Genomic DNA, 576,716 nt, shown 5'->3' on the forward strand with positions numbered 1-576,716 from the left:
TAGGGTGAAAGGTGAGGTCAAAGGGAACACTGTGGTTCTGAGAGGAAGGGGAAGGGGTGAGAGCAGAAGTGTGGGAAATCGAACAGACATGTTCGAAGGCCATGTTAACTCAGGTGGAAGGGAATCCTTGCTTGAGGAAAAAGGAAGACACATCAGAGGCACTAGTGTAGAAAGTGGTGTTATCAGAACAGATGCGACGGAGACGGAGAAACTGGGAGAATGGAGCGGAGTGGAATGGAATGGAATGCAATGGAATGGAGATCAAGAAAGGACACTGAAACCCAACAGATCACAATTTCCTGATACCCTACACTTCACAAGCAACCTGGGCAGCAGAGCAGAAAGTAATGATAGTTGACAAAAATTAACAGCAAAGATAGATTTCTTAGCATATCAAGTGGCAGAGTTGTTCAGAGTTATATTATTATTTTTAAATTTCTTCTCCTATTTTCTTTTCATTTTTGCCCTCACTCTACTTTTTCCTGAAGGCAAGTAGGAAGGCATGGGAAATTCGGTATCATCCATTTTGAGGCGGTAACACTGCCTGGTCAGTAAGTTTAGCGCCTGCCGCTAATTAGCACCGGCGACCAGGATATTCACTTTCAGCTCCCCAAGAGGCAAGTAGAGCGTTAAATCAAGTGATGCACACTTCTCTTGATGCTAAGGCCACAGTGTTAATGAGGGTCAGGCAATCCTCATCAGTCATACTGGCACCAACCGCTTCATGAAGGGGATGTTAATTGATGCTGTACAGCCTCATTCCCAGGATTGTAGCCTGTGCAGTGAGACACAGACCAACTTGGCAGGCACACAAGGAAGGCAGCGTGCCTATCAGTTTCCGAGGCCGCCCTGGAGATACTGGTGGAGGTGGTGGAGAAGCGATGGGACATCCTCCTCCCCAACACTGGGAGGAGGCCAGCACCCAATCTTTTCAGGCGAATGTGGAGGGAAGTGGCCGCCCACGTGTCGTCAAGGAGCATGGTGCCCCGAACTGCGACGCAATGTCAAAAGAAATTCAACAATCTCACTCGGGTCATGAGGGTGAGTACCTTCTTCATCAACCTTAGCATGGCACCATTTGAACTTCACTGTCTTACACACTTTAGTGTCTGCACTACCTCTTTCAATATGTCTACGAGAGCATCCCTCTTCCTTGATGAAGGCAGATGCAAATTACCCTCTGTCTGCATGCATAAATTTCTTTTTTGGTCTCTAATCAGCCCCACCCCTCCTTTCAGTAGCCTTTTATTGTCTATATGCATACGCACGACGTTTGCAGTACCTGTAATGTTAGCTCTTACCCCCAAATCCCAGCGCTGATATTTGGACACAGCTATTGATAGTTTCATGCACATCTAAAGCTTTCCATAGAGTAACAGCTATTCAACTATGCGAGGCACATCTCACAAACGGATAGCTCAACACTCACTCACACGTTCTAGTTCTTCTTGCAAGCGAAGCTGGTACAGAATTGCCGGCAACAGATGCGCACCGGTGGAGGGGAACGAGAGCTACAGCTGCCAACGGACTTGGAAGAGCAAGTGTCCGCCACCATGATACTCAGGTGGGAGTGGTTGCAATGGGTGAGGCCAAGCCCCCTGGGGACAGTGACGATATGTTCATTACCTTTCCCTCGCCCATCACAGCACTTACCCATGACAGCACAATTCTTTCCCACTTTACATTTAACTTTCGTGTCTCAACTCCTGGCTGCCTTCCTCCCCGACACTTAACCACACTTTTCTGGCTTTGGGCTTTCAGATCATGAACCAGAAACCCTGTCCAAGAGCCCACCAGTTCACCCAAGGGGGAGAAGGAGATGAAGGGGACGTCACTTCAGCGCCTCTCACAGATGAGTCAGTTGCCTCCGGCAGTGGGGACAGCACGTCGGTGGAGGAGGCCATTTTTGTGGGGTCAGATGAGGGTGATGCTCTGGGACCCATCGGGATGTAGCAACTCCAGGGGCGAAGGGAAGCTCAGTGGCCAGCTCCCCGGAGGGTGAGTCAGTGCCTGAGTGCTGCTCAGCAGGACTCAGATGAGGACCCTGACGTGGAGGTTGTGTCCAGACAATCATTGCGGATGCACAGCGAGCTTCTGGGTGCATTGGCAAGGGTGCCTGAGAGCTTGGATGCACTTCCTCTGAGGTTGGGGGAGTCCGCCTCAAGCACTGCCCATGGCATTCAGCAGCCTATCAAGCCCATCCTTGGCACTTACCAATTGATGTTGGAATCGACAAGCGATCGTGGGGAACCATGGCGTGTGCCATGGCTTATGTGGCAGCAGTTATTGTGGCACAAGCCGAAGCTATGCAAGGCCTTTGTGCTGTCATGGAGTCAGTGCTTGATGGCATCAATATTCAGTCTGTTCTCTTGCATACTCAGATTGATGCCACGCAAACACTGACTGCAGTCCAATGGGGATCTCACGGTGCCGAAGCAGGCCAGCAATCTGTGCTCGAACAGATTGCTCCGGATGCTGAGGCGCTGCCCCGGGAGAGTGGCAGTGTGACGGTGGAAATGGAAGGTGCTGTCCTCTCTCGGGATGACAGCATTCTGTCTCCCGCAACTGCTGCTTTGCCAATCCATCTGCCGCTGTCTGCTCACCATGCGAGACTGATGCCGCCCATGCTGAGGTGGTGCAGTCTGCAGCCGGGCCTTCCAGGTCCAGAGCTGGTCAGGGCCTCCTTCGAGGCCATCTGAAGTCTCTGCATCACAGACGGAGCAGCCTTCAACCGGCCTTTCTGCAGCCACTGGGGACCCATTAAGGAGGAGTAGTAGGCGTGGGAGGGGAGAAAAGGGAAGGGGTTGGAAACATGTGAGAAAATCACATTAACAGTTTGCCTCAACATGGCCATTTGTCCCCATGCTTTGTATATATTATTGTACATATATTGCTGCTGTTATTTAATGCTAGTCATTTGTCAAAGGGGAACCTCTTTTCATCAATCTTGTTCATGAGCGTTGTGTTGTAACTTGAGACGGGAGGGGTGTTTGTAAATAGTTTTATTTGTTTGAAGGGGTGTGGGTTCATTCTTAAAGATTTGTTTTTCATGGTGCTGTGTTTCGCTGGTTGAGGGTACAGACCTGTTAATAATACATTTTTGACTTGACCATTCACAATTGCAGTGTGCTGCACGATGAGTTTTACACATTCGGATGTGAGATTGCTGGTCATTTATCATCATCATAGGCAGTCCCTCGGAATCGAGGAGGACTATGGCTAACTCACTTGTATCACTGCCTGATGAGGCGCTGACGCACGGCCCTTGCAACAGCAACATTACCACGATGCCTACTCCGTGCTGCTGACCCTCCTCCTTCTCTACATCTAAAACGGCGCGAGATCGGGACCAGCGGCCGGAGATAATAGGTGCGAGACAGCCGATCTAGCAGGACTTCTAAAAGGGCTACCTAAAAGCTCCAACAGACCTGGGAGGATAAGAAGTAAAAAGATTCAAAGTGTGACATCACAGCAAAGCAGGGAAGAGATTTGTTGGTCAGTTTTTTTCTCTCTTTTCTTGAGCATTGGTTTAAATTAAAACCTGGGATTAAAAACTAAACGTTCAAAACTTCAAAACTTAATTCATTAAATACATTCGAGATGGCAGGACAGGTGATGTGTTTCTGCTGTTGCATGTGGGAGCTGGTAGACCCCATTGAGGTCTACAGCGACCACATCTGCAGCAAGTGTCTGCAGCTCGAGGAACTTCGGCTCCGTGTTGATGAGCTGGAGTCTGAGCTGCAGACACTGCAACACATCAGGGAGGGGGAGAATTACCTGGATGCTGTGTTCCAGAAGGCAGTCACACCCTTTAGATTAATTTATTCAAATTTGATCCGTGGTCAGGGGCAAGAAGGTGTGACTACGAGTGAGGCAGGTATGGGGACCAGGAGGTAGAGATGGAGGAGCCTCAGGCCTTGCAATTGTCCGACAGGTACGAGATTCTTGCTCCCTATGTGGACGAGGGCAGGGACTGCAGGGAGGATAGTAAACTGACCACAGCACCATGGTACAGGGGACCATTCAAGTGGGGGGAATAAAAATAAATGTTGTAATGGTAAGGGACAGTATAGTTAGGGGGATAGATACTGTTCTCTGCAGCCGAGAGCATGAGTCCCAAAGGCTGTGTTGCCTGCCCGGTGCCAGGGTAAAGGACATCTCCTCTGGGCTGGAGAGGAACTTGGAGTGGGAGGGGAACGATCCAGTTGTCATGGTCCACGTAGATACCAATGACATAGATAGGACAAAGAAAGAAGTTCTGCTGAGGGAGTATGAACAGCTAGGGGCCAAATTAAAAAACAGAACCACAAAGATAATAATTTGTGGATTATTACCTGAGCCATGAGCAAATTTGCATAGGGTAAATAAGATCAGAGAGATGATCGCATGGCTCAAAGATTGGTGTGGGAGAAATGAGTTTCAATTCATGGGGCACTGGCACCAGTACTGAGGTAAGAGGGAGCTGTTCCATTGGGGCGGGCTTCACTTGAACCAGGTTAGGGCCAGACTCCTGACTAATCAAATAACTAGGGCTGTAGAGAGGGCTTTAAACTAAATAGTAGAAGGGAGGGATCCAATGAGCGGCAAAATAAAAAGAGAAAGGAGAAAGCAAAAGTTCAGCATAGCAATAGTGGTAATGATTACCAGAGTGTGACAGGAAGGGACAGAGCATAAACACATAAGACAAAATTAAAAGCTCTATTTGAATGCACGTAGCATTCGTAACAAGATAGATGAGTTGACGGCACAAGTAGAAATAAATGGGTATGATCTGATTGCCATTACAGAGACGTGGTTGCAAAGTGACCAAGGATGGGAACTGAATACTCAAGGGTATTTGACATTTCGTAAAGGATAGGCAGACAGAAAAGGAGGAAGGATAGCTCTGTTAAAAAGAGATGAGATCAATGCAGTAGTGAAAAATGATATTGGCTCAGAATATCAAGATGTAGAATCAGTTTGGGTGGAGATGAGAAATAATAAGGGTAGGAAGTCACTGGTGGGAGTGGTCTACAGGCCCCCCCCCCCCCCCAAACAGCAGCCACACTGTAGGACAGAGTATAAATCAAGAACTAATGGAGGCTTGTAAGAAAGGTACAGCAATAATCATGGGCAATTTTACTCTTCATATTGATTGGACAAATCAAATTAGCAAAGGTAGCCTGGAGGAAGAGTTCTAGAGTGTATGCGGGATGATTTGTTGGAACAATACGTTGTGGAACCAACCAGGGAGCAGGCTATTTTAGATCTGGTGATGTGTAATGAGTCTGGATTAATTAATGATCTTGTAGTAAAGGATCCTCTAGGAAAGAGTGATCATAGCATGGTAGAATTTCAAATTCTGTTCGAGGGTGAGAAAGCTTGTTATCAAACTAGAGTCCTAAAATTAAATAAAGGTAAGTAAAGGGTATGAAGGCTGAGTTGGTTAAAGTGGACTGGGAAAATATATTAAAGAGTAAGACTATAGAAAAGCAGTGGCAAACATTTAAGGGGATAATTCATAACTCTCAGCAAAGATATATTCCAGTGAGAAAGAAAGACTTTCAGAGAAGAATGAACCATCCGTTGCTAACTAAGGAAGTAAAGGATGGTATCAAATTGAAAACAAAGGCATACAATGTTGCAAAGAACAGTGGAAGGCCAGAGGATTGGGAAATTTTTAGAAACCAGCAAAGGACAACTAAAAATGATAAAGAGAGAGAAGATAGCTTATGAGAATAAACTAGCAATGAATATAAAAATAGACACTAAGAGCTTCTACAGCTATATAAAAAGGAAGCGAGTAGCTAAAGTAAACATTGGTCCCTTAGAGGATGAGACCAGGGAATTAATAATGGGAAACAGAAATGGCGGAGACATTGAACAAATATTTTGTATTGGCCTTCACGGTAAAAGACACTAAAAGCATCCCAATAATTGATAATCAAGGGGCTATTGTGGGGGTGGGGGGGGGGGGACCTTAAAACAATCACTATCACTAAAGAAAAAGTACTTGGTAAAATAATGGGACTAAAGGTGGTCACGTTCCCTGGACCTGATGGCTTGCATCCCATGGTCTTAAAAGAGGTGGCTGCAGAGATAGTGGTTGCATTGGTTGTAATTTACCAAAATTCCACAGATTCTGGAGAGGTCCCAGCGGACTGGAAAACTGCAAATGTAAAGCCCCTATTTAAGAAAGGAGGGAGACAGAAAGCAGGAAACTATAGACCAGTTAGCCTAACATCTGTCATTGGGAAAATGCTGGAGTCCATCATTAAAGAAGTAGTAGCAGGACATTTAGAAAATCCTAATGCAGTCAAGCAGAGTCAGCATAGTTTTATGAAAGGGAAATCATGTCTGACAAATTTGCTTGAGTTCTTTGAGGATACAAAGAGCAGGGTGGATAAAGGGGAACCAGTAGATGTGGTGTATTTGGATTTCCAGAAATCATTCGATAAGGTGCCACATAAAAGGTTACTGCACAAAATAAGAGCTCACGGAGTTGGGGGTAATATAGTAGCATGGATAGAGTACTGGCTACCTAACAGAAAGCAGAGAATCGGGATAAATGGGTCATTTTCAGGTTGGCAAACTATAACTAGATAACTAGTCGGGTGCCACAGGGATCAGTGCTAGGGCCTCAACTATTTACAATTTATATTAATGACTTGGATGAATGTAGCCAAATTTGCTGATGATACAAAGATAGGTGGGAAAGCAAGTTGTGAGGAGGACGCAAAGAATCTACAAATGGATACAGATAGGCTCAGTGAGTGGGTAAAAATTTGGCAGATGGAGTATAATGTGGGAAAATGTGAGGTTATCCACTTTGGTAGGAAAAATAAAAAAGCAAATTATTATTTAAATAGGGAGAGATTACAAAATGCGGTGGTACATAGCTATCTGTGGATCCTTATACAAGAAACACAAAAAGTTAGCATACAGGTACAGCAAGTAATTAGGAAGATAAATGGAACATTGGCCTTTATTGCAAGGGGGTAGAGTGTAAGAGCAGGGAATTCCTGCTCCAACTGTACAGGGCATTGGTAAGACCACACCTAGAGTACTGCGTCCAGTTTTGGTCTCCTTATTTAAGAAAGGTTTTATTTGCACTGGAAGCAGTTCAGAGAAGGTTCACGAGTTTGATTCCTGAGACGAAGGGGTTGTCATATGAAGAAAGGTTGAGCAGGTTGGGCCTATACTCCTTGGAGTTTAGAAGACTTAGAGCTGATCTTATTGAAATGTATAAGATTCTGAGGGGGCTTGACAGGGTAGATGCAGAGAAGATGTTTCCTCTGATGGGGGAATCTAGAATTATGGGCCATAGTTTCAGAATAAGGGGTTGCCCATTTAAAATGGAAATGACGAAGAATTTCTTCTCTCAGAGTGTTGTGAATCTTTGGAATTCTCTACCTCAAAGAGCTGTTGAGGCTAGATCATTGAATGTATTTAAGGTGGAGATAGACAGATTTTTGAAAAATCAGGGAGTCAAGTGTTATGGGGAGCAGACGGGGAAATGGAGTTGAGGCCAGGATCAGATCAGCCATGATCTTATTGAATGGCGAAGAAGGCTCGAGGGGCCAAATGGCCTACTCCTGCTCCTATTGCTTATGTTCTTATGCATCGGCATGCTGCGCCTCCTGATCATCCTCTTCCTCTTCCTCCTCCTGAGGTGGAGCTCCAATCCCTTTTGGCAATGGCTGGGCCCTCATGATGGACAGGTTGTGTAGCATGCAGATGAAGAGTGAGACTCGTTCAGGGGAGTACTCAAGGTTCCTTCCAAAGCGATTAAGACAGCGGAACCGCTGCTTCAGCACCCCGATAGTGTGCTTGATGACGTTCCTGGTGGCGGCATGGCTAACATTGTAACGCTGCTCAGCAGGAGTGTTGGTGTTGCGGAGTGGGGGGGGGGGTCATAAGCCAGGTGGCAAGAGCAGTCCCTGAGCAGCATGCCATGATCCTCGTGTGGTGACTGGAGCAGTCATGGCACAGTGCTCTCTCGCAGGATGAATGTATCATGGCTGCTGCCAGGATAGCAGGCATTCAACGGCGAGGATGAGCTACCTGTGGTCGCACACCAGCTGAACATTGAGAGAGTGGTAGCCCTTGCGGTTCCGAAAGCCATCCGCATTCTGATATGGTGCCTACAATGCCACGTGAGTGCAGTCAATGGCGCCTTGAACCATTGGAAAGCCCGCTATCCTGACAAAACCACAGGAGCATTCCTCCTGTTTCTCCCTCGACATGCTGAAGTTGATGTACTCCATTCTCCTGTGGTATAGAGTGTCTGTGGCCTCCCGGATGCAGCAATGCACACCAAGTTGGGAGATGTTGCAGATATCCCCTACTGTAGCCTAGAAGGAGCCGGTAGCATAGAAGTTTCACGACACTGTCACCTTTACTGCCACTGAGAGCAAAGTCCTGGTCCTGATGTGAGGCTGGAGCTTTGCCTGCAGGAGGTGGCACAGGTCTGTGACCACCTCCTTGCTGGACATCAGCCTTCTTAGGCACTATACCTCCAACATATTAATTTAGGAGAATACTTCCCGATAAAGCCAGGGGGATGGGGGGTGTGGGGGTAAGGCCTCCTGTTCCGACCTCTACGGCTTCTCCTCATGTCTCGGCCCACATTGGCCATATTCTGTATCTGTAGCCGACAACGGCGCCTACAAAATCATTGCTGCAGGCCAAGGTGGACTGCCAGCATTGCCTCCATCTAGGTGCCATGGGACGAGGTGCAAATGGGCAGGTAATTGGTAAGCTAAACAAATAATGAGCAACAGATAGGCAAGAGTTATAAATTGTGCTAGCATAACACATAGCACTCACCCTGACCTCTCAGTGACCTGGTAGTTCATCCCTTTAAATAGCACCTCACCAACACCAACTGGAGGTTTGGAGCACCTGCTTTCTCTGGTGACTTTAGTGCCAGATGGTAAGTGAGGCGAAAAAACGAAGGTCGCAAACGGGGTGCTAGCGGGGCATTGCACATGTACTGACATCATGATCTGCCTGCCGCTAAAGGGCGCGGTGCTGTCAGCTCCGCCGCTAAAATCCAACTGAAGTTTGCGAGCAGTGCAAATATCCCCGTGCCCAATCGAAAACCCACTAGCACCCCGTTGGCACCCCGCCCAGGCGTTAAAGTATGACGCCAAGAACTGAATTTCTAGCCCACAGCTTTTGGTATATCACCTAAATCTTCATTATGAGTGAGGCATGGGAGTGAGTATTGGTGGCCTCAAGCTAAACTCTGCCCTCATCTAGTATCCACACATGTACTTTTATCCTACTGTTACTATGGTTGATAATTGCTGTCCTAGCATAGATAGGATAATGGGATTTGTCTGATTTGTATGGCTCAGTGACCTCACGTAGTGCATTTACACACTAAATAACTTAAGTTTAATAAGCTTGCCAACCCTATCACTAATATGCATAGATGGAATTTCATCTCTTTTATCAGGTCATTATCTCATTGTTGCTTGTGGGATCTTGCTGTGTACAATTGGCTGTCACATTTCCCTACATTACAACAGTGACTGCACTTCACAAAGTATTTCATTAACTGTAAAGCATTTTGGGATCTCCTGAGGTCATAAAAGGGGCTATATAAATACAAGATCTTTTTTTTTAATCGTTCTGCAATTGCACAGAATTATGAAATTATAAATGTAGAGATGACTAGGTAATATAATGTGTACACCTGTGAGTATGCTCTCAGTTTTGTAGAGCTGTTGAGTTGGGAGTGGCTTAGCTAGTTACATGATGTCCACAAGACTCAATAAAATCTCAGCCATTTGGATTTGGGGGGATCCACGATGAGGCAGGTGGTTGTGAGCCTGGTGGATGAACTGGTAATGTGTAGTGTGGTTGTTACACCTTTCGCTAATAAACAAACTAGTTCTTAATAGCAATGTGTTGCTATGAATTCTTAAGCAAAAAACCCATGAAGCAAATACATTACAGGTAAGATTGATGAAAAGCAAATGTGTCCTGAGATTTGAGAGCTCCCAAATCTTGATGCATTAGTCAAAAAATGTGCACCTTGTTGTACAGCTTTGACAGCTTTTCCTTGGATTTCCTTTGAACTTTTCTAAATTTAAATACACTCAAAAATACGGGAACATTGGAATTGCGTTGCAATTTTGATAGCTAGTAAATAAATGTAGCCTGTTAAGACCAGTGGTGTACATTTTTTCAGCAAGATTAGATGCTCTTTTTTAACTATCATACTTGACTGTTATTACAGAAAAAAGTTTTTTTTTACTCTCAGAAACAACTCTTTTAAATATTGTACCACTGCTAGGGCTTTGGGCTTGCAATCTTGGACTATGATCAAAGTACCTCAGATTCAATCTCACAGATTCCTGGATCTTGGTGAGGGATCAGAAGTGCAATATAGCATTAATTTCACATTGCTATCTGGACCTCTGTCCCTGATGGTGTTTACAAACCTTGTGGTCATTTGCCAGATGGAACTGCCATAGCTCCTTACAGTAAGAAACTAGTAGCATCTGAGAAGTATTTAAAACAGTTACTCCAATAATTACGTTTTGGTTTCTGATTTATGAACTTCTTTGTGTCCAAAGTCAAGGTTATGCACAGGAACACCTTAGCCACTGCCTCCTCCTTCTTCCATCTCAGCTTTGAGCCCTTTCTCACTTGTGTCTCCAAACTGTCCCCCACTCGACATTTGTACCATAATCTTGCTTTATCTCTCCCCCATTTTCAAAGCATCTTATCAATGATGCCCAATTTAGGCTCCTTTGATCCTCTTTCCTCCCATCTATAGGCTACTCACTTTTCCCTGCTCGGGCCTTTATTTGCTGACATCATGAATCCATCATCTGCCACCATCCCTTCCTCCTTCAGAACAGTTATCATCAGCTCCACTTCTTCAAAAACTTACCGTACAAACCTCCACCTTCTCTAATTACTATCTGATCTCAAATTTTACCAAAATCCTCGAATTCATAGTTGCTTCACAATCATGTACCCAGTTTTCTGACCATTCCTTGTCTGAGACCCTGCAATCTGCTATCCACCCTTCCCACACTACTGAATCTGCTCTTGTCAAAGTCATGAATGGCATCCCCTGTGATTGTGATCATAGTTCGCTGACCCTCCTCATCTTCCTTGAATTTTCTGCTGCCTTTGACACTGCTGATCATTCTATCCTCCTCCGCACCCCCCTTCAGTCCATCTTTGTGGCACTGCTTCCTCTGGTTTCATTCATATCTGTTTCAATTACATTACATATCATCAAATTATTTCTCCTCCCATCTCAGCATGGTCACACTAGTGTTCCCGAAAGCACCAACCTTGGTCCTCCCTCTTCCATATTTGTATGGATATTTGGTGATATCAACTGGAAGCATGTGATCAGAATCCATATAAATGCTGCTAAAACTCAGTTTTATCTTTCTGCCTCTTTTTCTGATTTCAATGCAAGCTGCGCACCACTCTAACAGCCTGTCAAATATTTAGGCCAGATATTTCCCTACAGGGTCGGGTCGGGTGTGTGTGGGCCGCATAGCGGGTCGGTCCCATGATGTCATCATCAGCCTGCTCTTCAGAGCAACTTTAGCATAATGGTCCCTATTAAAGCAGACATGCATGTTTCCCAGCTCTATTAAATGATGCATGTCTAATGACATCATCGATAACTCATTTCCAGCTGGGATATTTAAAGCAGCCTAGGCCACATCACATTTGAAAGTTCATGTAGGAGTATGGAGAGAGTATTGGAGAGGAGTGTGTTGTTGATGAGAATTATAAAAATGAGTTCACAAAGACAGAAGCTGCTTTTCGAATGAATCCCTACATCTTCTTGTGGAGGGAGTCAGAGCACGCAGGGAGGTCCTCTTCCCTGTTGATGGGTAGAAAGACCTCCCCAAGAGACCAAAAGGGCATGGCTCAAAATTGCTGAGGAGGTCAACAGCAGGAATGTCGTCAGGAGGATATAGGTATAGTGCAGGAAGAGATTTAATGATCTGATGATATCAGGAAAGGTGAGTGCAAAGCTACACTGAACTTCATCCTGATGTGCCTGTCACCACATCCCCATCACTTCACCGTCCCAAGCCTACTACTGCACATCATTACTCACACCAACATCCCTTTGACATCCACCCATCCCTTTCTCTCCATGTACATACCTCCCATCTAACTAACCATTCCTCACACACACCCTCATCCTAATGTAATCATACCAAGTGACACCACATAAAACAGGCCATTTGGCATTGGCACCACACTCCTTCATAGTCACCTTCTACAGATACAACCCACGCATCTCTTGCACTCATTCTATCACTCTCACTCAAACTTCTATTCCTTCCCTTCTTGCGGAAGAAGAGAGCCCACAACAACAGGGAGAGGGAGAAAACTGGAGGTGGCCCTCCATTCTTCAGTACTTTGCAGCAGAGGAGGTGGCTCTTGAGGTCTCAAGAGTTGCAGAGTTGCTGGCGATGGGAGACGGAGAGAGGGGACCTCTCAAAAACCTGGTTTCAGAATTACATCTCATACAGTCACATGGCATACAGCAGTCACTCATATGGTGACTGATGTCTGCAGTCAGTGAATGTTCACCATGTGCATAATGGCATTGTTACCTGTTCTTAATCTAACACTTCTAAATCATCTCTCTACTCTCCCACAGGTCCACCAAGAGTCCAGCCCACTGTCCAGCCAGAGGAGGAAGACGACTCCTCAGAGGAGCCTCCAGACTCTGAGAGTGCACCGTCAGCAGACCCAAGCATACCCAGCGCAGAAACACACACCTCGATGGGTCCTGTGCGAGTTAGAGTAGTGTTGTCACCTGATGTTTCACACTTCACAAGTGAGCGCGAACAGATGGTGCTGACACGAACAGAAGTGGAGGCTCCTCACCGAAAGGTGCAGGACACTCCAAGCTCTGCTGAGTTGCATGCAGATGCTGAGCCTCGGGGACCTTCGAGAAAGAGGGTGATCCTGGAGGGGCAGCAAGAAGTGCAGGAAGTTCTGGCAAGTTTTGCAGCCACGATATCTGCAAATGTTCAGAGAATGGAGGAGTCCATCTCCAATATGATGGCCACCATGTCGAGGCAATGGCAGCAATGTGCTCTTCAATGGAAAGGATGGCCACATGCATGGAGCAGCTAATGTGCCACTCACATGTGCACATGCTATGGCTATGAAGAACGGATGGCAGAGGTTCAGAAATCTCTCTCGGAGGGATGTCAGTGTAAATGTGGGTCCTCATGGCCCCACTGCTGTGCAGCAAGGTTCTTTCCAGCTCTTTGCTAGCAGGGAAGTATGGGTGGCCCATCAGAGGGATGATGATGCGAGAGGACATGGAAGTGTGGGTTCTCTCAAAGTGTTCACACTTTTCCCCTGTTCCCTCTCTTCAGTCAAAACCACAGATGCTTCCTCGGATCCTGAAGGCCGAGTCTGCCTCTGCACAGTCGCAAAAGGAGCAGTCTTCGCCGGGGCCCTCACAGGCTCAAAAACCCAGAGGACATCCACCAAAATTTGTCCTCGCAACAAGGAAGTGAGCAGCCTGCCTCTACCTCTGCTGAAGCCACAGGGGTTGCACCTCGTAGAAGCACGCATAAAAGTAAAAAGCCACAATCCTAAATGCACAAGTGCATGCACATGGGTGTATAAAGAAGTGTAATTGTTAATGTTCTGTTATTGTTATCAGACATTTAAAAGTATTTATTTTCACACTTTCCGGTCATGCCCATTTTTGTCTACTACTTTGAAAGTGGCTTTCTGAGTTGGAGTGAATGGTGAGACATAATGTAACCTTCAGCAATGGGGGTCAATGTGATGGCTTGGTCATTGTATGGATGCTTTCTGGTGTTGTGGGTGGTGGCAGGGTGGTGGGTGGATGAAGGTGGTGGAGGTGCGATGGAATTTGGCACAGCATGTGGCAGCCATAGGGATGCAATGCAGGAAGTTAAGTAAATCTCGCCTTTATGAGGTCATTCCTGGTCTCCCGGGAAGCAATGTGCTCCACTGTTGGTGCCATCTGTTTTCACAGGTCCTTCCTGCTCCTCCTCCTCATCTTCCAGCTGTTGCTCCTCCTCCTCTGAAAAAGTTGTGCGCTCTACGCCTTGCTTCTCATGCAGCACTAATCCTCGCTGCTGCACTATGTTGTGCAGTGTGCAGCAGACGACGACAATTCTGGAGACCCTGGCTTGTGTGTAATGAAGGGCTCCTCCAGACCTGCCAAGGCATCTGAAGTGCATCTTCAACATCCCTATTGTTTGCTCTATGACATACCTGGTGGACATGTGGCTTTCATTATAGCGCTCCCCAGCCTCATTGCTTGACCTCTTCAAGAGTGTCACAAGCATCATCTTTAGTGGATAGCCCTTGTCTCCAAACAGTCAGCCAGTAAGTGTGTTTGGCAGTGCAAAGAGCTGAGGGAGGGTGGACTGACGCAGGACGAAAGATTTGTGACAGCTGGCAAGGAATTTGACACACACATGCATGATGATCTTCCTATGGTTGCAGACCAGCTGCACATTAAGGAAGTGGAAGCCCTTGTGGTTTACAAACAGTCCTGGGTGATGTGGGAGTACCCTGATGGCCACATTTGTGCAGTTGATGATGCCCTGCCTGGGAAGCCAGACAGAGCAGCAAAGCTGAGCGCACGCTTACTAACCCTGGCTTCATCAGTGGCAAAGTTTACATAAGTGGCTGACTAGTTAAGCATGGCATCGGTGACCTGTGTGACGCATCTGTGGGCGGCTGACTGCGAGATGCCGCAAATGTTTGCTGCAGATCCTTGGAAGGAACCTGAGGCGAAGAAGTTGAGGGTGCTGGTGACTTTGACAGCCACTGGTAAGAAGTGTCCACCAGGTTCTCTGGACTGCAGGTCTTGCTCCAGCAAGCTGCAAATGTCTGTGATAACCTGGTGCAATAGCCTGAGCACTGCTGCTCAGTCATGTTGAGGAAGCACATCCTCTGCCTGTATACCCTGTGTTGGGGGTATCGCCTCTGGCGGACTGCAGCCCTACGCTGATGCCCTCTGGAGCATCAAGTCATTGAGGAGAAGATTGGTAGTGTTGTTGTGGCTTCTGATGTATCTGCTGCTGCTGGTGCTTGGGCTCAACTTGGTCCAATTCTTAGGACTACGGTGAGACAGAATAAGTGGCACATGTTGTGTATCTGTAAAGCATACACTCCCATATTCGGCCACCAGGGAGCACATTCCCTGAAATCCCAAGGGATCCCAGCATCCCTTGCGAGCACTGTATACAGGCCGGCCCATAAGGCCTGTTTCTCACTCTGGAGTGTCTTAATAAAGACTGAGGTCACTGTTACTTTAACCTCCATGTGTGCAGTATCATCTGTGTTAGGAACACAATAACTGGCGACGAGTCTACAAATCCAACGCAAAGATGCAGCAAACTGGGGGCATCCTGGAGAAGTTCTTGGTAGGTGAGGACTGGGAAGCCAATGTCGAACGGCTAGACCAGTACTTTGTAGCCAATGAGCTGGACGGAGAAGGAAGCGCTGCAAAATGGAGAGTGGTCCTCCTCACGATCTGCGGGGCACTGACCTACAGCCTCATGAAGAATCTACTGGCTCCGGTGAAATCCACAGATAAGTCATGAGGAGCTGTGTACACTGGTTTGGGAGCATCTTAACCCGAGGGAGAGCGTGCTGATGGCGAAATATCGGTTCTACACGTGCCAGCGATCTGAAGGTCAGGAAGTAGCGAGCTATGTCGCTGAGCTAAGGCGACTTGCAGGACAATGTGAGTTTGATGGCTACCTGGAGCAAATGCTCAGAGACTTTTTTTACTGGGCATTGGCCACAAGACCATCCTATGGAAACTTTTGACTGTAGAGACATCGACCCTCATTAAGGCCATTACGATAGCACAGGCGTTTATGTCCACCAGTGATAACACCAAACAAATCTCTCAGAACACCAGTGCTAGCAATGTTCATAAAATAACTGGAACTGTGTTTGCGAGCAGAAATGTACAGTGCAGAAACCACGAGTCTGCAACTGCCAGCAGGCCTCAGATGACCCAGATGACTCAGAGTCTGCAACCAAGGATGAATGCAAGGCAATTCACACCTTGTTGGCGTTGTGGAGGCTTCCATTCAGCCTATCCATGCCGCTTCAAAGGGTACGTTTGCAAGAGCTGTGGAACAATGGGGCACCTCCAACGAGCTTGCAGATGAGCTGCAAGCTCTGCAAAACCTGTCAACCACCACGTGGCAGAGGAAGATCGGTCCATGATGGACCAAAGCAATTTTGAGCCTCAGAGAGAGGACGCAGATGCTGAAGTACACGGGATGCACACATTTTTGACAAAATGTCCACCTATAATGCTAAATGTAAAATTGAATGGCTTACCCGTAGCCATGGAACTGGTGCTATCATGAGTAAAAAGATGTTTGAGAGACTGTGGTGTACCAAGGCACTCAGACCAGCCCTGAGCCCCATCCGCACGAAACTGAGAACGTACACCAAAGAGCTCATCACTGTCCTGGGCAGCGCCATGGTCAAGGTCACCTACAAGGGCACGGTGCACGAACTGCCACTCTGGATTGTCCCAGGCGATGGCTCCACACTGCTTGGAAGGAGCTGGCTGGGCAAAATCCGCTGGAACTGGGATGACATCCGAGCACTATCACATGTCAATGAGGCCTCGTACCCAGGTTTTTAACAAATTTCCTTCCCTTTTTGAGCCAGGCATTGGAAACTTTTCCAAGGCGAAGGTCCCAGAGGCACGACCCATTCACCACAAGGCGCAAGCAGTACCTCACATGATGAGGGAGAGAGTGGAAATCGAGCTGGACAGGCTGCAACGCGAGGGCATCATCTCCCCAGTGGAATTCAGTGAGTGGGCCAGCCCAATTGTTCCAGTACTCAAAAGTGATGGCAAGGTCAAGATTTGCGGCGATTATAAAGTAACTATTAATCGTTTCTCGCTACAGGACCAATACCCGCTGCCTAAGGCAGACGACCTATTTGCGACGCTGGCAGGAGGCAAGACGTTCACCAAGCTCGACCTGACTTCGGCCTACATGTCGCAGGAGCTGGAGGAGTCTTCGAAGGGCCTCACCTGCATCAACATGCACAAGGGACTGTTCATCTACAACAGATGCCCGTTTGGAATTCGGTTGGCTGCAGCGATCTTCCAGAGCAACATGGAGCGCCTACTCAAGTCGGTACCACGCACGGTGGTTTTTCAGGACGACACATCGGTCACAGGTTGGGACACCGTCGAGCACCTACAAAACCTGGAGGATGTCCTCCAGCAACTGGATCGCGTAGGGCTGCGGCTGAAGAGGTCGAAATGCATCTTCAGGGCAACAGAGTGGAGTTTTTGGGGAGAAAGATCGCGGCGGACGGCATTCGGCCCACAGAAGCCAAGACAGAGGCTATCAGGAACGTGCCCAGGCAACAGAACGTCACAGAGCTGCGGTCATTCCTGGGACTCCTCAACAATTTTGGTAACTTCCTACCGGGGTTAAGCACCCTCTTAGAGCTCTTACATGTATTATTGCAAAAAGGTGAGAACTGGGTTTGGGGAAAAAAAACAAGTAATTGCTTTTGAGAAAGCCAGAAACATTTTATGCTCCAAGCTGCTTGTATTGTATAACCCGTGTAAAAGACTTGTGCTAGCATGTGATGCGTCATCGTATGGAGTCGGGTGTGTATTACAACAAGCTAACGTTGCAGGGAAGTTGCAACCTGTCGCCTATTCCTCCAGGAGCTTGTCTAAGGCAGAGAGCCTACAGCATGATTAAGAAAGAGGCATTAGCGCGTGTGTTTGGGGTAAAGAAAATGCATCAGTACCTGTTTGGCCTCAAATTTGAGCTGGAAACCAATCACAAGCCCCTCATATCCCTGTTCGCTGAAAACAAGGGGATAAATACTCATGCTTCAGCCCGCATACAAAGGTGGGTACTCGCGCTATCAGCGTATAACTATATCATCCGCCACAGGCCAGGCACCGAGAACTGTGCGGATGCTCTCAGTCGGCTAACATTGCCCACCACGGGGGTGGAAATGGCGTAGCCTGCAAAGTTGTTGATGGTGGCGCAGCCCGCAGACTTATTGATGGTCATGGAAGCATTTTAAAATGATAAATCACCTATCACGGCCCGCCAGATTAGGACTTGGACCAGCAAAGATCCTCTGCTGTCCCTAGTAAAAAACTGTGTACTGCATGGGAGCTGGGCCAGCATCCCCGTTGAAATGCAAGAGCTAATCAAGCCGTTCCAGCGGCGAAAGGACAAGCTGTCCTTTCAGGCAGACTGACTGTTGTGGGGTAACCGCGTAGTGCTACCCAAAAAGGGCAGGGAGATGTTCATCTCGGATCTCCACAGCACACATCCGGGTGTAGTAATGATGAAAGTTATAGCCAGATCTGACGTGTGGTGGCCCGGTATCGACTCTGACTTAGAGTCCTGTGTACGGCAATGCAGCGTATGTGCTCAATTGAGCAACGCGCCCAGAGAGGCACCACTAAGTTTGCGGTCCTGGCCCTCAAGTCCATAGTCCAGGATCCATGTCGAATATGCGGGCCCGTTTCTCGGTAAAATGTTCCTGGTGGTGGTGGATGCTTTTTCAAAATGGATTGAATCTCGGGATTGCTACCAGTGCCACGTGCTAGTCAGAGTAGCGCAGATGAATACGTGGCTTGAGCAGTGGTGCAGCAGGGAGGGATTCAAATTCCTGGGGCATTGGAACTGGTTCTGGGGGAGGTGGGACCAGTACAAACCAGACGGTCTGCACCTGGGCAGGACCGGAGCCAATGTCCTAGGGGGAGTGTTTGTTATTGCTGTTGGGGGGGGAGTTAAACTAATATGGCAGGGGGATGGGAACCAATGCAGGGAGACAGAGGGAAACAAAACGGAGACAAAAGCAAAAGACAGAAAGGAGAAGAGTAAAAGTGGTGGGCAGAGAAACCCAAGGCAAAAAACAAAAAGGACCACTGAATATAAAGGGGCTGCAGGAGGGGTCAAAACTAAAAATCATGGTTTAAAAACTAGGATTAAAACACTCTTCCTAAACGCACGCAGCATTCGAAATAAAGTAAATGAGTTGTCGGAACAAATCATTACAAATGAGTATGATTTGGTGGCCATTACAAAAACATTGTGGCAGGGGGGCCAAGACTGGGAATTAAACATACAGGGGTATCTGACGATTCAGAAAGATAGACAAGAAGGGAAAGGAGATGGGGTAGCTCTGTTAATAAAGGATGATATCAGGGCAGTTGTGAGAGACGATATTGGCTCTAATGAACAAAATGTTGAATTATTGTGGGTGGAGATTAGAGATAGTAAGGGGAATAAGTCACTGGTGGGCGTAGTTTATAGGCCCCGAAATAATAACTTCACGGTGGGGCGGGCAATAATCAAGGGAATAATGGAGGCATGTGGAAAAAGGAACGGCATTAGTCATGGGGGATTTTAACCTACATATCGATTGGTCAACTCAAATCGCATGGGGTAGCCTGGAGGAGGAATTCATAGAATGCATACGGGATTGTTTCTCAGAACAGTATGTTACAGAACCTACAAGAGAGCAAGCTATCTTAGATCTGGTCCTGTGTAATGAGACAGGAAAAATAAACAATCTCCTAGTAAAAGATCCTCTCGGAATGAGTGATCACAGTATGGTTGAATTTGTAATACAGATTGAGGGTGAGGAAGTTGTGTCAGAAACGAGCATACTATGCTTAAACAAAGGGGACAACAGTGGGATGAGGGCAGGGTTGGATAAAGTAGACTGGAAACACAGACTAAACGGTGGCACAATTGAGGAACAGTGGAGGACTTTTAAGGAGCTCTTTCATAGTGCTCAACAAAAATATATTCCAGTGAAAAAGAAGGGCGGTAAGAGAAGGGATAACCAGCCGTGGATAACCAAGGAAATAAAGGAGAGTATCAAATCAAAGACCAATGCGTATAAGGTGGCCAAGGTTAGTGGGAAACTAGAAGATTGGGAAAATTTTAAACAACAGCAAAGAATGACTAAAAAAGCAATAAAGAAAGGAAAGATAGATTACGAAGGTAAACTTGCGCAAAACATAAAAACAGATAGTAAAAGCTTTTACCAATATATAAAACGGAAAAGAGTGACTAAAGTAAATTTTGGTCCCTTAGAAGATGAGAAGGGGGATTTAATAATGGGAAATGTGGAAATGGCTGAGACTTTAAACAATTATTTTGCTTTGGTCTTCACAGTGGAAGACACAAAAACCATGCCAAAAATTGCTCGTCATAGGAATGTGGGACGGGAGGACCTTGAGACAATCACTATCACTCGGGGGGTAGTGCTGGACAGGCTAATGGGACTCAAGATAGACAAGTCCCCTGGTCCTGATGAAATGCATCCCAGGGTATTAAAAGAGATGGCGGAAGTTATAGCAGATGCATTCATTATAATCTACCAAAATTCTCTGGACTCTGGGGAGGTACCAGTGGATTGGAAAGCAGCTAATGTAACGCCTCTGTTTAAGAAAGGGGGCAGACAAAAGGCAGGAAACTATAGGCTGGTTAGTTTAACATCTGTAGTGGGGAAAATGCTTGAAACTATCATTAAGGAAGAAATAGCGGGACATCTAGATAGGAATAGTGCAATCAAGCAGACGCAGCATGGATTCATGAAGGGGAAATCATGTTTAACTAATTTACTGGAATTCTTTGAGGATATAACGAGCAGGGTGGATAGAGGTGTACCAATGGATGTGGTGTATTTAGATTTCCAAAAGGCATTCGATAAGGTGTCACACAAAAGGTTACTGCAGAAGATAGAGGTACATGGAGTCAGAGGGAATGTATTAGCATGGATCGAGAATTGGCTGGCGAACAGAAAGCAGAGAGTCAGGATAAATGGGTCCTTTTCGGGTTGGAAATCAGTGGTTAGTGGTGTGCCACAGGGATCGGTGCTGGGACTACAACTGTTTACAATATACATAGATGACCTGGAAGAGGGGACAGAGTGTAGTGTAACAAAATTTGCAGATGACACTAAGATTAGTGTGAAAGCGGGTTGTGTAGAGGACACAGAGAGGCTGCAAAGAGATTTAGATAGGTTAAGCGAATGGGCTAAGGTTTGGCAGATGGAATACAATGTTGGAAAGTGTGAGGTCATCCACCTTGGGAAAAAAAACAGTAAAAGGGAATATTATTTGAATGGGGAGAAATTACAACATGCTGAGGTGCAGAGGGACCTGGGGGTCCTTGTGCATGAATCCCAAAAAGTTAGTTTGCAGGTGCAGCAGGTAATCAGGAAGGCGAATGGAATGTTGGCCTTCATTGCGAGAGGGATGGAGTACAAAAGCAGGGAGGTCCTGCTGCAACTGTATAGGGTATTGGTAAGGCCACACCTGGAGTACTGCGTGCAGTTTTGGTCACCTTACTTAAGGAAGGATATACTGGCTTTGGAGGGGGTACAGAGACGATTCACTAGGCTGATTCCGGATATGAGGGCGTTACCTTCTGATGATAGATTGAGTAGACTGGGTCTTTACTCGTTGGAGTTCAGAAGGATGAGGGGTGATCTTGTAGAAACATTTAAAATAATGAAAGGGATAGACAAGATAAAGGCAGAAAGGTTGTTTCCATTGGTCGGGGAGACGAGAACTAGGGGGCACAGCCTCAAAATACCGGGGAGCCAATTTAAAACCGAGTTGAGAAGGAATTTCTTCTCCCAGAGGGTTGTGAATCTGTGGAATTCTCTGCCCAAGGAAGCAGTTGAGGCTAGCTCATTGAATGTATTCAAATCACAGATAGATAGATTTTTTAACCAATTAAAAAATTAAGGGTTACGGGGAGAGGGCGGGTAAGTGGAGCTGAGTCCACGGCCAGATCAGCCATGATCTTATTGAATGGTGGAGCAGGCTCGAGGGGCTAGATGGCCTACTCCTGTTCCTAATTCTTATGTTCTTATGAATATGAAATAATGTCGGGAAGCACCGCCACCGCCACCATTGAAAGCCTGAGGGCCATGTTTGCCACCCACGGCCTGCCTGACATACTGGTCAGTGACAACGGGCCACGTTTCACCAGTACCGAATTTAAAGAATTCATTCCCCGCAATGGGATCAAGCATGTCACCTCGGCCCCATTTAAACCAGCCTCCAATGGGCAGGCAGAGCGGGCAGTACAAACAATCAAACAGAGCCTTAAACGAGTCACAGAAGGCTCACTCCAAACCCGCCTGTCCTGAGTACTGCTCAGCTACCGCACGAGAACCCACTCGCTCACAGGGGTGCCCCTGGCTGAGCTACTCATGAAAAGGACACTTAAAACCAGACTCTCGCTGGTCCACCCCAACCTGCATGATCAGGTCGAGAGCAGGCAGCAACAATAAAATGTAAATGATGGTCGCACCACTGTGTCACGGGAAATTGATCTGAATGACCCTGTGTACGTGCTAAACTATGGACATGGTCCCAAGTGAATCGCGGGCACGTGATAGCTAAAGAAGGGAATAGGGTGTTTGTAGTCAAACTAGACAATGGATAAATTTGCAGAAAGCACCTGGACCAAACGAGGCTGCGGTTCACAGACTGCCCTGAAGAACCCACAGCAGACACCACCTTTTTCGAGCCCACAACACACACCCAAAGGATCAACGACACCACCCCGGACCAGGAAATTGAACCCATCGCGCCCAACAGCCCAGCAAGGCCAGATGCACCCAGCAGCCCTGCAGGGTCAACAACATGCCAGCTCAGCGAGAGCACAGCCAACACACCAGAACAGACATTTGTACCGAGGCGGTCCACCAGGGAAAGAAAGACTCCCGACCGCCTCACCTTGTAAATAGTTTTCACTTTGACTTTGCGGCGGAGTGATGTTGTGTAACTGTAAAGCATGCACTCCCATATTCTGCCACCAGCGAGCGCGTCCCCTGAAGTCCCAAGGAATCCAGGCATCCCTTGGGAGGACTGTATATCGGCCGGCCCCTAAGGCCTGTTCCTCACTCTGGAGTGTCTTAATAAAGACTGAGGTCACTGTTACTTTAACCTCCCTGTGTGCAGTCTCATCTGTGTTAGGAACACAATAGCACCCATGCTGATATAATAGATGGCAGGTCAAGTCGAGATCAGAGGACCAATTTGTCAATGTTGTGATAGTTACTAGCAATGTGGTGAGAGTGGTTTCTGAGGTTGTAGAAAAGACATGCAAACACCTAAATCTGTGCTCAAAATGGAGTAAGCATAGACAAGTAAGCAGGTTTAATGTGGGAGTATTTATTTGGATTTCCATGCTCTCCATTAATGATCTCGCTCAATGGCCACTAAGCTTCCGCCTAGGATTGACAGACCTGGATCCCAAGCTACGTGATTCCTGGTGTCATCTAGTAAAAATCAAAAGGTCTGGTGAAAATCCCTGTTAAGGGTCTCACAACGAAGATTTAATGAGCTTAATTAGGTCACCCACCTCTGCCATTCGGGTCCGTGGCGCGCTTCCTAACACACCCGAGTTAAAGGCACGAGGAGATGGGATGACGGCGGGATCCCGACGCGCGCGCAATTTCTGTAACTTTTATTGCTGGCCCAGCTCCAAACCAGCATATCCGGCAGCATGAAAATTTTGGCCAAAGATTTGGTTGAGTCAAAATTCCTCCAGCTTAATGTTAGAAAAACAACCGCCACTCTTTTATTGGCTGCCATAAACTCCTTTGCTCCTAACTCCATTACATCCCAATTTCTACTTTCGGTTAAATCTGATGATGAGGAATGTCAGTGTACCACTCAATCCTGAGCTGAATATTCTTTTCCACATCCATTCCATTACCAAATCTGCCTTCTTCCATTTTACAATAATGCGTGTTGCTGCTTCTACTCCCTTTCCTCTGCCACCATAACTAATTTCTGCCTTCATAGCCTCAAGGCTTGGTTTTTCAAATTCTGTCCTCGATGGCCTCCTCACTTCCACCCTCCACATGCTGCAACTTATCCAGAATGCCACTGCTTATGTACTTACTTTCTCAAAGTGTTGTACTTATGTTACACAGATCCTTGCCTGGCCCCATTCCCCCCTCACTTCACTCCCCATGCCTATAACACTCAACTTCAAGTGCTGTCAAAATAATTGTGAGGCTAATAGCATTCACCATTATTTATGCATAAATACCACAGCAACTTCAGGCGAGGGCAGATGAGCGATTAAATGCAGAAATTTGAAAGTTTCTGTCCGAGATGCCATTAGCTTTGCGAAAACAGCATCTCACTGTCTGGCTACCCATTCAAATGCATCAAGCGGCGTGATGTTCCTGTATTTGCACAATAGCTATGAACTAAACATGTAACAGAAAGTTAGGGCTTGTCCATCTCAGTCAAAGTCCTCTTTTAATGATGTGATAATTGTTAATTACTGCCACTCAACCTCTGTGGTACTGAAAATTAACCAGGGAGCAGAATTTGAAATGTTCCTTGTATTCTTTAAAATATGACAAATGAGTCTATTTTTACATTTTCATTTATCTTGTGTACCCTCTCTATTAACCGGAACCATAACAGTTCACTTTAAGAAATCTTGATCTCCTGAGAACATCGCACAGATTGGTTAAATCCGACCTTCGACCTCCTGCTGATTTTACCACATGAAAGCAAGTTGCATGGGAGTTTCTCCACTGCGTTAATTTAAATCAGCAGGCAGCAGCACAATACCGCTGCTACCTGTGCTCTTTATGCGGGCGGCCGCTAACTTTTGCCCACAGTGGCATCGCACAATTTTGGGCTTAATCAAATTTCTAGAAACATAGAAACATAGAAAATAGGTGCAGGAGTAGGCCATTCGACCCTTCGAGCCTGCACCATCATTCGATATGATCATGGCTGATCATGCACTTCAGTACCCCATTCCTGCTTTCTCTCCATACCGCTTGATCCCTTTAGCCATAAGGGCCATATCTAACTCCCGCTTGAATATATCTAACAAACTGGCCTCAACAACTTTCTGTGGTAGAGAATTCCACAGGTTCACAATTCTCTGAGTGAAGAAGTTTCTCCTCATCTTGGTCCTAAATGGCTTACCCCTTATTCTTTGACTGTGATCCCTGGTTCTGGACTTCCCCAACATCAGGAACATTCTTCCTGCATCTAACCTGTCTAATCCCATCAGAATTTTATATGTTTCTATGAGATCCCCTCTCATTCTTCTAAATTCCAGTGAATATAAGCCTAATTGATCCAGTCTTTCTTCATGTCAGTCCTGCTGTAGGGGAGGACGGAAACCCCCTCATTTTACCCAGAAGGAAAAGGGCTGTGGGATCTGTCTGTACTGCGATGTGAATTGAAACCGAGATGGTTTGACCTTGGCAGAGCAGTGATTAGACGGGGGAGGACAGCGGAGGGCCAATGGTGGGACAGAGTCAGCCCGAAGCATGGGGCTTTCAAGCCAATGGGAGAGCACTTGCTTGAAAACTGTGGGACTGACCCATCGCCATTATCGAGCTATTGTCTTCCCCATGTTTACACTATGGAAGGAAATTATGCAGACCTTCAGAAAACTAGGGAACCCAAAACAAAGCAAGGGCCTACACAATGGCTACAGGAGGCCAACCCAATCAACCCCTACTCAAACCTTGAGTAGGTTAGTGAAAACTGAATTGGAGGGAAATTATGCAGACCTTCAGAAAACTAGGGAACCCAAAACAACCCAAGGGCCTACACAATGGCTACAGGAGACCAACGCAATCAACACCCACTCAAACCTTGAGTAGGTTAACATCAGTGGAAAAAACCCGCAATAATCTAAAACTGCTGCATTTTTCAAAATCACAAAGCCCACCAATGGGAAGGATCGATTTCAGCAGGAGAGGCGGACTGGATAATCTGGCTATAAAAAGGGGTTTCTGATGCATTCAGTGTGCTTCCTTGCCCTCGTGATCCAACAACCAGCAAGCCTCTTGACACTGAAGGAAAACCAGTGTCCGAAGACACCGAAGATAGAAGAAACAAACCACCAGACTGCAGAAGGCACAGTAGTGAGTATAACCTCTGGTCCCCGGAACTCCCAACTCAGTTCGGCCAGGAAAGGTGGGAGGTTGGGAATTGTACTGCTAAACTTGTGTAAAGATTTTTGTTGTGTCCATTTAGGGGGATTGTTTTGTTGGTGTATTGCTGTTTGTTGAGATACACCTTGTCAAATAAATCGGAAGCCTAAGTTCCTCTTGGAATCACCTTGTCTCAGTTCTATTGTATTACATCTCCTGATCGTGAGTCTTATGTCAGAACAACGTAAGGGAAGCTAGGAGCACCTCGAAAATGCTCAACTGTGTGTCACAGGCTAGGGAAGAAGGGGTTAGGAGTGTTTGACACTCACAGGTGCCTCACAGGCTAGGCATAAGCTGTGGGGACGCACAAGTCTCAAAACCCCCTTCATAAGCTGTGGACACAGTTTCTCCAGGGGTGCTCTTGCAGCACTCAGGATACCTCACAGGCCAGGCATAAGCTGTGAGGGCAGAAGCCCAGAGAGAGACACCCAAGGCACAACAACACTCCCCGACAACCCCTTACACTGCCATCCTGGGAATCAGTCTAGTGAACCTTCGCTACACTCCCTCAATAGCAAGAATGTCCTTCCGCAGATTAGGAAACCAAAACTGTACACAGTATTCAAGGTGTGGCCTCACCAAGGCACTGTACAACTGCAATAAGACCTCCCTGCTCCTGTACTCAAATTCTCTCGCTATGAAGGCCAACATGCCATTTGCCTTCTTCATCGCCTGCTGTACCTGCATGCCAACTTTCAATGACTGATGTACCATGACACCCAGGTCTCATTGCACCTCCCCTTTTCCTAATCTGTCACCATTCAGACAATATTCTACCTACCTGTTTTTGCCACCAAAGTGGATAACCTCACATTTATCTACATTATACTGCATCTGCCATGCATTTGCCCAAATCATCCTGCAGCCTCTTAGCACCTCCTCACAGCTCACACTGCCACCCAGCTTAGTGTCATCTGCAAACTTGGAGATATTACATTCAATTCCTTCATCTAAATCATTAATGAATATTGTAAATAGCTAGGGTCGCAGCACTGAACCTTGCGCTACCCCACTAGTCAGTGCCTGCCATTCTGAAAAGGACCCGTTTATTCCTATTCTTTGCTTGCTGTCTGCCAACCAGTTCTCTATTCATGTCAATACATTACCCCTAATACCATGTGCTTTCATTTTGCACACTAATCTCATGTGTGGGACCTTGTCAAAAGCCTTTTGAAAGTCCAAATAAACCACATTCACTGGTTCTCCCTTGTCCACTCTACTAGTTACATCCTCAAAAAATTCTAGAAAATTCTAGAAAATTTGTCAACCATGATTTCCCCTTCATAAATCCATGCTGACTTGGACCGATCCTGTCACTGCTTTCCAAATGCGCTGCTATTTCATCCTTAATAATTGATTCCAACATTTTCCCCACCACTGATGTCAGGCTAACCGATCTATAATTACCTGCTTTCTCTCTCCCTCACTTTTTAAAAAGTGGTGTTACATTAGCTACCCTCCAATCCATAGGAACTGATCTCATTGGTGGTCATTTTCCAACATAGACTGTTGAAAAATGACCACCAATGCATCCACTATTTCTAGGGCCACTTCCTTAAGTATTCTGGGATGCAGACTATCAGGCCCTGGGATTTATCAGCCTTCAATCCCATCAATTTCCCTAACACAATTTCCCACCTAATAAGGATATCTTTCAGTTCCTCCTTCTCACAATTCCCTCGGTCCCCTAGTACTTCCGGAAGGTTATTTATGTCTTCCTTCATGAAGACAGAACCAAAGTATTTGTTCAATTGGTCTGCCATTTCTTTGTTCCCCATTTTAAATTCACCTGAATCTGACTGCAAGGGACCTACGTTTGTCTTCACTAATCTTTTTCTCTTCCCATATCTAAAGAAGCTTTTACAGTCAGTTTTTATGTTCCCGGCAAGCCTCTTCTCGTACTCTATTTTCCCCCTCTTAATTAAACCCTTTGTCCTCCTCTGCTGAATTCTAAATTTCTCCCAGTCCTCAGGTTTGCTGCTTTTTCTGGCCAATTTATATGCCTCTTCCTTGGATTTAACATTATCCTTAATTTCCCTTGTTAGCCACGGTTGAGCCACCTTCCCCATTTTATTTTTATTCCAGACAGGGATGTACAATTGCTGAAGTTCATCCATGTGATCTTTAAATGTTTGCCATTGTTTATCCACCGTCAACCCTTTGAGTATCATTTGCCAGTCTATTCTAGCCAATTCACGCCTCAAAACATCGAAGTTACCTTTCCTTAAGTTCAGGACCCTAGTTTCTGAATTAACTGTGTCACTCTCCATCCTAATAAAGAATTCTACGGTCACTCTTCCCCAAGGGGTCTCGCACAACAAGATTGCTAATTAGTCCTTTCTCATTACACATCACCCAGTCTAGGATGGCCAGCTCCCTGGTTGGTTCCTCGACATATTGGTCTAGAAAACCATCCCTAATACACTCCAGGTAAAAGCAAGGAAGTCTTGCTACAGTTATATAGGGTGTTGGTGAGACCACATCTGGAATACTGCATACAGTTTTGGTTTCCATATTTATGAAAGCATATACTTGCTTTGGAGGCAGTTCAGAGAAGGTTCACTCGGTTGATTCCAGAGCGGGAGGATCGAGACCCAGATAAAAGTGCGCGGATAGTCGGGAGGGACAAAAAGTAAAACGAATCAAAATCGAAGTGTGACTTCACAGACAAGCAGGTAAGTGATTGGCTGGTGGATTGGTGAGTATTTTTCTTTTCTTTTCTGTAGGAAACCTTTGGCATTGTTGTAAGTAGGAACTGCAATTAAATATATCTGATCATTATTATCTAAGGAGAGCCGGTTAATTAAATTGGCTGTTTGCTGAGTAGCGGCTGGGTGTGTCTTGCTAAGGTTTAGAATTTAGTTCTACTTGAGTGCAACTAGAGGGATGGCAGGGAAATTCAATCCCATGGATTGCACATCCTGTGACATGTGGGAAGTCCCGGATGCTTCGCGCAGCCAGTACGACCATGTATGCAGGCACCAACTCGAGCTCCGTTTTTTGGAGCTTGAGCAGCAGCTGGGGTCACTGTGGTGCACTGCGAGCCTGAGAACTACATGAATAGCACGTTTCTAGAGGCGGTCACCCCGCAGCTTAAGAGTGTGCAGGCAGATAGGGTTTGGGTGACCCCTGGGCAGAAGAGGAGGACTAGGCAGGTAGTGCAGGAGTCCCCTGAGTCCATCTCGTTCTCCAACCGGTACTCTGTTCTGAATAGCAGTGAGGGTGATGGTGGCTCTGGGGAGTGTAGCCAGAGCCAAATCCATGGCACCAAAGGTGGCTTAGCTGCACAGGGTGGAGGAAAAAGAATGGAAGAGCTAGAGTGCTGGCGGATTCGTTAGTCAGGGGAGCAGACAAGCATTTCTGCGGCCGCAGGCATGACTCCAGGATGCCTCCCTGGTGCCAGGGTCAAGGGTGTCACTGAGCGGCTGCAGGGCACTCTGGAGGGAGAGGGTGAACAGCCAGAAGTTGTGGTCCACATCGGTACCAATAACATAGGTAGGAAGAGGGATGAGGTCCTGCAGAGTTTAGGGAGCTAGGAGAGAGATAAATCCCCTGGACTTGATGGCTTGCATCCTAGTGTCTTAAGAGAAGTAGCGGCAGGGATTGTGGATGCATTGGTTGTAATTTACCAAAATTCCCTGGATTCTGGGGAGGTCCCAGCCGATTGGAAAACTGCAAATGTAATGCCCCTATTTAAAAAAGGAGGCAGATCAAATGCAGGAAACTATAGACCAGTTAGCCTAACAGCTGTGGTTGGGAAAATGTTGGAATCCATTATTAAAGAAGCAGTAGCAGGACATTTGGAAAAGCAAAATTCGGGCAGGCAGAGTCAGCATGGATTTATGAAGGGGAGATCATGTTTGACAAATTTTCTGGAAATCTTTGAGGATGTAACGAACAGGGTGGATAAAGGCGAACCAGTGTATGTGGTGTATTTGGACTTCCAGAAGGCATTTGACAAGGTGCCACATAAAAGGTTACTGCACAAGATAAATTTTCACAGGGTTGGGGGTAATATATTAGCTTGGATAAAGGATTGGCTAACTGACAGAAAACAGAGAGTCGGAATAAATATTTCATTCTCTGGTTGGCAACCAGTAACTAGTGGGGTGCCACAGGGATTAGTGCTGGGACCCCAACTATTTATAATCTATATTAACAATTTGGAAGAAGGGACTGAGTATAACATAGCTCATGATACAAAGGTGGGAGTAAATGCAATGTGTGAGGAAGACACAAAAAATCTGTAAAAGGACATAGACAGGCTAAGTGAGTGGCAAATGCATGGCAGATGCAATATAATGTGGATAAATGTGAGGTTATCCACTTTGGTGGCAAAAACAGGAAGGCAGAATATTATCTGAATTGTGACAGATTAGGAAAAGGGGAAGTGCAACGAGACCTGGGTGTCATGGTACATCTGTCATTGAAAGTTGGCATGCAGGTACAGCAGGCGGTGAAGAAGGCAAATGGCATGTTGGCCTTCATAGCGAGAGGATTTGAGTATAGGAGCAGGGAGGTCTTACTGCAGTTGTACAGGGCCTTGGTGAGGCCACATCTTGAATATTGTGTTCAGTCTTGGTCTCCTAATCTGAGGAAGGACATTCTTTCTATTGAGGGAGTGCAGCGAAGGTTCACCAGACTGATTCCCGGGATGGCAGGACTGACATATGAAGAAAGATTGGCTCGACTAGGCTTATATTCACTGAAATTTAGAAGAATGAGAGGGGACTTCATTGAAACATATAAAACTCTGATGAGATTGAACAGGTTACATGCAGGAAGAATGTTCCCGATGTTGGGGAAGTCCAGAACCAGGGGTCACAGTCTAAGGATAAGGGGTAAGACATTTAGGACCGAGATGAGGGGAAACTTCTTCACTCAGAGAATTGTGAACCTGTAGAATTCTCTACCACAGAAAGTTGTTGAGGCCAGTTCATTAGAAATATTCAAAAGGAAGTTAGATGTGAACCTTACGGCTAAAGGGATCAAGGGATATGGAGAGAAAGCAGGAATGGGGTACTGAAGTGCATGATCATCCTTGATCATATTGAATGGTGGTGCAGGCTCGGAGGGCCGAATGGCCTAACTCCTGCACCTATTTTCTATGTTTCTATGAAAGAGTGAGGTCATGTACTTTGGCAGAAAAAAATGGAGAAAGAATGCAAAGTGCTGCACTTCAGCAGGACTTTGGGGTACTTGTGCATGAAACACAAAAGGATAGTATGCAGGTTCAGCAAATGCTCAGGAAGGCCAAAGGAATCATGGCCTTTACTGCAAAGGGGGTGGAGTATAAAAGTAGGGAAGTCTTGCTACAGTTATACAGGGTATTGGTGAGGCCACACCTGGAATACTGCGTGCAGCCTTGTTTTCCATATTTACGAAAGGATATACTTGCTCTGGAGGCAGTTCAGAGAAGGTTTACTAGGTTGATTCTTGAGATGAGGGGGTTGGCTTATGAGGAAAGGTTGAGTAGGTTGGGCCTCTGCTCTTTGGAATTCAGAAGAATGTGAGGTGATCTTATCGAAACGTATAAGATTATGAGGTGGCTTGACAAGGTGAGTGCAGAGAGGATGTTTCCGCTAATGGGGGAGACTAGAACTAGAGGGCATGATCTTAAAGTAAGGGGCCACCCATTTAAAATTGAGATGAGGAGAAGTTTCTTCTCTCAGAGGGTTGTAAGTCTGTGGAATTTTCTGCCTCAGAGAGCTGTGGAAGCTGGGACATTGAATAAATCTAAGACAGAAATAGACAGTTTCTTAAACGATAAGGGGATAAGGGGTTATGGGGAGCGGGGAGGGTAGTGGAGCTGAGTCCATGATTAGATCAGCCATGATCTTATTGAATAGCGGAGCAGGCTCGAGGGACCGTATTGCCTACTCCTGCTCCTATTTCTTATGTTCTTATGAGGGGGTTGACTTATGAGGAAATTTTGAGTAGGTTGGGCCTCTACTCATTGGAATTCTGAAGAAAGAGAGGCGATCTTATCAAAACCTATAACATTATGATGGGGCTTGACAAGGTGGATACAGAGAGGATGTTTCCACTGAAAGGGGAGACTAGAACTCAGGGGCATAATCTTAGTGTAAGGGGCCGCCCATTTAAAATTGAGTTGAGGGGGAATTTCCTCTCTCAGTGGGTTGTAAATCTGTGGAATTCGCTGCCTCAGAGAGCTGTGGAAGCTGGGTCATTGAATAAATTTAAGACAGAGATAGACAGTTTTTTTTAACTGATTAGGGAATAAGGGATTATGGGGAGCAAGCAGGGAAGTGGACCCGAGTCCATGATTGGATCAGCCATGATCGTATTAAAAGGCGGAGCAGGCTCGAGGGGCCGTATGGCCTACTCCTGCTCCTATTTATGTTCTTATGTTCTTATTGTATTTCCATCATCATAGGCAGTCCCTCGAAATCGAGGAAGACTTGCTTCCACTCCAAAAGTGAGTTCTCAGGTGACGGTACAGTCCAATCTGGGAATTACAGTCTCTGTCATAGGTGATATAAAACTTACTCTTATAATGACCCTGCAACTGATGCAGTCATGTCTACTGCTGTTGTGGCAGGCTGGTCCTGCACAGTTCCTGCCACATCCACAGTCACATGGACAGAGGGGCTGGATGTTGCATCACCTAGACAGAAAGCAGCCGTATCTATGCCCCTACTGCTGGGCAATCCCTCAACAAGTCCATTACCTGTAGGCAGCAATGAGGTCTGTGAATCCCTGCCTCAAGGTTCTCACAGTTTGAGTCCCGATAATGTTGTAGCGGACAAGCGACCTTCTTGTAGATTGGAGCTCAAGCTCTGTGTGACTGCAGTGTGCGCATCCTCCTCAAATAGCAATTCTCTTTTACAAGAAGGCCCTGTGAGGTCCAAATCCTTAGGTTCCTCAGCTAAGGAAGAAGCAAGTGAGCCCTCTGACCTTAAGCCCCGCTATCCATTGCCAACACCATTTTCTCTTTCCCACACATGCCCTTTTCACAGTGCTCAGCTCACTAGCTGTACCCTTTGGAGTAGATGCAGTTGTGTTATTCCTGAGTCAAATGTTTAGAATTATGCAAGCTGCTGCAAGGTCTTGATTCCTCTGGCCGACGGGGATTGCTGGTCTGCAACACCGCCTGCAAAAACAGAAGACGAACATATGTTACAATGCTGACTATAAAATGATGGACAATTGGGAGAACCCCCACGGAAATTAGGATGCTGCTTGTCCTGAACTTGGGGATGCCACTATCTTCACACTCCTCCATTTCCTCTATACTTTCATACTCTATGATGCCCAGTGTAGTTTCTTTGAAGAGACTACCAATTGCTCACAATGAAGCAGCTGCTCCCTGGCCTTTTTAAAGGGCAGGTTTTTGCAGCTGGGTTCTGAGCACTGAATTTGGTCTCTGTTGCTTGAGAAGAGATGGCTAATGCGAGACCTTTGAGGAGGTCCAGCTGCTTTAGAGATGTGGAGCTCGAAACCCTGGTGGAAGCTATGGAGGGAAGGAGGCCCATTCTCTACCCTGATACAGGCCGACCCACTCGGAGCGTATTTGACAATGCCTGAAGAGAAATTGCAGAGGATGTTTCTGTTATGTATGTAAACTTTACTCGTGTGTAAGACTTGCCACTAGGGGGCGCATCTGTTAGAGACCCAAAGGTCACCTGCACACCCCGGGCAAGCAGATATAAAAGGCAGTCTACCATGCTGCTTCCTCACTCTGAAGTTACATTAAAGAGACCAAGGTCACAACAGTTTGAGCTTACAGTATACAGTCTTGTGGAGTTATTCTGAACATAACAGTTCCAGGGGCCTCCATTCATCCGCGCACCACCGTGCGGATCCAGCTGTGATGACACATGTCATGGGCGATGTGGCAGCTGCCATTACAGCACAAGCACAAGGGAACAAACGTCTCAGTGCTATATTGGATAGGATGGCCACGGCCCTGCAAGCTCAGAATGCGCTCATGCACTCTGGGCAAAAGGCCACGGAGCGTCTTAGTGTTGTTGCCTCTGGTGCGGTCTCAGCTGGATGCCACGCGAGCTCTGACGGGTGCCATTGTGGCTGGGTCCACCATGGTCCACGGGGGACCATTCGGTGTCATGCCACACCAGCGGCCTGCGCTCCAACAGATTGGTGGGAATGGTGTGGTGCTGCCCCGGGGAGTGGCACAGGCTCCTTGGACCAGGATCCTGATGTGGTCTCTCAGGATTACAGCAGTCCTGACCCCAGACCTGTCACTCTGCCATTACAGACAAGCATGGACTCGCCCAATCCAAGGCCGACTGAACGCACCGAGGAGGGTGCTGCTCAATCTGCAGCTGGCCCTTCCAGGGCCAGAGCTGGTCGAGGGTGACAGAGACACTGTGGCATAGTATAAGAATAGGTGTGCATAGGAGGGGTTATAAGGAGATGCACAAGGGTGATAATTGACAATGTACATGTTTTGTGGATCCATTGTTTGGGGTCTAATAAATCTTTATTTTGCTTTGCAATCTCTTATAGGTCTCTCATTTAACTGTGGGGAAAGCTGTGTGAGAGCGCTCATAGATTTGCCCATGGAGATGCACAGATAAAGGCGCAAGTGCTCATTAGCTTATCGGAAACAATAAGCAATGAGACGGCTTTGTGCTTCCCTTGCAGGATCAACATGGCGATGCCGCTTCCTACGTGGCTGGCCACCCACATCCTGTCCTCCTCCTGCTGCTCCTCATGCGCTTCGGGCTCCTGCACCTCCTGCTTCTGCTCCTCCTCCTCCTCCTCCTCCTCCTCAGGTGGTACTGCTGCCTCGTCCTCCAATGGTTGTGTTCTCATGATTGCCAGGTTGTGAAGCATGCAGCACATGACCACGAATATGGAGACCCATTTAGGCGAGTACTGCAGCACACCTCCTGAGCTGTCTAGGTAATTGAACCTCTGTTTCAGGATTCCGATGGTGTGTTCGATAATGGACCTGGTGGCCGACTGACTGTCATTGCACGCGTGCATCAGTCCTGAGGTTGCGAAGGGGAGTCATCAGCCAAGTGCACAGTGTCTCCAAGGAGCCAGTCACAATCTTGATTAGGCCCAGTAAAGACGCCCGGCGCAGTATAAAAGAATCGTGGCCGTTGCCAGGACGCCGGGTGTTATATATTCCTTATGACCTCACAACACACACAGATTCCAAAGATGACTGCTAACGTCAGGAACTTGTCAGGTGATGTGACTTCTTTATTATCTACAGCATTAGTTGCATTACCACAGTAATCCACTAGGTGGGGCAGTAGTCCACTAGGTGGAACTATATTACACTTCTCCCTCCTTAATGAAGAAGTAATTATAACAAACAATCATTATACATTACTTGCATGATTATACATAACAAAAGATATGGGGCCCAAGTTTGGTCAACTTACCGTCGGCTGCCGCCTTGATGTTTTTTGAGCACTCTTCCCTCCAAGCGAGTTTGGTCAGGTTCTCACGCTAGCAGGGAGAGATCGCTGGGGACCATCCGTTGGCGTCCGCTGGTGTGCGCCGGTGTGCTATGCCCACAAAAGTCCTCCCGCACACTGAGTTCCAAGTTTGGTCCGGGCGTTCCTCCACTCCAGCAGCAGAAGAGACCGCCACGTGGAAGCAGGTCTTACCTGAACGGTACGTAGAAAGACCTGCAAAAAAAGGTTAGTGCACTTTTCTTTATTTCTTTTGCAGGAATTTAGGTTGATGGGGTCTTCTGAAGGATTTCTGTTAGTTTTTTTCTATTGTTTTCAAAATGTTTTAATTTTGCTATTCCCCGTTCCCTGAGTCCAACACTATCCTTGGCGGTACTTTGCCGAGGATTGCATTTGCTGCCCAGAATGGGACCTACCTCCCGCTGCTGCCCAGAATCAGCGTGCAAGGCCTATTTTTGCCGCCAGGCAGTTTTTCCCACATTTTTTCATGAAGTCCCGTCAGGATCTTAGCAGTCCTTTGGACGGTACTTGGGTGGAACTTATGTTTCGCCAAACTCGAGGCCATGGACTTATTTTTCCATATTTACAAATCAAACTTAACCATTGTTTTCTGATTCGAAGAGGATACCTTCGCTCTTGAACGGAACCTTCCAAACATGGTGTCGAACTTAGACTCATTCTAGGTTGATCCTGAGGAAAGTTTTCCTCCAAGGGATGCCCTTGATCTACATTTGAACTCTCTATAACTTCAGACTGTTTGTCTGCCTGACTCGGACTCAGACTTAAATTCTGACGTTCTTTTGGACTTGATTCTAGTACATTTGATATAGGATATGCTATGGGTACTGTACTTGTAATAAGACTATCTGATGAGTCAGAAATAATCAAATCATTCCAACTTTCAACTCCTCCTACATCTGTAGTTAAAATATGATCAATATGAACAAACCTAACCTGTCCTTGATCAAACATCTTGACCAAATATGTACGAGAAACATATTTTCACTACTCTTACTGGTAACCACTTTAACCATTTATGGTGATGGTTCTTCACTCTCACCCTCTGATGTAATTGTACACTTCTCTCTCTTACACGACCTCTATCATGATTCTCTTTAGATACGTCATAGTGAACTAACATGGTGCTCTTTACCAACTGGCTTTTACACTCCTTGAATCCTGCATAACATTCTTCTGACAACTTCCAATGGACTTGTTTTTTCAACAGTTCACTCAGTGGATGTCACACTGCAGCCACAGGTAGGAACTTCCCATAATAATTCAAAAGACACAAATATGATTGAAGTTCAGTGACATTCTTGGGAGTGGGTGCATTTCTAATGGCATCGATCTTTCCCTTGGTTGGATGTAAACCATCTTTGTCTACTCTGTGCCCCAAGTACTTCACTGAGTTTTGAAATAACTCACACTTGTGAGCAGTCACTCGTACTCTGTGCTTTTCTAGCCATTTGAGCACTTCATTCAATATGTTATTATGGATTTGCCTGTTTGATGCTGAAATTAATATGTCATTTAAATAACATACTACCCCTTCAGTGCCTTGCAAAATCTGGTTCATCTGGTGAAATATGGTGGGGGCGGAAGACACTCCAAAAGGTATGCTATTAAATTGATATAGGCATAGATGAGTATTTATAGTCAAGCATGACTTGGAGTCCTCATCTAGCTCCAGTTGTAAGATCTGACCACGTGTCAGTGTTGTGAACAAATCTACATTTGGCAATGTATTGGGGAGATTGCTGTTACTTTATAATCACCACACAACCTTACCTTACCATCGGACTTAGGTACAACAACAATGGGTGTAGCCCAATTACATAGATCTGTTTTAGAGATAATGTTCTCAGTCTCTAGTCTTTTGAGTTATTGCTCAACTTTCTCCTTGAGTGCATATGGTACGGGACGTGGCTTGCAGTAAACTGGTCTAGTGTCCTACCGTACCCTGACACTTGCCTTGAAGCCTTGGATCGGACTGCCTGTTTCACAGACCACCTTTGGATACTTTTTGATGACATCATCCTTCGATGCAAATCTCGTTTCAACACGAAAAATCTCACTACAATCGAGCTTCATGATCCCAACCAATTTCTTCCTAATAAGGCAGGCTTGTTTCCTGCCACCCTAAGTTTTGAAATTGACCCTTGTGATTCACTGGTATGGTGATATGACCTACCACAGGAATATTCTCTCCACAGTTCTACCTTGAATTTCTCCAATGGGAAATCACGCAAGTTGTCGAGATATTGCGATTCCGGTACTACCCTCATGGTTGCACCAATGTCGATTTCCATGGGTATTTTGGTTCCTGCAACATCTACTTGGATGATGATACTTTTCGAATCGCTGTTGGATACCTTCGTGCTCTTGATGACGTGTATCTCTTCATCCTGTTGCTTTTCTTTCATGCTATGTAATCTCTGGGGATTTCTACTTATAGCCTTGAAAGTTGGTTTACTCTTCAGTTGGCATGCCTTTACAGGATGCCCAGTTTTCCTGCAGAAGAAACACTCTGCCTTCACATATGGACAACTTTGAGCAATGTGTTGTCCCAGGCCCTGATAGTTTGACTTCAATGTATTGTTACCTTGGCCAATTGCTGAGGCCTCGGGGCCCAACTGCCTTTTTCTTTTAACCTGCAGGCGATTCATCTCAGTTGTCTGATGACTCGAAATGATACGGAATTCTCGGGAATATTGGACGGCTATGTCCAGCGACATAGATGTCTGACAAGCCAAATCAAATGTTAAGTTAGGAGTTGTCAACAACTTCCTTTGGATTGCTTGATTTTTCATCCCACAAACAAAGCAGTCACGCAATGCTCGGTCCTGAAAGTTTCCAAAATGACAGTGAATAGATACGTTTTTTAATGCTACAATGTACTCACTGATGCTTTCGTCAATAAGTTGATCTCGTGTTCCAAAACAAGAACTTTCAGCAATTTCCAGGGGCTCAGGACTGTAGGGCTGTTCTAACTTCCTTAGGATCTCCATAAGTGATGTGTCCTTTGGCTTGACAGGAACAAGCACATTTTTCATGGTTTCATACACCTCCGGGCCAGCTTCAGTTAAGAAAATAGCCCATTTTCTTTCCAACACCACCCGGTTATGATTTTCATCGTTGGGCACTTCGATGATACTATTCGTGGTGAAAAATATTTCTAGCCGCTCCACATATACTGGGAAAGTTTCACGGTCATGATGGAATTCATCCAAGTGCCCTATTATTCCCATAGGCGTAGCCATCTGGACTCTTCAGTTCAGCCAAATGTGCTTGTAATTTACCTTGGATTTTTAGATGTTCTGCAAACAAAGGACCTCTCTAATTGCTCTGTTGTTTGGCTGGAATCATCCACCAATTAAAATTTCAGTTAGTGCATCCAGGAATCCCATCCTCATCGCCAATGTTATATATTTTTTATGACCTCGCAACACACACAGATTCCAAAGATGGCTGTTAACTCCAGGAACTTGTCAGGTGACCTGACTTCTTTATTATATACAGCATTAGTTGCATTACCACAGAAGTCCACTAGGTGGAGCAATGGTCCACTAGATGGATCTATATTACACCAGGCATCAACTGCCATAATTTTGCAGCGGAGGTCGCACACCAGCTGCAGCTGGAGGGAGTGGTATCCCTTGTGGTTTCAGAAAATCTCATAAGTGTTTTGGGGTGCCCTCAGTGAAATATGGGTGCAGTCAATGGCCCCCTGAACCCTGGGGAAACTCGCAATGTGCAGGAATCCAGTCTGCCACTCTAACTGCTTCTCCTTGCTCATTGGGATGGAGATGTAGTCACTCCTCTTCTTATAGAGAGTGTCTGGGACCTCACGTATGGATGTATACACAGTAAACTGCGAGATGTTGGAGATGTCTGCTGTTGTAGCTTGGAAGGATCAAGTGGTATAAAAGTTGAGGGTGATGGTCACCTTTGATGCGATGCTCAGGGCTGTCCTCAACTTTGGTCAGGCTGCAAATCTGGCTGCAGGAGATTGCAGAGCTCCGTGACGATCTCCTTACGGAATCGCAGTCTATGGAGACATTGAACATCAGTTAGGTCCCGGTATGAGAACTCCTGCCGGTAGACCCTTGGCCGATACTACCTTTTGGCACCTCATCTGTGCAGGCATTTTCCTCTCTCAGCTGTGTCATTGCCTTCGCCATCCTGGTCTGGTTGATCCTCAGCCTCTGCAGGCTGCTGGACGTCATCTGCCTCCTCTGCAGGCTGCCTTCTGGCCTGCTGGCCCAGTATCTGATGCGGGGGGTCAGCATACCTCACCCTCTTCCAGACAGCACACTCTTGCTGAGGCCCTTCCTGTTGCAACTCTCTGGGCTGACCTCTCCCTGCATCTCTCTGGCCTTCTGCATGCTGGTCAGCCATGATTGCTGTGGCCCTTGCCCGCTGCCTCTCCAGCCGTTGGACCTTGCACCACCTTCTCCTGCATGCTTCCCTGGCACAATGTGCAAGAGCCGTTGGCCTGCCAGCACTGCCCCCATTTCGATCCCCTGCCCAAGCCTAGCGTCCTCAATGATGGCTCCTTGTTGTGGAGTTGGAAGAGCCTGGAACACTGTCAATCAAGCAGGCTGTCAGCAAGGATACTCGCAATGCTTTAAGAAGTCAGAGAAAAAGTTGCCAACAAAGAAAAAGGGTGGGACTAACAAATCTAGAGCCCCCTGGATGTCTAGAGACGTACAGGTTAGGATAAAGAAAAAAAGGAAGGCTTATGACAGATAATGAGGGATGAATACTGCAGAATCTCTCGGAGTATAGAAAGTCCAGGGGTGAAATTAAAAAGGATATTAGGAAAGCCAAAGAGAGAGTATGAAAAATTCTTGGCAAGTAAAATCAAGGAAAGCCCAAAGATGTTTTATAAATATATTAAGAGCAAGAGGATTACTGAAGAAAGGGTAGGGCCTATTAGAGACCATGAGGGTAATCTGTGTGTGGAGGCGGAAGATGTGGGTATGGTTCTTAATGAATATTTTGCGTCTGTTTTCACAAAAGAGAGGGGCGATGGAGACACTGCTATCGTGGAGGAGGAGTGTGAAATATTAGATGAAATAAACATAGGGAGAGAGGAGGTATTAAGGGGTTTAACAGCTTTGAAAGTGGATAAGTGCCCAGGCCCAGATGAAATGTATCCCAGGCTGTTAAGCGAAGCAAAAGAGGAAATAGTAGAGACTTTGACCATCATTTTCCAATCCTCTCTGGCTTCAGATGCGGTGCCAGAAGACTGGAGGACTGCTAATGTGGTACCTTTGTTTAAGAAGGGGGAAATGGATAGACTGAGTAATTACAGGCTAATCAGCCTAACATCAGTGGTGGGAAACTTATTGGAAAAAATTCTGAAGGACAGGATAAATCTTCATTTAGAAAGATATGTATTAATCAAGGACAGTCAGCATGCATTTGTTAAGGGGAGGACGTGTCTGACTAACTTGATTGAATTTTTCGAGGAAGTAACCAGGAGGGTCGATGAGGGCAAAGCATATTATGTAGTGTATATGGATTTTAGCAAAGATTTTGATAAGGTCCCACATGAAAAACTGATCATGAAAGTAAAAGCCCATGCGATCCAGGGCAAAGTGGCAAGTTGGATCCAAAATTGGCTCAGAGGCAGGAACCAAAATTTCCTGGATTCTGGGGGGGTCCCAGCAGATTGGAAAACTGCAAATGTAACGCCGCTGTTTAAAAAAGGAGGCAGACAAAAACTATAGACCAGTTAGCCTAACATCTGTGGTTGGGAAAATGTTGGAGTCCATTATTAAAAAGGCAGTAGCAGGACATTTGGATAAGCAAAATTCGGTCAGGCAGAGTCAGCATAGACTTATGAAGGGGAAGTCATGTTTGACAAATTTGCTGGAGTTCCTTGAGGATGTAACAAACAGGGTGGATAAAGAGGAACCAGTGGATGTGGTGTATTTGGACTTCCAGAAGGCATTTGACAAGGTGCCACATAAAAGATTACTGCACAAGATAAAAGTTCACTGGGTTGGGGGTAATATATTAGCATGGATAGAGGATTGGCTAACTAACAGAGAACAGAGAGTCAGGATAAATGGTTCATTCTCTGGTTGGCAACTAGTAACTAGTGGGGTGCCACAAGGATCAGTGCTGGGACCCCAACTATTTACAATCTATATTAACAACTTGGAAGAAGGGACTGAGTGTAACGTAGCCAAGTTTGCTGATGATACAAAGATGGGAGGAAAATCAATGAGTGAGGAGGACATAAAAAATCTGCAAAGGACATAGACGGACTAAGTGAGTGAGCAAAAATTTGGCAGATGGAGTATAATGTGAGGTCATGCACTTTGGCAGAAAAAAATCAAAGAGCAAGTTATTATTTAAATGAAGAAAGATTGCAAAGTGCTGCAGTACAGCGGGATCTGGGGGTACTTGTGCATGAAACACAAAAGGATAGTATTCAGGTACAGCAAGTGATCAGGAAGGCCAATGGTATCTTGGCCTTTATTGCAAAGGGGATGGAGTATAAAAGCAGGGAAGTCTTACTACAGCTATATAAGGTACTGTGTGCAGTTTTGGTTTCCATATTTACAAAAGGATATACTTGCTTTGAAGGCAGTTCAGAGAAGGTTCATAAGGTTGATTCCGGGAATGAGGGGGTTGACTTAGGAGGAAAGGTTGGGCCTCTACTCATTGAAATTCAGAAGAATGAGAGGCGATCTTATCGAGACGTATAAGATTATGAAGGGGCTTGACAGGATGGATGCAGAGAGGATATTTCCACTGATAGGGGAGACGCGAACTAGAGGGCACGATCTTAGAATTTAAAACTGAAATGAGAAGTTTCTTCTCTGAGGGTTGTAAATCTGTAGAATTCGCTGCCTCCGAGAGCTGTGGAAGCTGGGACATTGAATAAATTTAAGACACAAATAGACGGTTTTTTAATTGATAAGGGGATAAGGGATTATGGGGAGTGGGGAGGGAAGTGGAGCTGAGTCCATGATCAGATCAGCCATGATCTTATTGAATGGCGGAACAGGCTCGAGGGATCGTATGGCCTACTCCTGTTCCTATTTCTTATATTCTTATGTTCTATGTAAAGGATAATGGTTGATGGGTCGTTGTGTGACTGGAAGGATGTTTCCAGGGGAGTTCTGCAGGGCTTAGTGCTGGGTCCCTTGCTTTTTGTGGTATACATCAATGACCTAAACTTGAATATAGGGGGTATGATTAAGCAGTTTGCAGATGATACTAAAATTGACTGTGTGGTTGATAATGAAGAAGAAAGCTGTGGATTCTGGTCAGGTGGGCAGAACAGTGGCAAATGGAATTTAATCCAGAGAAGTATGAGGTAATGCATTTGGAGAGGGTGAACAAGGAAAGGGAATATACATTAAATGGTAGGATACTGAGAAGTGTAGAGGAACAAAGGGACCTTGGAGTGCATGTCCACAGATCCCTGAAGGTAGCAGGCCAGGTAGATAAGGTGGTAAAGAAGGCATACGGAATGCTTACCTTTATTAGCCGAGGCATAGAATACAAGAGCAGGGGAGTTATGCTTGAACTGTATAAAACACTAGTTAAGCCACAGCCAGAGTACTGCATGCATTTTGGTCACTGCATTACAGGAAGGACGTGATTGTACTGGAGAGAGTACAGAGGAGATTTCCGAGGAAGTTGCCGGGAGTGGAGAATCTTAGTTATGAGGACAGATTGGAGATGCTGGATTTGTTTTCCTTGGAACAGAGGAGGCTGAGGGGAGACCTCATTGAGTTGTATAAAATTATGAGGGGCCTAGATATAGTGGATAGAAAGGGCCTTTTTCCCTTAGCAGAGGGGGTCAACAACTAGGGGGAGGGACATAAATTTTAAGTAATTGGTAGAAGGTTTAGATGGGATTTGAGGGGGAATTTCTTTATGCAAAGGGCTGTAGGGATCTGGAACTCACTGCCTGAAAGGGCGGTAGAGGCAGAAAACCTTCCCGTATTTAAAAAGTACTTGGATGTGCAGTTAAAGTGTCGTAACCTATAAGGTTATGCACCTAGAGCTGGAAAGTGAGATTAGGCTGGATAGCCTCTTGTTGGCCGGCACGGACATGATGGGCTGAAATCACCTCCTTCCATGCTGTAAACTTCTATGATTCTATGAAAAATGTCTTAAACCTAACACCCCTTTAAACACTGCTGGCCGTCTTCACCAAGCACTGTGTACCGACACAAAAACCTAGCGTAGGCACCGCCAAGCGGTCACAAGACTTTTTCAGCTAAATTTCGCTTCTGGGCGGGTGCGCACTCTGATTACGCACTTAAGGAGGCTTCGGCAGCAGCGGGGCAGAAGTGGGGGGGAACGGGATGCATATGCTCACCACTGGAAAAATGCATGAGAGCAATTGCGTGAACAACAGCCTTTCCGCAGAAACTCGGCGGCCAATCCCCGCCGCCCCATGGCCGCCGCTTTCCGGCGACCAGAGGCGTTAACGAAAGGGGCACTTTCGGCCCCAAAAGGGCTGAGCAGCCCCCTCTGCTCCACCTTGGACTTGTTCCCTCCTGTTTTGAATATCTTGTTTGCAAGCAAAAAAGTAATCTCAAGATATTGGTGGCTTCAAGAGCACCTACCGAGATACCGAAGTGCATATCCTGAGGCGCATTCTGTGTGTGAGTAAATGGACATGCATCATGTAGCTAGATTGTGCTAGAAGAATATGCTGTGTGAATCAACTTTAAGATGTCAACTTGACAAAAATTTCAATTGTGAATTTCAGGCTGATCTTGTGTTTTGGTACAGATTTCTTGTCGCTGTTTTCCTTGATTTTCTACTCTCGCCATTTCCCCTGATTTTCTTTCCCTGGTTGATCGTCTCGGTGTAAATGCTGGTATTGATGAATCGTTTGTTGGGCCCTCGCTGGGCTGCTGTGCAGCTGACCTTGCTGGGCTGCCGGGTGTGGTGAGTCCTGCTGGGCTGCTGTGGATGATGGGTTCTGCTTCGTGGCCAACCGCAGTGTCGGTTGCCACTGGTGCGTATGTTGGTGGGTCAAAGAAGGTAGGGTCCAAAGTGGGTTGCTCAGGATAGTCCATAAATCTGAGTTTGATGTGGTCCAAGTGTTTCCGGCGAATGAGTCCATTTGAAAGTTTGACCCGAAACACCCTGCTCCCCTCTTTGGCCACAATAGTGCCGGGAAGCCACTTGGGACCTTGTCCATAATTCAACACAAGTACAGGATCATAGATTTCAATTTCGCGTGACACATTTGCGCTATCATGATATGCAATTTGTTGAAATCGCCTGCTCTTTACCTGTTCATGTAGATCAGGTTGAACTAATGATAGCCTTGCCTTAAGTGCCCTTTTCATGAGCAGTTCAGCGGGTGGAATCCCAGTGAGCGAGTGGGGTCTCGTGCGGTAGCTAAGCAGGACTTGGGATAGGCAAGTCTGCAGTGAGCCTTCAGTTACCCTCTTCAAACCCTGCTTGATAGTTTGCACTGCTCTCTCTGCCTGACCATTGGATGCTGGTTTGAACGGGGCAGATGTAACATGTTTATTCCCGTTACAGGTCATGAACTCTTTGAACTCGGCACTGAGAAAACATGGCCTGTTGTTGCTCACAAGGACATCAGGTAGTCCGTGCGTGGCAAACATGGTCCGTAGGCTTTCAGTGGTGGCAGTGGACGTGCTTGCCAACATTATCTCACATTCAATCCATTTGGAGTATGCATCTACAACCACAAGGAACATTTTACCCAAAAACGGGCCTGCATAGTCGACATGGACTCTGGACCACGGTTTGGAGGGCCAAGACCGTTAACTTAGTGCCGCCTTCCTGGGTACATTGCTTAACTGTGAGCATGTGTAACATCTGTGCATGCAGGACTCTAAATCCGCATCGATACCGGGCCACCACACATGGTATCTTGCTATCGCTTCCATCATTACGATGCCTGGATGGGTACTGTGGAGGTCACTGATGAAAGTGTCTCTGCCCTTCTTGGGGACCAGTACTTGATTGTCCCACAGAAGGCAGTCTGCCTGTATAGACATTTTATCTTTGCGCCGCTGGTACGGCTTCATCTCTTCCTGCATTTCCACTGGGACACTGGACCAGCTCCCGTGAAGCACACAATTTTTTTACCAGGGACAGTAAGGGGTCCTGGCTCATCCAGGTTCTAATCTGTCGGGCTGGGACGGGTGATTGCTCACTCTCGAATGCTTCCATAACCATGACTAAATCTGCGGGCTGCGCCATTTCCACCCAGTTTTCTGTGCCTGGCCTGTGGCGGATGACGTAGTTGTATGCGGACAACGTGAGCACCCATCTCTGGATGTGGGCCGATGCATTCTTGTCTATCCCCTTACTCTTGGAAAACAGGGATATTAGTGGCTTATGGTCAGTTTCCAATTCAAATTTTAGCCCAGATATTGATGCATTTTCTTTAACCCGTAGACACACGCTAACGCTTCTTTTTCAATCATGCTGTAGGCTCCCTCAGCCTTAAACAGACTTCTGGATGCATACGCAACCAGTTGCAATTTCCCAGAATCATTAGCTTGTTGCAATACACACCCGATGCCATACGACGACGCATCACATGCTAATACCAAACGCTTACATGGATCATACAACACAAGCAATTTGTTTGAGCATAACAATTTTCTAGCTTTTACAAAGGCATTTTCTTGGCTGTTGCCCCATACCCATCGTCTCCTTTACACAGTAAGGTGTGCAATGGTTCTAACAGTGTGCTGAGACCCGGTAAGAAGTTACCAAAGTAGTTCAGGAGTCCTAGAAACGACCGCAGCTCCGTCACGTTCTGTGGCCTCGGTGCATTCTCGATTGCCTCTGTTTTGAAATCGGTGGGCCTGATGCCGTCCGCCGTGATTCTTCTCCCCAGGAACTCCACTTCAGGCACCAGGAAAACGCATTTCGAGCATTTTAACCTGAGCTCCACGTGGTTGAGTCGACTAAGAACCTCCTCCAGGTTCCGCAGATGCTTGACTCTGTCCCAAGATGTTGTCCTGGAAGACCACCATGCGCGAGACTGACTTCAGTAGGCTTTCCATGTTTCTCTGGAATATCGCCGCAGCTGATCGAATTCCAAATGGGCATCTGTTATAAATGAAGAGCCCTATGTGCGTGTTGATACGGGTGAGGCCCTTCGATAATTCCTCCAGCTCCTGCGTCATGTAGGCCGGTCAAGTCCAGCTTCGTGAATGTCTTTCCTCCCGCCAGCGTAGCAAAAATGTCATCAGCCTTGGGTAGTGGGTATTGATCCTGCAGGGAGAAATGATTGATTGTTACTTTGTAATCACCACTGATTCTGATGGTGCCATTTCCCTTGAGGATGGAAACAATCAGACTGGCCCACTCGTTGAATTCAATCGGTGAAATGATGCCTTCTCTTTGCAGCCAGTCTAGCTCGATCTCTACCCTTTCTCTCATCTTGTACGGTACTGCTCTCGCCTTGTGATGGATGGGTCACGCCTCAGGAATTAGGTGAATCTGCACTTTTGCTCCTTGGAACTTCCCGATGCCTGGTTTGAACAGCGAAGGGAACTTGTTTAAGACCTGGGCACATGAAGTGTCGTCAGCGGACGAGAGCGCTTGGACGTCATCCCTGCTCCAGCGTATCTTTCCCAACCAGCTCCTGCCGAGCAGCGTGGGACCATCACCCGGTACTACCCAGAGTGGTAGCTTGTGCACCGCTCCATCGTAGGAGACCTTTACAGTAGCACTGCCGATCATGGGAATCAGTTCCTTTGTCTAAGTTCTCAGTTTCGTGTGAATGGGAGTCAAGACTGGCCTTGAGGCCTTGCTGCACCATAATTTTTCAAAAGTCTTTTTTGCTCATAATGGACTGGTTCGTGCCCATGTCCAGCTCCATTGACACCGGGTGTCCATTTAGTTCAACCTTCAGCATTATCGGGGACACTTTTTGGTAAATTAGTGCACCCCATATACCTCTGCCTCCTGGTCTGAGGCTCTGATTTGTCGTGATCCGCCGTGGATCTATCCTCCCCTGCAACATGGTGGTTTGCAGGATTAACAGGATTAACAGCTCACCTGCACATACGTTGGAGATGTCCCATTGTTTCACAGCCCTTACAAACGTACTCTTTGAAGAGGCATGAATGGAAATGATGATCACCCCTGCAGCACCAACAAGATGTTCATGGCCTTTCCCTTGATGGTGGACTCTGAGACATCTGCGGACATGCAGCTGCAGGCTTGTGGGGCCTGCCCTGTACATTGCGGTTTGAAAACAACATTACTTTATTCACAGTACTTGTAGAAGCACTCGTATGCTGAGAGATTTGCTTAGTATTGTCACTGGTGGCAATGAATGCCTGGGCTATCGCTATTGCCTTACTCAAGGTTGGGGTCTCTACAGTCAAAAGTTTGCAAAGTATCACTTCATGGCCAATGCCAAATACGAAAAAGTCTCTGAGCATGTGCTCCAAATGTCCTTCAAATTCGCAATGTCCTGCAAGGCGACATAACTCACCTCTTTCTGGCCTTCAGATCTTTTGTAGGTGTAGAATCGGTACCTCGCCATCAGAATGCTTTCCTTCGGGTTCAGATGCTTCCGGACCAGTGTGCACAAATCATCGTACGATTTCTCTGTGGGTTTCGCTGGAGCAAGCAGATTTTTCATGTGGCCATACGTTGGTGCCCCATAGAAGGTGAGGAGAATCGCCTTTCGTTTGGCAGCATTCGCTTATCCTTCCAGCTTGTTGGCCACGAAGTATTGGCCGAGTCGCTCCACGAAGGTTTCCCAATCATCTCCCTCAGAGAATTTCTCCAGGATGCCCACTGTTCTCTGCATCGTTGGGTTCCTCATCTGTATCTCGTCACCAGTTGTTATGTATGAATAAAGAGTCTGACTGGATACTGTGAGTTCAAAGTAAAGTGTGACCGTAGTCTTTTATTGTAGGTCTCCAGAGTGCCTCTCCAGCCTGTGAGGCCTCCTTAAGTACCTGTGCTCCCAAGAGATTGTGGGATCCCTTGGGACTCCAGGGGATGAGCCCTCTGGTGACTGTACAAGGTATATACAAGCTTACATATATAACAGAAACAATAAAAGAAAATGCTGTAAAGATTTTGGAGTTGGTTTCTGCCAGGTATGTGGGGGGCAGGGGGAGAAGTTAAAATTGAAGGAGGGGCTTACCCACTCCATTCCTGCCCCAATCTGCCAATTGCAATTTGAAATTGCCGGTGGCAGGGACACCCACCCCAAGTTCCTCTTTAAATATTGGGGCCTGACTTGCCATTTTAACCTGAAGACCGAGTGGGGGAGCAGAGGTACCTTTCCCACTTTACCTTGCCATCTCTCATGGCCTCGCTACTCCCATCATGCCAATTCCTCGTATCGCTCTCCACCCACATCCCCCTTCCACCAGCCTCTCCCCCACCTCCTCCCCACACAAACCCTACTTTCTTCTGCATCAGTCCCTGGGAAAAAAAAACTATATCCCAACTCTCTTACAATTGCACTTACGAAATCCTAACTGTCCAGCCTTTGGCCCTCCATTCACCACATTTCTGCAGCTACCGATCTGCTCAACCATATCCTCATCACCACTTTTGATGCCCTAGTCCCTATTAAAACAATTACTCTCTCTCAGTCTGGCCATTCCCCCTGGTATGGTCCTCATCATCGCTCCCTTAAGTCCAAGGAACGCAGACTTGATCGGATTTGGCGAACAACTGGTTTAGCCAATCATTGTCAGATCTGGAGGGACCACATAAAGTATTATTGGGTCCTGCTCTCATCTGACAAAATTGTTCACTATTCCAGAATCATTCTGGAATGAAAAGATAAACACCGGCTTCTATTCTCCACTGCTAACCGTCTTCTTAAAGCTCTTTTCTTGTCTCCTCCACCCTCACCTCCAACAATAAGTGTGAGGAGCTCATTGTCTTCTTTGTCTCTAAGATTGAGACTATCTGTTCAGCCGCCTCTACCTCTTCCCTTCCTTTCCCTATCCCACTGGGCCAAACTTCCTCTAAGGTTCCCCCTGCCCTAGCCTTGAACTCACATCTTTCTCCAGTTTCTCTCCGATCTCCCCTCATGACCTCTCCGTGCTCATCTTATCCATGAGACCCACTTCCTGCTCCCTTGACCCTATTCCCACCAAACTGCTGATCACCCATTTTCCTTTTCTGGCTCCCATGTTAGCTGACATTGTTAACGGTTCTCTCTCCTTATATACTGTCCCCCTCTCCCTCAAATCTGCAATCATCACCACTCTCATCAAAAAAACAACCCTTGACCCCTCCATCTTTGCAAACAACCGCCCCATCTCCAACTTCCTTTTCCTCTTCAAAGTCCTTGAACGTATTGTCGCCTCCCAAATCCATGCCCATCTTTCCCACAACTCCATGTTTGAATCCCTCCAATCCAGTTTCTCCCCTGCCACAGTACTAAAACGGGTCTCATCAAAGTCACAAATGACATCCTTGTGACTGTGACAAAGGCAAACAATCCTTTCTCGTCCTTTTTGACTTGTCTGCAGCCTTTGACACGGTTGACCATTCCATCCTTCTCCAATGCCTCTCCACTGTCGTCCAGCTGGGTGGTACTGCACTAGCCTGGTTCCATTCTTATCGATCTAATCCTAGCCAGCGAATCACCTGCAACGGCTTCTCTTCCCTCTCCCGCATTGCTACCTTTGGTGTCCCTAAGGATCTATTATTGGCCCCCTCCTCTTTCTCATCTATGTGCTGCCTTGGTGACATCATCTGAAAACACAGCATCAGTTTCCACATGAATGCTGATGACATCCAGCACTACCTCACCACTACTTCTCTCGATCCTTCCACTGCCTCTAAATTGTCAGACATCATGTTCTGGACGAGCAGAAATGTTCTCCAATTAAATATTGGGAAGTTCGAAGCTATTGTTTTCGGTCCCCGCCACAAACTCAGTTCCCTATCCACTGACTCTTTGCCTCTCCCTAACTTCTGTCTGAGGCTGAACCAGACTGTTCGCAACCTTGGTGTCATATTTGACCCTGAAATTAGCTTCCAATCACATATCCGCAGCATAACTAAGACCTCCTATTTCCACCTCTGTAACATCGCCTGTCTCCGCCCATGCCTCAGGTCATCTGCTGCTGAGATCCTCAACTATGCCTTTGTTACTTCTTGGCTTGACTATTCCAGTGCACTCTTGGCTGGCCTCCCACATTCTACGCTATGTAACTTGAAGTCATCCAAACCTCGGCTGCCCGCGTCCTAACTCGCACCACGCCCCGTTCACCCATCACCCCTGTGCTCACTGACCTACATTGGCTCCCGGTTAAGCAACTGCTAGATCTCAAAATTCTCATCCTTGTTTCCAAATCCCTCTATGGCCTTGCCCCTCCCTATCTCTGTAATCTCCTCCAGCTCCACAACACCCTAAGATTTCTGCACTCCACTAATTCTGCCCTCTTGAGCACCCTGATTATAATCGCTCAACCATTGCTGGGCGTGTCTTCTGTTGCCTAGGCCCTAAGCTCTGGAATTCCATGCCTAAACCTCTCCATCTCTCTTTCCTCCTTTAAGAGCCTCTTTAAAACCTACCTCTTTGACCAAGCTTTTGATCACCTGTCCTAATTTCTCCTCATGTAGTTTGGTGTCAATTTTTTTGTCTTGTAATACGCACCTTGGAATGTTTTATTACGTTAAAGGCGTTATATAAATACAAGTTGTTGGTTAAAACTTGGAATTCTTACCTGAATATAATCTGCAAGAGTGCCTGGAAGGTAGGGAAAAAAAGCATTGCTATGCACTGCATATTGCCAGAGTGTAAATACTTATCTGTCCTCTGCCTTCACTTGTAGAAAAATATCAAGTTTTTTTTAAGCCATGTGCATATTGTTGAAGGAAGTAACAGATATAAAATGGATATATCTTTCTTTGTCTTTGTAGTAATGCAAACTAATGTCTTCAGTTGTACACTGATCAGAACAATAAAAAAGTCTTGAAAGCGGAGGGGAAAAATCATACTTGCTGAAAGCAAACAACTAATTTCCCCCTCTGCAATACATAGAATGTTTCTGGAGTAAGTAAATGTGTCGAGAAAATATCCTGCGGGACCAGTCACAAGGAAATTCCCCATACTGCAATCATTGCAGGAGAAACTCTCCTGATCTCCTGTCTCATAGACTGTTCCACGAAATCGAGGAAGACCTGCTTCCACTCTAAAAGTGAATTCTCAGGTGACTGTGCAGTCCAATATGAGAATTACAGTCTCTGTCACAGATGGGACAGACAGTCGTTGAAAGAAAGGGTGGATGGTGTAGCTCCAGCTTTCTGGCCATTTTTATGAACAATACTTTAAATCCTTAAATCCAAAACCCCAAGAAAGAACTGTACTGTTTGGCAAGCTTGTGGGAGTGGCTTAGGGAATAGGAAAGTGCATTCATATGCAAAGGATCATTTCACACTGATAGGCTGGGTGGAAGGGAACCCAGGCCGATTGATGTCATCACCATCTAAAGTGATTACTGGGAATAGTACCCCGAGAGGTAACTCAGAGATACTTATTAAAGCACAGTCACGACTCAATCCCAACCGAAACTGGTGCAAGGCAGGAAATGGCTGGGCCATTGCCTTCCAGGATATGAGCCAGTTAAGCAAGATCAGTTTGAGATCAGTTTGAGAATGGGGGCCATCAACTCAGAAAATGACAGAGATCCAGTAATCAGCACCTACTGTCTCTCCAGATGCAAGGCCTGGGAGCGGGAAAACAAAATATAATTTTTCACAGAGATTTCAAAGGCCTTAAGCCGCTCCAGGCCACAGGGGTGGGGGCAGGGGACGGGGGGCATTGCGTCCAGACAGATCACCTGAGTCAATCTATCGGTCAGTATTGGCGGGAGGAAAGGTGATGGGTTTTGAGGATAAGAGGCACCGTTTTGCAACAAGCTCCAGTTCAGGAAAAAAAAGCTCAGGAAAAAGTTCAAGCAGAAGCTCTGGCAAGCTCAAGTTCAAGCTCAAGTTCGAAGCTCTCTTCATTCAACGAAACACCGCCAGAAGCTGAGCGCTAGTCTTCAATCCTCATCAACGGATCCCGACTCAAACTGGAACTTGGATACTGCGTTGGCGGTACGGAACCAGAAGCGAGACCAGAAAGAAGCTGCAAGCAAGACAATGGGCAATCAGTGTGAGCATATTGCCTACGCCTACACATCTGCAAGACCACTTAGTTGTGTGAGGGGGTGATTGTAAGTTCCAACCAAACCCAGGGAGGGGTCCTGTGTTAGTTTATTTCAGGGGAGGGTTATTTTATTAAGCTGTGGTAACTTAGCACGGCAGGGCTTATTGAATTAGTCAGGGTTGTACTGTTTATGAGTGGTGTTGTTAATCTTATTAAACACACTATGGTTGAACCCGAAAAACGTGTGTCTGAGTCCGATCTGTCCACATAATCTCTATCGTAGGAGATGCGTTTTTGGTACGCCCGAGAAAACAACCTACAGTGGGGAGTCTGGTTTGCCGCACGCTCCTTCCGCTGCCTACGCTTGTTTTCTGCATGCTCTCGGCGACGAGACACAAAGTGCTCAGCACCTTCCCGGATGTTCTTCCTCCACTTTGGATGGTCTTGGGCCAGGGATTCCCAAGAGTCGGTGCGGATGTTGCAATTTATCAAGGAAGATTAGGAAAAGGGAAGGTGCAACGAGACCTGGGTGTCATGGTACATCAGTCATTGAAGGTTGGCATGCAGGTACAGCAGGCGGTTAAGAAAGCAAATGGCATGTTGGCCTTCATAGCGAGGGGATTTGAATACAGGGGCAGGGAGGTGTTGCTACAGTTGTACAGGGCCTTGGTGAGGCCACACCTGGAGTATTGTGTACAGTTTTGGTCTCCTAACTTGAGGAAGGACATTCTTGCTATTGAGGGAGTGCAGCGAAGGTTCACCAGACTGATTCCCGGGATGGCGGGACTGACCTATCAAGAAAGATTGGATCAATTGGGATTGTATTCACTGGAGTTCAGAAGAATGAGAGGGGACCTCATAGAAACGTTTAAAATTCTGACGGGTTTAGACAGGTTAGATGCAGAAAGAATGTTCCCAATGTTGGGGAAGTCCAGAACCAGGGGTCACAGTCTGAGGATAAGGGGTAAGCCATTTAGGACCGAGATGAGGAGAAACTTCTTCACCCAGAGAGTGGTGAACCTGTGGAATTCTCTACCACAGAAAGTAGTTGAGGCCAATTCACTAAATATATTCAAAAGGGAGTTAGATGAAGTCCTTACTACTCGGGGGATCAAGGGTTATGGCGAAAAAGCAGGAAGGGGGTACTGAAGTTTCATGTTCAGCCATGAACTCATTGAATGGCGGTGCAGGCTAGAAGGGCTGAATGGCCTGCTCCTGCACCTATTTTCTATGTTTCTATGTTTCTATGAGGCTTTGAGGGTGTCATGAAACGTTTCCTCTGCCCATTTGGGGAACACCCGCCGTGTAGGAGTTCCGAGTAGAGCGCTTGATTTGGGAGTCTTGTGTCGGGCATGCGGACAATGCAGCCTGCCCAACGGACCTCGTCGACTGTGATCAGTGCTTCGATGCTGGGGATGTAGGCCTGATCGAGAACATTGACGTCGGTGCGTCTACCCTCCCTGGGGATTATCAGGATCTTGCGGAGACATCATTGGTGGTATTTCTGCAGCGATTTGAGGTGTCTACTGGGGAAATAGATTAAAGTGTAGGACGGTTCATGAACAGTGGTGTACATTTAAGGAGATATTTCACAACTCTCAAGAAAAATATATTCCAGTGAGGAGGAAAGGGTGTAAGAGAAAAGATAGCCATCTGTGGCTAACTAAAGAAATAAGGGACGGTATTCATTTAAAAACAAGGGCATACAAAGTGGCCAAAACTACTGGGAGGACAGAAGACTGAGAAGCTTTTAAAAGCCAGCAAAGAACGACTAGAAAAATTATTAAGAAACATAGAAACATTGGGCTCAAGTTTCAGCCTTCCCTTAGAATGGTGCACCTCCAAGAGGCATGCCTATTTCGTCGAACAAAAAGTGCGCCTAATGCCTACATCCGTATTCTGCGATGTTTTTCAGGCCCGTTCCAGGTTGGCGCGGTGCAGCAGCAGCTGCGGGGGGCGGGGCCAAAGCGTGGCGCTGATGAACTGCCGGAAGGGGGGTGGGACTAGCTCACAGCAGCATATTTAGTGCCGGCAGCCCTGCGCATGCAAGCTGGAGCGTGCGCGCATGCGCAGTGGGGCACAAACATTGGCACTCGGCCATTTTTAAAGTTCGATGAAATACAGTGCTGTTTGTTTTTGTGCAGTTGTGGAAAGGTTTGTGAGTGATTTTTGGTGATTTTTTTGTGCCTGAAGGAGTGCTTTTAGCTGCACTGTTGAAGAAATCACCTGCTGAAATCGGTGAGTGCTGTTTGTTGCTGCTAAACTTCCAGAACAAGTGCTGCTTAGGTGCATGCAAAACAAGGACTGTGTGTTTTGAAAAATCAGAGTGTCAATTTAATACAGCAATGAAACAACGTCGACCAAGAACAAAGAATTTCTTGCATGAGGAAGTGGAGACATTAGTTAACGGCATTGAGCAGAGATGGCAGGAGCTGGATATCAGCAACAGAGGTCGCACAAAAGTGCCACCCAAAGAAATTAAGAAACACCGGTACCTAGTTGCAGAAGATTACTGCGCAGTGGTGCATACCAGGAGATCTGGAAGCCAGTGTAAAAAGAAATGGCATGACCTTGGTCAAGTAGTTAGTGTAAGTAATATTTTCATTTTTCAATGGAATCTTAATTGTAAATGTGACCATCTGTACATGTCCCACCCTGCAGAAAGATGCACTCTGTAAAAAGTAATATTTTAATCTTTGCAGAAGAAATTGGCCCACAACAAAAGAGAAAGAATTCGAACAGGAGGAGGCATGCCAAATCTGCATCCACTGACACCCTTGGAACAGAGGGTGGCTGCTTTGATGAGTCGTACATGGGGAAAAGCAATCACTACAGCACAAGCTGGGCCCATACGCGAGGGAGAGGGTAAGTCCTAAAAATACATCGTGGCCCTTCAAATCAACCTGCTGCCTGGCCTGCTATGTGTGAGCCTACTCATGCCACCCATCCTGTCCCCTCCTGTGCTGCTAAACGTTTGATTTCTGTTATATTTTGCAGAAGATGATGCCAATCCTGAAGATCCTGAAGATCCAGAAGAAGAACCAGAAGAACCAGATGCAGACAATCCAGACCAAGCGTGGCTGCAGGCGTGGACAGAAATCTTCAGGGGAGACCTTAGAACTTAATATTTATGAGACCACATTAACGGACATCAGTGTTTCAAACCCTTGCATAGGTTCTGGTTCCACCTTCCACGGGTTTCATAGATTCCAACGTTGCGAGTCCCAGTGGTGCTGCTGGTGTAATGCAGCAGTTTACATCCACTGCACCACCGTCCCAGCCCGCGGCTCCCAGTGGAGTGATGCCGGATGCAAGACCCAGGGCCCCACCATCCCAGCCCGTGGCTCCCACTTGAGTGCTGCCATTTGGAACACCCAGGGTCCCACTGTCCCAGCCCGCGGCTCCCAGTGTCGTGGTGCCGCAAGGCAGACCCAGGCAGAGGAGAAGGAGATTGGAAACACGCTCTCCTGAGATGTAGCGTGCAACAGATGTGGCTCAGGTTGTGGTATTGGGTGTGGAGAGCAATGACCTTACCTGATCACTCATGGGCAGCGTCAGTGCAGTGGGTGAAGAGGTAACGGTCATCATTATAGGCAGTCCCTCGGAATCGAGGAAGACTTGCTTCCATTCTTAGCATGAGTTCTTAGGTGGCTGTACAGTCCAATACGAGAGCCACAGTCTCTGTTACATATGGGACATACAGCTGTTGAGGGAAAGGGTGGGCAGGGAGCCTGGTTTGCCGCACAGTCCTTCCTCTGCCTGCACTTGATTTCTGAATGCTCTCGGCGACTCGAGGAGCTCAGCGCCCTCCCGAATGCACTTCCTCCACTTAGGGTGGTCTATGGCCAGGGACTCCCAGGTGTCAGTGGGGATGTCGCACTTTATCAGGGAGGCTTTAAGGGTGTCCTTGTAACGTTTCCTCTGCCTGCTTTTGGCTCGTTTGCCGTGAACGAGTTCCGAGTAGAGCGCTTGCTTTGGGAGTCTCGTGTCTTGCATGTGAACTACGTAGTCTGCGCAGCGGAGCTGATCAAGTGTGGTCAGTGCTTCAATGCTGGGGATGTTGGCCTGGACGAGGACGCTAACGTTTGTGCGTCTGTCCTCCCAGGTGATTTGCAGGATCTTGTGGAGACATCGCTGGTGGTATTTCTCCAGCGATTTGAGGTGTCTACTGTACATGGTCCACATCTCTGAGCCATACAGGAGGGCGGGTATTACTACGGCCCTGTAGACCATGAGCTTGGTGACAGTTTTGAGGGACTGGTCTTCAAACACTCTTTTCCTCAGGCGGCCAAAGGCTGCACTGGCACACTGGAACGGTGTTGGATCTCATTGTCAATGCCTGCTCTTGTTGATAGGAGGCTCCCGAGATAGGGGAAGTGGTCCACGTTGTCCAGGGCCACGCCGTGGATCTTGATGTCTGGGGGGGCAGTGCTGTGCGGCGACGACAGGCTGGTGGAGGACCTTTGTCTTACTAATGTTTAGTGTAAGACCGATGCTTTCATATGCCTCGGTAAATACGTCGACCATGTCCTGGAGTTCAGCCTCTGTGTGTGCACAGGTGGGAGAAATAGCAGTAATGACACGGGAAATGAGGGATGGAATGTCGGAAGGAGTGCACGTGACGGCACAGGCCGTCAGGGAGGGCATGCAAGTGACGGCACAGGCCGTCAGGGAGGGCATGCAAGTGACGGCACAGGCCCTCATGGAGGTAGCTGCTGCAATAAGGGCACACAGCCCGGCCAATCAAATGACACCCCCATGAAGAAGTGAACATTCATCGAGATATGGAAGCGAGATGGTTACAGCCTTTCTTTGCTACTTTTGTTCTTGTTCTTGATGTAACTATAGTAACTTTTTTCAAATTGAAATTGTTTTGTAAGTTTCGTAACTTTACAACTTATAAGTGATCTTAGGGTTTTTAAGTGATCTTATTGTGTAAGTGCTTTCACATTTTGGGCTCAAGTTTCGGCCTGGGTTGCTCCTATTTTTTTGGAGCAACTAGTTTAGAATGGAGCATCTTAGAAATTGCAATTCTCGGCATTTAGCTTGCTCCAGTTCTAGTGAGTTAGAATAGTTTCATTGTAAAACAGATTTTTTTTCACAAAAGGGGGCATGTCCAGCCACTTACGCCTGTTTTGCAAGTTTAGGCAGCAAAAACTTATAGCAAACTAAGTTAGAATGGAGTAAGTGTAGATTTTTGTACGCTCAGAAAAACCTTGCCTGCACTTACAAATCAGGCATAGGTTACAAATCAGGCGTAGGGAACGAGAGATGGGGGGGGGGGGGGGGTGGTGCGGGGGCAGGGAAGGGAAGTAATTAAATTTTACAAGCATTCAACAGTCTCACTTCTATTAATAAAGAGCAATCCTGAATAATAAATGAAAATTAAAGCAAATAAAAAAATTCAATTTTCTTATCTGTCTGAAGCAGCAGCAGCAGCAGCAGCCTCCAAGCTAAAAAGTTATTTTTATAGGGCCGTTCAGCCAGGAGACGGGGCGGGACACGGTTTGGTCGGGCCACACACAGGCAGTACAGCAGCCTCCAGAGCTGCGAAGTGATTTGGGCCATTCGGCCAGGAGAAAGGGGCGAGGCACTGTTCGGTTGGACCACACAGGCAGCACAGCAGCCTCCAGAGCTGCAAAGTTATTTTTATAGGCTGCAGGCCGTTCGGCCAGGAGACAGGGGAGGCATACAAAGCACCAGGAGGGAGAACCAGCCAGCCAGCCGGCCAGCAAGTTTAAAAGTTACATTTGTAATTCAATTATGGGTGCTGCATTATCAATACCACGGATTATGCAATTGTTCTCTATCAATTCACTGCATAGGAGAGAATTGATTAGAGCTCACCACACCAGGAATGTCATAGCCCGTAGGCTGATGGGCAGGAGACCTTACCCACGTCGGCAATATCGAGCCTGGCTTTCCTATCTGGACATGAGTAATGCTGATTGTGTCAAAAGGCTGTGTTTCTACAAAGAAGTTGTTGTTGAGATCTGTGATATGCTGAGAGCAGATTTATAGCCCAGAAGCAGAATGCCGACTGCCTTGTCCGTTGAAGTGAAGGTAACAGCTGCGCTTGCCTTCTATGACTCGGGATCGTTTCAAGCTACAACTAGAGATGTGTGCGCTATCTCTCAACGTGCAATACATGCCTGCGTTTAGCAGGTCATGGCTGCACTGTATGCGCAGAGGAATGACTTCATCAAGTTCCCAATGACTGCACAAGCAATGCATGACAGGGCTGTGGGCTTCTCCAGGATTGCTGGCTTCCCAAAGATACAGGGCTGCATTGATTGTACCCACATTGCCTTGCAAGTACCTGTGGAGGATTCCGAGCAGTACAGGAATAGAAAAGGTTTCCACTCCATTAATGTGCAGCTTGTGTGTGACGACAAGCAGTGCATCATGTCAGTCGATGCGAGATACCCATGATCCATTCATCCTATGCGACAGCATTATATCTGACATGTTTGAGCAGCAGCCAGAAGAGCAGAGCTGGCTACTTGGAGACAAAGGGTACGGCCTGGCCATCTGGCTCATGACGCCCCACGCGTAACATTGACGGAAATTGACCATCAATGCAACATGGTGCACATTGCGACGCGCAGCATCATAGAGAGGACCATTGGCATCTTGAAACAGCATTTCCGATGTCTGGACCATTCCGGAGGTTACTTGCAATACTCTCCTCAGATTGTCGGTCACTTCGCTGTTGTGTGCTGCATGCTGCATAACTTAGCCATCATGAGGCAGCAGGAGCCAGTAGTGGAACCAGAAGACCCACATGAGGGGCCAGTACCTGATGATAGTAATTTGGAAGAGCAGATGAGGATGATGACGATGATCAGGAAAGCATGCAAGTGTCTGATGCTGGAGCATGAGGTCGGAGGAGGGCGGTCCATCGTGCTCCTATAATGATTGCTTGAGCCCTGTGCCAGCAGCTCATCCGTGAACGCTTCAATTACTGATGCCTGTTGCGCATGGACGTTTTATTTTTTGGAGTTGTTCCTATGTTGTGTTGTGTTAATGGGACATGATTCAGTTTTAATGAAAAAATATTTTATTGAAAAGTTAACGGTAGTGTATTACAATATTTGTTGTATCAAACTTTACTTTTTAATATGACTATTTAAGATCACTTAAAAACTTTAAGATCACTTATAAACTTGTAAAGTTACAAAAGTTACAAAACAATTTCAATGTGAAAAATCTTACACTCTTAAGATCACTGAAACTTCAAGATCACTTTTTAGGTGCAAAATTAAATAAGTTACGTGAGAGCATTTACAATATAAGATCACTTAAAATCCCTGAGATCACTTATAAGTTGTAAAGTTACAAAACTTACAAAACAATTTCAATTTGAAAAAGTTAATACAGTTACATCAAGAACAAGAACAAAAGCAGCAAAGAAAGGCTGCAACCATCTCTCATCCACATCACAGTGAATGTTCACTTCTTCATGGGGGTGTAATTTGATTGGCCGGGTTTGTGCCCTTATTGCAGCAGCTACCTCACCCAGGCCCTCCCTGATGGCCTGTGCCATCACTTGCATGCCCTCCCTGAGGGCCTGTGCCGTCGATTGCAGTCCCTCGGACATTCCCTCCCTCATTTCCCGTGTCATTACTGCTATTTCTCCCGTCAGTACCATCACCTCTTCACCCACTGCACTGACGCTGCCCACGAGTGATCGGGTAAGCTCATTGGTCTCCACACCCAATGCCACAACCTGAGCCACATCTGCTGCATGCTGCATCTCAGGAAAGCGTGTCTCCAATCTCCTTCTCCTCTGCCTGGGTCTGCCTCGCGGCACCACTACACTAGGAGCCGCGGGATGGGACAATGGGACGCTCGGTGTTCCAAACGGCAGCACTAGAGTAGGAGGCACGAGCTGGGATGGTGCGGTCCTGGGTCTTGCATCCGGCACCACACGAGTGAGAGCCGTGGGCTGGGATGGTGGGTCAATGTGTGTAAACTGCTCCATTATATCAGCAGCACCACTGGGACCCACAACGTTGGATTCAAAACCACCGAAGGCGGAACCAGAACCTATCCAAGGGGTTGAAACTCTGATGCCCGCTAATGTGGGCTCATAAATATTAATTTGGAAGGTCTCCCCTGCAGACATTTCAGTCATCGCCGCCTGCAGCCAGTCTGGATCGTCCGCATCTGGTTCTTCTGGTCCTTGTTCTGGATCTTCAGGATCTTCAGGATTGGCATCATCATCATCATGTTCTGCAAAATATATCAGAACAGTCAAATCTTTAGCAGCAGAGGAGGGGGCAGGATGGGTGGCATGAGTACTCTCACACATAGCAGGCCAGGCAGCAGGTCGATTTGAAGGGCCACGATGCATTTTCAAGACTTACCCTCTTCCTCGTGTGCTGGCCCAGCTTGTGCTGTACTGATTGCTTTTCTCCATGTACGACTCACCATAGCAGCTACCCTCTGTTCCAAGGGTATCAGTGGATGCAGATTTGGCGGGCTGCCTCCTGTTCGAGTTCTTTTCCTTTTGTTGTGGGCCAATTTCTTCTGCAAAGATTAAAATATAACTTTTTACAGAGTGCATCTTTCTGCAGGGTGGGACATATATAGATAGTCACTTTTACAATTACGATTCCATTAAAAAATGAAAATATTACTTACACTAACTACTTGACCAAGGTCGTGCCATTTCATTTTACACTGGCTTCCAGATCTCATGGTATGCACCACTGCACAGTAATCTTCTGCAACTTGGTTCCAGCATTTCTTCATTTCGGTGGGTGGCACTTTTACGCGACCTCTGTTGCTGGTATCCAGCTCCTGCCATCTCTGCTCAATGCCGTTAACTAATGTCTCCACTTCCTCATGCATGGACGTTGTTCCATTGCTGTATTGAATTGGCACTCTTATTTTTCAAAACACATAGTCCTTAATTTGCATGCACCAATGCAGCACCTATTCTGGGAGTTTAGCAGTGAAAAGCAGCACTCACTGATTTCAGCAGGTGATTTCTTCAACAGTGCTGCTAAAAGCACTCCTTCAAGCACAAAAAAAATCACCAAAAGTTCACTCACAGGCCTTTCCACAGCTCCACAAAACAAATCAGCACTTTTCCTCATTTACTTTTAAAAATGGCCAAGTGCCAATGTTTGTGTCTCACTGCGCACGCGTGCACACACACATGTTCCAGCGCGCATGCGCAGGGCTGCCGGCACGACGTTGTCTGCTCGGATGTAGCCCCGACCCCTGCAGTCTTAGAATCGGCACCACGCTTTGGCCCCGCCCCCCGCAGATCTCTCCACGCTGCGCAGAGCTGGAGAATTGCTCTGTAAGTTTCTGACGCGCTTTTGAGCGCGGAAAACAAGCGTGGATCTCGGAGCTGCGCCATTCTAGGCACGGCCGGAAACTTGAGCCCTTTGGAACTTATTTAATTTTGCACCTAAAAAGTGAGCTTGAAGTTTCAGTGATCTTAAGAGTGTAAGATTTTTCACATTGAAATTGTTTTGTAACTTTTGTAACTTTACAACTTATAAGTGATCTTAGGGTTTTTAAGCGATCTTATAGTGTAAATGTTTTCACATTTTGTAACTTACTTAATTTTGCATCTAAAAAGTGATCTTGAAGTTTCAATGCTCTTAAGAGTGTAAGATTTTTCACATTGAAATTGTTTTGTAACTTTTGTAACTTTGCAAGTTTTTAACTGATCTTAAAGTTTTTAAGTGACCTTAAAGAGTCATATTAAAAAAGTTTGATACAACAAATATTACGCTTATGTAACTTTTCAATAAAATATTTTTTCATTAAAACTGAATCATGTTCCATTAACACAACACAACGTAGGAACAACTCCAAAAAATAAACATGTCCATGCGCAACAGTTGTCGCAGAGCCCTCAGGCATCAGTAATTGAAGCGTTCACGGATGAGCTGCTGGCGCAGGGATCGAGCAATCGTTAAAGGAGCACGATGGACCGCCCTCCTCCGACCTCGTGCTCCGGCATCAGGCACTTGCATGCTTTCCTGATCGTCGTCATCATCCTCATCCTGCTCTTCCAAATTACTATCATCAGGCACTCTCCCCTCATGTGGGTCTTCTGGTTCCACTACCAGCTCCTGCTGCCTCATGATGGCTAAGTTATGCAGCATGCAGCACACAACAGTGAACTGACCGACAATCTGAGGAGAGTATTGCAAGTGGCCTCCGGAATGGTCCAGGCATCGGAAACGCTGTTTCAAGATGCCAATGGTCCTCTCTATGATGCTGCGCATCGCAATGTGTGCCATGTTGTATTGATGGTCAGCTTCTGTCCGTGTTACGCGTAGGGGTGTCATGAGCCAGGTGGCAAGGCTGTACCCTTTGTCTACCAGTAGCCAGCACTGCCCTTCTGGCTGCTGCTCAATCATGTCAGATATAACGCTGTCGCATAGGATGAACGCATCATGGGTGCTGCCAGGGTATCTCACATCGACTGACATGATGCGCTGCTTGTCGTTACACGCGAGCTGCACATTAATGGAGTGGAAACCTTTTCTATTCCTGTACTGCTCGGAATCCTCCACAGGTGCTCGCAAGGCGATGTGGGTACAATCAATGCAGCCCTGTACTTTTGGGAAGCCAGCAATCCTGGAGAAGCCCACAGCCCTGTCATGCTTTGCTTGGCCGGTCATTGGGAACTTGATGAAGTCATTCTTCCACGCATCAGTGCAGCCGTGACCTGGTAAACGCAGGCATGTAATACACGTTGAGAGATGGCGCACACCTCTCCAGTTGTAACTTGAAACAATCCCGAGGCATAGAAGGAAAGTGCAGCTGTAACCTTCACAAGCCAGTTGCCGTTCTGTTTCTGGCTGTAAATCTGCTCTCAGCATATCACAGATCTCAACGACAACTTCTCTGTGAAAACACAGCCTTTTGACACAATCAGCCTCGCTCATGTCCAGGTACGAACGCCTGGCTCGATATTGCCGATGTGGGTAAGGCCGCCTGCCCATCAGTCTATGGGTTATGACTGTGGTGCGGTGAGCTCTAATCAATTCTCTCCTATGCAGTGAATTGATGGAGAACCATTGCATAATCCGTGGTGTTGATAATGTAGCACCCATACTTAAAGTACAAATTAAACTTTTAAACTTTTAAACTTGCTGGCTGGCTGGCTGGCTGGCTGGCTGGCTGGCTCTCCCTCCTGGTGCTTTGTACCCCTCCCCTATCTTCTGGCCGAATGGCCGAACTCGTAAACAATTCAGAGCCTGCTGCTGCCAGGCTGTTCTGACCTCGCTCTCGCCTCACGCTACCCCTATCCCCTGACCGAACGGCCGAACTCTTCTTCGCAGCTCAGAGCCTGCTGCTGCCGCCGGCTGTACTGCCATTGCTCTCGCCTCACGTCGGCCCTAGCCTCTGGCTGAACGGCCGAACTCGCAAACAGCTTGGTGCCTGCTGCTGCTGCTTCAGACAGGTAGGAAAATTAAATGTATTTTTGATTTGATTTATTTAACATTTATTATTCATGATGTCTCTTTATTTGTAGAAGTGAAGTGTTAAATGCTTGTAAAATTCCCTAACTTCACTCAAACTTCCCTTCCCCCCCAACTCTCGTTCCCTGCGCCTAATTTATAAAGTGTACACAATGTTTTTCTGAGCGTACAAAAATCTACACTTACTCCATTCTAAGTTAGTTTGGAGTAAGTTTTCGCTGCCTAAACTTGCCAAACAGGTGCAAGTGGCTGGACACGCCCCCTTTTGAAAAAAAAACTGTTCTAAAATGAAACTATTCTAACTCACTAGAACTGGAGCAAACTAAATGCCGAGAATTGCAATTTCTAAGATGCTCCATTCTAAACTAGTTGCTCCAAAAAAATAGGAGCAACTCAGGCCGAAACTTGAGCCCATTGAAACATAGAAAATTGGTGCAGGAGTCGGCAATTTGGCCCTTCCAGCCTGCACGACCATTCAATATGATCATGGCTGATCATGCAACTTCAGTACCCCATTCCTGCTTTCTCTCCATACCCCTTGATCTCTTCAGCCGTAAGGGCCACATCTAACTCCCTTTTTGAATATATTAAACGAACTGGCCTCAACAACTTTCTGTGGTAGAGAATTCCACAGGTTCACCACTCTCTGGGTGAAGAAGTTTCTCCTCATCTCGGTCCTAAATGGCTTACCCCTTATCCTCAGACTGTGACCCCTGGTTCTGGACTTCCCCAACATCGGGAACATTCTTCCTGCATCTAACCTGTCCAATCCCGTCAGAATTTTATATGTTTCTATGAGATCCCCTCTCATTCTTCTAAATTCCAATGAATATAAGCCTAGTCGATCCAGTCTATATTCATATGTCAGTCCTGCCATCCCAGGAATCAGTCTGGTGAACCTTCGCTGCACTCCCTCCATAGCAAGAATGTCCTTCCTCAGATTTAGAGACCAAAACTGCACACAATATTCAAGGTGTGGTCTCACCAAGGCCATGTACAGCTGCAGTAAGACCTCCATGCTCCTATACTCAAATCCCCTCGCTATGAAGGCCAGCATGCCATTTGCTTTCTTTACTATCTGCTGTACCTGCATGCCTACTTTCAATGACTGATGTACCATGACATCCGGGTCTCGTTGCAGCTTCCCTTTTACGAATCTGTCACCATTCAGATAATAATCTGCCTTACTGTTTTTGCAACCAAAGTGGATAACCTCACACTTAGCCACATTATACTGCATCTGCCATGCATTTGCTCATTCACCTAACCTGTCCAACTTCCCCTGCATCCTCCAGCATTCTCCTCACAGCTCGCACTGCCACCCAGCTTAGTGTCATCTGCAAACTTGGAGATATTACATTCAATTCCTTTGTCTAAATCATTAATGTATATTGTAAATAGCTGGGGTCCCAGCACTGAATACTGCGGCACCCCACTAGTCACTGCCTGCCATTCTGAAAAGGACCCGTTTATTCCCACTCTTTGCTTCCTGTCCACCAACCAGTTCTCTATTTATGTCAATACATTACCCCAAATACCATGTGCTTAATTTTGCACACTAATATCCTGTGTGGGACCGCGTCAAAAGCCTTTTGAAAGTCCAAATACACCACATCCACTGGTTCTTCCTTATCCACTCTACTCCTTACATCCTCAAAAAACTCTAGAAAAATTATCAAGCATGATTTCCCTTTCATAAATCCATGCTGACTTGGACCGATCCTGTCACTGCTTTCCAAATGCGCTGCTACTACATCTTTAATAATTGATTCCAGCATTTTCCCCACCACCGATGACAGGCTAACCGATCTATAATTCCCTGTTTTCTCTCTCCCTCCTTTTTTAAAAAGTGGGGTTTCTTTAGCTACCCTCCAATCCATAGGAACTGAACCAGAGTCCATGGAATGTTGGAAAATGACCACCAATGCATCTACTATTTCTAGGGCCACTTCCTTAAGTACTCTGGGATGCAGACTATCAGGCCCTGGGGATTTATCGGCCTTCAGTCCCTTCAATTTCTCTAACACCATTTCCTGACTAATAAGGATTTCCCTCAGTTCCCCCTTCTCGCTAAACCCCCGGTCCCCTAGTATTTTCGGGAGGTTATTCATGTCTTCCTTAGTGAAGACAGAACCAAAGTATTTGTTCAATTGGACTGCCGTTTCCTTGTTCCCCATTATGAATTTACCTGATTCTGACTGCAAATGACCTACATTAGTCTTCACTAATCTTTCTCTCTACACATATCTATGGAAACTTTTGCAGTCAGTTTTTATGTTCCTGCAAGCTTCCTCTCATACCCTATTTTCCCCCTCCTAATTAAACCCTTAGTCCTCCTCTGCTGAATTCTCAATTTCTCCCAGTCCTCAGGTTTGCTGCTTTTTCTGGCCAATTTATATGCCACTTCCTTGGATTTAACACTTTCCCTAATTTCCCTTGTTAGCCACGGTTTAGCCACCTTCCTTTTTTTATTCTTACGCCACACAGGGCTGTACAATTATTTTAGTTCATCCAAGTGATATTTAAATGTTTGCCATTGTCAATCCACCGTCAACCCTTTAAGTATCATTCTCCAGTCTATCTTAACCAATTCACGTCTCATACCATCAAAGTTTCCTTTCTTTAAGTTCAGGAACCTCGTCTCTGAATTAACTGTGTCACTCTCCATCTCAATGAAGAATTCTACCATATTATGGTCACTCTTCCCCAAGGGGTCGCACACGACCAGATTGCTCATTAATTCTCTCTCGTTACTCAAGACCCAGTCGAGGATGGCCTGCTCTCTAATTGGTTCCTCGACATATTGGTCTAGAAAACCATCCCTTATACACTCCAGGAAATCCTCCTCCGCAGTATTGCTACCAGTTTGGTTAGCCCAATCAATATGTAGATTAAATTCACCCATGATAACTGCTGTACCCTTATTGCACGCGTCCCTAATTTTCTGTTTGATGCCATCCCCAACCTCCCTACTACTGGTTGGTGGTCTATACACAACTCCCACTAATGTTTTCTGGCCTTTTGTGTTTCGCAGCTCTACCCATATAGATTCCACATCATCCACGCTAATGTCCTTCCTTACTATTGCGTTAGTCTCCTCTTTAACCAGTAACGCTACCCCACCTCCTTTTCCTTCCTGGTCTATCCTTCTTGAATATTGAATACCCCTGGATGTTGAGTTCCCAGCCTTGGTTACCTTGGAGCATGTCTCCGTAATCCCAATTACATCATATCCGTTAGCAGCTATCTGCGCAGTTGATTCATCCACCTTATTACAAATGCTCCTCGCATTGAGACTCAGAGCCTTCAGGCTTGTTTTTTTAACACTCTTTGTCCTTTTAGAATTTTGCTGTAATGTGGCTCTTTTTGATATTTGCCCTTGATTTCTCTGCCCTCCAATCTTGCTTTTCTCCTTCCTACCTTTGGCTTCTCCCCCCTTTTTACGTCCCTCTGCCTCCCTGCATAGATTCCCATCCCCCTGTCATTTTAGTTTAAACCCTCCCCAACAGCATTAGCAAACACTCTGCCTAGGACATCGGTTCCAGTCCTGCCCAGGTGCAGACCGTCCAGTTTGTACTGGTCCCATCTGCCCCCAGAACTGGTTCCAATGTCCCAGGAATTTGAATCCCTCCCCCTTGCTACATTCCTCAAGCCACGTATTCATCTGAGCTATCCTGCAATTCCTACTCTGACTAGCATGTGGCACTGGTAGCAATCCTGAGATTACTACCTTTGAGGTCCTACTTTTTAATTTAACTCCTAGCTCCCTAAATTCAGCTTGTTGGACCTCATCCCATTTTGTACCTATATCGTTGGTACCTATATGCACCAAGACAGCTGTCTGTTCACTCTCCACCTCCAGAATGTGCTGCAGCCGCTCCGAGACCTCCTTGACCCTTGCACCAGGGAGGCAACATACCACCCTGACATCTCGTTTGCGACCTATTCCCCTTATAACAGAATCCCCTATCACTATAGTTCTCCCACTCTTTTTTCTGCCCTCCTGTGCAGCAGAGCCACCCCTGCTGCTATTGACTTGGCTGCTGCTGCCTTCCCCTGATGAGTCAGCTCCCCCAACCGTACCCAAGGTGGTGTATCTGTTTTGGAAGGAGATGACCGCAGGGGTCCCCTGCATTACCTTCCTTCCACTGCTCTGCCTGAAGGTCACCCATTCCCTATCTGGCTGTGTAACCTTTACCTGCGGTGTGATCAACTCACTAAACGTGCTATTCACAACATCCTCAGCATCGCGGATGCTCCACAGTGAATCCATCTGCAGCTCCAGTGCCACAATGCAGTCTGTCAGGAGCTGCAGCTGGTTACACTTCCTGCACACATGGTTGTCAGGAACACTGGAAGCGTCCCTGTCTTCCCACATAGCACAGGAGGAGGTCTGGGCTCTCCTGTCATGATTTAACCCTTAAATTAACCTAATTGGTAACAACGCCAAAGGTTTCTTACTGATAAGAAAAGAAAAAGAAAAAGAAGAAAATGAAATACTCACCAATCCACCAGCCAATCACTTACCCGCTTGGCTGTGACATCACACTTCAATTTCTTTTTGCTTCTTTGTTTACCTTCTGCCCCTGCACCAGGTGGCTTCTCCCACCTTCTGGGCCCCTTTTATAGGTCTCGCTGCTCCCGAACTGTTCCACTGCGACCTCCGCGGCTTCTCCCGTCTTCTGGGCCCCTTTTATGGGCCTCGCCGCTCCCTATTTGCTCTGCTGTGACCTCTGGGGAAGATAGACTATGAAAGTAAACTAGCACAAAATATAAAAACAGATAGCAAGAGTTTCGATAGGTATATAAAAAGGAAACGAGTGGCTAAAGTAAATTTGGTCCCTTAGAGGATGAGACCGGGGAACTACTAATAGGAAACATGGAGATGGCAGAAACTCTGAACAAATATTTTGTATCATCTTTACGGTAGAGGATATTAATAATATTCCAACAATGGATAGTTAAGGGGCTATAGGGGGGGGAGGGACTTAACACAATCATAGTCACTAAGGAGGTGGTACTCAGTAAGCTAATGGGACTACAGGCAGATAAATTCCCTGGACCTGATGGCTTGCATCCTCGGGTGTTAAGAGAAGTAACGGCAGGGATTGTGGATGCATTGGTTGTAAATTACCAAAATTCCCTGGATTCTGGGGAGGACCCAGCAGATTGGAAAACTGCAAATTTAAAAAAGGAGGCAGACAAAAAGCAGGAAACTATAGACCAGTTAGCCTAACATCTGTGGTTGGGAAAATGTTAGAGTCCATTATTAAAGAAGCAGTAGCAGGACATTTGGAAAAGCATAATTCAGTCAGGCTGAGTCAGCATGGATTTATGAAGGGCAAGTCATGTTTGACAAATTTGCTGGAGTTCTTTGAGGATGTAACGAACAGGGTGGATAAAGGGGAACCAGTGGATGTGGTGTATTTGGACTTCCAGAAGGCATTTGACAAGGTGCCACATAAAAGATTACTGCACAAGATAAAAGTTCACGGGGTTGGGGGTAATATATTAGCATGGATAGTGGATTGGCTAACTGACAGAAAACAGAGAGTCTGGATAAATGTTTCATTCTCTGGTTGGCAACCGGCACATAGTAGGGTGTCACAGGGATCAGTGCTGGGACCACAACTATTTACAATCGAAATTAACGATTTGGAAGAAGGGACTGAATGTAATGTAGCCAAGTTTGCTGACGATACTGTAATGTCCCTGCACCTTGATATTGAATCACACGAGGCATGTACTGCAGACACGGTCACTGCGTGACCTTTCTTTATTCCCAGGACCAAGAAGTGATGACCCTGCGTGGGACCTCCCTTTAAATACCTGAGTGCCCAGGTGAGGAGTGTCTCCCACAAGCTCACCCACTATGGTCAAGGTGTGCATTTCCAGGACATATATACAGTGTACAGTGTGGTTCCATGAAGGTTACAGTTACATGAAGGTTACAATTGTATGATGGTTACATACATGACATCACCTCCCCCCTCACGTCTTTTTGTTTCAAAGGTTAAGTTTTTCAGGTAGTTGATGCTCTCTCGTGGAGCGCCGCAGTTGGGGCTCTGGTGGCTGAGCCTTGGCATGCATCTCTGTCACCTGAGGTGATTCCGGCCTGTCCGGGCTGGCCGCAGGGACTGTGCATGTTGGTGAATATCCTTGTTGCTCATCCACTGGCAGTGGTGTGGGTAACATCTCATGCTCTTCCTCAGGTTCCTCAGTGTCTATGCTGATTCTTTTTTGACTTGGTCCAAGTGTTTGCGGCATATCTGCCCATTGTTGAGTCTGACCACTATGAACCTATTCCCCTCTTTGCCAATTACGGTGCCCTCAAGCCACTTGGGTCCCAAAGCATGATTAAGAACAAATACCGGGTCATCAATTTCTATACACCTCCCCCTTGTGTTTCGATCATGGCATTCGGTTTGGGACTGGCGCTTGCCCTCAACAATGTCTGCCAGGGCTGGATGAATGAGGGACAGCCGCGTTTTAAGCGAGCGTTTCACGAGTAGTTCTGCTGGCGGGACTCCCGTGAGCGAATGCGGGCGGAACCTGTAGGCCAGCAGGAGGCGCGATAGGCGGTGCTGAAGTGAGGGTCCTTGGATACGGAGCATGCCCTGTTTTATGACTTGGACCGCATGTTCTGCCTGGCCATTGGAAGCTGGCTTGAACGGTGCTGTCCGGACGTGTTTGATGCCATTACCCGACATAAACTCCTGGAATTCATGGCTGGTGAAGCACGGGCCATTGTCGCTGACCAGAATGTCCGGCAAGTCGTGGGTCGCGGAAACCGTGTGCAGACTCTCCACTGTGATGGATGTCGTGCACGAGTTTAATATGATGCACTCGATCCATTTCGAGTATGCATCGACAACGATCAGGAACATTTTTCCCATGAACGTAGTCTACCTTTACACGTGACCATGACCTGATGGGCCAGGGCCACGGACTGAGGAGGGCCTCCCTAGGGGCACTGCCCAGCTGGGCACACATCGTGCACCTGCAAACCCAGTGTTCCAGGTCTGAGTCAATACCCGACCGGGCAATGGCCTTCATTAGCACGATGCCAGGGTGCTCGCTGTGGAGTTCCCTGATGAATGCTTCCATTCCTTTCTGGGGCATGACTACCTGGCTGCCCCATAGCAGGCAGTTGGCTTGGATGGAGAGCTCATCCATCCGTCTGTGAAACGGTCTGACCTCCTCGGGGCACGCCCCGTGTGCGGGCGCCCAATTCCCAGTCAGAACACATTTCTTTATCATGGACAGGAGGGGGTCTCTATTGGTCCAGATTTTGATCTGGCGGGCTGTGATAGGGGAGCCTGCGGTGTCAAAAGCCTTAACAGCCATGACCATCAGCGCAATTCTCGGTGCCTGGCCGGTGCCGTATGGTGTAGTCATACGCAGCCATCGTGAGAGCCCATCGCTGTATGCGAGCTGACGCATTGGCATTGACTGCCTTTCTGTCCGACAACAGGGATGTTAACGGCTTGTGGTCCGTTACTAGCTCGAACCGCCTATCAAAAAGGTACTGGTGCATCTTTTTCACCCCGTAAACACAAACGAGTGCTTCCTTTTCGACCATGCCGCGTTCACGCTCTGCCTGGGAGAACAACCTGGAGGCACAAGCTACCGGTTGGAGTCGGCCATCATTATTACTCTGCTGCAACACGCACCCAACCCCATAGGATGATGCATAACACGTTAAAACCAGTTTTTACAGGGGTCGTAAAAGGTCAACAGCTTGTTAGAATAAAGGAGGTTCCGCGCTCTATTGAAAGCCCGTTCTTGACCGTCCCCCAAAAACCATTCACAACCTTTATGCAAGAGCACGTGTAACGGCTTCAACAATGTGCTTAAGTTCTGCATAAAGTTCCCGAAATAGTTCAAAAGTCCCAGGAATGATCGCAACTCCGATGTGTTGCCGGGCCTGGTCGCCCGGTGGATCGCCTCCGTTTTAGCTTCGGTGGGCCGGATCCTGTCTGCGGCAACTCTCCTGCCCAAAAACTCGACCTCTGGGGCCAAAAACACACACTTGGGCTTTTTCAACTGCAAGCCTACCCGGTCCAGTCAGTGTAGCACCTCCCCCAGGTTTTAAAGGTGTTCCTTGGTGTCTCGACCTGTTATTAGGATGTCATCTTGGAATAAGATCATTCCAGGAATGGATTTAAGCAAGTTTTCCATGTTCCTCTGAAAGATAGCGGCCGCCGAACGAATGCCAAACGGACACCTGTTGTAGATAAAAAGCCCCTTGTGCGTCGTGATGATGGTCAGAAGCTTGGATTCCTCAGCCAGTTCCTCGTCATGTAGGCCGAAGTGAGGTCCAACTTGGTGAACAGCTTGCCACCTGCCATCATGGCAAAAAGGCCCTCCGCTCTCGGAAGCGGGTATTGGTCCTGCAGTGTCACTTGGTTGATGGTGGCCACAAATCCTGATCGAGCCATCCGCTTTGAGAACAGGACCGATGGGGCTTGCCCAGTTACTGAATTCAACTGCCGAGATTATGCCCTCTCTGAGCAGCCTGTCCAAATCACTTTCAATTTTCTCACCCATCACATATGGCACCGCTCTGACTTTGTGGTGCACTGGTCTGGCGTCCGGGGTGATGCGTATCGCTACTTTGGTGCCCTTGAAAGTTCCGACACTGGGTTGAAACAGTGCCCCGAATTTCTGTAGGACCTGTGAGCATGAACTTTGCTCCACAGATGAAATGGCGTGCACATCCCCCCATTTCCAATTCATCTCGGCTAGCCAGCTCCTCCCCAAAAGTGCGGGGCCATTTCCCGGGACAATCCAGAGTGGCAGCCGGTTCTCTGACCCATTATGTATTACCACCAAGTTTGCACTGCCTAACACTGGGATGATCTCTTTGATGTACGTCCGTAGCTGCGCATCAATGCGTTCCAGTTTTGGTCTGCTAGCTCTGTGTGGCCATAGTCTCTCAAATTGTTGGGCGTTCATAAGGGACTGGCTGGCTCCTGTGTCCAGCTCCATGTGCACTGGGATGCCATTCAATAAAACTTGCATCATCATGCGTGGCGTTTTGGTATATGAGCTGTGGGCATCAGCCATATGAACTCACTGAACTTCAGCATCCATGGCTTTGCCCCAAGCATCATCCGGCATTGCAGACCCCTCGTCTGGTTCCTCTGTCTCATAGATTAGCCTCACTACAGCCTTCCTGCACATTCTGGCCAAGTGTCCACTGATGTTGCAATTCCAACAGACAGGAACCTGCAGCCTTTCGCAGTATGTCTACCCCCACACCTCCAGCATAAGCTAAGGTTGTTGTTAACAAAAGGACTGTTACCAGGCATTCTCTCTGATTGTCCCTTTGTTTGTTTCTAAGCGCTCTGATGGTGGATGTCAATGGTCCCATCAAGGGATGCGTTGTTCCTCGAGATGGCGTGAATTGCCGATCGCTTTTCCATTGTCCCTGTTGCGGGCCCACCCTGGCGTCTGTTGCTGCCTGGCCGGTTTCAAAATGCCCTTGCCTGCCTGTGGGGTCCTGAGCCATGTTCACAATGTTAACTCCCTGGTCCATCGCTGCATTGGAACCAGAGCTGCGTGTGTAAATTAGCTTGGTTTTCTCTTTCCCTGCCATGAAGGTCTGAGCTATCAATGCCGCCCTTTCTAAAGTCAAGTCTTTGGTCTCGATGAGCTTCCTGAAAATCCCGGCATGACTAATGCCCTCAATGAAGAAATCCCTTAACATCTTCCCCCTGCAGGCATCTGTGAACTTACAGAGACTGGCCAAGCGCCCCAGGTCCGCAACGAAGTCCGAGATGTTTTGTCCCTCCTGACGCCGGTGTGTAGAACCGGTGCCGGGCCATGTGTACGCTACTCGCCGGTTTGAGATGCTCACTGATCAGCTGGCTGAGCTCTTCGAAGGACTTGTCTCGGGTGCGGGCAGGTCTTTCATCAATGCATACGTCTTTGGTCCGCAGCTGGTCAGTAGATGCGCCCTCCGCTTATTATTATTTAAATGGAGAAAGATTGCAAAGTGCCGCAGTACAGTGGGACCTGGGGGTACTTGTGCATGAAACACAAAAGGATAGTATGCAGGTTCAGCAAGTGATCAGGAAGGCCAATTGTATCTTGGCCTTTATTGCAAAGAGGATGGGGTATAAAAGCAGGGAAGTCTTGCCACAGCTATACAAAGTATTCGTGAGGCCACACCTGGAATACTGTTTTGGTTTCCATATTTACAAAATGATATACTTGCTTTGGAGGCAGTTCAGAGAAGGTTCACTTGGTTGATTCCAGGGATGAGGGGGTTGACTTATGAGGAAAGGTTGAGTAGGTTGGGCCTCTACTCACTGGAGTTCAGAAGAATGAGAGGTAATCCTATCGAAATGTATAAGGTTATGAGGGGGCTTGATAGGGTAGATGCAGAGAGGATGTTTCCGCTCATGGGGCAGACTAGAACTCGAGGGCATGATCTTAGAATAAGGGGCCGCCCATTTAAAACAGAGATGAGGAGGAATTTCTTCTCTCAGAAGGTTGTAAATCTGTGGAATTTGCTGCCTCGGAGAGCTGTGGAAGCTGGGTCATTGAATAAATTTAAGACAGAAATAGACAGTTTCTTGAGTGATAAGGGGTTAAGGGGTTATGGGGAGCGGGCAGGGAAGTGGAGCTGAGTCCATGATCAGATCAGCCATGATCTTATTGAATGGCGGAGCAGGCTCGAGGGGCTGTTTTTTTCTTATGTTCTTATATGGTCCACGTCTCTGAGCCATACAGGAAGGCGGGTATCACTACAGCTCTGTAGACTATAAGCTTGGTGCCATATTTGAGGGCCGGATCTTCGAACACTCTCTTCGTCAGGCGACCGAAGGCCGCGCTGGCACACTAGAGGCGGTGTTGGACCTCGTCGTCGATGTCTGCCCTTGCTGATAGTAGGCTCCCGAGGTGTGGAAAGTGGTCCACGTTGTCCAAGGCCGCGCCGTGGAATTTGATGACCAGAGGGCAGTGCTGTGTGGCGCGGTCAGGTCGGTGGAGGACCTTTGTCTTACGGAGGTTTAGTATCATCATCATAGGCAGTCCCTCGGAATTAAGGAAGACTTGCTTCCACTCTTAAAATGAGTCCTTAGTGTTGTGTCCTTAGATGCTCTAGTAATGACTCAACAAGGCAATGTGTTGTACTTGAATTGTAGTGACCTTAGTCCTTTATTTGTTAACTCCAGAGGATCACACCTGGTGGCCTGCCTTTTATACTAGGCCAGGCACACCTATACAGGTAACCTACAAGTCTCCCACTGCTGTGCCCTCTGGTGGCACACCTTGTGATAATACCAACAGTAGCCATGTAGGATTCATAACATCACTCTCCCCTGAGCCTTTAGTGCAAATCATCTCTGCATTGACTGTGCTCTGGGTTTAGCTCTATGTGGACTCTGTCTGGTTAACCCTTGGCAGGTCATTTCAATCCTGGGTGAGTGATTGGTGCAGTAGCATGCTGTTGGTTGCTGTTGGTATGTGTGTGTCTCTGACCACTCCATTCTCCACTCCCCCCCGCCCCAACCCCCCCCCCGCCATATTGATTAAGGCGGAGCATCCTAGCATTCATGTATATTCAAGTTCAGGAAAGTGGGTTTTGCATTATTTTTGTGGTTCTGTGGTGCGACAAGTATATTAGATGCGTTATCGATGCAGTGACCAGTGCGTGAGGACAAGCTAGTTCCGGAACTGCTGGCTTGTGTCCCTGCAGTCTGGTGGCGGCTCAGTGCCCAGTGCTGGCAGTGGGAACCCAGTTGGCTCGTGTAGCCTGTTCTCAGGACTGTTGCCGTGGTCCCTAGCGTCGGGCCGGTTCACAGATGCCTGTGATCTCCGTGACCTTTCTTTGTGCCCTGGGTCGCTGCTGCTCCCTGAGGAGTTGTCGTCTAGTAGTGCACAGGGAACTGCTGACTCGCTGGCCTGAGCGTCGTTTGGTTTGGGATCCTGGCTGGTGCCTGATTCCTTTGGGTGTGGCAGTTGACCCTGCATCTATGGGTATGGCCTTGATGGCGATGGGGTCTTGGGACTACGCCTTAGTACAGTCTGCTCTTTCAGGCTTGTGGCAGTTGGTGCCATTGGGTGGAGCCGATCAGGGGCATGGTATCGATACCGGTGCTGTTGCCCTGCTGAGGTCGTTTGCTCTGCAGCTTGTGTGTGTCGGCTGCTTGTGGCCACACTCCATAGTGCATGGTCCCCGGGACACAGGCTACAGCATTGGGTAGCTCGCTGAACCTGTGTGCTCCTGATGGGCGTCCGCCTGCTGCATTGGCTGCGTGCAGTTGAAACTCTGCATTGCACAACTTTTCATTACTTATGATGGACACTCTGTGGGTCTGATTGCGATTACGTGACTTTTTCTCGCTGGTTGTATGTGCACTGTTCAGATCATCAATTCAGATCATCATTTTACATAATCGCATGACTTTTCCTCGCTGGTTGTGTATAGAAACATAGAAAATAGGTCCAGGAGTAGCCATTCGGCCCTTCGAGCCTGCACCACCATTCAATAAGACCATGGCTGATCATTCCCTCAGTACCCCTTTCCTGTTTTCTCTCCATACCGCTTGATCCCCTTAGCCGTAAGGGCCATATCTAACTCCCTCTTGAATATATCCAATGAACTGGCATCAACAACTCTCTGCAGCAGGGAATTCCACAGGTTAACAACTCTCTGAGTGAAGAAGTTTCTCCTCATCTCAGTCCTAAATGGCCTACCCCTTATCCTAAGACAGTGTCCTCTGGTTCTAGACTTCCCCAACGTCGGGAACTTTCTACGCGCATCTAACCTGTCCCGTCCCATCAGAATTTGATATGTTTCTATGAGATCCCCTCTCATCCTTCTAAACTCCAATGTATAAAGGCCCAGTTGATCCAGTCGCTCCTCATATGTCAGTCCTGCCATCCCGGGAATCAGTCTGGTGAACCTTCGCTGCACTCCCTCCATAGCAAGAACGTCCTTCCTCAGATTAGGAGACCAAAACTGAACACAATATTCCAGGTGAGGCCTCACCAAGGCCCTGTACAACTGCAGTAAGACCTCCCTGCTCCTTTGCTCAAATCCCCTAGCTATGAAGGCCAACATACCATTTGCCTTCTTCACTGCCTGCTGTACCTGCATGCCAACTTTCAATGACTGATGAACCATGACACCCAGGTCTTGTTGCACCTCCCCTTTTCCTAATCTGCCGCCATTCAGATAATAGTCTATCTAAGCGTTTTTGCCCCCTAAGTGGATAACCTCACATTTATCCATGTTATACTGCATCTGCCATGCATTTGCCCACTCACCTAACTTGTTCAAGTCACCCTGCAGCCTCCTAGCGTCCCCCTCACAGCTCACACCGCCACCCAGTTTAGTATCATCTGCAAACTTGGAGATATTACACTCAATTCCTTCATCCAAATCATTGATGTATATTGTAAATAGCTGGGGTCCCAGCACTGAGCCCTGCGGCACCCCACTAGTCACTGCCTGCCATTCTGAAAAGGACCCATTTATCCCGACTCTCTGCTTCCTGTCTGCCAACTAGTTCTCTATCCATGTCAGTATATTACCCCTGATACCATGTGCTTTGATTTTGCACACCAATCTCTTGTGTGGGACCATGTCAAATTGTATATTCAATTCAGATTATCAGTTGCACATTTTACATGATCAATTACACTTTTTTCCTCTGACTTACAATTACTATTACATTGCTTAAGTGTGTGTAACTGTCCCTTTAATTGTGGTGGGTTGCCGGCCTCTGGCCGGCTTTCTTTACCCCAATCTGCTTCTCCGTTTGGTGCCACGTGTTGCTCCATCAGCGCTGCACCTCGTGGTCTGGCCGCTGCCATCTTTGTCTTCAGCGCCTCACCTCGTGGTTTGGGCGCCATCTTTCCTCCAAACACGATGTCGACTGCGGTGATCCTCTTCTCCCCCGGTTCTGCCTCCGAAGCTGGGAAGTCGCCTTTGGATCCGATTTTCTTCCTCCGGAGTCCTGCCACTGGAGCCTGGAAGGTGCATTCGGGTCGCCTCAGCTGGATCATCTCCACGCAGTCGTGCTGAGCGGTTTATGTCTCGGGTGCCATGCTGTTCTGCTCTCTGGTGTTGGGTCCACCTTCAGTTGAGGGCTTGCTTTGCCTCTGAGCGCAGAGGGCTTCGATCGCTGGCGGGATGAAGTCTTCCCATTTCCAATGGATCTTCTCCATCCACCTTCTGTTGAGCAACATTGGTCTATCACCTGCAACAATCCACAGAGGTAACTTGTGCACCGCGCCATCATGGAGTACCTTTATATTTGCACTACCAACGACTGGGATGATTTCATCTGTGTAGGTGCGTAGCTTTGCCTGAACCAGGACCATCTCGGGTCATTCAGCTTGATTGTCCCATAGCCTCTGAAAGGCTCCTTGATTCATCACTGACTGGCTCACCCCGTTGGCCACTGCCTCGCCCTCTATCTCGATTTCCATCTTCAGCGGGGAACACTCGGTGGTGTAGGTAAACATGCTATGTACCTCCCCGTGGGACTGGGCTGCCTCTCTGCCTATCGATTCATAATCCATGCTGGATTCATGACCATCTGAAGACTCTTCATCGACGCAGTGAGTCATATTTCTCTTACACATTCGCTGGAGGTGACTCTTTGTGCTGCAGCCTTTGCATACATAGTCTTTAAAGCGGCACTGGTGAGCCCTGTGATTCCCTCCACAACGCCAGCATGGTGCTACTTGATAAGCTTCCCTCGGCAGACTCTGAGTTAAGAGACTCGGGGGCCTGTTCTCTCTTCCCTGAGAGGGTTCGCGCACTACAGTCCAGCCTCAAAACGGCGCCACTCTGTGCACTCTGCCGGGTTTGTCCTGGGGGTGAGTCATCTGCCTAGAGCCTCAGGTTGCAGTCATGAATGACTGGCTCACATAGATGGCCTTCTGCAGTCCGACTGTGGTATCCGCCGACAGTAGCTTGTGAAGAAGGCCCTCATGGCCAATTCCAAAGACAAAAATGTCCCGCAGCGCTTCGTTGAGGTGGGTGCCGAACTCGCACGGTGCCACCAGCCTCCTGAGGTCTGCAGTGTACTTCGCGACTTCCTGGCCTTCGGGCCGTCGGTGTGTGTAGAACCTGTGTCTGACTGTGAGAATGGCTCATGGATCAGGATTACGAGCTCCTTGTATGACTTGGTCATTGTCTTCGCTGGTGCCAGCAAATCCCTGACGAGTCCATAGACAGTGGGCCCACAACTGGTTAGCAAGATAGCTCGGAGGTTATCAACCAGTGTGGCCGGGTCGTCTCCTGCCAGGTCGTTTACTGTGAAGAAATGTTCCAGTCTCTCCACAAAGACGTCCCAATCATCACCATCGATGAACTGCTGCAACATACCAAGGGTAGCCATTTCCATGTGAAAGTTTATAATCTCGTCGCCAATTGTTATTTCCTGAGATGCTCTAGTAATGACTCCACGAGGCAATGTCTTGTACTTGAACTGTAGTGACCGTAGTCCTTTATTAGTTAACTCCAGAGTGAGGATCACACCTGGTGGCCTGCGTTTTATAATAGGCCAGACACACCTGTACAGGTAACCTACATGTCTCCACTGCTGTGCACTGTGGTGGCACACCTTGTGATAGTACCAACGGTAGCCATGTAGGATACATGACACTTAGGTGGCTGAACAGCCCAATACAAGAGCCACAGTTCCTGTCACAGGTGGGACAGATAGTGGTTGAGGGTAACGGAGGGTGGGACAGGTTTGCCGCACGCTCTTTCTGCTGGTGGCGGGTAGCATGCTGCGGGATGGAGTCACTTCGCAGGACTGGTTATGGTGGCCTGGAGGGCCGACCAAGCGCTGCGGGCACTCTGCGTCTCGGGGTCATCGAGGGTTGCCAGGTTGGCAGTGAGGCGTTGGCTGGATAGGGGTCTTGTAGCTGGGTCTTTGAGTGCCCTGGCGTTGATTTTTCTGCGGCATTGCTTCTGTTGCCATCATCGTTTTTTGGGCTATATTAAAGTTGATGACGGAACGGATTAGGTGGTGGTCCGTCCAGCGGTCGTCGACTCCTATCATGGCGCGGTGATGTGCACGTCCTTAGGCATCTTCTGTCTAAGCAGCCTGTGACTGGCACATGGTTAGAACTGCAGTTCAGTTGCACTCTTCTCCATTGAGAGTATTTGGTTAGACCAAATGAACAAAGATTGCAAATTCCAGAGGTGCATGTGGGTTTTTAAATGTCATATAATCAAGTGTAACACATCAGATATCACATGATGAAGTCTCCAAGAATACATACAACCAAAGTTGATAACCCAAGCCTGGAAAAATTGCATGTTCCGCCCATCCATTTTATTCCAGATCTGATAGAGGGGTCCTAAAACAGACGTTGGCCCCTTGAATATGCTGATCAGTGGTCTGACCACTGTTTTAGGCAGGCATCTCGGGCATTTCCGGGGGTGATCGGGCACACAGTGTTGCTCCTGGAAATTGGTGCCCCCCAATGTGAATTTTGAACCCAAACAACGGATGCTATGGGGACCAATTTCTGCCCCCCCCCTTTTTCCTGCTTCCCCATTGCCTCTATCTCTTCTGACTTCCCATTGTCTACCTTCCTCAATCTCCATAGTTTCTTTCTCCCAACTCCTGGGTTTCCATGGTTTCCCCATTCTCCTTCTTTATGCTATTTGAGTGAGGATGACGATGTTATCGACTTTATGAGAGTTTGTATGTGTCCCCATTCTCTGTCTGTCTCCCGCCTCTGGTTGCCGTGGTTTCTTACTGTTTGCCCCCTCCCGTTCCATGGTTTCCCGTGTTGGGAGTCTCTCCTCTCTCCCTCCCTGCCCCCGTTCCCATGGTTTCCTCATGTTTCTCCTTCTGCTCCCCTGTCTCCTCGGTTTCCTATTGTCCTTCAGCGCTGACGTGTGCCTCCCAGTGCCCTGAAGCCGCGCGTGCGCAGGCCGCGCGTGCCGTGCAGTGGGCGTGCGAGTGCCGGCGGCGGCTTCTTGACGTGGCACTTCCTCGGACAGTGGACACAGTGTAACACCGAGAGCAACCTCAGCAAAAGGACAAGAACCGGCTCAAGCGGCCAGCAGCAATTAAATAGCGTCCACCACCAGCAAGCAACCGGCTGCAAGGTAAATAGCAATCGTCTCTTTTATGATTTTCCATTTTTGATCGTATAATCATTTATTTTAAAGTGTGCTTATCTACTATGATTTTTATAATCCTTCTGCCATCAAACACTGTCATATGTTACTGCAGTAAACACTTCTTATGAATTATGCATTCCCTTGGAATAAAGACGGACTAATACATCAATTTTATATGCGTGGGTAGTTTGACGTGGCAATTCATTCACTGACAGAACTGATAACTGGTCTGAAGTGTCAGTTCTTCAAAGGGAAAGTAACACTCAGCTATCGCTGGTATTTTCTATCACACGGTACGGCATTTAGACAAATGCACGTTTTATGGAATTGACTTAATATTTTCATTCTCCTAATCTGTCATTTAAAAAAAAGTTTGCGTGCTTGAGAAAAAGTGAGGCCTTGCATCACTTAAAGATAGTGACAGTGTACAGTTGTGACATACCTACAGAAAGTATTTGCATTAGTTCCCATACGAAAAAGTCAAATGCATAATAAATTAAAAAATCAGATTTGTACGTTTGCTTTTATAAAATGTATGTTTTAAGTTTTTTTCATGTTTGTATCTCCCTTTCAAGATGTTTGTCACTATGACACAACCTTTCCAAGCTAGAAAGAAAGACTTGCATTTATATAGTGCTTTTCATGACCACAGGCCATCCCAAAGTGCGCTACAGCCACTGAAGTACTTTTGAAGTGAAGTCATTGTTGTAATATAGCAAACGTGGCAGCCAATTTGCACACAACAAGCTCTCACAAACAGCAATGTGATAATGACCAGATAAACTGTTTTTGTGATGTCAATTGAGGGATAAACATTGGTCAGGTTACCAGGGATACTCCCCTGCTCTTCTTCGAAATAGTGCCATGGGATCTTTTACGTCCACCTGAGAGAGCAGACTTGGTATGTCTTAAGTGAAAGACGGCACCTCCATCTGGAAAAATGGTTGGATTCACTCACAAAGACTATGTTTATCACAATCATCCACTTCACGTTTATCATAATTATTTATTTTATTTCTGGAATAGTTAGTAAGATTTACATTGTCATTTCTTTCCATCTGTTCTCCCCATTGTTTGTCCAAGATGGAATGTCTTGTTTCTATGCTGTACTCATTTTTGGTTGAAAATTAACAAACTCACCTGACCAAAGCAGGTGGGCTGGGAATATGGGTGTCTTTTATTCTGGATGTAAACCTGTAGTCTTATTGTTGAGAGGAAAGTGTGTCACACTTAGTCTACTATGCTGCAGCTGTATCATTTTAATATACCTATGTTGTGAAATCAGCTGTCACAAGTTACACCTATAGCAAGCCTAAAGTTATTGCACTACAATTCACCTATGTAACCATGTACCATCTAGTGCTTTGATACTGGTATAATGACAGCATATACATTTAAAAAAAAAACATATTCTGCACCCCACTGTAGGCAGCACAGAACCTAACCACTGTTGTTATGAGGTTGAATTATATATACAGTTGTCTCCAGAGCATTATATAATTATATACAGTGGAAACATAGAAGATCAAGATTATAATTGCAGAAATATGTCAGTGAGTGCCAGTGCATTAACTTCAGTATAGATGTATTGATCAACAATAAGCAATGATTGAAATTAATCTATATTAAGAAACAAAGATTTCTAGAAGGGTGCGTAAAATGAGTCCAATAGATGATCTTCATAAGGGGTATCTTCAGTCAACCAGCCATCGGCCCCGATTTTAACTTCAGGTGGATTCCCTGCTCAAGCCTGAGTTAAAATTACAGTTGGGTCTTAATGATGTCATAGGGCTGCAACATGCATATATAAAGAAAGATCATGTTGGCTCCGAGTGCATGTCAGGAGAGCAGCTTAAAATTGCAGATGTTGTGATCATGGCAGCTTCCGGACAGGTAAGAGCCAAGGTGATTTTAACTGCCCACCTGCCAGATTTCTGTTGAGCAAGTAGGTTTAAAATCACGCCCTCGCCCCCCTCCATGAGCAGGCTGGAAGTAAATACCATGAGACCTTGCATTATCTAATTTCTTCTGCCAACTGTTGAAGCTGTTCGGTAGGGTTCCCACTTCTCATTGCTGCCCAGTGATCCCTCCTAGAAAATCATGTGTGTGGAAGGAACATGCCTCCTTCCAATGGTAAATAATTTGATAATGCTGATTGTTTAGGTTGATGTGAGGAATGGGCACTGATAGAAAATTCACGTTTGCTACCACTCAGAACAAAACATCAGTATAATGTCAGCTGTGGCTCAGTTGGTAGCACTCTAGCCTCTGAGTCAGAAGGTTGTGGGTTAAAGTCCCACTCCAGGGGCTCAAGTTTCGGACGCCCACTAGAATGGCGCACATCGGAGAGGCCCGCCTAATTTAGAGAAGAAAAATTGCGCCGAATACTTACCTCACGATTCTCTGATAGCTGTAGGCCCATTTCCACCTCGGCGCTGCGCAACAGGAGCTGCTGAGGGTGGAGCTACAGCCCTGCGCCGAAAACAGTGCCGGCAGCTGCGCGTGTGCGCAGTGGAGGCTGCGCATGTGCGCAGTAGCTCCCGGCCCTCCCAGCACGTCCTATCTCCGGGGCGTCGACTCTATCCCAGGCCGAAGCGACGTCTCCCCTATCCCGGGCCGAGTGGCCTGTGCATCTTACCTCGGCGGCGGGGCCCGCCCGCCCGGCCTCTCGCTGGGGCGGGCCCCATCCGAAGTCCTCATTGGAGCCGGCGTCGGCCTGCGACCTCTCGCTGGGGACGGGCCCCACCCGAAGAGTCGCTGGCGGCAGCGGCCCGACATCGGTTGCATGTAGGCCCTGCCCAAAGTCCTCGGCAGGGCCCGGCTTCGTCATCAGTGGCGGGCCTCACCCGCCCCGCATCTCGCTGGGGAGGGCCCCACCCTAAGAGTCGGCGGCGGCGGCGGTGGGCCGGCATCTGCTCCATGCTGGCCCCACCCGAAGTCCTCGGCGGGGCCCGGCTTCGTCGGCGGCGGGGCCTGTGGCCTCTCGCTGGGGGCGGGCCCTGCCCAAAGAGTTGGCGGCAGTGGCGGCCTGGCATCATCGTCTTCCTCTCTCTTGCCCCCCAACTTCTTCTCTCGCTCCCCATCTTCTTCTCTCGCCCCCACCTTCTTCTCTCGCTCCCATCTTCTTCTCTCACTCCCATCTTCTTCTCTCGCTCCCCAACTTCTTCTCTCGCTCCCCAACTTCTTCTCTCACTCCCATCTTCTTCTTCTCTCACTCCCATCTTCTTCTCTCACTCCCATCTTCTTCTCTTGCTCCCCATCTTCTTCTCTCGCTCCCATCTTCTTCTTCTCTCACTCCCATCTTCTTCTCTCGCTCCCCCTTCTTCTTCTCTCACTCCCATCTTCTTCTCTCCCCCTTCTTCTTCTCTCACTCCCATCTTCTTCTCTCGCTCCCCATCTTCTTCTCTCGCTCCCAACTTCTTTTCTCGCTCCCCATCTTCTTCTCTCCCCCCATCTTCTTCTCTCACCCTCATCTTCTCTCGCTCCCCATCTTCTTCACTCGCTCCCCCTTCTTCTTTCACTCCCATCTTTTTCTCTCCCTCCCAACTTCTTCTCTCCCCCCATCTTCTTCTCTCACTCCCATCTTCTTCTCTCTCTCCCCATCTTCTCTCTCTCCCCATCTTCTTCTACCCCCCCCATCTTCTCTCCCCCCTTCCGCTCTTCTTCCCCCCCCCCCTCTTTTCCCCGGTGCTGCAGTAGATGAGTAGAAATAATTTTTTATTTATTGAGTGATTTTTTTATTTTTTTATTTTTTTATTTTTTGGATTGAATTATTGGTTTATTGATTTATTTATCATTTATTATTGATGATGGCTCTTTATTTGTAAAAGTGAAGTATTTAATGTTTGTAAAACCCCTCCCCCCTCCCCATCTTTCGTTCCCAAGCCTGATTTCTAAGTGTAGGCAAGGTTTTTCCGAGCGTACAATAATCTACACTTCATTCTAAGTTAGTTTGGAGTAATTTTTCCTGCCTAAACTTGCAAAACAGGCGTAAGTGGCCGGACACGCCCCCTTTTGAAAAAAATATATCTATTCTAAAATGAAGCTGTTCTAACTGACTCGAACTGGAGCAAACTAAAGGCCGAGAATTTCAATTTCTAAGATGCTCCATTCTAAACTAGTTGCTCCAAAAAAATAGGAGCAACTCAGGCCGAAACTTGACCTCCAGAGACCTGAGCACAACATTCTAGCTTGACACTCCATTGCAGTACTGAGGGAGTGCTGCACTGTTGGAGGTGCCGTCTTTCGGATGACCTCGTCTGTTCTCTAAAGTCGATGTAAAGGATCCCATGACAATATTTCAAAGAAGAGCAAGTGACTTCTCCCTGGTGTCCTGGCCAATATTTATCCCTCAATCATTAAAACAGATTTTGTGGTCAATATCGCAATTGCTGCTTGTGGGAGCTTGTTGTGTGCAAATTGGCTGCTGTGTTTCCTACATTACAACAACTACACTTCAAAAGTACCTCATTGGCTATAAAGTGCTTTGGTACGTTTTAAAGGCACTATATAAATGGAAATCTTTTTAACATCGTAAAACATTCCAAGGCGCTTCACGGGATTTTTTTTTTTGACACCGAACTACATAAGGAGATATTAGGACAGGAACTGGTAAGTTTTAAGGAGTGTCTAAAAGGAGGAGAGAGAAGTAGAGAGGTTTAGAGAGGGAATTCCAGAGCTTAGGGCCTTGGCAGCTGAAGGCATGGCCAGCAATGGTGGAGTGATTAAATTCGGGGATATGCAGAAGTCCAAAATTGGAGGAGTGCAGAGATCTTGGAGGGTTGTAGGGCTGGGGACAGGTTACAGAGATAGGGAGGGTGAGACTGTTGAATAGAAAAATGTCAGATGATGGAAATATCTTAAAAGAATGTTCAAATAAGAGGGTGAAAAGATGTGGGAGAGCCACGCACAAACAAAAATGGAAGAAAGAGGGAGAGTAAGTATGTTCACACATCAACCGATTCCGCCTCTTTGCAAATGCCCACCTTTTTCAATATTTCTACATTATTCTGTGCTCTTCCTCAAACTATTGGCATAATCTTGGTATTTGGGAAGCTAATGTTAAGTTCTCTTTTTTTGCTTCAGCACTAAACTCCTTAGTTGTCATTATGATATCTTCAGTGTCTCAATTTAAATAAAAAGTAAAGCAATAGAAATGGAAAAGATAAACAGATCTGCTGACAGCAATGTTTGCGATTGTAAATGGCCTTGGTGGAAAGGTAATTGAAATGGAAGGAGTAAAGGACAAGAAAGAAAAATGTGAATAGTAAGGCATCTTGCACAAATATCTGCACTGTTTGAGAACTGTTGAAAAGATATCAGCTATTAATCACATAAAGAAAAAAAATACTTACATTTATATAGCACTTTTCACAGCCTCAGGATATCCAAAAGCACGTTACAGCCAATGAAGTACTTTTTGGCGTGTAGTCACTGTTGTAATGTATGAAACACAACAGTCAATTTGCGCACAGCAAGCTCCCACCAACAGTAATGTGATACTGACCAGATAATCTGTTTAGTGATGTTGGTTGAGGGATAAATATTGACTAGGATACCAGGGAGAATTTCCCTGCTCTTAGAATAGTCCCATGAGATCTTTTACATCCACCTGCATCCACCTGAGAGAGCAGACAGGGCCTCAGTTTAATTTCTCATCTGAAAGGCGGTACATCTGACAGTGCAGCACTCCCTCAGTACTGCACTGGAGTGTCAGCCTATATATTTTTTGTGCTCAAATGACTTGAACACACAATCTTCTGACTCAGATGTGAGAGTGCTATCTAATGAGCCATGGCTGACACTTATACATCAATACTTTTTTGAACATCAATGCAAGAAAGGTAACAGACATGTAAAACTAGATATTTGACTTAAGTTAGCAATAAAAGATGTAATGCTGGAAGAGTCATTAAAGCAGGTGAAGAAAGGAAAAGCTTCAGTGGTATGTAGGATTCTGTTGAGTTACCTAAAGGTGGGAGGCTTGAGGTGGTGAAAGACTATCCAAACAGTGTGGCAAGTGAATAAAGTCAATATTTTCCAGAGTAGTTCTGAATAAATTCTGCATGACCTGGATGAAAGAATGTGGAAAAATCATTATGACTTCAAAATATGATGTATCTCATGTTGATACAGGTGAATGAAAATTATTGGCAGAACAGAAGATGTGTGTTGATACTGTTCAATATTAAGAAATAATGGCCTAGAAATTGGATTGCTCAGTGCCCGTTTGTTGGACGAAAAACAAGCGCTAAAGGAACAAATATCATACGTGGCAAAGGCACGGCCACCGCTATATTGGACTGTACTGCTTTCAGGTGTCCCTGGCAGCCTAATTTAAGTATGCAAAGAAGGATCCTGCACCTGCTGCAGGGTCACTCTGCCATATTAGGCAAACTCATCATAGCTTGTGCGGCTTAAGATGCAACACATTTCTTGTTTCAACAGTAGCCTAACGGAGGTGCTGGAAGAAACACATAAAGGTAAGTTTTATAAACCTACCTGAATGTGGAACGAGGTGGAGCTGGAGTGTTCCTCCTGGCTCCACATTAAATTATGGAATTTAATTTTTTGCCATTCAGTAGAACATAGGAACATAAGGAACATGAGTAGGCCATTCAGCCCCTTGAATCTGCTCTGCCATTTAATTAGATCATGGTGGATCTGCACCTCAACTCCATATCTCTTAATACTATTACTGAACAATGATCTGCCAATTTCAGCCTTGAAAGCTCCAATTGATCCAGCATCCACAACCTTTTGGAGGAGAGAGTTCCAGATTTCTACTATCTTTTATGTGAAAAACTGCTTCCTGATTTTGCTCCTGAATGGCCTAGCTCTAATGTTAATATTATGCCCCCTTTTTCTTGATTCCCCTAGCAGCGGTAATAGTTTCTTGGTACCTACCCTATTAAATCCTTTTAACATTTTAAATACCTGGATCAGATCATTCCTCAATCTTCTCCTCAAGGTATACAAGCCAAATTCCTCCCCTTTGTATTGCAACCTCCTTGAGATAAAGGCCAACAACCCATTTTCCCTTTTGATTGCTTTTTATTCCTGTCTACTCGCTTTTAAAGATTTGTGTACTTGGACTTCCAAATCGCTTTGCTTTTCTACAGTTCCTAGTTTCTCACCATTTAGAAAATACTCTGATTTATCTTTCTTGGGTCCAACGTGGATGAACTCACATTTGTCCACATTGAACTCCATTTGGCAAAGCTTTGCCCACTCACTTAATCTGTCTATGTCTCTTTGCTATGTCCTGCTCTCATCTGCATACTTACTGTCCCTCCTAACAAAGTCATCTGTAAACTGGGATATACCTTCATTGAAGTCATTAATAAATATGATGAACAGATTCCTGAGTATACCGCTGTCACATCCTGCCAATAAGAGTGCCAACCCTATTTTCACTCTATATATCCTACTTCCCAACCAATTTCCAACCCAGGTCAAAAGGCTACCTCCAGTTCCATGCGTGCTCATTTTTGCTAATAATATCTTGTGTGGAAGCTTATTGAATGCTTTCTGGAAGTCCGCTATCCATAGACAGTTCTTTATCTATCTTATTAATGACCACATCAGATTAGTTAGACATGACATAACCTTAACATGGCTCTCTCTGATCAGCTCATATTTGTTCAAGTGCTCAATCACTCTATCCCTAATGACAGATTCTAGTAGCTTCCCCACAACTGATGTTAAACTGACAGGCCTGTGGTTACCTGGGTTCTCTCTCCCACCCTTCTTAAATAATGGAGTGGCATTAGCAAATTTCCAACCTGACAGCAGAATTCCTGAATCAAGATAGCTTTGAAAGATTAAGACCATAAGAACACAAGAAATAAGAGCAGGAGTAGGTCTTTTGGCCCTTCGAGCCTACTTCACCATTCAATACTGTCATGGGCTGATCTGATCTTGGCCTCAACGCCACTTGCCTGCCTGTTCCCCATAATCCTTGACTCCCCTGTAGTTCAAAAATCTCTCCATCTCCACCTTGAATATATTCAATGACTCAGCCTCCAGAGCTCTCTGGGTTAGAGAATTCAAAAGATTCATGACCCTTAGAGAAGAAATTCCTCCTCATTATCATCTTAAATGGGTGACCCCTTATTCTGACACTATGCCCCCTAGTTCTAGATTCCCCTATGAGGGGAAATATCCTCTTGGTATCTACCCTGTCAAGCCCCTTCAGAATCTTATATGTTTCAATAAGATTACCTCTCATTCTTCTAAACTCCAATGCGTATAGGCTGAACCTGCTCAACCTTTCCTCAAAAGACAACCCCTTCATCTCAGGAATCAACCTAGTGAACATTCCAAGAACTGCCTCCAATGCAAGTATATCCCTACTTTAATAAGGAGACCAAAACTGTACACAGTACTCTAGGTGTGGTCTCACCAACGCCCAGTATAGTAGTAGCAAGACTTTCTGGCTTTTGTATTCCACCCCCCTTGCAATAAAGGTCAACATTCCATTTTGCCTTCCTAATTACTTGCTGTACCTGCATGCTAACTTTTGCGTTTCATGTACGAGGATCCCCAGATCCTTCTGTACTGCAGTATTCTGTAGTCTCTCTCCATTTAAATAATATTCTGCTTTTCTATTCTTCCTACCAAAGTGGATACTCTCACATTTTCCCACATTATATTCCATCTGCCAAATTTTTGCCCATTCACTTAACCTATCTATATCCCTTTGCAGACTCTTTAGGGTGGATTTTCGGTCTTCTGCCGCCCTTCTTAGTACCCCGTAGCGACGGCAATGGCGGCGGAAAGCACTTGCGCCTGGGCGGCCAGCATCCAGTGCCCCGCCAGGACATTCGGTGCTGGTTTCGATGGGGTATGGAGCATTACTGCCCAGAAATGGCAAGCCAGTGTGCAACATCCCTGGTTGCGACAGCGGCTCAATTTTTGGTTGCTGCCCGACCCTTAGCATTCCGTAGCATGCCCTGGTGGGAAAATACGCTGTAGGCATTCATTGCCTTTATGACTTGAGCTGTTTTGCATTTCCCAGTCCAAAATGAGACATATTGGGGTTGTTAGCACCTCCCCATTAACGCCCCCGGGGCAAGGATTGAAGGGGTCAATGAAAACCATTGCACCCTTCCATAACCATCTTATTATGCCTCATCCCAAATAAGCTCTCAAGACACATTAGAAGACCAGTTAATCCACATTTTATTCACCCTTACAGTGTGTGTAGTGCAGATGCATTCAGTATATTTTCCCCTATGGCTTCCTTTTTATGGCAGTGTATAGCATGTATGTTTTTCCTCCTAACCACATGTTCCTACTAAATGTCCTCAGCACTAGGAAGTGAATTGAATGTTAGTGGCTTCTAGGGATAAATGTGACACAGTATCTCATTGCACTGGGTCTGATGGCTCTGGAACTGTAAGCACCATGTATAATTTTGTGGTGGTTGTCTGGACCTGCACACTTTTTTTGAGATCGAGAATCATTTGAAGAGAGAGATAATGCAAATACAGATGTGGCTTTGCATTGAGCGACATTTCCACTATTTGCTCCAGTTCCTTCTATTCTCCTGTTGCTCCACATTCCCTCAGCATGCTCAGAGATGAGTGCAAGCAGATTGCTGGGCAGCAGTTGAAGCCGAACGTTGCATCTGACTCAATTTTATTCCCAAGATGCTGGATCCAAATAAGACAGAGTGCTGTAGGTTGAGCCCAAGGCTTCTAGAGCCCTAGTTAATGCATTTGTTATGGAAACTTTGCCTGAGATTAGAAACTCAACGAAGGAGCTATGCTGTAGACAACCCTGGTTGTCTGCAGTTCGGTCAGGTGATCATGCAGCCTTGACACAAATGTTTTGGAATCCTTCTTAGATACTCCTAATTGTGAAGGCTGCTTGATAAACTTTCAAATGACTGCATACACTGCAGTGAAACTGACGCTGAGCTGCCAAACCAGCTCTATGAGATACAAATCCCTGGGTTCAGCAGTTGAAGGAGTCCTCCAGTCATCCATCTAGTTCCACCTGCACTTTTTTCTCCTCGTGCTTTGTTTTTCTTTTTTTGCAATTCACTAATTGACCTCATGGAGTAACATATCTTGTGTTGATGTTTGCCTCTGTAGAAGAGGGGACTTGGTTGAGTCTGAATATCGGACTTTGCCACTACCTACCGTTGGAGCAGAAGAACATATTTTAAACTGCTGGTAGTAAAACATCCCTTGAAACAGCTTGAATGCCAAAACCTTCTAGTTTGTTATGCTGTAGTATATGCCTGCATGTGAGAGAGTGAATGAGTGAGTGCATAATGAGATAAAGAATGAAAAACAAAGGATGATACTGGCCATGAGCTTGGTGGAGGCATCAGACCTCGCCCTTCCCCACTCCATCTATAGCTTGCAACCTCAGAATCTCCAATGCCTCCCTGTAAGGAGTCAATGGTCTTGGAGTGACCGGTTTGGTCTGCATAGGCTACTGCCTGTTATGTGTGACCTTCTGCAAGCAGATAAACAACCTCCCCCAAGCTGCCATCTGACCCAGCCCACAATCCACATATTTCTCTCATTTCTCTTATATCATCTCTCGTGCCTCCTCTGAGCTCAGCTTGTCCATTAGACCTACTTTCTGCTCCCTTGACCCGATTCCTTCTAAACTGCTGGCACCCAACTTTCCTTCAAAGCCCCCATGCTAGCTAACATTTTAAATAATTCCCTCTCCTCAATTACTGTTTATCTCACTTTCAGAAGTGTCAGCATCACTCCCTTCCTCAAAAAACTCACCTTCAACCAACTCCTCTATCCTTACCGCCCCATCTCCAACCTTCTTTTCCTCTCCAAAGTTCTTGAACTTGTTGTCATCCATCTTTCGTGCAACTCAATGTGTGAATCTCTTCGATCAGGTATTCATCCCTGCAACAGCACTGAAACGGACCGAACTAAAGTAAAAATGATAATCTAGGCACGGGGCCAATGCTGCAAACGAGGTCCTCTACCCACAGGGGCCAGGAGGCCCTTCAGAAAGAACGATACAGGACCACAAAGTGACATCCAGTTGCTCAATGTGTAGCATCCTCTGAGTCAGATGTTTGTGGGTTCAAGCCTCACTCCAGAGACTTGAGCACAAAAGTCTAGGCTGACACTCCAGTGCAGGGGAGAAGAGCTGAGAGAGAAAGTGAGGCAGACTGTTAACAAAGACTGTTGCAATGAAGAGACAGTGAAGAGGGACGTCATCAAGGTGCAGATCAGTGATTGGAGTGTAGGCAGGTACAGCAGGAGTGGCGAGGTCGGGGCGAAGGAGCAGCGAGAGATTGTAGAGGGACGTGATCAATCTAGGAGAGGCATGAGTTCGGGGCCAGAAGAGGCGAGGGCCCAGGGGCCGCACGCAATACTGCGATATGTGTGCACACTAGGTCCGTGCAGCAGAGCAGGTCTCCAGTCGTCTTAGATAACCTTTGCCACTGGACCAAGACCTAGATCTATCAAGCCCGTGTGGTGGCTGGTGCGCAACGGCCACCACACGCTTTAAAAAATTCATGCACAGGCATCTTCCACCCTTCAGGATGTAGTTCAGGACCTGGAATATTCGGTCCTTCATTGAAACACTTGTGGACTCAATTCTTTTTTTGGCGTGGAAGCAAGTCATTCTCGTTTCGAGGGACTGCTTATGATGATGATGATTACAACAGTGGCTACACTTTAACAAAAAGCACTGAATTGGCTGTAAAGCGTTTTGGGATGTCTGGTGGTCGTGAAAGGCACTATATAAATGCAAGTCTTTATTTCATATCACCAAGGCCGTCGCTGCCAGCGTGTTCGCCCCCATGACCTAGCTCCAATGCCCAAAGAAGCTTCATGAACTCAGACCACTGCTCAAGTTCAGTGAATGCATCTTCAAAAGCCATCTCCTACCCACTGCACCACTAGCCCCTCACACTTCTCAATGCATGACTCCCTTGCCTCCCAATCATTAATCTATCAACAATCTGTATCAAACACGAGGTATACCTTCCATTCCTAGCCTCACCTTGTTAAGTATGCAATAAAGGTTCAAACTGAGTACTGTTTAACTAAGCAAGGTATAACCTTGGCTCTGCTTTATTTAGGCAAAAGTGCCTGACTCTCAAAATGGCTAGCCTTTTATACCTGAGCAGCACCATGTGCGTGCTGCTCAGTGACCTCCAACAATGACACCATCTGGTGGCTACAGACAAAATGTACATACATGACACTACCCCACTCTGAGATCTTATCACAGTCTTTCACGGGTTGAGATGGTCCGGTACTTTGCGCTCCCGAGTTGACCGTCTCAGTTCGATTCCAGCCTTGGGTGAGTGTGTGGGGTCTGTTGTGGCTGATGGCTGGATGACTGACTTGTTGGGGGTGGCAGTGGCCATGTCAGGAATTGCAAGTCCATTTTTATTGAACAAGTCCGTGATGAAAATTCCAGGTTCACTGATGACCCTTGAGTCCTCTGAAGACTGCTGGTAGGTGCGTTGATCGTCGATGGTTTCTTTGTCCAACTGTTCTGGCTCGTCTGTGTGCCTCAGCTTTGTCTGATCCATGTGTTTCCTGCAAGTTTGCCCATTCTTGAGCTTAATAATGAATACTCTGTTGCGCTCCTTGGCCATGACCGTACCAGCGATCCATTTGGGACCCTGACCATAATTCAACACATATACAGGATCATTAACAGAACTTTCGCGTAACACATTCGTGCGATCATGGTGCCCTTGTTGACTTTGTCTTCTGTAGTCAACATAATTATTTAAATCCGGGTGTACCAGAGATAGCTTGGGATTAAGACCTCTTTTCATCACGAGTTCAGCAGGCGAGACTCCTGTGAGTATGTGGGGTCTTGTCCTGTAGCTCAGTAGTATGCAGGACAAGCGGGTCTACAGTGACTCTTGGGTTACCCTCCTCATGCTTTGCTTGATAATTTGTACTGCATGTTCAGCTTGCCCATTGGACGCAGGCTTGAATGGTGCTGACTTTACATGTTTTATGCCATTAAGTTTCACAAGCACCTGAAACTGCTGATTGGTGAAGCATGACCCATTGTCGCTCACCACTATGTCAGGCAGACCATGTGTCACAAACATGACATTGAGATTCTCTATGGTTGCCGTGGACGTGCTGGATGACATGATTATGCATTCTATCCACTTCGAATAAGCATCCACCACCACTAAAAACATCTTGCCCAGGAAGGGACCTGCAAAATCTACATGGATCCTGGACCAAGGTTTGGATGGCCACGACCACAGACTCAGCGGCGATTCCACTGGTGCTTTGCTGAGTTGCATGCAAGTGTTGCACTGATGCACGAATGCTTCCAGCTCAGGATCAATTCCTGGCCACCATACATGGGACCTGCCGATGGCCTTCATCATCACTATACCAGGATGTGTGCTGTGTAACTCACGCACAAACTTCTCTCTCCCTTTCTTGGGTATTACAACGCGATTGCCCCACAATATGCAATCTGCTTGAATAGACAGTTCGTCCGTGCGACGAATGTACGGTTTGGCCTCCTCGCACATTTGCTTAGGTATGGCAGACCAATCCCCTTTGAGGATGCAACCCTTTACCACAGATAAAATTGAGTCCTGGCTGGTCCAGGTCTTAAATTGTTGAGCCATGGCAGGGGTTCCTTCACTCTCAAAAGCATCCATGATTAACATTAGATCCGCCGGTTGTGGCGTTTCCACCTCCGGTGTGGGCAACGGCAACCGGCTCAAAGCATCAGCACAATTTTCTGGGCCAGGTCTGTGGCGAATGGCATAATCATAGGCAGATAATGTCAGCGCCCACCTTTGGATGCAGGATGAAGCATTGGTATTGATACCTTTGCTCTCGGAAAACAATGAAATGAGCGGCTTGTGATCGGGCTCTCATTCGAACCTCAGACCGAATAGGTATTGATGCATCTTTTTAACATCGTACACACACGCTAAAGCTTCTTTTTCTACCATGCTGTAGGCTCTTTCTGCTTTAGACAGACTTTTGGATGTATACGCGAAGTTTCCCCGGCTCATTGGCTTGTTGGAGTACGCAACCAATTCCATATGACGATGTATCACAGGCCAAAACTAAATGTTTACATGGGTCATAATGTACCAGCAGCTTGTTTGAGCAAAGCAGATTGGTGACTTTCTCGAAAGCTCTATCTTGCCATGCGCCACACACCCAGTTGTCGCCTTTTCTCAATAGCATTTGCAGTGGTTCTAGTAAGGTACTCAATTTAGGGAGGAAGTTACCAAAGCAGTTGAATAGACCCAGGAACAAACGCAGCTCCATGACATTCTGCGGCTTGGGTGCATTCTTGATGGCTTTGGTTTTCACATCAGTAGGTCTGAGGCCATCAGCGGCGATTTTCCTCCCGAGGAATTCGACCTCCGGGGCCATGAAGACACACTTCGAACGTTTCAGTCTGAGTCCCACTCGATCCAAACGCAGTAGAACCTCTTCCAGGTTGTTCAGATGTTCCTTGGAGTTACGACCGGTGATCAGGATGTCATCTTGGAATATGACGGTTCTGGGAACGGACTTCAGTGGACTTTCCATATTCCTCTGTAATATTGCTGCAGCCAAGCGAACTCCCGAAAGGGCACCTGTGGTAAATAAACAGTCCTTTGTGCGTGTTAATGCACGTAAGTCTCTTCGATGTCTCGACCAAATCCTGCGTCATATAGGTCGACGTCAAGTCCAGTTTTTGAACGACTTCCCTCCGGCTAGCCTCGCAAACAAGTCATCAGCCTTCGGTAATGGGTATTCATCTTGTTTCGAAACCCTGTTGATCGTAGCCTTGTCGTCTCCACAGATTCTAACTGTGCCATCACTTTTCAGCACAGGAACAATGGGACTGGCCCATTCATTAAATTCGACCGGTGATATGATCCCTTCATGCTGGAATCTGTCCAGTTCAATTTCGACCTTCTCCCTCATATACGGCACCACCCGAGCTTTATGATGGATGGGTCTTGCATCTGAATCCACGTGGATCTGCACCTTGGCTCCTGTGAAGTTGGCGATACCCGGTTCGAACAGTGAGGGGAACTTGCTCAATACTTGGGCACCTGTATCTTCCTCCGATGACAAAGCCTTGATGTCGTTCCAGTCGCATCTGAGTTTCTCCAACCAGCTCCTGCCGAGCAGCGTTGGGCCATTGCCTGGAACAATCCACAGTGGTAACGCGTGAACCGCACCGTTATATGACACATTCATTTGTGCACTGCCAATCACCTTTATCAGTTCTTTGGTGTACGTACACAGCTTGATATTAACAGGGCTCAGCCTGGGCCTCTTAGTATCCCACAGCTTATTAAATGCCCTCTCATTCATGATCGATTGACTCGCCTCCGTGTCCAATTCCATCGATACCGGTAACCCGTTAAACTTCACGTTAATCAAAATTGGTTTACTCTTGGTTATGAAGGAGTACAGTCCATACACTTCCTCCTCTGGCATCTCGGATTGCGTATCTGGATCCGCGCTAGTCTAACTCTTATCCTCCACGTGGTGTGTCGCAGCTCGCTTGCTCATCTGTAGACACTTGCGCCGGAGATGCCTCACTCTCAGACAGCCTTTGCAATGATATTGCTTAAATTGGTAATGCTGGTGCCGAAGATATCCCCCACAATGTCAACACAAAGAAACATAGAAAATAGGTGCAGGAGTAGGCCCTTCGAGCCTGCACCACCAGCTGATCATACCCCATTCCTGCTTTCTCTCCATACCCTTTGATCCTTTAGCCGTAAGGGCCATATCTAACTCCCTCTTGAATATATCTAACGAACTGGCCTCAACAACTTTCTGTGGTAGAGAATTCCGCAGGTTCACAATTCTCTGAGTGAAGAAGTTTCACCTCATCTCAGTCCTAAATGGCTTACCCCTTAGCCTTAGACTATACCCCTGGTTTTGGACTTCCCCAACAACAGGAACATTCTTCCTGCATCTAACCTGTCCAATCCCGTCAGAATTTTATATGTTCCTATGAGATCCCCTCTCATTCTTCTAAAGTCCAGTGAATATAAGCCTAGTCGATCCAATCTTTCTTCATATCTCAGTCCTGCCATCCCGGGAATCAGTCTGGTGAATCTTTGCTGCACTCCCTCAATAGCAAGAATGTCCTTCCTCAGATTAGGGGACCAAAACTGTACACAATATTCCAAGGTGTGGCCTCACCAAGGCCCTGTACAACTGTAATAAGACCTCCCTGCTCCTATACTCAAATCCTCTCACTATGAAGGCCAACATGCCATTTGCCTTCTTCACCGCCTGCTGTACCTGCATGCCAACTTTCAATGACTGATGGACCATGACACCCAGGTCTCGTTGCACCTCCCCTTTTCCTAATCTATCACCATTCAGATAATATTCTGCCTCCGTTTTTGCCACCAAAGTGGATAACCTCACATTTATCTATATTATACTGCATCTGCCATGCATTTGCCCACTCACCTAACCTGTCCAAGTCACTCTGCAGCCTCTTAGCATCCTCCTCACAGCTCACACTGCAACCCAGCTTAGTGTCATCTGCAAACTTGGAGATATTACATTCAATTCCTTCGGCCAAATCATTAATGTAGATTGTAAATAGCTGGGGGCCCAGCACTGAACCTTGTGGTACCCCACTAATCACTGCCTGCTCTTCTGAAAAGGACCTGTTTATTCTTACTCTTTGCTTCCTTTCTGCCAACCAGTTCTCTATTCACATCAATACATTACCCCCAATACCATGTGCTTTAATTTTGCACACTAATCTCTTGTGTGGGACCTTGTCAAAAGCCCTTTGAAAATCCAAATACACCACATCCACTGGTTCTCCCTTGTCCACTCTACTCGTTACATCCTCAAAAAATTCTAGAAGATTTGTCAAGCATGATTTCCCTTTCCATGCTGACTTGGCCCGATCCTGTCACTGCTTTCCAAATGCGCTGCTATTACGTTTTTAATAATTGATTCCAACATTTTCCCCACTACTGATGTCAGGCTAACCGGTCTATAATTACCCGTTTTCTCTCTCCCTCCTTTTTTAAAAAGTGGTGTTACATTAGCTACCCTCCAGTCCATAGGAACTGATCCAGAGTCCATAGACTGTTGGAAAATGATCATCAAATTCATCCACTATTTCTAGGGCCACTTCCTTAAGTACTCTGGGGTGCAGACTATTAAGCCCCAGGGATTTATCGGCCTTCAATCCCATCAATTTCCCGAACACAATTTCCTGACTAATAAGGATTTCCTTCAGTTCCTCCTTATCGCTAGATCCTCGGTCCCCTAGTATTCCCGGAAGGTTATTTGTGTCTTCCTCAGTGAAGACAGAACCAAAGTATCTGTTTAATTGGTCTGCCATTTCTTTGTTCCTCATTATAAAGTCACCTGATTCTGACAGCAAGGGATCTACATTTTTCTTCACTAATCGTTTTCTCTTCACATACCTATAGAAGCTTGTGCAGTCAGTTTTTATGTTCCCTGCAAGCTTACTCTCGTACTCCATTTTCCCCCTCCTAATTAAACCCTTTGTCGTCCTCTGCTGAATTCTAAATTTCTCCCAGTCCTAAGGTTTTTTGCTTTTTCTTGCTGATTTATATGCCTCTTCCTTGGATTTAACACTATCCATAATTTCCATTGTTAGCCACGGTTGAGCCACCTTCCCGTTTTATTTTTACACCAGACAGGGATGTACAATTGTTGAAGTTCATCCATGTGATTTTTAAATGTCTGCCATTGCCTATCCACCGTCAACCCTTTTAAAATCATTTGCCAGTCTATCCTAGCCAATTCACGTCTCATACCATCGAAGTAACCTTTCCTTAAGTTCAGGACCCTAGTCTCTGAATTAACTGTTTCACTCTCCATCTTAATGAAGAATTCTACCATATTATGGTCACTCTTCCCCAAGGGGCCTCGCACAACAAGATTGGCAAGTAATCCTCTCTCATTACACAAGACCCAGTCTAGGATGGCCTGCTCTCTAGTTGGTTCCTTGACATATTGGTCTAGAAAACCATCCCTTATACACTCCAGGAAATCCTCCTCCACTGTATTGCTACCAGTTTGGTTAGCCCAATCTATATGTAGATTAAAGTCACCCCTGATAACTGCTGTACCTTTATTGCACGCATCCCTAATTTCCTGTTTGATGCCATCCCCAGCCTCACTACCACCGTTTGGTGGTCTGTACACAACTCCCATGAGCGTTTTCTGCCCATTGGTGTTCCGCAGCTTTACCCATACAGATTCCACATCATCCAAGCTAATGTCCTTCCTCACTATTGCGTTAATCTTCTCTTTAACCAGCAACTACCACAGAAAGTTGTTGAGGCCAATTCACTAAATATATTCAAAAAGGAGTTAGATGTAGTCCTTACTACGAGGGGGATCAAGGGGTATGGCGAGAAAGCAGGAATGGGGTACTGAAGTCGCATGTTCAGCCATGAACCCATTGAATGGCGGTGCAGGCTAGAAGGACCGAATGGCCTACTCCTGCACCTATTTTCTATGATTCTATGTTTCTATGTAACTCTACCCCATCTTCTTTTCCTTTCTGTCTATCCTTCCTGAATATTGAATACTCCTGGATGTTGAGTTCCCAGCCTTGGTCACCCTGGAGCCATGTCTCCGTAATCCCAATTACATCATATCCGTTAACAGCTATCTGCGCAGTTAATTCATCCACCTTATTATGAATGCTCCTCGCATTGAGACACAGAGCCTTCAGGCTTGTGTTTTTATCACTCTTTGTCCTTTTAGAATTATGATGTCATGTGGCCCTTTTTGATTTTTGCCTTTGATTTCTCTGCTCTCCACCTTTCCTTATCTCCTTTGTACCTTTTGCTTCTGCCCCCATTTTACTTCCATCTGTCTCCCTGCATAGATTCCCATCCCCCTTCCGCATTAGTTCAAACCCTCCCCAACAGCACTAGCAAACACTTCCTCCCAGGACATTGGTTCCGGTCCTGCCCAGGTGCAGACATCCGGTTTGTACTGGTCTCACCTTCCCCAGAACCGGTTCCAATGTCCCAGGAATTTGAATCCCTCCCTCTTGCACCATTCCTCAAGCCACATATTCATCTGAGCTATCCTGCTATTTCTACTCTGACTAGCACGTGACACTGGTAGCAATCCTGAGATTACTACCTTTGAGATCCTGCTTTGTAATTTAACTCCTAGCTCCCTAAATTCAGCTTGTAGGAACTCATCCCATTTTTTACCTTTATCATTGGTACCTATATGCACCACGACAACTGGCTGTTCACCCTCCCCCTCCAAAATGCCCTGCAGTCGCTCCGAGGCATCATTGACCCTTGCACCACGGATTCTGAAGTCTCAATTGCGGCCGCAGAAACACCTATCTATTCCCCTTTCAATAGAAGCCCCTACCACTATAGCTCTCCCACTCTTTTTCCTGCCCTCCTATACAGCAGAGCCACCCATGGTGCCATGAACTTGGCTGCTGCTGCCCTCCCCTGAAGAGTCATCCCCCCCACAGCACCCAAGGTGTTGTATCTATTTTGGAGGGGGCTGACCGCAGGGGACCCCTGCATTACCTTCCTTCCACTGCTCTGCCTGATGGTCACTCATTCCCTATCTGCCTGAGTAAGCTTTACCTGCCGTGTGACCAACTCACTAAACATGCTATTCATGACATCCTCAGCATCGTGGATGCTCCAGAGTGAATCCATGTGCAGCTCCAGTGCCACAATGCGGTCTGTCAGGAGCTGCAGCTAGACACACTTCCTGCACACATAGCAGTCATAGACACTGGGAGCGTCCCTGACCATCCACATAGCACAGGAGGAGCATGACATGGGTCTGGGCTCTCCTGCCATGACTTAACTTTAAATTAACTTAATTTGGCAACAATGTCAAATGTTACCTACTGATAAGGAAATAAAAAGAAGAAAAAAAAGATTAAAATACTCATCAATCCACCAGCCAATCACTTACCCGCTTGGCTGTGACGTCCCCCTTCGATTTCTTTGTACTTCTTTGTTTTACCTTCTGCCCCTGTACCAGCTGGCCCCCAATGCTCTGCCACCACTCTGACTTGCTGCCGCCATCCTTTAACCTCCCGCGCTGCTCCTCTTGCGATGCTGGCCCCTTGGACTGCCAGACGGAGAAGTCGGATACATTCCCACTGGCGGACTTTGGGTAGCCACAAGTTTTGCGAATGCAGCCGGATAGGCCCTGTCATGTACCGCTCTGCCGAACGCCGAATCAATTGCATTTACAGTACTTGCCGAGGTTTGGTTCTTCACTGCTATTTGCTTTAGTCTCCTTCTATCGTCATACATGATTGAGCGATCTGGAAATTTGTCCAGATAATAGTACACCAGATAATAGTACACCAGATAATAGTACACCAGAGTACAGTGGGACCTGGGGTACTGGTGCAGGAAATTGTCCAGATAATAGTATACCAGAGTACAGCGGGACCTGGGGTAATGGTGCAGGAAATTGTCCAGATAATAGTACACCAGAGTACAGTGGGACCTGGGGTACTGGTGCAGGAAATTGTCCAGATAATAGTACACCAGAGTACAGCGGGACCTGGGGATACTTGTGCATGAAACACAAAAGTATAGTATGCAGGTACAGCAAGTGATCAGGAAGGTCAATGGTATCTTAGCCTTTATTGCAAAGGGGATGGAGTACAAAAGCAGGGAAGTCTTGCTACAGCTATACAGGGTATTGGTGAGGCCACACCTGGAATACTGCGTGCAGTTTTGGTTTCCATATTTACGAAAGGATATACTTGCTTTGGAGGCGGTTCATCGAAGGTTCACTTGGTTGATTCTGGGGATGAGGGGGTTGATTTATGAGGAAAGGTTGAGTAGGTTGGGCCTCTACTCATTGGAATTCAGAAGACTGAGCGGTGATGTTATCGAAACGTATAAGATTATGAGGGGGCTTGACAAGGTGGATGCAGAGAGGATGTTTCCACTGATGGGGGAGACTAGAACTAGAGGGCATGATCTTCGAATAAGGGGCCGCCCATTTAAAACAGAGATGAGGAGAAATTTCTTCTCTCAGAGGGTTGTAAATCTGTGGAATTTGCTGCCTCAGCGAGCTGTGGAAGCTGGGACATTGAATAAATTTAAGACAGAAATAGACAGTTTCTTAAACGATAAAGGGATAAGGGGTTATGGGGAGCAGGCGGGGAAGTGGAGCTGAATCCATGATCAGATCAGCCATGATCTTATTGAATGGCGGAGCAGGCTCGAGGGACCATATGGCCCACTCCTGTTCCTATTTCTTATGTTCTTATGTTCTTATAATGGAGGTTTCAGAGTGACAGGATCTGGATTGTTCTGTAATCTGTTAAAATATAACTTTGTATTTGTCCCCCTCCCACCCTCCCCAACTAGGTTTCTCAAGGATCTAGGTTATTTAAGGAATGAGCATATTCTGAACAAAAATGAGTCAACAAGGTTATGTTACAACACCGCCTTATTCTCAAGCTCAACCTGGAATGGGAGGATATCCTACTGGTTTTGGTTCAGCAGCGCCACAGCCTCATTACGGCCACTATGGTGGAACAGGTCAACCATATTCTGCTGCTCAAACAGGTAATGTGTTTTGAGAAATAGTCTTGAAAAAAGTTTAAAATTATGTCCTGACCCCGTACCTCCGAGTGACCAGGCTAGCAACAATAGGACACGCAGGCACTGAAATTCCTGAGCCTGAGAGGGCAGATGGGAGACTTAAGTCTGGAGGAGGGAAGGGGGGGTGGTGGGGTGGTGGGGTGGGAGGTTGTGTGGGGAGGGAGCGCGTGGGGAGGGAGTGGGTGAAAGGGTGAGGCCAGAATTTTGGGATGGACCTGCTTCTGCCCCTGTTTTGTTTATAGTTTGAGAAATTCTACTGGGAGGTAATCGGGCACTTTTTCCACTTCCTCCCTTCCATTGTTATGTAATTCAAAGACTGTCAGGAGGGTGAGTCCCACCACATATCCCACCAATTCCACCTTTACTAGTTGCTTCAGTTTATCAGTGTAACTGAAGAGGAAATTCAGAATATATAATTTTAGCTAATTATTATTAAGGGGTGTTTACTGCTGACTTTAAAATCTCGTCGCTGCCCTGACCATATTCAGAAATTGCAAAGAAATCTCCATCCTCTTTGTTGCCATTTAGCATCATGTGCCCCACCAATGACAGCGATAGTAGATCCCACATTGGTCTCATCACCTTAGAACTCATTTTAGTGTGTTGACTCCAGGGGTCTGCCTAAGAAGAAGATTTAGCATCATATTTAATGGGAGAGCTATAGCTATTATTCCCCTTATAAAGAATACAAGAAACAATGGGTCTGAGAGCAGAAGAATTAACAATTTAGAAGTTACTTATTCAGGAGTTTTAGGCCAAGGTTGAATTACCTTGGTCTATCTGGTATGTTTGGTGGTTGAGATTAAGCAATAGATTAATCATGATGTTTAAATTGATGTCAATTGATTGCTTGAGATTTAGACACACTTTCTGAGAGTCTGCCTGAACTGTCATCTCACAGTTCCCAGAAGCAGCAGGGGTGAGCAGGGAGCCAGCAGTTTGGCTCCCATTGCATTGTAATTCTGTCGGGAAATCAATGTAATTTGAACAGAAATTCCAAACCTTTATTTTTGTGTCAAACGTTAGAGTCTACTTCTCATACAACAAAGTTGCTTAATTCAGATTATTTCTAACACCAAATCCCCACTTTGCTGTGTCATTTAAATTATATAATTCAAATTAATACATCATTCAAATGTTTGTAGCACAAAAAGTGTCTTTGAATTGTCAGGAGTAGATTGTATTGTATCTGTAGAATTGAAGAAATCTAAAAACCCAGAAAACCTTTTAAGTTTTTCATATTTGTGGGAAAATGTATTGTTTTACATTGCAGACTTTTTACGTGTATTTATTTTCTATGCTTTGTTACTGTCTTCAAAAAGTTTAGTTATCTAAGTATAGGCTTGTGTTAATGGATGTTTCAATTTTTAGGGCTTTTAAAACCAGCATCATCACCTCATGGACCTTCAGTTTCTGCTGGTCATCTGCCACCTGCTCCTAGCCAGTTTGGCCAAACTAGCCTCCAGAATGGAATATATAATCCTGGAACCCAGATGCCAAGGTATTTGCCACAACACACAATATAGCATATGCAGAACACCATTTTATACTTGCACACTCTGTGCCTCGTTTTTATAAAACTGAATAAACCCTGCATATGTCTTAAGAGAGTGACCTAAGCATGCTGCATTACTTTTATAATGGTGCACCAGAGGTTTTATTGCATAACCATTTGCCTCGAATCACCCTGCCCAGTATTTTATAAGCTGCATAACCATTACATCTTGCAGAGTGCAGGGCTTGATACTATAGCAGGTTTCAGTTTTTTCAAAAGTGCACCACATGCCAAAAAGTTTAAAGTTAGATTTTCAATAAAATGTATGTGTATTAAATTGCGGAGTAACATTTGTACTAAATCTCCCTTCTGCGCAGGCGAGAGCTTGGGTAGGGTGGATGGGGGGGAAGAGAGAGAGAGCCTGGCGAGAGGGGGGGGAGGGAAGAGAGAGACACAGGTGGGGGGGGGGGGGATCGGAGGGGAGAGAGGGAACTCAGAGAAGACGGATCACATTCTTCCTACCTCCTGATGCGTGCAAGCTCGGTGCATGTGTTACAAGGGACATCGTTGGGATGGATGAAATCCAGAAGTCACGACACTGTCACAAGTCACTTCATACCCAATAACCCTATTAACAATCTGCACACAATGCCCTATCTATGAGAGGGGGAGGGGGGGGTGAAGGGGTTAGGTCTTGCACTTGGGTAAGTATCTTCAACTGGTGGAGAGATGCACTTACGTTGGGGTAATGGACTTCGGCTGTGGGAGGCAGCACATGTGCTGGGGTAAGGGTCTTCAGCTGGCGGAGGGATGTACTTATGCTGGGGTAATGGACTTCGGCTGGAACTTGGTGGCTTATGGGGAGATCTATCCTCTGTGGCTTCTGAAGTAAAAATGGATCGAATTACAAATTGGAAATTCACTCAGAACTTGGGCTGGGCGGTTCCAGTTACACATTCCAGAGGAACTGCAGGGTATGGCTTATCCACCAAGGGGACCAATCAGAGAAACGGCTGCATTTCAGTTAGTACAAATAGATGCATCATTAAATTGCCCAATATTGAAGAATGGATTAAAAGTAAACTGATTGGGGATGACTTAGTAGTTATGATCTTAATATTTTATTTTTTAATATTTATTTAATTCCAGCTATGCAGCTCCTTCTCCAGGCAGTGGTCAGACACCTTCCTTTCAATCCCATGGTTCCCACCCGCAGTCAATCTACCAAAATACTGCACCACCTGTATTCACAGAGCAAGTCACTAATCAGCTTGGTGCCATGCAAATAAGTGGCTATGGTGAGTTTTTTTTATGAAGTAACATAACAAACCAGTTGAATATTTGTTTGGGTGTGTGAGGAGGGGGAGTGACAGAGATAGAAAGACAGGAAATGAGAGACTTACTCATATCTTTATGTTTCAATAGGTTTCTGGTTCTAGATGGTTTTTCTGTAGTTGCCCCTTGTTCACTCCCTCACCTTACAATTTCTTCAGCCTTTTGAACTGTGAGGCCAAAAAGGGCATAAGAGTGGAGTTTGAAGAAATTGGCATATTTTTAAACTCTATGTGACTTCACATCCATGTGAAGTGTAAGATTTTCTGAGGGACATAATATGTTTTGATGCATTTAATTCTTTCCTACTGCTTTAACAAATCAAAGGGAAACTCATCTTAGACTCCTGTGGTGATCCTAGGATGTCTGAGGTCTTAATAAAACATACTGAGTGCATTGCTAACACCATGTCAGCAGCTCAGAACCTCTACAGTTGCTAACTTTTTTTTAGCATTATGCATGAAACAGATAATTTACTCCTCCAGAATTCATGAAAGTTAAAAATATTTTACATTGAATAATTTCCCTTATAACACACAAATGATTAGATTGGAGGAAATTGCTGAAAATAGAAACTTCAGAGAAAGTTACTTTTTGTATAGGAGCAAGAGTAAGCCATTTGGCCTTTCGAGTGGAGAGAAGAGTTTCAGATGAACACATTAATATGCTTAAATTCCACAATATAATTTCAGGACCATTAAGTCTAACTAGAAATACTAGTGTTAGACCCCATGGGGTAGATTTGTCCGATTCCATCAGGCAGGAAGCAGACCCTCTATCTGCTTTGAAGGAATTGGTACAAGGCCTGACCAATTTTTAGGGTTTGGCCTCATTAGAATAATTTTGGCAAGCTGCCAGCACTAATCGAGTAGTGACAGGCAGTTTGCAGATTGGGGAGGGCTGAAAATCCGGTTGCTCCTCTGCAAAGTCAAGCCTGAAGGGGGACCCTAAAGAGGGAGGGGGAAGCTGTGGAGTGTGACTAATTGGATCTTGAGCACAGAGATCATCTGCTCCAGAGACTCATATTGTATTTCCCCTGAAAACATGATGCCTCACATAACACACGCCACACACATCATGGGGGTTGCCTGCACTGCCACTCCTTTGTGTCTAACTAACTTACGAATGCTAGCCTGAACTTCCACTAGCACCTAACTCTTGCAAAAATCCAACTCACTTACTTAGTTCACACAATTATTCATTATTAAAAATGTCTCACTTAAGAGTCTTCACCCTATAGCTTCTGGTCAAATATCCCTTCAGTTATCATTTCTGGAATAGGCAAAACTTCCTCCCTTAAATCTCACACCTTTGTCTTTCTCCTAAAATAAAGACCAGTAGCCATTTTTCATTAGTAGGTGGAGGAGGTCAGTAAGAGAAAATAATCCAGCAAAGGATTGTTGGGACTTTAGTGAAGAAAACAGCAGGTCACTTACCTGCCCTCTCCTTCTGCTCAGAGGGACTCCTAATGCAAATTATTCCAGTGATTTACTGAGCATTAGGAAAAGGTCCCTGCATTCATCCACTCTTACCTCCTGTCCAATTACACTACAAGTTGAACTCTCTACACTACAAGTTGAACTCTCACCGAGGCTAAATGTCACACCATTCTGGCATTCACTCCACAGGCCTCTCGCGTCTCATGAGCCCCACAGTGAATAGATAAAGGTCTTCTTCAGTCATGACTATTTGAGGGATGACTGAATGAAAACCTAATTTCGACAAATATTTTTGACAGATTCTAAAGTTACTGTGTAACTGTTCACCTGTCACTGCAGATATGCAGAGTTGCCTGTGCCTCATACCTGCTGTATGTGTGCATGCGGAATGCATTGCACACTTGTCACCTAAGCCTTGCAATATGGTGCATTTTTCCCTTACTTTGCTGGAATTCTGACAGTAATGAGCTCAACCAGGTTAACAGAATTCTTCAGCTCTATAGCACATGAAAACTTACTAAATGTGTAGTGCTTTCACTCACTTGCGGAATTACTTATATTTAACTGTAAAATAAGACCGGTGTTAAAGCTAATGTCAACAGTGATGTCAAGCTTGTTTATTTAGAGTCCTCTATATAATATATATATATAAACATATATATATATAGTTTTGAAAAATCCGGATGTTTCCAGAACATTAACAGTGAACATATATATATAGTCTAATTAAATAAAATTTGGCTTAAATTTGGCATTGTTGTATGTCTGTGTAAATATTGTAGATGTACAGTTTGTTAATTACTGCTTAAGTATGTCACTGAGCACATGCAAAATATTCATTATGTGGCATTTAGTACGCATCAATTTTCCAATTTTACTGTTAATGTTCTGGAAACATTCGGATTTTTCAAAACTACAAGCTTTTCAATTAAGTTTTGTTTAAAGCATATCTTTTTTCTTTTGATTAGGTTCTTCTCAAGTACCCCCACAAAGTGCCCCATCACTATCTGGACCACCACTCCGGCCTTCATTCCAAGGATCTCAAGCACAACAATTTTTACCTCCTATTTCATCTTCTACATCCCAAGGTTTGCCTGTTGCACCTGGTGTCCCAGCAACGACAGTGCCCCCTGGAATGGCTGCTCCTTCCCCTGTAGGCATGCACGTTGGTCTTGCTGGACCCAATCAAGGCAATGTTGGTTACCAGCAGGTTCCAGGCCAGCCTTCTATGACTGGGTACTTACCACAGCAGGGTAAATACTCTCCTTTTGATTTTAATCTTACAGTATTCATGAACAATGCATTATCATGATAGTAGTCTGAAATGTTTGAATTCAGCCCAAATGGCACAGCTGTCTTTTTAAGGATGGCAAGTAGTGTACATTAAAGATATTTCAGATGTTACTATAATATCACAAGAGCAATCAAAATTAGACTGGCTTGGTTCTGGAAGGGATGTGTTCACATTGTAATCAGAAATTTTATCTGGAACAGTATGTTTGCTGTTGTGAAATGTGGAATGCAGACTGCATTATTAGCAAATTGCCAACGATAACACATTATACGGAAAGAAAAAGCTTGAATTTATATCGTGCCCCATCATGTATCAAGACATTCAAAAGCATCCAATGAATTACTTTTGAAATTAGTCACTGTTGACAAACGTGGCAGCCAATACCTGTACAGTAAGGTCCCGCAAATAGTAAATTAGATGATAATCTGGTTTTAGTTTGTTGGTTGCCAATCTAGCAGTGTAGAAAAAAGGTTATCTACTTCAGCAAGGTGCATTCTCACCTGATATATAGGGCTAAAATAGACTTAAGGTTTTTCGTATCTCAGAAAGCCTGGGGTGGGGGAAGCAAACAATTAGCATTTATTTTGTGACGATTGTTGGTAATTGTTATTTCACATGTGTGCAGATTATAAGTGAATTTATATAGTGCCCCATCATGTCTGCATGGAACTTTTGAGGGGGTTCTTCCGATCTCCCTAGCTGTAACTTTAGCAGAAGAATGATGGAAACTCCAGAGAAATGGCAAAAATTGATGTTTCTCCAAGGTTTCTGTTGAGTTGCTACTGAAGTTACAGCAGCAAATTGGGGAACCCCTACCTAAATTCTGCTCACATACATTAAATGTGACTTTTAACTGTCAAAACATGGTGAACCAGAATTAAAGACTTATTTAATGTTGCTCCAGGAGTACCATGTGGCAGAATGAACAGCATATGCCGTTGTTGATATGCTGAGAGCCATATATTCATTCACCGGAATGAAAGACTGTTTTGACTCACACACATGTGGCTATGTTTTATGGATCTTTCACATTAGAAAAGAATGTCAGTAAAATCACCACTACTAGTAATAGTGCTTCAATAAATCACAGGTTGGTTTTATGGGACAGAGAAGACTTGGAGCTAAAATGTAAGAAAGCATTAAATAGAAAATAAAAGTATGTGACAGTAATATTTTAGTTACTACAGGGCCAAAATTCATCACTCACCACTCGCTGCCGCTGACTGCCACCCACTCCCGCCACCATTGCTCTTCTTGATCCACCCAGTGCCACTTTCCATTTGGGCTAGAGTGGGCGAGAGGGGAGAGCCGCCGGGAACCGCCTGCTGACGTCAGCGGACGGCCGAGTGGCGCAACTGAGTGCCCGCTGAGCTCCCAGATTCCTGCGGGCAGGAGCCGGCAGGACTCGGCAGCAGAACGGGGGTGGACCGCTGGCTGGAGGCTGATCTGTCCCCGACGGTAAGTATGAAGAACCTGAACAAAAGATAAGTGAACATTTAAAAAAAAATGTCAACAACGACTTACCTGTATGGGGTCCCCTGAAGATCTTCGGATAGTTTTTTTTATTTTTTAGTATTGATTTTTTTTTTTCAGCTCCTCGACCCTCCGTGGGCCCGACTCCATCCTCGACGGCACTTGGGTGGCAAGCGCCTCTGCCGGCGAGAATGAGACCTCCCGCCCGCTGCCACCCAGATTGGCGGCATACGTCGTTGATTTGCCGTCCGCCGACCTTCAAGGGACCTCGGCCATGAATATCCTGCCCAAAGTACAGTCCAGTACCTCAGCGGCCATCGGCGGCACTTTGGGCGGCACTTGGGCGGGTGGAGGCCTCGATGAAAATCGGCCTCTACATTACAACAGTGACTACACTTCAAAAAGTACTTAATTGGCTGTAAAGTGCTCTGGGACATCCGGTGGTTGTGAAAGGTGCTATATAAATTCAAGTATTTCTTTTTACTTAAAGTTTATAGCAACCCCAAATTTCTATTTTTTTTGAATGCACTGTAATTTTTAATAATTCTTGAGTTGTTCTGATTAATTGGAGCTTTGAGAAATAGGTTTTGTAGAAATGATCATTGCGACAAATGTATCTGAGCAGAATGCTAAGGCTCAGGCTTTAGGCTTTAGATCGGAGGAGGGAGCAGAGGGCTAGGCTTGGGGCTCAAGATTCTAGGAAGTAGCAAGGTTAGAGCTCAGGAGCAAGCTGCAGTATTATAATTCAATTGGCGACATGGAGATTAGTGCCTGGTTACCATATGAGCAACAATATATTAACAATCAGATTTTTGACCAATCAGATTTGCAGAGCACAGTGGATAACTATGGTCATTTTTTCTTAATTTATGTATCAATAAACATTGGGTGGATGGAATTCTTCCAGTATTATCAAGTACCATATATACATCCAATAGTTGAATACATATAAATTATATAAATAACTAGTATGAATAATATAAATTAAAATAAATACCCAGTAAAGAATTCTGATTCTAATATTATAAACTCAAATTACCAAGATATAACGAGCTGCCTGAAAGTCTTTTTCAGCCCCAGGGAGTGGAACAGGGTCCTAGCTGAAGCCTGGGGAGTGGAACAGAGGTCAGGCCTGGGCCCAGTGATTAAAGCAGAAGTGGGCCAGGGTCTGGGAAGTGCAGGATAAGTGGTGAGTGAGAAGGAAGAAGTCTTATGCTTATCCCAGAAAGAAAAAATGCTAGAATCTGAGAGTAAAGAGACTGGAATAAAAACAAAAAATGCTGGAAATCTCAACGGGTCAGGCAGCATCTGTGGAGAAAAGCAGAGTTAACGTTTCAGGTCGACGAAGGGTCATCGACCTGAAACGTTAACTCTCTTTCTCTCCACAGCTGCTGCCTGACCTGCTGAGATTTCCAGCATTTTCTGTTTTTATTTCAGATTCCAGCATCTTTTGTAGTAAAGAGACTGGGGCATGTTAAGTGAGAAGAAGTGGTAAGAAACTGGTGAGAGTAAAGTCGGTGGCCTGAGGTCCAAAGCGAAAGCCAGTGCCTGTGAGGTGAAGGTTGCCGCATTCGAGTCAAGCATGAAGACTAAGGGCACACTGTTGGTATATTATTTTCCTTGTGAATGTGCAAAAGGCATCCAGCACACAGAGGGGATAATGAGCTCTCTGTCCACATTCTTTCTTGCATACTTTGCTCCAGTTAAATCACAGCTGGGCAGGGGGTGCACCTGAGGTTGGGGTTGTCTGTGTGGTCCAGTGGGCCAGGTCAGGCCATGTAGGTAAAAATTGTTGCAGCGATTGGAAGGGATGTGTAAGATTATGGATAAGACTATTCAATTTTTCTGAGTTGTTTTCATGTCTTTGTTATATCTAAATGTTATTTTTGAGGTATTAATGGGATGGCTAAGGAACTGTCATGGAAGCTGTATGTTACAGAAATATTACTGGCAGAACATGATTGGTTGTTTTTATGACCTAACTAATCAGAAATGACAGTACAGAGGATGTTATGGAATTTGATTTCTCCTTAGTTACATGGTTCTGGAATTTGCTGGGTTCAAGGGAAAGATATCTGATTCTGAACTTGATTAGTTATAGGGACTGTTTGATATTACAGTTACATGATATAGAAATATAGGAACAGAAGTAGTCCATTCAGCCTCTCAAGCCTGTTCCACCATTCAATATCTGTATCTTAACTCCATCCACCTGCAATGGCTGCATATTATTTTATACCCTTGTCTAGCAAAGATCTATCGATCTCCGAGTTAAAATTATAAATTAAGCTAGCATTTGCTGCTTTTTGTGGGAGAGTTCTACACTTCTACTACCCTTTGCGTAAAGAAGTGTTTCACACAATATTACAGGATTACAGACAGAAAGCCTATTGTGGTAGAATTTGCCTCTCATGCCATTTCTCTGGCAGGAGATAGGAAGAATTTCTCTGGAAATTCCATGTGATAATATATATAGAGACGATGCTCAAAAATAAAGTCTCAAACAGTATTCTTTTAAATTGAGCCCTGATTCAATAGCATTTTTTTTGAAATGCAGGGAGCTAATGTATCCCATATTAAAATCAACACCTGGGCCCGGATTTTCCAGGGTGGTAACTGGCACAATTGGTGGCGGATCGGGTGGGAAAGTGGGAACATGCTGTCATCTCACTCCCATGCGCCGTTCCCCCAGGCGTGTCTGTCATCACGGAGTCGACCCGACCAGTAACGGCGGGGCACCCAATTGAGATGATTAGCAGGTAGTTTACAGGCACTTAAGAGCCTTTTTTCACTTTTAAAATTTCCCTGCATGGCCACTGGATTCTCGCAGCTTGGGAAGCACGTCTGTCAACCTGAGGCGGGTGTTCCGTGGCCATTGCTTCAGCTGATTACTTGACAGCATCAAATGTACAGTAAAAGCTCTCACCTGACAGCTGATCACTTTCCTCAGGCAGAAGCTGTTGCTCAATCCATTTCCAGCACAGATTCTGCAGGCTGCAAGTGTCTGCAGTAAAGTTTCCATCCATTGTTACCCCATTGGAAAAGCTCTCTCATCATCATCTGTATTTCATCTGCCATCTATTCCATCCACTTGGGTGCCATTTATACTGTCTCACCTGGTCCTCAGAATGATGAGCCCCAAAACCAGAAGCACCAACAACACCAACTGTAGTGGAGTATTTGAAATAAACACTCAACACCAAGTCTGGGTTCAAAGATTCAAATAATTTTTATTTGCACCGGTGGGGAAACCACCTGCTCTCTGTCTGTAGCCAGGCTTCTCCGATGATACAAAGTTCCAACAATCTTTTATACACTTAAGGATGCATGTCAACCTCGTGCCGATCCTCCTATGTGTAATTGGCGTAAAGCCAGCGTGCACAATTGCTGATTGATTAATTCCTTTTTGTGTCACACAATTATTTGCCTATGTTTCATACCAGATGGAGTTTCTCCAACGTGTTACTTCTGACCCCTTGTTGAGGCCAGATGGTATCATGTTAACATTTCACTTCTGTCCCATTGTTCTGCTTTCCTGCCCTCCTGGGCCCCCATGGTTCAATCTCCAAGTCACACAGCTTACATCCATTGGTCATTGCAAAGTCAACGTGTTATTATCTGAACTGCCCATTAAGCCACATAAAAAGCTAAGCACTGCAAAAGCTTATTAGCTCTTTTGAGTCCCGAGACCCATTCTTAACCCTTTAATTATAGCAGAGCTCGAAAGCCCCACTTCACCAACCTTCTCCGCAATCACCTGATGCTGCACAGGACACTGGGCATCAGCACCCAACCACATTGCTGCCCAGGAGGCCAGAGCTAACCTCATCATGGGCAGATTTAGTTAAATTTACACTGTATACCCATATGGCTGCCACATGATGCACCAGGTTGGCACCACCCCACACCAACACCATAAAGTATCCTTACAATGACCAAGCCATTCCTTTCACACTAATCACCCTTGCGGGGGGTAGGTAGGGGGTATCATTATGTCTCACTATTCACTACAACTCACTAAGCCACTTCCAAAGGTGCACACAGATTTGTCCAAGACCAGAAAGTGTTGAAATAAAGATTTTTATGTTTGACACCACATTAACGGAAACTTTACATAAACATTGGATAAAACACCCAAGTGGCTACCCTTGTGTGTTGTTAGTTGATATGATTGCACTAAGATGAGGGTGAGTGTGAGGGGTGGCTAGTGAGATGGGGATGTGATAATGTAGATAAAGCGAAAGAGATGGGTGGAGGTGCAAGGCATGTTGGTGTGAGTAAAAATGTGCAGGAGTAGGGTAGGGAAGGCAGAGTGATGGAGATGTGATGAGCGTTGAGTGTGGCTTTGTACTAACGTTTCCTGATCTAATGAGATCATTGAAACATTTGCGCCACTACACCCAGGTCCTCCTGACCACTTCCTTGCTTGTGACCTCCTCTGCAACCAAGTTGTCCTGGTCGCCTGTAGAGGTCTCTTCCGCCCATGGGAAGGGAAGAGGATCTCCCTGTGTGCTCTGACTCCCTCCAAGAACCTGGGTGCAGCTCGAGCCACTCCATTTCATTGGGCCGGGTAATGCGCTGGGTGGGCTTAATAGGCCCCATTAAGGTAAGTTAATTTTCAACAGTCGGATGGAGCCAGAAGCAGCGTCAAGACCCGCCATGGCCACTGCCCACACCGAACCCATCCAGTCGGCAAAATTCCAGCCCTAGAATTCCCAAGGGGTTTTTCCCGATCTGCTGCTGTAACTTCAGAGGAAGATCAGCAGAAACCCCCAAAAAACGTGTAAATGCATTTCTCTGGGATTTTCGTTGATCTTCTTTCACGCGGAAATTCCAGGTGCAGTTTCCTAAAGTTCACTGTATTGATTCAGCTACTTAAATTTGATTACCAAATTAAGTTACACCATTTTTTTAATTTATGATGTGTGAGGCTGAGATTGGCATGATGACAGGAGAACTGCCACAGAAATTCACCCCCATGGAATCATTAATGGAACAGACCAATGAAACTAAGGGGAAATTACAATTTGACATTAAAGTATAAGTCTGTGACTTTAAACCTTTGATCATGATATTTGCTAATGATTTGCAGAGCAATTTTTGTTGCGACATAATGTTTTTTTTTTAAGTTTGATTATAGCTTTGATAAATGTTTTGTAATATGTGAAGTGGAACCAATGAAACTTGTGCTCAGGATGCCATAGCAGTAAGGGTCTGTAATCGCTTTTTATTCATGAGCTTGAAAGAACATAAAAGCACCTAAAAGGACCAGGGAAGGATGGATCCCATTCTCATAAAATATAACTACTTGCAAATTTCTTTCACACACTAGAGCTGCAAACTGTTTAGGCATTCTGTATTGCACTATATAATTGGACCCATCATGACTGTGTTGAGCAAAAGCACTGATGGGTTATTTTCTGCCATTGAGTTAATTCTAGCTTAAATGATGAGTCCAAGCAGTCAGAAACATGCAGAAATTATTAAATGTTGTAATCTTTTATACTGATGTGCAGTGGAATCGATCAGACAAAAAACACCAGTAGACTGATTGCTGCTCTTGATTGGATGTGCTTTGCTAAAAAATTAAGTTATAGATTGAAAGTGGAAATAATTTTGTACATTTCTGTAGTTATTATAAAGCAGAATATACTTTAAGATTATTCCTTTTGGATAAAAGTTGAATCTGTTTATGGTAAACTGTTAGCTATTAAAATACTATTGTTTTCTTGAACATTGCAAACAAGAATGATTCATAGGATTCATGTAATCTAATTTATATGATCTTGGGAAATGAATTGCAGTTTCCAGTATTTGTGTTTCTTCTCTCCAGGAGGTATTTATGGAGGGCAGCAAAGAGGGTTTCAGCCAAATTATCCTGGTGCTTATCCAGGGGCCCCAGCAACTGGTGCACAGCTAGCTGGACCTCAACAGAAGAAACTTGATCCTGACTCTATCCCTAGCCCAGTAAGTAGTGTACGGTAAACAACATACTGCATAAATTATTATTTCTCTCAATTTTTTTAGTTGGGATTGTATTTTGGGCATGTATATAGATTCATTATAATTCCCTGTGCCACACTTGACTACTCACCTATTCCACATGGACTTAAAGGCACATTCTAACTGCATCATTGTTTTATCACAGAAGAAAGGAAATATTTGGGTTGTTATTTCTATTCCGATTATTCACCTCATCTGGGTAATATGAAAAATAAATAATCCCATTTCAAACTATGTTTTCACCTCATTTTGGGACTTGGAGGTTGTACCGCAGACAACTATCAATGTTTCAACAAGCAGTTTCATATGAAATCCCATAATTTTGCAGCCCTTGGTACAAATTGACAGTGCCTAAATTGGATTTTTGAGCCTTGAACACCTCCCAGTCTATATTCAGTACTGGAGATGGTAATAGTTCAGGCATTTCCCAAGGATCTACTTGATGATGCTCCCATAACTGGTGTCAGTTGAGTGGCTCTCTGTAGAGGTTATTCTGGGTATCTGCCATGCAAGTAAGATTAGATGATCAAACCAAACAAATCCATTTCCATCAGCCAAATCTTCTTGCACGTGTGATACCTGGCTCACAGTTAGTTGTAATGGGCCCAAGTTTCGAGCCGCGCCTAGAACGGCGCAGTCCCGACCTGGACGCCCGTTTTTCGCGCCACAAAGTGCACCTAAAAAAAACCTCCGTATTCTCCACCTCCCTGCAGGTCCTCTGGCCCTCGACGCAGCGCAGCAGGAGCTGTAGGGGGCGGAGCTAGGACCCTGCGCCGAAAACAGTGCCGGGAGCTCTGCACATGCGCGCTATAGTGGGCATGCAAGTGCAGTAGCTCCAGGCGCCCGAAACTGTGTGGGAGGGGCCCGAAGCACACAGCCCCTAGCCCTGGCCCAATGGCCTCACTGGGGCTGCGTGAATAAGGCTCCTCCCACAGCCAGCTCCTGCTTCCTCCCGACCCGACCCGACTCCCGCTTTCCGCCCCCTGCCCCCGCACCGGACCCGACACCCGTTCCCCCCCACCACCCACCCCCCCCCGCCTCCGGACCGGACCCGACACCCGCTCCCCCCCCACCCCTGGACCGGACCCGACACACGCTTCCTGCCCCCCGCCGGACCGGACCCGACACCCGCTTCCCCCCCCGCCCCCGCCCCCGGTCCGGACCCGACACCGCTCCCCCCCACCCCCCCCCCCCCCCCCGCCCCCGGACCGGACCCGACACCCGACACAGAAAAAAGATGGTGATCCCTGAGGGCAATTCCGGGCTGCTGCACCCAGACGAAAACCCTTTTGCACCCCAGTGGCACAAACAGGCCTTTTCCAGAGGGGCAATGTCAGCCCCTAACTGTTTTGTTTCAGACCTTATCTTGTCAACTTGTATTGATGCCCTATGAAGCAAACAGAGTTTATTTTCAAGATGTGGAATCAGTTTGGGTGGAGATAAGAAATAATTAGGGAAAGAAGTCACTGGTGGGAGTAGTCTATAAGTCCCCTAACAGTAGCTACACTGTAGCACAGACAATAAACCAAGAATTAATGGAGGCTTGTAAGAAAGGTATGGCAATAATCATGGGTGATTTTAATCTTCATATTAATTGGACAATTCAAATTGGCAAAGGTAGCCTTCAGGAAGAGTTCATTCATATAGTGGATGCGGGGTGGTTTTTTAGAACAATACGTTGTGGAACCAACCAGGGAGCAGACTATTTTAGATCTGGTAATGTGTAATGAGACTGGATTAATCAATGCTCTCATAGTAAAAAATCCCCTTGGGAAGAGTGATCATAACATGGTAGAATTTCAAATTCAGTTTGAGGGTGAGAAAGCTAGGTCTCAAACTAGTGTCCTGAACTTAAATAAAGGCAATTACAAATGTATGAAGGCAGAGTTGGCGAAAGTGGGCTGGGAAAATAGATTAAAGGGTTAGACGGCAGTTAAGTAGTGGCAAACATTTAAGGAGATATTTCATAACTCTCAGCAAAGATATATTCCAGTGAGAAAAAAAGACTCCCAAGAGAAGGATGAACCATCCATGGCTAAGAACATAAGAAATAGGAGCAGGAGTAGGCCATTTGGCCCCTCGAGCCTGCTCCGCCATTTAATAAGATCATGGCTGATCTGATCTTGGGTTCAGCTCCACTTCCCTGCTCGCTCCCCATAACCCTTCACTCTCTTATTGTTCAAAAATCTGTCCATCTCTACCTTAAATCTATTCAATGACCTAGCCTCCACAGCTCTCTGGGGCAGGGAAATCCATGGATTTATGACTCTTTTTGAGAGAAGAAATTCCTCCTCATCTCAGTTCTAAATGGGTGACCCCTTAGTCTGAAACTATGCCCCCAGTTCTAGATTCCCCCACGAGTGGAAACATCTTCTCTGCATCTACCTTGTCGAACCCCCTCAGTAACTTATATGTTTCAAAAGATCATCTCTCATTCTACTTAACTCCAGTGAGTATAGGCCCAACTTGCTCAACCTTTCTTCATAAGTCAACCCCTTCATCTCAGGAAACAACCGAGTGAACTGTTTCTGAAGTACCTCCAATGCAAGGATATACTTCCTTAAATAAGGAGACCAAATCTGTACGCAGTGCTCTAGGTGTGGCCTCACCAATAACCTGTACAATTGTAGCAGTACCTCCCTGTTTTTATATTCCATCCCCTTTGCAATAAAGGCCAACATTCCATTTGCCTTCCTGATTAATTGCTATACCTGCATTCTAACTTTTTGTGTTTCATGCACAAGAATCCCCAGGTCCCTCTACAGCAGCATTTTGTAATTTCTCTCCATTTAAATAATCATTTGTTTTTTTATTATTCTTGCCAAAGTGGATAACCTCACTCTTTCCCACATCATACTCCATGTGCCAAATGTTTGCCCTTTCACTTAGCCTGTCTATATCCCTTTGGAGATTTTTTGTGTCCTCCTCACAACTTGTTTTCTCACCCATCTTTGTATCATCAGCAAACTTGGCTACATTACACTTGGTCCCTTCATCCAAGTCATTAATATAGATTATAAATAGTTGAGGCCCCAGCACCGATCCCTGTGGCAACCCACTAGTTACCGTTTGCCAACCGGAAAATGACGCATTTATCCTGACTCTCTGTTTTCTGTTAGTTAGCCAATCCGCTATCCATGTTACCCCCAACCCCATGAGCTTTTATCTTGTACAGCAACCTTTTATGTGGCACCTTATCGAATGCCTTCTGGAAATCCAAATACACCACATCCACTGGTTCCCCCTTATTCACCCTGCTTATTACATCCTCAAAGAACTCTTAACAAATTGGTCAAACATGATTTCCCTTTCATAAAACCATGCTGACTCTGCTTGACTGTATTATGCTTTTCCAAATGTCCTGCTACTGCTTCCTTAATAATGGACTCCAGCATTTTCCCAATGACAGATGTTAGGCTAACTGGTCTATGGTTTCCCATTTTTTGTCTGCCTCCTTTTTTAAATAGGGGCGTTATATTTGCGGGTTTCCAATCCGCTGGGACCTCTCCAGAATCCAGAGAATTTTGGTAGATTACAACCAATGCATCCACTATCTCTGCAGCCACTTCTTTTAAGACCCTAGGATGCAAGCCATCAGGTCCAGGGGACTTATCCACCTTTAGTCCCATTATTTTACCGAGTACTTTTTCTTTAGTGATAATGATTGTTTTAAGTTCCTCCCTCCCTTTAGCCCTTTGATTAACTATTAATAGGATATTTTTAGTGTCTTCTACTGTGAAGACCGATACAAAATATTTGTTCAAAGTCTCTGCCATTTCCCTGTTCCCCATTATTAATTCCCCAGTCTCATCCTCTAAGGGACCAATGTTTACTTCAGCTACTCTCTTCCTTTTTATATACCTGTACAAGCTCTTACTGTCTGTTTTTATATTTCTTGCTAGTTTACTCTCATAATCTATCTTCCTTTTCTTTATTTTTTTTTAGTCATCCTTTGCTGTTTTTTTAAACATTTCCCAATCTTCTGGCCTCCCACTAATCTTGGCAACGGGGTTGGTGTTAATATATTAGCATGGATTGAGGATTGGTTAACTAACAGAAAACAGAGAGTTGGGATAAATGAATCATTTTCAGATTTGCAAACTGTAACTAGTGGGCTGCCAGAGGGATCAGTGTTGGGGCCTCAACTATTTACAATCTATATTAATGATTTGGATGAAGGGACCGAGTGTAACGTAGCCAAATTTGTTGAAAGTAGAAAGATAGGTGGGAAAACAAGTTGTGAGGAGGACGCAAAGAATCTGCTAAGTGAGTGGACAGAAATTTGGCAGATGGAGTACAATGTGGGAAAACGTGAGGTAGGAAAAATAAAAAAGCAAACTATTATTTAAATGGGCAGCAATTAAAAAATGCTGAGGTACAGAGGGATCTGGGGGTACTTGAACATGAAACACAAGAAGTTAGCATGCAGTGTTAGATCTCTTAATTTCCAATGAAATATGAACTCCGATGGTAGTTTTAACTTTTTAATCTTTCCAGAGAGTAACAAACTACTTGGCTGCAAGCCAGGTCTTTGTTCTTACTGAGACACATGGTCAAAATGGCTGTACTTTATACCTGGATCAATTTACAGAAAAGAACTCGCCTTCTTTGACCTTATTGGCTCAATTGAAAGTCTTTTAACGTTTTATTGGCTCGCTACCCAAGGTCCGAAAATGTCAAGTTGATTGATGAGTTAATGCAACATGCTGAGCAGCACGTAGCAGCCTTGACTTGGGGGTCTGTGAATTTTCACAGTCTGTCTAAATGAGCCTGTTTGAATACTCTATCAATTCTCCCCTTTGATTCTTTCACAAACTGAATCATAAAACATCAGGTATCACTGGTTAAACATTCTACAAAATAATTTCATACATGTTAATAGAGTTTCCTTCTAAAATTTGTTGATGTGTTTCGCCACATGTCTGGACGAGCAGCTTCCACACAAATTTACACCAACCCGAGTTCCATCGTGGCCACAATGGAAGTCTGGTTTTAGTAGGTTAATTAACCTTATTCCAATTTAATCCAAATCAATATCTTAATTCAACCAGTAAACCACCTTTCCTTAAGCATAACATAAACAAGCAATATAAAAGTAAAAAGTATTTACATGTAATTCCCTTGCTACCCTACTATTTCCCTTTGGTGCAGAGGGTCGGCTAGTAAGAAGTAGGCCTATGCCTAGAATACCTACAATCAATACTACAGTAAATTTATACATTTTCGCAAAATGTAATTGTCCTTATTAGATTTCAGCTTCAGTTACGGGTGCTCGTTTAACGTGTGAAGCGTGGATCCAGGCTTTCTTTCCTTGGACTTTAACAGCTGCCTGGGTGGTCAATAACACTTGATAAGGTCCCTCCCACTTGGCACCCAAAGGTTCTTTATGCAACTTTTTCACACAGACCCAGACTCCCGGGATGATGTTGTGTCCTCCTTCGGGTGGATTACCCCAAGCTGCCGATACCTGTCGGGAAACAGAACTAATAGCATTGGTTAAGTTCTGACAGTATGATAACAAAGTGAACATCAGCTTTCCGTAAATCGATAGTTCCTGGCAGCGGCATGGGTCTTCCTGTTATAATTTCAAATGTGCTTAGACCTGCAGTTCTGTTCGGGGTTGCCCTAATGCTACATAGCACTATTGGTAGTGCCTGGGGCCATGGTGTTCCTTCTTGGTGATATTTGGCAAGCCGTTGTTTCAGAGTTCGATTCATTCGCTCTACTTGTCCTGATGATTGTGGATGATAAGGACAGTGTAAATCCCACGTAATGTTCAGTAACCTACAGCCTTCTTGGCAGACAGCACCTGTGAAGTGTGTTCCCTGATCTGAGTCAATGCTACTCGGAACTCCCCATCAGGGAATGTAATCTTACACAAGACCTTTGCAGTGTGATTGGCTGTGGCTCTTTTAGTTGGGACAGCTTCGACCCATCTAGAGAATCTGTCGAACATGACAAGAATGTTAGTGTATCCTTGGCATGAAGGAAGAGATATATAATCAACCTGCAGATGCTGGAATGGTCCGACAGGGGCAGGGGGCCTCAGTTGGGGCATTACCGTGATGGGTCCAGAATTATTTTTATGGCAGACCACACAGCGGTCTGTTACCAGCTGGGCATGTTTTTTAAATCTCCGACCCCACCAGCTTTTCTGGAACCGTGCCGTCATCTGTTGTGAGGCCAAGTGTCCCCACGAGTGGATCTGTTGGGCTAAAAAAGGCATAAGCGCTTGTGGCGCGACTGGCTTGTCGGTAACTCTTTGTCTCCAGACACCATCTTCGCATAGTTTAATTCCTGCCTCAATCCATGTCCATTTTTCCTCTCGGGAGCACTCGCCTTGAATTGTTTGAAGGTATCGTGTCAGAGTCCTGAGTGCTTTCAATCTGCACATCTGTGTTGGTTCTTCTGGAGGAACGCCCTGTGAGGCGGCATCTTTAGCTGCCTGGTCGGCTAGGGCATTTCCCTGTGCTTCTGTGGTATTTTCCTTGGTATGGGCCTTACACTTCAGGATGGACACTTCCTGAGGTAATTGTATGGCCTCCAGTAAGTCTCGGACTTCTTTTCCATTTCGGATAGGTGTACCAGCAGCAGTGAGGAATCCTCTTTTCCGCCATAACATACCAAAGTCGTGAGCGACTCCAAAAGCATAACGCGAATCTGTGTAGACATTAGCTGTCTGTCCTTCTGCTATTCGACATGCTTCTGACAGGGCCCGTAACTCGGCCTGTTGTGCTGACGTTCCTGAAGGTAAACATCCTTTTGCCACTACCTCATATAAGGTTGTAACTGCCCATCCTGCTTTTCTGGTACCATTGTCAACAAAGGAGGAACCATCTGTAAACAGGATGAGGTCTGGGTTGTGCAGAGGCTCCTCTGCTGCTAAGGCTGCTTCTTCTGTTTCTTTTAAAATCTCCACGCAGTCATGCTCTTCACATTCTCCCCCCCTCTTGCTCCCTCGATTCTGACATCGGGAGCATAGTTGCGGGATTAACTGGGCTGGCCTGGACGATATGGAGATTAGGAGCTTCCAAAACTGCTGTCCAGCGGGTCCATCTAGCTGCCGTCACCTGAGACATTCTATTCATAGACAGCAAAGCGTGTACGGTGTGGGGACACTTGAGAATCAGCTTTTGGTCGAGGACTAGACCCGCGGTGATCATTACCGCTCGACATGTAGCTTCCATGGCCCTTAGGCAGCTTCCCCATCCGAGGGCTACCGCATCCAGTTTTGCCGAATAATAGCCAATAGGTCTTTGCCGATCCCCATGTTCTTGTGTCAGTATAGCTGTCATATATCCTTCTTTCTCATGAACAAACAGGGTAAATGGCTTACCACTGTCGGGGATTCCCAGAGCCGGTGCTGAACACAAAACCTTTTTCAAACTCAGGAAGGCCTCTTGCTGTTCTTTAGTGAGGGTGATGGCTTCTTTAGAGGCACGTTTCCCCTTTAAAATATCATTCAGTGGCTGAGCAAGCTGTGTGAAGGAGTCAATCCAATTTCTGTTAAAGTTACACAATCCCAAAAAAGACCTTAGTTCCTGAATAGTGGTGGGTTTTTCAGCAGCCCGAATGGCTGCAGTTCTATCGTGGGTAAGTTCTCTCTTTCCTTGTGAAATCTTTTGTCCCAGGTATACAACCTCTTCTTGGGACATTTGTGCTTTGTCGATGCTGGCTTTATGTCCTTTCAGCCGAAGGTGATCCAGCAAAGCTCGTAAATCTTGTTCATGCTGTTCTTCCGTGTTTGAAGCTAGCAGGATATCGTCTACATATTGGATGACTGTGGATGACAGGGGAGGTAATTCTCGCAAATGGCTTTGTAAAGCCTTGTGGAATACCGTAGGGCTGTTGTGGAAACCCTGCGGTAACCGGGTCCAAGTATACTGTTGTCCTTGGACCGTGAAAGCAAACCACTGTCGAACCTCCAGTGCCAGAGGCACCGACCAAAATCCGTTGGCCATATCTATAACCGAGAAATATTTGTGTTCCGGTTTGAGGGCATTAAAAATGGTGGAGGGATCTGCGACCAAAGGAGCTTTTTGATCAATACACCGGTTAGCTTTCCTATAATCGACAGTCAAACGCCAAGTCTCATTAGATTTCTGTACCGGCCACATGGGGCTATTGGAGGAGCTATGCGTTTTAAGAAGCACCCCGTGTTTATCCAATTGCTGAATAACCGGTAAGATTCCCGCAATGGCAGTTGGACTGATGGGATACTGTTTAGTGCATGGAGGCTTGGTCCCTGTAAATGACGCAGGCTCCATCTGGAGTAGGCCACAATCGTTCTTATCTTTAGCCCATATCGGGTGTTCCTTCAATTCTTCTTTCTTCAAAGTTCTAATTGACCATGTCACCCGACCATCCTCGAAATGCAACGATGAATCTATTTGGATTAGAACGTCCATTCCCAAAAGGGGTTGATCTACTGGGCCTATCCAGACCGGCGTGATTAGTTCATGTGGACCCAGCCCTATAAGTACTGGTGTTGTCCTTTTAATTTCCATTTTATGGCCCCCAACTCCATAGGCTGTACGTGCCCTACCATCCAACGGCAAAAAGTCTCCATATTGTAGGGGTAAGCATGTTAATTCCGCCCCTGTGTCTAAAAGACAGTCCACATCCTTATCACCCACCCTCACAGTTATATATAGCCCATCTCCCCTTTGTTGTATTAGTGCGAGGAGGGGGGCCAGGGTGGGCTCTAATTGTTTTTTGCTATCCCAAGTAACTCCTTCTGTTGTTGTATTGTCAGTCGCTTAAATGCTCCTATGAGGTCGTTATCTTGTGACAAGTCTGGCTTGTTGGCTGAATTGTATCCCTGGCTGCGTCCTCTTCCCCAGCCACGACCTTTCTGTTTTGCCCTGCACGTCTTGGCCCAGTGACCTTCTTTCCCACAATAATGACATTTTCTGGGTAATTTACCGAATGACTGTTTATCGGAATCCTGGGATTTCCATCCCATAGCCTGTACAGCTCGAACTTTAGCTCCCATATCCCGATCTAATTGGTTACATCGATCCACCAATGCTGCAAAAGTAGTTCCTCTACCTTCCCAGTCCGGTAACACTACCTTAAGCATTTTGGACAGTTCTGGCTTTAGACCTGCCACGAAAGCTGCTTTCAGGGGTCCAAACGCTTGTTCATCCATTTCCTCATCCGTATTATTCATACCCGAATGTTCTAGCCACGTGCATCTAAACCGCTCGTCATACTCCAGGACCTCCTCTGTTCCTTTCTGTTGGCAGGCTGCAATTTTTCCCCAGTCTGTCTTAGCTGGACTGAAGGGCTTGCAGCCAGTGTTTAATCGCCTCCCATCCTGTGTCTAATTCTTGCTCATTCTGCCCCAAAGCTTAATTTACCTTGTCGTGCAATTTTCTTCCCTGTGTTTTTGGCACCATTATGGTCAAAATTTGCACTCCGTCCCAGGGATGAAGTTGATATATATTTCTTAAGCGGTCCAATTGGTCCCATGTTTTTACTCCCCCTTTCTTTGGATTGGGCAATTCCTTGGACCGTTTATCAATTTTCTCTGGGTCTGCCGGAGCATGAACTAAGTATTCTGCATGCACCCTTCTCTTTGTTTTTTTGGTTCCGCCCTCATCCGCAGTCTCTTCTGATTTGACTACAACTCGTCTTTTTTTAAACGGGGCAAAGCGCACCCCTAATTCTTCATCCTCCTCCGACACTGTATTGTCGGAGGATTCAGAAACCGTATCTATTCCTCGGTCGTGTCTTGGGGTTTGCGCTTTTAATTTATCCAAACATGGGTAACCTGGGAATTGATCAATACATTTTCCTTTTCCTATTACTGTCTCTTGACCTAATGATTTTTTCCATTCTTCAATTTCACCTTTAAGATCTTTAACTTCCGCTTCCAGCTTTTCAAGTTCAAGCTTTTTCTGTCGCAGCTGTGCACAAACTGCTTGCAATTGATCTTTTGTACTGGTCAGTTCTCAATCATGTTGGGAACGCATTATAATTTCATTCCGGTTTCGGATCTGGCCCATAACCGCTAGGGACCATCTAGTTCGCTCTTTATTTTTCATACGGGTCGTTTTTCCCCAGACCCTTTTAATCTCGTCCAAGGACCATTGTCCTTTGGAGGTTCCGTACTTTTGTTCGATCTTAATACAGGTTTTAGATAAGTTGAATTGTTGCTCTATGTATTCTTTCAACTGTTCGAGAATTAAATCTAGCGAAACTTGAGGTGGTGCCTGTCCACCTTTAACAGTTGTAGGCAATTCTTTGCCCTTTTCTCCTGCTGCCATTTCTTTACTAGGGTTCTTTACTGGGGTCTCGAGTCGTATGCCTGCTAGCCGATCAATAGGTCGGTGATTAATTAACTAACACACCGCCGAAGTTTAGACATCTAAAGGGACCTCGAGCCGATGACCAACCGGAGGGTTCGCAAAGGCTTTCGGAATCGCGTAGAAGGAGAGGCGAATTTAGAATTTTGACCGAGGACTTTTTTTAAAAAAAGAGGAGTCCTTACCTCAATCTATAGGTCCGATGTCCAAAATTCAGTTTCTTTCCTCAGCGATCCTGTTCGCAGCGCCAAAATTGTTAGATCTCTTAATTTCCAATGAAATACGAACTCCGATGGTAGTTTTAACTTTTTAATCTTTCCAGAGAGTAACAAACTGCTTGGCTTCAAGCCAGGTCTTTGTTCTTACTGAGACACATGGTCAAAATGGCTGTACTTTATAACTGGATCAATTTACAGAAAAGAACTCGCCTTCTTTGACCTTATTGGCTCAATTGAAAGTCTTTTAACGTTTTATTGGCTCGTAACCCAAGGTCCGAAAATGTCAAGTTGATTGATGAGTTAATGCAACATGCCCTGAGCAGCACGTAGCAGCCTTGACTTGGGGGTCTGTGAATTTTCACAGTCTGTCTAAATGAGCCTGTTTGAATACTCTATCATGCAGGTACAGCAAGTAATTGGAAAGGCAAATGGAATGTTGGCCTTTATTGCAAGGCTGATGGAGTATAAAAGTAGGGAAGTCCTGTTACAACTGCGGGCGTTCGTGAGACCACACCTGGAGTACTGCATACAGTTTTGGTCTCCTTATTTAAGAAGGGATATACTTGCATGGAGGCAGTTCAGAGAAGGTTCACAAGGATGATTCCAGAGATTAAGGGGTTGACTTATGAAGAAAGGTTGAGCAGGTTGGGCCTATATTCATTGGAGTTCAGAAAAATGAGAGGTGATCTTATTGAAATGTACAAGATTCTGAGGGGGCTCGACAGGGTAGATGCAGAGAGGATGTTTCCCCTCGTGGGGGAATCTAGAACTACGGGGCATGGTTTCAGAATAAGGGTTCGCCCATTTTAAAACGGAAATGAGGAATTTCTTCTCTGAGTGTTGTGACTCTTTGGAATTGAATATATTTAAGGTGGAGTTATACAGATTTTTGAATGAAAAGGGAGTCAAGGCTTATTGGGAGCGGGCAGGGAAGTGGTTGAGGTAAAAGATCAGCTATGTTATCATGAATGGCAGAGCAGCCTCTCTGGGCCAAATGGCCGTCTCCTGCTCCTATTTCTTATGTTCTTGTGTTTTTGAAAGTCCATGCTTTTCAGTGGTACAGAGTGATTGATTGGGTTAGGATGCTCTGGTGAAAGGACTCAAAATAGAATGTGTGTAAGGGGAGGGAAAACAAAGCTAATATTAGTATCATACCGAACAAAATAATGTATTTTTAAAACAAAATTCCATTGTCTGGAGGATGAAATGCATTATTCTGAAATATACTTACTGTTATACTTTTCTAATCCTTTAAAATTATTTTAATATATATATACACTATTTTTTTTAATAGAAAGTTTGATATTCATAATTCAAGATACTTTCCTCCAGTTGCCCATTGTCTCTTGATTCACTTACTGTAACAGAATACCAAGCAGCTTTAAGTTGTGGCAAGATGTTTGAGATGGCACTATTGAATGAGGATTAAAGGAGTCTCGAAAGGAATTAGTAGTAGAATAGCCAGTATCTAACACTATCTAACTTCTGTCATATTTCCAAAGGTGTTCTTGCAGCTTGTCATGCTTGTCTGTGCTTCTGAAAAACTTTGTTTGTGGTCCTCAACAAGCTGAGGGATTGGTCAGTATCAAATATTGCCAGGTCATGAATAGCATAGGTTAATGTCATGTCTGTAAGCTTGTAATGCTTGTAGCTCCACACTGTTGATGTGGACGTATTATGTACTGCAGCTGTATAGTTAATCATTAAACCACAGGCAGTTCCGGAGAGTTCTGACAGAGCAGCCTGCCATGTTAGGAAGCTGTGTGAGCTGTGCTCTGTGAAGATATCACATTTGGCAGACGAGGATGGGAATTTTCGGATGTTTAAAGTTTAAATTTTGTTGCTGAAGGATTCAGCCAGCCGACAGATGACTTTGAAAGTTTCTGTCTTTGGAAAAAAAGCTACAAAATCCGAGGTAAAATACAGCACACGGTGTGAACAGCTAGAGATTAAAAATGGCAGGTGTAATCGGATATTTGGGTGAAGATAGACACGACCGGGAACGTTTTAAAGTATATGTGGATCGGCTAGAAATGTATTTCACTGCAAATAACATAATCAAAGTTCCAGACAATGCAGTTCAGAACCAGGCTGTGCTGGAAAGTAAGAAAGTGATTTTCTTAACAGTGGCAGGTCCGGCATTATACATAGAAAACATAGAAAATAGGTGCAGGAGTAGGCCATTCGGCCCTTCGAGCCTGCACCGCTATTCAATGAGTTCATGGCTGAACATTGAACTTCAGTACCCCATTCCTGCTTTCTTGCCATACCCCTTGATCCCCCGAGTAGTAAGGACTTCATCTAACTCCTTTTTGAATATATTTAGTGAATTAGCCTCAACAACTTTCTGTGGTAGAGAATTTCACAGGTTCACCACTCTCTGGGTGAAGAAGTTCCTCCTCATCTCGGTCCTAAATGGCTTACCCCTTATCCTTAGACTGTGACCCCTGGTTCTGGACTTCCCCAACATTGGGAACATTCTTCCTGCATCTAACCTGTCTAAACCCGTCAGAATTTTAAACGTTTCTATGAGATCCCCTCTCATTCTTCTGAACTCCAGTGAATACAAGCCCAGTTGATCCAGTCTTTCTTGATATGTCAGTCCTGCCATCCCGGGAATCAGTCTGGTGAACCTTCGTTGCACTCCCTCAATAGCAAGAATATCCTTCCTCAAGTTAGGAAACCAAAACTGTACACAATACTCCAGGTGTGGCCTTACCAAGGCCCTGTACAACTGTAGTAACACCTCCCTACCCCTGTACTCAAATCCCCTTGCTATGAAGGCCAACATGCCATTTGCTTTCTTAACCGCCTGCTGTACATGTTGCTAACCTTCAATGACTGATGTACCATGACACCCAGGTCTCGTTGCACCTCCCCTTTTCCTAATCTGTCACCATTCAGATAATAGTCTGTCTCTCTGTTTTTACCACCAAAGTGGATAACCTCACATTTATCCGCATTATACTTCATCTGCCATGCATTTGCCCACTCACCTAACCTATCCAAGGCACTCTGCAGCCTCATAGCATCCTCCTCGTAGCTCACACTGCCACCCAACTTAGTGTCATCCGCAAATTTGGAGATACTACATTTAATCCCCTAAATCATTAATGTACAATGTAAACAGCTGGGACCCTAGCACAGAACCTTGTGGTTCCCCACGAGTCACTGCCTGTCATTCTGAAAAGTACCCATTTACTCCTCTTTGCTTCCTGTCTGCCAACCAGTTCTCAATCCACGTCAGCACACTACCCCCAATCCCATGTGCTTTAACTTTGCACATTAATCTCTTGTGTGGGACCTTGTCAAAAGCCTTCTGAAAGTCCAAACATCAACTGGTTCTCCCTTGTGCACTCTACTGGAAACATCCTCAAAAAATTCCAGAAGATTTGTCAAGCATGATTTCCCTTTCACAAATCCATGCTGACTTGGACCTATCATGTCACCTCTTTCCAAATGCGCTGCTATGACATCCTTAATAATTGATTCCATCATTTTACCCACTATCGATGTCAGGCTGACCGGTCTATAATTCCCTGTTTTCTCTCTCCCTCCTTTTTTAAAAAGTGGAGTTACATTGACTACCCTCCACTCGATAGGAACTGATCCAGAGTCTATGGAATGTTGGAAAATGACTGTCAATTCATCCACTATTTCCAAGGCCACCTCCTTAAGTACTCTGGAATGCAGTCCATCAGGTCCTGGGGATTTATCAGCCTTCAATCCCATCAACTTCCCCAACACAATTTCCCGACTAGTAAGGATTTTCCTCAGTTCCTCCTTCTTACTAGACCCTCTGACCCCTTTTATATCCGGAAGGTTGTTTGTGTCCTCCTTCGTGAATACCGAACCAAAGTACTTGTTCAATTGGCCTGCCATTTCTTTGTTCCCCGTTATGACTTCCCCTGATTCTGACTGCAGGGGACCTACGTTTGTCTTTACTAACCTTTTTCTCTTTACATATCTATAGAAGCTTTTGCAGTCCGTCTTAATGTTCCCTGCAAGCTTCCTCTCGTAATCTATTTTCCCTGCCCTAATCAAACCCTTGTAAATCTGCTTGTGCCTGACAAGCCAAAGGACACAATTCTTAAAGAGATTTTAATGAAGCTGGAGCAGCACTATAACCCCAAACCGTTCGAAATTGCTGAAAGCTAACATTTCGGGATTCGGAATCAAAAGTCAACCGAGGTAAATCACCTGCAGCTTCAAAGTAAAAGACGGCCATGGCCGAAAGTCTCAGAAACTGGAAATTCTACCAGAGCTTCGAAGTCGTGCTATTGGTGCCTGGGACAACACATTGCTCAAAGTTGTCCATACGTGAAGGCAGAGTGTTTCTTCTGCAGAAAGACTGGGCATCTTGCGAAGGCATGCCTACTGAAGGGAAAATCAGCTTTTAAAGCTATGAGTCCAGCGTTCAAAGCTATGAGTAGAAATCCAAAGAGACTACATAGCATGGCAGAACAACAACAGGATGAGGAGATGTTAGAGTTACAGGTCATCAGGAGCACGAGGTTAACGAACAGTGATTCGGAAAGCATCAAAATCCACATAGATGTTGCGGGATTCAAGATACCAATGGAAATTGACACAGGTGCCTCTGTGAGTGTAGTACAAATTGCGTGATTTCCAACGGGAGAAATCCAAGATAGAGCTGCGAGGCTACTCGGGAGAGAAAATTCCTGTAGTAGGCCGTATCACCGTACCAGTGAAATATAAAGATCAATTTCAGAACTTGCCTCTAATAGTAGTGAAAGGAGACAAGTCTGCCTTACTAGGAAGAAATTGGTTGAGCTCACTGAAGCTGGATTGGAGTAAGATTTTCTGTGTGGAAGCAAGATTTTCATCAACGGATGAAGTTATCAAGCAGTATCCGAAGGTGTTAGTCCGATCCAAGACTTCAAGGCGAGTGCCAGGGTACAGAAGGACGCTAGATCGGTTTACTACAAGCCACGTTCTGTACCATATGCACTCAAGGAGAAAGTTGAGCAAGAACTCAAAAGACTGGAGACAGAGAACATTATTTGTAAGATAGATCGATGTAATTGGGCTACACCCATTGTTGTTGTACATAAGTCTGATGGTAAAGTAAGATTGTGTGGTGATTATAAGGTAACCGTAAACCAGGTTCTAGAGGGTAATGTCCCCAATACATTGCCAAATATAGAAGATTTGTTCACAACACTGACAAGTGGTCAGATCTTCTCAAAACTGGATCTTATGAATGCCTACTTACAGCTTGAACTAGATGAGGAGTCCAAGTCATGTTTGACTATAAATACTCATCTAGGCCTATATCAGTTTAATAGGCTACCGTTTGGAGTGTCTTCCACCCCTGCCATATTCCAAGGGGTGATGAACCAGATTTTGCAAGGTATTGAAGGGCTAGTATGTTATTTGGTTGACAAACTAATTTCAGCACCAAATAGGCAAATTCATAATAACATTTTGAATGAAGTCCTCAAACGGCTAGAGAAGCACTGAGTACGAGTATCTGCTCGTAAGTGTGAGTTATTTAAAAACTCAGTGGAGTACTTAGGGTACAGAGTAGACAAAGATGGTTTACATCCAACCATGGAAAAATTGGATGCAATTAGAAATGCACCCACTCCCAGGAATGTCACTGAACTTCGTTCATTCTTGGGTCTTTTGAACTATTATGGGAAGTTCCTACCATATTTGGCTACAGTGTTACATCCACTGAATGAACTTTTGAAAAAACAGGTACAGTGGAAGTGGTCAAAAGAATGCGAAACAGCATTCAAGGAGTGTAAAAACAAATTGGTAGAGAGCACCGTGTTAGTTCACTCTGACATATCTAAGGAGATTAAGCTAGCATGTGATGCCTCTCCGTATGGAGTTGGGGCAGTAATCTCTCATATATTAAGTAGTGGGGAGGAGAGACCAATTGCTTTTGCTTCATGCACTCTCAGTGCCAGTGAGAAAAATTATGCTCCAATTGAAAGGGATGCTTTGGCATTAATTTTTGGGGTCAAGAAGTTTCACAAATACTTGAATGGTTGTAAATTTACCATCGTTACGGACCATAAGCCCCTAACAGCAATCCTCCATCCAAAGTCCCCAGTTCCAAAATTAGCTGCAGCCCGAATGCAGAGATGGGCTTTGATTTTGTCAGCATATACATATGATATTGAATACAGACGATCAGCTGATCACAATAATGCTGATGCAATGTCTAGATTGCCTTCCCCATCACAAGTTACACCCGATAGGGAAGAAGTGTTTTATTTTTCATACATTGATGAACTGCCAGTCACAGCTGAAGAGATTGGTAGAGCAACCAAACGTGACCCAGTGATGGCAAAGGTGTATGAGTATATTGCAAATGGATGGCCAAACTAGGTAACAGACAAAGATACACATCCATTCTTCATTCGTAGGAATGAATTATCAGTCGATAAAGATTGTATCATCTGGGGTGCAAGAGTGGTTATACCAAATAAATTCAGGTCCAAGTTATTAGGAGACCTCCATGACCAGCACCTGGGAATGTGCTTGACTAAGAGTTTTGCACGCAGTTATTTATGATGGCTAGGTCTTGATAAAGATATGGAGTACATCGTGAGTCAAAGTGTACGACATGTCAATCGGTAAGCAAGGAACCACCACCAGTACCATTACAGCCATGGAAATGGCCTCCCAGGGTGTGGCAAAGGATACATATTGATTTTGCTGAGTTAGATGGACAACAATTGTTCATTGTAATTGATAGCCATTCAAAGTGAGTTGAGGTATTTACAATGTGGAAAATAACAAGAAGTAAAACATTGGACATTTTATGAGAATTATTTTCTGCATTTGGCCTCCCTGAAGAAATTGTTTTGGATAATGGACCACAATTTCGTTCAGAAGAATTTGCACAATTCACAAGCAAAAATGGTGTGAAACATACCAAGGTTCCACCATACCACCCTGCTTCGAATGGTGCAGCAGAGCGCACTGTACAAATTGTCAAACGTGCCCTCATAAAACAAATGTTAGATCCAAATCCAAGAAAATGACAGCTGTCATTGGATCACAAATTGGCTAATTTTTTGATTACATATCGAAATACTCCTCATACAACAACTGGTAGAACACCAGCAGAGTTGTTTCTCAAACGACAGCCATGAACCAGATTCTCATTGTTAAAGCCAAATTTGGCACAGTCTGTAGAAGAGACACAATTAAGACAAAAAAAGAATCACGATAAAGGGAGAGTAAAAGAGAGAAGAGTGAAATTAAACCAGAAAGTGAGAGTGAAGAACCATCATCATAAATGGTTAAAGTGGTTACCTGGAAGAGTGGTGAAGATATGTGTTCCTCGCACATATTTGGTAAAGATGTTTGATAATGGACAGGTTAGGTTTGTCCATATTGATCATATTTTACCTACAGACATGGAAGGAGTTGAAGGTGGGAATGATTCAATTATTTCTGACTTTTCAGATAGTTTTGATATACCAGTAGCAAATCCTAAATCCAATGTATTGGAAACAAATCCAGGAGAGAATCAGAATGAAAGTCTGAGTCCGAGTCAGGGAAACAAAGAGCCTGAAGTTAGAATGAGTGCAAATGAAAATCAAGGAAATTCCATGGAGGAAAATGTTCCTCAGGATGAGCCTCAAATGAGTGTGAAAGCAACAGCATGTTTGGAAGGTTCTGTTCAAGAGCGAAGGTATCCTCTTCGAAACAGAAAACAAGTGGTAAAGTTAAATTTGTAAATATGTATAAAAATTAAAGTTATTTATGATGTTTGTTATGATAGCTTTTTCATTAAGGAGGGAGAAATGTAATGTCTGTAAGCTTGTAATGCTTGTAGCTCCACACTGTGGATGTGGACGTATTGTGTACTGCAGCTGTTTGGTTAATTATTAAACCACAGGCCGTTCCGGAGAGTTCCGACAGAGCAGCCTGCCATATTAGGAAGCTGTGTGTGCTTGCTCTGTGAAGATATCACAGTTAGAGTAAAACTCCTCTACTTTGCATTAAACCCAAGATCAGAAGAACATCAGAAGAACATTAGAATTCCTTACAATGCTTCACAAATATTTCCAAAGCTGTGGATCAGCAAAGGGAGTCAACAATCAAACTGCTCCAGTACAACATTATAAGAGATCCCGAGGCTAAATAAGCCATAAGGATGCCTCAGGAGTATCTTTCTGTCTGTGGTATTTTTCTTTCTACAGCCAGGTAGACTCCCCTTCCATGTTGTTTCTATCTGTTATCTGTACAGTGTGCCTCATTTTCTGTCTCACCCGTCCTAGTATCCTTCATATTTGATTTTTCTTGTGGTACTCATTAACTACTCACAGTCTGCCTTTCTTATGCACTTTGCAGTTTCTCTAGGAATTTTTGTAGGTTTGTCCTGATCATCGACTGTAACTTCAGCAGAAGATTGGCAGTAAGCCCTGGAGAAATGGCCATTTACCCTTTTCTCTGAAGCTTCCGGTGACATCAACCCAAGTTACAGGAAGAGATCATGATTCTCCTGCAGAAATTGTACCCTAGTTTCTCTTTACATATTCCTCGCAGTCTCTCACTCAGTCTCTTTTCATGTTTGTCACATTCATTCATAGTCTCTTTCAAGTGTCCTTTTCAATGCTTCTTGCATTCACTCACAGTCCTGGATTTTCCTGATGGAATCGGCTACATTTTGAGCAGTATAGAGGTGGTCTGGAAAGGGGAGTGGGGCAGGGAGGTCTTCTATTGATTACCCCATCCCAAAATCTGCCCGCTCCCATTTTCCTCCACTGCCCCTGCCATAATGCGGATCTGCCCATTCTAAGCCAGCGCCACCGCAGGTAACTGAAGATGGAGAGGCACGGCTTAGTAGTCTCTGCTATTTCCCTGTTTCTGTACCAAGTTCCCACTCCCAGAAAGCACTGCCTGTATAAGAGGGGTTGTGTTGTGGCCTGTGCAGTGTCCCACAGGCAGGAAAGGATCGTGAATGCCAGAGGTCAGTGAAAACAGAAAGCATGAACTTCTGCAGGGATTGTCTCAATTGTCTGCTGTAACTTTGGCAGGAGAGTGACGGAGCCCCCGGGGAAATGAGGTAAACAGCTATTTAATAAGGAGATTGGTACAATCCCGCAGAAATTCAGTGCTAGAGTTCTGCTGGAATCCGACAGCTGGTTGTGACTTCTATACTTGTAAGCAGCCACAATAACTGGACAATCAGGATTTAAAGATAATTGCTGCTATTTGCTAAAAGAATTTAAATTCAGTGTAACCTGGGACACAACTATTTGTATTAATAAAATGGCCACAGTATCTCTGATTGGCACTCCATTATCACATTACCTATTGCTGATTGGTCCGCTTGGAGGATAAGCCACACCTGAAAATTTCTCTGGAATGTGTAAATGGAACTGCCCAGCCCAAGTTCTCACTGACTTTGCAAATTGTAGTTTGATCCATTCTGACTTCTGAAGCCATAAAGGACAGATCTCGAACAACCCAGCAAAAGCCTCCTCAGTTCCAGCCGAAGTCCCTTACCCAAGCGCAAATGCTGCCTCCCCCAGCCAAAGTCCCTTATCGCAGTGCAAGTGCATGACTTTACCCCACCCGCCATAGATGGGGCATTGTGTGCGGATTGTAAATAGGTTTATTGGATATGAAATGAATAGTGACAGTGTCGTGACTTCTGGATTTCATCCACTCCAACGATGTCCCATGTAACACACGCACCGAGCTTTCCGAGAAATCAGGTGTGGGTGTAAAGGGGGTTGGAAGAAAGTGATCTGTCTTCCCTGAGTTCCCTCTCTCGCCTCCGATTCCCTCCACCCGTGTCTCTTCCCCTACCCCCTGCCGAGTCTCTCTCTCTCTCTATTGCTCTCTCTCTCTCCCTCCCCCCTTCATCCCCAACCAGACTCTCTCTTCTGCCCTCCTCCCGGTTCTCTGTTGCTCTCTTGCCCCCCCCCCCAGCTCTCTCCCTTTCCCCGCTGCTGCCTCGTTCCCCCCCACCCCCGTGCCCCGCCGCCACCTCTCTTCTCCCCTCTCCCCACCCTGCCGACGCTGCCTCTCTCTCCCCCGTCCCCTGCCGCCTCCTCTCTTTCCCCCACCTCTGCTGCCGCCCCTCTCCCCAACGCCGTTGCTGCCCCTCTCCCCCCGCCATCACCACCCCTCTCCCCCTACCGCAGCCTCTCTCCCCCTGCCGTTGCCGCCCCTCTCCCCTCAGAGCCCAACAACTTGCAGCTCAGCGGGGGCTCAGGGCTCGGTGGCTCGGCGGGAGGCTCAGCGGCTTGCGGCTCAATCGGGCAATGTGGCCGGGATCAACATGCCCAATTACAGGGCCCCACATCTGGTTCAGGGCCCCACATCTGGTTCCAGGCAGGGGGCCGAGTCCGGAGGATGCAGATGCAGAAGGGCAAGAAAATCGTCACTTTGTATAACCTGTTATTGAATAATGGATTTCTCTCTTGGAATTCCATTGTTCCTGTGCTTTGAGGAAGAGGATGATGAAGAGAAAGGAGGAGAGGAGAAAAACTCTGAGAATCTGCCATTATCTGTTGTAGGCACCATCTGAAACATAGGTACCCATTCCAGAGAGTCTACAGACCAAGGTGGTCACATATGGGTTATTTCCAAAGACAGTTTGTGAGGAGGCTGCAATTTCCTGCAGAAGCAGACAGTGAATTATATTAGCTGTTAGTATCAGACCAGTAACCTTTTGCTGCCAGGGCTCAGCCTTGTCAGTGGCTGGAAATTTGACAACTCTAAATTTTTATGTTACAGGATGTTTTCAGACTGCTTTAGGTGGTCTAAGTCACACAAGTTAGTTAGCATTGCAGCCTTGCATTGAATAGGTAACAGGTGCCCTTTTTAGGCAGACTACCGATAATGGTCTGGAATTTCGGTCAGCAGCAAAGCGAAGGCGTTCGCTGCAGGCCCCGAAGTATGCTTCGCACAAAGATCTCGCGATCCTTGTATCGAGAACTTTGGGTTTTCTGACCTTCAATTCAATTCAATGGAAGTAATGTGCAAACTACTGTAATGGCAACAGGCTGTCTATGCAGCCAATCAAAATGCAGAATTCTCAGACAGCTACAAGGAAGTAAGTAAGCTCTTAAAAATCTACCATTTTAAAAATGTTAGAGAAAAATAAAGATTGGGGCTCTCACATGGGGAAAAGACATACCTGAAATAAAGATGGACAAACTTAAAAAAAAAAGTTTTAAACATTTTGGAAAAGTTTCTTAAAAATGTTAATTTTTATTAAAATGGACAAATTTTACATTACACAAAATTTAAATTAGTTTCCCAGGCCCTTGACATTTGTTTAGGAGTAATAATGCTGTCAAAATCCCAGTTACATCTAATCCCTTTGAGTCTAACTTTTAGTGGGGTATTTAACAGCGTACTTACTGTGGAAGAGGATTCAGACCGACAACAGGTTCAGTGAAGCCTTGAGTGCTACCTGTATTATTGATCAGTGGTATTCTTAAGTCCCACTTCTGTTACCTTTATTACAAGAGGATTTGAGTATGAGACTGCACCTGGAGTATTGTGTACAGTTTTGGTCTCCTTACCCAAGAAAGGGTACACTTGCCATAGAGGGAGTGCAACAAAGGTTCACCAGTCTGATTCCTGGAATGGGGGAATTGTCCTATGAGGAGCGCTTGCGTAGACTAGGCCTATATTCTCTAGCGATTAGAAGAATGAGCAGTGATCTCATTGAAACATACAAAATTCTTACAGGGCTTGACAGGGTAGATGCAGGGTGGATGTTTCCTCTAGCTGGGGAGTCTAGAACCATGGGTCACAGTATCAGAATAAAGGGTAGGCCATTTAGGACTGAGATGAGGAGAAACTTCTTCACTCAGAGGATGGTGAATCTTTGGAATTCTCTACCCCAGAGGGCTGTGGAGGCTCAGTCTTTGAGTATATTCAAGACAGAGATCTATAGATTTTTGAATATTAAGGTAATCAAGGGATATGGGGACAGGGCAGGAAAGTGGAGTTGAGGTCTTATTGAATGGCGGAGCAGGCTCACGGAACCGAATGGCCTACTCCTGCTCCTAATTCTTACGTTCTTATGTTCTTATACCTGGATAGACAGAGGAATGCAAGGATATCAAGAATTATAGTGGAATGTGCATAAATTAGAAAGAGACTGAACCTTCACCTGCAGCAGGTGAAGAGGAAGAAGGTGGAAGCCATCAATTCCCTCATCATGACAAGAACACACAGGAGAGAGAGAGATGACACAGAATAATCTGTTGCCACCAACACTTGAGATTTCACAGGAAATTATCAACAATTTTTTCCAGTAGGAAGGATGTAACCCATCTCTTGAGTTCACAACGCCAAGGAACCTTTTGTGATGCTCATAAATAAGCAGAGCTCAAATTTGCTTTACATTTCCCATCTTTTCAGGAAAAAGACAGTGGTGAAGGAAAGGGTGGCCGGGGAGCCTGGGTTGATGCACGCTCCTTCCGCTGTCTACTCTTGGTTTCTGATTTGTTCTCAGCGATGGGACTCGAGGTGCTCAGCACCCTCCCGGATGCTCTTCCTCCACTTTGGGTGGTCGAGGGCCAGGGATTCCCAGGAGTTAGTGGGGATGTTGCACTTTGTCAAGGAGACTCTGAGGGTGTCCTTGAAGTTTTTCCTCTGCCCACCTGGGGCTTGCTTGTGGTGTCGAAGCCCCGCATAGAGTGCTTGCTTTGGGAATCTCGTGTCGGGCATGTGGACCATGTAGCTCGCCCAATGGAGCTGATCGAGCATGGTCAATGCTTCGATGCTGGGGATGTTGGCCTGAGCGAGAACACTGACATTGGTGTGTCTGTCTTGCCAATGGATTTGCAGGATCTTGAGGAGGCAGCGCTGGTGGTACTTCTCCAGCGTTTTGAGGTGTCTGCTGGATATCGTCCACGTCTCTGAACCATATAGGAGGGTGGGTATCACTACTGCCCTGTAGACCATGAGCTTGGTGCCGGATTTGAGGTCCTGATCTTCAAACACGCTCTTCCTCAGGCGACCGAAGGCTGTGCTGGCACACTGAAGGCAGTGTTGGACCACGTCGTCAATTTTCTTGTATCTTTAAAACTTGCAATACCTCCTGGCTTATAAGCTGCAGTGGATTTTCAACTGCTCTGTATACAAAATGTCAAGTGATAAAATAATACAAATTGGAAATTTTAGACAACAACGTCTATCTGGTGTAAATCTCATATTCATTCACAGTTTTAATCCTGAGTATCTTTTATCTGTACTCCTCACATTGGGGTAGATCTTTGTGTCATAGTGTAAAATAGGTGATAGTGAATCAGCAGCCCATTTTACATCTTTCCATTTAAGTCAAGAACTGCTCCCTTGTTCCACAACATTGTTCCTTGTATGCTATGCAATTTCTTTTCTTTTTTGTGTCTCTGTTTTCCTAGTGGGCCTTCTTCCTCTCCCACCTAGCTTTGCCTTAATATTCTTATGTCCTACCATCTGCTATTAGCTCCAATGTTCCCTTTAAGCTGCGCGGCTGGCTGACCGGCTTTTAAATGGGAAAAACTGTGCATTAGCGGTATTTTGAATGGGCTGCGCAGCCCCTTAAAGGATTAGGTCCCATCTATATTTTACCAAATTCCATTTGGAACATAAAAACATAAGAAGATAAGAAGTTAAGAAATAGGAGCAGGAATAGGCCACCTGACCCCTCGAGCTTGCTCCGCCATTTAATAAAATCATGGCTGATCTGACCATGGGCTCAGCTCCACTTCCCTGCCCACTCCCCATAAGCCTTTATTCCCTTATCGCTCAAAAATCTGTCTATCTCCGCCTTGAATATATTCAATGACCCAGCCACCACAACTCTCTGGGTCAAAGAATTCCACAGATTTACAACGCTCTGAAAGAAGAAATTCCTCCTCATCTCAGTTTTAAATGGGTGGCCCCTTATTCTGAGACTATGTCCCCTAGTTTTAGTTTCCTCTATGAGTGGAAATACTTGCTCTGTACCCACCTTGTCGAGCCCCCTCATTGCCTTTTATGTTTTGATAAGATCACCTCTCATTCCTCTCAACTCCAATGAGTAGAGGCCCAACCTACTCAACCTATCTTCATAAGTCAACCCCCTCATCTCCGGAATCAATCTAGTGATCCTTCTCTGAACAGCCTCTAATGCAAGTGTATCCTTCCTTAAATACAGAGACCAAAACTGTCATGTATTCAACTGTCATAGTAATTCATGTATAAACTTGACCTAAGTTGTACACCATGAGAACACTGACCACTAGGTGGTGAACTTGTGGGAGCCACTCCTAACCTGGACTTTCAGGTATAAAAGGGGAAGCTCCACCTATCTTCTCCACTTCAGTGCTGGAATAAAGGTTGCTGGTCACAGAGTGACCTGCTCTCTAGTATGGGCATCATGTGCATTTGTATTGTATAGTAAGGACATATTATTGGCGACGAGAAACTGGGATTTAAACCATGCGAGCATGGCCACTAGCAGCACAGATGAGAGGTACTATGTTGGTGATGATTGGGATGATTTTATTGAGAGACTACAGCAAAGTTTCGTCACTAAGGAATGGCTGGGACAGGATTCGGCTGACCAACGCAGGGCTCATTCCTGACGGTTTGTGGATCCAGGACTTACTCCCTAATGAAGGACCTTCTAGCGCCAGAGAAGCCAGCGGACAAGACTTTTGAAGAGCTCAGTAAGTTGATCGGGGAACACTTTAAACCGGCGAGCAGCATGCACATGGCGAGACACCGGTTTTACATGCACCGGTGGCGAGAAGGGCAAAGCGTTCCAGACTTCATGGCAGACCTCCAGCGACTGGCGAGCCTATGTAAGTTCCCAGATGCATGCTGCGAGACTTTTTTATTGAGGGCATCGGGCACACTGGGGTTTTCAGGAAACTGATTGAGACCAAAGACTTGACCCTGGAAACAGCAGCTTTGATGGCGCAGACATTTATCTCAGGGGAGGAAGAGACCAGAATGATGTTTGACAAAAATCTTGGTTTAAATGCAGCAAATGGACAGGGAGTCAACATTGTTAACGCGGCACACAGTTCTCCAGGCAGACAGGAGCAATCGGACATGCCCGAGCATGTAGTTGAACCCAAAGGGGGAATTCAACAGAGACAATGGCTAGCTGAACGGCGATTCATGCCATCGCAAGGGACAATGCGGCCAGTAATGGGGCCGTCAACACCTGTCAATGATGTGTTTAAGGACAGTTACAGAGACAGTCAGAGACGATCGACTGGTAATGGACCTTTTGTTTCCAACAACGACTCATGTTGGAGGTGTGGAGGCAAACACACAGCCAGAGCTTGCAGGTATCAGCAATATACCTGCAGAAATTGCAACGTCAGCGGTCACTTGGCGCGTATGTGCAGGAAGCCTGCAGCCAGGTTGATGTACGAGGAGGACGGGCCCGATGTAAGCCCTACGAGGTCAAATGGACACTGGGGGAAATTGCTGGAAGCTGAAGTTCAGAGAGTTCATGTGGAGCACATATATAGTTCATACACCAGGACGTCACCGATAATGATGAAAGTGCTCCTCAATGGCATCCCAGTATCAATGGAGCTAGACACGGGCCAGCCAGTCCCTGATGAGTAGCAAACAGTTCGACAAGTTGTGGGTGTCCAAGACCAGGAGGCCAAAATTATTGCCGATTAACACACAGCTACGGACATATACAAAGGAGATCATTCCGGTGCTAGGCAGCGCCATGGTAGTCGTGACCCACAAAGATTCGGAGAACAGGTTGCCACCCTGGATTGTCCCGGGGGACGGTCCCGCACTGCTGGGGAAGAGTTGGCTTGCTGTCATGAACTGGAAATGGGCCGATGTCAATGCAATTTCTTCTGTGGAGCGAATATCATGCTCACAGGTCCTGAACAAATTTGACTCACTATTCCAACCCGGCATTGGCACTTTCATGGGGACCAAGGTAGTGAGTCACATAAACCCGGACGCCAGGCCAGTATACCACAAGGCCAGAGCGGTGCCATACGTGATGCAGGAAAAGATAGAAGGCAAATTGAACCGCCTGCTGAGGGAAGGCATCATCTCGCCAGTCGAATTCAGTGACTGGGCGAGCCCGAGTGTGCCGGTGCTCAAGGCGGATGGGTCGGTCAGGATATGTGGTGATTACAAGGCCACCATCAATCGGGTGTCACTCCAAGACCAGTATCCGCTACCGAGAGCGGAGGACCTCTTTGCGTCGCTATTCGGTGGCAAACCTTTTTCAAAATTGGACCTGACCTCAGCTTACATGACCCAAGAGCTGGTGAGTTAGTCGAAGAAGCTGACCACCATCACGACACACAAGGGGTTGTTTGAGTACAACAGATGTCCGTTCAGGATTCGCTCGGCCGCTACGATCTTTCAATGAAACATGGAAAGTCTCCTCAAGTCGATTCCAAGGACGATGGTTTTTCAAGATGACATCCTCATCGTGGGTTGCGATACTGAAGAACACCTCCACAACCTGGAGGAGGTGCTACGCAGGCTGAACCGGGTAGGTCTGCGACTGAAAAAGGCAAAGTGCGTCTTCCTAGCTCCAGAAGTAGAATTCCTGGGAATGAGGGTAGCAACAGATTGGATCAGACCTACTGCGTCCAAAACGGAAGTGATCCAGAGAGCACCCAGACCCCGTAACACGACGGAGCTGCGTTCGTTCCTGGGGCTCCTGAACTATTTTGGTAACTTTCTTCCCAAATTGAGCACGCTGTTAGAGCCGCTACACGTGCTCCTACGCAAAGGTCGCGAATGGGTCTTGGGGGACAGCCAGGAAAGGGCTTTTGATAGAGCACGCAATTTGTCATGCTCCAACAATCTGTTACCGCTATATGACCCATGTCAGAAACTTGTTTTAATGTGCGATGCGTCGTCCTATGGTGTCGGGTGTGTGTTGCAGCATGTTAATGCCAAGGGTCAGTTACAGCCAGTAGCTTATGCCTCTAGAAGTCTGTCCCAGGCAGAAAGGGGCTACAGGATGATAGAAAAGGAAGCGCTTGCATGTGTATATGCAGTAAAAAAAAATGCACCAGTACCTGTTTGGCAGGAAATTTGAGCTGGAGACAGATCACAAACTCCTAACGTCCCTTTTGGCTGACAAAAAGGCCATAAATGCAACTGTATCGGTCCGCATACAGAGGTGGGCACTCACTTTAGCCGCCTATACAATTCGGCACAGACCGGGCACTGAAAACTGCGCCAATGCACTCAGCAGGCTCCCACTCGCCACCACTGAGGGGGCAACCGAACATGCTGCAGAGATAGTCAGGGCTGTTGAAGCTTTCGAAAGCGAAGGCTCACCCATGACAGCCCGTCAGATCAAAGTCTGGACAAATAGAGACCCGCTACTGTCTTTAGTCAAGAAATGTGTCCTGAATGGGGACTGGACAGCCACGTACAGGGCATGCCCTGAGGAATTTAAACCATTTCACAGGCGCAAGGATGAACTCTCGATTCAGGCCGATTGCCTACTGTGGGGAAACCGAGTAGTCATGCCCCAGATGGGCAGAGAGGCGTTCATCCAAGAACTCCACAATGAGCACCTGGGCATTGTCATGATGAAGGCAATTGCCAGGTCACACGTTTGGTGACCAGGAATAGATGCAGACCTGTAACTTTGTGTTCGCAAGTGCCACATGTGTGCCCAACTGGGCAATGCGCCCAGGGAAGCCCCCCTTAGCCCCTGGTCCTGGCCCACCAAGCCATGGTCACGCATCCATGTGGACTATGCAGGTCCTTTCATGGGAAAAATGTTTTTGGTTGTAGTAGATGCCTACTCCAAATGGATCGAGTGTGACATTCTCAATTCAAGCACATCCTCTGTAGAAAGTCTACAGGCAATGTTCGCCGCCCATGGTCTACCGGACGTCTTGGTCAACAACAATGGCCCGTGCTTTACAAGCATTGAATTCCAGGATTTCATGGCAGGAAATGGTATCAACCATGTCAGAACGGCACCGTTCAAGCCGGCCTCAAACGGCCAGGCAGAACGAGCAGTGCAGATAATCAAACAGGGGATGCTCAGAATCCAAGGGGGTTCCCTACAAAGCCGCTTAACATGCCCCCGAAGAGATTCCTGGTGGCCAATAGATCCCGACCACACTCGCTCACAGAGGTTCCACCCGCAGAGCTGCTAATGAAAAGGACGCTCAAAACCAGGTTATCCCTTATACACCACATCATGAAATAAATTGTTGAGAGCAGGCGCCGGTTACAATGTGACTACCATGACGGAAATGCGAGGGCGCGATGTATTAATGTCAATGACCCTGTCTTTGTCCTCAACTACACTGCAGGGCCCAAATGGCTTGCAGGCACTGTGATTACCAAAGAGGGGAATAGGATTCTGGTAGTTAAACTTACCAATGGACAAATCTGCCGCAAACACTTGGATCAAACAAAAAGGAGGTTCAGCAACCCCATAGAAGAAGCAGAGGAAGAACACGATGTAGAGTTCATTCCACCACAGGTGACCGAACACCGGAACCAAGTGGAGGAGGGCCCAGTCACTGTGGGCAGTCCGGACAGGCCTGAGGCACCGCAAACAGCAGACACTCAGGCCAGCGCCCAACGACCGGAGCCTCAACTCAGGCGCTCTACAAGGGAGCGTAAACCACCAGAGAGACTTAACCTGTGATCCCAATAAGACTTTGGGGCGGAGGTGATGTCATGTATACAACTGTCCCTGTAATCCATGTATAAACTGACCTACGTTGTACACCATGAGAACACTGACCCCTAGGTGGTGAACTTGTGGGAGACACTCCTAACCTAGACTTTCAGGTATAAAAGGGGAAGCTCCACCCATCTTCTCCACTTCAGTGCTGGAATAAAGGTTGCAGGTCACAAAGTGACCTTCTCTCTAGTATGGGCCTCATGTGCATTTATACTGTATAGTAAGGACATATTAAAAACTGTACGCAATATTCTAGGTGTGGCCTCACCAATACCCTGTACAGTTGGCAGCAGGTCTTCTCTGCTTTTATACTTTATCCCCCTTGCAATAAAGGCCAACATTCCATTTGACTTCCTGATTACTTGCTGTACATGCATACTAACCTTTTGTGTTTCATGCACAAGGACCCCCAGGTCCCTCTGCCCTGCAGCACTTTGCAATTTTTCTCCATTTAAATTATAATTTGCTTTTCTATTTTTTCTGCCAAAGTGGATAATCTCACATTTTCCCACATTATGCTCCATCTGCCAAATTTCTGCCCACTCCCTTAACCTGTCGATATCCCTTTACAGATTTGTTTGTGTCCTCCTCACAATTTGTTTTCCCACCCATCTTTGTATCATCAGCAAACTTAGCTACATTACATACGGTCCCTTCATCCAAGTCATTAATATAGATTGTAAATAGTTGAAGACCCAGCAACGATCCCTGCAGCACCCCACTAGTTACTGTTTGCTAACCGGAAAATGACCCATTTATCCTGACTCTCTGTTTGCTATTATTTAGCCAATCCTCTTTCTATGCTAATATATTATCCCCAACCCGGTGAACTTTTATCTTGTGCAGTAATCTTTTATGTGGCACCTTATCGAATGCCTTCTGGAAATCCAAATACACCAGATTCACCGGTTCCCCCTTATCCACCCTGCTCATTACATACTCAAAGAACTCCAGCAAATACGTCAAACATGATTTCCCTTTCCAATATGTTACCAGCCAATGATATTGTTGTGTTTCAGTATATTTCTGGACTTATATGCATGTTAGTTTTCCACCATGAGATAACTGTTACTTTGTGGAGGCATTGGTGTTAATTTCTACTTTTGGCATGGCGGTAAACCAGCGGTTGCAAATTGGCTGCCAGTTATATGCCCTGTCTAATTTTCCTTCCCATTGAATTGCACCCTCAAGGTTTCAAGGATGTGGAAAGGTGGGGTGGGGGCAGGTGCAGAGTACATTTTCTTCTGGGTAAAAGTCTATGATTGTTTTGTTGGGAACAAGGGTGCTGAAGCCAAAAATGAAAGAGTGTCATCAATAACATCAGGGGAGTTGTGCCAAGTGAAAGGGGAAAAAAAAAGATGGAGGAAATGTGAGAGTGAGGTTGGAATGGAGTTGGGGATATTTTTTTCTCATGTACAGATGATGAGAATAGTGGGATTGGAGGAGGGTATTAGACAGAGTTATGTAGAATATACAGCACAGAAACAGGCCATTTGGCCAATTGGTCAATACAGGTGTTTATGTTCCACACGAGCCTCCACCCATTCCTCTTCACTGAACCCTATCAGCAGAACCCTCCATTCCTCTCTCCCTCGTGTGTTTATCTACATTCCTCTTTAATGCAGCTATGCTATTCGCCTCAACCACTCCTCGTGGTAGCAAGTTCCATATTCTAACCACACTCTGGGTAAAGATGCTTCTCCTGATTTCCGTATTGGACTTACAAACATACAAACAATGGTGGACAGGTTTAGACACTCTGGTCCATCCAGCCTGTCCCACACAATAGTGATACCTTGTGTATCACAATATATACACCACCCACCCATCTGTAATCATGTACTCTCCTCGGAGAAGCGAAAAACCAAATAAAAACCCAGGCCAATTTAGAGAAAAAAACCTGGGAAATTCCTCTCTGTCCCATCTAGGTGATTGATACTAGTTAAATAAATCACTCTGGCCCTGTTTCCCTACCTTTTGTAAGAGCTGATGTCTGCCCCAGCCAGAAACAGGTCCAACTGTCGCTTTGAGGAATTCAGCGAGTTGGTGTTCAGCGCACATGCTGGCAGCCTGTTCCAGAGGTCCATTACACTCTGGGAAAAGAACCACCTCCTGACAATTCATCTAAATCTGGCCTTACACAACATAAAATTGTGACCCCTGGTCTTCCCTACCCTATTTAATTGGAACAAACTTTCAATTAGAACACAATCTATTCCCTTCATCATCTTACAAACCTCAATCAGAGCACTCCTAAGTCTATGCTTCTCTAAAGTGTGGTAGCAAGTTCCATATTCTAACTCTGTTAGCCTATCTTGATAACTAAGATGCTTTATACTGGGAATTAGTCTAGTGGCTCTCTTCTACATCGGTTCCAAAGCCTCAATATCACCCACTGTAATGTATTTGTTTCATGGCTTCTTTGCTTAAGAATTCATAACAACACATTGCTATTAAGAACTAGTTGGTTTATTAGCAAAGGATTAACAATCACACTACATATTTCCAGTTGATCCACTAGGCTCACAACCTCATTGTGGATCCCCTAAACCCAACTCACTGGGGTTTAATTGAGTCTTGTGAACATCATGTAATTGGCTAAGCCACTCACAATTTAACAGCTCTACAACTATTTTAATTCTAACTTCAAATCAAGTGCTCCCTTTTGGCAAGGGCACTAGAACCCACAAATTTCCAAATAAAACTTCAATGGAAACTTAGATCAAATTAACATTTGATTTCCTGGGGTGATGATACACTCCAATACCTCTGGTGCCCACCTTTCATGGAAGACAGCGAGCATACTGTGTGCTCCATCTCCAGGGACACCTGTAACCGCGGAAGAGAGGCAGGCAGTCGGGCTGAACGACCCCTTCGACCACCCACTGCCTGGACCATTAACTGGTCATGCTCAGGAGCAGTCCTACGAGAAGGCTCTCTGACTTGCCCTCTCCCCTCCACATTGGATGCCCAAAGATCAGAAGCATGGGATTGAAATGCAACCAAAAATTGAAGAGCAGCCCCATCAAATAATGAAAGAAGGGCTGCAACCTCACACACTGTTACATACACGTGGAACACGGACTCCTCTAAACTGCAGAAATTGCAGGTGGCCTGGAAGTCCATGAACCGACTTAAAAGCTTATTGCATGGGATTGCCCCATGCAACACCCTCCAGTCCCCAATAAATAAATGGAGGACTCCTGCCTATAGAGCCCTCCATTGGGGTCCCTTGCCTCCTCCAGACAGCAAGATGGTGCGCCGTGGCTTGTCCGGATGGCAGACGAGGATGGCAAAATGGAGGGTGTGCAAGAGCAGCCCATACAGGAATCCCCTCTGCGCAGAACTGAAAGGCACAGAGGGGATTTCCGGAGATGGCTCAAGTTGTTCGACGCCGCCTCCCGAAGGAGGTTTCGGGGCTTGGCAGCAATGAGGAATTCTGTCTAGACAGGGGTCAGTTTGGATGGGATCGCCCCACGTGCTTGGGCCTCCTCGACACACCTAGTGGAGTCATAGCCCAGTGCTATTTTTAGCGACTCGATGGTATTGGCCGCGCATCGCCCCAGGACAGGCATCGCACCAGCTCTTCTGGTGCCATACAACATGCTCCTTTGCCATCCAGTAAGTCCCTGACCCTGGTCACCTTGCCAAACACAACCCTCTCATTGGCCTGCCACCAAAAACCTCAGTCGCGGAGCTACGGATTCCTGAGCAGCGGCTCCCAAAGGACAGCCGCCTCTCCAGATGGGGGAGAACTGCGTTTGCAGGTGACCTTGTTCCAGACCCTGATGAACTCCTCTGGCAGTGACCCACCAGCAGTGCAGAACATTTCTCCCAGTTGACCCTTGCAGAGGACGCAACCGAGTAAATCTCCTGGCACTCGCGCATCCTCCGCAGATCAGTAGGATCCTCGACAACGAGGAGCACGTCATCGGCATAAGTCGAGAGGAAGACCTCTATGCCTGGCCTTTGCAGAGCCAGTCCCATCAACCTCTTCCGCAAGAGATGCAGCAAAGGCTGGAACCCAATGGAGGGCTCTATAGGCAGGAGTCCTCCATTTATTTATTGGGGACTGGAGGGCATATAACTGGCCAGACATGGGGCATCCCTGACGCAGCCCTCTCCCAAAGTGAAGGGGCGCCATCAAAGACCCATTAACCTTAATCAGATACTCCACGGCGGCGTACAGAAGTAGGATCCGGGCATCGAAATGCATCCTAAATCCGAAAGCACGCAGAGTCCCAAAAAGATATTCGTGATCTACCCTGTCGAATGCTTTCTCCTGACCTAGGGAAAGGAAGGCGACCGACAGAGCAGCCCTCTGGGAATGGTGGACCAGGTCCTGGACCAGATGGATGTTGTCATGTATAGTCCGGCCCGGGACCGTGTAGGACTGGTCGGGGTGGATCACGTGGTCCAGCACGGTACTAAGGCGAGCAGACATGGCCCTGGCCAAAATTTTGTAATCGTGCTGAGGAGGGAGACTGGGCGCTTATTCTAAAGTAGGCGGAGATCGTACTTCTTCGGCAGCAAGATGATGACCGCCCTGCACCAAGAGAGGGGCATCTCCCCGGTCGCCAACAATAGCTCTACAACTATTTTTGTTGTATCTGTAAAACAAATGTAAATCAAATGCTCCCTTATTAAAGGGGTACTAAAACTGATAATTTAAACAAATTAAACTTTAAACTTTAAACGGTCAAATTAAAATTTTGTTGCCGGGGGTGATGATGTACTCCAGTCCCTCCGACGCCCATCTCTTGCGGAAGGCCGCAAGCGTACCGGTGGACACCGTGTGTTCCATCTCCAGGGACACCCTGGCTCGGATGTAACCGCGGAAGAGAGGCAGGCAGTCAAATTGAATGACTCCCTCGACCGCCCGCTGCCTGGACCTGGTGATGGCCCCCTTGATCAAGCCCAGGAGCAGTCCTACTAGGAGGCCTTCCGACCTGCCCGCTCCCCTCCGCACAGGGTGCCCAAAGATCAGGAGTGTGGGACTGAAGTGCAAGCAGAATTTGGGGAGTAGCCCCTTCAAATACTGGAAGATGGGCTGCAACCTCGTATACTCAAAATACACATGGAACACGGACTCCTCTAGAACGCAAAAATTACAGGCTGCCTGGGAGCCCATGAACCGACTTAAAAACTTAATTGCACAGGATTGCTCCGTACAACACCCACCAGGCCAAGTCCCCAATAAATAAAGGGAGAGCTCTCACGTAGAGAGCACTCCATTGGGGACCCCCGCCTCCTCCGGATGGCAAGATGGTGTGCCATGGCGTGTCCGGACGGCAGACGAGGATGGCAACATGGCGAGTGTGCAAGAGCAGCCGGTACAGGAATCCCCTCCATGCAGAACTGAATGGCACGGAGGGGATTTCCAGGAGGAGGCTCAAATTGTGAGGTGTCGACTCCCGAGGGAGGTTTTGGGGCTTGGCGCCGATGAGGAATTCTGTCTGGACGGGGTCAATTTGGATGGGATCGCCCCATGTGCTTGAGCCTCCTTGACACACCTAACGGAGTCAGGGCCCAGTGCCGTTTTTAGCGACTCGATGGCATTGGCCGCGCGCCCGACGTCAGCCCAGGACTGGTGTCGTGCCAGCTTCAACAGCTCTACAACTATTTTGTTGCAAACTTTAATACAAGTGCCCCCTTTTTTTTTTAAGGGCACAATCAACAGGTCTACAACTTTTTTAGTTGAGACCATCAATCAAATCAAATCAAATGCCCCATTATTAGAGGGGGCACTAAAAACGACAAATAAACAAATTAAATTTTGGCCATCAACTTATCAAATTAAAATTTGGTTGCCGGGAGTGATGATGCGCTTCAGTCCCTCCGGCGGCCACTTTCTGTGGAAGGCCGCGGGCGTATCGGTGGACCATCTCCAGATACACCCTGGCTTGGATGTAACCACGGAAGAAAGGCAGGCAGTCGGGCTGAACGACCCCCTTGACCGCCCGCTGCCTGGACCAGCTGATGGCCCCCTTGGCCATGCCAAGAGCAGTTCTACGAGGAGGCCTTCCGACCTGCCCACTCCCCTCTGCACAGGGTGCCTAAAGATTAGGAGTGTGTGACTGAAGTGCAACCAGAATTTGAGGAGCAGCTCCTTCAGATATTGGAAGAGGGGCTGCAAACTCGCACACTCAATAAACACGTAGAACACGGATTCGTCTAGACCACAGAAATTAAAGGCGGCCTGGGAGCCCGAGAACCGACTTAAAAACTTATTGCATGGGACTGCTCCGTGCAACACACTCCAGGCCAAGTGCTCAATAAATAAGGGGAGGACTCCTGCGTAGAGAGCACTCCATTGGAGACCCCCGCCTCCTCCGGACAGCAAGATGGTGCGCCATGGCGTGTCCGGACGGCAGACGAGGATGGCAAGGTTGAGAGTGTGCAGGAGCAGCCCATACAGGAATCCCCTTCACGCAGAACTGAAAGGCACGGAGGGGATTTCCCGGAGGAGGCTAAAGTTGCGAGGCGCCGGCTCCCGAGGGATGTTTTGGGACTTGGCGCCGATGAGGAATTCCATCCAGACGGGGGTCAGTTCGGACGGGATCTCCCCACGTGCTTGAGCCTCCTCGACACACCTAACGAGTCAGGGACGAGTGCTGTTTTTAGCGACTCGATGGCATTGGCCGCGCGCCAGACGTCGGCCCAGGACAAGCGCGTGCCAGCTTCAACAACTCTACAACTATTTTGTTTCACTCTGTAAAACATAATTTGTGAATTCAAATGCCCCATGATGGGGGCGGGCACTAAAACAGAAACATTCAAACAAGTGGCCCCTTGATTCTTGGGGTTTTTTGTTTCCTTTTGAGGGCTTCAACACACAAATTAACTCTTTTAGTTGAAAACAAAATAAACAATTAAATCACGTGCCCCCTGGCTAAAAGGGAGGGGGCACAAAACCCGACACAATAAACAAATTAAATTTTCAACATCGACACAATTCAAATTAAAATTTGGTTGCTGGGGGTAATGATGCACTCTAGTCCCTCCGGCACCCACCTCTCACGGAAGGCCGCCAGCGTACCAGTGGACACTGCGTGCTCCATCTCCAGGGACACCCTGGCTCGGATGTAACCATGGAAGAGAGGCAGACAGTCAGGCTGAATGACCCATTCGACCGACCGCTGCCTGCAACAGGATATGGCCCCCTTGGCCATGCCTAGGAGCAGTCCTATGAGGAGGCCTTCCGACCTGCCCGCTCCCCTCTGCACAGGGTGCCCAAAGATTAGGAGTGTGGGACTGAAGTGCAAGCAGGATTTGAGGAGCAGCTCCTTCAAATATTGGAAGAGAGGCTGCAACCTTGCACATTCGATAAAAACGTGGAACACGGACTCTTTCAGAACGCAGAAATTGCAGGTGGCCTGAGAGCCCGTGAACCGACTTAAAAACTTATTGCACAGGACTGCTCCGTGCAACACCCTCCAGGCCAAGTCCCCAATAAATAGAGGGAGGTCTCTCGCGTAGAGTGCACTCCATTGGGGACCCCCGCCTCCTCCAGATGGCAAGATGGGGGCGCCATGGTGTGTCCGGACTGCAGACGAGGATGGCAATGTGGAGAGTGTGCAGGAGCAGCCCGTACAGGAATCCCCTCCGTGCGGAACTGAAAGGCATGGAGGGGATTTCCCTGAGGAGGCTCAAGTTGTGAAGCACCATCTCCCGAGGGAGGATTCGGGGCTTGGCGCCGATGAGGAATTCCCGCCGGACGGGGTTCAGTTCGGACGGGATCTTCCCACGTGCTTGAGCCTCCTCGACACACCTAACGGAGTCAGGGCCCAGTGCTGTTTTTAGCGACTCGATGGCAATGGCTGCGCGCCAGACGTCGGCTCAGGACAGGCACCGTGCCAGCTTCAACAGCTCTACAAACCTGTGAGCATACTCACAGGTGCATATATTACACCCACCATGTGAGGAGACTAAATCTGGGCACAGTATTCCAAGTGAGGCCTGACCAAGGTCTTGTACATGGACAAACTAGTAAGCCATGACCGATACGCAATTGTCCTATGAATGCACCCCAACACCCTGTTTGCTCTAGCAACCACTTCATGGCATTGTTGCATTGTTGTTGCATATACCTTTAGAGATGTATGCATTAAAATACCCAGATCTCTTTCTTTCTCCACCTTCCTTAATGCTTTTCCCTGAAGGGTGTATGAATGTTGAGCATTCGCCCTGGCCACATGTATAACACTGCACTTAATCCAAGTTAAACATCATTTGCCTGTCATGAGCCCAATCTCCCAGCAGTCGAGCATTGTCTACAATCCTAACACTCGCACAGATTGTAGGGCTCAATTTTCCTCAGTTATCTGCACAATTTTTTTTGGCATGCGCTGCTTTTTTTGGCATAAATTAAAATATCTAAATTTCCCCAAAGTTTCTGCGCCAACTTAACTCAGTTACGATTTTTTTAGGTTAGGATTTTTTTGCATCATAGGTCATTGCACTTGATGTCTGCACCAGTTTTTCACATTTAAGCAAGTTTGGCCAACTTACATTTTTCCTAGAATGGAGTATGTGACTACTCTCAACAAATCTTCTGGGCACTTAAGAAAAACCACCGCACATTAAAAAATTGGCGCAGAAAGACAAGACGCCATTATTTTTCGGCAAAGTTTTAGAGGGAGTCTAGTAGATAAAGAACATGCATCATGAAGCTTAATTTTTTCAAACTCAAAAGGGAGAAAATGGAAGTCGAAAGCAATTTTTAAATTTTTGATATTTTTCAAAGTACCATGCCACTACCAAACACTTCTCACCGGGCTCGAGGGTTGGAGCATCGACCAGCAGAATCGCTCCCTCGCCCGGATATGGGCTTGGCTTCAAAAGAAGTCCGGGGGGGAGTTGGTGGAGGTGGGTATTGAAGTCAAACTGAAGGGATGAGAACACTTATACTACACAGCAGCTTCAAAAGAAGCCCGGGGGTTGAAACATAGAACCATAGAAAGTAGGTGCAGGAGTAGGCCATTTGGCCCTTCGAGACTGCACCACCATTCAATATGATCATGGCTGATCATGCAACTTCAATACCCCATTCCTGCTTTCTCTCCATACTCCTTGATCCCTTTAGCTGTAGGGGCCACATCTAACTCCCTTTTGAATATATCTAACGAACTGACCTCAACAACTTTCTGTGGTAGGTTCACAATTCTCTGAGTGAAGTAGTTTCTCCTCATCTCGGCCCTAAATGGCTTGCCCCTTATCCTTAGACTGTGACACCTGGTTCTGGACTTCCCCAACATTGGGAACATTCTTCCTGCATCTAACCTGTCCAATCCCGTCAGAATTGTATATGTTTCTATGAGATCCACTGTCATTCTTCTAAATTCCAGTGAATATAACCATAGTTGGTCCAGTCTTTCTTCATATGTCAGTCTTGCCATCCTGGGAATCAGTCTGGTGAACCTTTGCTGCACTCCCTCAATAGCAAGAATGTCTTCCCTCAGATTAGGAGAACAAAACTGCACACAATACTCAAGTTGTGGTCTCACCAAGGCCCTGTACAACTGTAGCAAGACCTCCCTGCTCCTATACTCAAATCCCCTTGCTATGAAGGCCAGCATGCCATTTGCCTTCTTTACTGCCTGCTGTACCTGCATGCCTACCTTCAATGACATAAGAACATAAGAACATAAGAATTAGGAACAGGAGTAGGCCATCTAGCCCCTCGAGCCTGCTCCGCCATTCAACAAGATCATGGCTGATCTGGCCGTGGACTCAGCTCCACTTACCCGCCCGCTCCCCGTAACCCTTAATTCCCTTATTGGTTAAAAATCTATCTATCTGTGACTTGAATACATTCAATGAGCTAGCCTCAACTGCTTCCTTAGGCAGAGAATTCCACAGATTCACAACCCTCTGGGAGAAGAATTTCCTTCTCAACTCGGTTTTAAATTGGCTCCCCCGTATTTTGAGGTTGTGCCCCTAGTTCTAGTCTCTCCGACCAGTGGAAACAACCTCTCTGCCTCTATCTTGTCTATCCCTTTCATTATTTTAAATGTTTCTATAAGATCACCCCTCATCCTTCTGAACTCCAACGAGTAAAGACCCAGTCTACTCAATCTATCATCATAAGGTAACCCCCTCATCTCCGGAATCAGCCTCGTGAATCGTCTCTGTACCCCCTCCAAAGCTAGTATATCCTTCCTTAAGTAAGGTGACCAAAACTGCACGCAGTACTCCAGGTGCAGCCTCACCAATACCCTATACAGTTGCAGAAGGACCTCCCTGCTTTTGTACTCCATCCCTCTCGCAATGAAGGCCAACATTGCATTCGCCTTCCTGATTACCTGCTGCACCTGCAAACTAACTTTTTGGGATTCATGCACAAGGACCCCCAGCTCCCTCTGCACCGCAGCATGTTGTAATTTCTCCCCATTCAAATAATATTCCCTTTTACTGTTTTTTTTCTCAAGGTGGATAACCTCACACTTTCCGACATTGTATTCCATCTGCCAAACCTTCGCCCATTCGCTTAATCTATCTAAACCTCTTTGCAGCCTTTCTGTGTCCTCTACACAACCCGCTTTCCCACTAATCTTTGTGTCATCTGCAAATTTTGTTACACTACACTCTGTCCCCTCTTCCAGGTCATCTATGTATATTGTAAACAGTTGTAGTCCCAGCACCGATCCCTGTGGCACACCACTAACCACTGATTTCCAACCCGAAAAGGACCCATTTATCCCGACTCTCTGCTTTCTGTTCATCAGCCAATTCTCTATCCATGTTAATACATTTCCTCTGACTCCGCGTACCCTTATCTTCTGCAGTAACCTTTTGTGTGGCACCTTATCGAATGTCTTTTGAAAATCTAAATACACCACATCCATCGGTACACCTCTATCCACCATGCTCGTTATATCCTCAAAGAATTCCAGTAAATTAGTTAAACATGATTTCCCCTTCATGAATCCATACTGCGTCTGCTTGATTGCACTATTCCTATCTAGATGTCCCGCTATTTCTTCCTTAGTGATAGTTTCAAGCATTTTCCCCACTACAGATGTTCAACTAACTGGCCTATAGTTACCTGCCTTTTGTCTGCCCCCTTTTTTAAACAGAGGCGTTACATTAGCTGCTTTCCAATCCGCTGGTACCTCCCCAGAGTCCAGAGACTTTTGGTAGATTATAACGAATGCATCTGCTATAACGTCCGCCATCTCTTTTAATACCCTGGGATGCATTTCATCAGGACCAGGGGACTTGTCAACCTTGAGTCCCATTAGCCTGTCCAGCACTACCCCCCTAGTGATAGTGATTGTCTCAAGGTCATCCCTTCCCACATTCCTGTGACCAGCAATTTTAGGCATGGATTTTGTGTCTTCCACTGTGAAGACCGAAGCAAAATAATTGTTTAAGGTCTCAGCCATTTCCACATTTCCCATTATTAAATCCCCCTTCTCATCTTCTCAGGGACCAACATTTACTTTAGTCACTCTTTTCCATTTTATATATCGGTAAAATCTTTTACTATCCGTTTTTATGTTTTGTGTAAGTTTACCTTCGTAATCTATCTTTCCTTTCTTTATTGCTTTCTTAGTCATTCTTTGCTGTCGTTTAAAATTTTCCCAATCTTCTAGTTTCCCACTAACCTTGGCCACCTTATACGCTTTGGTTTTTAATTTGATACTCTCCTTTATTTCCTTGGTTATCCATGGCTGGTTATCCCTTCTCTTACCGCCCTTCTTTTTCACTGGAATATATTTTTGTTGAGCACTATGAAAGAGCTCCTTAAAAGTCCTCCACTGTTCCTCAATTGTGCCACCGTTTAGTCTGTGTTTCCAGTCTACTTAGCCAACTCTGCCCTCATCCTACTGTAGTCCCCTTTGTTCAAGCATAGTATGCTCGTTTGAGACACTACTTCCTCATCCTCAATCTGTATTACAAATTCAACCATACTGTGATCACTCATTCCGAGAGGATCTTTTACTAGTAGATCATTTATTATTCCTGCCTCATTACACAGGACCAGATCTAAGATAACTTGCTCCCTTGTAGGTTCTGTAACATACTGTTCTAAGAAACAATGCCATATGCATTCTATGAATTCCTCCTCCAGGCTACCCTGTGCAATTTGATTTGACCAATCGATATGTAGGTTAAAATCCCCCATGATTACTGACCTTCCTTTTTCACATGCCTCCATTATTCCCTTGATTATTGCCCTCCCCACCATGAAGTTATTATTTGGGGACCTATAAACTACACCCACCAGTGACTTTTTCCCCTTACTATCTCTAATCTCCACCCACAATGATTCAACATTTTGTTCATTAGAGCCAATATCGTCTCTCACAATTGCCCTGATATCATCCTTTATTAACAGAGCTACCCCACCACCTTTCCCTTCTTGTCTATCTTTCCGAATCATCAGATACCCCTGTATGTTTAATTCCCAGTCTTGGCCACCCTGCAACCATGTTTCTGTAATGGCCACCAAATACCCATTTGTAATGATTTGTGCCGTCAACTCATTTACCTTATTTCGAATGCTGTATGCATTTAGGTAGTGTTTTAATACTAGTTTTCAAACCATGATTTTTAGTTTTGACCCCTCCTGCAGCCCCTTTATATTCAGTGGCCCTTTTTGTTTTTTGCCTTGGGTTTCGCTGCCCTCCACTTTTACTCATCTCCTTTCTGTCTTTTGCATGACTGATGTACCCTGACACCCAGATCTCATTGCAGCTCCCCTTTTACTAATCTGTCACCATTCAGATAATCTGCCTGCCTGCTTTTTGCACCGAAGTTGATAACCTCACACTTATCCACATTATACTGCATCTGCCATGCATTTGCCCATTCACCTAACTTGTCCAAGTCCCCCTGCAGTCTCCTAGCATCCTCCTTGCAGCTCGCACTGCCACCCAGCTTAGTGTCATCTGCAAACTTGGAGATATTACATTCAATTCCTTTGTCTAAATCATTAATGTATATTGTAAATAGCTGGGCTCCCAGCACTGAACCCTGCAGCACCCCACTAGTCACTACCTGCCATTCTGAAAAGGACCCGTTTATTCCCACTCTTAGCTTCCTGTCTGCCAACCAGTTCTCTATCCACGTCAATACATTACCCCCAATACCATGTGCTTTAATTTTGCACACTAATCTCTTATGTGGGACCTCGTCAAAAGCCTTTTGAAAGTCCAAATACACCACATCCATGGGTTCTCCCTTATCCACTCTGCTAGTTACATCCTCAAAAAATTCTAGAAGATTTGTCAAGCATGATTTCCCTTTCATAAATCCATGCTGACTTGGACCGATCCTGTCACTGCTTTGCAAATGTGCTGTTACATCTTTAATAATTGATTCCAACATTTTCCCCACTACTGATGTCAGGCTAACCGGTCTATAATTACCTGTTTTCTCTCTACCTCCTTTTTTAAAAAGTGGGGTTACATTAGCTACCCTCTAATCCATAGGAACTGAACCAGAGTTTATGGAATGTTGGAAAATGATACCAATGCATCCACTATTTCCAAGGCCACCTCCTTAAGTACTCTGGGATGCAGTCCATCAGGCCCTGGGGATTTATTGGCCTTCAGTCCCTTCAATTTCCCTTTCACCATTTTCTGACTGATAAGGATTTCCCTCACTTCCCCCTTCTTGCTAGACCCTCGGTCCCCTAGTATTTTCGGGAGGTTATTCGTGTCTTCCTTAGCGAACATAGAACTAAGTATTTGTTCAATCGGTCTGCCATTTCCTTGTTCCCTATTAAGAATTCCCCTGATTCTGACTGCAAGGGACCTACATTAGTCTTCAGTAAACTTTTTCCCTTCACTTATCTATAGAAGCTTTTGCAGTCAGTTTTTATCTTCCCTGCAAGCTTACTTTCATACTCTATTTTCCCCCTCCTAATTAAACCCTTAGTCCTCCTCTGCTGATTTCTCACTTTCTCCCAGTCCTCAGGTTTGCTGCTTTTTCTGGCCAATTTATATGCCTCCTCCTTGGATTTAACACTTTCTCTAATTTCCCTTGTTAGCCATGGTTGAGCCACCTTCCCTTTTTTATTCTTATGCCACACAGGGATGTACAATTGTTGGAGTTCATTCATGTGATATTTAATTGTCTGCTATTGCCTATCCACCATCAACCCTTTAAGTATCATTCTCCAATCTATCCTAGCCAATTCACGTCTCATACCATCAAAGTTTCCTTTCTTTAAGTTCAGGACCCTCGTCTCTGAATTAACTGTGTCACTCTCCATCTTAATGAAGAATTCTACCATATTATGGTGACTCTTCCCCAAGGGACCCCACACGACCAGATTTCTAATTAATCCTCTCTTGTTACACAAGATCCAGATGGCCTGCTCTCTCGTTGGTTCGTCGACATATTGGTCTAGAAGACCATCCCTTATACACACCAGGAAATCCTCCTCCAGTTTGGTTTGCCCAATCAATATGCAAATTAATGTCACCCATGATAACTGCTGTACCCTTATTGCACACATCCCGAATTTCCTGTTTGATGCCATCCCCAATCTCCCTACTACTGTTTGGTGGTCTGTACACAACTCTCACTAATGTTTTCTGCCTTTTGGTGTTTCGCAGCTCTACCCTTATAGATTCCACATCATCCACATTAATGTCCTTCCTTATGATTGCGTTAGTCTCCTCTTTAACCAGTAACGCTGCCACACCTCCTTTTCCTTCCTGTCTGTCCTTCCTGAATATTGAATACCCCTTGATGTTGAGTTCCCAGCCTTGGTTACCTTGGAGCCATGTTTCTGTAATCCCATTTACAGCTATCTGCGCAGCCAATTCATCCACCTTATTACGAATGCTTCTCGCATTGTGACTCAGAACCTTCAGGCATGTTTTTTTTAACACTTTTTGTCCTTTTAGAATTTTGCTGTAATGTGGCCCCTTTTGATTTTTGCCCTTGATTTCTCTGCCCTCCACTCTTGCTTTTCTCCTTCCTACCTTTTGCTTCTGCCCCATTTTTACTTCCTTCTGCCTCCCTGCATAGGTTCCCATCCCCCTGCCTTTTTAGTTTAAACCCTCCCCAACAGCACTAGCAAACATACCGCCTAGGACATCGGTTCCGGTCCTGCCCAGGTGCAGACCGTCTAGTTTGTACTGGTCCCATCCCCCTCAAAACTGGTTCCAATGTCCCAGGAATTTGAATCCCTCCCCCTTGCACCATTCCTCAATCCACGTATTTCGTTGAGCTATCCTGCGATTCCTGCTCTGACTAGCACGTGGCACTGGTAGCAATCCTGAGAATACTACCTTTGAGGTCCTACTTTTTAATTTAACTCCTTGCTCCCTAAATTCAGCTTGTAATACCTCATGGGTGGACAGCGAGCCCCTGTGTCCGGGCAAGGGAGTGATTTTGCAGGCAAACCCTCGAGCCTGGTGAGGAGACGTTCGGTCAGTACTTTAAAAAAAAATCCAAAATTAAAGAATTGCATTAGACTTTGTTGCCCCAAATGTCTTCATTGATTGCCTAGCTTCCCGTTCTAAGCAAGCCCATTGCACATGCGTAGCCCAAGGTGTGATCCATACTAGGGCATCGACCTTGGGGAGAGAGAGAGGAAAGAAGCATTAAATCTTTTGTCCTGCTGTTTTGAGCTTCTTGCAAAGCCACAATTTAATTATGGGGGCAATATTGACAATGCCATAACTCGTGCAAGCCTTCTGCATGATGGTGCTGCGGAGGAGATGATTGATTCGACATAATCGCATGAGGAGCCTCAGCACGTCGGATGATGGGCAGGAGGCCTTACCCACATCGGGTATATCGAGACAGGTATTCATACCTGCACCTGAGTGATGCAGAGTGTGTGAGAAGGCTGTGTTTCCGAAAATAAATTGTAACCGAGATCAGTGAGTTAGTAAAAACAGACCTGCGACCTAAAGGCGTCAGGAGGACTGTTTTGTCAGTTGAAGTGAAGGTTAGAGCTGCACTTTCATTTTATGCATCTGGATCATTCCAGGTCACGACTGGGGATGTGTGCACCATTTCTCAACATGTAACATATATCTGCATTTGGCAGGTGACTGCTGCACTATATGTCCGGAGGAATGATTACATAAAGTTTCCCATGACTGCCCAGGCAATGCGTGACCGGGCTGTGGGCTTCTCTAGGATTGCTGGCTTCCCAAAGGTACGGGGGGGCTGCATTGATTGTACCCACATCACCTTGCGAGCACCTTTGGAGGATTCCGAGATGTACAGGAACAGAAAAAGCTTCCACTCTGTGAATGTGCAGCTCGTGTGTGATGACAAGCATCGCATCATGTCAGTTGATGTGAGGTACCCTGGGAGCACCCATGATGCATTCATCCTACACGAGAGCGCTATATCTGCCATGTTTCAGCAGCAGCCAGAAGAGCAGAGCTGGCTGCTGGGAGACAAAGTGTACGGCCTCGCCACGTGGCTCATGACACCCCTATGCGTAACCCGGTTGGAAGCTGACCAGGAATACAACATGTTGCCCATTGCGACGTGCAGCATAACAGAGAGTGTCATTGGCATCTTGAAACAGTGTTCACTGTTGTGTGCTGCATGTGCATAACTTAGCCGTGATGAGGCAGCAGCAGCTGGTAGTAGAAGACCCACCTGAGGTGAGAGTGGCTGATGATGAGGAGGAAGATGCAGATGATGAGGAGGAGGCAGAGGAGGAGAAGGACGAGGAAGCCATGCAACTACCTGAACCCGGAACACAACAGTGGAGGAGGGCGGGCTGTCCTGGCCCTTTCACGATTGCTCGAGCCTTGCGCCAGCAGCTCATCCATGAATGTTTTGCTGCCTGAAGGCTCAGTGGCAACTATTCCACATGGACCATGTTTACTGATTGGACCTGTTCCATAATGTTGTGTTGTGTTAATGGAACATGATTCAGTTTTAATGTAAAATATATTTTATTCAAAAGTTTAACATTTGTTTGTACTTAACTTTAATAAAAATATTCTTGTATCAAACTTTAAAGTTTTCAGTTAAGATCACTTACAAACTTTAAGATCACTTACAAACATTAAGATCACTTACAAACTTTTAAACTTGTAAATTTACATAACTTACAAAAACTTTTAAGTTGAGAACAGTTACAACAGCAACAACAATAATAACAACAACAACTGCAGCAAAGAAAGGCTGCACCCATCTCTCCTCCACCTTATTTTAAGACCGCCTGCTGCACTTGGTCTTGGTGACTCCACCACTCCTGCCCGCAGGCAGTGGTACAGCAGTTCTCGAGTTGGTACCAAGCTTATTCTTTCGAGCATCTCGGGTAATGCACATTTCTTGATGGGGAGCGTGGGCAGATGGTAATGTGGAAGGCCCGGCTTGGGCCTCTTCTGAGGCTGGTCTGGGGATTGGAGTGGGAGTGGCAGTTGACTCTATCAATGGGCCTGTTCCCGTATTGCAACAGCTAACTCCAACATTCCCTCCCTCATGTGCTCTGACAGTGTCTCAACTACCTGCAACATTCCCTCCCTCCTGTTCTCCGACAGCATATCAGTTACCTGCGACATTCCCTCCCTCATGTTAACCGACAGTGTATCAGCTACCTGCAACATTCCCTCCCTCGTGTTCCCAGACAGTGTTCCCATTTTTCATGAGAGTTTTGTTACCTCTCCACACTCATTGCCTTCGTCTGAACCACATCTGTTACATCCTGCACCTAAGGAGAGCGCTGTCGAGCTCACCTTCCCCTCCTCACCCTGGGTGTGGCTTGCTGCATCCCACTGGGGCCCACAGCCTCGGACGGTGGGGCCCTGGGTGTGCCTCGCTGCATCCCTCTGGGACCCATAGCCTCAGATGGTGGGACCCTGGATGGGCCTCACTGCACCCCACTGGAATCCCCAGCCTCAGACTGTGAGAAACCATGGTATGTCCCAACACTCGTACCACTCAGGAAAGGGCCTGACACCTCAATGGGCGGCACCTGCACCTCCTCCAGAGTGAATACAACAGTGGGGGCTTCATCCTCCTCCTCCCCCTGCCCCTCCTTCTCACCCCCATGCTTTTGGTCTGGAAGATGTGATTGGAAAATCTCTTCAGGCTCGTCCACGTCTGAATCATCTTCTGCATCGGTTTCAGCCTCGTCAGGGTTGGCTTCAAATTCTGCAAAATATAACAGAACAGACAAATGGTTAGCAGTAGAGGAGGGGGCAGGGTGGGTGGCATGAGTAGGCACACACAGCACAGGCAGCAGGCTCATTTGAAGGACCACGATGAATGATAGCACATTGCATCAACCGAAGCGTACTTGACGGAGACATCCCCATGAACCGAAGCATGGCTAGCCTGCACAGTACTTAACATTTAGCAAAGCCAGACTGGAATTTGCAGGACTTACCCTCTCCCTCGAGTGTGGGCCCAGCTTGTGCAGTGTTGGTTGCTTTTCTCCAGGCAGGACCCATCAAAGCAGCGACCCTCTCTTCCAAATGTGACAATGGGTGCAAATTTGCCGGGCCTCCTCCTGTTCAAGTTCTTTCCCTTTTGTTATGTGCCACCTTCCTCTGCAAAGATGAAAATATAACTTTTTAGAGAGGGTGTCTTTCTGCTGGGTGGGACATATAAATGGTCACATTTACAATTGCAATTCCAGTGAATAAATGAAAATATTACTTATACTAACTACTTGACCAAGGTCCTGCCGCTTCTTTTTGCGTTGGCTACCAGACCTCGGGGTGGTCACCATTGCACAGTAATCTTCTGCAAGTTGGTTCCAGCGTTTCTTCACTTCTTTTGGTGAAACTTTTATGTGACCTCTGCTGGTGTGCAGCTCGTGCCATCTGGCCTCAATTACAGTAACTAGTGCCTCCACTTCAGCCTGTGAGAAATTCTTGGCCCTTGAGCCGTGTTGCATATTGTATTGCAGCTCCGATTTTTCCACTGAGAATTACATTTCTCACACGCAACTGGCTCTTTAAAAATGGACGAATGCAGACCGGAAGGTGTACTGGGCATGCGCGCCTATAGCAGCCACGTAAAAAACATCACTTTTTTTTCTGCACAGAAGGTGGGTTGTGGGGAGGGGGCATCGTTTTTTCGGTGCAGACATTAGGCTCCACCCTCCGCAGCACCAATTTCAAAAATTAGAACGGGGAAACTTGCAAGTTTTTTTTGGAGTAGTTGGGGCCAAAATAAAGGCGTAACTCTTGCAATATGCGAAAAAACGTCATTGGGGAAAATTGAGCCCTTAGTATCACAGCAAATTTGCTAATCATACCCCCAACATCTACATCCAGATCATTAATAAAAATAGTGAAAATAAACAATGGTCCCAACGACGATCCCTGCAGGACACCAATTGTGACTGGTCACCAAACAGATCCAAATCCATCTATAACTACCTTTTGCCTATATCCTGTCAGCCAGTTCTCAGTTCAACTCAATATATTACCACTAATACCAGAGGCTTCAATTTTATAGAGAAGCTATTTGTGCAGTATCTTATCAAAAGCTTTTTGGAAGTCTAAGTAGCAGTGTCTACTGGGCTTGCCTCATCGACCAACTTTGTAACTTCTTCAAAAAATACAATTACTTTTGTAAGTCATAACCTTTTTATGAAGCCATATTAGTGACTATGTTGTATTTCTGGTCCCTTGTTTTGGTGCCCACAAGTGGAAATAACTTCTCTATGTGTATCCTGTTAAACCCTTCCATAATCTTAAAGACCTCTATCGGGTCACTCCTCAGTCTTCTCCTTTCTAGAGAAAAGAGCCCAGCTTGTTCAATCTTTCCTGATAGTTATAACATCTCAGTTCTGATATCATCCTTATAAATCTTTTTTGCACCTTCACCAGTGTCTCTAAATTTTTTTTATAATATGGTGACCAGGGGCCGAAATTCACTCCCGCCGGAAACTGGTCGCACCTACTGTTTTTCCTGTGGTTTCACCGCTGTGGTGGATGCGGTGGCCTCTTGCCTGAAATTCAGCTCTTTGTTTATTTCGAGCGGAGTGTCCATCATAAGAGAGGCAGAAGTGGGGACGGGCGGCGTGTCCGGCGCTGTCGGTCATCACACTGGCGTGGCACCATGTGTCTCCCCTTCACTGCAAACACAGTGCACCGACAGAAAAAACTGTCGGGGACACTGAGCGGCAGCCGGAAGATTTTCTAAGGTGAATTTTGCTTGCCCGGCGGGACAGAGGCGGTGCGCGCTTTGATGACGCACTTGGGGAGTTCAGCAGCAACGGGGCGGAAATGAGGACTGCCGGAAAAACCACCGGGGAGAATTTCGTGAATGGCGGCTATTCGACTACAAATCGGAGGCCATTTGATACCGTCATGTGGCTGCTGCTTTCCGGCGGCAACAGGACTTATCAGGAGGCTGAATTTCAGCCCCAATGTCTAAATCCTTTGTCACCCATCTTTGCCACGCAGCTCTGTGCCGGTCCCGCATAGCCCGGGACCGGCTTTTGCAATCTTAAAGTCCGTGCATGAGTGAAACTGTGAATAGGCCACACAGCCCCTTAAAGTAGCGTGCATCCAAAAAATATTCCGTGGAACATTGCCCCCAACCCATATTCTTGGCCATCCCCTCGACCTTGCCATCTCCCATGTTCTCTCTGCACTGAAAGTCTGAAACTCCATCAAAGCTATATCTGATGAGTTCTTTGCCTCCCTTGCCAAACATATTCCCTAGAAGGGTAGAAGAAGTGACAGTAAGAGTAAAAGTAAGAGAAAGAGTCGAGTAGAAGTAACAAGAAGAGTAGAAATAGTAAGAGAAAGAGTACAGAAGTAACAGAAAGGGTAGAAGTAAGATAAAGAGTAGAAGTAGTAACAAAGAGTACAAAAGTAACAGAAAGAGTAGAAGTAACAGGAAAAGTAGACAGGGGTAATGAAGTAAATATAATGTATTTGGATTTTCATAAAGCCTTGAATAAGGTCCCTCATAATAGACTTGTGACTAAGGTCAGAAGAGCATGTGGAGTCAGGGGACAAGTAGAAGAATGGATAGCAAGCTGGCTATAAAACAGAACCAGAGAGTAGGGGTTAAGGGTCGTTACTCAGACTGGTAAAAGGTGGGAATTGGTGTACCACAAGGATCGGTGTTGGAACGACTGTTGTTCACCATTTACATAAACGATTTAGACTCAGGAATCGGAAGCACAATTTTAAAATTTGCCGATGACACCTATTGGGGGGGGGGGGGGGGTATAGTTAATACTGAGGAAGACTGAAATGAAATACAAAACATTAATAAACTTGCAGAATGACCATGTAATTGGCAAATTAATTTCAATATAGATAGGCATGACGTGCTGCAATTTTAAAGGAAGAATAAGTAGGCCACATACTCCTTGGAAAATAAGGGACCGAAAATTGGCTATCACCCGGGTTGAGGGTGGTAACCTTTCCAAGGCCGGATATTCTGCGCCTGACGCAGCTGTCCTGCCCCAGAAGCTAAATTGGAGTTACCGCCTCTCACAGGAAGAGGAGCGCAATGTCATGCACTCGACTTCCTCTCCGGGTGGGATTGAGGGTACTACACGGGCGCATCGTTAAGGGGGAAGGTCATAAGAACATAAGAACATAAGAAATAGGAGCAGGAGTAGGACATTCGGCCCCTCGAGCCTGCTCCGCCTTTTAATAGGATCATGACTGATCTGATCATGGACTCAGGTCCACTTCCCTGCCCGCTCCCCGTAACCCTTAATTCCCTTATTGGTTAAAAATCTATCTATCTGTGACTTGAATACATTCAATGAGCTAGCCTCAACTGCTTCCTTAGGCAGAGAATTCCACAGATTCACAACCCTCTGGGAGAAGAATTTCCTTCTCAACTCGGTTTTAAATTGGCTCCCCCGTATTTTGAGGTTGTGCCCCTAGTTCTAGTCTCTCCGACCAGTGGAAACAACCTCTCTGCCTCTATCTTGTCTATCCCTTTCATTATTTTAAATGTTTCTATAAGATCACCCCTCATCCTTCTGAACTCCAACGAGTAAAGACCCAGTCTACTCAATCTATCATCATAAGGTAACCCCCTCATCTCCGGAATCAGCCTCGTGAATCGTCTCTGTACCCCCTCCAAAGCTAGTATATCCTTCCTTAAGTAAGGTGACCAAAACTGCACGCAGTACTCCAGGTGCAGCCTCACCAATACCCTATACAGTTGCAGAAGGACCTCCCTGCTTTTGTACTCCATCCCTCTCGCAATGAAGGCCAACATTGCATTCGCCTTCCTGATTACCTGCTGCACCTGCAAACTAACTTTTTGGGATTCATGCACAAGGACCCCCAGCTCCCTCTGCACCGCAGCATGTTGTAATTTCTCCCCATTCAAATAATATTCCCTTTTACTGTTTTTTTTCTCAAGGTGGATAACCTCACACTTTCCGACATTGTATTCCATCTGCCAAACCTTCGCCCATTCGCTTAATCTATCTAAACCTCTTTGCAGCCTTTCTGTGTCCTCTACACAACCCGCTTTCCCACTAATCTTTGTGTCATCTGCAAATTTTGTTACACTACACTCTGTCCCCTCTTCCAGGTCATCTATGTATATTGTAAACAGTTGTAGTCCCAGCACCGATCCCTGTGGCACACCACTAACCACTGATTTCCAACCCGAAAAGGACCCATTTATCCCGACTCTCTGCTTTCTGTTCATCAGCCAATTCTCTATCCATGTTAATACATTTCCTCTGACTCCGCGTACCCTTATCTTCTGCAGTAACCTTTTGTGTGGCACCTTATCGAATGTCTTTTGAAAATCTAAATACACCACATCCATCGGTACACCTCTATCCACCATGCTCGTTATATCCTCAAAGAATTCCAGTAAATTAGTTAAACATGATTTCCCCTTCATGAATCCATACTGCGTCTGCTTGATTGCACTATTCCTATCTAGATGTCCCGCTATTTCTTCCTTAGTGATAGTTTCAAGCATTTTCCCCACTACAGATGTTCAACTAACTGGCCTATAGTTACCTGCCTTTTGTCTGCCCCCTTTTTTAAACAGAGGCGTTACATTAGCTGCTTTCCAATCCGCTGGTACCTCCCCAGAGTCCAGAGACTTTTGGTAGATTATAACGAATGCATCTGCTATAACGTCCGCCATCTCTTTTAATACCCTGGGATGCATTTCATCAGGACCAGGGGACTTGTCAACCTTGAGTCCCATTAGCCTGTCCAGCACTACCCCCCTAGTGATAGTGATTGTCTCAAGGTCATCCCTTCCCACATTCCTGTGACCAGCAATTTTAGGCATGGATTTTGTGTCTTCCACTGTGAAGACCGAAGCAAAATAATTGTTTAAGGTCTCAGCCATTTCCACATTTCCCATTATTAAATCCCCCTTCTCATCTTCTCAGGGACCAACATTTACTTTAGTCACTCTTTTCCATTTTATATATCGGTAAAATCTTTTACTATCCGTTTTTATGTTTTGTGTAAGTTTACCTTCGTAATCTATCTTTCCTTTCTTTATTGCTTTCTTAGTCATTCTTTGCTGTCGTTTAAAATTTTCCCAATCTTCTAGTTTCCCACTAACCTTGGCCACCTTATACGCTTTGGTTTTTAATTTGATACTCTCCTTTATTTCCTTGGTTATCCATGGCTGGTTATCCCTTCTCTTACCGCCCTTCTTTTTCACTGGAATATATTTTTGTTGAGCACTATGAAAGAGCTCCTTAAAAGTCCTCCACTGTTCCTCAATTGTGCCACCGTTTAGTCTGTGTTTCCAGTCTACTTAGCCAACTCTGCCCTCATCCTACTGTAGTCCCCTTTGTTCAAGCATAGTATGCTCGTTTGAGACACTACTTCCTCATCCTCAATCTGTATTACAAATTCAACCATACTGTGATCACTCATTCCGAGAGGATCTTTTACTAGTAGATCATTTATTATTCCTGCCTCATTACACAGGACCAGATCTAAGATAACTTGCTCCCTTGTAGGTTCTGTAACATACTGTTCTAAGAAACAATGCCATATGCATTCTATGAATTCCTCCTCCAGGCTACCCTGTGCAATTTGATTTGACCAATCGATATGTAGGTTAAAATCCCCCATGATTACTGACCTTCCTTTTTCACATGCCTCCATTATTCCCTTGATTATTGCCCTCCCCACCATGAAGTTATTATTTGGGGACCTATAAACTACACCCACCAGTGACTTTTTCCCCTTACTATCTCTAATCTCCACCCACAATGATTCAACATTTTGTTCATTAGAGCCAATATCGTCTCTCACAATTGCCCTGATATCATCCTTTATTAACAGAGCTACCCCACCACCTTTCCCTTCTTGTCTATCTTTCCGAATCATCAGATACCCCTGTATGTTTAATTCCCAGTCTTGGCCACCCTGCAACCATGTTTCTGTAATGGCCACCAAATACCCATTTGTAATGATTTGTGCCGTCAACTCATTTACCTTATTTCGAATGCTGTATGCATTTAGGTAGTGTTTTAATACTAGTTTTCAAACCATGATTTTTAGTTTTGACCCCTCCTGCAGCCCCTTTATATTCAGTGGCCCTTTTTGTTTTTTGCCTTGGGTTTCGCTGCCCTCCACTTTTACTCATCTCCTTTCTGTCTTTTGCATGACTGATGTACCCTGACACCCAGATCTCATTGCAGCTCCCCTTTTACTAATCTGTCACCATTCAGATAATCTGCCTGCCTGCTTTTTGCACCGAAGTTGATAACCTCACACTTATCCACATTATACTGCATCTGCCATGCATTTGCCCATTCACCTAACTTGTCCAAGTCCCCCTGCAGTCTCCTAGCATCCTCCTTGCAGCTCGCACTGCCACCCAGCTTAGTGTCATCTGCAAACTTGGAGATATTACATTCAATTCCTTTGTCTAAATCATTAATGTATATTGTAAATAGCTGGGCTCCCAGCACTGAACCCTGCAGCACCCCACTAGTCACTACCTGCCATTCTGAAAAGGACCCGTTTATTCCCACTCTTAGCTTCCTGTCTGCCAACCAGTTCTCTATCCACGTCAATACATTACCCCCAATACCATGTGCTTTAATTTTGCACACTAATCTCTTATGTGGGACCTCGTCAAAAGCCTTTTGAAAGTCCAAATACACCACATCCATGGGTTCTCCCTTATCCACTCTGCTAGTTACATCCTCAAAAAATTCTAGAAGATTTGTCAAGCATGATTTCCCTTTCATAAATCCATGCTGACTTGGACCGATCCTGTCACTGCTTTGCAAATGTGCTGTTACATCTTTAATAATTGATTCCAACATTTTCCCCACTACTGATGTCAGGCTAACCGGTCTATAATTACCTGTTTTCTCTCTACCTCCTTTTTTAAAAAGTGGGGTTACATTAGCTACCCTCTAATCCATAGGAACTGAACCAGAGTTTATGGAATGTTGGAAAATGATACCAATGCATCCACTATTTCCAAGGCCACCTCCTTAAGTACTCTGGGATGCAGTCCATCAGGCCCTGGGGATTTATTGGCCTTCAGTCCCTTCAATTTCCCTTTCACCATTTTCTGACTGATAAGGATTTCCCTCACTTCCCCCTTCTTGCTAGACCCTCGGTCCCCTAGTATTTTCGGGAGGTTATTCGTGTCTTCCTTAGCGAACATAGAACTAAGTATTTGTTCAATCGGTCTGCCATTTCCTTGTTCCCTATTAAGAATTCCCCTGATTCTGACTGCAAGGGACCTACATTAGTCTTCAGTAAACTTTTTCCCTTCACTTATCTATAGAAGCTTTTGCAGTCAGTTTTTATCTTCCCTGCAAGCTTACTTTCATACTCTATTTTCCCCCTCCTAATTAAACCCTTAGTCCTCCTCTGCTGATTTCTCACTTTCTCCCAGTCCTCAGGTTTGCTGCTTTTTCTGGCCAATTTATATGCCTCCTCCTTGGATTTAACACTTTCTCTAATTTCCCTTGTTAGCCATGGTTGAGCCACCTTCCCTTTTTTATTCTTATGCCACACAGGGATGTACAATTGTTGGAGTTCATTCATGTGATATTTAATTGTCTGCTATTGCCTATCCACCATCAACCCTTTAAGTATCATTCTCCAATCTATCCTAGCCAATTCACGTCTCATACCATCAAAGTTTCCTTTCTTTAAGTTCAGGACCCTCGTCTCTGAATTAACTGTGTCACTCTCCATCTTAATGAAGAATTCTACCATATTATGGTGACTCTTCCCCAAGGGACCCCACACGACCAGATTTCTAATTAATCCTCTCTTGTTACACAAGATCCAGATGGCCTGCTCTCTCGTTGGTTCGTCGACATATTGGTCTAGAAGACCATCCCTTATACACACCAGGAAATCCTCCTCCAGTTTGGTTTGCCCAATCAATATGCAAATTAATGTCACCCATGATAACTGCTGTACCCTTATTGCACACATCCCGAATTTCCTGTTTGATGCCATCCCCAATCTCCCTACTACTGTTTGGTGGTCTGTACACAACTCTCACTAATGTTTTCTGCCTTTTGGTGTTTCGCAGCTCTACCCTTATAGATTCCACATCATCCACATTAATGTCCTTCCTTATGATTGCGTTAGTCTCCTCTTTAACCAGTAACGCTGCCACACCTCCTTTTCCTTCCTGTCTGTCCTTCCTGAATATTGAATACCCCTTGATGTTGAGTTCCCAGCCTTGGTTACCTTGGAGCCATGTTTCTGTAATCCCATTTACAGCTATCTGCGCAGCCAATTCATCCACCTTATTACGAATGCTTCTCGCATTGTGACTCAGAACCTTCAGGCATGTTTTTTTTAACACTTTTTGTCCTTTTAGAATTTTGCTGTAATGTGGCCCCTTTTGATTTTTGCCCTTGATTTCTCTGCCCTCCACTCTTGCTTTTCTCCTTCCTACCTTTTGCTTCTGCCCCATTTTTACTTCCTTCTGCCTCCCTGCATAGGTTCCCATCCCCCTGCCTTTTTAGTTTAAACCCTCCCCAACAGCACTAGCAAACATACCGCCTAGGACATCGGTTCCGGTCCTGCCCAGGTGCAGACCGTCTAGTTTGTACTGGTCCCATCCCCCTCAAAACTGGTTCCAATGTCCCAGGAATTTGAATCCCTCCCCCTTGCACCATTCCTCAATCCACGTATTTCGTTGAGCTATCCTGCGATTCCTGCTCTGACTAGCACGTGGCACTGGTAGCAATCCTGAGAATACTACCTTTGAGGTCCTACTTTTTAATTTAACTCCTTGCTCCCTAAATTCAGCTTGTAATACCTCATGGGTGGACAGCGAGCCCCTGTGTCCGGGCAAGGGAGTGATTTTGCAGGCAAACCCTCGAGCCTGGTGAGGAGACGTTCGGTCAGTACTTTAAAAAAAAATCCAAAATTAAAGAATTGCATTAGACTTTGTTGCCCCAAATGTCTTCATTGATTGCCTAGCTTCCCGTTCTAAGCAAGCCCATTGCACATGCGTAGCCCAAGGTGTGATCCATACTAGGGCATCGACCTTGGGGAGAGAGAGAGGAAAGAAGCATTAAATCTTTTGTCCTGCTGTTTTGAGCTTCTTGCAAAGCCACAATTTAATTATGGGGGCAATATTGACAATGCCATAACTCGTGCAAGCCTTCTGCATGATGGTGCTGCGGAGGAGATGATTGATTCGACATAATCGCATGAGGAGCCTCAGCACGTCGGATGATGGGCAGGAGGCCTTACCCACATCGGGTATATCGAGACAGGTATTCATACCTGCACCTGAGTGATGCAGAGTGTGTGAGAAGGCTGTGTTTCCGAAAATAAATTGTAACCGAGATCAGTGAGTTAGTAAAAACAGACCTGCGACCTAAAGGCGTCAGGAGGACTGTTTTGTCAGTTGAAGTGAAGGTTAGAGCTGCACTTTCATTTTATGCATCTGGATCATTCCAGGTCACGACTGGGGATGTGTGCACCATTTCTCAACATGTAACATATATCTGCATTTGGCAGGTGACTGCTGCACTATATGTCCGGAGGAATGATTACATAAAGTTTCCCATGACTGCCCAGGCAATGCGTGACCGGGCTGTGGGCTTCTCTAGGATTGCTGGCTTCCCAAAGGTACGGGGGGGCTGCATTGATTGTACCCACATCACCTTGCGAGCACCTTTGGAGGATTCCGAGATGTACAGGAACAGAAAAAGCTTCCACTCTGTGAATGTGCAGCTCGTGTGTGATGACAAGCATCGCATCATGTCAGTTGATGTGAGGTACCCTGGGAGCACCCATGATGCATTCATCCTACACGAGAGCGCTATATCTGCCATGTTTCAGCAGCAGCCAGAAGAGCAGAGCTGGCTGCTGGGAGACAAAGTGTACGGCCTCGCCACGTGGCTCATGACACCCCTATGCGTAACCCGGTTGGAAGCTGACCAGGAATACAACATGTTGCCCATTGCGACGTGCAGCATAACAGAGAGTGTCATTGGCATCTTGAAACAGTGTTCACTGTTGTGTGCTGCATGTGCATAACTTAGCCGTGATGAGGCAGCAGCAGCTGGTAGTAGAAGACCCACCTGAGGTGAGAGTGGCTGATGATGAGGAGGAAGATGCAGATGATGAGGAGGAGGCAGAGGAGGAGAAGGACGAGGAAGCCATGCAACTACCTGAACCCGGAACACAACAGTGGAGGAGGGCGGGCTGTCCTGGCCCTTTCACGATTGCTCGAGCCTTGCGCCAGCAGCTCATCCATGAATGTTTTGCTGCCTGAAGGCTCAGTGGCAACTATTCCACATGGACCATGTTTACTGATTGGACCTGTTCCATAATGTTGTGTTGTGTTAATGGAACATGATTCAGTTTTAATGTAAAATATATTTTATTCAAAAGTTTAACATTTGTTTGTACTTAACTTTAATAAAAATATTCTTGTATCAAACTTTAAAGTTTTCAGTTAAGATCACTTACAAACTTTAAGATCACTTACAAACATTAAGATCACTTACAAACTTTTAAACTTGTAAATTTACATAACTTACAAAAACTTTTAAGTTGAGAACAGTTACAACAGCAACAACAATAATAACAACAACAACTGCAGCAAAGAAAGGCTGCACCCATCTCTCCTCCACCTTATTTTAAGACCGCCTGCTGCACTTGGTCTTGGTGACTCCACCACTCCTGCCCGCAGGCAGTGGTACAGCAGTTCTCGAGTTGGTACCAAGCTTATTCTTTCGAGCATCTCGGGTAATGCACATTTCTTGATGGGGAGCGTGGGCAGATGGTAATGTGGAAGGCCCGGCTTGGGCCTCTTCTGAGGCTGGTCTGGGGATTGGAGTGGGAGTGGCAGTTGACTCTATCAATGGGCCTGTTCCCGTATTGCAACAGCTAACTCCAACATTCCCTCCCTCATGTGCTCTGACAGTGTCTCAACTACCTGCAACATTCCCTCCCTCCTGTTCTCCGACAGCATATCAGTTACCTGCGACATTCCCTCCCTCATGTTAACCGACAGTGTATCAGCTACCTGCAACATTCCCTCCCTCGTGTTCCCAGACAGTGTTCCCATTTTTCATGAGAGTTTTGTTACCTCTCCACACTCATTGCCTTCGTCTGAACCACATCTGTTACATCCTGCACCTAAGGAGAGCGCTGTCGAGCTCACCTTCCCCTCCTCACCCTGGGTGTGGCTTGCTGCATCCCACTGGGGCCCACAGCCTCGGACGGTGGGGCCCTGGGTGTGCCTCGCTGCATCCCTCTGGGACCCATAGCCTCAGATGGTGGGACCCTGGATGGGCCTCACTGCACCCCACTGGAATCCCCAGCCTCAGACTGTGAGAAACCATGGTATGTCCCAACACTCGTACCACTCAGGAAAGGGCCTGACACCTCAATGGGCGGCACCTGCACCTCCTCCAGAGTGAATACAACAGTGGGGGCTTCATCCTCCTCCTCCCCCTGCCCCTCCTTCTCACCCCCATGCTTTTGGTCTGGAAGATGTGATTGGAAAATCTCTTCAGGCTCGTCCACGTCTGAATCATCTTCTGCATCGGTTTCAGCCTCGTCAGGGTTGGCTTCAAATTCTGCAAAATATAACAGAACAGACAAATGGTTAGCAGTAGAGGAGGGGGCAGGGTGGGTGGCATGAGTAGGCACACACAGCACAGGCAGCAGGCTCATTTGAAGGACCACGATGAATGATAGCACATTGCATCAACCGAAGCGTACTTGACGGAGACATCCCCATGAACCGAAGCATGGCTAGCCTGCACAGTACTTAACATTTAGCAAAGCCAGACTGGAATTTGCAGGACTTACCCTCTCCCTCGAGTGTGGGCCCAGCTTGTGCAGTGTTGGTTGCTTTTCTCCAGGCAGGACCCATCAAAGCAGCGACCCTCTCTTCCAAATGTGACAATGGGTGCAAATTTGCCGGGCCTCCTCCTGTTCAAGTTCTTTCCCTTTTGTTATGTGCCACCTTCCTCTGCAAAGATGAAAATATAACTTTTTAGAGAGGGTGTCTTTCTGCTGGGTGGGACATATAAATGGTCACATTTACAATTGCAATTCCAGTGAATAAATGAAAATATTACTTATACTAACTACTTGACCAAGGTCCTGCCGCTTCTTTTTGCGTTGGCTACCAGACCTCGGGGTGGTCACCATTGCACAGTAATCTTCTGCAAGTTGGTTCCAGCGTTTCTTCACTTCTTTTGGTGAAACTTTTATGTGACCTCTGCTGGTGTGCAGCTCGTGCCATCTGGCCTCAATTACAGTAACTAGTGCCTCCACTTCAGCCTGTGAGAAATTCTTGGCCCTTGAGCCGTGTTGCATATTGTATTGCAGCTCCGATTTTTCCACTGAGAATTACATTTCTCACACGCAACTGGCTCTTTAAAAATGGACGAATGCAGACCGGAAGGTGTACTGGGCATGCGCGCCTATAGCAGCCACGTAAAAAACATCACTTTTTTTTCTGCACAGAAGGTGGGTTGTGGGGAGGGGGCATCGTTTTTTCGGTGCAGACATTAGGCTCCACCCTCCGCAGCACCAATTTCAAAAATTAGAACGGGGAAACTTGCAAGTTTTTTTTGGAGTAGTTGGGGCCAAAATAAAGGCGTAACTCTTGCAATATGCGAAAAAACGTCATTGGGGAAAATTGAGCCCTTAGTATCACAGCAAATTTGCTAATCATACCCCCAACATCTACATCCAGATCATTAATAAAAATAGTGAAAATAAACAATGGTCCCAACGACGATCCCTGCAGGACACCAATTGTGACTGGTCACCAAACAGATCCAAATCCATCTATAACTACCTTTTGCCTATATCCTGTCAGCCAGTTCTCAGTTCAACTCAATATATTACCACTAATACCAGAGGCTTCAATTTTATAGAGAAGCTATTTGTGCAGTATCTTATCAAAAGCTTTTTGGAAGTCTAAGTAGCAGTGTCTACTGGGCTTGCCTCATCGACCAACTTTGTAACTTCTTCAAAAAATACAATTACTTTTGTAAGTCATAACCTTTTTATGAAGCCATATTAGTGACTATGTTGTATTTCTGGTCCCTTGTTTTGGTGCCCACAAGTGGAAATAACTTCTCTATGTGTATCCTGTTAAACCCTTCCATAATCTTAAAGACCTCTATCGGGTCACTCCTCAGTCTTCTCCTTTCTAGAGAAAAGAGCCCAGCTTGTTCAATCTTTCCTGATAGTTATAACATCTCAGTTCTGATATCATCCTTATAAATCTTTTTTGCACCTTCACCAGTGTCTCTAAATTTTTTTTATAATATGGTGACCAGGGGCCGAAATTCACTCCCGCCGGAAACTGGTCGCACCTACTGTTTTTCCTGTGGTTTCACCGCTGTGGTGGATGCGGTGGCCTCTTGCCTGAAATTCAGCTCTTTGTTTATTTCGAGCGGAGTGTCCATCATAAGAGAGGCAGAAGTGGGGACGGGCGGCGTGTCCGGCGCTGTCGGTCATCACACTGGCGTGGCACCATGTGTCTCCCCTTCACTGCAAACACAGTGCACCGACAGAAAAAACTGTCGGGGACACTGAGCGGCAGCCGGAAGATTTTCTAAGGTGAATTTTGCTTGCCCGGCGGGACAGAGGCGGTGCGCGCTTTGATGACGCACTTGGGGAGTTCAGCAGCAACGGGGCGGAAATGAGGACTGCCGGAAAAACCACCGGGGAGAATTTCGTGAATGGCGGCTATTCGACTACAAATCGGAGGCCATTTGATACCGTCATGTGGCTGCTGCTTTCCGGCGGCAACAGGACTTATCAGGAGGCTGAATTTCAGCCCCAATGTCTAAATCCTTTGTCACCCATCTTTGCCACGCAGCTCTGTGCCGGTCCCGCATAGCCCGGGACCGGCTTTTGCAATCTTAAAGTCCGTGCATGAGTGAAACTGTGAATAGGCCACACAGCCCCTTAAAGTAGCGTGCATCCAAAAAATATTCCGTGGAACATTGCCCCCAACCCATATTCTTGGCCATCCCCTCGACCTTGCCATCTCCCATGTTCTCTCTGCACTGAAAGTCTGAAACTCCATCAAAGCTATATCTGATGAGTTCTTTGCCTCCCTTGCCAAACATATTCCCTAGAAGGGTAGAAGAAGTGACAGTAAGAGTAAAAGTAAGAGAAAGAGTCGAGTAGAAGTAACAAGAAGAGTAGAAATAGTAAGAGAAAGAGTACAGAAGTAACAGAAAGGGTAGAAGTAAGATAAAGAGTAGAAGTAGTAACAAAGAGTACAAAAGTAACAGAAAGAGTAGAAGTAACAGGAAAAGTAGACAGGGGTAATGAAGTAAATATAATGTATTTGGATTTTCATAAAGCCTTGAATAAGGTCCCTCATAATAGACTTGTGACTAAGGTCAGAAGAGCATGTGGAGTCAGGGGACAAGTAGAAGAATGGATAGCAAGCTGGCTATAAAACAGAACCAGAGAGTAGGGGTTAAGGGTCGTTACTCAGACTGGTAAAAGGTGGGAATTGGTGTACCACAAGGATCGGTGTTGGAACGACTGTTGTTCACCATTTACATAAACGATTTAGACTCAGGAATCGGAAGCACAATTTTAAAATTTGCCGATGACACCTATTGGGGGGGGGGGGGGGTATAGTTAATACTGAGGAAGACTGAAATGAAATACAAAACATTAATAAACTTGCAGAATGACCATGTAATTGGCAAATTAATTTCAATATAGATAGGCATGACGTGCTGCAATTTTAAAGGAAGAATAAGTAGGCCACATACTCCTTGGAAAATAAGGGACCGAAAATTGGCTATCACCCGGGTTGAGGGTGGTAACCTTTCCAAGGCCGGATATTCTGCGCCTGACGCAGCTGTCCTGCCCCAGAAGCTAAATTGGAGTTACCGCCTCTCACAGGAAGAGGAGCGCAATGTCATGCACTCGACTTCCTCTCCGGGTGGGATTGAGGGTACTACACGGGCGCATCGTTAAGGGGGAAGGTCATAAGAACATAAGAACATAAGAAATAGGAGCAGGAGTAGGACATTCGGCCCCTCGAGCCTGCTCCGCCTTTTAATAGGATCATGACTGATCTGATCATGGACTCAGGTCCACTTCCCTGCCCGTTCCCCATAACCCCTTATCCCCTTATTGTTTAAGAAACTGTCTATTTCTGTCTTAAATTTATTCCATGTCCCAGCTTCCATAGCTCGCTGAGGCAGCGAATTCCACAGATTTACAACCCTCTGAGAGAAGAAATTTCTCCTCATCTCAGTTTTAAATGGGCAGCCTCTAATTCTAAGATCATGCCCTCTAGTTCTAGTCTCCCCCACCAGTGCAAACATCCTCTTTACATCCACCTTGTCAAGCCCCCTCATAATCTTACACGTTTCGATAAGATCACCTCTCATTCTTCTGAATTCCAATGAGTAGAGGCCCAACCTACTCAACCTTTCCTCATAAGTCAACCCCCTCATCACCGGAATCAACCTAGTGAACCTTCTTTGAACTGCCTCCAAAGCAAGTATATCCTTTCGTAAATATGGAAACCAAAACTGCATGCAGTATTCCAGGCGTGGCCTCACCAATACCCTGTATAGCTGCAGCAAGACTTCCCTGCTTTTATACTCCATCCCCTTTGCAATAAAGGCCAAGATATCATTGGCCTTCCTGATCACTTGCTGAACCTGCATAGTATCCTTTTGTGTTTCATGCACAAGTACCCCCAGGTCCCATTGAACTGCAGCACTTTGCAATCTTTCGCCATTTAAATAATAACTTGCTCTTTGATTTTTTTCTGCCAAAGTGCATGACCTCAGACTTTCCAACATTATACTCCATCTGACAATTTTTTGCCCACTCACTTAGCCTGTCTATGTCCTTTTGCTGATTTTTTGTGTCCTCCTCACACATTGCTTTTCCTCCCATCTTTGTATCGTCAGCAAACTTGGCTACGTTACACTCAGTCCCTTCTTCCAAGTCGTTAATATAGATTGTAAATAGTTGGGGTCCCAGCACTGATCCCTGTGGCACCTCATTAGTTACTGATTGCCAACCAGAAAATGAACCATTTATCCCTACTCTCTGTTTTCTGTTAGTTAGCCAATCCTCTATCCATGAACCCCGTGAACTTTTATCTTGTGCAGTAACCTTTTATGTGGCACCTTGTCAAATGCCTTCTGGAAGTGCTGTCATGTATCTCACACTACTGTACATAACTGTATCTTACCATGCTATACATGACTGTAACTAGATATGACCTGTAACTACAAGCATACTTTACCACCAGGGGTGCACTTGCAGGAGACACTGCATACTGTTCCACACAGGTATATAAAGGCAGGTCTCAGGCAAGTGTGGGACTCGAGAGCTGTGAAATAAAGGTGCAGGTCCAGATTGACCTTGACTTCAGTATGTGCCTCGTGTAAGTCTGTACTGCAGGGTCAGGAGTTTACAAGTGCAAATACACCACATCCACTAGTTCCCCTTTATCCACCCTGTTTGTTACAACCTCAAAGAATTCCAGCAAATTTGTCAAACATGACTTCCCTTTCATAAATCCATGCTGACTCTGCCTGACCGAATTTTGCTTTTCCAAATGTCCTGCTACTGCTTCTTTAATAATGGACTCCAACATTTTCCCAACCACAGATGTTAGGATAACTGGTCATTAGTTTCCTGCTTTTTGTCTGCCTCCTTTTTTAAATAGGGGCATTACATTTGCAGTTTTCCAATCCGTTGGGACCTCCCCAGAATCCAGGGAATTTTGGTAAATTACAACCAATGCATCCACAATCCTTGCCACTATTTCTCTTAGGACACTAGGATGCAAGCCATCAGGTCCAGGAGATTTATCTGCCTTTAATCTCATTATCTTACTGAGTACCACCTCCTTAATGATTGTGATTGTGTGAAGTGCCTCCCCCCTCCCCCGCCCTATAGCCCCTTGACTATCCACTGTTTGGAATATTGTTCGTGTCCTCTACCGTAAAGACTGATACAAAATATTTGTTCAGAGTTTCTGCCATCTCCATGATCCCCATTACTCGTTCCCCGGTCTCATCCCCTAAGGGACCAACATTTACTTTAGCCACTCTTTTCCTTTTTATATACCTGGAGAAATTCTTGCTATCTGTTTTTATATTTTGTGCTAGTTTACTTTCATAGCCTATCTTCCCTTTCTTAATCATTTTTTTTAGTCATTCTTTGCTGGCTTTTAAAACCTTCCCAATCTTCTGTCCTCTCACTAGTTTTGGCCACTTTGTATGCCCTTGTTTTTAATTGGATACCGTACCTTTTTTCTTTAGTTAGCCACGAATGGCGATTTTTTTCTCTTACCCCCTTTCCTCCTCACTGGAATATATTTTTCTTGAGAGTTGTGAAATAGCTCCTTAAATGTACACCACTGTTCATTAACCATCCTACACTTTAATTTATTTTCCCAGTCCACTTTAGCCAACTGTATCCTCATACTTTCATAGTCTTCTTTATTTAAGCTTAGGACGCTGCGAGCTCTGCCGGTCTTTTGATGGGCCTCCTCTGGGCCACCAGGGATGTGGAGAGCCGTGGCCACAGCCCGGCAGCGAAACGGTCGCAACCCGGACCCCGCGACATCAATGGACAACGGCCCAACCGGTGATTCGGAGAACAAAAAAAATGACAGTGCACTGCGCAGCGCACCTCCCCTTTAACTTTCACCCCGTAATCGGTGTGTGGTCCAGTTCGCGAGGCTGGCGCTGATATCGCCCACCGCAGCCTCACGGGGCATTGCCCAATTTCCGCCGCAGTGCAGAACAGAGCCACCATAGGGCAAAAAGAGGTCGCTGTGCACGTCGATGATGTCATCGCCTGAGGCGCGGCGGCCCAGCGGGGCGCAATGTTACTGCATTTGCCCCTCCGCTAACTCCCGCGCAATTTCATGGGAACCAATAGCGCCCCCCTCTCTCGCGGGCGAAAACACTTTAACGTCCCATTAGCGACCCCCGGAGGCGTTAACGGGAGGCGAACAACGGGAATTTAACCCCCAACGTGTCTAAATGAAGTAGAGGAGCAAAGGGATCTAAGAGTACAAATACACAAATCACTAAAAGTTGCGACACAGGTTAATAAGGCTATAAAAAAGCAAACAAAGTGCTGTGGTTAATTTCCAGTGGGATAGAATTGAAAAGTAGAGAAGTTATGTTAAATTTGTGTTAAACCTTGGTTAGACAACGAGTACTGCACACAGTTCCTGGGGGCCAAAATTCAGCCTCCCGATAAGGCCTGTTACCGCCGGAAAGCAGTGGCCATGCGACGGTGTCGAATGGCCGCCGATTAGTAGTGGAATGGCCGCCGTTCGCAAAATTCTCTTCGGTGGTTTTTCCAGCGGTCCCCACTTCCACCCCGCTGCTGCCGAACCCTCCTAAGTGCATCATCAAAGTACCAGCGATAAGCAAAATTCACCTTAAAAAATCTTGCGGCCGCTGCGCGGTGCCCTCGACAGTTTTTTCTGTCGATGCACTGTGTTTGCAGTATGTGCAAAATAACGGTGCGGCCGCCATTCAAGGGGAGGGTGCATTGCTGCGGCCTGTTACCCCCTCTTCGGTGCCAGGCCGCTGGCCCAGCTGAAACCCTCCCTGGTGGCCCAGTGGACATAACTTAAAAAGCTGCAGAGCTCACAGCGGCCCTCCCCTTTAACTGAAGGGGAGGGACATGTTGACGCGCCAGTATGATGACGTCACCAGACGGGCGCTGATGACTGACACCGACGGAGTCTCCGTCCGGCCTTCACTTCCGCGCCCATTATGACCGACTTCTGCCCCGCTCGAAAAAAAACGACGAAGAGCTGAATTTCGCAACATTCATTGCGCCAGCCAAAACACAGTAACTGCGGCCCGTTTCCGGCGGGGGTGAATTTCGGCTCCATTACCTCATTCATTATGAAACACTCCATTTCAAATAAACGCTAAAAATAAATGCAGAAATTGGTGGAATTTCTATGGGGGTTCCCACTCTCACCTGTAACTTCAGCTGAAACATCAGAGAAACAAAGTAAACAGTTGTTTATGCCCATTCCTGGAGTTTCCACCTATCTCCCATCAAAGTTATATTGGGAGATCGGAGTAACCTCAGTTGAAATTCCAGTCAAGAATATTCGAACACTAGGGGCTAGAAATTGCGTAGCACCCTGTTTGGGATGATACCTTTTGCGGGAGTGCCAAAGTATCGCCTGGGACTACACAAACCCCACTTCTGGTTTAGCCAGTTTTCCCAGGAGGGAAGTGGAGTGCTAAATCAAGCACTACCACTTCCCTTGGAGCGCTAAGCGGTAGCAGCAGAGCGCTGCACAATATCACATGCAGCGCTGCAGGAATCACAGGCTCCTTCCCTTCCTTAAAGGGAAGGGCCAATGCAGAGGTGATTTGAAGGTAAGGATTCCACTGGTCGGTGACGGCACCTGCGATCCGTGAAGATCAGCCCCAAGCACTCTAACAGAGTGCAGGGGTGACCAATTACGGCATTGGAAAAATTCTAAAATCAGCACAGTGGGGGCAAAACATTTTTTTTGGCCTACCTGACCACCAATGCCTTTAAATATTGCTCGCCAAGCGGCCGGCCGAGGTCACAATGCCTCTTGCAGCTGCCGTTGCTGACGCCCGGTGATGCTGCAGGGGGCGGAAGTAAATTTACGATTTTGGGCGATAACGGGGAGCTGTGCAACAGATGACATCACGAACTCTGGGGTACAGGAGATTGGGGCGGTAAACCGCGATGTATGTTCACAGGCGTCGGTACTTTTGCCGTGCCTGGTCGGTATACCGTTGGCGCCCCATTATCGCCCCCCCCTGGAGACACAGTATTTATCAATTAGTTCTGGTGTTCGACTCATAAATGTACTCATAAAACAACACAACAACAACTTGTATTTATATAATACCTTTTACGTAGTGAAACGTTCCCCGGGCGCTTCACAGGAGTGTTATGCGATACACCGAGCCGCATAAGTAGAAATTAGCGCAGCTTGGTCAAAGAGCTTGTTTTAATGAGCATCTTGAAGGAGGAAAGAGAGGTACAGAGGTTTAGAAAGAAAGAAAGACTTGGATTTATATAGTGCCTTTCACGACCACTGGACATCTCAAAGCGCTTTACAGTCAATGAAGTACTTTTGGAGTGTTACATTGTTGTAATGTAGGAAACGCAGCAGCCAATTTGCACACAGCAAGCTCCCACAAACAGCAATGTAATAATGACCATGTTGATTGAGGGATAAATATTGGCGAGGACAACAGGGATAACTTCCCTATTCCTCTTTGAAATATTGCCTTGGGATCTTTTATGTCCACTTGAGAAAGCAGTTTAATGTCTTATCTGAGAGACAGCACTTCCGACAGTGTAACACTCCCTCAGTACTGCATTGGAGTGTCAGCCTAGATCGTTTTGAGCTCAAGTCATTGGAGCAGGATTTGAACCGACAACCTTCTGACTCAGATGCAAGAGTGCTACCCACTAAGCCATAGTTTAAGCATGGAGCAACAGAGTTTGGGGCCTAGGCAACAGAAGGCACGGCCACCAATGCTTGAGCGATTACAATCAGGGATGCTCAGGAGGGTAGAATTAGAGGAACGCAGACATCGCGGGGGGTGGGTTGTGGGGCTGGAGGAGATTACAGCGATAGGGAGGGGCGAGGCCATGGAGATATTGGAAAATAAGGATGATAATTTTAAAATTGAGGCATTGCTTAACCGGAATGTAGATCAGTGAGCACAGGGGTGATCATCGTGCACAGGAACACAGGAACAGCGTGGTGGCCCCGACCTGCGAGAAACCATCAGCGGCAGGTCGGGGCCATAAAAGGAGCACTGAGCGGCGGCCCCTGGACAGCGTGGCAGCGTAACATTTCAGGGAACAGCACAAGCTGGTGCAGGAGGGCAACGACAGTGAAGAGTGACATCAGCAAGGTCCAAGTCGGTGATTGGAACATGGGCAGATGCAACAGGAGCGGCGAGATCGGGGCGAGGGAGCTATGAGAGACTGTGGAGGGATGTGATCGGGGCCCAGGGGAGGCGTGAGTTCGGGGCCAGGGGCCCAGGGGCAGCACAGGCCAGCCCACACTGCGATAGGTGTGTGCACTAGGTCCGTGCAGCAAAGCAGGTCTCCAGTTGTCTTGGGTAATCCTTGCCACTGGACCAAGACCTAGCTCTGTCAAGCCCGTGTGGTGGCTGGTATGCAACGGCCACCATACGTTAAAAAAATCCACGCACAGGCATCTTCCACCCTTGAGGATGTAGTTCGGGTTCTTCATTCGAAATACCTGTGGACTCATCCTTTTTTTGGCGTGGAAGTAAGTCATCCTCGTTTCGAGGGACTGCCTATGATGATAATGATAATGATGATGATGGGTGAACGGGACTTGGTGCGAGTTAGGACACAGGCAGCCGAGTTTTGAATCACCTCTAGTTTGCGTAAGGTAGAATGTGGGAGGCCAGCTAGGAGTGTGTTGGAATAGTCAAGTCTTGAGGTAACAAAAGCATGGATGAGGGCTTCAGCAGCGGATGAGCTGAGGCAAAGGTGGAAACAGGCGATGTTAAGGAGGTGGAAATAGTCGGTCTTAGTTATGTTGCAGATATGTGGGCAAAAGCTAATTTCGGGGTCAAATATGTCACCAAGGCTTGCGAAAAGTCTGGTTCAGCCTCAGACAGGTGTTGGAGAGAGAGATGGAGTCAGTATCGAAGGAATGGAGTTTGTGGCAGGGACCGAAAACAGTGGCTTCGGTCTTTCCAATATTCAATTGGAGAAATTTCTGCTCATCCAGAACTGGATGTCAGACAAGTAGATAGACAATTTAGAGACCGTGAAGGGGTCGAAAGAATTGGTAATGAAGTAGAGCTGAATGTCATCAGCGTACAATTATAAACTGACGCTGTGTTTTCGGATGATGTCGCCAAGAGGCAACATGCAGATGAGAAGTAGGAGGGGGCCAAGGATAGTTCCTTGAGGGACACCAGAGGAAACAATGCTGGGGCGGAAGAGAAGCAGTTGCAGGTGATTACAATTGAAGTGATTACAGTTGCAGGTGAAAACAGCTTACAATTATAGCTATATTAATGTGGCAAGTACAAAATAGAAGTCGTCCACTGTGGTTGCTATAAACTGGATATTACTAGAGGTACCTTGAATTAACAATGAACACTTAATGATGCACTCAATGGGGCCAAGTTTCCACAGGAGTTGCGCCTATTTTTTTGGAGCAACCAGTTTTTTTTGGAGTATGTTAAAAATCGCAATTCTCCACATTTAGTTTGCTCCAGTTTCAGTGAGTTAGTTCAGTTTCTTTTTAGTTCAGTTATTTTTTTCAAAGGGGGGCATTACCAGCCACTTATGCCTGTTTTGGCCATTTAAGCAAGTTTAGAAGCCAATAGTTACTTCAAACTAACTTAGGCCAGCGTATGTGTCCACTTTTATACGCTCAGAAAAATCTTGCGGACACTTTAGAAATGAGGCGCAGGTAGCCAGAGATAGCTGGGGGGGCGGGGGGGGGGGGGAGAAGGGAAGTTAGAGGATTTTCCAAAACACTAAACACCTTCACAACAACATTAAAGAAGCAGGAGGGAGGGGGTGGTGGGGGGAAGAGAGGAGGGAAACGTTAAACATACGAGCCTGCCGAGGTCATATCCTACTCATGACTTGCCCCCAATCTCTTTTCTTTCCTGCTACCCCCGCACCCCCCGAACATCTCCGAGACAGTCCCAAGGAACACTCAATAGCCTCAGTCACCTTCATTCTTGATGGTCACTTTTGCCAGCTCCTTCTCCCTTTTTGTTTGGCTTTATGTTCCCGGGATCTCCTGTCTCCCATGATGGACATTGCCGTCTGTTCCCTAGCAGGTTGCGGTGGGGAGCCCATTTGGCCAGGGCTAGGGGCGGCATGCCTTGGGCCCCTCCCACACAGCCTGCAGCACATGTGCACACACTCTAGCGTGCATGTGCAGAGGTCCCGGCACTGTTTTCAGCGCCGGAACCTGGCTCGGCCCGCCCCCCGCTGGTTCTGCTGCACTCTGCCGTGTCCGAAGGAGACCTGATGAGCATGGAGAATACCACGATAAGGATTAGGCACGCTTTTTGTTCCAGAAAGTCGGCGGTCCTCATGGAGGTGCGCTGTTCTATGTGTCGGTGGAAACGTGGCCCTATAGACTGATCAGAAAGCTCAAGTCAGCTAGCTTGTCTGGTGCAGACACAAAATTATTCACCTATTGCAAAAGTTAGTCTACATTTTTGATGACAGTCTTGAAATAAGGATTCAGAGCACTGTAAAATGTTAATAGGCTTTTTCTGAAGTACAGCCAATTCTCGTTAACATTCTTAACTGATAAAACATTTCAGAATGAAGTTTCTGTATTCTGTCAAGCAACACCTCACAAATTTAGACTCCTATAACTTTTTTAACTCTTTGAAGTCTACCTGATTTATCACAATATAGGCAGAAGATTCATAACTTTTTCTTTGTTGTTCAAAATTACTAATAAGGCATTTTTGCTCCATTATTAATGTACATTTACATGGTGAATAAACCATTGCTGGCAGTATATTACAAAGCTGTAACATGCTCAAAGAGTTACTTGATATCATATGAGAGTGAAAGTTGATGCAATAATTCAAACTTTGCATTTGTTAGTGATGAAAATGTTTCCAAAGATTGGTTAATGCTGGAGATATGTGCAAGTTTTTTCTTCTATCCGTTCAGAACATAGCTCAGAAGTGCCAACATTTCAGAAATGTTGGAAATTCCGTTTATGATTGGGTGAAATGGCTTAAGGGTAAATTCTCTGAGGCTGCCCTCCTAGTGTGGAGCATTCTAGGTCACAAAATCAGCCCTTATTGTTACCTGACCTATCTGTGACCCACATTTCTGCCTAGCCAGGGTCTCTGTCAGGACTGCAATCTTGTTGAATTTACACATTAGATTGCAGTTAAATTGATTATGGGGCTGTCTTTCATTTTTTGGATTGCATTTTTAAATTAAGTTAAGTGCTTGTCGCTCCTAATGAATGACACCTGGCAGCTCTGCATTATGATTGCACATTTGTCTGTTGGTGTTCACAAGAAACATTTTCCATCCCACACAGTACGGATGCTTGAAGTGTTTATTTTAAGTGGATTAATGTCTATCTGAAATAGTGCACAGAATATAGTACAAGTGCATTAAGCACTTTTGGTGAACTTTACTGACTGGGAAATATCTCCTGTTACTGTCACAACTGTGGTGCTGAGTTATTCCATCTGGCTCAGCGTCACACAACAGTAAAAGGCAGTGGTTTATAACATTTGCACACCTCTCTGGGCTATATTTGGATTAGCAGGCAGAAGGAGAGAATATAACTCCACTATACCGCCAGGAATTCCCTTGGGAGTTCTTGCGATTGGATGCTATAAGTTTAGTGGAAGATCGCAGAAACCTGTTAATAAATCTACCCGGGGTTCCTGTCGATCTTCCACCAAAGTTATGGTGGAGAGAGGGGGAGGATGGAATGGAAGAATTTGATCCCCAATACATTGGTAAAAGCCCAAGATAATCACAGAATGTGATGCAATAAAAATGGAATTTGACTTATTCCCAACCCTTGCTGGCCCTAATTAAAAACAGATGGAATCACAGAATTTGCTTCTAAAACATTGGTAAAAATCCTGGAATCCCAGATAATGAAAATGGAATCTGACTTATTCAGTCACGTAAATCAGTGTCCTCTATCATTTTTATATGTACTAGCAGACATCCTGTGATGTTGCTCATTGTGAGTGCTCTGACCCCTGATCTTTGTGTTGTCTTATGGGTGAATTTCCTTGAAGCTTCACCTGCTCCGCTGCTGCAACTTTATCGGAAGAGTGACAGGTCTCTGCCACAATTCCTTCAAAGTTATGGCAGCAGAGCGACAGAAGCTTTGAGGAAATTCATTCACATGATATCCTTTTGAGGTCTTACTGCACATATTTAATAATTTGTTAGAAAAAGGTGTAGTCCCAGAGATCGCTAATGTAATACCTATATTTAAGAAGAGGGATAGAACATGTCCAGGGAATTTTAAATCAGTCAGCTTAACATCCATGGTAAGAAAAATAATGGAATCCCTACTAAAGGAGAAAATAGAACTGGAAACCAAAAATATAATAATGAATAGTCAGCATGGATTTCAAAAGGAAAATCTTGCTTGACCAACCTCATTTAATTTTTTGAAGAGGTAACAGAGACCGTAGACAATGGTAATGCAGTAGATGTACTTTATCTAGATTTTCAAAAGGCCTTTGATAAGGTAACCCATAATAGACTGATGAAAAAGGTCAGTGAATGTGGAGTCAGGACAAGTAGCAGAGTGGATAGCTAGCTGGCTTCAAGACAGAAAGCAGAGAGTAGGGGTAAAGGGTAGCTATTCATAGTGGCAGAAGGTGAGTAGTCATGTTCCACAAGGATCAGTGCTGGGACCACTGTTGTTCACAATTTATATTAACGATTTAGACTTTGGAATCAAAAACACAATTTCTAAATTTGCAGATGACACCAAATTGGCAGTGACAATCAATACTGAGGAGGATTGCAACAAATTACAGGAGAACTTTAATAAACTTGCAGAATGGACATATAATTGGCAAATGAAGTTCAACACAGATAAATGAGAGATATTACATTTTGGTAGGAAGAATAGAGAGGTCACTTATTACTTGTAGGGTACGAGTCTAGGTGGGATAGAGGAACAAAGGGATCTTGGAGTACAAATATACCAATTGCTAAAAGTTGTGACACAGGTTAGCAAGGCCATAAATAAAGCAAACCAAGCACAAGGGTTTATTTCTAATGGTATAGAATTGAAAAGTAGGGAAGTTATGCTAAACCAGTATCGATCCTTGGTTAGATCACACTTGGGGCTCAATTTTGGCCAAGCCCGTTTTTCAGTGTACTTACCGGAGTTGCGGTGCTTATGTACGTTCGGAGATGCGGCGGAAAAAAATGTTGCAACTTTGGTCACTGTCTGGCCTCTTCACTGCAGTCGCACAGCGTAGCCAGTCGACTCGAGGGGTGGAGCCTGTGTTCTGCGCTGGAAAATGTGCTGGGACGTCTGCACATGCGCAGTGGAGAATGGTGATGTCCGCACATGCGCAGTAGCGCTGCGAGTTGGCAATCAGCCATTACAGATCGGGCACTGTTCTGAAAACAATAGCCAGCTCCTCCCATGAGGAAGGTTACTGAGGCACAGCACTGAATAGAGACAGATAAAGACTTTTAATAAGAGGTCGGATGAAATGAGTTTTGTCTTTACCCAGCAATGCTTCCGCTGCCAAATGACATCAAGGTAAAATACATTATACAGCGTTATTAATAAGAAATCTCTATAAGTTTTACCTGACATTTTGTTACTATAAAAAATAAATTATTTTCTGGAACTTAGTAATCTTTTATTCTAAAAGTAATATGACAAGGATCTTAGGAGATTTGAAATTCAAATGCAATCTTAGAGCAATTACAAGTCGGGCCCAATAGAGTGGGTTCAAGTGCTTCCTATTTTTACTTCCAATCGTTCCCACCCCTAGCCCAGGCCGAGTGGCCTCCCAGTGCGATCTCTGAGTTCTCCTGCCTGCCGGTGAATTCTGTGAGTTCTCCTGCGTGCATTCTGTGAGTCCCGGTCCGAGTACAGAAAGGTGAATTGTAGTTTGATGCTGTAGGTAGGACTTTAATTTTTTATTTCTTATTATTTTAATTGTGCGAAGGAAGGATGGTTTTGCAAGTCTGTTCCCTAAGGCTTGGTTGGTTCAGGTCCTGGTCCTCTCTGCTTCCCATCCCTATCCCAGGCCGAATGGCCTCCGATGTACATACCTGCACCGATTTCCTTAACTCCCCGCAAGGGTTTTCTCAAGTGGTCACATATGCTGGCCTAAGTGGAAATGGAGTAACTATTAGCTGGCCAAAGTTGCCTAAATGGCCAGAACTGGTGTAGGTGGCTGGTAACGCCCCCTTTTGAGAAAAAAAAACTAACCTAAAAAAAACGTAACTATGTGAGTGACACTGGTGCAAGTTGATTGGGGAAACTGGGGATTTTTAAGTTGGGCCAGAAAAAGCAGCCTACTCCAAAAAAAAACAGCAACTCCTGGGGAGAATTAAGCCCTTGGAGTACTGCATGCAATTCTGATCGCCAAATTATAAAAAGAATATAGAGGCATTGGAGAGGGTGCAAAGAAGATTTACAAGGATTATACCAGAAATGCGAGGATATACATATCAGGAAGGGATGAACAGGCTGGGTCTCTTCTTTTCTCTTGAAAAAAAGAAGGCTGAGGAGTGATGTAATAGAGGTCTTTAAAATTATGAATGGATACAGAGAGAATGTTTCTACTCGTGGGGAAGAGCATAACTAGAGGCCATCAATATAAGATAGTCACCAAGAAATCCAATAGTAAATTCAGCAGAAAATGATTCACCCAAAGAGTGGTGAGAATGTGGAACTCGCTATGCCAGGATATAGTTGCAGCGAATAGTATAGATGCATTTAAGGGGAATCTAGATAAGCATATGAGGAAGAAGGAAATAGAGGGTTATGTGGGTAGATTTAGATTTACAGGAGGAGGCTGGAGTGGAGCATTAACACTAACATGGACTGGTTGGGCTGAATGTCCTGTTTCTGTGCCGTATTTTCTATGTAATCCTATGGAATGTTCATTTGTCTTTCTGTAGCCGACATCTTTCGTAGCTGTTTTTTCTCTCTTTGTGTCCCAATCTCTTTCTCTATCAATTGATGTGTAATAATTTCACATATTTGATATTTTTTCCTTTCTCTGTCCCAATTTCTCTTGTCTACGTCTCACTTGTGATGTCTTATGCCCATTTTGTCTCTTCCTTAATGCCTTACCTGCATCTTTTCCCCCTCAGACTGCCCCATATCTCTGATATCACATTCTCTCCCATAATTTCTCTTTTGTTGCTCTAATTTCAAAGTCCAATCTTTCTCTCTCCCACCATCTCTCTGATGTTTTTCACTCACCTCGCTCTGCCTGATCTTTTTCCTGCATGTCTTGCTTTCTCTCTCCATTTCTCCCTCTGTCTGTTCTTATCTCTCCCCTGTGGTCTCTCTCCCCCATTTTTCTTACTGTCTTCCTTTCTCTGCATCTCTCTCTCCCAGTTCTTTTTGCCTCTCTCTTGCCCCCTCTATCTTCCGACGTCTCTATCCTCCCCAACTCTCTCTCTCCACCCTGACCTCTCCTATGTGGCAGAGGTGTAAAGTTCAGTTCAGAAATCAGAAGAGGAACATTTAAATTGTTACTTTACAATATAGATAAGAAACTCGTATATGTGTCTATCAATTGGAAAGCACAACATCTGCCTCTTCCCTTGTTGTAAGGTTATCCCTAGAGATGATGATTGTAGCTAAAATATCAAGTTTTGAATTAAAAAAAGGTTGCAACACAATAACCTACTCAATATATGCAATAGAAATACGGTGGCCATTGGCCCTTTTATTTTAAGATGTATATCAGTGAGCATATATTTCTTTTAGATTCAGGTCATAGAGGAAGATAAACTTCGAAGATCGAGACAGCTTTTTGTAACAAATACCAAAGGCCAAGTTCCTCCGCTTGTTACCACCAACTGTGTGGTGCAGGATCAAGGTAATGCAGTTTGATTTAATATTGTTAAATGAGTGAATAAAACATTGTTTTAAACAGGTTTGAAGTCATACCAGGGCATGTAGCATAGTACCACTACACTACCATTCTCTATTATTGGTATATTTTTGAGACTGACCCACTACCATAATTGGTTTGGGTGATTTGCTGATAGTTTATAGCCAAGAACAATCTGATAATAGCAAATTTATCTCTAAATGACACGAAGTTATGAATTTTTATATAATGCGGCACAAACCTTTTGGCTTGTAATCTTTTATTTTTGGATTGAGGCAACTCAATTTTTTTTTAACTTTGAGAGCCATTGGCCTAGAAATTCGGGGTTTTTAGTGCCATCTGTTACATAAGAAACATAAGAAATAGGAGTAGGAGTAGGCCACCTGGCCCCTCGAGCCTGCTCCACCATTGAATAAGATCATGGCTGATCTGATCATGGACTCAGCTCCACTTTCCGGCCCGCTCCCCATAACCCTTTATTCCCTTATCACTCAAAAATCTGTCTACCTCTGCCTTAAATGTATTCAATGACCCAGCCTCTCCACAGCACTCTGGGCAGAGAATTCCACAGATTTACAACGCTCTGAGAGAAGAAATTCCTCCTCATCTCAGTTTTAAATGGGCGGCCCCTTATTCTGAGACTATGTCCCCTAGTTTTAGTTTCCCCTATGAGTGGAAATATCTGGCACAAATTTCCCCACCCGCTTAGAACGGCGTACTTAACCATGATACGCCGACTTTGTGGGGGAAAAAACGCGCCGAAAAATGACCGTCCTAATTTGGCTGCTCCTGGATCGTTGTGGTCCCTTGGCGTGGCGTTTCAAAACTGCGGGGGACGGAGCTTGGACCGCGCTTGCTCAGCGCAGCCGGCAGGGGGGCGGGGCTTGGGCCCAGCGTGTCCTCGAGTGCCGACAGGGGGATGCATGACTGTTTGAGCGTGTATGCATGCCCAATGCACGTTAAAGTGTGCACGCATGCCCAATGGGGCAGCAACCTTGGCAATCGGCTATTTAAAGGGAGAGTGTGCTCAGTGCCTCAGCAGTATTGGCAATAGGCCATATTTCAAGGTAAGGTGTGATTAGTGATTTTTGGGTGGCTGAGGGAGTGGAAAGGAGTGCTGCATAGGTGCATGCAAGGTCGGGACTGTGTGTTTTAGAAATATAGAAACATAGAAAATAGGTGCAGGAGTAGGCCATTCGGCCCTTCTAGCCTACACCGCCATTCAATGAGTTCATGGCTGAACATGCAACTTCAGTATCCCATTCCTGCTTCTCGCCATACCCCTTGATCCCCCTAGTAGTAAGGACTTCATCTAACTCCTTTTTGAATATATTTAGTGAATTGGCCTCAACTACTTTCTCAGGTAGAGAATTCCACAGGTTCACCACTCTCTGGGTGAAGAAGTTTCTCCTCATCTCGGTCCTAAATGGCTTACTCCTTATCCTTAGACTGTGTCCCCTGGTTCTGGACTTCCCCAACATTGGGAACATTCTTCCTGAATCTAACCTGTCTAACCCCGTCAGAATTTTAAATGTTTCTATGAGGTCCCCTCTCATTCTTCTGAACTCCAGTGAATACAAGCCTGAGTGTAAATCCAATACACCAATGACGCAAGAGCGTGCAACAAGAACGAAGAATTTCTTACATGAGGAAGTGGAGAAACTAATCACTGTCATTGAGGACAGATGGCAGGAGCTGGATATCAGTAAGAGTGGTCCCACAAAAGTGCCACCCAAAGAAATGAGGTGCTGGAACCTAGTTGCAGAAGAATACTCCGCAGGGGTGAATACCGCAAGATTTGGAAGGCGGTGTAAAAAGAAATGGCAGGACATTGGTCAAGTAGTTAGTGTAAGTAATATCTTCATTTTTAAATGGAATTGCAATTGTAACTTGTGACCATCTGTATATTTCCCACCCATCAGAAGCGCTCCATGTGTCAAAAGTTATATTTTCATCTTTGCAGAAGAAATTGTCCCACAACAAAAGGGAAAAAATTAGAACAGGAGGAGGGCTGCCAAATCTGTACCAACTAACACCCCTGGAACAGAGGGCCGCTGCCTTGCTGAGTCGTACCTGCAGAAAAAGAATCAGCTCTGCACAAGCTGGGCCCACACGCGAGGGTGAAGGTCAGTCATGAAAATGCATCGTCGCCCTTCAAATCAACCTGACTGGCCTGCCACGTGTGAGACTACTCATGCCACCTATCCTGCCCCCTCCTGTGCTGCTAACCATTTGACTGTTCTGTTTTATTTTGCAGAACAAGAAGACAATCCTGAACATCCTGAAGATCAACAAGAAGATCTTGTGTGCGCTCCAGACCAAGGCGGGTGGGGGAAGGAGGGGTGCATGGATATATGTTCACGGGAGAATGCTGATCGTGATATGGATCAGTCCATAGTACAGGGCATCACTTTGCCAGACACCTCCATGAGCTCTGCTACGGCATTCCATGGTTTCACCCTTCCGAGGTTGCGGGTCCCAGTGGCGGTGGTGGAAACATAGAAACATAGAAAATAGGTGCAGGAGTAGGCCATTCGGCCCTTCTAGCCTGCACCGCCATTCAATGAGTTCATGGCTGAACATTCAACTTCAGTACCCCATTCCTGCTTTCTCGCCATGCCCCTTGATCCCCCTAGTAGTAAGGACCTCATCTAACTCCATTTTGAATATATTTAGTAAATTGGCCTCAACAACTTTCTGTGGTAGAGAATTCCACAGGTTCACCACTCTCTGGGTGAAGAAGTTCCTCCGCATCTCGGTCCTAAATGGCTTACCCCTTATCCTTAGACTGTGACCTCTGGTTCTGGACTTCCCCAACATTGGGAACATTCTTCCTGCATCTAACCTGTCTAACCCCGTCAGAATTTTAAATGTTTCTATGAGGTCCCCTCTCATTCTTCTGAACTCCAGTGAATACAAGCCCAGTTGATCCAGTCTTTCTTGATAGGTCAGTCCCGCCATCCCGGGAATCAGTCTGGTGAACCTTCGCTGCACTCCCTCAATAGCAAGAATGTCCTTCCTCAGGTTAGGAGACCAAAACTGTACACAATACTCCAGGTGTGGCCTCACCAATGCCCTGTACAACTGTAGCAACACCTCCCTGCCCCTGTACTCAAATCCCCTTGCTATGAAGGCCAACATGCCATTTGCTTTCTTAACCGCCTGCTGCACCTGCATGCCAACCTTCAATGACTGATGTACCACGACACCCAGGTCTCTTTGCACCTCCCCTTTTCCTAATCTGTCACCATTCAGATAATAGTCTGTCTCTCTGTTTTTACCACCAAAGTGGATAACCTCACATTTATCCACATTATACTTCATCTGCCATGCATTTGCCCACTCACCTAACCTATCCAAGTCGCTCTGCAGCCTTACAGCATCCTCCTCGCAGCTCACACTGCCACCCAACTTAGTGTCATCTGCAAATTTGGAGATACTACATTTAATCCCCTCATCGAAATCATTAATGTACAGTGTAAACAGCTGGGGCCCCAGCACAGAACCTTGCAGTACCCCACTAGTCACTGCCTGCCATTCTGAAAAGTACCCATTTACTCCTACTCTTTGCTTCCTGTCTGACAACCAGTTCTCAATCAATGGAATGCAGGTTGGAACACCCAGGGTCCTACCGTCCAAGCTTGTGTCTCGCATTGGAGGGGTGCCGCTCGGCACGCCCACGACAAGGGGAAGGAGAAGCCGACCAGGCTCTCCTGAGATGCAGCGTTCATCAGATGTTCATCAGGTTATGTCATTGGTTGAGGAGACCAATGCCCTTACCCGATCACTCGTGCCCACCGTCAGTGGGCTGCGAGATGAGGTAGCGGCACTGTCAAGAGAAATATCAGCACTGAGACAGGAACTGAGGTCGGGCATGTCAGAGGGAGTGCAAACGATGGCAGAGGCCATGAGGGAGCTTGCTGCTACAATAAGGGCACACAGCCCAGACAATCAAATGCTACTCCCACTGCAATCCCCGCACCAGCCTCTGTTGAAACCCAAGCTGGGTCCCCAACCACCCCCACCACCATCACCGCCCCTATGAGGAAGTGCACATTACCCGAGATGTGAGTGAGAGATGGGTGCAGCCTTTCTTTGCTGTTGTTGTTGCTGTTGTTGTTGAAGTGCATTGTAAACTTTTCAATAAAATATATTTTGCATTAAAACGAAATCCTGTTCCATTAGCACCCCACAACATGTAGGAACAACTGTAAAAAATAAACAACCTTCACCCCTACAGTCATGCATGCCTGCTGCCCCTAGCCCTGGCCGAAGGGCTAGCTGGTGTGTTCTGCAGTCGGCAAGGTAGGACTGCACTATTTTCAGTAGTTGATTTATCCTTCATTTATTTTTGATGATGTTGTGAAGATGTTGTGCTGAAGATGTTGTGATGTTGTACTGATGTTGTGAAGGTGTTTAATGCTTTAGAATCCTCTAACTCACTTCCCCCCCACCACTCCTATCTCTGGCTACCTGCGCTGATTTCTTAAATGTAGTTAAGGTTTTTCTGTACCTACAAAAGTGGCCACATACACTGACCTAAGTTAGTTTGAAGTAACTTTTAGCTGGCCAAATTTGCTTCTATGGCCAAAACAGGCGTAAATGGTTGGTAACGCCCCCTTTTGGAGAAAAAAAACCTAAAAAAAAAACCTAACTAACTGACTTACACTGGAGCAAGTTAAATGGGGAAATTTGCAATTTTTAAGTTACTCCAAAAAAAGCTACTTGCTCCAAAAAAAGCGGGGCAACTCCAGAGGAAATGTGAGCCCATCCTCTCTGCATCCACCTTGTCGAGCCCCCTCATTATCTTATATGTTTCGATAAGATCACCTCTAATTCTTCTGAACTCCAATGAGTATAGACCCAACCTACACAACCTATCTTCATAAGTTAACCCCCTCTTCTCCGGAATCAACCTAGTGAATCTTCTCTGAACAGCCTCCAATGCAAGTATATCCTTCCTTAAATATGGAGACCAAAACTGTATGCAGTACTTTAGGCGTGGCCTCACCCATACCCTGTACAATTGTAGCAAGACTTCTCTGATTTTATACTCTATTTCCCTTGCAACAAAGGCCAACATTCCATTTGCCTTCCTGATTACTTGCTGTACCTGCATACTAATGTTTTGTGTTTCATGTACAAGGACCCCCAGGTCCCTCTGTACTGCAGCACTTCGCAATTTTTCTCCATTTAAATTATAATTTGCTTTTCTATTTTTCCTACCAAAGTGGATAACCTCACATTTTCCCATATTATACTCCATCTGCCAAATGTTTGCCCACTCATTTAGCCTGTTTATATCCCTTTGCAGATTTTTTGTGTCCTCCTCACAATTTGGTTTCCCACCCATCTTTGTATCATCAGCAAACTTGGTTACATTACACTCGGTCCCTTCATCCAAGTTATTAATATAGCTTGTAATAGGTGAGAACCCAGCTCCGATCCCTGCGGCTGGTTTTATGGAAAAAATGGCGTCTGACTCACTTCCGCCCACTTCCAGTGCAGGCTATGCCATATTGGTGAGGGCAAAAAAAAGAGGTGTTGTTTAGCTTCATCTGAAGCAGTCGTTAGGCCATTAACCTATTCACATAAGGGACCTAACACCTGCTTCTGCTCCCTCTTGCAAATGTGGCCTGCGTCTGAAGCAGCCAGTGCCAGTGATGTTTACACCCGGGAAAACAAATGTTAAACAGCACCAAATGAAAAAAAGCTAAGTGCTTACCATTGTCATCTCCATCGTCACTCCTGACTAAAACCTCCAGGCACTCTTTGATCTCCCCCCAATCCTGGCACCGACCTCCAGGTCTCCCCCGGATGCTGGCCCCAATCCCGATCACAACCCCTAACCCCCCCCCCGATGCTGGCCCCAATCCCAATGTTCCTCCCCTGATCCTGGCCCCAAGTCCCAACTGCCCCGACTCCCGAGTTCAGATGTTTCTCCCGATCTTGGCCCCAAGTCCCGACCTACCTCCTGATCCTGACCATGACCTTCCCCCTGGATTCTGGCCCTGATCTCCCTCCTGATCCTGGCCTTGAGCCCTAAACTCCCCCCCCTCCACCCTTCCCCCACCCCGATCCTGGCCAAGGGCTCCCCCTATGATTGTGGCCCTGACCTTCCAACCAATCCTAGCCGAGTCCCAACCTACCTCGCAATCCTTGCTGAGCATCCAGCCATTCAGCGAGTTCGTTTAGCACTGGGCTGAACGCCACAATAGTGATAATGATCAAGCAGCAACAAAATACCGGTGCTGCCTGTGCTCTTTTTATGGGCGTCCATTAACTTCGACCCACAGTGGCACCGGCAGGTTTCCGGCCTACTTAAATTTATCGACTAGAATGTTTAAAACTCTCCTAAATAGGACCTGTTTATTAAAGGAACTCTGTTAGCCAAGACGTCTTGGATCTTATTCTAAGTATGGCTGAATGCCTGATAGATACAAGTAAACTGGAAAATGTCTTTAAACAACAATAAGATTTGAAGAAAGAGTTGTACCTTTTAATGCTGTATTTATACTAAAGCCTCAAAGGATGTTCTAAGATGAATGTAACCTTACACCATACTGGTTCATTGGCCTAGAAATTTGTCTCCGGTGGTAGTGCAAAACATACGGTAGTGGAGCAGCCACCTGTTATACCCAGCGCCTGATATTCAGCTCCATTGTAGTCAATGGACGGCCAATCCGATACTGCCTGTTTTGTGCCACTTCTTGAGACGAATTTCCAGGCCAATTAGTTCAAAGACTGCTGTTAAATTGTCAGTCTGCTGAATGCTACTTCTCCACTGAAATCTGCAGGAAATTTATCTTGGATAACGGTGCCAACCGGAAACAATTTCCTTGCAGTATCAAGAGGATTTTGACTTTGTGTGAAAAATTGAAATAATTGACGCCATGCTGTTTATCCTTAAACAATTATGTATAATGCTGATTTTATACATGACCTGCCATTTTTGATGTCGCCACGAACTCCGTTCCCTAGCCACTGACTCCATCCCTCTCCCTTTTGTCTGCAGCTGAACCACACTATTCGCAACCTTGGTGCCACATTTGACCCTGAAATGAGCTTCCGACCGCATATCCACGGCATAACTAAGACCGCCTATTTCCACCTCCGTATCATCACCTGTCACCAACCCTGCCTCAACACCCATCACCCCTGTACTCACTGACCTACATTGGCTCCCTGTTAAACAATGTCTCGATTTCAAAATTATCATCCTTGTTTTCAATTGCCTCCATGGCCTTGCCCCTCCCTAACTCTGTAATCTCTTCCAGCCCCACAACCCCCGAGATATCTGCGCTCCTCTAATTCTGCCCTCTTGAGCATCCCTGATTATAATCGCTCAACCATTGGTGGCTGTGCCTTCTGTTCCCGAGACCCGAAGCTCTGAAATTCCCTGCCTAAACCTCTTAGCTTCTCTACTTCTCTTTCCTCCTTTAAGATGCTCCTTAAAACCAACCACTTTGACCAAGCTTTTGGTCACCTGCCCTAATTTTTTCTTATGTGGCTCGGTGTCATATTATTTTCTTATAATAGTCCTGCGAAGCACCTTGGGTTGTTTTACTACATCAAAGGCGCTATATAAATACAAGTTGTTGTTGTTGGTGTCATAGATGCCCAATATCTGCCCCACACCCACATGTGTACAGCCAATGAGTAATGCGGGTAGCACTGGTAGCACGCACGTGTGAGTAAAATGATCAAGCAGCACAAATATTATTACAATTAAAACAGGTGGATGCAGTGGGTGTCCCTCTCTGTGTGCTCAATTCTGGGTGCAGTCAGATTTGTAAGCCTAAAATTTCAAATTAAAAATATTTAATTCAAATCAGATACCATTTTGGAGTTATGCTCAATTACATCAACATTAGTTTTCCTATTGTCACATCACTATTAGAATGGCTGCTTGGCAAATGCCAGCCACTAGCATAACACTGTTGTATTTTTTCATAACCTGATAAAATGCTCACAATCAAGGGACCTCTCTCTCTCTGAGGCAGTCCATAGTCAGGGATGACTATTGTAATCAGTCTGTGATGCCCATATCAGCACAGTGTGCCAGATATCTTCCACAGTTCATACAATGGCAGTTCGAAGCAGCTGGAGCAGTGAAGCTCTGTCCTGTCTTGTCCTTTCAACTGTTTGTTATCTCACCTCTCTTGGGCCGTAAGATGGAATAGTGTTTTTGATGTCTATTCAACTTAATCACAACTATTTGCCACTTTGATTTGATGAAGTGGGTAGAAATGATAAGGCTGCTAATTATCCCCTTCCCTGAACTTTTGGAGAAAAGTAACATTTACCCCTGCACTGAGCTTGAATTCTGATGTCAGAAGTGCAGGGGATCTAATAACACCAGAGTTTTATCCAGCTACTACATCACATATGATCCTGTATTTTTGTATAAAATACATCTTGTTTTGGAACAGTGACATTCTTTCATAAAATGTTTTTTTTAATGTTTTATGAATAATTTCCAACTGTCAATAAACTGTTGGTCAGCATAACTAAACTTCTGCTTATGCTCAGTTTATGTTTTATTTATATTTTAAAGGAAATGCAAGCCCTCGTTTCATACGCTGTACAACTTACTGCTTTCCAAGCACAGCAGATATTGCCAAACAATCCCAGATCCCTTTAGCAGCTGTCATCAAGCCTTTTGCAATATTACCACCAAATGAGGTAAGGTGATTGGATGAATGTCATAGTAAGATGCAGCCTCGAAGAGGACATGTCAGAGTGCTTTGATGCAATGGTACTGATAAAAACATCACCATTTAATTATTTTAGATTTCATTTTCAAATATTGAGATCAAAATTCATCATAGCTTATTAGCTCCCGCATAGTAAAGCATCAGTTTGGCAACTATGAAGATCAGTATCTTAGCCAGATAAATGAAGCCAACAAGATCATGAAAAGTCAACTAGCTGATATAACTTCATGGTTTGGGCGAAGGAGATTTTTGAAGGGCTGATAACCCACTTGGATGTATATAACCTATTTTCATTTCCATTTCACATTGAAAAGTGTATTTTAACATATGGAGCTAAAATTTCAGGGGTTTAAGCTTGATTCAGAGAAAAAAATGGTGGCCACTGCAGTTCCGTCCGCTGATGATGTGCCTTGCGGCAACCGCCATTTTAGGCTGCTTGTAAGTGAGAAGAGATTGTGGGATAAGGGGGAAGTGGAATGTGAGAAGATGGATTAGGAATGAGCATACCGTTGTTGTCCCTAAGCACATCAACCTTGTCCATTGTCACAGCTTCCATGACTTCCTGTCCAATGATTTCCAGCACTCGCTCCTCCAGTTGGCTCACATCCTGTATGGCAGCTTGCCCTCCGCCTGTCTGCCGCTGCTCCCGGCGATTAACTATGACCTTGGCCTGCAAGAGAAAGGGAAGTGTGTGAGTGAGTGAGTGATGCAATGTGTTTGGGTGATGTGCTTACCATAATTGAATAGCTGTCAATGTGTGCAATGTGTGAGATGTGGATGTGAGTCTTGTAGCATTGGTAAGGTTGTGAGCATGATTGTGAGGTCTGAGTGGTGATAGATAGAGATGTTGGTAGGTGAGTGCTGGGGGTGTGGTGTATTGAGCAGTATGTGAGGCTTGTGGTACAGATGGTGGAATATGGAATTTACTGAAACCTTCACTCACCTTGACCTGCCATATGAGGTCATTAAATTTCTTGCGGCACTGTATAGAGGACCTAGGGACCACACTGGTGAGCGTCACATTATCGGCTACCTCCCACCATAGCCTTCTACACTATGAGCCGATAGCTTCCTGCCAGCTTGTGGGAAGAGGACAGCCCAGCTTCTCTCCACGGCCACCACCAATGACTCCAAAGCCATGTCTGATTATCTTCTTGCTCGCTCCATGTGCTGAGGCTCACTCAGTCATCTCTTTGGTAGCTTCTGCTTCCAGGTGAAGTTCCAAGTGGAAGGACAATGACTAAGACAATGAGGTGCTGTTGCGTCAAAGCACCTCACCTGTGCAGGGGACCAGCACAGAGGTGCCGCTTGCAGGAGGCACTGCCCACAAAACAGGGTCTACAGGCAGAGGCTCAGTTTCACTGACATGTTTGAATACCAGTATCTCAGGAGGCTCAGGATGTCACATCAGGTGGTCCTGGTGGCCAAAGGTTACCAGTGGCTGTCAAAGTCATCATCGCCCTCAACTTTTTTGCCTCTGGGTCCACAGACATATCCAGGATCTCCCAGTCAGCCACCCACAAATGCATAAGACAGGTCACTGATGGGTTGTTTGCCAGGACCAACAATTATCTCAACTTTGCCACCGATGATGCCAGTCTGAATGAGCTGGCACTTGGCTTTGTGGCTCTGGTTGACTTCCCACATTGACTTCACACACATGGCATGGGATGAAAATCAAGTGGTCTGCTTTGGCCTGGATGGTGTTGAGCTTCTTGATGGTAATGGTAGAGTGAGGGAAATGCCATGAAGTTATAGATTGTGATGGAATACAATTCTGCTGCTGCTGCTGGCCCACATCGCCTCATGGATGCCCAGTTTTGAGCTGCTAGATTTGTTCTGAATCTATCCCATTTAACACAATGGAGAGTGTCCTTAGTGTCAAGACAGAACTTCATCTCCACAAGGACTGTGCAGTGGTCATTCCTAACAATACTTTCATTGTCAGATGCATCTACGACAGATAGATTTGTGAGAATGAGGTCAAGTAGGTTTCTCCCTCGTGTTGGTTCTCTCACCACCTGCCACAGGCCCACTCTAGCATCTATGTCCTTCAGGACTCGGCCAGCTTGGTCAGTTGTGGTGTTACCGAGCCAGAGTACGTTCTATCCTCTTGCTATCCTCAGTGCTTCTTCCAAGAGTTGTTCAACATGGAGGTGTACTGATTCAGCAGCTGAGGGAGAGCGGTGGGTTGTAATCAATAGGAGGTTTCCTTACCCATGTTTGACCTGATGCCATGAGACCTGGAGTCAATCTTGAGGTCTCCCAAGGCCACTCCCTCCCGATTGTATACCACTGAGCTGCCACCCCTGGTGAGTCTGTCCTGCTGGTGGAACAGGACATACCCAGGGATGGTGATGGAGGAGTCTGGGACGTTGGCTAAAAGGTATCATTCTGTGAGTATGACTGTGTCAGGCTGTTGCTTGACTAGTCTATGGGACAGCTCTCCCAATTTTGGCACAAGCCCTCAGATGTTAATGAAGACGTACATTTCTGTGTAGCGGTTTGGTACAACTGAGTGGCTTGCTAGGCCATTTCAGAGAGCAGTTTCGAGTCAACCACATTGCTGTGGGTCTGGAGTCACATGTAGGCCAGACCAGATAAGGTCAGCAGATTTCTTTCCCGAATGGAAATTAGTGAACCAGATGGGTTGTTACAACAATCCGATAGTTTCAATTGTCACCATTGCTGATACTAGCTTTTTATTCTAGACTTATTGAATTAATTGAATTTAAATTCCCCAGTTGCCATAGTGGGATTTGAACTTGTGTCTCCTGATCATTTGTCCAGGCTCTGTAACATAACCATTATGCTCCCCTACCCCATGGCCCTTTAAATCCTGGAGCTGAGATCACGTCATGCAGGTCATGCAGGTCATACAGGTCCACATCACACCCACTGCTGCTGATTGGCTGGGATACCAGGAAGTAAAATTATAATGGTTGAGGTGGCTGAGCTAAAAAGCCTCTGACACATGCGCTGCACTTACATCCGAGTATCCCACGCACTATCGGACCCCCCCGCTCCCAGCGTGCGCAAGTTAAATCGGGACCTTATTTTCCAAGGAGTATGTGGCCTCCTTATTCTTCCTACCAAAATGTACTCGGTCGAGAGGGCATTGGATTGTGGTGGGGTGAGGGGTCCAATCGCTGTGGGGGCTAACAAGTTAGCTAGGAGGGTCTCGAAGAGCAGTCCTGCTTCCCCTGGCCCGCAAGCAAAATTGGAAAAGCAGTTATTTGTTCCATCCAGCAATCCTCGCCCCCTTCAGCTGCAGGGTTTCCCAAGGCCAGTGTTGTAGCTGGAACACAGATAAAATCTTAGGTACGCAGCCTCATTAAAATATTTAAATGAGGGACTCGCCTCCTGAGAACGGGTTAGCGGGCCGCCTATGGTCCCGCCTCTGTTAATATCGGAAGTTCGAGGCGGTTTGAAATTTTTTAAATTTTTACTTCCGATCCAACCCACCATTTTTCATTACCCCATTGATGTAATGAAAGTTATAGGCACTGCGAAAGGCTGAAGATGAATTGCAGCTTCTCCAGAATTGTCATTAGTTTCCCCTTTTCTGCCCCTCCCCCAACTTGGGGAAGTAATAGCCCTTGAAGATCACTAACGTTTGAAACTAGCCAGTTCTGTAAAGTGGGAGATGACCTTCTTAAAGTTTAGTGCCCACTCCAAAGATTCACGCTGGAATGATCGTTAACTATGACTGCAAAAGCAAGCATGAAAATATATCCAAATAAACTTCTTGTTAAAACTTAGGGGGCGAACTTGCCCTGCACCCTGATTGAAGGCAATAATCTTCTGGGGCCAGGACATTCTGCACCTAAAGTAGAAGTCTCGCCCCCACCGCGGAATTGCCCTTATCACCCCTCAAAGGAATCATGCACACTCCACTTCCTTTGGGGGTGGTAACGGGGCTATAAAAAGGGGCAATTTTGCCCCCTTAGATTTAAAAAAAAAATTGCGAAATCAAAATTGGTATTTTTGGAGAGTACATTGCTACTCAGATCTACAAATCACTTATTAGGCATGTTTACTATTTCCAATGCTTTTTAAAAAACAAATTAACATTACAAACTTTAGGCTGGTGAGAGTGATTAAGGAGATAAAATTGACCAAAAACATGCACTGGAAGTCTGTGGTTTAGCTGCTAAACACATATTTATATTTTAGTTAAGATGCATTTCCCAATGAAACATTTATGCTTTCATTTTTAATATTTTTATAAAAGTAAACTAAAATATCACCTTCTGGAGATTTTTTTCCAGTTTTGTTAGAATTTCTCCTGAGAAATGTGTTCAATGCATTGTGAAGTAATATGATTATCTTTTACTTGGCAATGCTTAGATTTAGAATCAAAATGTGTTCACAACAAATTTTATATAAACAGGAATCATAAACTCTTATAGTGTGCAGCTAAATGTTTAATTAACTTACAATCCACTATCCTTATCAACATCCTTTTACCTAAACAGAAAAGCATGACCAAAAGTATACTATCTCTTAACATTCTTAACATACTTAAGTGCAACATAGCAACAGAGTATCTTAGCTAAATAATTGGATGAGGAAATGCTTTTAAAGATAGTAATGAAAAAAGTACATTAATGGGCCTGTATAATGTAGTATACCTGCCTGAAAACCTCTCAGACTTGTTCTTTTCTTTTCCATCTTGTGTTACAAATTAGCAACAAAGTAATGTTAATGTTACACGAGTTAATTAAAGACAGCCAGCACAGATTTGTAAAAGGTATATCGTGTTTGGCAAATTTAATAGAATTCTTTGAGGAAATAACAGAGTTTATCAATAAAGAAAATGCAGTGGATGTTGTTTATATTGATTTTCAAAAGATGTTTAATAACGTGCCGCATAGGAGACTTGTTCGTAAAAGTAAGGCATATGGTATTAAAGGGAATGTGGAAGAATGGATAGAAAATTGGTTAAAGGACAGAAAACAGAGAGTAGTGTTTAATGGAGGGATGTAAATAGTGGTGTCTCCCATTGGTTAGTGTTGGGAACAGCCATTAAAAAGAGGGTTGGGTGCTGGACTGTACAGTCACTTGCCTGCAGACTCTTGCCTGCACACATGGCTTCGTCTACTCTTTTTAGTAGTGGCAAAGGCTATTAATGGATAGCCTTTCAAAAGGCTTTCTGAACTTTAGTTGCTCTATTGTGACACTTCCCTTTAATTATCTCATCCCTTTGAATTTCACTTGCATGTAATTTCCACTCTCACCACTAGTACATTCCCTCCATGCACCTGAATCTGTGAATAATTATACAAATGCTGACCCAAGAAATGTGAATGTTATTGGCACTTCACCATTCTGGTGGAAAAGTATCAGTTGTTAATAGTAGACGGATGTACACCTGTAGATGAAAATTGGGTTATGTTTATTCAGTGAAATGTATGTGACGTTGGAAGCAGATACCTAGTTTGAAAAAAGCTGTTGAAAATTTGCAAGTTTGTGATCTACAAACCACTGAATGGGTCTATGACCTTACTTTTTGCAAGACAAGAAGGAACTTCTTTTAACCTGCAGATGCTTTAATGCAACTGATGCGAGAGTTCCATACTTGTAGTAAATTATGCAGGGATTGTAATCAGAAATTTGGACTTGTAGCAAACACCAAACTTCCTATGTTTCTTTAATATCAAAGCATTTTTCTGTTTTCTCAAAACACAAAGATTCATTCAGATTTTTTGAGGAGGAAATGAAGGTATAATTACAGCCCGGCAGTGTAATTACATTCTGACATAAGTTCCAATCCTTCAGTTAGTATCAAATAACTCAGTAAGAAGATATCATGCAAAGTTATGCCTTTGATATTTCTTTTTGTAGTTTTTCACCATCACTTCTGTCTCAGCTTCTTGAATTCACATGAGGCTGTGAATGTAATTATTAAAACACCATAGGCATAATAAACTGAATTTTAAAAGCATATGCAAGTGCACGGATAACTTCTTGAAACATGAAAGGTATATATTAAGATAATGGCCTAGAAATTAATTAATGGTGCATTTTTCAGGCGCTAAGTGACCTCCTGAGCCTCCAATATGGCAGGCAGGAAGCGCACAGTCATTATGAGCTAGAAGTGTGCCACCCGCCATATTAGTGTAGGCAAAAAATTGGGCCGCGATCTCGCCAACCGTGGCAAGACCAGGATGGCCGGGGTAGGTGGCGGGTAGAGAAGCTGCTCCTCGCTCTAGCCCACACCGTAGAAGAATCTTCCATTGATGGGGCTTGTTAAGCCCACCCAGCAAAGTTCTGAGCCAACTAAAAGGAAATGGGTCTGAGGATATAATTTGACGATGCTTCATCAGCCGGTTTCCTTAAAGGGACCATGGCCACATTGATTTTGACAGTTGTTCTGTCCGTGTTCTACAGCATTGAGGTGCTGCAAACACTGACAAGCACTGCACAAAGTTGCACAGCTGCACCCAGGCTCTCCCATGACTCCCTCCAGATGTTTATGGAGGGAGACGCAGCTGTAGGGAGGTTCTCTTCCCTTCCAGTTGGCGGAAGAGATCTCCCCAGGACACCAATGCAGCCTGGTTGCACATTGCACGGAAGAACACAAGCAGGGATGTCATCAGGAGGAGCAGGCTGCAGTGGTGCAAACCTTTCAATAATCTCAGCAGATCTCGAAAAGTTACTGCAAAGACACACTCAACCTCATCCTGCGGTGTCTGCCATTCATCACATCCCCATCACTCTTCCCAACATTATTCCTGCACATCCTTACTCACACCAACTTACCTTGCATCTCCACCCATCCCTCTCTATCTATATTATCACATCCCCATCTCACTAGCCACACCTTACATTCACCCTTATCCTTGTCCAATCATACCAACTAACAACACACAAGGGTAGGCACTTGGGTCTTTCAGCCAATGTTCATGTAAAGTTTCTGCTAATGTGTTGTCAAACTTTGAAATATTTATTTTGAACATCTTGCATTCTTGGACAGATTTGTGTGAACCTTTGGAAGTGGCTTAGTGAGTTGTAGTGGTGATGAGTGCGAAAGGGATGCTTTATGGTGTTGGTGTGGGGTGGTGCCAACCTGGCGCATCAGGTGGCAGCCAGGGTGTACACCATCAAGTGAAGTAAATGTGGCCATCCCTGGTGTCCCGGATAGCAATGTGGTTGGGTGCTGATGCCCTCTATCCTGTGCAGCATCAATTGATTGTGGAGAAGGTTGGTGTTGTTGGTGGTGATGCTGGTATGTTTAGTGATGTTGGTGTTGGGGCTGATTGTGGTGGGATTCTGAGGACCAAGGTGAGAATTTCTCAAGGGCACCAATGCTGCTGGAATAGATGGCAGCTGAAGTTGAGATGACAGAAGCGATCTGTCAATGATGAGAGAGGTTGCCCCAAGGAGGTGACAATGGATGGAGAGTTCACTGCAGACACTTCTAAACTGCATACAGCTCAAAAGTTTCTTCCAAATCCTGAAGGCCTCTGAGATTGGAAAATGAACAGCTGTGAAATGGTAGCTTTTACACTACTTCTGCAGCTGTCAACTCGTCACAGCAAAGGAGAGTCATTGAGAACATGACACACTTACCTGACATGAAGCCCGACCAATGGGAAACTGCTGAATAATGTGAAAAAATGGTAAGTATCTGGTAAAATTCTTCTTAAATACCTTTAAACTACCTCTTAACGATGTCACTTGGTGTCGGGTCTGTGAACTGCAGCCAGACCCAACACTTTGGAAACCTACAAGGAGGCATGTTCAGAGCAGGATCCCACTCTGCTGTCAATCTCTGCCATTTTTATATTGGGCCTGCCTCCAAACCTGCAATCGCAAGGCTGGTAAGATTCTGGACACGGTGTCCAGGGCTCACGCCTGAAACAGGTGTTAGGCCCTTTGCATATTCAAATAAGGGATCTAATGCCTGTTTGAGGCTCCTTCTGCAAATTGGGTTGTCATGAACGCAGCCAGTATTGAGAGTACAATGTCTGGAAATTTTGGGGTTAACATTGTCACATCCAGCCTGTCACATATTCACCCATGCCTGGTGTCACACACAGTAGGTACTATTTATATGTGGCCTGTTTTTCCTTAAAAGTTCAATTTTCTTTTATTATTTCGACCAAGGCCGACCCAATTCCTCCTGAATCTTTTTTAGAATTTAATTGAAAAAATATCGGAGGGTGATTTCTTTTGTGAAAACCAAACTAATTTCTGGAGCTATTCTGATATTGTTCAAAGTTGATATGCAGGTTCTAATAATTTATTATGTTCTGGCTACTATTATACTGATGAGAAGGACTTTGCTGTAAAGAGTAGATTTTCTGTATCTGTTTTATGTTCTAAATATTGACCAGTAGATAAAAAAACATTATCATACAAGGTTTACAGGGCTGGTGTTTAACTCTTATGAAATTGAATATTTTTTAGAGCTGTTATTTACAAAAGTGCATGTTCTTGTCTTTAATTGACCAATTTTAAATACAACATGTGTGATAGTGTTACTATCTGACCCGATTGAGTGCAGGGTGTCTTTCTTAGTTATTTTGGGGCACCAGTGTGCCACAGTTACACTGAATTTCCATGGAGATGTAAACAGCAGATTTTATTTATATCTCCATAGCCTTTGTAGGTCTTTGTAGAGGTTTGTTATCCATTTGAAATGTTCCAACCGTCAACAAATTTAATAAGTTATGTGTTATATAAATCTTGCATACAATGTGTATTTTTACCTCTCATAAATGTCTTATGTATTCCTTATATAAATGTTTAAATGAAGCACTTGTATTGTCCAGATGCAAAATATTTACTTAAAAATATTTCCTTACCCTGGAAACCAAAAATGTTATTGAGTAATTAATTATAAAACTTTTAATTCCTTTCCTTTTTTTTGCCATGTCTCATGAAGTCACTGGGCTAGATTTTCGGCTTTGCTCATTTCGGGCAGTAATGGCGGCGGAATGCTAAAGTTTGCGCCCAGGAATAGTTTGCGCCTCAGTGAGCAAAATTGGGCAGCTGCATCCTGAGTGTGGGGTGGAGCATTAAGGGAGGTATTGTACATCTTTCTTAGGGTGCTAGGCGGACTGAGCATGCAAAAATCCTGAGCTAAACAGTCTGCCTTGGAGCGCTCTAAGAGAGGCCTGGAGGAAAAAAATCCCTGAAAAAAGAAACACCAAAAACATTCCCAATAAATAACTCACGACACCACAACATAAATTGCAAAAAAAAAAATAAAAAAGTATCACACTTACCTGAGGTCGGCATTACTTACCTCACTGCAGCCGCTACAGGTTGGACGGGCAGTTTACACAGGCGGTCCCAGCACAGCGCTCTACGGTGCGTTATGGATCATGCGGGATCAAAAAATCGTGCCGGTGTTGCAACTGGGGGCATTGCACAGTGGTTTGCCTCTTCCGGGCGGTAATGCTCCACGCCCTGCCAAAACTGGCCCCGAAAACCTCGGCTGGGCGCCAGCCTGAAAGAGCTTACTGCTGCCATTGCCGCCCCACCGGGGCAAAAACAGAGGCAGCAACGAGCCTAAAATCCAGCCCACTGATTATTTCCAGGGTATGGTCTCCTGAGCATTGACAGCTCTCTGGTAACTCTCCCATTGTTCTTATCCGAACCATGGATATTTTTCTCAGGTGAGACGAGACAGTGAGCATTGGCAGGCTAGTGGACTATGGTGGACTGATTCTTTTCTCACCAGACATCCACTTATGAATACTTCTCAGCAAGGGTTACCAGATAGTGAACAGAAGTGAGAATACTGATTGATTTTAAAAAGTACTTGGATATGCACTTGAAGTGCTGTAAGCTACAAGGCTTCAGACCAAGAGCTGGAAAGTGGGATTAGGCTGGGTTGCTCTTTTTCAGCCGGCACGGAAATGATCGGCCAAATAGCCTCCTTCTGTGCCGTAAACTTCTATGATCCTATGATTCTATGATTTGCTCCTCCCAAACATGGTGCCCTGAGGTCAATTATAGACCTCTCCTGCTGCCTGGCTGAAATTCTGCCTTTTTTAGAGATCAGCACAAACTGTGAATCAAGCCTGGCACCTTCTGGTCCATATAGTTTAGTGTTACATTTGATCAAGCTATTCCACTTAATTACAAGAATGCTGTTTACAGTACATGTTTGCTTGCCAGATGTATTTGTGTGAGCAAAAACAATTTTAAATCCTGTGCATAGCTGACCATGTAATGTAGTTAAGAGAAATACAATTCTTAATCCCTTTTATTCTGGGATATCTTTAAGGATATTCAGTGCTCTATTTTGGCTACATTAGAATCAGATAGCAGGCAGACCGAAGCCAGCAGAGATAGCAGGCTAGTCAGAAGACTCTGTGGTAGAGAATATCACGTAAAGAAGCAAAAGGCTATATTCCAAGTCTCTCTTTTATGCTGAAAATTAGCATTTGGAAACGCGTTTGTTGATTTGATTCTCAAAAGAAAAGTTAAGTTTGTATTTACTGTTTATTTTCAGTATGGTTCATTTAATATTCAGTAAATTAGTCTAGTTTATAAATCCTGAGCTGCAGTCTGATAAAATGTATATTATATTCTTCCTCCTTCTACAAGTCAATTTTATCATGTGTCAGTATGCGAATGCGTTCCAGTTAGCTGGGGTAAGGTGAAAAGTGTTCACTGTTCGAACCTCTAGGACTTGTTACATTTACCTAGATATTGGACAGGTAAAGGCACTCCCTGGTTTAAGATCCATTTACAGGAGTGAACAGTGAGGCTCAACCCAAGGAAAATGTTTAGTATAAACATCTAAAAGCATAACAATGCCACATAAGAAACATGTGTGAAGGTCGAGGTTCATTGTATTAAAAGTAAAGTAGCATGGATAGAAGATTGCTAAAGGATAGAAAGCAGAGAGCCAAACTAAGTAGAGGGTTTTTGGCTTGGTTAGCTAGTAGAAAGCCATCTTATTCTCCATATACATAATTGATTTGGGTATGAGCATGGACCTGATGACTGACATCCTAAAAGAGGTGGCTGCAGAGATAATGGATGCATTGATTGTGATCTTCAAACATTCCATAGATTCTAAAATGGTCCCAGCAAATTGGAAGGCAAATGTAACCCCGCTATTCAAGAAAGAAGGGAGAGAAAACAGGGAATTATAGGCCAGTTAGCCTGACACCAGTCATGGCGAAAATGCTGGAATCCATTATTAAGGAAGTGGCAATAGGGCATTTAAAAAATCATAATATGATTAGGCAGAGTCAACATGGTTTTATGAAAGGGAAATCACATTTAACAAATTTATTTGAGCTTTTTGAGGATGTATCTAGCAGAGTAGATAAAGGGGAACCAGTGATGTAGTATATTTGAATTTCAAAAGGCATTCGATAAGGTGCCACATAAAAGGTTGCTACACAAGATAAGGGTTTATGGAGTTGGGAGTAATGTATTAGTATGGATAGAGGGTTGGTTAACGGACAAAAAACAGTAGGGATAAAGGGGTCATTTTCACATTGGCAATCTGTAACTAGTGAAGTGCCACAAGAATCAGTGCTTGGGCCTCAGCTATTTACAATCTATATTAATGACTTAGATGAAGGGACTAAGTGCAATGTATCTAAATTTGCTGATGATTTAAGAAGCTAGGTGGGAAAGTAAGCTGTGAGGAGGATATAAAGGTAGGTTACGTGAGTGGGCGATAAGGTGGCAGATAGAGTATAATTTGGGGAAATGTGAGGTTATTCACTTTGCTAGGAAGAATAGAAAAACAATATTTTTTAAATGGTGAGAAATTATAAATGTTGGTGTTCAGAGAGATTTAGATGTCCTCGTGCAGGAAACACAGACAGTTAGCATGCAGGTACAGCAAGCAATTAGGAAGGCAAATGGTATGTTGACCTTTATGGCAAGGGGGTTGGAGTACAAGAGTAAGGAAATCTTACAACTTTGTACAGAGCTTTGGTGAGACCACACCTGGAGTGCTATGCACAGTTTTGGTCTCCTTATCTGAGAAAGGACATACATGCCTTAGGGGCATGCAACAAAGATTCACTAGATTGATCCCTGGGATGAGAAGGTTGTCTTTTGAGGAGCGAGATTGAGTATATTGGGCCTATACTCTTTGGAGTTGAGAAGAATGAGCGGTAATCTCATTGAAACATATACAATTCTGAGGGGGATTGACAAGTTAGATGCTGAGATATTGTTTCCTTTGGCTGGAGAGTCCAGAACAATACATCATGGAACCAACCAGTGAACAGGCTATTTTAGATCTTGTATTGTACAATGAGAAAGGGTTCATTAGTAATCTCATAGTAAAGGATATTCTGGGGAAGAATGATCGTAATATGATAGAATTCACATTGAGTTTGAGAGTGAAATATTTATATCCAAAATGAGAGTCTTAAACTTAAATAAAGCCAATTACATAGGTATGAGGGACAAGTTGGGTAAGGTAGATTGGGAAATTAGATTAAAAGATATGACAGTAGATAAGCAGTGGGAAACATTTAAAGAAATATTCCAAAATTCTCCATGAATATACACTCCATGGAGAAATAAAAACTCTACAGGAAAAGTGACCTATCCATGGCTAACTAAAGAAGTTAAGGATACTATTAGATTAAAAAAAGGGGCTTATAATGTTGCAAAGAATAGTAGTAACCCTGAGGATTGGGAGAGCTTTATAAACCAACAAAGGATGACAAAAAAATTGATAAAAAGGGAGAAAATAGAATATGAGATTAAACTAGTAAGAAATATAAAAACATATTGTAAGAGCTTCTGCAAGTATGTAAAAAGGAGGAGTGTAGCAAAAGTAAGCATTGGTCCCGTTGCAGCTGAGACAGTTGAAATTATAATAGGGAATAAGGAAATGGCAGAGACTTTAAAACATATTTTGTATCTGTGCTCACAGTAGAATACACAAAAAGCAAACCAAAAATAGCAGGGAACCAAGAGGCTAATAAGAGTGAGGAACTTAAAGTAATTAGTATTAGTAGAGAAAAAGTACTTGAGAAAGTAATGGGACTAAAAACTGACAAATCCCCTGGTCCTGATGGCCTACATCCTAGGTAAATACAGGTGCTCCTAAGGGATTGTGGGATCCCTTGGGACTCCAGGGGATGGGCCCTCTGGTGGCTACACAAGGTTCCCTGGTTGGTAGCTGCAGAGTTAGTGGATGCATTGGTTGTGTTCTCTGGAGTTTAGAAGAATAAGAGGTGATCTCATTGAAACATATAAGATTCTGAGGGGATTAACAGGGTAGATGCTGAGAGATTATTTACCCTGGCTGGAGTGTCTAGAACGAGGGGCATAGTCTCAGGATAAGGGGTTGGCCATTTAAGACTGAGATCAGAATTTCTTCACTCAGAGGATTGTGAATCTTTTGAATTCTCTACCTGAAAGGGCTGAGTCATTGAGTATACGCAAGGCTGAGATAGATAGATTTTTGGACTCTAGTGGAATCAAGGGAAATGACGATTGGGTGGGAAAGTGATAAGTTCCACCATGATCTTATTGAATGGTGTGGCGGGCTCGAAGGTCAGTATGGCCTACTGCTCCTAATTTTATGTTCTTATGAAGAACTTATGGGCCAAAGTTTCGGGCCGCACCGCCCGTTTTTCGCGCCAGAAAGTGCGCCTAAAAAAAACTTACAGATTCTCCGGCTCCATGCTGGTCCTCTGGAGTCAGGCACAGCGCAGCACAAGCTGTAGGGGGCGGAGCTAGATCCCTGCGCTGAAAACAGTGCCGGGACCTCTGCACATGCGCGCTACAGTGGGCGCACATGTGCAGTAGCTCCAGGCGCCCAAAACTGTGTGGGAGGGGCCCAATGCACGCAGCCCCTAGCCCTGGCCGAATGGCCTCACTCGGGCTGCGTGCATAAGGCTGCCTCCCACGCCCAGCTCCTGCTTCCTCCCGACCCGACTCGACTCCCGCTTCCCCCCCGCCCCGCCCCCGGATCGGACCCGACCCCAACACCGACCCGACTCCTGCTGCCCCCCCCGCCCCGCCCCCGGACCGGACCGGACCGGACCCAACCTGACCTCCCTCTCCCCGCCCACGACACGATCCGACCCGACCGGACCTCCCTCAGCCCCACCCCTCCCCACCGACCCGAACCGACCCGACCCGACTCGAACCGCGCTCCCTCCCTCCCCGAACCAACCTGACCCGTGCTCCCGACCGTGCCCCCCCCCCCCCACCCCCCGGACCCGACCCGACCCGCGCTCCCCCCCACCCGACCCGCGCTCCCGACCCCGGACCCCGGACCCGACCCGACCCAACGCCACCTACCTGTAAATCTGGTGCTGGGGACGGGCCCTGCTCGAAGTCTTGGGCCCGGCCGGGCCCGGCCCGTTCAGCCTCCCTCCCCCTTCTCCTTACCCGCCCCCCCTCTCCTTTCCCCCCCTCTCCTTTCCCCCCATCTCCTTTCTGCCCTTCTCCTTTCCCCCCTCTCTCCTTCTCCTCCCCCCTTCTCCTTCTCCTCTTCCCCCTTCCCCTTCCCCTCCTCCTCCCCCCTTCCCTTCCTCCCCCTTCTCCCCCTCCCCTTCCCCACCCCTCCCCCTTCCGTCCCTCCCCCTCGCCCTTCCTCCCTCCCCTCCCCCTGCCCCCCTCTCTCCCTCTACCCCCCTCCTCCCCCTTCCCTCGCTGTCAGAAACACAGACACTGACAGATGGAGAGTGAGAGACACACACAGACAGACAGACAGAGAGATAGAGACACTGGGGGGGGGGGGGGGGGGCATCCCAGCACGCTGTTGGAGGGCTCCCGGTGCTGCAGTCGGTAAGTAGAAAATGTTTTATTTACTGATTTAAAAAAAAAAAAATTTCTTATTAATTTTTTTTGATTGATTTATTGGTTGATTTATTGATGTTTTTATCATTTATTATTGATGATGGCTCTTTATTTGCAAAACTGAAGTGTTTAAAGTTTGTAAACTTCCCTTTAAACCCCCCCCCCCCCCCCACTCCCATTCCCTACGCCTGATTTGTAACCTACGCCTGATTTTCTAAAGTGTAGACAAGGTTTTTTCGAGTGTACAAAAATCTTCACTTACTCCATTCTAAGTTAGTTTGGAGTAAGTTTTCACTGACGAAACTTTGAAAACAGACGTAAGTGGCCGGACATGCCCCCTTTTGAAAAAAAAATTCTGTTCCAAAGTGAAACTGTTCTAACTGACTAGAATTGGAGCAAACTAAATGCAGAGAATTTGAATTTCTAAGATAATCTGTTCGACACCAGTTGCTCCAAAAAATCAGGAGCTACTGAGGCTGAAACGTGGGCCCAATATGCTGATAACATTTGCTGATAACATCAAATTAAGGAGCATGCCAAACTGAAGGAAAGTACACAGGACTGCAAGAGGACACAGAGGAGCAGGCAGATAAGTGGCCAATGCAGTTGAATGTAGATAAATGTGAAATAGTACATTTTTGGATGAAGAATAGGGAATGGAAATATAATCTAAATGGAATGGAAATGTTAGCCTAAAATGTGTAATAGAGTATAAAGACAGACAAAGGTGTGATATATGAATAAAGAGTCTGACTAGATACTGTGAGTTCAAAGTAAAGTGTGACCGTAGTCTTTTATTGCAGGTCTCCAGAGTGCCTCTCCAGCCTGTGAGGCCTCCTTAAGTACAGGTGCTCCCAAGGGATTGTGGGATCCCTTGGGACTCCAGGGGATGGGCCCTCTGGTGGCTACACAAGGTATATGCAGGTTTACATATATAACAACACTCCCCCGCCGCCCCCCCCCCTCCAAAGTTAATAGTGTAGCTATTTACAAGGTGAGTCGATCTGGGGCCTTCCTTTCCCTGGTTGATCGTCTCGGTGCAAATGCTGATTTTGGCGAATTGTTTGGTGGGCCATTGCTGGGCTGCTGTGCAGCTGGCCTTGCTAGGCTGCCTGGTGTGATGAGTCCTGCTGGGCTGCTGCGGGTGGAATGGGTTCTGCTTCGTGGCCAACCGCGATGTCAGTTGCCACTGGTGTGTATGTTGGGGGGTCAAAGAAAGTAGAGTCCAATGTGGGTTGCTCTGGATAGTTCATGAATCTGAGTTTGATTTGGTCCAAGTGTTTCCGGTGGATGAGTCCATTTGAAAGTTTGACCCGAAACACCCTACTCCCCTCTTTGGCCACAACAGTGCCGGGAAGCCACTTGGGACCTTGTCCATAGTTCAACACAAATACAGGATCATTGATTTCAATTTCACGTGACACATTTGCGCTATCATGACATGTACTTTGTTGAAGCCGCCTGCTCTCTACCTGTTCATGTAGATAAGGGTGGACGAACGAGAGCCTTGTCTTAAGTGCACTTTTCATGAGCAGTTTAGCGGGTGGAATCCCAGTGAACGAGTGGGGTCTTGTGCGGTAGCTAAGCAGGATTCGGGATAGGCGAGTCTGCAGTGAGCCTTCAGTTACCCTTTTCAAGCTCTGCTTGATGGTTTGCACTGCTCTCTCTGCCTGACCATTGGATGCTGGTTTGAACGGGGCAGATGTAACATGTTTGATCCCATTATGGGTCATGAACTCTTTGAACTCGGCACTGGTGAAACATGGCCCGTTGTCGCTCACAAGGACATCAGGGAGGCCGTGGATGGCAAACATGGCCCGCAGGCTTTCAGTAGTGGCAGCGGACGTGCTTGCCGACATTATCTCACATTCAATCCATTTGGAGTACGTATCTACAACCACTAGGAAAATTTTACCCAAAAGCAGGCCTGCATAGTTGACATGGACCCTGGACCACAGTTAGGAGGGCCAAGACTATAAACTTAGTGGCGCCTCCCTGGGTGCATTGCTTAACAGCGAGCATGTGTTACATTTGTGCACACAGGACTCTAAATCTGCATTGATACTGTGGGATCTGGCTATCACTTTTATCATTACAATGCCTGGGTGAGTACTGTGGAGATCACTGATGAAAGTGTCCCTGCCCTTCTTGGGGACCACTACCTGATTACTCCACAGAAGGCAGTCTGCCTGTATAGACGTTTCATCTTTGCGCCGCTGGTACGGCTTTATCTCTTCTTGCATTTCCAATGGGACAGTGGACCAGCTCCTGTGAAGCACACAATTTTTTGCTAGGGATAGTAAGGGGTCCTGGCTCTAATCTGTCGGGCTGTGACGGGTGATTGCTCACTCTCGAATGCTTCCATTACCAAGACTAAATCTGCGGGCTGTGCCATTTCCACCCCTGTGGTGGGCAATGGCAGCCTTCTGAGAGCATCAGCACAGTTTTCTGTGCCTGGCCTGTGGCGGATGGCATAGTTGTATGCGGACAACGTGAGCGCCCATCTCTGGATGCGGGCCGATGCATTCGTATTTATCCCCTTACTTTAGAAAAAAAGAGATATCAGTGGCTTATGGTCAGTTTCCAATTCAAATTTGAACCCAAACAGATATTGATGCATTCTCTTTACCCCATAAACACACGCTAACACTTCTTTTTCAATCATGCTGAAGGCTCTCTCAGCCTTAGACAGACATCTGGATGCATAAGCAACCGGTTGCAATTTCCCAGATTCATTAGCTTATTGCAATACACACCCGACCCCGTATGACGACGCATCACATGCTAGTACCAAACGCTTACATGGATCATACAACACAAGCATAACAATTTTCTAGCTTTTACAAAGGCGTTTTCTTGGCTTTTGCCCCATACCCATTCGTCTCCTTTATGCAGTAAGGTGTGCAGTGGTTCTAACAGTGTGCTGAGACCCGGTAAGAAGTTACCAAAGTAGTTCAGGAGACCTAGAAACGGCTGTAGCTCTGTCACGTTCTGTGGCCTTAGTGCGTTCTCGATTGTCTCCATTTTCGAATTGGTGTGCCTGATGCCGTCCATCGCGATTCTTCTCCCCAGGAACTCCACTTCAGGCACCAGGAAAACACATTTCGAGCATTTTATCCTGAGTCCCACGTGGTTGAGTCGACGAAGAACCTCCTCCAGGCTCTGCAGATGCTCGACTGTGTCCCAACTTGTAACCAAGATGTCGTCTTGGAAGACCATGGTGCGCGGGACTGACTTCAGTAAGCTTTCCATGTTTCTTTAGAATATCGCCGCGGCTGATCGAATTCCAAATGGACATCTGTTGTAAATGAAGAAACCTTTGTGCGTGTTGATGCAGGTGAGGCCCTTCGATGATTCCTCCAGCTCCTGCGTCATGTAGGCCGAGGTCAAGTCCAGCTTCGTGAACATCTTTCCTCCTAACAGCGTCGCAAAAAGGTCATCTGCCTTTGGTAGTGGCTATTGATCCTGCAGGGAGAAACGATGTAATCGCCACAGATTCTGATGGTGCCGTCTCCCTTGAGGACTGGAACAATTGGACTGGCCCACTCGTTGAATTCGATCGGCGAAATGATGCCCTCTCATTGCAGCCGGTCCAGCTCGATCTCCACCCTCTCTCATCATGCACGCTACTGCTCTTGCCTTGTGATGGATGGATCGCGCCCCGGAATTAGGTGAATCTGCACTTTTGCTCCTTGGAACTTCCCGATGCCTGGTTCGAACAGCGAAAGGAACTTGTTTAAGACCTGGGCACACGAAGTGTCGTCAATGGACGAGAGCACTCGGATGTCTTCCCTGTTCCAGCATATCTTTCCCAGCCAGCTCCTGCCGAGCAGCGTGGGACCATCGCCCAGTACCACCCAGAGTGGTAGCTTGTGCACCGCTCCATCATAGGAGACCTTTACAGCAGCACTGCCGATTACAGGAATCGTTCCTTTGTGTAAGTTCTCAGTTTATTGCGAATGGGAGTCAGGACTGGCCTTGAGGCCTTTCTGCACCACAATTTATCAAAAGTCTTTTTGCTCATAATGGACTGGCTCGCGCCAGTGTCCCACTCCATTGACACCGGGAGTCCTCTTAAGTGCCTGTAAACTACCTGAAAATCATCTCAATTGGGTTCCCTGCCGCTACTGGTCGGGTCGGCTCCGCAATGACAGACATGTCTGGGTTTCTGACCTGCTGTCAAAAATAACAACTTTCCCACCTGACCCGCCACCGATCTCGCCTGCTACCACCCCGGAAAATTCAGCCCAATAAGTGGGTGTATAATGTAAATGGTAAAACTTTAAGAGGAGCAGAGAAACTTAGAGGTTTAAATTTACAATCTTTAAATGTGGGAGGACAACTTCATAAAGTTTAAAAAAATACAGAATCCTGGGTTTTATAAATGTGGACCTAGAGTACTAAGGCTAAATCTACACAAATTATTGGTTAAGCCACAGTTAGAATATTGTGTCCAGTTTTGTATCTTTACTTTAGAAAAGATGTCACAGCCATGAAGAGGATATAGAAGAGATTTACTAGGATAACACCAGGGATGAGAGGCTTTAGTTATTGGGAGAGACTAAAGAAACTGGATTTTTTTTTATTAGAACAAAGAAGTTTGTGAAGAGTTCAGATTGAAGTGTTTAAAATTATAAGGGATTTTGATAAAGCAAATAAGGACAAATTATTTCTACTGGTGAATAAGTCAGTAATTAGAAGCATAAATTTAAGAGAAACATGTAATGAATGAAGGGCATGGTTAGGAGAAAAGTTTTTAAGCAAAATATTGTTAGACATGGAATGCCCTACCAGAAGCAGTAGATAAATATTTGAAAAATTAAAATTAAAAGTGTATGAGGGAAGTGGCTAGCTCTTCCAGAGAGTTGGGACAGGCAGGATTGGCTGAATGGCTTTCTTCGGTGTTGTAAAATTCCATAATTGTATGATCCATCAAACCTATTTCTTGCACATATCATGTATAATCTGCTCTATCATGTACTCTAATCAACCATCTAATATACTGAAGAAAGATTTTTTTCTGTTCCAACAAGTGAATCAAATGAAATTCCATGATATGTATCTATCTTTACATTCTATATTATTCATCCTTGACCAACTGCCTTCCCTGCCATTATGTTTCCATAGTCCCAGTAGCACAAGAATCACCATATTCATGAGCTGCAATTACCATTGTGTTAGTAATCCACCAGGCTTCCTTTTAAACTTTTGAAATTACAGTTCTACATATGTGACGTTCTTATTATGTCTGTCCAACTTTCATGCATAACTTGGAAAGCAGTGAGGTAGGGTTTATGCTGTTTTTCATAGAATCATGGAATCATAGAACAGTACAGCATAGAAGGAGGCCATTCGGCCCATCGAGTCTGAGGATGCTCTTTCGAGGAACAATTCAGTTAGTCCTACTCTCCCACTCCATCCCCATAGTTTTTAAAGAACCTCCCACTGGCATTACCACATCTGGAGTACCTAAAGTAAAATTGATTGTAATTTGAAAAATGCATTAGCTTGAAAATGTTGTTTTGCAAGTGGGAGAGCAAGTTGATAAACCTATAACAATGTGGATGCTGCATACAACACTTTCAACTTTAATAAAAACAGAAAATGCTGGAAATCTCAGCGGGTCAGGCAGCATCTGTGGAGAGAAAAACAGAGTTAACGTTTCAGGTCGATGACCCTTTACCTTTGATAACATGCATGAAAGAGAGGAAACAGTAGATACTAGTTAGGGCAGGGGTGGGCAATTATTTGGGCTGGCGGGCCACTTAACAAGTTTTGGTAAGGTGTTGAGGGCCACCCACCAATGTTCCACCAGTCGTGTGGTCCTGTGCAGGCCACTCTCCAGATCCTGCCATTGGAAGAGATACTGTGCATGCTTGGCCGGCCGCGCAGCAAATTTAAAGGAACTGCGTGCGAGAAAAAATTAGAGGGAAGATGCATAAACATAAATATTGCATAAACATAAATTCAGATAGTAGTCAGATGCTATCTTACGTACACAACATGTATTCAATACTGCTTAGAAATGAATCAAAGATAAAAGTTGAAAATGTTGTGGTATCTTCTTGTCTCTGTAAATCAGTGCTGTGAAATAGAACTGTACCCTCTTTAGCGCCTTTGTCAGCATCAATTTCCCACCTCAGTCATCCTTATGTCCCTCTCCAAAGATTAGTAATTACATCCCAATTGCTGCCAGATGAGAACTCCCCTGCTGTCATATTCTGGATACTGGGAGAGGAAAGATGCAGCGCAGGTCACTGTCTTCGGTAAAGGTTTGTGGAGATGAGCAACCATGACTTCATTCTAAAATGGATAGAGCATATTCGAGTATGCATTGCATTCTGGGTATGGATGTCCGCCATTGGGGCCCAGAATCATGGAACGGATCCTTTTAAGATCGGGCCAGAGAGAATCGCTTTTGCGAATTATTAATTTGAACAAAGTATTATTATGTTTTTCCCTTGGCTGCAGTTCGGGTCTGTGTATGGTCCATAAAAAGTAAAAGTGGATAGACAAATGTAGAGCTCGAGCTCTGGCTCGTGTTCTATTTCTGTCCCATCCAGCGGGCCGGATTGGATGACTTGGTGGGCCGGATATGGCCTGCGGGCTGTATTTTGCCCACCACTGAGTTAGGGGAATGATAGCAGCTTTGTGGTGATATACCGCGTGGAGTTCCCTGGGGTTGCTGCCAGCACCATACTGCCTCTAATCTACATAAACTTATCAGAATTCAGAAATACAACATATATTAGCCAAGTTAGGATGAACCAGTCAAACCTGGTTGAGTAGCCAACGAAGTATAACAGAGGCACCTGGAAATAGGCAGAACTATGACAAATGAAATTCAATACAGGTAAGTATTTATTACACATTCAAAGAAAAATAAGGAACATAATTAATGAATTGTATCAAACTGGCTAGGGGAGAGACTTAAAGATACTCCTGGAGTATAAGACTTATCATTTACTATGTTTAATCATAGCAAAGCAGTAATCAACAAAGCAACAGAATACTGAGCTATTTTGCCGAGTCAGCAGGGTATTAGTCTGAACCTTGCACAGCTAAACATGACATTAAACGGAATGATGGACACCCCTGCTCTTCACCAGCACTATTTAAAGGGATCATGAACTAATAATAGGTTAGTTGCTGGATTATTTCTCTTGGCTGCTGGTGCAATTGTACGTGTTTTTACAACTTTCCTATACTTAGCTAAAGTTTGAATATCTACAGGGAGTGGTCTGGCTGGTGCTGAAATATCTTTTTGTTCATTTAAAAGCTTGTGCTGAAACAAGTTGCTTCCAGACATGGGTGGCCTAATAGGGCATCCTCTGGGAATTGAACATGATGGGAGTAATGAAGAGAGGCCACATAGAGCAGGACAGGCTGCTAGAAGAGTGAGGAGGACAGGGAGAAGGGCTCTCAGCAGGATGTCTTATCCAATGAGGGTCTTTAGGGAGCAATTCTCTTACCTGAACTTCAGTAAGGACCAATACATGACATATTTTTATGTCACAAAATAGGTTGTGACTGAAATCTGCCAATTGCAGCCTCAAAGCAGGGCAAGGACAGCATTAGATACCAGTGTATGCAAGCTGTGAGTTGTGCGTGCAGGGCTTGCGACAGTGCTAAATATGTGAGCGTGAGGTAAAGCATATGGATTTTGAGGATTGTGTACCGATTCATAATGTTGGTAGGTGGGTAATGGGTATGTAGTGAATTGAAAAATGGATGAGGCCAGTGGTGCAGTTGGTAGGTTATGCAACGTGAAGATGAACTAACTCACTTTGACATGTCGAGCCAGATCATTACATTTCTTTCCGCACTGAATCCATGTTCTTGGAGCAACACTCCTACATTGACCTCCGGGATGTCTCTCCTTTTCTCCACCTCTTGCACCAAGGGCATTGTCACAAAACCTTAGTGCTACCATGTTCAGCCATTTTTCAATCTTTGACAGTATAGATTCAGCTCACAAAAGACTCCCTATTCCAGCCACAATGCACCTCCCCTATAAGAGGTGCAGGTTGCCTTTACATAGCATTGGCCACTCGCGATACCATGTCCCCTGCTGATCATGCAGCCAATGAACAGCATGGGTAGTACTAGTTGCATGCAGCAATCATTTAAAACATCAGCCAACACCAATTTAAAGTGTTGCCTGCAACACAATGAATAGGCGCGGTTTTATTATGTACTGCGAACCCCATGCCCAAATTCATCTCTCTGTATTCCTTTAACCGGTATTAGGAAACTTCAATTTACTTGTTTAGCAGTAGATATTGTCATGGTTTATTATGAGATAGGACTTGTTCTCTTGCATTTAATTGCAAGAAGAAGAAATATGTGACCAATTTTCTTTTTTGTGCTTATGAGTCTTGAAGCCAAGGAAATTAACTCTTTTCCACTTCTGCAATCTAGTATCAGTATCAAACACTAGTATAAATTCCATCACAACAATGTATCTCAAAATCAATCTCAGCAGAGCACCCATTATTCTGCCAGCATAGACTTTTACACTTTAAGCCACTCTTATGGGCTCTGCGAGCAAGATTTCCATAGTATCAGTAAAGCTGGCACAAGAATTTTCAGCCTTGCAATCTCAGGAAAGTGGGGAAAAACCCCAACACATACTGGTTGGGCTGAATTGCCTGATTCTATGCTGTAGCTTTCTATGATTCAACAACAACACCAACAACAACAGCAACTTGCATTTATTTAGTGACTTTAACATAGTAAAACATCTCAAGGTGCTTCACAGGAGTGTTATCAAACAAGCTATGACACCGAGCCACATTAAGAGATATTAGGACTGATGACCATAGAGGACAGTTTTAAGGAGTTCTTAAAGGAGAGAGAGAGAGAGAGGTGGAAAAGTTTAGGGACAGAATTCTAGGGCTTAGGGTCTAGGCAGCTGAAAGTGTGGCCACCAATGGTGAAGCAACTAAAATCAGGGATACTCAAGAGGCCAGAATTGAAGGAGCGCAGAGATCTCAGAGGGTTGTAAGGCTGGTGGAGCTTACAGAGATAGGGAGGGGTGATAAAAGTATTTGAAAATAAGGATGAGAACTTTTAAATTGAGGCATTGCTGGACAGGGAGCCAATGCAAGTTAGCGAGCATAGGGGTGATGGGTGAATGGGACTTGGTATGAGCTAGGATACAGATAGCAGAGTTTTGGATGAGCTCAAGTTTATGGAGGGTGGAAGATGGAAGGCAGGCCAGGAGAGCATTGGAATAGTTAAGTCTAGAGGTAACAAAGGCATCAATGAGGGTTTCAGTAGCAAATGTGCTGAGGCTGGAGTGGAGTCGGGCAATGTTTCGGAGGTAGAAGTCAGCAGTCTTGATGACGAAGAGCCTACGTGGCTGGAAGGTCACCTCCGGGTCAAATACACCATCAAGGATGCAAAAGGTCTGGTTCAGCCTCAGCCAGTTGCCAGGGAGAGGGACGGAGTCAGTGGTAGAGAATGGAGTTTGTGACGGGGATTGAAAACAATGACTTCAGTCTTCCAAATATTTAGTTGGAGGAAATTTCTGCTCATCCTGCACTGGATGTCGGACAAGCAGTGTTACAAATTAGAGAGAGGTGGTGAGGTAGAGCTGGGTGTTACTCAATGTACATGTAGAACCTAATGTTGTATTTTTGGATAAGGTCACTGAGGGATTGTAAACTAAATTACGAAGAGTTATTAATAGGGGGAAATTGCCCCCTTCTTTAAAGCCCGTTACCGCCTCTATGGGGCGGTAAGGACTTTCCGACCAGGGGCAGGCAGCGGGGCTGACCTATCCGCAATTGTCCAAGGGCTGGGGCAGCAGAAAAAGGTTTCCGCCATGCCCTGACTTTCTGATCCGCCTGACGCTCCGACTCATTGTCGGTTGCGCGCCGACCCCTTACCGCCCAGCCATAATCCCTTTTCCGCCCGCGGGGAAAATTGCCCCACAGGAATGTAGCCGCCGCTGGTCGATGAGCCTCGCATGACGGGTAGCTGCCAGTGACTGGGCGGTATGTCTTCCCTTAAAGGGGAGGACGCACCGCCATGGCCACCATTTTGTTTTAATTGTCATCCGACTTTTGCTGAACCCCTCCCTGGTGGCCCAGTGGGCTCCACTGAGGCCTCACTCAACCTCGCAGCGTCTCTCCCCTTTAAGTGAAGGGGAGGGGCGCTGACATCATCACCGTGCGGTGATGGACACTGGCCCACTCCCGACACAAACTCGTCGCTACACCACCTCAAACAGCACCCCAAAGCACTGGGAGGCAGTGTCAGAGGTAAAGAGATGACATTTCTGCTTAAATCGAAGTGCCCTCCCCAATTTCTTGGCGAGGGCAATTTCAGCCCCTAATTTTATGGGCAAAACTGTGGCAAATGGATTTCAATATAGGCAATTGTGAGGTCATCCACTTTGGAAATAAAATGGATAGATCAGAGTACTTTCTGAATGGTGTAAAATTTGAAGCAGTGGAGGATTAAAGAGACTTAGGTGTCCATGTACATAGATTATTAAAATGTCATAGTCAGGAATAAAAAGAATCAAAAAGGCTAATGGAATGCTGGTCTCTATATCTAGAGGATTAGAATACCAAGGGTTAGAAGTCATGTTGCAGCCACACAAAGCCCTGGTTAGACCACACCTGGAGTACTGCATTCATTTCTGGTCACCACAGCTTAGGAAGGAATATAGGTCTTGGAAGGAGTGCAGTGTAGATTTACTAAAATGATACCCAGTACCCAAGGGTTAAATTACGAGGCAAGATTACTCAAACTAGGGTTGTATTCCATAGAATTTAGAAGATCAAGAGGTGATTTGATTGACGTTTTCAAGGTATTAAGGCAAACTGATAAAGATAAAGAGAAACTATTTCCGCTGGTTGGGGAGTCTAGGACGAGGGGACATAGTCTAAAAATTAGAACCAGGCACTTCAGTCACTTCACACAAAGGTAGTAGAAGTTTGGAACTCTCTTCCACAAGGCAGTTGATGCTGGGTCAATTATTAATTTGAAATCTGAGATTGATAGATTTCTGTTAACCAAAGGTATTAAGGGATATGAGGCAAAGGTGGGGATATGGATTTGGGCCACAGATCAGCCATGATCTCATGGAATGGGGAAACAGGCTCAAGGGGCTAAATGGCTTAATCCTGTTCCTATGTTCCTAGTGGCAGCATGTAGATGAGAAATAGGAGGGGTCCAAGGATCGATTCTTTGGGCACTCCAGAGGAAATGTGTGGGAACAGGAAGAGAAGCCATTGCAGGTGAATCTCTGGCTACAACTGGATAGTTAAGAATGGAACCAGGCAAGTGCAATCCCACCCATAGATTAATACCAATAACAGCAGTTATTAAAATGAGAAGTTCAGAGTTGATTATGGTTCTACAGACAACAACAAAAATACAAGACTCTCTGTTTTCTTATCTCTTACAAACCTTTTAAATATACAAAAAATATCATTTAAATCTAACATTCGATACAAATCATGGGCCCATGAGTCCACCGACCCTTAGAACGGCGCGCCTCTGTGAGGTCCACCGATTTTCTCGAAAAAAAGCACGCCTAGTCCTTATCGTGGTATTCTCCACGCTGATCAGGCCTCCTTGGGACTCGGCGCAGCGCAGCAGAACCAGCGGGGGGGGGGGGGGGGTGGAGCTACAGCCCTGCGCCGAAAAGAGTGCCGGCAGCTGCGTGCGTGCACAATGGAGTCTGCGCTTGTGCGCAGTAGCTCCTGGCCCTCCCAGCGCGTCCTGACCGAAGGGATGACGCGATGTTCGCTGCCCCTATCCCGAGCCGAGTGGCCTGCCGCACAGGCCGGCCACTGCCTTCCTGCGCTCACACCAGTGCATTGTTGTAGCCTCTCGCATCCCCATTGTCTGCATCCTCTGCTACCAGTGCTGCCCCTCCCATTCAGTTGATGGAGTGTGTGCCGAGGGAAGCTTGCTGAGGAGCCCGGGGTAGCAGGAGCTGGAGGAGCCCGGGATGGCGCGGCTCGAGTACAGGCCACCAGATCAGCACCAGGAGTCTTATAGCACGTTTGCGGCGGAATTCTTCGAGACACGATACTGCGGGGATGAAGCTACTGGTTTGTGTCACTGATCACATCTATGTCAAGAAATTTCAAAGCATTAATGCCTAAAGACAATATCCCTTTTGGACTTTATAAATCAAGTTCAAGACTCAATCCATTCTGAGGGCTACAAGAAACAGGTTGGTGCGGGGTGACTTTTGATCGGGGGGTGGAGTTTTGATGGTGGGCAGGGGTGGGGTGGGGGGAGCAGGAGGAGAATTTCTTTAAATGATTTAGAAAAAGAACAAGCTGCTCGAATTAGAAAAGTTGTCCCTGGACTGTTTGCTGATAAGAGCAGTAAGAAAGGCAGTCAGCACCATCAAAATTCAACATCTGATATAAATGATATTAAAAAATGCATATTTTATGAAGCTTTATATAGTGGAATGTGTAAATTATGCAAAAGTTACAGTGCAAGATCTGTATTAGTTGTTGTGAAGGTATTTAGTGCTTTGCCAGGTCCTCTAACTTCCTTCCACCCCCATCCCCCCCCACCCCCGCCCCCCCCCCACCCCCGCCATCACTGGCTACCTGCGCCTGATATCTAAAGTGTCCGCAAGGTTTTTCTGAGCGGACACATAAGCTGGCCTAAGTTAGTTTGGAGTAATTTTTCGCTGTCTAAACTTGCTTAAATGGCCAAAACAGGCGTAAGTGGCTGTTTGAAAAAAAAACTGAACGAAAAAGAAACTGAACTAACTCACTGAAATTGAAGCAAATAAATGTGGAGAATTGCAATTTTTAAGATACTCCAAAAAAAAACTAGTTGCTCCAAAAAAATAGGAGCAACTCCTGTCGAAACTTGGGCCCATAGTTTCCAGATGGAAAACAAGAACAAAAAGATGAACATGTACCTCACAAAATCAGATTTACAAATAGAAGAACAATTTTCTAATATTCTTCATTTAAGTTAACCATTATTTTGTCACCTATTACATACTCACTATTGAATTTGGTACTGGCACATGGGTTCTCCGCATCGCCCACTGTATCTCAGGTTCAGAGCTGCAGAAACACCATTTCCACGGCTTTTCTGTCATAGTTATGGCAGATGATCGGGGAACCCCCATGAAAATTCACCCATTCCAAACTCAGAGCTACATTCTTCACTGTTACATTTTCTTATGCTTTTGAAAATGCAGGTTGCTACAGACATAATTTCTCATAGTTTTGTTGACTCCTATGGGAAAACTATAACATTTATATGTTCCTCTTTTTAAATAAAAAAGCATTACATCATTTTAATTGCTTTATTTTCTTTAACTTGTTAGGGAATTAAACATTGCAGTGTATATTACATTTAGAAAAGATAGAGGGAAAAGGGGGAGCTGGAGTAGCTGTACTTATTAGGGATAACAAAATGGCAGTAGAAAAAAGTGATGCAACGATCAGCAAAACAGAAACAGAATCCAGGTGGATAGAGATAAAAGCTAATAAAGGATCGATCACACTGATATGGGTAGTCTTCATGCCACCTAATAGTGGAAGGGAGGTGGAGGAAGAAATATGCAAAAAAATTAGGGAAATGAATAAAAAAATAATAATCATGGGGGCTTTCAACTACCCTGATATTAATTGGACAGAAGTGGTGGTTAAAGGGTATAAGGGAATGGAGTTCCTACAATATGTACAGGACTCCTTTCTAAACCAATATAATACCTAACATAGGGCTCAATTTTGGCTGAGCCCGTTTTTCAGCACACTTACCGGAGTTGCGCCGCTTATGTACGTTCGGAGATGCACCGGAAAAACACGTTGCAACTTTGGCCACTGTCTGGCCTCTTCAATGCAGTCGTGCAGCATGGCCAGTCGACTTGGGGGATGGAGCCTGCATTCTGCGCTGGAAAATGTGCCGGGACGTCTGCACATGCGCAGTGGAGAATGGTGATGTCCGCGCATGCGCAGTAGCGCTGCGAGTTGACAATCGGCCATTAAAGAGCTGCTTGTGTCTTCGCGACCGAATTTCTCAGGTAGAATATCTTGCTTTCTTGTTATTCATCAATTCACTCAGGGTTTACTTCTTACAAGTAATTCCTCCAACAGAAGATACTAGACTTTCTGTTTTCACTCATTTCTCAGAGCACGAATAATTCAGAATTCTGTTCATGATGCACTTTTCATAAACTACACCTTGCAAACGAGATGTGTTTGAAATACAGTGATTGTGAGATAAAAGCCCCGATATTTACGGGGCGGTGGAGAGGGAACTTAAATGTTCGCATTCGGATAGAGCTCTGTAACGAAAATGAAAAGCCACTTCTACTTTTACTGAATCAAAGTTCCCAGTTGATTTATTCAACTGTGTTTACTGTTGTTATCTAGAATTGTAGCCTCTCCCTCTCTGTGGTCCCCGATGCTTGCCAGATCCCCCCCATCCCTCTTCCTCTCCGCCGCCCCCCTCTCCATTGACTTGCTTGCAGCCTCACTGTTGAATCCCGATGCTAGCCCAGGTTCACTCGCTCCCGCTGCTAGCCCAGGCTGAGTGGCCTCCTGGTGCGTTGTCCTGCCCCCAGCCCTGGCCGAGTGGCCTCCCGGTGCATTGTCCCACCCCTAGCTCAGGCCGACTGGCCTCCCGGTGCGTTGTTCCTCCCCTAGCCCAGGCCGGGTGGCCTCCGCACGGCCCGCTGCCTTCCGGGGCCGAGTGCAGAATGGTGAATTGCAGTTTGAAGATGAAGGTAGGACTTTAATTTTTTATTTCTTATAGAATTGCTAAGAATTGTTAGTAGTTTTTGTTTGCAAACATTGCTAAGGGTAAGGCGTGGTTGGTTTAGGTCCAGGTCCTCTCCGCTTTCCTTCCTTATCCCAGGCCGAATGGCATCCGGTGTACGTACCTGCACCGATTTTTTTTATCTCTCCACAAGGGTTTTCTCAAGTGGCCACATACGCTGGCCGAAGTAGAAATGGAGTAACTATTAGCTGGCCAAAGTTGCCTAAATGGGCAGAACTGGCGTAGGTGGCTGGTAACGCCCCCTTTTCAGAAAAAAAAACTAACCTAAAAAAAACGTAACTAAGTAAGTTATGCTGGTACAAATTGATTGGAAAAACTGGGGATTTTTAAGTTATGCCAGAAAAAGCAGCCTACTCCAAAAAAAACAGAGCAACTCCTAGCCAAAATTGAGCCCATAATACCTGTATTTAAAAAAGTTGATAGAACATGTCCAGGGAACTAGACCAGTTACATCGGTGGTAGGCAAAATAAAGGAATTCTTACTAAACGAGAAAATAGAAGAACATCTAGAAGCCAAAAATATAATGAATAGTCAGCATGGATTTCAAAAGGGAAGGGCTTGCTTGACCAGCCTCAAAGAATTTTTTGAAGAGGTAATAGAAAATAGACAAGGGTAATGCAGCAAATGTAATTTTGACAAGGTACTGCATAAAAGGCTTCTCTATAAACATAGAAACATAGGAAATAGGTGCAGGAGTAGGCCATTCGGCCTTTCGAGCCTGCAGCACCATTCAATAAGATCATGGCTGATCATTCACCTCAGTACTCCTTTCCTGCTTTCTCTCCATACCCTTGATCCCTTTAGCCATCAGGGCCATATCTAACTCCCACTTGAATATATCTAACAAACTGGCATCAACAACTCTCTGCAGTAGAGAAGTCCACAGTTTAACAACTCTCTGAGTGAAGAAGTTTCTCCTCATCTCAGTTCTAAATGGCTTACCCCTTATCCTTAGACCGTGACCCCTGGTTCTGGACTTCCACAACATCGGGAACATTCATCCTGCATCTAACCTGTCCAGTTCCGTCAGAGTTTTATATGTTTCTATGAGATCTCCTCTCATCCTTCTAAACTCCAGTGAATATAGGCCCAGTCGATCCAGTCTCTCCTCATATGTCAGTCCCGCCATCCCGGGAAATAGTCTGGTGAACCTACGCTGCACTCCCTCAATAGCAAGAACGTCCTTCCTCAGATTAGGAGACCAAAACTGAACACAATAGTCGAGGTGAGGCCTTACCAAGGCCCTGCATTAAGACCTCCCTGCTCCTATACTCAAATCCCCTAGCTATGAAGGCCAACATGCCATTTGCCTTCTTCATCGCCTGCTGTAGCTGCATGCCAACTTTCAATAACTGGTGTACCATGACACCCAGGTCTCGTTGCACCTCCCCTTTTCCTAATCTGCCGCCATTCAGATAATATTCTGCTTCGTGTTTTTGCCCCTGAAGTGGATAACCTCACATTTATCCACATACTGCATCTGCCATGCATTTGCCCACTCACCTAACCTGTCCAAGTCTCCCTGCAGCCTCTTAGCATCTTCCTCACAGCTCACACCGCCACCCAGCTTAGTGTTGTCTGCAAACTTGGAGATATAACACTCAATTCCTTCATCTAAATCATTGATGTATATTGTAAATAGCTGGGGTCCCAGCACTGAGCCCTGCGGCACCCCAATGGCACTGCCTGTCATACTGAAAAGGATCCGTTTATCCCTACTCTCTGCTTCCTGTCTGCCAACCAGTTCTCTATCCACATCAATACATTACCCCCACTACCATGTGCTTTAATTTTGCACACTAATCTCTTTTGTGGGAACTTGTCAAAAGCCTTTTGAAACTCCAAATACACCACGTCCACTGGTTCTCCCTTGTCCACTCTACTAGTTACATCCTCAAAAAATTCTAGAAGATTTGTCAAGCATGATTTCCCTTTCATAAATCCATGCTGACTTGGACCGATCCTGTCACTGCTTTCCAAATGCGCTGCTATTTCATCTTTAATAATTGATTCCAACATTTTCCCCACTACTGATGTCAGGCTAACCGGTCTATAATTCCCCCTTTTCTCTCTCCCTCCTTTTTAAAAAAAGTAGTGTTACATTAGCTATCCTCCAGTCCATAGGAACTGATCGCGAGTTGATAAACTGTTGGAAAATGATCACCAATGCATCCCATCAATTTCCCTAACACAATTTCCTGACTAATAAGGATTTCCTTCAGTTCCTCCTTCTCGCTAGACCCTCGGTCCCCTCGTATTTCCAGAAGGTTATATGTGTCTTCCTTCGTAAAGACAGAACCAAAGTATTTGTTTAATTGGACTGCCATTTCTTTGTTCCCCGTTATAAATTCACCTGAATCTGACTGCAAGGGACATATGTTTGTCTTCACTAATCTTTTTCTCTTCACATATCTATAGAAGCTTTTGCAGTCAGTTTTTATGTTCGCGGCAAGCTTCCTCTCAGACTCTATTTCCCCCCTCCTAATTAACCCCTTTGTCCTCCTCTGCTGAATTCTAAATTTCTCCCAATCCTCAAGTTTGCTGCCTCTTCTGGTCAATTTATATGTCTCTTCCATGGATTTAACACTATCCCTAATTTCCCTTGTTCGCCACGGTTGAGCCACCTTCCCCGTTTTGTTTTACTCCAGACAGTGATGTACAATTGTTGAGGTTCATCCATGTGATCTTTAAATGTTTGCCATTGCCTATCCACCGTCAACCCTTTAATTATCATTCGGCAGTTTATTCTAGCCAATTCACGTCTCATACCATCGAAGTTACCTTTCCTTAAGTTCAGGACCCTAGTCTCTGAATTAACCATGTCACTCTCCATCTTAATAAAGATTTCTACCATATTATGGTCACTCTTCCCAAGGGGCCTCGCACAACAAGATTGCTAATCAGTCCTTTCTCATTACACATCACCCAGTCTAGGATGGCCAGCCCTCCAGTTGGTTCCTCGAAATATTGTTCTAGAAAACCATCCCTAATACACTCCAGGAAATCCTCCTCCGCCGTATTGCTACCAATTTGGTTAGCCCAATCTATATGTAGATTAATGCCGCCCATGATAACTGCTGTACCTTTATTTCATGCATCCCTAATTTCTTGTTTGATGCTGTCCCCAACCTCACTACTACTGTTTGGTGGTCTGTACACAACTCCTTTTCCCTCTGTCTATCCTTCCTGAATGTTGAATACCCCCGGATGTTGAGTTCCCAGCCTTGGTCACCCTGGAGCCATGTCTCCGTAATCCCAATTATATCATCTTCGTTAATAGCTGCCTGCGCAGTTAATTTGTCCACCTTATGACAAATACTCCTCACATTGAGCCACAGAGCCTTCAGGCTTGTTTTTTTAATGCACTTTGTCCCTTTCATAGGTCGTTCCTCGGGATCGAGGAAGACTTGCTTCCACTCCTGAAGTGAGTTCTTTGGTGGCTGAACAGTCCAATACGAGAGCCATCGATTCTGTCACAGGTGGGACAGATAATCGTTGAGGGGAGGGGTGGGTGAGACTGGTTTTCCACACGCTCTTTCCGCTGCCTGCGCTTGATTTCTGCATGGTTTCGGTGTTGAGACTCGAGGTGCTCTGCGCCCTCTCGAATACACTTCCTCCACTTAGGGCGGTCTTGGGCCAGGGACTGCCAGATGTCGCACTTTATCAGGGAGGCTTTGAGGGTGTCTTTGTAGCGTTTCCGCAGCCCACCTTTGGCTCGTTTGCCATGAAGGAGCTCCGCGTGGAGCACTTGCTTTGGGAGTCTCGTGTCTTGCATACGGACGATGTGGCCTGCCCAGCGGAGCTGATTGAGTGTGGTCTGTGCTTCAATGCTGGGGATGTTAGTCTGAATGAGGACGCTGACGTTGGTGCACCTGTCTTCCCAGGGGACTTATAGGATCTTGCGGAGACATCGTTGGTGATATTTCTCCAGCAACTTGAGGTGTCTACTGTACATGGTCCATGTCTCCGAACCATATAGGAGGCCAGGTATTACTACAGCCCTGTAGACCGTGAGCTTGATGGCAGTTTTGATGGCCTGGTCTTAGAAACATAGAAACATAGAAAATAGGTGCAGGAGTAGGCCATTCCGCCCTTCGAGCCTGCACCACAATTCAATAAGATCATGGCTGATCATTCCCTCAGTACCCCTTTCCTGCTTTCTCTCCATACCCCTTGATCTCCTTAGCCATAAGGGCCATATCTAACTCCCTCTTGAATATGTCCAATGAACTGGCATCAACAACTCTCTGCAACAGGGAATTCCACAGGTTAACAACTCTTTGACTGAAGAAGTTTCTCCTCATCTCAGTCCTAAATGGCCTACCCCTTATCCTAAGTCCCCTGGTTCTGGACTTCCCCAATATCGGGACCATTCTATCCACATCTAACCTGTCCCGTTCCCTCAGAATCTTATATATTTCCATGAGATCCCCTCTCATCCTTCTAAACTCCGATGTATAAAGGCCCAGTTGATCCAGTCTCTCCTCATATGTCAGTCCAGCCATCCCGGGAATCAGTCTGGTGAACCTTCGCTGCACTCCCTCGATAGCAAGAACGTCCTTCCTCAGATTAGGAGACAAAAACTGAACACACTATTCCAGGTGAGGCCTCACCAAGGCCCTGTACAACTGCAGAAAGACCTCCCTGCTCCTATACTCAAATCCCATAGCTATGAAGGCCAACATACCATTTGCCTTCTTCACAGCCTGCTGTACCTGTATGCCAACTTTCAATGACTGCTGAACCATGATACACAGGTCTCATTGCACCTCCCCTTTTCCTAATCTGTAGCCATTCTGTCTTTATTCTGTCTTTGCGTTTTTGCCCCCAAAGTGGATAACCTCATATTTATCCACATTATACTGCATCTGCCATGCATTTGCCCACTCAGCTAACCTAGTCACCCTGCAGCCTCTTAGCGTCCTCCTCACAGCTCACACCGCCACCCAGTTTAGTGTCATCTGCAAACTTGGAGATATTACACTCAATTCCTTCATCTAAATCATTGATGTATACTGTAAAGAGCTGGGGTCCCAGCACTGAGCCCTGCGGCACTCCACTAGTCACTGCCTGCCATTCTGAAAAGGACCCGTTTGTCCCGACCCTCTGTTTCCTGTCTGCCAACCAGTTCTCTATCCACGTCAGTACATTACCCCCAATACCATGTGCTTTGATTTTGCACACCAGTCTCTTATGTGGGACCTTGTCAAAAGCCTTTTGAAAGTCCAAATACACCACATCCACTGGTTCTCCCTTGTCCACTCTACTAGTTACATCCTGAAAAAATTCCAGAAGATTTGTCAAGCATGATTTCCCCTTCATAAATCCATGCTGACTTGGACCGATCCTGTCACTGCTTTCCAAATGCACTGCTCTTTCATCCTTAATAATTGATTCCTACATTTTCCCCACTACTGATGCCAGGCTAACCGGTCTATTATTACCCGCTTTCTCTCTCCCTCCCTTTTTAAAAAGTGGTGTTACATTAGCTACCCTCCAGTCCATAGGAACTGATCCCGAGTCGATAGACTGTTGGAAAATGATCACCAATGCAGCCACTATTTCTGGGGCCACTTCCTTAAGTACTCTGGGATGCAGACTATCAGGCCCTGGGGATTTATTGGCCTTCAATCCCATCAATTTCCCTAACACAATTTCTCGCTTAATAGGATATCCTTTAGTTCCTCCTTCTCACTTGACCCTCGGTCCCCTGCTACTTCCAGAAGGTTATTTGTGTCTTCCTTCGTGAAGACAGAACCAAAGTATTTGTTCAATTGGTCTGCCATTTCTTTGTTCCCCATTATAAATTCACCTAAATCTGAGCGCAAGGGATCTACGTTTGTCTTTACTAATCTTTTTCTCTTCACATATCTATAGAAGCTTTTGCAGTCAGTTTTTATGTTCCCGGCAAGCTTCTTCAAACATTCTTTTCCTCAGGCGGCTAAAGGCTGCACTGGCGCACTGGAGGTGGTGTTGGATCTCATTGCCGATGGCTGTTCTTGTTGATAGGAGGCTTCCGAGATATGGGAAGTGGTCCACGGTGTCCAGGGACGCATTGATGATCCTTTTAGAATTTTGCTGTAATGTGGCCCTTTTGATTTTTGCCTTGGGTTACTCTGCCTTCCACTTTTATTTTTCTTCTTTCTATATTGTGCTTCTGCCCCCATTTTACTTCCCTCTGTCTCCCTGCTTAGGTTCCCATCCCCCTGCCATACTATTTTAACGCCTCCCCAACAGCACTAGCAAACATTCCCCCTAGGACATTGGTTCCGGTCCTGCTCAGGTGCAGACCGTCCGGTTTGTACTGGTCCCACCTCCCCCAGAACCGGTTCCAGTGTCCCAGGAATTTGAATCCCTCCCTCCTGTACCACTCCTCAAGCCACGTAGTCATCTTAGCTATCCTGCCATTCCTACTCTGACTAGCACATGGCACTGGTAGCAATCCTGAGATTACTACCGTTGAGGTCCTACTTTTTAACTTTAACTCCTAGCTCCCTAAACTCAGCTTGTAGGACCTCATCCCATTTTTTACCTATATCGTTCGAACCTATATGTACCATGACAGCTGGCTGTTCCCCCTCCCCTTCCAGACATCCTTGATCCTTGCACCAGGGAGGCAACATACCATCCTGAAGTCTCGTTTGCGGCTGCAGAAACAGCTATCTATTCCCCTTACTTTAGAATCCCCTATCACTATAGCTCTCCCACTCTTTTTCCTGCCCTCCTGTGCAGCAGAGCCACCTCTGGTGCCATGGACTTGGCTGCTGCTGCCTTCCCCGAATGAGTCATCTACCCCCAACAATACCCAAGGTGGTGTATCTTTTTTGGAGGAAGATGCCCTCCGGGGACCCCTGCACTACCTTTCTTCCACTGCTCTTCCTGATGGTCACTCATTCCCTATCTGCCTGAGTAACCTTTACCAGCGGTGTGACCAACTACTAAACGTGCTATTCACAACATCCTCAGCATCACGGATGCTCCAGAGTGAATCCATGCGCAGCTGCAATGCTGCAATGCGGTCTGTCAGGAGCTGCAGCTGGACACACTTCCCGCAGATGTAGTCATCAGGGACACTGGAAGCGTCCCTGACTTCCCACATAGCACAGGAGGAGCATGACATGGGTCTTGGCTATCCTGCCACGACTTAACCCTTAGATTACTTAATTTGGCAACAATGACAAGGTTTCTTGCTGCTAAGAACAAGAAGAAAGATAAATAAAAAGAAAACTACTCACCACTCAACCAGCCAATCACTTACCCTCTTGGCTGTGACATCACCCTTCGATTACTTTTTACTTCTTTCTTACTTCTGACCCTGAGATCGGAGCCTCTGGTATTCGTGGAAATATATTGAGCTGGATTCAGAACCAGCTGGCAGGATGCAGGCAAAGATGGATTTGGATCTGTTTGGAGACAGAAACAGAAACCAGGGATCAGTGTTGGGACCATTGCTTTTTACTATTTTTATTAATGATCTGGATTCAAGGTTTGGTGGCACAATTTGCAAATTTGCAGATGATACCAAGATCTGTGTGAGCACTAGAATTGTAGAAGAGGCTCATCTGATTCAGGCAGATCTTACTATGTTGGGAGATTGGGCTCAAGACTGAAAAATAATGTATAACTTAGATAAGTGCAGTGTTATGCATGTGGGCAGGGCAATGCTCAACATTCATACACCCTCCAGGGAAAGGCATTAAAGATGGTGGAGATAGAAAGAGATGTCGGCATTCTAGTGAATACATCCTTAAATGTACACGAGCAATTCCGTGCAACAATAACTAGAGCAAATAGGATGTTTGGGTGTATCCACAGGACAATTGGGTATAAGACGAGGCATGCTGTTTTGTCCTTGTACAAGACCATAGTCTGGCCGCACTTGAAATACTGTGTCCAGTTTTGGTCTCCTCACATTGTGGGTGATATTGAGGATCTGGAAAGGGTGCAGAAAGGGTCCACTATACTAAGTCCAATCTAAAGCATCTTAGTTATCAAGATAGGCTAAAAGAGTTGCTCTATACCTTAGAGCAGTGTAGACTTGGGAGGGATATGATTGAGGTTTATAAGATAATGAAGGAAATAGTGTTCCAGCTGACAGTTTATTTCAATTAAATAGGCTAAGCAGGACCAGGGGGCTCAAATTTAAGTTGTACAGGTGCTGCGCCTAAAATCTGGAACCCTAGGGACTGAGGCCTTTCCGGATTCCAGGCTTTTCTGGACTTTTGATTTGCTTTCCATTATCACATGACCTGATTGCTGATTGCTGTTTGCATCGGGCAGGGTCCCAGCAAGGAGCTGTTCGTGTCAGGCGGGGCCCCGCCAAGGAGTTGTTCGCATTGGGTGGGGCCCTGCCGAGAAGCTGAACGCGTCGGGCAGGGCCCCGCTGAGTAGGACGTTGGACAGGCCGTCGAGGTGGCCCCGAGGTAAAGGCGGTGAGGTGAGCGGAGGCAAGGCCCGAGGTCGGCAGGGGCGGCAGGTCCGGATTCCGGAACATTTTGGGGATTCAGGACGACACTGCCACCGATCGTCCTGGAGTCCGGATTCAGGAACATTCCTGGTTCCGGAACTCCGGATTCTCGACGCTGCACCTGTATAATGCTAGATCTAGGTTAGATATCGGGAGGTGGCTCTTTTCCCAGAGATTAGTAGGCCTCTGGAACAAGCTGCCATTTCATGTGGTAGATGCAGACTAACTGAATTCCTTCAAGTGAAAGCTGGATTAATTTCTGGCTGTGGCAGAGATAATCTCTTACAGAAGGTAAGTATTGCAGGGAATTTAATATCCAGAGTTATCTCCTGGACAAGGTTTGATCGCCTAGATGGGTCGGAGAGGAATTTCCCAGATTTTATTTCACAAATTGGTTTGGGGTTTTGGAACTAGAACCTGCACTTTTTTTGCATGCTTAATGCCCACTTAACGCCCATTTTACCGCTGAAATGACGTATAATGCTCAGATATCGCCCGTTTAGCCACAAAATGGAAACTGAAACCCATTTTTAGGAACCTTATCACCGAGCGTTACTTTCCCCATGTGCTTTACACCGGGAAACAATATTACTATCCACCCACTTTTTTGTGGCGGAATCAGCAGAATGGGCAAAATCAACGCCTGTAATATCGCCCAGCCTTAATTTCTACACTGATTTAATGCTGAGATTCAATAATACCGCCCGCCCATTTTTTTTGTCATGAAGAGCATATTTACCGAAACTAATGCCCAGCAGATCGCCCAGCGTCAATTTCATTGACTCGCACACATATCGCCCACAATATCGCTCGCCCAAAAAAACGGTCACAAATAGTGGAACTTTTCTGAACAAACGCCAGTGGTGTGGCTGGCATTTTTAAAATCCCACTCTTACGTGAGGAGCTGATAGCTGAATGATTTGCCTGAAAAAGCGTTGATGTGAGTGACAACGCTGACACACTACTGTATGTGTGCAGCTCAGACTTCAATGGTGCCCATCACCTTGGTAACTCAGACATCAATGGTGCCCATCACCTTGGTGCCAGTTAAAATTTATATTGATTGATGTTAAGGAATCACCAGTGTGTAATGGTGCAGCTATCTGAGACAATGTGCAACAAAGTTATGTTCACAACAACACTTTTATACCAACATTGGTCTGAAATCATAAGCATCACAGGCAATAACACCCAACCCCCGCCCACACCCCACTTTTCCCACCATTGACATAAATCACATATTCAACATGTCCAACAACACAGAATACAAAGGCAAAGCAGGAGCGTTGTCCCCAGCCCCCATACGTTGCAACAAATTGCATACACCTAGATGGAGATATAACATAGCCATCACCTGTGGACATGCACCTCACTTTCCTTCCCTCCTCCCCTTCTCCCCACCTCTACCCTTCCCCTCCTCGCTCCATGGCGCTTGCCGAGGAGCTCCCCAGACAGTGCTTCATTGTGGGGGATGAAGGCAGATGCAGTTGAAAGGAATGGGTACGGGAGCGAGGGCTGTCGAGGGGGCAACATTCTCTGATGCAGAAGCAGGATCTTGGTCCTTGCTCTCATCTGTCATTTGCAGTGATGGTGCGGAACCTAGGGGTAGAGTGCCACGCTCAGGGACCACTGGGAGGCCTGTGCCAGCAGTGTTCCTGGCTATCGCATCCAGGAACTCCGTCATCCACGGAATGTACTCGGTCATGGTGGCGGAGATGGTGGCCAGTTGTCGGGATATGCCCCCCAGTGCTTCGATGAGCTGCTCACCAATATCTCCAGTCCTCCTGCACAACTGTACCATCTCTCTGCTATCATGTGGCACTCGTTGAACAGACCTGCCACGTCCACGGGACCTCCACAGGGTCGGCGCCATCCTGGGGACAAATGGGGTGTCCTGTGGTGAGGTCCTTGGGGCCGGTACCTCCAGAATGGAGGCGGGAATGACGGGAGGACTACTAGATGGCCTTGGGGTGGCATGGCTTCTGGAGCGTGTCGATGCGGGTTCCTCGAAGTTTGCGCTCTCATCCGTGGAGAACAGACCCAGCGGATTGATGGGCGACAATCGGAGCTCCTCAGCACCAGCTGTAGGATTGTCCATCGACTCGTACCCCACGCCCCCACCTTTTGGCCTCTGTGGTCTTGCCTTGGGACGTGCTGCTGGCTGAGCTGCAAAACACAAATGAGGTTATTCGAGAAGAAGGGGGTGCTAGGGTGACAAGGTGAGTCCAGTGCTACACACAGCATATGCACGACAAAAGCACCACTGCTCTCAAAATCATCACAGACATCACATTTCATGATCATCAACACATTTGCATTCCAATGATTTTCATTAGGCCATCATTATTTCTATGACAATTTTAGAAATCATCTATAATTTTTGATTGTTCGGATATGAGTGGGTGTGGCATCTATTGACTTTACATCACGCAATGGTGTAAGCTTTACTCACATGGCATCACTTCAGGGTCTGCAGATGCGTCCGTGGCTGTCCGGGCGTGCTTCCCCACGAGTGCGAGCACACACTCCTCCACGTCAATGATGTCGCTGAGGATTGGTGGCCCCCGACCCATTCGCCTCTGCACGGACCTCATCGTTGATAGCTTCTTCTGTAAAAAGTGACAGGACGACATGGCATGAGATCAATGTGTGATATCATTGCTAGGTACTGTCACAGACACTGATACAATACATAACCAACAAATGTAATTTTGATTATTATGATAATTATCATTGTTTACCTAAAGATGTACACCATGACCACAGGCTTTGAGTAAAACATTCCCGGTAAAAGTGAAAGATCTCATATATGCTGATAGTCACTCATGACTGTTACAAATCAAATTATATAAATACATAAGTACATGTAAATCAATGTAATACTTTTGCGAATCGCACAAGGTCGTTCCATCGTTTGCGGCATTGGTTGCCCTCACTAACCTCGTTGGTTGCCGACGAGACCACCTCTGCTATCTCGGTCCATATCTTCAGGTATGCCTTTGGGGTGGGCTTCCCACGCCCTCCCTGTGTTTAATCACCCCAGCGTAACTCGACCTCCTGCAGGAGGGAGGCATTTGCCTCATCCAAGAACCTACTGGCTCTTTTGCGCCCTCCAATGTGCTCGTCTCCCAGCTCACTGCTCTCTCCAGCATCAGTCTCCACAGTGTGCTATGATGCCTCCTCCTCTCTCTTCATTATAAGCCAAATTCGGTCAAATATGTGCCTACTTGCTGTGAAGCTCGAAAGCCTCCCTCCTTCCTCCCAAAGCAGCCACACCACACCCAGCCATGCCCTCAGTCCCTCTGAACTCCCTCTCTGACTCTTCTGCGCATGTCATGATGACCCTTGACCTCCAGAATCGCGGGAATCGAGCGTTGCCATGCCGTTGCTAAGAACGGCCACACTTTATGGCAGAAGGTCAAAAAAAGTAACGCTACTGCCCATTTTATATCGCTCGCGATAACGCCCATTTTCAAAAGTGGAGACTAGGTACTTTGAGAATGGGCGACAAGCCAGCGATCTGTAAACCCTTTTTTAATGTCCATGCCGGAACATCGCCCATTAACCACAAAAGTGGAGGTTCTAGCCCTTAGTCTTTTTTTTTGCCTCTTCCAGGAGATCATATGGTTTCAGTTGGAGTACAGTGTATTTGTTGTGATGCACGAGGTATCAAAATTGTGTGGGACAGGCTTGATGGACCAGATGGTCTTTACCGGTCCGTCATTATTTATATGTTCGTATGTTCAAAAGACCTTTGATAAGGAACTTTATTGTAAGGGGGATAGAGTATAAAAGCATAAAAGTCCTGCTACTACTGTACAGGGTATTGGTAAGGTCACACCTTGAATACTGTGTACAGTTTTGGTCTCTGTATTTAAGGAAGGATATACATGCATTGGAGGCTGTTCAGAGAAGGTTCACTAGGTTGATTCCGGAGATGAGGGGGTTGACATGAAAATAGGTTGAGTAGATTGGGCCTATACTCATTGGAGTTAAGAAGAATGAGAGGTGATCTTATCAAACCATATAAGATAATGAGGGGGCTCAACAAGATGAATACAGAGAGGATATTTCCACTCATAGGGGAAACTAAAACAGGGGACATAGTCTCAGAATAAGGGGCCACCCATTTAAAACTGAGATGAGGAGGAATTTCTTGTCTCAGAGGGTTGTAAATCTATGGAATTCTCTGCCCCAGAGAGCTGTGATGGCTGGATCATTGAATATATTTAAGGCGGAGATAGACAGATTTTTGAGTGATAAGGGAGTAAAGGGTTATGGGGAGCGGGCAGAGAAGTGGAGCTGAGTCCATGATCAGATTAGCCATGATCTCATTGAATGGCAGAGCAGGCTCGAGGGGCCAAATGGCCTACTCCTGCTCCTAATGTTCTTATGCATAACAGATTAATGAATAAGGTCAGTGAATAAGTATCAGAATGGAAAGTTAGCTGGCTTCATTACAGAAAGCGTAGAGTAGAGGTAGGGTAGATATTTAGAGAGGCAGAAAGTGGATAGTGGTGTTCCATACTGATCAGTGCTGGGATCATTGAGGTTCACAATTTATATTAATGGTTTAGACTTTGGAATCAAAAATACAATTTCTAAATTTGTGGATGACACCAAATTGGCGAGGATAGTTAATACTGAGGAGGACTGCAACAAATTACAGGAAGACATTAATAAACTTGCAGAATGGGCATAATATTGGCAAATGAAATTCAACAGATAAATGTGAGTTATTACATTTTGGTAGGAAGAATAGGGAGGTCACTTATTACTTGGAGGGTGTGAATCTGAGTGGGGTAGAGGATCTTGGAGTACAAATACACAAATCACTAAAAGTAGTGACACAGGTTAACAAGGCCATAAAAAAAGGCAACCAGGCACTAGGGTTTATTTTGAGAGGGATAGAATTGAAAAGTAGTGAAGCTATGCTTAACTTATATCGAACCTTGGTTAGACCACACTTGATGTATTGCGTACAATTCTGGTCGCCATATAAAAAGGATATAGGGGCACTGGTGAGGGTGCAGAGATGATTTACAAGGATGACAGCAGAAATGTGAGGGTATACTTATCAGGAAAGGATGAACAGGCTGGGAATGTTTGCTCTTGAAAAGAGAAGGCTATGGGGTGACCTAATTGAGGTCTTTAAAATAATGAATGTTTTTGAGAGAGTAGAAACAGAGAAAATGTTTCCACTTGTGGGGAAAAGCTTAGCTAGAGGCCATCAATATAAAATATTCACCAAGAAAGCAAATAGGGAATTCAGAAGAAACTTCTTTACCCAGAGAGTGGTGAGAATGTGGAACTTGCTACCACAGGGAGTAGTAGAGGCAAATTGTTTGGATGCATTTAAGGGGAAGCTAGATAAGCATATGAGGGAGAAGTGAATAGAGGGTTATGCTGACAGAGTTAGATGAGGAAACATGGGTGGAGCATAAACACCAGCATGGACTAGTTCATCTGAATAGCCTGTTTCTTTGCTGTATATTCTATGTAGAAACATAGAAACATAGAAAATAGGTGCAGGAGCAGGCCATTGGGCCCTTCGAGCCTGCACCGCCATTCACTATGATCATGGCTGATCATGCAACCTCAATACTCCATCCCTGCCTTCTCTCCATACCCCCTGATCCCTTTAGCCGTAAGGGCCACATCTAACTCCCTTTTGAATATGTCCAACGAACTGGATTCAAAAAGTTTCTGTGGCAGAGAATTCCACAGGCTCACAACTCTCTGGCTGAAAACGTTTCTCCTAATCTCGGTCCTATATGGCTTACCACTTATCTTTATACTGTGACCCCTGGTTCTGGACTTCCCCAACATTGGGAACATTCGACCTGCACCTAACCTGTCCAGTCCCATCAGAATTTTATAAGTTTCCATGAGATCCCCTCTCATTCTTCTAAATTCCAGTGAGTATAAGCCTAGCCGATCCAGTCTTTCCTCATATGTCAGTCCTGCCATCCGGGAATCAGTCTGGTGAACCTTTGCTGCACTCCCTCAATAGCAAGCACATCCTTCCTCAGATTAGGAGACCAAAACTGCACACATTGCTCAAGGTGTGGTCTCACCAAGGCCCTGTACAACTGCTGTAAGACCTCCCTGTTCCTATACACAAATTCCCTCGCTATGAAGGCCAGCATGCCATTTGCTTTCTTTACTGTCTGCTGTACCCGCATGCCTACCTTCAATGACTGATGTACCATGACACCCAGGTCTCTTTCCACCTCCCCTTTTACTAATATGTCACCATTCAGATAATAATATGCCTTCCTGTTTTTGCCACCAAAGTGGATAACCTCACATTTATCCACATTATACTACATCTGCCATGCATTTGCCCATTCACCTAACCTGTCCAAGTCTTCCTGCAGCCTCTTAGCATCTTCCTCACAGCTCGCACTGGCACACAGCTTAGTGTCATCTGCAAACTTGGAAATATTACCTTCAATTCCTTCGTCTAAATCATTAATGTATATTGTAAATAGCTGGGGTCCCAGCACTGAACCTGCGGCACCCAACTAGTCACTGCCTGCCATTCTGAAAAGGATCCATTTATTCCCCCTCTTTACTTCCTGGCTGCCAACCAGTTCTCTATCCACATCAATACATTACCCCCAATACCATGTGCCTTAATTTTGCATACTAATCTCTTGTGTGGGACCTTGTCAAAATCCTTTTGAAAGTCCAAAAACACCACATCCACTGGTTCTTCCTTATCTACTCTATGAGTTACATCCTCAAAAAACTCAAGAAGATTTTTCAAACATGATTTCCCTTTCATAAATCCGTGCTGACTTGAACCGATTCTGTCACTGCTTTCCAGATGCGCTGCTATTACATCTTTAATAATTGACGCCAGCATTTTCCCCACCACCGATGTCAGGCTAACCAGTTTTCTCCCTCCTTTTTTTAAAAGTGGAGTTACATTAGCTACCCACCAATCCATAGAAAATGATCCAGAGTCCATGGCATGTTGGAAAATGATCACCAATGCATCTACTATTTCTAGGGCCACTTCCTTAAGTATTCTGGGATGCAGACTATCAGGCTCTGGGGATTTATCGCCCTTCAGTCCCTTCAATTTCCCTAACACCATTTCCTGACTGATAAGGATTTCCCTCAGTTCCCCCTTCTCGCTCGACCCTCGGTCCCATATTATTTTTGGTAGGTTATTTGTGTCTTCCTTAGTGAAGACAGAACCAAAGTATTTGTTCAATTTGTCTTCCATTTCCTTGTTTCCCATTATGAATTCACCAGATTCTGACTGCATGGACCTACATTAGTCTTCACTAATCTTTTTCTCTTCACATATCTGTAGAAGCTTTTGCAGTCAGTTTTTATGTTCCCTGCAAGCTTACTCTCATACTCTACTTTCCCCCTCCTAATTAAACTCTTAGTCCTCCTCTGCTGAATTCTAAATTTCTCCCAGTCCTCAGTTTGCTACTTTTTGTGGCCAATTTATATGCCTCTTCCTTGGATTTAACACTTTCCCTAATTTCCCTTGTTAGCCACGGTTGAGCCACCTTCCCTTTTTTATTCTTACGCCACACAGGGATGTACAGTTGTTGTAGTTCATCCATGTGATCTTTAAATGTCTGCCATTGCCTATACACTGTCAACCCTTTAAGTATCATTCTCCAGTCTATCCTAGCCAATTCACGTGTCATACCGTCGAAGTTTCCTTTCTTTAAGTTCAGGACCCGAGTCTCTGAATTAATTGTGTCACTCTCCATCTTAATGAAGAATTCTACCATATTATGGTCACTCTTCCCCAAGGGGTCCCGCACGACCAGATTGCTAATTAATCCTCTCTCGTTACACAAGACTCAGTCTAGGATGGCCTGCTCTCTAGTTGATTGCTCGACATATTGGTCTAGAAAACCATCCCTTATACACTCCAGGAAATCCTCCTCCACAGTATTACTACCAGTTTGGTTAGCCCAATCAATATGTAGATTAATGTCTCCCATGATAACTGCTGTACCCTTATTGCACGCGTCCCTAATTTCCTGCTTGATGCCATCCCCAACCTCCCTACTTCTGTTTGGTGATCTGTACACAACTCCCACTAATGTTTTCTGCCCTTTGGTGTTTGCAGCTCTACCCATATAGATTCCTCATCATCCACGCTAATGTCCTTCCTTGCTATTGCGTTAATCTCTTTAACCAGTAACTCTACCCCACCTCCTTTTCCTTCCTGTCTATCCTTCCTGAATATTGAATGACCCTGGATGTTGAGTTCCCAGCCTTGGCTACTCTGGAGCCATGTCTCCATAATCCCAATTACATCATACCCATTAACAGCTATCTGCGTAGTCAGTTCATCCACCTTATTACAAATGCTCCTCGCATAGAGACTCAGAGCCTTCAGGCTTATTTTTTTAACATTCTTTGTCCTTTAAACAGAAAGGCAGCAATGGGGAAAATCTTGAAATACAGATTACTAATTAAAATGTATGATTCGTGATCAATTCCAAAAGTAAAATGGCTTAACTTTTAAAGACAGATTTTTTATTGTTCAAATTGTTTTAGGTAGGCAGCACTGACCTTTGCTGCAGCACAGAGCAAGTTGTCATCTGCTCATAAATTACTTGATGCTCTGACTCTGGGCTGATGAGTGAAATACTGCAGCATGTAAACAAGAGTCTAAAACTGGCACATTGAACATTTTTCCATGTTATTTGCCAAAAAAAAGCCCACACATGTGTACACACTACAAAAAGATTTTCTTGTAAGTTATGCATTAGAATGAAGGTAATGTAATTATTTTGTAACTGATTTTTTTTCTCTGTGACAATTAGAACATGATAAATATTGTAAGTGATTCTTCAGTGATTTTGTGTTTAATCAGCAGTGCTTCCATTTCACTATTACTTATGTTACTTGTGAGACTTAAAAAATAATATCAGCTCATGAAGTGTTAATGGCTTGATGTCTGTTTTCGAGAAGTAAAACCAGATGTCTTTCATTGCAGTAAATCACCAAGCATTGCAGTAAAGAAATAATGTACAACATTTTAACAGAAGAAGTAAATAGGCAAATGTAGCAGGAAGTCAGGAACTCCCACAGTTTCAGACTTTATATTGCATTTTAATTTTTTTAGAAGGCTATAAATACTGCTTTATTAGGTACAAAAGCAGTATAGCTGGTCAGCATCATTTTTTTAAACTATAACCATGAAAAGATAAATAGAATATAATGAATGGTTTGGGTTTATTACAAATGTATATATAGCTCCTTGTAAGTCTGGGGCCCGTATTCATCCATATAAGACTAATGCTCGAACGAGGGTCTATCTACACATAAATAGTCTATAACTAATAGAGTTGGAGGTTCAAAATATAATCCATATAAGGGGAGGTTGATAAAATGCAGGAATATTGTAGAAACTGATATCAGAACGCCAAAAATACATGGGCCTTGAAATTCCTGGACCTGGGAAGGCGGTACCAGGACATATGTGGGATGATGGCATAGGGAGACAGAAAGGAGTCTTTATCCTTTTCTCCCTGTGAACCTAAATTCCAATGGTAAAGGGGATATGCACTTCTTGCGCCCGTGGCCTCCTCCATCCTGATGCTAGGACTGCTGGGACTGGTCAGTTTTCTTTTAATTTGTGGATGCATACCCAGAGCGTATTGTAAATGGCATTGATGCCCACCTCCTTTATGTAAATGACTTAGTTAATAGAATTTGGGGCAGGGTCAACACTGGATCAGATTGGCATCTGGAAGTCTCATGCTGCTGCACTTATGGTGGCAGAGGAAAACTCCTATATATACATCATAATATTAAAAATGTTTGGTATTTGAGTCATGTCAGTGGGAGTTTCTCATTGTATTTGATGTTGCTTAGGTAAATTAAAAAGGAAAATGTGTTGTGACAAATGTTATATAATTCCAACCATTCTCCTCCCTTGTTCCTATGCTCTGCACTTTCAAGCTCCAAGTTAGAGGCAGCCAGGAAACAAGCATTTTGTGTGGAGTTTCCTCTTCAGTATCTTGAATAGGAAAACTCCCTATAGTTCCTGTTCATGTTGTCACCCAAGAGGGGATACTACTCAAAGTGTTTACTGCTGACCAACAGTTTGAAAACTCAAAACAGGAACAAGGCAGGATTAAGAGACACCAATAAGAGTACAGGTAGTCAATTTACGTCTGCTATCTGCCTGAGAAACGCTTATATCCCAGGCATAAAGAAAATGTATAAGGGTTATTGTCTCTTGCCATTAGATTTTTGACTTCAGTGCCTGGGTAATCTAACAGAACAGATCATCCACCCTTTCTAGAACCCAGCCAATTTTCATTTCATTGGAATCATAAATATAAAGGGAAGATGATCCGTTCCATCAGATCGCTGCCCAGACAATGAAGGCCAAAATGAACACCTTGTTATGGGGCTCTGCTTAATTTTCATTGTCTGGGTTATTTCTTGTGTACCACCTGAGAGGCGCAGAGTGCTTGAACTTAGAGTGACTATTTGCACTGTATTTTTTCTGTGCCTGCGTCCTCTGGACTCCACCCCCAATGCCTCTCGCGCATGTGCAGACTCCTTGGACCTGAAACCGGAACCAGAAGTGTGCTCCCGACGAACATTTTCTGCCGCTACTGCTGGAGCTGGATTTTCTTCCAGCCTTTGCATTATTTGGAACGTTTTGCGGCCTTCTGTGGGAGAGAAAACATCGGAGAGAGAGAGACACGGTGGGGGGGGGGGGGCGGGGGAGGCGGGGGGAGGGTGTGAGAAAGAGAGAGAGAAAAACAAGGGGTGAGAGAGAGGGGAAGCGGGAGGAGGGATCGAAGGGGAGAGAGGGAACTCAGGGAAGACGTATCACATCCTTACAACCCCCTTTACACCCACATCTGATTTCTCGGAAAGCTCGGTGCATGTATTACAAGGGACATTGTTGGAATGGATGAAATCCGGAAGTCACGACACTCACTATTCAGTTTATACCCAATAAACCTGTGAACAATCTGTGATCCGTGGGGGGAGGGGGTAAGGTAAGGAACTTGCGGGGGGTAAGGTTAGGAACTTGGGCTGGGGGGGGGGGCATGAACTTGGGCTAGCTGGGGGGGTGGTAAGGAACTTGGGCTGGTGGAGGAACGCACTTGGGCTGGGATGGGGTCAGGTACTTGGGAGACTTTTGCTGGGTTGATGGAGCTCTATCCGCTCTGGGTTCTGAATGGACGAATTACACTTAGAACTTGAGCTGGGCGGTTCCAATTACACATTCAGAAAAACTTCTGAGTTTGGCTTATCCTCCAAGGGGACCAATCAGCAATCAGGTCATGTGTTAATGGAGAGCCAATCAGACTATTTTCATAGTGCAAATAACTGTATCCTTGAATTTACTGCAAGTACAAACATCAAAATCCCATTCTAATGAGGTTTCCAGTTTTATAACCTTGGGTCTATGCTGGCTGGACACCCGTCCAAAAATGCAGCAACTACAAGGCCTTGAGCATTGTGCCCAGCCCCATTCAGATCAAAGCATCAAAGAAGGGGCAGACAGTAAGCATCTGAAGACTGAAAGCAGGTAAATTATCTCTTTAATGGCTGCACTTGCATGGAGTTCTTATGGCTGGTGATGATCACCACTGCAGGCCTCTTAGCCTGCAGCTGCGGTCGACTTTCATCTCCAGCTTGCAGGTGCAAGGCCGAAGTCGTGCTGAGGACACGACAGGCTGACTAAACTCACCTGAACCCAGCAATATAGGACATTTGTGGTGGAAGGCATTTTGAGTTTCTCTGCCTAACTCACGTTCAAATGGTTAGGGGGGAAGGGAAGAAAGAAATCGACCCACCAGTGTCTGAGTTTATAATATACATTATTGTGTTACAGTTCAGTAGAATACCTTCTACTTTAAGCCTAAAAGTTTTATTCTGCCTTTATGTTGGAGAGAGAGAGAATCCATCCCAAATTTTGTTTAGATATATTAATTATCAGTGTTACTATATAGCCACATATAATAAATATACCCAATTACAGTAGAGAGTTCTCTGTGTAAATGTGCGGATGTTTCAATCATGCTTTTTCTAATTTGATGCTTTCTGAGTGAGTACAAATATTTGTCAGAACTCAGCTGTATTTCAGACAAATGGTTCTGGTAATAACTTTGCAAATAACATCAGCTTAAATGCCAGTAAATATGTACGCTGTTGTATGTGACTTCCGTTGCAACTTCAAGTGATCTCAAATTGTGCTTTTGTTGGCTGGAGGAATGCCTCAGGCAAATTGTAATTCATTCCACTCTTTGTAGCTATTTACCTTGGTCTGTTGCGGCATCATTATGTAAATGAACTTTGGAAATGCTTAGACAACTTGTTACCCACACCCTCCCAAATCATAGATGTGTACTTTCTTTTACACAGAGTTTATTGCTATGTAGAACAATATCAACATTTTTGTTGTCATTTTTATTTCATTGTAGTGGTAATGTTACTGGATTAATAAAAGAAAGAATAAATACAGAAAATGCTGGAAATCCCAGCAGGTCAGGCAGCATCTGTGGAGAGAAACAGAGTTAACGTTTCGGGTCAACGACCCTTCGTCGGAACTGGAGAATGTTCGGAAAGAACACATTCTTAAAAAGCACTGAAAGGGGGAGGGGAAGAAAGAACAAATGGGAAGGTCTGTGATCGGGTGGAATGCAGGATAGATTAGAGAGACAAAAGGGATGATGGGCTGAATTGAAATGGTAATGCCAGGAGTTAGAAAAACATTAGTCAAGATAGGGTGTGAATGGCGGAATAATGACCAGCTGCCATTGGAGACAAAGAGAAAAAAAGAAACAGACTTGGTGGGGATGGGGCGAAAAGAGCCAAAGATTGGCAGCGGTTACACTCTGAAATTATTGAACTCGATGTTGAGTCCAGAAGGTTGTAAAACACCTAAGCGAAAGATGAGGTGCTGTTCCCCGAGTTTTTGTTTAGGCACTTTACAGCCTTCTGGACTTAACATCAAGTTCAACAATTTCAGAGCATAACCGCTGCCAATCTTTGGCTCCCTCCCCCCACCCCCACCGAGCCTGTTTCTTTTTTTGCTCCTTGTCTCTAATGGCAGCTGGTCATTATTATGCCATTCACACCCTATCTTGACTAATGTTTTTCTAACTCCTGGCTTTACCATTTCAATTCAGCCCATCATCCCTTTTGTCTCTCTAATCTCTCCTGTCTTCCACCCTATTGCAGACTTTCCCTTTTGTTCTTTCTTCCCCTCCTCCTTTCAGTGCTTGTTAAAAATGTGTTCTTTCGGAACACTCTCCAGTTCCGATGAAGGGTCGTCGACCCGAAACGTTAACTCTGCTTTCTCTCCACAGATGCTGCCTAACCCGCTGATATTTACGGCATTTTCTGTTTTTATTTCAGATTCCAGCATCCGCAGTATTTTGCTTTTGTAATAAAAGAAAGACTTGCATTTGTATAGCACCTTTCATGACCACCAGACGTCTCAAAGCGCTTTGCAGCTAATGAAGTACTTTTGGAATGTGGGAAATGGAGCAGCCAATATGCGCACAGCAAGCACCCACAAACAGTAATGTATTATGTTGATTGAGGATAAATATTGGCCAGAACACCAGGGATAACTCCCCTGCTCTTCTTCGAAATAATGCCATGGGATCTTTTACGTTCACTTGATAGGGTGTGAATGGCATAATAATGACCAGCTGCCATTAGAGACAAGGAGCAAAAAAAGAAACAGGCTCGGTGGGGGTGGGGGGAGGGAGCCAAAGATTGGCAGCGGTTATGCTCTGAAATTGTTGAACTTGATGTTAAGTCCAGAAGGCTGTAAAGTGCCTAAACAAAAACTCGGGGAACAGCACCTCATCTTTCGCTGAGGTGTTTTACAACCTTCTGGACTCAACATCGAGTTCAATAATTTCAGAGTTTAACCGCTGCCAATCTTTGGCTCTTTTCTCCCCATCCCCACCAAGTCTGTTTCTTTTTTCTCTTTGTCTCCAATGGCAGCTGGTCATTATTCCGCCATTCACACCCTATCTTGACTAATGTTTTTCTAACTCCTGGCATTACCATTTCAATTCAGCCCATCATCCCTTTTGTCTCTCTAATCTATCCTGCATTCCACCCGATCACAGACCTTCCCATTTGTTCTTTCTTCCCCTCCCCCTTTCAGTGCTTTTTAAGAATGTGTTCTTTCCGAACATTCTCCAGTTCCGACGAAGGGTCGTTGACCCGAAACGTTAACTCTGTTTCTCTCCACAGATGCTGCCTGACCTGCTGAGATTTCCAGCATTTTCTGTTTTTATTCTTTCTTTTATTAATCCAGTAACATTACCACTATAATGAAATAAAAATGACAACAAAAATGTTGATATTGTTCTACATAGAAATAAACTCTGTGTACACATCTATGATTTGGGAGGGTGTGGGTAACAAGTTGTCTAAGCATTTTCAAAGTTCATTTACATAATGATGCCGCAACAGACCAAGGTAAATAGCTACAAAGAGTGGAATGAATTACAATTTGCCTGAGGCATTCCTCCAGCCAACAAAAGCACAATTTGAGATCAGTTTAACGTCTCATCCAAAAGACAGCACCTCCGACAGTGAGGCACTCCCTCAGCGCTGCACTAGATTTATGTGCTCAAGTCCCCAGAGTGGGAATTGAACCCACAACCTTCTAACTCAAAGGTGAGTGTGCTACCCACTGAGTCACAGCTGACACACTGAAGTCTGGACTAATAATACAGAGAATGTGAGTTCACATCCCACCATGGCTTGTTGAGAATTCAAATTCAGTTTAAAAAAATCTGTGACCCCAGTCCCACACCAACGTGGTTGACTCTGACGTGTCCTAGCAAGCCACAGTTGATTGAAACCACAGCACTGCAGTGGTTCAAGAAGAAGGCCCACAACCACTTACTCAGGGAAACTAGAGATGGGCAATAAATGCCAGCCCTGCCAGCAATGCCTACATCTTGAGAATAAATAATTTTAAAAAGGTTGTTCATTTCTTTGCCAGGAAGTTCTTGGGTAGCTGAATTGAAGGAGCAGCATATTCTGTAAACTCCACTGCCATGTTGCTGCAGCCAAAGCCAAAAAAAACCTCCTGTTAAAGCTATGATTAAGAATAAAACATGACCAGTAACTAATATGACTGGCAGTCAGGTCGCAAGTATTCCATTTATTTGTAAATAAAATAGAAATGTCTTCCAGGGCATGTAAATTGTCATGACACAGTTTATTTAAGCAATTCTTCTGTTTTCATTTGGGCTTCTTAAAAGTGGTTCAGCTTGTGTGCCACACCTCCCATACCCTCCCCCGCTGCCCCCCTCCCACCACCCCCATTAAAGGTAATCCATTTGATGGACAGCTGAGATGAAAATTTGAAGTCAAATCTTCCAAATGATAGCCCAGAACATGATCATTGGAACTAACTGTATTGTCTTGGTACTAGCTTGATGCTAATTGCAAATTTTTAAAAAAGTAATTTGAGTTTGAACTTATTGTAAGCATTCAATCCAAATCCTTAGTTGTTTTTGGTCCAAAATGGAAAAATGCAGCACGGTTGTCAGGTTGGTAATTTGATACCATCTGAGACTTTGAGCTCCATGAGTGTCAGAGATGAAGGATCACATTCAATTTGAATCAATGAGTTTTCAATTTAGCACAACATCCCAAAGTGAATGGTGTTTAAGAAGAAAATTGACAGATGAAGTGGTAGCCTAGGGGCAGTTTTGTGTTGTGGAACTGTAACTGGTGGGAATTGGATTGAGACTGGCAGACCTAATTTAATTCCTGACACACTTCTAACCCTTAAAGAGATAGTGGGGTAAAATATCAACTTGATCGCCTTGGTGGAGTGGATCACCTGCCCATTGTTGAACCTGCTCAACTTCCATTCCATTTCAGATTACTGTCCATGCAGTAAAGGTGAAAATTAAGCGATATCTCAGCTTTGACTAATCTGATAGATTTTTTTTAGAGAAAATATTGGAAAGTAAATACAAAAGGAATGACATAGCTGTTGTTTATATGAACCTCCAGAAAGTACCCCATAAAAAATTGGTTGAGAAAATTAAGAACTATCAATTAGAAGGGAAATTGGTGGTATTGATAGAGATGGCTGAATGGCAAATACAGAGGATAGCATTGAAGGGATATTTCTCACGCTTGTACATAGTTACTAGTGCACTGCTCCATTCATTGGACTTGGGACCACTTTTGCTCTTGTATAAGACACCAACTAAAAATATAGGAACAGGAGTAGGCGATTCAGCCCCTCGAGCCTGTTCTGCCATTAAATGAGTTCATGGCTGATCTATGACCTAAATCCATATACCCGCCTTTGACCCATATCCCTTAATACCTTTGGTTAACAAAAATCTATCAATCTCTGATTTAAAAGTCACAATTGATCTAGCATCAGTTGCCACTTGTGGAAGAATTTCTAAACTTCTACCACCCTTCGTGTGTAGAAGTGTTTCCTAATTTCACTCCTAAAAGGTCAGGCTCTCATTATTAGATTATGCCTCCTAGTCCTAGACTCCCCAACCAGTGGAAATAGTTTCTCTCTATCTACCCTATCTGTTCCCTTTAATATCTTGAAAACTCTAAGGCTCATAGTATTCCAGCTGAGGTTTAACCAGGTCTTTGTATAGCTTTGTACACCCTTGTATTCTAGTCCTCTAGATATAAAGGCTAGCATTCTATCAGCCTTTTTGCTTATTTTATGTACCTGTTCATGACATTTTAATGATCTATGTACCTGGACCTCCAAGTCTCTTTGGACCACCACTGTTTTTAGCTTTTCATCATTTACAAAGTACCATTTTCTATCCTTTTTAGGTCCAAAGTGGATGACCTCACATTTGCCTACATTGAAATCCATTTGCCATAGTTTTGTCCATTCACTTAATCTATCTTGATTCAGAAATCATCCCTTTAGAGTGGTAAATTGTGCATATTACTCCACTATTTAAGCATGGAGAGAGAAGGAAACCAGGAAATTAGTTAGAAGGAAACAAATTAGCCTAAAATTTGTTGTCAGGAAATTACTGGATATCTCTTTGTAATTGTATGCTTTCATCTACATTGCCTACAATGACATCTATCTTTGTGTCATCGGCAAACTTGGATATGCGGCTTTCTAACCCATCATCATCATAGGCAGTCTCTCGGAATTGAGGAAGAGTTGCTTCCATTCTTAGAATGAGTCCTTAGGTGGCTGAACAGTTCAATACGAGAGCCACAGTCCCTGCCACAGGTGGGACAGACAGTCGTTGAGGGTAGGGGAGGGTGGGACAGGTTTGCCGCACGTTCTTTCTGCTGCCTGCGCTTGTTGCATACACTCGGCGATGAGACTCGAGATGCTCAGCGCCCTCCCGGATGCACTTCCTCCACTTAGGGCGGTCTTTGGCCAGGGACTCCCAGGTGTCAGTGGGGATGTTGCACTTTATTAGGGAGGCTTTGTGGGTGCCCTTATAATTTTTCCTCTGTCCATCTTTGGCTCGTTTTCCATGAAGGAGTTCCAAGTAGAGCATCTGCTTTGGGAGTTTCATGTCTGGCATGCAGACAATGTGGCCTGCCCAGTGGAGCTGATCAAATGTGGTCAGTGCTTCAATGCTGGGGATATTGGCCTGGTCGAGGACACTAATGTTGGTGTGTCTGTCCTCCCAGGGGGTTTGTAGGATCTTGCAAAGGCATCGTTGGTGGTATTTCTCCAGCGACTTGAGGTGTCCACTGTACATGGTCCATGTCTCTGAGTCATACAGGAGGGCGGGTATTACTACAGCCCTGTAGACCATGAGCTTGGTGGTAGATTTGAGGGCCTGGACTGCGAACACTGTTTTCCTCAGGCGGCCGAAGGCTGCATTGGCGCACTGGAGGCGGTGTTGAATCTCCTCATCAATGTCTGCTTTTGTTGATAAGAGGCTCCTGAGGTATGGGAAATGGTCCACATTATCCAGGGCTGCGCCATTGATCTTGATGACTGGGGGGGCAGTGCTGTGCGGCGGGGACAGACTGGTGGAGGACCTTTGTCTTACGTAAGGCCCATACTTTCGTATGCCTCAGTAAATACGTTGCCTATGTCCTGGAGTTCAGCCTCTGAATGTGCGCAGACGCAGGCGTCGTCTGTGTACTATAGTTCGACAACAGAGGTTGGGGTGATCTTGAACCTGGCCTGGAGACGGCGAAGGTTGAACAGCTTTCCTCTGGTTCCGTAGTTTAGTTCCACTCCAGCGGGGAGCTTGTTGACTGTGAGGTGAAGCATGGCAGTGAGGAAGATTAAGAAAAGGGTTGGGGCGATGACGCAGCCCTGTTTGACCCCGGTCCGAATGTGAAGAGAAAAAGGTTAGCAAAGAGAAACGTAGGTCCCCTGCAGTCAGAATCAGGGGAAGTCATAACGGGGAACAAAGAAATGGCAGACCAATTGAACAAGTACTTTGGTTCGGTATTCACTAAGGAGGACACCAACAACCTTCCGGATATAAAAGGGGTCAGAGGGTCTAGTAAGGAGGAGGAACTGAGGGAAATTTTTATTAGTCGGGAAATTGTGTTGGGGAAATTGATGGGATTGAAGGCCGATAAATCCCCAGGGCCTGATGGACTGCATCCCAGAGTACTTAAGGAGGTGGCCTTGGAAATAGCGGATGCATTGACAGTAATTTTCCAACATTCCATTGACTCTGGATCAGTTCCTATCGAGTGGAGGGTAGCCAATGTAACCCCACTTTTTAAAAAAGGAGGGAGAGAGAAAGCAGGGAATTATAGACTGGTCAGCCTGACCTCAGTAGTGGGTAAAATGCTGGAATCAATTATTAAGGATGTCATAGCAGTGCATTTGGAAAATGGTGACATGATAGGTCCAAGTCAGCATGGATTTGTGAAAGGGAAATCATGCTTGACAAACCTTCTGGAATTATTTGAGGATGTTTCCAGTAAAGTGGACAAGGGAGAACCAGTTGATGTGGTATATTTGGACTTTCAGAAGGCTTTCGACAAGGTCCCACACAAGAGATTAATGTGCAAAGTTAAAGCACATGGGATTGGGGGTAGTATGCTGACGTGGATTGAGAACTGGTTGGCAGACAGGAAGCAAAGAGTAGGAGTAAATGGGGACTTTTCAGAATGGCAGGCAGTGACTAGTGGGGTACCGCAAGGTTCTGTGCTGGGGCCCCAGCTGTTTACATTGTACATTAATGATTTAGACGAGTGGATTAAATGTAGTATCTCCAAATTTACGGATGACACTAAGTTGGGTGGCAGTGTGAGCTGCGAGGAGGATGCTATGAGGCTGCAGAGTGACTTGGATAGGTTAGGTGAGTGGGCAAATGCATGGTAGATGAAGTATAATGTGGATAAATGTGAGGTTATCCACTTTGGTGGTAAAAACAGAGAGACAGACTATTATCTGAATGGTGACAGATTAGGAAAAGGGGAGGTGCAACGAGACCTGGGTGTCATGGTACATCAGTCATTAAAGGTTGGCATGCAGGTACAGCAGGCGGTTAAGAAAGCAAATGGCATGTTGGCCTTCATAGCGAGGGGATTTGAGTACAGGGGCAGGGAGGTGTTACTACAGTTGTACAGGACCTTGGTGAGGCCACACCTGGAGTATTGTGTACAGTTTTGGTCTCCTAACTTGAGGAAGGACATTCTTGCTATTGAGGGAGTACAGCGAAGATTTACCAGACTGATTCCCGGGATGGTGGGACTGACCTATCAAGAAAGACTGGATCAACTGGGTTTGTATTCACTGGAGTTCAGAAGAATGAGAGGGGACCTCATAGAAACGTTTAAAATTCTGACGGGTTTAGACAGGTTTGATGCAGTAAGAATGTTCCCAATGTTGGGGAAGTCCAGAACCAGGGGTTACAGTCGAAGGATAAGGGGTAAGCCATTTAGGACCGAGATGAGGAGAAACTTCTTCACCCAGAGAGTGGTGAACCTGTGGAATTCTCTACCACAGAAAGTAGTTGAGGCCAATTCACTAAATATATTCAAAAGGGAGTTAGATGAAGTCCTTACTACTCGGGGGATCAAGGGGTATGGCGGGAAAGCACCTCCCCTTTTCCTAATCTGTCACCATTCAGATAATAGTCTGTCTCTCTGTTTTTACCACCAAAGTGGATAGAGTGACTGAACACCTTGAAAATGTTCAGCTGATCAGAGAGAGCCAGCATGGATCTTGTGAAAGGCTGGTCAGGCCTGACAAATCTAATTGCATTTTTTTTGAAGAGGTGACTAAAGTAATGGACAGGGGAATATCTAAGGATGTTATTAATATGGACTTCAAGGCGGCATTTGATAATGTCCCGCATAAGTGACTGTTAACTGAGGTTGAAGCTCATGGAACTGAATGCAAATTATTGACCTGGTTAGGAAATTGGTTGAGCGGCAGGAGACGAGAGAGTAGGGATAATTGGCAGGATGTGACTAGTGGTGTCCCGCAGGGATCTCTGTTGGGGCCGTAACTATTCACTGTAGTTATTGATGACTTAGATAATCTATTCATCAATGTCTGCTTTTGTTGATAAGAGGCTCCTGAGGTATGGGAAATGGTCCACATTGTCCAGGGCTTCGCCATTGATCTTGATGACTCGGGGGCAGTGCTGTGCGGCGAGGATGACCCCAAAAGTTCATCAACATCCTCCGCCTACTCCACGGCGACATGCAGGCCTTGATCCTTCCCAACGGATCCATTACAGACCCAATCCATAGAAACATAGAAACATAGAAAATAGGTGCAGGAGTAGGCCATTCGGCCCTTCGAGCCTGCACCACCATTCAATAAGATCATGGCTGATCATTCACCTCAGTACCCCTTTCCTGCTTTCTTTCCATACCCCTTGATCCCTTTAGCCGTAAGGGCCATATCTAACTCCCTCTTGAATATACCCAACAAACTGGCATCAACAACTTTCGGCATCAACAACTTTGGCATCACGGAGACATGGCTCCAGGATGATCAAGGCTGGGAACTCAACATCCAGGGGTATTCAACATTCAGGAAGGATAGACAGAAAGGAAAAGGAGGCGGGGTGGCATTGTTGATTAAAGAGGACATCAATGCAATTGTAAGGAAGGATATTAGCCTGGATGATGTGGAGTCAGTATGGGTGGAGCTGCGGAATTCCATAGTACAGAAAACGCTAGTGGGAGTTGTGTATAGACTACCAAATAGTAGTAGTGAGGTTGGAGACAGCATCAAACAAGAAATTAGGAATGTGTGCAATAAAGGTACAGTAGTTATCATGGGCGACTTTAATCTACATATCGTTTCGGCTAACCAAACTGGTAGCAATACGGTGGAGGAGGATTTCCTGGAGTGTATTAGGGATGGTTTTCTAGACCAATATGTCGAGGAACCAACTAGAGGGCTGGCCATCCTAGACTGGGTGATGTGTAATGAGAAAGGACTAATTAGCAATCTTGTTGTGCAAGGCCCCTTGGGGAAGAGTGACCATAATATGGTCGAATTCTTCATTAAGATGGAGAGTGAAACAGTTAATTCAGAGACGAGGGCCCTGAACTTAAGGAAAGGTAACTTCGATGGTATGAGACGTGAATTGGCTAGAATAGACTGGCAACTGATACTTAAAGGGTTGATGGTGAATAGGCAATTGCAAACATTTAAAGATCACATGGATGAACTTCAACAATTGTACATCCCTGTCTGGAGTAAAAATAAAACGGGGAAGGTGGCTCAACCGTGGCTAACAAGGGAAATTAAGGATAGTGTTAAATCCAAGGAAGAGGCATATAAATTGGCCAGAAAAAGCAGCAAACCAGAGAACTGGGAGAAATTTAGAATCCAGCAGAGGGGGACTAACGGTTTAATGAGGAGGGGGAAAATAGAATATGAGAGGAAGCTTGCCGGGAACATAAAAACTGACTGCAAAAGCTTCTATAGATATGTGAAGAGAAAAAGATTAGTGAAGACAAACATAGGTCCTTTGCAGTCAGAATCAGATGAATTTATAATGGGGAACAAAGAAAGGCAGACCAGTTGAACAAATAGTTTGGTTCTGTCTTCACAAAGGAAGACACAAATAACCTTCCGGAAATACTAGGGGACCGAGGGTCTAGTGAGAAGGAGGAATGAAAGGAAATCCTTATTAGGTGGGAAATTGTGTTCGGGAAATTGATGGGATTGAAGGCCAATAAATTGCCCGGGGCCTAATCGTCTGCATCCCAGAGTACTTAAGGTAGTGGCCCTAGAAATAGTGGATGCATTGGTGATCATTTTCCAACAGTCTATCGACTCTGGATCAGTTCTTATGCACTGGAGGGTGGTTAATGTAACACCACTTTTAAAAAAAGGATGGAGAAAAAAAACGGGTAATTATAGACTGATTAGCCTGACATCAGTAGTGGGGAAAATGTTGGAATCAATTATTAAAGTTGAAATAGCAGCGCATTTAGAAAGCAGTGACAGGATCAGTCCAAGTCAGCATGGATTTATGAAAGGGAAATCATGCTTGACAAATCTTCTAGAATTTTTTGAGTATGTAACTAGTAGAGTGGACAAGGGAGAACCAGTGAATGTGGTGTATTTGGACTTTCAAAAGGCTTTTGACTTGGTCCCACGCAAGCGATTCATGTGCAAAATTAAAGCACATGTTATTGGGGGTAATGTACTGACATGGATAGAGAACTGGTTGGCAGACAGGAAGCAGGGAATCGGGATAAATGGGTCCTTTTCAGAATGGGAGGCAGTGACTAGTGGGGTGCTGCAGGGCTCAGTTCTGGGACCCCAGCTATTTACAATATACATTTATGATTTAGATGAAGGAATTGAGTGTAATATCTCCAAGTTTGCTGATGACACTAAGTTGGGTGGCGGTGTGAGCTGTGAGGAGGATGCTGAGAGGCTGCAGGGTGATTTGGACAGGTTAGGTGGATGGGCAAATGCATGGCAGATGCAGTATAATGTGGGTCAGTGTGAGGTTATCCACTTTGGTGGCAAAAACACAGGCAGAATATCATCTGAATGGTGGCAGATTAGGAAAAGGGGAGGTGCAACGAGACCTGGGTGTCATGCTACATCAGTCATTGAAAGTTGGCATGCAGGTACAGCAGGCGGTGAAGAAGGCAAATGGTATATTGGCCTTCATAGCTCGGGGATTTGAGTATAGGAGCAGAGAGGTCTTACTGTAGTTGTACAGGGCCTTGGTGAGGCCTCACCTGGAATATTGTGTTCAGTTTTGGTCTCCTAATCTGAGGAAGGACATTCTTGCTACTGAGGGAGTGCAGCAAAGGTTCACCAGACTGATTCCCGGGATGGCAGGACTGACATATGAGGAGAGACTGGATCGACTGGGCCTGTATTCACTGGAGTTTAGAAGGATGAGAGGGGATCGCATAGAAACATATAAAATTCTGATGGGACTGGACATGTTAGATGCAGGAAGAATGTTCCCGATGTTGGGGAGGTCCAGAACCAGAGGACACAGTCTAAGGATATGGGGTAAGCCATTTAGGACTGAGATAAGGAAAAACTTCTTCACTCAGAGAGTTGTTAATGTGTGGAATTCCCTACCGCAGAGAGTTGTTGGTGCCAGTTCATTGGATGTATTCAAGAGGGAGTTAGATATGGCCCCGACGGCTAAAGGGATGAAGGGGTATGGAGAGAAAGCAGGAAAGTGGTACTGAGGTGAATGATCAACCATGATTTTACTGAATGGTGCTGCAGGCTCAAAGGGGTATAGAGAGAAAGCAGGAAAGGGGTGCTGAGGTGAATGATCAGCCATGATCTTATTGAATGATGGTGAAGGCTCCTGCACCTATTTTCTATGTTTCTATGTTTCTAACTCTCTGCGGTAGAGATTTCCACATGTTAACAACTCTCTGAGTGAAGACGTTTTTTCTTATCTCAGTCCTAAATGGCTTACCCTTATCCTTAGACTGTGTCCCCTGGTTCTGGACATCCCCAACATCGGGAACATTCTTCCTGTATCTAACCTGTCCAGTCCCATCAGAATTTTATATGTTTCTATGAGATCCGCTCTCATCCTTCTAAACTCCAGTGAATACAGACCCAGTCGATCCAGTCTCTCCTCATATGTCAGTCCCGCCATCCCAGGAATCAGTCTGGAGAACCTTCGCTGCACTCCCTCAATGGCAAGAATGTCCTTCCTCAGATTAGGAGACCAAAACTGAACACAATATTCCAGGCGAGGCCTCACCAAGGCCCTGTACAACTGCAGTAAGACCTCCCTGCTCCTATACTCAAATCCCTTAGCTATGAAGGCCAACATGCCATTTGCCTTCTTCACCGCCTGCTGTACCTACATGCCAACTTTCAATGACTGATGTACCATGACACCCAGGTCTCATTACACCTCCCCTTTTCCTAATCTGCCACCATTCAGATAATCTGCCTTTGTGTTTTTGCCACCAAAGTGAATAACCTCACATTTATACACATTATACTGTATCTGCCATGCATTTGCCCACTCACCTAACCTGTCCAAGTCACCCTGCAGCCTCTTAGTGTCCTCCTCACAGCTCACACCACCACCCAGCTTAGTGTCATCTGCAAACTTGGAGGTATTACACTCAATTCCTTCATCCAAATCATTGATGTATATTGTAAATAGCTGGGGTCCCAGCACTGAGCCCTGTGGCACCCCACTAGTCACTGCCTGCCATTCTGAAAAGGACCCATTTATCCCGACTCTCTGCTTCCTGTCTGCCAACCAGTTCTCTATCCACGTCAGTACATTACCCCAATACCCATTTGCTTTAATTTTGCACATGAATCTTTTGTGTGGGACCTTGTCAAAAGCCTTTGGTCAGTCCAAATACACCACATCCACTGGTTCTCCCTTGTTCATTCTACTAGTTACATCCTCAAAAAATTCTAGAAGATTTGTCAAGCATGATTTCCCTTTCATAAATCCATGCTGACTTAGACCGACCCTGTCACTGCTTTCCAACTGCGTTGCTATTTCATCTTTAATAATTGATTCCAACATTTTCCCCACTACTGATGTAAGGCTAACTGGTCTATAATTACCCGTTTTCTCTCTCCCTCCTTTTATAAAATTCCAGTAATTTCCTGACAACAGATTTTAGGCCAACTGATCTATAATTCCCTGGTTTCCTTCTCTCGCGTACTTAAATAGCGGAGTAATACGCACAATTTGCCAATCTAAATGGATGGTTTCTGAATCGAGAGAACATTTGAAGATTATAGTTAGGGCATATGCAATTTGCTCACCTACTTCCTTTAAAACCCTGGGATGGAAACCATCAGGTCCTAGGGATTTGTCACTCTTTAGTGCCATCATTTTCTTCATTCCTAGTATTTTGCTTACCTTAATTTCATTGAGTCCCTGTCCCCTGCTATCCTCTTCCTCTGCAGTATATACTGCTTAAAGTAATTATTCAACATGTCTGCCATTTCCTTATTATCATTGACAATATCACCAATATCAGTTTTCAAAGGGCCAACATTGCTCCTGACCACCCTATTTTTCCTAACATAATTGTAAAAATTCTTTGTGTTGATTTTGATATCCCTTGCAAGTTTCTTGTCATACTTCCTTTTTGTAGATCTTACTATCTGTTTTGTGACCCTTTCTTGTTTTTTTGTATCTTTCCCATTCACTCGGATCTGTGCCATTTTTTGCAGTTTTGTAGGCCTTTTCTTTTAATTTTATCCTGTCTCTTACCACTTCAGCCATCCTTGGCTGTTTTTTTGGCACATACTGCTCTTGCCCCTCAGGGGTATAAGCTGGTTCTGTATCACATTACATTCTTTTTTGAACACCTCCCACTGATCTTCTGTCATGTTACCCATTAACGGATTTGCCCAGTTTACTGTGGACAGTCTCTATCTCATCCCGTTGAAGTCAGCCTTACCAAAATCTAGAATTTTAGTAGCTGTTTCACGTTTCTCTCTATCAAACACTACATTGAACTCAATCATGTTGTGATCACTATTACATAAATTTTCATGCACCGTTAGACTGTTAACTCAATTTGGCTCATTATTCATTACTAAATCAAATATGGCATGTCCCCTTGTTGCCTCTAGGACACATTGTTGTAGAAAACTATTCTGGACACACTCAAGAAATTTACTATCTTTCTGACAGGTACTAGTCTGCTTATCTCAAGCTATATAACTGTTAAAACCCCCCAGTAAAACCACACTGACTACTATGTGTGTCTAATTTCTGCATTTATTCAATCTAACACTTCACAGCTGCTGCCAGGGGGCCTATACACAACTCGCACTACACTTTTAAATCCTTTCCTATTTCTTAATTCTATCCATAAAGTCTCCACTGCCTTCTTATCTCTCATTATATTCTCTCTTATCATTGAAGTGATTTCATCCTTAATTACTAAGGCTACTCTTCCCCCTTTACCATAACCTGGTATATTTAGTTCCCAGTCCTGACTGTCTTGCAGCCAAGTCTCAGCAATGACTACCATGTCATACCCTACAAGTTGAATTTTTGAATACAAGGCACAGATCACAAGTGTGATGGGATACTCTCCACTTGCCTGGATGAGTGCAGCTCCAACAACACTCAAGAAGCTTGCCACCATCCAGGACAAAGCAACCCACTTGATTGGCACCCGATCCACCAACTTAAACATTTACTCCCTCCACCACCAGCGCATCGTAACTGCAGTGTATACCATCTACAAGATGCACTGCAGCATCTTTGACAGTAACTCCCAAACCCGTGACCTCTACCACCTAGAAGGACATGGGAGCACCATCACCTCCAAGTTGCCCTCCAAGTCACACACCATCCTGACTTGGAAATATATCGCTGTTCCTTCATTGTCTCTGGGTCAAAATCCTGGAACTCTCTACCTAACAGCACTGTGAGAGTACCTTCACCACACGGACTGCAGCAGTTCCAGAAGGCGCCTCACCATCACCTTCTCAAGGGCAATTAGGGATGGGCAATAAATTCCAGCCTTGCCAACGACGCCCACATCCCAGCAACGAATTTAAAAAATGACCTAGATTGAGACATAAAGTGATGGCTATCAAAGTTTGCTAATGATACCAAACTGGGAGAAGTAGCAAACTGCCAGGAAGAATTCAGCAGATTATAAAAAATTGAATCCTCAGCCAGGTGTTCCTGATGAAGAGGAGTATTTGCAGGGAGAACTAGTTGAGAAACCACAGGCCCAAAATCTGGTTTTCTGTCCATTTAAATTGATAGACAGATAATAAGGGATTTCAGGCCCATAATTTTGTGACCAGCATTCCCTGTGAAGAATGGCTCTTGTAGAAGGACATAAACAGGCTAGGAAAGTACAAAATGATGGTTAAGCTACATCTGGAATACTGTCTGCAGTTTTGGATTCCTCACTGCAGGAGGGATAAAATAGTCCTGGAGAATGTACAACATTGCTTTACCAGGATAACTTCAGGAATGAGGTATCTGAGTTAAAATGAAAGGCTAGAGGCTAGAGCAACTAGGGCTGCATTCTTTGTGAAGACCAAAGGGGATTTGTTCGAGGTGTTCAGCACGATAAAAGGAATAGACAAGATAAGCATGGATTATTTCCAGTGGTAAGAATATTAAAGACTCGAGAGGTCGTGATCTCAAGATAAGCACTAAATACATAGGGCCTGTCATGTTTGTAACCTTCACATAACTGTAACCAATATGTAACAACACTGTACACTGTATACAACTGTGAAATACACACCTTGACCACAGGGGGAGAACTTGTGGGAGACACTCCTCACCTGGTCAGCCAGGTACTTAAAGGGAGGTTTCACGCAGGCTCAGCACTCCTTGGTCCTGGGAATAAAGGTGCAGGTCATGTAGTGACCTTGTCTGCAGTATATGCCTCGTGTGACTTTATAGTACAGTGCAGAGACACACATTTGGCGACGGGAAACGGGAATCAACGACTCACGAGAATGGCCACCGATAGCACAGATGAAAGGTACTGTGTTGGTGAGGACTGAGATGATTTTGTTGAGAGGCTCCAGCAGAGCTTTGTCATGAAGGACTGGCTGGGAGAGGCAGCAGCCGCCAAGCGAAGGGTGCATCTACTGACCATCTGTGGGCCTAAGACATACGTGCTGATGAAATACCTGCTCACACCTGAGAAGCCGGCGGACAAAACCTTTGAGGAGCTCAGTAAACTGATCGGTGAGCATCTCAAACTGGCGAGCAGCGTACACATGGCCCGACAGCGATTCTATTCAAACAGACGTCGGGAGGGACAAAGCATACCGGACTTCGTTGCAGACCTTTGGCGTTTGGCTACAGAGTAAGTTCACAGATGCCTGCAGGGGGGAGATGTTAAGGGATTTCTTCATTGAGGGCATTGGTCATGCCGGGATTCTCAGGAAGCTTATTGAGACCAAGGTCTTGACTTTGGAGAGGGCAGCTTTGATAGCTCAGACCTTCATGGCAGGGGAAGAGGAGACCAAGATAATTTATATGAGCAGCCCTGGTTTCAACGTGGCGATGAACCAGGGAGTTAATGTTGTAAAAGCGATACAGAACCCTGCAGGCAGGCAAGGGCAATTCGACACCGCCCAGGCAGGCAGGCAAGGACAATTCGACACCGCCCAGGCAGCAACAGATTCCAGGGTGGGACAGCAACAGAGACAATGGCAGGAGGATCGGCAATTCACACCATCACAAGGGACAATGTGTCCCGGGATGGGACCATTGACACACAGCAACAGAGTGATCAGGAATAATAAAAGAGACAATCAGAGAGGAATGCCTGGTAACAGTCGCTTTGTCCACAACAATCTCAGCTCATGCTGGAGGTGCGGGGGCAGACACAATGCAAAAACCTGCAGGTTTCAATATTTTATCTGCAGAAGCTACAATTTCAAGGGACATTTAGCCAGAATGTGCAGAAAACCCGTAGCGAGGTTAGTTTACGAGGCAGAGGAACCAGACGAAGAGTCTGCAAGGCAGTTGGATGCTTGGGGCACAGCCATGGACGCTGAAGTCCAGCGGGTTCACGTGGCAGACATCCACAGCTCATACACTAAAACGCCGCCTATGATGATGAAAGTTCTATTAAATGGCATCCCAGTACGCATGGAGCTGGACACAGGAGCTAGCCAGTCGCTTACGTGTGTTCAACAATTCGAAAGACTATGGCCACTCAAAGCTAGCAGACCCAAACTAGAACGCATTGAGACGCAATTACGAACGTACACCAAAGAGATCATCCCAGTGCTCGGCAGTGCAAATTTGGTGGTCACACATAATGGATCAGAGAACCGGCTGCCACTCTGGATTGTCCCGGGGAATGGTCCTGCGCTTTTGGGGAGGTGCTGGCTAGCCGAGGTGAACTGGAAATGGGGGGATGTGCATGCCATTTCATCTGTGGAGCGAAGTTCATGCTCACAGGTTCTACAGAAATTCGAATCACTATTTCAACCTGGGGTCGGGACCTTCAAGGGCACCAAAGTAGTGATACACATCACCCCGGACGCCAGACCAGTGCAACACAAAGCCAGAGCCATGCCGTATGTGATGCGTGAGAAAATTGAAAGTGAGTTGGACAGGCTGCTAAGGGAGGGCATAATATCGCCTGTTGAATTCAGTGACTGGGCAAGCCCCATCGTCCCTGTCCTTAAAGCGGATGGGTCGGTCAGGATTTGTGGCGACTACAAGGCCACCATCAACTGAGTGTCACTACAGGACCAATACCCGCTTCCGAGAGCGGAGGACCTTTTTATCATGCTGACAGGTGGCAAGCTGTTCACCAAGTTGGACCTCACTTCAGCCTACATGACCCAGGAACTGGCCGAAGAATCCAAGCTACGAACCACCATCACGACGCACAAGGGGCTATTTGTTTACAACAGGTGTCCGTTTGGCATTCGTTCAGCGGCCACAGTCTTCCAGAGGAACATGGAAAGCTTGCTTAAATCCATTCCTGGCACAATCGTATTCCAAGATGACATCCTAATCACGGGTCGAAACACCGAGGAACACCTCTACAACCTGGAGGAGGTGCTACGTCGACTGGACCGAGTAGGCTTGTGACTAAAGAAGCCCAAGTGTGTGTTTTTGGCCCCAGAGGTCGAGTTTTTGGGCAAGAGGGTTGCCGCAGACGGGATCTGGCCTACCGAATCCAAAACGGAAGTGATCCGTCGTGCGTCCCGGCCCGGCAACACATCGGAGTTGCGGTCATTCTTGGGACTCTTAAACTACTTCGGGAACTTTCTGCCGAACTTAAACACATTGTTGGAGCCACTACACGTGCTCTTGCGTAAGAGTTGCGAATGGTTTTGCGGGGACTGTCAAGAACGGGCTTTCAATCGGGCGCGGAACCTGCTTTGTTCTAATAAGCTGTTGACCTTGCACGACCCCTGTAAGAAACTGGATTTAACGTGTGATGCATCATCCTATGGGGTTGGGTGTGTGTTGCAGCAGAGTAATGATGAGGGCCAACATCAACCTGTGGCTTATGCCTCCAGGTCGCTCTCCCAGGCAGAACGGAGATATGGGATAGTTGAAAAGGAAGCACTCGCATGTGTCTATGGGGTAAAAAAGATGCACCAGTACCTTTTTGGCAGAAGGTTCGAGTTAGAAACGGACCACAAGCCGTTAATATCCCTGTTGTCCGACAGCAAGGCTGTCAATGCCAATGCGTCAGCTCGCATACAGCGATGAGCTCTCACGCTGGCACTGGCCAGGCACCGAAAATTGCGCTGATGCGCTCAGCAGGCTCCCACTGACGACCACCGAGGGGGCGTCGGAGCAAAGCGCGGAGATGGTCATGGCCATTGAGGCTTTCGACACTGCAGGCTCCCCCATCACAGCCCGCCGGATCAAAATCTGGACCAACAGAGATCCCCTCCTATCACTGATAAAGAAATGTGTCCTAACTGGGGATTGGGCGCCTGCACATGGAGCGTGCCCCGAGGAGGTCAGACCGTTTCACAGACGGATGGACGAGCTCTCCATCCAAGCCGACTGCCTACTATGGGGCAGCCGGGTAGTCATGCCCAAGAAAGGAAGGGAAGCGTTCATCAGGGAACTCCACAGCGAGCACCCAGGCATCGTGCTAATGAAGGCCATTGCCCAGTCGCATGTATGGTGGCCGGGAATTGACTCAGACCTGGAACACTGTGTTCGCAGGTGCATGACGTGTTCTCAGCTGGGAAATGCCCCCAGGGAGGCCCCACTCTGGTTAGCGACAATAGCCCGTGTTTCACTAGCTATGAATTCCAGGAGTTTATGTCGGGTAATGGTATCAAACACATCAGGACAGCACCGTTCAAGCCGGCTTCCAATGGCCAGGTGGAATGTATGGTTCAAATCAGAAAACAGGGCATGCTCCGGATTCAAGGACCCTCTCTTCAGTACCGCCTATCGCGCCTCCTGCTGGCCTATAGGTCCCGTCTGCATTCGCTCACGGGAGTCCTGCCCGCGGAACTACTCATGAAACGCACGCTCAAAACACGTCTGTCCCTCATTCCTCCTGCTCTGTCGGACATTGTTGAGGGCAAGCGCCAGTCCCAAATCGAGTGCCATGATTGTAACTCAGTGGGGAGATGCATAGAAATCAATGACCCTGTATTCGTTCTCAATCATGCATTGGGACCCAAGTGGCTTGAGGGCACTGTAATAGGCAAAGAGGGGAATAGGTCATAGTGGTCAGACTAAACAATGGGCAGATATGCCGCAAACATCTGGACCATGTAAAGAAAAGGTTCAGCATGGACACTGAGGAACCTGAAGAAGACCATGGGATGTCAACCACACCACTGCCAGTGAACGAGCAACAAGGACATTCAACAGCATGCACAGCCCCTGCAGCCAGCCTGGACAGGCCGGAACCAACTCAGGCGACACGGCTCAACCACCAGAGTCACAACTGCGGCGCTCCACGATAGAGCGTCGACTGCCTGAAAGACTCAATCTTTGACCCAAAGACATTAAGAGGGAGGTGATGTCATGTTTGTAACCTTCACATAACTGTAACCAATATGTAACAACACTGTACACTGTATACAACTATGAAATACACACCTTGACCACAGGGGGTGAACTTGTGGGAGACACTCCTCACCTAGTCAACCAGGTACTTAAAGGGAGGTTCCATGCAGGCTAAGCACTCCTTGGTCCTGGGAATAAAGGTGCAGGTCATGTAGTGACCTTGTCTGCAGTATATGCCTCGTGTGACTTTATAGTACAGTGCAGAGACAACACAGGGCCCAAATTTGATCCTCTGGTCTTACCTGAGGTATGCCGACTTTCTGCTCTCAAAACGGTGCTGAAAATATATCGCCGTATTCTCCCTGCTCTGTGGACCGTCCTAGTGCTTGGTGTGGTGTGGCAATCACCGTGGGGGACAGAGCTAGGGCCCTGCGCCTAAAAGAGTGCCGGCAGCTGTCCGCATGCGCAGTAGAGTGTTCGCACATGCGCAGTAGCTCCTCCCAAGATGATGTTGATGCGTGCCTGCAGCATGGGACCCAACGCGTCCCGCCTCTATGCCGGGCCGAGTGGCCTCTGTACAGGCCGGCCGCTGCCTTCCCGTCTTCGGGAGAGTGAGTGATAATTCGCCTCTGTCAGTTATGAAGAAAATCAAGTGAAAGACTCATGGATAGTTTCAGTCCTGTTCTCAGTGGAAATGAGCTTACAGCATAAAATGAGCTCATCTATCCGAAATAGAGATAACTGTCAGACTCATTTAGAAACTATCAAGACTGCAAACGTGGGACATGGAAACCTGCACTGCGATGAAACCTGCTTGAAGATGTAGTTGAGGTGCATTGTTGGGTCAATTATGTAGGTTGATCAAGTGATACTTGGCCTGGAGGTACTTAATGTTGTCACTAGACCTAAAGGTAAAATGTGGACTAGCTAATGCAAAAGCAGAGCAAACCTTGGTGAAGGAAACAGTGTGAATTGCCTTTGGATCATCCCAGCCCACAACGTATAGCCCTCCTGCCAGCCCCCCTTTAAGTTCCTTCCTGCAGCCTCCTTCTGCGAGCCCAGCCTGCTGCTTCTTGCATGTGTGGCCAGTTCACTGCTCTCCTGCCTGGGCTTCCCACCCACCGCACCTATCCCCGGCCGAGTGGCCTTTCGCACTGGCCAGCCCGCTGACTTCCCAGGCCCGAGTTAGGAAGGTAGGACTTAAGTTTTATTTTTTATTTATTTATTTTTAAAAAATTTATTATTGATAGTTTTTATGCTCAGGAATGTTGTTGAGAAGGTGTTTAATGCTTTGCAAGGTCCTCTGTGCTTCCCTTCCTCCCCCCCATCTCTGGCTACCTGCGCTGATTTCTTAACTCTCCGCAAGGGTTGTGTGTGCGGCCACATACGCTGGCCTAAGTTACTTTGGATCAACTATTTGGCTTAAATGGCCAAAACAGGCGTAGGTGGCTGGTAACGCCCCCTTTTGAACAAAACTAAACTAAATTAAAAAAATTCTAACTAACTCACTTACACTGGCGCAAATTAAATGTGCAGAATGGGGATTTTTAAGATACTCCAGAAAAATCAAGTTGCTCCAAAAAAAAAACAGAGCAACTCCTGGGCAAATTTGGGCCCATAAAGAAGGGATTAGTAAAAACTATTACATGCAGCGTTATCAGAATGTGGAATGCTTTTTCATGAGTGGTGATCAATGCTAAATCAATTGCAGCTTTCAAACAGGTACTGGATGATTGCTTAAAGATGAAGGCTTTGGGGAATAATCAGGAAAATTGGACTAACATTAGTCCTGAAAGGGGCCTAACTTTACCACAGGCAAGATGGCCTCTTCCTCAACTAAAATTTCTATGTTTCTCCTTTATAATATTCAGCATTAAAAAATTACAGGAAATTGCACACAAATCTCACTCCACTAAATATTGTCACACCAAACACCAAGTTGTAAGCGATCAGTAGGTCCCACAATGCCATTTGTGTTGAATTTTACCCTTTTGTAATTCTGTACACAACTGTAATTGTCTCAATGTTTACAGGAAGTGGGTCATGCCATCAGAATTTGATGAATGTGATTCCACTGCATTTACAAGCATCAAACAGCGAGGGGGTGGGGAACAGTATCAATTTACTTCAACAGTCTTTGGTAAAAGACCAAAATTCAAAAGTTATCCCAGCTTCAGAAAGCTCCTTCCCCTTCCCTAGTGAGAGGAGCTGCTTGACAGTTTTTGCAGATTTATTGGGCCCAAGTTTCCACATGATTTGCGCCTGATTTTTAGGAGCAACTGGTGGAGAATGGACTATCTTAGAAATCACAATTCTCCACATTTTTTTTTCTGCAGTTCTAGTCAGGTAGAACAGTTCTACTTTAGAACAGAATTTTTTCTTCAAAAGGGGGCGTGTCCGGCCACTGACGCCTGATTTCAAAGTTTCCACAGTGAAAACGTACTCCAAACTAACTTAGAATGGAGCAAGTGAAGATTTTTGTAGAACTGAAAAAACCTGTTCTACACATTAAAAAATCAGGCGCAGGTTACAAATTAGGTGTCCAGAACGAGGTGGGGGGGGAGGGGGGGGAGGGAAGTCATTAAATTCTACAATAAATCCTTATTTACACTTCTACAAATATTATACAAATAAATCCAACCTGAATAAACATTTATAAGCAAAGAAAAGATTAAATAAACCATCTTCCTACCTGTGTGAAAGTGCTTCAGGTACGGAGAATGCTGCAGTCAGCCTGAGGCACTCGTTCTTCCCGCGGGAGGGGGGGGGGAGGAGGAGGCGGCCGTTCTTTCCCGCGGGGGGGGGGGAGGGGAGAGGAGGCGGCCGTTCTTCCCGCGGGGGGGGGAGGAGGCGCCCGTTCTTCCCGTGGGGGGGGAGGAGGCGCCCGTTCTTCCCGTGGGGGGCGGGGGAGGAGGCGCCCGTTCTTCCCGCGGGGGGGAAGGAGAGGAGGCGCCCGTTCTTCCCGCGGGGGGGGGGAAGGAGGTGCCCGTTCTTCCCGCGGGGGGGGGGAGGAGGCGCCCGTTCTTCCCATGGGGGAGGGGGGAAGGAGACAGTGAGAAGGCTGCAAGTGCTGATGTGCTGATGGCAATGTGCTTTTGTTAAAAAATGTTCAAAAATTAAACAGCTACAAAGAACTACAAAAATGGCCGAGTGCCAATGTTTTCCTCACACTGTGCATGCGCGAACGCTCCCAACGCGCACGCGCAGCGTTGCTGGCAGGAAAAAACTAATTTAAATAGTACCCGCCCCCTCCCACTTACAAAATCGGCGCGAGTGTAGGCTCCGCCCCCCTGGGCGCCGCGCCAAACAGACAAGGAGCTGCAGAACGCTCCAGAATTGCGAGTTTTTTTTCCGCCGCCGTTTTAGGCGCGAAAAATGGGCGCCCAGCTCGGAGGGGTGCCCATTTTTTATCGTGTAGAAACTTGGGCCCATATTGTTGCAAATTATGATTGGACTTTTTGCAAGCATCCTTTCATTATTCCCATGTTGAGAAGATAACTACTCCAGGAACATCTTGTGAAATACACAGGATTACACGGGAAATGACACTGCAGCACATTGCATAGAGGAACATAGAGGTGGGGGCAAGCGTTCAAATAATGAATTATTCAAAAATATTTGCATTTGTTACTTTTATTTAATATATCAAAGATATGTTTGTTAAATACCACAGAAATCTAAAGTCCAGAATTTTAAATGGCCATCAGTGAAACTACTTAGCATGCAACATCACTTTTGTAGGGGGAATACATTGTATGTTGTTAAAATCTCTGTATTACTTTAGTAAAGATTACATTATCTAGAGAATAGCATGCACCTGCAGTAGTATTGGTAGTCATTCAATAAAATAATTTACTTTTAAACTAAAAGCTAAGGGGAGTGTGAAGTGTTCCTTTAATATTTTATAACACCAGAGACATCCGCCATCAATCTAAATTTCAAAAGTTTTCTTTAAAGCTGCAGGGCTTCGTTTTGGCCTTCATCCTTACGTTTTTCAAAACGTATCCTTTCTCTGCAATTTTCATTTTTACATTTTAATAGCATTTTTAAAGAAAGCAAAGATTCAAGTCTGTGGCATAAAGCTGATGTATATTTCATGTCAGTATAAAAGCAAATATCAATAAATTACATGTATTTTTGTGGCCAGAGTGGAGCAGTAGATACAAATTTTTCTGACTATTTTTGGAATCAACAGTTAGTCATAGAACGATGTTTGAAACTCAGTTTTATGACTTGGCAGTGGGGCTATGGCGAGAACCTGGGATGATCTGTTAGAATTAGTGTTTAGCTCTTCACTGTGAGTAACATTTATTCCTACATGGGCTGAGTTTTGTTCCCACTGAATGTGAATAAGGAGGGATGGGGTGGGGTGGTTCACCAATAGTTCATTATTGAAGCCACATAAATATTTGTCCGTATTAAACTAACTAAATGAAACCTTCAAATATTCAAAGAAAAGAAATATCAGACTAATAAAAAATGGATTTACATTGATTCTATGAGCACCTAAAAATGAAAATTCTACTATCTATATCAAGTAATTTTCCTTTTAACTGTACATAAACTCTATTAGGAGTAACCGAGATGGTGGCCAGAACTTCCACATTGCAGAGCATGCAGGTTTGGGAGCAGGTCGAAGGTTAAAAGCGCTGAAAATGACAGTTTGTTGGGAACCCGCGGTCATCCCGCCGACTTCCACATTTAACTGGGATGTGTTTCATAGCATGCCACAGATCTGCTCAGGAGAGGCGGACGACCTCATTGAGGAAGTAAACTGCTCATTTAAACAGCTTTTTAATGTGAGGCTTCAACTTTAACTGGTTGTGCGCAGGATTCACAGACCTCGGGAAGCTCGCCTGTGAAGGGGAGGTGGGAGCTCAGTGGCCATTGTCCTATTTCATTCAGTGACAGCTGGAACAATAACATAAATACACACAGCTTACAGCTGCTTCCTTGTCTTGGGAAAGGCTCTTGCTGACATCAGTTTGTGCAAAGATTTTGCTTTCAGGAGTTTTTAGGTGATTTCTGCAACCTCGGAAGCCACTCTCACCACATTGCTAATCACTCTCACTACACTGGAGGATTGGGCCTCTGATCTCTACTTTACCTGGCATCTATCAGATTTGAACCAAGATGAGTCCCAACACCAGCAGCGGCAGCAACAACACCAGCAGCCTACTCCTCACCATCCTGATGCTTCACAGGAGAGAGGGGATCAGCACAGAGGTGCACCTTGCCGGAGGCGATACCCCCAACACAGGGTATACAGTCAGAGGATGAACTTCCTGGACATGACTGAACAGCAGTGCATCAGGAAGCACCAGGTCATGGCAGGCATTTGTAGGTTGCTGGAAGAAGACCTGCTGCCCAGAGGACCTGGTGGTCATGCCTCACCAGTGGCTGTCAAAGTCAACACCACCCTCAACTTCTCCGGCTCCATAAATATCTCCATCCTCAATGATGGTGGAGCCCGAACGTCAAGGCTGAAGCAACCATCTTCAGCCAGAAGTGCCGAGGGAATGATCCCTCTCGGCCTCCTTGTGAGGTCCCCACCATCACAGTAGCCAGTTTTCAGCCAATTCAATTCACTCTATGAGATATCAAGAAACGCTTGAGCGCTGTTCACAGCAAAGGCTATGGGCTCCGACAACATCCCAGCTGTCGTGGTGAAGACTTGTGCTCCAGAAGTAGCCGCGCCTCTAGCCAAGCTGTTCCAGTACAGCTACAACACTGGCATCCACCCGACAATGTGGAAAATTGCCCAGGTATGTCCTGTCCACAAAAAGCAGAACAAATCCAATCTGGCCAATTACTGCCAGTCTACTCTCAATCATCTGCAAAGTGATGGAAGATGTCGCCGACAGTGCTATCAAGCGATACTTATTCTCCAATAACCTGCTCACCAATACTCAGTTTGGTTTCTGCCAGGACCACAGGGATCCAGACCTCATTATTGCCTTGGTTCAAACATGGACAAAAGAGCTTAATTCCAGAGCTGTGATGCGATTGAGTGCCCTTGATATCAAAGCAGCATTTGACCGAGTGGGCATCAAGGAGTCCTAGTAAAATTAAAGTCAATGGGAATCAGGGATTAATCTCCACTGGCTGGAGTCATATCAAGCACAAAGGAAGATGGTTGTGGTTATTGGAGACCAATCATCTCAGCTCCAGGATATTGCTGTAGGAGTTTCTCAGGGCAGTGTCCTGGGCCCAACCATCTTCAGCTGCTTCATCAATTACCTTCTCTCCATCATAAGGTCAGAAGTGGAGATGTTCGCTGATGATTGCACAGTGTTCAGTGCCATTCACCACTCCCCAGATTATGGGCCCAAGTTTCGAGCCGCGCCTAGAACGGCGCAGTCCCGACCCGACTCCTGCTCCCGCTCCCCCTCCCCCCCTGACTGGACCCGACTCCCGCTCCCCCCTCCCACCCCCCATCTCCTCCCCCCCCATCTCCTCCCCCCATCTCCTTTCCCCCCCCATCTCCTTTTCCCCTTCTCCCCTTTATCCCCTTCTCCCCCCTCCCCCCTTCTCCCCCCCCCTTCTCCCCCATCCCTCCCCCCCTCCCCCTTCTTCCCCATCCCTCCCCCTTCTCCCCCATCCCTCCCCCTTTCCTCCCTCTGCTCCCCCCCTCTCTTCGCTGTCAGAAACACAGACACTGACAGACAGAGAATGAGAGACACACACAGATAGACAGAGAGATAGAGACACTGACAGAGACACACTGGGGGGTGGGGGGGGGGGGGCATCCCAGCACGCTGTTGGAGGGCTCCCGGTGCTGCAGTCGGTAAGTAGAAAATGTTTTATTTATTGATTTAAAAAAAAAATTATTTCTTATTAATTTTTTTTGATTGATTTATTGGTTGATTTATTGATGTATTTATCATTTATTATTGATGATGGCTCCTTATTTGTAAAACTGAAGTGTTTGATGTTTGTAAACTTCCCTTTAAACCACCCCCCCCCGCCACCATTCCCTATGCCTGATTTGTAACCTACGCCTGATTTTCTAAAGTGTAGACAAGGTTTTTTCAAGCGTACAAAAATCTTCACTTATTCCATTCTAAGTTAGTTTGGAGTAAGTTTTCACTGACGAAACTTTGAAAACAGGCGTAAGTGGCCGGACACGCCCCCTTTTGAAAAAAAAGTTCTGTTCCAAAGTGAAACTGTTCTAACTGACTAGAACTGGAGCAAACTAAATGACGAGAATTCCGATTTCTAAGATACTCCATTCTACACCAGTTGCTCCTAAAAATCAGGAGCAAATCATGTGGAAACTTGGGGCCAATGAAGCAGTCCATACCCACATGCATCAAGATCTGGACAACATTCAGGCTTGCGCTGATAAGTGGCAAGTAACATTAATGCTGCACAAGTGCCAGGCAATGACCGTCTCCAACTCCAACCACCACCCCTTGACATTAAACGGCATTACCATCACTGAATTCCCCACCATCAACATCCTAGGGGGTCACCATTGACCAGAAACTTAACTGGACTAGCCACATATGTACTGCGGCAACAAGAGCAGATCAGAGGCTGGGTATTCTGTGGTGAGAGTCTCGCCTAATGACTCCCCAAAGTATTTCCACCATCTACAAGGCACAAGTCAGGTGTGTGATGGAATACACTTCACTTGCCTGGATGAGAGCAGCTTCAACAACACTCAGGAAGCTTGACAGCATCCAGGACAAAGCAGTCCGCTTGATTGGCACCCCATTCAACATGTTAAACATTCACTCCCTCCACCAACACTGTGGCTGCACCTCTCAAACCCGTGACTTCTACTGCCTAGAAGGACAAGAGCAGCAGACGAATGGGAACACCATCACATCCAGGTTCCCCTCCAAGTCACACACCATCTCAACTTGGAAATATATATATATCACGTTTGTGGACAAGAAACAGAGTTAAAGTTTCAGGTCAAGGATACGACCTGAAACATTAACCCTGTACCTCCACAGATGCTGCCAGATCTGCTGAGTGTTTCCAGCATTTTCTATTTTGAAATTTCGTCGGGCTTTGTTTGCATTGGGCGACACGGGTACAGATAGTGCAAGACACCTAGAGGGGAATGAAAATCAGCCAGGATCCAGAACTCCCATCTCTGCCTACAAGAGGAGCAGCCAAGATTGGAGCCCAATCTGCTGGCTTGGGGTCTGATCGGGGCAGGAAAGGAGTTTCCCCCAGGTGGGGTGAGTTAAAATCAGGGCCAAGCTATCAAGCTAGTGTTTTTTGTGTGAAAACTGATGCTTATAACATCAACATCAGTGAAATCCATTAACTGTTAGTTTGAAAGAAAGACTTGAAGGAAAGACTTGGATTTATATAGCGCCTTTCATGACCACCAGGCGTCTCAATGCACTTTAAAGCCAATGAAAGTACTTTTGAAGCGTAGTCACTGTTGCAATGAAGAAAAGGGAGATCTGTGCAGATCACCGGAGCTCACACAGCGTGAGAGAGTAGCAGCCCAATGGGGAGTACAAAAAGAGCTAGCCCAAACAGCACCAACTGTCCTGGGAGGATAAGAAGTAAAAAGAATCAAAGTGTGACGTCACAGGAAAGCGGGGAAGTGATTGATTGGTCAGTTTTTTGCTCTTTTCTTGCACATTGGTTTAAATTAAGAACTGGGATTAAAACTAAGCATTCAAAACTTGCAAACTTAATTAATTAAATACATTAGAGATGGCACAGGAGGCGATGTGTTACTGCTGCTGCGTGTGGGATTTGGTGGACACCATTGAGGTCCATGGCAACCACATCTGCAGTAAGTGTTGGCTGCTCAAGGAACTTCGGCTCCGTGTTGATGACCTGGAGTCTGACCTTCAAACACTGCAACACATCAGGGAGGGGGAGAATTAACTGGACGCTGTGTTCCAGGAAGCAGTCATACCTCTTAGGTTAAATAATTCAAATTTGGTATGTGGTCAAGAACAGGAGGGTGTGACTGCGAGTGAGGCAGGTACGGGACCCAGGAAGTAGTGATGGAGGAGCCTCAGCACTTGCTCTTGTCCAACAGGTTCGAGGCTCCTACTCCCTGTGCGGACAAGAGCAGGAAGGATGAGCAAATTGACCACAGCACACAGCACCATGGTACAGGGGGCCATTCAAGTAGGGAGGAGGGGAGTAAAAAGAAATGCTATAGTGGTAGGGGCCAGTATAGTTAGGAGGATAGATACTGTTCTCTGCAGCCAAGAGCATGGGTCCCGAAGGCTGTATTGCTTGCCTGGTGCCAGGGTTAAGGACATCTCCTCTGGGCTGGAGAGGAACTTGGAGTGGGAGGGGGAAGATCCAGTTGTTGTGGTCCACGTAGGTACCAATGACATAGAGTGTATCAGAAACTGGGGTCATAGGTAGAACAAGGAAAGAGGTTCTGATGAGGGAGTATGAACAGCTAGGGACTAAATTTAAAAAGCAGAACCACCAAAGGTAATAATCTCTGGATTACTACCTGAGCCATGAGAAAACTGGCGTAGGGTAAATAAGATCAGAGAGATGAACGCGTGGCTCGAAGACTGGTGTGGGAGCAATGGGTTTCAATTCCTGGCGCACTGGCACCAGTACTGGGGTAAGAGGGAGCTATTCTGTTGGGTCGGGCTTCTCTTGAACCAGGTTGGGACTAGTGTCCCAGCAAATTGAATAATCAAGGCTGTAGAGAGGGCTTTAAACTAAATAGTGCGGGGGAGGGTTCAGGTGAGTGGAAATGTAAAAAGTCAACGAGAAAGGAGAAGGCAATTGAGTAGGGTAGCGATGGGGGAAATGATAACCAGAGTGTGACAGGAAGGCATAGAATGTATAAAAATAAGAGTGTATCAGAAACTGGGGTCAAAGCAGGGAAAAATGGTAAAAAGGCAAAATTAAAAGCTCTTTATCTGAATGCATGCAGCATTCATAACAAGATAGATGAGTTGACGGCACAAATAAATATAAATGGGTATGATCTGATAGCCATTACAGAGACATGGTTGCAAAGTGACCAAGGCAGGGAACTGAATATTCAGGGGTATCTGACAATTCGGAAGAATGGACAGAAAGGAAAAGGAGGTGGGTTAGCTCTGTTAATAAAGGATGAGATCAGTGCAGTAGTGAGAATTGATATTGACTCAGAAGATCAAGATTTAGAATCAGTTTGGGTGGAGATAAGAAATAATAAGTGGAAGAAGTCACTGCTGGGTGTAGTCTATAGGCCCCCTAACAGTAGCTACACTATTGGACAGAGTATAAATCAAGAAGAAATCAAGAAATCAAGAAACATACACACACAGACACACACATAATTTAAGAAAGGTACGGCAATAATCATGGGAATTTTAATCTTCATATTGATTGGACAAATCAAATTGTCAAGGTAGCCTTGAGGAAGAGTTCACAGAGTGTATTCAGGATGGTTTCCTTGTACAGTACATTGTGGAACCAATCAGGGAGCAGGTTATCTAAGATCTGGTACTGTGTAATGAGACAGGATTAATAACTGGACTCCTAGTAAAGGATCCTCTAGGCAAGAATGATCATAGCATGGTTGAATTTCAAATACAGTTGGAGGGTGAGAAAGTTGGGTCTCAAACCAGTGTCCTGATCTTAAATGAAGCCAATTGCAAAGGTAAGAAGGCAGAGTTGGCTAAAGTGGACTGGGAAAATAGATTAAAGTGTAAGACAGTTGATGAGCAGTGGCAGACATTTAAGGAGATAGTTCATAACTCTCAACAAAAATATATTCCAATGAGAAGGAAAGACTTTAAGAGAAGGGATAACTATCTGTGGCTAACTAAGGAAGTAAAGGGTGGTATCAAGTTGAAAACAATGGCATACAATGTTGTCAAGATTAGTGAGAGGACAGAGGATTGGGAATTTTTTAAAAACTCGCAAAGGACGACTAAAAAAATAACAAAGAGAGAAGATGGATTATGAGAGTAAATTAGCAAGAAATATAAAAACAGATAGTAAGTGTTTCTACAGATTTTTTAAAAGAAAGAGGGTAGCTAAAGTTAACATTGGTCCCTTAGAGGATGAGACTGGGAAATTAATAATGGGGAACAGGGAAATGTCAGAGACTTTGAACAAATATTTTGTATCAGTCTTCACGGTAGAAGACACTAAAAACATCTCTATAATAGGTAATCAAGGTGCCATAGGGTGCGGGGGGGTGGGGGGCGGACTTAAAACAATCACTCTCACTAAAGCTGATGGTCTGCATCCTAGCATCTTAAAAGAAATGGCTGCAAAGATAGTGGATGTATTGGTTGCAATCTACCAAAATTCCATGGAGTCTGGAGAGGTCCCAGCGGATTGGAAACCCGCAAATGTAACACAGGAAACTATAGACCAATTAGCCTAGTATCTGTTGTTAGGAAAATGCTGGAGTCCATTATTAAGGAAGTAGTAGCAGGACATTTGGAAAATCATAATGCAGTCAAGCAGAGTCAGCATGGTTTTATGAAAGGGAAATTATGTTTGACAAATTTGCTGGAGTTCTTTGAGGATGTAATGAGCAGGGTAGATAAGGGGGGACCAGTGGATAAGGGGGAACCAGTGGATGTGGTGTATTTGGATTTCCAGAAGGCACTCGATAAGATGCCACATAGAAGGTTACTGCACATGATAAGAGCTCACGGGGTTAGGGATAATATATTAGCATGGAAAGAGGATTGGTTAACTAACAGAAAACAGAGAGTCGGGCTAAATGGGTCATTTTCCGGTTGGAAAACGGTAATAGTGGGGTGCCACAGGGATCAGTGCTGGGGCCTCAACTATTTACAATCTATATTAATGACTTGGGTGAATGGACCAAGTGTAATGTAGCCAAGTTTGCTGATGATACAAAATGGATGGGAAAGCAAGTTGTGAGGAGAAACTGCAAAGGGATATAGACAGGCTAAGTGAGTGGGCAAATATTTGGCAGATGGAGTATAATGTGGTAAAGTGTGAGGTTATCCACTTTGGCAGAAAAATAAAACAACAAATTATTATTTAAATGGAGATTACAAAATGCTGCAGTACAGAGTGACCTGGGGGTCCTTGTGTATGAAACACAAAATGTTAGTATGCAGGTACAGCAAGTAATCAGGAAGGCAAATGGAATGTTGGCCTTTATTGCAAGGAGGATGGAGTATAAAAGCAGAGAAGTTCTGCTACAATTGTATACGGTATTGGTGAGACTACACCTAGAGTACTGCGTACAATTTTGATCTCCTTATTTAAGGAAGGATATACTTGATTTGGAGGCAGTTCAGAGAAGGTTCAGTAGGCTGATTCCCGAGATGCAGGGGTTAATTTATGAAGAAAGGTTGAGCAGGTTGGGACGATACTCATTGGAGTTTAGAAAAATGAGAGGTGATCTTATTGAAACCTATAAGATACTGAGGGGGCTCAACAAGATAGATGTAGAGAGGATGTTTTCCCTCTTGGGGGAATCCAGAACTAGGGAGCATAGTTTAAGAATAAGGGGTAGCCCATTTAGAACTGAGATGAGAAAGAATTTCTTCTCTGAGGGTTGTAAATCTGTGGAATTCTCTGCACCGGAGAGCTGTGGAGACTGGGTCATTGAATAAATTTAAGATGGAGATAGACAGATTTTTGAACGATAAGGGAGTGAAGGGTTATGGGGAATGGGCAGGGAAGTGGAGCTGAACCCAAGATCAGAGCAGCCACGATCTTATTGAATGGCGGAGCAGACTCGAGGGGCCAAATGGCCTACTCCTGCTCCTATTTCTTATGTTCTTGCAAGTGTGTGTTATTCATTTTACCCCCAGCAAGAATTTCTATTTTTATTACATTAAAGCAGAATGTTCTTTCAATATTGGACCAGCGTAGCTCCAGAGTACATGACCAAGCTGCGAAAAGAATACGCGCTTACCTGATGATGGCCCTCCTACGAAAACTTGTGGTCTGACATTGCATTATGGAGGGCATCATAATGACTCACAGATCCCAGGGACGCAGCCTGTGCGGAAGCGTACCTGGGATCATGTAGGCCTGGTCCTCCAATAAGAAAACAGATTGTCATTCGTTCATTTAAATTACGACAATACTCAATACTACAGCCTTTAAAATACTATCAGATTTAGCTTTTATCGTGGGAATTCAATTTATTGCTCATAATTCCGACTTGTAAACAAATACTTTGCAGAAAGTTATGAAATACTTTGTAAAAACCTGCTGCTTTAACATATACTAGGATTGTTTCTCATTAAAGCTTTAAAGTCATTTAATTTTTAAAAAGCATTTTTTTCCTCTTGGGTATCCGCTAATGCTGTGGAAACAGGCCCTGGGCCCTGTTTCCACCAGCTATAACATTTCCATACGTAATAGCTGGGCAGTTGTTGGGCAAATTGCCCAACTCTGTGTAAGCAACTAAATTTTCAGATGGGGAGCAGATGGCCTGTTAGCGAGTACATTGACAGACCGTAAGTTCGGGATTTAGCGCATGTGCTTAAATCCCGATCTTCCAGTGGATTTAAAAGGTGGTATGACAGTGTACTCTGAGAATATGCCGTCATACCCACCAAAAAATCCAGGCCAACATTAAAGAAGATGACCCAAGCTGAGGGCTGTGGAATTACAATAATTTTGAAAACAATCCGAATGATTGAAAATATCTTTTAACTTGCCTATGCATCCCCATTGCCATTGCCCCACCGTTGAAGGCCAACCATCTAAGCCCTAGGTATCGGAATTTCCTTCCTAAACCTCCCCTCCTTTAACAGCCTGCTTAAAACCTACCTCTTTGACCAAGCTTTTAGTCTTCCCTACTATCCCTTCTTTGGGTTGGAGTTAATTTTTTTACCTGACTAAGCTTCTGTGAAGCACCTTGAGACATTTTCCTACATTAAAGGCGCTATATAAATGCAAGTTGTTTTAAATGTTGTTTTCCTAGTTATTTACAACAGTAGTGATATGGGAATTGTTTTACTATCACAATGTTGCAAATTGATCGAATGTATACGCATCAGTTCCTTAGTGGTAGTGATTGTCCTATGTGACAAGCAATGATTGCACATGTTGGATATGCAATTATAGAATCACTTTCGGCATCTTTCTGCCCGATTACCGCCCATTTTTCATTTTTTATCTCAATACCGCCCATTTTTGCGGCCACTTACCGACCATATACCGTCGGCGGTAATTTCTGCAGCCTATTACCACCGGCGGTAAACAAAACCGCCCGCCCATCATTTGCAATCAATTTTCCATACACTTCGACGTGCACCACCCAAATATCGTCCATAATGTTGCCTGCCGCTAAATACCGCCCAAATTACCGCCGGCATTTTCTACCGCCCTGAAAAAGGTGCACTTACCTGACCCTAACCCAGCGGTATGGATGCCATTTTGTAAACTGATGTATTTGAAGAAAAGGTTGCTTTTACTTGTAGGTAGCATTTAAATCATTTTTGAGTGTATTTTAGGGGTGTTTCAAATCAATACTTATAATTTGAAGGTATAGTAGAGTTTCTGCTTTAATTTTATGATTGTTGAAGGAAAAGTGAATAAGTTTTGAAAGTTTAGAAGACTTTTAAAGAAATGGGGCCTGTAATTTTTCAGCCAGTACTGCTAACTAATTACATGCTGCAGAATACAGCTGGAAGAAGGTTTATCGAAGAGCATTATGTGCCCAATCAAAGTGGTGGCAGACTGCTGAGGAGGAGGAGACCTTACACCCAACGCATTTACAGGGATAAACGATCATACCTGGACTTGTCTGATAAAGCGTGCGTTAGAAGGCTGCACTTTCGAAAGGAGGTCATCAATGAGATATGCCAGCTAATTAAGGGAGACCTGCAGCCTACCAGCACCATCAGGACTGCACTGCCCGTTGAGGTTAAGGTGACTGCGGCACTTTCATTCTATGCATCGGGCTCCTTTCAGGCATCAGGTTGCAACATTTGCTGCATCTCTCAGCATGCCACACGTTGCTGCATTTGCCAGGTGACAGAAGTGCTTTACGTGGAAGGTTTGACTTTGTAAATTTCCCAATGACCAGGGAGGCACAAAGTGAGAGGTCTTTGGGTTTCTCGAGAATAGCAAACTTCCCTAAGGTCCAGGATGCAATAGACTGTATGCACATCACCCTGCGAGCACCGTTAGAGAATGCAGAGGTGTTTCGGAACCGAGAGGGATTCCACTCGCTGAACATGCAGCTCGTTGTCGACCACAAGCAAATAATCATGGCAGTAAATGCCAATTTTCTAGGGAGCATTCATGATGCGCACATCTTGCGTGAGAGCACTGTCTCCGACTTCTAAGAGTCAGCCACAAGATCAATGCTGGATGCTTGGTGACAAAGGATACAGCCTCGCCACCTGACTCTTGACCCCCCCTCCGTAAGCCCCAGACAGGTGCCGAGCATTGCTACAAATACAGCCACCTAGCTACACGCAATTTCGTTCAATAGATAATTGGAGTGCTTCAGATGCTTGGATCACTCTGGAGGCAACCTACATTACCACCCTGAGCAGGTCGCTGAGTTCATTGTGGTGTGTTGCATGTTGCACAACTTTGCAATCAGAAGGGGACAGAAAATGCCACAGGGGGCTGCAGGACCACCTCAGGACATAGTGGACGAGGCAGAGGGAGAAGCGGAAGAGGAAGGAGAGGAAGAGTAGGTCGAGGAGGATGAGGAGGAGAATGGCGATTAAACCATGATACCACCCACTCCTACACCGCAGGAAAGAAGCCCTGTGGTAGTTACGCAGCAGCAAAACTGCTACATCAGTAGCTCATAAATGAATGCTTTGCTTGAACGGTTAAGAATTCAGTTTAAACCTTAAAATGTCCATTGTTTGTAACTCTTGTATTGATTGTTGACCCCTCATTTAGTAAAAGTGGCGAGACACTGCACAAAAATTGTTAAGTTCAATAAAATTTTATAAATTTTGAAAAAACATTTTTTGGAAAGTAAATTAATAAATAATAAATAATTCTTTTAAATGTAAATTTAGAATTTTTTTTAATTTACAAGATTCAAAAAATAAACATTACACTTTAAACATTAAACCCACAACACTCCAAACAAAAATTCCACAACGCCCGCCACACCTCACCCACCACCTGCCCCCAAAAAACAGTAAACAAAACAGCAAACATTTTTTCAGTAAAAAAACACCCACAATGCCCCCCCCCCCACCCCCCCACAAACAGTAAACAAAATAGAAATCCATTTTTTTTTGTATTTTCTGAATAAACAACCACTCCGGCCCAACACCCCCCACACCAACCTGCCAGCAAATCTACCCGCGACCACCGCCTTTACCCCTCCTCCACCTCATCCCTAAATGTTTTTGGGATTCGCACCTATCTCTGCCCCTGTCTGAGTTACGACCAGTGCATTGTGCAGCAGGGCGCCATGAGCACTGCTACTGTATCATCATCATCATCATAGGCACTCCCTCAGAATCGAGGAAGACTTGCTTCCACTCTAAACATGAATCCCTAGGTGGCTGAACAGTCTAATACGAGAACCACAGGTGAGTCAGATAGTCGTTGAGGGAAAGGGTGGGTGGGACTGGTTTGCCGCACATTCTTTCTGCTGCCTGCGCTTGATTTCTGCATGTTCTCGGCGATGAGACTCGAGGTGTTCGGCGCCCTCCCGGATGCACTTCCTCCACTTAGGGCGGTCTTTGGCTAGGGTCTCCCAGCTGTCAGTGGGGATGTTATATTTTATCAGGGAGGCTTTGAGGGTGTCCTTGTAACGTTTTCTCTGCCCACCTTTGGCTCGTTTGCCGTGAAGAAGTTCAGAGTAGAGCGCTTGCTTTGGGAGTCTCGTGTCTGGCATGCGAACAATGTGGCCTGCCAAGCGGAGCTGATCAAGTGTGGTCAGTGCTTCAATGCTGAGGATGTTGGCCTGGTCAAGGACACTAACGTTGGTGCGTCTGTTCTCCCAGGGGATTTGCAGGATCTTGTAGGGGGGCTGACGGTAGCAACGCCATGTGTGGGGAATCTGGAGAAGGTGTAGGGTCTGACGACCCATCTTGAGAGTCAGAAGTATCACCATGCTCTGTCGGCAATGGTGGTACGACACCTTGAGGTTCAGTGTCGTTTGCTGAATTCACCGGCTGCCGCAAGGCATCCGCGGAATCAGCGATTCGCTGCATCACCACAATCAGCACCGCTGTGTCCTCTGATTGACACGCTGATTGCGCTATGATGTTTCCGGCAAGTGCACCAATTGCCTAGAGGAGCTCTCAACCTATGTCGACGCTCACCCTAGACAGCGCAACCATGTCCAGTTTGGCGTCTGCCTGTCTTGCAGCATGCCTCCCCTGCCGAATCAGCCTCCGCGGATTAGGCACGGGGGCTGTAACACTCGGTGTGCCCTGCTGCACACCGCTTGGTCCGGCCACTCCCTTGGAGCCAAATCCATGAAAAATGGATTGGAAGAGGTGGTTGCAGGCATGAAGCACCCTTCATTAGCTGGGCCCCCTTCTTCTACTCCACTTCCTGGGGTGGGTCGGACAGCCACATGATTTGCTCCTCATCATCCACCTCCTGCTCTTCAGTGTTGTCCGTGCTGATAAGTACGACTGCATGCTCCTGTTCAGCTAGGAAACAAAACATAAGAGGTAAGCAGAAGGGCAAGGAAGGGAGGGAAGATCAGGGTGACATTTTAACGCTTACATTGCGCATACATATGAAGACGCACAACATTACTGCATTATATATCACTGAGAGACACTACATGCAATGAACATGAACAGAATTTATAGAGACTGCATGACATTATAATAATATTTCATGATGGTACCAGCATTACATTACATTAAAATTTATACATTATACATTATTCACGGCCCAGGGATCATGTGTTACTTCAGTGGCCAAGCGATCATACGTCCCTGTGGGGGCTGCGGCCTGCTCCTCCAGGTCCGTGAGCTCTTCAAGCTCTGCAAGACTTCTTCCCGTGTGCCTACGCTCGCCTCTGTTAAAAGTAATTTTTTTCTGAAAAGATGACAATAGCATTGTATAAAGTAATTGCCCGAGTACTAGTACCCACCCCAAAGGCCTTTCAACATGATCTCGTTAGCATGCAAGTGATTAAACACACAGATAGACATCCACAATTACCCGCCCCCAATGTCTTTCAACACTGTCCCATTAATGCACCCAGCGTGGTGGCCCCGACCTGCGTGTGATCATCATCGGCAGGTCAGGGGCCATAAAAGGAGCGGCGAACGGCCCCTGGACAGCGTGGTGTCCCCAATCTGTGAGAGACCATCAGCGGCAGGTCGGGGCCATAAAGGAGCGGCGGCCTGGAACAGCGTGGAGGAACACCACTGCAAGGTACAATGCGAGCTGGTGCAGGAGGGCAACGGCAGCGAAGAGGGCAACCGGATTGAATGTCATCAAGGGCCAGGTCGCTGATTGGAGCATGGGCAGGTACAGCAGGAGCGGCGAGATTGGGGCGCAGGAGTGGCGAGTGATCGTGGAGTGACGCGATTGGGGCCCAGGAGAGGCGGGAGCCCAGGGACAGCACAGGCCTACCCACATTGCGATTGTGTGCACACTAGGTTCGTGCAGCAGAGCTGGTCTCCAGTCCTCTTGGTTAATCCTTGCCATTGGACCAAGACCTATCTTTGTTAAGCCCATGTGGTGGCTGGTGTGCAACGGCCACCACACTTTTAAAAAGTCCACGCACAGGCATCTTCCACCCTTCAGGATGTAGCTCGGTCCTGGAATATCAGGTCCTTCATTGAAGGACACCTGTGAACTCCTCCCTGTTTGGCATGGAAGCAAGACATCCTCGATACGAGGGACTGCCGATGATGATGATAATGATTAATGCACCATTAACATGCAAGTGATGCACGATGAACACATCTTATTAATGACAGGAAAACAATATAAAAACATCGTTGATAGTAATAATGTGTAACTCCAAGTTTAGCAAGTTTAACAAATTCACAGTATGGCAGTTTTACATTTTTAGGTAATGAATCAGTGCATGATTAAAGTTATTAAAGATATTACTTACTCTTGCGGCTGAAACAATATCGTTCTATGCTTGTGACACTGGACTGTCCCCTGATGGACCTGGGCAACTGAGGACACCGCCTCGGCAATCTCTGCCCATATTCTTTGGTAGACGGGGGGCGGTGTTGGACTTGCCTCGACCACCCCAGGTCAATTGGTCCAAACACGCCTCCACTTCGTGGATCAAGGCAGCTTGGGCGTCCACCGAGAACCTCTTCACCTTCTTCCTCATCCTTCCTTTGCCTCAGCCTCAACCTCGACCATTAATTGTTCTTCCATTTTTTGATGGTTGGTTGTTTATATTTATATTATTAATATCTTTTTTGAGCTAAATAAGTCTTCAAAATATGTAAGTTCTCTCTCTCTCTTTCTCTTTATTCTAAATAGGCTGCTCCACGATTTCTCCTCTCCCTCTCTCTCTGTACCCCGCCCTTCCTCAACTGCGCATGCGTGGGCTGATCCCTGACCCCCCCGAAATGCGGGTTAAAAAAAACCGCGCATGTGCAAAAAAAGAAAAAAACGCGCATGCGCAGTACGGCCATTGCAGCTGAAGCCGGCCTTACACGAGGGATGATACCGCCCATTGACGCACACTACCGCCATCGCTACCGCCGGAAGAAAAAAGGCAAAACTAGCATCTTTTCATTTCGGTGGTAATCGTGCAGTATTGATAACGCGATAACGTCATACCATCCGATTACCACCGCGATACGGGTGATAGCAGCAGAAAATGCAAAGTCCAGCCCATAGAATCATAGAATGGTTACAACACAGAAGGAGGCCATTTGGCCCGTCGAGCCTGAGCCGGCTCTCTGCAAGAACACATCAGCTAGTCCAGCTCCTCCACCCTTTTCCTGTAGCCTTGCAATTTTTTTTCCTTCAGGTACTTATCCAATTCCCTTTTGAAAGCCATGATTGAGTCTACCTCCACCACCCTTTCAGGCAGTGCATTCCAGATCCTAACCAACCGCTGCTTAAACCTATTTTCCTCATGTTCTTTTGCCAATCTGTGTCCTCAGTTTCCCTATCCTTCCACCAATGAGAACAGTTTCTATCTACTCTGTCTAGACCCCTCATGATTTTAAACACCTCTATCAAATCTCGTCTCAACTATTTTGTTGAACCTATGAATCAAGTGCCCCCTTATTAAAGGGGCTTTAGAACCGACAAATTAACCAATAAAACTTTTTAAACAATAAATGGTCAAATTAAAATTTGGTTGCCGCAAATCTCCTCTCAACCTCCTCTGCTCTAAGTAGAACAACCCTAACTTCTCTAGTCTATCCACATAACTGAAGACCCTCATCCCTGGAACAATTATTGTAAATCTTTTCTGCACCCTCAAAAGCCTTCACATCCTTCCTAAAGTGTGGTGCCCAGAATTGATTTTGTTCATGGGATCTGAGAGGATTTGCGAGTCCAAAACATAGCAAGTGTGTATGGCTATATTCCATGCATAACTAATTGATTGAAGGAATATATTGACAATTAATTTGTACTTTTTGCCCTCTTCTACTAGATCATGTAAAGCACTTCTCCAAATATTTTAAGCTTTCTCTTACATTTAGACATTGTAACATCTCAGCACACTAACCATTCTGTGCCTGAAAACGGCCTAAACAAAATTCTAGGCATGCCATGTTGTGTGCCTTAGTGCAATAGCTGTGGAAAATACAGCAGTTCTTGAGCCATAACATGCATGTACTTCATTATATTTCAAAGATCTTCTTTTGCTTCATAATGTCATGAGGGAATGTATTTTGAAGCTTTGCTTGCCCTTAAAAGGACACACTATTAATCACTGTACTTGTTTGGTAGTAATGTGAGGAAAGTTGTATTTATGGATTGAATTATAAAAAATAGCAAATGGAGGTTGGAATATAATGTGCCCAGTATTTCTGGTCCCCAGTGTTAGTAACAGGAGTAAACCTTTTTTATTATCCTACTTTTATGGTCAGAGAATTTTCAGTCTATTTTCATATTATGTACATGTAACAATATTTTTAAATTGCTTACAAAATATGCCACCGCATTCTTTTTTATTGAAGAAGTAAAAGTAAATTAAAATGTTACTGGAGACTTAGTGAGACTAAGCAGAAAGGAAGCAAGTCCCTGATTAACAAACCCCTTTATCAGATTGTACTAGCCTTTAAAAGTAAAGCAATACGTGGGACATTAGACCAATCATCCAACACTCAACAACCGTACCAGTTCAGTGATGGCCTTGATCTTTGGATATCTGTGGTAACAGTCATTACAGCACAAAAAGGATAGCTTCTGAAGTTTTGTCAGTAGATTTGTCATATTTGTGAAACTAATAAGTTTTCCATCACTAAATGATGCATATTTGAGAAGTCAGTTTACGGGTTCTGTGAATTGTCCAGTGTTTGTTTTCTCACAGCTCACAGACACTTCACAATTAAAGCTGACCTTTTTGAACAATTCAGTCTCTTTCTGATGTGCTTGTATGCAGAATGTTAATGAATTATTGGCACCAAGAAATAAGATTTACCTTATTTCTTTAAAGTCAAAATATTTTTGAAGTCTTCCTGAGAATATTCATTTTTGTGACTTAATAAAAATGTTTACTATTTGGACAAAAACACTTGGGTCTGAGAGATCGATGCTAAATTCAATTTTATTTGAGACCTTGCTTCTGGTGCATAATCTGAACATAGCAATATATAGCTTTAAATAGGAGTCTTTAAAAGAATTATTGCTGAAGTCCCTTCTATCTTTCTCTCTATCTATATATTCACCTATATAGGCATGCACCTACATTAATAGAAAAAGGGTGCCTGATTATTAGCCTACATCTACAAAAATTCTAGATCAACATAAATAATTTTTAGCAGTGCATTACAACATTTTAGCTCTGCCTGTTGAGCAGCAAAGTACACACTCTAGATGTGGACAACACATAGACAAGACTGCGAGCCAACCTAAGGGCATTTTGTCTTATGTGATTCACTGTGCACTGGTAGTGCTCAGACCTTTACATCGGTTTCTTCTGAGCTTACTTTGTTAAGTGTTTGGTATTTAGCATTCACTGTCATTGGTCTAAGGCTATCTCATAACATTCTATCTCCATGTCCTCTGTTACAACAAATTTGTCCTCTATTTGTGAGGAGGACACAAAAAATCTGCAAAAGGACATAGACAGGCTAATTGAGTGGGCAAAAATTTGGCAGATGAAGTATAATGTTGGAAAGTGTGAGGTCATGTACTTTGGCAAAAAAAAAATCAAAGAGCAAGTTATTATTTAAATGGCGAAAGATTGCAAAGTGCCGCAGTACAGCGGGACCTGGGGGTATTTGTGCATGAAACGCAAAAGGATAGTATGCAGGTACAGCAAGTGACCAGGAAGGCCAATGGTATCTTGGCTTTTATTGCAAAGGGAATGGAGTATAAAAGCAGAGAAGTCTTGCTACAGCTATACAAGGTACTGGTGAAGCCATACCTGGAATACTGTGTGCAGTTTTGGTTTCCATATTTATAAAAGGATATACTTGCTTTGGAGGCAGTTCAGAGAAGGTTCACTAGGTTGATTCCGGGGATGAGGGGGTTGACATATGAGGAAAGGTTGAGTAAGTTGGGCTTCTACTCATTGGAATTCAGAAGAATGAGAGGTGATCTTATCGAAACGTATAAGATTATGAGGGGGCTTGACAAGGTGGATGCAGAGAGGATGTTTCCACTGATGGGGGAGACTAGAACTAGAGGGCATAATCTTAGAATAAGGGGCCGCCCATTTAAAACAGAGATGAGGAGAAATTTCTTCTCTCAGAGTGTTGTAATCTGTGGAATTCGCTGCCTCAGAGACCTGTGGAAGCTGGGACATTGAATAAATTTACGACAGAAATAGACAGTTCCTTAATCGATAAGGGGATAAGGGATTATGGGGAGCAGGTGGGGAAGTGGAGCTGAGTCCATGATCAGATCAGCCATGATCTTATTGAATGGCAGAGCAGGCTCGAGGGGCCGTATGGCCTACTCCTGTTCCTATTTCGTATGTTCTTATAACCTTCTGTACACACCACATGTGGCAGCATCTAAGTACCTGTGTTTACCTTCTTAGCCCTCTTAATATGTGTGCAGTATGTCTTGTCAGATGATATCAAGTCTATGAAAAAACCTTACCCAATCCCGAAATTTAACACCTGGAAAATTTAAACTCATATTTCAATATTACTTTTAATTGGTACTGTTATTCACTTTGAGAATCAAAAAAATAATAGAATGTAAGAAATTAATCTCATTGTAAAATAAGAGAAATAAGAGGGTGCCACTTGAATTTATAAAATAACTTTCAACAAGATGCATGAACTTGGGAACTAATGATAATAAAGAACAATTATCAAATCAATTAGAAATAAAATCTAATTAAAAAAATTATGGGGTCAAAAATTCTCGGCCATTCCAATGCCCTCCCACCACAATTCTGAATATGGAGGGTACCAACCATATGCAAGAGACTCAGTAAGTTGTTGGAAAGGGTAAAACCTCCTCCCGCAACTTACAAGACTAACTGAGTAGGAGGGATGTGGCTTGCCGGTTCCCAGGGTATGGAGTTCCTGCATCTTTAATCCTCAGTGGAATCCAATGCAAGATTGGCAGCGGTACACCAAGTGAGATCAGGTGTACTAGGCTGCCAAAGGATGGAAGTGGGGCCCAGCGAGGATCATGGCCTAGACCCCTAGAAATAAAAGGCAATAAGTTTTGTTTCAAATATCTGTACACTTTCTTCTTCCTTCTGTCTCCTCCTCCTCCTCATCCTGTCGCTGGTTTGTCATAACTTGCAGATTCTTTGACAATGAGCATCGTAGTTGTGCTGCTAATGGCATCTGTGCCTCTCATTGGCATGGAAATCAAGAGGCCTCCTCCTAACCCTGTGAACTTTGGCGGGATCTCTGCCAGAAGTCTCAGGCGGGGACACGTCTGGAACTTTAACAGCTGCCAGCCATGGTACGTTGTCAGAAATATGGCTAATATAGCACAAAATGAGAATAGAATGTAGAACATAAGGAATCGTTGTCTAATTCTAGTACACGCTGAAGAAAATGGCACAGATCTGTTCTTTTATTGGGGCTGAATTTGCAGCCTCTGCAGGTGCGTACGAGGTGCGCAACCTTTCGTAGGGGCTGCGCATGTGGCAGGTTTAGACATGTGCTAAAACCCAAAACTTGTGATCTCTTGACAGACCGTATAAATCCGAAGGAAATGGGCTTGGGCGGGCAGAGAGTTGGGATTATTTGCCCAACTCCTGCCCAGCAAATGCCCGTGAAATTGTTATGCCTGGCAAAAGCAGGCGTAAGGTTTGCTTTTACCAGTGTAAGAATTTAAAAAAACATAAACATAAAATGTTTTCATTCACTTATACATTAAAAACCCTGTACAATAAGGTAAGTTTATTTTTAGCTCCGTTAAGACATGTAAATTTATTTTTCAGAAATAAAAGTTTTGTTTTAAATATTTAATTAAATGCCATTTTAATTAATTTTAAATATGTAATTTTTTAAAAATATATTTGATGTGTGGAGGTATCTTTTATGTGACCCCCATTCATACTTATGGGCATTCCGTATATACGAAATCCCCACAAGTATGAATGGAGATTCCCTTCTTTGATTGATTGGGCAAGCCCACGTGATCCCAGGGGCGCTTGCGAACCGCATGCGCCCCTGGGATACTTGGGCCTCTACGCAGGCCTACGCAAAGTCCCAGGGCGCAAGTCTCCAAACCTCCTGAACTCCAGGTAAGTTCTTAGATTTTTTGCAGATCAGAGGCATCCGCCGGCAGAAGCCTCCGACTGCAAATTCAGCCCCATTATGTCTGGATTGGATACAAAAATGCTAATATGGACCCCCAGACTAGTATAGAAACATAAAACAGATTGATTTGTTAGATTCACTTTGATGTACTCTTTATTTGTTCTGTAATTGATAGCAATAGATATACATTTTCTTCCTAAATGGAACATGCTCCAGTATTGCCTGACCTCTCGCCACCCTTCCCCCCAAAAAAACAAAAGTGGGGGAGGGAAACATTATGATTCAGTCATTATTTTGAGCAATAAGACAAAATTATTGATAGTTCGAGTGCAGAGATAGAGGTACTGATGGAATTAAAAATAAGGAGAGATATAAAACGGGCTTCCAACTGGCAGTGGGACAACTGAGTTCTCAAGCCACCAGTGCAGGTGATCTGTAAGAAATTGCCTCCAACACTGAGGTAAGTCCTCATCCAGGATAAAAAAGTGGTGAATGTAATTTTGTAGTAGCTGCATAGCATCAACAGCAGATTCGGCATTAAGGAAACCAACTCTCCAACAGACTGCTTTCATTGATATAAATGTGGCATCACACTATCAGTCCAATACACCCACTGGATTTACACCAACTTTAAACAGCAACGTAATCGCGTAACATCCTTATACCATTTCAGATGCAGTCTCCTGTTTTGCAATGCAGATCAATGCATGAACAGATGCCAGTTACTACAAAATTTAATTCATATGGTATCATAACCACTGGAACCATGCTTCTTCCAGACTCACCTGCATTATTTTCAACTCTGACTTGATTGCTGTTGCAGGCAATATAAATCGGGTAGAATGGCACTTAATGACATAGGGCTCAATTTTCCCCAAAGCTGTTTTTTGGTGTACTTGAAGAGTTCCGCCCATTTTTTTTTGGCTCAAGTATGGCAAAAAAAAATGATCCAAGTTTCCATGTTTGAATTCTTCATTTTGGCGTCACTTAGCCTGTCGTTTAGTTTTGGGGATGGAGCCCAAGATTTGTGCCAAAAAGATCGGGTTGCCACGGTAACCAGGGATACAATGCGGACTGAGGCTGGAAAGTGAAACATACAGCCAGCTCACCGCAACCTGCACAAGCACATTACAGCAACTTACCAAGCACATTAAACATTGCAGCAACTTACCTCCATTAAATTATTAAAGTGTAATGACAAAAGTCTATCATCCCCCCCTCCCAATGCCGGTCCCGGTCCCCACACCTATCTCAGGCCGAATGGCCTCCCGATCCCCGCACCTATCCCTGGCCGAATGGCCTCCCGATGCCGGTCCACGTTCCTATTCCTGGCCGAATGGCCTCCCAATGCCGGTCCATGCTCCTATCCCTGGCCGAATGGCCTCCGGATGCCGTTCCCGCACCTATCCCTGGCTGAATGGCCTCCCGGTCCCGGTCCCCGCATCTATCCCAGGCCGAACGGCCTCCTCCCTTCCGGTCCCTGCACCTAACTATGCTTGAAAGACTTCTCCCCCTCTCTCCCACTCTCACCTTTCTGCTGCTGCTGTCTGGGCATCTGCTGTGCTCATTTACTCACCTAAGCCGATTTTCTTAACTCACCAGAAGGTTTTTCCATAGAGACCACATAAAACATCATAAGAGGAATTGGAGTAAATCAAAGCTGGCCAAACTTGCTTAAATGGCTAAAATTGGCGCGGGTGGCAGGTCACGCCTCATGACACAAAAAAAAACTAACTTAAAAAATTGTAACTAACTGAGTTACGCTGGCGCACATTGATTGAGGAAACTTGCATTTTTTAACTTATGCCAAAAAAAGCGGCGCGCGCCAAAAAAATGGCACAAATCACTGGGGAAAATTGAGCCCATAATTTGGATAACTGTATAGGATCAATTTGCGAGGCAGTCCTCCTGGTGCGGAGCTGCACTCAGTGGGAGCCCATATTGGGGAATTGGGTGCAGAATTAATGTGCTCAATTTGCAGCACTCCCAGTTTTCTGGTCATTAAAATCAATCATGTGAGAATTGTGAGCATTGCAAATTTGGGCATGCCCATCACTGGAACCGATTCTCCGATCCATATTCCATGTTGAGTGAGACTCTGTGCAGGAGTCCCTCCTTGCAAAATTTACTCATATGTAAACTGAAAGAAATAACATTGTACTTAGAACATTACAGACCTACCTAAAAATGACAAATATCATATTTGTAGTAATGCAACCATTTAAATTTAATAGAAAATAGTTAGTAGTAAAAATTTAAATGTACTTATAAAATATATTATGCAAGTATTTTTATTGTGTTCCAAGAGTTTTTTTATAGCAAGTTGTAGGTTGTTCTTATATCACTTTGATCATTCACAAGTGTTGAAATGATTACTCTAATGTGTGAGAAAAATCTCAGTGGTCGTGCCCTGACATGACAATATTAGTGACCAATTATTGGAGCACATGTGGTAACAGTAGAACTAACAGCAGCTTTTTGTTACTGGGGGGAAGATTCCAAGGGTCGACACATCTGGTAATTTTACCAATAAATTGAAAAGGTCACATAAATTATTCTTCCCCCATAAGGCAAGATTTGATAAGAATTGAACTATAATTACTAGATTAAATCACATCGCAATACACAGGAGAACAAAGATGCAGGATTGCATTTCAGTTTTAAAGAGAATCAGTGGTAACACTCAGCATTTCAGTTATAGGTCCAACACCACCTCCAGTGTACCAGCGCAGCCTTTGGCCACCTGAAGAAGAGAGTGTTCGAAGATCAGGACCTCAAATCTGCTACCAAGCTCAGGGCTGTAGTGATACCTGTCCTTCTGTATGGCTCAGAGATGTGGACCATGTACAGTAGACACCTCAAGTCGCTGGAGAGATACTACCAACAATGTCTCCGCAAGATCCTGCAAATCCCCTGGAAAGACAAGACGCACCAACGTTAGCGTTCTCGATCAGGCCAACATCCCCAGCATTGAAGTACTGACCACACTTGATCAGCTTCACATGCCAGACACGAGACTCGCTAAGCAAGCATTCTACTCGGAACTACTACACGTGGGCACAGGAAACGTTTGAAGGACACCCTCAAAGCCTCCTTGATAAAATGCACTGACACCTGGGAGTCCCTGGCCAAAGACCACCCTAAGTGGAGGAAGACCATCCGGGAGGGCACTGAGCACCTCGAGTCTCATCGCCAGGAGCTTGCAGAAAACAAGCGCAGGCAGCGGAAGGAGCGTGCGGCAAACCAGTCCCACCCACCCTTTCCTTCAATGACTGTCCCACCTGTGACAGAGACTGTAATTCATGTATTGGACTGTTCGGACACTTAAGAACTCACTTTTAGAGTGGAAGCAAGTCTTTCTCGATTTCGAGGGACTGCCTATAATGATGATATAGTTATGGTACATGAAACAGCTTGCAGTGCAAACCTGTAGCAAATGGGGTAAATCTGTTCAACACCAGTTCACTGGATATATTCAAGAGGGAGTTAGATATGGCTCTTATGGTTAAGGGGATCAAGGGGTATGGAGAGAAAGCAGGAAAGGGGTACTGAAGGAATGATCAGCCATGATCTTATTGAATGGCGGTGCAGGCTCGAAGGGCCGAATGGCCTAGTCCTGCAGCTAGTTTTCTATGTTTCTATGTTATAAAAGCTGCAAAGAGTGATAACCAAGTGAACAGTATATATCTGGGTTGAGCCAATGTTGAATGATTTGAATGTATGGGTCAGAACAGTTATATAACTTGTGCTTTTTTAATAGTTCAGTTAGGTAGGAAATATTTGTATTTTGTTTTCTTTTTATGATTTGGATTTATGAGAACATTGGACAATTAGAATACTAAGCTGCTTCATTTGATTTCCTAATGAATAATCATCATTTGACTGCTGTTTGTAAACACCAATGATAGAGCCGTTATCTAAAAAAAAACTTTCAAAAATTCCAAGGTATATGGATCAGCAGGTTGGCTACAGGTTAACTTGTTTATGCAAGCCGAGAGTAGCTGAAAGGTAACCAATGACTGCTTTGGCATTCTTAGCTCACAGCAGGTTAGGTATATCGCCACTTGGGAAATCTACCCTAATAAGGGATCAGTGTGTTTTTCTGATCAGAATTTGATGTGTGTCTTCTAAGAACCTATTCTAATGCTCTTTCTAGGTATTTCTTCATTGGAAGAAGTAAGTGAGCTGGTTGGGCTCTGGATGTGAGTAAGAGCTTCTTGGGTTTGTGGTTGCCTTGTATCTCCTCAAGTGAAGTCATGAAATGGCCCTTCAGCTGGTCCTGCCATGTCTAATGCTGCTTGGCTAGTCCTGTCCATTTTCTCTCATTTGAGTGGTGGCTGGTGGGGCTAAATATTTAATTGATTAGCTTCTTATAGCAAAGTGTCTTCTTTGCCCAAACTGTACAGCATTAAAAAAGCTGATTTAGGAAAGACCGACCCAGATGCAAGCAGTAGTACTGAACTAAACAACTGAAAGCCTATTGGGGAAATTAGTCAATTGATTTGATTATTCCATGCCCATCCCTACTGGTCCCAGCAAATGTGGCGTTACCCTGAGAGACAGCAGCCTTATCTATACCCAGTCCAGTAATACCCTGCTGCTGGGCACTTCCTCACCATGTCCACTAATCTGCATGGGATCAGACTTCTGGACAGCAATGAGAGGATTCTTTCATTGTGGGCTCAACTACAGAAGCATATGGAGTTGTCATGCAGTCTATGATTTACTACGGTTCTGATGAACTGTCATGCACCACTGCATAGATGTGGGTAATGGACTTCTCGATAGTCGCTACCAAATTTTGCATGTTATTTTGGACAGTCTCAAACATAGGCTTAGTGAAGCCCAAATTCCTAGCAGTTGAGGAAGGATCCTATTCTCCCACTGCCATCACCACATGTTTCAAATCACTTGTGTTCAATGATTCATCCAATGCTCCTCCTCAAGCTGACAATCTATGTCCCTTGGGGTGGATTAATATGCATGTTACATCCTTAAAAAAAGACAGCAACGAAAGATCCACCTTTTAGAGATCTTTGCCCCCTGCATTAATTCTGCTTCAAGTGCTGCTCTTTAATTATATAATCAATGCATTTTAATGCATTCATTGTAAACTTCCTGTTGCAAACTAGAGATCAGTCAATAAAATAAAATCTTGTGTTGTGATGGTGCTTTATTTGTCAATTTGGAACAATGTAATTCCAACATTTTCAAGATTACTGAAGGAACTTATTTTGACCATGAACCATCTGGCCACAACTACAGACATTTCAGTCATCAGTGGTTGCAGTGGAGCCTTGCCAAGATTTAGCATAACAAGTCTATTTAAGAGAATCGCTGACAATTCTGTATACTTTTCCTCAGTTTGACATTTGTTAAACCTTTATCCTTCGGTTAGCCTGAACATTTGGCCACAGTGTTATGCGATATTTTGCCTGACATCAATACAATACTTGTTGTATTGCGCTGACTGTTTCACAGAAATCAGCAGTTTCTTATGGCACTGAGATTGTCCAGTAAATATATAATTGAAATGATAGATATATATGTTTTTGAAGTATAACTGCCCAGTAATTTATAATATGTTCTTATTAGCAGTTTGTAAAAGCTGCTGAGATTGCACAAGCTTCCTGGTTCGATCCACGATGTGTGCTAAACTGGTTGATCTCAGCAGTAAGGACACTACAATTAGCCTCGGGGTCACTGGAAAAAGGAGTGGAAAATCAGCTGAGAGTCCACTGTTGATCATTATTCAGCAAGCTCTGCTGCAAATGAATGTGTGTGCACATTGGGTGAGGACAGAATTGGCTCGGCTATGATGCCCCCTGCAGGTCAATAGTCCGCCAACATTTATTGTCATTACACAAACGACTAGATTAGAATACTGGAGGTAACCACGGCCCATAGAGCCATACCTCAGCAAAAATCAATGTATTCAGGAGGGGAGAGGAAACATAGAAAATAGGTGCAGGAGCAGGCCATTCAGCCCTTCTAGCCTGCATGAAAAAATATTGAGCACAAATAATAGAAATGGCACAGATATAGGCATAGTTTGCATACATGTTTGCTTACTTGAGGTTTTTTGTTTTTATTTGTTTATTCAGTGGCCATCCTAATGACAGTTTGTAACACATGGAAAAAGCTCTGAATTGCTTTGTTATAAATCTCACCAGTCATCCCATCTGTTTTATACCGTAATGTAAATCTGAAAACCAAATATTTTGAAGTCTGGATGCCTAACTTTTAATGTGATGTGAGAACTGTGAGTTCTACTACTAATAGTTTAATTTACAATAAATCTGAAGAAAAAAACAGTTCATATAGGGGAATATTTCCTCTGTGGGCTGTGTGTAATGAAATGGTAAACCACTTTATAAAGAATAGGTTGATTATTTCACAACAAAAAGGGGTCAGAGGAAATCTTCTCCTCATCACCCGTCTCCGCCCTTGCCTCAGCTCATCTGTTGCTGAAGCCCTCATCCATGCCCTTGTTACCTCTAGACTTGACTATTCCAATGCTCTCCTGACTGGCCTCCCACATTCTACCCTATGTAAAATAGAGGTGGTCCAAAACTCAGCTGCCCATGTCCTAACTCGCACCAGGTCCCGCTCACCCATTACCCCTGTGCTCGCTGACCTACATTGGCTCCCGGTTAAGCAACGCCTCGATTTCAAAATTCTCATCCTTATTTTCAAATCCCTCCATGGCCTCGCCCTTCCCTATCTCTGTAATCTCTTTCATCCCCACAACCACCTGAGATGTCTGCACTCCTCTAATTCTGCCCTCTTAAGCATCCCTGATTATAATCGCTCAACCATTGGTCGCCGTGCCTTCTGTTGCTTAGGCCCCAAGCTCTGGAATTCCCTGCCTAAACTTCTCTGCCTCTCTACCTCTCTTTCCTCCTTAAAACCTACCCCTGTGTCCAAGCTTTTGGTCATCTGCGCTAATTTCTACTTGTGAAGCGCCTTGGGACGTTTCACTACGTTAAAGGTATTATATAAATACAAGTTGTTGTTGTCATATTTATATCTGTTTGATTTAAACATTTCCAATTTAATAATGCTTTTCAATTTAACAGGCACCACTCTGCGTTGTAAGCCATGGAGAGACTGGACCTATTCGCTGTAACAGGTGTAAAGCCTATATGTGTCCATTGATGCAGTTCATCGAAGGCGGACGGAAGTACCAATGTGGATTCTGCAACTGTGTTAATGAAGGTTACTAATTCAATTTATTGTCTCTTGCCTTACAAACCTTAAAGAAAGACTTGCATTTATATAGCGGCTTTCACGACCACCGGATGTCCCAAAGCGCTTTACTACCAATTAAGTACTTTTGAAATGTAGCCACTGTTGTAATGAAGGAAAATGTTAATCTGTTCAGACACAGTGACATATCTAATACAACATATATTTTTGGCTCCCTTATGAATAGAGAAAATTAAACATCCTTTTGATGACATGCCCCTTATTATAGCAATTTTTATGCAACTCTCAACAGCAATTATCATAGATTGAGTGGCCTGAAAAATTGTTTGGTCCATTTTTAAGTGCAGAATAGATGACAGGCATGCGCCAGAAGCCTAAACCTCACTTGAAATTCAGCCTCGTTCTTCATCAGCATATTCTACAAGCTGCGGATGCCAATCAGGCATCCAGAAGCATCTCGTTCTGTTTGGCCAGGACTAACTTGGCTGGCAGCCTCGCCGGCAGTAACACTCAATACGTCGTAGGAAGGGAGGAGGAATACAGGATGAGGGCAATTGTGGGCCATCAGCCGCCTTCAGGAGTACTGTGTAGCCTGGAGGAGCAGTTCAATTCTGCAGTTAAATTCTGACTAACCTCACCCTCTGTTTACTTAACAACAATTAGACTTTGTGGTCTTAAAAGGAATTGTTTCTCCTTAATAGTAAAATAATTAAATACTGCTTCATCTGCCTTACTATATGCAACACCACAGCAGATCTGTTACTTTTCTAATAGATTGAATTGGTTTGTGTTTCAATCGAGGCAAAGGCTTGTATTCTGAAAGCTTGCAATGTACCAATAGGCAGTTCTTTTTCTGGTATATTTAGAAACTAATTTTAAGTTGCCTTTCAGTGAAAAAAAATCATGGGTTGGTTTCCACAAACTGATCAGGTACACAAGAACATAAGAAAAAGGAGCAGGAGTAGGCCACCTGGCCCCTCGAGTTTTGTTCCGCCATTTAATAAGGTCATGGACTCAGCTCCACTTCCATGCCCGCTCCCCATAACGTTTTATTCCCTTATCGCTCAAAATTCTGTATATCTCCGCCTTAAATATATTCAATGACCCAGAGGCCAAAATTCACCGTCCCATTCTACCGCAGAGTTTGGGCGTTCGACCAAAAAAAATCAATCGGCCGCTGTGGTCGCGGACTTTTCACTCCCTAAGCTACATTCAGCTCGGCGGGGGGGGGGGGGGGTGGGGTGGGGGGAGGAGAGGGTGGTTTCAGCGGTGCTCACTTCTGCCGGAAACGGCGGGGTGAAACCAGAGTAAAGGAGAAGATTCATGTGGTGAAGGAAGCAGTAGCCGGGCCACTGGAAAATGGCCACCACCTGTATTTTCAGCTATTAAAAGGAAGGACTTCTTCAGGCAGTGCCGCCGCCAGGTATTCGAGTTGGTGCTCGAATGCAACATCGCTGGAGTGTTGCTGGGATCGGGGCCCTTTGGCAGGAAAATAATATCATTAAGTTTTGATTTGAATTTAAAGTGTAATAAGTTGTAATGATTGTTTTTGCTTCATTAAACCTGCTGACTGTTTAATGGAGGCCTGTAGGCCTCATTGTGGGCTGCTTGGTAGGGTTCACCCTCAGAATGGCAGGAGTGTTGGGAGGGCGACACCTCGTATACCTAGTCAGACACAGGGCAGCACACAGGAGAAGGTGGTGCCGTCAGCACCGTGCAGAGAAGCAGCGGGCAAGGGAAGCAGCAGCTATGGCTGCAGAACTGAGAGAAGGGCGTGCGTACGTGCACAGACCTGTAGCTAGAGAGGGTGGCCAGGAGGGAGATGGCATCAGGAAGAGTGTGAGGGATGCTGCCCTCCTCATCAAATACTGGGAGAGGAGCCTTTCCAGTAAGAGCCTCCACAGGAACCCGAGAATGAGGGGGACCAGGGAGATGGCCAGCAGGCAGCTGCCAGAGGAGGTGGCCAATACAGATGTGGGGAAAGGAGGCCATACCCTCAAAGGGTCTACAGACCTCAGTTCTCCTTCCCCCAGCTCACTGATAAGCAATGCCTGCGAAGGTTACGATTTTGGACGGAAGTACTGAGGGAGCTCTGCACTGTCCTGCGAGAAGATCTGCAGCCTCAAACATGCCTCAGGACTGCCCTCACCATGGAGACTATTGTGTCTGTAAGCACTCTAGTAATGACTCCATGAGGCAAGGTATTGCACTTGAACTGTGGTGACCTTAGTCCATTTATTATAGCTCCTGAGTGAGGGTACATCATGGTGAGCTCCCTTTTATACCTGGTTACCTGTCGTGTACAGGTGACCCCTAGGTCTCCACCAGTTGCACCCTCTGGTGGTACAAGCATAGTGCATACAGTGTGAAGGTACATCCAGTAGTCTTATGTAACTGTACATTGAGTGTACAGGGAGTATACTTATATTATACATACACAACATCACTCTCCCCTAAGTCTTGTGCCACTGACCTTTGCATTGTGTGCTCTGGCTCTAGGCTTGAGTGCCCAAAGCCCTTACACCTTGTCTATGCTTTGGCTTGGCTCTCTCCCTGTTGACCCCCAAGTCCTTATTGCCACAACATTGAGAAATGGTCAGCTGTGGACTCTTAGAGGTTGCAGTGGGGGTTGAGTGGGTTCTGGGTATAATCCATGCGTGTCCATGGCTACATACATCCATTCCCCCCCCCCCCGCCCCCCCAGCATACATAGACTATGTGTGTGGCTCAACACCTGCATGTGCAAACCTGTACAGAAGGAAAGAATAAAGAAAAGGAACATAGGATTAATTACATCACTGTTTGGTTTTTGCAGTAGTGGAACAAGTACATTTTACAAGTAAGGTACATACATAGTATTACAGTCTTGCCCCTGTAGGTGCAGTTGGGTGAGGACGCTAGTTCCAGAGTGCCCGGACTGTATCCAGGTTGTCTGATGGTGGCGCTGCACCCCCTGCCAGCTGGGTGGACTCGGATCGCTCACCTTAGTTGAGTCTCAGGGCCTTTGCTGTTGCCTAGTGGTGGGCAGAGCCACAAGAGTGTGTGGCCTTCCTGTCCTCCTTTGAGGGCTGCAGTGTCTCCCTGCTGCCCTTCAGCGGTAGTGGGAGCCTGGTCATCCCAGGTCCCATTTGGAGGGCTGGAGGATGCTAGCCTCTTGCTCCCAGTACTGGCCCTGGTGGCCAGAGAGGTAGAGCCGATCTGGCCTTTGCCGTCCACTGATCGCTGGCCCTGCAGCTGGTATGCTCCCTCTGTGTGTGGCCATGCTCCCTGGGGCATCACATTGGTCCCAGAGGTGCAGGCTACATGATCGGGTGGCCTGCTAGACCTGGGTGCTTCCGACGGGAGGTTGCACTTGGTTTTGTCGGCGTACATGTAGAACCCGGTATCACACACCATTTCTTCATTTATTGTCATAATACATTGGCTCCGACCACAATCGCCCGACTCGATATGGTTAGTTACATTTACATATTTGCATTTGCCAATTACATCTTTTACATGTGTATTACCGGCATAGCTGTATAAAGAGTGGAACTGTCCCTTTAATTGTGATGGGTTGCCGGTCTCCTTTAAGAGGGCCTTGCAATCTTTACCCAATCCGGTTCGCTGCTCGGCATCACGTGTTGCTCCCTCAATGCTACCCTTCGTTTCTGGCCGCCGCCATCTTTACTTCAGGCGCTTCACCTCGTGGTGCGGGTGCCATCTTTCTCTCCACGAGGTAGGCTGCGGTGATCCTTTTCTCCCCAGGTTCTGCCACGGAAACAAGGAAGTTACATCTGTACCGATTTTCATCCTCCGGAGTCCACTGGAGCCTGGAAGGTGAGGTCGGGTCGTTTGGGCTGGATCATCTCGCGGTTGGGTTGAGAGGTCTGTGTCATCTACATGCAGTCGAGTTGGGCGGTTGGTTTTTCAGGTGTTGTGCTGGATCCAAATTTGGGGCCGTGTAGGACATCGATCTCTGGAGGCTGGAAGATTTCCCAGCTCCGATGGATTTGTTTCATCCATCTTCTTCCTAGCAGCATTGACCATCACCAGCAATGATCCACAAAGGTAACTTGTGCATCGCGCTGCCATGGGACACCTGGACATCCACGCTACCAATGACTGGGATGGTGTCGTTTGTGTAGGTGAGCAGCTTCACTTGGATCGGGATCATTTTAGATTGTTCGATTGGATTGACCCAAAGTTTCTCAAAGGCCGCCTGAATCATCAGTGACTGGCTCTCCCCTGTGTCCACCTCCATCGTGACTGGAACACCGTTGATTTCAACTTCCATTTTCAACGGAGAGCTCTTGGTGGAGCAGGTAAAAACTCCGTACACCTCTTTGTGGGGCTGAGCTGCCTCATGGACTCTCTTCATCGTCGCTGGAGTCCGGCTGATCGGCCAACTCTTCATCGACTCGGTGAGTACAATTTCTCTTGCACATTCGCTGAAGGTGGCCTTTCGTGTTACAGCCTTTGCAAGTATAGTCTTTGTAGCGGCACTGGTGGGCTCTGTGATTTCCTCCACAGCGCCAGCATGGGGTTAGCCAGTTGGCCCCATGTGGCTGACTCAGGGTTGCGGGAGTCGGGGTTCTGTTCTCTCTACCCTGAGAGAGACTGCTTGCAGCAGCCTTGCTTCTGAAAGGTGCCAGGCGGTTCACAGTACTTGCTGGGTTAGAGACCTGGGAGTGAGTCATCCGCTTGGAATCACAGGCCGAGTTCATGAACGCCTGGCTGACGTTAATTGCCTTCTGCAGGGTGACTGTAGTATCCGCAGAGAGCAACTTGTGGAGAAGGCCCTCGTGGCCGATTCCAATAACAAAGATGTCCCGCAGCGCTTCGGTGAGGTGGTCGCCAAAATCACACGGTGCAGCCAATCGTCTGAGGTCTGCAGCATATTTCGCGATTTCTTGACCTTCGGGCCGCCGATGTGTGTAGAACTGATGTCTGGCTGTGAGGATGCTCTCTTTGGGTTTGGGCTGTTCCTGCATTATCGTTACGAGCTCCACGTATGTTTTGGTTGCTGTCTTCTCTGGGACTAGCAAGTCCCTGACGAGGCCATAGACGGTGGGCCCACAACTCTGAGCAGGATAGCTCTGCACTTATCAGCCAGCGAGGTCGGTATGTCTTCCGCCAGGTCGTTCGCAATGAAAAAGTGTTTGAGCCTTTCCACAAAAAGCCTCCCAATCTTCCCCATCAGCGAATTGTTGAAAGTTGCCAAGGTTAGTCATTTTACGCGTGGAAATTCGTAATCTCATCGCCAGTTATTGTGTCTGTAAGCATTCTAGTAATGACTCCATGAGGCAAGGCATTGCACTTGAACTGTGGTGACCTTAGTCCATTTATTATAGCTCCTGAGTGAGGGTACAGCATGGTGAGCTCCCTTTTATACCTGGTTACCTGTCGTGTAAGGTGACCCCTAGGTCTCCACCAGTTACACCCTCTGGTGGTACAAGCATAGTGCATACAGTGTGAAGGTACATCCAGTAGTCTTATGTAACTGTACATTGAGTGTACAGGGTATATATTTATGATATACATACACAACAGACACCAAGGTCACCATCGCCTTGAATTTTTACGCCATGGGGTCTTTCTAGTCTGCCACTACAGACATTGGCAACGTCTCCCAATTCTCAGCACATCGGTGCATCCGGCAGATCCCAGATGCACTGTACAGGAGATGGGTCCAGTACATCTCCTTCCCGATGACAAGGGACAAACAGGTGGAATGACAAGCCGGATTTGCCCGAATGGCAGGCTTCCCGAGGGTGCAGGGTGCCACTGACTGCACACACGTTGGGCTGTGGGCGTCACATCATCACCCCGAGATCTTTGTGAACCACAAAGGCTTCCACTCTCTGAATGTGCAGCTCATGTGTGACCACCAGCGTCGCATTCTGGCAGTTGATGCGAGGTACCCAGGCAGCAGCAATGATTTGTTCATTCTGCGCCAGTCCAGTGTGCCCGCCATTTTCACTGGCCCGAATCAGGATTGCGGTTGGCTGCTTGGGGACAAGGGATATCCCCTATCCACTTGGTTGCTCACTGTCCTGCGGAACCCCAGGACAGCAGCAGAGCATGCATACAATGCTGCTCATTGTGCCACCAGGCACATCATCGAGCAGTGCATAGGCATCCTTAAGCAGAGGTTCCGGTGCCTGGATCGCTCTGGTGGCACCTTGCAGTACTCTCCTCAATGGGTCTCCATAATCCTCGTGGTCTGCTGCATGCTGCATAACCTGGCCATCATGAGGGGACAGCCGCTAGAGGTCGAGCCAGCAGTACCACCTGAGGAAGAGGAGGAGGAGGGGCAAAATGAGGAGGAAGGGGAGGAGGAGAATCCCTGTCGTGCCAAAGCTAGGAGGTGTCGTCCCCATCGCAACCCTGCAAGGGGTGTGCAGCTGCGTCTCATAGCTGCTCGCTTCAGATAATCCCATCCACACATGACCCTTCAGCTCCCACTTTCAATGGCCATCGCAATGAGTGCCTTAACGCAGAATTGCCCACTCCCAGATGAAACACCTGGCCAGATACCAGATATACGTGCCAAAAAAAAAGATGTATCCAATTATCCAAATCACTGCAAAAACAGACCATAAAGAACAATATAATAATACTGTTATAATTCTTTACCCCTGTACAGCTCACTATAATACCTGTCACACATGAATACCCTAACACTACGCCTAACTGTCATCCCTGTAGCTGCATCATGGGTCCGGGAAGGCTGCTGTGGTTGTTATGTGGGAGCTACAGATGTCCTTCCAGGATGCCCACGGAACACCACTAAGCCTGGAAGGGCCGGGTGCAGACTGGCCAGCACCCTCTTGGGAGGGTGCATCCTCACATATATGGAGCTGCCTGACACCTCCCCTGCAATCACCCTTCATGCATTATGCACTGCTTGTCTGCCAGGTCCCCCCACATCAGGAAACAGTATTCTTCTTCTGTCCTCCACACCATCCATCAGTGTCTCCAGCTCCATATCAGTGAACCTGTTGGCTCTCCTTGCATCTCTTACACAGCCATTCTTCCAGACTCGGTCCCCCCTAAGGGTCTTGCTGCAAACTCTGGCCTTTAAAAAGGCCTTTAAAAAGGCCAGGGAGTAGCTGGCTCACTAAAAACCCTTACTTGCATGCTGAATTTCTCAGTGGTGATAATTCTCAAATGAAGGTAGCCACACCACTGAAAAATCCACTTTGGAAGGATTCATTAGCGCTGGAAACCATTTGTTCATTTTTGGAGCTGAATATGGGATGGCCTAGCCACGAAAAAATTTTGGTGCTAATGGCCACAAAAAGGTGGGGAGAGCACCAACTTTCCAGTGGTACTGAATTTCGGGCCCCCTGCCTCAACAGCTCTCTGGGGCAGAGAATTCCATAGATGGAACCTGATTTTCTTGTTTTATTTGATAGCTAAAGTTCCCATCAATTTCTCCACTAGCGTTACTGCATTCCCTCAGATGAAATCAAACCATATTTGTTCAAAGAAAGATCAGCATAGTGTGTGAGCTGGGATTAAGTGGTTTAAAGTGGTTGGCTATTTTCCGAGCGTGTTGCCAGAACTGTTTGACTGGAGCATTTTACTTTTAAATTGGATTTTATTCAGTTAGATCATAATGATCCTTTCCCTTATAAAGTAAGCAAGTTTGGGATGGCCAATAAATGCTAGCCTTGCCAGTGACACTCACATTCCGGTGAATGAATTTTTAAAAAACCCTGAATCTTAAAATCTTCCTCTTTCCTCCCCACAAATTCTAGGGCAAATATACTGTTCCATCCATGGTAATCAGTGAAACTACTGGTGTGTTTTTAAAATCATGGAGTGTGGTTGGAGTACACCATCAGGCAGCCAGTTGAAACAGTGATTTACTTGTACTTCTTTCAATTTAGTTTACCGTATTCGCTGTTCACAATGTGGTCTCCTCTACATTGGGGAGACCAAGCGTAGATTGGGTGACCGCTTTCCGGAGCACCTCCGTTCAGTCCATAAGCGTGACCTTGAGCTTCTGGTCGCCTGTCACTTTAATTCCCGCTCTGACATCTCCGTCCTCGGTCTCCTACACTGTTCCAATGAAGTTCAACACAAGCTCAAGGAACTTTTGTTCAGGCACTTTACAGCCTTCTGGACTTAACATCGAGTTCAACAATTTCATTTTTGGCTCCCTTTCCCCGCCGCGCACCTCCCTGCCCCCCCCACACCGATCTTATGGTTTTTTTTCTCTTTATCTCCAATGGCAGCTGGTAATTATTCCGTCATTCACATCATATCTAGACTAACCTTTTTCTAATTTTTGCCATTACCATTCAATTCGGCCCATCATCCCGTTTGTCTCCCTAATCTCTCCTGTCTTCCACTCTATCACAGACCTTCCCTTTTGTTCCTTCTTCTCCTCCCCCTTTCAGTGCTCCTTAAGAATCTGTTCTTTCCGAAAATCCACCTGTTCCGACGAAGGGTCACAGACCCGAAACGTTAACTCTGCTTCTCTTCACAGATGCTGCTTGACCCGCTGAGATTTCCAGCATTTTCTGTTTTTATTTCAGGCTCCAGCATCTGCATATTTTGCTTTTGTTGCAGAGGATTATTGCAGTTTACATTGTGATGTAACTATAGTTAATTACTGTATTTAACAGACATGCTATAATAGGATTAGCATAAATATATATATATATATATAAATATATATATAAAAAAAATCACGATTCATGTATGAATTTGAATATTTGATTTGTGTTTAAGCTGCATTTGTAGAAAATAAGGCTAACTGGAAATTCCACGGAGCTCTTCTGGATCAGCTGTTTTCAGTTCTTCACATGATTCTCTGGGGGTTCTCAGAACACCCCAATGTAATTTCAGGTTTGGTATATTTTCCAGTTTTAGTGTTGAAGCAGTAGAATTGGACAATAGCAAGCTTTGCGTTTGCCAGCTTCCCATAAACTTCCAATCTCTAGCAAACTAGTGGCTTTATAGTGAGCTGCTAGTTAGTGGGAGCTTCGTGCGTGGAAATTGGGAACTTGTGTGCTGCTGCAGCTTTTAAATGATGGAAGCTGCTATTTAATAGCCTTGTTATCATTTCCAGGGGTGGGGTTTCTGCCAATCTCTTGCCGATGTTATGACAAGACCGTTGGGACCCCATGGAATTTCAACCCCATTGTATTTCAGGTTGACCATAAAATATTGATGGAGCTAAGTCCAGATTGCTGGAGAATGTCATAGAACACCTCCCTTTGTAGAGGCTTTGCTGGTGGAACTTCTCTAAGAAGTCCAGGGTCTCGAGGGAACACTCCCCACAGGAGGATATGGCACAAAGGGTGAGCACAGTTCAACATCTAGAAGAGCTAGAAGCAGTAAAGCTGACAACTTAAGGCTAGCCAGCACCTCCCTATACCAAGTGGATAAGCAAAGATAGGCCACACAGAGTTTTCTCTCAAGCTGTTAAACTTTGAAGAGGCTGCACAATACAACCTTACAGCTCTTTTATAGCTGCACATACATACCCATACGGCAGCGGGGCACACTTTCCATCTGCAACTTAAAACTGGAACTATTCTGACTTGTGAAGGTAAGCCCACAGAACAAACTTCCAACAAAACTTAGCTGCATGATGTATGTTACTTTACTTTGTTGGGATGTAAGCTGGGCATTTGAATGTCACTATGTGCTCATCAAACTTCCAAAAAACTCAATTCTGCGGCCTGGTTTTATTGCGGGGCAGGATCAGTGCGTGGGGAGGGTGGTGGTTATGGGGGGCAGGCTGAGCAATATGCTGAGGCCTGGAGAGATTTTAGCTTCTGGTCTTATTTGCATACGCAAGATTGGACTTCCGCCCGAACCTGCCAGGAATCGCTATTCAGCCGTTAAGTTGCATCTCTAATGACCATGTGGAATAGAAAGCATAACTTATCTTTGTATCTGGGCAATGCAGCTTTACTGTAAACTTCCAAAAACTGTTGGTTAGTCGAAATCTTATACTGTATATGCAGCTGTACTAGTCTCAAACCGATTAGTGATAATGGCCCTGAATTTGCAGTCGGAGGCGTATCTCCGGAGTATGCTTCCAACCCGCGAAATATTTCCAAACTTACCTCCTGGCTCCACAGCTGAGGATGGTTCGGATCCTGGGCCTCCAGGCATAAAGTCCCAGGGATCCCAGGTCGGCAGGCCTGGTCCTCTAATGAGAAAGGAGGATTCCACTTACGAACTGAATCCTCATAAACCCTAATGGAATCCCAAAATAACTAAACAATTTAAACAATTGCAATAAAAGTAAATGTTCTCATTTTCAAATGTAATTAAAAATCCCTTCAATACAGCAAATACAATAAAAATGAGATTTTTTGAGAAATGATTTTAAACATTTTAATTCGGGCCAAAATTTGCATAAATCATTTTTAAGTGTGCAGCATTTTTTATTTTAACATTTTTTATTTAAGATTTACACTGGTGAAAGCAGTCCCTACAGTAGATCTGTCAAGGTATACCATGACAGATCGCAAGTTCCGGGTTTTCACACATGCGCAGTGCATGCGGAAACCCGAAACTTGTGGGGCCTTTCAGAAGGCTTACGATGGCGTACGCTGAGCGACGCCATCATCGGGACCGCAAAATCCGGGTCAGTGTTGTGTCACTGTGTGGTGTGATGCAGGCTTTCACCTATGATGATTTATATATATATATATATATATATACACACCGTAAAAATCACAAAATGCAAAAAGAAATGTAAATAAAGCATTGAGGCGGTAGAATTTTTTGTTGTATTAATTCAACCATTCTTTCACCATCTGGTAGCAACTATTTAGATTTCCCAACAGATTTTCTTCACATGGCATTTAACGACCTCACTTTTCTGCAATTTCTTTCTCATTGCAATTCTCCTTCTTATTGATATCTGTCAACTCACATTATTTTGATATTTCTCTCCCAGCTTCACTTCCCTCTCTATCTCATATCCCTGATTAGGCTGTATCGTTATCCATAGTTCTGCCTGTTTCTAACTCTCATTCTTGTTTTGCTACTGTTTTTTGGCCTCTATCATTATTCCTTAATTCTTATTTTCTCCTTTTCCTATACCAAGCACCTTTCTTCACCCAGAAGAGTTAATAGACATCTGTTTTTAAGGTGCTGTTACTAGATGTACAATAATATAACAATCATCCAGTTTTTATTCACTCCTTATGACCGCTGCATGATCATATAGCTAACATCAGAAACCCACAATTAGGGACTAAATAAGCATTCTACCATTCTGTGCCACAGTGATTTACAGCTCTTTACATGCTGTTCATCATGGTTTCTCTCACCAAAGAACTGTAGAGATTTTCAGCACAGATGGAGGCCATTCAGCCCATCCTATTTGTGCTGGCTTTTTGCTGGAGGAATTCAATATTAATCCCACTGAGCTGATCTTTCCCCATCCTTATATCTAACTCTGATTCAAGTATTCAACCAATTTTCCATTAAAAGATGCAATGGTCTCTGCCCTAATCACTCCATGTTGCAAAGCTCGAGCAACACTCCGCAGAAATAAATTTCCCTCCTCACTTTCTCAGTACTAATTTTAAACCGATGACTAACTTCCCAACCAAAGGAAATAGTCGTTTCCAATTCACTCGAACAAAACTCTTCATTATTTTATTTTATTAAGTCTCCTAATCTGAGGAAGGACATTCTTGCTATTGAGGGAGTGCAGCGAAGGTTCACCAGACTGATTCCCGGGATGGCAGGACTGACACATGAGGAGAGACTGGATCGACTGGGCCTGTATTCACTGGAGTTTAGAAGGATGAGAGCGAATCTCATAGAAACATATAAAATTCTGATGGGACTGGACAGGTTAGATGCAGGAAGAATGTTCCCGATGTTGGGGAGGTCCAGAACCAGAGGACACAGTCTAAGGATATGGGGTAAGCCATTTAGGACTGAGATAAGGAAAAACTTCTTCACTCAGAGAGTTGTTAACCTGTGGAATTCCCTACTGCAGAGAGTTGTTGATGCCAGTTCATTGGATCTATTCAAGAGAGAGTTAGATTTGGCCCTTATGGCTAAAGGAATCAAGGGGTATGGAGAGAAAGCAGGAAAGGGGTACTGAAGTGAACGATCAGCCATGATCTTATTGAATAGTGGTGCAGGCTCGAAGGGCTAAATGGCCTACTCCTGCACCTATTTTCTATGTTTCTATGTTTCTCAGCTCCAGCTATTCATGTGGAAAAGCAACAGCAAATGATAGGGCACTGCAATGTTGTTAGCTTGCAAGAAACCTTAAAGCCCAGGGGGTTATTGATTGCATCCATGTGGCTATCCAGGCTCTTAGACACAATTTAATAGAATTCATGTACTGCTAGAGTTTTCATTTCATCGGTATCTATCTGGTTAGTAACCAGCAGTGCAGTATTTTTTTAAAAACAGGTGCTGTCCCAAATGGCTGGTCACAGCATGCCTTCAGATTCTTCTTCCCAAAAGCCCAAAAGACCATAGCAGCACTTGTTTCATATTTCCATTGTTCACAGTATTTTGCCTTTGTGTTGTGGTAAAGTTTCAGTTGATTCAGACTAAATGGTTGAATATGAAGATTAGTGTAGTTCATTGCAGTTGCAGTTTATAGTTTTATAACTCCCCAGTCATCAAGATCCACGGTGCAGCCCTGGACGTGGACCATTTCCCATACCTCGGAGGCCTCTTATCAACAAGAGCAGACATTGATGACGAGATTCAACACCGTCTCCAGTGTGCCAGTGCAGCCTTCGGCTGCCTGAGGAAAAGAATGTTCGAAGACCAGGCCCTCAAATCTGCCACCAAGCTGATGGTCTACAGGGCTGTAGTAATACCTGCCCTCCTGTATGGCTCAGAGACATGGACCATGTACAGTAGACACCTCAAGTCGCTGGAAAAATACCACCAACTATGTCTCCGTAAGATCCTGCAAATCTCCTGGGAGGACAAGACGCACCAACGTTAACGTCCTCGACCAGGCCAACATCCCCAGCATTGAAGCACTGACCACACTTGATCAGCTCCACTGGGCAGGCCACATTGTTCGCATGCCAGACACGAGACTCCCAAAGCAAGCGCTCTACTTGGAACTCCTTCACGGCAAACGAGCCAAAGGTGGGCAAAGGAAACATTACAAGGACACCCTCAAAGCCTCCCTGATAAAGTGCAACATCCCCATTGACACTTGGGAGTCCCTGGCCAAAGACCGCCCTAAGTGGAGGAAGTGCATCCGAGAGGGCGCTGAGCACCTAGAGTCTTATCGCCGAGAGCATGCAGAAATAAAGCGCAGGCAGCGGAAAGAGTGTACGGCAAACCATTCCCACCCACCCTTTCCCTTAACGACTGTGACAGGGACTGAGGTTCTCGTATTGGACTATTCAGTCACCTAAGGACTCATTTTAACAGTGGAAGTAAGTCTACCTCGATTCTGAGAGACTGCTTATGATGATGAGTTTATAGTTAAACCCCCATCTGTTGATGTATCGATTTGCATTGCAAAGCAGGAGACTTGCATCTGAAATAGTGTAAGGATGTTATGGGATTACGTTGCTGTTAAGAGTTGCTGTAAACCCAGTGGGTGTATCGGGCTGATAGTGTGATGCCACATTTATATTAATGAAAGCAGTCTGTTGGAGAGTCAGTTTCCTTAATGCCGAATCTGCTGTTGATGTTGCGCAGTTACTACAAAATTGCATTCATATCTTTTTTATCCTGGCCGAGGACATACCCCAGTGTTGGAGGTGATTTCTTACAGATCACCTGCACGGATGGCTTGCAAACTCAGTTGTCCCATTGCCAGAATCAAAATGGCAAACCCAATGCCATTGCTGAAAACATTTTGTCTCCACAGCCACAAGGCAAAACTGCCTCCTGAAGAGGGTTTGTTCTTGGGATGTGTGTAACACTGGAGAGGTGGTATATATTGGCTATCCATGGTTGGCCTGAGGACATTAAAAGTAAACCATATAATATGTGACCGGTGTCACGTATAGGTCAGACTAGATTCCCTTCCTTTATTGAATTCAACTTTCCACTCTATTAGTGTCTATCTGGTTCGTGACTAGCAGTGCAGGATCATGCTACACTCTGAAGCTCAGGCTAATGGGATGCGTTCAGGATCTTGCAGCTATTCCCTCAGACTGATGCTGCAGTTACTGGCTGGTCCTACTAACTCTCTGACACATCGACTGTCATTTCATTTTTTTTTGGTGGGTGGGAGGGGGATGTGGGGACGTGTGTAAAAATCTGTCAAACACAGAAGAATTTCTCAAAGGATTGGAAATGTCAACGATACCAACAACCAGTAAACTCGTCTGTAGTGCTGGGTGGGTTGACCTTGCAATAAAGTCAGTTCATCGGGCTCATAACTTAATCAGCCAAATGGTTCTTCAACAATCACTTCTCACCTTTGTGTGTTTTCTTTGCCCATGATATTAGATATTCACAGAAAATTCATTTTTCAGATGGCAGAAAAAGTATATTTTGAAAGCTACTCTTGTAATCTGACCCCAGAAATGTTAATGCTTGCTCTTAATGTGCTTTTTTGAAGATGTTTTTAATATTATTTTGGATATCTTCTTTCCCTCTTCAGTCCCTCCGTTCTACTTTCAACATTTGGATCACGTAGGTAGAAGGTTGGATCACTACGACAAGCCAGAGTTGTCTCTTGGATCCTATGAATTTATGGCTACTTTAGATTACTGTAAAGTAAGTATTTTTGGTATGTGGGCCACCTTCCCACATTGTTAAATCTTCGCAGCATGACACTCCCTTCCAGCCCATTTATTCAATAGGTTTATTTCCTCTAATGACTAACCAACAGCTTCTTCTGGTAATGTTATATTTATACTATCATTCAACTGAATGCATTGTTGTGTGCAATTGACATGAATACGTGCAGATCAACCATGATCGAGTAGAATGTGGAGCAGGCACGACGGGTTGCACATCCTTCTCTTGTAACTAATATTCCTATGTACCTTTGTTCCTATGAATATAGATTCTTCTGGCACAGCAGATGAATATAGAAAAAAATACACATTCAAATGTATTTTTCTAGCAAGCAAATATATACAATAAGAGTTTGCATATAACTAGATAGTTGCATTGTAATGCCCTCCTGGTAGATGTTAAACCTAATTACTTGTTTTTAGTATCCTTCACTGGCCTTAGATGTTTGGTAGTGCTATTGTTATTAAGCATTGCATGTGTCTGAACATATGCTGCTTTTAACCAACAATCTCTGGCTTTCACATTAAGTAAGATATTTATTTGTGGAGAGCATGCATCACATGTAAATTGTTAAGCTCCAAATTATGGATTTATTTTGGCTAGATGTATTATTTGCATTGGGTTATTATGAAAGAACAATGAAAGCTTAATTATCTTGGCTTATTAAGAGCATTCCACTAAACTAAACAAAAGCTCAACCAATATCAAGACACCCCCACCTCACTGCTGACCCCCCTCCCTCACCCCACCATGATAAAGTGCAAGAATAAATAATGTTTAATTTCAGTTACCTATTTTATAACGTCAGTTAAAAAAATATATATTTTAATTGCTAAGGAGCCTCAGACATGATTAATTCTTTTCTACTTCAAAGAGTTCAATTTATAAAGTTGTAGAGACGTCCTAGCTTGGGCTATGTATGCAAAATAATATGAAGTCAAATGTTTACAGATGGAACTTATTACTGCTGGATTTAGGAAAAATTATCTGTTGGCTCATTCTGAGTTACACAATATCTAATGTTACTGCAGTGATTTATTGTAGCTATGTATCCACTATTGAAGGCAGATTTGTTCTGTGACATTTTTGATTGTAATTGTAAGCACATTATCATTTCAGTTAGTTTAAAAATATAAATGTCCTTATTTTTCTGTTAAATTAAACATTTAAAGTCTAGGATTTTTCACAGCATCAGGTTTTAATTCTTCTAAAGCAACACTTATGTCCAATCTTCATTAGCTAATTTCAAAAGTGAACAAAACGATTAAGCCAAGAAACCATGCCATTCCTCCCCCCGCAACACACACATACACAAAAAAAGAACGTGGCTATCATGATCAGAGCGGACCAGAACTGAACTTTGTTCCTATGATCCCTGTTGTGGCCTCTTTAAATGTAAAAATCAGATGTGACTTTACTTACTTCACAAAATGTATCAGCTACAAGAAACAATCCATTTTATGATAAATTGCACAGCCCTGTTGGCCTAATAATACTATTCTACATTCTGGCTAGAATTCTTATTTTTTTCCAGCCTCATGGGCCCAAAATTGGCCAGGAGTTGCTCCGTTTTTTTTGGAGCAACTTGATTTCTCTGGATTATCTTAAAAATCCCCATTTTGCACATTCAATTTGCGAGTGTGTGAGTTAGTTAGGATTTTTTTCATTTCGTTTAGTTTATTTCAAAAGGGAGCATTACCAGCCACCGACGCCAGTTTTTGCCATTTAAGCCACTTTGGACAGCTAATAGTTGCTCCAAACTAACTTAGGCCAGCGTATATGGCCACTTGTGGCTGTACAGAAAACTGTTGAGGAAAGTTAAGAAATCAGCGCAGGTAGCCAGAGATAGAGGCGGGAAGGGAAGCGGAGAGGACCTTACAAAGCACTAAACAAAGCACAAGAACATTCAAGAAGCATAAAAACCATCAAGAAGAAATAAAAAATAAACTTAAGTCCTACCTTCCTAACTCGGGCCTGGGAAGTTAGTGGGTCAGCCGGTGCGAGAGGCCACTCGGCCGGGGATAGGTGCGGGCGGGCCGACCAGGCGTGAGAGCACAGGGAACTGACTCTCTATCTGACTGACTCTCTGTGACTCTCTCTCTGACGCACACATACATAATCATCTTTTTATGGTTGCAGACGAGCTGCAAATTGAGGGAGTGGAAGCCTTTGCAGTTCACAAACTGGGTGATGATGGAGTGCCTTCAAGGCTACATGTGTGCAGTCAAAGACGCCCTGCACCTGTAGGAAGTCAGCTAGAGCCGCAAAGCCAAGCACCCGCTTGGTCACCTTGGCTTCATCAGTGGCAAAGTTGACATAAGTGGCTAACTTGTGAAACATAGCATTGGTGACCTGTGTGATGTATTTGTGGGCGGCCGACTGGGAGATCCCGCAAATGTCTTCTGCAGATCCTGGAAGGAACCTGAGGTGAAGACGTTGAGGGCGGTGATGACATTGACAGTCACTGGTAAGGAATGTCCATCAGGACCTCTGGGCAGCAGGTCTTGTTCCAGTAAGCTACAAATGTCTGCGAGGACCTCGCATGAGCATCCTGAAATGCTGCTGCTCAATCATGTTGAGGATCCTCTGCCTGTATACCCTGTGTTGAGGATATCGCCTCTGGTGCGCTGCAGCCCTGTCGTGCCCCCTCTCTCCTGTGGAGCATTAGGTCATTGATGAGAAAGCTGCTGTTGTGGTTGCTGCTGGTGTGGCTGGTGTTGTTGATGATGATGCTCATCTTGGTCCGATTCTGAGGACCAAGATGAGCAAGTTAAATGCTACAATTTTAAGGGAAGGTGCAAGAACAGAGAGACCTGGGGGTGTTTATGCACAAATCTTTGAAGGTGGCAGGACAGGTTAACAAAGCAGTTAATAAAGCGCATGGGATCCTGGGCTTTATAAATAGAGGCATAGAGTACAAAAGCTAGGAAGTTGTGCTAAACTTATGTAAAACACTAGTTCAGCCCTAGTTTTGGACACCACACTTTAGGAAGGAGGTGAAGGCTTTGGAGAGGGTACAGACGAGATTTACTAGACTGGTTCCAGGGACGAGGGATTACAGTTACGTGCATAGACTGGAGAAGCTGGGATTGTTCTCCTTAGAGCAGTAAGGACTTCATCTATAGAAACATAGAACATAGAAACATAGAAAATAGGTGCAGGAGTAGGCCATTCGGCCCTTCTAGCCTGCACTGCCATTCAATGAGTTCATGGCTGAACATGCAACTTCAGTACCCCATTCCTGCTTTCTCACCATACCCCTTGATTCCCCTAGTAGTAAGGAAATCCATGCGTGCAAAGCACAAAGGTTCAAAGGAGATTTGATGAATCTAATACAAGTCCTTAAAGAAAGAAAGACCTTGCGTAAATAAAGTGGTTTATCACATCCTCAGGATGTCCCAAACTGTTTCACAACCAATTAATTACTTTTGAGGTTCAATCACTTGTTGTGACAGCAAACACAACAACCAATTTGCACCCAGCAAATTTGCACAAAGAATAAGTAAAATTGTTAAAACCGTTTTCTTGGTATTTGATTAAAGAAGCAGTGATCCTTAATTTGTAAGAATATTAATTCTACATCCCTTCCCAATTGACTCAGTGGGTAAACATGACATGACTTCAGCAGAGACCCGAGAACTTTTGTGGAATTTCAGGGGCAATATGTTTTAGGGCAATCTGCACACCACCATTTGGGGATCAGCTATTTAAAGAAAGATTGAATTTTTCTTATTTTTTACATACCTATGTTCATTTACAGAATAGCAAGCCTCCTAATCCACCGGCCTTCATCTTCATGATTGATGTGTCATATAGCAATATCAAACTTGGCTGTGTCAAACTAATATGTGAGGAGCTTAAGACCTTGTTAGATAAATTACCAAGGTAAGAATGTAAAACAGATTTGAAAATTATGATACAATCAATAAGAGCAACATATGTGTATCAATTAAGATATTTAACTCTGCCAGTCAACTATGTGTGTGTGTGTGTGTTAGCTAGTACATTCAGTAGCTTTTGTATGATTTACTTTAAAAGATTACTGCTGCTTCATTCAAGTATATTCAGCTCACATTAGGAACAAACTTACTACAGAAATTCAGTCAAAGCTCAGAGAACATTTGCTAGCGAGGGCCACTGAGCTTCACCTCTTCCAACTCTTCTCCAATCCGATCAAGACCCATTTATCCTAACTCTTTCCTATTTCAGTCAACATCCTATCCATACTGCATTTCCTCTCATACTATATGACTGAACTTTCTAACAAGCTTCTTGTAAGACACCTTATTAAAAGCCTTCTGAAAACCACACATACTGAAATACCCTTCCTTAATCCCTCTGCCTCTCCATCTCCCTCTCTTTTATGATCCTCCTTAAAACTGGCCTCTGTGACCTAGCTTTTGGTCACCCTTCTTACTCCCTCCTTCTCTGGTTTGGTGTCCATTTGTTTTGCTACGACTCTGAAGCATATTGGGAAATTTTTTTTATGTTGAAGGTACTATATAAATGCAAGTTGTTGTTGTTCTGTGACTAATTCTGAGAATTGCCAAACTCTCAAAGCCCAACAGAGTCTACAGCTGTTCACTCCCATATTTTAATATACATTCCAGGTCAAATTGACATTCACTCTATGTCTCAATAGAAGCTCTGAAGTCTGGCAGGAATGTTCCTTGTTCCACTACTGGTGGCTAAGCATCTACTTTAAAGGCGCTATATGAATGCTCTCCCGGCTTCTCTCTTTAGCTGATATTTTAGTCTGTCAACATTATGGCAGCACAAACGTAACTGTGCCAAACACTAAAACTCAGCCTGCCATGCTTGTTGTTAGCTGACTTTTTATTTCATAACTATTAACAATCTCCCCTTTCACATCCAAATCATTTTATAGGGCAGATCAAGCAGAGACTTCTGCCATTAGAGTTGGCTTTGTCACTTACAACAAGGTTCTCCATTTCTACAATCTGAAGAGCAGCCTTGCACAGCCACAGATGTTAGTGGTGTCAGATACTGGAGAGATGTTTGTTCCTCTTCTGGATGGCTTCCTTGTCAATGTGCAAGAATCTCGACCTGTTATTAACAAGTAAGAAAAAACTGCAATAATCATATATAACGGTTGAATTTGGCACTATTTCAATTTTTTTCTTTATTTACATGTCTAATAAGGTGCGCTACGATTTGGTGAAAATGAATGTTGATCGAAAACGCCATAAAATCGTGTCTTGATTTGGATATAATCTAAGATACTGCGTTGTGACTCTGCAATTTAACAAACAAATCACATAATTCCAAGAACATAATATTAGATAAATAATAATGGTCACTTAGGTCTGCTAGAAATTTGTAGTCTGTCTGGTAGAAATGATTCTACACTTGTTCCTTGTAAGAAAAACAAATGCCAAGATGAGTGAGTGATTGTTGTGAATAATTTTCTAAAAGTGTTCAGGTTCTGAAGTTCTGCGGGGTCTGCTCCTGTAACTTTGGCTGGAGAACAGCAGAACTCTGCAGAAAAACAGCATGAGTCACCATTTTCAGCCGTAATGTTGTTTCTCTGGGGTTTCCGCTGATCTCCCGTCAAAGTTACAGCGGGAGACTAGGAGAAACATTGTAGCATTTCGGGTCCAGAGAGTATATTTTCTGCAACAGAAAGAGATGGAGATTAGCTAATATCTTTAATTGGTCAAATGATTTCCACTTTCTTGGTGACCTGTATTAGTATGTGCACATATTTAGTCTTAGTGTACAATTATATTGCTAATGTATTTTATATACTTTTGAAACCTTTTACGTTTTTTTTTTAAACTGGTGGTTTTACATGAAATTGGGCCAAGTCATATTGCCAAAATCAAGAATAACTGACTGTTTGATGATCAGTGATTTTTTTTTGATTCTGCTAATGGTTAGTTTATTGCCTGTAAATAGTATTTTATCAGTACTGTCTATAAATCCTTTAAATTACGCAACTTCAGAGCCCTTTAACAATCCAAACAAAGAGATGAACTTTGTTAAAGAGAGTCAGGCAAATAAATTAATTAAAAGGTGAGGCCCAGCATCTGTAACTACTTTAAAAATCAAGCCAAATTTTACAAGGTCCCCTATTAGGTTTATTAGAAAATCAATAGATGAAAAGCCATGAACAATGTGCTGGTGATTTTTCAATATGTATTGGCTGCCTTGCAAATTTTACTCTCTTTTGTCTATATTCTCAAATCACTGGTGTGCGAAAGATAATATTCTGGTACAAGCTTGTTTCGAGTGGTTCTGCTGGATTCCTGCCAGAATTACAGCAGGAGTCTGGTGAAGATGTCAAAGAAGCACAACCCCATAATTTCTACCAGTGCTAAAATGTATGATTGTGAGAGAAGGGTCTATGTTCAAAAGCAGTAGGTAGACTGAAGGGTTTAAATTGTAAACCTCTTCTTCAAATTTGCCAATTATCGACCATTTCCAAAACAACAAAAAATTACGCCCTAATGATATTATAGGCTGACTCCACATTTTCAGTGGGGAGTGGCACTGAGTCACAGGGAATGTACTACAGGAAATTGTAGACATACAGCCTGTGACTTATCACTCACTAAAAGGACAGAATATCACAGGTTATTCACCCACAACCTCCCATAATGCGCCCCCTGTGGGCACAAAATTGACCCTTTTATTCTGGCTACTGGATATAATACACAAAGCATTTTGAATGGGCAGCTGTGATTATTTGCATGATTACACAGCTCTTGGACACAAGGTGTGTATAATTCCGAGTATCAGCTTGGCTCAGTTGGTGCAGATCTTACTTCTGATTCAGAAGGTTGTCGGCTCAAATCCGACTCCACGGCTTGAACATGTAGGCCCCGGAATTCCTCTCCGATTCCACTTATCTCACACCATAACTCCAGTAGGAGACCAGTGGAACCCCCAGAAAAATGCCGGAGACTCCGTTACGCTAGGTCTTCATCATTTCTGGAAGTTTCCTGATTGCCTTGTAAAGGGGTAAGAAAAAAGCAGAGCCAGGGTCTCCCTACACCAGGAATCTCTTGATTGGGATCTGGTGTATTATTGGACGCCCGTACACTGAGTAAGATGAGGCGTTCCAATCTGAACAAAGGCATATATGGACCCCCCCTCCCCCATCCCCCCCAGGAAAACCAAAATAACCTAGGCATATTATGCAACCCTTCCTGGTAGACCAACATGGCAGTAAGATACTGAGTTTTCAGAGCAAGATGTGCCTAATTCTTCCTGAAACTGAGCCTGTCTGCATGTTCCCCAGTGAGATTATATTCATGTCATATGGAGTGGGTGTGGAGGAAATGTCGATCAAACTATTAAACATTAATTTTGAACATGTTTTATTTCTAAAGCCTCTTGGACCAGATCCCCGAAATGTTTGCCGACACCAGTGAGAGTGAAACTGTCTTTGCCCCAGTTATCCAAGCTGGTCTGGAAGCTATGAAGGTTTGATATTTTATTTAATGATTGTGACAGTGTTTAATATGTATAACTGATGTTCTACAAAAAAACTAAACTCAAAAGTCTATTGCGTTAGTTTTGCTATCTGTTTGATGCTGTTTAAGATCTTAATGAGCAAAGTCATAAAGCAAAGTCATAATATAACAGCAATAATTATTCTAAACATATCTTCGATCACACCACTTTAGAATCCATTTATAGGCTGGGATTACCCTCTTCGATCTTGCCCGAGATTGAAATGACGGAAAATGGTGGAGGCCCGCCCCCACCTCACAGTCCTGACCACGATTTATTTCCACCCGTCCCCACTGGTGAGGGTAGGGAAGGGGGGTGCATGAGGCCCAGGAACATGGTGTATTTTTGCCATGTCCGTCCAAGGTACCACCACTTCCTCGGACTGCCATGGAGAAGTTGGCAGTAGACCCCAGGAAACAGCAATAACGACCCTGGATTGTTGCCGTGGAGGGAGAGAGCCCTGAGCAGTCCACTCTGAAGAGAAGATTAAGATCAAAGATGACGGGATCCAGGTGGGACATTCAGCAGGTAAGTCACCTGGCCAATTTGAACTAATCCTTCATCCCCCTCAACCTGGTTTCCACTGGATAGGGTTAAAATTGACCCTTCCATTTTGGAGGTGAGAACCGCGTTTTGGCCAAAAGCCCAGAATGTGAAGATTGACTGGCCATGGCATTAACCAGACTAGATCAATCTTTGCTTTTTAAAAATGAGTCAGACCCAGAATGCCTGGCCAGGATAAGCTATCTTATTGTTGGCTCCTATCATTTCAGAGTCCAATCATTCCAGAGTCCAATCACTGCTGGCTGAATTAAGGCATTCACTGTGCAGCGAGGGATTATGTCGATAAAACTGGAAAAATATTAGAAATGTAAATTGTAAGTCAAAATCATTATATGCTTTTGATTTTTTGGCTCTGCTGCATCAATTGCATATATATATCTATGAGAAAAAATAAAATGAGTATAATTTAAGATATTGTGGACAGACCATTTACACATTGAATGCAAATTTATATAGCTATAATGTAAGCGACCCATTTTTGCCCGAAAGTGATTTTCTATTACTTTTTACTCAATTCAGAGAACAATTATTATTACAGCAGCCTTACCAGTCTGTAAAATCGGAACCCATTTTTGCTTAATAAGTAAAGGCAGCGTTCTCTGGTTTTTACTTATTATCCAGCTAGGTGTTTTCATGGAGTAAATACTGATGTAAAGCCTTTTACATACACATAAAACATCATGAATCCTATATTAATGGTCTCCATAGCTACCACAGATTTATGGGAACTTTATTGGGTTATAATATGGCAGATTTCATCACTGCAGAGCCCAGTAGGTTTTTGCATTATCAGTTATCCAAAAAAGTAGATTGTGGTAGCCAAAATGACACACCTAATTACAAACATGTTGAGTTACCTCATTTTATTGATCAGCTTTGTAAATGCAAAAAATGTCAGCTTTTCTCTAAATGTTGTATCACATGAGCAAAGTGTTTTGTTTATTTTTTGTTTATCCCACTGGATTTATTGGACTTGAACAGCCCCATTTTATTGTTTTCCATATGGAACAGAAATATCTGTTCTTAACCTCAAAGCAAGGGCTCTGCTGCCAGAATTAAATGCAGAGGGAAGATATTGTGCCAGTACTCTCTAATAGTTACGCAGTTTGTAATAACTATTCACAACCGCCTTGTTAATGTCGACAATACTAACTCTCTGAAGGCAAATGTAAACCTTTTGAGTAAGTGGATGAATCCAATTGGTGTTTTTCTTGTTCACAAAAGACTTTCTTGTTTGTCACTGATTCTAAATTATTTTTTAACTGACTGCAGCCAAGATAGTTTTGGCTTTGGCTGAGGACTCAGATGTACAGCTGGATTTGCAATGATAGAACACAACCACTTTCTTACTAGATTAGAATTAACCCTTTTTTGGAATTTGCAGATCGGCACACAGTCAATTGTTGACAGCTTTTGAAATACTGCAGAAGTAATTGGGGATGATTGCCACCTGCCCTGTTGATGCTGCAAAACAAGGTGGCTGGCAGATTTTTTTTTTAAATCAGCTGCCCAATGTAATTTTCAGGTGAGGTTTCAAATGGGTGGTCAGTTAGCATTCACACCCAAAGCATATGGGCCGGAATTTTTACCTGCTGGCAGTGGGGGTAGCCCTGAATCACTTGGAGCACCTGGAAGTTTCAGCAGCACATTTTTGCAGTGGCTGTTTAATAAATTCACTGCATTTGCACCTGACTTCCAAGTTTCCTGACCAATTAACGGGAGCAGGTATGATGTCACACATGGGTCCAATTCAGCTCCAGTATTTAAAGGAGCACTGCAAAGTTGAAGATTGGCGGCGGCTGGAGAGACATTGGTGGGAGAGACATTGCTTTGGTGGGAGAACAAAAAATGCAATCTCAACATACGAAAGCTTCCCCTCGATTCAGTGATGCCTCCCTGGAACTCCTGCTGCAAGGTGTTGGGGCCCACAGGAGGAAGAAGCCAGCCTCAGAGATCAAGAAGGCATGGCTGGAGACTGCAGCAGAGGTGAGCAGTAGGAGAGTGGTGTGCAGTGGCAAGGTCCTGGATTCAATGCAGGAACAGATTTATTGACCTCATGAGGTCAGGAAAGGTGAGTGCAATGCCACATTCAGCTACATCCTTATGTGGGTTTCACCCGAACCCCCTCACTATGCCTTCCCAAGCCTATTCCTGCACATCATTCCTTACACCAACATACATTGCAGATGCACCCATCCCTCTCTGTCTATGCACTTCCTCACAACCCCATCTGACCATCCACCACTGACACACATCCTCATCTTAATGCAATGTCACACCTCTCCTTCATAGTCACCCTCTACAGATGTTGCCCATCCATCTGCTCCATTCATTCCATGATTCTCACGTCTCTTGTTTGCCTTTCTGCAGGAGAAGATAGCACAGAACACCAGAGGTGGTCCTTCAGCCATAGCAAGGCTGACTGTTGCAGAGGAGGAGGCTCTCAAAATAACTGGAGTATCCGCATATGATAGGTAATGGAGAGTCGGGAAGTTTCCAGCTACCTAGTGACAGAATTAAATATCATATAGCCACATGGCGTACAACAGTCAGTCATGTTGACTTGATGTCAGCAGCCAGTGAAATATGATTATGTGCATAATATTCACTTAAAACATTCGTACTATGACAATTCTAATTTATGTCTTTACTCTCCCATAGCCCCATCAAGTGTCCAACAGCTAGTGGAGCCAGAGGAGGAAGAAGATTCTTCAGAGGAGGTTGCTAACTCTGATTGTGCACCATCAGAAGGACTCATGCACACAGCACCAGCGCAGATACACACATGTCAGTGGGACCATTAAGTCAGATAGTTGTGTTGTCGCCTGGTGTCTCACAGATCACATGTGAGCAAAAGCAGATGGTGCAGACAGGAGAGCAATGGAGAGTCCTCACCAGAGGGAGCAGGATGCTCCAAGCTCTGCTCAGCTGGATGCAGAAACTGAGCCTTGGGAGCCGTCAACAAAGAGGACGATTCTGGAGGAGCAGCAAAATGTGCGTGAGGCTTTGGCAGGATTTCCAGCCGTGGATGAATTAACTGTGCAAATAGATGTTAACAAATATGATGTGATTGGGATTACGGAGACGTGGCTCCAGGATGATCGGGACTGGGAACTCAACATCCAGGGGTATTCAACATTCAGGAAAGATAGAATAAAAGGAAAAGGAGGTGGGGTAGCATTGCTGGTTAAGGAGGAAATTAAGGCAATAGTTCAGAAGGACATTAGCTTGGACGATGTGTAATCTATATGGGTAGAGCTGCAGAATACCAAAGGGCAAAAATCGTTAGTGGGAGTTGTGTACAGACCTCCAAACAATAGTAGTGATGTTGGGGAGGGCATCAAACAGGAAATTAGGGGTGCGTGCAATAAAGGTGCAGCAGTTATAATGGGTGACTTTAATATGCACATAGATTGGGTTAACCAAACTGGAAGCAATATGGTGGAGGAGGATTTCCTGGAGTGCATAAGGGATGGTTTTTTAGACCAATATGTCGAGGAACCAACTAGGGGGGAGGCCATCTTAGACTGGGTGTTGTGTAATGAGAGAGGATTAATTAGCAATCTCGTTGTGTGAGGCCCCTTGGGGAAGAGTGACCATAATATGGTGGAATTCTGCATTAGGATGGAGAATGAAACAGTTAATTCAGAGACCATGGTCCAGAACTTAAAGAAGGGTAACTTTGAAGGTATGAGGCATGAATTGGCTAGGATAGATTGGCGAATGATACTTAAGGGGTTGACTGTGGATGAGCAATGGCAGACATTTAGAGACCGCATGGATGAACTACAACAATTGTACATTCCTGTCTGGCGTAAAAATAAAAAAGGGAAGGTGGCTCAACCGTGGCTATCAAGGGAAATCAGGGATAGTATTAAAGCCAAGGAAGTGGCATACAAATTGGCCAGAAATAGCAGCGAACCCGGGGACTGGGAGAAATTTAGAACTCAGCAGAGGAGGACAAAGGGTTTGATTAGGGCAGGGAAAATGGAGTACGAGAAGAAGCTTGCAGGGAACATTAAGATGGATTGCAAAAGTTTCTATAGATATGTAAAGAGAAAAAGGTTAGTAAAGACAAACGTAGGTCCCCTGCAGTCAGAATCAGGGGAAGTCATAACGGGGAACAAAGAAATGGCGGACCAATTGAACAAGTACTTTGGTTCGGTATTCACTGAGGAGGACACAAACAACCTTCCAGATATAAAAGGGGTCGGAGGGTCTAGTAAGGAGGAGGAACTGAGGGAAATCCTTATTAGTCGGGAAATTGTATTGGGGAAACTGATGGGATTGAAGGCCGATAAATCCCCAGGGCCTGATGGACTGCATCCCAGAGTACTTAAGGAAGTGGCCTTGGAAATAGTGGATGCATTGACAGTCATTTTCCAACATTCCATTGACTCTGGATCAGTTCCTATGGAGTGGAGGGTAGCCAATTAACCCCACTTTTTAAAAAAGGAGGGAGAGAGAAAACAGGGAATTACAGACCGGTCAGCCTGACATCGGTAGTGGGTAAAATGATGGAATCAATTATTAAGGATGTCATAGCAGTGCATTTGGAAAGAGGTGATATGATAGGTCCAAGTCAGCATGGATTTGTGAAAGGGAAATCATGCTTGACAAATCTTCTGGAATTTTTTGAGGATGTTTCCAGTAGAGTGGACAAGGGAGAACCAGTTGATGTGGTATATTTGGACTTTCAGAAGGCTTTTGACAAGGTCCCACACAAGAGATTAATGTGCAAAGTTAAAGCACATGGGATTGGGGGTAGTGTGCTGACATGGATTGAGAACTGGTTGTCAGACAGGAAGCAAAGAGTAGGAGTAAATGGGGACTTTTCAGAATGGCAGGCAGTGACTAGTGGGGTACCGCAAGGTTCTGTGCTGGGGCCCCAGCTGTTTACATTGTACATTAATGATTTAGACGAGGGGATTAAATGTAGTATCTCCAAATTTGCGGATGACACTAAGTTGGGTGGCAGTGTGAGCTGCGAGGAGGATGCTATGAGGCTGCAGAGTGACTTGGATAGGTTAGGTGAGTGGGCAAATGCATGGCAGATGAAGTATAATGTGGATAAATGTGAGGTTATCCACTTTGGTGGTAAAAACAGAGAAACAGACTATTATCTGAATGGTGACAGATTAGGAAAAGGGGAGGTGCAACGAGACCTGGGTGTCATGGTACATCAGTCATTGAAGGTTGGCATGCAGGTACAGCAGGCGGTTAAGAAAGCAAATGGCATGTTGGCCTTCATAGCGAGGGGATTTGAATACAGGGGCAGGGAGGTGTTGCTACAGTTGTACAGGGCGTTGGTGAGGCCACACCTGGAGTATTGTGTACAGTTGTGGTCTCCTAACCTGAGGAAGGACATTCTTGCTATTGAGGGAGTGCAGCGAAGGTTCACCAGACTGATAGCCGGGATGGCGGGACTGACCTATCAAGAAAGACTGGATCAACTGGGCTTGTATTCACTGGAGTTCAGATGAATGAGAGGGGACCTCATAGAAACGTTTAAAATTCTGATGGGGTTAGACAGGTTAGATGCAGGAAGAATGTTCCCAATGATGGGGAAGTCCAGAACCAGGGGACACAGTCTAAGGATAAGGGGTAAGCCATTTAGGACCGAGATGAGGAGGAATTTCTTCACCCAGAGAGTGGTGAACCTGTGGAATTCTCTACCACAGAAAGTTGTTGAGGCCAGTTCACTGAATATATTCAAAAAGGAGTTAGATGAAGTCCTTACTACTAGGGGAATCAAGGGGTATGGTGAGAAAGCAGGAATGGCGTACTGAAGTTGCATGTTCAGCCATGAACTCATTGAATGGTGGTGCAGGCTAGAAGGGTCGAATGGCCTACTCCTGCACCTATTTTCTATGTTTCTATGTTTCTATGATGTGCTCGCTTGCAGGGACAATGGAGGAGTTTATCTCAAGCATGATGATATAGTACATGGCTATGATGTGTTTGTCCATGTCAAGGGTGGCCACCTGTCTGGAGCATCAAATGCGGCATTCAGATGAGTGCATGCTTGCCTTACCAACAGCTGGCACACTCTGAATGCCACTTTAACAAGGGTGGATTAAAACCTAAACTTGGTCATTCATTGCCCCATTGATATGCAGAAAAGTGTTCTCCAGCTCATTGCCAGCAGGGAAGTGCGGGTGGGCCATGACAGGGATAAGCGTGAAAGGGGACATAGAAGTGGACTTGGCACAAAGCGCTTCCATTTCTCACTCATTGCCCCCCTCCCTTAGTCAGAACCCCACATGCTACCTCGTCTTGTGATGGCCAGGTGCAGGAGAAGCAGTCTTTGGTGGGGCCCTCACAGACTCTAAACTCCCAAGGACGTCATACAAAAACATCTCAGCAGTCAGAGCAGGGAAGATGAAAGAATTCCAGATACACAAGGGTATGCACATGGGTGTGTTAGGCAATGTTGCATTGTGAAAGTTATGTTGAAATTTGGAGGCACATTATATTATTTCTTTGCATCACCTTCCATCTTGCCCATTTTTGCCTTCTGCCTATCAAGTAGCCTTGTCACTGTTAATGAATGGCAAGATGTGACTTAACTGCGAGCAATGGCTGTTTGAAAGGAATGGTTTGGTCATTGTAGGACTGCTTTGTGGTTGGGCAGGGATACAGTGTGTTCAACATCTGGGTGCCAGATAGATGCCCTGGTGCAACCTAATTAAATCTGGCCATTATGAGTCTATCCCGGGCATCCGGAGTAGCAATGTGTGCCACTACTGGTGCCATGTCCACATCAAGTTTGTCCTCTTCCTCCTATTCCTCCTCCTCCTCCAAAGAGGATCTGCCCTCTGAGCCTTTCCCCTCCAGCAGCTCCAAACCTTGTTGCTGCACTATGTTGTGCAGAGCGCAGCATACCACAATCATTTTGGAGACCCTGGATGGTGCATACTGAAAGGTTCCTCTGGATCTGTACGAGCATCTGAAGCGCATTATCAGCATCCCGAGTGCTTGGTCGTCATTTGGCTTTGATTCTAGTGCTCTTCGGCCTCATTGCTTGGCCTGGCGAAGAGCTGAGGGAGGGTGGGCTGGGGCAGGATGAATGAATCATGACAGCTACCTGGGAATCTGGCATACATACATGATGATCTTTTTGTGGTTGCAGACAAGCTGCACATTGATGGTGTAAGAATGTATGGTTCACAAACTCACCTGGGTGATCTGGGGGTGCCTTGATGGCCACATGTGTGCAGTCGATGATGCCCTGCACCTGTGGGAAGCCAGACCCAGCTGCAAAGCCAAACGTCCATTCATTCTGATTGGCTTCATCGTGACAAATGTACATAACTGCCTACCCAGGCAAACATGGGCTAGGTCACCTGGGTGATGCATTTGTGGGCAGCTGGCTGAGAAATCCTGCGAATGCCTCCTGCAGATCCCTGGAAGGAGCCTGAGGCAAAGAGGTTTATGGTGGTGGTCACTTTAACAGCCACTGGTAACATGTGTCCACCAGGTCCAGTTGCGAGCAGGCCATCTTCCAGCAGGGTACAAACGTCTGCCATGACCTGACTTGATAGCCTGAGTCTCCTGAGGCACTGGTGTTTAGTCATATCCAGGAAGTTGATCTTCTGCCTATATACCATATGTCGGGGGTATTGTTTCCTGAGAACTGCAGCTCTGTGCTCATCCCCCCTTTTCCTGTGAAGCGGAAGGTCAGTGAGGAGAAGGCTGGTGCTGCTGGTGTTGTTGCTGCTGGGGCTCTTCTTGGTCCTCATCTGAGGTCCAAGGTGAAACCTCATAAGTGGCACTCGTGCTGATCTGATATGTGACAGATGTAAAATGGAAATCAGACACATAATCTTCCAATGTAGTGAGAGTGACCTCCAATGTACCTTCCTCCTGACGAAAAGCTTAGAACATGGCCTTGTTATAACCAACACCCTGTTCTGTCTGAAAGATAAGTAGAAACATAGAAACATAGAAAATAGGTGCAGGAGTAGGCCATTCAGCCCTTCTAGCCTGCACCGCCATTCAATGAGTTCATGGCTAAACATGTAACCTCAGTACCCATTCCTGCTTTCTCGCCATATCCCTTGATCCCCCTAGTAGTAAGGACTATATCTAACTCCTTTTTGAATGTATTTAGTGAATTGGCCTCAACAACTTTCTGTGGTAGAGAATTCCACAGGTTCACCACTCTCTGGGTGAAGAAGTTTCTCCTCATCTCAGTCCTAAATGGCTTGCCCCTTATCCTTAGACTGTGACCAGCAGTATAAGGCTTCATGGCAGCATCCTCGCTCCAAGCACTGGCATCTGCTAGACTACGTCATCGTCCGAGCAAGGACTGCAAGGCCGTGCGCATCACCCACGCCATGACAGGAGCTGACGACTGCTGGATGGACCACCGCCTAATCAGCTCTGACATCACCATCAGTGTAACCCCAAAACAGCGACGACAACAGAAACAATGCCGCAAGAAAGTCAAGAGGTCCAACAAAAAACTCGCGACCTAAAGAACAGATGGTGGATGGGGAAAGCGCAGGAGATCCAGCAACTAGCCGACAACCACGACATGCGTAGATTCTTCAGCGCAGTCAAGACCACCTACAGCCCTATCCCACTGCTGGCCAAGAACGGGGAGATACTCATCAAAGACAGAGAGGCAGTCAGTGCCCGCTGGAAGGAGCACTTCAACGATCTCCTCAAACGAGACTCTGTCTTCGACGTGAGTGTTCTCGACTCCATCCCGCAGCATGCTAGCCGCCACCATCTCAGCACAACTCCAGCCCGGTTTGAGGTAGAAAAGGCCATCCGACAACTGAAAAACAACTGAGGAGCAAATGAAATCCCCGCTGAAGCACTAAAACATGGAGGGGAAGCACTTTTGGCGTGAATAAACAATCTCATTTCTCTCATCTGGAAGGAGGAAAGCATGCCAGGGGATCTCAGAGACGCAGTAATCGTGACCATCTTCAAGAAAAGCAACAAGTCCAATTGAGGTAACTACAGAGGAATTTCCCTGCTGTCTGCCACAGGGAAAGTCATCGCAAGAACCGTCCTCAATCGCCTTCTCCCTGTGGCTGAAGAACTCCACCCAGAGTCATAATGCAGATTCCACCCACTAAGGGGCACAATGGACATGATCTTCACCGCACGACAAATCCAAGAGAAATGCAGGGAACAGCACCATCCCCTGTACATGGCCTTCTTTGACCTCATAAAGGCCTTCGACACTGTCAACCGTGAGGGATTATAGAGCATCCGCCTCAAATTTGGCTGGCCCCCAAAAGTTTTTCACCATCCTTCGCCTGCTTCAGGATGACATACAAGCCATGATCCAGACTAATGCATCCACCACAGACCCAATTCACGCTCGGACCAGGGTCAAGCAAGGCTGTGTCATTGCACCAATGTTTTTCTTGATCTTCCTTGCTGTAATGCTCCATCTCACCCTCAGTAAGCTTCCTGCTGGAGTGGAGCTAATGTAGAGAACAAATGGGAAACTGTTCAACCTCTGCCACCTCCACGCTAGATCCAAGGTCGGCCCATTCTCTGTCATTGAATTACACACACTCAGAGGCCGAACTCCAAGCCTCGTCAACACCTTCACTGAAGCGTATGAGAGCATGGGCCTTACACTAAACATCCGTAAGACAAAGGTCCTCTACTAACTTGCCCCCGCCACACAGCACTGTTCCCAGATTATCAAAATCCACGACGAGGCCTTGGACAACATGGACCATTTTCCATACCTTGGGAGTCTCTTGTCAACAAGGGCAGACGTCGATGACCAAGTCCAACACCGCCCTCAGTGTGCCAGTGCAGCCTTTGGTTGCCTGAGGAAGGGAGTGTTTGAAGACTAGGACCTCAAACAGTGGTGATACCCGCCCTCCTACATGCCTCAGAGATATGGTCTATGTACAGCAGGCACCTCAAAGCACTGGAGAAGTACTACCAATGCTGCCTCCGCAAGATCCTGCAAATCCATTGGCAGGATAGGCGCACCAACATTAGCGTTCTCGCTCAGGCCAACATCCCCAGCATCGAAGCACTGACCATGCTCGATCAGCTCTGTTGGGCGGGCCACATCGTCTGCATGCCCGATACGAGTCTCCCAAAACCAGCACTCTACTCAGAGCTCCAACACGGCAAGCGAGCCCCAGGTGGGCAGAGGAAACAATTCAAGGACACCCTCAAAGCCTCCTTGAAAAAGTGCAACATCCCCACCGACACCTGGTAATCCCTGGCCCAAGACCGCACAAAGTGGAGGAAAAGCATCTGGGAAGGCGGCGAATACCTGGAATCTCTACGCTGAGAGTAAGCTGAAGCCAAGCGTAAACAGTGGAAGGAGCGCATGGCAACCCAGAACCCCACCCACCCATTCCTTCAACCACTGTCTGCCCCACCTGTGACAGAGACTGTCGGTCCCGCATTGGACTCATCAGTCACATGAGAACTCATTTTTAGTGAGTCATCCTCGACTCCGAGGGACTGCCTCAGAAGAAGAGTGAGGGTGACCTCCAAAGTTGCAGAACTCACCTGCAAAGTACTGAAAGCAAATTGTCAGAACAAGTGCTGTGAGCAAAAGCCTTTCCCTCATGCAAAGAAGCAGGTGTGAGATTTCAGTATTTGTAGGATTCTTTTGACTGACATTTGTTCCGCCCCTTCAATTGCCGCTCTGCTCTCACCTTGCTTTCACTGGCAAGGTCCAGGAAGCCCGGGAATCCCGTGTGCACACAGTAAAACTTGAAACCCCAAATAAAAAATGCACTTAATAGCCTCTTAAGTAGCTGTTAATTGCTTTAAATTGCTAACCCGCCTCTCCCGAGGGGGTTTCTCACTCGCAGTCAAACACGCTCGAGTTAAATGCGGGTTGATGCCGGCTTCCTTACGCGTTGTCAATTTCAGTGCATTTAATCTCCCACCTGCTCCTAAAACCCACTCTTTCCTGTAAAATTTCCGGCCGAGGGTGCTGACTTAAATATGCAAATCAGGGTCCTAAGCCAGTGGTAGGACCCCATTTGCAATTTTAATCCTAATGAACAGAACCTGCCCATTGTTACTTGGCCTTGAGTGGCATAACCAGTGGTTCTTAAAGGAGGCCACTCACAAAGCAGTCACTAAATCGTTTTCCCTGTATTTTCATGTGACTGAGGCCCAAATTCAAAAATGGTTCAAGCCTCATGCTACTGGTATCAGACTGGTGGTGTAATTCTTCAGCCCACCACCCGTCCAATATGGGCGATTGTTGAAAGCTGGCACATTGGTGTGGCTTGTTGATGTCCAGTGCTCTGTGCAACAAAGTGGTAGATCTATGTTCAAAATATATAGCTGAGTTCACCTCACTTAACATATACATGTAATACACTATCAGTCTTTGGCATGACATCAGAAGGAATTGTCAAATGGAGGCTAGATGCCAGTTTGCCAGTTTGACCAAGACCACTTTTATCCGCCATTTCAGGGCTGACATGAGATTTGAGGATTATTCAGGGGAATCGAAAGAGGAAAGAGAATAATACTTGTGTATTTGTGGGAGGAGGCTCGGTAGAGCATAAACCGACATGGGACTGTTGGGCCGAATGCCCTGTTTCTGTGCTGTAAATACCATGTAATACTATGTAAACTGGGGGGGAAATACTAAAAATAATTTAAAAATATTAAACTTGATTTAAGTCCTTCAGTATATGCACAGGAAATAAATTGGAATAGTTCAGCTGATCCTACATAGCAAAGTTATGACATATCGGCCTTGAAATGATGAGACTACTTCCAGTGTAGAATCTCAGACAATGGAACCACAGATCAGGTGCAGAGGTCACCATAACTGATTCACGTTGATCCTGGTTTTCTGGACATTGATTTTAATGGATGGAAAAGTAAGCCACAATATGGCCAACTGACCTCTGCACCTAGTTCTCTGATCAATGTATCTAGAAACTGAGGCTCCGTGCTAGGAGTGGAGTGAAATCCCACAATTTCAGGGATTTCTGTATGTTTTATTCCATTCTGCGTTGATACTGAGGCTCTAGAGAGAGCGCAGAGGAAAGCAACAACGATTATGCCTAAGCTTAGATTTCCTAGTTATGAGTATAGACTTAGAGACTTGGGTTACTCACTTTGTAGAAATGTAGTGCAAGAGGAGACCTGATTATGATTTTTAAAATAATGCAAGGATTGGATGTAGTAGATTCAAATAGATAGTTGTAATGGGTAGAAACAGAGAAAAAATCCAATGGCGAATTTCAGGAAAAACTTTGGGAAATACCTGCCTGGCTCCATTGGCAATGAAGTGCCATGTCTCCAATATACCAGTGTTCTCCCTCCCCAGCTTGCAAGATCCTTCTTAAAGTAACATATCTGCACTTACCACATTAACCAAGAATTTGCTCCAGAGGATGACAACCCTTCGAGAAAAGAACCAGTTTATGGTATCTAACTTACTGTTAATTTTGATCGTCTTCTCATGCATGCATCATTTGTTGCAGCTTGCTGGAAGATGATAAAATTAATATTCCATAAATTTGTACTTGAAACTTTCATAAAGTAATTATTTTCCTGCCAATTTACACCCCTTCTTTCCTAAAAGCTTTGGCTGGAATTGTCGGGGGGTTCAGCGGGTGGGATCGGTAGCAGGTTGGGTAGGAAATTTGATTTCTTTGAAAGTGGGTCGGGACCCCGCTGTCAACCTGCCGCAACGTGCCTTTCCTAATGCCACGTGTGTGTCCTCCGATTCAACCCAACCCGCAGAGGCGGGCAGCCCAATTAAACCAATGATTGAGTTGTTGACAGACCTTTAATAATGCTTTAACCCTAACCCTTTAACTGCTCGCCCACGGGGTCCACACTGCTTGGGGACCATGTCTGTGAACCTGAGGCAGGAGTTGAATGGCGATTGATTAGTTGACTGCTTGAAATGTGCTATAAAAACTCACATCTCACAGCTGTTCACTTTCCAAGCACAGAAGCAGTTGCTTACTCCATTTGGAGCACAGATTGAGCTTCATGCAGGCTGCAAGTGTTTGGAGAAAACTCTCCATCCAGTGCCACCTCATTGGAACAACCTCTCTCACCATTGCCAGATTGCTTCTGTCATCTCAACTTCACCTGCCATCTATTCCATCAGCATGGGTGCTGTTTATATAGTTTCACCTTGGTCCTCAGAATCTTACCATGATCATCCTCAACACCAGTAGTACCAGGCATACCAGCAGCATAAACAACAACACCAAACTTCTCCACAACCACCTGATGCTGCACAGGACATAGGGCATCAGCACCCCAGCACATTGCTGCCCGGGAGACCAGGGATGGCCTCACCATGGCCAGATTTACTTCATGACACTGTTCAACCAAGCTGCCACACGATGTGCCAGGTTGGCACCACCCCACACCAACACCATAAAGCATCCCTACAATGTACAAGCCATTCTTTTCACACTCGCCACCTTTGCGGGGCATACCTTTATGTCTCACCATTCACTGTAACTCACTAAGCCACTTCCAAAGGTGTACACAAATCTGTCCAAGAAAGCAAAGTGTTGAAAATAAAGGTTTCAATGTTTGACAGCACATTAACAGAAACTTTACATGAACATTGGATAACACACCCAAGTGGCTACCCTTGTATGTTGTTAGTTGGTATGAATGCACTGGGATGAGGGCGAGTGTGAGGGGTGGCTAGTGTGATAATGTAGATAGAGAGAGGGATGGGTGGAGGTGGAAGGTAAGTTGGTGTGAGTAAGAATGTGCAAGAGTAGGGTAGGGAAGTCAGAGTGATGGGGATATGATGAGAGGCACAGTAGGATGAAGGTGAATGTGGCTTTGTACTAATGTTTCTTGATCTACTGAGATATTTGAAAGGTTTGCGCCACTGCACCCAGGTCTTCCTGATGACATCCCTGCTTGTGACCTCCTCTGCAATGAGCAACCAGGCTGTGTTGATCATCTGGGGAGGTCTCTTCCACCCATGGGAAGGGAAGAGGACCTCCTTGCGTGCTGTGACTCCCTCCATAAGCATACGGAGGGAGACATGGGTGCAGCCCTGTACCTCTGTGCACCTCTGTCACTGTTTGTGCACCTCAATGCTGTAGAACACTGGCAGCACAAATGCCAAAAGAAAGTTGGCCATGGTCCCTTTAAGGAAACCGGCTGATGACACATGAATGATGTCACCAGACACGCTTCTTCTAATTAGCCCAGGAAATGCGCTGGGCGGGTTTAACAAGCCCAGTCAACGGAAAGTCATTTTCCAGAGTGGGGTGCATCCAGCAGCAGGGCAGTGACCCACCACCAACATCGCCTGCACCGGACCCGCTGTGGTGAGCAAAATCCACTGGTTCGATTCTGGGGTACAGCTCCACAGGAACTGATTGTGCTCTTCTACATTACCAAGTGGCAAATCTACATGTGTGAACCTAGAGAGTGAGTGTTGGTGGACTATTCACCCACAGTGATCAATTGAAGCCAAGCTTGCTTGTCCTCATCTAATGTCCACATTTGCACACTTCCAGCAGATGTCATTGAATAACAAGCAGGTGTAACAACTTGGACCAACATTTTTTTCCACCTCATTAAGTAGTGCTGAGATCAATTATAACTCTTTTGAGTATACCTGCGAAAACATAAAAACATTAAACGGTGCCACCCGACCTGGGTGACACTCCAGACATTTTCAAGGCCCTTTTTTTTTTTTTTCCCCCCTTTTTTTTTTGTGTTTTTCTTTTTTTGGGTTTTTTTTTGGGCACTAAAATCACAATTTTCCCCAGTGCCCCCTATAAAAGGGAAGGGGGACACTAAAAGCACCGGCAATTAAAACAAATTAAACTTAAAAAACGTAAAATCAAATTAAAATTTGGTTGCCGGGCGTGATGATGCACTCCAGTCCCTCCGGTGCCCACCTCTCGCGGAAGGCCGTGAGCGTACCGGTGGACACCGCGTGCTCCATCTCCAAGGACACCCTGGACCGGATGTAAGAGCGGAAGAGAGGCAGGCAGTCAGGTTGAACGACCCCCTCGACCGTCCGCTGCCTGGACCGGCTGATGGCACCCTTGGCCGTGCCCAGGAGCAGTCCTACGAGGAGGCCCTCGGACCTACCTGCTCCCCTCCGCACAGGGTGCCCAAAGATCAGGAGTGTGGGACTGAAGTGCAGCCAGAATTTCAGGAGCAGCCCCTTCAAATAATGGAACAGGGGCTGCAACCTTGTGCACTCAATAAAAACATGGAACACGGACTCCTCCAGACCGCAGAAATTGCAGGCGGCCTGGGAGTCCGTGAACCGGCTTAAAAATTTATTGCACGGCACTGCTCCGTGCACCACCCTCCAGGCCAAGTCCCCGATGAATAGTGGGAGGACCCCCGCGTAGAGTGCCCTCCATCGGGGACCCCCGCCTCCTCCGGACGGCAAGATGGTACGCCATGGCGTGTCCGGACGGCCGGCGAGGATGGCAAAGTTGAGGGTGTGCAGGAGCAGCCCGTACAGGAAACCCCTCCGCACGGAACTGAAAGGCACGGAGGGGATTTCCCTGAGGCGGCTCAAGTTGTGAGGCGCCGGCCCCCGAGGGAGGTTCCGGGGTTTGGCGCCGATGAGGAATTCCGTCCGGACGGGGGTCAGTTCGGACGGGATCTCCCCACGTGCTTGAGCCTCCTCGATACACCTAACGGAGTCAGGGCCCAGAGCTGTTTTTAGCGACTCGATGGCATCGGCCGCGTGGCGGACGTTGGCAGAATTTAGGCGCCGCGCCAGCGTGTCTGGCGCCATCCAGCCCGCTCCTCCGCCATCGAGCAGGTCCCTGACCCTGGTCACCTCACCAGCCACAGCCCTCTCTTCCGACCGCCACATAAAACCTCGGCCGTGGAGGTACGGATTCCCGAGCAGCGGTTCCTGCAGGACGGCCGCCACTCCAGCCGGCGGAGAGCTGCGCTTGGTGGAGACTTTGTTCCAGACCCTGATGAGTTCCCTGTAAAAGACAGGCAGCTCCCGGAGGGCGGTCCTGGCACCCCCCAAGTTCACAAACAGGAGCTGCGTGTCATAATTGAGGTCGAGCTGCTGGCGGAAGAAATACCTCGCCAGAGCACACCACCTAGGAGGGGGCTCGACGTAAAGGTATCTCTGCAGGGTCTGAAGACGGAAAGTCGCGAGCTGGGCGCTGACGCACACCAACGACTGACCGCCCTCCTCAAGCGGGAGACTCAGGACCGCGGCAGAGACCCAGTGCTTCCTGTTGTTCCAGAAGAAGTCCACCAGCTTCTTCTGTATCTTGGCGACAAACGCAGGGGGAGGGGTCAAAGTGACCAGCCGGTACCACAACATTGCGGCCACCAGCTGGTTTATGACTAGCGCTCGACCCCTGTAGGACAGCACTCGGAGCAGTCCTGTCCAGCGCCCTAGGCGAGCGGCGACCTTGGCCTCCAGCTCCTGCCAGTTCGCCGGCCAGGCTCCCTCGTCGGGGCTAAGGTAGACTCCCAGATAGAGGAGATGGGTCGTGCTCCAGGCAAAAGGCCTGAGCTCCTCCGGCAGGGAGTCCACCCGCCACTGACCCACCAGGAGTCCGGAACATTTCTCCCAGTTGAACCTGGCGGAGGACGCGGCCGAGTAAATCTCCTGGCACTCACGCATCCTCCGCAGGTCAGCGGGATCCTCTACCGCGAGGAGCACGTCATCGGCGTAAGCCGAGAGGACGACCTCCACGCCTGGCCCTTGCAGAGCCAGTCCCGTCAACCTCGTCCGCAAGAGGCGCAGGAAAGGCTCCACGCAAACAGCATATTGAGATCAATTATAATGTCCCTGCCATCAACCCAGCTGAAATCAGCAAACTGTGGATTAAACGTGCGTCATTCCTTTTCTGAATGGCTTATCTACTCGCTGTCTTAACTGGCTGACCATTGGATAAATAATTACTTTGGAATATCTAGCAGAAAGTGTTGGGAACGCAGCAAATTGTGAATAAAATCTAGTAACAAACAGTTCCATGCCAGGTATGCTAAGTACCTCATTTGTTTTCAACAGGCCGCAGAATGTTCTGGAAAGTTATTTATATTCCACTCGTCCCTGCCGACAGCTGAAGCACCAGGTAAACTGAAGAACAGAGATGACAGGAAGCTGGTGAATACAGACAAAGAGAAGGTACAGTAGCTGGAAAATTGTATGTTGATATTTAATTGGCTTCTGCTGGGTCTTTTTCTCAGTTTCATATTTTAAGTTTACTTCTACACCAGATATATAAACATCAGGCAATCCTTCCTATTAGATTGTCAGGAGCATACTAGGGGTAGCAGAAAAAGAAAAATTTGCATTTATATAGCCCTTTTCATGACCTCAAGATGGCCCAAAGTGCTTTACAGGCAATTAAGTAGTTTTTGAAGGGCAGCCACTGTTGTAATGTAGGAAATGTGGCACAGCAAGGTCCCCCAAACAACAATGTGACAATGACCAAATAATCTGTTCTAGTGATGTTCATTGAGGGATAAAGATTGGCCAGGACACTGGGAGAACGCCCCTGCTCTTATTCAAAATAGTGCCATGGGATCTTTTATGTACAGGTGGGGCTAAGATTTAACACTTCATCCGAAAGATAGGAACTCTGGCAGTGCAGTGCTCCCTCCCTCAGTACTGCAGACACGGCTATCTTGTTCAGGTCATAGGGGGCACTGTTATACCTCCCCCCCCTCCCCCGGGTAACACTATTGTGCAAACTGATTGAAGGCAGTGTGAATCAATGCCCATTAAAGTAATACACGCAGATCGTTTATGGCAGTGAGTGACACCACTAAACCTGAGCAGGTATCTACCGCTGGTCCAATTATAACAAATTCATTGTTTTTTTGAGACAACATGCTTTTTGAATGTGTTATGTCTTTAATACTCTTATGAACGACTCCACGAAGTCTAGTATTGCACTTGAGCTGTTTGACCTTAGTCCCATTTATGGTAACTCCAGAGTGAGGCACAAGCATGGTGGGCAGCCTTTCATACTGGGCCCTGCACACCTATGCAGGTGACCCTGAGGTCTCCCATTGCAATGCCCTCTGGTGACACACCTTATGTGACTATACAGGTGATATACATGGTCTACATACATGACATCACTTCCCCCCCAAGTCTTTAATGCAAATTAACTCGTACATTGACGGTGACCTGGGCTTTGCTCTTCCTGGTTGACCATTGGAGGGTCGCTTCTAGCTTGGGTGGGTTGGTAGTGAGATTTATTGCCAGTGGAGGTCCCCATGGTTTCTGGTTATGAGTCCATGACTACTCCATTCTCCCCCTCACACAGAAATCATGCTAGTGGCCCGTTACATGCAAGTTGCATTCAAGTTCATCACATGGGTTTTACATTTACATCTTGGTACATTTGTTGGGTGGATTGCAGTTGCGTTTCTTTTTGTGTGGTACATTTACATGATCAGTACAGGTATATCAGTACATGTACACAAGGATAGTCTAGTTCCAGCACGGCTGGATGAGAGCCGGGTCGTCTGATGGCGGCGCAGCGCCCCATGCTAGTGGGTTTGTGGGCGAGGTGAGCTCATTTTGCTCGAGTTGCCGGAGCTCAGGGATTTTGGCATTACTCCTAGTGTAGGGCAGGCCTAAAGAAAGCTGATGTGTCTGTGACCTCCCTGTCCTTTTCGTTTGCGCAGTGTCGCTGCTGCTCCCTGGGAAGCGGTCTGAGCAAGTGAGCATTTCGTCTAAGTGATGGTGGGGCGGCCTCGTCTTGTATAGCAGTTCGCAGGGGACTGCTGACTCGTTTCCTCTTGAGGGCACCGTTGTGAGCACTCTCTAGTTTAGGATCCTGGCTGGTCCAGGTCCCGTTCGGAGGAGCTGTTGTGGGTGACTCTTCGCTCTTGTGCATTGCCGTGGTGGTGAGTGAGTTTGTGGGCTGCGCCTTTTCCACCCAGGTGGTGGGTTACGGTAGCCGACTGCGAGCATAGGCGCAGTTTACTGTTTCTGGCCCATGGCGGTTCATGCCATCAGGTGCCTGCAATGTTAAACCGATCTAAGGCAGGGTATCGCTACCGGTGCCTCTGCTCTCCAGGGATCGTTTACTCTGCGGCTTTCTACTTCTGTCAGCTGTGGGGGCACTTTATGATACACGTTCTGGTCCCGGGGACGCAGGCTACAGCATTGGGTAGCCCGCTGGACCTGTATACGACCATGAGGTGTTCGCCCGCTACATTGGCTGATTGCAATTTGCACCCGACATCGCTCAACAACATTTTGCTCGTTACAGCTGGACTTTTACATTGGTTACCAATTTCGAAGCAGTTCATTCAAAAATGGCGGATTGCTGGCCTCCTTTAAAATGGCCTTACTACTTTTACCCCAATCGTCTTCCTTGCGTGGAATCATGTGTCATTGCTCCATTAACGCTGCACCTTGTGGTTTGGATGCCATCTTTTCCCTGTCCATGATGTCGACTGCCACTATCTTCTTTCCCAGGGATTCTGCCACTGAAGCTGGGAAGGCACATTCAGGTCGTCTCGGCCGGATCATTGCCACGCAGTCGTGATGAGCAATCTGTGCCTCGGGGGCTGCGCGGATCTGCTCTCCAGTGCCTGGTCCAACCGAAGGTGGGGGCTTGCTCTGCCTCTGAGCACGGGGGACGTCGATCACTGGAGGGATGAAGTCTTCCTCCCAGTTCCAATGAATCTTCCCCATCCATCTTCTTCCAAGTAGCGTTGGTCCATCACCTGAAACAATCCACAATGGTAAATTGTGCACCGCGCCATCATGGGATACACTTACATCCGCACTACCAACAACTGATATCAATTCCTTGGTGAAGGTGCGCAGCTTTGCCTGAACCGGGACCAGCTTGGGTCATTCAGCTTGATCGTTCCATAGCCTTTCAAAGGCTTCCTGACTCATTACTGACTGACTCGCCCCCGTGTCCACTTCCATGAAGACTGGAACGCCATTTATCTCGACTTCCATTATCACTGGAGGACAATCTGTGGTGCAGGTATATATTCCATACACTTTGTCCTGGGACTGAGCTGCCTCTCTAGCCATCTCCTCATAATCCGCACTGGAGTCACAGCCATCTGCTGACTCCTCTTCTATGTGTTGAGTCACAGCTCTTTTGCACATTCGTTGGAGGTGGCCCTTTGTGCTGCAGCCTTTTCACACATAGTCTCTGAACCAACACTGATGAGCCCTGTGATTACCTCCGCAATGCCAGCATGATGCTACTCGACTTACGTTTGCACCCCTCGGCGGACTCTGAGTTAAAGGACTCTGGGGCCTGTACGCTCTGCCCAGGGAAGTTTCACGTTCAACAGTTCTGCCTGTGAAAGGCACCATTGTATTTACAGTACTTGCCGGGTTTGAGTCCTGAGAGTGAGACATCATCTGCTTGGAGCTGCAGCTTGAGGTCATGAATGCCTGGCTAATGCTGATGGCCTCCTGCAGAGTGACGGTGGTTTTGGCAGACAGTAGCCTGTGAAGAAGGGCCTCATGACCGATGCCAAGTACGAAGACGTCCCGCAACGCATCGGCGAGGGATGCGCCAAATTCACACGGTCCTGTCAGCCTCCTGAGGTCGGCAGCGTACTTCACAATTTCCTGGCCCTCGGGGCGGCGGTGTGTATAAAATCGATGCCTGGCCATGAGGATGCTCTCCTTCAGTTTGAGTTGGTTCCGAATTAGCACTTTCAGCTCCTCGTATGACTTCATCATTGTTTTCTCTCGTGCAAGCAAATCCCTGATGAGGCCGTAGACTGCGGGCCCACAACTGGTCAACAGGATAGCTCTGCGCTTCTCTGCCAGCGTGGCCGGATCATCGCCTACCACGTCGTTTGCTATGAAATATTGGTCGAGCTGCTCCATAAAGGCTTCCCAATCTTCACCCTTTGAGAACTTTTCTAATGCACCAACATTAGTCATTTTTGAGTGAAAGTTTGTAATCTCGTCAACAGTTGGTATGTCTTTTATACTCTTATGAATGTCTCCACAAGGTCTAGTATTGTACTTGAGCTGTTGTGACCTTAGTCCCATTTATTGTAACTCCAGAGTGAGGCACAAACATGGTGGTCAGCCTTCTATACTGGGCCCTGCACACCTATGCAGGTGACCCTCTGGTCTCCCATTGCAATGCCCTCTGGTGGCACACCTTATGTGACTATACAGTTAGCATACATGGTCTACATACATGACAGAATGAGGCTGTGCTTTTGTAATGAATACTTCTATAGCAAGACAGCCTTACCATGGAGTAATCTTTAAACATTCATGAGATTCTCTTCATTAATGAACATGAAATTTTCCTTCCCCATTTTCTAGCGCACCATTAAATTATCTTGGCTGGTAATTTATCTGCAGTCTTTAGTTTATTTACTTCAGTCATGGACACACAGAAGACCTGACCTCAAAATAATGAGAATGTTGTTAGTATTAATGGAAAATTTGTTTTCATTCCCTACAGACACTTTTTCAACCACAGTCACACTTCTATGAGACTTTGGCAAAGGACTGTGTGGCCAATAGTTGCTGTGTAGATGTGTTTCTGTTTCCAAACCAGTATGTGGATGTCACTACCATGGGGATTGTGCCAATGTCTACTGGTGGTAGTTTGTACAAGTACAATAACTTTCAGGTAACATTATGCTTGTTTTTTTTGATGATTTTTTAACCTGCTTGGCTGTTCTGATTTCCCATTCACTTCATCCATCCAGTCTTGCTCAGCGTCTTGTTGAATAGCATGTGTGTTTTCTTTGGAGTGAGTGAGATGGACTGTATGGGGGGATTTTAACCCCAAAATTGAGTGGGTTGGGGTCGGATGGAAGGTTAAAGTGTTAAAAATCGGAATCCCGCCCCCAAACCCGCTCACTTTGATTTTAATGGAGCCAGAACAGCCAACCTGCTCCCAGGAGGCGGATTGGCACTTTAAATATCATAATGAGGCTGTGTGCCTCATGTTGAAGCTCCATTTTAAATTTAACTGTGGACAGCCAGGTTTCCCGGACAGGGGGAACCCGGCAGCTAAAGGAAGGTGAGGACTACTGGATCAAGGAGATAAGTGCCTTTCCACTTACCTGTTGAATCCAGCATTCATGTCTCAACAAATCCCCACAATCGGACACGCCTCTGATGCTTCTGACCTTCCCACAATCCCCCCCCCCCCTTCCCCACCTCCGATCCTCCCCTCGGCCTCCAATCACCCCTCCACTCTCCCCCATCGGTCTCCGATCTCCCTCCTTGGCCTTCGATTCCTCCCCCCGCACTGGGCCTCTGATCTCCCTCCAAAGCCATCCTCCGAACCTCACCCCTGATCTCCAAGCCCTCATCTGGTCTTCCGACCCCCCTTCACCTATCCCGGCCTTCCCATCTCTCTGCCGCACCCCCTTTCCCCTGACGATCCCTGGTTCACAAAACCAGCAGTGTTAAATTCAGGAGATCAGTGGGAACAGTGTGTGAAATGGAACAGCTCCATTTTAACTGCTTGCCCGCTCCATTCCCGCCCGCAGGGGAGAGTTAAAATTCCCCCTATGTTATTGTTATCAAACCTCCCTAAAAAATTAGAAATTCTATATAAATACCTACAAAGGTATACAATTATTATTAACACAGTTTACATGAGAAAAATGAAATTAGTTCATTTGGGACCTCCTTCAAGACCCATGCATTTTCATTTCTGCCCCAAATCCATATCCATCTACTCTGCTGAATCTGGATTCTGAGTGCATGTACTGGGTAAGCATTTTCGATTCCAAACCCAGGTATGAAGCAGTTACTTCTCAAATTACATTTAGATCATTATTTTGTTTGTTTATGATTTGCTACCCCAATTCTCTAATTTCAGTTTTAGTAGAAAATAATTTTTTATCTTCATTTTCAAAAACATATATCATGTTCCTCACTTAATCTTTTTTGCAAATGAGAATAGATTCAGCTTCCTTAGCTGTTTTTGTTAGTTAACTTACATAACGTTCACAATTATCAATGCTTCCATGATCTGAATCATGATCTGTTCATAAATACAATACCCTAATCTGGCATGATTCTAGGTGAAATTGTTTTCTATAAGCTGACAGTGTTTTGTTTAACCGACCACAGTTTTTGCATCTATATTGCGTTTATTATATTGGAATATCAACAAATACTCATTCTAGTATTGAGTAGAACATATGATGTCATGGTGTATGCAAAAAAATGATGTTAATTACGTCAATTTCTAATAAACTGGGCAGCGTATGATTTAATGGGATCTCTCTCCTAATATGTTTTAGCAGGAATCATAAAACAACATTATTGATTTAAAGTTAATATAATATTGATACGCCAGTATAACAATCTGTCATTATAGTTTTACATTTGTTTATTACCAAAAATCTGCTTGATATTTTTTGCTGAAATCTGTGTGGTGCTGTGACTAATAGCTATAGCGCCATCAACTGGTGGAAACAGTACAGCTCAAGCTTCATATCGTATCATTGTTCTTTGTACAGATACAGACTGATGCTGAACATTTCTTGAATAACCTAAGAAAGGATGTACAGAAACCAATTGGATTTGATGCTATTATGAGGATCAGGACAAACACAGGTGAGAGTGCATTGTATGAAGAACATATGTTTGAGCAAGATTAAAGGGAGTGTTACAAGACAGCAGCAGCTTATGCATTTTGGATAGTATTGTTCACTGAGAATGAAGTCTTATTGTTTGCCAATATAAATGTAATTGACATGAAAGACACCTATTTGTCTTTTATTATATTTTTTCACGAAATTGGAGTAACTGAAGTCACCATTTTGTGCAAGTAGTTTTGTGACAGTATTATGTGATTCAAACAAAAATGTTATTGGCCTGGATTTTACAGTCAGCGCCGAATGAACGGAGCCAACAGTTCATTACACTTACACTTGCCCACAGACTTTGGCTTTTGCACTGGAACTTGCAGTGATTAAAAATCCATTATGGCGCAGCGCCCTCCACAGAGAATTTGGGACATGTGTAAACAGGGAAAGCAACTATATATCTCCTTAACCAATCAGATTGAAGAATTCTTACTGCACCGGGCAGAGTCTGAACCACGAAGTGTAAGTTAGAATAGTTCATTCAATACCAATTCAAGTACAGAAAACAAACTAAAGAGAGGGATAGAAAAATTATATTATAAGCAAGAAATAAAAGAGACATTTTATTAACATTTTTTAAAAATCTGCAACAATAATTAAAATCTGAAGGAATGAGACTCCACTTGTAAAAGTGAATTTTCAGTGCCAGAGAGATTGTTTGGCAGTAATTAAGACTTATCATGTTGTTAAAAGTTTACTTAGATGGGAATGGACAAGCCCTAACTTTTTCTGGTGTGTTTAATGGATCGCTATCACTTAAGTACCGCAACTTCATGTTGGACAACAACTTTCTGATTTCAGCATTTAACTGCGCATGTGTGGTCAACTTAAGTTGCTGTCTGATTAACGCTCACCGTTACTTTTACCGCAAGACCAAGGCATTTGCTTTCAATATTATTAAACATTTTCTGTTTTTATTTCTGATTGCAGTATCAGAAATAAAAACAGAAAATGCTGAAAATACACATCGCACCCATTCTCTGGAAAATTTCTGCTGGAGCAAAGAAGACTAAGAGGTGATTTAATAAATGTTCTTAAGATCTTCTTAGAATGAACATAGAAAAACTATTTCATCTGAGATTCAGTGACTCAGGATCATCAATTTAAAATTATCACTGAGAGAGTGTGGAGAGATGTTTCGGTGAAATTTCTTCACAGGGAGCTTTGTTGGAGCATGGATTGATTTGCCACAGGGTGTGGTTGAAACAGAGAACTTTACATATATTAAGGAAAAATTGGATAAATATTTAAACAGAGGAAAATACAAAGCTTTGGGGATAGAGTAAGGCTGGGAGATTAATTTAGGATTGTAACGAGCCAGCACAGACACAGTGGCCCGAATGTCCTCCTTCTGTCCTGTAAACTTCTACAGTTCTATGGAACATTGAAGGAGTAACCAAACAATTTAAAATATATTAGTGGAGGGAAGCAGGGAGAAAACTGGATCCCAAATAAGATAGATTGTATGTCGAAGGTAGCCAACAAATGAATGTGGACAGAGGCATCCAAGAAGACATGTACAAGACATCAGGAAAAGGCAGACACTAGGAAACATGAAATAAGGTAGATCTACAATAATATGTGTATATATATATGAATTCTGGAAGTATTAGAAATGAGATACTGGAAGCTACTGTGGCAGTGGGGAACTATCATGTAGTGGGTGTATCAGAAACATTGTTAACTCCGGAACATGGAAATGAATATTATATTCAGGAGTATAGAGTGTTCATAAAAAACGTGGACAGAAATTTAGGTGGAAATAAGCTACTATGATGGCCAAGTTGTGAAGCATGTAGCAGCCCACCACGAATTGGACACCCACTCCAGCGAGTACTGTGGGGTTTCACCCGAGTGGTCAAGGTGGCGGAATTGTTGCTTCAGCAGCCTGATGGTCTGCTCGATGATGATCCAGGTGACAAAGCCAAGTGGGTGCAGTCGATAGAGCCCTGCACCATGGGGAATCCTGCTATCCTGGCAAAGCCACACGCAAGCTCCTCCTGCTTCTTTCTGTTCAGAGAGAAGAAAATGTAGGGGATGCAATTGCCCCTTTTTATAGCCCCGTTAGTGCCTCGAGAGAGAGAGCATTAATGGGGTGGAGGAGACTTTTAAGAACATAAGAACATAAGAAATAGGAACATAAGAAAGAGGAGCAGGAGTAGGCTATACGGCCCCTCGAGCCTGCTCCGTCATTTAATATGATCATGGTTGATCCGATCATGGACTTCCCTGCCCGCTCTCCATAAACCCTTATTCCCTTATCAGTTAAGAAACTGTCTATCTCTGTCTTAAATTTATTCAATGACCCAGGTTACACAGCTCTCTGAGGCAGCAAATTCCACAGATTTACAGAGAAAAGAAATTCCTCCCCATCTCAGTTTTAAATGGGCGGCCCCTTATTCTAAGATTATGCCCCTAAGTTCTATTCTCCCTTATCAGTGGAAACCTCCTCTCTGCATCCACCTTGTCAAGCCCCCTCATAATCTTATACGTTTCGATAAGATCACCTCTTATTGGGGCCAAGTTTCGGCCTGAGTTCCTCCTGTTTTTTTGGAGCAACTGGTTTAGAATGGAGTATCTTAGAAATTGCAATTCTCGGCATTTAGTTTGCTCCAGTTCTAGTCAGTTAGAACAGTTTAAGTTTGAAACAGATTTTTTTTTTAAAGGGGGCGTGTCCAGCCACTTACGCCCGTTTTGAAAGTTTAGGCAGTGAAAACTTACTCCAAACTAACTTAGAATGGAGTAAGTGTAGATTTTTGTACGCTCAGAAAAACCTTGCCTATACTTAGAAAATCAGGCGTAGGTTACAAATCAGGCGTAGGGAATGGGGGGGGTGGGGTTTAAAGGGAAGTTAACAAACATTAAACACTTCAGTTTTACAAATAAAGAGTCATCATCAATAATAAATGATCAATACATCAATAAATCAACCAATAAGTCAATCAAAAAAAATAAATAAAAATTTTTTTAAAAATTTAAAAACCAATAAATAAAACATTTTCTACTTACCGACTGCAGCACCGGGAGCCCTCCAACAGCGTGCTGGGACGCCCCCCACCCAGTGTGTCTCAGTCAGTGTCTCTCACTCTCTGTCTGTCAGTGTCTGTGTTTCTGACAGCGAGGGGAGGGGGGTGGAGGGGGGGAGGTGGAGGGGGGGTGTATGAAGGGGAGTGGAGGGGGGGTTGGGAGAGAGGGGGAGGGAGGGGAGTGGAGGGGGGGGTGGGAGAGAGGGGGGAGGGAGAGGGGGGAAGGGGGAGAGGGGGAGAGGGAGGGAGAGAGGAAGGGAGAAGGGAGGGAGGGAGGGGAGAGAGGGGAGAAGGGAGAGAGGGGAGAGAGGGGAGAAGGGAGAGAGGGGAGAAGGGAGAGAGGGGAGGAGGGAGGGGAGAAATGAGAGGGAGGCTGAACGGGCCGGGCCCGGCCGTGCGCAAGACTTCAGGCAGGGCCCGCCCCTTGCACTGGATTTACAGGTAGGGGTCTGGGGTCGGGTCGGGGCGGGGGCGGGTCGGGGGGTCGGGTCGGGTCCAGGGGTGTGGGGGTAACACGAGTCGGGTCCGGTCCGGGGTGGTGGGAGGGAGGGTCTAGTCCGGGGTGGGTTCGGGTCCGGGGTCGGGGCGGGGGCGGGGGGGGTCGAGTCGGGTCCGGGTCGGGGTGGGGGGGGTTAGGTCCAGGGTAGGGGCGGGAGCGGGGGGGGGTCGGGTCGGGTCAGGTCCAGCGGGGGGAATGCGAGTCGGGGCGGGTCGGGGTGGGGGGGGTCGGGGGGAGCACGAGTTGGGTCGGGTCCGGTCCGGGGGCGGGGGGGTCGGGTCCGGTCCGGGGGCGGGGGGTGGGGAGCGCGAGTCTGGTCGGGTCAGGTCCGGTCTGGGGGCGGGGGGTGGGGAGCGCGAGTCTGGTCGGGTCAGGTCCGGTCCGGGGGCGGGGGTTGGGAGCGCGAGTTGGGTTGGGTCGGGTCCGGTTCCGGGGATTGGGGGGGAATTGGGAGCGGGAGTTGGGTCGGGTCCGGGGGTGGGGTAGGAGCGGGGGTCGGGTCCGGTCCGGGGCTGGGGGGGGGGTCGGCTCCGGGGTCAGGTCGGGGCGGGGGGCAGGTATGGGGTCTGGGGTCGGGTCGGGTCCGGGGACGGGGGTGGGGAGCGCGTCGGGTCGGGTCCGGGGGCGGGTGGGAGGTCGGGTCCAGGGTCGAGTCCGGTTCCGGGGGGGGGGGGGGGGGGAGTGGGAGCGGGAGTCGGGTCCGGGGGCGGGGTAGGAGCGGGGGTCGGGTCCGGTCCGGGGGCTGCAGGGGGAGGGGGGGGGCGGGTCCGGGGTCGGGTCGGGTCCGGGGGGGGGTTGGCGGGAGTGGTAGTCGAGTCGGGTTGGGTCTGGTCCGGGAGGGGGTGCGTGGATCAGGCTGCACCTCCCATGCCCAGCTCCTGCTTCCTCCTGACCCTCCCCCCCCCCCCCCTCCCCCTCCCCCTCCCCCCGGACCCAACCCCCGCTCCCCCCCCGCCCCCTCCCACACAGTTTTGGGTGCCTGGAGCTACTGCACATGCGCACCCATTGTTTTCAGCACAGGGACCTGGATCCGCCCCCCACAGCTCATGCTGCGCCATGCCTAGCTCCAGAGGACCTGCAGGGAGCCGGAGAATTGGTAAGTATTTTTTCGGTGCACTTTGTGGCACGAGAAACAGGCGTCCAGGTCGGGGCTGCGTCGTTCTTGGCGCGGCCCGAAACTTGGGCCCAATGTTCTGAATTCCAATGAGTAGAGACCCAACCTACTCAACCTTCCTTCATAAGTCAACCCCCTCATCTCTGGAATCAACCTAGTGAACCTTCTCTGAACTGCCTCCATAGCAAGTATATCCTTTCGTAAATATGGAAACCAAAACTGTACACAGTATTCCAGGTGTGGCCTCACCAATATCCTGTAAAACTGTAGAAAGACTTCCCTGCTTTTATACTCCATCCTCTTTGCAATAAAGGCCAAGATTCCATTGGCCTTCCTGATCACTTGCTGTACCTGCAGACTAAACTTTTGTGTTTCATGCACAAGTATCCCCAGGTCTCGCTATACTGCAGCACTTTGCAATTTTTCTCCATTTAAATAATAACTTGCTCTTTGATTTTTTTCTGCCAACATTATACTCCATCTGCCAAATTTTTGCCCACTCACTTAGCCTGTCTATGTCCTTTTGCAGATTTTTTGTGTCCTTCTCACACATTGCTTTTCTTCCCATCTTTGTATTGTCAGCAAACTTGCCTACATTACACTTGGTCCCTTCTTCCAAGTCATTAATATAGATTGTAAATAGTTGGGGTCCCAGCAATGATCCCTGCGGCACCCCACTAGTTACTGATTGCCAACCCGAGAATGAACCATTTATCCCGACTTTCTGTTTTCTGTTAGTTAGCCAATCCTCTATCCATGCCTATATATTACCCCCAACCCCATGAACTTTTATCTTGTGCTGTAAACTTTTATGTGGCACCTTGTCAAATGCCTTCTGGAAGTCCAAATACACCACACCCACTGGTTCCCCTTTATCCACCCTGTTTGTTACATGCTCAAAGAATTCCAGAAAATTTGTCAAACATGACTTCCCCTTCATAAATCCATGCTGACTCTGCCTGACTGAATTATGCTTTTCCAAATGTCCAGCTACTGCTTCTTTAATAATGGACTCCAACATTTTCCCAACCACAGATGTCAGGCTAACTGGTCTATAGTTTCCTGCTTTTTGTCTGCCTCCTTTTTTAAATAGGTGTGTTACATTTTCAGTTTTCCAATCTACTGGGACCTCCCCAGAATCCAGCGAATTTTGGTAAATTACAACCAAAGCATCCAATATCCCTGCCGCTACTTCTCTTAAGACCCTAGGGTCCCCATCGGGTCCAGGGAATTTATCTCCTTAGTGATTGTGATTGTGTTCCTCCCCCCGCTAAAGCCCCTTGACTATCCACTGTTAGGATATTTTAAGTGTCATCTACTGAAAAGACTGATACAAAATATTTGTTCAGAGTTTCTGCCATCTCCATGTTCCCCATTACTAATTCCCTGGTCTCGTCCTCTAAGGGACCAACATTACTTGAGCCACTCTTTTCCTTTTTATCGACCTATCGAAACTCTTGCTATCTGTTTTTATATTTTGTGCTAGTTTACTTTCATAGTCTATCTTCCCTTTCTTAATCATTTTTTTTAGTCATTCTTTGCTGGCTTTTAAAAGCTTTCCAATCTTCTGTCGCCCCCCCATTAGTTTTGGCCACTTTTTTAATATGCCCTTGTTTTTAATTGCATATCGTCCTTTATTTCTTTAGTTAGCCACGGATGGCTATCTTTTCTTTTATACCCTTTCCTCCTCACTGGAATATATTTTTCTTCAGAATTGTGAAATATATCCTTAAATGTACGCCTCTGTTCATCAACCATCCTACACTTTAATTTATTTTCCCAGTACACTTTAGCCAACTCTGCGCTCATACCTTTGTAGTCTCCTTTATTTAAGCTGAGTACGCTGGTTTGAGATCCAACTTTCTCACCCTCCATCTGAATTTTAAATGCTCAGATCACTCATTCCAAGGGGATCCTTTACTAGGAAATTTTTTATTAATCCTGTCTAATTACACAGGACCAGATCTAAGATAGCCTGCCCCCTGTTTGGTTCTGTTACATACTGCTCAAGGAACCCGTCCCTTATACAGTCTATGAACTCTACTCAAGGCTACCCTGACCAATTTGATTTGTCGAATCAACATGGAGGTTAGTATCACCCATGATTATTGCTGTTCCCTTTATACAAGCCCCCACTATTTCCTGGTTTATACTCCAACCAACAGAGTTGCTACTGCTAGGGGGCCTATAGACTACACCCAAGAGTGATTTTTTTCCCCTTATTATTCCTTATCTCCACCTAAACTGTTTCAACATCCTGATCATTTGAGCTAATATCATTTCTCACTATTGCAGTGATGCCATCCTTTATCAACAGAGCTACCCCACCTCCTTTTCCTTTCTGTCTGTCCTTCTGGACTGTCAAATACCCCTGAATATTTAGCTCCCAGTCCTGGTCACCTTGCAACCACGTCTCTGTATTGGCTATCAGATCATACCCATTTGTATCTATTTGTGCCGTCAACTCATCTATTTTGTTAATAATGCTAAGTGCATTTCGATAAAGAATCTTTCAATTTGTTTTTTTACCCTTTTTTCTTGCTTGTTTCCTCGCCTTCAAACTCACTTTCTTTATTTTTGCTTTCTAATTTCAGCTTTGCTCCTCTCCCTACTGAATCTATTTTCAGGTTCCCATCCCCCTGTCAAGCTAGTTTAAACTTTCCACAACAGCACTAGCAAACCCCCCCGCGAGGATATTGGGTCCCGGTTCTGTTGAGGTGCAACCCATCCAGCTTGTACAGGCCCCAATTCCTCTAGAAGCGGTCCCAATGCCTGAGAAAACTAAAGCCCTCCCGCCTGCACCATCTCTCCAGGCACGCATTCATCTGTTCTATCCTTCTGTTTCTGTACTCACTAGCTCGTGGCACCGGGAGTAATCCGGAGATTACTACCTTTGAGGTCCTGCTTTTTAATTTCTCTCCTAGCTCCCTAAACTCTGCCTGCAGGACTTCATCCCTCTTTCTACCTATGTCATTGATCCCGATATGGATCACGACCTCTGGCTGTTCACCCTCTCCCCCAGAATGCCTTGCAGCCGCTCGGTGACATCCTTGACCCTGGCACCAGGGAGGCAACATACCATCCTAGAGTCACGTCTGTGGCCGCAGAAACGCCTGTCTGCTCCCCTGACTATCGAATCCCCTACCACTATAGCTCTTCCAATCAGAGGCACCATCACCACCCACTGGTACTCAGAACAGAGCACCGGTTGGAGAACGAGATGGACTCAGGGGACTCCTGCACTACCTGCCTAGTCCTCCTCTTCTGTCCGGTGATCACCCAATCCCTCTCTGCCTGCACACTCTTAAGCTGCAGGGTGACCACCTCTAGAAACGTGTTATCCACGTTGCTCTCAGTCTCACGGATGCACCGCAGTGACTCCAGCTACTACCGTTCAAGCTCCAAAACACGGAGCTCGAGTTGGTGCAGCTAGAGACACGTCCTGCACATGTAGTCGTCCCGGCTGCGCAAAGCATCCAGGATTTCCCACATGCCACAGGATGTGCAATCCACAGGACTGACCTGCCCTGCCATCCCTTTAGTTACACTCGGAACTTTCAAGTAGAATTAAACTCTAAACCTTAGCAAAACTCACCCAGCCGCAAACAGCTGATTTAATTAATTAGTTTTCCTTAGATAATAAAGATCACTTATCTATTTAATTGCAGCTTCTAACTTACACCAATGCCCAAGGCTTTTTAAAGAAAAGAAAAATACTCACCAATCCAGCAGCCAATCACTTACCTGCTTGGCTGTGACGTCACACTTCGATTTTGATTCTTTTTACTTTTTGTCCCTTACTCCTGTCGCTGCTGCAGCTGGCTCCTCCGGAACTGCTGCCGCCTTTTGTAGTCCCGTGCCCGCTCAGGTCTCGCATTGCTGGCCGCTCCTCTTGATCTGCTGCTCCTTCCGAACGGCTGCCATCTTTTGTAGTCCCACGCCTGCTCAGGTCTCGCGATGCTGGCCACTCCTCCCGATCTGCGAGACTTCTGCGCCAGGCGCAGAAAGTCCCGGCTGCAGATGGTTACCGCCCCCAATCAGGGTTCAGGGGAATTTCGCCCTCGTTCTCCTTTCTTCTGGTGTAGAGCGCCTCTGTGACCTCCTGTATGCAGCATTGTATGGCGAACTGGGTGATGTTAGCTATGTCTCCTGCTGTAGACTGGAAGAATCGCTGGCGAAAAAATTGAGGGCCACTGGGAGACCCTTGTTTTCCTTGCTCTGAGGCTGCATGTCTGGGAGCAGGAGTTCTGTGATCACCTCTTGGTGAAGCAGAGCCTCCTAATACACTGCTCCTCGCTTAAATGGATATAAGAGACATGCCCTCTGAAAACTCTAGGTGGGTAAGGCCTACTGTTGAGAGCCCTCCTCCACCTCCCTCTGAGCAGCTTCTCTTCTTCGCTGCCTCCGCTTCCTCTCCCGAAGCTACTCGCGTGGAAGATTGACTGCCAGTAGAGCACCCATGAATGTGAGCAAGTGCTGTGAGTAGAAGCCTTTAAATAAGGATGAAGGTGTTCTCCGCTTGCACCAACTCTCCGTCACCTTAGGAACTTGAAACAAGTTCAGAAAGCTGCTAGAATTACAGAAAGTTACACCGAGCCAGACAGACTGAACAAACATGTCAGCTGCAAGTTGTTGCTGATGAGCCCTTTAAATAACACTGCTGCAAGCTCCTTCCTGCTTGTGAACACTTGGTCAGCTGGTTGCAATTAACACAAGTCGGTAAGTGGAGCGGTGCACTTGAAAATGGCAGATCATGCGTCAAGTGAGCATTGCACACTCACTGATGTCACACATCTGCGTAATCTACATATCCCTAGGGAACACGGACATCAGCAGTGCTGCTGCACAGCCAAAAATGGTGGCTGGCGTGGGACCCACCGGCAGTGGGTAGAAGTAAGGCGTCCGCCATTTTCTTTGTAAAACGCGTCTTAATGGCCAGCACTAAAACCTCCAATTTCTATACCCAACATCAGCAACCTCAGACGAAATAAGCATGATCATAAATGGATTAACAACAAATTAAAAATGAGATAATTCTGCAAGAAGAGCAGGGAAGGTGTTCCCAGGGATGAATACAGATATAGGTAGAAACTCATTAAAAGGTGCTCAGAGTGGTTAAGAGAAGACAGAGTTAGAAGAATGCATAGCTGCTGAGGCAAAATGTGAGGAAAGAAGTCTTTCTATACTAGAATAGTACAAGGGTATTCAAAGAAAAGGTTAGAAGATTAAAATATGCGAACCAGGAAGAAAATAGTACACTAAGTAATAACTTTGACATAAAGTGATACAAAGGAAAATTGTGAGGGAGTGATAACAATAAGGAGGAAGTCACTACACACTAGTGAGGCAAATGTATTGCTCATATTTAAAAAAGGTATCAAAGCAGACACAGGAAACTAAAAACCTATTAGCCTTCCATTCTGGGGAAAATAATAACATCAATTATCAGGAGTAAACTTGAGGACTACCTGTATAATTAAGACATACTAAACAGTAGTCAATATGGCTTCAGAATGAGAAGATCCTGCCTGACCAACCTTGTAGACTTCTTTTAGGAAGTGGCTACCCAAGAGGACTGTAGGAAACTCAACAACATGTATCCTAACTTCCAAAAAGCATTTGACAAAGCTCCACATGAAAGTCTACTAAGTATGCTCCAAGCTGTAAGAATTGAGAGGAAATCTTGAGAATGGATAAGAAATTTACTGAAGGGTAAAAAAATAATGAGCACCCAATAGAGGTGGCAATTTGGCTCTTATCACCAACTCACATCTTGTCCTGTCCCCCTACTCCCCTGGCACCTTCTCCTCCTTTGAGCATCTCACCTTGTTCTACACCTCCCATCTCTCATTTAAAATCCTTGTTTTCTGCCGCCCAAGTACCATGCCAAGTTTCTCCCCAAGATATCTTGTTAGCTTTCCTAACTCAGCCTCTGCACCAAATGACTGCTCATTCTCGGTGATTTCCACCTCCATCTGAACTCATCATGCTCTCTCTCATCTGAGTTCACTGCCCTCCTATCCTCTCTTAATATCTCCCACCATATAAACTCCCCTATATTCACGGCCGCCCCTTCGACCTTACCAGCTCATGTGGCCTCGCTACTCCTATTGTGCCAATCACAGATAAGGTTATCTCTGATCACTTCCTTGTATCGCTCTTCACCCACATCCCCCTTCTCCCTCCCAACCCCACTTGCTTCTGTGTCCATCCCGGACAAAATTCTCTCCACCAAGTCACTTACAACTGCACTTTGAAAGTGCCGCCTTTGAAGTTTCTTAGGGAGAAACTTGGCATGGTACTTGGGCGGCAGAGAACCAGGATTTTAAATGAGAGGCAAAAGGGATGCACCAAGGTGAGATGCTCAAAGGAGGAGAAGGTGTCAGGGGAGTAGGGGGACAGGACAAGATGTGAGTTGGTGATAAAAGCCACATCGCCACCTCTATTGGGTGTTCATTATTTTTTACCCTTCAGTAAATTTCTTATCCATTCTCAAGATTTCCCCTTAATTCCTACTGTCTAGCCTTTGGCCTTCCATTCACCACGGCATTTCTGCAGCTACCGATCTGCTCAATCACAACCTCACCAGCAACTTTGATGACCTTGTCCCTATTAAAACCATGATTTAATAAAATTGAGATACGAGACAAGCTTAAAGGACACAAAGCAAATAAATCCTCCTATTAAATAGAGAACAAGGATTTTAATGAGAGACGAGAGGGGTGGAACAAGGTTGGCAAACTGTAACTCGTGGGGTGCCACAGGGATCAATACTGGTGTCTCAACTATTTACAATTTATAATAATGACTTGGATCAAGGGACAGAGTGTAATGTAGCCAAATTTGCTGATGATACAAAGATAGGTGGGAAAGCAAGTTGTGAGGAGGATGCAGAAATCTACAAAGGGCTATAGATAGGCTCAGTGAGTGGATAAAAATTTGGCAGATGGAGTATAATGTGGAAAAATGTGAGGTTATCATCCACTTTGGTAGGAAAAATTAAAAAGTAAATTACTATTTAAATGGGGGAAATTACAAAATGCTGCAGTACAGAGGGATCTGGGAGTCCGTGTGCATGAAACACAAAAAGTTAGCATGCAGGTACAGCAAGTAATCAGGAAGACAAATGGAATGTTGGCCTTTATTGCAAGGGGGATGGGGTATAAAAGCAGAGAAGTCCTGCTCCGACTGTACAGAGTGTTGGTAAGACCACACCTGGGATACTGCGTACGGTTTTGGTCTCCTTATTTGAGGAAGGATATACTTGCATTGGAGACTGTTTAGAGAATGTTCACAAGGTTGATTCCTGAGATGAAGGGGTTGTCTTATGAAGATAGGTTGAGCAGGTTGAGCCGCTCATTGGAGTTTAGAAGAATGAGAGGTGATTTTATTGAAACATATAAGGGCCTAAACTTGGTGAAAGCTAAGGCCCGCCAAAGTGCCGCCCAAAGGATCACTGAGCGACCTGGCGGTACTTTGCCAGGAAGATTCCTCTAAATGATAAGCCAGTACCGCCCGGTGGCAAAAAACTGACTTACACCATGAATCCGGGTGACAGCAGGTGGGAGCTCCCAATCTCGGCGGCAAATGGGAGGGGGGAACAACTAAAAATAAAAATTTACACACAAAAATAACCACTGGAACACCTTCAAGGGACCCCCATCCACATAAATTGCTGAAAAAAATAAAATAAAAGAAGTTCACTACCTTTTTTTGCAGGTCTGCTTATTTATCATTGGGGTTAGACCTGCCTTCACACAGCAGTCCTTCCCCCTGCTGCCGCCGACTCCCACCCGCACTAAAATGGCAGCTCGACGGGCGGGAGGCCTCTTATGTGCCTTGCGCACTAGCGGCCGTCAGCGGACAGTTCCCAGCAGTCGTCCTCTCCCTAGTGGAGGCCTAGTGGAAACTGGCACCGAGGGGAGACCGCCCAAAAAGCTCGGCGGAAGGGCCACCAAGTTCGGGCCCTAAGATTCTGAGGTGCCTTGACAGGGTAGATGCAGAGAGGATGTTTATCCTCATGAGAGAATCTAGAACTACGGGGCTTAGTTTCAGAATAAGGGGTTGCCCATTTAAGACAGAAATGAGGAGGAATTTCTTCTCTCAGAGGGTCATGAATCTTTGGAATTCACTACCCCAGGGAGCTTGGGAGGCTGGGTCTTTGAATATATTTAAGGTGAAGATAGACAGATTTTTGAATGACAATGAAGTCAAGGGTTATGGAGAGCAGGCGGGAAAGTGGAGTTGAGCCCAGGATCAGATCAGCCATGATCTTATTGAATGGCGGAACAGGCTCCAGGGGCCAAATGCTCCTATTTCTTATGTTCTTATTCTCTCTCACCCTGGTCATTCCCTCTGGTCCCTCAAATCCAAAGGACACAGACTGGAGCGTTTATGGTGGACAAGTGGTTTAGCCATTCATCGCCAGATCTAGCTGGACCACATAAAGCACTATTGGGTCCTGCTCTTCTACCAAAACTGCTCACTATTCCACGATCATCTTGTAATGCAAAGATAATCCCGGCTTCTCTTCTCCGCTATAAACAGTCTTCTTAAATCCCTCTCCTCTGCCTCCTCCACCTCACCCCCCAACAAAATGTGTGAGAAGCTCATGGAGTTCTTTGTCACAAAGATTGAGACCATCCGATCAGCTGCCTCTGCCACTTCCCTCCCTTCCCCTAATCCATCAGGCCAAACTTCCTCTAAGGATTACCCCACCACAGCCCTTATCAAAGTCACAAATTACATCCTTTGTGACTGTGACCATGGTAAACTACCCCTGCTTGTCCTTCTCCTGTCTGCAGCCTTTGACATGGTTGACCATACTATCCTCCTCCAAAGCCTCTTCTCCATTGCATCGTTCTCTAGTTTCTCTCCTATTTCCCCTCATACCCTCTCCGAGCTCATCTTGTCCATGAGACCCGCCTCCTGTCCACTCGACCCTATTCCCACCAAACTGCTAACCACCCAACTTGCCTTCCTGGCCCACATGTTAGCTAATGTTGTTAACAGTTCTCTGTTCTCAGGTACTGTTTCCTCTCCCTTTCAAATCACTCCTCTCAAAAACGCATCCTTAACCCCCTTGCAAACTACCGACCCATCCCCAACCTCCCTTCTTCAAAGTACTTGAATGTGCTGTCACCTCCAAAATTCATGCCCATCTTTCCCTCAACTTCAATCACGTTTCTGCCCCTGCCACAGTACTGAAACAGCCCGTATCAAAGTCACAAATGACATATTTTGTGACTGTGACCATGATAAACTACCCCTGCTCATCCTTCTCCTGTCTTCAGCCTTTGACATGGTTGACCACACCATCCTCTTCCAAAGCTTCTTCTCCGTTGTCCAGATGGGTGGGACTGCACTTGCCTGGTTCCATTCATATCCATTCAGTTATCGCCAGAAAATCATCTGCAACCACTTCTCTTCCTGCTCCCGAATCGTGACCTTTGAAGTCCCCCAAGGATCTATCCTTGGCAACCTCCTATTTCTCATTTACATACTGCCCCTCGACGATATCATCCAAAAACACATCAGGTTCCACATGTACGCTGCAACATCCGGCTCTACCTCACCATCGTCTCACTTGACCCCTCCACTGTTTCTAATTAATCATGCTGCTTGTCCGACCAACATCCAGTACTGGCGCTAAAGAAATGCAAGTTGTTATTGAGTTATTTCAGCATGCGTAGAATTATTGAGTGGGGTATTGCAGGGCTTGGTGTTGGGACTGTTTCTAATTACCATAAATTGCCTTGATTCAAAAAACCCATACAGAGTGATCAAATTTGCAGATAATACCAAATGAGGAAAGCAGTGGAATCATAGGAGGTAGAAACTTGTCATGGGTGGTAGTACAATATGAACAGTATTACACTGGTTTTCAGATCTGTTGATTTCATTGTGGCTGTGGCTGGCACAGGTTATGAGGGTACACTTTTGTGGCAAGCATACTTGGTGCAGTTTCTTGGCCTAGAAATGTGCTACCTTCTTCCATACTTGCTGAATCAGCCACTTTTAAGGAGGGTGCTCAACTGTCCTACACAGAACATCTCTCATTTCCCACATTTTGTAGATGAGAACTTCCTGCACTTCCTGCAGAAATGAATGTTTTTTTTTCATTCTTAGCTGAATCCAATTAAAAGCTGCTCAAGTGTCTAATTGGTCCTCATACTCCATTTGCCAGATGCCAGACCGCTGTGTCATGCAACATCCACAAGCTGCTGAAATTAGGAATAAAAAGGATTAATGAGAAATCAGGAATTCTGCCAAAAACCTTTAGTAATCCACAGTTAACTCCCAAATAATGTGCCAACAGCAATTTCTAGTCTATAAAAAGGATCTGTGAAAATGTTAAATTGTTCCTCAATTTCTCAGCAAGCACAAAGCTCTCCAAGTTCTGATATCACTCGTTAATAGCACATATGCCTGATTATATTTGGACGGCTTACAAATGGGTTTCATTACACTGCTTAGTATTTTAAAAGAAGCCTGCCATTAAGAAGCTATAAATATTTTAGTAAGTTTAAACAAGCAGCATTTTAAAAAAAAAATTCTGTTACCTTTCAGTTTTCTCCATGAAATGGAATTGAATAATTATTTGACAATAATGTAATTAGTGTAGATAGCTCCAGATGAAGAGCTAGTATCAGGTGCAATAGGCCAAATCCCCTCTTTCTGTGATGTCATTTCTATCGTTCTAAATCTTTAGCATAATGTTACACATAAATCACTTCCAATTTTTTACTTATTCATTCACGGGATGTGAACGGCATTGACCAGGCCAACATTTATTGTCCATCCCTAATTGCCCTTGAGAAGGTGGTGGTGAGCCTCCTTCTACAACTGAGTGGCTTGCTGGGCCATTTCAGAGGGCAGTTAAGAATCATCCACATTACTGTGGGTCTGGAGTCACATATAGGACAGACCGGGTAAGAACGGCAGACTTCCTTCCCTAAAGGACATTAGTAAAGCAGGTGAGTTTTTATGACAATCCGGTAGTTTCATGGTCACCATTACTGATATTCGTTTTTATTCCAGATTTATTTAATTAACTGAATTTAAATTCCTTATCTGCCATGGTGGGATTTAAACTCATGTCTCTGGATCATTAGTCCAGGCCTCTGGATTACTAGTCAAGTAACTAGTCCACTATGCTACCGTTCCCCTAAAATGAAAAACAGGGTAGTCCAAAAACACAAATAATATTTGAAAATAAATTGTGGAGACTTTCTGTTGCAAAATAGGACTTGACTATGTAGTAGTTGCCTGATTTTATTCTATTGTCCCAGTGGAACTTTTGACTACATTGATTAGCCTTAATTTTTTTTAAATTCGTCCCTGAGTTGTTGATATCACTGGTGAGGCCAGCAATTATTGCCCATTCCTAATTGCCCTTAAGAAGATGGTGGTGAGCTGCCTTCTTGAACTGCTGCAGTACATGTGGTAAGGTACTCCCAAGCATTGTTAGGGAGGGAGTTCCAGGATTTTGACCCAGTGTCGATGAAGAAATGGTGATATATTTCCAAGTCAGGATGGTGTGTGACTTGGAGGAGAACTTGAAGGTGATAGAGTTCTCCTTGTCCTTCTAGGTGGTAGAGGTCGCAGGTTCGGGAGGTGCAATTGAAAAATGTAAGTTGTGAGGAGGATGCAAAGAGGCTTCAAGGGGATATAAGAACATAACAACATAACAACATAAGAAATAGGAGCAGGAGTGGGCCACCTGGCCCCTGGAGCCTGCTCCGCCATTTAATAAGATCATGTTTTTAAGTTTAGAAATATCACTTGTCTATGTTTACTTTTTAAATCAAGGCTCTTAATTTACACCAATGCCCAAGGTTAAAAAAAAGAGAAATAGAGAAATACTCACCAACCAACTAGCCAATCACCTACATACTTTCCTGTGATGTCACACTTTGATTTTGTACCCCTCTCCGCTCGCGCTTCTCCTGGCTCCAAGTTAGCTCCTTTTACCTCCTGCTGCTCAGGTCCCGCTCTCGCTACTGTATAATGGTAACAGACTATAATCTCCCACTTTAAATACACTTGAAGACTTTACAATGTGTTGAACTACTGCCCTTTACAGATGAGGAAATAAGTGTAATGTGCATGTGTTTCTTAGCATGTTTTTGTGTTCTCTGTACATCATTTTTTTTTACATTTTATTTATCAAGGCTTCAGAGCGACTGACTTCTTGGGTTCCATGTATATGAACAACACAACAGATGTGGAAGTGGCTGCCATTGACTGTGATAAGGCGATCACAGTAGAATTCAAACACGATGATAAACTCAATGAAGAGAATGGAGCCTTAATCCAGGTACAGTGCATCAACCCAACTGAATTACCTGAACTCGCCACACACTACAAATATATTTTCTGGAATTTAACATTTGTGAGACTATCTTATAAAATGGTGGTCAACTCTGGTAAGTTGTATTTGGATAAGGACTTGATAGTGGGCAGGAATAGTACAGTAAAAGAGAGGCCATGGCACAGAATGACAGGACATGATAAGCTGCAGAGTACTGTGTCCTGGCCAACAGTTATCCTTCAACCAACACCACCAAAAACAGTTTAATTGGTCATTTATCTTGTTGTTGTAGTATGCAACAGCAAGATAAATGACCAATTAAACTGTTTTTGGTGGTGTTGGTTGAAGGAGATATGTACACAAATTGGCTGCCACAACAGTGACTACACTCCAAAAGTAATTCATTGGCTGTAAAGCACTTTGAGACATCTGGTGTTCATGAAAGGCACTATATAAATGCAAGTCTTTCTTTCATTTACCTAAGACTACAACAGTGACTACACTTAAAAATAATTATTTGGCTGTGATGCACTTTTGGGACATCCTGAGGTCAAGAAAGGCACTATATAAAATGCAAGTTCTTTTTTTTTCTTTCTTTCTGTCAGTCTGTCTTTCTGGCTTCCTTTCCCATGATTCTATATGGTAAGTTTCCGATATCAGCAATATTGTCATGGACAGACAGTGAGTGTAGCCGAGGTGCTGCTCAAATGAAGAATGCTAAAAACTGCAGTAGATTTCACCTTTAATACTCTACCATGTCAATAAGCATTAATGGCAGAGGCTTGGGAGAAGGTGGCTTTCCCACAATCTTGTTGGGTTGGCTTGGAGCACAGGGAAGCCAAAGGATGGGAAGAGAAGAAAATAAAATAAACTTGCATTTATATAGCACCTTTCACAACTTCAGGACATCCCAAAGTGCTTTACAGCCAATTAAGTACTTTTGAAGTGCAGTCACTGTTGTAATGTAGGAAACACAGCAGCCAATTTGTGCATAGTAAGATCCCTCAAACAGCAATGTGATAATGACCAGATAATCTGCTTTAGTGCTGATGCTTGAGGTATAAATATTGGCCAGGATATTGAAGAGAAATCTCCTGCTGTTCTTCAAAAAATGCCATGGGATATTTTACGTCAACCTGAGAGGGCAGATAGAGCCTCACTTTATCCATCTCATCCAAAAGGTGGCACCTGCAGCAGTGCAGTGCTCCCTCAATACTGCACTGGTGTCAGTCTAGATTATGTGCTCAAGTCTCTGGAGTGGGATAAAGTACAGTACATACTTATCTATATTGCACAAGAGTATTACAGATAGTATTATGTGCTATCAAAAGAATGAGAACAGACTACCCAGCAACACTGAGCCCATCATTTCTGTAAACTGAAACATTTCAGTCTTGTTTCAGATGCTACCATTAACCTTTAATCGATAGAAGTGAGGAAGGTTTGATGACTTCAGGAAAAAAGTATCAATACATTTTTTGTTTTGGTCTAAATTGAATGTTTATTAAACAAAGGCAGGACAAGATTTAGAGCATGTTTGTATTAAGTTTTTCTTTCAGATTTATAGTCATTTCTTTCTTAACATAACTAAAACATTCTAGTTTACCTAACGGCCTGTCAACCAGCTCAAGATAGAACAGATTGATAATAATGTAAACATTGCGCAAGCAAAAGAAGTTACAGTAAATTAGTGCTAATAGAGAACAGAGTAAATATGAACATCACAGTAAATGACGCTAAACTAGTAATGGTTGCAGGAATGCTTTGACAGTAAGTGACTATATATGGACTGTCATACTGCTGAGATATATTGTTTGATGCTCGTAGGGAGTGAGTTCCATATATTAGCAGTGGAAAACTTTACCCCAGCTGTTTTGGAAAGAAGGCAATTCAGGATGCAGATGTCGCTACTAAAGAGTAAACGGTACAAATTTGTGCTGTTGGTGCAGAGCTTTGTGTGGCAGTACTGCCTATTGTGAATTGAAGATCCAGTGGGCAGCAAGAATTGCTGTCCGATATCTTTAATGAGTGTACATTTTGCAGGGCATGCTGATCTTCCCCCTCAAGTTCACGGTCCGCACATGAACTTCATGTCAGGCATGCAAAATCATTATATTTAAGCTAGAGAGATCATTGGGTCATTTCTTTCTCAATTATCACTGTGTCAAAATATCCTAATTGTCTTAAGTGTTAAACATTTCCTGCATAATTGCAGTTTACTTTTCTTATATAGATAAGCGATTGAGATGCGATTAATGATTTTAAAGATGTGATTTATAAACCAGAAACGCAAGGCAGATATATAATGTGCTTTATTTTATCTTCCCCAGTGTGCCTTGCTATATACCAATGTTGCTGGTCACAGACGCCTGCGTATACACAATCTGGCTCTGAACTGCAGTTTGCAGCATGCTGATTTGTACAAGAGCTGCGAGACAGATGCACTTATCAATTTCTTTGCTAAGTCAGGTAAAATTTCATGTTCATTTGAAGTGGTTTTAGTTCCCTCGGTTTTTCTGTATGTTTTCTTCCTCCCTCAGTTTTTGCCCTCCCTCCCTCCTATTTGTTCTATTTCGTCTCGAGCAATCAGAGGAAACAGTCAGCGCTTCTATACAGTTGGCCACCAAGGGGCATGCTTCAGGAACACACAAAGGGACTTTCTAGCCAAATTTTATTCCTTCCACATCATGGGCTCAAGTTTCGGACCCCCGCTAGAACGGTGCACATCGGAGAGGCGCGCCTAATTTGTAGAACTGAAAAAGCACCAAATACTTACCTCGCGATTCTCCGATATCTGTAGGGCCATTTCCATCTCGGCGCGGCGTAGCAGGAGCTGCTGGGGGCGGAGCTACAGCCCTGTGCCAAAAACAGTGCCGGCAGCTGCGCGCGTCCTGTCTCCGGGCGACGATCCTATCCCTGGCCAAAGGGTCGTCGCCCCTATCCCGGGCCGAGTGGCCTGACAGTACTTACCTCTTCCGCAGCGGCCCGCCCGGCATCTCGCTAGGGGTGGGCCCCGCCCGAAGTCCTCGGCGACGGCAAGGCCTGCCCAAAGTCCTGGTCGGCGGTCCGGCATCTGCTGGGGGTGGGCCCCGCCCGAAGTCCTCGGCATCGGCGGCAGGGCCCGCCCGACCGGCATCTCCTGGGGAGCCCCCGTCCCAGCACGCTGTTGGAGGGCTCCCGGTGCTGCAGTAGGTGAGTAGAAACTTAACATTTTTTATTTATTGATTGATTTTTGATTTTTTTTTATTTTTAATTTTTTAATTTTTTTTGATTGATTTTATTATTTTTTTTAATTGATTTATCGGTTGATTTATTGATTTATTTATCATTTATTATTGCTGATGGCTCTTTATTTGTAAAAGTGAACTGTTTAATGCTTGTAAATTCCTTTCCCCCCCCCTACCCCGCCCCCATCTCTCGTTCCCTGCGCCTAATTTATAAAGTGTAGGCAAGGTTTTTCTGAGCGTACAAAAATCTACACTTATTCCATTCTAAGTTAGTTTGGAGTAAGTTTTCGCTGCCTAAACTTGCAAAACAGGCATAAGTGGCTGGACACGCCCCCTTTTGAGAAAAAAAACTGTTCTAAAACGAAACTATTCTAACTCACTAGAATTGGAGCAAACTAAATGCCGAGAATTGCAATTTTTAAGATACTCCATTCTAAACTAGTTGCTCCAAAAAAAAGGAGCAACACGAGCCGAAACTTGAGCCCAATCGGTCTGTCTGTAATAAGATAAACCTGAGTAACAACATCAGTCAGGGCTGAATTTTAACTTGAATCTTGTTAAAGGGACCGCTGGAGGCTGCTCAAAAAATGGTAACAAAACTTTTGAAAAGTTATCTTTTTTGGAGCCTGAAGGAGCTTCTGGCCCAGGCTTTAATCCCCTTGGCTTTGCCTGCCCAACACCCCCACCTTCATTACCTGTCTGCCGGCCAGCTCGGCATCAGAGCTGGCTGAAATTCATCAGGCTGCGATCAGCTACCTGCATCAGGATGCCTGTTGACACTCCGCAGTTCACCACTTCTATTTAAATGTGATTGGGTGCCAAATTTGGCATTGGCTTCAGGCTGGCACGAACTAGTGTGCGTAGCAAATGCTCCCTGTCTGTTTTGGGCACAAGTTGAATTTTCCCCCCATATACTTGCCCTGGATGTGCTATGTCCAGTGAATTTCTATCATCATTAATATATTATTAATAAAAATATTTTAAAAATCAACAATAAGCCTTATTACAAATAGGCTGGGTGCTTCATTTGATAAAGACAGTGCAATATTGTAAAACTTTAATGTTAAATAATTAACAGTTCTTATTTTATTTTGTTGTATCAACAAACTTTAAACTGCTTTGTATCAGTAGACTTGCACTGTATATCAAAGCTCTCCCAAAGTTTAGAGAAGGGTCTGCACTAGCTCAATTAGTACTGGAATGTGTCTGCTTGACTGAGCTTTGTTCTGCTGCTATAAATACACAAAGTACATTATCAGCTTGGGAACACTTTTTAAGTGCCACAGCTGACATTATGAAGGATTGTTACAATTTTAATGTTTGTGTTTATGAATACACAGAGAAGCCTTTGAACTGCTAGTGAACTGTAACTCCGTTAAGTTGGTCTTGAATTGCCGGCCTGATTTTCTGTACCTGAAAAAAATCCTTTTTAGTTCATAGTGTAAGTTTGTGTTTAATAAATATAAATGAATCCTTTCCCAATGATCACCAACGGGTCCTCAGGCAGTGGGCAAGGGAGGCAGCAGCCATGGCTGTCAAACATGTAGAAGGGCCTGCAGATGGCCGCAGACCTCAACGTCGAGAGGCTGGACAGGAGGGAGATGGCGAGAGGAGGAAGGTGAAGTACACTCACCTCCCTCATCAGTTAATGAACGAGGAGCCTTGCCAGCAGCAGCATGCAGAGGCTCTGCACCATTAGCAGAAAGAGGGAGAAGGCGCTCAGCCAGATGGCATGGGAGGGACCCAGCACATACTTCTGGCAAGGAGGCCCCCACTGTCCTAGGGCCTACGGGTGTTCAGTTTTCCTTCCTACAGCTCAGCAACGAGCAATGTATGAGAAGGCTGCGATTCACGAGGGACATCCTGGCTGAGCTGTGCAATGTCCTGTGGCCAGATCTGGACCCGCACACAAGGCTGAGGACAGCTCTCAGCGTAGAGACAAAAGTGACGATAGCTCTGAACTTTTACACTACGGGCTCGTTCCAGTCTGCAAGTGCAGACATCGCCAATATCTCCCAATTCTCCACCCATCGCTCCATCTGGCAGGTCACCAATGTGCTATACAAGAGAAGACTCCAATATATCTCCTTCCCCATGACCAGCGAGAAACAAGTGGAGCGCCAGGCCAGGTTTGTCTGGATTGCAGGGTTCCCCAGGGTGCAGGGGGCCATCGACTGCACACATGTCAGTGTGAGGGCGCCACAGCACCATCCACAAATATTCATCAACACTCCCTCAATGTGCAGCTGCTGTGTGACCACCAACAAAGGTTCCTGGCGGTTGATGCCAGGTATCCAGGCAGTCATGATGCCTTCATCCTGCGCCAGAGCGGTGTGCCCGCCCTCTTCACCGGGCCAAACCAGGATTGTGGGTGGCTGCTTGGGGATAAAGGATATCCCCTGTCCACTTGGCTGGTCACTCCACTTCACAACCTCAGGACTGCAGCCAAGCAAGCCTATAACAATGCTCATTCTGGTACCAGGTGCATCATTGAGCACTGCATTGGAATACTGAAACAAAGCTTCCGTTGCCTGGACCGCTCTGGTGGCGCATTGCAGTACCAGCCTGAACGGGTCTCCATCTTTGTGTCGTCTGCTGCATGCTGCATAACCTGGCTGTCATGAGGGGACCGCAGCTGGAGGTCGATCCAGCAGTACCACCGCAGGAGGAGGCACAGCAGCAGGAAGAGGCGCAGGAGGAGGAGGAAGCACAGGAGGAGGAGGAAAAGGATGACCGTCGTGAGCCACCCAGGAGGTGCCATCGCCATCCCAACCCTGCAAGGGAAATGCAGACACATCTGATTGCTGCTAGATTCCCCACATGAGCCTTCAGCTTCTAGTTTCCATGGCCATCCCAATGAGTACCTTGATACATAATTGCCCACCATCACATTATGCACCTGCCTAAATATAGGTGCAAAAAATAAAGATTTAATACATCATCAAAATCATTCCAAACAACAAAAAACAGTGAGAAAAGTAATCTCTATACATCATTTCTCACCCTCGTGCATCTTCTTATAACCCCTCTTACGCATGCCTACCTACTACTGCACCTCAGTGTCTGCCCTGTGGCTGCCTCATAGGTCAGGGAAGGCTGCTGCATTCCCTGTGTGGAAGCTGCAGATGTCCTTCTAGCACGTCCTCAAGCAGCTTTGGGCCTGGAAGGCCCGGCTGCAGACTGGTCAGCACCTTCCTGGAAGGGTTTCATCCGGCTTGGCTCTGGCGAGGCCATGAGTGGAGGCACTGGCAGAGTGACAGTTCTGGGGCCAGGAATGCTGCGATCCTGAGGGAGCACATCATTCCTCTCCTGGTCCGAGGAGCCTGAGTCACTCACCGGGGGTGGCACGATACCACCACCACCAATCAGAGGGAGCTCAGGTCGGTGCTGTGGTGCCACACAGGAAGGTCCCTCGTGGCCCGTGGTGGACCCAGCCATGAAGGCAACACTGAGGTGTTGGGTGGCATCGAGCTGAGACTGCATGAGAGCTGCCACAGTCGCAAAGCCAGCAGACATGGCAGCACTTAGAGGCTCCACGGCTTGTTGCACAGAATGCATAAAAGCATTCTGAGCTTCCAGGGCCGCGACCATCCCCTCCAAACCATCACAGATGCGCTCATTCCCTCGCATCTGTGCTGAAATGGCAGCTGCCACATCACCTGCAGGTTGCAGCATCACAGCTGGATCCTCACGGTCTCTCTGGGAGTCCACCATCGCCTGCACACTGGCAATGATGGGCTCCATGGAGTGCGTAGAGCTGTCGACAATGCGGAAGGCGGTCTCCTCCATGCTCCTCACCACTTCTGACAGCCTCTCTGGCACCCTTGCCAGTGTCCCCAACATCTGGGAATGCATAGCCTCCACCCTTCTCTCATAAGTCGCAACATCGATGGGCTTATCTGAGTCCTCCTCAGCAGAACTCCGGTGCGGACTTGCCCCCTGGAGAGATCGCACATGAGGTTGCCTAGTCCCGTCACTATGCTGCAGCCTGCTAGGTCCCGGTGCAACACCGAATACAGACCCCTATACTATGTGAACTAGATCGGACCACGTACTCCCAGTATCTGAGCTGCCATGTGTGGGTGGAAGCAGTGAAGTGGTGCTGTCAGCAGTTTCCTCCTCTTTCTCTTCCTCATTGGACAGATCCCCAAACGATCGAGTGAGATCCAGGGTGTCAGAAATGCTGGATCCCTCAGTTTCATCAATGCTGCCAGGATGTAGATCTCTATCAGTGCCAGCAAGGGTCTCCTCCAGGTCTCGCGAAGTTGATTCAGGAGAATCCTTTCCCTTGCCTCGGCTGCCACTCGACCTCTCGTCTGTAAGCATCAATGGGAGAAGGAGTGCCGTGAGGGGGATGTGGGTGGGAAATTTATGCATGGAGGCTGAAACTAGCAGACTTTCAGAGGAAAGGCACAGTAGATGCTGGAGCATTCAAGAAGAGATAGCATTAAAGAAGGGCCTTCACTTACCCACATCAGCATCGGCAGAGCCGTGGGCCACAGGGAAGGCACCATGTCTGCCGACGACTGCCTCAACCCTCGCATACAACGGTGTGAGGATTTGAATGATGGCTGTGCCACCACCTGTCCTCCTCTGCTCCATGCGATTATGAGCTAGTTTGGCCTGCAAGACAAAGAATGGTTGGTTTGTAGCACGGTGATGACACATCAGAAATGAGAGCGCAAGTGTGTGTCCCTGACATGCAGCTGTCAATGTGAGATGAGAGGGCCTCCATTGCGAACACACACACACATATATATAGCGATGTCAGCAATGAAATTCTGCTTCAGTGACTAAAGAGTGAAGATAGGAAATAAGAGAAGGGTGAAGAAGAGGCTCGCTGATGGAAGGTGAGCAGTTGGTGCAACAGGTACTCACTTTCATCAAACAAATGTCATTCAGCCTTTTCCTGCATTGGATAGCTGTCTGATTATAGATGGAGTTCCTTGACACCTCCACTGTGATCTCCCTCTAGGCATTACTGAACATTTGGCAAGTTGGTCTCCGAGTCCGGATACAGGACTCGCCTCCTTCCCTCAACACCATGAATGAGGGTCTCCAACTCTGCATCTGAAAATCGCCTTGCCCTCTTTTCCACATCAGCAACAGCACCAGCCATGACCTATGACCTTCACTGAAAGGCCTTCCCTCCTCAGGGCCTAGCTGCAAACCTTGGCCTTTAAGAAGGCCAAGGAACAGCTGGCTCGTTGGCTGCATATCACTATAAGGGTGAATTTCCCCGTGTGAATAGCGCCCCAATCAACCCATCTACACAGCTGCAAAGTACCAATTCGGAAGGGTAATTAATGCTGGAGGAATTTCTTTTATAAAAAATGTGAAAATCGATCAATTGCCCAGAACAACCATAGCGGTGGTAATTGCGGGAAAAAGGCAGTAAGTGTGCCAGCTTTCTGTCGGCACTTGATCTCAGCCCCCACATGTCTTTGGGCAGTCAACGCAGTGTTTTCTTTGCAAACAGCTGTAATTATGGCGTTATCACCGTGACCACAAAAAGTTACATTGCATCAACGTGTTCTGTTCTGAATATTGTATTTGTTTACTTCAGATTGCATTGCCGAACTTAGTTCTATTCAGCCCAAATTTGGCCAGGAGTTGCTCTGTTTTTTTTGGAGCAACTTGATTTTTCTGGAGTATCTTAAAAATCCCCATTCTGCACATGTAATTTGTGCCAGTGTAAGTGAGTTAGTTAGGATTTTTTTAGTTTAGTTTTTTTTTCAAAAGGGGGCGTTACCAGCCACCTATGCCTGTTTTGACCATTTAAGCCAGTTTGGACAGCTAATAGTTGCTCCAAACGAACTTAGGCCAGCGTATGTGGCCACTTGTGGCCGCACAGAAAACCCTTGTGGAGAGTTAAGAAATCAGCGCAGGTAGCCAGAGATGGGGTGAGGAGGCTGGCTGGGGGCCGGGGGGTGGGGGGGGTGGGGGAGGCGGAGGAAGGAGAGAAGCACAGAGGACCTGGCAAAGCACTAAACACCTTCACAACAACTAATACAGATCTTGTACTGTAACTTTTGCATAATTTACACATTCCACTATATAAAGCTTTATAAAATATGCACTTTTTAATATCATTTATATCAGAAGACAAAGGGTTTCATAAAACAATTTATGAATCAATTATTAGTGTAATCTGTTACTTTCATTATTTTAATCATTCTATCAGTACTGTGAAATTGGAAAAAAAAATACACAGTACAAGAACAGAAAATCAAGTTATATTGAAGCACAGTCAATCCTTGAGGCTAAATCTACATCCAAGGAATTCTTGTCAGTGAAGCCACTCTGTTCTGTCCGAGGTAACCTTTATATGGATTATGTACACTTGGCCATTTCTCTTCATAAATGTAATCGCTCAGCTTGGGTTGGCTTTAAAATCCACAAGTCTGAATTTCTGCAGTTTATTATATGGTTTGCAGTTGAATGCTGACTGCCTTTCTTACTGCTCTTATCAGCAGACAGTCTAGGGACAACTTTTCTAATTCGAGCAGCTTGTTCTTTTTCTAAATCATTTAAAGAAACTCTCTTCCTTCCCTCCCCCCACCCCCCCTCCCCGATCAAAACTCTTCCCCCCCCCCCCCCAATCAAAAGTCTCCCCGCATCAACCTGTTTCTTGTAGCCCTCAGCGCGGGAAGGCACTGGCCGGCCTGTGTGGCAGGCCACTCGGCCCGGGATAGGGGCGGGATGCATTGGGTCTCACGCTGCAGGCACGCATCATCTTCATCATGGGAGGAGCTACTGTGCATACGCGAACGCTCTACTGTGCATGTGGACAACTGCCGGCACTCTTTTAGGCGCAGGGCCCTAGCTCCGCCCCCCCCCCCCCCCACTGTGATTACCACGCCAGAGCGGGAATACAGCGACATATTTTTGCCGCCATTTTGAGAGCAGAAAGTCGGCGCACCTCAGGTAAGTGCACCGAAAAAAACGGAGGGCCAAATTTGGGCCCATTAAGTCACCAATAGTGCATTCACAGTCCATGATTTTAGCATTGGTGCAAAGGTGAAACCAATTTTCTCCAGTGCTAACTTGGAGCATAAATCGAGTTTAGGATCCAACCTGACGCAGAAGCAATGCAGAGTGAGTCTCCCTTCTCCATCTGTTGGTCCCTGAACCGGATTTACACTAGAACTGCAGCTACAGTGCCAAGTGAGAGACTGCTTTACACTGACACTACAGTTGTGGTGTAAATGCATCCTAAAATGTTTGTCTTGTAGTAAATTAGTTGCATGAGAGGTTTTACCTTGTGTTCAAAAGCAAAATCCTTGGCCATGCAATAAAAGCAAGACTTTGCTATTTCAGCAATATAATAATGCTCATGTTTCAGTGTTTCCTGGCTAAAGTGGTTCAGAGTGTCAGTGTTGGCTTTCTTCTGCAATTCAGCTTTGGTTGCTAGCTTCCATCATAAATGACACATGAAATCAAGGAATGTCAACAAAAATTTAACATGACATCCCTATTTTTGCAATTTTGGCAGAATTGGTGCTGCACACACCTATGCTGTGTGAAAGAAGGCTGCACTGAATTTTGTAGTGTAAGAATAGGCCACAAAGGAAAAACTTGGCCTATAGCACACTTTGATGGGGATGCAAAATCCCTGAGACAGCAGCTCGTAAGGTGTTACAGCTCAGTGTTAAAGGGAAAGTTGTGATGGTGGCAGAAAAGTACACAAATTGTTCACAATGGTACAGTGGAGATATGTGGGCATTTTTGCGAACTTTGGGGTCAAGTTTCGGACTGAATTGCTCCTATTTTTTTGGAGCAACTAATTTAAAATGGAGTATCTTAGAAATTGCACTTCTCGGCATTTAGTTTGCACCAGTTCTAGCGAGTTAGAACAGTTTCATTTTAGAACATATTTATTTTCAATGGGGGGGGGGCGTGTCCGGCCACTTACGCCTGTTTTGCAAGTTTAGGCAGCGAAAACTTACTCCAAACTAACTTAGAATGGAGTAAGTGTAGATTTTTGTATGCTCAGAAAATTCTTGCCTACACTTAGAAATCAGGCACAGGGAACGAGAGATGGGGAGGGTGGGGGGCAGGGAAGGAAGTTTACAAACATGACACACATCCCTTTTACAAATAAAGAGCCATCATCAATAATAAATGATAAATAAATCAATAAATCAACCAATGAATCAATTTAAAAAAAATAATAATTAAAAAATCAATAAATAAAAAATTACGTTTCTACACACCGACTGCAGCACCGGGAGCCCTCCAACAGCATGCTGGAACGGGCCCCCCCAGTGTCTCTCTCTCTCTCTGTCTGTCAGTGTCTCTCTGTCTGTCAGTGTGTCTCTGTGTTTCTGACAGCAAGGGGTGGGGGGTGGGAGGGAGAGTAGGGGGAAGAGGAGAGGAGGGAGGGAGGGGAGGGAAGGGGGAGGAGAGGGGGTGAGAGGGAGGGAGGGGAGGAGAAGAAAGGAGGGAGGGGAGGAGAAGAGAGGAGGGGGAGGAGATGGAGGGGAGGAGAGGAGAGGAGGGGGAGGAGAGGGAGGAGAGGAGAGGGAGGGAGGGGAGAGTGAGGGAGGGAGGGGAGGAGAAGAGAGGAGGGAAGGGGGAGGAGAGGAGGGAGGGGGGAGGCTGAATGGGCCTGGCTGACGAGAGGAAGCCAGGCCAAAGACCGGGCGGGTGGGCCCCGCCGAGGATGTGGAGGGAGGGGTAACGGCTGAATGAGAGGGAGGGGGAGGGGGAGCGGACCGGACCTGAAGGGGCGGGGGGGGGGGGAGGGCCGGAGCTGACCTGAACGGGTGGGGGGCGGGAGAGTGCCGGAGCGGACCTGAATGGGGGGTGGGGGAGGGAGCCAGAACGGGAGCTGAAGCTCAAGACGAGGGAGGCCTGAGTCCAATCTTTGCCGCCCCAGTGAGCCCATTTGGCCAGGGCTAGGGGCAGCGTGCTTCGGGCCCCTCCCACGCAGCCTCGGCGGCCTGGAGCTACTGCACATGCGCGCACAGTCTAGTGCGCATGTGCAGAGGTCCCGGCACTGTCCGCCCCCCACAGCTTGTGCTGCGCTGCGCTGAGTCCAAAGCAGGCCTGATCATGGTGGAGAATACCGAGGTAAATATTAGGTGTGCTTTTCGTTCTAGAAAGTCGGCGGACCTCTCGGAGATGTGCTGTTCTATGGGTCGGTCGAAACTTGGGCCCTTTGATTCTGAAGGTTTGGAGGCCCTGCTTAGCAAGGAAGGGTGGGTATCATTGGGACTGAAAGTCACCCTCCAGTAAAAGCGCAGTGGAACCAAGTCAATGTAGCCAACAAACTATCTTGTACCTGGATCCAATTGAAGAAGTAGTTTGTTGGTATTGGGAGCAAGGTGAAGGTTGGTACTATATACGTTAATTTTACACTTTCTTGTGGGGCCCATAAAGCGTGGAACAAAATTAAGTTGGGAACTGCCTCAGCCTCTGGAAGCTACCATTTGAAGTATTGTACACAATTATTGCCCTCTTACACACACTCTTTCATTGTACTTAAGCTGCATGGCACACTTGAAGATGGAATTGGCAGCATCCTAGATGAAATTGCCTATGCTGTTAGGGGGTTTCTCAGTGGGAGTAGCAGCTATGGATGTAAGGTTGCCCTGCATTTCCTAAGAGCCCCTTCAAATAATCCAGATACCATGGAATTCTAGACATTGAAGGCATCATGGCTACTTCCTGGATAACAGCCACTGACATACATACTGACATTTCTGTGACCAGATACCAACTGAAGGAAAGTAAGAAAGAACTTGTATTTGTATAGCGCCTTTCGTGTCCACATCCCAGAGTGCTTCAGAGCCAATTTTTAAAAACGTATTGTCACTGTTATGTGGGCAAATATGGTAACCAATTTGCATGCAGCAAGGTCCCATAAACAGCAATGAAATAAATGATCAGCTAATCTGTTCTGATGGTGAATGAAAACATTTTCTTTATATGAAGGCCATCGGGTTGATATGAAAACATGGGTGCCATGTGTGACTCTTTGCACTGAAGGGAACCCTGCCACCTATGTAATCTGTGCATCCTGCTCAGCTAATACCTCTTTTCCATAGGAAAGTGATGAAGGTCCTGCTCCTTGCAAGCACTGATACATATTTGTGCTGCACATTGCCTGACGCAGTGTGCTAGGATAGCTCAGTTAGATCCATTAGCATGAAAACCTTATGCTGTGGTAACCTTCTTCTGTGGAAAAAACTGTCCCTGATACAATTGTTGTCTCGAGGTCATTGTGCAGCAGATGGCATAATTCTATGGCAGCTTTTCTTCTAAAGTGAAAGCAATAAAGACAGGGGTCCTCTAATTTGCCCAGGTGCAGGTCCTAGGGCAGTGACGGATGTGGCCCAAATGCCACCAGGGTAGTTGCATCTGCATTTGTTAGTCACTCACAAACTATTCATCTCAGTTTTGCAGTGTACTTGAACCTCTACAGGGATACCCAATGTCATTACTTTGTATGGTGTAGCTTGAATATCAGGTGCAACCAAGAATAATGAAGAAAAGTATTATAAAAGAAAAACTCAAAAAGCCAAAAATCAAGGACAACCTATCAAAAACAATTGGTGTATTGTACAAAATGTAACAACAGGGAAATAAAACCACATAGAAAAGTCCCTGCATCACAAATCTACCGTTTGACTTCATGAAGCCTATATGAACAGGCCACATCCTGCGATTCCTGCTTGCTAATTTTTTATGGCAAGGCTTGCGCTGTGGGTGAAGCCTCACTCTGAGATATGAAGTTTAGTGTGGAACTTTTAAACAGTATTTTTGCATGTTTAATTGAGGCTATACATGCTGGTAACCTGACCTCCGTTTTTTTTCCACAAAATTGCCTCTTATGCAATTGAGGGCACTGTGAATCGGGTGTGCGGGATCGGGAGTCCAATTTTCCAACTTGGCTGGCTGCATTTGAGGTCGTGGCCTTGCAACATTTACCCTAACTTTTTCTTAAAATTCAGTCAATTACAGCAATACAATAGACTTGGAACCAAAACATTACAACAGTCAAATGCAAAACGACATCATTGTGTAGTTGCATGCTATTTTTCATATTCTAACTTGCTATTAATGCTGGGCACAACGAATTGTATTTGGCAATGTCCATTTGGTTCAGCTTGTAGCACTTTAGTCTGAGTCAGAAGGTTATGGGTTCAAGCCCCACTTTTACACTTAAGTATATAAGCTAGGCTGACATTTTAATGCTGAATTGAGCGATTGTTGATTTCAATGGAATGAAAGGCAAACAGATTCTATAACGGACGGGCGATCTGCGACAGCAGATTACTGCCCATGCAGTAAGGATGAATATTTTCCCCACTGTCTTTTGTATGAGGTATTAAATCAAAGCCCATGTACCTGTTCAAAGAAACATGAACGATCTCTCTATTTGAAGAAGATCAAAGAGTTATCCTGGTATAGTGACCAACATTTCTTTTTCAACCAAAAATAAATGAATTCATTATTTTTCTAGTCTGGTAGTCTGTAGCAATTGTAATAGTAACTTCTGCCATTTTTTATAAAACATGTTCAAATGCAAAAAGCTTCTTCCCCTTCCTTTTTTTGAATAGGTGAAATTTGTGCTTCTCAAGGAGAAGGGAGTGCTGGGGCTGAAACATTTCCTCACTTCTGATATCACACCTTATGAAAAATATAAAAATACTGCCCAGTGGAAGGACAATGTGCACCATATTCTGTTGACACTTAGCATTAAGCTCTCTGTTGAAGTGAGGAAGTCCTGTGCTTGGCATCAAGCATTCCTACAGCATCACACTTCATAGAAACATAGAAAATAGGTGCAGGAGTAAGCCATTCGGCCCTTCTAGCCTGCACCGCCATTCAATGAGTTCATGGCTGAACATGCAAATTCAGTACCTCATTTCTGCTTTCTCGCCATACCCCTTGATCCCCCTAGTAGTAAGGACTTCATCTAACTTCCTTTTGAATATATTTAGTGAATTGGCCTCAACTACTTTCTGTGGTAGAGAATTCCACAGGTTCACCACTCTCTGGGTGAAGAAATTTCTCCTCATCTCGGTCCTAAATGGCTTAGCCCTTATCCTTAGACTGTGACCCCTGGTTCTGGACTTCCCCAACATTGGGAACATTCTTCCTGCATCAAACCTGTCTAAACCCGTCAGAATTTTAAACGTTTCTATGAGGTCCCCTCTCATTCTTCTGAACTCCAGTGAATACAAGCCCAGTTGATCCAGTCTTTCTTGATAGGTCAGTCCCACCATCCCGGGAATCAGTCTGGTGAACCTTCGCTGCACTCCCTCAATAGCAAGAATGTCCTTCCTCAAGTTAGGAGACCAAAACTGTACACAATACTCCAGGTGTGGCCTCACCAACGCCCTGTACAACTGTAGCAACACCTCCCTGCCCCTGTACTCAAATCCCCTCGCTATGAAGGCCAACATGCCATTTGCTTTCTTAACCGCCTGCTGTACCTGCATGCCAACCTTCAATGACTGATGTACCATGACACCCAGGTCTCGTTGCACCTCCCCTTTTCCTAATCTGTCACCATTCAGATAATAGTCTGTCTCTCTGTTTTTACCACCAAAGTGGATAACCTCACATTTATCCACATTATACTTCATCTGCCATGCATTTGCCCACTCACCTAACCTATCCAAGTCACTCTGCAGCCTCATAGCATCCTCCTCGCAGCTCATACTGCCACCCAACTAAGTGTCATCCGCAAATTTGGAGATACTACATTTAATCCCCTCGTCTAAATCATTAATGTACAGTGTAAACAGCTGGGGCACCAGCACAGAACCTTGCGGTACCCCACTAGTCACTGCCTGCCATTCTGAAAAGTTCCCATTTACTCCTACTCTTTGCTTCCTGTCTGACAACCAGTTCTCAATCCATGTCAGCACACTACCCCCAATCCCATGTGCTTTAACTTTGCACATTAATCTCTTGTGTGGGACCTTGTCGAAAGCCTTCTGAAAGTCCAAATATACCACATCAACTGGTTCTCACTTGTCCACTCTACTGGAAACATCCTCATAAAATTCCAGAAGATTTGTCAAGCATGATTTCCCTTTCACAAATTCATGCTGACTTGGACCTATCATGTCACCTCTTTCCAAATGCGCTGCTGTGACATCCTTAATAATTGATTCCATCATTTTACCCACTACTGAGGTCAGGCTGACCGGTCTATAATTCCCTGTTTTCTCTCTCCCTCCTTTTTTAAAAAGTGGGGTTACATTGGCTACCCTCCACTCGATAGGAACTGATCCAGAGTCAATGGAATGTTGGAAAATGACTGTCAATGCATCCGCTATTTCCAAGGCCACCTCCTTAAGTACTCTGGGATGCAGTCCATCAGGTCCTGGGGATTTATCGGCCTTCAATCCCATCAATTTCCCCAACACAATTTCCCGACTAATAAAGATTTCCCTCAGTTCCTCCTCCTTACTAGACCCTCTGACCCCTTTTATATCCGGAAGGTTGTTTGTGTCCTCCTTAGTGAATACCGAACCAAAGTACTTGTTCATTTGCAGTTACCCTCACCCTTCGAAAATAAGTACACTCTCCACATGATGTTTGCAACCATTATGATAAGCAGATGCCTGTCGGAGGATCTGTGAATTGAATTGTTTCAGCATGTACTAGGAAGATTCACAAAATGTAATTTTTCTGAACCTTCCTACAGTCATCATTTAAAATTTACATAAGAGTTATTCTCAATGTATTTAAAATATAATGACTGTTTCCATAATGATATTGCTCATGTTACTTGACTGCATGAAGTCAGAATTTCCTTTCATATTATTGTCAAATTTATCTGTTTTGTCCTATAACACTGCTGTGAAGCGCCTTGGAATGTGTTACTATATTAAAGGCGCTGCATAAATAAAAGTTATTGTTGTTCATAGGGAATAGGTTTTAAATGTTTTTGTTTTGATTATTTGAACCAGCATACAGAGCCATTCTAAGCCAACCTCTGAAGACTGTTAGAGAGATACTGGTTAACCAAACTGCTCACATATTGGCGTGTTACAGGAAGAATTGTGCCAGCCCCTCATCAGCTGGCCAGGTGAGTACAAGTTAATCAGCCTCAAATCAAATCAGTAGTGTATAGTCCAATAGATTTATCTATCATCTAAGAAATTATTGCTAGAGTTTTGATTGCTGCCAACTATTATGGCACTTTTCCTAAATTTAAATTAAACAATGTCATTGTTATTTGCTTCTCTGGTTTGATTTAGTTGCTATATAATTTACAATGACAATATTCATTTTTTCTGTTACACAAAGCCATCAATTTAAATTCACACAAAACAGTATCACATTATAACATAATATGTAATTATTCTAATGACACAGCTTGAATTTCAATTGTACAAAAATAGTTCTTAAAACACCATACCCCTTTCTAATCCCAATTTGGAGAAACCATTGCTTTATGCTTAGATCAAGGATGAGTAATATCAGTATAGAGAGTACATACAAAGCCACGGTGGTTAATGAATGCTAAAGCATGCATTTTTATTTTACATATATAATAAAGTTAATTGTGTATATTATATACAAAGCTATATGTTAGCGACCTATAAACATGCTTTTGTTTCTGTTTCTGCACCTATCTATAATGCTGGACAAATGTCAATTCATAGTGTTCATGATTGGTTTGTTCGAATGGTGCTGTCAGTGATGTACTCCTGCAGGTTTTAGTTCATTGCTAATGAAACAGATTAATAAAGCAGAGGATACATGCTATAATATTTGTACAATGATTAAACCTGATCAAGTAATATGCATTGCAGAATTACAGATGCATTGTGAAGTAACGCCCACATATTCGATAAATATCCAGTGAAAGGGAAGATTTCTTCTGATTGCTATTTGTAGAAAAATCATAAACATTTGGACTAGATTTTGGGCTTTTGCGATTTTTGGGGCGCTAATTGCAGCTTGGTGTTAAAGATAGTGCCTGAAAATAGTTTGCACCCTCGACTGCAAGTTTCGGCAAAAATGTAAGTTGGAGAAGCGTTGATGTTAACTCGGGCATTGCACAACGGACTTTGTGTGCCTGAGCCGAAACTTGCAGTGGCAAAGAAGTTTCATTGTAGTTTATTGCCCTGCAACATAACACTGTGTATTGTATTCTTTTATTTTGATGGGGGGTGCTTTTGTGACTTTGTTGCAGTAAAATATATGAATCATCATTTGCCACTGGTGTCTTGTGCATCATTCCAACGTTCACAGGAGATGTGCCTTTATGGGGGCACATAGCGTGTCCGGTATTAGCTCCATTCCCCGGTTTCCTCCATTTAGGAGAGCTGGTCCATTACGAGCTGGCAAAGTGCGACTTTTGGTCTGGCAGCATCTCCACACTGCCTCCCCCTGGATGGGATGGCTATCCAATGGGGACCTCGCCAGGCTACTCTTCGTCATCCTCCTCCAGAGGTGGGCATGCAATCCCCATTGGCAATGCCTGGCCAAGTTGTGCAGCATGCAGCACACCACAATGAATTCGGAAACCTGTTGAGGGGAGTATTAAAAGCTGCCTCCAGAGCAGTCCAGGCATTGGTCTGCCTGTAGGACATGGCATATCTCTGTCAGCGCTTCATTTCAGAAGCGCAACCTTCTCGCACACTGCTCCTCAGAGAGTTGGAGGTATGAGCGTTGGTGCCTGTAAACCCATTGGGGGGCGGGGTGAGGCCTCCTCCCCGGACACCTTCGGCCTCTCCTCATCCGTGGGCCGACATGGCCAAGTGCCCTTCTTCTAACTTGAGACCGCCTGGTAATAGCATGGAGCATGATATGCTGTCGAACTAGCAATGCCCCCATTAAATTTTCTCACTGAAATTGTAAGGGCACCGTATTGGCAGATAAAAGTGAAGTATGCAAGTCGGAGCTTCATGAAGCGTTATGTGTGCAACCGTTGTAATCAATGTGACCCGCGATGTAGGATCCTCATCCCTCCATTTAAAAATGCTGCAAATACCGCCTACTGCACCCTGGGACCGCCTGTTTTTTTTTCAGACGTTTCCTGGGGCGGGCGTTAAATGAGGTGTAAGGGCTGAATGTTCGATCCAGGACGCTAGCACAGCGTTGCATGACGACTGACGTCATGATCGCAATTAAAATGGATGGCGGGGCGGTAAGTTTTTGCAGTAGTCGAATCTACTGGCTGGGCAATAAATCCTGGATGCCCGGCATTACACACAAAAACAGCATTTAACGCCCTGCCAGGGCGCTAACCAAGGCGCAACTGAGTTGAAAATCCAGCCCAAAGAACCTATGGCTCCAATACAAATAGTGTGGATATATACTTATGTTGTAGAGTGAGTAATGTTACTACATTGACTGTCTTGAGGGCCATTTGTTTTGGTTGTTTGAACTTTCAGTCTATCCCAATGTTCATTGGTTAATGTGGAATTGATTTGGGAATGATTATGGAATAGCAAACTATTGCCCTGTAGCTGAAAGCACGTGTAAAATAGCAGTAAATCAATAACGAAATTTCATATAACCAACTATAAACTAAAAATAGGACAGTCAAAATAGTACTTTGTGAATGTCAGCGGACAGGCTGAGCAATGCAGTCTGTAGTATATCAGAACTAAGACATTTCTGTTCAAGATAAATTAAAGAGGAAAGTGGGTGCGTGTCAAATTAGGTTATCTTTATCCTATGTACCCCTTAAAATCCTAGCCCTGAGAGTCATCATAATGAAAATACATGATGGATTAAATTGTCCTTCCATTCATTTAAATGAAGGAAAATTGAGCAGGCTCTGTTACAGGCATGAGGTGCTCCCTGCCCAATTTTCCTTTCTGCATTCCATCCAGACAATGCATTCTGTCCAAGCAGGAAAGATAAAAATGCACCCTAGTGTGCTGCAGCCATATTTGATAGTTGACTGAACTCATTACTGCAGCAGATTATACAAAAAAAAAGTTATTGCATCCCAATATGGTCGTCAGTTTAGCTTTGTCTGAAACCTGAGGTTTTTTTTAAAGGAAGACTTGATTAGACGCTAGAACTTTAAATCATGTTTAATTTAGTTTAATTATCTGGAAAGCTTAAATATTATGGCCCTGAAACCCATGGGGTTTCTCCCAGTCTCTTGCCATAATTTCCCTCATCACATTCACCTCTTCAATCAAGACCTCCAAGGTGATTGTAGAGAACTTCTGATTCATCTTGCATTTTGCACAAATAATAGTCAGTAATATCAATAAAGTGAATGCAACCTCCCTTGAAGAGGTGCATCTCTGCCTTAAGTAGGCTTCTGGAGTCCCGCCGGAAATAATGCCCAGAAAGTGGGTGAGCTGCCCATTCCCAACAGGATCGGGTGGGAAACCTGCCTGTCAAATTTAAATGAGACCTGGGAGTTAAAATACCTGGGCATGAAATCTAGGGTAGTGAGTACTTTCTTGCAATTGTCCCGCTGGGTTAAAATCAGAGTTTGAGAGAGCCACAAACTTTATCCTCAAAATGACGATTACTTATCCACATCTAACCTGAATCCTAAAATGTTGCGTTCTTGCGCAGGTGTGTAACTGTAACAGTACATCAACAGGCTTCCAACCAGAAGGTTGTGAGCCTGAATGCCAAATTTGATTTTTGTTGAAACTTTACATGTCCTTCACTTCATGGTTGGGATGGTAAATGGAGCTTGCTCTAGCAACTATTCCAAATGCTTAAAAGATTTAATTTCTGCTATAAATAAAAATGCATTTCATGCACCTGATTTGAGGAGTGAAACATTCTGAATTCAACCTCTTTATTGGGCATCCTTATGCACACATTGCTCATGCTGTAACACTGGGATTTTGATAGAGTGCATAGATAGAAACTACAGTACTTCCAGTACTACCATGCAACACAATGAGCAATTAATCTGGCAGAAGTAGTAAGGAAAGAAAGACGTCCTAAAGCGCATTACAGACAATGAAGTACTTTTTGAAGTGTAGTCACTGTTGTAATGTAGGAAACATGGCAGCCAATTTGCACACAGCAAGCTCCCACAGCAATGTGATAATGATCAGATTATCTGTTTTAAATGTTGATTGAGGGATAAATATTGGCCAGGACACCAGAGATAACTCCTCTGCTCTTCTTCAAAATAGTGCCATGGGATCTTTTAAATCCACCTGGGACCTCGATTTAACATCCCATCAGAAAGACGACAGTTCCAACAGTACAATGCTCCCTCAGTACTGCACTCAAGTGTCAGCCTAGATTTTTTGTGCTCAAGTCTCTGGAGTGGGACTTGAACCCACAACCTTCTAACTCAGAGGCAAGAGGTGCTATCCACTGAGCCACAGCTGACACTGCTAATTAGTAGAAATGTTTAAATTAATAATTTATGTACCAAAATCTTAGATCTTAGTCTTATATCTGCTTTAGTTGTATTCACTCTGTTACATTAGATTACAAACAAGTGTGGTTCATGTCAAACTGCAATAGCAAACGTGAAGCTGAGGAACAGCTGAGAAACTGTAACTGCAACCAATGGCTTTAATTATTTTTGTTTGTAAAATAATCCTCAAGTCTACCAAAGCAAACTTAACACATTTGTCACATTCTTGTTTTTCTGCCTCCTCTGTGGAAAAATGCTCTGATGATATTAGGTGAACTCTCAAAAGTTCTATCCTTATAAGGGCACAGAATTAGTAACTTCTGCAGGGAGTTGGAACCAGATTTGTCCTGTTCCATATACAGAATGACTATCTTAACCTTTGAAGGAAGTGGAATATGGACAGAAGAAACATAAACGTAAAACTAACATGCTTTCTTCAGCTGAAATAATCAAAAGGGACAGACTTGAGCATTCCACTGTTGACAAGCCATAGACTGAAACACTGAGAAATGTTATATGTTGGATTAGTCCTTACTGATTGCTGAAAGAGTTTATAAGAGCGAAGCTTTGCAAAATAATATTTATTTATAAATTATATGGAAAAAGGCAGGATAAATGCAATCAAGGATATTGGCTTGCTTCCAGCGAATTTACTTTGCAAAGTTATGGGCTGGATTTTAGACTTTTATGTTTTTGGGGCGATAATGGCAAAGGGGCGGGAAAGTTAGCAACTGGGACTAGTTTGCACCTCAGTAGGTAAGTTTTGGCATCTGGGCCCTGCGTCAGGGGGGGCAGCGCTAAGGGAGGCATTATACACCTCTCTTGGCGCTAGGATGGGAAACCTCCGAGCTAAAGAACTGGCCCAGGAGCGCTCTGAGAGATGTCTGGGGGGGGTGGGGGGGATGCGGGGGAACCTAAAATAAACACACAAACATTCCCAAAACATTGCCCATGCCACCACAACAAACATTGCTAAAAAATTAAAAGAAAAAACAATCACACTTACCTTAGGAGTCCAGTACTCACCTCTTCGCCAACAGGATGGTTGGACCGCCCTGCTTTCTCAGGCGATCATTGCGAGGCGCGCTTCCATGCGGACGGGTCGTGCATTAGCTCAAACTCGTGCCAGTATCTCAACCAGGGGTGTTGCACACCAGCGCAGCTCTTCTGGGCAGTGCTGCTCTGCGCCGCTGCAAAACTGGACCCGAGGATTGTCAACGGGCGCTGGAGGCTAACTGCCTGCCCAGAAGACCTCACCGTCGCCGTTGCCACCACTCCAGGGTGAAAAACAGAGTGCAAAAGACCAGAAGAGCGCGGAAAATCCAGCCTAAAATGTGTAGTTTAAGTGATTTGAATCAGTAGATAAGGTAATCTCATAAATAAACCCAGTGTTTAGGATGAATACACTCCAACAAATCAAAAGATTCTGTAGAGGCTCAAAAAGCTTTAATTCCATTGACAGAAGCAATGACTCACAATTACACTGAAGTTCTAATTAAACTTTTACAATAAGACATTAACTTTTCTACTTAAAAGCTTTTTTTGATAATGAGAAAAAGTTCAAACATTGTAACACAAAATGACTACTATAATAGTTATAATATGGTTTTAATTGAACTTTATGTCAATATTTTTGTCAAGTAGAATTATATGTAAACTGCCAGGTACAATATTGAGTTGAGTATCTTTTTCCATTTTTTCGGAGAATTTGATTCATTTAGAAGTTTATAATGTTTCAATTACCTAATTTCCAGTTGAGACATGTTAATCACCCTGTGAACATATCCTAAACTTTTCAATATGATGTATTTTTGGTGACACATAAATTTGGATGAACAATTAGATAAAAGTAAAAGGAAAGAATAGCAGTCACTGCAATTATTTGCCAAGTTAGTTTGCTACAGAGTTAATCTCAGGACAGAACATGCCAATGCTAGAAAAAGTTAAACACCAACATGTAATATGCTTCATGGGCGATTTTAATCTTCATGTTGGTTGGACAAATCAAATTGGCCAAGGTAGCCTTGAGGAAGAGTTCATAGAAACATGGAAATCTACAAGGAGGCCACTTAGGCCCATCGTGTCCGTGCTGGCCGACAAAGAGCCACATGGACCTCGGTCAGCAGTCCTGAAGGTTACATATAAACCTATGAACAATGAACAATGGCAGAAAGGTAACGAGCATCCGGCCCCACCAGTCCGCCCCACACAACTGCGATACCCCATGCATCACAACATTTTACACTCCACCCCAACTGGAACCATGTGATCTCCTGGGAGAGGCAAAAAAGCAGATTAAAAACCCAGATTCTTGGAAATTTCCTGTCCGACCCATCCAGGTGATCGAAACTAGTCCAGGAGATCACTCTGGCCATATTCGATTCCCTGAAGTATTTATCATCGTATCTGCGCCAGCCAACAAGAGGTTTTCCAGTCTAATCTCACTTACCAACTCTAGGTCCGTAACCCTGCAGGTTACGTCAATTCATAGAGTGAATCCTGGATGATTCCCTTGAACAGTACATTGTGGAACCAACCAGGGAGCAGGCTATCTTAGATTTGGTACAATGTAATGAGACAGGATTAATAAATGATCTCATAATAAAGGATCCTCTAGGAAAGAGTGATCATAGCATGGTTGAATTTCAAATCCAGTTCGAGGGTGAGAAAGTTGGGTCTCAAACCAGTGCCCTGATCTTAAATAAAGGCGATTACAAAGGTATGAAGGCAGAGTTGGCTAAAGTGGACTGGGAAAATAGATTAAAGTGTAAGACAGTTGATTAGCAGTGCCAGACATTAAAGGAGATATTTCGTAACTCTCAACAAAAATATATTCCAGTGAGAAGGAAAGACTTTAAGAGAAGGGAGAACCATCCGTGGCTAATTAAGGAAGTAAAGGATAGTATCAACTTGAAAACAATGGCATACAATGTTGTCAAGAATAGTGGGAGGCCAGAGGATTTGGAATTTTAAAAAAAACAGCAAAGGACAAGTAAAAAAATAATAAAGAGAGAGAAGATGGATTATGAGAGTAAACTAGCAAGAAATATAAAAGCAGATAGTAAGTTCTTCTACAGGTATACAAAAGGGAAGAGGGTAGCTAAAGTAAACGCTGGTCCCTTAGAGGATGAGACTGGGGAATTAATAATGGGGAACAGGGAAATGGCAGAAACTTTGAACAAATATTTTATATCAGTCTTCATGGTAGAAGACACTAAAAACATCCCAATAATAGATAATCAAAGGGCTAGAGGGAGGGGGGAACTTAAAACAATCACTATCATTGAAGAAAAAGTACTCGGTAAAATATTGGGACAAAAGGTAGACAAGTCCCCTGAACCTGAAGGCCTGCATCCTAGGGTCTTAAAAGAAGTGGTTCCAGAGATAGTGGTAGCATTGGTTGCTCTCTACCAAAATTCCCTGGATTCTGGAGAGGTCCCAGCGGATTGGAAAATCGCAAATGTAACGCCCCTATTTAAGAAAGTAGGGAGACAGAAAGCAGGAAACTACAGACCAGTTAGCCTAACATCTGTCATTGGGAAAATGCTGGAGTCCATTATTAAGGAAGTAGCAGCAGGACATTTGGAAAAGCAGAATACAGTCAGGCGGAGTCAGCATGATTTTATGAAAGGGAAATCATGTTTGACAAATTTGCTGGAGTTCTTTGAGGATGTAACGAGCAGGGTGGATAAGGGGGATCCAGTGAATGTGGTGTATTTCGATTTCCATAAGGCATTCGATAAGGTGCCACATAAAAGACTACTGCACAAGATAAGAGCTCACGGAATTGGAGGTAATATATTAGCATGGATAGAGGATTGGCTAACTAACAGAAAACAGAGTCTGAATAAATGGGTCACTTTACGGTTGGCAAACAGTAACTAGTGAGGTGCCACAGGGATCATTGCTGGAGCCTCAACTATTTACAATCTATATTAATGACTTGGATGAAAGGACCGAGTGTAATGTAGCCAAGTTTGCTGATTGATACAAAGATGGGTGGGAAAGCAAGTTGTGAGGAGGACACAAAGAATCTGCAAAAGGATATTGGCAGGCTAATTGAGTGAGCAAACATTTGGCAGATGGAGTATAATGTGGGAAAATATAAAGTTGTCTACTTTGGCAGAAAAAATAAAAAAGCAAATTAATATTTAAATGGAGAGAAATTACAAAATGCTGCAGTACAGAGGAACCTGGGGGTCCTTGTGCATGAAACACAAAAAGTTATTATGCAGGTCCAGCAAGTAATCAGGAAGGCAAATGGAATGTTGGCCTTTATTGCAAGGAGGGATGGAGTATAAAAGCAGAAAAGTCCTGCTACAACTGTACAGGGTATTGGTGAGACCATACCTAGAGTACTGCGTACAGTTATTTAAGGAGGGGTATACTTGCATTGGAGGTAGTTCAGAGAATGTTCGCTAAGTTGATTCCTGTGATGAAGGGTTGTCACATGAAGAAAGGTTGAGCAGGTTTGGCCTATACTCATTGGAGTTTAGAAGAATGAGAGGTGATCTTATTGAAACATATAAGATACTGAGGGGGCTCGACAACTTAGATGCAGAGAGGATGTTTCTACTCATGGGATAATCTAGAACTAGGGGGCATTGTTTAAAAATAAGGGGTCGCTCATTTAGAACTGAGATGAGGAGGAATTTCTTCTCTCAGAGAATCGTAAACCTGTGGAATTCTCTGCCCCAGAGAGATGTGGAGGCTGGGTCATTAAATTTATTTAAGGTGAAAATGGACAGATTGTTGAACGATAAGGTAGTGAAGGGATATGGTGAGCGGGCAGGGAAGTGAAGCTGAGCCCAAGATCAGATCAGCCGTGATCTTATTAAATGAGGAGCCAAATGGCCTACTCCTGCTCCTATTTCTTGTGTTCTTGGTACCACTCTGTAATGTGGCTGTATATAGATAAGGATATTTTGTAATTGATAGTGATGACTCACATTGTAACAACAGGGTTCATAAGTGCTTAATCCAAATATATAGTAGCACACACCACATCATTTAGCATGGCTATTACAGATCAGCTTGATTGGAATTTCATATATTTTTGTCAACTTAGCAAACTACCCAACTTATATTGGACATGATTTTCAGAGTTAGCAGGTAGAGGGGGTAAATAACAATTTCTTCCTCTCTACATACCTTGCTGTTTTTAAGGAGAGAAAGACTGTGTGGGGGGTTTTGCCAATTGTACTGTTATGGGAGTGTTTCTGGGAAACAATGGCCATATTTTTAGGTGTGCAGTTGTGAGAATTGAAGTCACAAACCCACTTAATCACTAGGAATCCAAAGTCATCTGAGCCCTAGTCTTAGGTCCGAGTTGGATTTGGACCAACTAAAAGTTCTGGAAATGATTGCAAGTTCAGAATGTTCCAAACTGCTGACTGATTCAATAGATCTAGCAGCCAAATCCAAAGCTCACTTTTCACTGAAACAGGGTACAACAGAATCTTCATAATGACTGTATGCATTCTGCTCTTCCCAAGTTCAAAATGATTTGCTACTCATTCTTTTGTAGCTTAGACTGTATGTAATGGATTAGTAATTAGAATCCACCCATACGTAGCTTGTTATCTTAAACAGTTGGCTGATTTACAAGCCTTAATGCACCTTAACAAGAGTACCAGAAATAGTTTTATACCATGAACATGCTAATTCATACTCCATCTAGTTTACACGGTGTCTTCAGCAGCCGGAATACCATTGAAGATAGTCTTCCCATTGGTAAATTAAACAAAATGATACTAGTACGATTGGAAGCACTCATACTCCTCTTTGGGCAGGATTTTCCCTGATGCCGCTAATTGTTGGGAGCTGGCAGCAGCAATTGTCATAATTGACAATTTTGGTTTGACATGCTGACTTCGTAGATGCTTTTGACGTTGTTGACCTCCAGGAATCTTCCCCTGAAATTAGAGATGATCCTAGCCAGATAGGCAGTCACACATGAAACTTTACACTAACTGTGCATGTGTGAATCTCACACATACATAGTTATCCATTGTTACTGAAATCAACACCAGAATATTAGGAACAGGAGTAGCCCATTCAGCACCTCGAGTCTGCTTCACCATTCAATTAGATCATGGCTGATCTGCTGAATGTCCCTTGATAATCTTACCTAACTAAAATCTATCTATCTCAGCTTTGAAAACTCCAATTGTCCCAGCATCCACAGCCTTTTGGGGGAGAGAGTTTCAGATTTCTACTACCTTTTGTGTGAAGAAGTTCTTCCTGGTTTAACTTCTGTGGACTAACTCTACTATTAACATTATGTCCTTTTGTTCTTGATTCCCCCACTAGGGGAAATAGTTTCTCCCTATCTACCTCCTCAAATCCTTAGAACATTTTAAATACCTCAATCAGATCACCCCTCAATCTTCTATACTCAAGTTCATAATATCATAATATCATCAAGTTTAGAATAGTTATGGAAAAGGATAAGGATCAATCAAGCATAACAATACTAAACTGGAGGAAGGCTAACTACAGTGAGTTGAAAAGGGATCTGACCCAGGTGGTTCAGAATCAAAAACTGGTAGGCAAAACAGTAATTTAATAATAGGAGGCCTTCAAAGAGGAAATGGTCCGGCTACAGAGTAGATACATTCCCACAAGGGGGAAAGGAAGGGCATTCAAAGCAAGAGCTCCCTGGATGACAAAATATATCGGGCTGGATTTTCCTTTTAAATCGCCCCCACCCGATCCTTAGCGGTGTTCCGGCGGTTGTGTCTTTTTCAACCACCAGAATGCCTGCCGCTGGTGCGCGCTCCCACGGTTTTTGGGTGCTCCATGTCGACGACGGTGATGCGGGAGCGAAGTGGAGCGGGTGGTGTGCAGCAGAGGAGGCTTATCGACTCAGGAATCTTCAGCTGCCAAGTTGTGCGCACCCGTGAGGCTCCGACGAGAGGCCAGGGACTGCCGGCCTGAGATCGCTATGGGGTGGGGGTGGGGGGAAGAACGAGATTGCTGTGGGGGGTAGGGGAAAGAGTGAGATCGCAGTGGAGGGGGGTGGGAAACAGAGTGAGATCATTGTGGGGGGTGGGGGAGAGAGAGTGAGATCGCTGTGGGGGGGAGGGGAGAGAGTGAGATCACTGTGGGGGGGAGGGGAGAGAGTGAGATTGCTGTGGGGGGAGGGGAGAGAGTGAGATCGCTGTGGGGGGGGGGGAAGAGAGATTGCTGTGGGGGGGAGGGGAGAGAGTGAGATCGCAGTGAGGGGTGGGGTAGAGAGATTGCTGTGGGGGGGAGGGGAGAGAGTGAAATCACTGTGGGAGGGGGGAGAGAGTGACATCGCTGTGGGGGGGAGGGGAGAGAGTGAGATCACTGTGAGGGGGGGGAAGAGAGATTGCTGTTGGGGGAGGGGAGAGAGTGAGATCGCTGTGGGGGGTGGGGGAGAGAGTGAGATCACTGTGGGGGGGGTGAAGAGAAATCGCTGTGGAGGCGGGGGGGTGGCGGGTGAGACAGACTGGGAGGTGAGATAGACTAGGAGGAGGAGAGACTGGGGGTGAGAGAGACTAATGTGATTGAGACTAGTGAATGAGAGATACTAAAGGAGTAAATAAGGCTTTATTAGACCATTTATATTATTGCCTAACACTTGAAAATACTACAATCCATTTAAAAATACATAAAATTGTGGAGAGCTATAAAGATCTGTGTAATATCAAACAAATCTGTCAGATCTGTGTCCATACTGCCCACTTAAGATCCAGTAAGATCTGCTTTTTCAGAACGGTATTAAGGTCCGGTGGTAAACGGATCTTAATGATGAAACTTCCATTTTGGGCAGTAATATATGGGCGGACAGTATCAAATACCACCCAGCGGTAATGACTGTGGAATTTACCACTGGGCGTATCCGGGCGGTAAATGTGTTTTTTTCGATGAAACTTGTATTTCTGGGCGGTAACTGGGCGGTAAATGGGTGATTTGAGAGGAAACTCCAGCCCACAGAGATTCAATTGAAACAGGAAAAGGAAGCTTATGACAAATGTAAGGTACATAATACAGTAGAGAACCAAGCTGAATATAGAAAGTGTCATGTATGTAACCACAATGTAACACCACAGTATTACTGTATATATTCAACCTAGATGCACACCTAGGACTTCGTAGCAGACCTCCGGCATTTGGCCAGCCTCTGTAAGTTCACAGACGCCTGCAGTGAGGAGATGCTAAGGGACTTCTTTATTGAGGACATTGGTCATGCAGAAATTTTCTGCAAATTAATTGAGACCAAGGATTTGACCTTGGAAGCGGCGGCGTTGATGGCTCAAACTTTCATGGCGGGGGAGGAAGAGACGAAAATAATATACACGCGCAATTCTGCCTCTAACGCGGCGATGGATCAGGGAGTCAACATCATCAATGCAACTCAGAGCCCCGCAGGCAGGCAGGGGCAGTCCGACACTCCCCAGGCAGCAATAGACCCCAGAGTGGGACTTCAGCAGAGACAATGGCAGGCTGAACGGACATATACGCCATCACGGGACAATGCGGCCCGGGATGGGGCCATTGACACCCACTAATAGGGTATTTAAGAACATTCAAAGGAACAGTCAGCGCGGAATGCCTGGCCATAGTCCCTTTGTTCCCAACAATGGAAACTTTAACTCATGCTGGAGGTGTGGGGGGGAAACACTCAGCTAGATCTTGCAGATTTCAACAGTTTGTCTGCAGGAACTGCAATCTCAGTGGCCACTTAGCTCGAATGTGCAGGAAGTCTGCAACCAGACTAATATATGAGGTGGATGGACCAGAAGAGGGTTCTTTGAAGCAGGTTGATTTTTGGGGCAAACCGATGGATGCTGAGGCTCAGTGGGTCCATGTGGCGAATATTCACAGTTCATACAACAAAACGCCACCAATGATGATGAGGGTTTTATTAAATGGTATCCCAGTACGCATGGAGCTGGACACTGGGGCCAGCCAGTCACTCATGGGCGTTCAGCAATTTGAGAAGCTATGGCCACTTAAAGCCAGTAGACCCAAATTAGCACGTATTGAGACACAATTACGGACTTACACTAAAGAAATCATTCCGGTGCTAGGCAGTGCAATGTTGGCTGTCACACACAATGGGTAATTGAATCGGCTGCCGCTCTGGATTGTCCCGGACAATGGTCCCGCACTGTTGGGGAGGAGCTGGTTAGCCGAGATGAACTGAAAATGGGGGGATGTTCACGCAATGTCATCTGTGGAGCGAAGTTCGTGCTCACAAGTCCTACAACAATTCGATTCACTATTCCAACCTGGCATCAAAGGCACTAAAGTAGTGATACACATCACCCCGGACGCCAGGCCAGTGCACCACAAAGCCAGAGCGGTGCCGTATGTGATGCGGGAAAAGATCAAGAGCGAATTGGACCGGCCGTTGAGAGAGGGCATCATCTCGCTTGTTGAATTCAGCGACTGGGCGAGCCCCATCGTTCCCGTCCTAAAAGCGGATGGCTCTGTCAGGATCTGTGGCGACTACAAGGCCACCATCAATCGGGTGTCCCTACAAGATCAATACCCGCTCCCAAGAGTGGAGGACCTCTTCGCCACGCTGGCAGGCCGCAAGCTATTCACCAAGTTGGACCTCACTTCAGCCTATATGACCCAGGAACTGGCCGACGAATCTAAACTACTGACCACCATCACCATGCACAAGGGACTCTTCGTTTATAACAGGTGCCCATTTGGCATTCGATCAGCGGCTGCGATTTTTCAACGAAACATGGATAGCCTGCTTAAATCCATTTCTGGAACGATCGCATTGCAGGACGACATCCTCATCATGGGTCGAGACACCGAGGAACACTTCCACAACCTGGAGGAGGTGCTACGCCGACTGAACCGGGTAGACCTGCGACTCAAGAAGTCTAAATGTGTGTTCTTAGCTCCTGAGGTTGAGTTTCTGGGCAGGAGGGTTGCTGCAGATGGGATTCAGCCCACCGAATCCAAAACAGAGGCGATTCGATGAGCACCCAGGCCCTGCAACATATTGGAATTGCGTTCATTCCTGGGATTGTTGAACTATTTCGGGAACTTTCTGCCGAACTTGAGCACATTGTTGGAGCCGCTACACGTGCTCCTGCGTAAGGGTTGCGATTGGTTTTGGGGGGACTGTCAGGAACGGGCTTTTGATCGGGCGCGAAACCTACTTTGTTCAAACAAGTTGTTGATCCTGTTCGACCCCTGTAAAAACTTGGTTCTGACATGTGATGCATCGTCCTATGGGGTTGGGTGCGTGTTGCAGCAGGGCAATGCTGAGGGTCAACTACAACCTGTGCCTTATGCCTCCAGGTCACGCTCTCAAGTAGAACGGGGATATGAGATGGTCGAGAAGGAACCGCTTGCATGTGTCTATGGTGTAAAAAAAATGCATCAGTATCTCTTTGGTAGGAAGTTTGAATTAGAGATGGACTACAAGCCATTAACATCCCTGCTGTCAGACAGCAAGGCTGCCAATGCCAATACATCAGCTCGCATACAGTGATGGGCTCTCACACTGGCTGCTTATGGCTACTCCATCCCGCACCGGCCCGGCACTAAAAATTACGCTGACGCGCTCAGCAGGCTTCCACTGTCCACTACTGAGGGGGCAGCGGAGCAAAGCGCCGAGATGGTCATGACTGTCGATGCCTTTGACAGCGTAGGCTCTCCCATCACAGCCCGCCAGATCAAAATCTGGACAAACAGAGATCCCCTCCTATCCCTGATTAAGAAATGTGTCCTGACTGGGGATTGGGTGCCCGCACACGGAGCATGCCCTGAGGAGGTCAGACCGTTCCACAGACGGATGGATGAGCTCTCCATCCAAGCCAACTGCCTACTATGGGGCAGCCAGGTAGTTATGCCCCAGAAGGGCAGGGAGGCATTCATCAGGGAACTCCACAGCGAGCACCCAGGAATTGTGCTGATGAAGGCCATTGCCCGGTCACACGTTTGGTGGCCTGGAATTGATTCAGACCTGGAACACTGTGTTCGCAGGTGCACGACGTGTGCTCAGCTGGGTAATGCCCCCAGGGAGGCCCCGCTCAGCCCGTGGCCCTGGCCCACCAGGCCATGGTCATGCAGTCATGTTGACTATGCGGGCCCGTTCATGGGCAAGATGTTCCTTATTGTGGTAGATGCATACTCGAAATGGATCGAGTGCATCATTCTGAATTCATGCACGTCATCCGCCACGTGGAAAGCCTACGTGTGATCTTTGCAAACCGTGGCTTGCCGGACATCCTGGTTAGTGATAATGGCCCATGTTTCACAAGCTACGAATTGAGAGAGTTTATGTCGGGCAATGTCATCAACCATGTCAGGACTGCGCTGTTCAAGCCGGCCTCCAATGGACAGGCGGAACGTGCAGTCCAAATCATTAAGCAAGGTATGCTCAGGATTCAAGGACCCTCCCTACAATGCCGCCTATCGCGTCTCCTGCTGGCCGATAGATCCCGACCGCACTCACTCACGGGGGTCCCGCCCGCAGAGCTACTGATGAAATGGACACTCAAAACTCAGTTGTCCCTCATTCACCCAGTCCTGACCGACATAGTTGAGGGCAAGCGCAAGTCACAAAACGAGTACCATGATTGTAATTCGAGGGGGAGACGTATAGAAATAAATTATCCTGTATTCATCCTCAATCACGCCATGAGGCCCAAATGGCTTTAGGGCACTGTAATTGACAAAGAGGGGAATAGGGTCATCGTGGTAAAACTCAACAAAGGTCAGATATGCCGTGAGCATCTGGACCAAGTCAAAAAAAGGTTCAGCATCGACACGGAGGAACCTGAAGAAGACCATGAGATGGAGCTCACAACACCGCCAGTGAACGAGCAACAAGAGCAATCAGAAGAATGCACAGTCCCTGCGGTCAGCCCGGACAGGCCGGAATCACCACAGGTGACAGACACTCACGTCAGTGTCCAACAACCAGAGCCCTAACTGCGGCACTCCACGAGGGAGCGTAGACCACCTGAAAGACTAAACCTATGATCCCAATAAGACTTTGCGGGGGGGGGAGGTGATGTCATGTATGTAACCACAATGTAACACCACTGTATTACTGTATACACTCAACCTAGATGCACACCTTGACCACAAGGGGTGAACTTGTGGGAGACACTCCTTACCTGATCACTCAGGTATAAAAAAGGAGGTCCCACGAGAGTCATCGTCTTTGGAGTCCTGTGAATAAAGAGTTAAGGTCACAGAGTGATCTTGTCCCCAGAATGTACCTCGTGTGGTTTCATATTGTAGAGTAAGGACATTACAAAAAGTACAGAGAAGATCTAAAAAAGAAAATAAGAGGGGCAAAGAGAGTATGAGAAAAGATTAGTAGCTAACACAAAAGGGAACACAAAACAACAACAACAGTTTATATTTATATAGCACCTTTAACATAATAAAACATCCCAAGGCACTTCACAACAGAGTTATAAAAAAATGTAACACCGAGCCACATAAGGAGATATTAGGCCAGATGACCAAAAGTTTGGTCAAAGAGGTAGGTTTTCAAGAGCATCTTAAAAGACATAGAGAGGCGACGAGGTTTAGGGAGGGAATTCCAAAGCTGAGGGCCTTGGCAGCTGAAGGTACGGCCACCAATGGTGGACCGAATAAAATCAAGGATGCTCAAGAGGCCAGAATTAGAGGGTTAGTGAGGCTGGAAGACATAACAGAGAAAGGGCGATGCCATGGGGGGTTTTGAAAACTAAGATGAGAATTTTAAAATCGAGGCATTGCTTATCCGGGAGCCAATGTAGATCAGTGAGCACAGGGATGATGGGTGAATAGGACTTGGTGCAATTTAGGACACTGGCCGCAGAGATTTGAATGAGCTCAAGTTTGCAGAGAGCAGAACATGGGAAGCCAGCCAGGAGAGCATTGGAATAGTCAAGCCGAGAGATAACAAAGGCATGGATGAGGATTTCAGTAGCAGATGAGCTGAGTCAGGGATGGAGCTGGGTGATGTTCTGAAGGTGGAAATAAGCAGTCTTAGTGATGGCACAGATATGTGTTCAACAACTCATCTCAGAGTCAAATACAACACGAAAGGTTGCGAACAGCCTAGTTCAGCCTCAGGCAGTTGTCAGAGAGAGGGATGGAGTCGGAGGCTAGGGAATGGAGTTTGTGGTGGGGACTGAAGACAATGGCTTTATCTTCCAAATATTTATTTGGAGGAAATTTCTGCTCATCCAGTACTGGATGTTGGACAAGCAGACTGACAATTTAGAGATAGTGGAGAGGTCAAGAGAAGTGGTGTTGAGGTAGAGGTAGGTATCGTCAGTGTACATGTGGAAACTGATGCTGTATTTTTGGAAGATGTTGCCGAGGGGCAGCATGTAGATGAGAAATAGGAGGGGCTAAGGATAGATGCTCAGGGGACACCAGAGGTAACAGTGCAGGGGCAGGAAGAGAAGCCATTGCAGGTGATTCTCTGTCTAAGAATAGATAGATAAGAATGTAGTGTGTACAGGCGAGTGTAGTCCCACCCAGCTGAACGATGGAGGAGAGGCATTAGAGGAGAATGGTGTGATCACCTGTGTCAAAGGCTGCAGACAGGTCGAGAAGAACGAAGTGATAGTTTACGTTTGTCACAGTCACATAGGATGTCATTTGTGATTTTGATGGTCACAGAGCTGGTCTCCAGTCGTCTTGGGTAATCCTTGCCACTGGACCAAGACCGAGCTCTGTCAAGCCTGTGTGGTGGTTGGTGTGCAACGGCCACCACACGTTAAAAAAATCCAAGCACAGGCATCTTCCACCCTCCAAGATGTAGTTCGGGATCTGGAATATTAGGTCCTTCATTGAAGCACCTGTGAACTCATTTCTTTTGGCATGGAAGCAAGTCGTCCTCGCTTTGAGGGACTGCCTATGATAGAAACATAGAAACATAGAAAATAGGTGCAGGAGTAGGCCATTCGGCCCTTCTAGCCTGCACCGCCATTCAATGAGTTCATGGCTGAACATGCAACTTCAGTACCCCATTCCTGCTTTCTCGCCATACCCCTTGATCCCCCTAGTAGTGAGGACTTCATCTAACTCCTTTTTGAATATATTTAGTGAATTGGCCTCAACAACTTTCTGTGGTAGAGAATTCCACAGGTTCGCCACTCTCTGGGTGAAGAAATTCCTCCTCATCTCGGTCCTAAATGGCTTACCCCTTATCCTTAGACTGTGTCCCCTGGTTCTGGACTTCCCCATCATTGGGAACATTCTTCCTGCATCTAACCTGTCTAACCCCGTCAGAATTTTAAACGTTTCTATGAGGTCCCCTCTCATTCTTCTGAACTCCAGTGAATACAAGCCCAGTTGATCCAGTCTTTCTTGATAGGTCAGTCCCGCCATCCCGGGAATCAGTCTGGTGAACCTTCGCTGCACTCCCTCAATAGCAAGAATGTCCTTCCTCAGGTTAGGAGACCAAAACTGTACACAATACTCCAGGTGTGGCCTCACCAAGGCCCTGTACAACTGTAGCAACACCTCCCTGCCCCTGTACTCAAATCCCCTTGCTATGAAGGCCAACATGCTATTTGCTTTCTTAACCGCCTGCTGTACCTGCATGCCAACCTTCAATAACTGATGGTGATGATGATGATGGGAGCCGTTTCAGTAATGTGGCAATGATGGAAACCTGATAGGAGGAATTCAAACATGGAGTTCCACAAAAGATGGGCATGGATTTGGGAGGCGACAACACATTCAAGGACTTTGGAGAGCAAAGTGAGGTTTGAGATGGGGGCGGTAGTTTGAAAGGATGGAGAGGTCAAGTCTTTTATAAACATATAAATAATAAAAGAGTAAACAAAAGAAGGTTGGGACTAATTTGTGGAGGCAGAGGGCATGGCTGAGATTCTAAATGATTACTTTGCATCTGTCTTCACTAGAGAAGAAGGTGCTGGGGGAACTTTTACAGACAATAATCAAGGACAAAATTAATTGGCATTTGGAAAGGTATGGGCTAATAAATGACAGTCAGCACGGATTTGTTAAAGGCAAATCATGCTTTACGACCTTGATTGAGCTCTTTGATGAAGGAACAGAGAGGGTTGATGAGGGTACTGCGGTTGATGTTGTGTATATGCACTTTCAAAAGGCATTTGACAAAGTATGACATAATAGACTTGTTAGCAAAGTTAAAGCCCATGGGATTAAAGTGACAGTGGCAGTGTGGATACAAAATTGGCTAAGACAGAAAGCAGAGAATAGTGGTGAATTGTTGCTTTTCAGACTGGAGGGAAGGATACAGTGGTGTTCCCCAGGGGTTGGTATTGGGACCACTGCTCTTTTTGATATATATCTGCAACTGAGAGTGACCATAATATGGTGGAATTCTGCATTAGGATGGAAAATGAAACAGTTAATTCAGAGACCATGGTCCAGAACTTAAAGAAGGGTAACTTTGAAGGTATGAGGCGTGAATTGGCTAAGATAGATTGGCGAATGATACTTAAGGGGTTGACTGTGGATGGGCAATGGCAGACATTTAGAGACCGCATGGATGAATTACAACAATTGTACATTCCTGTCTGGCGTAAAAATAAAAAAGGGAAGGTGGCTCAACCGTGGCTATCTAGGGAAATCAGGGATAGTATTAAAGCCAAGGAAGTGGCATACAAATTGGCCAGAAATAGCAGCGAACCTGGGGACTGGGAGAAATTTAGAACTCAGCAGAGGAGGACAAAGGGTTTGATTCGGGCAGGGAAAATGGAGTACGAGAAGAAGCTTGCAGGAAACAGTAAGGCGGATTGCAAAAGTTTCTATAGGTATGTAAAGAGAAAAAGGTTAGTAAAGACAAACGTAGGTCCCCTGCAGTCAGAATCAGGGGAAGTCATAACGGGGAACAAAGAAATGGCAGACCAATTGAACAAGTACTTTGGTTCAGTATTCACTAAGGAAGACACAAACAACCTTCCGGATATAAAAGGGGTCAGAGGGTCAGAGGGTCTAGTAAGGAGGAGGAACTGAGGGAAATCTTTATTAGTCGGGAAATTGTGTTGGGGAAATTGATGGGATTGAAGGCCGATAAATCCCCAGGGCCTGATGGACTGCATCCCAGAGTACTTAAGGAGGTGGCCTTGGAAATAGCGGATGCATTGACAGTCATTTTCCAACATTCCATTGACTCTGGATCAGTTCCTATTGAGTGGAGGATAGCCAATGTAACCCCACTTTTTAAAAAAGGAGGGAGAGAGAAAGCAGGGAATTATAGACCGGTCAGCCTGACCTCAGTAGTGGGTAAAATGATGGAATCAATTATTAAGGATGTCATAGCAGCGCATTTGGAAAATGGTGACTTGATAGGTCCAAGTCAGCATGGATTTGTGAAAGGGAGATCATGCTTGACAAATCTTCTGGAATTTTTTGAGGATGTTTCCAGTAAAGTGGACAAAGGAGAACCAGTTGATGTGGTATATTTGGACTTTCAGAAGGCTTTCGACAAGGTCCCACACAGGAGATTAATGTGCAAAGTTAAAGCACATGGGATTGGGGGTAGTGTGCTGACGTGGATTGAGAACTGGTTGTCAGACAGGAAGCAAAGAGTAGGAGTAAATGGGTACTTTTCAGAATGGCAGGCAGTGACTAGTGGGGTACCGCAAGGTTCTGTGCTGGGGCCCCAGCTGTTTACATTGTACATTAATGATTTAGACGAGGGGATTAAATGAAGTATCTCCAAATTTGCGGATGACACGAAGTTGGGTGGCAGTGTGAGCTGCGAGGAGGATGCTATGAGGCTGCAGAGTGACTTGGATAGGTTAGGTGAGTGGGCAAATGCGTGGCAGATGAAGTATAATGTGGATAAATGTGAGGTTATCCACTTTGGTGGTAAAAACAGAGAGACAGACTATTATCTGAATGGTGACAGATTAGGAAGGGGGAAGGTGCAGCGAGACCTGGGTGTCATGGTACATCAGTCATTGAAGGTTGGCATGCAGGTACAGCAGGCGGTTAAGAAAGCAAATGGCATGTTGGCCTTCATAGCGAGGGGATTTGAGTATAGGGGCAGGGAGGTGTTGCTACAGTTGTATAGGGCCTTGGTGAGGCCACACCTGGAGTATTGTGTACAGTTTTGGTCTCCTAACTTGAGGAAGGACGTTCTTGCTATTGAGGGAGTGCAGCGAAGATTCACCAGACTGATTCCTGGGATGGTGGGACTGACCTATCAAGAAAGACTGGATCAACTGGGCTTGTATTCACTGGAGTTCAGAAGAGTGAGAGGGGACCTCATAGAAATGTTTAAAATTCTGACGGGTTTGGACAGGTTGGATGCAGGAAGAATGTTCCCAATGTTGGGGAAGTCCAGAACCAGGGGTCACAGTCTAAGGATAAGGGCTAAGCCATTTAGGACCGAGATGAGGTGGTGAACCTGTGGAATTCTCTACCACAGAAAGTAGTTGAGGCCAATTCACTAAATATATTCAAAAGGGAGTTAGATGAAGTCCTTACTACTCGGGGGATCAAGGGGTATGGCGAGAAAGCAGGAAGGGGGTACTGAAGTTTCATGTTCAGCCATGAACTCATTGAATGGCGGTGCAGGCTAGAAGGGCTGAATGGCCTGCTCCTGCACCTATTTTCTATGTTTCTATGTTTCTATGTTTCTATGAGAGGAAAGATTATCTAAGCTGTCAATATTTCAGCGACCAGCACTAATGCCCAAGCTCAAATAATTAATAGGATGTGTGACTCAAGGACAAATTGAACAGTAGTAAATGGCAGGGAAAGAGTGTCTTCTTTGGACATATTTTCCATCTATTAAACTGTCTGAAAAGTGTCAAAACTCACCCAAATCCCAATTGTGGTAAGTGAATTTGAATGAAAGATAGCCTTGGAAATCTTATACATGGGTAGCTGAGCACTGAATTTCTTAAAGTAAGAAGCTAACACTTGCTGTGAGCAAATTGTATTGCTGCCCCATTATATACTGTGGAGACACTGGGATGTGATGTTTTAATGACATAACATATCCTCAGTTGTTTAAATCAATTATTTTTTAAACTACCATGAAGAGTTGCAAGACTATAATCTATTCAAGTGGCCCTAAACCATAAAAGAAGCTCAAGTGGTTTAGAAACATTTTCCAAACACTAGTTTCGATTTCAGCCTTGTAAACTCACCCAAAAATTCTCAAAAGTTTGGAAACATTTCCTGAACACCCAGTTTGAATTCAATTCGCTTTCCCATATGTTATTGTTTACAATAAAGTGTACACAGTTTATGAAGGTTCATTCATGGAGCCTATTTGAAGTGCACAAATTTAAATTGAGCTGATTATATTCCATTAGTCAAGCACAGCTGGTAAATCATAGTATTACATGATAAGTCAGAGGTGGGCGCCGGAGGGACTGGAGTGCATCATCACCCCTGGCAACCAAATTTTAATTTGATTTTAGGTCTAAATGTTAATTTGTTTAATTTGACCGTTTTAGTGCCCCTCCCCCACCCCCTTTAGCCAGGGGGCACTTGTATAATTTGTGTTTCAGTGCCCTCAAAAAAAAACAAGGGGACACTTGGAAAGATTTTGGAGCGTGCCCCCTTTAAATAGGGGGCAGTTGATTACTGATCACAACGAAAATAGTTGACAAGTCGAAGGGTATTATAACCCTTCATAAGTGCTAAAGAATTATACTGCCACTTGACTGGCAGAATGGTGTTACAAATTACTTTTCCCCAGACTATTTGCACCACCATATATATTAGAAGTGCATTTCCAACAGCAATTTTTTTAGCATTAGTTGTTTGATTGACTTTATTTCATGATTTGCTTCACCTCTTTCATAATTTCCTTGGGTCCAATGTGATACTAATACAATAGATTTGTTTGTACCTATTTTTCATTGGATGCAGTACATGCAGGGTCCTGAACCTTGTGCATTTTACTGATATAAACACAGTATTTGCCTAATTATACAACACTATAGGGTCCTGAACTTAAGGAAAGGTAACTTCGACAGTATGAGGCGTGAATTGGCTAGAATAGACTGGCAAAGGATACTTAAAGGGATGACGGTGGATAAGCAATGGCAAACATTTATAGATCACATGGATGAACTTCAGCAATTGTACATCCCTGTCTGGAGTAAAAATAAAACGGGGAAGGTGGCTAACAAGGGAAATTAAGGATCGTGTTAAAACCAGGAAGAGGCATATAAATTGGCTAGAAAAAGCAACAAACCTGAGGACTGGGAGAAATTTAGAATTCAACAGAGGATGACTAAGGGTTTAATTAAGAGGGGGAAAATAGAGTACGAGAGGAAGCTTGCAGGGAACATAAAAACTGACTGCAAAAGCTTCTATAAATATGTGAAGAGAAAAAGATTAGTGAAGACAAATGTAATTCCCTTGCAGTCAGATTCAGGTGAATTTATAATGGGGAACAAAGAAGTGGCAGACCAATTGAACAAATTCTTTGGTTCTGTCTTCACGAAGGAAGACACAAATAACCTTCCGAATGTACTAGGGGACAGTGGGTCTAGTGAGAAGGAGGAACTGAAGGATATCCTTATTAGGCGGGAAATTGTGTTAGGGAAATTGATGGGATTGAAGGCCGATAAATCCCTGGGGCCTGATAGTCTGCATCCCAGAGTATTTAAGGAAGTGGCCCTAGAAATAGTGGATGTATTGGTGATCATTTTCCAACAGTCTATGGACTCTGGATCAGTTCCTATGGACTGGAGGGTAGCTAATGTAACACCACTTTTAAAAAAAGGAGGGAGAGAGAAAACGGGTAATTATGGACCGGTTAGCCTGACATCAGTAGTGGGGAAAATGTTGGAATCAATCATTAAGGATGAACTAACAGCACATTTGGAAAGCAGCGACAGGATCGGTCCAAGTCAGCATGGATTTATGAAAGGGAAATCATGCTTGATGAATCTTCTGGAATTTTTTGAGGATGTAACTAGCAGAGTGGACAAGGGAGAACCAGTGGATGTGGTGTATTTGGACTTTCAAAAGACTTTTGACAAGGTCCGGCACAAGAGATTGGTGTTCAAAATCAAAGCGCATGGTATTGAGGGTAATGTACTGACGTGGATAGAGAACTGGTTGGCAGACAGGAAGCAGAGAGTCGGGATAAATGGGTCCTTTTCAGAATGGCAGGCAGTGACTAGTGGGGTGCCACAGGGCTCAGTGTTGGGACCCCAGCTCTTTACAATATACATTAATGATTTGGATGAAGGAATTGAGTGTAATATCTTCAAGTTTGCAGATGACACCAAACTGGGTGGCGGTGTGAGTTGTGAGGGGGACGCTAAGAGGCTGCAGGGTGACTTGGACAGGTTAGGTGAGTGGGCAAATGCATGTCAGATGCAATATAATGTGGATAAATGTGAGGTTATCCATTTTGGGGGCAAAAACACAAAGGCAGAATATTATCTGAATGGCGGCAGATTAGGAAAAGGGGAGGTGCAACGAGACCTGGATGTCATGGTACATCAGTCATTGAAGGTTGGCATGTAGATACAGCAGGCAGTGAAGAAGGCAAATGGTATGTTGGCCTTCATAGCTATGGGATTTGAGTATAGGAACAGGGAGGTCTTACCGCAGTTGTACAGGGCCTTAGTGAGGCCTCACTTGGAATATTGTGTTCAGTTTTGGTCTCCTAATCTGAGGAAGGACGTTCTTGCTATTGAGAGAGTGCAGCGAAGGTTCACCAGACTAATTCCAGGGATGGCAGGACTGTCATATGAGTAGAGACTGGATCAACTGGGCCTTTATTCACTGCAGTTTAGAAGGTTGAGAGGGGATCTCATAGAAACATGTAAGATTCTGACGGGACTGGACAGGTTAGATGCAGGAAGAATGTTTACGATGTTGGGGAAGTCCAGAACCAGGAGACATAGTCTTAGGATAAGGGGTAGGCCATTTAGGACTGAGATGAGGAGAAACTTCTTCACTCAGAGAGTTGTTAACCTATGGAATTCCCTGCCGCAGAGAGTTGTTGATGCCAGTTCATTGGATATATTCAAGAGGGAGTTAGATATGGCCCTTACGGCTAAGGAGATCAAGGGGTATGGAAAGAAAGCAGGAAAGGGGTACTGAGGGAATGATCAGCCATGATCTTATTGAATGGCGGTGCAGGCTCGAAGGACCGAATGGCCTATTCCTGCACCTATTTTCTATGTTTCCATTACTATAGAATTTTGGAATATATATTGAAAAGTGAGTTAAGTAAACGGTATGATATATAGTTTAGCATAATCGATGGAAAAAAAATGTCAAAATTGTCTTCCCTTCGTATTTGAGAAAATAAATCTTTACTTCGGTAGCCTGAAGCCAACATTGGATCCTGTCCAACTTCATTACAATAATCCATCAACTCCCACTAGTGGACAGATAGAGTGAAACCTTAAACTGGAATAGCCAGACATGAAGGCGCTTTTCCGATTTCCTGCCTTTGCTCCACAGTATGTCAACAGACTGCTTTCAAATCATGTACTGGGTTGTGTTGGACAGCCTTCAAAACACTAGTCATTATTAATGCAGAACATTACAAATACAATTTGCAAGTAGAAATCTTGCTAGAATGTGCAGATATATTAATCTTGCATTGTGAAGTCATTTTCATTTTGATTAAACAGAAATAAAAGTCTGTCCTACTGTGCTAAGGATGCTTGTTATTAAAGGATGTTTTTATTTTGTCTGTCAGCTCATCCTTCCAGAGGCCATGAAGTTGCTGCCAGTCTACATGAACTGTCTCTTGAAGAGTTACGTTTTACTGGGGAGCCCTGACCTTCCTACAGATGAGAGAGCTTTCCAACGGCTGCTGGTTACATCTATGGATGTGGTCGGCACTCAGTCCTTTTTCTACCCACGGCTTGTACCCATTGTAAGTAAAGAGGTGTCGTTTTAACAGATAGGAAATACTGCGTCTGATGTGGGTAGTGCCTCTCCCCCTTCCATTAGGGGATTCCCAGGAAACCTTGAACAACGCCGAAGGTGTAATGAGTTTCCAGACCGGTTTGCTTTGCGCTGGATGTGCATCTGAGGAATATTGGCTCTCAGAGGTCTTCAAGAAAACAATTATGATGCTGCTGCATTTGGAGGCTGGAGAATTCTTATACCATTGTTGTGATGGTAGGAACTTCCCACAAGATCGACAGGGATGAAATAAGACTGTATTTATTTGTTATATCAAATGATTTCAGATGTTAAATCAATATTAGATCTTATTAAATCATGGCTGATTTTCCTCAGCTTTTGTTACCTGATTACAAATAACAAGGCAGAAACAGGTTAAAATGCAATAGACATTTTTAATTCTGGGAAGATTTGTAGTAAGCCAGAAGACCTGTCAAAATACACTAGCTTTTCATATTAGATCATAAATAGCTAATAATAATACCAGTTTATTTTTCATTTCTGTCACATCCCCAGTCCTTGTCTTGCATAGCAGCCAATAAATTAATGCTTCAAAATAAGAAATCAATGAGACTCATAGAGGAATCATAGGTGCTGTTGTAAAAGTTGTTAACTAGGTATTAATATTTTATTGTGTGAATCACATCAGTATTGTAGTCACTTTTGTGTCTTTTGTTGTGCTCCAAGAAAATAAAAAGTTCAGGAAGGATATATTGGTCTTGGAAGGAGTGCAGGGCCAATTCACCAGAATGATACCTGAGCTAAAAGGGTTAAATTATGAGGATAGGTTGTATAGACTAGGCTTCTATTCTCTTGAGTATAGAAGATTAAAGGGTGATATAGTTGAGGTGCTTAAGATGATTAAAGCAGTTAATAGGGTAGATAGAGAGAAACTATTTGCCTTGATAGGGAGTCCAGAACAAAACAGGGGGCACAACCTTAAAATTAAAGCTGGGCTGTCCAGGGGTGATGTCAGCAAGCACTTCTTCACACAAGGGGTAGTGGAAATCAGGAACTCTCTCTTCCAAAAGGCTGTTGAGGCTAGATCAATTGAAAATTTCAAAACTGAGATTGATAGATTTTTGTTAGGTAAGGGTATTACAAGATATGGATCCAAGGCAGGTAAATGGAGTTAAGATACAGATCAGCAATGATCTAATTGAATGGCAGAACAGGTTAGAGAGGCTGAATGGCCTCCTCCTGTTCATATGTTTCCTGGATTAGTGCACACCCTCCAACTACTGAACACTTATCTGTTTCATAACAGCACAAGATGGATGTAAACAGTGAGGAGTTTCCTGCTGCTGTCCGTTGCTCAGAGGAACGTTTAGCTGACGGAGGAATATTTTTGTTGGAGAATGGAATAAATATGTTCCTGTGGCTAGGACTGAACTCACAACCTGAGCTAATTCAAGGCATCTTTAATGTACCCACCTTTGCACATATTAACACAGAACTGGTAAGTAATATGTGAAAAGTTCTTGTCATTCAAATTTGAAATTGCTAAAAGTAATCTTGCTCCCTTTCCCCACATGCTAATCTAAATTATATTTTTGGGGAAAGAGTGTTACACAAGTGATGTGTGAGAAGTGCAATAACATTTGTAGAAATTGAGCCAAATGTATGTATTCGCTGACTACTTCATACTTTTATTCATACAGGACATGATAGCTCGGAATTTCTTCGGAGCTGCTGTTATCCTACCGCTGTACCCTTACCGGAAATGTGGTAGAAACTCCCATTTACTTGCATAAAAGTGGGTTTCTGCCGCACTTCCAGCAACTTTATGGCGGCAGAATGGAAGCAGGGCTGAGGAAAGTCCACGCTAATATTATTAAGTTCCCTTACTTGTCTAATTGCTCAGCTGAGCCCTCACTATTACCTTGTATGAAAATCTCCAGACATCATTGTTGAAGCAGAGTTCCTGCTAACTGACACATTCCAGTGGATGAAATGTTCCCCTCCCTCAACTGTTCCAGCACTGAAATGCAATGATAATTCAACAACTTGCATATCCATAGTGATTTTAACATGCAGAATGGCCCGGGGTGCTTGACAGAAGAGTAACAAGGAATGGAAACACTGAGCTAGGGGAGGGAAATTAGGGCAAGTGATTGAAAACTTGGGAGAAAAGTTGGGCTTTGAGAATGTTTTTAAAGGAGGAGAGAGGTGTACAATGGTGGCAAGATTTTGGAGTCCAATTTTTCGCCTGTATTTCTGAATGGATTTGATTATTCACAAAACAGTGAGGGCTGAATGTATTCTGGATGGCAGGAAGATACAAGGCTTTAGTGCCTGAAGAAACAAGCCAGGGTGACCCTGCTGGATATCTTTCTTCCCAGTGAATGTTTCATTTAACTCTTTCATTTATTGATTCCAGTATTGTGGTATTTAATCAAAAAGGCCCACATTACAGCAAAATTCTAAAGGGGCAAAGTGTGTTAAAAAGACCAGGCTGAAGGCTCTGTGCCTCAATGCGAGGAGTATTCGTAATAAGGTGGACGAATTAATTGCGCAGGCAGCAATTAATGAATATGATATAATTGGCATCACGGAGACATGGCTCCAGAGTGACCAAGGCTGGGAACTCAACATCCAGGGGTATTCAACATTCAGGAAGGATAGACAGAAAGGAAAAGGAGATGGGTTAGCGTTGCTGGTTAAAGAGGAAATTAACGCAATAGTAAGGAAGGACATTAGCTTGGATGATGTGGAATCTGTATGGGTGGAGCTGCGGAATACCAAAGGGCAGAAATCACTAGTGGGAGTTGTGTACAGACCACCAAACAGTGAGGTTGGGGACAGCATCAAACAATAAATTAGGGATTCGTGCAATAAATGTACAGCAGTGATCATGCGCGACTTTAATCTACATATAGATTGGGCTAACCAAACTGGTAGCAATACGGTAGAGGAGGATTTCCTGGAGTGTATTAGGGATAGTTTTCGAGACCAATATGTCGAGGAACCATTTAGAGGGCTGGCCATCCTAGACTGGGTGATGTGTAATGAGAAAGGACTAATTAGCAATCTTGTTGTCTGAGGCCCCTTGGGGAAGAGTGACCATAATATGGTAGAATTCTTTATTAAGATGGAGAGTGACACAGTTAATTCAGAGACTAGGGTCCTGAACTTAAGGAAAGGTAACTTCGATGGTATGAGACGTGAATTGGCTAGAATAGACTGGCGAATGATACTTAAAGGGTTGACAGTGGATAGGCAATGGCAAACATTTAAAGATCGCATGGATGAACTTCAACAATTGTACATCCCTGTCTGGAGAAAAAATAAAACGGGGAAGCTGACTCAACCGTGGCTAACAAGGGAAATTAATGATAGTGTTAAATCCAAGGAAGAGGCATATAAATTGGCCAGAAAAAGCAGCAAACCTGAGGACTTGGAGAAATTTCGAATCCAGCGGAGGAGGACAAAGGGTTGAATTAGGAGGGGGAAAATAGAGTATGAGAGGAAGCTTGCTGGGAACATAAAAACTGACTGCAAAAGCTTCTATACATATGTGAAGAGAAAAAAATTAATGAAGACAAACGTAGGTCCCTTGCAGTCAGATTCAGGTGAATTTATAATGGGGAACAAACAAATGGCAGACCAGCTGAACAAATACTTTGGTTCTGTCTTCACGAAGGAAGACATAAATAACCTTCCGGAAATACTAGGGGACCGAGGGTCGACTGAGAAGGAGGAACTGAAGGAAATCCTTATTAGGCAGGAAATTGTGTAAGGGAAATTGATGGGATTGAAGTCCAATAAATCCCCGGGGCCTGATAATCTGCATCCCAGAGTACTTAAGGAAGTGGCCCTAGAAATAGTGGATGCATTGGTGATCATTTTCCAACAGTCTATCGACTGGATCAGTACCTATGGACTGGAGGGTAGCTAATGTAACACCACTTTTTTAAAAAGGAGGGAGAGAGAAAATGGGCAATTATAGACCGGTTAGCCTGACATCAGTGGTGGGGAAAATGTTGGCATCAATTATTAAAGATGAAATAGTAGTGCATTTGGAAAGCAGTGACAGGATCGGTCCAGGTCAGCATGGATTTATGAAAGGGAAATCATGCTTGACAAAATCTTCTAGAATTTTTGAGGATGTAACTAGTAGAGTGGACAAGGGAGAACCAGTGGATGTGGTATATTTGGACTTTCAAAAGGCTTTTGACAAGGTCCCACACAAGAGAATAGTGTGCAAAATTAAAGCACATGGTATTGGGGGTAATGTACTGACATAGATAGAGAACCGGATGGCAGACAGGAAGCAGAGAGTCGGGATTAACGGGTCCTTTTCAGAATGGCAGGCAGTGACGAGTGGGGTGCCGCAGGGCTCAGTGCTGAGACCCCAGCTATTTACAATATACATCAATGATTTAGATGAAGGAATTGAGTGTAATATCTCCAAGTTTGCAGATGACACTAAGTTGGGTGGTGGTGTGAGCTGTGAGGAGGATGCTAAGAGGCTGCAGGGTGACTTGGACAGGTTAGGTGAGTGGGCAAATGCATGGCAGATGCAGTATAATGTGGATAAATGTGAGTTTATCCACTTTGGTGGCAAAAACATGAAGGCAGAATATTATCTGCATGGCGGCAGATTAGGAAAAGGGGAGGTGCAACGAGACCTGGGTGTCTTGGTACATCAGTCATTGAAAGTTGGCATGCAGGTACAGCAGGCGGTGAAGAAGGCAACTGGTATGTTGGCCTTCATAGCTAGGGGATTTGAGTATAGAAGCAGGGAGGTCTTACTGCAGTTGTACAGGGCCTTGGTGAGGCCTCACCTGGAATATTGTGTTCAGTTTTGGTCTCCTAATCTGAGGAAGGGCATTCTTGCCATTGAGGGAGTGCAGCGGAGGTTCACCAGATTGATTCCCGGGATGGCAGGACTGACAAATGAGGAGAGACCGGATCGACTGGGCCTGTATTCACTGGAGTTTAGAAGGATGAGAGGGGATCTCATAGAAACATATAAAATTCTGATGGGGCTGGACATGTTAGATGCAGGAAGAATGTTCCCGATGTTGGGGAAGTCCAGAAGCAGGGGACACAGTCCAAGGATAAGGGGTAAGCCATTTAGGACTGAGATGAGGAGAAACTTCTTCACTCAGAGAGTTGTTAACCTGTGGAATTCTCTACCGCAGAGAGTTGTTGATGCCAGTTCATTGGATATATTCAAGAGGGAGTTAGATAAGGTCCTTACGGCTAAAGGGATGAAGGGGTATGGAGAGAAAGCAGGAAAGGGGTACTGAGGTGAATGATCAGCCATGATCTTATTGATTGGTGGTGCAGGCTCGAAGGGCCAAATGGCCTACTCCTGCACCTATTTTCTATGTTTCTATGAAACTGCTTATGCTTGTACTGTATAAAATACCGGTTAGGCCACAGCTGGAGTACTGTGTGCAGTTACAGGAAAGATGTGATTGCACTGGAAAGGGCACAGAGGAGATTTACAAGAATGTTGCCTGGACTGGAAAATTTTGGCTATGAGGAAAGATTGGAGATGCTGGGTCTGTTGTCCTTGGAACAGAGGAGGTTGAGGGGAGACCTGATTGAGGTGTATAAAATGACTTCTGCGCGTGCACCCTCCGGACTCCGCCCCCTCCCGAAACTGGAACCAGATTTGGGGCCCCAAACAGGATGTGGGACCCCGCAATTGGCACGTTGATTCTGACCACATTACCCGCCGAGCCGCAAGCCGCCAAGCCATGAGCACCCCGCTGAGCCCTGATCCGGATGGAGAGTGGCAGTGGCGGAGGGAGAGCGGCAGGGAGAGAGAGCCGACGGTTGGCCGGGGGAGAGAGAGAGAGAGAAGGTGTGGTTAGGGAGGGGGGAGTAGAGAGCCTGGTTGGGGTGGGGGGGGGGGGCGAGGAGAGAAAGCCTGGTTGTTGGGAGTCGGTGGGGGGGGGGGGCGGTGGAGGAAGGGAGGCTGGCTGGGGGTGGACGGAGGGAGGGGGAGAGAGAGCCTGGTTGGTGGGAGGGGGTGGTGGGGGAGTGAGAGCCTGGATGTTGAGGTGGGGGGAGGTAGAGAGAGCATAGTTGTTGGCAGGGGGCGGGGAGAGAGAGAGGGCCTGGTTGGGGCGTTGGCGTGAGAGAGAGAGCCTGGTTGTTTGGAGGGAACGGGGGGGAGAGAGAAAGCCTGGTTTGGTGGGCGAGGGGTGGGGGGCGGGGGGTGGTGAGTGGGGAAGAGAGAGAGTCTGGTTAGAGGGAGAGAGAGCCTGGTTGGGGCGGGGGGGCGGGGGAGGGGTGTTGGTGGAAGAGAAAGCCTTGTTGGGGGTGGGGTGGGAGAGAGAGCCTGGTTGGAGGGCGAGGGGAAGAGAGAGACTGGTTGGAGGGAGAGAGAGCCTGGTTTGGGCGGGGGGGCGGGGGAGGGGTGTTGGTGGAAGAGAGAGCCTTGTTGGAGAGCAGGGGGAAGAGAGAGCCTGGTTGGAGGGAGAGAGAGCCTGGTTTGGGCGGGGGGGTGGGGGAGGGGTGTTGGTGGAAGAGACAGCCTTGTTGGAGGGCGGGGGGAAGAGAGAGCCTGGTTGGAGCAAGGGGAGAGAGAGCCTGATTTTGGGGGTGGGTTTGTGGAGAAGGGAGAGCCTGGTTAGGGGGGTGGGGGGGGTTGAAAGAGAGCCTGGTGTGGGGATGGGTGAGAGAGAGCCTGGTTGGGGGAGGGAGAGAGACCCTGGTTGTTGGGGGGGGGGGGGCGGGACATAGTGCCTGGTTGTGGAGAGGCGGGGAGAGAGAACCTGGTTGCGGGAGGGGGGGGGGGCGGCGGAGAGAGGACCTGGGTGAGGGGAGGGGGACAGAGAGCCTTGTTGTTGTGGGGGGGAGGTGCGAGCCTGTTTGGGGGATGGAGAGAGAGAGAGCCTTGTTGCGGGGGGTGGGGGGAGTCTGGTTGTTGGGAGGGGGGTGTTGGTTGAGCTTGGTTGGGAGGGGAGAGAAGAGAGCCTGGTTTGGTGGGGGGGTGGGGAGAGAGAGCCTGGTTTGGGAGGTGGGATGAGAGAGAGCTTGGTTTGTGGGAGAGGGCGGGGGCGTGAGAGAGGGAGCCTGGTTGTTTGGGGAGCGGGGAGAGAGAGAGCCTGCATGGGGAGGTGGGAAGAGAGAGAGCCTGGTTTGTTGGGCGGGGGGTGGGTGGCGGGGGCATGAGAGAGGGAGTCTGGTTGTTTGGGGAGGGGGGAGAGAGAGAGCCTGGATGGGGTGGCGGGGGAGAGAACCTGGTTGTTAGGTGGGGGGAGGGGGTAGAGAGAGCCTGGTTGTGGGGGGGGGCGGGGGAAGAGAGGGCCTGATTGGAGGGGGGGAAGAGAGAGCCTTATTTTGTGGGGGGTGGGGGGCGGGGGTGGAGAAGAGACAGCCTGGTTGGGGGGGGTTAAAAGAGAGCCTGGTTTGGGGGTGGGTGAGAGAGAGCTTGGTTGGGGGAGGGAGAGAGAGCCTGGTTGTTGTGGGGGGTGGGAGATAGTGCCTGGTTGGGGTGGTGAGGGGAGAGGGGAGAGAGAGACTGGTTGGGGGGGGTTGCGGGGGAAGAGAGACCACTGACCCGGCTGAAACCTCCCTGGTGGCCCAGTGTTTGCCACTAACTTGGCTGCAGAGTTTGCAGCAACCCTTCCCTTTAACTGAAGGAGAGGGATCTTGCTGCGCGTCAGTGCGATACAGGACGTCTGCATCGTGTTGATGTCAATGATGAATATTCTGCCGGGCGGTATGTCGGTGTTTTTTGACCAAAATTTCATTTTTTGGTGGTACGCCGGCGGTAGGGGGTGGTATGTCGACCAATTTTGGGCCCTGTGTCTCACCCTTACTGTTGGCTAATATCCAACTTTCACCCACAGCCTCCCTATTCAACTGTAGCAGTCCTCTTTCTTACCCCAGGCTGTCTGGTTACAGCTTACTCACAGATTTTTAATTATAAGCAAAAGGGTTACATGTAATATATAATTCAAGTTATTACATACAATTGATTAAAAACTTCTGCATTTAATACTTACACTAGATTATAAATTCATTACTGATGATAAGATATTGAGGATTATAAGATATTAATGATTATAAATTATTAAAGCAAGTATTCTAAAAATCAACTAATCCATAATAATCTTACAGGACTGCCATTGTCTGAAAACAGAAGTCCCAGCTATTTGAGATGCTAGAAGGGTGTGAGGGGAAGGTTCAAGTTGCCCTTAACATAGCTTCTTATTTCAGATTGAAAAATTGGAATCAGCTGATGATTTTGCCAAACTTCTCATTATTTACATAAAATTTATGTAGCAGTAGTGATGGCATTAGCACTCGTGTGAGGGGAGAGGAGCACATCAAAAAATGATACACGGACTTAGGCCTAATGTGACCATCTGAAAATATGTGATGAATCACCTGAGAATGCTACTCAACAATTTGATCTCTGAACAAAGTCTAACTTTTTCTTCCTTACAGACAACATTACCTGAACTGGACAACCCATATTCAAAGAAGATTAGGTTGATCATTGACAACATAAGAAACCAGAACCCTTATTCCATGAAGGTAGGCAGAGGTGTTCAGGACTACTCGGGTTTCCTTCTGAGAGATCTCATAATAGTTCATTTTTTAATTCTAATTGTTGGTTTAATTGTGGTACAGTAATTACAGGTGTCATTTGAGATTTATTAGTTCACTAATTGGTGGAATTAAACATGAGCCCCCCTTGATGATCTGTTGGTGTATGCTTGCACTATGCCCCAGAAGTGTAAGATGGTAAGGTGCGAGTTTGCAATTAGTCTCTAATGCCAGGCGGCTGAGCTGCACGTCCAAATCCAGCAGGGTCCTTATTTAAATAAACAGCAGTGACATCATTGGGTCTCGATTACAATTTTAACTCGTGCCTGAGCAGGGGAGACGCTGCAATTTTCCCACCAGGTGAAGGTCTGCCAGAAGAGCATTGGAAGCAAAAGAGACTATTCAAGGTTACATTTTTTGCTCTCCTTTGAGGAGCAAGAGTACAAGAAAAGTTTCAGTCCACTCTGCCCTAAACTCCCCCTCTTCCCTACCGCATGAGACCCCCAGCACAACCACATTTACCTAACTGCCAGCGGGCGACCAAGGGCTGATTGTCCGCAAGTCATCAGCCTTCCGCCTAAGTCGGCCAGTGGCATGTTAATGGGGTCATTAAATTTCTGTGCTCTTATTCTGTTGCAGGGGACCGAAAATTAACTGCCTCCTTCGGTTTCTTGCTGGAAAGTTGCTGGGAGTTAAAATCGACTCCACAAAAATGATAAAATCCACTAATTTATTGCCTATTTTCCATGAGTGAAATACATGCCTACTCTATGGACCCAATTTTAACTGCCCCCAACTGGCGGAAACAGGGTGGGGGCAGTTAAAATAACGGGAGTCACTCACCCCCACCGATCCCACTCTCTTCCCGCACTGTCCCCAAATTACCCTGCGCTTTTGAGCAGGTGAGCAGGACACTCACAAGAAGTTGCGGTCCTGTTTTAATTATGCAGTTCGGGTCCTGATGACTGAGGCCTGAGTGGGGGGGTGGGGGGGTGGGAGGGAAGGGCAGCGTCGGCTTCCCCATCAGGCTAAATCTGCCCAGGAACCAAGTCCTGGGCCAGAAGAGGACCAAAAGGTAAGTATTACATTTATTTTTCAGGTTTTCTTGTGGGCCAGGAGTGTTCCTCTGGGCTTCACAAGAAAGACATGTGCCTCCCTTGCAGTGGACCACCCCCGATGTGGCCAGACCCTCCCCCGTCCCCATTGGTCCACGGCTGTGGCCTCCTGCCCCATGTTTATACTCTTTCCGACCCCCCACCACCCCCCCCCCCCCCGCCCAAGCCAGATGGGCAGTCAAACTGGCCGGCTGCCAGGCGGGAGTCTGCGCTGCCATTCCTCCACTTCCCCGGCCTTGCCAGGTTTTCCCTGCGCTTCCATGCTCCCTCAGACCCTCCCCACCTCCCCATTAATATCGGGGCGCAAATATTTCTTGGTGTCCTCCTATTAAGTTTTATATTTCTTCTCACCCTGTGAGTATATGCCTTCAGTGGACTCTCTGCTCTTTTGTTATCTGGACCATTGGCGGAAAGTGGCTTATCCAACTGTAGAACCTGAGGGAACATTTTCTCGTTCCTTGCGCACAACGTAAATCACGTATGTAAATATGGGATCCCAGAAAGTGTGGACAGGCTCCCTCTATGCATTAGAAACATGAAACCCATTGGCACAAATATGCTTCTTGGGATCAAAAGGCTAATTTCCTACCTGCTCAAGTGTTAAATTATGCTAAACACTGCTGTGCTCTGATTAGTTCAAAAGCTGTTGCTAAACTTGGCAAGTAATGGATATCATGTAACTGCTGAGAGAAAACTTCAGTTACATTCAACCTGTTTATAAACATATTTTACAATGTACAGAACATTGCTTCCAATTTCCTAGGCTAGAAGATGGCATCATTTAGAGCATGATAATTGAAGTGAAATGTCATGAGAAAAGAGCGCCATAAAACAAAGGATTTTTTTAACTCAAAATAAAACATGCATGTTGCAACTCAATATTTACAGCTGCTCTGTAGTGGACATTCTTTCTGCTTGCAATCCCCCACCACAGCTGGGTTATTGATTTCAGCTGTGCCCTGTTGGAGAGATGCTGAGTCAACACTTGTCTCTTTCCCATACCAGAGGAGAGAAAATTGGTGGGAGTGTGACATTAGGTTTTCTTTACAGTTCTTAGCAGTCTGTTTTGAGCATCATTGATGGAGGCTGCGATCACATTGCCGACTACTCTTTATCATTGCTGTTTCCGTATGTCCCAGGGAGATTTGGAAAGATGGCAAGAAAATAAAATTTGTGGGGGTGGGAGAGGAATAGAGTTACATTCCTTCCTTAATTTTAAAAAAGCACATTGCAAACCCATATATCCTTTGATATGTATGTGCCAATAAATCAGTGAAAAATCATTATTGTTCTGTTAATATTTACTTTACAATCTTTGTTTTTGGTATTTTTAATTGTAATTAAATTAAAATCTCTACCCCAGAGAGCTGTGGAAGCTGAGTTATTGAATATAGTCACGGCTGAGATAGACAGATTCTTGAACTATAGGGAAGTCAAGGGTTATGGGAAACAGGCAGGAAAGTGGAGTTGAGGTCAAGATCAGAACAGCCATGATCTTATTGAATGGCGGAGCAGGCTCGAGGGGCCGTATAGCCTACTCCTGCTTCTATTTCTTATGTCCTTATGTAAATGAGAATTAGAAATACTCAGCATATAATATTGTACATTACGTTAATTGCAGCATATCTGCCTCAAATGTTGCAAATTCAAAACCTTGCCCAAATGCTGTCTAATGAAAATTCTTTGTAATTCCCTGTCAATTCTGAGTTATATGTTTTAAATTAAACTTACTTGAGTTTGTAAAAAAAGTAACATAGAATCCTCCACTTTCAGAAAAAAAGTGCCATTTTAAACTAGGCAAATGCTGTTACATTGAAGTATTCAAATGAGGTCACAATGAATTATTTGCAATAAATTTTGCAGCCTGGAGTTGAAGTCTGACTATCTTTTCTTTCCATCTGCAGTTGATAATATTGAAGCAAAAAGAGAAATCAGAGGGGATCTTCAGGCAGTTCCTGGTGGAAGATAAAGGCATGCACGGAGGAGCTTCTTATGTGGATTTCCTCTGTTATGTACACAAAGAGATCCGTCAGCTCCTCACCTAAAACCTGCCTCAACCCATTGCAAGGAAGCCTTATTATTCAACTTTACAGGAAAAAGGGACAGTGTGAACTACAAGTTTAAATTATACATCTTTGTATTTACTTCATGATTTTTGTTGCGTTTTCTTAAGAGGAAATCTGTTTTGAACTTACCAGGAATGTAGTATTTACTATTTTATAACAATGCAATTGTTTTAATCAAAATATCATTGAGAATAAAATAGTTGATATTAATACATATAGAGTGTGTGTATATATATATATATTTAGTAAATATATATATATATATATATATATTATGTGTGTGTATACTATTGACAGTATCAGTACTCTCATCTGTGTATGCAGCTATACCACAGCTGATTGATTTAAACTGCTGCTTCTTCACTGCAATGTCAAAGAACATCGGCAGTAACAAATCATCAAGCTTGCAACATGGGGATAAATCTATCAGGTAAATCTTTATTTTTAAATGTTTCATCCTGCAACTGAGTGTTTGGTTCTGATCAACTGGATGTATGGGAAGAGAAAGAGGACCAGTTTGGTAAATCCTGCATCAAAGCAAAACTGCAGTCAAGTAGTGTCATCCGAAGTATTTACAAATATGATGCCAGTTGCCGAAGATATGGCCAACACTTGTTGCTGATGTTCTTCACAATCTATGAAACATCTGATAGTGCAATCACAAGGTGGTGGAGTTGTGGGGGGAGGACAAAAAGAAACTAACTGAGAACTAATCATTAGCAGCAATAAGTCTTAATTTTGATTTGGTTATTTTTGACAATAATTGGATCAGTCAATTCCTAGATCTCTTGCCATTCCTACAAGAAAGTGATTAATAAGAAGTAACCAAGTATGTGTGGTGTTTTTTTTCCAGTCGTTTATCCCTAATGTCAAACCCCCTTGAGGTTGTATCTGCAATTGGACACCAATAGGGTAGAGTACTGAAAAACCTTGTCATCTGTCAGAATATGCACTTTCTCCATTGTGTATCATCTGCAAAAATTATTTTCTGTATTTTTTTTTTAGTAATACCTATTGCAAGTAGAGTTAGAGGAATGTGCAAAAGTATAAATCATTTCTTTCTTTCATAATATTGGGATAAATCAATTAAAGTAATCTTGTATTTTTGTGCAAAGGGCCAACTATCTTAAATTATCCTCTTACTCTGCTATCTGCATTTTTTATCTTCCCAGTGTGCTTATGTTGCATTTCTTAAACATCAATAATGGACAATGTGCTGAGTTAATTTCACGGCACCACGTGCTGTTGTCGTTCACAGTCACACACGTTTTGTATATTGGATTTCCATTCCTGATTGTCATTGGTGCTTTTTTTGTATGGGACCACACTATCTTGTCATGTAGCACAGTGTTTGACCTTTTCTAAGCACAGTATTAAGTGATAAGGAATGACATTAAAAATAACCTCTCATTAACGTATAAAATTAGCATTTGTCATGACAGCATCATCATCTTGCAGGGCTGATAGAACTGCACAGATGACTTTCACAATTTGTGATCGCTGCAATTTTCAAAAGCATAGTTATCAGGTGGTGGGGGTGTGGGGGGGTGCAGTGGCAAAAAGCAGCCAGCTTCAAACTATTCATTAGCAAGAAGCGTTTTACAAGGGCATGTTCAAAATACAGTTTAAAGAAGGAAAATTCACAGGCAATTATGCTGGGATCATGTTCGCGGTGCTGACCCAGCGGGGTATGTGGGGTCAGCAGGAGGGCACCTAATCTACATGGGAATGGCAGGCACCTCTACCAACACAGGTGCATCCCTAGCACCATGCAGTAAAGCTGTTCATTTGAGAAAACTGATTGCACACCATATTAGTTAGAATGCATGCTGTGGTCAATCACAATCCAATATTGGAAAGGGGCTAGAAATATGTGTTAGGCCCCAGATTTGTATCGGCAATAGGCCTAATGTCTGTTTCAAGCTGGTGCCATGGATGACTTCAGGTCACCTTAACAAATATTGTGTGTGTGCATATCTGGTGCAGAATGAAAGCAAATGACACACATCATATTAGATCCTCAGTGCCCATTTCTCACCCAAAAGCGATGCTGCTTTATCCAATTTCCAGGCCTTCGTCTCAGCCCCCTTACTATGATCTGCCCTGTAAGAAGATGATGTAGGCAACAGGAAACTCCCAGAAAAGGCAGAAATCTGGCACCACTGGAGTTGTGGCAGGAGGTGAGTGGAATCCCCGAGGAATGTCATCCCTAACAAATATAGTGCATTAAAATAGGTACTGGTTTAAATACGTTATTATAAATCACCAGATGCAAGTGCAGAGTGCAGAATTGAAACTTGTGCTGTGGCCCTATCTCCAACCCATGCTTGGTTTTAATGAGAGCCTTATCATTTCTGCTGTAAGAATATCTCACACTTAATTCAACATTTTTAAAATTAAATAGTAAACACTAGCTGAGTTAAATATATGTAAACAAATACAAACCACATGAAATGTTAAGTAACTGAATTAAAGATACTTTTCATTTGTTTTTCAGGTTTGGTACATAAAAAGGGATGTAATAATTGAATTTATTTTGGGGAGTGGTGGAGGAGAGTAAAAAAAACATATAATGGTTGCCATACTTCCAACTGAAAATCTGTGTCGCCAGGTTAAGTATTTTTTGTAGTGTGTGGTTGGCGAGGAGGGAGAGGGAGGCGAATGTATCATAAAAGTCATTGACTGATGGTTTTATTTGTCCTTAAGTCATTGTTTCAATCAGGTTTGTGCTGTTAAATTTTGTCTTATGATGGTGCACAGCGCAGGAAATATATGGCGTGTTGTGGGCAATTGGTCATCATTTTTCATGTAATTTGTGAAAAGGTTAGGCACGCAAACAAAATATCAAGCTTGTAATTCTTAGCAACCAGGCCATATTCATTTTATGACCACCATTAAGCGCCCAATGATTTAAAATATTGTCATATAAAATGACAGGGGAAGCCTTTAATACATTTAATATATTCAATTGATGTATCATTTTGAATTATAATATGCATAAAACACTCATAGTTATGAAATCCTGTGGTATTGAGATGTGAGCTTTTTGCCAAAGTAGAATTGTGCTGCAATCATCTAGAATCATAAGGGTTGCATTTCCATTTACGTGCATAAGGCAAATTATACATTTAAAATAGTCAATTTCTAGCTTTGTAAATCTATTTAATAAATAGTGGTTGCTCTTCATTGTAGTTACTTGCAAATTGTTAACTGTTGAATAAATCCTTACAGATATTTTTACGGTGAGGAATAAGATGATGTATGGGTGAGAATATAAAGTACTTGTAATTCAGACCTTAACATGACTTTTTGTCATGTCTTTTATTATGCAAATTTTTACCCTGTTATTAATTATGTTAATAGAAAAATTGCAAATAAAAATGAGTGCCTTGCATTGAAACAGTGTTCAGCTTATTTTGTCATAAAAGCAAATAAAAAGTAGCCCTATTTATACGTCTTTCACGTCCTCAGGATGCACCAAAGCAAAGCCAATTATTTACTTTTGAAGTGTAATCACTGTTTAATTTAGGCAAACATAGCAGTAAATTTTCACATAGCAAAGATCCCACTAACAGCAATAAGATGAGTGATTAGCTAATCTGTTAGCTAAGAGCAAAGTACCATCAAAGACATTGGGTGACTATCTCTGCTCCTTTACTAGTGCCAAGGGATCTTTTCTGTGCACCAAAGAAGGTAGGTAGGGCTTCAATTTAACGGGGGGAAAATTGCAGTCGGAGGCTTCCTTCGGACAAACGCCTCTGACCAGAAATGTTTTTGAGAAAATACCTGGTGGTCACGGAGGCGCCTTCAATTCCGGTCGGAGGCCATCATTCGATGCGCAGCGTAAGGGGAGATGACTTCCCTATACGTCATCATCATCATAGGCGGTCCCTCGAACGAGGATGACTTGCTTCTACAAGAGTTCACAGATGTTTCAATGAAGGACCCGATGTTCCAGTCCTGAACTCCAATTGAGGGGGTGGAAGATGCCTGTGCGTGGATTTTTTTAATGTGTGAGTGGCAGCACGGGCCAGCCCACACTGTGATATGTGTGCGCACTAGATCCGTGCAGCAGGGCAGGTCCCTAGTCATCCTGGTTCAACCCTTGCCACTGGATAAAGTCCTAGCTCTGTCGAGCCCGTCTGGTGGCTGATGTGTACGGAAATGCTGGAGTCATGTGGGCCTGGACCACCAATCACTGTGCAATATTCTCAGTGATAATAATGAGAACTTCATTTTTACGAATTCCCAATACTATCACTGAGAATAACCCCTTAAAACATGAAACATAACATAATAAATTTAAAAAACACCTTACATATTTAAAATTAATTGAAATTAAATGTAATTAAATGTTTTAGAAAAAATATATATTTTTGGGAATTTTTCTGTTTTTTAAAAGTGTTAAAAATAAACTTACCTTAATGGACAGGGTTTTTCACATAAAAATGTATGATTAACTTTAATTTTTATATATTTTAAAATTCTTACACTGGCAAAAGTAAGCTATGCACCTGCTTTTACCAGACATTCGCTGGGCATGAGTTGGGCAAATAGCCCAATCTCTCCCACGCGAATGTCCTTCTCCCGGGGATGCAGAGGATCTGTCGAGAAACCTTGACAGATCGGAAAAGTCCATTTTCGGCGGATGCGCATCTCGCCCCGAAAACCAGCTTTTGCGAGGCCTCACCAGGTCAGTGCGCACTTCGTACAGACCCAGCGAGGTCGGAATTTTCGGCACAACAGATCTGCAAAATGGCAGCTGCAACAGTACAGCCCTCCCTCAAAACTGCACTGAAGTGTCAGCCTAGATTATGTGCTCAAGCCGCCCTGGAATGAGATTTGAACCCATGACCTTCTGACTCAGGCAAGCAGGCTACAAATAAGCCAAGGCTAACACTGAATGTATAGAACTCTCGCTACTGGAAACAAATCAAGAACTAGTACTTCTTCCAGGTTGGTTGAAAAATCTGCACTGTGATATGATCGTACCTGATCAGCTAAGCATGACAAAATCTACCCAACAAAGTTCTTTATGGCTTGCAATCATTGTGCAGGCACCTCATCATTGCAGTACTGGAAGCAAGCTATCTACAGGGGACAACAGCTGTAAAGGTCGCATTGTGTTATCTTTGTATATATTTATATTTAAGTACTCAATTATTTTGCAAGTCTATAATATATTAAATGTCTTCCAAATATTGTGCAATTCCTCCTGTAAGTACCACACTTACTTTCTGTAACATTTTCCCAGTCAAAATGTCCTTGTCACACTTGCTGATAGCATCTCTATTGTAAAAGAACAATGCATCCTCTGACTTACCAGTGGAATCTTCCAAGCTCTGCGAGTGCGGGTTTGGAGGTGTGCCCACTGTTAAAATGGCTTTGATTGACAGCAGATCGGGATCCCGCTCTGAACCCGCCTCCTGTCAGATTTTCAACTGTAAGGTCGGCGTTTGGATAGCCGACCTGACAGCAAGCGGTGGGACAGGTAATTTACATAATTAAAAATTACTTAAATGATAGTTAAGTTGGTTAAAAGCAGACACAATTTTACCAACCTTTTGACAGCTTTGCCATCCCTCAGGTTTCACGCCAGGTAAGTGTGTCGGGTTCTCAGTGACTCTCTGTTGCTTTGACTAGTTGACAGCTGCAGAAGTGGTATAAAAGCTATCATTTCACAGCTGTTCACTTTACAAGGTCAGAAGATGAAGTCTTCAGGTTTTGGAAAAGATTTATGAGCTGAATGCACTTTGGAAGTGTTTGCAATGAACTCTCCATTCACTGTCACCTCCTCGGAGCAACCTCTCTCACCATTGACAGATCGCTTATGTCATCTTAACCTCACCTGCTATCTATTCCAGCAGCATCGGTGCCCTTGAAAAAATCTCACCTTGGTCCTCAGAATCCCACCAGAATCAGCCCCAACACCAACATCACTAAACACCCCAGCATCACCACCAATAACACCAACCTTCTCCGCAATCACCTGATGCTGCACAGGAAACAGGGCATCAGCACCCGGCAACATTGCTGCCCGGGAGGCCAGTGATGGCCTCACCATGGCCACATTTACTTCACTTCATGCTGTACACCCTGACTGCCACATATTGTGCCAGGTTGGCACCACCCCACACCAGCTCTACAAAACATCCCTGCAATGTCCAACACATTCCTTCCACACTCAGCATCATTGTGGGGGATACCTTTATGTCTCCCCATTCACTACAACTCATTAATCCACTTACAAAGGTGCTCACAAATCTGACCAAGAACGCAAAGTTCTAAAAATATAGATTTCAATGTTTGACAATACATCAACATTAACTATACAGGAACACTGGCTAAAGGACCCAAGTGCCTACCCTTGTGTGTTGTTAGTTGGTATGATTGGATAAGGATGAAGATGAGTGTGAGCGATGGCTAGTGAAATGGGGAACTGATAATGTAAATAGAGAGAGAGGGATGGGTAGAGGTGCAAGGTAAGTTGTTGTGAGTAAGGATGTACAGGGGCAGAGTAGGGAAGGCAGACTGATGGGTATGTGATGAGTAGCACATCAGGATGATGTTGAGGTGGCTTTGCAGTAATAATTTGTGATCTACTGAGATCATTGAAAGGTTTGCGCCACTGCAGCCTGCTCCTCCTGACGACATCCCTGCTTGTGCCCTCCTGTGCAAAGTGCAACCAAGCTGTGTTGGTGTCTTGGGGAGGCCCCATCCGCCCTGCATGCTGTGACTCCCTCCATAGCATCTGAAGGGAGTCATGGGAGAGCCTGGGTGCAGCCATGCACCTCTGTGCAGTGCTTCTCAGTGTTTGCAGCACCTCAATGCTGCAGGACACGGACAGAAGAACTGTCAAAACCAATGTGGGCATGGTCACTTTAAGGAAACCGGCTGATGACGTGTCATCAATTGATTTAATCAGACCCGCTTCCTCTGAATGGGCCAGGAAGTCCACAAGGCAGCTTAACAAGCCCAATCATGGGAAGATTACGGAGAGAGAGTAGCTTTGAGTCAGGAGCGGACTTTCCACTGCCAGTAACCCCGGTTGCATTGATCCCGTTGTGTGTGACGAAATCACAGCCACCATGTGCAATGCCACAGGAGATTTCCTAGTTTATATAATTAAAGATATTAATGACAAAGTTACGGTGCTGTAGTGGTTATGTTACTGGACTAATAATACAGGTGCCTGGACTAACAATCTAGAGAATGTGAGTTCAAGTCCCATCATGGCAGTTTGAGAATTTTAATTCAGTTCAAAAAGATCTGTAAATTAAAAGCTGGTCTCAATAAAAGTGACCATGAATCTGTCATACTTTAAATGTAATTTGTCCATAGGACAACAAATCCGCCATTTCAGTTTCTCTGATTGGCTCAAACAACTGCAATCTTTTAGGTTGTCATATTGATTCACTCAAATATAGACAGGTACAGAAAGATACCAATCAGGAACAAGGAACTAGCACAAAGCCAACTAATCAACGAACCTGTCATAGAAACATAGAAACATAGAAAATAGGTGCAGGAGTAGGCCATTTGGCCCTTCGAGCCTGCAGCGCCATTCAATAAGATCATGGCTTATCATTCCCTCAGTACCTCTTTTCTGCTTTCCCTCCATACCCCTTGATCCCTTTAGCCATAAGGGCCATATTTAACTTCCTGTTGAATATATCCAATGAACTGGCATCAACAACTCTCTGCGGCAGGGAATTCCACAGGTTAACAACTCTCTGAGTGAAGAAGTTTCTCCTCATTTCAGTTCTAAATGGTATACCCCTTATCCTAAGACTGTCCCCTAGTTCTGGACTTACCCAACATCGGAAACATCCTTCCTGCATCTAACCTGTCCAGTCCTGTCAGAATCTTCTACGTTTCTATGAGATTCCCTCTCATCCTTCTAAACTCCAGTGAATAAAGGCCCAGTTGATCCAGTCTCTTCTCATATGACAGTCTAGCCATCCCTGGAATCAGTCTGGTGAACCTTCGCTGCACTCCCTCAATAGCAAGAACGTCCTTCCTCAGATTAGGAGACCAAAACTGAACACAATATTCCAGGTGAGGCCTCACTAAGGCCCTGTACAACTGCAGTAAGACCTCCCTGCTCCTATACTCAAATCCCATAGCTATGAAGGCCAACATACCATTTGCCTTCTTCACCACCTACTGTACCTGCATGCCAACCTTCAATGACTGATGAATCATGACACCCAGGTCTCATTGCACCTCCCCTTTTCCTAATCTGTCACCATTCAGATAATATTCTGCCTTCGTGTTTTTGCACCCAAAATGGATAACCTCACATTTATCCACATTATACTGCATCTGCCATGCATTTGCCCACTCACCTAACCTGTCCAAATCACCCTGCAGCCTCTTAGCGTCCCCCTCACAGCTCACGCCACCACCCAGTTTAGTGTCATCTGTAAACTTGGAGATATTACACTCAATTCCTTCATCCAAATCGTTAATGTATATTGTAAAGAGCTGGGGTCCCAGCACTGAGCCCTGCGGCACTCCATTAGTCACTGCCTGCCATTCTGAAAAGGACCCGTTTATCCCGACTCTCTGCTTCCTGTCTGCCAACCAATTCTCTATCCACATCAGTACATTACCCCCAATACCATGCGCTTTTTATTTTGCACACCAATCTCTTGTGCGGGACCTTGTCAAAAGTCTTTTGAAAGTCTAAATACACCACATCCACTGGTTCTCCTTTGTCCACTCTGCTAGTTACATCCTCAAAAAATTCCAGAAGATTCATCAAGCATGATTTCCCTTTCATAAATCCATGCTGACTTGGACCAATCCTGTCACTGCTTTCCAAACGCGCTGCTATTTCATCCTTAATGATTGATTCCAACATTTTCCCCACTACTGATGTCCGGCTAACCAGTCGATAATTACCTGTTTTCTCTCCCTTCTTTTATAAAAAGTGGTGTTGCATTAGCTACCCTCCAGTCCATAGGAACTGATCCAGAGTCGATAGACTGTTGGAAAATGATCATCAATGCATCCACTATTTCTAGGGCCACTTCCTTAAGTACTCTGGGATGCAGACTATCAGGCCCCGGGGATTTATCGGCCTTCAATCCCATCAATTTCCCTAACACAATTTCCCGCCTAATAAGGATATCCCTCAGTTCCTCCTTATCACTAGACCCACTGTCCCCTAGTACATTCGGTAGCTTATTTGTGTCTTCCTTCGTGAAGACAGACTTGAAGTATTTGTTCAATTGGTCTGTCATTTCTTTGTTCCCCATTATAAATTCAACTGAATCTGACCTACATTTATCTTCACTAATCTTTTTCTCTTCACATATTTATAGAAGCTTTTGCAGTCAGTTTTTATGTTCCCTGCAAGCTTCCTCTCATACTCTATTTCCCCCCTCTTCATTAAACCCTTAGTCCTCCTCTGTTGAATTCTAAATTTCTCCCCGTCCTCAGGTTTGTTACTTTTTTTTAGCCAATTTATATGCCTCTTCCTTGGTTTTAACACTATCCTTAATTTCCCTTGTTAGCCACGGTTGAGTCATCTTCCCCGTTTTATTTTTACTCCAGATGTACAATTGCTGAAGTTCATCCATGTGATCTTTAAATGTTTGCCATTGTTTATCCACCGTCAACCCTTTAAGTATCCTTTGCCAGTCTATTCTAGCCAATTCACTCCTCATACTGTCAAAATTACCTTTCCTTGAGTTCAGGACCCTAGTTTCCGAATTAACTGTGTCACTCTCCATCTTAATAAAGAATTCTACCATATTATGGTCACTCTTCCCCAAGGGTCCTCGCACAACAAGATTGCTAATTAGTCCCTTCTCATTACACATCACCCAGTCTAGGATGGCCAGCTCTCAAGTTGGTTCCTCGACATATTGGTCTGGAAAACCATCCCTAATACACTCCAGGAAATCTCCACCGCATTGCTGCCAGTTTGGTTAGCCCAATCAATATGTAGATTAAAGTCAGCCATGATAACAGCTGTACCTTTATTGCACCAATCCCTTATTTCTTGTTTGATGTTGTCCCCAACCTCACTACTACTGTTTGGTGGTCTGTACACAACTCCCACTAGCGTTTTCTGCCCTTTGCTATTCCGCAGCTCCACGATACCGATTCCACATCATACAGGCTACTGTCCCTCCTGACTATTGCATTAATTTTCTCTTTAACCAGCAACACCACCCCGCCTCCTTTTCCTCTCAGCCTATCCTTCCTAAATGTTGAATACCCCTGGATGTTGAGTTCCCAGCCTTGGTCACCCTGGAGCCATGTCTCCGTGATGCCAATTACATCATATCTGTTAAATGCTGGCTGCACAGTTAATTCGTCCACCTTATTCCGAATACTCCTCGCATTGAGGTACAGAGCCTTCAGGCTTGACTTTTTAACACACTTTGCTCCGTTAGAATTTTACTGTAATGTGGCCCTTTTTGTTTTTTGCCTTGAGTTTCTCTACCCTCCACTTTTACTATTCTCCTTTCTATCTTTTGCTTCTGCCTCCATTTTATTTCCCGCTGTCTCCCTGCATAGGTCTGCCATGTTAGTTTAACTCCTCCCCAACAGCACTAGCAAACACTCCCCCTAGGATATTGGTTCTGGTCCTGCCCAGGTGCAGACCGTCTGGTTTGTACTGGTCCCACCTCCCCCAGAACCGGTTCCAATGTCCCAGGAATTTGAATCCCTCCCTTTTGCACCACTCCTCAAGCCACGTATTCATCTGGACTATCCTGCGATTCCTACTCTGACTAGCACGTGGCACTGGTAGCAATCCTGAGATTACTACTTTTGAGGTCCTACTTTTTAATTTAGCTCCTAGCTCCCTAAATTCGTCTCATAGGACCTCATCCCATTTTTTATCTATATCGTTGGTACCTTCATGTATGCATGCTTGGCTTTACTAGCCACCAGGTGGCGAGACTGTCGGAGGTCATTGGGCTGTGCGCACGTGTGTGCGGCCCAGGTATAAAAGGCCAGCCATCTTGTAATGTAATCACTTTGGGCCCTAATAAAGTATAGCCAGGTTTGTACCTGTTCGAAGTTTACAGTATTCAGTCTGTTGAGCTGTTGCATGCACAATATTTGGCGACGAGAACATTTGCATGCAAAAATGAGCACAATTGGAATTCTAGAGCGATATGTGGAGGGAGAAGATTGGGCAGACTTTGTAGCCCGCCTGAACCAGTACTTCGTGGCCAACAAAATGGAGAAAGGCAGATGCAGTTCGGCGCCGGGTGATGGTCCTCACGTTTGCGGTCCGAAAATCTATGGACTCATAAAGAATCTCCTCTCGCCCTCAAGTCCAATGGACAAGGACTATGAAACATTGTGTGCTCTGGTACGTGATTATCTCAAATCAGATGAAGGCATCATCATCTCAAGATATCGATTCTATACGCACGCTCGTTCTGAGGGCCAGGATGTATCGGAATTCGTTGCTGACCTAAGACGTCTAGCTGGACCGTGTAAGTTCGAAACTACATTGGCAGACATGCTGTGGGACTTCTTTGTAATCGGCATTAAACACGAGGTGATTCTGCGTAAGCTACAGGCGGTGGAGACGCTGGATTTGAACAAGGCCATCATGATTGCCCAATCATGCATAATGACAGACAAAAGCTTAAAGCAGATATCATTGAAAAATCGGAATGCAGCAAGTTCTGTAAACAAGATAGTATCGTCGTTTAGCAGAGCTGCATATGGCAGGGCCTGCCCGACTGCGTACGCGAAACCTGTGGCTGCTCAAAGTCTGCCAACGGGAATGAATCCGATATCTCCGTGTTGGCGTTGTGGGGGAAATCATCGGCATCATCAGTGTCGGTTTAAACAATATATTTGTAAAGGCTGTTAGAGAGTGGTGACAGTTTTGAGGAATTGATCTTCAAACACTCTTTTCCTCAGGCGGCCGAAGGCTGCACTGGCGCGCTGGAGGCAGTGTTGGATCTCATCATCAATGCCTGCTCTTGTTGATAGGAGGCTCCCGAGATAGGGGAAGTGGTCCACGTTGTCCAGGGCCATGCCGAGGATCTTGATGTTTGGGGGGCAGTGCTGTGCGGCGAGGACAGGCTGGTGTAGGATCTTTGTCTTACTAATGTTTAGCGTAAGGCTCATGCTTTCATACGCCTTGGTAAATACATCGACTATGTCCTGGAGTACAGCCTCTGTGTGTGCACAGACGCAGGCATCATCCATGTACTGTAGCTCGATGACAGAGGATGGGGTAGTTTTGGACCTGGCCTGGAGACGGCGAAGGTTGAACAGCTTCCCTCTGGTTCTGTAGTTTAGTTCCACTCCAGCGGGGAGCTTATCAACTGTGAGGTGGAGCATGGCAGCGAGGAAGATTGAGAAGAGGGTTGGGGCGACGACGAAGCCCTGTTTGACCCCGGTCCGGACGTGGATTGGGTCTGTGATGGATCCGTTGGTAAGGATCACTGCTTGCATGTCATCGTGGAGCAGGCGGAGGATGGTGACATACTTTTGGGGGCATCCGAAACGGAGGAGGACGCTCCATAGACCCTCGCGGTTGACAGTGTCGAAGAAGGCCATGTATAAGGGCTGGTGCTGTTCCCTGCCTTTTTCCTGCAGCTGTCGTGCTGCAAAAATCATGTCCGTTGTGCCCCTCAAAACTGTCACCAAGCTCATGGTCTACAGGGCCGGAGTAATACCCGCCCTCCTGTTTGGCTCAGAGACGTGGACCACGTACAGTAGACACCTCAAGTCGCTGGAGAAATACCACCAGCAATGTCTCCGCAAGATCCTGCAAATCCCCTGGGAGGACAGACACACGAACATTAGCGTCCTCGTCCAGGCCAACATCCCCAGCATTGAAGCACTGACCACACTTGATCAGGCCACATAGTTCGCATGCCAGACACGAGACTCCCAAAGCAAGCGCTCTACCCGGAACTCGTCCACGGCAATCAAGCCAAAGGCAGGCAGAGGAAACGTTACAAGGACACTCTCAAAGCCTCCCTGATAAAGTGCAACATCCCCACTGACACCTGGGAATCCTTGGCCATAGACCGCCCTAAGTGGAGGAAGTGCATTCGGGAGGGCGCTGAGCTCCTAGAGTATCATCGTCGAGAGCATGCAGAAATCAAGCCCAAGCGGCGGAAGGAGCATGTGGAAAATGAGGCTCCCTGCCCACCCTTTCCCTCAATGACTATCTGTCCCACCAGTGACAGAAACTGTGGTTCTCGTATTGGACTGTACAGCCACCTAAGATCTCAAGCAAAGAGTGGAAGCAAGTCTTCCTCGATCCCAAGGGACTGTCTTTGATGAAGGTGATGATAAAGAGTGGGGCATCTCCAGCACATGTGTCCGCAACTGAGCAAGCGTGCTGCGATACACCACGTGCAGGATGATGACCAGTCTAGCGCGGGTCCCGATATGCAATCCGAGATACCAGAGGAGGAAGTGTACGGACTGTATTCATTCCTAACAAAGAGCCAACCGATAATGATTAATGTAATGGTATGCCGGTATCGATGGAATTGGACACGGGTGCGAGTTAATCAATAATGAGCCAGAGGACATTCGACAGGCTGTGGGATAATAAGGCTGTGAGGCCTAAGCTGAGTCCAGTCAATGCCAAGTTGCGTACGTACACTAAAGAACTCATAAAGGAGATTGGCAGTGCAGTAATCAAGGTGTCGTATGATGGTGCAGTTCACGATTTACCATTATGGATTGTTCCAGGCAATGGTCCAATGCTGTTCAGCAGGAACACGTTCAAAAAATCAAATGGAACTGGAATTAGATCAAAGCATTGTCGTTGGAGGAGGATACTCCATGTGCTCAAGTGCTGAGCAAGTTCCCCTCGCTGTTTGAACCAGGCATCGCAATTTCACGGGAGCCAAGGAGCAGATCCACGTGGACGCGGATGCAAGACCAGTCCATCATAAAGCTCGGGCAGTTCCGTACATGCTGAGGGAGAAGGTCGAAATCGAACTGGACAGACTCCAGCGTGAAGGGATCATATCACCGGTTGAATTTAACGAATGGGCCAGCCCCATTGTTCCCATGTTGAAAAGTGATGGCACTGTCAGGATTTGTGGAGACTACAAGGTTACGATTAACCGAGTTTCGAAACAGGATCAATACCCATTACCGAAAGCTGATGACCTGTTTGCAATGTTAGCCGGGGGGGAAGTCATTCACAAAACTGGATCTGACATTGGCCTACATGACACAGGAGCTGGTTGACAGGTCAAAGAAACTTACGTGCATTAACACTCAAAAAGGACTGTTTATCTACAACAGGTGCCCTTTTGGAATTCGCTCCGCTGCAGCCATATTTCAGAGGAACATGGAAAGTCAACTAAAGTCCATCCGAGACCGTCGTGTTCCAAGTGACATACTGGTCACAGGTCGTGAATCCGCCGAACATCTGAACAACCTGGAAGAGGTTGTACATCGTCTGGACAAAGTGGGACTCAGACTGAAACACCCGAAGTACGTCTTCATGGCACCGGAATTCGAATTCCTGGGGAGGAAAATTTGCTGCTGAAGGTATCAGGCCTACGGACTTGAAAACCAAGGCCATCAAAAATGCACCCAAGCCTCAGAATGTGATGGAGCTGTGTTTGTTCCTTGCTCTACTCAACTACTTCGGTAATTTCTTACCGAGATTGAGCACCTTATTAGAGCCACTGCACATGCTGCTAAGAAAAAGCGACAACTAGGTTTGGGGTGCATCTCAAGATAGAACTTTTGTGAAAGCTACTAATCTGCTATCCTCTAACAAGCTGCTGGTACATTATGATCTGTGTAAGCGTCTAATATTGGCCTGTGATGCTTCGTCATATGGAGCGTGCTCCAACAAGCTAATGAGTCGGGCAAATTACAGCCTGTTGCATATGCTTCAAAAAGTTTGTCAAAGGCGGAAAGAGCCTGCAGCATGGTAGAGAAATGAAGCACTAGCCTGTGTGAATGGGGTTAAAAAGATGCATCAGTACTTGTTTGGTCTTCGGTTTGAACTGGAAACAGATCACAAACCACTCATTTCATTGTTTTTGGAAAACAAAGGTATCAATACCAATGCATCATCCCGCCTCCAGAGGTGGGCGCTGACATTATCTGCTTATGATTAAGTCATTCGCCAAAGACCTGGCACTGAGAATTGTGCCGATGCATTGAGCCATCTGCCGTTGCCACACCGGAGGTGGAAATGCCACAATCGGCAGACTTACTGTTAGTCATGAATGCTTTTGAAAGTGAAGGAACCCCTGTCACAGCCCAACAAGTTAAGACCTGGATCAGCCAGGACCCGATATTATCGGTTGTGAAACATTGTATCCTTAGTGGTGATTGGTCTGCCATACCCAAACAAATGTGTGAGGAGACCAAACCTTACATCCATCGCAAAGACGAACTATCCATTCGATCAGATTGTATGCTGTGGGGTAATCATGTTGTTATGCCCAAGAAAGGCAGAGAGAAATTTGTGCATGATCTACATAGCATGCATCCCAATATTGTCATGATGAAAGCCATTGCCAGGTCTCGTGTAAAGTGGCCTGGAATTGACTCTGATCTGGAATCATGTGTGCATTAGTGCAACACTTGCATGCAGCTTAGTAAAGCACCAGCGGAATCGCCACTGAGTCTGTCATCATGGCCATCTAAACCTTGGTCCAGGATCCACATCGACTTTGCAGGTCCCTTCCTGGAAAAGATGTTCTTAGTTCTGGTGGATGCTTATTCCAAGTGGCTAGAGTGTACAATCATGTTATCCAGCACATCCACAGCTGTCATTGAGAGCCTTTGTGTCATGTTTGCTATGCATGGTCTGCCTGACATCATTGTAAGCGACAACAGTATGGAGTTTCAAGAGTTCATGAAACTCAATGGTATCAAATAGGTGAGGTCAGCACCATTCAAACCCGCATCCAATGGAAAGCAGAGCGTGCTGTCCAAACCATCAAGCAGAGTATAAAATGTGTAACTCAAGGTTCACTGGAAACTCGCTTGTCATGCATATTGCTCAGTTACAGGACAAGACCCCATACACTTACTGGGGTCTCCACTGCTGAACGATTGATGAAGAGAGGTCTCAAGACCAAGCTCTCTCTCGTCCACCCTGACTTGAATAATCGTGTCGAATACAGACGTCAAAGTCAGCAAGGGTATCATGATCTCGCTACTATGTCAAGCGACATTTCTATCAATGATCCTATGTATGTACTGAATTATGGTCAAGGTCCCAAATGGATCACCGGTACTGTTACGGCCAAGGAGGGTAACAGAGTGTTTAGTGTTTATCGTTAAGCTCAAGAATGAGCAGACATACAGGAAACATGTCGATCAGATTAAGTTGCGGCACACGGATGAACCAGAACAGTCTGAGGAAGACGCAATCAGTAACCAGCCAACCTACTCTCAGTCATCAGAGGACTCCGCTGTCATCAATGCATCTGGACTTTCAATCACTGACATGGTCAATGAATCTGGACTTTCAATCCCTGACGTGGTCATTGCCACTCCCATCAGATCGGCTACCCAGCCCCCAGTCATAACAGACTCAGAACACTCACCCAAGGCTGGAGTTGAACTGAAACATTCAACTCGGGAGTGGAAAGTCCCCGACCGTCTCAATTTGTAAAAAGACCATTACTAATATCTTCAATACTAATATTGTCAAGAAAGCAAATGGCATGTTGGCCTTCATAGCGAGGGGATTTGAGTACAGGGGCAGGGAGGTGTTACTACAGTTGTACAAGGCCTTGGTGAGGCCACACCTGGAGTATTGTGTACAGTTTTGGTCTCCTAACTTGAGGAAGGACATTCTTGCTATTGAGGGAGTGCAGCGAAGGTTCACCAGACTGATTCCCGGGATGGCGGGACTGACATATCAAGAAAGACTGGATCAACTGGGCTTGTATTCACTGGAGTTCAGAAGAATGAGAGGGGATGTCATAGAAACATTTAACATTCTGATGGGTTTAGACAGGTTAGATGCAGGAAGAATGTTCCCAATGTTGGGGAAGTCCAGAACCAGGGGTCGCAATCTAAGGATAAGGGGTAAGCCATTTAGGACCGAGATGAGGAGAAACTTCTTCACCCAGAGAGTGGTGAACCTGTGGAATTCTCTAGCACAGAAAGTTGTTGAGGCCAATTCACTAAATATATTCAAAAAGGAGTTAGATGAAGTCCTTACTACTAGGGGGATCAAAGGGTATGGCGAGAAAGCAGGAATGGGGTATTGAAGTTACATGTTCAGCCATGAACTCATTGAATGGTGGTGCAGGCTCGAAGGGCCGAATGGCCTACTCCTGCACCTATTTTCTATGTTTCTATGCTTCTGTGTATGCTTGGGTTTACTAGCCATCAGGTGGCGCCACTGTCGGAGGTCATTGGGCTGTGCGCATGTGTGTGGCCCAGGTATAAAACGCCAGCCATCTTGTAATGTAATCACTTTGAGCCCTAATAAAGTAGAGCCAGGTTTGTACCTGTTCGGAGTTTACAGTATTCAGTCTATTGAGTTATTGCATACACAACAGAGCCATTCATCTGTTTTTTAGTGATAGTGATTGAGGGAGGAATGTTGGCCAATACATTGAGAATCCACTCTGCTCTTCTTCAAATAGAGCCATGGGAATTTTAACTTCGACCTGGTTTAACTTCCCTTACAAAGGACAACATTTCCAACAATGCAGCATTCCTTCAGTACTACACTGTTTAGTCAGCCTAGGTTTTGTGTTCAATCCTAGATTAGAACTTCAAACCACAGTCTTTTGACTCAAAGGCAAACATTGTACCAACTGAGACAAGTTGCTGCTCGCATTTGGTACAGAATTTTTGAACTAATACAACATATTGAAGCACAGTTTCAACAACTCTTTGTGTTACCATTATGCTGGTTGTTACCGCTGTAAGGTATGTCATGAGTCTTATATGTGGTAACATTTTTCCCAGGTTCCCCGATGGCCATTTATGCTGTTTCTCTGGGTTACAACAGTTAATCTGGAGAACTCCCTGTAAAAATTATCAGCATATTTCTCTGTGAAACATAGAGGCAATTTTTTTCTTCAGGTGCAAATCAGTTCTAATTTAATTTGCACTGCTTTAAGACGCACTTAAATCTCAAGTGCTAATAAGTGCCAATTTCCTGGTCTAATCTTATTTGCAATTCTAGATGGAAACTCAGGTGGGTTCATCGTTGGAAAGAGGAATTTCCATCAACAACATCTGGCAAAGTAAGGTATGCAACTACTCTATGTAATAATGGAGTGCATGCAGGAGGGCACAGAACACCTCTTGGACAGCCTAACCTGCCTGGCATCAATCCAGTGGTTCCCTTTTCCTCCAAACATGATAACTTGAAAGATGTCCAATGCCAATAAAGGGAGCTCAGTACCCCTGGGGCAAAAATTCATGAAAGCCAAAGTGCCAGCTGGTGGGGGGGGGAAACAGTACACAGGGGGTGGGGCGAAATTTTCCCTTTCCTTAAGGCCTCTTAACACCAGAAATTGTCGGCCATGCTGCGGAGTGCAATGGCCGCCGATTTTTCGTGTAATGACTGCCGTTATCAAAATTCCGCTCCTGCGGTGTTCCGGTGGTGACCCGCTCCCCCCCCTCCCCACCCCACTCACCCCCACATCCCTACCGCTTCACTGCCGCCGATCTGTCCTAAGTGAGTCATTAGAGTGCGCACCGCTGGTATTCCCCCGCCCCCACCCGATGGCAAAATTCCACCGTGAAAATCTTCCTCCTGCTGGGCGGTGCCAAAATCTGCTTTTTTCAGATGGCGCCGTGAGGCTGTGGCCTTCTGCAATGGCAGATTCAGCTCCCCTTAAAGCTGTCGCCATGTTTTTTTTTGTCAGCCAACTGCCATGTCAGGCCGACAATAATGCCCCCTCTTGGGTGCCAGGCCGCTGGCTCGGCCGAAACCCTCCCTGGTGGCCCAGTGGACCGAACTTTTATAAATCGCGCAGGCTCTCTCTTTTAAATGAAGGGGAGAGCCGTGGTGACACGGCGCGTGATGACATCATCACGCTGGTGACTGACAGCGGCGGCCACTCCGCTCTACCCCAATTTCCGCCCCTCTAGTGTAATCACCGCCCCCATTATGAGTGACTTCCGGTCCGCTTGAAAAAAAAAGCCAAAGATTGGAATATCGCTCAAGAGGCCACCTCAACCATCGCACCGATCAAAATAGTAGAAACTGGGTGCGTGTGGCCCATTTCAGGCGGGGGACAATATAGGCCCCCGGGTCTAAAAGAGCCTAATGTGCTTACCTTAAAAGATTGAAGGCCTTGTGAAGGTCCTTCAGCCACGATCTCTGTCCTGCTGGGTTTTCATGAACATGCTGGAGACTTATATCAGCTGTGGATTAGTGGGTAGCACACTTGCCTCTGATTCAGAAGGTTGTGGGTTCAAGTTCCACTCCAGGGACTTGAGCACATAAAAAATCTAGGCTGACACTCCAGTGCAGTGCTGCACAGTTGGAGGTGCCGTCTTTCGGATGAGACGTTAAACCAATGACCCATTTGCTCTCTCAGGTGGACATAAAAGATCCAATAGCACAATTTTGCAGATGAGCAGGGGAGTTATCCCCAGTGTCCTAGCCAATATTTATCCCTCAACATAACAAAAATAGATTATCTGGTCATTATCACATTGCTGTTTGTGGGAGTTTGCTGTGCGCAAATTGGCTGCTATGTTTCCCACATTACAACAGTGTCTACACTCCAAAAGTACTTCATTGGTTGTAAAGCACTTTGAGACGTCCGGTGGTCATGAAAGGTGCTATATAAATGCAAGTATTTCTTTCTTTATCATCCAACATGCTTGTGGGCCAGAAAATGGCCAAAATATACCAGTGACCAATCCAAGGCACAAATTCCAATGAAAGACCATCAGAGCTTTGAAGTGGAAAACAACAGTAAATTGAATGCATATGAAAAATAAACTATTGGAGTGTGCTCTGGGCTGTAGTGCACTCTTGTGGTTTACATCAGAGTGTAAACTACTTGAGCTTTGCTCTTTCAGTTTATTACTTTATTGTGTTATAATTTCCCTGTACACACTGTAGCACGCTGTGAAATAAAACTCTGTGGGTTAAACTTTCCTTTCATTTTCGGCGGATTCAACGGTACAGCTGTTTTTCTGCCCGGCGAAAGTTTTCTCTTTTGTTTTTCAATGGTATCGCCCAAATCTGAAAATGCCCAAACTGAGACCAAACTGCCGACGAGAATATCGCCATGACATAAGTTTTGTCTCAACAGAAGCCAATCCAGATCGCCGAAAGCTGCTCAAACAGGGTGGTAGGTGAGTACTCTGCAAAGAAACGTAAGTTAAAGGTTCTTCATTTCTATTTTTTAAATTTTAAAATGGCGATTAGATGTAAAAGTGTCTTGGGAATGTTTTTTAACTTTTTTTTTTGTGAAATTTTTTTTTAAGTTTGCCCCCCTCCCTCGGCCTGACTGCAGCCTCGGACTAAATTTTAAAAAAACACCTGTTTTACTTAGTTTCCCCTTAACCGCCGAGAAAATCACTGAGAATAATGGTGCAAGATCCATTTTCTCGCCGGGCAATTAGTTTTAATTAGTTTTAACTTAAAAGTGGAAATTTTCGCCAATGTTACTTACCAAATGTTAGTGTTTTTTCTGGGCGGGCAATCGAGCGTCGAGGGGCTCTCGGGAAAGTTTAGCCCAATATCATTGCAGTATGAGTCTCTTCAAACTCAGCTATGTAATTCAATTCTGGAAATTTGCCATGTGTTGGAGTGAAATTCTCCAATGGTGGTAGCGCATTTGCAGCCCATTTTACACTTTGCCCTATTTTCTTTTCCATTCTGTTTTGCAGTAGTACCCAAGATGAATTTAACCACCCAATGTACTTTCATCTCTCCCTCTAATGTTGTGAAAAACCATAAGAACTCACAGATAACACTGTTTGAACCTCTTACACCGTTATTTGTTTGTTATTCTATAGAGACCATTTTGTAAATTTGCACTGCCAACCAGGAGCCTTGGACACTAGACATGCAAGTTGGGACATTCAGACATGCTACACTTGATTTTCCATGCATTGAGGACAGAAAATACAGGGCAGTACACCCGCAATTTCCTGATATGCATCACTGGCGTGAATTTCAGCACTCATATGTGACTGGCTCCCACCCATTCATAAATCTGTGTAAAATCTGATTCGTCTGTCAACTGAGAAATGATAGATTGATTTCAACTAAGTATCGTACATAGATTGATTTCTTATAAGATTTGAGGCTGAGCCAGATCTAATTATATGATTTTTTGATGCTATTTGTAGGTATTTTTTATTACTGCTTTAGGAAGGATGTCAAGGCCCTGGAGAAGATATAGAAGAGATTCACTAAGGTGATACTGGGCTGAGAGATTTTAGTTAGAGAACCTCGGTGGTTTTCATTGGAACAAAAATGTTAAGAGGAAATCTGATATGGGTGTTTAAAATTATGAAAGCTCTTGATACAATAAACAAAGAAAACTATTTATTTGGTTACAAGAGGGCATTAGTTTAAAAAATCATCAAAACGTTCAAGGAAAAGGCCTTCTCAGAGAACCTTGGAACTTGCCCGCATCACAAGAACAAATAATTTTTAAAAATTGTATACCATTATAGAGTTATATTCTGGTACCAAATACATCACAACAGTCATTGGCACACTCCTGTATTTGATTCAGTTGTTTGCCCTTTTCCACAATAGCATCCTCAGCAGTGAAATAACAGCAATAACACCTTATCTGCAATAGACAAAACTGCTGAATCTATGGGGTCAAGTTTCGGACCGCGCCTAAAACGGCGCAGCCCCGACATGGACGCCCGTTTAGGCGCGACAAAAATGTACCTCGTAATTCTCGGGCTCCCTGCAGGTCCCTCGGAGCTCGGCGCGGTGCACAGACAGCAGCGGGGGGCGGAGCAACAGAGTCGCGCCAATTCTGCAAGTCTAGGGGGGCGGGGCTAAGTCAAATGAGAGAACGTTGTGCCAGCAGCCCTGCGCGGGTGCATTGGAGCGCGCACGCGCAGTAGCCCAGAAACATTGGCACTCGGCCATTTTTAAAGGAACTTAAAGAAAAGTGCTGATTTGTCTTGCGGACCTCTGGAAAGGCTTGGGATTGAATTTTGGTGATTTTTTGGTGTCTGAAGGAGTGCTTTTAGCAGAACTGTTGAAGAAATCACCTGCTGAAATGAGTGAGTGCTGCTTTTCGCTGCTAAACTTCCAGAACAGGTGCTGCATAGGTGCATGCAAAATAAGGACTGTGTGTTTTGAAAAATAAGAGTGTCAATTCAATACAGCAATGGAACAACGTCCACCAAGAACAAAGAATTTCTTGCATGAGGAAGTGGAGATATTAGTCAACGTCATTGAGCAGAGATGGCAGGATACCAGCAACAGAGGTCACATAAAAGTGCCACATAAAGAAATGAAGAAACGCTGGAACCAAGTTGCAGAAGATTACTGCGCAGTGGTGCATACCATGAGATCTGGAAGCCAGTGAAAAAAGAAATGGCATGACCTTGGTCAAGTAGTTAGTGTAAGTAATATTTTCATTTTTTAATGTAATCGTAATTGTAACATGACTATCTGTATGTCCCACCCTGCAGAAAGATGCACTCTGTAAAAAGTTATGTTTTAGTCTTTGCAGAAGAAATTGGCCCACAACAAAAGGGAAGCAACTCAAACAGGAGGAGGCATGCCCAATCTGCATCCACTGACACCCTTGGAACAGAGGGTAGCTGCTATGATGAGTCGTACATGGAGAAAAGCAATCAGTACAACACAAGCTGGGCCCGCACGCGAGGAAGAGGGTAAGTCCTGCAAATGCATCGTGGCCCTTCAAATCAACCTGCTGCCTGGCCTGCTATGTGTGAGGGTACTCATGCCACCCATCCTGCCCCCTCCCTTACTGTTAAACATTTGACTGTTCTGATGTATTTTGCAGAACATGATGATGATGATGATGATGATGATGATGCTAACCCTGAGGATCCTGAAGATACACAACAAGAACCAGTACAACTAGATGCGGACAATCCAGACTGGATGCTGGCGGTGATGACTGAAATGTCTACAGGGGAGAGCTTCCAAATTAATGTTTATGAGCCCCCATTAAGGGGCATCAGAGTTTCAACCTCTTGCATAAGTTCTGGTTTCACCTTCCATGGTTTTGATTCCGATGTTGCGGGTCCCAGTGGTGCTGCTGGTGTAATGCAGCAGTTTACAGCCAGTGCACCACCGTCCGATCCTGCACCTCCCACTCGCATAGGTTCTGGTTCCACCTTTGATAGAGAATTCAAACAGGCTCATTTAGACAGACTGTGAAAATTCACAGACCCTCAAGTCAAGGCTGCTACATGCAGTTCGGCATTTTGCATTAACTCATCAATCAACTTGACATTTTCGGACCTTGGGTAGCGAGCCAATAAAACATTAAAAGACTTTCAATTGAGCCAATAAGGTCAAAGAAGGTGAGTTCTTTTCTGTAAATTGATCCAGGCATAAATACAGCCATTTTGACCATGTGTCTCAGTAAGAACAAAGACCTGGCTTGAAGCCAAGAAGTTTGTTGCTCTCTGCCGAGATTAAAAAGTTAAAACTACCATCGGAGTTCGTATTTCATTGGAAATTAAGAGATCTAACAATTTTGGTGCTGTGAGCAGGGTCGCTGAGGAAAGAAACTGAATTTTGGACATCGGACCTACATTTTGAGGTAAGGACTCCTCTTTTTAAAAAAAGTCCTCGGTCAAAAGTCTAAATTCGCCTCTCCTTCTACGCGATTCCGAAAGCCTCCGGTTTGTGAACCCTCCGGTTGGTAGTCGGCTCGAGGTTCCATAGACGTCTAAACTTCGGCGGTGTGTTAGTTAATTAATCACTGACCTATTGATCAGCTAGCAGGCCTACGACTCGAGACCCCAGTAAAGAACCCTAGTAAAGAAATAGCAGCAGGAGAAAAGGGCAAAGAATTGCCTACAACTGTTAAAGGTGGGCAGGCACCACCTGAAGTTTCACTAGATTTAATTCTCGAACAGTTGAAAGAATACATAGAGCAACAATTCAACTTATCTAAAACCTGTATTAAGATCGAACAAAAGTACAGAACCTCCAAAGGACAATGGTTCCCTTGGACGAGATTAAAAGGGTCTGGGGAAAAACGACCCGTACGAAAAATAAACAGCGAACTAGATGGTCCCTAGCGGTTATGGGCCAGATCCGAAACCGGAATGAAATTATAATGCGTTCCCAACATGATCGAGAACTGACCAGTACAAAGGATCAATTGCAAGCAGTTTGTGCACAGCTGTGACAGAAAAAGCTTGAACTTGAAAAGCTGGAAGCGGAAGTTAAAGATCTTAAAGGTGAAATTAAAGAATGGAAAAAATCATTAGGTCAAGAGACAGTAATAGGAAAAGGAAAATGTATTGATCAATTCCCAGGGTACCCATGTTTGGATAAATTAAAAGCGCAAACCCGAAGACACGACCGAGGAATAGATACGGTTTCTGAATCTCCGACAATACAGTGTCGGAGGATGATGAAGAATTAGGGGTGCGCTTTGCCCCGTTTAAAAAAAGACGAGTTGTAGTCAAATCAGAAGAGACTGCGGATGAGGGCGGAACCAAAAAAACAAAGAGAAGGGTGTATGGAGAATACTTAGTTCATGCTCCGGCAGACCCAGAGAAAATTGATAAATGGTCCAAGGAATTGCCCAATCCAAAGAAAGGGGGAGTAAAAACGTGGGACCAATTGGACCTCTTAAGAAATATATATCAACTTCATCCCTGGGACGGAGTGCAAATTTTGACCATAATGGTGCCAAAAACACAGGGAAGAAAATTGCACAAGGTAGATGAAGCTTTGGGGCAGAATGAGCAAGAATTAGACGCAGGATGGGAGGCGATTAAACACTGGCTGCAAGCCTTCAGTCCAGCTAAGACAGACTGGGGAAAAATTGCAGCCTGCCAACAGAAAGGAACAGAGGAGGTCCTGGAGTATGACGAGCGGTTTAGATGCACGTGGCTAGAACATTCGGGTATGAATAATATGGATGAGGAAATGGATGAACAAGTGTTTGGACCCCTGAAAGCAGCTTTCATGGCAGGTCTAAAGCCAGAACTGTCCAAAATGCTTAAGGTAGTGTTACCGGACTGGGAAGGTAGAGGAACTACCTTTGCAGCATTGGTGGATCGATGTAACCAATTAGATCGGGATATGGGAGCTAAAGTCTGAGCTGTACAGGCTATGGGATGGAAATCCCAGGATTCCGATAAACAGTCATTAGGAAAATTACCTGGAAAATGTCATTATTGTGGGAAAGAAGGTCACTGGGCCAAGACGTGCAGGGCAAAACAGCAAGGTCATGGCTGGGGAAGAGGACGCAGCCAGGGATACAATTCAGCCAACAACCAGGCTTGTCACAAGATAACGATCTCATAGAAGCATTTAAGCGACTGACAATACAACAACAGAAGGAGTTACTTGGGATAGCAAAAAACGATTAGAGCCCACCCTGGCCCCCCTCCTCGCACTAATACAACAAAGGGGAGATGGGCTATATATAACTATGAGGGTGGGCGATAAGGATGTGGACTGTCTTTTAGACACAGGGGCGGAATTAACATGCTTACCCCTACAATATGGAGACTTTTTGCTGTTGGATGGTAGGGCACGTACAGCCTATGGAGTTGGGGGCCATAAAATGGAAATTAAAAGGACAACACCGGTACTTATAGGGCTGGGTCCACATGAACTAACCACGCTGGTCTGGATAGGCCCAGTAGATCAACCCCTTTTGGGAATGGACGTTCTAATCCAAATAGATTCATCGTTGCATTTCGAGGATGGTCGGGTGACATGGTCAATTAGAACTTTGAAGAAAGAAGAATTGAAGGAACACCCGATATGAGCTAAAGATAAGAACGATTGTGGCCTACTCCAGATGGAGCCTGCGTCATTTACAGGGACCAAGCCTCCATGCACTAAACAGTATCCCATCAGTCCAACTGCCATCGCGGGAATCTTACCGGTTATTCAGCAATTGGAGAAACAAGGGGTGCTTCTTAAAACGCATAGCTCCTCCAATAGCCCCGTGTGGCCGGTACAGAAATCTAATGAGACTTGGCATTTGACTGTCGATTATAGGAAAGCTAAACAGTGTATTGATCAAAAAGCTCCTTTGGTCGCAGATCCCTCCACCATTTTTAATGCCCTCAAACCGGAACATAAATATTTCTCGGTTATAGATATGGCCAACGGATTTTGGTCGGTGCCTCTGGCACCGGAGGTTCGACAGTGGTTTGCTTTCACTGTCCAAGGATAACAGTATACTTGGACCCGGTTACCACAGGGTTTCCACAACAGCCCTACGGTATTCCACATGGCTTTACAAAGCCATTTGCGAGAATTACCTCCCCTGTCATCCACAGCTATCCAATATGTAGACGATATCCTGCTAGCTTCAAACACGGAAGAACAGCATGAACATGATTTACGAGCTTTGCTGGATCACCTTCGGCTGAAAGGACATAAAGCCAGCATCGACAAAGTACAAATATCCCAAGAAGAGGTTGTATACCTGGGACAAAAGATTTCACAAGGAAAGAGAGAACTTACCCAGGATAGAACTGCAGCCATTCGGGCTGCTAAAAAACCCACCACTATTCAGGAACTAAGGTCTTTTTTGGGATTGTGTAACTTTAACAGAAATTGGATTGACTCCTTCACACAGCTTGCTCAGCCATTGAATGATATTTTAAAGGGGAAACGTGCCTCTAAAGAAGCCATCACCCTCACTAAAGAACAGCAAGAGGCCTTCCTGAGTTTGAAAAAGGCTTTGTATTCGGCACCGGCTCTGGGAATCCCCGACAGTGGTAAGCCATTTACCCTGTTTGTTCATGAGAAGGAAGGATATATGACAGCTATACTGACACAAGAACATGGGGATCGGCAAAGACCTATTGGCTATTATTCGGCAAAACTGGATGAGGTAGTCCTCGGATGGGGAAGTTGCCTAAGGGTCATGGAAGCTACATGTCGAGCGGTAATGATCACTGCGGGTCTAGTCCTCGACCAAAAGCTGATTGTCAAGTGTCCCCCACACCGTATACGCTTTGCTGTCTATGAATAGACTGTCTCAGGTGACGGCAGCTAGATGGACCCACTGGACAGCAGTTTTGGAAGCTCCTAATCTCCATATCGTCCGGGCCAGCCCGGTTAATCCCGCAACTATACTCCCGATGTCAGAATCGAGGGAGCAAGAGGGGGGTAGAATGTGAAGAGCATGACTGCATGGAGATTTTAAAAGAAATAGAAGAAGCAGCCTTAGCAGCAGAGGAGCCTCTGCACAACCCAGACCTCATCCTGTTTACAGATGGTTCCTCCTTTGTTGACAATGGTACCAGAAAAGCAGGATGGGCAGTTACAACCTTATATGAGGTAGTGGCAAAAGGACGTTTACCCTCAGGAACGTCAGCACAACAGGCCGAGTTACGGGCCCTGTCAGAAGCATGTCAAATAGCAGAAGGACAGACAGCTAATGTTTACACAGATTTGCGTTATGCTTTTGGAGTCGCTCACGACTTTGGTATGTTATGGCGGAAAAGAGGATTCCTCACTGCTGCTGGTACACCTATCCGAAATGGAAAAGAAGTCCGAGACTTACTGGAGGCCATACAATTACCTCAGGAAGTGTCCATCCTGAAGTGTAAGGCCCATACCAAGGAAAATACCACAGAAGCACAGGGAAATGCCCTAGCCGACCAGACAGCTAAAGATGCCGCCTCACAGGGCGTTCCTCCAGAAGAACCAACACAGATGTGCAGATTGAAAGCACTCAGGACTCTGACACGAGACCTTCAAACAATGCAAGGCGAGTGCTCCTGAGAGGAAAAATGGACATGGATCGAGGCAGGAATTAAGCTATGCGAAGATGGTGTCTGGAGACAAAGAGTTACCGACAAGCCAGTCGCGCCACAAGCGCTTATGCCTTTTTTAGCCCAACAGATCCACTCATGGGGACACTTGGCCTCACAACAGATGACGGCACAGTTCCAGAAAAGCTGGTGGGGTCGGGATTTATAAAACATGCCCAGCTGGTAACAGACCGCTGTGTGGTCTGCCAGAAAAATAATTCTGGACCCATCACGGTAATGCCCCAACTGAGGCCCCCTGCTCCTGTCGGACCATTCCAGCATCTGCAGGTTGATTATATATCTCTTCCTTCATGCCAAGGATACACTAACATTCTTGTCATGGTCAACAGATTCTCTAGATGGGTAGAAGCTGTCCCAACTAAAAGAGCCACAGCCAATCACACTGCAAAGGTCTTGTGTAAGGATTACATTTCCCGATGGGGAGTCCCGAGTAGCATTGACTCAGATCAGGGAACACACTTCACTGGTGCTGTCTGCCAAGAAGTCTGTAGGTTACTGAACATTACGTGGGATTTACACTGTCCTTATCATCCACAATCATCAGGACAAGTAGAGCAAATGAATCGAACTCTGAAACAACGGCTTGCCAAATATCACCAAGAAGGAACACCATGGCCCCAGGCACTACCAATAATGCTATGTAGCATTAGGGCAACCCCGAACAGAACTACAGGTCTAAGCCCATTTGAAATTATAACAGGAGGACCCATGTCGCTGCCAAGAACTATCGATTTACGGAAAGCTGATGTTCACTTAATGAGTGACACTTTGTTATCACACTGTCAGAACCTAACCAATGCTATTAGTTCTGTTTCCCGACAGGTATCGGCAGCTTGGGGTAATCCACCCGAAGGAGGACATGACATCATTCCGGGAGTCTGGGTCTATGTGAAAAAGTTGCATGAAGAACCTTTGGGTGCCAAGTGGGAGGGACCTTATCGAGTGTTATTGACCACCCAGGCAGCTGTTAAAGTCCAAGGAAAGAAAGCCTGGATCCACGCTTCACACGTTAAACGAGCACCCGTAACTGAAGCTGAAATCTAATAAGGACAATTACATTTTGCGAAAATGTATAAATTTACTGTAGTATTGATTGTAGGTATTCTAGGCATAGGCCTACTTCTTACTAGCCGACCCTCTGCACCAAAGGGAAATAGTAGAGTACCAAGGGAATTACATGTAAATTACCTTTTACTTTTATATTGTTTGTTTATGTTGATTAAATGTTGTTGCGACCAGGTGGCTGTCGCTGCTGTCACGCAGGTGAGACACCTTGCAGGTCCCAGCAGACCGTCTGTACGTGGCACAGGGGTATGTTATGCTTAAGGAAAGGTTGTTTACTGGTTGAATTAAGATATTGATTTGGATTAAATTGGAATAAGGTTAATTAACCTACTAAAACCAGACTTCCATTGTGGCCATGATGGAACTTGGATTGGTGTAAATTTGTGTGGAAGCTACTAGTCCAGACATGTGGTGAAACACATCAACAAATTTTAGAAGGAAACTCTATTAACATGTATGAAATTATTTTGTAGAATGTTTAACCAGTGATACCTGAAGTTTTATGATTCAGTTTGTGAAAGAATCAAAGGGGGGATTGATAGAGAATTCAAACAGGTTCATTTAGACAGACTGTGAAAATTCACAGACCCCCAAATCAAGGCTGCTGCATGCAGTTCAGCATGTTGCATTAACTCATCAATCAACTTGACATTTTCGGACCTTGGGTAGCGAGCCAATAAAACGTTAAAAGACTTTCAATTGAGCCAATAAGGTCAAAGAAGGCGAGTTCTTTTCTGTAAATTGATCCAGGCATAAATACAGCCATTTTGACCATGTGTCTCAGTAAGAACAAAGACCTGGCTTGAAGCCAAGAAGTTTGTTGCTCTCTGCCAAGATTAAAAAGTTAAAACTATCATCGGAGTTCGTATTTCATTGGAAATTAAGAGATCTAACAACCTTCCATGGTTTTGGTTCCGACGTTGCGGGTCCCAATGGTGCTGGTGATGTCATGGAGCAGTTTACACCCGTTCACCCATCATCCCAGCCCACGGCTCGCACTCGAGTGCTGCCGTCTGGAACACCGAGCGTCTCACCATCCCAGAACGTGCCTCTCTCTCTAGTACTGCCGTCTGGAACACAGAGCATCCCACCATCCCAGCCCGCACCTCACTGTGTAGTGGTGCTGTTTGGAACACCGAGCGTCCCACCGTCCGTGCCCGCGCCTCCCAGTGCAGTGGTGCCACGAGGCAGACCCAGGCAGAGGAGAAGGAAATTGGAGACACGCTCTCCTGAGATGCAGCGTGCAACAGATGTGGCTCAGGTTGTGGCATTGGGTATGGAGACCAATGAGCTTATCCGATCACTCATCGGCAGCGTCAGTGCAGTGGGTGAAGAGGTGACAGTCCTGACGGGAGAAATAGCAGTAATGACACGGGAACTTAGGGAGGGAATGTCCGAGGGAGTACAATCGACGGCACAGGCCATCAGCGAGGGCATGCAAGCGACGGCACAGGCCCTCATGGAGGTAGCTGCTGCAATAAGGGCACACAGCCCCGCCAATCAAATGACACCCCCATGAAGAAGTGAACATTCACTGAGATGTGGATGAGAGATGGTTGCAGCCTTTCTTTACTGCTTTTGTTCTTGTTCTTGATGTAGCTGTAGTAGCATTTTTAAATTGAAATTGTTTTGTAACTTTTGTAACTTTACAACTTATAAGTGATCTTAGGCTTTTTAAGTGATCTTATAGTGTAAATGCTCTCACTTTTTGTAACTTATTTAATTTTGCACCTAAAAAGTGATCTTAAAGTTTTTAAGTGATCTTCAAGAGTCATATTACAAAGTAAAGTCTGATAACAACAAATATTTTATTGCAGTGATGTTAACTTTTCAATAAAATATTTTTTCATTGAAACTGAATCATCTTCCATTAACACAACACATAGGGCCCAAGTTTCCACACGAAAAAAAACGGGCGCCCCTCCGAGCTGGGCGCCCGTTTTTCGTGCCTATAACGGCGCCTAAAAAAAAACCGCGCTATTCTCGAGCGCCCTGCAGCTCCTTGTCTGCCTGGCGCGGCGTGCAGGGGGGCGGAGCCTACACTCGCGCCGATTTTGTAAGTGGGAGGGGGCGGGTACTATTTAAATTAGTTTTTTTCCTGCCGGCAACGCTGCGCGTGCGCGTTGGAGCGTTCGCGCACGCGCAGTGTGAAGGAAACATTGGCACTCGGCCATTTTTGTAGTTCTTTGTAGCTGTTTAATTTTTGAACATTTTTTAATAAAAGCGCATTGCCATCAGCACATCAGCACTGAGGCTTCTTGCAGCAGTGAGAAAGCCTCAGAAAGTTGAGGCAGCCGTTTCCCTCCCCACCCCCGCCCGCCGTCGGGAACGCACTGAACGGCTCTCCACCCCCCTCCCGCCCCCACGGGAACGCACTGAACGGCCCTCCCGCCCCGGCGGGAACGCACTGAACGGCTCTCCAACCCCCTCCCGCCCCGGCAGGAACGCACTGAACGGCTCTCCCCCCCCTCCCGCCCCCACGGGAACGCACTGAATGGCCCTCCCGCCCCGGCGGGAACGCACTGAACGGCTCTCCACCCCCCTCCCGCCCCAGCGGGAACGCACTGAACGGCTCTCCACCCCCTTCCGCCCCCACGGGAATGCACTGAACGGCTCTCCCCCCACCTCCCGCCCCCGCGGGAACGCACTGAACGGCCCTCCCGCCCCGGCGGGAACGCACTGAATGGCCGTCCCGCCCCCGCGGGAACGCACTGAACGGCCCTCCCGCCCTGGCGGGAACGCACTGAATGGCCGTCCCGCCCCCGCGGGAACGAACGATGGCTGAAGCACTTTCACACAGGTAGGAAGATGGTTTATTTAATCTTTTCTTTGCTTATAAATGTTTATTCAGGTTGGATTTATTTGTATAATATGTGTAGAAGTATAAATAAGAATTTATTGTAGAATTTAATGACTTCCCTCCCCTCCCCCCCCACTTCGTTCTGGACGCCTAATTTGTAACCTGTACCTGATTTTTTAATGTGTAGAACAGGTTTTTTCAGTTCGACAAAAATCTTCACTTGCTCCATTCTAAGTTAGTTTGGAGTACGTTTTCACTGTGGAAACTATGAAATCAGGCGTCAGTGGCCGGACACGCCCCCTTTTGAAGAAAAAATTCTGTTCCAAAGTAGAACTGTTCTAACTGACTAGAACTGCAGAAAAAAAAATGTGGAGAATTGCGATTTCTAAGATAGTTCGTTCTCCACCAGTTGCTCCTAAAAATCAGGCGCAAATCATGTGGAAACTTGGGCCCAAAGTAGGAACAACTCCAAAGAATAAACATGTCCATGCGCAACAGTTGTCGCAGAGCCCTCAGGCATCAGTAATTGAAGTGTTCACGGATGAGCTGCTGGCGCAAGGCTCGAGCAATCGTTAAAGGAGCACGATGGACGGCCCTCCTCCGGCCTCGTGCTCCGGCATCAGGCACTTGCATACTTTCCAGATCGTCGTCATCATCCTCAACCTGCTCTTCCAAATTACTATCATCAGGCACTGGACCCTCATGTGGGTCTTCTGGTTCCACTACCAGCTCCTGCTGCCTCATGATGGCTAAGGTATGGAGCATGCAGCACACAACAGTGAACTGACTGACAATCTGAGGAGAGTATTGCAAGTGGCCTCCGGAATGGTCCAGGCATCGGAAACACTGTTTCAATATGCCAATGGTCCTCTCAATGATGCTGTGCGTCGCAATGTGCGCCATGTTGTATTGACGGTCAGCTTCTGTCTGTGTCACGTATCGGGGCATCATGAGTCAGATGGTCAGGCCGTACCCTTTGTCTCCCAGTAGCCAGCTCTGCCCTTCTGGCTGCTGCTCAAACATGTCAGATATAACGCTGTCGCGTAGGATGAACACATCGTGGTGCTGCCAGGGTATCTCGGATTGACTGACATGATGCGCTGCTTGTCGTCACACACGAGCTGCACATTGATGGAGTGGAAATCTTTTCTATTCCTGTACTGCTCGGAATCCTCCACAGGTGCTCGCAAGGCTATGTGGGTACAATCAATGCAGCCCTGTACCTTTGGGAAGCCAGCAATTCTGAAGAAGCCCACAGCCCTCTCATGGATCGCTTATGCGGTCATTGAGAAATTGATGATGTCATTCCTCCACGCATACAGTGCAGCCGTGACCTGGTAAACGCAGGCATGTATTGCACGTTGAGAGATGGCGCGCACATCTCCAGTTGTAGCTTGAAACGATCCCGAGGCATAGAAGGCAAGTGCAGCTGTTACCTTCACTTCAACAGACAAGTCAGTTGGCGTTCTGCTTTTGGGCTGCAAATCTGCTCTCGGCATAGCACAGACCTCAACAACAACTTCTCTGCAGAAACGCAGCCTTTTGACACAATCAGCCTCGCTCATGTCCAGGTACGAGCGCCTGGCTCGATATTGCCAACGTGGGTAAGGTCTCCTGCCCATCAGCCTATGGGCTATGAAGTTCCTGGTGCGGTGAGCTCTAATCAATTCTCTCCTATGCAGTGAATTGCTGGCGACCCATTGCATAATCCGTGGTGTTGACAATGCAGCACCCATTCTGCAATTACAAATTTAAGTTTCAAACTGGCTATCTGGCTGCCTCTCCCTGTCCCTGGCCAAATGGCCTCAGCCTCCCTCGCAGCTCGAAGGCTGCTTGCTGTGTCTTCGGCTGCCATCAGCCACTGCCGCCACCACTATCCCATGGCCGAATAACCTCAGTTACCCTCGCAGCTCAAAGGCTGCTTGCTGTGTCTTCGGCCGCCGTCAGCCACTGCTGCCTCCCCTATCCCGTGGCCGAATGGCCTCAGCTTCCCTCGCAGCTCGAAGGCTGGCTGCCGTTGTTGGGCTGCCGTCGAGTCACTGACTCCGCCCCTGTCTCCTACATGGAAGGCCTGCCTGAAGCACCGCAGCTCGAAGGCTGCTGCTGCTTCACACAGGTAGGAATATTCAATATTTTGTATTTGCTTTGTTTATAATTTTTTATTCAGGATAGCTCTTTATTTGTATAAGTAAGACTTTTGAATGCTTGTAGAATGTAATTACTTCTCTTCCCCCCCCCCCCTCGTTCCCTACGCCTGATTTGTAACCTACGCCTGATTTCTAAAGTGTAGACAAGGTTTTTCTGAATGTACAAAAATCTAGACTTACTCCATTCTAAGTTAGTTTGGAGTAAGTTTTCACTGCCTAAACTTTCAAAACAGGCGTAAGTGGCCGAACACACCCCATTTTGAAAAAAAAAATCTGTTCCAAAATGAAACTGTTCTAACTGACCAGAACTGGAGCAAACTAAATGCCAAGAATTGCAATTTCTAAGATACTCCATTCTAAACCAGTTACTCTAAAAAAAATAGGAGCAACTCAGGCCGAAACTTGACCCCTCAGTGTCCAGAAATAGAACGATAAAAGTAACAAAAAAAAAGTTTTTTTTTAAATCTTGCAATATAAAGCATAACTATTTAAAGAGTTAAATTTATATAATTACACTCACAAAAAATTAGTTCAAAATCCATCAAATTCACTTAAAGCAAACTTTTTGTTTAAACTGATTTATTAGTAAATATTTTGTGAACAATATTACTTTCAGATGTCCAGCGAGCATTGTTACAAGTATCCCATTTATATTATTGCCGCAAGCTCAGGAACATAAATGATGAAAAATGATTTACTCTGATTAGATTTGAGAGTAAAAGCTCTCCTCAGAGCAGTAATTACTGTGAGCAAGGAGATTTATATCAAGCCAGTACAAATAGCACACATGATTTATTTTGGCAATTTTTAGCTGTAGATCAAAAGTCAGCTTATGCATAATTTAATACCATCTGCTACATGCATTATCTCAGGGCACCCCTCCATGTAAACCCTCTGGGGATTTCAGTTAGCTCAGGCCACCTTGACTCAAGTTGAGTGGTAGTTGGCTTAAGCTAATAATTTCTCACAGGAAGTTTATCCAAAAATCATAAAACAGTTTCAGATGATATCAAGAAAGTCAAGGCTAAAAGGACAGTGCTACTCCAAGTGAAAGCTTTGCAAAATAAAGCAAAGAAGTTGTTTGAAACATTCACTATATCTGAAGGAGAGGTGCTTGCTGACTCTCAGCAGCACACACTGCTGTTGGGTCCTGAAGGGATTACTATGATGCCACAGCTACAGAAGTGAGCATGAAGGGTGGCTTTCTCTCCTACAGCAAACTCGCACACTGCTGCGGAAGGTAAAGGCCTGCAGCAGCTCAAAGGTGCAAGCACATGACAGCATTAGAAGCATGGAGGGTTTTGGTACAGTAGCTGTAATGAAGATGTGACTAAAGGCTAGACAAGGCTAGGAAGTTAATTTTCCTGGTTATGACATTTACAGGAGAGGTAGGAAGAGATAAAGAGGGTGGATGGCATTGTCAGTAAAGGATTTTATGACAACACTATAATCTATGGACAGAATCCATATGGATTGAATTAAAAAATAGAAAGCAAAATCATACAATTCTCAGTGTGCATTGAAATGGAAATGAGGTAGAGGTAGAGATCTGCAGACAGTTCAGAGAGAAGTGTAAGTACAACAGGATAATAATATCGAATGATTTTAATTATCCCAAAATCAACTGGAATAAAGATAATGCATATGGTCAAAGTGTAGAATATGTTTTAAAATGCATCTAGGACTGTTTCCTAGATCAATATATTTGTATTCCAAGGAAAGAAGCACTGTTTGATATAACTCTGGGAAATGATGAGAGGGTAAGAGAACAATTGAGAAGTAGCAGACATTTTAGTTAGGATCAATGTAAGAACAGAAAAAGAATATGAAGAGTCAAAGATCAGCGTGCTGGACTAGAGTAAAGCAAAGTTCAGTAAGATAAGAAGAGATCTGTCCCAAATTGATTGTGCAGAAAAATTAGCAAACAAGTCAACAGATTAGGAATGAGAAATCGTCAAATATGAGGTGGATAGAGCAGAACGTAAATATATTCCTATATGGCAACAAAGAACAGAATTCCATGGAAAAATACATTAAAACTAGAGAGACAGATATAATAACATTAGTGCTAACAATACTAAAGACAATCGTGATTATAGAAAGTGTAGGGGGGATGTAAAAAGGGAGATTAAAAGGGCTAAGAGAGAATACAAAGAAATGCTACTGATAAGAGCTTTTTTAAGTACATAAAGATTGTTAAAGAGAGAGTAGGACCACTCAGGGATGGATTGGGTTTAATCGTAGAGGATGAGAATATGGCAGAAATGTTAAATATTTTCCATCAGATTTTACAAATTATGAAGCGAGATTGTAGGTTTACGAGAAGAGGATCTGAAACAATTGCTGGAAGATAACTGTAGGAAGGAATTGGTTCTAATTACAATTAGCAGAACTCAGGGAGGATAAGTCATCAGGTCCTGGTAGCCTCGGCTGTTGTAATTCAGAGAGAAGATAACAAAGACCCTGGCAACAATTCTTCAATCCTCATTAAATATACAATTTGTGCTGTGAGACTGAAGAGTAGCAAATGTAGCATCTTTGTTCAATAAGGGAGAGTAGGATAAACCTGGAAACTTTAGATCAGTTAGTCAGTTGTGGGCAAACACTTACGATCCTTTAATTCAAGATAAAATTTGGGAACTCCTGGCTGGCAGAGAGCTTCACCCACAGCAGATTATATCGGGAAACTGGGCATGTGCTGCTCATGATTTTTTGACCATTTCCTACATTATAACAGTGACTGCATTTCAAAAGTACTTAATCAGCTGTAAAGTTCTTTGGGATATCCTGAGGATATAAAAGGTGCTATATAAATGCAAATCTTTGCTAGAAATTCATTATAGTCAAGGGATAGGCAGTGTTAGGACAAAAGATAGTGAATTCGCACCAGGCAAAAATGCTCTAGACTGCATGCAAACTTCATCTTCACTGCTCAATAAAATGATTGGAGCCTTAAATCAAGTCTAAAAGCCAAGCTCATTGGCATTACACTTAAAGGTTTGACCAATATCGGATGCAGTCTAATCGCAACTCATGATTGCCACATGCTTTTTTTCATTACATAAAGGGGAGGTTCATTGATGCTGCAGCACCTTATTCTCAGCATTGTTGGCTGTGCAACAACCATAAGAAGAAGGACAAGGATAAGGAGTACTTATTTACAAATCCCCATGGCAGATAGCCGGCTCAGGGAGAGAGCCTGCAGGTTTTCCCATAATTTTGGAGGTATTAGTTTTAGCGCTGGAGAGAAGGCGGGTAGTCCTGTACCCACCAACTGGCAGGAGGTCCTCACCATGAGTCTGTCGCACTATGTGGAGGGAGGTGGCACACCACATCACTGACTGCCCATCTGGCTGTCCGATTGTCTGGCTGCCTCGTCCCTCCAGCCTGTTCCTCGTCTTCTTCCTTCTCATCTTCTTTCTCCTCATCCTTGTCGTCCACCCTCTGCGCACATGTTCCCATCTTTCTCACTGCCTCTGTTCCCTCTGCCGTACACCCTGGAGGGCGAGGTGGCATGCCAGTATAGCTCCCATTAATCTTACCAAGTGTTGCAGTTGGAATCTTTGAAGAATAAATGTAACTACTTTGTACTTGCCACAAGACTCGTGATACAAAAGAACCTTAAAATTACTCAATGAAACTGTTGCAGTAACTGAAACTAACAAAAAGCTACTGAAGCTGCACTAAACTGACAGGTGCAAGTGATTATTAATGATCCCTTTAAATAACGTCCCTACAGCTGACTTCCTGGCGCTGCATGCTACCTCTCCCTGTTGGTGTTTACTCCAGGTGGTAAGGTAAGTGGCTAAAGCAATTTGGGAAATTGCACGATCTCCTTGGCATTGAGGTCCCCGGCGATAGCTGTTACCGGCAACACTACGGGGGTACCAATTTGGCTTGCAGTGCTGGATTCACCTTGTCCTGTTGATATTGGTCTCAACACCACATTAGCACCATCTATTCCTGCTAATGGGCAGCACTAAAGGGACAAATTTTTCTCCCAAAATAGTTTCACCCAAATTTTTGACATGTGCTGCCAGCAGGAAGGGCTTCCTACTTCTTGCAGTAACAAGTCAGGGACTTGCTGCTGTTGTGAATGCGCAACCGATCCCGCTGTTAGGCAACTATGCATTTCTCCACAAAACCGCTTAAAGAAATCACCACAGTACTCCCTAGAATTTCTTCATGGCATATGCATGGCCTGATATAACTGTCTGCTTAATGTTATAGTCAGCAAGGTAGCCAGGTGTATGCCCTGTATGCGAATCTGGACTTATTTTATACCCTGGGGTAGTACATCAGCGAGCTTGCAATGCAACAGCTGTCCCAAGATATCTGGCTGTGATCATGTTGCCATCTTACACTCTTTCCCTCCTTGATTCCCATGCTAGTCTAGGCTGCAGCTTGCGCTTGACACCATTGTTTCTCTCTGGGAACCAGCTCGGTTCTGCAAGCTGCATGTGGTGATTCCTGAACTTCTGATGTACCAGGAATTCTCACAACTCCTGCAGCAAAGCTGCAACCAGGATTGTCAGTAAAGAGGGAAAGAGACTTTCTGAATTAGGGCATTGGAGGGAGGAAATTGTAATGTCCAAAATAAAGTAATGTGATTGAGTACTGTAGACATGAGTAAGTGTGATCTTAGGCTCTTTATTCTAACTCCAGAGTGTTGGTACAGCATGGGAGGCCTGCTTATATACAGTGCTCCCAAGGGATGCTGGGATCCCTTGGAACTCCAACAGATATGCCCTCTGGTTGCGGTAGAATGCTGGTTACATAGGTTTGCACACATAACATCACTCCTTCCCAAAGTCATTTCAATAGTACACTTACTTACAGGGTGAGACGATCTAAGGCTTTTCGCTCCCTAGTCGATCGTCTAGGTAAAAATGCAGGTGCAGGTGAGGTGGTTAGTTCTTCGCTGGGCTGCTGGGCAGCTGGTCTTGCTGGGCTGCTGAGGATGATGAGTTCAGCTTCGTGGTCAACTGTGGTGTCAGTTGGCACTTGTATGTGTGTCGGAATGTCAAAGTTGGTGATGTCCTCTTCAGGTTGCTCGTGACTGTCTGTGAATCGCAGTTTGGTTTAGTCCAAATGCTTTCTGCAAGTTAGTCCATTGGTGCATTTGACCTGAAACACCCTACTCCCTTCTTTGGCTATGATAGTGTCAGCAAGCCATTTGGGACCATGTCCATAGTTGAGTACAAATACAGGGTCATTGACTTCAATATCACGTGACAAATTTGCGCGATCATGGTACATGCTTTGTCGATGCCGCTTGCCCTCAACATGATCATTGAGATCAGGGTGGATGAGAGAATGCCTTGTTTTGAGCACCCTTTTCATGAGCAGCTCGGCTGGGGGAACCCCGGTGAGCAAGTGGGGTCTGGTGCGGTAGCTGAGCAGGACTCGGGACAGGCAGGTTTGCAGGGAGCCTTCCAACATGCGTTTCAAGCTTTGCTTGATGGTTTGGACTGCCCATTCTGCCTGGCCGTTGGATGCAGGCTTGAACGGGGCAGATGTGACGTGTTTGATCCCATTGCGGGTCATGAATTCCTTGAATTCAGCACTGGTAAAGCACGGCCCGTTGTCGCTGACAAGGACATCCGGCAGGCTGTGCGTGGCAAACATGGCTCGTAGGTTTTCGATGATGGCAGTGGACGTGCTTACAGACATTATTACACACTCAATCCACTTTGAATAAGCATCCACATCAACCAAGAACATTTTGCCTAGAAACGGGCCAGCAAAGTCAACGTGGATCCTAGACCACGGTTTGGAGGGCCATGACCACAAACTTAGCGGTGCCTCCCTGGGTGCATTGCTCAGTTGAGAGCAAGTGTTGCATTGGCGCACGCAAGATCCAAAATTTGAGTCGATGCCGGGCCACCACATCTGGGATCTGGCTATCGCTTTCATCATTACTATGCCTGGGTGGGTACTATGTAGGTCGCGTATGAACATTTTCCTGCCTTTCTTGGGCAAAACCACCGACTATCCCACAAAAGACAATCCGCCTATATGGACATTTTGCCTTTACGCTGCTGGAACGGCTTGATCTCTTCATGCATCTCCGCTGGGACGCTGGACCAGCTCCCATGGAAGACACAGTTTTTTACAAGGGACAGTAAAGGATTCTGGCTGGTCCAGGTCCTGATCTGGTGGGCCATAACGGGTGACTTTTCGTTTTCAAATGATTCCATCACCAAGAGCAAATCTGCAGGATGTGCCATTTCTACCCCGGTGGTGGGCAACGGTAGCTGACTGAGGGTGTCAGCGCAGTTCTCTGTGCCTGGCCTGTGGTGAATTAGATAGTAATAGGCAGACAGCGTGAGCGCCCATCTTTGGATACGAGCAGAGGCATTGGTATTAATACCTTTGCTCTCTGAGAATAGCGATATGAGCGGCTTATGGTCAGTTTCTAACTCGAACTTAAGCCCAAACAGATACTGACACTTTTTTTTTACCCCATAAACGCATGCCAGAACTTCTTTTTCAATCATGCTGTCAGCCCTTTCGGCCTTGGACAAGCTCTTGGATGCATAAGCGACCGGTTGCAATGTTCCTGATTCGTTTGCTTGTTGTCACACACACCCGACCACGTACGAAGACGCATCGCAAACTAGCACTAAACTTTTACAAACATCATACAGGACAAGCAGTATGTTGGAACATAACAGATTTCGAGCTTTCTCAAAAGCTGTCTCTTGTGATTTCCCCCATACCCAGTCATCTCCCTTGCGTAGCAACATATGTAGAGGTTCTAGCAAGGTGCTTAACCTGGGTAAGAAATTGCCAAAATAATTGAGGCGTCCCAGGAAAGACCGCAGCTCCGTCACATTCTGTGGTCTTGGTGTGTTCTTGATGGCCTCCGTTTTGGTGTCGGTGGGTCTGATGCCATCTGCCACGCTTCGAGCGCTTCAACCTGAGTCCCACACAATGTAGCCAACTTAGAACCTCTTCCAGGTTCTGCAAGTGTTCAATGGTGTCCCGCCCTGTGATCAGTATATCGTCCTGGAAAACCATGGTGCACGGAACCAACTTTAGCAGACTCTCCATGTTCCTTTGAAAAATAGCCACGGCCGATCAAATTCCAAATGGGCATCTATTGTAGATGAACAGACCTTTGTGCGTGTTGATGCAGGTGAGGCCTTTCAAAGATTGCGCCAGCTCCTGCGTCATGTAGGCCAAAGTCAGTTCCAACTTGGTGAACGTCTTTCCTCCTGTCAGCATCGCAAATAGGTCATCTGCCTTGGGTAGCAGGTACTGGTCCTGCAGCGAAAAATGGTTAATCGTTACTTTATAGACCCCGCAAATTCTGACCATGCCATCACCCTTGAGAACCAGAACAATTGGGCTGGCCCACTCGTTCAACTCCACCGGCCCGATGATGCCCTCTCGTTGCAGCCTGTTTAGATCGATCTCCACTTTCTCTCTCATCATATATGTCACCGCCCGTGCCTTGTGGTGGATGTGCCATGTACCGGTAATCAAGTGGATCTGCACCTTCGCCCCCGAGAAACTTCCGATGCCTGGCTTAAACAACGACGGAAACTTGCTCAGAACCTGGGCACATGAAGAGTCGTCGACGGACGAAAGCGCTCGGATGTCGTCCCAGTTCCAGCAAATTTTTCCCAGCCAGCTTCTGCCGAACAGTTTGGAGCAATCTCCTGGTACTATCCAGAGTGGTAGTTCGTGCACTGCTCCATCATAGGAGACTTTTACTGCAGCGCTGCCAATTACAGGGATCAGCTGTTTAGTGTAAGTTCTCAGCTTGGTATGAATAGGGCTCTGCTTGGGCCTGTGTGCCTTGTTGCACCACAGCCTGTCGAAGGCCTTTTTGCTCATGATAAACTGACTCGCACCCGTGTCCAATTCCATGGATACTGGAATTTCATTCAGTTCCACTTTTAATATGATCGGTGGACATTTCGTGGTGAAGGTGTGTACCCCATACACTTCTGCCTTCTTGGTTTGAGTCTGTAGTTCAGTTTTATCTGCCATGGATCGGTCTTCCTCTGCAACATGGTGGTTTGCAGGGTTTGTAGCTCATCTGCACATTCGCTGGAGGTGTCCCATTGTTCCATAGCCTTTGCACGCATAGTGTTTGAAGCGGCATTGATGGGCTCGATGATCACCTCCGCAGCGCCAACAAGGTGTTAACTGCCTCGCATTAACGCTTGATGGTGGACTCTGAGTCATCTGAGGTCGTGCAGCTGCAGGTGTGTAACTCTGCCATGTACATTCCTGCCTGAAAACGACGTTACTTTGTGACAGTACTTGCCGAAACAACTTTATGCTGCGAAATTTGTTTGGTGTTATCTCTGGTGGACATAAATCCTGGGCTATCGTTATGGCTTTGCTCAGATTCGGTGTTTCATCAGTCAATAGTTTGCAAAGGATAACCTCATGGCCAATGCCAAGCACAAAAAAGTCTCTTAGCATTTGCTCCAGGAATCCATCAAATTCGCAATGTCCTGCAAGGCGCCTTAGTTCGGCAACGTAGCTCGCCACTACCTGGCCTTCAGACCGTTGACATGTGTAAAATCAATACCTTGCCATCAGAACACTCTCCTTCGGATTTAGGTGCCCCCGGACCAGCGTACACAGTTCTTCATTCAATTTGGTTGTTGGTTTCACCGGAGCAAGAAGATTCTTCATGAGGCCATAGGTTGTTGCCCTGCAGATGGTGAGGAGGATCGCTCTTTGTTTGGCAGCATTCTCATTCCTTTTCAGCTCATTGGCCATGAAGTATTGGTCGAGTCACTCCACGAAGGCCTCCCAATCATCCCCTTCTGAGAATTTCTTCAGGATACCAACAGTTCTCTGCATTTTTGCGTGATGGTTTGTTATCTTGTCGCCAGTTGTTATGTCCAAAATAACTAATGTGATTGAGTACTGTAGACATGAGTAAGTGTGACCTTAGTCTCTTTATTCTAACTCCAGAGTGCTCGTACAGCATGGGAGACCTGCTTATATACAGTACTACCAAGGGATGCTGGGATCCCTTGGGACTCCAACAGATACGCCCTCTCGTGGCGGTAGAATGCTGGTTATTTTGACCCCAAGTTTCCACATGATTTGCTCCTGATTTTTAGGAGCAACTGGTGTAGAATAGAGTATCTTAGAAATCGGAATTCTCGTCATTTAGTTTGCTCCAGTTCTAGTCAGTTAGAACAGTTTCACTTTGGAACAGAATTTTTTTTTCAAAAGGCGGCGTGTCCGGCCACTTACGCCTGTTTTCAAAGTTTCGTCAGTGAAAACTTACTCCAAACTAACTTAGAATGGAGTAAGTGAAGATTTTTGTACGCTCGAAAAAACCTTGTCTACACTTTAGAAAATCAGGCGTAGGTTACAAATCAGGCGTAGGGAATGGGGGGGGGTTTAAAGGGAAGTTTACACATTAAACACTTCAGTTTTACAAATAAAGTGCCATCATCAATAATAAATGATAAATACATAAATACATAATAAATTAACCAATAAATCAATCAAATAAAATTAATAAGAAAACATTTTTTTTTTAATTCAATAAATAAAACATTTTCTACTTACCGACTGCAGCACCGGGAGCCCTCCAACAGCATGCTGGGATGCCCCCCCCCCCAGTGTGTCTCTGTCAGTGTCTCTATCTCTCTGTCTGTGTGTGTCTCTCACTCTCTGTCTGTCAGTGTCTGTGTTTCTGACAGCGAGGGGAGGGGGAGGAGGGGGGTAGAGGGAGAGAGGTGGGGAGCAGAGGGAGGGAAGGGGGAGGGATGGGGGAGGGGGAGAAGGGGAGAGGGGGGAGAAGGGGATAAAGGAGAGAAGGGGGCGAAAGGAGATGGGGGGGAAAGGAGTTGGGGGGGGAAGGAGATGCGGGGGAAGGAGATGGAGTGTGGGAAGGAGATGGGGGGAAGGAGATTGGGCGGGGAAGGAGATTGGGGGGGAAAGGAGATGGGGGGGAGGAGATTGGGGGGGGGAAGGAGATGGGGGGAGGAGATTGGGGGGGGAAGGAGATGGGGGGAGGAGATGGGGGGGGAAGGAGATTGGGGGGGGGGGAAGGAGAAGGGGGAGGGAGGCTGAATGGGCTGGGCCCGAGACTTCAGGCAGGGCCCGTCCCCAGCACCAGATTTACAGGTAGGTGGCGTTGGGTCGGGTCGGGGGGGGTGGTGGGAGGGAGGGAGGGAGGTCGGTTCGGTTCGGGTCGGGGGGAGGGAGGGAGGGAGAGGGAGGTCAGGTCGGGGAGAGGGAAGTCAGGTCGGATCCAGTCCGGGGGCGGGGGCGGGGGGGAGCGGGAGTCGGGTCGGGTCCAGTCGGGGGGTTTGGGGGGGGGACCGGGAGTCGGGTCGGGTCGGGTCCGGGGTGGGGGAGCGGGAGTCGGGTCGGGTCCGGGGATGGGGGGGGAACCGGGAGTCGGGTAGGATCTGGTCCGGGGGAGGGGGGGGAGCGGGAGTCGGGTCGGGTCCAGTTGGGGGGGGGGGGGGAGCGGGAGCGGGAGTCGGGTCGGGTCCAGTCCGGTCCAGAGGCGGGAAGCGGGAGTCGAGTCGGGTCAGGAGTAAGCAGGAGCTGGCCGTGGGAGGAGCCTTATTCACGCAGCTCCAGTGAGGCCATTCGGCCAGGGCTAGGGGCTGCGTGCTTCGGGCCCCTCCCACACAGTTTCGGGCGCCTGGAGCTACTGCACTTGCGTGCCCACTGTAGCGCGCATGTGCAGAGGTCCCGGCACTGTTTTCAGCGCAGGGACCTGGCTCCGCCCCCTACAGCTCCTGCTGCGCTGCGCCGAGGGCCAGAGGACCTGCAGCGGGGTGGAGAATACGGAGGGTTTTTTTAGGTGCACTTTGTGGCGCGCAAAATGGGCGTCCAGGTCGGGACTGCGCCGTTCTAGGTGCGGCCCGAAACTTGGGCCCATAGGGTTGCATACATAACAGAAATGTCTCTATAAACTGGGATCTGGGCCTAAATAAACTGGGGAGGAGAGAGGGGTTAAAGTATACAATGTGTCTCTGTGAACTGAGGGGCTGGAATTAAATAAGAGATGATTGGAAGAATTTTAGCCCCCCCCCCCCCCAGGATAGGCAGCAGAGGGCTGGGGTAAATGGGAAACCTGACCTCCAGCCAGACACTAACACATCTACTTCCGGGTTAACCGGGGTGTCTTGGGGGTCGGGCAAGTAACCCGCTCTTGAGAGGCGGGTCAGAAATTATAATATGTTAATGAGGCAGTTGATGTAGCCGACGTGGATTTTAGCAAGGCTTTTGACAAGGTCCCACATGGCAGGCTGATCAATAAAGTAAAAGCCCATTGGAAAGTGGCAAATTGGATCCAAAATTGGATCAGTCGCAGGAAGCAAAGGGTAATGGTTGACGGGTGTTTTTGTGACTGGAAGGCTGTTTCCAGTGGGGTTCCACAGTGCTCAGTACTCGGTCCCTTGCTTTTTGTAATATATATTAATGATTTAGACTTAAATGTAGGGGGCATGATAAAGAAATTTGCAGGTGATACAAAAATTGACAGTGAGGAGGAAAGCTTTAGACTGCAGGAAGATATCAGTGAATTGGTCAGTTAGGCAGATAAGTGGAAAATGGAATTCAATCCGGAAAAGTGTGAGGTAATGCATTTGCGGAGGGGCAACAAGGCAAGGAAATACATAATAAATGGAAGGATACTGAGAGGTGTGGAGGAACAGAGGGACCTTGGAATGTATGTCCACAGATCCTTAAAGGTAGCAGGACAGTTCGATAAGGTAGTTAAAAAGGCATATGGATAGCTTTTCTTTATTAGTCGAGGCATAGAATATAAGAACAGGAAAGTTATACTTGAACTGTATAAAACACTAGTTAGGCCACAGCTTGAGTACTGCGTGCAGTTCTGGTCACCACATGATAGGAACTATGTGATTGCACCAGAGAGGGTACAGAGGAGATTTACGAGGATGCTGCCAGGACTGGAATATTTTAACTATGAGGAAAGATTGGATAGGCTGGGGTTGTTTTCTTTGGAACAGAGGAGACTGAGGGGAGACCTCATTGAGGTGTATAAAATTACGAGGGGCCTAGATAGAGTGGTTAGGAAGGACCTGTTTCCCTTAGCAGAGGGGTCAAAACCAGGGGGCATAGATTTAAAGTAGTTGGTAGAAGGATTAGAGGGGAGATGAGGAAAAATATTTTCACCCAGAGGGTGGTGGTGGTATGGAACTCACTGCCTGAAAGGGTGGGAAACGCAGAAACCCTCACCACATTTAAAAAGTATTTGGATGTGCACTCAGAAAGTCGAGACCTACAGGGCTACGGGCCTAGTGCTGGAAGGTGGGATTAGGCTGGGTAGCTCTTTTTCGACCGACACGGAATGGCCTCCTTCTGTGTCGTAATTTTCTATGATTCTATGATTCTATGAGGCTGCTTACCTCAGATTTTCGCAGCCATTTGGATTTAACAGCTGTGGGCTGGGTTTTCCAGGGCTCAGGAAACTCAGCAGCTGAAGGGAGGTGAGAACTGCTGGATCCAGCAGTGCTTGTGGGTCAGGAGCAACAGGAGTGTACCCCCCCCCAACCCCCAAGCTAACCTGCTGCAATCTGCCTCCATCTCCGCAACGATCTGATGTCTCCCACTCGCAATGTCCAGAACCTCCCCGGGATACGATGTCTCCCCCCATGATCTCCAGATCCTTTCCAGGATACGATGTCTCCCCCCGTGATCTCCCCCCTCCCTGTAATCTCCTGATTCCTCCCCGCAATCCGATGTCGCTCCCTCGAGATCAACCCCCCCCGTGATCTGATGTCTCTCCACTGTGATCTCCCCCCTCCCCGTGATCTCCAAACCCTCTCCCCTGAGCCAACCTGCCTGTCAAATTGGCTGGTTGCCATGCGGGAAATTAAGTAAAAAAATTGAAATGGCGTCCTGCCGGTAAAATCGACAGGACCCCACTTTTCTTGTATTTCCTTGCTTCCCAGCCGCTGACTGTCGTCTCCACTTCCTTCACGCCTTCCGTAAATACCAGGACCCATCTCGTTCAATATGGAGAATGCCTTTGAACTGCAATGGGCTAAAGGGGGAAAGAGTGCCTCTATGAAGAGGAGAGTGACTGTTAAGTAATGGTCTGTTGAAGTAAAAACAGACAGTATTGGAAACACTCAGCAGGTCAGGCAGCATCTGTGGAGAGAGAAACTGAGTTAACATTTCAGGTCGCTGACCTTTCGTCAGATGGTTTGTTGAATGTGGATATACTCAAATGTTACTTATTTTTCCTACATGATTTTTAAATCTTAAAAATAAATGTTGTCGGTGTTTGAAATTAACCAGAAAATAAAGAATAAAAACATTCTGGGAGCATGCCCCAAGGCCTCCTTAGAAATGTAATCACCAATGATGTGGGGGAAGTGGAGTGGGGACTTTGTAAAGTGTGTGCACTATTCTAAATTTGCTGCCTATGGCCCTTGTTATCAATTCTGGAAAATGCCTGACGATGTTCAGCAATTGTTCAGTTTTACATGGGTGAAAACTGATGTTCAATTCCTATTTCACACCTGACATTGCCTGATCCTCTAACACTTGGCTCAATTTATCTTCTATCTAGTCTTTAGCACACTGCTACTTCGATAGCTTAAGAAAAATCTTCCAATCCTTGTTTTTATCTGTAATCCACGTTTTATTTTCTCTTATCTCCTAATACTCCTTTTAATCATCGTCAATGAGTGTGGTTCAGCTGTTGTAGCCATTTTTCTGTATTTACTGCTAGCTCCTTTTTCAGAACCTGGCTGCATACAGGAGCATACAAAGGAAACTCCCTGAAGATAAGAGTGCTTTTAATGAAGGACTTAGAACTTCAGCAACCATAAACAAAGTGCCCTGGTACTAGCAAGGAAAATCAGGCCCAACCTCAATCAGGAATTTTCAACCTCAAATATTTCTACGCTCACGCTCAAAAAGATGTGTTTGATTTTCAGCTGCTGACTGCCTATTTCTCACCTGAAAAATGGGCAGCCAACAATTGAAAGTGTGGGGAGCGGGGCATGGACGCACAAAGCCCGCTTGATCCAATTTCCATAAGGACTTGTAAATGAACAAGCACCAAACCTGCCTGCTTCAGGTCAAAGGCTGCCTAATTATGCAAACCAGGTTGCTATACCCGTTGTAGAACACCGTTTGCAATTTTCAGGTACAAATGGATTCGATATGAACTGTGCATGTTTTGCACATTTGTACCAGATGGTGAGCCGCATAACCAGCGGTTCTTAAAGGGAGTGCTGTTGGCTGTTCAGAACAAAGATCAGAAATGTTTCTGGGAGGATTTTTGTGGTGCGAGGAACAGCAGGCAATTTCCCACTCTAAACAACCAACAAGCTGCAACATACGTCGGGATTTTACCAGGAGTGAGTGGGTTTGGGAGTGGATGGGAGCTTAAAAGTGCTGACAGTGGCAGCGCGTTGGGAAGCTGGCTTCACACCACCTACTGCCGCATTTAACTGCAGCGTGTTCGGCTGCAAGCGAGAAAGCCCCTCAGGAGAGCCAGGTTGGCAATTAAAGCAATTAACAGCTAGTTAAGAGGCTATTAAGTGTCTTTTTACTTGTGGTTTCAAGTGTTACTGTGTGTGCATGGGATTTCGGGGCTTCCTAGACCTCGCCAGTGAAAGCAAGGTGAGAGCAAAGCGGCAATTGAGGGGCTGAACAAATGACAGTGAAAAAATTTGATAAGTACTGAGACCTCACACCTGCACCCTTGCCTAAGGGAAAGGCTTTTGCTCACAGCACTTGTTCTGAGAGTTTGCCTTCAGGATTTTGTCGGTGATTCCTAGAACTTTGGAAGTCACTCTCACGATATTGGAGGATTATGTGTCTGATCTCCACTTTACATCTGTCATATATCAGATCAGCATGAGTGCCGCTTATGCTATTTCACCTTGGACCTCAGATGAGGACCAAGAAGAGCCCCAGCAGCAACAACACCAGCAGCACCAGCAGCAGCCTTCTCCTCACCGACCTTCCGCTCCACAGGAGAGCGAGGATCAGCACAGGGGTGCAGCTCACAGGGGGCGATACCCCCAACACAGGGGATATAGGCAAAGGATCAACTTCCTGGATATGACTGAACACCAGTGCCTCAGGAGGCTATTGTGTCAGGTCTTGCAGATATTTGTAACTTGCTGGAAGAGAACCTGCTGCCCAGAGGACCTGGTGAACACACATTACCAGTGGCTGTCAAAGTCACCACCACCCTCAACTTCTTCACCTCAGGCTCTTTCCAGGGATCTGCAGGAGATATTTGCAGGATTTCTCAGTTGGCCGCCCACAAATGTATCACCCAGGTGAACAATGCCATATTTGACAAGTCAGGCACTTATGTAAATGTTGCTACTGATGAAGCCAGACAGAATGAGCAGGCACTCGGCTTTGCAGCTCTGGCTGGCTTCCCACAGGTGCAGGACATCATCGACTGCACATAAGTGGCCATCAAGGCACCCCCAGATCACCCAGATGTGTTCGTGAACCAGAAGGGGTTCCACTCCATCAATGTGCAGCTCGTTTGCAACCACAAAAAGATCATCATGTATGTGTGCACCAGATTCCCTGACAGCTGTCATGATTCATACGTCCTGTGCCAGTCCACCCTCCCTCAGCAGTTCACACCTGTAACCAGACTTATTGGCTGGCTGCTTGGAGACAAGGACTATCCACTGAAAACGTGGTTGATGACACACTTGAGGAGGCCAAGCAATGAGGACGAACAGTGCTACAAGCAAAGCCAAATTATGACAAGATGTGTAATTGAGCAAGCAATCGGATTGCTGAAGATGTGCTTCAGATGCCTGGACAGATCTGGAGGAGCCCTTCCAAATGCACCAGCCAGGTTCTCCAGAATGATGGTGGTCTGCTGCAGTCTGCACAACGTAGCGCAGCAGCGAAGATTGGAGCTGCTGAAGGAGCAAGGTGCAGAGCGCAGAGCCTCTTCGGAGGAGGAGCAGGAACATTATGTGGAACTGGCACCAACAGCAGTGCAGACTGCTGCCTAGGATGCCCGAGATGGCCTCATGATGACACGATTTAGTTAGGTTGCACAACTGCACCCATCTGGCACCCAAATGCTGAACACACTTCCCCCCCCCCCCCACCCCCAACTACAAAGTAGTTCTACAGTCACCAAACTATTCCTTTCACAGACACCCATTACTTGCAGTTAAATCATGCCTTACCATTCATTACAGGTGATAAGGCCACTTGCCAGGCAGCAGGCAAAAATGGACAAGACAAGCAAGTGGTGCAAAGAAACAATTTTATGTGCCTCCAAATATCAACATAACCTTCACAGTATAACAATGCCTAACACACCCATGTACAGACCCTTGTGTATCTAGAATTCTTTCATCATCCTCTTCCTAGCATTTCCATGTCGAGCAGCCCCTGTGGTTTCAATAGAGGTAGAGGTAGGCTGCTCACATCCATGCTCTAACTGCTGAGATGGTTTCCGCTGATGTCCTCTAGGTTTGGGAGCCGGTGGGGGCCCCGCCAACGACTGTTCCACTTGCAACTGTGCAGGGGCAGCATGTGGGGTTCTGACAGGGGGAAGGGGAGCAACGTGTGAGAAGTGGAAGTGCTTTGAACAGAGCCCCTGTTTCTATGTCTCCTCTCACCATCATCCCTCCCATGGGCCACCTGCACTTCCCTGCTAGCAATGAGCTGGAGAGCACTTTGCTGCACATCAATGGGGCCAATTCTAGATTTTTATCCATCCTTGCTAAAGTGACGTTCAGAGTGTGCAAGCTGTTGGTAAGGCAAGCATGCACTCGTTTGTGTTTGATGCTCCATGCAGGTGGCCACCCTTTCCATGGACAAACACATCATAGCCATGGCCTGCGTCATACTTGAGATGGACTCCACCATTCTCCCTGCAAATGAGCACATAGTGGCTGGAAATCCTGCCAAAACCTCACGCACATTTTGCTGCTCCTCCAGAATCATCCGATTTGTCGACGGCCCCTGAGGTTCAGCATTTGCATCCAGCTGAGCAGAGCTTGAAGCATCATGCTCCCTCTGGCGAGGACTCTCCACTGCTCCCCCTTTCTGCACCATCTGCTTTTGCTCACATGTGATCTGTGAGACACCCGGTTGTGAAATGAAACTTACCTGCATGTTGTGATCGTGCTTTAATAATGCTTTTGTTTAACTATCATATGATAAAATGAACTAAAATGTGTGTAAGCTTTGCTAACTATTTTTAGCAAAGCATGATGGTAGATTGAGCCAATATTATGTTAACCGTTTTTTAACTGCTGAGACAGCTTTTTTAGAGCTAGGATGGTCAAGGCCAGAATATTAATTAGTAAGATAAGGATCTGCAGCATGCATCATTTCTTATTCTAATTTTAGTAATGAATTATGTGTAAAGTTGCTTGTGTAGAAGTCCTCAGAGAAAAAATGGTTGCTTCTACAAAAGGGAGAATAGCAAGATAACGATAGACTGTGCTATTGAAGATCAAAGGCTTAGAATGAGATGTATTATGAGGCTCAAGCAGCTGCAGCTATCACAGCTTTTGAAAAGGAAAAAAAGGTATAAGAGAAGCAGCTTTTGAACCCTGAAGGCAGCGCAAAAACAGAGGAAGACTGGAAGAGAACTACAGTGAACAGAGCACAGTAAGTGACTGCACCACAGTCACACAGTGGGCTTCCATTGAGGTTTCAAGGAACAGACTGTCGACTATCAACTTGTTAAGTATTATTTCTTTGTACTAGAAGTAAACCACTTAATAAAATCGATTGTGCTTATTTACAATATACCTGTACACCGCATGGTTTGTTGTGGTCATGGACAGGTCTCTTCTGACAGATCTTACAGATCTTACAAGGTGAAAACACGACTTTATGACTTAATGGTCCCACCGACATGGGTGTATCTGTGTTGGTGCTTGGTGTGTCTACTTCTGGTGATGGTGCACTCTCAGAGTTCGCGACCTCCTCTGAGGAGTCTTCTTCCTCTGGTTCGACTGGCTGTTGGACACTTGATGGGGCTGTGGGAGAGTAAAGACATGAATTAGAACTGTCATCATGGGTTCCACCAGGACCATTCAGTTGCAGACCTCATTCCAGCCTTGGCCCAAACATAGACAAAAGAGCCGAATTCCAGAGGTGAGGTGAGAGTGATTGCCCTTGACATCGGCAGCATTTGACCGAGTGCGGCATCAAGGAGCCTAAGTAAAATTGAAGTCAATGGGAATCAGGGGGAAAACCCACCACGGGCTGGAGTCATACCTAGCACAAGGGAAGATGTTTGTGGTTGTTGGAGGTGAATCATCTCAGCCTCAGGACATCACTGCAGGAGTTCCTTGGGGCAGTATCCTAGGCACAACTATCTTCAGCTGCTTCATCGATGACCTTCCATCCATCATAAGGTTAGAAGTGGGGATGTTTGCTGATGACTGCACAGTGTTCAGTTCCATTCGCAACTCCTCAGATAAAGAAGCAGTGCATGCTTGCATGCAACAAGACCTGGACAACATTCAAGTTTGGGCTGATAAGAGCAAGTAAAATTCACGCCTCTCAAGTATCAGGTAATATCTATCTCCAACAAACAAGATTCTAACTGCTGTCCTTTGACATTCAATGGCATAACAATCACCAAATCTCCCATCATCAACATCCTAGGGGTCATCATTGAACAGAAACTTAACTGGAGCAGCCACATAAATACAGTGGCTAAAAAGCAGGTCAGAGGCTAGTTATTCTGTGCTGAGTGTCTCAGCTGCTGACTCCTCAAAGCCTCAAGGCACAAGTCAGGAGTGTGATGGAATACTCTTCATTTGTCTGGATGAGTGCAGCTCCAACAACAATCAAAAAGCTCCACACCATGCAGACCAAAGCAGCTCGCTTGATTGGCACCCATCCACTACCTTAAACATTCACTCCCTCCACCACCAGCACACCGTGGCTGCAGTGTGTATCATCTACAAGATGCACTGCAGCAACTCGCCAAGGCTTCTTCGACAGCACCTCCCAAACCAGTGATCTCCACCACCTGGAAGGACAAGGGCAGCAGGTGCATGGGAACACCTTCACTTCCAAGTTCCCCTCCAAGTCACACACCATCCTGACTTGGAAATATATCACCGTTTCTTCATCGTTGCTGGGTCAATATCCTGGAACTCCCTCCCTAACAGCACTGTAGGAGTACCTTCACCGCATGGACTGTAGCAGTTCAAGTAGGCGGCTCACCACCACCTTCTGAAGGGCAATTAGGGATAGGCAATAAATGCTGGCCTTGCCAGTGACGCCCACACCCAGGAACAAATTTTTTTTAAATGATAAGAATGTTTTAAGTGAAAATTATGCACATGTTCATATTCCACTGACTGCTGACATCAAGTCAACATGATTGACTATAGTATCCCAAGTGCCTGTGTGTTATTTAATTCTGTCACTAGATATCTGGGAGCTTCCCGACTCTCCGTCTCCCACCGCCATCAATGCGGATACAGGGTGATTATGAGGGAGAGGCATGACATTACATTAAGATGAGGGTGAGTGTCAATGATGGATTGTCAGATGGGGATGTGAGTTGGTTCTTAGACAGTGAAGGATGGGTGCACCTGCACGGTTGGTTGGTGTGAGGAATGATGTGCAAAAGTAGGCTTGGGAAGGCAGAGTGAGTGAGTTGGGGTGATACACGCATCAGGATGTAATTGAATGTGGCATTGTACTCACCTTTTCTGTCCTCACGAGCTCATTAAATCTCTTCCTGCAGAGTATCCAAGAACTCGCCACTGTAATATATAGCTCCCCCTAGTGGACTACTGCTCCACCTAGGGGACTACTGTGGTACTGCAATTGCTGATATAAATACAATAAAAGGACCATCTTGTAGTCTGTGTGTTTGTGATTCGTAAAGAATATATCACATTGGCGACGAGGATGGGATAATTGGATTCCCTAGCTGACATTGTTATTGTTGGATGATTCCAGCCAAACAACAGAGAGACTTTGAAAGGTTCTTTGTTTTTTAGCACAGCTAAAAATCCAAGGTAAATTTCAAGCACACTGTTGACATTGCCAGAGTCCAGATGGCTACGCCAATGGAAATAAAAGGGCATTTGGGTGAGTTCCATCATGACCGAGAGACTTTCGGAGTATATGTGGAGTGGCTAGAAATGTTTTCACTGCAAATTGTATCGTCGAAGTCCCCGATGATCATCATCATCATAGGCAGTCCCTCAGAATCGAGGAAGACTTGCTTCCACTCTTAAAATGAATCCTTAGATGGCTGGACAGTCCAATACAAGAGCTACAGTCCCTGTCACAGGTGGGACAGATAGTCGTTGAGGGTAAGGGAGGGTGGGACAGATTTGCTGCATGCTCTTTCCGCTGCCTGCACTTGATTTCTGCGCGCTCTCAGCAATGAGACTCGAGGTGCTCAGCGCCTTCCCGGATGCACTTCCTCCACTTATAGCGGTCTTTGGCCAGGAATTCCCAGGTGTCGGTGGGGATGTTGCACTTTATTGTGTACAGTTTTGGTCTCCTAACCTGAGGAAGGACATTCTTGCTATTGAGGGAGTGCAGCGAAGGTTCACCAGACTGATTCCCGGGATGGCGGGACGGACCTATCAAGAAAGACTGGATCAACTGGGCTTGTATTCACTGGAGTTCAGAAGAATGAGAGGGGACCTCATAGAAACGTTTAAAATTCTGACGGGGTTAGACAGGTTAGATGCAGGAAGAATGTTCCCAATGTTGGGGAAGTCCAGAACCAGAGGTCACAGTCTAAGGATAAGGGGTAAGCCATTTAGGACCGAGATGCGGAGGAACTTCTTCACCCAGAGAGTGGTGAACCTGTGGAATTCTCTACCACAGAAAGTTGTTGAGGCCAATTCACTAAATATATTCAAAAAGGAGTTAGATGAGGTCCTTACTACTAGGGGGATCAAGGGGTATGGCGAGAAAGCAGGAATGGGGTACTGAAGTTGAATGTTCAGCCATGAACTCATTGAATGGCGGTGCAGGCTAGAAGGGCCGAATGGCCTACTCCTGCACCTATTTTCTATGTTTCTATATTTCTATGTTTATCAGGCAGGCTTTGAGGATGTCCTTGTAACGTTTCCTCTGCCCACCTTTGGCTCGTTTGCCGCAAAGGAGTTCCGAGTAGAGCGCTTGCTTTGGGAATCTTATGTCTGGCAAGTGGATAATGTGGCCTGCCCAGTGGTGCTTCAATGCTGGGGATGTTGGCCTGGTCAAGGATGCTACTGTTGGTACGTCTGTCCTCCCAGGGGATTTGTAGAATTTTGTGGAGACATCGTTGGTGATTTTTCTCCAGCGACTTGAGGTGTCTACTGTACATGGTCCATATCTCTGAGCTATATAGGAGGGCGGCTATTACTACTGTTATGTATGTGAACCTCACCTGTGTGTAAGACCTGCCACCAGAGGGCACACCTTTGGAAGACCTATTGGTCACCTTTGTGTACCCTGGTGCACGCAGGTATAAAAGGAAGGCCACCATTTTGCTGCCTCACTTTGCAGTTATATTAAACAGATGAAGGTTACAATAGTTTAAGTTTACAACACAGCCTCGTGGAGTTATTCTAAACATAACAACTGGCGACGAGTTACAGATCACAAACTTTCACGTGGAAATGGCTGCCGTTGGTATTCTTGTGAGATTTATTGCGGGTGATGATTGGGAAGCCTTCATTGAGTGCCTTGACCTGTACTTTGTGGCCAATGAATTGGACACGGCTGAAACAGAGATCAAGCGCAGGCCGATTCTCCTCACCGTATGCGGATCATCGGTATATGGCCTCCTTAAGAACTTGCTGGCACCGGCCAAACTAACGGACAAATCGTACGCAGAGCTGTGCACGCTAGCTAAGGAGCACCTCAAGCCAAAGGAGAGCATCCTGATGGCCATGTACCGCTTTTACACACACCGTCGCTCTGAGGGTCAGAACGTGCCGAGTTTCATCGCCGACCTTAGACGCCTTGCGGGGCAGTGCGACTTTGTAGGATCCTTGGGGGAAATGTTGCGGGACTTTTTCCTGCTTGGAATTGGCCACGAGGGCATCCTTTGCAAGCTGCTGTCTGCCGAATCCCTGGATCTGAGCAAAGCCATCATGATAGCCCATATCCACGAGCGACAACATGAAGCAGATATCTTCACAGAATTGAGACTTACTGGCAAGTACTGTCCTTAAAATAATGCCTTCAGCAGGCAGGGCTGTACGCGATGGGGCCCACATGGCTGCAGAGGCCAGGCCCAGGGTGACTCAGAGGCTGCTGGGGAGTGCTCATGTGAATCCATTAACGCCATGCTAGCGCTGCGGGGGCAGTCACTGAGCCCATTAATGTCGTTTCGAGCACTACGTGTGCAGGGGCTGTCGAACAATGGGGTACCTCCAGCGATTGTGCAAGCGACCTCAGACTCACCACGTGGCAAAGTCAGCAGAGGATGACCAATACAGCGCGGATCACGCTGAACGAGCAGGAAAGGCAACTCAGCTGGAGAATGAGAAGGAAGTGTATGTGGTACACACCTTCACCACCAAAAGCCCTCCAATAATGTTAAAAGTCAAACTTAACGGCATTTCAGTCTCCATGGAACTGGACACAGGAGCAAGCCAATCAATTATGAGCCAGAAGGCTTTTGAGAAACTGTGGGGCAACAAGACACAGAGGCCAAAACTGAGCCTGATTCACACTACGTTGCGCACTTACATCAAAGAACTTCTACCTGTTATCGGCAGTGCACCAGTGAACGTATCGTATGAGAGAATGGTGCATGATTTACCACTATGCACTGTACCAGGCGATGGCCCTATGCTGTTCGGCAGGAGCTGGCTAGGCAAGATCCAGTGGAACTGGGATGACATCAAAGCCCTGTCCTTGGTGGATGACACCCCATGCGCCCAGGTGCTAAATAAATTCCCAGCGTTATTTGAGCCAGGCATCGGCAACTTCACAGGTGCTAAAGTGCAGATCCACCTTGTTCCTGGGGCACGGCCCGTTCATCACAAGACCTGAGCAGTCCCATATATGATGCGAGAGAAAGTCGAGATCGAGCTGGACAGATTTCAACGAGAGGGATTCATATCACCAGTCGAGTTCAATGAGTGGGCCAGTCCAATTGTGCCGGTGCTAAAGAGCGATGGGATGATCAGACTCTGCAGAGACTACAAGGTGACGATCAACCTCGTTACAAGACCAGTACCCACTACCCAAAGCAGAGGACTTATTCGCAATGCTAGCAGGGGTAAAGTCGTTCACCAAGTTAGACCTCACCTCTGCTTACATGATGCAGGAGCTGGCTGAACCGTTAAAGAAGTTGTCATGCATCAACACGCACAAAGGACTATTTGTGTATCACAGATGCCCCTTTGGGATTCGCTCGGCAGTGGCCATTTTCCAGAGGAACATGGAGAGTCTGCTGAAATCGGATCCATGTACAGTGGTGTTCCAGGACGACATTTTAATCACTGGTCGAATCACCACCGAACACTTGCACAACCTGGAAGAGGTTCTAAAGCAACTGGACAGAGTGGGAATCAGGCTGAAATGCTCCAACTGTGTTTTCCTGGTGCCAGAGGTCGAATATCTGGGGAGAAAGATTGCGGCGGACGACATCAGACCCGCGGACTCAAAGACGAAAGCCATCAAGAATGCACCCAGACCACAAAACGTGAAGGAGCTGCATTCGTTCCTGGGACTCCTCAACTACTTTGGTAACTTTCTACCGGGGTTGAGCACTTTGCTGGAACTTTGCATTTGCTGCTATGCAAGGCTGACGACTGTGTTTGGGGTAAATCTCAAGAAACAGCCTTTAACAAGGCTAGAAACCTGCTATGCTCCAACAAATTACTTGTATTGTATGATCCATGTAAACGTTTGGTACTAGCATGTGATGCGTCATCGTACGGGGTCGGGTGTGTGTTACAGCAAGCCGATGTATCAGGCAAACTGCAACCAGTTGCATACGTGTCCAGAAGTTTGTCCAAGACTGAAAGAGCCTATAGTAAGGTTGAGAAAGAAGCGCTGGCTTGTGTATACGGGGTTAAGAAAATGCACCAATATCTATTTGGGCTCCGATTCAAGCTCGAAACTAACCACAACCGCCCACATCACTGCTTTCAGAAAGCAAAGGTATCAACACCAATGCTTCAGCCCCCCTCCAAAGATGGGCACTAACGTTGTCTGCATATGACTATATAATCCGCCACAGACCAGCTACAGAGAACTACGTTGACACCCTCAGTCGGTTGCCATTGCCGGGTGGAAATAGCACAACCCGCAGACTTGATTCTGGTAATGGATGCCTTTGAGAGCGAGGGGTCACCCGTCATGGCTTGCCAGAACAGGTACTGGATCAGCCAAGACCCCCTGTTATCACTAGTAAAAAGATGCATCCTCAATGGGAGCAGGTCGAGGGTTCCCGGGGAAATGCAAGAGGAAATTAAGCCTTTTCACTGATGCAAGGACGAACTGTCAGTCCAGTTGAATTGCCTCCTATGGGGGAATTGCGTGATTTTGCCCAAAAAGGGCAGGGAAACGTTTATACGTGACCTACACAGTACCCACCCAGGCATAGTCATGATGAAGGCTATCGCTAGGTCACACATCTGGTGGCCCGGCATCGACTCCAAATTAGAGTCAGCGTACACCAATGCGACACTTGCTCACAGCTGAGCAATGCACCCAGGGCGGCCCCACTGAGTCTGTGGTCATGGCCCTCCAAACCATGGTCCAGGGTTCACGTAAATTTCCCTGGTCCCTTTCTAGGGAAGATGTTTCTAGTCGCTGTGGACGCTTACTCAAAATGGATTGAAAGTATAATATCATCATATACGTCCACTACCACCATTGAAAGTCTCAGGGCCATGTTCGCCACCCATGGGTTACCCGATGTCCTTGTCAGTGACAATGGACCATGTTTCACCAACTCGGAATTCAACGAATTCATGACCCGCAATGGTATCAAGCATGTCAGATCTGCCCCATTTAAACCCGCAACCAACGGCTGCTGGCACTGTCTTAGCCAAGAAGGGGAATGGAGTGTTTGTTGTGAAATTGTTGAATGGACAAACGTGCAGAAAACACTTGGATCAGACCAAACTGCGATTCACGGACTACCAAGAACAGTCCAAACCATCAAGCAAAGCTTAAGACATGTAATGGACGGCTCCTTGCAGACCTGGTTATCCAGGGTCCTGCTCAGCTACAGGACGCACCCCCACTCGCTCACCGGGGTTCCCCTGCAGAATTGTTAATGAAGAGAGCACTCAAAATCAGGCTCTCCTTAGTCCACCCGGATCTCAATGATCGCGTAGAAACCAGGCGGCACAGGCATAAGGTGTACCATGATCGCACGGCGGCCTCGCGTGACATTGAAGTCAATGACCCGGTGTTTGATCTAAATTACGGTCACGGTCCCAAGTGGATTGCTGGCACTGTCTTAGCCAAGAAGGGGAATAGAGTGTTCATTGTGAAATTGTTGAATGGGCAAACGTGCAGAAAACACTTGGATCAGACCAAACTGCGATTCACGGACTATCAAGAACAGTTTGAGGAAAACCCCACCATCTATGATCCACCAACACACATCCAACCAGCAATTGACCTCGCTGTCAACCACGAGAATGAACCCATCTTGCCCGACAGTCTGACCAGACCAGCCGAGCTGCCGTGCAGCGATGACCTGACCAACTCACCCATGCCAGGATGTCAACTCAGGCGATCGACCAGGGAACGCAGACTGCCAGATCGCCCCAATCTGTAAATAACTTGTACTCAACACACCTCACCTGTGTGTAAGACCTTCCAGCAGAGAGCACACCTGTGGGAGACCTATGGGTCACCTGTGTACTCTGGTGCAAGCAGGTATAAAAGGCAGGCCACCACATTGCTGCCTCACTTTGGAGTTATATTAAACAGACCAAGGTCACAATGATTTAAGCTTACAACACAATCTTGTGGAGTTATTCTAAACATAATAACTACAGCCCTATAGACCATGAGTTTGGTGGCAGATTTGAGGGCCTGGTCTTCGAACACTCTTTTCCTCAGGCGGCCGAAGGCTGCACTAGTGCACTGGAAGCAGTGTTGAATCTTGTCATCGATGACTGCTCTTGTTGATAAGAGGCTCCAGAGGTATGGGAAATGGCCCACATTGTTCAGGGCCGCGCCATGGATCTTGATGACTGGGGGCAATGCTGTGCGCCGAGGACAGGCTGGTGGAGGACCGTTGTCTTAAGGATGTTTAGCGTAAGGCCCATGCTTTCGTACGCCTCAGTAAATACGTCGACTATGTCCTGGAGTTCAGTCTTTATATGTGCGCAGACGCAGGCATCGTCCACGTACTGTAGCTCGATGACAGAGGTTAGGGTGGTCTTGGGCCTGGCCTGGAGTCGGCGAAGGTTGAACAGGTTCCCACTGGTTCTGTAGTTTAGTTCCACTCCAGTGGGGAGCTTGGTGACTGCGAGGTGGAGCATGGCAGCGAGGAAGATTGAGAAGAGGGTGGGGCAATGACGCAGCCCTGTTTGACCCCGGTCCGGATGTGGATTGGGTCTGTAATGGATCTGTTGGGAAGGATCGTGGCCTGCATGCCATCGTGGACCATGTTGACTCTGGGAGGAGCTCCTCGGCAACAGGGAGAAGACGGTTGAGGAGGAATCTAGTGACAACTTTCCCAGTGGCTGATAGCAGGAAGATTCCTCTGTAGTTGCCGCAGTTGGACTTTACCCCTTTTTTAAAGATGGTCATGATCACTGCATCTCTGAGATCTCCCAGCATGCTCTCCTCCCTCCAGATGAGAGAGATGAGGTCATCTATTCACGCCAACAGTGTCTCTCCACCATACTTTAGTGCCTCAGCAGGGATTCCATCCACTCCAGTAGCCTTGTTGTTCTTAAACTGATGATGAAAACCGTAACCGGGTGATGTTAGAAAGAAAATGGACTATTTTCTTGACTGAAGCAGGCCCTGAGGTGTATGAAACCCTGAAAAATGGGCTTGTTCCCATCAAGCCAAAGGACTCGCCACTGATGGAGAAACAGCATTACAGTCCTGAGCCCCAGGAAATTGCTGGAAGTTATCATTTTGGAATACAAGATTAACTGATGAGAATATGTGAGTACATTGTAACTTTAAAAAAGCTTTCCATTCACTGTCATTTCGGAAAATTTCAGGATCAAGCATTACATGAACACTTTGTTTGTGGGATGAAAAATGAAGAAATCAGAAAAAAAATTCTGACCACCCCAAACTTGACTTTTGGTTTAACTTGTCAGAGAGCTATGTCGATGGATATGGCTGACCAATACTTCCGAGATTTTTGCACCATTTCCAGTCATCAGCCAACCAAGGTGAATTGCCTGCAGGTGAAAAGTAAAAGGCAGTTGCGCCCCAAGGCCTCAGCAACTGGCCAAGGTAACAGTGCATTGAAGTTGTGCTATCAGTGCCTGGGACAACACATCGCTCAAAGCTGTTCATATGTTGCTTCTGCAAGAAAACTGGGCATCTTGCGAGGGCATGCCGACTGAAGAATAAGCCAACTTTCAATGTTATAAGTAGAAATTGGCAGACACTACATAACATTGAAGAGAAGCAAAAGGACGAGAAGGTTCTGGAGATACATGTCATCAGGAGCACAAGGGTACCTAACAATGACTCGAAAAGTATCGTCATCCAAGTAGACATTGCAGGGATCAGGATACCCATGGAAATTAACACTGGTTCAACCATGAGCGTAGTACCGGAATCGCTACATCTCGACAAGTTGAGTGATTTTCCACTGGAGAAATCGAAGATAGAGCTGCGAGGCTACTCAGAAGAGCAAATCCCTGGGGTAGAACGTATCACCATACCGGTGAAATACAAAGATCAGTTTCAGAGCTTGCCTCTCTTAGTGAAGGCCGCAGACAAGCGTGCCTTAACAGGTAGAAATTGGTTGGGATCACTGAAGCTGGATTGGAATGAGACTTTTTGTGTTAAAACGAGATTTGCATCAAAGGATGATGTCATCAAACAGTATCCGAAGGTGTTCCGTGAAACAGGCAGTCTGATCCAAAGCTTCAAGGCGAGTGTCAGAGTACAGTAGGACGCAAGACCAGTTTACTTCAAGCCACGTTCCGTACCATACGCCTTGAAGGAGAAAGTTGAGCAAGAACTCAAAAGACTAGAAACTGAGAACATTATCTCTAAAGTAGATCTAAGTAATTGGGCTACACCCATTGTTGTTCTCCCTAAGTCAGATGGTAATGCTGATGCTATGTCCAGGTTGCCAACCCCATCACGTTACACCCAATAGGAAAGAAGTGTTCTATTTTTCATACATTGATAAACTGCCAGTCACAGCTGAAGAGATTGGTAGAGCAACCAAACGTTTATGTCAAACATGTATGATTATATAGTAAATGGCTGGCCAAACCAAATATCAGAGATATTCATCCATACTTTGTTCATAGGAATGAATTATCAGTGGATAAAGATTGTATCATGTGAGGTGTAAGAGTAGTTATTCCAAATTAGTTCAGGTCCAAATTGTTCAGAGATCTTCATCACCAGCACCTGGGAATGTGCTTGACCAAGAGCTTTGCACACAGTTACTTATGGTGGCCAGGTCTAGATAAAGATGCAGAGTACATCGTTAGTCAGTGTACAACATGTCAATTGGTAAGCAAGAAACCACCATCAGTACCATTACAGCCATGGAAATGGCCTCCCAGGGTATGGCAAAGGTTACATATAGATTTTGCTGAGCTTGAAGGACAACAATTGTTTGTTGTGATTGATAGCCATTCAAAGTGGGTAGAGGTGTTTCCAATGTGGAAAATAACAACAAGTAAAACACTAGATAATTTGCAAAGATTGTCTCCTCCATATGGCCTCGCAGAAGAAATTGTGTCTGATAATGGACCACAATTTTGTTCAGAAGAATTTGCATAGTTCACAAGCAGAAATGGTGTGAAACATACCAAGGTTCCACCGTACCACCCTGCTTCAAATGGCGCACAGTACAAATTATAAAATGTGCCGTCATCAAGCAAATGTTGGATCCAAATCCAAAAAAACATCAGTTATTATTGGACCACAAACTGGCAAATTTTCTAAATACTTATTGTAATACTCTTCATACAACTACTGGTAGAACAACAGCAGAGTTGTTTCTCAAACAACAGCCACAAACCAGGTTCTCGTGGCACAATCAGTAGAAGAGAAACAATTAAGACAGAAAGAGAATCATGATCAAGGTAGAGTAAGAGGGAGAAGTTCAAAATTGAATCAGAAGGTTAGAACGAAGAACCATCACCATCACCATAAATGGTTAAAGTGGTTACCAGGAAGAGTAGTGAAGATATGTGGCCCTTGCACATATTTAGTCAAGATGTTTGATCATGAAAAGGTTAGGTTTGTTCACATTGATCATATTTTACCTACAGATGTGGAAGGAGTTGAAAGTTGGAATGATTCGATTATTTCTGATGAGTCAGATAGTCTTGTTACAAGTAGAGTACCAGTAGCAAATCCTTCTTCCGATGTATAAGAAACAAGCCCAAGAGAAAGTCAGAATTTAAGTCTGAGTCCGAGTCAGGCAGACCAACAGTCTGCAGTTGTAAAGAGTCAAAATGTAGATCAAGGATTGCCCTTGGAGAAAAACTCTTCTCAGATTAAACTTGAATGAGTCTAAGTTTGACACCAAGTTTGGAAAGTTCTGTTCCAGAACTCTTCGAACAGAAAAACAGTGGTTAAGTTTTATTTCTAAATATAGCTGAATAAATCCTTGGGCTAGACTTTCCCTAAACCCCCTCACCACCCGATTGCCATCCAGAAACATCACTAACGTTCTGCAATTAACACTGACGAAAATTTCCATAATAAAGGTAAGAAATACCACCTGGCGAGAAAATGGATCTTGCACCAATATTCTCAGTGGTTTCTCGGTGGTTAAAGGTGAAACTAGCTGAAACGGGCGGTTCTTAAAATATTTTTAAAATTTACTCCGAGGCTGCGGTTGGGCCTAGGGAGTGGGGGAAACTTACAAAAATATTTCACAAAAAAAAGTTATAAAAACATTCCCAAGATAGTTTTACTGCTAATCGCCATTTTACAATTTAAAAAAAAGAACCTTTAACTTACCTATCTTTGCAGAGTACTCACCTACCGCCCTCTTTAAGCATGATGCTGTCGAGCGTACCTTCTGCCATCTCAACACTGCAGCATGTAATTGGTCATCAAGAGGGTGAGAAAGGACAGGCCCCATTCCAATAGCTATCAGTTTTCCATCGATTCGTCACAAAGAATGAATGTCCCGACGAAGACACCTATTAAATTCCCATCGTCCACAGTATGATAAAGATGTTTGTTCAGATGTTCACATCACCTCCAAAAACCTCCAGAGTACATCCGAACTCCCCCGAGGTTGAAGCAGAGCAGCCTTTTAAATGATGCAACATGTGATTTAGAACATGGCGTCCATACTGCTGTGAGTAGTTCCGGTTAGATCCACTTTTTCATGCCGTTTTTTTGGGCGAGCGATATTGTGGGCGAGACGTGTGGCGAGGTGGTGAAAGTGACACTGGGCGATCTCCTGGGTGTTAGTTTCAGCAAATGTGATTTTTATGACAAAATAAAGTGGGTGGTCGGTATTATTGAATCTCGGCATTAATTGCGTGCAAAAAGTAATGCTGGGCGATATTATGGGCATTGGTTTTGCCCATTCTGATGATTCCACCCAAAAAAAGCGGGCGGGCGGTATTATTTTTTCCCAGCGTTACGTACATGGGGAAAGTAACACTTAGTTTCCATTTTGTGGCTAAATGGCCGATATCTTGGCGTTAGACCTCATTTCAGCGGTAAAATGGGCGTTAAGTGGGTATTATGCATGCAAAAAAAGTGTAAAATCTAGCCCATGGACTTATTTTGCCATATTTACAAATCACGCTTAACCACTTGTTTTCTGTTTTGAAGAGGATACCTTTGCTCTTGAACAGAATCTTCCAAATATGGTGTTGAATTTAAACTCATTCGAGGCTGATCCTGAGGAAAGTTTTCCTCCAAGGGATGCCCTTGATTTCCATTTGAACTCTCTCTAACTTCAGACTGTTTGTTTTCCTGACTCAGACTCAGACTTAAATTCTGACTTTCTCTTGGATTTGTTTCCAGCACATTGGATGTAGGATATGTTACTGGTGTATCAAAACTATCTGATGAGTCAGAAATAATTGAATCATTCCCACCTTCAACTACTTTCATGTCTGTAGGTAAAATATGATCAATGTGAACAAACCTAACCTGTCCATGATCAAACATCTTGACCAAATATGTGCAAGGACCACATATCTTCACCACTCTTCCTGGTAACCACTTTAACCATTTATGGTGATGGTTCTTCACTCTCATCTTCTGATTTAATTTCACACTGCTCTCTTTTACTCTTCCTCTATCATGATTCTCTTTCTGTCTTAATTGTTTCTCTTCTACGGACTGTGCCAAGTTTGGTTTTAACAATCAGAATCTGGTTCGTGGATGTCGTATCTGTTGTAACTAAGTCGATCCGTGGAATAGCTGACGACTGCTGATAGATGTGCATGTGTGTGTGTTTAATAAACTATTTCAAATTGTTTTAAAAGAATCGGTCTTGCTGTCAATTTAATGCCAGAGATTTAGAAATCTTACACCTGCTGCTCACTTCTGCCGAATTCTCCAGCCACGCCTTCTTGGTTCCTTAAGACTGGCATCGTCTTCCCATCAGCAGAGAATAGTACTTCCCTGAGGCTCCTAACGCCTTGCAGCAAGAGTTCCAGTGAAGCACCACTAAATCGAGGGTCAGCTTTCAGACATAGACAGCATTTTTTGTTCTCCCATCAACCGAATCTCTCTCCAAGCAAACAAATCTCTCTCTAATCAATGTCTCTCCAACGTCCACCACCAACCTTCAACTGTCATCTTTGCAGTGCTCCTTTAAACACCAGAGCTGAATTGGACCCATGCGTGATGTCATGATGCCCGCTAATTGGTCCTGAAATCCAGAAATCAGATCAAATTCAGTAGCTTTGTTAAAAAGCCACTGTAAAACACGCTGCTGAAACTTCCAGGTTCCCCACGGGATCCAGCATTCCCTTGCTGCCCTCGCGCCGGCAGGTAAATATACCGGCCATAGTCTTTGTTTGGCACCCGACGCTCACCGCTGAAGATGGTTCGGCCCTAAAGGACAGCTTTGGGTATGCGACGGGACAATCCTGACGACTTTGTGCCTGATGGGCAGAAGTTGAATTTCCCAACCTCACTATCTTTTCATTGATGGTCTGCCTATCTCTGCTGAAAGGATCCCTTCCAATATTTGAAAATAAAAAATAGCAAGCTGTCATTTAAATAGGGTTATAAAAGCAAAATACTGCGGATGCTGGAATCTAAAATAAAAACAGAGAATGCTGAAATCTCAGTGGGCCAGGCAGCATCTGTGGAGAGAAAAACTGAGTTAATGTTTCAGGTCGACGAACCTTCGTCAGAACTGGCGAGTGTTCGAAAAGAGCACATTCTTAAGCACTGAAAGGGGGAAGGGAAGAAAGAACAAAAGGGTAGGCCTGTGATAGGGTGGGAGGCAGAAGAGATTAGAGAGACAAAAAGGATGCAACATCTGCCTTTTTATCTCCTTCCTTCCTACTATCCAGTGCCCCAAATATTCTTTCCAGATGAAACAGCGATTTACTTGTACTTCTTTCAAATTATTATACTGTATTCACTGCTCACGATGTGATCTTCTCTACATTGAGGAAACCAAACGTAGATTGGGTGATTGCTTTGTGGAACACCTCCGTTCAGTCCATAAGTGTGACCCTGACCTTCCAGTTACCTGTCACTTTAATTCTCCACTCCACTCTGATATTTCAGTCCTCGGACTCCTCCACTGTTCCAATGAAGTTCAATGCAAGATCGAGGAACAGTACCTCATCTTTCGTTTAGGCACTTTACAGCCTTCTGGACTCAATATCGAGTTCAACAATTTCAGAGCATAACCTCTGGCCATCTTTGGCTCCCTTCCCCCCCCCCCCCCCCCCATTCTTATGTTTTTTTTTCTTCTTTCTTCTTTTTTTTCTCTTTGTCTCTAATGGCATATGGTCATTAGTCCGCCATTCACACCCTATCCAGATTTACCTTTCTCTAACCTGTCATTACCATTTCAATTCGGACCATCATCCCTTTTGTCTCTCTAATCTCTAAGATCCTACCTGACCCAGTGAGATTTCCAGCATTCTCTCTTTTTATTTAAACAGGGTTTACGGATATATTTCATGTAAATACAGCACATACAATTTTATTATGAGAGGGATTACATGTCTGGTATTGAAGATGCTTGAATATTGAGAAGGAAGTATCCCTTCCTATTGCTCTAGGCCACTGGATTGTGCTTTAGAGGCTCAATTTTGATGCACAGGCAGTCTGTCACTCCAAATCTATTGAGGAATCCAGTGCAAAATGCTATTGCTTGGCAACCTGCATTTCTAACAACTTGGGGAACTGAAAGTACCTTCTCTCCCCTGCAGAAATGCAACTTTCACCTCCCTTGCAATTCAACATCGTTGTCCATTCAGTAACATAGAAATTTATTTGTGATGGCTTAAAGGAGACCTGGCATAGATGCTAGATACTGCAGTGACCTTGACAACTGCTGTTAGTAGAGTCCTAATAAGCAGGGATGGGGTCAATTTTTTGACCGAACAAGTGGTTGATGTCCATGACTTGAAAGCACCACAAATGGCCGCTCAAAGCAAAGTAACTGGCCCTTTGCTAATTGATCTCTTAACAGAGTTCTCTCTCCTTTCTCCCTCCTCTAACATACCTGCAGTTAAGCAGTCATAATACATTCTGAACTCCCAAATGTGATGGGCCTGGAAAATCTGCCGCTGTGCATCTGCCTGCAGTCTCTACTGATGTTCACGGGGTCAGGTAGAGGGGCCATAAGTGGTGGGCCTCTGGTGGTTTGAGGATGCCTGCTAAACAAAGCGTCTGGGTAGACCGGCCAAAGCATGCTGGACGTGGTGGTGTGGGGGGGCAGGGAGTGGGGGGGGGGGGGTGGCACAGGGGGAAATATCATATTCTGCCCTGCCAGGAAAAGAGACTGCCTCAGGGTTCCAGTACTTAGAATGTCACAGTGAATAAACCATACTCCAGTAAGTGCTATTACCCACATAGCAGGTGGTCCAACCCAATCCCTTTTTAAAGATTGCTCCATGAAATTTTGTAGCAAGAAAAATTTGATTTTAAGTGTCTTCCATGGGGGAGGTCGATCTCCAAGGCAGGAGTCTAATTCAGGTGAGATTTCTACATAGTTTCCTTTGTATGGAGCTCAAACTTTTGCTAGGTTTGCAATTTTTACCTTTATATACAGTATGGCACTTAGCCAATGTCTGCATCTCTGTAAAAGGTTTGTCGTAATGTGGGAAGTATTTGAAGTCAGCTCATTTCTACATATCATAGCTTTGATCAAAATACTTCCAAATGTCCAAACCCTGGTTCAACAAGTTTCAGCCAAATGTCAGTGGACAGGAGTTATGCACCAATACTCAAAAGAAATCTCATGTTTAAGAAGATTGTCAACTGTTGGGGGTGGTGTTGGCTGTTGTGATGGTCTTTTGCTTTTTCCAATGATCTTCCAAACACATTCCCATGTGGTGTGGCAGAAGTGTTTGGCAAGTCATCTGCAAACCCATCAGAATGTTCGCAGAGTGGCACCCTCACGCACCAAAGAAACTTGCACACAGGGTTTTAGAAATGGCTTGACAGTTGCATGTATATGTTTACAAGAGTTTTTTTGTACCGGTCCTAATTTAATATTAGTATTGGATTATAAGAGAGCCATATTTAAAGAGTAAAGGGTCCCTATCCCTAGCCCAGCCCTCTGACAGTCTTTGAGGTGTAAGGGGTGGGCAGATGTCCCAACCCTCACATAGCATGTCGAAAACGCACAGGAACGACGGAGACCCTACCAGAGTTACGCCAAGAGACCAGTGGGATCTCCAGGGATTCTTTGGACCCTATACTATTCACAAGTACTGTTTTTGTTTTAAATGAAATCTTTTATTTGAACACTAGAATATTACAATATTCCTAAAATCACTCCCCCCACAAAAAATAACTAACAAATTGAGCTCCTCACAAAAAATCTGTCCCTCAACTGTATACCATTCTGATCAGCAATAAATCCTACTGTGGAACACTGTCTACTTAACATACTCAGCAAGGAAACTAAATAAATGCATAAAATGGCACTTTGACGTAAACTTAAGCCCCCTGCATGATATCCTCACTGATTTGTGTAATCCACTGTTGTGGCAGAGCTCTCATAATCTTACCAGACTTGGGCATTATACTTTTAACTCAAGTTACTCCAACATCAAAAAAAATGGTACTATATTATATAAATCATAAAAGCAATACAGCACAAAATCAGCAACTCTATCATGATGCCTGCTGGCTCCCATATCCCAACTCATCCATCACCCTCCTATTATTGAAAACAGCTATTCTCAATAAACTCTTATTCCTATCTTGCTGCCTCCTTTTAGATGTTGGTTTTAGCAATCCTGGGCAATTTTGATCTTTCCCCGATTTTCCTGTGTTTAGTATCTGGGGAACACTAAGTCCCCAGATGCAAAGTACAAGACAAATGTTGTTGCGCTGAGATTTCCAGTGTTTCCTACAAGCATGCCTATTTTGAGGGCCACACAGAAGTGGGCCTCAGGCCTCTCCACTTAGAAATGAGCAGACAGCAAAGACACAGAGCCCAATCTAATTCCCTTTATTTTCCAAGGATGAGTTTCGGCACTTGGGGCACCAGAAAGCCCTGATGCCAGCAGCTATTTCTGCTGACTTTCTCCATCCCACCCCCCCCAACCAACCCGCCCCGGCTTCTACGAGCTAGGCCCGGCTGGGGGAAGGCCTGCACCATAGAGGCACACCTGGTCCATGTAAATAACCTGAACCTAGAAATGCATGTAGGTTCAGGTAGTTACAGGCAGAATGCACTGTGAGTGTGCTCTGCCTACCTGGTGCCCAGGCAGAAGGGACAAAGGAAAATTGGTCCCGTTATCTTTACCAACAGCCTCCTTAAGGTCAGCCGGATGATCATTAACATTTCATATATTTATCTTCGCTGTGCCAACTGACTTTTCATCTTGATTTTTCTCACGAAAAATTCTCTCTAGAAATATTTTACAACTTATATTCTTCATTTCTAACTCCAATGACATCCATTTACTTCTCATTGCTTGCCTCTTACTGGTGCAGTGCTTTTTCTTCCCCTTGTAATATTTCTTCTGACACTTGTACTGCCTGCTTCATGCTGTCTTCTTACAATGCACTTACAATGAGCAGGGCCGTTTCTGCATCTACCACAGTCGCCGTCCTACAATTAGGGCCAAGATAGCCCAAATCATCACAATTTTAGGAAAATAACTCAGGGCAATCATTAGATATGTGGGCACTGAATCTTCTCCATTGCTTGAAAATTCATGATTTTGGCAATGATTTTAACCCTTCTGGAGATTTAACATTCACAAATTGGGTTTTGTCTGCCACCTTAATTTTCCCCAATGCCGTTTTTTGGCGTATTGCCAGAATTACGCCCATTTTTCTTGGCCCCAACTACTCCAAAAAATAAAGTAGCAAGTTTCCCCATTCTATTTTTTGAAATTGGCACTGCGCAGCCTGTCTTGTAGCCTCAGGGGGGTGGAGCCTAATGCCTGTGCCGAAAAAATGATGCTGCCCCTTCTGAGTATGCGCGAAAAAAAAGGACGTATTTGACGTGATGCCTATGGGCGCACATGCGCAGTACAGCTCCCGGACTGTGTTCGGCCACTTTTAAAAAGCCAGTTGTGTGTGAGAACTTTAATTCTCATTGGGAAAATCGGAGATGCAGTACCAGATGCAATGCGGTGCAAGGACCAAGAATTTCTTACAGAATGAAGTGGAGGCACTAGTTACTGTGATTGAGGCCAGATGGCACGAGCTGGATACCAGCAGAGGTCACATAAAAGTTCCACCAAAAGAAATGAAGAAACGCTGGAACCAACTTGCAGAAAATTACTGTGCAATGGTGACCACCCCGAAGTCTAGAGGCCAGTGCAAAAAGAAATGGCAGAACCTTGGTTAAGTAGTTAGTTTAAGTAATATTTTCATTTATTCAATGGAATTGCAATTGCAAATGTGATCAGCTATATATGTCCCACCCAGCAGAAAGATACCCTCCCTAAAAAGTTATATTTATATCTTTGCAGAGGAAAGTGGCACACAACAAAAGGGAAGGAACTCAAACAGGAGGAGGCCCGGCAAATCTGCACCCACTGACATCCTCGGAAGAGAGGGTCGCTGCTTTGATGGGTCCTGCCTGGAGAAAAGCAACTACCACTGCTGGAACCACATTCGAGGGAGAGGATAAGATCTGCAAATTCCACAGTCTGGTTTTGCTAAATGTTGAGACTGCGCGGGCTAGCCATGCTTCAGTTCATGGGGATGTCTCCGTCAGCTACGCTTCGGTTGATGCAATGTGCTATCATTCATCGTGGTCCTTCAAATGAGCCTGCTGCCTGTGCTGTGTGAGCCTACTCATGCCACCCACCCTGCCTCCTCCTCTGTTGCTAACCATTTGTCTGTTCTGTTATATTTTGCTGAACTTGAGGCCAACCCTGACGATGCAGAAGACAATTCAGACGAGAATAAGCCTGAAGATGAGAACTTCTTGCAATCCCACCTTCCAGACTAAGAGCATGGGGGTGAGGGTGAGGGGGAGGGGATGGATAAATCCCCCACTGTTGTACTCACTCTGGAGGAGGTGCAGGTGCCGCCCATTGAGGTGCCAGCCCCTTCCCTGAGTGGTATGAGTTTTGGTGGGACATTCCATGATTTCCCACCGTCCGAGGCTGGGGATTCCAATTGGGTGCAGCGAGGCACACCCAGGGCCCCACCACCCAAGGCTGCGGGTCTCAATGGAATGCAGCGAGCCACACCCAGGGCCCCACCATCCGAGGCTACGGGACCCGATGGGATGCAGCGAGCCACACCCAGTGTGAGGAGGGGAAGGAGAGCTCGACAGTGCTCTCTTGAAGTGCAGGATCTAACAGATGTGGTTCAGATGATGGCAATGGGTGCAGAGAACATTGACCTTACCCGATCACTCCTGGACACCATCAGTGGGGTGGGTGATGAGGTATCGGACTGTCGGGAGAAGTAACAACATTCTCACAAGAAATGGGAACACAGGTCGGGAACATGAGGGAGGGAATGTCTCAGTCAGCTGAAACAATGTCGGTGCACATGAGGGAGGGAATGTCGCAGGTAGCTGATGCGCTGTCAGTGAACATGAGGGAGGGAATGTTTCAGGTAGTTCAAACACTGTCAGTGAACATGAGGGAGGGAATGTTTCAGGTAGTTCAAACACTGTCAGTGAACATGAGGGAGGGAATGTTTCAGATAGTTCAAACACTGTCAGTGAACATGAGGGAGGGAATGTTTCAGGTAGTTCAAATACTGTCAGTGAACATGAGGGAGGGAATGTTGCAGGTAGTTGAGACACTGTCAGGGCACATGAGAGAGGGAATTTTGGAGGTAGCTGCTGTAATAAAGGAACACACCCAGACTCCCTAGCCATTGACAGAATCAACTGCCACTCACACTCCAATCCCCAGACCAGCCTCTGAAGCAGCTCAAGCCGGGCGCTCCACATTACCGCCTGCCCCCATCATGAAGTGCGCATTACACGAGAAATTCGAAAGAATAAACTTGGTACCAACCCGGGTGAAGTAGGATTTTAGAATCCCACTATAGTAAGACCCTGGCAGTAGTCAAAGTAGGTCAGCAGCAAGCCTGACTTCCCTTGCAACAGTAGGAATAATAAAGTACATCATGTAAACTGTTCCAAGAAATCGCATGGGAAAGGATATCCAGCTGCGAGAATGCAAAACTGCAGTTGTCTGAGACTGCGAGATGTGCGCTTGTGTAACTGTCATAGACATTGTGGTTGAGATGTAAAAACCACACAATTCAAGCGAACTTGTATTAATGCACTGTCAACATGATGTTTTACATAAGAACATAAGAACATAAGAACATAAGAAATAGGAGCAGGAGAAGGCTATACAGCCCTTTGAGCCTGCTCCGTCATTTAATAAGATCATGGCTGATCTGATCATGGACTCAGGTTTATTCAATGTCCCAGCTTCCACAGCTCTCTGAGGCAGCGAATTCCACAGATCCACAACCCTCTGAGAGAAGAAATTTCTCCTCATCTCAGTTTTAAATGGGCAGCCCCTTGTTCTAAGATTATGCCTTCTAGTTCTAGTCTCCCCCATCAGTAGAAACATCCTCTCTGCATCCACCTTGTCAAGCCCCGTCATAATCTTATATGTTTCGATAAAATCACCTCTCATTCTTCTGAACTCCAATGAGTAGAGCCCCAATTTACTCAACCTTTCCTTATAAGTCAAACCCCTCATCTCCGGTATCAACCTTGTGAATCTTGGTTTCCATATTTACGAAAGGATATACTTGCTTTGGAGGCAGTTCAGAGAAGGTTCACTAGTTGATTCTGGGGATGAAGGGGGTTGACTTATGAGGAAAGGTTGAGTAGGTTGGGTCTCTACTCATTGGAGTTCAGAAGAATGAGAGGTGATCTTATCGAAACGTATAAGATTATGAGGGGACTTGACAAGGTGGATGCAGAGAGGATGTTTCCACTGATGGGGGAGACTAGAACTAGAGGGCACGATCTTAGAATAAGGGCCTGCCAATTTCAAACTGAGATGAGGAGAAATTTCTTCTCTCAGAGGATTGTTAATCTGTGGAAGTTGCTGCCTCAGAGAGCTGTGGAAGCTGGGACATTGAATAAATTTAAGATGGAAATAGACAGTTTCTTAAACGATAAGGGGATAAGGGGATACGGGGTTATGAGGAGCGGGCGGGAAAGTGGAGCTGAGTCCATGATCAGATCAGCCATGATCTTATTGAATGGCTGAGCAGGATCGAGGGGCCGTATGGCCTACCCCTGTTCCATTTCTTATGTTCTTATGTTCTCTGAACTGCCTCCAAAGCAAACATATCCTTTCGTAAATATGGAAACCAAAACTGCATGCAGTATTCCAGGTGTGACCTCACCAATACCCTGTACAACTGCAGCAAGACTTCCCTGCTTTTATACTCCATTCCCTTTGCAATAAAGGCCAAGATTCCATTGGCCTTCCTGAGCACTTGCTGAACCTGCATACTATCCTTTTGTGTTCATGCACAAGTACCCCAAGGTCCTGCAGTACTGCAGCACTTTGCAATCTTTCTCCGTTTAAATAATAACTTGCTCTTTAATTTTTTTTCTGCCAAAGTGCATGACCTCGCACTTTCCAACATTATACTCCATCTGCCAAATTTTTGCCCACTCACTTACCTTGTCTACGTCCTTTTGCAAATTTTGTGTGTCCTCCTCACACATTGTTTTAGATGTAATGTTAACTGTCATGAAACCTTGCCAAGCAGGTGTGTCTCTGACCAAAATAGGTCAATGTACCTGTATAATTGAAGCAACAATGTTATGTTCAGAGAGAGCAATTGTGGAAAAACCTGAGTAAGGACTCAGCAAGATCGCTCTCCCCCGCAGATATAGGAATAAACGCTTCTTTGACTTTCAACAGACTTCGTGTGGTGTATCCATTTGTTACACTACATCACTGAGAAGCACTACGCCACTGCCTGCGGGCGGTCTTAGAATAAGGTGGAGGAGAGATCGGTGCAGCTTTTGTTTGCTGCTGCTGCTGTTGTTGTTGTTGTTGTTGTTGTTGTTACTGTTGTAACTGTTCTCAAATTAAAAGTTTTTTGTAAGTTATGTAAATTTACAAGTTTAGAAGTTTGTATGTGATCTTAACTTTTTTCATTGATCTTAGCGTTTGTAAGTGATCTTAAAGTTTGTAAGTGATCTTAACTGAAAACATTAAAGTTTGATACAGGAATATTTTTATTAAAGTTAAGTGTTAAAGTTAAGTATAAACAAATGTTTATTAAACTTTTGAATAAAATATATTTTACATTATAACTGAATCATTTACATTATTTGTTCCATTATTAACACAATTTTTTGAAGTAAACAAGAATCATTTCCATCAATTGTTCCATTAACACAACACAACATTACGGAACAGGTCCAATCAGTAAACATGATCCATTTGGAATAATTGCCGCTGAGCTTTCATCCAGCAGAGCGTTTATGGATGAGCTGCTGGCGCAAGGCTCGAGCAATCGTTAAAGGGGTACGACGGCTCGCCCTCCTCCGCTGTCGTGCTCCAGGGTCAGGTAGTTGCATGGCTTCCTCGTCCTTGTCCTTTTCCTCCTCCTCGTCATCTACATCCTCCTCATCATCATCAGCCACTCTCACCTCAGGTGGGTCTTCCACTACCAGCTGCTGCTGTCTCATGATGGCTAAGTTATGCAGCATGCAGCACACAACAGTGAACTGACTGACAATCTCAGGGGAGTATTGCAAGTAGCCTCCGGAGTAGTCCAGGCATTGGAAAGGCTGTTTCATGATGCCAATGGTCCTCTCTATTATGCTGCACGTTGCAATGTGCGACATGTTGTATTCCCGGTCAGCTTCTGTCCGGGTTGCGCGTTGGGGCATCACGAGCCAGGTGGCGAGGCCGTACCCATGGTCTCTGCCCTTCTGGCTGCTGCTGAAACATGGCAGATATAATGCTCTCGCGTAGGATGAATGCAGCAACTGACATGATGCAATGCATGTTGTCACACACGAGCTGCACATTAATGGAGTGGAAGCCTTTTCTGTTCCTGTACATTCTGTAATCCTCCAAAGATGCTTGCAAGGTGATGTGGATACAATCAAAGCAGCCCTGTATCTTTGGGAAGGTTGCAATCCTGGAGAAGCCCACAGCCCTTTCATGCATTGCCTGGGCGGTCATGAGGAACTTTATGTAGTCATTCCTCCAGGCATATAGTGCAGCAATCACCTGCCAAATGCAGATATGTGTTGCATGTTGAGAAATGGCGCACACGTCCCCAATTGTAGCCTGCAATGATCCAGGTGCATAGAATGAAAGTGTAGCCTTCACTTCAACTGACAAAGCAGTCCTCCTGATGCTTCTAGGTTGTAGATCTGCTTTTACTAACTCACAGATCTCAGTTACAACTTCGTTGCATAATTCTGACACAGTCTGCATCACTCAGGTGCAGGTACGAATGCCTGTCTCGATATACCCGATGTGGGTAAGACCTCCTGCCCATCACCTACATGCTATGAGGTTCCTCATGCGATGACGTCGAATCAATTGTCTTCCCCACAGCACTATCATGCAGAAGGCTTGCACAAGGTATGGCATTGTCAGTATTGCCCCCATGATTAAATTGTACCTTTGCAAAAAGCTCAAAACGGTAGGCAGCACAAGCTTCTTTGTTCTCTCTCCCCAAGGTCACACCCTAGTATGGACCACACCCAGGTCTGAGCAGGCGCATGATCGGGAACCCCACCCCCGGGCTTCATTTGGTGTGTAGTGTAGGCTCCTCATGCCTTCTGGTCACCTTCCACAGCACCTCCCCGCCCCTCGGGTTTCTTTTGAAGCAGAGCCCCGAGCCCCTGTGTCTGGGCGAGGGACCGATTCTATCGAGCGACTCTTAGACCTTCGAGCCCGGTTTGGAGATGTTCGGTAGTAGCATGTCAGTTTAAAAAAAATGAAAACTTAAAATAATTCCATTAAACTTCGATTTCCTGCGTTTTAAGTTTTAAAAATTTAAGCTTGATTATGGATATTTTTGTGTTCTTGACTCCCTTTAAAACTTCATATAAAAACAATGGTGTCTTTCTGCGCTGATTTTTTAATGTGCGCTAGTTTTTCTTAAGTGCCCAGAAAGTTTTTCGAGAGTGGTCGTATACACTATCTTAGGATAAATTTAAATTGGCCAAACTTCCATAATTATGAAAAACTGCCACAGATATCAGGTTACACCCACTATGACGCAAAAAAAAACTAACCGAAAAAAATCGTAACTGTGTTATGCTGGCGCACAAAGATTGGGGAAACTTGGATTTTTTAATTTAGGCAAAAAAAAGCGGCACGCGCCAAAAAACAACGCAATTCATTGGGGAACATTGAGCCCACTAGTGTTACTTCATTCCAATGTTTAATTTTGGCTTATAGACATAACAGCCCTATCTCCATAGATCCTGTGCGCAGCCTGAACTATATCAATGGCCTTCACTTACTTAATTTCTTCCACATGGACTATCATGATGTTTTCTTTCACTTCCTTTTATCACAGCCTTCAATCTTTTGGCTCCTTCTCTCGTTCTTAGAAAAAGCTTTTCCCCCTGAAGCAATTCCTTCTGCAACTATCAGGCAGCAGCAGAAAGGTCTAAATGGCCACAATCCAGTTCAAAAACCCCAACCATTTGCTCCAAACAGCTCCAACCTCTAAGACACTCAAAGTCAACTGAACCATTTTTCATTTGTTAACTAGTTTATTATCTAGTCCCATGTTCTCCCTTGAATTCCTGTAGCTTTTAATTTAATTAGAAATCTTTGATGTAGAACTTTGTCAAAAGCTTTATTATCCACAAATCTGCATCATCCTCAAAGGTTATTCGGATCGTCATCCTCTGGCTGTTTCGTATTCAGTAATCCCTGTGCAGTACTCAAGTACTCCTCCAGATAGATTCCTTTATTTTACTTGTTATTAATGTTTAGCTAAAGGGCCTGTAGATGTTTGGGTCTTTAGCTATGTTCTCTAAAGTTCTCTTTAGGTTTCAACTGAGCCTCAGTTTTAGCACTCCCATCTCTGAGGTAGAAGGTTGTGGGTTCAAGCCCAATCCAGAGATTTGAGAACATAATCTAGGTTGACACAGTACTGAAAGAGTGCTGCACTCTAGGAGGTGCCACCTTTGAGATTAAATATTAAACTGAGACCTTGTCTGCCCTCTACAGGTAGATATAAAATATCCCATGGCACTATTTAAAGAGATCTCCCGGTGTCCTTGTCAATATATAATCCTCAACCGACATCATTAAAAAGCAGATCACCTGGTTATTTATTTCATTGCTGACTGCGAGACCTTGCTGTGCACAGATTGGCTGTCACATTTCCCGACATTACAACAGTGACTGCACTTTAAACGTGTACTTCATTGGCTGCAAAGTGTTTTGGGATGTTCTGAGGTTGTGAAAGGTGCTATATAAATGCAAGTTTTTTTCTCTTTGTACTTCTAATCTCTTTTAACCTATTTTATGAAAGTCCTATAGTCTCCCTACAGTTCTCGCTTCATTATCCCTGTAGACTTTCTTTACTTTCTGTTTCTTTTTCATTGTCATTTTTGTTGACCTACTTGTCCACTTTCCAAATGCTTACTTATTTTACACTGGCTTTTTGGGGGTACATACAGCATTGACATTGACGACGAGATTCAACACCGCCTCCAGTGCGCCAGTGCAGCTTTCGGCCGCCTGAGGAAACGAGTGTTTGAAGATCAGGCCCTCAAATCTACCACCAAGCTCATGGTCTACAGAGCTGTAGTAATACCCGCCCACCTGTATGGCTCAGAGACATGGACCATATATAGTAGACACCTCAAATCACTGGAGAAATACCACTAACGATGTCTCCGCAAGATTCTGCAAATCCACTGGGAGGACAGAAACACAAACCTTAGCATCCTCGACCAGGCCAACAACCCCAGCATTGAAGCACTGATCACACTTGATCAGCTTCACTGGGCGGCAAGCTGAGCGGGTGGGGAAGTGGAGCTGAGTCCATGATCAGATCAGCCATGATCTTATTGAATGGCGGAGCAGGATCGAGGGGCCGTATGGCCTACTCCTGTTCCATTTCTTATGTTCTCTTTACTGCCTCCAAAGCAAGTAAATCCTTTCGTAAATATGGAAACCAAAACTGAATGCAGTATTCTAGGTGTGACCTCACCAATACCCTGTACAACTGCAGCAAGACTTCCCTGCTTTTATACTCCATCCCCTTTGCAATAAAGGCCAAGATTCCATTGGCCTTCCTGATCACTTGCTGTACCTGCATACTATTCTTTCGTGTTTCATGCACAAGTACCCCCAGGCCCCACAGTGCTGCAGCACTTTGCAATCTTTCTTCATTTAAATAAAAACTTGCTCTTTGATGTTTTTCTGCCAAAGTGCATGACCTCACACTTTCCAACATTATACTCCATCTGCCAAATTTTTGCCCACTCACTTAGCCTGTCTATGTCCTTTTGCAGATTTTCTGTGTCCTCCTCACACATTGCTTTTCCTCTCATCTTTGTATCATCAGCAAACTTGGCTACATTACACTTGGTCCCTTCTTCCAAGTCGTTAATATAGATTGTAAATAGTTGGGGTCCCAGCACTGATCCCTGCATCACCCCACTAGTTACTGATTGCCAACCCGAGAATGAATCATTTATCCCGACTCTCTGTTTTCTGTTAGTTAGCCAATCCTCTATCCATGCTAATATATTGCCTCCAACCCCGTGAATTTTTATCATGTGCAGTAACCTTTTATATGGCACCTTGTCAAATGCCTTCTGGAAATCCAAATACACCACATCCATTGGTTCCCCTTTATCCGCCCTGTTCATTACATCCTCAAAGAATTCCAGCAAATTTGTCAAACATGACTTCCCTTTCATAAATCCATGCTGACTCTGCCTGACTGAATTATGCTTTTCCAAATGTCCTGCTGCTGCTTCTTTAATGATGGACTCCAACATTTCCCAACCACAGATATTGGGCTAACTGGTCTATAGTTTCCTGCTTTTTGTCTGCCTCCTATATAGGTCTGTAACTCATAATCCTATTCTGAGTACTTCGTATTCAAATATAAACATTTAACGGTAATTTTTTTCTCTTAGATTTTCTTTGTGTGGATTTCCTTTCTGCTTTATTATTCTCAGCTCCTTTTGACTAACCTTCAGGCTCTGCTTAGCTACTATTCGATCACTTTGATTCTGTTTGTTCTCAACAGCAGACATATATCAACGCTTTGTAATGGCTCCTAACTTTTCTTTACATCGATGCTGCCCGATCTGCTGAGTATTTCCAGCATTTTCTGTTTTTATTCCTGACTTTACAAATCACTTTTGTTTCAAATTTAATGTTCTGTTTCTTCTTTTGCTGAGATTGAGATTCTGGGTAGTGCACCACCAACACTGTTCCCAAATGAGGAAAGCACTACTATAATTGGCCTTCCACAATACAAGCTACCAGACTTAACTTTGAGAGACAAGTTGTGACTTGATGAGGGGATTGTTATGGAGATCCCACTCCTTTGCAATTTATTTGTCTGTGGTGTACTATGTTATATATTTCTTTCCTTCTAGTTACAGTATATAAAAGATTAAAACCGAATTCTGTTCAAGAAATGACCCAGTCTGGCTGATGCACATCAATGCAGATTGCTACAATGAAACAAAAAAAGTGGTTTCTGTATCCTAATGTCTGTTACATGCAAAGTGATTAAGAGTGTTCTGTCCTGAAGCATCGCTGACATTTACCTGTAAAGGTATAGCTGCCCAGCTTCACAGATACGAACTTTAAAGAGTGTAACTAGGGGACCGAGGGTCTAGCGAGAAGGAGGAACTGAAGGAAATCCTTATTATGCAGGAAATTGTGTTAGGGAAATTGATGGGATTGAAGGCCGATAAATCCCCAGGGCCTGATAGTCTACATCCAAGAGTACTTAAGGAAGTGGCCCTAGAAATAGTGGATGTATTGGTGATGATCATTTCCCAACAATCTATCGACTCTGTATCAGTTCCTATGGACTGGAGGGTAGCTAATGTAACACCACTTTTTAAAAAAGGAGGGAGAGAGAAAACGGGGAATTATAGACTGGTTAGCCTGATATCAATAGTAGGGAAAATGTTGGAATCAATTATTGAAGATGAAATAGCAGTGCATTTGGAAAACAGTGACAGGATCGGTCCAAGTCAGCATGGATTTATGAAAGGGAAATCATGCTTGACAAATCTTCTAGAATTTTTTGAGGATGTAACTAGTAGAGTGTATAAGGGAGAACCAGTGGATGTGGTGTATTTGGACTTTCAAAAGGCTTTTGACAAGGTCCCACACAAAAGATTGGTGTGCAGAATTAAAGCACATGGTATTGGGGGTAATGTATTGACGTGTTTAGAGAACTGGTTGGCAGACAGGAAGCAGAGAGTCGGGATAAATGGGTCCTTTTCATAATGGCAGGCAGTGACTAGTGGAGTGCCGCAGAGCTCAGTGCTGGGACCACAGCTATTTACAATATACATCAATGATTTAGATGAAGGAATTGAGTGTAATATCTCCAAGTTTGCAGATAACACTAAGCTGGGTGGCGGTGTGAGCTGTGAGGAGAATGCTAAGAGGCTGCAGAGTGACTTGGGCAGGTTAGGTGGGTGGGCAAATGCATGGCTGATGCAGTATAATGTGGATAAACGTGAGGTTATCCACTTTGGTGGCAAAAACACGAAGGCAGAATATTATCTGAATGGTGACACGAGACCTGGGTGTCATGGTACATCAGTCATTGAAAGTGGGCATGCAGGTGCAGCAAGCGGTGAAGAAGGCAAATGGCATGTTCGCCTTCATAGTTAGGGTATTTGAGTATAGGAGCAGGGAAGTCTTGCTGCAGCTGTACATGGCCTTTGTGAGGCCTCACCTGGAATATTGTGTTCAGTTTTGGTCTCCTAATCTGAGGAAGGATGTTCTTGCTACTGAGGGAGTGCAGCAAAGGTTCACCAGACTGATTCCTGGGATGGCAGGACTGACATATGAGGAGAGACTGGATTGACTGGGCCTGTATTCACTGGAGTTTAGAAGAATGAGAGGGGATCTCATAGAAACATATAAAATTGTGACGGGACTGGACAGGTTAGATGCAGGAAGAATGTTCCCGATGTTGGGGGATTCCAGAACCAGGGGACATAGTCTAAGGATAAGGAGTATGCCATTTAGGACCGAGATGAGGAGAAACCTCTTCACTCAAAGAGTTGTTAACCTGTGGAATTCTCTTCCGCAGAGAGTTGTTGATGCCAGTTCATTAGATATATTCAAGAGGGGAGTTGGATATGGCCCTTACGGTTAAAGAGATCAAGAGGTATAAAGAGAAAGCAGGAAAGGGGTACTGAGGTGAATGATCAGCCATGATCTTATTGAATGGTGGTGCAGGCTCGAAGGGCTGAATAGCCTACTCCTGCACCTATTTTTCTATGTTGCTAACAGGTTACCCCAATCAGCAAACGTTCTTTAGGTTTGATATTGTGTGGATGGCTGATGCAATCATGAGTGATACATATTTGATTTATTTGGTTCCTGGATGAACTTCAAAGGAGTTGTAAAGTATCTATGGAAGGCTAAAAGTAAGCCAGTGGGCGCTCGTCAAATGAAACAAGTTCTAGGACTAGAATTTCAGGATTTAGCGATTTCGCCCGTTTTTGATTGATAATCGCGGTGAAAAAATGTTTTTAATGCTGGTGTACCGTTACCGACAGAGCTCTCAAAATTCGCAAACAGTGAAGAAAGATGGGGATAGAGACAAATCCAGCATTGCACAACTGAATTTGAGCAGCGGAGTCGAAATTTGCGGTCGCAAAAAACATTTGGATCTTCTGCGCATGCGCAAATTTTGGGGAATAATTTTTTTCATTTTTCTTCTTCTTCCCGCATTTCTGGTCAGCTGTCAGGGAGCGCCCGTGCATGTGCAGTAAACCCAGGGATAAATGAACCATTTTTAGCTTGCATTCACGATGGAAGGAAATGGGAGCAGGCAGTGAGCCAGAAAGTTTAGTAATGAGGCTAACGAGGCCGTTGTCACTGCTGTGGAGAGGAGATGGGGGGAATTAAATTGGAGGTATGTAATTAAACCCCTCCCAGCAGTTTTTTGGCATATTTGAACCAGCATCGTTGAGGAGGTGTTTTGTATTGATGACATCAGAAGGACCCACAATCAGTGCCGCAAGAGGTTCAATAACTATAGCAGGATCGTCAGAGTAATATTTTTGTTGCACTCCTTCTTTACTTAAATTATAAAACTGACGCATGTTGGTATAGATAGGCTTAGTGTTGCACCTTATTTGCCATGAATGATTTTAACACATTATTAAGATTGCTTTCTGAGATCTTAAAAGATGTTTCTGCACTTTGATGTCTTCCTCATTAACCACGTGCAACTTCCAGAGCATTAAACAGAGGACTGTGTTAAATGCACACAGTATGGTGTAAGTGCTTTGATTGCCAGGGAAAGATGTTCCACAACCGCTGGGAGCAGCGGTGCACAGGCGACAGTCCACCCAGAACCATGCCTCTGTCAGACCTGGAGGAATGAGTAGTCAGTCTGATCGGTGCTTCAGGGAGCTCAACTACCCATGGAGGTGTTGAGCCCTTGTTCAAAAGTGAGGGTAAGTCCTGCAAAATCTCAGAGCTGCGTTGGGGCAATGTGATGTTGTGTCTCGGGACAAGGGTTGAGGCAATGTGATGTTGTGTCTGTGCACTAAGGTTAGGGCAATGTGATGCAGTGTCTGTGGACTAGGATTGGGGCAATAAGATGCAGTGTCTGTGGACTAAGGTTAGGGCAATGTGATGCAGTGTCTGTGGACCAGGGTTGGGACAGTGTGATGCAGTGTCTGTGGACTAGGGTTGGGCAATGTGATGCAGTGTCTGTGGACTAGAGTTGAGGCAATGTGATGCAGTGTCTGTGGACCAGGTTTGGGGCAATGTGATGCAGTGTCTGTGGACTAGGGTTGGGGCAATGTGATGTAGTGTCTGTGGACTAGGGTGGGGGCAATGTGATGCAGTGTCTGTGGACCAGGTTTGGGCAATGTGATGCAGTGTCTGTGGACTAGGGTTGGGGCAATGTGATGCAGTGTCTGTGGACCAGGGTTGGGGCAATGTGATGCAGTGTCTGTGGAATAGAGTTGGGGCAATGTGATGCAGTGTCTGTGGACTAGAGTTGGGGCAATGTGATGCAGTGTCTGTGGACCAGGGTTGGGACAGTGTGATGCAGTGTCTGTGGACTAGGGATGGGCAATGTGATGCAGTGTCTGTGGACTAGGGTTGGGACAGTGTGATGCAGTGTCTGTGGGCTAGGGTTGGGGCAATGTGATGCAGTGTCTGTGGACCAGGGTTGGGACAGTGTGATGCAGTGTCTGTGGACTAGGGTTGGGGCAATGTGATGCAGTGTCTGTGGACTAGGGTTGGGGCAATGTGATGCAGTGTCTGTGGACCAGGGTTGGGACAGTGTGATGCAGTGTCTGTGGACTAGGGTTGGGGCAATGTGATGCAGTGTCTGTGGACTAGGGTTGGGGCAATGTGATGCAGTGTCTGTGGGCTAGGGTGGGGGCAATGTGATGCAGTGTCTGTGGACCAGGTTTGGGACAGTGTGATGCAGTGTCTGTGGACTAGGGATGGGCAATGTGATACAGTGTCTGTGGACTAGGGATGGGCAATGTGATGCAGTGTCTGTGGAGTAGAGTTGAGGCAATGTGATGCAGTGTCTGTGGACCAGGGTTGGGGCAATGTGATGCAGTGTCTGTGGAGTAGAGTTGAGGCAATGTGATGCAGTGTCTGTGGACCAGGGTTGGGACAGTGTGATGCAGTGTCTGTGGACTAGGGATGGGCAATGTGATGCAGTGTCTGTGGAGTAGAGTTGAGGCAATGTGATGCAGTGTCTGTGGACCAGGGTTGGGGCAATGTGATGCAGTGTCTGTGGACTAGGGTTGGGGCAATGTGATGCAGTGTCTGTGGACCAGGTTTGGGGCAATGTGATGCAGTGTCTGTGGACTAGGGTTGGGGCAATGTGATGTAGTGTCTGTGGACTAGGGTGGGGGCAATGTGATGCAGTGTCTGTGGACCAGGGTTGGGGCAATGTGATGCAGTGTCTGTGGAATAGAGTTGGGGCTATGTGATGCAGTGTCTGTGGACTAGGGTTGGGGCAATGTGATGCAGTGTCTGTGGACCAGGGTTGGGGCAATGTGATGCAGTGTCTGTGGAATAGAGTTGGGGCAATGTGATGCAGTGTCTGTGGACTAGAGTTGGGGCTATGTGATGCAGTGTCTGTGGACCAGGGTTGGGACAGTGTGATGCAGTGTCTGTGGACTAGGGTTGGGGGCAATGTGATGCAGTGTCTGTGGACTAGGGTTGGGGCAATGTGATGCAGTGTCTGTGGACTAGGGTTGGGGCAATGTGATACAGTGTCTGTGGACGAGGGTTGAGGCAATGTGATGCAGTGTCTGTGGACCAGGGTTGGGGCAATGTGATGCAGTGTCTGTGGACGAGGGTTGGGGCAACGTGATGCAGTGTCTGTGGACCAGGGCTGGGACAGTGTGATGCAGTGTCTGTGGACTACATATAATGGAGTAGCGGCGGTCCTTCAAATGAGCCTGTGTTATGTGTACTCATGTCATCCTGCCCCCTGCCATGCTGCTAACCACTCATCTGTTGTTTTCTATTTCCAGATGAGGAGTCACATGCACCACATCCTCCGCTGGAAGCCTCAGGCCATCAGGAGGAGAGGATGAGGGCGAGGAACTTCCACGAGAGGAGCAGATCGAGCAGCCTATTCCGGCAGGGATGGCGGTAGGGGGGGCTGATGCACTCGACATCTCTTTTTTCCCCAGACAGAACCTCATCCGAGGAAGAAACTTTCTCGGGCTTTTGAGCCATCCGAGGCCCTGAGTACAAGTGGCATGCAGCAATGCAGTACTAGGGTTGAATCCCGTAAGCAGTCTGCTGACAGACAGACAGACCCACACCTGGACATGGTGGGACTGTCCAGGGAGAGCATCCAGCGCACCCAACAGCTCCTGGAGGTCTTGGGTGGTTTTCCCACAAGTATTGCAGCATTATCTGCAAAAGTCATGGAGGTCGGGTCACAGATTGTCAGTGCAAGCCGCGAAACCACCGAGACTGTCAATGCCCACGTGCAATTGATGGCCTTCATCTTTGACACGACAGTCCCCAGTGTCACACCCAGATCAACATCACCTGTGAGTGGCGAGGCTGAGCAAGGCCTTCCATACCCCGAGCTTCTTCAATGGATCCACACATGGTGTCTCCATTGTCTCTCCCCCTAATACAGCAGGACTCTGGCTGCCTTGCTGCACGACGTATTTGTGCCAACTTGGGTAGGGTCATGATGCGAGGGAGAGGGGTTAGTGTGATGGGGCCGAGGAGGGGCCGCAGGTAAAAGACGTTCGGTGCAGGAGTTGTTGTTTCGTTGTTGTTTTGTTGTTGTTGTTAATATTTTATAAAAGTTTTAAAAGTTTCCCAATTCTGTTAAGTTATAAAGGTTCACAATAATGTTTAATAAATGTTATTCCAGTTTCCAAATTATGTTTACAATGTTTAATAAATGTTATTCAAGTTACAATGTTTAATAAATTATTTTTCTCACTGTAACCATTCCTGTGTAGTGTCTCATTTGCAGAATAAGAGGGGGAATAGCTAACATGGTGGAATGGATTGGCCAGGCAACGGTCAAACATGCCGTTTACTCTTCAAGCAAAGCGTTAAATTATCAGCTGCTGACGTAAGGCTTTTGCAGTGGTGAAAGTTCCATTAAGCCTCCCCTGTGATGGTGGTGGTAGCATGGGTTCTTTGCCAGGCTCCTTGTCCTCGTCCTCCTCCTCCCCTCTCTTCTGAGGTGGTCCTGGAGTCCCCAGTGGCAAATCCAGTCCCCTCATGATGGCTAAGTTGTGTAGCATGCAGCACACCACAATGAACTCAGAGACTGGCTGAGGGGAGTATTGCAGGGAGCCTCCAGAGTGGTCCAGGTATCGGAAGTGCACTCCAATTGTCTGTTAGAATATGTTACATGTGACTGCATGGTTCCCATTATAGCGATGCTCGGCTTCTATCTGAGGGCTCCGGAGGGGGTCCTGAGCCAGGTGGCGAGGCAATAACCTTTGTCCCCCAGCATCCAGCTCTGGTCTTGTGGTTGACGCTCGAACAAGCATGAGATGCTGCTCTCGCGCAAGATGAAAGCGTCATGGATGCTTCCTAGATATTGGGCATTTACTGCCATGATGCGCTGAGTATGGTCGCAGACGATCTGTACATTCATGGAGTGGAAACCTTTTCGTTTTTGGTAAACCTCTGGATTGCGTAAAGGTGCTCGCAGGGCAATGTGCGTACAGTCAATGGCACCCTGAACCTTGGGGAAGCCAGCAATTCGTCCAAAACCTATTGCCCTCTCATTTTGTGCCTCCTTGGTCATTGGGAAGTTTATAAAGTCCATCCTGCATGCGTACAGTGCATTAGTTACCTGGCGAATGTAGCAATGTGTAGCATGCTGAGAAATGCAACATATGTCCCCTGCTGATGCCTGAAAGGAGCCGGAGGCATAAAAGGCAAGTGCTGCAGTCACCTTCACCTCGACGGGCAGCGCAGTCCTGTTGCCGCTGGTAGGTTGTAGGTTTGCCTTTATGAGGTGGCATATCTCTGTGACCACCTCTTTTCTGAAGGACAGCCTTCTAATGCACTGTGCCTCAGAGAGCTGCAGGTATGAGCACTGTTCGCTGTAAACTCATGAGGGGTAAGTCCTCCTCCCGAGCTCTTCGATTACGCTCAAAATGCTCATCAATAAACCTTCTTCCAGCTCAACGTTGTACAGAAAAAGCAGCCAGGAATAATAGCTGACATACTATAACCCCCATTTAAAAAAATATCCTTAGACATCCTTTAAAACAAACTATAAACTCACATAGAACTGCACTGTGTAAAACGCAGCCTTCCTTCTCCAAATCCTTTTATAGACTGAACTTCTGCTCCATTTTCAAGATGGCGCCATTAGTGCCGGGTGCGCCCTGGGTCCGGCCTGGTCCGACTGTTCATTCCGGGCGGGTTTCTGGGCGGACAATGAAACAGGCGATTTCGCCGAATTTTCCGCCCGAGGCGATAGCGCAGCATTGCACTCCGATTGACGTCATCTAAACGGTGAAAACATCGGGCGGGCGCTAAAACTAGCGCCGATGCAAAATCACCGCTAAAATTTCTGCCCAGGTGCAAAATGTTGTGCGACTCGTTGAGCGCAATTTTGCGCTTCGCCCAGGTGGAAATCCGGTCGCAAAGCTGTTGAAAATCTAGTGTCCAGAATGTTGTGCGCACAGGGAGTCAGTGTCCAGGAACAGATCTCTGGACCTTCATTCGGCAGCAAATCTCTTCCATGCAGTCAGCCCTCCTTTCACTCCGGCTGATGCTGTCAGCACTCAGGAAACAGGCTTCAAGCACCCAGCTGAGGACATTGTGTGGGTGAAGGTTGTTACTTGGTCTCAAACCTGGTTCAAATAACAGCCACATAGTAAATGAAGCAGCCCTTTCTATACCTTAAACAGAGCTTCACAGTTTGTTGTTGTGTACACGAAAACTAAGCCAGGAGAAAAGTAACTTAACTTAACTTTGCTTTTATACAACCCAAAATGGTGTCCCCAAACTGGCATGAACCAGCATGAGTACAGCAACTGTGAATAGCCCCCGCAGGGTCCTAATGCCGCTCCAATGAGCTGTAACAAATAAATAGAGTATGAACACAACATATTTCCCCCCTTTTTAAAACCACAGTCTATGTACAGACAAAGTCCTTGAGATAGCCAGGTCGTGTTCTGATACGCTGAGACCAGCGTAGAGCTTATGGTGTTTGATCGAGGTTTTCAGTTGGGAAACAGAACAGTGCCTCTGTCCCTTCTGCTGTTCTGTTGGCCTCTGAGTTGGAATCAGTCTATGCGTGTTCCATCGAGTTCCATCATTGAATTCATAGGTGTGAGGGCTGAACTTTCGCCCGATCTATTTTGGAGGCGAAAGTGAAGATGTGAGCTTGTGACTCTGGTTTGGGCGCTTAACTCTGACCCAATCTCCGCTTTCCAGTTGGGGCTTTTGAGCACATCGTTTTGTATCAGTGTACGACTTTGCTTTTCGTTGGCGTTCTGAAATCTGGGATGCAAGTGTGGTTATCTTCGCGTATGTAAAGTCCTGTCCCTACAGATTCACACAAGGCACATACTGAAGTCAAGGTCACTCAGGACCTGCACCATTATTACACAGCTCTCGAATGCCACACTTGCCTGAGACCTGTCCTTATATACCTGTCTGGGACAGGTATCCAGTGTCTCCTGCAAGTGCACCCTTGGTGGTAAGGTAAGCTTGTGGTTACAGGTCATCTCTTGTTACAGTCATGTATAGCATGGTAAGATACAGTTATGTACAGTAGTATGAGATACATGACATCACCCTCCCCCAAGGTCTTATTGTCTTTATAGGTTCAGTCTCTCAGGTGGTCTACGCTCTCGCGTGGAGTGACTTAGTTGTGGTTCAGTTGTTTGCCTTGGTGCCTATTGCTCTTTCGGTGTGATTGCTGGTATCTCGCCTGGGCTGTCTGTTTCGTTCAGTATGATTGTTGGTGTCTCGCCTGTGCTGTATGTTGGGATTGCCCTTTCCTCAGGTTGTTCCCTCTGTCTGTCCACCAGGTGTGCTTTGAGTTCCACATTGTAGTCTACCTCTGATTCAGCAGTGTTATTGGTAAATCTACTTTTGACTTGGTCTACATGCCTTCGGCAGGTTTGGCCATTGTCCATTTGTACCACTAGTAGCCTGTTTCCTCCCTTGCCTGTTACTGTCCCTGCAAGCCATTTGGGACCCCTGCCATAGTTTAGCGCAAACACTTTGTCCCCTATCACATTCCACCTCCCCCTCGAATTTCGGTCATGGTACTCTGTTAGCTTACGGTGCTTTGCCTCAATGATTTCATGCATGTCTTGGAGGATTAATGAGAGCCTTGTCTTTAAGGTCCGTTTCATTAATAGTTGCGCAGGGGGAACTCCGGTCAATGAATGCGGACGAGATCTGTATGTCAGCAGCAGTCGCGACAGGCGACCCTGCAGCGTGGGACCTTGGATTTTGAGCATGACTTGTTTAATGATCTGCACTGCTCACTCCGCCTGGCCATTGGAGGCCGGCTTGAACGGTGCCGTCTTAACGTGATTTATGCCGTGGTCACTTATAAAATCTTGGAATTCTGCGCTGGTGAAGCACGGACCATTATCACTGACCAATATGTCAGGAATGTCATGCGTTGTGAACATGGTTCCAAGTGGTGGAGGTGGTGCTCGAGTTTAAAATGGTGCATTTGATCCACTTAGAAAATGCATCTACAACTACGAGGAACATTTTGCCCATGAATGGGCCCGCATAGTCTACGTGCACCCGCGACCACGGTTTGGTGGGCCATGGCCAGAGGCTCAGGGGGGCCTCCCTGGGGGCATTACTGAGTTGGGCACAAATGGTGCACCGTCGGACACAGAGCTCCAAGTCTGCGTCAATGCCAGGCCACTAGACGTGGGATCTGGCTATGGCCTTCATGAGAACGATCCCCGGGTGCTCGTGGTGGAGCTTCTGGACAAATGCCTCTCTGCCTCGCAGAGGCATAACTACTCGGCTGCCCCACATCATGCAGTCTACTTGTAGTGACAGCTCATGCATACGCCTATGCAAAGGTTTGATCTCCTCGGGGCAGGCATCGCGAGCCTCTGCCCAGTCACCGGTTAGGACACATCTTTTTACTAGGGATAACGTGGGGTCGCTGGTCGTCCAGTCTCTGATTTGGCGAGCCATCATGGGCGAACCTGTGGACTCAAAAGCATTGATTGCCATGACTATCTCAGTCCTGTTCGTCAGACCCTTCTGTGGTCACCAGGGGTAGCCTGCTAAGAACGTCGGCACAGTTGTCTGTGCCTGGACTGTGCCTTATGGTGTAATCGTAAGACGCCAGCATGAGTGCCCACCATTGAATGTGTGCTGAGGCGTTGACGTTTATTGCCTTGCTCTCGGATAGTAGGGACGTGAGGGGCTTGTGGTCGGTTTCTAACGTGAACTTGGCCCCGACAAGGTATTAGTGCATCTTTTTGGCACCGTACACGCACGCGAGCGCCTCCTTCTCCACCATTCCGTACCTGCGCTCCGCCCGCGAAAGTGACCTGGAGGCATAAGCTATGGGTTGTAATTTACCCGCACTATTGACATATTGTAAAACGCACCCGACCCCGTATGCTGACGCATCACATATAAGAACTAGCTTTTTACCTGGATCAAAGAAAGCCAAAACACGGTTGGAACACAGAAGGTTGCATGCCTTATTGAAGGCGTGTTCCTGGGTGTCCCCCCAAAACCAATCGCACCCCTTTCTGAGTAGCACGTGGAGAGGCTCCAGCAGCGTGCTTAAGTTCTGCAAAAAGTTCCCAAAGTAATTGAGTAGCCCGAGAAAGGCCTGCAGTTCTGAGACATTCCGGGGCCGGGATGCCAGGCAAATTGCTTCAGTTTTGGGCTCTTTGGGCGGATTCCATCAGTGGCAATCCTTCTGCCCAAAAATTCAACCTCGGGCGCGAGAATCAGGCACTTGGATTTCTTAACTCTTAGGCCTCTTTATTACTTCCTCCAAATTGCGGAGATGTGAGTCGGTGTCCCTGCCTGTGATAAGTATGTCGTCTTGAAATACAACCGTCCCCGGGATGGACTTGAGCAGACTCTCCATGTTGCGCTGGAATATAGCAGCTGCTGACCTGATGCCGAATGGGCATCGATTGTACATGAAAAGGACTCGATGTGTGTTGATGGTGGTGAGTAGCTTGGACTCATCGGTCAATTCTTGCGTCATATACGCAGATGTGAGATCTAGTTTTGAGAAAAGTTTACCTCCAGCCCATGTGGCAAATAAGTCCTCCGCTCTGGGCAGCGGGTACTGGTCCTGTTGGGAGACTCTGTTTATGGTAGATTTGTAGTCCCCACAGATTCGTACGGATCCATCAGGCTTCATGACAGGGATGATGGGACTTGCCCAGTCGCTAAATTCCACGGGTGAAATAATGCCTTCCCGCAGAAGCCTGTTCAGTTCATGTTCAATCTTTTCCCTCATCACATAGGGCACAGCTCTAGCCTTGTGATGGACCGGTCTAGCATCCTGTGTGATGTAGATTTTGACTTTAGCCCCTTTGAAGGTGCCCACACCTGGCTGAAAGAGATGTTCAAATCGACTTAGAACTGTTGAGCAGGAAGTCCATTCCTCTGACGACATGGCGTGAACATCATCCCATTTCCAGTTTAGTTTTGCCAGCCAGCTTCTCCCCAACAGTGCTGGGAGATCTCTGGGGACAATCCACAGGGGAAGTCGGTTCACTGTCCCTTTTTGTGTGACGGAAAGCATGGCGCTGCCGAGGACTGGGACGATTTCTTTGGTATAGGTCCTTAGTTTGGTGTCGACCCTTGTGAGTTTTGGTCTGTCTCTTTTGTGCGGCCACAGCTGTTCAAATTGTTGAGCGCTCATGAGAGATTGACTCGCTCCCGTATCCAGCTCGATGTTGACAGGTATCCCGTTGAGTAGGACCCTCATCATTTTTGGAGGCATCTTGTTGTAGGAGCAGTGGCCATTGATCGTGATGACCCACTGTACATCGGTGTCCCGGATACTGTCCCCACCGTCTTCTGGTCCGCTTTCCGACCCTTCCGATTCGTATACCAGCCGAGCTGCTGTTTTTCTACACCTGCGGGCCAGATGCCCTGTATAGTTGCAGTTTCTGCAAACAGCATGCTGAAATCGACACCCCCTTGATGAGTGCCTTCCACCACATCTCCAGCACAGACCGCTTCCATTGTTTCCAAAGAATGAGCTGCGTCTGGCTGATCTCTCTTGAGCTTCTCTCAGTTTGTAGTTGATTGCTCGCATTGTGGGTTGATGAGGTGTTAACGGCCGTTCATGTGGCCCTTGATGGCTTCTGGCGCCACTGCCTGCTGTTGAGGGCCTGCTCTCCTGCCTTTGTCTGTGTGTAGTGATAGCGGCTTGTTTCACGCTGTGAACCCCTTGTTCCGATGTTTCGTTAGTTGTCGTACCCGCAGTGTAGATCAACCTCGTTTCTTCTTCTCCTGCCAAGAATGTCTGTGCAACCAGTGCTGCTGCCTCTAGGGTCAAGTTCTTGGTTTCTATGAGCTTTTGGAATATGCCTGCATGGCCTATTCCTTCAATAAAAAAGTCTCTCAGTACTTCTCTCCTTAGTTCATCGGAGAACTCACATAAGCTAGCCAACCTCCGAAGTTCCGCCACGAAATCGGGTATGCTCTGGCCCACACAGCGTCTGTAGTTGTAGAACCTGTGTCTGGCCATGTGTAGGCTGTTCACTGGCTTCAGGTGGTCTCTTACCAGTGTGCTCAACTCTTCAAACGACTTGCTTGCTGGTTTCTCGGGTGCCAGCAGGTCCTTCATTAAAGCGTATGTTTTCGAGCCACAGCTGGTCAAGAGATGGGCTCTTCTCTTGTCTGCCTTGTTGTCGCCTAACCAGTCTTTGGTTACAAAGCTTTGCTGGAGCTTTTCTATAAAGTCCTCCCAATTATCTCCAGCATTGTATTTTCATCTGAGCCGTTGTTCGCTATTCTGTGGATTCTGTAATCCCATAACCCGTCGCCACTGTAAAGTCCTGTCCCTGCAGTACAGATTCACACGAGGCACATACTGAAGTCAAGGTCACTCAGGACCTGCACCTTTATTACACAGCTCTCGAATGCCACACTTGCCTGAGACCTGTCCTTATATACCTGTCTGGGACAGGTATCCAGTGTCTCCTGCAAGTACACCCCTGGTGGTAAGGTAAGCTTGTGGTTACAGGTCATCTCTAGTTACAGTCATGTATAGCATGGTAAGATATAGTTATATACAGTGGTGTGAGATACATGACAGCGTAGGTTTGGCTGGGGGTTTGAGAATGTCCAGTAGTCAGCGAAGATTCCGACCAATCATGAGCTTAGCGTGTGTCTTCCCCGGTAGCGAGTGCTTTGTTGAACGGTATGTGCGGAGAATGAGTTGAAACGCTTTGTTGAATGTTTGGCCTGCTGCGAGGTAGGATTTCAAACCTTCTTTGATGACACAGTTAAAACGTCAACACCTCCGTTGCTTTGAGGATTGTACCGAGCAGTAAGGCGATGCTCGATAGCATGACGAGTGAGGAAATCCGCAAACTGGTCGGACACAAACTGTGGTCCGTTGTCAGTGATTATGACCTCTGGGAGGCCCCACTTTGTGAACATATGCTGACGATCGTTGATGAGGTCACTGAACTTGTTGTAGCGATTTTGGACCATTTGGAATACAGGTACTACAACAAGGAAATGCTGGTTCTGTGGAGCTGCTTCAACTGGACTGAAGATATCCAACTGAAGTTGTTGCCATGATCTTTGTGGCCATGGAATGGGCTTCATTGGCACTGGTCGGATGTTTGTGGCCTTTTCGCTCAGACTGCATGCTTCGCAGTGTGAGACAGACTTCTCAATGCGACCCAGGCCATCATACTGAATCGCGACATCTCTGCTCCATGCGGACAATGCCAGGGTGTCCACCGTGTGCCAATGAGAGAACGCGCTGTTGAAGGAACTTGGAAATGATTGCTCTATCACCACGAGCTAGGCAGCCATCGTTCCAAACGGAAAAATCATCGCAAATGGAATATTTTCAGCTCTTCCGGAATTTGTTTAGGCCACTCAGTCTGGAGGAAGTGGCACATGTGCTGGAACATAGCATCACTCTGTGATTCGGTTTTGAGTTCGTCGCAGGAGACAAGGTTTCTGATGGACTGAGTGATGATCGACTTGACATTTGTGTCATCATCTGTGAACAAGTCAGCACCAGAGTCCGAAACAGCTGTCGAGCGGCTGAGCATGTCAGCAACGTGGTTGTGACTGCTAGCAACATACTGCACATCAAAGTTATGCTGATGAAGGTGATCTGACCATCGGCTGATTAGTAGCGGTTTGTGCCCAGATCCAGTTGTAGTGAGTAGCCTAGTTAACGCTTGGTGATCCGCATGGAGGGTAAATTTCCTGTCAGAGAGGTAGATGTGTCAACGTTCATATGCGTAGATGCAAGCGAGTGCTTCGTGTTCCCCTGTAGAGTAGTTATGTTCTGTAGATGAGAGTGTGCGAGAGGCGAAGGCTACTGGGTGTTTCAGGCATCAATCCATTGCGAGAGCACAGCACCCATGGCGGTGCCTGATGCATCCATGGTGATGTACATAGTGGCATTTGGATCAAAGTATGCAAGGATAGGATGTGATTTTCTCCTTCAGCGTGGTAAATGCCTGAGCCTGAGAATCAGTCCATTCCCAAGGGATGTCCTTGCGCAGCAACTTGTGAAGTGGTTCGACAATGTGTGCCTAGTGCGGGATGAACTTCAGATAGAAGTTGCAAATGCCGAGGAATGATGAAAGTTCTTTGACGTTGGTAGCCTCCTGCATTCGCTGGATCGCATCAATGTTGTCAAGTGTCAGCTTGACACCTTGTGCTGTGACTTTGTAGCCCAGAAAGTTTATTTCTCCAGCAGCGAATGTACACTTAGTGGCATTAAATGTAATGTTATGTGTAGCAAGTCATAGAAACATAGAAACATAGAAAATAGGTGCAGGAGTAGGCCATTCGGCCCTTCTAGCCTGCACCGCCATTCAATGAGTTCATGGCTGAACATGCAACTTCAGTACCCCATTCCTGCTTTCTCACCATACCCCTTGATTCCCCTAGTAGTAAGGACTTCATCTAACTCCTTTTTGAATATATTTAGTGAATTGGCCTCAACAACTTTCTGTGGTAGAGAATTCCACAGGTTCACCACTCTCTGGGTGAAGAAATTCCTCCTCATCTCAGTCCGAAATGGCTTCCCCCTTATCCTTAGACTGTGTCCCCTGGTTCTGGACTTCCCCAACATTGGGAACATTCTTCCTGCATCTAACCTGTCTAACCCCGTCAGAATTTTAAACGTTTCTATGAGGTCCCCTCTCATTCTTCTGAACTCCAGTGAATACAAGCCCAGTTGATCCAGTCTTTCTTGATAGGTCAGTCCCGCCATCCCGGGAATCAGTCTGGTGAACCTTCGCTGCACTCCCTCAATAGCAAGAATGTCCTTCCTCAGGTTAGGAGACCAAAACTGTACACAATACTCCAGGTGTGGCCTCACCAAGGCCCTGTACAATTGTAGCAACACCTCCCTGCCCCTGTACTCAAATCCCCTCGCTATGAAAGCCAACATGCCATTTGCTTTCTTAACCGCCTGCTGTACCTGCATGCCAACCTTCAATGACTGATGTACCATGACACCCAGGTCTCTTTGCACCTCCCCTTTTCCTAATCTGTCACCATTCAGATAACAGTCTGTCTCTCTGTTTTTACCACCAAAGTGGATAACCTCACATTTATCCACATTATACTTCATCTGCCATGCATTTGCCCACTCACCTAACCTATCCAAGTCGCTCTGCAGCCTCATAGCATCCTCCTCGCAGCTCACACTGCCACCCAACTTAGTGTCATCCGCAAATTTGGAGATACTACATTTAATCCCCTCGTCTAAATCATTAATGTACAGTGTAAACAGCTGGGGCCCCAGCACAGAACCTTGCGGTACCCCACTAGTCACTGCCTGCCATTCTGAAAAGTCCCCATTTACTCCTACTCTTTGCTTCCTGTCTGACAACCAGTTCTCAATCCATGTCAGCACACTACCCCCAATCCCATGCGCTTTAACTTTGCACATTAATCTCTTGTGTGGGACCTTGTCGAAAGCCTTCTGAAAGTCCAAATATACCACAGCAACTGGTTCTCCCTTGTCCACTCTACTGGAAACATCCTCAAAAAATTCCAGAAGATTTGTCAAGCATGATTTCCCTTTCACAAATCCATGCTGATTTGGACCTATCATATTACCTCTTTCCAAATGCACTGCTATGAAATCCTTAATAATTGATTCCATCATTTTACCCACTACCGATGTCAGGCTGACCGGTCTATAATTCCCTGTTTTCTCTCTCCCTCCTTTTTTAAAAAGTGGGGTTACATTGGCTACCCTCCACTCCATAGGAACTGATCCAGAGGCAATGGAATGTTGGAAAATGACTGTCAATGCATCCACTATTTCCAAGGCCACCTCCTTAAGTACTCTGGGATGCAGTCCATCAGGCCCTGGGGATTTATTGGCCTTCAATCCCATCAATTTTCCCAACACAATTTCCCAACTAATAAGGATTTCCCTCAGTTCCTCCTCCTTACTAGACCCTCCGACCCCTTTTATATCCGGAAGGTTGTTTGTGTCCTCCTCAGTGAATACCGAACCAAAGTACTTGTTCAATTGGTCCGCCATTTCTTTGTTCCCCGTTATGACTTCCCCTGATTCTGACTGCAGGGGACCTACGTTTGTCTTTACTAACCTTTTTCTCTTTACATATCTATAGAAACTTTTGCAATCCGTCTTAATGTTCCCTGCAAGCTTCTTCTCGTACTCCATTTTCCCTGCCCTAATCATACCCTTTGTCCTCCTCTGCTGAGTTCTAAATTTCTCCCAGTCCCCGGGTTCGCTGCTATTTCTGGCCAATTTGTATGCCACTTCCTTGGCTTTAATGCTATCCCTGATTTCCCTTGATAGCCACGGTTGAGCCACCTTCCCTTTTTTATTTTTACGACAGACAGGAATGTACAATTGTTGTAGTTCATCCATGCGGTCTCTAAATGTCTGCCATTGCCCATCCACAGTCAACCCCTTCAGTATCATTCGCCAATCTATCCTAGCCAATTCACGCATCATACCTTCAAAGTTACCCTTCTTTAAGTTTTGGACCATGGTCTCTGAATTAACTGTTTCATTCTCCATCCTAATGCAGAATTCCACCATATTATGGTCACTCTTCCCCAAGGGGCCTCGCACAACGAGATTGCTAATTAATCCTCTCTCATTACACAACACCCAGTCTAAGATGGCCTCCCCCCTAGTTGGTTCCTCGACATATTGGTCTAAAAAACCATCCCTTATGCACTCCAGGAAATCCTCCTCCACCGTATTGCTTCCAGTTTGGTTAACCCAATCTATGTGCATATTAAAGTCACCCATTATAACTGCTGCACCTTTATTGCACGCATCCCTAATTTCATGTTTGATGCCCTCCCCAACATCACTACTACTGTTTGGAGGTCTGTACACAACTCCCACTAACGTTTTTTGCCCTTTGGTATTCTGCAGCTCTACCCATATAGATTCCACATCATCCAAGCTAATGTCCTTCCGAACTATTGCCTTAATTTGCTCCTTAACCAGCAATGCTACCCCACCTCCTTTTTCTTTTATTCTATCTTTCCTGAATGTTGAATACCCCTGGATGTTGAGCTCCCAGCCCTGATCATCCTGGAGCCATGTCTCCGTAATCCCAATCACATCATATTTGTTAACATCTATTTGCACAGTTAATTCATCCACCTTATTGCGGATACTCCTTGCATTAAGACACAAAGCCTTCAGGCTTGTTTTTTTAACACCCTTTGTCCTTTTAGAATTTTGCTGTACAGTGGCCCTTTTTGTTCTTTGCCTTGGGTTTCTCTGCCCTCCACTTTTCCTCATCACCTTTCTGTCTTTTGCTTTTGCTTCCTTTTTGTTTCCCTCTGTCTCCCTGCATTGGTTCCCATCCCCCTGCCATATTAGTTTAAATCCTCCCCAACAGCACTAGCAAACACTCCCCCTAGGACATTGGTTCCGGTCCTGCCCAGGTACAGATCGTCCGGTTTGTACTGGTCCCACCTCCCCCAGAACCGGTTCCAATGCCCCAGGAATTTGAATCCCTCCCTGCTGCACCACTGCTCAAGCCACGTATTCATCTGCGCTATCCTGCGATTCCTACTCTGACTATCACGTGGCACTGGTAGCAATCCCGAGATTGCTACTTTTGAGGTCCTACTTTTTAATTTAGCTCCTAGCTCCTTAAATTCGTTTCGTAGGACCTCATCCCTTTTTTTACCTATGTCGTTGGTACCAATGTGCACCACGACAACTGGCTGTTCTCCCTCCCTTTTTAGAATGTCCTGCACCAGCTCCGAGACATCCTTGACCCTTGCACCAGGGAGGCAACATACCATCCTGGAGTCTCGGTTGTGGCCGCAGAAACGCCTATCTATTCCCCTCACCATTGAATCCCCAATCACTATTGCTCTCCCACTCTTTTTCCTGCCCTCCTGTGCAGCAGAGCCAGCCATGGTGCCATGAACTTGGCTGCTGCTGCCCTCCCCTGATAAGTCATCCCCCTCAACAGTACCCAAAGCAGTGTATCTGTTTTGCAGGGGGATGACCACATGGGACTCCTGCACTACCTTCCTTGCACTGCTCTTCCTGTTGGTCTTCCATTCCCTATCTGGCTGTGGACCCTTTCCCTGCGGTACGACCAACTTGCTACACGTGATACTCACGTCATTCTCAGCATCGTGGATGCTCCAGAGTGAATCCACCCTCAGCTCTAACTCCACAACACGGACCGTCAGGAGCTTGAGGTGAATACACTTCCTGCAGATATAGACGTCATGGACACTGGTGTCGTCCCTGAGTTCCCACATGGTACAGGAGGAGCATAACACCCGACCGAGCTCTCCTGCCATGATTTAATCCTTAGATACACTTAAATTGGCAACAACAATGTTAAAAGTTACTCACTGATATAGAAGAGAAAAAAGAAAAAGTACTCACCAATCACCAGCCAATCACTTACCCTCTTGGCTGTGATGTCACCTTTTGATTTCTTTCTACTTCTTTTTTGCCTTCTCCCTGTAGCTGCACAAGTCACGCCTTTTATAGGCCTCTCCACGCACCTCCTCGACGCTGCTCCCGACTGCCACCGACACTGGGCCCCGGACTCCCTGCTGTGCCTTTATAGGCCTCACCACGCACCTCCTCGACGCTGCTCCCGACTGCCGCCAACGCTGGGCCCCGGACTCCTTGCTGTGCCTTTTATAGGCCTCACCACGCACCTCCTCGACGCTGCTCCTGACTGCCGCCGACGCTGGGCCCCCGACTCCCTGCTGTGCCTTTTATAGGCCTCTCCACGCACCTCCTCGACGCTGCTCCCGACTGCCGCCGACGCTGGGCCCCGGACTCCCTGCTGTGCCTTTTATAGGCCTCTCCACGCACCTCCTCGACGCTGCTCCCGACTGCCGCCTAGCCCTAACTGCATGAAATTGCTGGTCATGTTCTTCCATTGTCCGTCCGTGGACGACGATATCATTAAGCAGATTGAGGGCTCCCTCTATGCCTGCTAGTACAGTAGTGACAATCTTCTGAAATGCACTTGGTGCAGAAGATAGTCCATAGGGCATGCGTCGATACTGATACAGACCATCATGCATCGTGAATGCCTTGAGCGGTTTGCTGTCCTCCGCTAGGGGTATTTGCAGGTAACTGTGGCGCATGTCGAGTTTCGTAAAAACTGTTGAGCCGTGGAATTCTGAAGACAGTTCGTCGATTGTAGGAAGAGGGTACTTGTCAGGGATGATGGCCTTGTTGACCTCTTTCAGGTCGATGCAAAGGTGGATCTCCCCATTTTTACACCAAGCAATGACTAAGTTCGAGACCATGGTGAGGAGTCTATGCTCTCAATGATTTCCTGAGATTCGAGTCGCGTTAAATCTGCGGATATTGGTCACGAACTGCGAATGGGAGACGGCGAAGTAGCTGCGTAACCAGTTTGACGGAAGGGTCAAAGCGGGGTTGATGGCAAAATTTTGTTGTTGCTCCAAACCCTGTGAAGATTGAGGGATAGTGTTTGTCAAAGTATACCATGTACACAAGTGTGCCAGTTGGGTCGTAAACTTTGAACCCAAGCTTGCCATGAGGCTTCTTCCCTTCGCAACATGAAAGGAAAACTTCTCCAATGTTATGTCCTTGTAGTCTATTGGGACAGATATGACCCCAAGTATCTCAATTTTGGAGTCTGAGTACGCATGTAGAGTGGAAGTTGCGGGCTGCAGTTGACAGTGCATGAAGTGGGTTTTGTACACAGCCTCGCTCAATATGGAGACTTTGGTTCCAAGGTCAATGAGGCGGCAGATGGGTGTGCCGTCAATGTTTACCGCACAGTCCTTGAATTTGCCTGAACCGATGTGCGAAATGTCACTAACGGTGTAAACCATACTGGGTTCATCACTATTGGGGTTGTCCATGTTGTGTATGGAGAAAGAGTCAGACTGGACACTGTGAGCTCAAAGTAAAGTGTGACCTTAGTCTTTTATTGCAGGTCTCCAGAATGCCTCTCTAACCTGTGAAGCCTCCTTAAATACCTATGCTCCCAAGGCATTATGGGATCCCTTGGGACTCCAGGGGAAGAGCCCTCTGGTGGCTATACAGAGTAAATACAAATCCACATATATAACAACATCACCCCCAAAGTCAATAGTGTAACTATTTACAATGTGAGACGATTTGGAGCCCTTCTTGCCCTGGTTGATCATCTCGGTGTGAAAGCTGGTGTTGTTGAATCATTTGTTGGGCCCTCGCTGGGCTGCTGTGCAGCTGGCCTTGCTGGGCTGCCTGGTGTGTTGGACCCTGCTGGGCTGCTGTGGATGATGGGTTCTGCTTCGTGGTCAACCATGTGCCGGTTGCCACTGGTATGTATGTTGGAGGATCAAGAAAGGTAGGGTCCAAGATGGCTTGCTCAGGATAGTCTGTGAATCTGAGTTTGATTTGGTCCAAGTGTTTCCGGTGAATGAGTCCATTTGAAAGTTTGACCCAAAACACCCTGCTCCCCTCTTTGGCCACGAACAGTGTGGGGAAACCACTTGGGACCTTGTCCATAATTTAATACAAATACAGGATCATTGATTTCAATCTTGCATTACACATTTGCGCTATCATGGTATGTACTTTGTTGAAGCCGCCTATTCTCTATCTGTTCATGTCGATCAGGGTGAACTAACGAGAGCCTTGTCTTAAGTGCTCTTTTTATGAGCAGTTCAGCGGGTGGGATCCCAGTGAGTGAGTGGGGTCTTGTGCGGTAGCTAAGCAGGACTCGGGCTAGGCGAGTCTGCAGTGAGCCTTCAGTTACCCTCTTCAAGCCTTGCTTGATGGTTTGAACTGCTCTCTCTGCCTGATCATTGGACGCTGATTTAAACGGGGCAGATGTGACATGTTTGATCCCGTTATGGGTCATGAATTCTTTGAACTCAGCACTGGTAAAACATGGCCCGTTGTCGCTCACCAGGATATCGGGTAAGCCATGTGTGGCAAACATGGCCCGCAGGCTTTCAGTAGTGGCTGCGGACGTGCTAGCCGACATTATCTCACATTCACGCGTCTACAACCACAAGGAACATTTTACCCAAAAACGGGCCTGCATATCAACGTGTGCCCTAGACCTCGGTTTGGAGGGCCAAGACCATAAACTTAGCGGCACCTCCCTGGGTACATTGCTTAACTGCGAGCAGGTATTACATCTGTGAACGCAAGACTCTAAGTCCGCATCAATACCGGGCCACCACACGTGGGATCTGGCTATTGCTTTCATCATTATGATGTCTGGGTGGGTACTGTGGATGTCATTGATGAAGGTGTCTCTGCCCTTCTTGGGGACCACTACTCGATTGCTCCACAGAAGGCAGTCTGCCTGTTTAGACATTTCATTTTTGCGCCGCTGGAACGGCTTTATCTCTTCCTGCATTTCCACTGGGACACTGGACCAGCTCCCGTGAAGCACACAGCTTTTGACTAGAGATAATAAGGGGTCCTGGCTTGACAAGGTTTTGATCTGCCGGGCAATGACGGGTTATTGCTCACTGTCAAATGCTTCCATAACCATGGCTAGATCTGCGAGCTGCACCATTTCCACCCCCGTGGTGGGCAATGGTAGCCTACTGAGAGCATTGGCGCAGTTTTCTGTGCCTGGCCTGTGGCAGATGACGTAGTTGTATGTGGACAACGTGAGCGCCCATCTCTGGATGCGGGCCGATGCGTTGGTATTTATCCCTTTACTCTCGGAAAACAGGGATATAGGTGGCTTATGGTCAGTTTCCAATTCGAATTTTAGCCCAAACAGGTATTGATGCATTTTTTTTACCCCATAGACACACGCTAATGCTTCTTTTGCAATCATGCTGTAGACAGACTCCTGGATGCATAAGCACCCGGTTGTAGTTTCCCGAAATCATTTGCTTGTTGCAATACACACCTGATGCCATATGACAATGCATCACATGCTAGTACCAAACGCTAACATGGATCATACAACACAAGCAATTTGTTTGAGCATAACAATTTTCTTGCTTTTACAAGGGGATTTTCTTGGCTTTTGCCCCAAACCCATTCGCCCCCTTTTCGTAGTAAGACATGTAGTGGTTCTAGCAGTGTGTTGAGACCTGGTAAGAAGTTACCAAAGTAGTTCAAGAGTCCCAGAAACGACCGTAGCTCCGTCATGTTCTGTGGTCTCGGTGCATTCTCGATTGCCTCCGTCTTCGTGTTGGTGGGCCTGATGCCGTCCACCGCAATCCTCCTTCCCAAGAACTCCACTTCAGGCGCCAGGAAAACGCAGTTCGAGCGTTTTAACCTGAGCCCCACGCGGTTGAGTCGACTAAGAATCTCCTCCAGATTCTGTAGATGCTCGACTGTGTTCCGACCTGTGACTAAGATGTCGTCCTGGAAGACCGCAGTGTGCAGGACTGACTTCAGTAAACTTTCCATGTTTCTCTGGAATATCGCCGCCGCTGATCGGATTCCAAATGGGCATCTGTTATAAACAAAAAGACCTTTGTGCTTGTTGAAGCAGGTGAGGGCCTGCGATGATTCCTCCAGTTCCTGCATCATGTAGACTGAAGTCAGATCCAGCTTCGTGAACGTCTTCCCTCCCGCCAGCGTTGTAAAAAGGCCGTCGGCCTTTGGTAGTGGGTATTGGTCTTGCAGAGAGAAACGATTGATAGCTACTTTGTAATTGCCACAGATTCTGATGGTGCCGTCTCCCTTGAGAACTGGGACAATAGGACTGGCCCACTCACTGAACTTGATCGGTAAAATGATGCCCTCTCTTTGCAGCCAGTCTAGCTCAATCTTTACCCTTTCTCTCAACATATACGGTACTGCTCTCGCCTTTTGATGTATGGGTCGTGCCCCCGGAATCAAATGGATCTTCAGTTTTGCTCCTTGGAACTTCCCGATGCCTGGTTCGAACAGCAAAGGAAATTTGTTTAAGACGTGGGCACGCGAATTGTCGTCAGCTGACGTCATCCCAGTTCCAGCGTATCTTTCCCAGCCAGTTCCTGCCGAGCAGAGTGGAACCATTGCCCGGTACCACCAGAATGGTAGCTTGTGCATCATTCCATTGTAGCAGACCTTTACGGTAGCACTGCTGATTACAGGAATCAGTTCTTTTGTGTAAATTCTTAGTTTTGTGCGAACTGGCCTTGAGGCCTTGTTGCACCACAACCTTTCGAAAGTCTTTTTGCCCCTGATGGACTGGCTCGCGCCCGTGTCCAGCTCCATTGACACTGGGAGTCCATTTAGTTTAACATTCAGCATTATCGGGGGACAATTCGTGGTGTATGTGTGCACCCCATGTACCTCTGCTTCCTTGATCCAAGGCTGTGGTTCATCGTAATCCTCCGTGGATCTGTTCTTCTCTGCAACATGGTTTGTAGGTTTAACAGGCTTTGCAACTCGCCTGCACACTCATTGGAGGTGTCCCATTGTTCCATAGCCCTTGCAAACGTACACTTTGAATCGGCATGAATGGAAACGATGATCACCCCTGCAGCGCCAACAAGGTGTTAATGGCCTTGCATTCATCACCCTTGATGGTGGACTGTGAGTCAGCTGCGGACATGCAGCTGCAGGTATGTGTGACCTGCCCTGTACGTTACGATTCATAAACAACATCACTTTGCTCAGAGTACTTGTCGCAGCACTTGTGTGCTGAGAGATTTGCTTCATATTGTCACTGGTGGCAATGACTGCCTGGGCTATCGCTATGGTCTTACTCAAGGTTGGGGTCTCTACAGTCAAAAGTTTCCGAAGTATGTTTTCGTGGCCAATGCCAAGTATAAAAAGTCTCTGAGCATGTGCTCCAAATGTCCTTCAAATTCGCAATGTCCTGCAAGGCGTCTTAGCTCAGCAACATAACTCGCCACTTCCTGGCATTCAGACCTTTTGTAGGTGTAGAACTGGTACCTCGCCATCAAAACGCTTTCCTTCGGGTTCAGATGCTCTTGGACCAATGTGCACAAATCGTCATACGATTTCTCCATGGGTTTTGCTGGAGTGAGCAGATTCTTCATGAGGCCATATGTTGGTGCCCCACAGACAGTGAGGAGGATTGCCCTTCATTTGGCAGCGTTCTCTTCCCCATCTAGCTCATTGGCCACGAAGTATTGGTCGAGTCGTTCCACAAAAGTTTCCCAATCATCTTCCTCCGAAAATTTCTCCAGGATGCCCACTGTTCTCTGCATCTTTGGGTTCGCTATCTGTATCTCATCGCCAGTTTTTGTGTATGGAAAAAGAGTCAGACTGAACACTGTGAGCTCAAAGTAAAATGTGACATTAGTCTTTTATTGCAGGTCTCCAGAGTGCCTGACCAACCTGTGAAGTCTCCTTAAATACCTGTGCTCCCAAGGGATTATAGGATCCCTTGGGACTCCAGGGGAAGAGCCCTCTGGTGGCGGTACAATCCACATATATAACAGTCCACATGTCGAATATGCTGTGATGAGCAACAGACACTAGCAAAATGATTCATTTTACCACACGCAGAGCATTTCTTCCCACTTGCAGAGCTGTTGTTGAGTGTGATTTGTCCCCACAGTTAAAGCAGTGGAAGTTAAGCCCGCGATCAATAGTGGGTGGCTTATTACTAGCCCTGGGTCTCTGCTGTGATTTCCGCTTTGGACGAATGCCTTGCACATGGGCTGTAGCTGCAGTCTACTGCATAGCGGGAGCAGGGGATCTGATCGCTTTTGAGTCGGAAAGCGCTGATTCGATTTGGATGGCCAAATTAGTTGCTTTGTCCAATGACAATTTGTCATCCTCCATTAGCAAGCATTCCCGAATGCAGGGGATCGTTGTTTTCTCAATCATTTGATCCCTGATCATTTCCTCTGTAAGTGCTCTAAAGTTATATGAAGCAGCCAGTTCAGTTAATGAAATGATATAGGGCTAGATTTTCCACTTTCTTTGCGTGCTTAACGGCCACTTAATGCCCATTTTACCACTGAAATGATGTATATATCGCCCATTTAGCCACAAAATGGAAACTGACGGGCACATTTCAGGAACTTATCGCCGAGCGTTACTTTCCTAATATTCTTAACGCCGGGAAAAAATAATACCACCCGCCCACTTTTTTGGGCAGAATCATCAGAATGGGCGAAATCAACGGCCATAATATTGCCCAGCGTTAATTTCCGCACTGATTTAACTCCGAGATTCAATAATACCGTCCGCCCACATTTTTTTGTCGTAAAGATCATATTTACCGAAACTAGCGGCCATGAGATCGCCCAGCATTACTTTCCCCACCTCGCACACATATCGGCCACAATATCGCTCGCCAAAAAAAATGCCCAGAAAAAGTGGAACTAACCGGAACTAATCACAGTGTTATGGACACCATGTTCTACATCACATGTCGCATCCTTTAAAAGGCTGTTGTGCTTCAACCTCGGGGGAGTTCGGATATACTCTGGAGGTTGTTGGAGTTGATGTGAACATCTGTACAAACATCTTGACCATACTGTGACCGCTTGGAATTTAATAGGTGTCTTCGTTGGGACATTCATTGTTTGTGACCAATCGGTGGAAAACAGAATGGGGCCTATTCCTCTCTTGATGACCAATTACATGCTGCAAACTCAAGATGGCCGAAGGTACGTGCAACAGCATTATGTACCCAATGTAAGACATGCCAGACTGATGAGGGCCAGACGTTACACCCCCCGCAAGTACAGGGAGAAGCAGTCTTACCTCGACCTGCCCGACACCACCTGCCTGTGGAGACTGCGCTTCCACAAAGAGGTTATCACTGAAGTATGCCAGCTCATAATGGGAGATCTGCAGCCTGCCAGTACAATCAGTACTGCGCTGTCCGTCAAGGTCAAAGTCACCGTGGCACTGTCGTTCTATGCCTCGGGTTCTTTTCAGGCCACAGCTGGCGACATTTGTGGACTGTTTCAGCATGCCACACATTGCTGCATTAGACAGGTCACTGAAGCCCTGTACGCATGCAGGAAGGACTTGATCAGCTTCCCAATGACCAGGGAGGCACAGAGTGAGAGGGCTCTAGGATTCTCCGGAATTGCAAACTTCCCCAAGGTGCAGGCAGCAATAGACTGTATGCACATCGCGATGCGGGCACCTTTTCAGGATGCAGAGGTTTTCAGGAACCACAAGGGATTCCACTCCCTGAATGTCCAACTCATTGTCGACCACCAGCAAATTATAATGGCGATGAATGCTCAATTTCTAGGCAGCATCCATGATGCTCACATCCTGCGTGAGAGCACCGTATCTGACTTGTTTAACAATCAGCCACAAAGTCAATACTGGATGCTTGGTGATAAAGGATATATTCAAAAAGGAGTTAGATGTAGTCCTTACTACTAGGGGGATCAAGGGGTATGGCGAGAAAGCAGGAATGGGGTACTGAAGTTGCATGTTCAGCCATTAACTCATTGACTGGCGGTGCAGGCTCAAAGGGCCGAATGACCTACTCCTGCACCTATTTTCTATGTTTCTATGTTTCTATATGGCCTCGCCACCTGGCTGATGACCCCCCTGCGTGACACCCGCACCGAAGCTGAGAGGCGATACAACAAGAGCCTCAGAGCCACTCGCAATATCGTGTAGAAAACCATTGAAGTGCTTAAGCAGCGCTTTAGATGCCTAGACCACTCAGGAGGCGGGCTCCAATACCATCCTGAACAGGTAGTTCAATTCGTGGTGGTGTGCTCCATGCTGCACAACTTGGCTATCAGGAGGGGACAAGAATTGCCTGATGAGTCTGACAGTCCACCTCACCAGAGAGAGGAAGAGGAGGACGAGGAGGCGGACGCTGACATCGGCCCAGACAATCAGGCTGACGCTGAAGCCATGCCCCCGTCCCACTGTAGACCGCATGAAAGAGCCTGTGGTGGCATCAAAGCTGCAAAAGCCTCAAGGCAGGAGCTCCTTAATGAGTGCTTTGCCTGAAAGAACGTTGGTGTTATTTACAAGGCTGACACACTGCTGGGTGTGCAGGTCATACATCAATGGTGGCCATCACCTTGGTAACAGTTAAAGTTTAAGTTGATTTAAGTTAAGTGTGATTATACCCTTTGATGTTAAAGCATCACCAGCATATAACGGTGCAGCTATCTGAGCCAATGCGCAACAAGGTTTTGTTAAATAAAAAACATTTAAATCGAACAGTTGTCTGAAATCATCTGTATTTCTGTAAAAACCAAACCTTCACCATTCCCCCCCCACCCCCCCGCTTCTCCTCCCCACCTTTACCCCTTCCCCTCCTGATTCCAAGCCGCCTGGCTGAGGATCTCCTCAGGCGATGCTTCATTGGGGGGGGATGGCGGCCGAACCGCTGCTTGGATGGATACGGGAGAGGATGGTCCCGAGGTAGGAACGTGCTTTGAGCCAGAAGCAAGATGTTGCTCCTGGCTCTCATGTGTGGTTGGCAATGGGGGTGCGGCACCTTGGGGTGCAGTGCCGCGCTCCGAGACCACTGGGAGCCCTCTGCCACCAGTGTTCCTGGCTACCAGCTCCAGGGCCTCCTCCATCCCTTCCATGTTATATCTTATTTGTTGGACAAAAACTCGGTGCCAACAATGTTCTTGGTGCTTAGTAGGCTTTTTGCTGCTGGTGAATCTCTCTCGTGCCTCCCACAACAGCCAAACAAGCACACACTACACCCACACACGCCTTCAGTCCCTCTCAGCTCCCTCTCTCTCTGTCTCCTCTTCTGCACAAGTCATGATGACCCTTGACCTCCTGAATCGCGGGAATGGAGCGTTGCCATGCCAATTGCTAAGGACAGCGACACTTTACGGCAGAAGGTCAGTGAGATTTAATGCTACCGCTCATTTCATATCGCTCGATGTAATGCCCAATTTCAAAAATGGAGAGTAGGTGCTTTGAGAATGACGAGAAGCTGGCGATCTGAAAACCAATTTTTAGCGCACACGCCGGAAATAACGCCCATTTTTGGGCGATATGCACAAAAGTGTAAAATCTAGCCCACACTGTTTGATTGGTTCACCATTCCCTTGCTCCCTTTGAAGGAATTGGTATCTCCACATCAAGATACTTTGCGTTGGCCCAAAATAGTTCTCTAGGGCGCTGACCGTTTTGTCTTCGATTTGGCTAAAGATGTTTTGGCCTTCGGTGCCGAGGCAGTGGATAAGTATTGTACAGCGGCAAGCTGGTGTTACATTGTCGCTGTCTAACGGGGCACAACAAATATGATCTTTGCAGCGCGACAGTTGCAGGAAAAATGCAGGGAGCAGCAACATCACTTATACATGGCCTTCTTTGACCTTACAAAGGCCTTTGACACTGTCAACTGCAAGCGTCTATGGAGCGTCCTCCTCCGTTTCCGATGCCCCCAAAAGTTCGTCAACATTGTCCGCCTGCTCCATGAAGACATGCAGGCCGTGATCCTTACCAACGGATCCATTACAGACCCAATCCACATCCGGACCGGCGTCATCGCCCCAACCCTCTTCTTAATCATCCTCGCTGCCATGCTCCACCTCACAGTCAACAAGCTCCTAGCTGGAGTGGAACTTTGCCCTCTCCAGGCCAGGTCCAAGACCACCCCAATGTCTGTGCGAGCTACAGTGCGCAGACAAAGCCTGCGTCTGCGCACACTCCAGGACATAGTCGACGTATTTAGTGAGGCATACGAAAGCATGGGCCTTACGCTAAACATTCGTAAGACAAATCCTCCACCAGCCTGTCCTTGCCGCATATCACTGTCCCTCAGTCATCAAGATCCACAGCGCGGCCGTGGACAACGTGGACCATTTCCCATATCTCAGGAGCCTGTTATCAACAAAAGCAGACATTGATGAGGAGATTCAACACTGCCTCCATGTATAGTAGACACCTCAAGTCACTGAAGAAATACGACCAACGATGCCTCGGCAAGTTCCTACAAATCCCCTGGGAGGATAAACGCACCAACATAGAAACATAGAAAATAGGTGCAGGAGTAGGCCATTCGGCCCTTCGAGCCTGCAACACCATTCAATAAGATCATGGCTGATCATTCACCTCAGTACCGCTTTCCTGCTTTCTCTCCATACCCCTTGATCCCTTTAGCTGTAAGGGCCATGTCTAACTCCCTCTTGAATAAATCCAATGAACTGGCACCAACAACGCTCTGTGGTAGGGAATTCCACAGGTTAACAACTCTCTGAGTGAAGAAGTTTCTCCTCATCTCAGTCCTAAATGGCTCACCGCTTATCCTTAGACTGTGTCCTCTGGTTCTGGACCTCCCCAACATCAGGAACATTCTTCCTGCATCTAACCTGTCCAGTCCCGTCAGAATTTTATATATTTCTATGAGATCCCCTCTCATCCTTCTAAACTCCATAAAATACAGGCTCAGTCGATCCAGTCTCTTCTCATATGTCAGTCCTGCCATCCCGGGAATCAGTCTGATGAACCTTCGCTGCACTCCCTCAACAGCAAGAATGTCCTTCCTCAGATTAGGAGAACAAAAAAACATTCCAGGTAAGGCCTCACCAAGGCCCTGTACAACTGCAGTAAAACCTCCCGGCTCTTATACTCAAATCCCCTAGCTATGAAGGTCAACATGCCATTTGCCTTCTTCAACGCCTGCTGTACCTGCATGCCAACTTTCAATGACTAATGTACCATGACACCCAGGTCTCGTTGCACCTCCCCTTTTCCTAATCTGCAGCCATTCAAATAATATTCTGCCTTTGTGTTTTTGCCCCCAAAGTGGATAATGTCACATTTATCCACATTATACTGCATCTTGCATGCATTTGCCCATCCACCTAACCTGTCCAAGTCACCCTGCAGCGTCTCAGCATCCTCCTCACATCTCACACCTCCACCCAACTTAGTGTCATCTGCAAACTTGGAGATATTACACTCAATTCCTTTATCTAAATCATAAATGTATATTGTAAATAGCTGGGGTCCCAGCACTGAGCCCTGCAGCACCCCACTAATCACTGCCTGCCATTCTGAAAAGGACCCGTTTATCCCGACTCTCTGCTTCCTGTCTGCCAACCAGTTCTCTATCCACGTCAGTACATTACCCCCAATACCATGTGCTTTAATTTTGCACACCAATCTCTTGTGTGGGACCTTGTCAAAAGCCTTTTGAAAGTCCAAATACACCACATCCACTGGTTCTCCCTTATCCACTCTACTAGTTACATCCTCAAAAAATTCAAGAAGATTTGTCAAGAATGATTTCCCTTTCATAAATCCATGCTGACTTGGACCGATCCTGTCACTGCTTTCCAAATGCGCTGCTATTTCATCTTTAATAATTGATTCCAACATTTTCTCCACTACTGATGTCAGACTAACCGATCTATAATTACCTGTTTTCTCTCTCCCTCCTTTTTTAAAAAGTGGTGTTACATTAGCTACCCTCCAGTCCATAGGAACTGATCCAGAGTCGATAGACTGTTGGAAAATGACCACCAATGCATCCACTATTTCTAGGGCTACTTCTTTATTACTCTGAGATGCAGAAAATCAGGCCCGTGATTTATCGGCCTTCAATCCCATCAATTTCCCTAACACAATTTCCCACCTGATAAGGATTTCCTTCAGTTCTTCCTTCTCACTAGACCCTCAGTCCCCTAGTATTTCCGGACGGTTATTTGTGACTTCCTTCGTAAACACAGAACCAAAGTATTTGTTCAACTGGTCTGCCATTTCTTTGCTCCCCATTATAAATTCTCCTGAATCTGACTGCAAGGGATCTACGTTTGTCTTCACTTATCTTTTTCTCTTCACATTAGTGTCCTCGACTAGGCCAACATCCCCAGCATCGAAGCACTAACCACATTTGATCAGCTTCACTGGGCAGGCCACATTGTCTGCATGTCACAAACGAGACTCTCAAAGCAAGCGCTCTACTCGGAACTCCTTCATTGCAAACGAGCCAAAGGTGGACAGAGGAAATGTTACAAGGACACCCTCAAAGCCGCCCTGATAAAGTGCAACATCCCCACCGACACCTGGGAGTCCCTGGGCAAAGACCGCCCTAAGTAGAGGAAGTGCATCCGGGAGGGCGCTGAGCGCCTCGAGTCTCATCGCCGGGTGCATGCCGAAAACAAGCGCAGGCAGTGGAAAGAACGTGAGGCAAACCTGTCCCACCCTCCCTTACCCTCAACGATTGTCTGTCCCACCTGTGGCAGGGACTGTTGCTCTCGTATAGGACTGTTTGTCAACATCCTTCGCCTGCTCCACGATGACATGCAGGCCGTGATCCTTACCAACGTATCCATTACAGACCTAATCCACGTCTGGACCGGGGTCAAACAGGGCTGTGCCATCGCTCCAACCCTCTTCTCAATCTTCCTCGCCACCATGCTCCACCTCACAATCAACAAGCTCTCCGCTGGAGTGGAACTAAACTACAGAACCAGTGGGAAGCTGTTTAACCAGGCCAGGTCCAAGATCACCCCAACATCTGTCGTTGAGCTGCAGTATGTGGACATCGCCTGCATCTGTGCACATTTAGAGACTGAACTTCAGGATATAGTCAATGTATTCACTGAGGCATATAAAAGCATGGGCCTTACGCTTAACATCCTTAAGACAAAGGTCCTCCACCAGCCTGTCACCGCCGCACAGCACTGCCCTCCAATCATCAAGATCCACGGTGCGGCCCTGGACAATGTGGACCATTTCCAATATCTCGGGAGCCTCTTATCAACAAAGGCAGGCATTGATGCAGAAATTCAGCATCGCCTCCAGTGCGACAGTGCAGCCTTCGGCCGTCTGAGGAAAAGAGTGTTTGAAGACCAGGCCCTCAAATCTACCACCAAGCTCATGGTCTACAGGGCTGTAGTAATACCCGCCCTCCTGTATTGAGCTGAGGCATGGATGATGTATAGAAGGCACCTCAAGTCGCTGGAGATATATCACCAACGATGTCTCCGCAAGATCCTGCAAATCTCCTGGGAGGACAGGCGTACCAACATCAGTGTCCTCGATCAGGCTAACATCCCCAGTATTGAAGCACTGACCACACTCGATCCGCTTCGCTGGGCAGGCCATATAATTCGCATGCCAGATACGAGACTCCCGAAGCAAATGCTTTATGCGGAGCTCCTTCATGGTAAACGAGCCAAAGGAGGACAGCGGAAACGCTATAAGGACACCCTCAAAGCCTCCTTGGTAAAGTGAGACATCACCACTGACACCTGGGAGATCCTGGCCAAAGACCGCCCGAGGTGGAGAAAGTACATCCAGGAGGGCGTTGAGCTCTTTGAGTCTCAATGCAAAGAGCATGAAGAGGCCAAGCACAGGCAGCGGAAGGAGCACGCGACAAACCAGCCCCACCGACCCCTTCCCTCGACGAATGTCTGTCCCACCTGTAACAGGGTCTGTGGCTCTCGTATCGGACTGTTCAGCCATCAAAGAACTCACTTTGGGAGTGGAAGCAAGTCCTCCTCGATTCCGAAGGACTGCCTATGATGATAGATGAGTAATCCACTTGACGTGATGTATGTAGAAAAGCTTTTTATCCATCTCGGCCACAGGATTGGAGGGTCCTCAGGTATGGATAGGAAAGGCGGGGGGTTAGGGAGGTTAATTTGATTGATCCTCGTTGCCAAATTATGTTGTGTATGCATAAATAAATGACAAACTGAGCCAGGACAAAAGTAACGTAACTTAACTGTGCTTTATACACTCCCAAAATGGTGTCCCCAAACCGGCATGAACCAGAATGAGTACAGCAATTGTGAATAGCTCCCGCAGGGTCTTAATGCCCGTCCAGTAAAAAGAGTATGAACACAATTCAAATGGAACAGCTAATACTAATATCACCTCACTGCCAGGATAAAGCAAAATAATCTGCAATATTTTAGCCCTCAAGAAATGGAATTTTAACTCACGGTATTTGAGTACCTCTGTTGTGAGTGGAAGTTGTTGTAATTATGCTCCATCCAACTTGAGGAATTTGAAAGAATGACCACAGATCTATAGTGGTCAATATACTTTAGACAACCCTGAGCAGAAACATTTTAGAATCATAGAATCATAGACATTCACAGTACGGAAGGAGGCCATTTCGGCCCATCATGTCTGCGCCAGCCGGCCAAGGGTTATCCAGCCTAATCCCACTTGGTCCGTAGGTTACGGCACTTTAAGTGCATATCCAAGTATTTTTTAAATGTGGTGAGAGTTTCGGCCTCTACCATCTTTTCAGTCAGTGAATTCCAGACACCCACTACCCTCTGGGTGAAGAAATTTCCCCTCATAGCTCCTCTAAACCTCACCCCAATTACTTTAAATCTATGTCCCCTGGCAAGGGAAACAGGTCCTTCCTATCCACTCTATCCAAGCCCCTCATAATTTTATACACCTCAATCAGGTCTCACCTCAGCCTCCTCTGTTCCAAAGAAAACAGACCCAGCATCTCCAATCTTTCGTCATAATCAAAATTCTCCATTCTAGGCAACATTCTTATAAACTTCCTCTGCACCCTTTCCAGTGCAATCACATCTTTCCTGTAATGTGGTGACCAGAATTGCGCACAGTACTCCAGCTGCGGCCTAACCAGTGTTTTATACAGTTCAAGTATAACCTCCTTGCTCCTGGCTAGGATAGACTGGCGAATGATACTTAAAGGGTTGACGGTGGATAGGCAATTGCAGACATTTAAAGATCACATGGATGAACTTCAACAATTGTACATCCCCATCTGATGTAAAAATAAAACGGGGTTGGGGGCTCAACCGTGGCTAACAAGGGAAATTAGGGATAGTGTTAAATCCAAGAAAGAGGCATATAAATTGGCCAGAAAAAGTAGCAAACCTGAGCACTGGGAGAAATTTAGAATTCAGCAGAGGAGGAAAAAGGGTTTAATTTGGAGGGGGAAAATAGGGTATGAGCGTAAGCTTGCAGGGAACATAAAAACTGACTGGTAAAGCTTCTATAGATATGTGAAGGGAAAAAGATTAGTGAAGGCAAAGGTAGGTTCCTTGCAGTCAGAATCAGGTATATTTATAACGGGGAACAAAGAAATGCCAGACCAATTAAACAAATACTTTGGTTCTGTCTTCACTAAGGAAGACACAAATAACCTTCTGGAAATATTAGGGGACCAAGGGTCTAGCGAGAAGGAGGAACTGAAGGAAATCCTTATTAGTCAGGAAATTGTGTTAGGGAAATTGATGGGACGAAAGGCCGATAAATTCCCAGGGTCTGATAGTCTGCATCCCAGAGTACTTAAGGAAGTGGCTCTAGAAATAATGGATGCATTGGTGGTCATTTTCCAACAGTCTATAGACTCTGGATCAGTTCCTATGGACTGGAGGGTAGCTAATGTAACACCACTTTTTAAAAAAGGAGGGAGAGAGAAAACAGGGAACCAGTTAACCTGACATCGGTAGTGGGAAAAATGTTGGAATCAATTATTAAAGATGTAATAGCAGCGCATTTGGAAAGCAGTGACAGGATCGGTCCAAGTCAGCATGGATTTATGAAAGGGAAATCATGCTTGACAAATCTTCTAGAATTTTTTGAGGATGTAACTAGTAGAGTGGATAAGGGAGAACCAGTGGATGTGGTGTATTTGGACTTTCAAAAGGCTTTTGACAAGGTCCCACACAAGAGAATAGTGTGCAAAATTAAAGCACATGGTATTGGGGGTAATGTATTGACGTGTTTAGAGAACTGGTTGGCAGACAGGAAGCACAGAGTAGGAATAAACGGGTCCTTTTCAGAATAGCAGACAGTGACTAGTGTGGTACCGCAAGGTTCAGTACTGGGACCCCAGCTATTTACAATATACATTAATGATTTAGACAAAGGAATTGAATGTAATATCTCCAAGTTTGCAGATGACACTAAGCTGGGTGGCAGTGTGAACTGTGAGGAGGATACTAAGAGGCTGCAGGGTGACTTGGACAGGTTAGGTGAGTGGGCAAATGCATGGCAGATGCAGTATAATGTAGATAAATGTGAGGTTATCCACTTTGGTGGCAAAAACAGGAAGGCAGAATATTATCTGAATGATGACAGATTAAGAAAAGGGGAGGTGCAACGAGACCTGGGTGTCATGGTACATCAGTCATTGAAAGTTAGCATGCAGGTACAGCAGGTGGTGAAGAAGGCAAATGGCATGTTGGCCTTCATAGCTAGAGGATTTGAGTATAGGAGCAGGGAGGTCTTACTGCAGTTGTACAGGGCCTTGGTGAGGCCACACCTTGAATATTGTGTACAGTTTTGGTCTCCTAATCTGAGGAAGGACATTCTTGCTATTGAGGGAGTGCAGCGAACGTTCAGCAGACTGACTCCCGGGATGGTAGGACTGACATATGAAAAAAGACTGGATCGACTGGGCTTATATTCACTGGAATTTAGAAGAATGAGAGGGGATCTCATAGAAACATAAAATTCTGACGGGATTGGACAGGTTAGATGCAGGAAGAATGTTCCCGAAGTTGGGGAAGTCCAGAACCAAGGTTCACAGTCTAAGGGTGAGGGGCAAGCCATTTAGGACCGAGATGAGGAAAAACTTCTTCACTCAGAGAATTGTGAACCTGCGGGATTCTCTACCACAGAAAGTTGTTGAGGCCAGTTCATTAGATATATTCAAAAGATGTGCCCCTCACAGCTAAAGGGACCAACGGGTATGGAGAGAAAGCAGGATTGGGGAACCCAAAGTTGCAAAAATGATCAGCCATGATCATATTGAATGGTGGTCCAGGCTCGAAGGGCCGAACGGCCTACTCCTGCACCTATTTTCTATGTTTCTATGCATTCCATGCCTTGACTAATAAAGTCAAGTATTCCATGTTACTTCTTAACTACCTTCTCTACCTGGCCTGTTACCTTTAGGGATCTGTGGACCCGCATTCCAAGGTCCCTTTTTTACTCTACACTTTTCAGTGTCGTACCATTTAATGTGTATTCCCTTGCCTTGTTAGACCTCCCCATTTTGCAAAATAGTCTGGTGATACTCCAGTTAGATTTTTGTCCACAAAGATTTAGGGGGAGAAATTCACTATCGCCCGTTTGGGGCATTAATTTTTAAAAGTTTGAAAAATTAGCGGGAGGTGCTAATGATTTCAAATTTTTTTTTTAAATTGCTGTTTGCGCTCCAAGAATGAAGTGGAGCACTGAGCTGAGCACTCCAATTCCTTCTTGGAGCACTAACAGCAACAGGTGGGGCGGAAACTTCAGCAGTGCTGCACACAGTGCCCTGCAGCACTGCCGCATTCAAAGACTCCTTCTCTTCCTTAAAGGGAAGGAGCCATCACTGAAGACTCTGCAAAATAAAATGTACCTTTCTGGACCACTCCGGCAGCCATAATCCCGTGCGATCAGCCTAGCAATCAAGCAGAGCACCGGGCTGATAGATAGCAGCTAGGAACTCAGGGGGAAAAAATTCTAAGAAAAAAAGTACATTTTCTTTTTACTTACCTTGGCCACCTCGCCTTTAAGCATTGCCCCCGAAGTGGCCGGCCACCTGATGCACGCCTCCTGCAGCTATCGGTATTTCCGCCCGCGCTGCTGCAGGGGGCGGAAGTTAATTTTGGGTCCGGGGCGATGCGCACAGCGAAGACGTCACTATCTCCGGGCAAAGGAGATCGGGGCACAACACCGTAGCGCTGCCGTAAAACTCCCTCTGAATATGACAGGAGTCGATGTCAGCACACTGCCGGGTCGCAAACCCATTTGCACCCCCGGGGCACTAACGGGAGGCGCAAAGGCACCCAATTTCGGCCCCTTACTTTAAATCCAATCCTGGATGTAAAGGTTTAAAAGAAAACAACTGGTGAGTAATGATGTTAGAAAAAGCTGATATACAGTTTATAAGGTTACATAAGAACATAAGAAATAGGCCATAGGCCCCCCCGAGCCTGCTCCGCCATTCAATACAATCATGGCTGATCCGATCATGGACTCAGATCCACTTCCCAGCCCGCTCCCCATAACCTCTTATTCCCTTATCGGTTAAGAAGCTGTCTAGCTCTGTCTTAAATTTATTCAATGTCCCAGCTTCCACAGCTCTCTGAACCAGCGAATTCCACAGATTTACAACCCTCTGAGAGAAGAAATTTCTCCTCATCTCAGTTTTAAATGGGCGGCCCCTTATTCTAAGATTATGCACTCTAGCTCTAATCTCCCCATCAGTGGAAACATCCTCTCTCCATCCACCTTGTCAAGCCCTCTCATAATCTTATACGATAAGATCATCTCTCATTCTTCTGAATTCCAATGAGTAGAGGCCAAACCTACTCAACCTTTCCTCATAAGTCAACCCCCTCATTTCCGGAATCAACCTGGTGAACCTTCTCTGAACTGTCTCCCAAAGTAAGGTTGGGATGGGACAGATTGCACAGAGGACATGTCATCATGGTCATATGCTGGCATGGCTAGGCATTTATAACTGTGCCTCACCTGTCAAAAAGGTCACCAGCCTCCACTGCAGTGAACTCCCATGTAAAGTTCTGGTCAGGGATCTTGTTTCTGATCCATTCTAAGCATAAGGATACAACTGTATATTACCTCTGAAATAAAGATGATCATGTTTGGGCACATTATATATCCAGTAAGCTTATATAGTGATGGGGCTTCTGTCCCACCCCTGGACATACGAGTTACCCAAACACTGACAGGAAGGATCTTTCACATTGAGTATGAGGAAAGTGTATGAGTAAAAACCCAAAAAGCATTACCTTACTATTGCAGGATGTTGGAATTTTGCCCTCACTTGTCCAACAGTGTGCCCTGGCAAGATAATGTCAAACACCACACAGTTAATTAGTATATTTCCTCCTACCTTTAGTCAATGTAAAGGTATAAGCCAGACAAATGACAGGTAACATATGTGCCAAATAAGTGCCAGCTAATGACTATCTTGAACAAGGGAAAACCCAACCATCTCTCAATAACCTTGAATGGTGCCACCATTGCTAAATCCCCTACCCGCAACATCATGGTGGCCACCATTGATGAGGGGCTGAACTAGATCAGCCATATCTACACTGTGGCTACAATAGCAGGGCCGAGGCCGGTTACTCTGAGAAATCCTCACCTCCTGACCTCTCCAAGACTCTCCATCATCTACAAGGCCAAGTAAAGAGTGTGATGAAGACTCACCACGCCTGGATGGGTGCATCCACAACAACACTCATGAAGCTCAACATCATCGAGGACAGAGCAATTAATTTGATCAGTGCTCCTGCCATTTGTCTCAATGTCCACCCCTGCATCACCAGTGCACTGTGGTTGCAGTATGTAAGACTTCAACGGTGCACTGCAGCAACTCTCCAATGTTACCTTGACACACCTCCTTCCCCTGTGACCTCCCTCCCAACCGGGGAAGCTCCTCGCCACAGCCATGCCCCCTCTGACACACAGGACCGAGCAGTTGGAGGTTCAGCTCCAAACAAAGCCCTGTAGAAATCAGCAGTGGAGACTGGGATTAGAGCAAGTTTAGATGCCTATGTGACTACTGGCAAGAGGAACTGAACACAAATATCTATATATATATAGATATGTTGACAACATATATGTATATCTAAACAACTCTCTCATCTCACCTCAGCCACCCCTCCACCAACAAAATGACAGGGATTTCAGCCAACCCTCAGGATATAAACTTAACTACACCAAAATGGAGGATATGTTCTTCTCAGAGGATTTCTCCATGAGCAGAAAGAAGTCCGATCCCTTCACAGTCCGGGATCGTCTTCCGATATCTAGATATAAGAGCAACCCTAAAACTCACTATTTTATCCAAATTGAAGTACCCTCACCTGCCCACATATATGCTAAACAATATAGATGGAATTGTATCCACATGCCACCAATAGGAAATGCAAGCAAAATAAAATGAATATGTTTTTCTGGCTTCAATATCAATTCCAGATGCTGCCTGTCAAGGAAGTAGTCTTGTAATCCTGAAATCTCAACAATCATTGCACCAGATTCCTTTTTGCTGAGCAGGGGAACACTAATACTGCTCAAATGCTATGAGCCTACAATTGAAAAATAGGAGGCAACCAAACCTTAAACACCACCACCACTCAGCAGCTCAACTCTGGAGGATTGTGGCCTGGTTTCTGGACTCTCTACAAAATCTGGGATCTCCTAGAAAAGGCCCTATTTCAACAGTAATCATATTAACTGGAGAAAGGTTGTAGATATCCCTGCATCCATTGGGTTTCTCCCCAAATTATGGTTGTTGTTCGGAAGATTCAGAGCTTGGTACGAGAAGGCTTTAACAAGACAAGGTTAATTCTTCCACAAAGATCTTTGCAATATTCAGCAAACAAATTCTACAAAATCCAGTAATGCCAATACCTTCAAACTGGAAAATACATTGGTAAATTCAGACAGGAGGCAACCTCTTTCATCTCCCATCCTCTCTCCTCCCCCAGCACTATGGGCTAGACTTTCCACTTCACATCGCCCATATATCGCCCATCAATCACCCAAAATGGCTGGCGACCGCACATTTTGAGCAAAAAGTGGAAACTCAGGCTGTAACATCGCTGGAAAATTAAGCCCCCAAGTTGCAGCTTACATCGCCGAGCTGATCACTGAGGTGATCACCCACACATAGAAACATAGAAAATAGGTGCAGGAATAGGCCATTCGGCCCTTCGAGCCTGCACCACAATTCAATAAGATCATGGCTGATCATTCACCTCAGAGCCCTTTCCTGCTTTCTCTCCATTCCCCTTGATCTAAGGGCCATATCTAACTCCCTCTTGAATATATCCAATAAACTGGCATCAACAACTCTCTGCAGTGGAGAATTCCACAGGTTAACAACTCTCTGAGTGAAGAAGTTTCTCCTCATCTCAGTCCTAAATGGCTTACCCCTTATCCTTAGACTGTGTTCCCTGGTTCTGGACTTCTCCAACATCGGGAACATTCTTCCTGCACCAACCAGTCCAGTCGCGTCAGAATTTTATATGTTTCTATGAGATCCCGTCTCATCCTTCTAAACTCCAGTGAATACAGGCCCAGTCGATCCAGTCTCTCATCAGAGGTGAGTCCTGCCATCCCGGGTATCAGTTTGGTGAACCTTCGCTATACTCCCTCAATAGCAAGAACATCCTTCCTCAGATTAAGAGACCAAAACTGAACACAATATTCCAGGTGAGGCCTCACCAAGGCCCTGTACAACTGCAGTAAGACCTCCCTGCTCTTATACACAAATCCCCTAGCTATACCATTTGCCTTATTCACCGCCTGCTGTACCTGAATGCCAACTTTAAACGACTGATGTACCATGACACCCAGGTCACATTGCACCTCTCCTTTTCCTAATCTGCTGCCATTCAGATAATATTCTGCCTTCGTGTTTTTGCCACCAAAATGGATAACCTCACATTTATTCATATTGTACTGCATCTGCCATGCATTTGCCCACAAACCTAACCTGTTCAAGTCACCCTGCAGCCTCTTAGCGTCCTCCTCACAGCTCACACCGCCACCCAGCTTAGTGTCACCTGCAAACTTGGAGATATTACACTCAATTCCTTCATCCAAATCGTTAATGTATATTGTAAAGAGCTGGGGTCCCAGCACTGAGCCCTGCAGCACCCTAATCTGCCTGCCATTCTGAAAAGGACCCGTTTATCCCAACTCTCTGCTTCCTGTCTGCCAACCAGTTCTCTATCCACATCAGTACATTACCCCCAATACCATGTGCTGTAATTTTGCACACCAATCTCTTGTGTGGGACCTTGTCAAAAGCCTTTTGAAAGTCCAAATACACCACATCCACTGGTTCTCCCTTGTCCACTCTACTAGTTACATCCTCAAAAAAATTCTAGAAGATTTGTTAAGCATGATTTCCCTTTCATAAATCCATGCTGACTTGGACCGATCCTGTCACTGCTTTCCAAATGCGCTGCTATTTCATCTTTAATAATTGATTCCAACATTTCCCCCACAACTGATGTCAGGCTAACCAGTCTACAATTACTTGCTTTCTCTCTCCCTCCTTTTTTAAAAAGTGGTGTTACATTAGCTACCCTCCAGTCGATAGGAACTGATCCAGAGGCGATAGACTGTTGGAAAATGACCACCAATGCATCCACTATTTCTAAGGCCACTTCCTTAAGTTCTCTGGGATGCAGAAAATCAGGCCCCGGGGATTTATCGGCCTTCAGTTCCATCAATTTCCCTAACACAATTTCCCACCTAATACGGATTACCTTCAGTTCCTCCTTCTCTCTAGACCCTCGGTCCCCTAGTATTTCCAGAAGGTTATTTGTGACTTCCTTCGTGAAGACAGAAGCAAATTATTTGTTCAACTGGTCTGCCATTTCTTTGTTCCCCATAATAAATTCACCTGAATCTGACTACAAGGGATCTATGTTTGTCTTCATTAATCTTTTTCTCTTCACATATCTATAGAAGCTTTTGCAGTCAGTTTTTATTTTCTCAGGAAGCTTCCCCTCATATTCTATTTTCCCCCTCCTAATTAAACCCTTTGTCCTCCTCTGCTGAATTCTAAATTTCTCCCAATCCTCAGGTTTGCTGCTTTTTCTAGCGAATTTATATGCCTCTTCCTTGGATTTAACACTATCCTATATTTCCCTTTTTAGCCACAGTTGAGCCACCTTCCCCGTTTTATTTTTACTCCAGACAGGGATGTACAATTATTGAAGTTCATCCCTGTGATCCTTAAATGTCTGCCATTGCCTATCCACCGTCAACCCTTTGAGTATAATTCGACAGTCTATTCTAGCCAATTCACGTCTCATACCATCGAAGTTACCTATCCTCAAGCTCAGGACCCTAGTCTCTGATTTAACTGTGTCACTCTCCACCTTAGTAAAGAATTCTACCATATTATGGTCACTCTTCCCCAAGGGGCCTCACACAACAAGATTGCTAATTAGTCCTTTCTCATTACACATCACCCAGTCTAGGATGGCCAGCCCTCTAGTTGGTTCCTTGGCATATTGGTTTAGAAAACTATCCCTAATACACTCCAGGCAATCCTCCTCCACTCTATTGCTACCAGTTTGGTTAGCCCAATCTATATGTAGATTAAAGTGACCCATGATAACTGCTGTACCTTTATTGCACGCGTCCCTAATTTCTTGTTTGATGTTGTCCCCAACCTCACTACTACTGTTTGGTGGTCTATACACAACTTCCACTAGCGTTTTCTGCCCTTTGGTATTCCGCAGCTCCACCCATACATATTCCACGTCATCCAAGCTAATGTCCTTCCTTACTATTGCATTAATTTCCTCTTTAATCAGCAACGCCACCCCACCTCCTTTTCCTTTCTGTCTTCCTTCCTAAATGTTGAATACCCCTGGATGTTGAGTTCCCAGCCTTGGTCACCCCTGGATATCTCTGTGATGCCAATTAAATCATATCTGTTAACTGCTATCTGCGCAGTTAATTCATCCACCTTATTGCGAATACTCCTCGCATTGAGGCACAGAGCCTTCAGGCTTGTCTTTTTTATACCCTTTGCCCCTTTCGAATGTTGCTGTAATGTGGCCCTTTTTGCTTTTTGCCTTGGGTTTCTCTGCCCTCCAGCTTTACTTTTCTTCTTTCTATCTTTTGCTTCTGCCCCCATTCTACTTCCCTCTATCTCCCTGCATAAGTTCCCATCCCCATGCCATATTAGTTTAACCCCTCCCCAACAGCACTAGCAAACACTCCCCCAAGGACATTGGTTCCGGTCGTGCCCAGGTGCAGACCGTCCGGTTTGTACTGGTCCCACCTCCCCCAGAATTGGTTCCAATGTCCCAGGAATTTGAATCCCTCCCTTCTGCACCACTCCTCAAGCCACGTATTCATCTTAGCTATCCTGTTATTCCTATTCTGACTAGCACATGGCACTGGTAGAAATCCTGAGATTACTACCTTTGAGGTCCTACTTTTTAATTTAACTCCTAGCTCCCTAAATTCAGTTTTAGGACCTCATTCCATTTTTTACCTATATCGTTGGTACCTATATGCACCATGACAACTGGCTGTTCACCCTCCCCCTCCAAAATGTCCTGCAGCCGCTCTGAGACATCCTTGACCCTTGCACGAGGGAGGCAACATACCATCCTGGAGTCTCGATTGCGGCCACAGAAACGCCTATCTATTCCCCTTACAATAGAATCTCCTACCACTACAGCTCTCCCACTCTTTTTCCTGCCCTCCTGTGCAACAGAGCCACCCATGGTACCATGGACTTGGCTGCTGCTGTCCTGCCCTGATGAGTTATCCCCCCCAACAGTACTCAAAACGGTGTATCTGTTTTGGAGGAGGATGAACGCAGTGGACCCCTGCACTACCGTCCTTCCATTGCTCTTCCTGCTGGTCACCCATTCCCTATCTGTCTGTGCAACCTTTACCTGTGGTATGACCAACTCACTAAATGTGCTGTTCACGTCATTCTCAGCATCGCGGATGCTCCAGAGTGAATCCACCCACAGCTCCAGTGTCGCAATGTGGTCTGTCAGGAGCTGCCGCCGGATACACTTCCCGCATATGTAGTCATCAAGGACACTGGAAGCGTCCCTGACTTCCCACATAGTACAGGAAGAGCATAATACATGTCCGAGCTCTCCTGACATGACTTAACCCCTAGATTAACTTAATTTGGCAACAATAATGCTAAAGGTTACTTACTGATAAAGAAAAGAAAAAGAAAAACTACTCACCAATCACCAGCCAATCACTTACCCCCTTGGCTGTGACGTCACCTTTCCATTTCCTTCTACTTCTTTTATTCCTTCTCTCCCTGCTGCAGCTGCACCGGCTGGCCTCCTGGGCCTTTATAGGCTGCTCTGACGACCCCAGACTCCCGCTGCTCGCACTCCCGCCTCCTCGACGACTGCTGGCCCTTTAAAGGCCGCTCCGACGTCCCCAGACTCCCGCTGTTCACACTCCCGCCTCCTCGACGACTGCTGGGCCTTTACAGGTCACTCCGACGTCCCCGGACTCCCCTCTGCTCGCACTCCCGTCTCCTTGATGACTGCTGGGCCTTTATAGGCCGCTCCGACATCCCCGGACTCCCAGCTGCTCGCACTCCCGTCTCCTCGACGACTGCTGGGCCTTTGGAAGGTTTGCCAGTCTGCTTTTTTGAAGTTCCAGCGTGGTTGCAGTATTGATGTAATGGCAGGGATTTCGATGCCAACGTTGATGATTGAGGGCCTGTGTTGACTGTTGGGGAAGTCATCAAGGTTCTGGCAGTGATGATTGGGTTTCCTTTGTTGTCTTTAGAAAGGAAGCATTGGTGTGGGTTATATTCTCTGCCACTTTGACAAATGAAACTTACCTCGATCAAAAAGGAGGAATTTATTCTCTAGTGAAGCCCATTGTACAATTGCTTCTCCATTATAGTTGACATCTTCATAGCCCCACATTGTGTAGTGGCTATTAAAATCTCCGAGATGGACATTGACTAAGAGAGAGTGGCGGATCAGGTCACTGTAAGAGTGGTGGTTTGTAGAATTTGGAGATTGTTTACTCTCCTACGCGTATTGCTGTCGTGAAAACTCTGGCAATACTGGTATGCTTGAGTTCGGTGCAGCCTTTGATGACTTGTTTGGCATAGCACACCAGGCCATATTTGGGATGGTTGTTGCAAGCAATTAGGTAAAATCCTGTGATATGTTCTCTTGTCTTGAACTGGTGGATGTGTTGGATGTGTGTTTCTTCAAGAACCAGGACATCAACACTGTGTTTCTTGACTAACCTTTCGAGGTATTCGCATTTTGAGCGAGAGATGCCTTGATGTTAAGTTGGCATATTTGGATGGCTGGGCCTATATGTAGTTTTCTTTGGTGCTGGAGAGGACCGTTCGATTTGCTTGGTTTGCTGTCCTCATCCACTCCTATTTGGAATGGGAATGTTTGCTTCTTGGGGAGGGAAAGTGGGGATCTCCCTAATGTAGGACAACCTACACTTTGTTCCTCACCTTTCTGTAGGCCTCTAATGGCCAATTCTTCAAAGAGGACTTTATGCCTGCCTCTACCATCTTTTTGCCCCACTAACTGCCAAGAAATGTTGACTTTATGAGGTTAGGTCAGCTGGGCCCATAACAAAGTAATTCTCCCCCACCCTAGAAAATTGTTCAGTACAACTCACTGCCAGTCTAAAAAGATTCAGCATCCACCTACTTATGATGCATCCAGTGTTCCCCATGGTGAAAATGTGTTGGTATGTAAATTCTTGAAAATTTAATTTAAAAATAAATTGCCAAAAGGAATTCTTCCTACATTGACCCTGTAATATTTTCCTATTACTACTAGAAAGATTTATGTAATTTAATAGCGGAAGAAAGCTGCAGGAGGGCCCACTGAATCTGTGAGAATGGTCAAGTTCTCCTAATGTCATTGTTCTGTTAATGTACAATATTATATATGTTCATCTATCATATATATATATAAAATAAGCAAATCTTGCATAAACTTATTTGAATAGAATAATTAATAGAATAATTTTTACATTGTTTTCATCAATAAAATCTGCACTGCTTTTTTTCCATGTAACCTGTTGAAATTTGATGTTGTATTTCTTCTTTGAGCCACCAAGAGGTAGTGTTGCTCTGTTAATCCAAAATATATACCTTTTTCATTTTCATTTACTTTATGCTCAACACATTTTCTCTCTTTCTCTTGAAAGCTTTGACACCTTGAAAATTGGTACAAAATTAATTGAATCCTCAATTATAAAAAGCACTGACCAAACCCTTAAATAGTAAACATAAAATATGAAAAATCACAGAAAACCAAAAAAAAGAACTCCTAGAACATTAAAAAAAGTATCGTAAACATATAATTTGTTTTTCTAACTGAAACAAATGATTTCAGCATGCAATAGAAGTTGAATCTATTATAAAAACAGAAAATGCTGGAAACACTCAGCAGGTCAGGCAACATCTGAGAAGAGAGAAACTGAGTTAACATTTCAGGTCGATGACCTTCCATCAGAATTGGAAAAAGTTGGAGATGTAACAGATTTTAAGCAAGTGCAGGGGCAGGAAAAGGGGGAGGGGAGGAAAGAACAAAAGGGAAGGTCTGTGATTGGGTGGACGTCAAGAGTGATTAAATGACAAAAGGGATGATGGTGCAAGGCAAAAGGAGATGGTAATGGAATAAGAAAAGAAACAAAAGATGGGTCTGGAGGAGGTCTAAAATGCAATAGCAGAACCATCAGCAGCTGACTTCCAAAAAAATGGGAGCACAGGTTATGATCAGAAATTGTTGAACTCGATGTTGAGTTCAGAAAACTGCAAAGTGCCTCATCGAAAGATGAGGTGCTGTTCCTCGAGCTTCCGCTGAGCTTCATTACAACGGTATAGGAGGCCGAGGACAGAGAGGTCAGAGTGGGAGTGGAGCGGAATTTGTTAACTGTTGAGGTGAAGAAAATGCAAGCTCTAAAAGAAAAATCTCAGAAAAACAAAATAAATGAAGAGATCAAACAAAATTATTGAAATTTTCTACAAAAGAATTCACATCTGCAAAGGTGTACATTTATTTTTAGAAAGGTGCCTACTATAAAATTGACTGCACAGATTGCACTTACGTACAAAACTAACTACATTATAGGTGATTAGTCAGAATCGTAATTTTTGTATCAGCAAAATTAATTTTATGGCAAATGTAATTGCCAAAATACTGCTACATGCACACATACTTGAGTATTGCCACATGACACACACTTCTAATGAAAATAACATGCAGGCAGGCATCCTCTATTAAGGTCACATTGAACTTGATTTTAAGGGCAGCTCAGGAATGATTCTTCTACTGATGTTTCACTCCTTTTGTGAAGAAACATCTCTGTGCTATGGCTAATGAAATTTAAATCCACTTTTTTTTATTGGAAGGTTTATGATTTAGTTATGCACTGAGGAAATCTCTCTCATTCAGTGCCTCCCTGTGCTGGCATAGGTAAGACCAGCAATTCAGTGGTATGCAGGAGGGAGTCCAGGAACCCACATTCCATCATTACATGGTACTATGCAAAACTGCTCCAAAATGCTACATGACTGCACAATTACTTTTTAAGTGTATATTTTTTCTGCAGTTCTCCTTTATTCATTTATGCAAAAGCCTATACTGTGTGTATGTGTGTGCATGTGTGTGTTTGTGTGTGTGTGTAGTTCTCTTTGTATAATCAGGTAATCTTCTGCACAGTATAACTTCCCAGCACTTTGTTACTCAATTAGAATCTAGACAATGTAAATAATGAGCACCTAAACTTCCTACTGTTAGAAATATAGGGCCGAAGTTTGTCCCCCTGCTTAGAACGGCGCACCTCCTTGAGGTGCGGCAACTTTGTAGAAGAAAAACCGCACCTAAAACTTATCGAGGCATTTTCCCCGCTCCTCAGGGCATTTTCGGCCTCGGCGTAGCGCACCACATCCAGTGGGGGGGGGGGGGTGCAGAGCCAGGTCCCGGAGCTGAAAACAGTGCCGGGAGCTCTGCACATGCGCGCTAGAGTGTGTGCAGTAGCTCCTGGCAGCCCGAATCTCTGCGACGCTCTGCAAACTGTGTGGGAGGGGCCCGAAGCATGCCATAGCTCCTCACCCCCTGGAAACCTGCATAGCTTCCTTGTTAATGGGGAGAATAGTATTTCTTGTTGCAAGTTGTAGCACATAGGTAAGTGATAAGTATAATTGGTATTTGGGTATCCTGATCTGAATATGTCTCAAATGAATTCATGTCAAAAGATGATTTGATTCCTTTCAGCCTTCAATTAGGGGATTTACAGACAAGAAACACTTTTCAAGAAAATCAAGATGGCACTTTAGCCTGAGGCACACGAAGGAACTTGTCGATTTAGCTCAAATTTTCTTCGTTACAGGGAGTGTTTGAATTCTTGGCTGAGTGAAGTTCCACAATTCAAAGGAGCCAGTTCCCATTATTTCAGTGAGGTTGCAGACAATGTAGGATTTCTGCAATTTTAGCTGGCACGGGCTCGATGGGCTCTGCAGGCTGTGTGGGAGGGGCCCGAAGCACGCCGCCCCTATCCCTGGCCAAATGGGCTCCCTCATCGGCAGCCTGCTGTCTTCCCTTCACATAAAGGTAGGACTTTTATTTTTTATTTGTTATTGATTGATTGATTGCTTATTACTTTGGTCTTGGTGCTTTAGGTGCAGGGTTCCTTCTATTTTTTATTTGTTAATTAATTGCTTATTATTTTTTGTGCTTTGTTTAGTGCTTTGTAAGTCTTGGTGCTAGGTGCAGGTCCTCTCAGCTTCCTTGTATTTTATTATTTGTTATTGAATGCTTATTTTTGTGCTTTGTTTAGTGCTTGGTGCTTTAAATGTATTTGTGCTTCTTTAATGTTGTTGTGCAGGTGTTTAGTGCTTTGCAAGGTTCTCTCACTTCCCTTCACTTCCCTCCCCCCCCCCCCCATCTCTGGCTACCTGCGCTGATTTATTAGCTCACCGCAAGGTTTTTCTGTGCGGACACAAGTGGCTACATACGCTGGCCTAAGTTAGCTTGGAGTAACATTTAGCTGTCTAAACTTGCTTAAATGGCCAAAACAGGTGTAAGTGGCTGGTAACGCCCTCTTTTGAAAAAAAAACTAAACTTAAAAAAAAACCTAACTAACTCATTTAGAATGGAGCAAATTAAATGGGAAGAATTACGATTTTTAAGATACTCCAGAAAAATCTAATTGCTCCAAAAAAATAGGAGCAAATTCTGGACAAACTTGGGCCCAATAAATGGTACTTTGTACTACAATAGGACGGAATTTGCTGAGAAAATGACGTGCACTGTTATTAATGTAGAAATCATCCAGCCATTTGTGGCAAGGAAGAGTTACCCCGTGAATTGCGAATTGCCACAAGTGCCAGGATGATTTGCCCCACTCCGCTGTTGGCTTTGCGAAAAACAACAGCTCATGCTTGACCTCCCCATGAGTTTCATGAAGTTTCTGCATTTGCACATTAATTGCCTGTTAAACTCACCACTGAGAGTTAAGTCTAGTAATTCATAGCGTAAGTACCCTTTTAACAATGTGATAACTGCCGATCAAACTCTCTGGCCCAGAAAGTTACAAATTAAACTTGACAAATCTTATTCCTTCGGCTAGTGAATTGTTGTTGGAGATTTTTTTAAATGTCAAATTAAAATGTTTTCATTTTTTACTTAATTTTCCGTTCTGTTTCAATTTTTCTCTCTCTTAATCCAAACTTTCTTTCTCTTTATTTATTTATCTTTCTTTACCTGAGTTGACATTGAATTCTCTTATTTCATTCTCCTTCTCTGTCCTACCCTGTTTATTTTTCAATCCTTAAATCTCATTGGTTACAGAGATCCATTGTTGGTCCCATTGTTCACCAAAGTGCTACATGCACCTTTACCCTGGCCATGCTGTTAACAGCTCACACTTGCAGTAATGTAAACATTCTGAGCTGAAGGGTGTAGGAAAAAGTCTAATTAACCAGGCACATCATTACATACTCTACTGCAGGAAATTCCAGCCCAATGTATTTTGAGTGCATTTTAAAGTTTTTTATCATCCTTTTTGATTTCCACTATTTAAAAGATGACGCAGAGGAATTATATCTTACACATATGTCCCTCAACCAACAACACGAAAACAGATTATCTGGTCTATATCTTGTTGCTGTTTGTGGGAGCTTGCTGTGCATAACTTGGCTGCTGCATTTCCAATATTACAACAGTGACTACACTCCAAAAGTACTTCATTGGCTGTAAAGTGCTTTCGATCGTCCTGAGGTCACGAAAGGTGCGATATAAATACGTCTTTCTTTCTTTCATATTCCATTAATGCTTCAAAAGAATTGTCAAATACAGGTGCAGCATCGAGAATCCGGAAACCTTGGGACCGAGGCTGTTCTGGATTCCGCGTTTTCCAGGACTTTGGATCATCTTTCTGATGTCACGAATCTGGAAACACCTGAGCCCAGGTTTGGGTATTTCTGGATTTCGGAATGTCAGAAAGGATGGGGGGGGTGGTGGGGGTCGCTGCCAAAGAGCTGTTCAGGCAGGCCCTGCCAAGGAGAAGGTGTTCGGCCGGGCCCCACCATCGAGGAGCTGTTCAGGTGGGGCACCGCTGCCAAGGAGTTCAGGTGGGCCCCACCGAGATGGAGCTGTTCGGGCGGGCTCCGCTGACAAGGAATTGTTCGAGCCAGCAGGCCCCACCGCAGAGGAGATGTTGGGGTGGGCCAGTGAGGAGGCCCCGAGGTAAGGGCAGGGGCGGAGAGCGGGGCAAGGCGAGCGGGGAAAGGGCAGCGGCGGCAAGGCAGCGCCCAAGGTCGGGCAGTGACGGGGCCCCGAGGTCGGCAGGTCATGGATTCCGGAACATTTTACAGATTCCGGACGACCCTGCCACCGATCGGTCCGGAGTCCGGATTCCGGAACATTATGAATTACGGAACTCTGGATTTTGGATGCTGCACCTGTACAGCAACTTGGAACATTTAGTTAAATACATGGCTTGGTGCTACACTGGTTTAGTGCCTCAGACTGTAGACATAAATAATTTTCCACACAGCAACTTCCAGTTTTAGATTTGCCTTCAGGGGGAAATACTGAGTGGAAATTTGGCACGTCCCACAGAATTGGATGGAAATCTGAAGATAAATCACCCTGAGGACACTCTTGCCCAGTGGACAGATCAGTTGTAGTACTGTCAGAAGCACATAACCATATTGATCACCCACCTTCGCTACCAAGTATGTATGAGGGAATGGAAGAGAGTAATAGAGAGAAGAAGACAAGGACAAGGTGTATGCATCAAATTGAGCATAATATTAAATAGAAAGAGAAAATGCTGGAAACACTCAGCGGGTCAGGCAGCAGCTGTAGAGAGAGAAATAGAGTTAACGGGCAAATTGTAACATGGAGGAACGCATGTGTTTGGGAACGGGTGGGCAGTTAAAGCTGATGAAATTGACAGCACGTCGGGAAACCGGCTCCAACCCACTGACTCCAGGTTTCACTTCAGCGCGTTAGGTTGCGAGTGCGCAGTCCCCTTGGGAGAGACGGGTTGGCAATTAACATGTGTTAATTGCACTATTAGAGCGATATTGACACACATTTAACATTAACATTAATCAGTTTAACATGTGATCCATGGGTTTCTTGAACTTCCTGAAACCTGCTAGTGAAAGGAAGCAGAGAACGCAGTGGAAATTGAAGAGGTCATTCAATCTCAGGGAAATATGCAAATAAATTCTCAATACTCACAGTTGCTTTCCCACCTGCTCGTAGGAAAGGATTTGTTAATAATACTTTTGCTGAAAGTTGACGTTCAACACTTTGGAGGTTTCTTCTGCACTTTGGAGGTTTAATCTATCAGATCAGGATAGGTGTCTCTTCGGCTGCCTTATATTGGAACTCAGATGAGGACCAAGATGACCAGTGGCACCAGCAGCAGCAGCAGCCTGATGCTGCACCAGAGAAAGGGGAGAGCAGAGAGGATCAGCCATGATCATATTGAATGGCGGTGCAGACTCGAAGGGCCGAATGGCCTACTACTGCTCCTATTTTCTATGTTTCTATGTTTCTAGACCAGCAGAGCGGTGCAGCTCACAGGTCATACCCACCACTCAGAGTCTACAAGCAGAGAATCAGCTTCATCAACATGTCGGAACAGCGGTGTCTCAGAAGGCTCAGGATGTCACATCAGGCGATAGCAGACATCTGCAGCCTCCTGGAAGACCTGCTCCCTGCTGGACGTGCTGGCCATGCTTTACCAGTAGTTGTCAAAATCACCACTGCCCTCAACTTTTCTGCCTCTGAATCCTTCCAGGGCTCTGGTGGCCGATAAATGCAGAAGACAGGTGACTGATGGCTTGTTTGCCAGGGTCACCTTTTATGTTACCTTTACCATGATAATGCCAGTCAGAATGAATGGGCACTCGGGTTTGCATCTCTGGTTGGCTCCCGCAGGTGAAGGGTGTCATCGACTGCGCACACGTGGCAATCAGGGCACCCCAGATCACTCAGGATTCAGTATTCATCAACCACAAGGGCTTCCACTTCATCAATGTGCAGCTGGTGTGCAACCACAGAAAGATATTTATGCAGGTGTGCACAAGATTCCTGGGCAGCTGCCATGATGCTTTCATCCTGTGGCAGTTCAACTTCCCAGAAGTCTTTGTACCTGGAAGCAGAGTTAACGGGTGGTTGCTCGGAGACAAGGGATACCCAATTAAACATTATTGATGACTCTCTCAGAAACCCAAAGAATGATGCCCCGAGCATAATAATTAATGCCGTATCGCCTCCAGATGTGTCATCGAACATGCCATCGGCATGCTGAAGATACACTTCAGGTGCCTCGACGGATCAGGAGGCACCTTTCAGTGCGCACCAATCCAGATGTCCAGATTGGTCGTGGTGTGCTGCACTCTGCATAATATTGCGCAGCAGCGAGGTTTGGACCTGCAGGAGGACCAAGGCACAGAGCGCACATCCTCTTCGGAGGAGGAAGTTGAGGAAGAGGAAGTGATGAGGGCAATGCACCATTAGCTGTGCACATTGCTGTCCAGGAAGCATTTTTGATATTGTGGTTTGGCTATCTGAAAGTATTAAATGATTTAATTTAATTTACATTTTCAAAAGAAATTAAACCTGTGGTAATATCAATTCTTCTCTTCCCTCCTCTCTGTGTGTTTTAACCTATGCTTTCAATCCTGTTGTTAGGCATTCTAAAATCATTTTTGAAGATCTTCTGAATCATTATGATATCCGCTTCCTAATACATAATTGGAAAAGGCTGTTTCCTATATAAGGTCTTCACAATATCACAGTATTTTTATTCAAAAGTATTTTTCAAATGACTTGAATTATTATTTTCTTGTGATATGTTCACACTTTGGCAACTATCAATAGAATCAAACACAATGGGCCCAAGTTTCGAGCCGCGCCAAGAACGGCGCAGTCCCGACTTGGACGCCCGTTTTTCGCGCCACAAAGTGCGCCTAAAAATAACTTCCAGATTCTCCAGCTCCCTGCAGGTCGTTTGCAGCTCGGCGCAGCACAGCACGAGCTGCAGGGGGCGGAGCCAGGTCCCTGCGCTGAAAACAGAGCCGGGACCTCTGCACATGCGCGCTACAGTGGGCGCGCATGTGCAGTAGCTCCAGGCGCCCAAAACTGTGTGGGAGGGGCCGAAGTATGCAGCTCCTAGCCCTGGCCGAATGGCTTCACTGGGGCTGCGTGAATAAGGCTCCTCCCACGCCAAGCTCCTGCTTCCTCCCGACCCGACTCGACTCCCGCTTCCCGCCCCCGCTTCCGGACCGGACCCGACACCGACCCGACTCCCGCTTCCCCCCCAGGAAATTAGGGGTGCATGCAATAAAGGTGCAGCAGTTATAATGGGTGACTTTAATATGCACATAGATTGGGCTAACCAAACGGGAAGCAATACGGTGGAGGAGGATTTCCTGGAGTGCATAAGGGATGGTTTTCTCGACCAATATGTCGAGGAACCAACTAGGGGGGAGGCCATCTTAGACTGGGTGTTGTGTAATGAGAGAGGATTAATTAGCAATCTCATTGTGCGAGGCCCCTTGGGGAAGAGTGACCATAATATGGTGGAATTCTGCATTAGGATGGAGAATGAAACAGTTAATTCAGAGATCATAGTCCAGAACTTAAAGAAGGGTAACTTTGAAGGTATGAGGCGTGAATTGGCTAGGATAGATTGGCGAATGATACTTAAGGGGTTGACTGTGGATGGGCAATGGCAGACATTTAGAGACCGCATGGATGAACTACAACAATTGTACATTCCTGTCTGTCGTAAAAATAAAAAAGGGAAGGTGGCTCAACCATGGCTATCAAGGGAAATCAGGGATAGTATTAAAGCCAAGGAAGTGGCATACAAATTGGCCAGAAATAGCAGTGAACCCGGGGATTGGAAGAAATTTAGAACTCAGCAGAGGAGGACAAAGGGTTTGATTAGGGCAGGGAAAATAGAATACAAGAAGAAGCTTGCAGGGAACATTAAGATGGATTGCAAAACTTTCTATAGATATGTAAAGAGAAAAAGGTTAGTAAAGACAAACGTAGGTCCCCTGCAGTCAGAATCAGGGGAAGTCATAACGGGGAACAAAGAAATGGCGGACCAATTGAACAAGTACTTTGGTTCGGTATTCACTAAGGAGGACACAAACAACCTTCCGGATATAAAAGGGGTCAGAGGGTCTAGTAAGGAGGAGGAACTGAGGGAAATCCTTATTAGTCGGGAAATTGTGTTGGGAAATTGATGGGATTGAAGGCCGATAAATCCCCAGGGCCTGATGGACTGCATCCCAGAGTACTTAAGGAGGTGGCCTTGGAAATAGCGGATGCATTGACAGTCATTTTCCAACATTCCATTGCCTCTGGATCAGTTCCTATTGAGTGGAGGGTAGCCAATGTAACCCCACTTTTTAAAAAAGGAGGGAGAGAGAAAACAGGGAATTATAGACCGGTCAGCCTGACCTCAGTAGTGGGTAAAATGATGGAATCAATTATTAAGGATGTCATAGCAGCGTATTTGGAAAGAGGTGACATGATAGGTCCAAGTCAGCATGGATTTGTGAAAGGGAAATCATGCTTGACAAATCTTCTGGAATTTTTTGAGGATGTTTCCACTAGAGTGGACAAGGGAGAACCAGTTGATGTGGTATATTTGGACTTTCAGAAGGCTTTCGACAAGGTCCCACACAAGAGATTAATGTGCAAAGTTAAAGCACATGGGATTAGGTGTAGTGTGCTGACATGGATTGAGAACTGGTTGTCAGACAGGAAGCAAAGAGTAGGAGTAAATGGGTACTTTTCAGAATGGCAGGCAGTGACTAGTGGGGTACCGCAAGGTTCTGTGCTGGGGCCCCAGCTGTTTACATTGTACATTAATGATTTAGACGAGGGGATTAAATGTAGTATCTCCAAATTTGTGGATGACACTAAGTTGGGTGGCAGTGTGAGCTGCGAGGAGGATGCTATGAGGCTGCAGAGCGACTTGGATAGGTTAGGTGAGTGGGCAAATGCATGGCAGATGAAGTATAATGTGGATAAATGTGAGGTTATCCACTTTGGTGGTAAAAGCAGAGAGACAGACTATTATCTGAATGGTGACAGATTAGGAAAAAGGGAGTTGCAACGAGACCTGGGTATCATGGTAAATCAGTCATTGAAGGTTGGCATGCAGGTACAGCAGGCGGTTAAGAAAGCAAATGGCATGTTGGCTTTCATAGCGAGGGGATTTGAGTACAGGGGCAGGGAGGTGTTGCTACAGTTGTACAGGGCCTTGGTGAGGCCACACCTGGAGTATTGTGTACAGTTTTGGTCTCCTAACCTGAGGAAGGACATTCTTGCTATTGAGGGAGTGCAGCGAAGGTTCACCAGACTGATTCCCGGGATGGCGGGACTGACCTATCAAGAAAGACTGGATCAACTGGGCTTGTATTCACTGGAGTTCAGAAGAATGAGAGAGGACCTCATAGAAACGTTTAAAATTCTGATGGGTTTAGACAGGTTAGATGCAGGAAGAATGTTCCCAATGTTGGGGAAGTCCAGAACCAGGGGTCACAGTATAAGGATAAGGGGTAAGCCATTTAGGACCGAGATGAAGAGAAACTTCCTCATCCAGAGAGTGGTGAACCTGTGGAATTCTCTACCACAGAAAGTTGTTGAGGCCAATTCACTAAATATATTCAAAAAGGAGTTAGATGAAGTCCTTACTACTAGGGGGATCAAGGGGTATGGCGAGAAAGCAGGAATGGGGTACTGAAGTTGCATGTTCAGCCTTGAACTCATTGAATGGTGGTGCAGGCTAGAAGGGCCGAATGGCCTACTCCTGCACGTATTTTCTATGTTTCTATGTTTAAATTGCAGTTGTTTGATTTGCACTTTAATGTTCTGTTCATCCCCTCTTCTGTGGAAATGCCCTTGCTTCTGTTTAGCACTTCCGATGGAGCGTCCAACTGAGTGCATACATCCATTGGCCCTAAAATTCCAAGGGGGTTCGACCGCTCTCCCATTATAAATCCGCAGGAGACCGCCTGAATCGCCACAGTAATGGCCTGAACGTTTTCCTGGGGTTTGCACTGGTTACCCATCAGAGTTATGACAGAAGACGGCTAGAAGCCGCGTAGAATTTTAGGGCTATTGTGTGAAGAATGGGAGAGGAGAACCTGCATTATAATACATGGGGTATCACTAGGCAGCTACATTGTTTCAGTTCTCGGTATTTGATTTTCTGAGATATGTATTCATACATTATGTAACAAGTTAGTGAGCTCAGAAAATAAATGAGAAAATGCTGATGAAGGTTGAAATGTTTATAGAATTCAAGCTATAAGAACTTGTCATCTCTCATCAACTTAGCTAAAACTGAGTAAAAGTCATATAAATAAATGAGGTTGAATACCTTCTTAAGCTTTTGTACTATTTTAATTCTTCACTGTATAAAGCATTAAAAAAGTAAGCCTGCACATTTCTTAAATGATTTGGTTGTGCTGATGTTATATTCCTCTGTCGTCAAAGGGCTCAGTGTGAACACAGAAACAGTCATGACTCAGTAGATTAAAGAAATCAGAAAAGAAGAAACCAGCCCTTTTTGCTTCAAAGCCTATAGGATCAAACTGCTCACCCATTAAAGCAAAGCTTTGGTCTTGCTCATCATGTGTTTTGTGATTGATGTGTACGCTGGTGACAGCTGGGGCTCTTTGTAGAAGTGAGGGTTGCAGTCAGTGATCCATAAACTGCAATAAAAGGTAGATAGGGCTACAAATACTGAAGACTGAGGACAGGGAAGGCAAGCAATGGGTAAAAATGTGTTTCATTGAAAAAAGTACCACTTATATTTGATTGGCATAGCTAGAAATCCATGAAAAGTACTAGAGGAATAGAGGCTACACAATAGGGAGCTATGGGAAACAGAATGTATCGATGTGATGAATAAGCAAGAATAAATTCTGTATTATATCCTCATTGAGTACTCTAACAGGGATCAATTAAGTTGAAAAATGTATTTAATTAAAAGCATATTTTATCCACCTATAATAATGGAAATTAGAAGCATAAGGGGTTTTACTATTTCTCTAGATTATGAGAGCTGCATCTCACATCACGTGTCTCAATTATCTTCAAACTTTAGTGGCTGCCATCTGGAAAAAGACTTTCACCAGGGATGGAATATTAAATTTATGGAAATTTCCTGCCCTAATATAGAACATGTCACAACAGTGAGTCTTTAGAGTTCGACGAGTGCTTATCTCAGTGAGTCAATATAAAATGTCAAACCACCATCCTGGCTCCATGATTCATTGTCACATCCCATTCTATTTTAGGTTGAGGATGTCTTGTGAAAATTCATTCTTCATCCCTCCCAAGGAGATTTTTCAAGATAATGCTGTTAAATATCTTGTGTGACTTCATAACTCATAATTTTTACTTCCAGATTTAAAAAAAATGAATTTCAAATAAAATGGTAATTAAACTTGCATCCTCTGAATTACTAATCCAGTATCTATATTCAATGGTTATCATCAGTGCTCTTCTTTGCATGATACAATAAAACTGTGTCTATTCAGTTGGACATTAAATATTCAGTGGCACTATTTGAAGAGATGGGGAGTTCATTGTTCAACCAATACTATTACAACAGATTAACTGGTCAATCAGTCCTTGCTGTTTGTGGAATCTTGCAGGGTGGAAATTGGCTGTTGTGTTTGCCTACGTAACGATAGTGACTACAGTTCAAAAGTAATTTTGTGTGAAGTATTTGATGAAGCTCTCAATAAATGAAAGTCTTCTTCCTTGATTGATTGTCAAAATTTATGAGAGCTGTTGGTTGAATTTTACAGATGAATAAGGTGCACCTTTTGGCATTGATGAGGCACTTGACAGCTGCAAAGAATGTGATAAGAAATAAAAAACTGTCTTTTTCTCACTGCTAAATCTAGAAACTGCCCAGCTACCTCTCAACTTGCTATGTTAAAAGGGTATAACAGTTGTTCTTAGCATCTTATTCGCTACATTACTACAGTAACTACACTTCAAAAGTACTCGTTCTTTCTTGTAGTCTTTCTTTCTCAATTTTGTCAGGGGGTGGTAAGGCTAAAGCAAGCAGTCAAAGCCAGTAAATTATGTACATTTACATCTGGTTGTTAATGAAAGGGACATTAAGAAATGGGACATCAGTTTTATAATCACATGAATTTTTAATTCAGCTTAGCAACCAGAGGAAAATGGAACAAAAACATCTCTGTTTACTGAGCAAGATAACAAAGCAGTGAAGGTAATAATTGGTCACGAGTATGATGGAAGAGATTATTGTTTGCTGTGCATTGTATAACAAACGTCTTCCAGATTTAAATCAAAACGACATTTATTAATTGATTCACAAGTGTTTTATCACTGTTTGGTAATATGTGAAAAAGAACATAAGGAAATAAGAAATAGGAACAGGAGTAGGCCATACGGCTCCTCAAGACTGCTCTGTCATTTAATACGATCATGGCTGATCCGATCATGGACTCTGCTCCACTTCTCTGTCCGCTCCCCATAACCCCTTATCCCCTTATCAGTTAAGAAACTGTCTATCTCTGTCTTAAATTTATTCAATGACACAGCTTCCACAGCACTCTGAGGCAGTGATTTCCACAGATTTACAACCCTCTGAAAGAAGAAATTCCTCCTCATCTCAGTTTTAAATGGGCGGCCCCTTATTCTAAGATCATGCCCCTTAGTCTCCCCTATCAGTGGAAATATCCTCTCTGCATTCACCTTGTCAAGCCCCCTCATAATCTTATATGTTTCGATAAGATCACCTCTCATTCTTCTGAATTCCAATGAGTAGATGCCCAACCTACTCAACCTTTCCTCATAAGTCAACTCCCTCACCTCCGGAATCAACCTAGTGAACCTTCTATGAACTTCCTCCAAAGCAAATATATCCTTTCTTAAATATGGAAACCAAAACTGCACACAATATTCCAGGTGTGACCTCACCAATACCCTGTATAACTGTAGCAAGACTTCCCTGCTTTTATACTCCATCCCCTTTGCAATAAAGGCCAAGATGCTATTGGCCTTCCTCATCACTTGCTGTACCTGCATACTAATCTTTTATGTTTCATGCACAAGTACCCCCAGGTCCCACTTTGCAATCTTTCTCCATTTAAATAATAACTTGCTCTTTGATTTTTTTCTGCCGAAGTGCATAAACTCATACTTTCCAACATTATACTCCATCTGCCAAATTTTTGCCCACTCACTTAGCCTGTCTATGTCCCTTTGCAGATTTTTTGTGTCCTCCTCACACATTGCTTTTCCCCGCATTTTTGTATCGTCAGCAAACTTGGCTACGTTACACTCGGTTCCTTCTTCCAAATCGTCAATATAGATTGTAAATAGTTGGGGATCCTGCAGCACCCCACTAGTTACTGATTGCCAACCCGAGAATGAACCATTTATCCTGACTCTCTGTTTTCTGTTAGTTAGCCAATCCTCTATCCATGCCAAAATTTAACCCCCAATCCCGTGAACTTTTATCTTGTGCAGTAACCTTTTATGTGGCATCTTGTCAAATGCCTTCTGGAAGTCCAAATACACCATTTCCACTGGTTCCTCTTTATCCATCCTGTTCATTACATCCTCAAAGAATTCCAGCAAATTTGTCAAACATGACTTCCCCTTCATAAATCCATGTTGACTCTGCCTGAGTGATTATGTTTTTCCAAATGTCCTGCTACTTTTTCTTTAATAATAGACTCCAACATTTTCCCAACCTCAGATGTTAGGCTAACTGGTCTATAGTTTGCTGCTTTTTGTCTGCCTCCTTTTTTAAATAGGGGCGTTACATTTGCAGTTTTCCAATCTGCTGGAACCTCCCCAGAATCCATGGAATTTTGGTAAATTATAACCAATGCATCCATTATCCCTGCCATTACTTCTCTTAAGACCCTAGGATGCAAACCATCAGGTCCAGGGGATTTATCCAGCTTTAGTCCCATTATCTTACTGAGTACCACCTCCTTAGTAATTGTGATTGTGTTAAGTTCCTCCCCCCTGTAGCCCCTTGACTATCCACTGTTGGGATATTGTTTGTGTCCTCTAGCGTAAAGGCTGATACAAAATATTTGTTCAGAGTTTCTGCCATCTCCATGTTCCCCATTATTAATTCCCCGGTCTCGTACTCCAAGGGACTAACATTTACTTTAGCCACTCTTTTCCTTTTTATATACCTATAGAAACTCTTGCTATCTGTTTTTATATTTCATGCTAGTTTACTTTCATAAACTATCTTGCCTTTCTTAATCATGTTTTTAGTCATTCTTTGCTGGCTTTTAAAAGCTTCCCAATCTTCTGTCCTCCAACTAGTTTTGTCCACTTTGTTTGCCCTTGTTTTTAATTGGATACCGTCCTTTGGGCTAGAGTTTCCTCATTTTTTTGCATGCTTAATGCCCACTTAACGTCCATTTTACCGCTAAAATGATGCATAACGCCCAGATATCGCCCATTTAGCCACAAAATATAAACTGACGGGCATTTTTCTGGATGTTTGGTGACAAAGGATATGGCCTCACCACCTGGCTGATGATCCCCTGCATGACACCCACACCGAGAGGCGATACAACGAGAGCCACAGAACCACTCGCAATATCATGGAGAAAACCATTGGCGCGCTTAAGCATCACTTTAGATGCCTGGACCACTCAGGAGGCAAGGTCAAATACCATCCTGAGCAGGTAGCTCAATTTGTGGCGGTGTGCTCCATGCTGCACAACTTGACTATCAGGAGGGGAGAAGAATTGCCTGATGAGTCTGACAGTCCACCTCAGGAGAGAGAGGAAGAGGAGGGCAAGGAGGCGGACGCTGACATCGGCCCAGACAATCAGGCTGACGCTGAAGCCATGCCCCTGTCCCCCTGTAGACTGCATGAAAGGGCCCGTGGTGGCATGATAGCTGCAAGAGCCTTACGTCAGGAGCTCATCAATGAGCATTTTGCCTGAAAGAACGTTGGTGTTATTTACAAGGCTGGGTGTGCAGGTCATACATAAATGGTGGACATCATCTTGGTGACAGTTAAAGTTTAAGTTGATTGAAATTAAGTGTAATTATACCCTTTGATGTTAAAGAATCACCAGCATGTAACGGTGCAGCTATCTGAGCCAATGGGCAACAAGGTTTTGTTAAATAAAAAACATTTAAACTGAACAGTTGTCTGAAATCATCAGTATTTCTGTAAAAACCAGCCCTACCCCCACCCCGCTTCTCCTCCCCACCTCTACCCCTTCTCCTTCCCCTCCTGACTCCAAGCCACCTGGCTGAGGAGCTCCTCAGGCGATGCTTCATTGCAGGGGGTGGGTGGGTTGGTAGGGATAACAGCCAGACCGCTGCTTGGATGGATACGGTAGAGGACGGTCCCGAGGTGGGAGCGTGCTCTGAGCCAGAAGCCAGGTGCTGCTGCTGGCTCTCATGTGTGGTTGGCAATGGGGGTACAGCACCTTGGGGTGCAGTGCCGCGATCCGGGACCACTGGGAGCCCTCTGCCACCAGTGTCCCTGGCTACCAGCTCCAGGGCCTCCACCATCCCTTCCATGTTATATATTATTTGTTGGACAAAAACTTGGTGCTAGCTATGTTCTGGTACTTAGTAGGATTTTTGCTGCTGGTGAATCTCCCTCGTGCCTCCCACAACAGCCAAACAAGCACATGCCACAACCACACACACTTTCAGTCCCTCTCAGCTCCCTCTCTCTCTGTCTCCTCTTCTGCGCATGTCATGATGACCCTTGACCTCATGAATCGCAGGAATCAAGCGTTACCATGCCATTGCTAAGGATGGCGACACATTATGGCAAAAGCTCAGCGAGATTTAACGCTACCGCCCATTTCATATCGCTCGCGGTAATGCCCAATTTCAAAAATGGAGACCAGGCGCTTTGTGCCTTAATTTTGCACAGGATTGGACAGGTTAGATGCAAGAAGAATGTTCCCGATGTTGGGGAAGTCCAGAACCAGGGGTCACAGTCTAAGGATAAGGGGTAAGCCATATAGGACCGAGATGAAGAGAAACTTTTTCACTCAGAGAGTTGTAAACCTGTGGAATTCTCTGCCACAGAAAGTTGTGGAGTCCAGTTCATTGGACATATTCAAAAAAATAAAGAGTTAGATGAGGCCCTTATGGCTAAAGGGATCAGGGGGTATGTAGAGAAGGCTGGGGGTGGGGTACTGAGGTTGCATGATCAGCCATGATCATATTGAATGGCGGTACAGACTTGAAGGGCCGAATGGCCCGCTCCTGCACTTATTTTCTATGTTTCTATGAGAATGGCGAGAAGCCGGCGATCTGAAAACCCATTTTTTACCACCCACACCGGAAATAATGCCTATTTTTAGGCGATATGCACAAAAGTGTAAAACCTAGTCCTTTATTTCTTTAGTTAGCCATGGATGGCTATCTTGTCTTTTACACCCTTTCCTGCTCATTGGAGTATATTTTTCTTGAGAGTTGTGAAATATCTCCTTAAATGTATGCTACTTTTCATCAACCGTCCTACACTTTAATCTATTTTCCCAGTCCACTTTAGCCAACTCTCCCCTCATACCTTTGTAGTCTCCTTTATTTAAGCTTAATACGCTGGTTTGAGATCCAACTTTCTCACCCTCCATCTGAATTTGAAATTCAACAATGCTATGATCACTCATTCCAAGGGAATCCTTTACTAGGAAATTCTTTATTAGTCCTGTCTCATTACACAGGACCAGATCTAAGATAGCCGCCCCCTGGTTGGTTCTGTTACATACTGCTCAAGGAACCCGTACCTTATGCACTCTGTGAACTCTTCCTCAAGGCTACCCTGACTAATTTGATTTGTCCAATCAATATTGAGGTTAAAATCACCCATGATTCTTGCTGTTCCCTTTTTACAAACCCTCACTATTTCCTGGTTTATACTCCAACAAACAGAATTGCTACGGTTAGGGGGCCTATAGATTACACCCACCAGTGACTTTTCCCCCTTATTATTCCTTATCTCCATCCAAATTGTTTCAACATCCTGATCATTTGAGCCAATATTGTTTCTCACTATTGTAGTGATTCTATCCTTTATCAACAGAACTACCCCACCTCCTTTTCCTTTCTGTCTGTCCTTCCGGATTGTCAAATACCGCTGAATATTTAGTTCCCAGACTTGGTCATCTTGCAACCACGTCTCTGTAATGGCTATCAGATCATATCTATTTGTGCCGTCAACTCATCTATTTTGTTACAAATGCTACATGCATTTAGACAAAGAGCCTTTAAATTTGTTTTTTTACCCTTTTTTCCTGCTTGTTTCCTCTCTCCTTCAAACTCACTTTCTTTATTTTTGCTTTCTAATTCCAGCTTTACTCCCCTCCCTACTGAATCTATTTTCAGGTTCCCATCCCCCTGCCAAGCTAGTTTAAACCCTCCCCAACAGCACTAGCAACCCCCCCCCTTCCCCCCCCCCCCCCCCCGCAAGGATATTGGTCCCGGCTCTGTTGAGGTGCAACCCGTCCGGCTTGTACAAGTCCCATCTCCTTCAGAAGTGGTCCCAACACCTCAGGAAACTAAAGCCCATTATGTACAACGATATGTCCTGGCCAACATTTAATAGGACCTTGTGCAAAATTGGGTGCCGTATTTCCCTATATTACAACTGTGACTACACTTCAAATGTGAAGCACTTTGAAACATCCTGAGGTTGTTATAAGCATGATATAAAGGCAAGTTCTTTCTTTCTAACACAATGTGATAAAATATAGGCATCAGGTTTATACTCCTAATTCGCCATTTGGTTATTCTTGATTTTATTTGGACCATTAGGAGGAGATAGAATCCATTATTAAGGAAGTTGTATCAGGGCACTTAGAAGATAATAATATGATTAGGCAGAGTCAACATGGTTTTATGAAAAGGATATTTGACCAATTTATTAGAGGTTTTTAAGGATGTAACTAATAAGGTAGATAAAGGGGAACCTGTGGGTGGCTCTCTCATACTCTGCAACTCTCTCTCCCCACATTCTCTCTTTAATTATATTAATGTAATTTGTCACACGCTCACCGAGCTTTCCAAGAAATCAATCAGGTGTAGGGGGAGGAGAGGGAGGATGTAGTGCTGGTGTAAAGGGGGTGGGGTGGGAAGAACGTGATCCATCTTACCATCTGGATCACATTCTTACTCTCAACCCCCAACCCCCCTTTAGACCCGGATCACTTTCTTTCCCCATTCCCATTACCACCCCCCCGCCCCGCCACGAGCTCCTGACCTCCTCTCACTGAGTTCCCTCCGATCCCCTCTCCCCGTCCCCTCTCTCTCTCTGCCTCCCTTCTCTCTGCATCCTCCCAGTCTCTCTGTCCCAGTCTCTGTCTCTCTCTCTGCCTCCTCTCTCACTCTCTCTCTCTGCGCCCCTCTGGCTATCTCTCTATCCCCCCTCTCGTGCTCTCTATCGCTCCGCCAGTCTCTCTCTCACTCTCCCCTACTCTCTCTCTCTATACCCCCTCTCTCTCTCTCTCTCACTCTCCCTCCCTCGCTCCCACTCTCTCTCTCTCTCCCTCCAGTCTCTCTCTCCCATCTCCGATTTCCTCTCTCTCAGAAAGCTGCGAAAATGTTCATGTAGATAACCACTGCGATAGTCTAGGCAAAAGTCCTGGAGATAACCCAAATGTCCCAGTAGCAGGCTCGGTAACGTACTTTTCAGCCCCACTTTCCGCTTCCTCATATATTGTACTGCACATGTGCGACCAGATCGGGCACACATGCGCAAAAAGGAGCGGGGTCCATCACACACATGCGCAGAAGGACACAAAAATGTTTGTGCACATAATCACTCTGTAAAAGATCCCATGGCATTATTTTGAAGAGCAGGGGAGTTATCCCTGGTGTCCTGGACAATATTTATCCCTCAATCAACATAACAAAAACAGATTATCTAGTCATTATCACGTTGCTGTTTGTCGGAGTTTGATTTTGCGCAAATTGGCTGTCGTGTTTCCTACATTATAACAGTGACTACACTCCAAAAGTACTTAATTGGCTGTAAAGTGCTTTGAGACATCCGGTGGTCATGAAAGACGCTATATAATCAAGGGGTAGAAGTTCGGTAGCACCCCATTTGGGGCACTAACTTTTTAAATTTTGAAAATTTAATTACAGGCTCAAAGGATTCTGAAATTCATTTAAATTGGGCTTTATTACCCCAGGAAGGAAGGGGCCGGTAAATCAAATGCTAATGACCTCAGTGGGGCACTACAGGACTGCTAGCACCAAACGCTACTGAATTTCAGGTGACTTGCATTCAGCAATCACCCTTCAATCTTTCACACTGGCTCAGTAAAGCTCTGAAAGGGGAGGTTGTATAAATGTGCAGCTGCTCATTTTCATCATTCCTGGTACTGAAGTCAACCTGAGAGCAAGTGAAACACCTCATGGTTATCGCTCCCAATCCAAATCCAAGGGAGAGAGCTCATTGGTTCACTGATGTCACATTGGAGGCATTGTTGGCAGCAGTGGAGAAAGGAGGGAATTGCTGTTCCCAGCAAGTGGAAGGAGACCATTGCCCCAGGTCTTCAGAGTAATGTGTAGGGAAGTGGCACAGGAGTTCTCAGCCAGTAGTGTTGTGGAAGGCCTAACACAGTGCCATAAAAAATTCAACATCCTCAGTCGGGTGGTCAAGGTGAGTACATGTTTCAAAAGGTTTTGCATACCAGCATCTGAACCTCTGTGCACACTGTGCAAAGCATCACTCCTCCATCATTCACCAACCAAACCTCTGCACCCTACTCAAGCTCACATCCTCATCTCACAACTTGCCTACATTCACAGCTATTCAACGACGACAAGCATATCTCCCACACACATAGCTAGACTCTGACTCTTACACATTCCTTTCTTTTGCAGGCCAAGATGGCATATAACAGTACGGAACAGCAGAGGACAGGTGGCGATGAACCTCAGCTGCAACAGCTCTCAGACCTGGAGGAACGAGTGCTGCGACTCATTGGGCAGCAGGTGATGGGCGCCATGGCCATCGGCGACATTGACCCCATTGGGGGAAACAACAGTGTCTTCATCCCCTCTCCTTTTCTCATCCCACTTCCCCCTCATACCAGAAGGCTTTATCACTTTTGTGCTCCTGATACTTCCTGCATTCCTTGCTCCATTCCTGCCTCCCTGCCTTCACCTTAATGCAAGTCTTGTGCCTTTATGCTTTCAGATAACCAGCAACCAGATGACCAGCCTGTCCCTGAATCCCCCAATGAGAGTGATGAAGGAGAAGAGGAGGAGGACCCATGTACTGCACCCTGCATCTCTCACCACAGGCACCAGTTCAGAGACTGGCACGACGCAATTAGGTGATGCACCGGGAACGAGCTGGCTGCAGCAAGGCCAATAGGAAAGGATAGCTCGGGAGCCAGCTCCCTAGAGGGAGAGTTCACGTGCGAGTTCTGCTGCACAGGACTCAGATGAGGACTTCGATGGGGGGGCATTCATAACAAAGGTGATTGATGGCCATGTACTTCAAGGCGATAGATGCAATGGCAAGGGTGCCCGAGAGCCTCTCGGTAATGGTAAGGAGTGTGGAGGAGTCCACCTCCAACATTGCACAGAGCTCTGTGCACACCATGGAGCCCATCATTTCTAGTCTGTAGACTGTTGTGGACTTCCAGAGAGATTGTGGGGACCCAGACTTCATAACGTGCGTCATGGGCGATGTGGCATCTTCCATTGCAGCACAGGTGGAAGCAATGCAACATCTTCGTGCTGTAATGCAGTCTACAGTTGCTGGTATCAAAGCTGAGACTGCTATCATGCAATCTCAGCTGGATGCCATGCAAGCTCTGACTGTTTGGGTCCACGACAGTGAACTGGGGATCTCATGGTATCGCTGCAGGCCACCAATCTGTGCTCCAGCAGATTGGTAGGGATGCTGAGGTGCTGCCCCAGGAGGGTGGCAGTGGGTCAGTGGAGTAGGAACCTGCTGTCCTCTTTCAGGATGACAACATTCCTGATCCCACCACTGCCACTCCACCATTACCCTTGTAGCTGCCTGCCTTCCAGCCAGCCAAGGCTGCCGCCGCCCAGCTTGAGGTGGTGCAGTCTATAGCGGGGCCTTCCAGGCCCAGAGCTGGTCGAGCATGTCCTGCAAAGCCATCTTTCGTCTCTGGCCCTGACCCTCAGCAGCTTTCCACCAGCCCTGCTGCAGCCACTGGGGGAAACTACGTAGAATACTAGTAGAATAGGTAAAGCCAGTGTTAAAAGAGGATATAAGGTTTTGCACAAGGGTGAATAGTAAAGTTAATTTGTATATGTGATTAATATTTTCAGATAAAATTTTAATTCGAATGTTGCATATTTGGTGCGGTCTCTCATTTCAATTTTGGGGCTGTGATATAGAATGAGAAATTGAAGTAATGATGGGGATGTGCAGAGTAACCGAGAAGTGGCCTGGAATTCAATGGAAATGAAATCTGATGAGGCGGTCGCGAATTGCCCTTGCAGAAGGCCGATTGAGTGCCTGCCTCCTCCGTCACTGCTGTTGCTGCTCCTGTTCCTCCTCTTCCTTGTCCTCATCTTCCTCCTTGTTGTCCTCCTCCTCCTCCTTCTGCTCCTCCTCATCCTCATCCTCCTAAGGTGGTGGAGCTATGCCTGGTGACAATGGTTGGGCCCTGATGATGGACATGTTGTGAAACATGCAGCAGGCGATGACGAAAAGGGACACCTGCTCAACTGAGTACTGGAGTACTCCTCCCGAGTGATCAATGCAATGGAACAGTTGCTTGAGCGCTCCGATGGACTGTTCAATGATGTTCCTCGTGGCAGCATGGCTCTCATTATATTGCGGTGTTGGGGTTGCGGAGGGGAGTTATGAGCCAGGTGGAGAGCGGATGGCCCATGTCGCTAAGCAGCCAGCCGCAAGCTTGATATGGTGGCTGGAACAGAGCTGGCACACCGATCTGACACAGGATGAATGCATCGTAGCTACTATCCAGGATAGTGGGCATTGCCAGTGAGGATTTGATGTGTGTGGTCGCACACCAACTGCACATTCAGTGAGTAGTAGCCTTTGCGGTTACGGAATACCTCAGGATTGTTATAAGGTGCACACAAAGTGACGTGGGTGCAGACAATGGCACCCTGCAGCATGGGGAATCCTGCTGTCCTGGTAAAGCCACATGCACGCTCATGCTGCTTCGATCTGGTGATGGGGAAGGAAATTTTGTCCCTTCTCCTTCTGTAGAGAGCATCTCCTATTGCACTGAAGGATCCGCTGGCATAGAAATTGAGTGCGCTAGTGACCTTGCCTGCCACTGAGAAAGCCGTCTTCACCCTGGTCTGAAGCTGCAAGTCTGGTTGCTGGAAATGGCAGAGCTCTGTAACCATGTCCTTGCTGAAGCACAGCCTTTAAACACAATGTTCCTCAGTGAAATTGATGTAGGAGAACTGCTGCCAGAATACCCTGGAAGGATAAGGCCTCCTGTTGAGAGCATTGTTGGTCCTCCTACCTCAGGCCACATTTTACACAAGGGGCCGAAATTCAGGCCCGCCAGAAACCTGGCGCACTTACCATCTTTTTGCCGCCATTACCGCCGCTATAGTTGCGACAGACATTGAATCGATTTTCACTGATTTATTTTTTTAAATGGTGGCCAGCTGTAATGACCGGCAGGAATCGGGACTTTGCAGCGGTGTGGATGGGTAGATTAGAGCACAATTACCATGGGGAAATTCACCCTTCTGGTGATTTCCAGCTAGCGAGCCAGCTGCTCCCTGGTCTTCTTAAAGGCCAGGGTTTGCAGCTAGGTCCTGGGAGGGAAGGCCTTGCAGTGAAGGCCATGGCGGGTGCTGCTGTACCAGGGAGGGCAACTGGCTTCTCGGACGCGGAGTTGGAAACCCTAATGCAGGCTGTCAAGGGAAGGAAGCGAGTCCAGTACCTAGATGCCGGGAGACCCACTTATGAAGTATTTACTAATGCCTGGAGGGAGATTGCTTTGGAGTTCTCAGGGACCTCCATCCATGATCGGACAGCTACCCAATGTCGGAAAAGGATGAACGACATCATCCATTTGATGAAAGTGAGTACCTGTTCCACCAACTGCTGACCTTCCATCTGAGAGCCTCTCCTTCATCCGTCTCTTCCTTCCCACCTTCACTGTATAGTTACAGAAGCAGCATTTCATTCTTGAGGCCTCTATATATTTTTGTGTGTTCTCGCAATGGAGGCTCCATTTCATCTCACAGTTACAACTGCATGTCAGGGACACACACTCGTGCATTCATTTCTGTGCGTCATCACAGTGGTACTCAAAAACCATACTTTGTTTTGCAGGCCAAACTTGCTCATAATAGAATGGAGCAAAGGAAGGCCTTGCTCCTTTGATCCAAACCCAAAGATGTTTTATAAATACATTAAGAGCACGAGGATAACTAGAGAAAGAATGGGGCCTATTAGAGACCATGAATGAAATGTGTGTGTGGAGGCAGAAGACGTGGGTATGATTCTTAATGAATATTTTGCATCTGTTTTCACAAAAGAGAGGGGCAATGCAGACTTTTCAATGAGGGAGGAGGAGTGTGAAATATTACATGAGATAAACATAGTGAGAGAGAAAGTATTAAGGGGCTTAGCAGCTTTGAAAGTGGATAAATCCCCAGGATGAAATGTATCCCAGGATGTTAAGAGAAGCAAAGGAGCAAATAGCAGAGGCTCTGACCATCATTTACCAGTCCTCTCTGGCTACAGGTGTGGTGCCAGGGAACTGGAGGACTGCTAATGTTGTACCTTTGTTTAAAAAGGGAGAAAGGGATAGACCGAGTAATTATAGGCCAGTCAGCCTAATGTCAGTGGTGGGAAAATTATTTGAAAAAATCCTGAGAGACAGGATAAATCTTCATTTGGAAAGCCATGGATTAATCAAGGACAGTCAACATGGATTTGTCAAGGGAAGGTCGGTCTGACTAACTTGATTGAATTTTTCAAGGAGGTAACCAGGAGGGTCAATGAGGGCAGTGCTTTTGATGTAGTGTATATGGATTTTAGCAAAGCTTTTGATAAGGTCCCACATGGCAGACTGGTCATGAAAGTAAAAGCTCATAGGATCCAGGGCAAAGTGGTAAGTTGGATCCAAAATTGGCTCAGAGGCAGGAAGCAAAGGGTATTGGTTGATAGGTGTTTTTGTGACTGGAAGGCTGTAACCAGTGGGGTTCCGCAGGGCTCAGTGCAGGGTCCTTTGCTTTTTGTGGTATATATCAATGAAGAGGACTTGAATGTTGGGGGTATGATTAAGAAGTTTGCAGATGATACTAAAGTAGGCTGTGTGGTTGATAATGAAGAAGAAAGCTGCGGACTGCAGGAAGATATCAATGTACTGGTCAGGTGGGCAGAACAGTGGCAAATGGAATTCAATCCGGATAAGTGTGAGGTAATGCATTTGGGGAGGTGTAACAAGGCAAGGGAATACACATTAAATGGTACAACACTGAAAAGCGTAGAGGAACAACGGGACCTTGGAGTGCAGGTCCACAGATCCCTGAAGGTAGCAGGCCAGGTAGATAAGTTTGTTAAGAAGGCATATGGAATACTTGCTTTTATTAGTCGAGGTATGGAATACAAGAGCAAGGATGTTATACTTGAACTGTATAAAACACTGATTAGGCCGCAGCTGGAGTACTGTGTGCAGCTCTGGTCACCACATTACAGGAAAGATGTGATTGCACTGGAAAGGGTGCAGAGAATATTTGCAAGAATGTTGCCTGGACTGGAGAATTTTGGCTATGAGGAAAGATTGGAGATGCTGGGTCTGTTTTCTTTGGAACAGAGGAGGCTGAGGGGAGATCTGATTGAGGTGTATAAAATTATGAGGGGTCGAGATAGAGTGGATAGGAAGGACCTGTTTCCCTTGGCGGAGTGGTCAACAACCAGGGGGCATAGATTTAAAGTAAATGGGGGGGGAAGTTTAGACGAGATATGAGGGGAAATTTCTTCACCCAGAGGGTGGTGGGGATCTGGAACTCACTGTCTTAAAGAGTGGTAGAAACAGAAAGCCTCACCACATTTAAAAAATACTTGTATGTGCATTTAAAGTGCCATAACCTACAGGGCTACAGACCAAGAACTGGAAAGTGGGATTAGGCTAGATAGCTCTTGGTCGGCCGTGCAAACACGATGGGCCGAAATGGCCTCCTTCCGTGCTGTAAATTTCTGTGATTCTATGAAAGGAGGAGTGGTGGTGGCAAGCCCTAGCTCCAAATTCTCACACCCATGGAGGAGAGGGTCGAGGCGCTCATGGGCGGACATGCTCTCTTCCCTGTGGCCTGCGGTACTGCTGTTGCTGATGTGGGTAAGTGAAGGCCCTCCTTTATTGCTGTCTATCCCTGAATGCTCCAGCGCCTACTGCGCCTTTCCCTCTGAAAGTCTGCTAGTTGCAGCCTCCATGTGTCAATTCCCCACCTCACTCTCACGGCAAACCTTCTCCCATTTATGCTTGTGGATGAGGCCCCCCCCCAGTGGCCTCCGGTACTGGCGATGTCGATTTGGGCAGCACGGGTATGGGAGGCCTTCCTTCAATGTTATCTCTCCCTGAATGCGCCAGCGCCTACTGTGCATTTCCTTTTGAAAGTCTGCTAGATGCAGCGTCCATGTGTCAATCCCCTACCTCCGCCTCACAGCAGCCCTTGTGCCATTGATGCTTGCAGATGAGAGGCCGAGTGGCAGCCGACGCAAGGGAAAGAATCCTCCTGAGATACTGTCGTGAGGCCTGGAGAAGACCCTTGAGGACAATGGGAGACATCTACATCCTGCCAGCATTGAGGACTCCAGCCTTGCTGACACCCTGGATCGCAATCCATCGTTTGGGGACTTGTCCAATGAGGAAGAGGAGGACACTGCTGGCACCACCGCTTCACTGCTTCCACTCACATGCGGCAGCTCAGATACTGGGTGTGCACGGTCCAATCTAGTTCAGATAGTACAGGGGTCTGCACTGGGTGTTGTACCGGTGCCTAGAGAGCTGCAGTATGGTGACGGGGCAAGGAAACCTCGGGTGCCATCTCTCTGGGGCATGAGTCCGCACCAGAGTTCTGCTGAGGTGGACTCAGACGGGCCCATTGATGTTGCGGCTTATGAAAGAAAGGTGGAGGCCATGCATTTCCAGATGCTGGGGGCACTGGCAAGGGCCCCATAAAGGCTGTCGGAGGTAATGAGGAGCATGGAGGAGTCCGTCTCCCGCATTGTCGACAGCTTTGTGCACAACATGGAGCCCACCATTGCCAGTGTGCAGGCGATGGTGGATTCCCAGAGAGACCATGCGGATCCAGATGTGAGGCCGCAACTCGCAGGTGATGTGGCAACTGCCATTGCACCACACGCTCAAGGGAACGTGCGCATCAGTGCTGCTTTGAAGAGGATGATCGCAGCTTTGCAAGAGTCAACGGAGCGTCTAAGTGCTGTCATAACTCGTGGCTTTGGTACTCTGGCAGCTCTCTTGCAGTCTCAGGTCGATGTCACCCAAAACTCACTGTTGCCTTCGCGGCTGGGTCCACTACGGACCATTGGGGACCTTCCAGTATTGTGCCACAGCACCGACCTGAGCTCCCTCAGATTGATGGTGGTGGTATTGTGCCGCCCCCGGCGAGTGACTCAGGCTCCTTGGACCAGCATAAGGATGATGCACTCCCTAGGATCGCAGCATTCCTGGCCCCAGACCTGTCACTCCACCAATGCCTCCAGCCACAGAGTCGCCCGAGCCAAGCCAGACTGAACCCTCCCAGGAGGGTTCTAACCAGTCTGTAGCCGGCACTTCTAGGGCCAAACCTGGTCGAGGGCATCCTAGAAGGACATCTGCAGCTTCCACACAGGGAACACAGCAGCCTTACCAGACCCATGAGGCAGCCACAGGGTAGACACTGAGGCACAGTAGTAGGATAGGTACACATAAGAGGGAGTTTAAGGTAATGCACAAGGATTACCAATGACGTGGGTCTGGTTTTTTTTTGCAGTTTTGTGTTGTGAGTTTTTTGCAATGATCTTGATGATATATTAATTCTTTATTTTTTGCACCTATATCTGGGAAGGTGTATAATGTGACGGCGCGCAATTATCTATGAAGGCACTCATTGTGATGGCCATGGAAAATAGACGCTTAAGGGTCGTGGGGATGAGATTATCTGAATAGAACTGCAATCAGCCGGGCCTGCACTTCCCTTGTAGGATTAGGATGGCGACAACGGCTCCTGGGTGGATGGCGACGCATATCCTGGTCCTCCACCTCCTCCTCCTCCTGCGCCTCCTTCTCTTGCTGCTGTGCCTCCTTCTGAGGTGGTACTGCTGGATCAACCTCCAGCGGCTATCCCCTTATGATAGCCAGGTTATGCAGCATGCACCAGATGACCACGAAGATGGAGACCTGTTCAGGCGAGTACTGCAATGCACCACCAGGCAATGGAATCTCTGTTTGAGGATCCCGATGCTGTGCTCAATCATGTACCTGGTGACAGAATGAGCGTCATTGTATGCATGCTCGCCCGCAGTCCTGGGGTTCCAAAGTGGAGTCAGCAGCTAGGTGGACAGGGGATATCCCTTGTTCCCAAGCAGCCATCCACAATCCTGATTTGGCCCAGTGAAGATGATAGGCACACTGCTCTGGCGCCAGATGAAGGAATCATGGCTGCTGCATGGATACCTGGCATCAACTGCCAGGATCATGCGCTGGTGGTTGCACACCAGCTGGACATCCAAGGAGTGGAATCCCTTTCTGTTGATAAATATTTCTGATGGTTTTGTGGCACCCTCTGTTCGACGTGTCTGCAGTCGATTGCCCCCTGCACCCTGGGGAACCCTGCATTCCAGACAAATCCGGCCTGCTGCTCCACCTGCTTGTTGTGTATGCAATAACTCAATAGACTGAATATTGCAAACTCCAAACAGGTACAAACCTGGCTCTGCTTTATTAGAGCCCAAAGTGATTACATTACAAAATGGCTTGCCTTTTATACTTGGGCCACACACATGTGCGCAGAGCCCAATGACCTCCGACAGTGATGCCACCTGGTGGCTAGTAAACCCAAGCATACATACATGACAATATCCCCCTTTAAGATATTAGTAACGGTCTTTTTACAAATTGAGATGGCCCAGGGCTTTCCGCTCCCGAGTTGATCATCTCAGTTCAACTTCAGTCTTGGGTAAGCGTTCTGAGTCTGTTATGACTAGGGGCTGGGTAGCCGACCTGATGGGAGTGGCAATGACCATGTTGGGGATTGAAAGTCCAGATTCATTGACCATGTCAGTGATTGAACATCCAGATTCATTGACCATGTCAGTGATTGAACGTCCAGATTCATTGATGACAGCAGAGTCCTTTGATGACTGAGGGTAGGTTGGTTGGTCACTGATTGTGTCTACCGCATACTGTTCCGGTTCACCCATGTGCCGCAGCTTTATCTGATCGACATGTTTCCTGCATGTCTGCCCATTCTTGAGCTTAACAATAAGCACTCCTCTGGTATCCTCCTTGGCCGTAACAGTACCAGCGATCCATTTGGGACCTTGACCATAATTCAGTACATACACAGGATCATTTATAGAAATGTCGCGTGACACAGTCGCGCGATCATGATACCCTTGCTGACTTTGACGTCTGTATTCGACACGATTATTCAAGTCAGGGTGGACGAGAGAGAGCCTGGTCTTGAGACCTCTCTTCATCAATAATTCAGCAAGGGAGACCCCGGTAAGCGTATGGGGTCTTGTCCTGTAACTAAGCAATATGCATGACAAGCAAGTTTGCAGTGAACCTTGAGTTACACGTTTCATGCTCTACTTGATGGTTTGGACCGTGCACACTGCTTGTCCATTGGATGCGGGTTTGAATGGTGCTGACCTCACATGTTTGATACCATTGAGTTTCATGAACTCTTGAAACTCCATACTGGTGAAGCAAGATCCGTTGTCGCTTACAACGATGTCAGGCAGACTATGCGCAGCAAACATGACACGAAGGCTCTCAATGGTAGCTGTGGCTGTGCTGGATGACATGATTGTATGCTCTATCCACTTG

General features: G+C 45.6%; 1 protein-coding gene across 1 annotated transcript; it reads left to right on the forward strand.

The window, feature by feature from the left end:
- The first annotated feature begins 80,992 nt into the window (after positions 1-80,992).
- Positions 80,993-420,967, forward strand: sec24d (SEC24 homolog D, COPII coat complex component). The gene is made up of 23 exons (XM_070864059.1): positions 80,993-81,105; positions 102,467-102,667; positions 104,075-104,204; positions 105,348-105,496; positions 107,938-108,222; positions 115,570-115,703; positions 191,783-191,894; positions 200,467-200,594; positions 302,332-302,470; positions 317,031-317,146; positions 320,931-321,055; positions 322,059-322,250; positions 324,526-324,619; positions 342,189-342,305; positions 346,603-346,773; positions 348,626-348,722; positions 365,567-365,712; positions 368,037-368,175; positions 382,868-382,986; positions 408,905-409,084; positions 410,384-410,575; positions 417,532-417,621; positions 420,653-420,967. Exons 2-23 carry the CDS (start codon positions 102,517-102,519, stop codon positions 420,791-420,793), a joined length of 3,147 nt encoding a protein of 1,048 aa, XP_070720160.1. The 5' UTR covers positions 80,993-81,105; positions 102,467-102,516; the 3' UTR covers positions 420,794-420,967.
- Positions 420,968-576,716: the final 155,749 nt, after the last annotated feature.

This window comes from Pristiophorus japonicus, chromosome 2, assembly GCF_044704955.1.
Source record: "Pristiophorus japonicus isolate sPriJap1 chromosome 2, sPriJap1.hap1, whole genome shotgun sequence".
NCBI lineage: Eukaryota > Metazoa > Chordata > Chondrichthyes > Pristiophoridae > Pristiophorus > Pristiophorus japonicus.

Excerpts from the sequence above, each read along its gene's own strand:
- sec24d (XM_070864059.1), top strand. The coding sequence starts at position 102,517 with ATGAGTCAACAAGGTTATGTTACAACACCGCCTTATTCTCAAGCTCAA. Across the intron at positions 348,723-365,566 it reads GAGGATCAGGACAAACACAG|GCTTCAGAGCGACTGACTTC; the intron begins GTGAGAGTGCAT and ends TTATTTATCAAG. Across the intron at positions 368,176-382,867 it reads CAATTTCTTTGCTAAGTCAG|CATACAGAGCCATTCTAAGC; the intron begins GTAAAATTTCAT and ends TATTTGAACCAG.